This window comes from Jatropha curcas, chromosome 2 (genome assembly GCF_041381405.1).
Source record: "Jatropha curcas cultivar XTBG-Jc1 chromosome 2, XTBG_Jcur_1.0, whole genome shotgun sequence".
NCBI lineage: Eukaryota > Viridiplantae > Streptophyta > Magnoliopsida > Malpighiales > Euphorbiaceae > Jatropha > Jatropha curcas.
The window spans coordinates 210347-760186 of NC_143152.1; the positions used below are offsets into that span (position 1 = coordinate 210347).

Below are 549840 nucleotides of genomic sequence, written 5' to 3' on the forward strand. Positions count from 1 at the left end.
AACAAAATTTACAAATTATCTCCTTAAACAAAACAATCTAAAACGTCTTTCTCTTTCCATATCTCACCATTCTCCTTCTCTAATTTATATTATTAAAAATATTTAAATTAAATATATATAACAGGATTATTTTACTGAGAAAATTAAAATTGACCATTTTGCTTAATAAATTCATCTTTTATTTAAAAAAAAAAAAAATTATGATCAAATTCCTGTGCATTTAGAGCTACCACGTGTCCTTTAAAAAAAAAAAAAAAAAAAAAAAAAAACTACGACGTGTAACTCCCGCCTTTCACAAAAGAATAGCCAACGACCGAGAGAGGCAATGGCAGAAATGGCGGTTTCTCACTCTATTGCTTTCTCCCCGAAAATTTCTCAACTCAGCGTTATCACCAGTAATGCTTCGACACGTCTACTTCTCACTCCATCACCTAACCGAGTTAACCTCTTCTCCAAGCATCAAAGTCGAATTGTCTGCTCTGCAATCTCTGGATCTCCTGGTAAGTATTACAATTATACACTTAATGCCTAATTACTGAAGTTAATTATATATTTAAACGTTTTTCTGATTTGAGTAGGAACTAAATCTTCGGGTTTGGTGAACGACGCGTTTTTATTGGATACGGTGAAGGTGTTTGATTTGGATGGAAATGGAATTCCAATTTCCGATTTATGGAAAGATAGGAAAGCTGTTGTTGCATTTGCCCGTCATTTTGGGTATTAATAATTTATTATATTACTAAATCTATAATTAGTTACAGATTTCAAGAAAGTCTATCTTACCTTTTCTGTGGGCTTTCAGATGTGTTCTTTGTAGGAAACGTGCTGATTATCTTGCTGCCAAGAAGGTAATTGCATAATTATATCCTAGTACTGAAATTTTTATGTCGTTTATTACCTCCTGTTTGGGAGGTTAAAGGAGCAAATTTACTTAATTAGGGATGGTTGAGCTCCCATTCTTAACTATTTGCAGTTATTAAATGTATCTATGGCTGTTATATCATTGCTTTTGATATGTTAATAGGACATAATGGATGCATCTGGAGTGGCACTTGTTTTAATTGGACCAGGCAGCGTTGATCAGGTTGGAATACGTTGATAAGATAATATTGAGTAATGTTTATGCATAATTGTTTTAGCATCTGCAAGTATCTATAGATGATTGTGTGTTCATGCTTGTCTTCGATTTTTTTATGCATTTCCGATGCTATCTCTACAGTAAGAATGATGGACTTTAGTTGCAGTTAATTAAATGTTTTCCAACTTGAAAAAACAAATGGACATTGCTATAGAGTACTTAAGCGTGCACAGATGCACTTTAACTGCACTTTCTTAACGTTAAATTATGTATGTCATGCTTTCTTCCATATGAATGTGAAATTTGATGCATATTGTAAATTGGTTGGATATTTTCGATTACGATTATTAGTTACTTGATGCAGGCAAAAACATTCTCTGAGCAAACTAAATTCAAAGGAGGTATCTTTCTTATAGAAGTTGAATTGAGTAATTGCATTTTATTCTAGTTTACATTTATCACAAGTAGGTGCAATTCAAAATCTGGGTGAATTGCTGAAGGAATTCTTCCAGAGCAAATAATAGGGTTGCCTTTCTTCTTATTGCAATTTTATTGACAAAACATTGTTTTTTTTTCTCCCGTTTCAGAAGTGTATGCAGATCCTACCCACTCATCATACGAGGCACTAAAATTTGTTTCCGGGGTTTCAACCACATTTACTCCTAAAGTATGTAAGAAATATTACATTCAGTTATGTAGGGATTCCTTTTAGTCTTTTGGATGCTGGCGGCTTATAGATGAGATGCTAGCAAAATTTTATGCCTTCGAGTTTGTATACCATTCCGTTGTAAATAAATGATCTTATCAGTCAACTGTGTAACATGTAGGCTGGTCTCAAGATAATACAGTTGTACATGGAAGGTTATCGACAAGACTGGAAACTTTCATTTGAAAAGGATACTGTCTCCAGAGGTGGCTGGTAGGTGAACAGTGAATCATGTATTGCAGCAATCCTTATTGAGATTTAGAAGTAGTCAAATTAATTTTTTTTTTTTTTGGTTGTTTTGCTTTATTTACCTTGTACACTTGTCAGACCCAATTGAATCATTGTTATCATATTTGATATTTCATGGTATGGTCTAAATAACAGGTTTACAGTAATTTCTAGAAGTGGTAAAAGTTGTTTAATACATATGAATTGCATTGATTCACAGGCAGCAAGGTGGAATTATAGTTGCAGGTCCTGGCAAAACAAATATCTCATATATCCACAAGGTTAGTTCCTATCATTTGCTGTTTAATCCTCTCTCGTTCTGATTTAGTAAATTTGAGAGCAAGCATGTTGATCCATCAAAGCTCAAAGTCTCTTGATTCATGGACATATATAAAGGTAGGAAAGTGGACAGTTTGAAGTTGATGTGTAATAGTCACATTATCAGAATAACATAGAAAACATTCATTGGTGATGATTAACATTTGGAAAGGGTATAGGCAGTAGACTTGCATGTCAGAGATTTTTATATTTGGAATCCATAGTAATTTCCCTCACGGAACCTGAATTGAATTGCTTCTTTTAATTTCTTCAATAGGGTTAAAAATAGAGCAGATTTTTACACTTTTTTATGAACCGAATCGTTATTTCTAATTTGCATGTCAGTTGTTCTATTATAATTTGCACTCCTTATGAAGTGCCTTAAACTTCGCTGATTCATGGTTTGTTAGTATGGTTTCATTATAGTGTAAGTTTCTTTCATTTGTTCAGGATAAAGAAGCTGGAGATGATCCAGATATTGAAGAAATATTGAAAGCTTGTTGCTCATGAAGAAAATGCCATATTCTTTAGCTACAACGCTAGTGTCTCATTCAAAGGTCCCATTATACCTAGTTGCTTCATTGCTGGACAAGTTCAAAGATTGGAGCCTTCACTGCAAATGAACATGGTCCAAAACATTTCACTAATTGCAATCTGAGGTTTCTTTTTACCAATGTAAAATGTATTTTAGACCCAAAATTTCTACTGTATAGAAGAATACTTCAGGGTTTTGTGTATCATATAGCTTATAAACGAATGTGTTAAAGGTCAAGGTTATGTGTCTTGCATTATCCATAGCTTTGTAAATGTGTACGTTAAAGGTACTTCTTTTTGCTGGTATATCTGAAATATCTAAAATGACAATGTCAGAATTTGAAGGGAATTGGCATTCTCATTTTCTGAATGTATTATGCAAACGGTTCAGGAAATGTGTGAGATTCAGATTAGACAAGGATGACCCATCGGGCCTCGCGCAATGCAGTCCGAGTACAATACGTCGTCGTTTTAATTGATTGAAAACGGCTACTTCTTTCCATCACCAGACCTAACATGGACTGGAAAATGTTCAGTTTCCCGCCTCTCTACCTCTAAATCCCGCAAATGGCCGACACCACCAAAACCAAGAAACGCCGCCGCGCAGATCCGGAATCCTCCAACGGCCAACCGGAACTCCCTTTTAAAAACCGCCTAAAGCCAGACTCTGTAATCCTTGAATCTCTACAATCCCTCTTAGAGTCTACTGTCTCCGCCTCAACCTCGTCAAAGCCCTTGACCCTCGCCGACCTCTCCCTCTCGACCACCTGCCGCGAGGTCTCTGATTTACCTCTCTCCTCCGTCCAATCCGTCATCGAATCCTTAGTCCTTTCTCTCACCCACTCCATCCTCTCCGGCCAGGGCTTTTCCTTTAACGTCCCTTCACGCGCCGCCACTAATCAACTCTATGTCCCTGAGCTCGACCGCATCGTCTTAAAAGACAAAAATACCCTCCGCCCATTCGCTAACATCTCCTCTGTACGCAAATCCACTATCACAACCAAAATCCTGTCTCTAGTCCACCAACTCTGCCTTAAAAACATCCATGTCACAAAGCGAGACCTTTTCTACACCGATGTCAAGCTCTTTCAAGACCAGACCCAATCCGATTCCGTTTTAGACGACGTGTCGTGTATGCTTGGGTGTACTAGGTCATCTCTCAATGTAATTGCTGCAGAGAAAGGAGTGGTAGTCGGGAGATTGATTTTCAGTGATAATGGAGATATGATTGATTGTACCAAAATGGGAATGGGAGGGAAAGCAATTCCACCCAATATTGACAGAGTTGGGGATATGCAAAGTGATGCATTGTTTATACTTCTAGTTGAGAAGGATGCAGCTTATATTAGGCTAGCAGAAGATAGGTTTTATAATAGGTTTCCATGTATTATTGTCACAGCTAAAGGACAGCCTGATGTAGCAACAAGATTGTTCTTGAGGAAAATGAAAATGGAGCTGAAATTGCCTGTCTTGGCATTGGTGGATAGTGATCCTTATGGGTTGAAGATTTTGTCTGTGTATGGTTGTGGGTCAAAGAACATGTCATATGACAGCGCTAATTTGACTACTCCAGATATTAAATGGCTAGGAATTAGGCCTAGTGATCTTGACAAGTATAAGATACCGGATCAGTGTCGGTTGCCGATGACAGAGCAGGATATTAAGACTGGGAAGGATTTATTGGAGGAGGATTTTGTGAAGAAGAATCCGGGATGGGTTGAAGAGTTGAGTTTGATGGTGAAGACGAAGCAGAAGGCTGAGATTCAGGCTTTGAGCTCATTTGGGTTTCAGTATTTGTCTGAGGTTTATTTGCCATTGAAGCTGCAGCAGCAGGATTGGCTTTGATGGAATTGAAAGCTTTGAGCGAATGTTGAGTTTGAAATGGTTGCAGAATGTATTTCTTGTTTTCAAATGTTAGTTATCCTTAGATTTTCATGTACTCGTATGAATCATGATAATTGTAACAATGTTTAAGTTTCACTATAGAACATTCTCTTTGTAATGTCATTGGATTTAATTTGAAAGTACTCGGTGGTCAGTTTGTGAATCTCTACCTTTGACTTTTGAAAGTACCAACACATCCAATTCCTAAACATTTTACCATTATGGCAACTATGGTATATTGGAGGAAATGAACGGTTATACCTTATGGGAAGCAGAAATAATAATGATGATAGGGTGGAGGGAATGAAACATATCATAGATGGGAAATAGCTCTTTTATTACAATATATTCTGTAAGTTACATTTTATCTTGTATCATAGGCATAGCATTGTGGCCTGCTGCTTGAATGAATCACAGACTGGTAAAAAAAAAAGAGTACATGTACAAATAATATACAAATATTGCATTTGTACAGAAACAATAATCACCTTCTAATAGCACCTGCTCGTCTATGCAGCCAATCATGCAATGAATTCCTTGTGACCTTCAACCTCTGTACGGCTATAGGTCGCCGAGGGGAAGACACCATCTTCCTATCTCTTTCAAAACTTTTTAGCCATTTTGAATCTGAATCAAGAGGGTTTTCCAAATCCATCTCTAGGTTAACCATAAATCTAGGAACTGCAATCAGTACCTCAAGCCCTAATTCATTCTGCAGAAGTTCAAAGATTGCATCTTTCACCTCTGACTTCCCTGTGGCAGGAAGCATACTTACTTTATCGACTCCTAAGGTTATCCACATGTCATCTTTTACTGAATGTCCTGAGATCAGAAACAAGCGATGGCTCAACATGCTTGAAATTATAGGCAACTAACTTATCTCTATTCAAACAACTTGTGTACAACTCATGTTGTATTTTTCTGCAAAGTTTGAATGTGTATATGCATACATTGATCCATAAAGGACACTCATGATCAGTTCTTTCTTAGTATAAGATTGTTACCATACCTGAAGTGAAATTCTCTTTGATCATTCGGAGAACTGCAAGAACCACAATCCGAGCTTCAAGCTGTCAAGATGTGTTAAAGAGGTATTAGCAGTATAAAGTGAACTATGACCAGAACTAGCATATGAAGTCTTAAAGACCAATGATGATTAAGATCAGTGCTAGGATTCATTACCAAATAATCCGAAAAAAATATTCAGCATATCATTTACTGATTAAATTTACCTTTGTCAGGCCCTGCAGGTCAACTGATATGCTTTCAGCAGCATTGTTCTGCAAGTGTGCTGCAACTTTCTCAAGAAGAAGACTGTGGGGTCTCCCAAAGTTGGTTCTTTTGTGAGATTGAACCTGGTCCTGGGTCTGATCATTATCTCGTATTACTCCTTCACACCATTCCTCTATTAGTAGCTTAAGATAGTAATCGTTGGATCTGTACCTGCAATCCCAGTACAAAATTACAAGAAAAGTAAACCTAATTGATTTTATACCAAATTATCCACAATATACAGCCAGGAATGCTACTCTCACTGAATCCTTGTACATTTTAGAACAATACATGATGAATGTATACATACATAACTGGACACATAAGTTGCAAAAGTCTATTATTAAAGTTTGATAATCGTCATTATAGCTTGGTATAATTTTCAACACATGAATCTGTTAAAAACATGTTAAAGAGCTCCTTGTATGGTTTTCCAAAGCCCTTCCATCTAAGCCATAGATCAGCTCAACAAATGTCCACATAGTGAAGTATCATAATGCACAAATTTTTGCGTCAAATTAGCATGCAAGGACTAATTTCGATATTATTGTATTTAGAATACTTGCTTGACAAGACATGAGGATAAGTGTCAAAGATGACAAGTGCTTTCACAGCTTGCAACTCAGGATGCAGATTTCGGAACAGGCAAAATTTGTTGAAGGATTATGGCATCATTTTAATTATGTGTGTGCATGAGAGACAGACGGTGAGAGAACAACAGCATTTGTAAAAATGGGTTCATACTCGAAGTGGACATCTTTTGGAGATACAAATATGATTAAAAGCAAGGGCATTGAAGAATATTCATATAGTTAGGAATTATAACAATACCCTGCTCTCCTCATATCCTGATATATAGCCAAGCATTGTTGTACTTCCTTTAAGGAACCATATCTGGTTCGAGCTCTTAGCAATGTGTCGTATGTGACCTGAAAAAGGTTAAAAGGACATCAAAGACGTATTCAAGCCATAGGCAAGCTGTAGTGACTTAAAACATGAACAAGGCAGCATGAGAAATGAAATTCACATAATTTATTTCATGTTGCTGTAGAAATGGAAAGTATAATGATATCTGCTAGATTAAGAGATCTTTTATCTTCAGCCATCTTGATAACTAAGAAAAGAACTTGTTAAGCATTTCAATAGAAATCCTTTAATCAATTCATTAATTTTCCAACATCTTAAAGCAGCAAATTTATGTGAAGTAAAAACAGAGATTTTCTAAGCAGAAAAATCATCATAAGTCAGGAAATAAGCAAAGAAGCTCATAGAACTTACCAAATTTGGTTTTATTTGGTGTCTTTTCATTTCCGCAAATAATGAGTATGCCAGCTTCAAATCTTTACTTTCCACAGAAACCTATGAACCAAAAAATCATGATGAATCTCTTATAGGGAAAATCAAACTCAGCAAAAAGTGTAAATAAGTCTATGATCCAACGTATAAAGAAAGCTTCAAACCTTAATAGCTGTTGTATATGCAACGACATCAGGTTCTATTCCAGCCATGCGCATGTCCTTCAAAATCTGCACTGAGGAAAAAAATCCCATCAGAAAACATGTGTTCTTATGAAATTCCATCCACAGCAATATGGCTTAAAAATTATAAGAAAAAGAAAAGGATGTAACAACAGACAGGAAAAGAGAAGAATAGTTTGAGAAGAAAACTGGTAGTTGCATTCATAATGCAAATAAAGAAAGAAAAGAAACTTCAGTGAGCTTCAGCTGCAGTTTACATGATTCTAAAGAAAGGAAGCAAGTAGCTTAAATGAGAGGTCTTGTGAATATGTACAAGCATTATTCTTTAAGGCCCATAACTTTTAGTTACTTCCAAAAATAAAATTTTAAGCGCCAAGCCTTAATCAGTAACACAAGAGAAACTTATTGAACTGATGAGTGTTCGATAGGATACAATTAAAGGCACGCGTTACCACCTGATATGATGCTAGCTTATAGCAGCATATGATATCCATATTCCACAAATCAGTTACATCAAATAGAATTCAAATTTCTTAACTAGTGTGTCCTTGTGTTCATGTGTGTATGTGTTTTACTTTTCCTCTCGTTTCTGACAAGTGAGATATGATTATTGGATCTGGATCCTAATTCAACCAGCAGCAATGGTACCATAGATATTATACACAAGATACAGATAAAACTAGGCACAGCTAAAACAAAGATCAACTGTATTCACACCTGTATGGCACCCTCCACATTGCCTGAACTTCCACATATATCAATCAATATTGACCAGCTTATATGATTGGGAGAAAGGCCCATTCTCTTCATCTCATCCATCAAGGTCTTTGCACGGCGGTAATCACTGCCACATGCTTTCATTAATATATTATATGTTGTTGATGAGGGCGTGAAGGGAAGTTTCTTAATAAAGGTTAAATAATGTGAATTAGATGCTAGTTTTTGCACAGTAGTTATATTATCTTTGTCTGCATGCCCTGTATTTGTACTATTGCTAGTGCCATTTCGATCTCCAACGGTACTATCCTGGACTTCACTTCCTTTCCAGGTCTGGAAAAGCCGAAAAGCTCTATCATACTGGCAAGCCTCTACACAAGCATGTAAAAGGATGTTGCAACACTGTGAATTTGGTTCACAGCCAACTAAAAGCATCTCTTCAAATAATTTAATTGCCTGCTCTACAAGACCCACATTGGCACAGGCACTGATCAGTGATGACCATGTAAATGTATTAGGAGTAACATCGGATGATAGCATATCTTCTTTAATTTTTAATGCCATTTGCCATAATTTTGTGTCAGCAAAGATCTGAATCAACAAAGTTTGCAAAAGTCACTGACGAGCATAAAAATCACAACCAACTAAGAAGCACATAAGGATAATGAGATTATCTATGAAGAGATGTTGAGATTGCCAATCATATGCTGCAGAGAGATTTACCTTAATGATGGTGCAGTATGTGAAGACATCCAACTTCAAAAGTCCTGCTGATTCCAACTGCTTCACTTCTCGATAAATGTCTTGGGCCAAGTCCACTCTTCTGGAAAAAGAGCATGCCTTCAAAAGGATGTTGTAAGATGTCATATCTGCTGTTACGCCGAGATCCTGGATTTGTGGGATAAATAGGTCTATCATATTGTATGGATAATGTGAATGCATAAATATTCTACCTTTAAATTATGGCAAGGAAAAACGTAATATCAATTAATTTTTACACTGCACTAAAGAAAAATATATACATGTTTGCTTGATGTTTTTACAGTATTATTATGATATAAAACATGAAAAAAGAATTTTATAAAAAATTGAAGGATATCCTTTCCTTTCAGTATTTTGATTTTTTTTTAATGGAATTTTGATTATTTTTTATGTCTAAACAAATAAATAGTAAAGGAAAAGTCAAAAGCTCATGAAGATGATAAAGCAAATGCATAGAGAAACATATTTGTATATGGATACTCCACTACATAATAGAGCTAAACTTTAAAGGACATGAAAGGTGCATAAATTTGTGTTTTATGCGCATTTGCAGCAATGCATGTGTGGAAGGAGAGAAAGCGTAAGAGAGTTACTTGCATGCTCTTGTATACATGCCATGTGTAACCCAAATCACGGGCGTTCACATTCATGAGACTGTTGAAAACATAGATATTTGGGATGACCTTCTGCTTGCAAATGTCCTGGAGTAAAATTCAAGGTCAAAGAAAGTTCTCAGCAACTTTTTTAAGTGATATGACATTAAAGTTTGATTTGATAGGTAAAAGAAGTTTTAAAGTAAAATGATGACAAGATTTCTAGAGCAGAAATATGTAATTAAATAACTATAAAGTTAAATACTGAATCCAGTTCCCGTTATGTCCAAGATGATCAAAGGTCAAAGGCAATAAACCTACAGAAAAGGTCAGTATGCTTGCTGACCAATCTATTCTGACAGCCATAGCCAGATTTTGTAATAAATATAGGCAGAAGGAACATGCACTTCGCAAAGTTGGTTGTAGTCTTCTATAAAGTAGAGCATCCTTCATGAGCTCCTTACTTACGTTTTTTTTTTAATATATGGTGCATCCATTGAAGATGGTTAACACATTTAAACCAAATGAAGTGCAAGAAAGGTGAAGACAGTCAAGGAATCAAGGCAAGTACCTCATAAATATACCTGGATTTCATATAGTCGCCACAGAGACCACAAACATCAATTGTTGCACGACAAACATACATATTAGGAACACTTGAGTGCTCCTTAGATGCTTCGTATGCTGCCAAAGCAGAATCCAAGTCCCCTCTTTTCCCAAATTTATTTATGATGGTACAATATAATATACCTTCATGTGGAAAGAGACTTGCATACCTGCAATACAACAATAAGAAAAATATCAAATGTGACAATCAAACTTGAAATAACCAGTGAAAAATGTCTAAACAACCAACTCATTGAAAAAGAATGATAGTACCTCACTGCCATCTGTGGATTACGTTTATGAATACAGATTTTAATAACTTGAGATGGCTCCACTAGTTCTCTGATGCAGAATCCAAAGCCTGCAAAGGGAACATCCAATGCAAGAATCTCAATCATACAAGAACAACTGTGTACTGAATCTTCAAGCATGCAACATTCAATCAAAAATCTCTTACGATCACTTCCATATGCATACACAAAAATGGGTTATCATACAAATCGTACTAAACTCTTTGGGTCCCCTCTCGTTTAGGCAAGAAATAAACCTGCCCAAGAGGACATATTGAGCTCCCATTTGTTCTTACAATAACACTTAAAAAAAATATCTTGAAGAAGATTTCGGTAGCAGAAACTAGAAAGATAACTCTTTTACTACACATATCGTATACAATTTCTAGAGTATGAATAGTCCAATATGCTTATGTGAATTGCTTCAATAATAATTCAATTGGTTAGAGACTAAAAAAGCTCATCATTAACGAAAAAGTCTTACCAGCAAGAATCTCCATTAAACCAACGATTTCTTCCAGGTTACCACTATTCACAATCCGTACACACTCTGTTCTAAGCAATTCCATAGCCACCCCATCAAAAAGCTTCGACGGAGGAATTCCCGACTTCTCAACTCTCCTCAAAACCTCATCAACACTCTCTACATTTCCCTCTCCAAGATTCTTTGAAATTCCCTTGGCCAAAGAAACCACATTAAGTCCAGCAACAAACTGTGAAGCCTCAACACCTGAAGCAATAACGGACTCTGCAATTATAGAGAAGTCATGAAGGCGGCCATCCTCGGCAAGCTTAGAAGCTAGGTCGAGGTAGTAGTTGAGGAGAGACTTGTGGCGGGAGAGGTCCTCTCGAGCGCTGGAGAGAGGAGGAGAGCGGGAATGGACGGTAGATATTGATTTGGAAGGGGCAGGGAAAAGATTGTGAGGTGAGGATTTGGCTCTAGGTTTTGGAGAATGGTGGTGAGGAGTAGAAGAGGAAGATGGATTTGGAGGAGTAACAATGGAGGATGAGCTCAGAATGACAAGCTCTCTCATTCTTGATTTTTTCCAACCGTTATTGTTCTTTTTGGGGTGGGTTTAGGCAATGGGGTTTTATGCTATTTGGCAAAGTTTTTTGGATTGAATTTGAAAGGTTGGTATTTTTGGTCGAGGAAGCTCCCAAATTGAATGAAAACGACGGCGTTTGTTGGTGGGAAGGACTAGAGGTAGGCCTTAAAATTCGAAAAAGCCCAGCCCATAAATAGACAGGCCAGTCCAAACCCAATTAAATGCACCTTCTCGATCAAAAACCAAAAGTACAAAAGCCCCCTTGCATCACGGCCCCCGCCACCACTCCTCTCCTCACCGGACTTTGTAGAATAACGTCAAAATAAAAGCCCTAGCCACCATCTTATCCAGAAAGCAGGCGTTTAGCGGCGGGCGTCGGTCGTTCATTGGATGCAAATAAGAAATGCCTCCGAAGCAGCAGTCAAAAACCGATTTAGCGAAGAAGCAGAAGATCGTAGAAGATAAGACCTTCGGTCTCAAGAACAAAAACAAGAGCAAAAATGTCCAGAAATATGTACAGAATCTCAAGCAATCCGTACAGCCCAAACCTGACGCTTCAAAGGCCGCCGCTAAGGTCCGATTATATTTACTTTTTTCTTTTGTCCCTTATTAATTTGTTTTCTGTTATTTCTTTTTGTGCATCTAGCTAATCTATTGCATTGATCTCTAATTTGCTTCTACTTCCATTGAAAAGTTGGCAAAGCATCTTGCTTTACTTTTTTTTTTTTTTTTTTTTTTTTTTTTTTTTAAAGTTTATTTGTGCTGCTAAATTTGATTAAGAGAGTTATTGAATTATCAGAAAAAGAAAGAGGAAGATAAGGCCAAAGAAAAGGAGCTGAATGAATTGTTCAAGGTGGCTGTTAGTCAGCCAAAAGTTCCAATTGGTAATGTTCTCTCTCTAAACCCTAATAGAATATACTATGAATAGTTGTGAGCTTCTATTATATGCATAGTTTAGTTGAATGTAGCTTATGCTAATAATTGCACATGTAATCAGGCGTTGACCCCAAGTCTATACTATGTGAGTTCTTTAAAGTGGGACAATGTGCTAAAGGTTTCAAATGCAAGTTTTCACATGATTTGAATGTTCAGAGGAAGGGAGAAAAGATCGATATTTACAGCGATAAGCGTGACCAAGGTTATTGCATAACAAATTTAGTTTGTTTGATTGTTCTCCATTTGTTATTTATGAGGATTCATTTTTTGTGGTTGTTCATGTGTATTTGGTTTTGGTTTTTCCTAGAAGAAACAATGGAGGATTGGGATCAAGAGACCTTGGAAAAGGTTGTGGAGTCAAAGAAAACGGAGTATAATCAAAATAAACCTACTGACATCGTAAGTATTCTCCTTAAAAAAAGTAGAATTGTTGTGTGGAAAACTAAAGAACATGCCAGCTTTAGTTCCTCATTATTGACTTGCAATATTCAGACTACTTTCATGCTTCACGTTTATGTGTTGAATATGAATGTTGAACTCTTGCTTCTCTTTTTGCATCCTAATTGTATTATGTACAGAATATGATATCACAGTGAGATGGCATTGGTACTTTGCTGGATATGATCTCTTTGTTTTATGAACTTTACTAAACAGAACATGTTTGTTGATAGTCCCTTTTGGCAATAAAGAAATAGTGTATTTAATATTCTGATATAAATGCTTACTTAATTAACTTAAACAACATAATTGTTGCTGGGAGCCTGGCCAATTGAGGTTGGAAATTAGAGATAAATGGTAAATGTAAATTGGACTTGTGGACCTAGATTTGTATGAGCTTATTTAAAACTTGGAAAGACAATGTATGCTGGCATAATTTCAAGCCTATTAGCAACATCAAGATGCTACTGAGAGTTTGTTTCAATTCAGGAAGGGAAAGAAAACTCCGAAAATATTACAATGAAGAGGTGAATAAATTGGATAAATCACAATGAGTTTTAGAGAGGGAAAAGAGATTGTTTTTGAATTGTTTGCAATCTCTTGTACTGAAAAAGAAACAATTTCGAGGAAGGAAAGAGGGAGAGAGGAGTATGTATTAGAAGAGATGAGATTCTTTAGGTTTGGTGCTTTATTTGGCATACATGGGTTCATGACATAGTGACATTAGGCATATGCTTACACCCACAAGGAAATCCGATAAAGCAAACATTACAAAGATATCAGCTTAGCCTGAAGAGAAGCATCGTGTCTTTGATTTTAATTTAAACTTGTGGCCATAATTTGGGCTGATATTTGTCTTGTCTTGGTGAACCTTTAGTTCATAGTTTATTCATACAACTTATATCGTTTGGGAATATATATGCAGGTTTGCAAATACTTTCTAGAAGCTGTGGAGAAGAAACAATATGGCTGGTTTTGGGTCTGCCCAAATGGTGGCAAAGATTGTCATTACCGGCATGCTCTTCCTCCAGGATATGTACTAAAATCTCAGATGAAAGCTCTTTTAGATGAAGAGGCTGAAAAGATATCAATTGAGGAAGAGATTGAAAATCAGGTGATAACATATTTCCTTGAGCTATCAATGCCGTGATTTAAGAGCAGGAATGCAGGATTTTTTTTTTTTTTTTTTTTTTTTTTTTTTTTTGGCATAGTAGTTTATACATTGTTTTCTGTCATGGCCATTTCTTTCATCATCCAGTAATTTTTAATAAAATTATTATTCTTGGTTTTAGCGTGCCAAAGTAGCAACTACAACACCTATGACTCCGGAATTGTTCATGCAATGGAAGAAAAAGAAAACAGAAGAGAGAGATGCTAGTTTGGCTGCACAGAGGGCAGATAGGGCTAAGAACGATCGAATGAGGTACTTCTTCCTCCTGTCTTTGTTGTTTTACACACTTATATGGCGCACAAATGCTCTCTCTCTCTCTCTCCTGCACGCAACATAGTAGAATGGACACAGTAACAAAGAGGGAAGAGATGTGATTACATATGTCATAGTTCATTTCATTGGTTGCTAAATGTGTTGTACTCTTCATGTTATTCCAGTGGCCGTGAGCTATTTCTATCAGATGCTAGTGTGTTTGTGGATGATGCTGAGGCGTATGAGGAATATCAAAGAGAGGAACAATCTAATGTTCCTGAAGAGAAGGTAAATTATATCAAATGATTAAAATGACTTGTTGTGGATCTCATAATTGGCCCTATCTGAACTTAGATATAATTGTTTAGGTTCAGAGAACCCGTCCCAGCCCCCACCTTTCCAACACCCATGAAAGTGCTCGCTTGAGTTTGTTTGTGTTGGAGGGGGTGAGGAACAAGGCTTTCTCCTTGTTTATCATACAGCTCAAGTAACATGGCACTTTTGCTCTGTGCCAAATAATAATCATGTCATGACACATATGTATAGGCATAATGTCATTTTGTTTGCATTGCTGCTAATAGAATTCTATATGTTTGTGAAGCATTGATGTCTCCAATGTAATTGAAGTCCCATACTTGCTTTACTGTTTGTAATCTTTAAAACTGACATGGATGTTCCTGATGAGTTGACTGTAGAAAAATGAGATATCTCATCACTGTAGAGTAAACATTTCTGTTTTTGCTCCTTCTGTGCAGGGCAATGCTAATTCTTCTGCTGATGGACCAAGTACCTCTGCTAAATCTGTTGGCAACGTTGAAGATCCAGATGATGATGATGATGATGATGACGAACTGGATATGGACGAGTTGAATGAGCTGGAAGCAAGTTTAGCAAAAACATCAATCCAAATTCAAGAGCCTGGCAGTGTCAATTAGTTTCTTAATGCAGAGTCTGCTGTCTACATGCCTTTTAAAGTGTTGACTCCATGATCCTGCTGTGAAAGGATGGCCCTGGCCTGTGACAATCTCACAAGCTGTTGATTGTGTTTTTGCAAGATCTTTTCAGAAGTTACTGAGGCCTTCCTTATTTCAGCAACACATGTTTACATGATACCTTCTATTTATCCTATATATGGATTCTGAGTCTCATTCATATTTGTGCCGCTTGGCGTATGCAATTTGTGTCTAGTTTTGATGCTGGGTCTGTCCTGTCAATAATATTAGGAAGATCATAAATGATGTAGAAGGTTGATAAATTTCTGATCATTGGAATGCTTCAGAGATGTCTCTTGTTTGAGATTTTGTGATTTGGCAGAGAAATATGTTAGTGGAAATTAGTAACAATTGATGCTATCTTAGAATTACAGCCCTGTGGTTAATTAACAAGTGGGTTATTCTCAGTAGGGGGTGTAAACGAGCTGACTTGAGCTCAAATCTGCCGGGTTTGAAGCTTAGCACAATAGAAGTTAGCTTGGCTTTAAAAAAAAAAAAAGAGCATTTTAAAATTACTGGTAGTTGTTTTTCTCTGTGAACGATGGGTTTTTTCAAGTTGAATGTTTGCCATTATTTTGAGCTAATTTAGAATTTGGATATATTGTTCATCACTATGACAAATTACCATCATCAAAATCCACTCAAGCGACAAAAAGGAAATTTTTACTGTTGATGTTGCCGTTATGCAACCCATTTTTAAGCAATAATGATTGTATAAATCCAATTGTCGTTGTGACAATTTATATTTATGAAGCAACAGAAGACATGCAAATGTTCAAAGTCCCAACTTTCAATGAATATGGACCAATTTTTGAATCAAGAAACCAATGAGTGGCAATAATTTACCCTACACAGTACTATATATGGTCTGAACTCAACACGAAATTAACTGGATAGATTTTAATTTATGTGTTCATGTTATTATCATATACCTAGTCATAAATACATCCACCAATAAAATTCTAACTTGGAAAAGGGAACATTCAAAGTTTGAATTCCCTTTCCCATTTTTTGTAAAAAATGGAAAATTTTCAATATTTTACAAAATAAACTGTGAATGGAAGTAGCTATCCGATCAGCATGGTGGTCGGGGACATCTTTCAGTAGTAGGAAAGTAGGGGCACCACCACACCACAGCACTTCTTTCTGCAAATTCATCCTTAATTTCAAGAAAATGTATGCTTAATGATTATTCATAAAGCAAGTTACTTTATTGACAATGAATAGCAATTGCTTGTCCATTTAATAAATAATAGTACTTAGTGCTCACTAACAACACAAAAGCCAAGATTAGCAAAGGATTGATGTATGCAATAGGCTGTCTAATCTTGTGGTGACAATCTTTTTGCGTCAAAAGCTCCAACAAATAACTTTCTTTAACCCTCTGTTTTTTCCTTTAAGTGCAAAGGTTCATTTGATCTTGATTTCAAAAAGCAGATGTTTTATTTGTTCTTGTTCTTGTTCTTTGTAGGGTTAGTGTTTCCAATATTTGAAATTTATAACTGTGGCATGAAAAAGAAAACTGACTTCAGCTCTGGAGGCTGAACCATCCAAGAACTTGTCAATGGACAAAGCTTTGATCAGTTGGTGGAAGAAGATCGAAGAAGAAAGCTTACGAGCAACAAATACAAATACACAATCCGAGACCTTGACCCACACGTATATGGCTTGTATTGTTTAGAGGGAACAAAGCAAAGGTTTTCCTGCCCCACATGTTCCCTCTTTTAAAATATATTTCTACCACGACGAAATGTTAGATCATCTTTGGGCTATTCTGCGAAGTGAACCTCTAATACCATTTTTTATCATCTGTCTTTAATTTCCTTGACTGTTCCTTTTATGTTCTTCCTTGACCATTACAAGCTCGTGCATTTTACGTCGAGTAATTTTTAAGTATAATTCTCGATATAAAAAAGTTTAGAATTCGAATTTTGGTCGTTTTTCTTATTAAACTTTTATTAAATTAAAATTTTCAAATTTTCTTGGATTTCACATGAGTGGATAAAATACAAATTTTCCATGAAACTAGGAATCAAAGACAATTTTATGTGCTTCCTAAAATAGGAAACTAAAAAAAAAGAAAGACAAACAAAAAGTACAGTGCTTGAAGCCAATAACTTTTTGATTCAATTCAAAAACAGCAACAACATAAACACTAATGTAAGTAATTAGGTACTTTATTCAAAATCCACCAAGTACTGATACACAACAATATCAGGAAATCACAGCAAAAGCTGGAACCAGCAAAGTTGCGAAGAAATGTTAGAAAGATATACAGTAATAGGTTCAACAGAAACAGAATTCCCATTAGAACGATAGCCCGCACTTGGTAAGGCGTAATGGAATGTAATGTGATATTACAGCTTACCAAAATGTATTCTATTAGTATTATTATTTGTGCATGGAGGTGGAGCCATTTGGTTGCTGAGGTTGATCCTCCTTTATCTTCTTTTTATTAAGGGCTTTTCCTGCTTTGGCTACCATATTGGCTAACTTAGAGAATATCTTCACCTTGATTTGGCCTCTTTTTGGAGGAAGCATATGTATCTCTGTCTTCTTGTTTTCTGGGGATTCAGTGGCTTCATCAGTAATGGCCATGTCTAGCTATCTGCAATTGGAGAAGGAAAAGCAAGCAGCAAAAGGAAAATAAATAAAAGAAAGGAAGCAATTATTTAAGGAGAGGCAGAAAGGGCAGACAAACACACATACATATATATATGTGTTTGGTTCACATTTGAAGTGACATTCTTTGGCGATGATAAGAAAATTAATAACGGAAAAAGAAAATCAAGAAATAGAAAGTTGCAAGAATTATTATTTAATATTTTTCCATGCTCCTTTATGAAAGTTTCAATAAGACATTTTGTGAGGTGTGTACAGTCATGATCACAGTACATTAGGGGTCCACCGCACGCATGGCTAACAATAGTGTTTTGGAATACATTTTGGCTTAATTAACAAGAAATGAAATTTGGCTAATCTCTGAGATTAGCTGATGAAAGATTTCATAACCTATAAATAGCGACTCAAAATGATAATCCACATTTTAGTTTTAGCAGACGATTTCTATAAAAATAGGAGCTCGACCCATGAAAAAAGAATTCGTAAGAAGGGACTGTCACGATCTCTAAAACAAGATTAATCTCATATCCAATGAATACGGGAGTACTCATGGGAAAATCTGGAAAAAAAATGAAAGATACCAAATATCTCATAAATTAACATATTGAGATGATATGTTACCGACTGCTGACTTTGTAGGTTTTGAACGTTGATTATAATTCATCTTCCATTGCATTTTCACATTCATTCACACTCATGATTATGATTCTTAAAGGCTGCAGCCCATTTTTTTACTGAAACCAGCAAGTCTTGGAATCAAAATTCTGATACTAAATTAATTTTTGAAAATTAAAAACAAGTCAAGGTCTATGCCCCATATAACATATCAACATGACTGGCTTTCTTACCATGTCAAAGCTAAGGGCTCCAATTTCTCAGTTTATTGGTTATCGTAAAGTTTGTTGTCCCCTTGAAAATGACTCAGAGGAGTTTCTGTACAAAGAAGAGCAGACATGCCTAACAGGTGTCTTCCTGCACTGAGAGAAACACAAAATTGGGTATAGTCTAGGATTTTAAAGTTTCTTTGAGGAACATAATAATTCATTTTAAGAACAAGTCTTGTAAGTGGCATGGTGAAATTGTATTGCAAGTTGACTGCAGGTGAATGTTTTTCGAACTCTCACGCGTAGAAGAACATGACAATAAGGTGATTCTCATGCCAACAATCTGATTAACATGAGAAGACCAGCCAAATCTAGCTTCCATCGGTATCTGCATCTCAACTTCAGTGCTGACTGCTCATCGCTGCGGCTGCACGTTAAAAGAAGGTTCAGTAGTGGACATTTAAGAAATTTAAAAAATAAAAATAGTTCTTCCATGTAATATGCAAATTTGAGAAACTTTTTCATCTATTTTCCTTCCACGTGCCTCAGGCCAAGGCACATTAGTAGCAATCTTCAACATTTGATCCTTTCACAAGTTCAAAACTAGCTACAAGAAAAGACAACTGCAGAAGTCTTTCATTAGTACACTCCAAAGAAATTTCTCTTTTCAACATCAACTTCTCCAACCAGTCTAAAAGATCCAGAAAGATCCAAAATGTAATTTGTTGGCCGTTCATTATTTCGTTCTTTCCATTAATAATTGGAAATAGCATTCAGGTACATACGAAGGTTTTAAACCTTAATGAAGCACAAGAATATTAACAAAAAAAAAAAAAAAAAAATTACTCTTAGTAGCTGCATTAAGTTGCAGTTCTCTGCCCTACGCTCTCTTTCTTCATTACACTTTTACAGCAAAAAAAAATTGCTTTCTTGGAAAAAGTTAACAGAACTTGAGTTGAATCACTTGATCGGATAAAGAATAGTGTAGACCAAAAGAAATGTGACTATAACAATGGCCCCAAATAGAGTAAACCTCGGACTGGTCCACAACATGAGGTTCGACCTCTCCGTTCTCTTGATAGGATCAACCTCTTCAGACAGTGGGTAGTTCGAGCGTCTAGGATTCCAAGTCACATACTTGTTTGGAGAGAACTGAGAGAAAAAGGTTTTCTTCCCCTGCTTTCTGAATTTTGACCAGGCCTTATCCCAGTCTGTTGAAAATTTATCACCTGAGGCAAGTGCAACAAATAATATTGACGTAAATTACCTCTTTTGGAATCAATATAGGAAAGTTGTATTCACATTAGACGGAGAGCACTATACATATAAAAAGAATTGTCTTTTCATTCAACAGAAGATGTGGTAATTAGTAAATATGTCAAACTAATTGCAAACAATCTTTTGCAAGCTTCCTCAAAATGTCTACACAAGTCTGGCAAAGGAAAACAACAAAACCCAGAAGGTTGCAGTACGGACATTATAAAGCCTTGCTGAGAGAGGTTTGTGTATGTTCAAAGTTTCGAACACGGGGCTTAAGCATTCCTAAGGTGATTAACATTTGCCTCGAACGATGACAATAGCCATCAATGTCAATTATGTCATAGATATAAACAAATTAAAAGGAATACTCAGTGTTTTAGTTTCACATGTATCCTATTGATTATGGATTCTAACAAGGCCCAAGAGTCATTTCCAAAGAATTGAAATCCTGAAGGAATAACAGGTTCTTCTGTTGTTCAGATTGATACTAATCAAGATAGACATAAAGGTTCTCCTTTTAGAATGCTTGTTGATTTTACTTTCACGATGACTACCACAGCGAAAGAATGAAGAATAAGAAAGACAGCCCAAATAGGGAAACATTCAATACGAACTCGTTCAATCTAAAAGTTAAAACTTGTAATTGAGTTCCAAAATTGATTTCGTATACAGAAGCTATGTTTGGTTCCTCTAGAAATAAGAATGGGATGCAATTTCCTTGATTAGGATTACATTTCTTTTAAGTACGCAAATTAAATAATCAAATTCCTGATAACAAGACGAGAGTTCAGTTAGTTAAGAGCCTACCATTGTCGTCGTTTCGGTTGGGTTGTGAAGAGTTCCTCTGAGAGCAGAAAGCTGTAAGAGGAGATTTAAATTTTTGTACTTTTGCAGACAATAAGCTATAACAGAGACGACCTCGAATATCCATTTTCTTAGCATCCAAACAGAAATTCAAGACTAGGCTCACTGGTATTGGCATATCCCCATTACTAAGAGCCAATGGATGTTTGGCCCTCTCTTATCCGACTCCTCTCATATTCCACCATATATTCTGGGAGAATGACACGTGTCATATTTGTATCTTTCTGGGACCCCACCCGAAATCAAAGTGGTCCGTCCATTCACCGAATTGGGCTAAACTAAATTGGGCCTTGGATAGGATGTCTAGTAGGCCTACGTTGTTATTTGGTTTACCGCTATTTGGTAATATCGTTTCGTCTGTGTCCATGTCCATGTTTGATCATGGTCGGTCGGCAGGTAGCTTCGCCTAGCTCTCTCATCACAAGTGGAGATCATCCCACCACGTGTCTCGCGAACGTGGGTCCCTGCTTATTGTTTATTAGTGCGTATTTCACGATTCACCGCACGAGGCGGGAGATCAATTTTTGGCCGTTGGATGATTTGGTTGTTGAAACGGCAGGGATTAAATGCTGGCCACTAGTGTTTACGCGATTTTATTAGTGGACTAGAAAGAAAGACTGCAATGTAGCTTTCTGTAATCTGTGGTGGGTCCATTTGCCGATTTGTTGCTGTGGTTCCAAACCATCACTGATTCTCCGCGTCGCGGGCTAGCTAGTCCAGGTTACTATCGGAGGTGAAATAGCAGATAAGAAGGAATCATTTATTTATTCATTTAATGCTCCGTTGCTAAAACCAAACAAATTTATATACAAATAGATAAATTAAACTTTCAATATCAAAATCGAAGTTGAATTTACTGCGAACACCGAATCGATTCAGTTCAATATATTTTTTCAAATTTTAATAACTTTGGTTGTATTGAAATCTAACTGATTGCATTTGATGAAATAAAATTGAATTACCTTAAAACTTCAAATTAAATCGAAATAAATTGAAAATCGAAATTGTAGTCGACGAACCAACCGAATTCAACAATGTTAGTTTGATTCAAATTTAGTCACCTTGATTACCACCAAACAATCAATCTTCTAAACTCTAAGACTATCTAATTTGGCCAAAGATAATTTTTTTGTATAATTAATCCCAATTTTGCATTAAATGTTAAAAAATTAAAGGTTTAGCAAAAATAAAGTAAATAATATTTTTTAGCTAAAGGATTTATTAGTTAAAAATATTAAATATTCTCTAGATATTTTTTATAGATATTTTGTTTCATATTACATATTTCTTATGTGGTTTTATTTTAACAAACTCAATTAGTTTTTAATTAGAATTTAATTGTGAGTGCTGTTAAAATTGTTAAGATGTGAAACTCGTAGGTAAACCGGTAAAATATAAAATCCATAACTCGTGGAATGTATAAAATATCACATTTCATTATTTGATTGAAAAATAAAACACATTAATATAAATATTATTTTTGAAATAAAATTTTAGTATTTATATAAGACGATGAAATCTCACTCTCTGATTTAGAATTTCTATTTCAAAATGATAAAATTGAAATCATAATATTATAATTTATCATCAATTAAACAAATATATTTTAATAAATTAATGAAATATTTAAAATTTACCACTTAAATTTTATTAATCCAAATAAATTGTAAAGGTAAATAAAAATATACACTGTATAATTTGAAAAATTGATAGCGATGGGGGATGGTTATTTAATAATTCAATATATATAGTGTCTTTTCACACAAATGATTGGATCATTCGTCGAGTAAAAGAAGAGACCAAGGAGAATAAAATCGGCGTAGACGAGGAGATGGTAACATGAAGTGGACGATTAAATGAAAGGTCTGAGATCGCTCTTCAGTCTCCCCCACATCTGCCCAGCTCGCCAGGAAAAACTTGGCCATTTCTGTGTCGTTACGCTTGCTCAACCAAACTCGCAGCAAAAAACATCTCTCTCTCTCTCTCTCTCTCTCTCTTCCTCTTTCTTCACAGAATTCCCAATCTATGGTTTGTTTTTCAAATACTGTACCAAGGAAATGATCAACAGCAACGCAGCCTCCTCGCCTGCGAAGCCGCCTCCACCTCCGCCTACTCAACCGCCACAATCAATGGCCATTTCATCATCTACAGCTACCACATCATCAACCGCACCACCTACGGCTGATGGCTCAGGCAAGAAGGTGAGGAAGCCCTACACCATCACCAAGTCCCGCGAGAGCTGGACCGAAGAAGAGCACGATAAGTTCCTCGAAGCTCTTCAGCTGTAAGGCCCTCATTTTCTCTTTTCTATTCTTCTGTCTCTTTGTTTATATTGAATCAAGCACTAGCAAAATAATAATAATTATTATCATAGTTTAGAAGCATCGGCTACTTCGGCAATTCTATTCATTTGCATAATTGATCTTTATGTCCCGAGCTTTAAGCTATTTGCTGAGATATAGATTATAATTTTGAGTATTTGGGGGATTGTAATTCAATTGGAAAGTTCAATTGCAAACTTCGAGTATAGTATTGGACTGTTGTTTAATACTTTATAGGTGACAAATTATAGTACACTTGATAGGTCGTTCGAATTAGCTGAACCTTAATTTGACTTTAATTAGTAATTACTTTCAATTCCCTGGCAATTGTGTAGCTTTCATTTTTTTTGCATTGCGTTTCTTTCTTTTTTCTATTGGTTATAGGAGTTGCTTTGTGCAAATTGAATAAAATGAAGCATGTCATGCTTTTGTTAGTCTGTAGAACATTTATTCGATGGAATTGAGTCCTGAATTTAGTAGCACTTTGCCTTTTCATTTAGGTTTGATCGTGACTGGAAAAAGATAGAAGATTTTGTGGGTTCAAAGACAGTGATCCAGGTTTGAGTTTTGTTTCTCTTGTTTGCAGGTTATCTTTTGGGAGTTCATTTACTGATTATTTGCCTTTCTAGATTCGGAGTCATGCACAGAAATACTTTTTGAAGGTCCAAAAGAATGGGACAATTGCACATGTCCCTCCTCCCCGCCCCAAGCGCAAAGCAAGTCATCCTTATCCACAAAAGGCATCTAAAAATGGTTAGGCTTTCTCATTAATTGATGGTTCATTTGAATGTAGCTTCAGAGAATCACATGGTTGATAGGCTGACATGTTATGTCATATGTTGCAGTTTTAGTTCCACTCCCAGCATCCATGGCATACACTTCTTCAATAAATACACTTGCACCTGGATATCCTCCATGGGATGACACTTCCTTGCTAATAAATACTGCAACAAGCAAAATTATGCCATCACAAGACGAATTTACAAATCTTCAGGGGGCTGAAGGCATGTATATTGCTTTCTGTATTGTTTTCTCATTATTTTATTAGTAGACTGTCTTTTATAATGGGAACTTTCCAGCACTTCTTATGCCATTCAAAATTACTGATTCAGCTGATATTGGATCAAAGGGCGTAGCAAGTTTAAGTAACAATAACATTAGCAGCATGGGGAACCTACGTAGAAAACTGCCAAGTTCTGAGATACCAAAACAAGCGAAAAAGGCTCCTGTGCTTCATGGTAATATCCTAGACTAACATCATCTGTTCTCCACACAGAATGTAGAAAGAAAAAGGGCTTTTTCATTTCCATTGATGGTTTGCAGGTTTGCCAGATTTTGCTGAAGTATATAGCTTTATTGGGAGTGTCTTCGATCCAGACACAACTGATCATGTTCAAAAGCTCAAGGAAATGGATCCTATAAATTTTGAAACTGTAAGTTACATAGAACTCAATGAAGGTGGTTTAATTGCCCATATTTTTCCAATGATACTGCGCAAAGATAATTATTGGCATGCTCAGATAAAGAAAAAAAAAAAAAAAAGGAAAATGGTCAAATGGCCTGGTATGGTGGTGGAAAGTGACTAATTTGTAGATTAAGTCTGCAGATTTTTCCATACTTTTGTCCCACAATGATTAAAGATGCCTCATGCACCACCTGCACAAACTTGTTATAATTTGCACTAGGCACATGGAGTGATAGCATCTGTTTGAGAACTGATATAAGGAATTACATATCGCTGATGTCACCAATCTCTTGCATGCTCGAACTTAACTGAGAATCAAAATGAACACATGAGAGTAGCAATTATTTCATACACTATAACATGGTACCCTCTAATTTTCTATTTTATTTAGAACAAACTTTGGTAGGGAAAGAACCTTCCATTAGTGGTATAGTCTCTTTTGAAGTTTATTCTGACATGGAAGTATAATGATTTTCAAAAGCCTTGTAATTCTGATCAGAGTCTCAGATATGGTTGATGGTGTGAGTTTAATGAGATTCTTTGGTCGTGAATGTCAGCCTAGCTTGTCCATCTGTCATCATGGTTAATAAAGTATGGTATTTAATGCTTTGCATTAGATGATACCCTGATATTTTTTTCTCAGTCATGTACTATCCAGAATTGGAACTTTCTTGAGGTGTATCAATCAAAGTTTATGTTCTAATATTGTAGGCAGAGACTGTGTCCTAATTTGGCTAACCACTGTGAATTTGTTAATTTGTTTATATGATTCTCTTGTTTTTGATTCAAATTTATGTTTACTTAATGCCATTTGCTGACTTCCAGGTTTTGTTATTGATGAGGAACCTCACAGTTAATTTGTCTAGCCCTGATTTTGAGCCAATTGTAAGTGATAATGCTTTTCTTTCTCCTGCACGATTGTAGCTCTTAACCACAGAGAATTTTTTTATGTATAAGAACCAAGCGTAATTTGTGCGTGGGAAAAAAAGAATCAAGAAACTTTGTTGTTATATTCATCCATTTTGGCTCATTGAAAGGGCCTCACTTGTAATATATTTACAGCAATTGTATAAAGTGTGGGATTTTATATATAATCAATTCTATGCATTTTGGAAATAAGGGTTTAACGTAAGTGAATGTTTAAATAGCTTCTACGACAAATAAGAGTTCACTGCCTCATGAAGTGTAGTGAATGAAATGTTTGATTCTCGTTGCCCTTAAACAGTTTCTGTACATTTTAAGTGGGGTTCCATAGGTTTCTAAAAGTACAACAGTGTATAGAAGAAAAGTAAACAAACAAAAATGTCCAAGGTATATATTTTAACAAAGATTGTGACTATTTGCTCCAAGCCATGTATTCAAGTGCAAAGTAAGCAACTAGTTCTATCCTAGACAAATATGTAAAATATATAGCACGACATTGTGGGAAACTATCTGAATATAGTTTCAAATTTGCAAGAACACTGTTTGGTTTACAATGTGGAATTGAGCATGTGATTCCAAAACCAACAATAATCAGCATCTGTCTTCATTATCTTCTATTACATCTCAAGCACTTTGCTTTACCTGTTATTTTGATTAGAAAATGTCCCTTAATGATATCTTTGACATATTCTTTTTCTTTATGAATTCTCTTTGGTAAGTGATTGCTCTGTAACCTTGGCTAGTTGATCTCCTTGGTTAATTCAGAGAAAGGTCCTGTCATCATGTGACATTAATGTGCTGGGAGTTACTGCCAAGAACCAAACTAATGATATATCAACTTGAAGTTTTTGCTACTCACAGCTTGCTGACTGGTGAGTGTTTTATTATTCTTCTGGTTATTCTCCATTGCTGTACCTCTATATACCATTTTTCCTGACAACATTCATTCTTTGCAGTAGGGACCAGGTGATGTGTAGCCAGAATGTCTTGCTCCTTCACTGGAATTAGTAGTGCCTAGCTCGGAATATCAGTAGAGGCAAAGCACAGCAGCCGCAGCCAACAAATGGCTGTGAGTGGAAGAAAGTTATATAGTGAATTCTAATGTCTGCAACTGCACCGAACTTAATTTCCACTGATCTCTGTAGGAAGGGTCGTTCGTATTCTGTACATGATGGGTTCTTCAACCAAAAGTGTGTATATCTTGCGAGGTTTACTTGGTTGCTATTTAACCATTCATTAATATAGTGTCATATCCACGTGTAACTATGAGATTGAACACATTACAATAGGAAAGCCTTAGACATGTTGATGTAGGTAATCAAGTAGTTTTGTATACTGTTGTTTTTCCTTTCTTATTTGTTGTTTCTTCAGATGTATTATGTTTGTTAGAGAAAGCTAAATACATTCATTCCTACTGATATTTTGTCAAGATTGTTACTAACTATTTCTTTTATTGGTGAAATATACGATGATTGAAAATTTGAAATCTATAAAATTAGGTAGTTATATAAGTGAAACCACTAATAAGAATTTAGTGTCGTCACTAGCGATAATTGCAGTTGTAAATTTTGAGATGTATGCACGAGTGAGCTGCAAATCAGAGCCAATTAGCCTAATGCGTAGGAAAGAAAATGTTATTCTTTTTCATACATTTGTGTCATCTATAGACTAATTAACAACGATTCTCTCTCTATGAGCATCCATATTTTGCAAACCTTAATCTAAATAAGGATTTAACATAACTAATCACCTTAGAGGTATTAAGAAATTTAAAACCGTACCTGAAATTATGAAGGTTTGAGTTCAAATATTATTCATTTTTCCGGACATTGCCCGACAAAATGCTTTTCTTTTTAGGCTCCGCCCAAACACAACAAGTCCAGCCCATCCGTAAACTAAGCCCAAACTTTATGTCTTCTAACAGAAACTGCTTATACGCGTTACCAAACACTCAGAAACGCTTGAACCCTAAAATCCCACTATAAATACTCTCAAATGTTTATTTGCCTTTTCTCTAACCCAAAACCCTAGTTTTCTCACTTCCCTGCACGCACAGATCAAAGAGCACGATGGCCGCTGCAGCTGCCCGTCCTCTTGTCTCCGTACAATCCCTCCCTTCCTTAAATGATATGGCAACGGATTCCGCTTCCACCGTTCCCCTTCCCGATGTTATGAAGTCCTCAATTCGACCTGACATCGTTAACTTCGTCCACTCCAACATATCCAAGAACAGCCGCCAACCATATGCAGTGTCCAGACGCGCCGGACACCAAACCTCTGCCGAGTCCTGGGGTACTGGACGTGCTGTCTCCCGTATTCCCCGTGTTCCTGGTGGTGGTACTCACCGTGCGGGCCAGGGTGCTTTTGGAAACATGTGTCGTGGTGGACGCATGTTTGCACCTACTAAGATCTGGCGCCGCTGGCACCGTAAGATTAATGTGAATCAGAAGAGGTACGCGGTCGTTTCAGCTATTGCTGCTTCAGCTATCCCTGCTTTGGTTATGGCTCGTGGCCATAAGGTTGAATCGGTCCCGGAGATGCCACTTGTCATTTCTGATTCAGTGGAGAGCGTTGAGAAAACATCTGGCGCCATCAAGGTGCTTAAGGAGATTGGAGCTTTTCCTGACGCTGAAAAGGCTAAGGATAGTCATGCGATCCGGCCTGGTAAAGGTAAAATGAGGAACCGGCGGTACATTTCCCGCAAGGGTCCCCTGATTGTCTATGGGACCGAGGGAGCCAAGCTTGTCAAGGCTTTTAGGAACATTCCAGGAGTTGAGGTGGCGAATGTAGACCGCTTAAATCTGTTGAAGTTGGCACCTGGTGGCCATCTTGGGCGTTTTGTTATTTGGACCAAGTCTGCTTTCGAGAAGCTGGACTCGATCTATGGCTCTTTTGAGAAACCCTCAGATAAGAAGAAGGGTTATGTGCTCCCCAGATCTAAGATGGTTAATGCTGATCTGGCTAGAATCATCAACTCTGATGAGGTGCAGTCAACGGTGAAGCCTATCAAAGAAGGGGTTAAGAGAGCTCCTCTTAAGAAGAATCCCCTTAAGAACTTAAACTCAATGTTGAAGCTCAATCCGTATGCTAAGACAGCTAGGAGGATGTCCCTTTTGGCTGAGGCCCAACGCGTCAAGTCTAAGAAGGAGAAGCTGGAGAAGAAGAGGAAACCAGTCACCAAGGTATATCTATTCTCTTTCATTGTCTACATTTGTGTAATTAGTACTTTGCATATGTTATTACAATCTGTGATTTATTTTGAATGTTGGTATCCGATAGTTGTCCACATTTGTTGAATTTGCTGAGTAATTGTTTAAGTAAAGTTGTTTGTCAGATTTCTATATTGCATTTTGGTTCGATTATTACATAGTTGTATCTGCTAGACTTTGAATTTTGGTAATCTGGATGTGGGTAATCAAATTGTTTATTATAGTGTCAATGTGTTAGAAACTTAGAATCTATGAAAATATTTTAACATAGTCTTTTTAACTTATTAGGCTTATGTGCATACGAATGGCATTTGACTTATTTTTAAGTCTCATTAACATTGTTCCATCTGAGGTTTAGTGTAGTTTGTTTTATCCTAGTGTGTTGTTGAGTTGAATACGCTTTCTGTTTACCTGCTCCATTCAATGTTGCATCGGCCCTTTACAACTCTAAACATCATGCCATGATGCGATCTGATTGCACCTCTAGATATTTAATTGTCTTTTTTGCATCTCTAAATTTTATTTGCTTTATAGGTTTTATTTTTTCTGATCACATGATGGTGTAGTATGCTCTTATTATATTATGTATTGCTGCTTATTTCCTTAATTCTGGTTTATGTGAATTCCACTGCTTGCTAATTGACCTTGTGTTTCCCTTCTTCCTATGAACCTACCAGGAGGAGGCCGCTGCAATCAAGGCAGCAGGCAAGGCATGGTACCAGACCATGATTTCGGACAGTGACTACACTGAATTCGAGAACTTCTCCAAGTGGCTGAATGTTAGCCAGTAATTTATTTTTCTGCATTACAAGTCGAGGAACAGATTTTGTTTGTTATGATTTTCAATTTCTTTTGTTATGTTATGAATTTGGACATGGTTATGGATAGGTGGGAAGGAATGGAGGGGTATGATTGCATTTTCAACTTTCTGTTCTCCTTCCTGCCATCTTGTCTTGTTTGGTTAGGTAAAAGATTCACATTTGAGGTAAACACTGAGATTAAAAAATTTTCCCTCTTTACTTGGTTGTGATGGTATATTACTTTGTGCTTCGTAGTTAACAGTAGGCTATGAATTGCAAAAATGTCTTCAACCCTTCTATTTTAATACTTTGCATGTTATTTTGCATTTGCAACCTCAGTTCGTTAAAATTGACAGAAGCCTTTTTTAATATTCTGCTTTTATCGAATAAGCTTGTCTTGCTACATATAGTGATGTAATTTGAGTTTTTGATTTCAATTTTACTTAGACTGGTATTCCCCTACTTCTGAATCTCGACGGCTTTTATGCCCTAGCACATTCCTTGTCGAAATTAATTGTATTAATCCTGAATGCTGAAGTTTATTTTTGGCTGATAGAAGCTTCTGAGCTCTACGTCAAAGTTAAGGTCTATTTCACCTTCTTTGTGAGAAGCATGCTTAAGTTAAATGATCCTTTTTACTTGAAAAATGCTATAGATTTTGTTTAATATTGGTTTGTTTTTATTTCTGCTTATATTTCTATATCGTTTGTCATTGCGGTATATATATATATATATATATATATATATATATTGGCGTATGGGTGTTGTATGCTGCAGCTTTGTTTTACTGATAAAAAAAGGATTGGCTATTGGGTAATTAAATTTCACATCAAAGGGAAAATGTGTTCAGTCTGTACTCTTTCAGCAACCGATTTTGATTTGAATCACAATAGTTAATGGCAGAGGAAATATGTTTTTATTTGTTAATAATGTGATTAGCAGTGAAATATGAAATATCTAGCAGCTTATGGTATTTCTTGCTTCCTATAATTACACGCGGAGATGAGAGCTACGGCCAAATATTTACATTTTCTGTGGTTTCTCCTTTTTGTTGAATGTTTGCGTTTATGAATTTGGTTCCCATGCTCACTCATGCCTTGTAACGAAAATCTGAGGTCATATTTATTCGATGAATCACATGAATTCCGTTTTATGTAGTCTTTCTGTGTGGGCATTTTATCAGGGCTACGCCTTCTGGGCCCTGATTCGGAATTGGAGGTCATAACTTTTTAGCTTTTGGCCCATACAATTCTAGTGACCATTTTTCTACTATTCATTTCTGTACAGATGATGTCAGAAAATTATTCCAATTATCTCATTAAATTGTAGTTGATTTGTTATGTGGGAGCCTTTGACTGTCCTATTCCTACCTAATCAGCTTTCTTGAAACATCTTTAATAGAAATAAGTATACAGTGTTTGTATCCACTAAGCTAAAAACCAAATTTAGAAGAGAAGAAAAAGTTGTTTGGCGTGTAGACGATAACGTGTCCACTCCAACCATTAGCACATATATGTAGATATATATGTGAGCAAAATGGCAATAGAATACTCTCCTTTATCTTAATGAAAGTTTAACTATTTTCAGGTTCTCATCTTAGCCGATATTCTTCTTGTCTGTTACTGTTACTACAGTTAAGTACTTCCCTTTGTCATTATCAAATAACTATTTCAATCATTATATTAATTACATCGTAAATGTTTCTTTTGTTCGCGTTTGAGTTGTGAATAAGATTCATTTTAACAACGTTGATTTTAGATTTAGATTTTTTAAATTATTTTCTTAAAAAATTAAAAAAAAAAAGAGTAAATTAATTAATCAAAACAGTAAAAAAAAAAAAAAGCAAATTTGAAGAAGGGAATTGCTTAGTGCTATATTTGGATATATTCGATATAATTTATTAATATGAAAGTTGTTCCTTAAACTTTGCACTTTTTAGCTAAATTCTCTAACCAACCATATTCTATTCTATCACTATCAAATAATACCCACAAAAGTTTAGAAGAGGAGTCTCTTTTGGCTATGTCTATCACCTAATATCACTTCCCATTTCTCAATTAAAATATTAAAACTATCCCCACTATATAATTGCCATTTGCAAAGTCAATTTCAATAAAGCCAAGTGCTTAATGATTCTTCAAAATATCTTTTCTCCATTTCAACTATTTATTTATTTATTTATTTATTATTTATTATCATAAGAACAAATTAGCTACTACATCTATCAAAAAATTACTACAATTTAGAATTATCAAACATTAATTCTTTAATTTTAGTGATAAGGGTTCTATTATTTCACATATCATAACCTTTTCTTCCCATGAATTTCTTGATTTTGATAAGGGAAAAAAAAAAGTTTATATTATGATTGAATAATATCAAGAAAATAGTACCAAACTCCCTTTTTTAATTAATAATTATTCATTCAACCAATAATATTGCAATTCCTGATCCTGGTAAGTATGGAATGAAATTATCCATTCAATAATACATTAACACTTTCTCAACAACCCAACCTCCCTTCTTTTTTTTCCCTTAAAGTCATTAATTAAAGAGGATGGGATGGGAATGGAATTATCAATTTTTATAAAAAAAAAATATGAAATTAAATATTTATGGAATATATGTAAATTATTTAATTATTTAATAAGTATTTTCACCCATTTTTATTATCTAATACTTATTCGTAAAAGAAGATGAAAGCCAGGTAAAAAAAAATTTGTCCACGTGATGGATATGATAAGAAGCATTGTGGGAGAAAAGTTGAAACAAACGACAAGCAATGAAAGGTTTAATGAGATCGGGACCCATAATTTAGTGACAGTTGGCATCGTTTTGGGTTGTAGACGACGAGTACGGATATTGCCCCTAAGATTTCACACTTCACACCTTACAGTCCACATGGCCAATTGCAATGCACATTTACATATGATCATCACCATCCAAATTCACTTTTAACTCAATTCCTTAATTTTAAACGTAAAGGTTTCTTTTATTTTTTAATATATTAAATGATTCAATATCTTAAAGTTGGAATTTTGTTTTTGAAATTTTAATTTTTAATTAAAATATAATAATTAATAATTAATTTCAAAAATTTTGAGTTAATTTTCTTTATTTACTAAGAAATCAAATGGATTAAAATAATAAAATTAAAAAACTCGAGAACTCACTTGAGAGATTTATTCACGTTACATTCCATTGATAATAATATAAATTATTTTTATAAACAGAAATTATTGAGATTCGAGGCGCCCGTGCTCGAATTGCTCCATATATATATATATATATATATAATTAATTTTAAAAAATTTAAAATAATATTACTGTTTTGTCCTCTGTGAATATATGTTCACTAACACTCTCTTTCGAATGTCTCAATTTTTTTATTTTAAAATAATTATTCACCTTATTAATTTAGAATTTTATTAAATTAATGTTAGAGTCTTCAGAAAAAAAAAAAAAAATCAGAAATAGTAAGAAGAAGAAGGAGTGGGTATTTTTTATAATAATTTAAGATCCTATATTTGCCAAACAGCACAGCTACTTGCTCTTCTCATACGTCCCATCCACTCTTTTGTACTCTCTCTTTCTCTCTTTCTGCTCTTTCCTCCATAGCCATCTCGCCAAAGCTCTTAACCCTCTCCTTTCTTTCAAACAAGAAGTGGAAGAGCCGGCCGTCCTTCGTGTAGCCGGCGACAGACTATAAAAATCTTCTCTGCACCAGTACACTACAGAAGAAGCAGCTACATGCTCTTCTCTCTCTCTCTCTCGATCGCATCAACTCTGATTTTACAGCTATAGCCTACTAATACTTGCACCGCTTAGAACGCTGTCCAATTAGGCTTGGAAACTACGTAAATGTTGGATCTTAACCTTTCTGTGGTTTCTGCTAATTCCACCTCTGGTTCTTTGGAGATGGCGGGAGAGACCGGTGGGGCTACTAACAAAAAGAAAAACATTCTAGAAGTTTCCTCTAACCAAATGGAAAGTTCTGGTAGCTTCAATTCCTCTTCCATCGTCAATGCCGGAGACGAGGACTCCTGCTCTAATGGCGAACCTTGCGGCTACACTTTCAGCATCTTAACTAATGACCAGGCGAAAGTATTTGACGACGATGATGATGATTGCGCCCGTGGCCGGACTATACAGTTCTTTCCGGTGGACGGCCCGTCGTCGGATTCCATGAAGAGGCAGTGGTTGGATCTTGGGGGTAGGGATATGGTGGCGCAGGTGCAACAGAGGCCACCGGTCAAGAAGAGTAGGCGTGGGCCCAGGTCCAGAAGCTCACAGTATCGTGGAGTCACCTTTTACCGGAGAACTGGGAGATGGGAATCTCATATTTGGTAAGTTATTTATTTAGTAAATCTGAAATAGTTTCTTGTTAACTTGGGGCTTTGTTGCTTGTATTGTGTCATTTTGTATCGGCTTTGAAGTGAATGTATGGTCTGGGCTTTGTATGCAGGGATTGTGGGAAACAAGTCTATTTAGGTAAATTGATAAGACTCATTTTGAATCTTTTTGTTCTTTTTCCATTTTCAATTTTTGCCCAATATTTTGGAGTGAAGTTTTATTTTGCTTGTTAATTGGAACATTATGTTGTGAATGTGGTGTTTTAATTCTTGCAGGGGGATTTGACACCGCACATGCTGCTGCGAGGTAATTATGCTAATCAAATAAGCGACACTAAAATGTTGGTTATTATCTACAATAGTTAGGCAAACATGTTGTGGGCCTTATTGGTTTAACTTGACTGTTGATTTTCAGAGCATATGATCGAGCTGCAATTAAGTTCCGAGGGGTTGATGCTGATATCAATTTCAGTGTGAGCGACTATGAAGAGGACATTATGCAGGTGGGGATTGATGCATTTGTCACATAAAGGAATTTGATCAGTGTGTTTCAAAATATTATTATTATTATATATTTTTTTTTTTTTGTGCTTACTATTGATTGGTGTTTTGCAGATGAGCAATTTTACAAAAGAAGAATTTGTGCATATTCTGCGGCGCCAGAGCACCGGATTCTCCAGAGGTAGCTCGAAATATAGAGGAGTGACACTGCATAAGTGTGGACGATGGGAAGCTCGTATGGGCCAATTTCTGGGAAAGAAGTGAGAAACTGCATTCTCTGTTTCACATATATCTAGTTGATGTCTTTGTTACTGTTATTGTCACTGTTAATTTTGGTAAGAACTTGAAATGTGCAGGATTGAATTAAAACTATGGAAATATTAGTTCTTTTATGAGGCTGTATTGCTTGCTTGCTTGCAGGTACATTTATCTTGGGCTATTTGACAGTGAGATAGAAGCTGCAAGGTCTTAGTGTTCATAAACTAGTCTTTTGTTTTCTTTTAGAAACAATGTGTTAATTTGTGATGCGACAACTTATGTTTCAATTCCTTGAGATGTTGCTTTTTTTTTTGCTAACCAGGGCCTATGATAAGGCTGCCATCAAGTGTAACGGAAGGGAAGCAGTCACCAACTTTGAGCCAAGCACATATGAAGGCCAAATAATATCAGAGGCCAATAATGGAGGTACTAATTGTTGTTGAACATTGAGTTGAGCTTGACTTCACATAGGGAAATGCTTTATATAAGAATCTACTATGACACTGTCTTTTCTACAGATGGCAATCAAAATCTTGACCTAAACTTGGGAATTGCTCCCCCTGATATATCTGAGAGCCAAAAGATAAACAGAGAGATGGATACTTTTCATTTTCAGAGTAGCTGGGATGGCAGGTCTATTGACAGGGGACCATTGGTAATACTTGTATCATTTCTGATCTCATGGCTATGTGTTCGTGACTTTGTCTTCTCTGGAGAATTTCCTTCATAATCTCCATTGAAGAATTTGGTTGAGGTCTTGGATTAGCTTACTTTTACTCTTCTTTTACAGATTATAAACTCTGCTTCCGCAACATTCAAGGATGAACTGCCATATGACCCTCCAATGGCACCTGAGCCCCCTGCTTTATGGGGTGGCTTAGATACCAATTTCTTTCCCATCTGTAAGGTAATTTACTTTAATCTATTTTTCTCTTAGTAACATGTTTAGTTTGCTGGTTTGTCTTGGCAATACTAATTCTAAATAAATTTTAAAGGTTTTTGCACATGCACTTGAAGTGATTGTGGTATGATGCCCATCAGCTTGCACAATGAGCTTCTTGCTCACTTTTATTTGTATTTTCACCTCATAGGACCTGTTTTCACGGTACCCATGTTTGTAGCTTACTGTGAAATGCAAGTAAAAATTTGATGCATCGCTGTAACCACTGGAAGCTTTTATGATTCATCTAGTTGAAGCAGTAAAGACCCAGAAATAGCCATTCATTCACCCCTGTTAAATTTCATTACCTCTTGTGATCACAGGAAAGAGCAATAGATAAGAGGATGGAAGTAGATTCATTGCCAAATTGGACATGGCAAAGCCAAGGTCCATATGGTGGGGCAAATCCACTGCCTCTCTATTCTACTGCAGCATCATCAGGATTCTCACCTTCAACAATTACCGTACCTTCAGCAGCTTCCGGTCAATTTCACTTTCCAAATTCAGCAATTCTCCACCGCCATTTTTCTCCTTTCCGTCACCAACCCCAGCAACATCTTCCATTTCTGCTGTAGGTAACTAGTATACACAGTCTAACAATGGCCGGAGTCCAAAACCTTGTTTTCTGTATGGGAAGGAGGAGATGGATTGGCAAGCAAACAAAAGCCAGGAATGGTAATCATATTCATATGTTATTGCAGTTAAAAACAAGGATCATTAGATTCAGCTTTAATATTTCTTGTAAAGCTTTCATTAAAGTGGAGGGTTTGGCCTGGATGGTAAGAGGTAATCTTGAATATTTCTACCTAATCATCTGGAAACCTAGTTGTCGTTTAGCATTTATGCTTTTATTTGCATATATTAGAGATATCGCTAGACCAAGGCAGGTTGCTCATGTATCATCTCTGGTTTACTTGTAAGCTTCATCTTCAGAAGGAAAACTAAATCTCCAGAAAGAATGATCAAAATGAATATATTTGTTCAGGAATGATTGACAAATAGCTGTATTTTGATTCAAAAAATTAGTGAAATACACCTACTCTTGTATGATATTATTATTACTAGGAGGTCCAGCATTAAATAACAATGCCTGGAAGCTCCTAGTAAAATCTCAAATCCACCTCTTATCATTTTGGTCAGAAACATGATAAACTGAGCTCATTGAAAAGAGATTTGCAGTTGTAATTTCTCACATCACATTATATTAAATCAGGGCAGGAATGGATAGTTCGTAACGGAGCTAGAAGACTGAAATTGAAATAGTAGTTAGTGTAACTAAACAATGGTGCACTCAATCTACAAGCATCGACTCAAGTGGTGAGGTAATACTTAAGTTTACAAGGGGATTTTTGCAACGTAAGATATTCGATGCATAGAAAAAAAAAAAGAAATAATTATAGAAAAGATGAGCTGCAAATATTAAAACGAAAATATTCTCGTACTAAAAAAATATAAAGTTTCATATTAAAAAACATCAAAACGAGTAGTTATAAATTTCAAGACGAGAACAATTTCGTATAAAAAAGAAAGGATAACACCTATAGTTTCGTGTAAAAAAAAAAAGGATAACATCTCGTATCAAAAAATCTCAAAACGAGAATAGTTTCGTGCAAAAAGGATAAGGTCTCATACCAAAGACGTGGGATGATAATAATAATAATAATAATAATAATAAAAAGAAGGTAAGGTGCAAACTCAAAATCAGTTGATGGTGAATGACAAACAATTGAATTGTGTAGTCGTTGTTGTCCTAGAGTAACTTAATTGTAAACCACGTGTAAAAGAAAGGTCAGTTGGTCGATAGGGCCCTCTTCTTGAGCTTAGTTAGTAGTAAATTCCGCATTCCTCGGCTTTAAGACAGTACTACGAGACCCTTCAAAAAAGAGTGAGAGAAAGGTCTGATGTACTTTACATGTATTAATAGTACTAGTAGTAAACAAGGACTTCCATTAATGCTAGGCTTTTCATCGACCCCCATTTTTGTACTACTTGGGTCCTCTCCTTTTGTTTGTTGGGGTCTGTGTAAGGGAAGGGAAACCTTACCTTTCCTTTCCCTGTTGGTAAAATATTCATGGTAATAAATAAAGCTGAGCTCTGCCCATGCAATTCCAAGGTTTGCTATTTGTGGCCACATTTTATGGACTCAGCGTACAATAGCAAATAAAGGTGCAAAGATGCGTTTTTTACTTTGGGTTTTAAACTATCTTCTTATAATGGACCCATTTATTGCCCTTTTGAATCATCAGTGAAGTTGCTTCTTCATTTCGTCTGGTTTTTTTAAAGAGGAATCATTGCATTTTTAGGCCCTGAGTCCTGACCTGACCCCTCTCTCTCTCTCTCTCTCTCTCTCTCTTTTCTTAAAGAAAGAGACTATTGAAAGTCTGTTTCTTTGTTTGTTTGTTGCTATATTAATATAGAACACATAAAAGTGCTCATTAGTGATTACAACATTTTTAAAAGCCAAATATAGAGTAGTAGATCTATAACCTGGTACCTAAAACTAAAAGTCTACTAATCCAAAAAAATTGAAGTAATTCATATTTTTAAGCTCGTGGTTAGTACTAATTAAATACTCATTTTACGACATGTGCAGAGCAGCCAAACCATGGAACAATTCCTAGAATTGGGATTCTGAGGGCCAATTCCTTTGTTTTGTTTGCTGACTGCGTCCTAAACCATGGACATAGTTTTCTTTTCTATAGGTAATCAAATACTCATCAACCAAAAAGAGCTAAACAACCTATTTTTATTCTTGGTTAAATAGAAGTATTTCATTTACTTCCTCGTTCTAATCAAAGACAAGTTATGTGATAACCTTTCGTTTGAGGCTTTGAAGTTTTAACGAAAAAGAAAAGAGTAGCCTGAGCTGGTACACCTAGCCTTTGCTTTTCATCGTAGAACACATCATACATTCATTAATTCGTACTGGTCGCCTTTTATCGAGTGGTTTAAAGGGATATAGTCATTGATCAGATCGTCTCTTCAAATAGATGGGTCACTGTCTAATCGATCCTGCGTGCAGGACATTTATTACTGATTCACTGCAGAGAACTACACCTTTCTAAGACCAACAAGGTTTCTAGTTCAATTATTATTAACCTAGAAAGTAGAAAATCAAGAGATGACTTTCTAATGAGTTCTTACAAGCACATAGCATACTGTTTTTTCTGGTATACATGGTTGGATTAGGAATGACACTGCAAAATATTTATCTGCCATCCAATAATTATCTCTACTTGTTCCAAATCCAAACTACAATTCACCATGACTACTCATATTCCATCTTAACGACAATCAACATCATCTCACTCACAAAATAAAATTCATAATTCTATAAAAAAATTGTTTTTGTACTATACCTATATTCTAATTTGATTAATAATATTATTAAAATATTTATTTTTATATTCCCATTTCATGTGGAATGCATCATTATTGTCAAAGCTAGCATGCATTTTGCCAAATGGGAATTGAAGGTTAATGCTACTATCCACCCCGTTCATATAACACAGCTGTAAATGAATAAACAAAATTCCATTTTCTTTTTAATTCTGCAATGCCTTAAGAATGTATAGAGGGAAGGTTTGTATAACACACATAAAAAACAATTCTGACCTAATTTAAATTCAAATTGTTCTCAAGATAAATAAATAGACTACACATATTGAAGTATGAGAGAATTTCAAATCACACATCCACGTGAAAAGCAAATTTCCACAGTGACATCAACCATTTTAAGTGCATATACACTACATATAAATGATTTGTCTGTCATTCTTCGACTGACCGGGCTCAAAAAGAAAATCACTTACCAAGACTTATGCAGACAGCAAGAGCTTCCAATACAATAACTCAACCTACAAAAGAATTTGAGACCTAGCTCTACATGGTTAGGTATATATATATTTATGTTCTCCATTCAGTAGGGGCAGGTAAGAGAGAAGTCAATGCATCATTTGACAACGGCCAGATATCCACTGCAATTTCATGTTACCTGCAAAAACAATCCAATTATCAATAAAACTGTCTCAAGAAACTATATTTCAACAATGAAAAGAGCAATTATGTAACTGAAAACACAAGCATAAAATGAAGCAGATGTCTTCCGCAATTTAACCCTTCGTGGCGTGTAAAAAAAGACTTTCAGCTTGCATGGAATGAAAATGCAACGGCAACAAATCAATTTAATATGCACCTACCGCTGAAAGGGCGAGAGCAACAGCCAAGTCAATGCTATGACAGCCTCTACCACTCTAGGCAAATAGTCTTTGGACCATCCACCATCTCTGCAGGCATAATGACCTTCATTTATCACTCCCAAATCAGTATAGAACTTCCTGGACATTCAAGAGGCAAAGAACATAGTTTACCAGATGTTGGGCAGCGCACAAAAATCAAGATACCCGACCTCATTCTAAAGGGCCAACTTACACCCACCAAGTTGTCCAACCAATTTCATTGGCCTATTCGAGCATCAAGGAAGAATTCCTATTTCAACAGAAATTACAATGCAAATCCTCTGTTGTATAGATTGCTAGAACCAGACATTTGATATTTCAAATCCTCAGGGCTAGGAATTATTTTGTTAAATCCCAGCTTCCCATTCATGAGTAATTCTGACATACCAAGATTACTGACACTCTTGATTTCATCCCAGCTGCCCCAGCAGCCATGTGACATGTTCAAATTTCTGACTTGTTGAGTTGCCATTTGTGAGAATGGTGATGAATTGTTGGGTGGGGATTGTCCCAGAAGCATTGATGAAATACTGTAAGCATCATTTGGGGGAGAGAATCTATTTCTGAAGTGATCTGGGAACCTAGGGTTCTGCTTAACAGAAATTGATTGCTGCATCAGCATCTGAAGCTCTGTATCATGATTAAAGGGACTGATCCGCGGTGATAAAGCTGGCCTCATGTCAAAGCTTGGATTACTCAGCCTTGCTGCCAGAATCCCACTACCAACTTCCATTATTGCAGGATCAACGAATTCAACATCAATGGAGCTGCCAACATTCCTAGATGATGGTGCAGAGTTTTGTAGCAAATGGTTTGCTGCATAATAACAGAAATGTTATAAGTTTTCCAAGAAAAGAAAGTATATAAACCATAAAAGGCCCTAAATTACAAACCATCATAGTTCATTGCCCCATGAGTAGGAAACCCTGGCGGTACTGCTCTGCTTGGAAGTGAAAATCCTGGTGGTGAAATTGGAGCTTTAATAGCTGCCAAAAAAAAAAAAAAAAAAAAAAAAAAAGAAGAAGAATTTAGAACTAAGGAAATCAAAGTGGCAAAATAGATAATGTCTTTCCCTACACATGAAATCCTTTTCCTTCCCCCGCCCCCTCCTCTCTCTCTCTCCAACAAAAACTTGCTTAACAGACAGTAGCTATGACAATTCAGGCACTTCAATACTAGAAAACCACAAAATAGCGGTTCAAATTCAATGTACTGTACAGGTTTCACCACAGTGGCAAAACCACACTATGATCACTAAGAGAATGGGCACACAGAAGAAAACAAACTTTAAATTGATAGTAACTCACCAGAAAATTTAGAAGCTGAAAAAGGATGGCTGCTAATAAAACTATTGGATTCCACAGAACTGCCATTTGAAGAAATATCACGATAGCTGTCCATGTAAAGATCCTTGTTCTCGTTACAATAATGTGAAGCAGGAGATCTATTGATTGCATTTGCATGAGTATGCCCCAAATTAGATTCTTGGTTATAGAAATCATCCTGCCTGGCAAAAGAGAATCTTGACTGATTGCTATCTTGTACTTTTCTTAAACTTGGTACTTTTAGCGAACCATGTTGTCCATCAGTTTCACCTAGCAACCTAACTAAAGTCTGAGGTGATGTCAGTGTATCCTCCCACACATCCATATCCATAGATAGAATACTTGAGATAATGCTGCTTTCCCCAATATCCACAGCAAAATTACTATTAGCACTAGCTTTAGTAATATCGCATCCTTCCAAGTACTTCCCTAATCCCATCCTTGACAAGACGTTAGAATTGTTAGTAGTCACATCTGAGTTCAAGCAGCTATTAGGCTGGTTGTCAAAGAATCCATTAGATTGTACTGGTTTGTCGGGTCTCTGTGGAAAAGCAGAAGCATCACATTTCACTGGTACGGTGCTTGGATGTCCACCAACAGTACTTTGATTATTAATCTGGCCCCGTTTCCAGGAATGATAACCTGACTGTGTGAAATTCTGTTTTGAAGAAAGTTGACAAGACAAGGATGGCAGATTATGGTCGTCTCCAGAAGCTTTGAGCTGCAGATCATCAAAACCTAATAGATCCTCAACTATTGAGCTTTCCCTTAGTGCTTGCAATGCTGAAGACTCAATATGAGGGTTCACGTCCTGTTGTGAGCCTCCACTTATGGGCAGGTTATGATTAGACCTTAAACTTCCTGGAACTACAGGATCAGAGTTCTCATCCTTAAGACAGCTGGCAATGCTAACTGACGATAATGCAGAGCACAGTCCCTCGTTGTCTTCATCTGCAAGAAAATTTTCATTTTCATGAAGACCCGGACTGGATGGTTTGGCAAGTACTAAAGAGCTTGTGCCAGCAGGTGGTGTAGAAATATTGCTACATGTTACGAGAGGATCAACTTCACAACCTCCTTCAGGTATCATGGTACTTTCTATATCACTGGATCTTTTGGTGCTCACAACTTCAGAAATAAAAACTTGGGGACCACTTGAGGTTTCAGCCTTATGACTGAGAGTTCCAGCGGAAATGGACAAACATGTAGCTGGTGGTACACTAGAAGAGACACGCATGACCCTAAGACAAAGATAAAAAAACAGAAGTAAATATTTTAGGATAAAAATATCATATAAGAAGCAATTCCCATGCCACATAACAGCACATGTTATACCATGAAGCTGCCCCAGGAAATGTGTTTGATCTTTCAGCACCACCATCAGCACAAGATCCGCCATCGGAGTTTTCAACATTCTGCTGGAAAGGAATGGCAAGGTCTATCAAGTTGTGAGCAACAGCATAAAGCAACTCTCATTGACAGGGGGGGAAAAAAGAAAAACAAATGTACTCTTACAAATAAAGAACTTTTGGAATCAAGTTTGGTTGGTGATGATAAGTTTGTATCAGTATACTCGTCTACTGGAGGTGGTAAAACATTTCCTGAACGCCGATGCAAATTGTTTGTAGCACCAATAATTTGTTGAACTCTACTCCTTTAACACGATAATGAATCAATTCACATTAGATACTGCTATCAGTAAATGGCAAGCAAGTACTAATGCATCAGATAAAATCTTTTGACGTGACATAATAACTGAGATTAGGAAGCTAGAAAGTGGACCACAAAGGACCAAGAAAAAGAGGATCAAATAGAAAATTGCAGTCATAAAAAAATACAATAACCTGAAGCATAATAAAGAGTTAATCAACTAGCATAGCAGAAGGCAACAAATTTAATGCTATGCTCAAGATATATTCATGACATTGTCATTAACTTCATTTAAGGAATGACAAAGTGGTCTTTCTATGAGATGGGCGGGGGGAGGGAGGCAGTGGGAATGGGGGTTCTCTTAGCAAACATAATTGCACAAAATCAACCAGAAATGCAGGTTCTCTTATAACCAAAACATAATGCATCTCAGTACTAGAAAATCACATTATCTTATTAGTGCTTAAGCGAGAATGCAAACCGTTGAGTCTCATACCATTGTAGCCATATTGTTTTAACACAACCACACCCCCCACCAAAAAAAAAAAAAAAAAAAATTATTATAAGATTCTTATTTCTTAAAACAAAATGAAAATATACAATAAATTAATAAACAAGCAAGATTTATTTCAATAACAGAACAAAGTATCTCCCATTACCCAAAAACCAATTTACTTTGTTAGAGTCCACAGACATCCTTTGGGCAGTTTCATAGATGACCAACAATCTGAACATGAAAATAACACTAAATGGACATACCTTGTAAAAGCAGAAACTAAATCATCTTTCGTAAAACTATCTTCTTGAGCACCAAATTCATGCAAATATAAACAATCTGGAATGCTGCAAGGCTGGACCAAAACAGAACCAATCACAAAATATCTAGGAAGGCTAAGGGCTTGCAAATTTCTAAAGTCTGAACTAATCAAGGTTCTGTTTGTCTTTACTCTCACAAAAAAAAAAAAAAAAAAAAAAAAAAAAAAAAAAAGAAGGAAAGAAAAAGTTATGTTGGTTTTTTAGTGCTTGTATGAACAGAAACATCAATCAAAGGAATGATTTCCTGGCCAAAGGAAAAATTAAATAGTTTGCAAAGACAAAAAATGACTTCTTATTTTTAAACTAAATAGTTTGTTGTAATGACTTCCTATGTTTGTTTTATACAATGCTTGTGCAAAACATACCATGTTTTTGAGCCATGCATGGCAGTACTTAGTGGTTCCGAAACATGCCCTGCAAATAGAACTTGTTATAGATCATTTAACTATCCTAATATAACAAAAATGAAAAAAAGAATAATGAGCTTACCTTAAGATTCTACCTTCTAAGGCAAAACTGTGCACTGACTGAATACAACGAACAGCTTCCTCCTCTTTTGAATATGTTATATACCTAATCATTGAAAAAGAAAACCACTTCACATTACAGCAAACCCGGAGCAAGGCTCAGCCCACTTGGAGAGAGAATGACAGAGAGATGGGCAAGAGAAACTATTTGACAAACAAATGGCCAGGGCACTCACACACAACAACTGTTGTTTGAAGAATGTTGAATAATCCCATTAGCTGTTCTAGAAATAGACACCTTCAACACCTTTCCATATTGGCCAAAGTACTCTCTTCGCTGAAGAAGCTGCCAGCAGCAAAAAAAATAAAATTTCTGTTCAGATACTTGGAAATATATATTAAAAGATAAGCAAGTAAAAGATAGAACTGCGAGAAATTAAGTACCAAAGAAACTATAACAGCACAACCAAAGAACTACTCACAGCTTCATCAGCAAGATTTAGTGGTAACCCAATTATATAGACTAGATTCCTCTGAATAACTCTAACGTTACTGAGCTGCATCCTCCCTTCTGATGGTTTATTAGGCTTTGCCTTCTGTGATTTCAGCTTTCGCTCTGAATTTATTTCAGCCACCAGTCTGTGCAGTCAATGAAGTATATTATTATCAATCATAACCCTCAAACACTAATCAAAGAGAATTACACATAAAATGAAAAGGCTTGTAAAAATATTAACTTTTCACAATCTGCAGCCATCCCCACAATCCTTTCTTTGTCATAAGCTGTGCGGCATGCAGGACATCGCCCCTCAGTATTATCCTTTTCAGCCATTTCCATGATGTGATTCCAGCACCAAACACATATCTGTTAAAATATAGAAAAAGAAATAAGTACACAGGCAAGCAACACAATGAAGATACAAACTACAAGTAAATGAATGCACAGTGAAGACACTGAGGTTGCATAACGTCCAAAACTTCATGATCAAGTAAAAATTTTGAGCTCAAACCTCATAACCACATTTGCATGGCTTCAACTGTTGATCTGTCAAATCCATCTCCTCAGTGCACAATGGGCAAACTTTGTCTCCCTTGTCACTCATGGTTGCCTAAATATTCAGCAATATTAGACACATCACATACATGCTGATTAAATGCTCTTCATTTGAAAAAGAAAAAATCAGGTGTGAATTATAGTCTTGAGAAACACAAGCGAAACTAACATCATAATACTAGCAGGATGGTAAAAATTCTAATGCTTAAGAATTACACTTGAATTAAAACACAAAGGCTCTAATGAGACAAAACATGCTAAAGCCATCTTTCAACAGCTCTAAACAAGAACCAAAAGCTTATAGCAAATTGAATCTCACTGTCTTTAACTGGAATTTAGCAGATACGCCAAACAATCACCATATATTCCTGTTTCTGCAACCGTGAATATAGAGTAAAATGGAATACCACACATTTTACAGCACACCTCGACTCATTCTTAAGATAGAAAAATCCAATCAATTCTACACTCCTCCTCAGTTTAGACTAGCCAGGTAAAGCAAACAAGATAGTTCATAACACAGGAACCATAAATTATAAGCTCAACGTTCTTTCTTTTTCCTCCATTTTTTGTCAGGAACCAAAAACAGTTTCAAGTGATTCATACATTCAAATGAATCAACAAACAGCTGAAAAAAAAGTAAAAAAACTAAAATCCTTGATCCACTAGGTAGTTCTAGGTTGCACTAATATCCGTACAGAAAAAGGAATAAATAAACAAATAAATCTAAAATAATACAAAAGAAAAATAAAACAAATCTATATCTGAAACAGGAATCAGGATCCGAAAATCTGGAATCTGTATCTAAAAACAGCCTAGAAACGAGATGTGTGAAAATGAAATCGTTTTTTCAAGTTCACAGCTTACAGCAAGCGATTACTAAAAATAATAATAATAATTAAAAAAATTAACGATTTGTTTTTATTCTAAAATGGAAATAGCAGCTTAGGAGGAGGAGGGCGACGACGACGACGACTTACAGTAAGTAATGGAAAAGCAGAGGAATCTGAGAGCGCGAGATGAAGATAGAGAGATAGAGACGACCTTTGGAGAAATGCGAAAGCCACACAGTGGAGAGACAAAGTCTTTTTTATGATAGATGGATAAAGGGGTGGGGGTGGCCTTGTTGTTGTTGTTGGTGCTGTTGTTGGATGTTAACTGTTCTCTATTGCGCGTCTGCTCGCTGACCTGTCAGTAAAGTATTTACATATAGCCATTTGGGGCTTTTGATGGGCTTCAGAGTTGGCCCAGTGATCACTACTAGGCCTAGATCCAACAGTTCCAATAGTAGTTCTTTTTCCCTTCAATTTCGGGCTTTTGATGGGCTCCAGAGTTGGCCCAATTAAAGTTCTGGTGCCTTGCACATTTTCTTGACTGCATTATCAACAATTAACATTATCAAACTAAATCATGAAAGAGAAAAAAATTGTAGGACTCTCCAGAATTCTCTTCACTGAAAATAATCTTGCTTACAAAGACAGATTAGCAGGCCACATCACCATAATTCACTACCAAACTCTCATCATACGTGGCAGAATGCGATTGGATCACCTTCAAGTTTCCATTTGTGTTACGGCTCAAGGATGAACATAACCAGAACATAACGACCTATTGGAACACTCTGGAAATGGAATCCAATAACACAACGCCAACACTAGAAACTTCTCTTCTCTTATCTTGATTATGCATATAACTGCTGTGATTTCGCTCAGTTCTCAACGTAAGCAATAAAGCAGCAGAGCAAGTAGCTGGTGGTGACTGGTGATTGATCTATAATCCAAAGGAAACGATTTCATGATTCTCTTGTAATAATAATACGTTTGGTGGGTGATTTTCTTGAATTTTTCACTGCAGTTAGCAAAACATGGGGAAAATCTACCCAAAGGTGAGTGAGGAGTATCAGAAAGCAGTCGAGAAATGCAAGAGGAAGCTTAGAGGACTTATCGCTGAGAAGCATTGCGCTCCTATCGTCCTTCGCTTAGCGTAAGATCAGTTTCCATCTAAATAGATAAATTTTTAATGGGATATACTGTATAAAATATCTATTGCTTTGCATGCAGATGGCACGCTGCAGGTACTTTTGACGTGAATACAAGAACAGGAGGGCCTTTTGGGACGATCAGGCTTCAAGAGGAGCTAGCTCACGAGGCCAACAATGGTCTTGATATTGCTGTCAGGCTTCTACAGCCTATCAAAGACCAATTTCCTATCTTAACTTATGCTGACTTCTATCAGGTACTTATGTAGGTTTTAATTAAGTCGGCAACCCAAGAATATATACATATATTTATTTATTCTTGTTACTTAATTGAGAATAATGTGCGTGTAATCGTTACAGTTAGCAGGAGTTGTTGCTGTTGAAATTACAGGAGGGCCTGAGATTCCCTTCCATCCAGGAAGACCGGTTAGTGAAACTAAAAACATGCATTGATTAACTGCTTTTTGGAGAATTTGTGGCTTAAATTATTTTATGCATGTTAATTTATTTCAGGACAAGACTGATCCACCCCCAGAAGGTCGCTTACCTGATGCTGCTAAAGGTCAGCCTAAGAAGATTTAAATTTGAGACACTTTTGGGAGAGGATTTCAATATCACTGAATCAAATTGAGTCCATTCTTTCATTTTTGGTTAAATCTTGCTTTAGGTTCGGACCATTTGAGGGATGTTTTTGGTCGAATGGGTCTCAGTGACAAAGATATAGTTGCCTTGTCCGGTGGTCACACCCTGGTATTTATATATATATTGATTGATTGCTAAATGAGAACTAATTTTTGGCATAATATATTATCAGTGTTCTTGTTTGTACATTTATTTACAGGGTAGGTGCCACAAAGAGCGTTCTGGATATGAGGGACCGTGGACCTTAAACCCTCTCATTTTTGACAATTCCTATTTCAAGTAAGGTTAATGTATAAAGAGAATCGAGTTTTATTCATTTTTATGCTCTTATTAAACAAATCCATGAGCATCTCAAGATGGATTCTTGCTACATAGGGAACTCTTAAGTGGAGAAAAAGAAGGCCTTATTCAGTTGCCAACGGACAAGGCTCTTCTAGAGGATCCAGTCTTTCGTCCTTTAGTTGAAAAATATGCTTCAGTGAGTATATATAAATCTAACCATCTCTTGTATAGTTTAGCCACAGACATTTCCTGCAAATGCAACTTTTAAAACTTTATTTGCTGTTATTTTGCCTCAGGACGAGGATGCTTTCTTTGAAGATTATGCAGAAGCTCATTTGAAGCTGTCAGAACTAGGGTGAGCGATCGACAATAATTTAAGCTTCCGTTTAAATTTTCTTTATGGTAATATTTAGTATATATCTAACTTGTTCTATATTTATTTCAGCTTCTCTGATGCTGAGTAAAGGAATGGAGAGTGGGTGAAATTATTTATTTGAATTGCGTTATTTGGTTATTTTGTTGAACTGTATATATATATATATATATATATATATATATATATATATATATATATATATATATTTGGATGCATGACGAGAGAGTGAAAGGGCTATGTGCTAATGTCTTGCCTTGTACTCGGCAAATGTATGTGTATTTTATGTGAAATGGAAACAAAATTCATGCACATTCTCTTTTTGTGTATTGTAAATGACTGGAAAATGAAATTTGAAAATTATGTTGTATATATAATTGTGTGGGTTTGTTGTTTTAATTTGTTCATAATTTAAAAAAAAAAAAAAAAAAAAAAAAAAAAAAAAAAAAAGCAAAGAGAACTGTAATTGTTTCTTCTTTAAAAATGAAATTATAATGTCCGACTGATTATCTATCGATCTTTTTTTCTCAGCAATAAATAATTAAAATTTCATTTAATGTGATAGAATTTAGTTTAACGGTTATAAATAAACTGAAAATGAGGAATTCATTCAAGTTTAGGCTTTGGATTTGGTTAATCGATATGAGTTTGGACCACTGAGTTGAATCTATGACTATGGTGACTGTAAATTTGGTGTCATGTTTTGTTATTTACTGATGGTTTGATAGATTCTTCCAGTTTGTATTTTGTTTCCTTCAGCCTAGTAACGGTCCTACCTGTCTCACTGAAATTTCCAACTAATAAATCATGCCTCACCTTCCTCCATTTCAATAATTCATCTTACTTTTTTTTTTAAGATTAAGCTCCATTTATTTCCCAAAATACTTTACTTTTAAATTCAAAAATATTTTTTATGAAATTGTTTTCTAAATAATTTATATTCTTTGATTGCAATTATTAAAATTTGATAAAAAAAAATATTAAAAATACAAATGAAAAAATTATATCTACTTATTTAAAATTTTTCACCCTGTCCAAAAGAGGAAAGTGTATATGATTATATATAATTATTCATATATAATACAAAAGCAAACATATAATTATATATATATGAGTGGCAATTATCATCTACATTCTACCATACAAAAGCAAACTTCAATTATTGGTTTATTATTATTTTTTAATTTAGTAGCAACGTAGAGCCATAGTGCTTGTCAGATCTTCAAATACTTCAACACTAAGAAATGTTATGTACATAACATTAAGAAATCTACATTTATATTTATATATATATATATATATTTTTTATGATAATACCTATATATATGCAACGTTTGATTCCACTTTCAAAGTCCAAACGGAAAAGAAAAAGTGAAGGCCATTGGAAAAAAACAATAAGATGAGTTCTCTTTTTGGAAAGTTAGAACAAAGCTATCTTTGATAAAAGGTAGGCATTAAACAATCCTTATAAAGAAAGCTCACCTTGTTGAAAGTTCCATTAAAGTAACTCAAATCCTGTATTTCAATGGACTGGTTTTCCTTCCATGACACTCGGTCAATCACTCACGAAAGAGGAAAGACTCTTTCTTTCTGCCTAAACAACTCCTCCACCAAGTGTGTGTGTGTATATATTTTGCTTTGTTTTCTTTATTATTTTGTTTTTTTTTTTTCTTTTTTGATTGACAAAGTTTCATCCCTTTCATGCAATTTGATATTATAATTTTATTATATATAACTTTATTTCATCTAATTAAAATTAAATTAGAGTAGTAATAATTAAGCTTTTTAATTTGGGGTTATGAAATATCAGAAATGAGTTCAAAGTTAGTGGTCACAACACCCAAAAATACAGCCAAAAAGGTTGCTGCAGATAAGATGCTGAGCATAGTGAGGGAAGAAAGTGGAAAAAGAAGAGTTTGATCGTTGTAAAGTTTGTGGCTCACGTGATTGGGACGATGTGTGGTTTTGATAATGAAGTTTCCTCTGATGTCTATCCACCACTCTATTATGTGATTATTATGAGTTAATTTAAATTTAAATTTAGGATGTCTCCATGTGGTTCAATCTTACTCCACAATACAAACACTATCTCACACTTCTAAGTAACGATATAATTTATACAAGTAATTGCCAATTATTACGCCCTATAACCAAAAAAAAAACTTGAGCCAACTTGAATATGATACAATTTTCACTGCGATGGATTAACATATCTAAATTATTTATATTTATATTATATTGTGTCTCTTAATCTATAAAGGGAAACACTCCTAACACGGATTTTCTCTCTCCACATAAATTGATCATTCGATCTGTTATTTAAAAGACATGAATCCTTTCTATTTAAACTAATCTTGTTGGCTGCATAAGTTTATCTATCTCATTCCCACCCCTCCCTTTTCCTTGTAACTATGTGGAAAGAAAAAAACATATTGGTGTAAACGAATCGAGTGAGCTCGAATCTGCCAGGCTCGAAGCTCGGCTCAAAAATTAATGAGCCTGAATATTTTAGGTTTAAGCTCGGCTCGATGAAAGCTCGAGTTCGACTTGAGGATCAAGTTTAATTCGAAAATTTTTGAGTTCAGGCTTGATTCGAGACTCGAGTAAGTCTAAAATAAACATATTATATATATATATATATATATATATATATATATAAAAGTTTGATAAGGTTCAATAAACTTTCGAGCTAAACATCATTAGATTTGAACTTGGATTCGATTCAAGCTGAACTTTTTTAAATTTGTATATATAAAATAAATAAATATTATATGTATGTATATATAAATTTATACGGCTGAAACAATATAAACAACCCACTTTGAATCTCTTAACTAATAATAAATTTTTAGACTTTAGTTTATAGCGGGTCAAAAGAAAATCATGAATAGTATTAATGAGGAGCTTTTGTTTTATTGATTGATTAAGTAGAATCTACTAAGTTGACTTAACAAATTATAAACATCAGAACAAATGATGAAAGCAAAACAAGTTTAATTATCTAATATTACATTTACTTGTCTAATTAAGCAGTTTATTGTTGTAAACATGCATCTATATAAGATTTTTGTGCAATCTCTCACAATTTTATGTATAATATCTATTTACTGTATTCATTTTATTTTAAAATTAATTAAATCTTAATATATATTGAATGATCCTGTGTAAATTGTATTATAAAATTAGACATAATTAAATACGTAAAAAAAAAATATTTATAAAGAGAGTGTAAATACTCCTAAAATAATTAAAAAATTTATGTCTATATAATTTAAAATTTTGCTCGTACTGGATTCATTTTTCAATTAAATAAATTAAACAGCAATATTTATCACCTAGTAATAATTTGAATTAAAAATTACCTCTCACCCACAAAAGATTAAAGAAAAAAAAAAAAAGATGTAGTGTGAACTATAATTACTATAATGTGTAAACCTAGTTGCCATTTTCAATATCATCAACCACAAATAATAATTACAGGCATGAAAAGGATTATATAGTTATGTATGTGTACTTTAAGCTATTGATAGTTTGCTTCCCTTAGAACCATGTGAGCATTCACATTTGCCCCCTCTATTTATTTTTATTTTTTGATTGCTTGGATCATAATTATTCATGTAAAAAAGAATAATCAAATTCAACTTATCTTTTACATTTTCCCATTTTTATATTTTTTTGGTAAAATATATAAACAACTCTTCTATTTTTTGTAGCATTTTAATATTTACAAAAAATTTATTGTGCCATTAAAGTTTATAAATTTGGATAATATAGTAAATTTCCTAACACTGGTAACAATATTTTTTAGAGTTTTTTAATTTTTATATATGAAATATTGATTTCATGTGTAAATATTATATTTTACAAAACAAAATATTTTACATTTTTTAATTATCTAATAAATATTAAATTGATTTAATTTTACAAATTGAAGTATTTAATAGAATGATTTCATAAATTAAAGTACTTTAAATATAATTTTACAAATTAAAGCGTCAAATAAATAAATATAAAAATAAATTTATATATTTTTTGAAGTTTAGTCTTTGAAAAGAACATTAAGAAAAAATGAATTTATACTTACACTTTTTTAATTTAATAAAAAATTAAGAACCTAATTTTATATAATGCTAACTTCCTATTAAGTAATTGTTAAGAAAAAAAAATCTTATTACATAATTGGAGCACTTAATTGGCAGATTATTAGTTTAATGATACACTAAATAATTAAATTAATTAATTAAGAAAGGAATGAGATCATGTAAGTATGTATGTCGATTATTCTAAAAAAAAAAAAAAAAGGCATGTGTGTCCATGGATGTGATGTGACATGGTAAAGCAACAGCGGTGGGACCCAATACGAGTCCAAGCATCATCATTCATCAAAATGATGAGAGAATCTGGACCGTTCACTCGCTTGACCTGCAACGTATGATCGAATCGCATGTGTCCAGATTTTGCCAAAAGCTACTCCTTGGGTCCCACTTGTCCACCCAACCCAAAGGCAACCATCCTTCACTGCGCTGCATTTCTCTAAACTACACTGCTTCCATTGCCATTCCCAAAGAATCCAAACTCTCTCTCTCTCTCTCTCTCCAAATCACTGAATCAAAACAGAGTAACAAACACTACCATATCTTTCTCTTTGAAAGAGAGAGAAAAGAAAACAAAATAAAAAAGAAATCATCTCTCTTTTTGAAATTTTCTTTGCGGGTTTAGTTATACTCCTACTTAATATTGTACAGATATACTTTATCCCTTCTCTCCTCTTGTACTGTAACAGACAGTAGCTTTCTTTTTTCCTTTACCTTGTTTATTGACCGCCATTCTCATGTTCTCATTCATCTAATTAACTGTTTTCTCTCTTCACACTCCAGAAATGGAGAATGGGCTTCTACTTTTCCCTATTCTTCTTCTTCTTCTACAACAACTACTACTACTGCTATTATTACCTGATTCCTCCTCAGCTCAGATGTCGGGTAACTTCCTCCACATGCTTATGTTTCATATCTGTATATATCTTTGTTTGTATGTACGTATGTGATTGCCTACCACTCATTTTCTCTTACTTTCTTTCTATGGGTTAATGGTTATTATTCAAATTTCTCGCTTGTGTAGTGGGTGGGTTTCAAAGGTAGTGCCTTTTTTTAGTGTGTATTGTGTAACTCATTAAGGTTCAAGACATTTGGTGGATTTTTTTTATGCAACCCTGTTGGAATATAAAGCTTAAAAGATGAAAAAGATTTCATTTGCATTGTAGTGGTGCTGTGTTCTTGGTTGCCCCTATATTACTTAGATTTTATTTCTAATTTGTATTGCTATATCTGATTTGGGTTTTGATATTTGAGGATAGAGAATTTTCCTCGTCTTTCAGTGTGACGATATAACATGACAGTGTTTGCTGGTCAATTTTGTTTTTTTGTTGTTGACGAAGAATTGAAACATTAACATAATATATGAGAAACTACAGTTTATTAAATAAACTTCGAAATTTATGCGCTTTTGTTTTGATATAACTTCTATTTCAGGAATTAATTAAGAAAGAACTAATGTAGCCTTCTCAAAGTTGAAGGATTTAAATCCTCAATTTTCAATTTTTGCCTCTGGAGTGAAAATTCTCTCATTACCTGTGAAAGCAGATGCTATTTCATAGTTAAACGTTTTGCTAATATGCTGCTTAATTAATCATCCTTGTAATATAACTTAAATATGAAATTTAATAAGCCTAACATGACACCACCCACTTGTTGCATATGATGTTGAGTTCTTTGAACGTGAATGCATGTGGTGCTAACATAAAAATATTATAGGAATTAAAATAGTTACAGGAAAAATTTGAACTACAAATTTCACTGGATGACTAAAATATCTCATTTGGAAATCCAGCTTCTTACCAAAGTTTCCATGCGAGAATCTTAAATTAAGATTTGAATCCTGCCTCAATCTTATCAATGATGTGAACATGTATGAACATTTAAACAGGTTTTCTGAGTTTGAACTGCGGGGGCAAAGAAAATTTCACTGATGAACTTGGACTGGTGTGGACTTCTGATTATGATCTTATTTATGGAGAAACAGCAACCATATCAGTTTCAAATGAGACAAGGAAGCAATATATGACATTAAGACATTTCCCTGCAGATTCCAGGAAGTACTGTTACACTCTGAATGTCATTAGCAGGACAAGGTATCTTTTAAGAGCAACGTTTTTGTATGGTAATTTTGACAATAACAATGTCTATCCCAAATTTGATGTCTCTGTTGGGGCAACTCATTGGTCCACAATTGTAATTTCTGATGCTAATACAATAGAGTCTATAGAGCTGATATTTTTGGCTTCAAGTCCTACCATCAGTGTGTGCTTATCCAATGCTACAACTGGGCAGCCATTCATATCTACACTTGAGCTCCGACAATTCAATGGTTCAATTTATTATACAGCATATGAAGACAAGTTTTATCTCAGTGTCTCGGCAAGAATCAATTTTGGGGCAGTTAGTGAAGATCCAGTAAGGTATGCACAAAATATCTGGTCGAAAATTCAGTTTGGTTAAGCGTTCATTTTTCTGAACTCTTGTCAAATGATTGACCATCATTTAGAAGGAGATGGAAAAATTACTGGACAAATTTAGTTATTCAAAATGGTATGATACTGATATCCAGAAATATCCTGATCATTGTGAGAGAAAAGTTCAGCTAGGATATACGTGGTAGAGTTATACGAGTATTTTTGTGAACACAAAGCTTGTTATTCAGAGGAAAAGAAATGAAATTGTCTTCTGTTATTTCAGGTACCCTGACGATCCATTTGACAGAATATGGGAGTCTGATTCTGTGAAGAAAGCAAATTACCTTGTTGATGTTGCTGCTGGTACTGAGAAAGTTTCAACTGACATGCCAATAGATGTTAGTCACAATGAAAGGCCTCCTCAGAAAGTGATGCAGACTGCTGTAGTTGGCACGAATGGGTCATTAACCTATCGGTTGAACTTGGATGGTTTTCCTGGTTTTGGTTGGGCTGTTACGTACTTTGCAGAAATTGAGGATTTGAGCCCTGATGAATCCAGGAAATTCAGGCTAGTGCTACCCGGCCACCCTGATATGAGCAAACCTGTAGTTAATATCCAAGAAAATGCTCAAGGAAAATATCGTCTCTATCAACCAGGATATCCCAACATATCCCTTCCCTTTGTATTATCTTTCAGATTTGGAAAGACTTCCGATTCATCAGAGGGGCCACTTCTGAATGCTATGGAGATAAACAAGTATCTAGAGAAAAATGATGGTTCCCCAGATGGTAAGTAGAAATAATGTTCCTTGAGTAGAGATGTCATTTCAGTTGAACTCCGGTGTACAGTTTGGTCTTATGAACTGTGTTTTTATAAGGATTGCTACATTGTCATCTTGCCATTTTTCTTTTGCCTATGAGGCATATTATCATGCATATCATTCATCATATGAACTCATCAACTCTGATCATATCTGTTATTAATATGCTGTAGGAGAAGTGATTGCTAGTGTCATTTCGTCCTATACATCAGCAGATTGGGCGCAAGAAGGTGGTGACCCATGTCTACCGGTTCCATGGTCATGGTTGCAGTGTAACTCAGATGTCCAACCAAGGATAGTCAAAATGTAAAGATTCATCTCTTTTGGGATATTGTACACATCTCTGTATGCATTCCTAAATTAATACAAGCCATATCTGAGATGAATTATACTTTACACTTGATCAATAACTTTTGTTCTTTGGCAGCTTATTGTCTAGTAAGAATTTGACAGGGACTATTCCTTTGGACTTGCCAAAGTTGAAAGGATTAGTTGAAGTGTGAGTTCAAACTGCTTTCTTTGTTTCATTTTTTTTTTTTTTTTTTTTTTTTTTTTTTTTGTGCTTAATCTTGGATATGACTTAACATCAACTGCAATAATAGTTTAGTTTCATTATCGTCATTATCCTCTTCTTTTATTGATACAGATGGCTTGATGGGAATGCACTAACTGGTGGAATTCCAGATTTTACTGGATGCACCGACTTGGAGATTATGTAAATTGAGTTGACTTGTTCTCTTAATCTGGCATTTAATGTTGGTTTTTTCAAGAGATAAATCTAATAAAGATCCTTGGTTCTGTATAGCCATCTCGAGAACAATCAGTTGACGGGTGAGCTGCCTTCATCCTTATTGAACCTACCAAATTTAAGGGAACTGTAAGTTATCCAAACTTGGATTTCAGTTATTATTGGTGCTTGAGATCAATATTCTTGATTTTGACTGATGAAGAAATGATTCAAAGTGATTGTACATTCAACATCAGTGTTGATTAAATAATCTTTTTTTGTTTTATTCCTTGGTGCAACAGTAGAGTTATGGCCATGTGACCTAGAGGTCATGGGTTTGAGTCTTGGAAATAGCCTTTTGTGAAAATATAGGGTAAGGTTGTATAGAATAGACCCAAAGTGGTCCGACCCTTCCCTAGACCCGCGCACGGCAGGAGCTTCGTGCGCCAGGCTGCCCTTATCTTAAATTTTACTTATGGATGAATGTGTTACATGTTGCTTTTGATTGCAAGATTTTACTCCTGGTAATTATCTAAATTGTTCATATATGCTTGACACCTTGGACCATTGCAGGTATGTGCAAAATAATTTGCTGTCTGGAACAGTACCATCAGGTCTTCTCAATAAAAACATTGTTTTGAAGTGAGTATCATTTTTAACAAGTAGATATGAAATGCTTCACCTTGTTCAAAAATTTTACGGCAGCCATTAATGTGGTTACATATTTATAGCATGTATAATTGTATTTGGGAAAATGTTGTCTGCATATTCTCTATAAATTTTAGTAGAACTGGTGCATAGTATACTTTTATTCCCAGTTTAATCTAACATGCACCAGATATAGAACTTAATACATGCTTATCTTCATACCATCACTTTCAGTCACATAACTAGTGCACTGCACTTCCATGTGGTTCTGAATTGAAATGTTTACCTTAACTTGGTTAACTGCAGCTACTCTGGAAACCTTAATCTTCATGGAGGAGGCAGAAGAGGAAAGCACATTGGTATTATTATTGGTTCATCAGTTGGAGTTGCTGTTCTGCTGATAGCTACAGTAGTATCTTGCTTATTCATACAGAGAGGGAAGAAAAAACCTGATCAAGGTGTCTGTGTTTGATATTTTAAAATTGTATGTCTATATTCTGTGTGGCATCTTATTAGCAACTACATGCTTAATTTTTCTTAATCTGTTTTAGAACCACCTGTTCAAAGGCCACCTTCTAATGATACTCCAGCAGAAGGAGCTTATTGCTTTGCATTCTCTGATATTGAAGATGCTACAAAAAAATTTGAGAAGAAAATAGGCTCTGGAGGTTTTGGAGTTGTATACTATGGGAAAATGAAGGATGGAAAAGAAATTGCAGTCAAAGTTCTAACCAGTAACTCCTATCAGGGAAAACGAGAATTTTCAAATGAGGTAAGTTTCCAATATCCACAGCGTTGTACGTAATTCACTATTTTTTTTTTTTTTTTTTTTCTGTTGTCAATATGGGTACTCCAATCTCTGTTTTGACTCATTTATCTAGTTGTTGATGGTTTTATGTGGTTCTTGTTTTAGAATAAAATTAAAATTTTAATAGAAGGTCAGTGGTCCAAGTTTGTTACCACTGAATTGTGTTCGTTTCTATATTCAACATCTCTAGCCCGAACTTCAGTTACATACAAATCAGGTACTTAATTATACATAACAGGAGGGGGAATGTTCTCATTCTTAAAGCATTTACATGGCTAGTATCAGGTCTCATGGTTTTACATTATTTTGAAATTCCTTAACTTCATGGAATCTATAAGGAGAAATGTTCCTTGTTAACATATTGTTACTCTTTTCTCTTTTTTCCAAATTAAGGTTCCAACAGACTATTTTTATCGTAAGAGGTTCTCAAAGCAAATCTAATTACCTAGGGTGTTTTAGAGAAATCAGTAAATATACACTAGTAAACATAGAAATATGTAGAACTTGCAGGAGGGTTGATTCCTTGCTTTTTAAATTTTAATAAATCTGGACTTTACATTTGCAATTTGATAAAGGCAATTTGATGCTCCATGCACCATTCCTGTTTCTTGAAGCCACAGGAATAGAAAATGGACAGAGTCCTTTAAATGGTTGCCTTCGATTTGATGATAAAGTGTATAAGAGTTAAAGTTGATGGAATAGTGAGTTCTAATCCTGGAATTTATGCTCCCATGGTGAAAGAAATAGTCTTCTCCAATACTTTGTAGTACATCAGGTTGCATCTTGTTGCTCATTTTGTTTGGAACTAATTGGTCTATACTTTCATTTGGCATAGGTAACTCTTCTTTCAAGGATACATCATAGAAACCTGGTACAGTTTCTTGGATTTTGCCAAGAAGAAGGGAGATGTATGCTTGTTTATGAGTTCATGCACAATGGAACTCTCAAGGAACATCTTTATGGTAATTTCTGATGTTTATGAATTGAACTGATATTAATTTTGGTACTCACCAGCATGCAAACTTTGATAGGCCCATTAACACGTGGAAGAAATATTAATTGGATAAAGCGCCTTGAGATTGCTGAGGATGCTGCCAAAGGTTTATGAACTTTTTTTCTCCGTTTAATTATTGTATTATTGTCCTCTTTTATAAGGAATGTTATTGTTCTTTGCTAGTGTGAAGTATGTTTGTAGAATCGATGTTGAAGTGATCCTTGTGTTTTACTGTTTGCTTGCTTGTCTATTCAGGGATTGAATATCTTCATACTGGCTGTGTTCCTGCCATTATCCATAGAGATTTAAAGACCAGTAATATTCTTCTTGACAAACAAATGAGAGCAAAGGTTTCTGATTTTGGTCTGTCGAAACTTGCGGTAGATGGAGTTTCACATGTCTCAAGTATAGTGCGGGGCACCGTAGGTTATTTGGATCCTGAGTAAGTACTTTTTCTACTCTTTCTCCTCAAGTTAACCATCTTTGGTTCAGTTGATTGTTGTTACTGCTGATGTTATCAGATGAATTAGAAGCTTTAATTGCCTTTTATTTCAATTCAATGTACTGTTAAGCCTCTTGAATTGTGGTTATGACAGAGACAATCATGTGGGTAGATTTAAGTTTGAGACATGTCATAGGTGTCTAGAATTCTGCTTCTTGGTATTAGACATAGCCTTTTTTTTACTTTCACCCATTTTTCTTTATGTATCAGTTTGGTACTGGAATAGTGATGACAAGTTTTCTATCAAATTTAATTAATAAGTTTGCTTCTTATGGTGCACAGGTATTATATCTCTCAGCAGTTAACGGACAAGAGTGATGTTTATAGTTTTGGTGTCATCCTCCTTGAGCTCATGTCTGGTCAAGAAGCCATATCAAATGAAAGCTTTGGTGTCAATTGCCGTAATATAGTTCAATGGGTAAGTTTGTTAGAAATGCAAATGCAAGAACTTGAGATTATGAAGATTGAACTACTAATTACATTAGTAAAATGTCTGTTATGAAAAGTTAACTTTTGTAATTTATAAAAATTTGACAGGCAAAGTTACACATTGAGAGTGGTGATATCCAAGGAATTATTGATCCTTCGCTACGCGATGAGTATGATATACAATCAATGTGGAAGATAGCAGAGAAAGCTTTAATGTGCGTCCAGCCTCACGGTCACATGAGGCCATCAATTTCAGAAGTCCTTAAGGAGATTCAAGATGCTATTTTAATTGAAAAGGAATCTATGACAGTGAGAGAAGGTAACTCCGATGACTTGTCGAGGACTTCTGCCCATTCTTCACTGAACTTGGGTTCTTTGGAATTTGGTGGAACTGAGAATTACTTATCCCTTGATGACTCAGTGGCACAACCAACTGCTAGATAGTTCCTTATTCATGCACAGTAACTGGCGCCTGCGCAGGCACAGGCACATAATTCCACTTCTGTTAGTAAAAAGAAAAAGTTTTTGGTTCCTTCTTCTAGTCATATTCTTTGTTCTAGGATTGCAATGCTGGATTTCTTATGTGCAGAATGGAAAAATGAAGAGAATTTGTACATTTTTTGAGCTTGCAATCCTTTTTGAGTGCAAGTAAATTTCCAATACTGGTAAAAATGCTATCGTTTGAGGATGGTAAATGAATCCATTTTGGTTTATCAAACTCCCATAAAACGTTAGACAGAAAGTCTCAATTACAGAGTCAGGCTATTGAGACTGTTGGATTGTTGCAAACTTGGTCGAAGCAGGGAAAGACAGGATGGTATGGGTTGGTATTGGTAAGATTTATCACGTGCAAGATTTACAATTTATTGCCTTTTGGTACAGGGAATATGATCCAACCACAAGGAAAGAAATTACCATGCCTTTTTTTTATTATTTTATTATTTTTTTATCTTCAATTATTTATGTGATGTGATCTTGTTTTTGTTGGTTCCACTAAAAAAGATAAGCAATTGTGTGGCTTGATTTTGCATTGTTCAATGATAATTTATGTTTTTTTGTTTTTTACTGAAAAAGGAATTTCATTGAATTTAACAGAATTTTTTTTTTTTTTTTAAATGGATGTGTTGTTTAAATATTATTACAATTAAAACTCGAAGCATCCTGAACCAATGCTGGAGGAACCGCACTCCTCTCAGCTAGCAGATGGGCATATTGATTTGCTGATTTTTTTAGCAAAGGGTAAAGATGATGAACAAATCTCCTGAGTCGTTGATTTCTTAGCAAAGACTAAAGATGACGAATAAAATTCCATCATCGTAGTTTGAGAATCATAAACTAAAAGGCCAAAATTACCTAACGACAGAACTTTTCAGTGCATGGAGAACCACCAAACAGTCAGCTACAGAAAAAACTTTTAAATTTAGTTGGAAGGATTTTTCAGTAAGATAAAATAAATTTTAAAATTTTTTATACTGTTCGTTAACGTGTCGTTTGTCTTTGATTTGAGTTTTACTCATATTACGGAATACCAAATGAATGACTTTAAGGATATATATAAACAAATTATGAACCGCTAAACTTATATGACCTTGTTTTACCAAATTGCTACTTCGTGAACAAAATAGTAATTTTAATACAAAAAAAATTTGTTGCTTGTTTGAGCTATAAGGGCAAAACAGGCAAAACAATGTCTAATGGGCTTTCAGATTGGTCACGGCGATCGCAGCATCAACAATAATAATTAAAAAGGCCAGAATCAAAACCAACGGTGTTGATAGACCTTATTCTCTCATCTGAGTCGTCTCCTATCTCCTCTCTTCTCCAGCGTCCGATCCCTTCTCTTTCCTCATTCTCCCTCCCAATCCAATCCTCCTTATTCTCTCGCGCCTTTTTTACAAAATCCTCCTCTAAGGTAACTCACACTTTCCCTCTCACTTCACTCACTCAGTCTTTCTCTCTCCTTCTCTTCCCCCCTCTCTCTCTTCTCTCTCGCTCTCTTTCTCTTTGATTAACGATGGTTGTTGCTGATTGCCGTTTTTACCTAGGTTTTCAAGATGGCGACGGAGGCACCACCGGCAAGCCCTGGCGGTGGCAGCCATGAGAGCGGCGAACACAGCCCCCGCTCTAACTCTAATTTTCGTGAACAAGATAGGTACCTGCCCATCGCCAATATTAGCCGGATCATGAAGAAGGCTCTTCCTGCAAATGGTAAGATCGCTAAGGATGCTAAGGAAACTGTTCAGGAATGCGTCTCTGAGTTTATCAGTTTCATCACCAGCGAGTATGGTTTGTCTGATTACTAATTTTTTTATGAATTTCAGTTTTAGTGAAATTGGATTTTTCATTTTTTTTTGGGTTTTTGTGTTTGATTAATTTGTAGGGCGAGTGATAAGTGTCAGAGAGAGAAGAGGAAGACAATCAATGGTGATGATTTGCTATGGGCTATGGCGACGTTAGGTTTTGAGGATTATATCGATCCGCTTAAGATTTACTTGTCTCGATACAGAGAGGTCAACTTAAGCTTTCAATTTTGGTTGCAAGTCGTTTTCGTTTTTAGTTTATGATAACATGAAAATTTACTGCTGCAGAATAGTAAAATTTGAAATTCTGTTCACTATTTTGGCCTGTTTTATGTGAGCATGTAACTTGTAACACTAATTTGTCTTGTCTAATTCCATGATTTTTTTATTATTGTGAAAGATTTAAGTACTAAAGTTGTGTTTTGGTTTTGCCTTTATTGGGTTGAACGGATAATGCAGATGGAGGTATGTTGATATTTCTTTTACCCACTCATATATATTTTTGTTTTTCTTTTTAGTTGGTTTTTGTAAATTTTTGAAGATTGATGTCTGTAAATTTATGGTGCTCGACAGGGTGACAGCAAGGGATCGGCAAAGGGTGGGGAAACGTCTGTTAAGAAAGATGTTCAGCCTAGTCCAAATGTCCAGGTGAAATGAAGCTTTTATTTTATAGAGATTCCTCTCTTTTTGTCAATACATGCATGTTCTTGTTTCTGTAGAGTCAATTTTCTATGCAAGACATATCATCTTATTTGGGAACATTTGGCAAACGAAACCTGGCAGATTTCACATCAAGGTGCGTTCTCGCAAGGTGTCAATTATGCAAATTCTCAAGTAATCTCTCTCTCTCTCTCTCTCTTCTTCTGTGGTCATTCATGGTATGTTAACCGTACTGAAGTATGTCTGTTTATGTGAAGCTGTCGAAATTGAATTGGATTATTGAATTTATTTTGCAATGAATACTTGGAATTGCTACTAGCAATTGAGATTTACTCTCTCTCTCTTAACTTTATTATGAAAAGGATTTTGTTCTGTAACTATGGTATTAACTTTAAGAGGATGGTAGGCTTGTTTTCTCAACTTATTTTTCAGAAACTTAATGTTGTCTGACTAATGCTTGTTGATTTTTGTGATGTTTGTTTTCAGTACATCAATATGTAATGTGTGTTCACGTGCACTCATGTGGTTGATGGATTAGGGTGACCGTGAGAGGACATACACTACAGATACAGTGCATTTCTTGTGCAAGCATTGGGTCTTTTATGTGGCATTTCAGTGATAAAATTTATCATTGGGCAATCGTGCCATCATTTTTTTTTTCACTTCCACTAAACAATCAGTTAGTGATGTTATCATGAAGTCTGGTTAGCACCTTTATGTTTTTCACTGTTTTCTGTTTGCATTTTGCGCTGATAAAAAGTCACTATTGCCACCATACTGTCATCATCACTCGCTTCAAGGCTGCTGCTGCATCTGCCTCTGTTATTGTGATTTCTAATCATAATGAAACCCAGGCAATTCAGCAAGATATTGATCAAATTGTTTTTTCCTTTTTTCTTTTCTCTCTCTCTCTCTCTCTCTTTTTTTTTTTTTTTTGGGGGGGGGGGGGTGGTTGGGGTGGGTTGCTTGTCATGGTAGATATTCCTATTTCATTTTAAGCTGTTGAGCAATATGCTCTTTTATGTGAATTCCAGTAAACTGAAGGTTGAACATGATGTTGGGAGTTGGCTTGCATTGATGCATGTGTACTTATGTGGTGAGTAGTAACTACATGAGCAGTAAACACATTGTAGGAGCTTTTCCAATTGGTAATTTTGCTTGAAATTTTCATTGCAAATTAAAAATATATGCTATCACATAACCATTGAATGATAAATGTTGCTTCTCATATTGGGTAAACATAAGCCTATAGCTGCATAAGTAGGATCAATGGTTCCTGAAATAATGTTGTTTCCATAAAGTGGAGATCTATCAATAAGTTCACAAAGGCCATAAATATCTATAGAAGAAGAAGCAAAGGAAGCAGTGATAGATAATAATCTGTCACGCATACGAGTCAAACTTGAAACTAATTAAAGTGTGATGAGATATAACATTAAATGAGGATGCTTGAAGTTCTTGGCCTGCAAGTTTGCTGGTGTTCGTTGACAAATTGTGTAATTTTAGTTTCTTAGTAATGATACCATGTTGGCACTGCCTCACCTCTTTGCTTGTTTGTTACTTTCAATTTTTATCATTTCTCTGTTCTTTTGCATTGTGCTGTGATTGATTCTCCTTATGAATTTAAATAATGCTTTTGGATTTTCTGGCTCTAATATTGTATTTGGATTTTCTGGACTTCTGAAATTTTTTGCACTTACAGGTCCAGCATATGATGGTTCCTATGCATGACTCCAAGTAAACTTCTGCTTTCCTTAATGCAATGTCATCGTTTAGAGCCCTATTTAATATCTAGTTCCATGCTCACAACAAATACTGTACCAAAATATCAAATCCAATGTAAACACTAATGTTATGAATTGTTATGGTTCTCTTGTTGTATCTAGAGTTATTCTCTGTTAATGTTTGTATAATTAGGGTATTTTTTTCGCAGTTGAATGACCGGGAAATATTGTAAATCTTGTGAGGATGAGTATCCTATTATTTGTAGACTGGATATGTGTTTCTTTGTATTATGAATTGTTTAGATTACTTCTTATGCATTTGTTTCTGCACCATTATACCTCCCATTTGATTTGGATATTTGTCAAATGATGAGCAGACCAATGAATGTTTTATAGTTCATACTTCGCTACATGCCTATGTGGTCTCATTGATACATCAACACGTACCTACACATTTTATATTTTCTATAATTGCTATGCTGGGCGCTTGCAAGAGCCTAATCTTCCATGGACGTTATTTTCCCTTAGTTCATGCGAAGTATTTCCTTTTGAAGGTTTAATTTCATGATGACTTTTTGAGTCGTGGGTGCAACCTCATAATGCCTTTTTTTTTTTCCTGTCAACTATCATGTGCTTTTGCATATTTGGTTCTATTGTGTTAGTGGATTCACAGGAGATATGATCTCTCTTCCTTCTATTGTTGTGTATGTTTAAAATCAAGGGGCTCTGTTGTTGAATTTCTCAGGGTGGTGGAGAATCCATGCGGGCAAATAGAGCCTTGGAATTGGATCGAAAAGCAATGACATAAAGTAAGGAACCAAAGTTAATGGCTGCCGTGTAGTAAGTACCAATCCTGTTGTTTCCTTGTTCTCTACGTTGGACCAGACCAGAGAGGCGTACACTACTTTGTACTATGCCTGATCTTTTGGGTTTGAGTTCAACTTCAATAATAGTAGAACATTGCCCATGGAACCCTCTTTTTGCTTTTTTTCAATGTTCCAATTTTCTCTACGACTTCCTGCTTTTATTCACGGATTTGGGTTAGCTACCGATAATGGAGAACATGTTCCAATAAAAATATAAAACTTGATCTGACATCAAGCGTTGCTCATTGGTTATGAGATTTTACAAAACTTGATCCAAACACGACAAAGAATAAGGGTGAAAAAAGGAAGCTTTATCCTCCCCAATTTGGGATGTGAGGAAGGGAGATAAGATTTTAATTAATAAGTTTCGTCTGATTCTTTACTTTTTTTCATTAATTTACCTCGTCCCAAACATGAAGTTGGAATCCTTCTTACTCTTTTCCTTCCATTAGTTACCATTGTCTGGCCCCAATCACCCTGTTTACTATTTTAAAACTACCTCTGTTTTTTTTTTTTATATTGCAGCTTAAAAATTACATATATCGGCCTTTAAGATGGTGATTGCTCATCAAGACAGATGGACCAAATAAGTTCTTACAGATTGGCTGGAAACACTGCTTTTAAGAAACCCAATTCAAGAAGTTGAACTTTTTACAAGTCTTCTTGACGGTAGATAAAAAAAAAAAAAACAAAATTTAGGGAAAACGACACAACATCAGCCTCTGAATGATTATAAGTTTCTGCATTTAGAGTTGGTTGGGTATGATCACATTACAGCTCAAAACATAAGCATTTTCATTTGGTATAGTAAAATTTATGTTGTAACGAATACCAATTATTTGGACTTGAACCCAAATGTGAAGTGACTGATGACAGTGATTAGGTGAGGACCTAACCTAAAGAACATTAACTGTTAAAATTAGGAGTTTGTAGTAAAAATAACTGATAATAGAAAATAATAAAAAATGAAATTAACTGTTTAATTAATTGAATTCGGATAAAAAATAAATTATAATTATTTGAAAATTTTAATTATAAAGATAGAGTTTTAACTTGATAAAAAACGTAAAAAATTTAATTCTTGTAATTATATAAGATAATCGAAAAAGGACAGATGCCTTCAGCAATGAGCAATTCTCTTATAATTTGGACTTTGAAGCTTGCAAAATCATTAGGGATGGAAAAGTTGGATTTAAAAGAGCAAATGAGAGAAAAGAAACATCCCATGTAGTGTTGCACTCCCAAAAAATTTTAGTGAAGCTCAATTTTATATTTTATATTTAATATTTAATAAATTAAATTTAAAAATCAATAAATGTGGATGATTGATTTGGATTAGGAAAAACAAAACTTTACCCTGTAAGAGGGATGAAAGCCGGACGGATTTTCGTGGATATCCGACCCGTAAAACACTAAATTGTTTGGATAATCAAAATCATAGGATTTATATAATGTGGGTGATTGATGGTGGAATTAATGGGTAATGTATGGTAATTTCAGAGAAAGCTAGATTGGATGGTCCAAAAAATTTGATCAAAGTAATTTCAACCGTTGATACAAAGGAAAGTGTATTAACCTTCTAATAAACCAGTTTACACACGAGACTAATCTCCGAGCAGTAGAAGCTTAATATAATTACCATCTTCTATTTAAAATAGTCTTCCTGTGATACACATCTCAAAAACTCTGTTTTTATTTATTTTTTCTTTTATATATAAAAACTCACGCCCCTCCACCACTCTTTCCCTGTATCCATCATCACTTTCTGCGATAAGAAAAGAGCATCGGCCAAATTCTGGAGAAGAGACAATCCCTGAAATCAAATATAAAACCCTAAATTGTTTAGGTCGGAGGTCGATATACGACTATTTTTAGGTACTAACTTATATTCGTATAGTATAATAAAAAGTATTTTGATCTTTTAAACTAATCATAATCTATTGTATTTTGTTCCTTGAATTTCATCAACTGTTTCTCCAGTAAAGAGTTGGTTTTGTTATATTTTTTCATGTATATATGTGAGTAAAAGAGAGTTTTGTAGACAATAATTTTGCTGGGATGAATCTGTTAACTTTTTTTAGAGAAGCTTAAGCTTATCTATCTGTTCTCTCTCTCTCTTTTTTTTTCTTTTTTAAATTGTAGTTTCTTCATATTATATATATATATATATATATATTCTCCCACTTTTAGTTGGTTGACACCTCTTTGTGAGTATGGATGTGTATACTCGAGTAATTGATTTGTGGTGATTAGTGGATTCATCAACAATGGTAATGCTTATTCTAATAAAAGTTTTGAACTTAATGTGTTAAATTTTCATGGAAACCTTGTTTGGATAATTCCTTACTGGGGTTCTGGAGGGGGAGGGTGATGATGATGGTGATATGATCATTCTCATTGCTTGATTTGATCTGTGGGGAATGGTTCGTGTTTATAAACTTGTGAGAATGTGAATGACATATGTGTGTACTTTTTAGCTCTACTGTTGTTTGATGGAAAATTCCTGCTCTTGTAGGGTTATTGGTCTTTGATTTGATTATAATTTGATTATAATGGGAAATCGTGGGCAAAAGCGGGCAGAGATTATAGAAGAATTTCCAGCGGATAAGCGAGCTTGTAGTTCATTGGAATTTAGACCAAGTTCTTCTAACTCATCAATTCAAACTAATATAAATTCCATAAGTTCAACACCTGAAACCCGTGATGCTGGAACCCACGATGCAGATATGGATACTTCATCCTCTGGTTCAGCTTCAAGCCGGTCAGAGGAGGAAGATCATGAAAGGGATTCAGCTTATGGCTCATGTGATTCTGATGAAGCAATACCAGGACGTAGCAGTTTGCATAATTATCAGAGGCAGAGATCATTCGGTGATCATGGCAGATTGAGGAGTGCTTTATCCACTTTAAGTGAAGGCACTGAGTCTTCTGGGCTATTAGCTGCTCTTACAGAATTGTGCGAGGTGCTCTCATTTTGTACTGAGGATTCTCTTTCGAGCATGATGGCAGACTCTTTATCGCCTGTTCTTGTTCAGCATGCAAGGCATGAGAGCAACCCAGATATAATGTTGTTAGCTATAAGGGCTTTAACTTATCTGTGTGATGTGTTTCCCCGAGCATCTGCTTTTCTTGTTAGACATGATGCGGTTCCGGTTCTTTGTCAAAGACTAATGGCGATTGAGTACTTAGATGTAGCTGAACAGGTATGTTTTAATGCAATTAATTATGTTTATATGAAGTAGAATGTTACATATGACCTTTATTAATGATAAGTTTTTTGCTTTAATGCAGTGCTTGCAAGCATTGGAGAAAATATCTCGTGAACAACCACTTGCATGTCTGCAGGCTGGGGCAATAATGGCTGTTCTGAACTTTATTGACTTCTTCTCTACCAGTGTCCAAGTAAGTGATTTTGCAAATTTGTTGCTCACAGTTATTGGTTTTCTTCTTACCTTTATTTTCTAGCTTTGATTTTGTTTGTGATTTCCTTGCTGTTGGAGTCTTAAGTAACAAAGTTTGCGATTCTTTTTGTCTATGTTAGAGAGTTGCACTTTCAACTGTGGTCAATATATGTAAGAAACTACCAACAGAAAGCCCTTCTCCTTTTATGGAGGCTGTTCCAACATTATGCAATCTCCTACAGTATGAGGATCGACAGGCACGAATTTTCTGGGGTTTCTTCTATTTGGAATGATATTCAGAGATTAACCTTTTGTTTTTAATATTCCTGTGATCTTACAAATGTGTGTACTTTGTGTCCATTTTTCAGCTTGTTGAAAATGTAGTGATTTGCTTGATGAAAATAGCTGAGCGGGTTAGTCAGTCTTCTGAGATGCTGGATGATCTATGTAAGCATGGCCTAATCAATGAAGCTACTCATCTAATACATTTGAATAGCCGAACCACTCTATCTCAACCGATATATAATGTATGTCTGAATAGCTTTTCTGACATTAGGTTGTCCTGCATTTTTAGTGCTTTAGAGGATAATCTTCTTTTTACTATTTTGTTGGCAGGGTTTGATTGGGCTGCTGGTCAAACTTGCCTCTGGTTCAATGGTGGCTTTCAGGACACTTTATGAGCTTAATATAAGCAGCACCTTGAAGGACATGTTAGCTACTTATGATGCTTCACATGGGATGTCTTCTCTCTATGCAGTAGATGGGCAGAGCAACCAGGTTTAACTTGGATGATAATTTTTTTTTTTTAATTTTCCCCTCTATTGACAAGGATTTGAATAAATTACATTTACTATATTCTTTGAATTCCTATTTAATTATGGGAAACATGGAGCATAATAAAAGATTGAAGAATATCAACCATGACTCTGAAAATTGAACCTTTTAGGAGGAAAGGAGACATTTTTGCTGACTAGAAATTTTGGTGGGTATTACACTAAGTGGATGGTTTATAATGGTTACTTTTGAGGAAATTATTTATACTCGCATTGCAGTTTTCATACCTTTTTGCTGGAGTTTCTGATAGCATTTGAATTGAGAGACTATCTATTTATCTACTAATGCCTTCTTTCCGACTTCAAAGTTAATTGTAATAGCATTATTATTGCTACTTCATCGATTGCTTCTTCTTGGAACCAAATTTCAGTTTCTAAATGGAATATAAGTTTACGTATGGATTTGGTGTTATTAAAGTTGAAAGAACATTGGGACTTATTACCAAAAAATATTCCCTTAGGTACATGAAGTTCTAAAGTTGCTAAATGAGCTCCTCCCTTTGGTACCAAAGGATCACGATGTTCAACAAGAAGTGTCGGAAAAAGAATCATTTTTAGTTAATCATCCCGAACTTTTGCGTAAGTTTGGATCTGATATGCTACCCATGTTGATCCAGGTTGGTTATCTGATGCATAGTACTGCACTGGCTCTTTGAATTTCTTTACATTGCTTCGTGATTTTTTCTTTCTTTCCTTAAACAGGTCGTTAATTCTGGTGCAAATATTTATGTTTGCTTTGGGTGCCTATCTGTCATCAACAAATTGGTCTATTTCAGCAAATCTGACATCCTTGTTGAATTATTTAAGAATGCAAACATTCCAAGGTGAACTGGGCATTCTCATATTTAGTTATCATATATTGAAAGTCTTTCAGTCAAGGTAATAAAGTTCCTTACATGATGTGGCAGTTTTTTGGCTGGGGTTTTTACGCGGAAGGATCACCATGTGCTGATATTAGCCTTACAAATTGCTGAGATAATTTTGCAAAAACTTTCAGATATTTTCCTGAATGCATTCATTAAGGAAGGTGTCTTTTTTGCCATTGATGCCCTTATGATGCCAGAAAAATGTTCCCCTTCAATGTTTCCAGTGTTCAACAGCATTCAGCTTACATCTGACTTCAATCAAAAGTCTGTTTCAAAAGTTGTTCGAAGATGCTTATGTTATGCATTTGATACGGGCCAGTCTTCTGTAACCTCAGAGGCAGGAACATGCAAGCTTGTAAAGGATGGCGTTCAAAGTCTTGCAAAACATATAAAAACTACTTACTTTGCTCCAGAATTATGTGACTTTGAGAATGGGTTGACAGATATCCTTCAAAAGCTTAGAGCTCTTTCTGCATCATTGAGTGATCTGATGAATTTTCCCACAAGTGTGGATAGTTCCAGCCAAGATGAAGAGAAGTTTTATTGTTTATTGCGTCAAATTATGGATAAGCTTGATGGAAGAGAACCTGTTTCCACTTTTGAATTTATTGAGAGTGGAATTGTGAAGTCATTGGTAAAATACATATCCAATGGTCAGTATTTGAGTAAGGTGGAACTTCATGGTAAGTTTGACCATTATTATCTTGTAGAAAAAAGACTTAAGGTGTTTGCAAGGTTTTTTTCATCTTATTCAAGCCTTGTTGAAGGGTTACCCGTGTCCATTTTAATACGGAAATTGCAAAGTGCCTTAGCTTCTCTGGAGAATTTCCCTGTTATTTTGAGCCATTCATCCAAGCAAAGGAACTGGTTTGCCACCGTTCCTAATGGACGTTGCATATCTCACCCATGCCTGAGAGTTCGTTTTGTAAGGGGAGAGGGAGAGACATGTATTTCTGATTACTCTGATAATGTTTTCACTGTTGACCCTTTTTCTTCGTTGGATGCAATTGAAGGATTTTTGTTTCCTAGAGTTAGAATGGAAAGAACCAAACAAACAGAAACAACTACTTTATCTATGGATCCAATGGAAAGCATACATTTTCAGATTCCATCAAGTAACTCTTGTGAAGGTCAAAGCTCAGGTGCCACTGAGCCTGACAGCAATTCTACTGATTTGCATCAGATGCAGGTTATTATTTGTGGTGCCATGAATGAGAATCTTTTAGGCCACTTTTTATTAATCGTCCTTTATCTTTAACTATGTTTTCATTTATGTGGAGCTATGAGATCTTTAGTTAGTTATGTTAACTGATTTGCAGGAGGATGAGGCTCCACTGGAACAAGTGATAAATTTACAACCGCAAATTCCTGGTGATACTACGACTTCAGATGATGGTGACATTGTAAGAAGACTCTTCATTAATAACTATAATTCTGTTTCATCTCAAATTGCTCAACTAGGTCTTGTGGTCATATTTTATCTCCTCAACTTGTTCATTGTTTGCTTATTCATTATGGTAATGGCTGATTTCTTTATCAGCAAGAGAATATATAGTTGTTCCGTATGCTGCTATTGACTTTGGTAAATTACAGGCCAATCCTGACCAGGTGGGACAGTTTCCTTCTGTGGAAGACATCAATGGGAAAACTGGGAATCCTGCATCCTCTAGCAATGGAGATGCTTTGCCAAAACTGGCATTTTACCTAGAAGGGCAAGAATTGGACCGGAGTTTGACACTGTATCAAGCAATTCTCCAACAGAGAATTAAAGCTGACCTCGACATTAATACAGGTGCAAAGTTGTGGAGTCAAGTCTACACCCTGACTTATAGAATAGCTGCAGAAAGTAATGGTGATAGTCCTAAAAAATGTCATAGTTTGGCTCAAAATTCCTCTTTGGTGGATAAGATTGGGGCTCATATGCAATGCACTTCATTTTGCACCAGCATATTCAATTGTGAACTTGCTTCTGACTTGGATAAGTTGAGTCCTGCTTATGATGTATTATTTCTGCTTAAAAGTTTGGAAGGCTTGAACAGGTATACATTTCATCTGATGTCTTGTGAAAGAGTACATGCATTTGCTGAAGGGCTAATCAATGACTTAGATAGTTTAAAAGTGGTGGTTCATTCAGTCTCACAGAATGAATTTGTGAGCAGTAAGTTGACAGAAAAACTAGAGCAGCAGATGCGAGATTCTTTCGCTGTTTCTATTGGTGGTATGCCATTGTGGTGTAATCAACTTATGTCTTCATGCCCCTTCTTGTTTAGCTTCGAGGCAAGATGTAAATACTTCCGATTGTCAGCATTTGGATCTCAGCAAGTTCAGATGCAGACACCTTCTAATACCTCAGGAGTTTCTAGAGACAGGAGGTCAAATCTAGGTACTATGCACCGTAAAAAGTTTTTAGTTTTGCGTGACCGGATTCTAGAGTCTGCTGCGCAAATGATGGACCTTTATGCTCATGTTAAAGTGCCGATTGAAGTGGTATATAATGAAGAAGTTGGTAGCGGTCTTGGTCCAACATTGGAATTTTATACCTTGGTCAGTCATGAGTTTCAGAAGTATGGTCTTGGCATGTGGAGAGAAGATCATAGTTCACTTGCAGCCAGGAAAGGATTATCGATTGATGATTCTGAAATTCTAACATCTCCTTTTGGCCTTTTTCCCCGTCCATGGCCATCGACGCTGGATATCTCTGATGGCATACAATTTTCTGATGTTATTAAAAAGTTTGTCCTCTTGGGAGAAATTGTGGCAAAGGCTCTTCAAGATGGAAGGGTCTTGGATCTGCCATTCTCCAAAGCCTTCTATAAGCTTATTCTTCAGCAGGTCCTCTTCCATTTATGATCTAATTATTAATGATTTGTGTAGTTTTTCATTAACTATTGGTTCTTGATATCCCTGCTATTGATATGCATGTATATTTTACTTCTCTTTTGGAATAGGAACTGAATTTGTGCGACATTCAGTCATTTGATCCTGATCTGGGCAGGACATTGCTAGAGTTTGAAGCTCTTGTTGATAGGAAAAAGATTTTGGAATCAGTTTTAGGAGAAAATTTGTCTTCTACTTTTGATGCAAGCTTCCGAAGTACCAGAATTGAGGATCTCTATCTTGACTTCACTCTTCCTGGGTATCCCAATTACATTGTCCACCCGGATCATAAATTAGTAAGTCATCGCTGAATATCATCTAATTTAATTTGCATGAAATTACTAATTGATGGTATACAAACTTATAGCACCTTATGTATGCCTTCTACTTAGGTAAATATGGATAACTTGGAGGAGTATGTTTCTCTTGTTGTGGATGCTACTACACATGCTGGAATTTCTAGACAAGTTGAAGCTTTTAAGTCTGGATTTAATCAGGTGTGTTATGGAAGAGAGATGCTTTTTGTTTGAAATAAACAATTTTATATAAAAAACGAGGATCCCTGAACAGAATGGAGGCTATATGTTTATCCCTTCCCCTGACATGTATACTAAATGGATAACTTGATATAAGGAATGAAACAGTTTCATTAAGCTCGTCCTTTTATTTTATGGTGCGAGTTCGAAGGAACTTGGTTTCTTAAACTGTTGATTATTCCATTTCTTTATTTCTTTATTTTTATTTATTTTTTGGTTCCTTGTAGCAATCGGGTTTAATCATAATTTAACATATATTTTTTTCCCTCCCTCGTTTACATGATGTTTCTCTCAGAATGATTTATTCATTATCAGATTTTATATCCTTGGCTATTGTGATTATCTAATGTGTAACATCAATTCCAATTTCAGTGTTACTTGGTACTTAATTGATTCATTTGCCTATTTTACTTGACTTTTTTCAGGTTTTTCCAATTAAGTATCTTCAGATTTTTACTGAGGAGGAACTAGAGCGATTACTATGTGGAGAACGTGTTTTCTGGGCTGTATGTATAAAATTTGATTGATCATTTTGTGCTCCTGAATACTAATTTTTATTTACTGTTATTATTATTATTATTAAATTTTTGTTATGTTAAAGCAGTTCAATGAGCTTTTGGATCATATCAAGTTTGATCATGGATACACTGCTAGCAGTCCTCCTATTAATAATGTAGTCTCTCTCTCTCTCTATCTCTCTCTCTCTCTCTCCCTCCTACACACACACACACACAGATACACACACACACATGCACATGCACACACTCATCAGTTTTAGCTTTGACATTTGACTTCTTTGCTTGCTTCCAATTACAGTTACTGGAAATCATGCAAGAGTTCAATCAAGAACAACGGCGAGCATTTCTGCAGTTTGTAACTGGGGCACCTCGACTTCCTCCTGGAGGATTGGCATCCTTGAGTCCAAAATTGACAATTGTCCGGAAGGTCTGTGGCATTGATACATCTCTATCCTTCCCCCATCCTCCGTTCCTATGATGTTCATCCAAATAAACAGTTAAAGAAACTTCGTTATATTTCTTTTTGCAGCATTGTAGTAACTGTGCGGATGCAGACCTACCCAGTGTGATGACTTGTGCCAATTACCTGAAGTTGCCACCTTATTCTTCAAAAGTAAATTATTTTGCCCTATTAGATCCATTTGTACTCTTACTTTCTATCCCTATTGCTAAATTTATGCTTGTGACAATTTTAAATGATCATGTTATGTAGGACAAGATGAAAGAGAAGCTATTGTATGCCATAACAGAAGGACAAGGCTCATTCCACCTCTCGTAGCCTGGCTGATATATCGATTGTGAATTTGTAATTATTAGGATAGGTATTTTGTACAGGGAAAAGGTGGTGGTCCTGGTGGAATTTGGTGGGTGGGAAAAGGGAGCTGATTGTTGAGGAACAAGAGGAAGCTCCTCAACTTCACTGACTACACTTTTGTGGGGATAATGTGTACATACAAGTCCAGATACAGACAGCTATTTGATTTACAGGAGTTGGGAAGTTGTACAGCAAAAAAGAGGGGATTTCAATTGGATGGAATTGGCTTTCCTAACGTATATTGTACAAATCGGTGTACAGATACCGTTTAGCGTAGATTTAGTTCGTTGGTTCTTTTTTATCCAGTTGCAATTAAGGTAGTCTTGGTTAGTATTTAGTCTAACGAAGTGCTAATGTTGTTGGTTAGGTTCTTGTTAAGAACATGATGTTATTGCTTTTAGCTTTTCATTCTGTCTTCGCATATTTTCTTTTCATGTATATCTCTATATGCTCCCAACGAAGCCGGAGCTCTCATCTTGTAAACTTGATGTCAAGCAAGCAATTCTCTTCTGTTTCGTTTAAGAGGTCGAATGCAATTAAAAAAAAAAAAAAGAACTTGTTTAGTGTGATGGACGGGCTTGAAGCTTTTTAGCCAACGTTCATATATTCCAATTTGGGGGTAGAGATAAAATTTTTCCAATTATAGGGCATTTTTTCAAGTAGAAAACAGAACTTTGCAATTGCCATTATAAATAAACAAATGAGGCAAATGAATATATATATATATATATATATATATATATATATATATATATATATATATATATATATATATATCAAGTTCCACTTTTTCATATGTAAGGTGACAATGTGTTACTTAGACCTACTATTGGTTGTAACCTTCAAAGATTATCTTATAAGTACTTAGTCAAAGTAGTAAAGTATACGGTAATAGATATAATTATTGAAGGCAAGTAACTTCATTAGAACACATGTAAAATATATTTCTTCTTAAGAACATAATATATGTAAAAGAACTATTGGATGTCAATCAAAAATTAATTTTTAGTATTACTTGTAAGAAACTATTGGATGTCAATTAAATATTAATTGTTATATACAATTCTTATTATTTTTTAATTTTAATAGATAGTGAATTTCTAAACAAATAGAATAGAAGAAAGCATAAGTCTTGTAGAGACAAAGGAGAGGATAGCATATGCTCAACGTATTACTTCTCGCTTCCACCAAAAATCAAAAGACTATCTCTTGTTCCTTCCTTATCTTCTGTACTTTCTCTCTCTTCGCTATTCAAATAAAACTGAAGGTCCCTCCTTTTCCACCATTTCTTTTCTTTTCTTTGCCCAAAATCAAATGGACCACCACCATCTCCAACCATGAACCCACTATTACCCTCCTCCTGTTCTTCTTCGCCGCTTTCTAATCTATACCCATTACCCCATGCTTTCTCTTTCCACTGGCCTTCTATACCATCTTCCACCACCAGCACCACTGTCGCATCGAAACCCACACTCCACTTTTGCACGTATTCTGCTACTAACCAAGCAAATCCCACAACAACAGACCTTTCTTTAACTACTGCTAGTGATGACCAAAGACTATTATCTCTACTCCGTCAAAGAAAAACCGAAGAGGCATGGAGTCTTTATACCCAATTTTGTCATCTTCCAAATCCCACTTGTCTTAGCCGCTTAGTTTCTCAACTCTCTTACCAAAACAACTCTCTTAGTCTTAAGCGCGCCCAGTCCATTCTTACGCGCCTCCGCCATGAACGCCAACTCCACAGACTCGACGCTAATTCTCTTGGTCTACTCGCTGTCTCCGCGACAAAATCTGGTCAAATATTGTATGCCGTTTCTCTCATTAACTCAATGTTACGTTCCGGTTATCTTCCTCACGTGAAGGCTTGGTCTGCCGTTCTCAGTCGCCTTGCCTCCTCCCCGGACGATGGCCCCATACAAGCAATCAAACTCTTTAAATCAGTTACTCGCCGTGTACGGAGATTCTCCGACGTGACAATGGTTGCAGAGTCAAGACCAGATACTGCTGCTTTTAACAATGTGCTTAATGCTTGTGCTAATATAGGAGATAAAAACATGTTCTTACAATTGTTCGATGAAATGTCTGAGTTTGGAGCTGAGCCTGATATCATGACTTATAATATTATAATTAAGTTGTGTGCTAGATGTAATAGAAAAGACTTGCTTGTGTTTGTTTTGGAGAGGGCAATTGAAAATGGTGTATCTTTATGTATGACTACTTTGCATTCTCTTGTAGCTGCCTATGTTGGATTTAGCGATTTGGAAACTGCAGAGAAAATAGTTCAAGCAATGAGGGAAGAAAGGAGAGATCTTTGTAAGATTATGAGGGAAGCAAATATGGAGGATTTGATTGATGATGAGAGAGATTTAACTGAGAATGAAGAGTTGGGTCAAAGTGGGGAAGATATTGTGTTTGAGAAATTGCTTCCAAATTGGATTGAAGCTATTAATACTGAACCACCATTGTTGCCTAAAGCTTATGCTCCCGACTGTAGAATATACACAACTTTAATGAAGGGTTATATGAAGCAAGGTCGTGTAAGTGATACTATAAGAATGTTAGAGGCAATGAGACATCAGGATGATAATTCTAGTCATCCTGATCATGTAACCTATACAACGGTTGTTTCTACTCTTGTAAGGGCTGGTTCTATGGACCGTGCACGTCAAGTACTGGCAGAGATGACTAGAATTGGTGTGCCTGCGAATAGGATTACTTACAATATTCTGCTGAAGGGTCATTGCCAGCAATTGCAAATTGATAAGGCTAAGGAGTTGCTCAAGGAAATGACCGATGATGCGGAAATTCAACCTGATGTGGTTTCATATAATACTTTGATTGATGGATGTATACAAGTTGATGATAGTGCAGGAGCTCTTGCATTTTTTAATGAGATGCGAGCAAAAGGAATTGCTCCTACCAAGATCAGTTACACTACTTTGATGAAAGCTTTCGCCTTATCAGGTCAACCAAAGTTGGCTAACCAGGTCTTCGATGAGATGTTCAAAGACCCGCGTGTGAGAGTTGATTTGATCGCATGGAATATGCTAGTTGAAGGGTTTTGTAAACTGGGATCGATTGAGGAAGCCAAGAAAATAGTCGAGAGAATGAAGGAGAATGGTTTCTACCCCAATGTGGCTACTTATAGTAGTCTTGCAAATGGAATAGCATTGGCTAGAAAACCAGGGGAAGCACTTCTACTTTGGAAAGAAGTCAAGGAAAGGTGTATGGTGCAAAAGGATAGGGAGAAGTCTGATTCCAATTCGCCTTGTCCACCAACACTGAAACCTGATGAAGGCTTGCTAGATACTCTGGCTGATATTTGTGTTAGGGCTGCTTTCTTCCAAAAAGCACTAGAAATAGTGGCTTGCATGGAAGAAAATGGGATACCACCAAATAAAACCAAGTATAAAAAGATCTATGTGGAGATGCATTCAAGAATGTTTACTAGTAAACATGCTTCTCAGGCAAGGCGAGATAGGAGAAGAGAGAGAAAACGAGCAGCTGAGGCTTTCAAGTTTTGGTTGGGGTTGCCAAATTCTTATTATGGGAGTGAGTGGCGGCTTGGACCCACCGATGAAGGTGATTATGCTTGAGATTCACTGTCAACCACCAGGTACTTGGTTGTAAACTGTTAATAAAATTGGAATTTCACACAAAGGAAAATGGAGACCATCGATGAAGGTGATTATGCTTGAGGTTTAGGTTAATCTCCACGGTACTTGGTTGTACACTATGTTACTGAAAATGGAATTTCACACAAAGGAAAATGGAGACCTACCACTGGTGTTTATACTTGAGATTCTGGATAACTTCCATGTACTTGATTATAGACTACGTTTACTGAAATTGGAATTACACAAAGGTAAATGGAAAATAGTATTTACCGGATTGTATCTGTATATTATGAACCTTGAATTGTAGATTCAAAATTATCATTGTAAAATGTAAAAACAAATATATGTAAATCTGTTCAGGCAAAATGACTATTCAGAATTGATTCATGTTAAAAGTCAAGTTAATACAACCTTTTACACGTAGTGGCCTTGTTTTGTGGTTATACAGTCAGGATTCCCTGGGAATAGTTTGATGAGATATTTAAACACAACACAGAGGAAGTTTTACCAGTTTTTCAAAGAATTTCAACCCCTTGACCTTGAAGATTGACTCCGTGTATAAGACGATGTTAGCACCTGCAGTACAAAGTACAGTCATTAAACAGAAGTTGCTTGTAGTAAGTTACTGGAAATGAACATTAGCTAATTTAATTATATTACTCTTGATTGCTTGAGATAGAACAGCAAAAAAAAACAAGTTTTGTTTCTGATATAAACATTGCATTATCCGGTTATTGTCACGAGTATAGAAGCGTTTTTGGATGACCAAATACACACGATAGTACCTGAAATGTCTTTGGTCCCTTCTTAAGTAGATAACCGACACTGTTTAAGTTGTCAACAAATGTGTCGATATCTGGAACTCTTAAGCCAATCCTATCTGCCAAACTGTATATCTCCTGAAATACCAGCAAGAAAATAGATTAGAGGATGAGTTTATTTTGAGAGTGCACAGTTTTTATTGCTATATAGGGCAGAAAAAACAGTTCATACAGAAATTGAAAATGTGTCTTTCTGCTGCAACTCTGACTGCTTACTGAGGGCACTTAGAAACCGTTTAGCTTCTTTCTGTTGACTCATTCCACCACTCCGAGCAAAATCCACAACACCATGTTCATCTACATATTTATCATATAGGGATTCTTTCATTATTTCAACAACATCCTGCAAAGCAGATTCCAAAAATGAAAATTTGGTTGGAAAGATAATGAAATATAATGAGAAACTACTTGTTGTAAAGCGAATTGAAATATGGTTAGGTATCAAACTTAAGGCTCATTAAGTACGCACTGTTATCCCCGTCTTGAATTAAACTAAAAGCGCAGAGAAAGCCAGCTATCCATTGTTTATGACTAACTTTAACGTCATTTGATGTATATGTGTTGTCAGTGTTAGTACTTCTCACCCGCAACAGAGCGTTGACATAAGCTTCAGAATCCTTTAAGGGTTCATTGACATAGATTTCAGAACCATCTAACAGAAAAATATTTCATAAAAAACTGGAAAGATGAATGACCAAACAATAGATAAAGGACCAACAAAAGAATTTAGCATTAGCAAACAATATCATTACCATTGCATCTTGTGCTGTTATTTCTTCTCTCAATTCTAGCCGAGCCCGAGCCTCGGCAAGCCTCACTAGACTTTCCAGTTGCCTTGCTGTTATTGGTGTACCATCAGCTGAAGTATTATGGTCTCTAAGGCGTAAATAGAACTTCTGTAAGATTTCCGCTGCTGGTCTTGACATCCTGTATCAATGGAATAAATTATATACATGCAAAATAAATCAGCAGTACCAAATACGCGCAGTTGTAGTCTCAACATACAGATTGCATCAAATTCACAATGAAAAGATCCAACCAAAATTACCTAGGAAATACGTAAGTTCTTGCATAAGCAATATACTTCCGAAGAAGTGGACCAGGCAGAGGAGCAAAATCAGCATCCTTATTTGGTTCAAGTCTCAGCCTTGAAATTAAAGAACCACTTCTTACACTCATATCTATGCTCCCATTGTTCTGTGATGCTGCAATTTATCAAATAAGGACACATATCAAAGGAAATACCTCATGTAAAAGTACATTTCTCTATAAGCAGAACCACTAGCTTACTAAGCCCCCTTCCACAAAGGATAAAAAGAAAAGAAGAAGAAGAATAAGAATACCTATCCGTAGCTTTTTTGCTGCTGGTGCTTGTTCTCCATATCCAGCATGAAGCTGTGAGATGGACACATTAATTATTCATAACTTCATATCCTAAAACAAACACTAAATGAGAAAATCCAAAAACTTTCATGCTTGGTCCCGAAGAATTCATAATTTTAATAACTAACAAAATTCTCCAATTGCTGGACAAATAGTCTTCCTTAAATACCAATAATCTTCTATCTACTCCAGTCATTTAAAGTGTGATTGCAACGTGGATAAATACAAACAAGATATCCCATGTGACGCAAATAACTATTAATTTTCTATTACAATTACTTCAAACATAACTGGGGTTTTTCCTTTGAAATTTACTACTTTATATGTTTATGACACTCACACATGCAGGCACATAACACATACACAGAGACAAATGGTTGAACAAAAGCAGACCCATTCTCCACAATGTATAATGCTTCACGTCACTGGAATATTTTCATATAAATAATGTGCCAATATGAGATGCTGGACAAGGCAACTTACTGACATTATGTGGTCTGAGACTCGTTTGTCCAGTACTTCATCAGGATTATCGAGTAATATGAATACCAAATCAAATCGTGAGAGAAGAGCAGCACTCATTTTCAAGTTTTCATTCACTGTCTTTGCTCGACTGCAAGTTGGATACAAATATCAACAATACTAAACAAGATATACAATAAAAGTATATATGTATAATTGGAGGCATTACTTGAATCATTATTCAGTTACTGCAAAACTTGTTATGTGTATCAGAAAATGCCAATTCACTGCAGTACCATACTTTCAGTCTTTTCCCAGATCATGGAGATACTATTTTAAGTACAATTGTTGCCTTTGAATTGCATCCATTATTAGAAAGCTTGAAGATAAAAAAATAACCCATAGACCAAAAAAAAGAGAGAAAAAAAAGAGAGGAAGAAGAAGAAGAAATTACTTATAATGACCACCAGCAGGGTTTGCCGCTGCTAAAACAGAAGTTCGTGCTGATAAACTTGCTAGCATGCCAGCCTTTGCAACAGACACACATTGTTGTTCCATGGCTTCCAGAAGAGCCTGTAATAATCCCATTGTAAGTAAATATATTCTAGAGGTCAAGTGGACAAAACAAAGAACTAATCGATCAGCAGGTCAGGACAAACCTGATGTTCTGCAGACATTTTATCAAATTCGTCAATACAACACAATCCACTGTCTGCTAGCACCATTGCACCTATTGAGAGATGCAACCGTTAATTAAGACATCATTAGAAAATTTCATGCGACAAGGATAATATAGAAACTTTGGAACTGAAGATAGAACCCACTTGTCAAACATGCAGATACAAGGGGACAAACATTCATTTTGTTGCAATCTATTTTAAAGAAATACCTATCTCTGTTATTTTCCTAAAGTTTAATTGTTGCTTATTAAACTTAAAAGTCTATATGTGGCATGTCTGATCATATTGTGTAAGTCTTGAAAGCATAATTTGGAGTCAATTCTAAATTGAATAAGGGTCAAATAAAGTTAAGACTTGGACGCATCTTCCTTCCAAAAGTTCCCACTCTATTTCCTGATCAACAAGTCTCTTTTTTACGCAAGGGCATTTGAGAGTCAGCTCACTACATTCCTGAACTTTGGAACAAGTGAGTACTCAGCCTTTTGATCCTGTAACTTAAGGTTGAAACTTGGGATAGAGTTGTCAATTTTACATAGTCTTGCCCTGCTCTTTTAGAGGCTGTTCCCACAACTCATAAAGGAATAAACTGACCTTCCACAAATGCTTTCCTCTTACATCCTACATATTGTTTTGTAAAAAGATGATTTCCTAGCACATGGGCATTAGGTTTTGGGGATGCTATTTCCATGTATATAATCTCCAGCTCATAATGGAGCAACCTGGTTGCACCAAAGTTCATGTATGATACTTCTTATATATAGAACTATAGCCTATACAAGAACTAAAAGCAAAGGGCATATCTTGACATAGCAGCCAATAATTCTTAGTATCTACTTGAAGTGAGCGTAACAACACAAAACTTTCTATCAGTTTTGATCTTTGGTTTCTCTTCAGTGTGCCAGAGTCTAATCAGATGCTTCTGGTCAATCATGATAAGTAAAGCATTCACTTTTCAACACTATGGAACTTGTAAATAAACAGATCAATACATCATAACACAACTAGAAAAAAAAAAAAAAAAAAGAAAAAGAAAAGAAAAGAAAAGGCTAGTAAGAGGCAATCGGTTACCAGCCTCAAACGCATAGTCACTTGTCATGGAATCCTTCACCACTGCAACAGTGAGGCCAGCATTGGTTGTACCATTGCCACACACATAAATGCCACGTGGAGAAACAGCTGCTGCTGCTTGAAGTAATTGACTCTTGCCTAGTCCAGGATCACCTAGCAAAATAGGAAATAAATTTAGCAAGTTCATTTTCTTTTCACCCATCCTTAAAACAAGAAACTACTTTTGACTTCTAATAGATTAGATAATTTTGTTGAGAATAATATCCATTTTAATTATAATGTATCCTATGTTATTTCCATAATAAGGGCAGCCAGAAATTTAAGCATACCAACAATTATGACGTGGATATCTCCTCTAACTGGAACCTTATTCTGATCCATTGAATGCTTGCGTACACCTCCAAACAGTGCTAATGTTATTCCAGCTGTTAAAAGTCAGAAAAAATATACACAGCACTTCATTATTGAAGTTCAAATCATGAATCAATAATGCAGGACTTGAGAAAACTTGCTAGGTCCTTTTATTCAGATTACTCAGTAAACTGACTGACAATCAACCATTCTAGACAGGATTAAAGATGTGATTATCACATGATGAAGATAACTAGCATCAAAAAGGGAAAAAGTTGAATACCATGGTGTGAGGTAGAATGATATTTTATTAGTTAAATTCCAGGAAATGTTGATGTTGTTTGAAAAATTATTTTTTTCCAACTGAAAAAGTTACAAAGATAAGCAACATTTTGAATTCTTAATGCTTATCAGTTGGCAGACACTTGATACCTTTGACAAGTTCATGTCCATAGATTGAAGGACAGATAGATTGAATTATTTGACGGAAAATATCAGAACCATATTCTTCAGAAAACTTCACAATGAATTCCAAATCCCTTGGAGAAAATGAGAACAAATCAGACAGCTCTGTAGCTCTAGCATTAGACTTGGAATCTTGAAAATCAAAAGAAGTAGATTGTGACTTGGAATTTTTTATGGAAACTCCTTCCAGGTACAAATAGTAAAATCCTTGATTTTTGCCTTTCAATTTTCCTGTAAACATGGATTGCAGATAACATGTTAGGAAATAGTTGAGATCTGCAAACCATAATAATCTAATATGAAATAGTTATTAATCATAAACACATTATGTGCCAAAAAAAATTGAGCAAGTTAGCCATGAAATATCCCTGCTTCAATAATCTTGAATTGTAATCATGCAAAATCCAGTGTAGAAATATTTTCACCTGACCTCCTCCAATATCCACATAATTGTTTATTGTTCTTATAATTCCAGTGACAGTTACCACATCCCCAGGGATGCATGCATCAACAAGATCTTCAGTCAGTTCACATTCCACTGTCCGAGGAACTCGCCCTTCTTCATGATCTTCAGACCTTAGTAATTCCTGTATCCTGGATGAGTGACACAAATATTCAGAGGAATACATAAATCAGAAGAGAAATGCAAAGAGACAAACCCGTTATTTTCTGAAATTGAAGGGCTTGCCTTATTTTCTGAAAATCTACGGCTTGAGCAGAAGATCGAATGGGATGAAAAGTTCTACTTTTGCATCCGTTTAAGTTACAAATAGTTGGTGGTGAAAATTTTCCATCAGGAAATATGCGTGCGATGTTAGATTTACACTTTTCACAATCAAAACTCATTTGTACCACCAAAGGCCTAACTGTGCTAACTTTTACTACTGTCCCTCGCACAGACACAAGCTTATCTGCCATTTCACCAAATGATACATCGCATCATAGTGTTTCACCAGCACAAATAAACACCAACAAGGGGAAAAGAAAGAGAGAAAGAGAAAGAGAAACAAAACCGACCATAAAATTTCAATTGCAAGCCTAAAGTGAAAATTACCAATATATGCTGCTTTTAGGTTTTTCAGAGCAATCATTGATTCAGGGTAGTTGTGAAGACGGATGTTAATCTTCGCGCCAACCTGTAAAATATTCTCCTCGCATTTAGTTGAAAGCACCTGCTTCAAAGTTAGTTTGGATTTACTCAAACCACAGTAAAGTAAAGAACAAGCGAGAAAGTAACTTCAAAATTTCCTGCACCTTGTACCTTGTGAACTGCAGCGCCCAGGCAAGAGAGAGCTACTTTAGGCTTCTCTTCTAAAATCACATAAAATTCCTCAACATCACATATTTTTCGAAATTGTTCAAAGTCAATCGGCAAAAAGAAGGCGCCATTCTCTTCCTTCACCTGTTCATGTATTGAAATTTCAGTTTCTCAAATTCTTAACCAAAGCCAGTCGCTCAAAACTAGCCCAGGCAAATTCATCATTTCTCAAAGTAGAGAGAAAGAGAGAGACCTGAGAAGCGAGATCTTGTCCTAGAGATGTGGAGAAGAAGTGGATGAGATCAGATATCAGCATCAGCTTGTCCTCGTCAACGGAGAAATCATTCGTCGGAAAATAAACGGCCAGGATTTCCATACTGTTGCTTGCATCGGTCATCGGGCGGTGGTGCTTCTTCCGGCTGGTGCTTTCTCCTTTACTTCCATACATAGCGATCGATCAGATAGACTCTCTCTCGTTCCCTCGCTGCCACCAGGTTCTTGTTAAATTCCCCTCGTTTTGGCGGGAAAGACCTGACTTTTGTATGCTTCATCGTTTTATTGATGAAAAGGTCCACGACACGATATTTTAAAAGACGACTTCTCCATCTTTTAGAAAAACGACGATAGGTCCTCTCGAAAGCCGTCGTTTCTCAAGATTTTGTATGAGCAGTTCAACGATGCCGCTTCGTCCAGTAATGGCAGCAATTTTTAAAAAAGAGATTTACACGTGGAGTGCTGGTAAGGCATCAACATCACCAGAAGATAAAACGGGCATACTAACTATAAGCCGTCTGATCTTATCCACGTGTCGATGCAGATTTTCAACTTAGAAAACCATGTCCGGTACGAAAGCAACCCCATTCACCTGACTCTTCCCTCTCATATCTCCGCTCTCTCTCTCTCTCTTTCTCTCTCTCTGTCTCTCTCTAGAAATCTTCACAGAACTTTTCTTATCTGTTATTTGACAATCTCTGTATAGATAGTTGTCCCTCTCTTCACAGAGTTGCTTAAGGTACCCCTTTTGACCCTCTGTTCTATTCTCTCTTCATTTTTAAGTTGGGGGTTTTTCTATATTCTGCCAGAGATTTAATTATATACAGATAATTGTAGCTCGTTTTCCTATTTTTGGAGTGTGTCAATGTCTGCGAATCTAGACCGTATCGACCTTAATTCCGACGTCGTTTCAGTAGAACCAGAAAACGATGTTCATGGGTTTAATATCCCGGAACCAATGATTATGCCTGGGTTATCAAACGCTGAAACCCTAACAGACCCTAAGGGTCAGACCCTTGAACCTGTGATAGACCAAGTTAAGGACTTTGAAGGGGCTAAGTTAACTGTTAACGGGTTAGGCAATGGTGGTTTGGAGAGACAGAGTGAGTCTGTAGATAGAGAGATTAATATGGAAGCCAAAATTAAGTCTTTAGAAGAAGAGAGCAATACAGTTGTTGATGTCTCTTCTGGAGAAGTGGTTCAGTTTACTAAAACACAATTTGGTGAGTGTGATCAAGTTAAGGAGGAACTGAAGGAGGGGATTTGTTCTGGTTCAGATTTTGAGAACTCAATCAAAGTCCAAAAAGTAGATGATACGTGTGCTTTGCCTAGAACAGTTGATATGGAAGGGAAGGAAGTTAATGCTAATGACTCCTCGCCTGTTAAAGATGCTAGTCATGTTTCTGCGGAGGTAATTTCTGGTTGTATTGAGAATCAGGACATGGAAATTGATGATCAAGTCAATACTTCTAAAGGTGAAATGGTGGTCAGTAATCTTTCTGTTGCAGGGATTTGCGAGGGAAATGGTGGTAATAATAAGTCTAGCGCACTAAATCTTGTTGTGGATTTGAACTCGTATGTGAATGCTGATGGAAAGGAGTCAGGCAATGTGAATGCTAAAGTAAATACTTCAAAGCTGGAATTCAGTGCTTCTGATCTCGTATGGGGCAAAGTGAGAAGCCATCCTTGGTGGCCTGGGCAGATATTTGATCCTTCTTGTGCATCAGAGAAGGCAAAGAAGTATTTTAAAAGGGATAGCTATTTAATTGCTTATTTTGGGGATCAGACTTTTGCTTGGAATGAAGAATCAACGATAAAGCCTTTTCGATCCCATTTCTCACAAATGGAGAGACAGAACAATTCAGAGGAATTTCTTTATGCCATTGATTGTGCTTTGGATGAGGTTTCTAGGCGAGTAGAGTTTGGCTTGGCCTGTCCTTGCATACCCGAGTACAGTGAGATCAGTGCTCAAATAATTGTTAATGCTGGAATTGGAGAAGATTTTTGTAGTAGAGAAGGTGCGGATAATTTTTCAAGTGCAAATGCTTTTGAACCTGCAAACTTTCTTGATTATATTAAAGAGTTAGGCCAATCGCCATTTGATGCAGTAGACAGGCTGGAATTTGTAACGGCACAGGCTCAACTATTGGCATTCAGTCGTTGGAAGGGTTATTCTCAACTGCCTGAATTCCAAATTCTTGGCACCTTGATTTTGAGCAATGAGGACGGCAATGAATTGAATGCAAAGGCTCTTGCTGAAATTAAAGATGAAGAGCATGTCTCTTCTGTAGAGGTGAAGTCAAAAACTGAAGATGGAGAGCCAACTCCTAAGCGCAAGAACTTCTTTGGAGATAGTGTGTATCCGAGAAAGAAAGAGAAAAGTTTGGCTGAACTTTTTGCTGAGAGACGCTCATCTATTGCAAGTAGTAAAAGTGGAGTAGGGATCAAAGCTGCTTGCAAGTCAACTTCATCATCTTCCGATAAGAAACGGAAGGCTGTTGATTCCATTTCTGATAACCCTGCAGTGAAACGCAGCAAAAGTCTTTCATCATCAGGGGCTGAAAACAACTCTTCACAGCCAAAGAGAACTTATAGAGTTGGAGAGAGCATTCTTAGGGTTGCAAGCCAACTGAATGGACCAACACCAATGCGCAAACCTATTGATGGAGCTTCTCGAGAATGTTCAACTAAGGATACAACCAAAGAGAAGTCTCTCTCCAGCAAATCACAAGGTAAAAAATGGTTTGAAACAGAGGATTATTCATCTGACGTGATGATTTCACAGCTTTGCTTGGTTGCCAGAAATCCCATGAAAGAATGCAGCTTTTTGAGATCTGTAGTTGGTTTCTTTGTGGAATTTAGGAACTCAGTTCGCCTAGATCTTGCAAGATCACCACAGGACAAGCTGTCCTTCTTAGAGTGTATCTTTGGTGATAGTTTTGGGAAAGAATCGAGCAAATCAGGAGCGGAAGCATGCGAATCGGAGCATTCAAAAGACTCTTGTTCAACAGATATGATGATTCAAGGTCCCCCCCAAGAGCGGCCATCAGATAGTGCAACCCAAAAGATCATTCCCTCTGTTGAACGTGCTCAATCAAGTCCAAGTTTGGATTCTGAAAGGCAAGGCAATGGTGAAATTCTTGATATTGAAGCAACAGAGCCAGTGAGCGGCTTGAAGGCACATTGCAAAGATGATAACTGCCCAACAGCTTTGATTCTAAACTTTACGCACTCGGCTTCCATCCCTCCAGAATCAAACTTGAACAAGATATTCAGTCGATTTGGACGCGTGAAGGAATCGCAGACTGAAGTACTAAAGAAGAAGAACCGTGCAAAAGTGGTTTTCTACAGGCGTGATGATGCAGAAGCAGCATTCAGCAGTGCTGGTAAATACAGCATTTTCGGACCTTCACTTGTCAGTTACCGCCTCAAGTACATGCCTTCAACACCTGGTAAATCTTCTTGAAATATAACAAAGTACAGCAAGAAAGATGCAAATTCTGCAGAGGAAAAATACAATCTAAAGCATCAAACTGTAGTCAAGTGGCATATTCTGAAGTGGTGTGTCCATGGCACAAGCATGAAGTTAAAACTGTTGGTAGTTTCTTTTTGTTCTACAGATTTGGCTTATCCCTGGTGATCTTGAGTAGACTATAGGGGGTAGTCATAATAGAACACAGTTCAAAACAGGCAGCCTTGGGCAATGATGTAATTATTGTATCGAAACTATTTAGGAAATAGACTTTATTTGATAAGAGTGATCTTCCTTATTTTGCCAATGAGGCATTTTAATGTAGTTGAAGATTCAATTTTTAATTTTTTTGTTGTTGATATGTTCACCTACATGCTACAGGGTTAACGCTTGCATTGATGTTCTGGTTCATTGGTCCCTGCCAATGAACCTCTATCCATTATGAAGACATAAAAAAAAGAGGAAAGAAAAATCGAAAAAATGAGGATTGTTGCAGCCTAGAGAATTCATGAATTTCAAATCAATATGGTCTAATTTTTTAAATCATTTATAAATGAAATAAATTCTATATCAATTAAAATACTATATAAAAAATGTCATTTCAAAATCTCAATGGAAATGGTTACGAGATTAAGTTATTAATAGAGAGATTTTTTATGTTACATTTAGATATATGAGAGGATGTTATAGATTAATCGGTCTATATATTCAGATTTATATTTTTATAATTTATCCAATACAACTTTATACGCTAGAAAAATAAAATTATTTTATACACTAAAAACATAAAAATAGATTTCTTTCTATTTAGACTAATAAATACTATCTATTTTAATTCGCTAATTTCATTTAAGATGTAAAATAAGAATCCTTTGGAAAAATATTGACAAGAACTAAAAAAATTAATCATTTTGTATACATACTTTAGTCATATTAATTGTTTTTTTATTAATTTGTGAATTGAATTTAATATATTTTTATGTGCTGGAGAAATTGCTTGCGATTTATATTATTGCATCCCTAAAAATTTAAAGGAAAAGCGAAGTTTTAAATCAAGTATGTCATCATCCCATGATCTATTCAGCATCGCCATATCATCAACGGTCCAAATACGATACACACGCGAGGCGCTCGTACCTTTCCCCTTCTGTACCTAAAAAACAACAACTAAAAACAGGCGCTTTCTCTAAAATTCAAAACTCCGTCTCCCTCCTTTCCCCCCTCTCTTTTTCCCAATTCGCCACCGCAATCCAATTTCAATTCCACTCTCTTTCTTGTTTCTTTGATCGATCTTTACGATGAGCGAATCCGAAGCGAATTTTGGTTTTGAAGATAAAAGCCTAAGTCTCATTGATGTCAGCTTCGAGGACGATTGCCTCTACAATTCTCCTCCCCGGGATTATCGAACTCCTCATCTTTCAGGTCCTTCTTTCGCACATTACTTTTCGTTTCCCTTGATTTGGTACCTTAATGTGATCTGCATTAGGTTTCATTTCTGTAAATTTCGTTTGAAAGATGACTGATCTGGTTGATTCTATTACTTTGATTCTTCTTTAGTTAAAACATTAATTTGATCAATAATTGGAAGAAGTGAAAATAATTAGATGCAAAGTTGAGCTGAGAAAAAAACTCTGTAGATGTGACAAGATTTTATTGGTATCTGAAGGGAAATTAATAGCTTGACATAGCGTTACTTAGTAATAGATGTCAACTGGGGTATTTGAGGAATACTGTTGCTTTTATAATAATAAACAAGTTCTAGTAGATTCAAAATTTTAGTCTTCAAGAATTGAAATGTTGATGCATAGCGTTACAGTCTGAATTTCCCCATCAATTATATGACAAGTGTGATGAGAGTAGATTAACCATTAGGTCCTTTTGAGCAGTTCTCTCAAGGCACTTGTCATGTAACTTTTATAATGCAGTGATATGCTGCCATGCATCACATGTTGCAGCATAAGTGGTATAGGTCTTTAATTTGTAAAACTTCTAGTTTGATGTTGCTTTGCCTTGACATGGAAAATGGGATTTTAGGGTTCGCATGTATGATAGCTCAAATTTTCAGCTTTTATTTTCTGCTTTTTATTTCAATTTTGTTTGTTGCAATCAGAAAATTGTTGTTTTTGAATATTCTGGGATTATGCTATGTACAGATAAGCAGACAGAGAACAAAAATGTTCAGTTGCTGGATGTGCAAGACGGTGAAGAATCTCTTGAAGATGATAAACAAGTAATTCAACCGCTTGAATCAACAGAGCAAGAAAAGATGAGAAAAAATGAAAAGTACAACTTACGCAACAGTTTAGCCTGGGATAGTGCTTTCTTCACTAGTGCAGGTACTCTTCTTATTCATTTTATGCGCTGGTATTATATATCCTTCCTCAAATTTAATATGATCTTTTAGTTAGATATGCATCTTATGTGTAACCAGGTGTTTTGGAACCGGAGGAGATATCTAATATGATTGAAGGAACTGAGAAAGTAGGCAAAGTCCATGTATTACCTGGAATTGAAGAGGACGTGCGCAGATCTATTGATTCAATATCTACATTAGTGACTGATATTTCAACAATAGAAACACTTGAGGATGACTTGTTTGGAGACATAAGAGCTTCAATCCAGAAATCTAGTAAAGCAGCCAATGCAGCAATTTCACATTGTAAAGCTGGATCTAGAGTTAATGATGGCCAACTCATTAAATGTGAGTTATCCATTTACATATATATAGAAAACTAAGAAAATGACTTTTTCTAGATGGACTTGTTGGCACTTAGGACTTGCCTTCTTCCTACATGAGTGCTCCATAGCCATGAACCACAAACTCCAAGACTAAATCAACTTACTCTATTTAGCTATGCTATGGTAGCAATAGGATATCCTCGGAGAAAAACCTTTGATCATAGCATTTGCTTTGATCCAACCAGCTCCAGTAGAGGAAGCATTTCCAATGAATAAGAACTTGAATTGGAATTAGGTGGGGCTAATCAAAGGGGGCAAGTCCCTGAGGAAGGGTCTACATCCCCTGTTTACAAAACAAAGCATGTCTCTCTTCTGCAATTCAATCAAACTTTCTATATGTTTGTGAAGAAAGAAAAATAGGCACTTTTAAGGCCTGTGTGGAGTAGCTAGATGGGAGGTTATTTGTCCTGCACGGGTGGCTATATATATATATATTTCCAACTCTTTCTATCACCATTAGAATTGATAATTCCATCAAGAAGTTCTGTATTATTTTGTCAAAAAGGGCAACCAAGGGCAATCCTTTATTTCCCAAGTCATTACGACATGATAACCACCTTGATTTCCACGAGTGTCACCAGTATCAGCAGTTTCCCAACCCTGGTGGATTAGAATGCTGTTGAACTTAACAACTTGAATCTCTAGATGACTTATTTTTGTAAAAGGATAAACATGCATTTTCTAAATTATTTATTGTTCTTGGACTAGATGCAGCCTTTTTTCTCAATTAAATAAATAATTGTATAGGAAAAGTCAGAGCATTTTTTATCTGTTTAGTTACATTGGCTATATGGTGTTTGACTTCTATTCTCTATTGCTTGCATGTATGAATATGTTTGGATCTTTCAGATAGTCTAATTTTTGTACCTGTGCTCTGGAGATATTTTTAATTAAAAGATGACGTTAATGAGGCGCAACTCTATTTCATTTCGTTGTTTAACTTATAGAGTTTATTGGGACATTTTAACTGATATACCGTGCACATCCTTTTTGGTTTGATTACTTTCAAACTAACAGTGACTCTCCTTTCAGCTTCAGAGAGAGTGACAATTGTCACCCAAAATAAGGTGAGTTCAATGTTGTTAGTCATTAATTGTTATTATTTTTAATGGTACTTATTCTATTGCATTGGAACTTCAGTTAAAGACTAAAAAATCTCCCAAGAAGCCAAATGTTATCATTAAAGGATCAGGGAAAATGGCGAACCAGGTCTCTCCTAATCCACAAGCTCCAAAGGCATGTATTTACTTGATCCTATTGCTTGCATGTATCTACTTGATCCTTTTAAGAAATGTTTTATTGTTTTCGTATGAAAATAGTCAACACGTGTATTTTGCAGTAATTTAAAGTTTTAAACTGGACGTAGCTATTAGCTATTCAACAAGATGACTGGAAATAGTCAACATGTGTACTTAGCAGTAATTTAAAGATTTAAACTGGAAGTAGATATTAGCTATTCAACAAGGTGACTGGAATTGCCCATCTCGTTCTAAATTATCAGGATTAAATGTTACCAAGTCATGTTATTGTTTATTTTCTCTTGCAGATATTTAATTCTGTAAGCAAGGACAAATTAAGTGGTTAACAATGTCAAATGGAGTTGTTTTCAAAACATGGCTTGACTGGTTTGCTTTCCTGCAGTCTGGTTCTATAAATGGAGAATCAACTTCATCTCTCTGTAAGCCACCCAAGATAGCTGGCAGAGTCGGTCCCATCTTAACAACAGCAGGCAAACGAGCTTCCTTGGGTGCTAACCATGCCAAAATGGAAAAGGATAATGCAAAAAATTCAAATAGTCGTGCAGATAATCCAAAAAAATTGGCTGGTAATTTTATCACTTTATTCATATTTATTATTTCCATATACAGAAAACATGCTTGACTGCTATGTATTTAATAGTGGCAGGTAGGGGATCAAAACTTCCTACTATGGGTGGTTCAAGAAATGCGGTCCCCAATCCCAAACCACCTTTAAAGTCCTCCCTGCGATCTTCATTGGCATCTAAGAAAGAGCTAACAACTTCTTCCTCCGCTGATAGTTCAGGAAGCCTGTCATCTGACAGTAGCAGTAAACATTCCTTCAACACCGTAAAAAGAAAAATTGATCCAAAACCTGGTAATCATCTCTCCAATATTTCAACTATCAAAACCACATTGACAAATAAGAATCAGTCTATAAGTCGACATATCTCACCTTATATGAAGTCTGTGACCAAGCTCTCTTCTAGCATATCACCTTCTAGTTCTATCAGTGAATGGTCTTTGGAATCATTTTCACCAACTTCATCACTTAATAGAAGGTCTAATAGTTCAAGACCCAGCATTGACATTAGCTCTTGTGAAAATGCGTCTGATAATGGTGATTTTCCTCAAGTTTTGGACTCTCAAATCCATTCTAGTGACAAATGCTCAGTTAAACAAGGTACCCAGGTCACTAGATTGTCAAGTGAGCATGTAAAGAGAGTTCCAATAAGAAGTGGGGCACTTGCTGATTCAGAGTCTACCAAACCATCAGGGCTTCGGTTGCCATCACCAAAAATTGGCTTCTTTGATGGGGTCAGTTCCAATTTCCCATTTATGAAATATTCTACCCTAGTCGGGAAGTGGTTTTGCCAAAATAGTTTTCAAGGAAAAATATCTGAAATTGTCTTTTTGGAATGCTGCGCTCCTTATCCTAACAAGATGTTTTACTGAAATCTATTCAGGCAAAATGTCCTCCCTTGTTCATTATCACTTTCCTTTCCATCTTCTTTGGCAACTTATGACATTTACATTATTCAGGCTAGATCGGCAGTGCGCAGTCCCAGTGGCTTGGCTAGAAATGGGACAGCAAATGGTACCAGTGTGGCTTCAAATGAGGCAAAGCTCGGAAAGCTTCAACCTGCTAGAACTGTTGTGGCAGCTCGGGGCACCAAAACTGGTCTGCAACCTGCCCCAGGAAACAAAGGTAAACCTCCTTTTCCTCTTCAGGAGACCTCAAATGCTGCACCAAAAGTCTGTAGTGTTTCAAGAAATGGAAAATGCAGTCCTGGCATGCCTCCCAAACTTCAGAATAGAATGTCTCCTGGAAATGGTGGAAAAAGTAGCTTGAAGGCTGATAAAATTTCTCCAAAAGAATGTCATACATCAGTAAACAATCAACCTATCAATTATGGTGAAAGAAATGGCAGCCTAGATAAAGATAAAATGAGCCCACAGAATGAGAGTAATGGCAGCATAAAAGTTGCAGGACTTGGAGCTATACATGACTTGAGTTCTTTGTCTGGGGATGAAAACATAATCTTGCAAAAAGTGGCTGAAAATGCAATAGATGATCAAAAGAACAATTTGTATTCTCCTTTGGTTGCTAATGAAAAGGAACAAACTTATTTTGGAGATGCAGTCGGTGATATGGCCCTACAACTTGAAGCTGTGGATATTTATAAGGAGATCCAACAAAAACCTGTTCTTGATTATTCTTCTTTCAATCACGTCAATGAAAGCAGAGAAGTTGATACTAGTCCCCCGAGGGACTCTGCGAAGTTATTTAGGCCTGCTCCTGCTCTCAACCATACTGAAGGGGTAGCCTTGGAGATTGATGAAAGCTAAAGATGACTTGACAGTGTAGCAGCAAATTTGTTGAAGGTAAATAAGTTCTGCTTTCCTATGAGAATTTGCCTCGTCTCTGAATGCCATGCAGGTAGATTAGTCCTTGAAGCAACAATTGTTAAAGAGTAGAAATCATTTTATTGCAAGAACTAAGGAAAATGAATATTGCAACATAAGGAATCTGAGAGCTGAAAATTCCATTTTCTAGAGCTTGCTTTTGTATATTGTATTAGAACAACATGAAGGTCACCACATGTGATGAAGGAAGGAATGAGATTCAGTGGAGTTAATGTACATTGTCAGAATATTCCTTTTTATTTATTTGACGTGTTTTGAGTTTGTCAGACAATAGTAGTACCATAAAGACTTATTTTGTGTACAACTTCCGGCAATAGTTGAAATTTTATTTTTCACCGGTAATCATTTTCCCAGCAAATCTTGTATTATTTTCGTCATGTATCACCTCACTGAGCACCCGATTCGATACAACCAAAACCGGGAAAACTATATAAAAAAGACAGCTATTCTAATAGTATTTTCTATCACTGAACTATATAAAAAAGACAGCTATTCTAATAGTATTTTCTATCAGTTCAGTGAGGACAATTAATCGATGCATAGACAGGTTTTGTTTTTCCGGGTGAACGAACCAATGTTTTTTCGTCTCACAGAAACGAATTATTACCTGCGTGACTGCGTCGTCATGGACCAGAGCACATATAATAGACCTAACAAATATTATTTCTCATGTTTTTTCTTCCAAAAAATTGTGATCTTGATAAAATGATGGAGATTTCACTTTGATTTACCTGAGATTGACCGCTAGGCCAAATCTCATGTCACAAGATAATTATTTGTTAAAAGAGGCAATTAACTAGAACATGTAATCTTGAACAAAAATTGAAATCAGAGAGATTCAGTACAATAACTAGAAAGATAAAAATCGTTTTCAACAGATCCACTTAAAAACATAGAGAAACATTCCCAGTACCGCAAAAAGAACTAGCAATAAACTATAACAGTAGATAAACTCTCCATAGCAAACTTAAGATCTTGGTTTTTCCTTCTTCTCCTTGAAGAGTGCGAGAAGAGAGACACCAGAGACCTTCACAACCTTAAACCTAACTCCAGGAATATCTCCGACTGCATGACCCTTTCGTCCAAATCCAGCAATCAAAACCTCATCCTTTGAACACAAATAACACAATGTTAGATACACGTTGGAAAAAAATAAAGGAAAGCCACATTTAACACAATGGATACTCACATTCTCCTCAATATAGTTTAAGCAACCATCGTTTGGTACAAAAGCAGCAATCTTCTTTCCATTTTTAATCAGTTGAACTCTAGCACATTTTCTGATAGCAGAGTTAGGCTGCTTGGCCTCAATACCGCTGCAATTAGACAGCCATTGCACAATTTAGAATATAATGTTCTGTACAAGGAAGACCAAACCAAAACATAAACAAGCAGAACAAATAATGAAGTCTTACATCTTCTCAAGAACAATGCCTTTGGCATGGGAAGAGCCAGCAAATGGCTTCTTCCATTCATTACCAAGATGGGATTTCTTGTATGCCTTGTCAGCCCACCTTTGCCTTCTTCTGTGGGACTTCAGTTTGCGGGCAGCTCCCATACCACGTGTCTTCCTGAAACAGGTAAGATGAAGGTTTAGAGAAGCAAATACCATTTAGTATACGCATCTTCACTCTAAATCACTAAAATATCAGTCATAGAAAAGAGGTAAAACTTTTGAAATCAGCAATTCAAAAAACCAATAGCATAATTAAACAGAAACTTGTCACAATTGGCTTCCCGAGGACCATTTAACTATACATCAATCATGAGGAACCCAGTGCTCTCCAGTACAAAATATTACTTCCCTTCCATAAAGGGTCAAACTTGCAAGTCATTCAAACCTCCAATCCAACAAAAGGTTTAAAACTGTTATCAAAAACATACACACAACCCAGTCCAACAGCTAACATTTCTATTCACCTTCCTATGCAACTAAAACATAACTATTAGATATAGTAGGCATTAGGGACAATTTGCAATATCGATTTCAAAATGGACTAAATTCTGAAATCAGCATATAGAAATCTAATTAACCTAATAACTCAGCAACATATCAGTTCGGCCAACTAAAAAAACAAACTGAACTAATTTGAACAGCATAAAGAAAAACACACTTCTTTTTTGAAGTAAACAGGAAAACCACAAGACACCATGAACATAAAGCTTGAAGATTTTTCACATCTTAAGCTTTCTAAAGAACAAAAAGCCAGGATCTATAACTAAACCAACAGAGAGAATCGAAGAGATTAATCATACCCCATGGTTGCAGAGACGAGTTTCTTCGACGGCGACGAGGGTTTCTTGAGCTTCGAAGGTGAAGATTATAAGAGGCAACCGCCACTGAGTAAAACCCTAACCCTATGATGCATCTGGATGCTCCAAATATATAGAGAGATTAAGTGGAGTTGGTCCTTCCAAACATTTGGGCTTATTGTTGGATTTTCGTTGGGCCTGGTTGTCGTCCAGATTTATATCAAGTAACTTTTACTAGGCCCAATTATAGATAGGTCCTTTAAATTATTATTATTATTATTATTATTATGATTTTTTTTTCCTCGAAAATTAGCCTTCTACTGACCAAAAGATATCATCCAACGAAGCATAACATGAGGAGGGAAAGAACTTCATCCTGAATGTAAAGTATAAGATTAGAAATTACTGTAACTAAGCTCCGAATCAGATTATACGGTCCCTGATAATAAGATTCAAAAGCTGATATTTTACAATAAAAAAATTAAAATTAGACATTAAAGATATCAAATTATATGAAGCATTTTTAAACTTTTGATATTTTTACAATTTTTAAACTTTTTTTTAGTCAAATTTCACCTTGAAAATACCAAATTTCTTCTCCTCTTAAAATGTAATGAAGACATAGCCACTTCTTTTTTGTGTTTACTCTTTTTTGTACTTGAAAGTGAATCTGTTATGTAATCAAATAAGTTTAACATGTTCATGCTTGAGGGATCCATTTGTAGTTATTCTGTTTTCTTTTCCTCAATTCTCTTATCTCAAGTGGCTCATTAGAATCATTCACATTATGAATTTTGGCATACTTAGGGGTAATATTAAAAATATTATGAATTTTGAAGCTCATTTTCACATGTTCTGTCGTCCTTAAAGTTAACACTAATGCATTTTATTCTTACAAAAACTACTAATTGATGTTTAGTTATTTTTATGTTACAAATTGAAGTTTACTTACGAACCAGCAAATACTTAGTGCTGCGTACCCATGATGGGTGCCTGAAATTTGATGGACAGAGGACTTCAACTTTATACCATTCGCCTCCCACAGACATGGGAACTAATCTGGCTCCCTATCTTGTCTATTTTTATTTTCGGTACAATTTATCTTGTTTAAGACAACCATATAACCACTTATTCATCAAACACAAACGAAAAAGTGGGGCCTTTATTCAGGGCAATGTGATTTGGTTTAACACCAATAACCAGGTTCACCACAAAGTACACAGTATGCCCCCATTGCAGGGAAGCTTAGAATCTTGGGGATTTTGTCACTATTAGCAAACCAGTAGTATTAGCAAGCTAAGAACAAAGCAAAGAGGAGGAATCAATTTTGTTCACATACATGATACAAAAATTAATTATCAAAGTAAATTTATAAAGTGGTTAAAGCATCGTATCTTGGATCATAATACAATAAAACTGTTTCTTCCATCTCTATATCTCACCTGTTCCAAATTAATACATAATCCTCCCAGTCTCTTGATAGCAAAAAGATCTTCATACAGCAGACAACATGTCAAGGACAGGTGAAACAAAATGGATATTCAAAAGATCATCAGCTTCCACATACCTATACAATAGTCACTGAAAGATCCTACTCTTGAAAGATAAATTTATCCAATATATTTAAACTTAGCTGACACCAAACACCATAACCTGCCAGGAACAAGCAAGAATATTAAAGAATTAAAATTATAATACAATATAGAGAAGAACAGGATAGCAATTGGAAATTGAATGCAACCTGTCAGATACTTCTCTACTTCTGGCCCTTCTTCCACAAGACTCCAATTTTCTTCAACATGTTCCCATTTTTCTTCTTTGGTGAGTCATCATCCAATTCTTCTGAGTAAGGTGAACCCATAGCGCCTGCAATGGTATTGTAGTTGTTGTCAAGTGAACCTGCTCTTTCTACAATTTTCCCATTGTTCCCTGCTGAAAGCATAGCTGCAGCTGCCTCAGCTGCCTTCCTCCATTGGTCCGACTGCACCTTTAATTTCCTTAACTCGGTTTCCATTTCTGCGTTTGCTGCCTGAGCTGCATCGAGCTGCTCAGCTACTCGTGCTGCTCTTCTGCTACTTTTATCCGCTTCTTCAGTTAGATGACTGAGTTTCATTAAAGCCTCTTGCTCTGCAGCCTTTGCTGTTTCTGCCAAGGCAACAGCTTCATCATTGACTTTACTCCTCTCCAATGCACCCTTCTCGATTTCCATCTTGAGCATTTCATTTTGCCCAATGACACTTTTCAATTGAATCTCCTTATCGGAGAAGCTTGCCTTCAACTCTGCCAAATCATGCTCTAACTTCTTCATTTCCATTTCCAGTTCAGATTCTCTTTCGCTCGGTTGATTTTTCTCAACCTTCAAATTCAGCCCTCCATTCTCCTCTGAAATCTTCTGCAATTCAGTTTCCTTATCCATCAATCTAACCCTTAATTCTTCAATGTTACTATTGGCTTTCTTTAATGCAGCTTCCAATTCAGCCTCTTTTTTCCCTGATTCTAATTTAGCTTGTTCAACTTGTTCATAAGCACTCCTAATTTGCAACGTGCTCTGAATATATTCTTCCTGGTATCTCGTCTCAGATGCCTCAAGTGCAGATCTTAATTGACCCACTTCAAATTTCAATGAGTTCAACTCTGCCTTGAGCTGGTTTCTTTCCTCGTTTTCTCCACTTTCACTAGCAGATTCCACATTCCCAGTAGGACTACCTGATTTTTGTTTACCACTATTGGCTACATCGGCCTGCAGTTCGCTGACAAGTTCCTCCAATGACTTCACTTGAGCTCTTGACTGCTCAAGATCCAAGGATAAAGAATTGTAGGCATCCATGGCTTTGATGCCATCTGCCCGCAGCATTTCTGTAGTTGCATTTGCAGTTTCCAATTGTTTCTGAGTTTTACTAACTAGTTCTAAGGCTTCAGCTTCTGATTCTCTGCAATCAGTAAGTTCATTTTTCAGTTTTTCGACAAGGCAGAGTGTTTCAGTGAGTTCCATTCTCAAACTCTGCAACTCAGCATGAGCCGACTCAGCATGCTTTGTTTTTGCAGCTTCAGATTCCACTGCCATGTCCAGCTGACCTTTGAGCTTTTGGATTTCATTCATGGCAGAAGCCAATGCTGCAGAATCAATGGAATGCTGCTTCTGGACAGCTTCAAGTTCAGATTCCCAAGCTTTATCTCGATCATGGGAGATTTTCCGAAGTTCTTGCACCCGAGAATCCTCAGAAGCAGAAAGTTCCATCAGTTGCTGTTGGGATTCCTCAAGCTTTGCTGACATAGCTACAAATTGCTTCTTGGTATCTTCAGCTTCCTGTTGTGCCCTCCTCTTCCATGACTCAGATGTGTTCAGTTGATCCTTTGCCTTCTTCAGATCCTCCTGGAGTTGAGCAAGCTGTGCCTCTAATTCAGGTATTCTGCTTGGGCGTTTCTTCTAGAACTCACAAGACAAAGGGGGATGAAAACTGAGTGAACAAACAACTAAGGCAATAACAATACCTTGTAACTAGTATATTAAGACCAAAAAATTAAAATAGGAAGTAATATGGCCAAAACAACCTGAATGGTGAAGACATATCATTTGTCATAGTAACATGTGATAAGAATCATCTAGTCTATGAGATTGTCACTATATCAAATGCTTCCCAAGGCAACTTCTTTAAATAGGAGCTATTTCTTTCACAAGTAATCAGTAAGTACCTCAGTTGCTGGACTTCGTGGTGATCTGCGTTCAATGACTTTTGGACTTTTGTCTTTTGGAGTCTTACTTGCAGGATTTGGAGATGGGACAGAATCAGAATCTGATCCCGGTATCTTGAGTTGGCGTGCAGTACGTGGTGTTGCAGCAGATTTTCTTTGTGGCACTTCTGAGGAGCCAGTCCTACTCTCAAAGTCAGTGGAATCACAATCAGAATCACTACAAATGCATTATATATTACTATTTCCTCTTTTGCAAAATAATGCTAAAGAACCAATCCAAGCATATACAGAGTGCTAAGTTGAAAAAATGTTGATTTCAGACAATTTTTTCCAAAAACAATAGTATAGTACCATATTTAAGCTTTGTTAGGTGATACAGTTTCAACACCTGCTACCTCTTGGATAGATTAAACAACCTTAAATTCAACTTTCACCCACCACACGGATAATGATGCATTACCAGCTTTGAAATATAAGTGATGCATACTCCAAAGAAAACTTTCTTTTTCTCTTTTCATTAACTTTCCAGATACTGGCCAATATATTCATATTTATTGCTGCACAGGTTAAGTTGTTGAGAAAAGATAGAAACAAAACAAGGTTCTGGGGGGAATCCAAATATCCATAGTGGTTGAGGCGGATATATCAACTGATGCATTGGACGCATAAAATTCTCATTTAAAATTCACATATTAGCATCCACACCGAACATGAGATGCAATCCGGATGAGTTATTTTAAACATTAAGCAATACCTCAAGTAGAACTTCATGAATGTTGTAGATATATAACCTTACAAGTGTCTTGCATAAGTATATTAAACCGTCAACTAGACTCCATCAATTACAAGTTACATTAATAATAATATTCCATTTCGAGGCCGTGCTTAACTTGATCCATTCCTTCTAGAAACTAGTTTTTCCATCTAGTCCTATTGATCAAAATGAATTTTGTGATTCCCTTTGCCTACCAAAAAGGCATTGACCATTTATACATACATTGCAGAAGGCATGTGAATTTAAAAATGGAAAGGAATGAGCAAAATTTACCGGAACATATTATTTGTATACCAACGGAACAGTGCCCAGATGGGTTAGAAACTCAGTGATCAACCATTAAATGGAGAATGTGATACTGAGCTAATATCCAATTCAGCTAACAGTGTAAGAGTAATGATTCCAATAAAAAAATATTAAATGGCTGTGGAAATGCTTTAGAGGATGACAATCTCACCTTGCTTTGGGAGTCTGCATTATCTCTTTCTTCTTGAGTAGAAGGAGTAAAAAGGCAAATTACAAGGCTTCTTCTTGAAACTCACACCTGACCCACACCACCTGCAATAGTTCAGAGAATTCTTTGGGTGAGAAGAAAATTCAAAGAGAGTATATTATATACATATGTAAAAGAAAAAAATGCATAGTTAAAAAAGGACAGCCACCTCTAACAGGTTCGCACAGACCCTAACAAACTAGGAAACAAACAAACAAACAATACATTCCCTTCAAAGAAACTCCTCAGAAACTACCCCCACTACTACCAACCAGAACACAAGACCAAAAATGAAAAATGAAAAAATGAATTGCAATCAAAAGATTTAATTAAACATTTAGCATAACCCATCTCAATAATTTGCCTTTTCTCCTTTCTTTTCACTCCAGTACTTGTGCCTAGTAGACAATGGACCAGCTAAAAGATAAATGGCAATAATAACACAAAACAATGTGTTCTTAATTTATAAAAAGTTTGTGGGTTTCTGTCTCTTTCTATATTTCCTGCCTTCCCACCCAACAGCCCATTTTGCAACTTGCAAATTAAAATCGCTAAATATTTCATAACACCAAAAAAAAAAAAAAAGAGAGGAAATTATATGTATTAAAAAAAACTGAGACTTTCCAATATAGGAAAAGAAAAAGATTCATTAACAGAATTTGTTCTTAAGATTTGAATCTTAATGAAACTAGGAGGTCCAAGGAAAATTTGAAAAATGAAAAAGGCTTTCCTAAAGTGCATAGCACCATTTTCATGGCTTGTATAATACCTTCAGAAACTTAAAAGCTGTAAACAAATAGATTTAACAATTCAAAAGTCCTCCTTGAAGATGTTAATACCAATTTAAAGGGGGGGAAAAACAACTTTGACTAAGCAAAAAAGCACGCGATGAAGTAATGTAGGCAACAAAATATGGATAATAAATTAATAAGAAATAAAAAACAAAACCCAACTAACACATGAAGCATTCTAGACTTCTGACACCGCATGAAAGTCTTCTGTGTGCTAAACACTTAGATCTGCAACACTAATCTAAAAGAAGCCAGGTAAGCCATTTTCATGGCTTGCACTAATCTGTAACACTGATCTAAAACAAAAGACACAAAAGAAATAAGCTACAAACAGGTAGAGTGAACACAGAGATCCAAGTTAAGCAACTAATAGGTTTTCGAAAGTGCTTTTTCAATTGTAAATCCGAATGTTGAGGTGAGTAACCAAAAAAAAAAAAAAAAAGATCAAAGTTTTGGTCTGCTTGGCAGAAATTATCAGAACCAAAAAACCATCCATGTTCAAGCTCTGCATAATAACTAAGACTCCACATTTCATATACAAGCACAAACTTTACCAAGGAAAAGACATTTCTTTGTAAAAAGAAGTCAAAAGAGGCATAAATACTGGCAAACAGTCACTAAAACAAAGCAGCTCTTTTGAAAACCATGAAATTATCTCAAATTTTCTGTCAAACCTCCAACATTATACAGAAACTTCAAGAACAATGAATAAGGAAACACCTCAGAGGAAACAAGTGAAAAAATCCGGTACTAAACAACGACTAGTAACAAATAACATCCGAGTTTCTTACCTGAGGATGTCTCTTCCTAGAAAAGGCTTAAGCTTTGACTAGGCTGGTACTGGTATTTAGTTATTTTATCTGAAAATTTTGAAAGAGAAGATTTTCAAAGCCCTAGAAAACCCTAGTTTAGCTAAAGCCAAACAGGGTCTTATGGCTGCATATGTAGAGGGAGGTTGCTTTCTTCAGATACTACTGAGCTCACTTCCCAAGTCTCCCTTCCCTCTTAGTTTGTCTCTGTTACTTGTCAGTGGGGGAAAAAAAATTAGAGAAAACAAAAGTCACTGATAATATAAGCAGAGATACTATTGGGCCACCACCTTACTGTATATATCCATTTTTAATTTCAACTTTCAAGATGAAATCCACTGTGTTTGCAATTTGCATACTCATTTCTCGATATGTTTATAACAAAATGTAAACTAAAAAACTCCAAAATGACAACAATAATAATTTGAAATTTCAAGTAGTACAAGAAGCTGCTAAGAAACAAAATTTTGATAAGTTATAAACTTTTAGAATTCTTCTATCTCCATTGCTTTTGCTAATTGACCAAGAAATGACAAAAACAATTCTTCCAAAGGGGTTGGATTAGACTGTTTCAAAAGAGAAGCTACCATGTAAAATGGAATCCTTGTTGTCAAAGCCAAAAATGACTAGAACCATTAATTTTGTCCTTTAATAATCTCTTTAAAGTTAAAAATATTAATCCATAATAGTGGATTCCACCACATGCTTAACTTCACAGTTTGGTTTCTTTCTTGTTTCTTTCACTCATTTTCAGTGCAATACTGATCAATAAATTGCATTTTGGTGATACCTCTGTTAAAAGACTTTTTACTTAGCTTAATTTAAGTTGCAAAATTAATTATGGTGATTAGCGAACTCGATTTTATAAAAGTAAAAATATAAAATCCGACTTCGAGAAGCACATGTTGTTAGGAATGTAAAAAATCTTTATATGTTCGGAGGAGATTAAACTTCTTGATTATACAAATAATTAAATATATATAAATCTCCCTGAAGAAAGCTAATTCAAAGTGCCTCAAAATTTCACTGAAATTTTTATTTACTTCTCTCTTTTGTTTAATTAGTCTAAGATTTGAAAGTTTGGACATACACTCTTGATGAACACCCACCATTTGGTATGTATGTATGCATGTAACCGGACATGAATGTTAAAGGTGGGTCATTTTACTTCCTGTATATGGCATCAGGAGATCAATATCATAATTACTGATATTTACTTGAGCCCTTTTTGTTCTTGCTGGTGTAAGCCAAATTACTTTAGTGGACCGTCCAAAACCAGGGCAATGCATGCGTTTGTGTATATATATATATATATATATATATATATATCAGAATTAGTTACGACTTGACAGCAACATAACAAACCCACCACAACAAAAATGTTACTTGTCACATGACACTTAGGCCACATGTTTCCCACATATGATAATTGTTTACTTGAGATTTTAAATGCACATTTGATTGCTTTAAAGCACTCAAACTGAATAAATGACAATTAAAAAAAAAATCTTTTGGGGGCCCAATAATTGAAAGACTTAACATGGGTGGATCACAATCATAATACCTTTTAGCCCACCCCTTCTTTCTGAATATTAATCCAAGACTCTCTGTGTATATATATTTATATATATATAAATTAAAGACATAAGATATATTACACACATACATATATGTTCAAAGTGTTTGCTTTGTTTAGAGTGAAAGCAACATATAATGACATAGTGGGTTTGTGATGTTTGATAATTAGTCTTGAACAACAATCAACCAACAAAAGCAATGTGACAACTCAATTTTTATGGTGGGACATACTTACTCTTTTTTAAGAAAATTTAATGTGGGAAAAACATAATATGGCTAATTAACATTTTTTGACTAAGTATCTGCTGGACTTCCTTCTATGTATAGCAACTACCTTTTGTTTTTATTAAAACACTAAAAGAGATAAAACAGTAAAAATGACATTTTTGTCTTTTTTGTTGCTAATAGCTATTGCATTAAATTTGTTTTATATGTGAGTTTTAACCTCAAATTCTTTTTTTTTCCTATTAATCTAAAACACTAATGCTACACATTTGCCATAAATATGATTTGAATTGATCTTGAATCACATTTAAACGTTTTTTCTTCAATTTTCAATTTTCAAAAATTTGGTTGACTGAATTAAATTTTAGGCAAATTTTTAGGGTAGAAGAAGCAAAAGAAGAAAATTTCTAAGGTGTTATATTAAGTGTATTAGAAAGGAAACTGCCCTTCCAAAAAGAAACAATGATTGAAAAATGCCTAATGGTGGCTATACTAGCAGTTTTACTGTGCCACCCAAGCTCAACTATCAAGTGCTTCAGACCCAAGTTAAGCACTACCTCCATAGAAAGAGCTTCCCCTACTCGCGCAGGGAAACTGCCTTTGAAGTCAAAAAGGAAAAATCACCATGCCAATCCCTCTTTGTGAAGGGAGAGATTATTTGTTCTTCGAGGTAAATGGGATTTTCTTGCTCCTGCAATAAATAATGGGATTATTTGTATTTCATGCCAATCAATCTCTGTATTTTACTGAAAGTCTTCAAGACCCATTGTTAGTGGAAGCTTTGGCTCTTCGAACTTGTTCTTTTTTGGATTAAAGATAAATTTTTATCCCCTGTTTGCATCTATACCGACTCTCAGAATATTGTTTTTCTTTACAATCTAATTCTATTGATATATCGGAATTCGGTTCTGTTATTAAAGATGGTAAGATTTTATTAATGTAGTCATTATATGTAGGGGCTCATTCACTTGCTCGAGCTTTCTACAGTGCACTTGCTTGAGCTTTCTATAACTATGCTCGTTCCAAATCTTTAATTATTTCCAGCGAAGCTAAAGTATGAACTTCAAAGGATAATCCAAAGATACAAATAAACAATTATCTGTTGCTCCCCAGTGTCAACTAATTTCAAGAGCTCTTCAACATTTCCCTAGTTTTTCAGTACCATAACCCATAACTGCCCTGTCATGCCATAAGAAAATGCAACAAAACCATAATTTGGACCCTCTGATGTGATGACAAGAGCTTGGCAGGATCACTCCCCGCCATTAAAATTGGTAAGGTCCCTTGAGAGATTGTCCTCTGACCAATTGATTCAAAAATATGGATTACCACTCCAGTGTGTAATGAAATCATTAAAGCAGTGACATGCGGCCAGAATAGAACCTATATCTACCAGTCAACCTTAAAATAATCCTACCAAAGTGAGATATATTGTTACTTGTTATAAAGCAATAACAGAAGTTACGATTTCACATTTACTTGAATGGTAGAAAAAAAAAAAAATCACAGATTCACCATGATCAAATTTTACACTCAGTCTATAGCTAACCTTACAGATATAATTTACCTAAGATTTTCTCAACCTGGAAATAATACACTAAATACACATTGACAGTTCACCAGTCTTATAATGTTCAACCATATGTACAATTCTGTAAGTTTGCCAGGAAGAAATAAGCAAGGGGAATAAATTTTTCCAGTACAAAGTAATTATATAGCAGCATTTAATTCAGGAAAACATGAAACACATTTAAAGGACCGTTAAAAACAGATGTTGAAGTTCTACAATCTTCAACAAAAGCAACTCGTTTTCCATAAGAATGAAATCCATAATAAGGTGAGAAATTTCGTTATGTGTGGGATTTGAAATGGTTCATTCTATTCCTTCAGTCAAAGACAGATCGCAAGGCATGCTTTGCTTCCTTTATGCACAATCTGGTGAGTTCCACCCGCTTTCTCTATAAACCATGCTATAGACCATTAGTTTCTGCTCATCAATTTGAGTAGGGTTGGGCCACTTGCTGCAAGACTGATGCAATACAAGAAACATTGTTACAGGGTGTCTATGATTTCTTGCCAAGGAAGAGGTGACACTATGAGAAGTTAAGAAAAGGCAAAACTTTCGAATAATACAATATAAGAAAACAAATGGAAGTTCATTTGTTTACTAGAACAATATATATACTTATTAGCATGTAAAAATAATATAGATGTAAGCAGTTCACACTTTTAACAAAAATTTATCCTTGATTCTGTATGCCTACTGATATAACTTTTGTTCAACAATCTAGTTTATGATAAAATGCAATTAATATTATCTTTGCTGACCATGAAAAGAATTCCCGAGGAAGATGGAATATGATTATCACAAACCCAGATTTCTCGAAGTCAGTTTGTCCCCTTGCAATGTGATCTTCCAGCAATCAACTTGGAATATAAAAATGGAATACTTTTTGGGCACAACTGCAAATCACCCAAAAAAGGGTAAGCTTTACACTCATGTATTGACTATGAGAGATTGTATCCACTCTTTCAGACAATTTTTAAATTTCTTACCTCAGGAAAAAACTCAGCTAGGACTGAAACAGCAGTTTTTAAATTTGCACCATAGTATAATCAAATGTCATTGAAATTAGAAAGAAGCAAAATAGATTACCCCGAAACTTATCATCTTGTGTTATTATCCCAAATGTTTCTGCTGTTTCCCGAATCATTATACCACTAACTCCAGTGAAAGACACTATCTTACAGTCAGCAACTGCAGAAAATAGACAGAGAGGTTAAAGCAGCTTATCAAGCATATGAATAACATAGAATTCGAACAAGAACCAGTACAAAAACGAGGGGCATGGGGGTTAAATTTCATTTGGCCATTAGATTACATTAACACTCTAGTGCTGATTAGTGCAGAGGTTCATTTACAACTGCATTATTCTAGATGGTTCAAATCCATTGCCTACAAAACATAACAATAAATCATCTATACACACTCCATCATGAGAAAAATCCAATTGAATATAAGCTGGAGCTGAATATTCTGGTTGTCCCTAATAAACTCCATGACTCACTAGAGCATCCACCAAAAGAAACTTATAGGGTACACATCCAAACCATCAATGGAAATTTGTCAACTACAACTGTGGTTTCCCGCTACTGAAGCTTTCTTCAGCAACATAAATTTGAATAGTTCTCTCATTATTTCTCAATTAAGGATATAGTAAAACTTAGTTGAACTTACAAGTGACTGAGCAAGGTTTTATTGATACACTAGCCATTAAGATTTGCAGCCCTAGAGTTGGTTCAAAAATTAAAACAGGCTAACATAATTAGGCACAAGAATGCACAACAAGCAGCAAACCTTTAAAGTTTCAGTGGATATATTTCATCTAAAGTAATGCCATGGAAAGGAGTCCAACCTAGAATAATAGCACCATGCAGATCTGCACTCAGAAGACATTGAGCCAACTGATTTCTCCTGCAAGATTGAATCTAAGTATGGTACAACATCCACAGACCAAACTACGTGCAAGGAATTGTACAAAAGCAACACGAACAAAGTTAAGTAGTATGAATATCTCACCCATTATTTTTGAGAAGCTGTGTCATGTAGCCTTTCCACATCTCATGCATTGGCTTAAAAACATCAAACCTGCAATGCAAACTCAAACAACTAATGTTCAGGATGTAGTATTGTAAGCGAATAAAAAAGAATTCGACTTAAGTTATTTTATGACAATTGTCTCTTTCATTTTTTGACTGATGAGGATATCCACTACTACTATATTATTGTCCTCCACCAGACCTACAGAAACATCTAAATATACTTAAACTGCAAATTAAATTTTCAGAATAAGTAGTAACAAACTCACTTTTGAAGATCTTGGGGCAAATAAAATGATCCACACTTCTTATGTTGCTTCATAGACATGTGTTTTTTAGAGCGCTTTGAGTGGGTTCTCAAAGCCCTAATATGAGAATTGGTAGGCTTGCCACGCCCTTGTACATAATTATCAAGAAGGATCCAGTTATCGATTTTCTTACTTCTGGATCCTTGCAGATATTTTTGAGCAGAGTCACCATGTTGCAGTAGTTCATGTAAAATCATGTCCACCATGCTTCCTCTTTTACTTTGAAACTGCAAAATAACGGCAAATGAGAAACTTAAATAAACAAATCAATAGAAGCAGTTTTAAGGATCTAAGTTCAGATAGCGAAAGAGTACCTTGACATTTGTTGTAAGAAGGTTCTCGTGTACAGGATAGGACAGCTGTGAATATGCCGGACCATCTTCCTCCATATCTATACACAATGATAAACAGTAATTATCAGCCTAAACCAATAAGGGCAAAAAAATCATACGCACCTACAAAATTGAGTGCAATTTTATTTTTTCTCCCAGGCCAAATTAGAAATGCAAAAAGAGACAATTGGGATAATAGTCATCGGAAATAAGAGTATTTGGATTTAACATCATTTGGTTTTGTAAGGTTTTACACTTGGAATACAAATTCAAATGCAGACCTATCCAAATGGATACACAAAGAACTCAAATTAACATGACAAAAGGACTTATAAATACAACAATCAAATTATAAAATACAATTAGCCATTTAAAAGAAGAACCTTTTTTGGCTGAGCTATTCAATAACGGAGTGATTGGAGCAGGAGCTGGTGTTAGAGAAGCAACAGAAGAAGAGCTAGTGATGTTGTTGTTTTCTTTACTAGCTTCATCATTGGGTCTCTGTTTCTGGCTTTTCTTTTGCTGCTGAAGCAGCTCAGCTTTGGCTACAGCAAACCTTCTCTCTAATGCATCCAAAGTGCGTTTTCTTTGATCCTCAGCAACTGTTTTCGTATTCATTGCAGCTAAGTTCGTTCAGCTTTTGACTCTATTCATGGCGAAAACCAAACTTAATAAGAAATTAGGCAACTACCAATTACAATCTCGAATCGTAGATTACATACGCAAAACAAGAATTTGAGGTAAAAAGAAAAAAAAAAGGGTTAGACATGTAGCTAAAACAAATGACAATATACGGTTAAATTTTAGAACTTTCCCACTGAATAAACAAATTTTTTTGTTTTCGGTTCGCACAAGTTATCTACATTTGATAACCAAACAAAAAATTTCAATGCTAAGTTTAGATTATCAAACTTTCCCTTCACATGATAAAAGAATGATCAAATATACATATTTTCAAGGCAATAGTACCAAGCACCAAACACCAACAAACTAAAACGGAACTCTGCTAAAAATAATTAAAATTAAATTGCCTGAGACAATCCTGCGCGACGGTAAAAACAAGAGAACGAAAGTGAATGCCGACCGGAAAGTGAAGGTGATGGAGTGGCGCAAACTTCAAAGGCAGCGGCGGCGTGAAGGCCGAGCTGCTCGACGCTATGAGTAATTTTTGTGGAGCAGCAGCAAAATAAGAACTGGTGTGGCGGTGATCACCGGCGGTGTTCGAAGACTAACTAAAAACTAAAACACTGCGTTTTCAGCATAGGTAAAACTCACAATTTTTGGGAATTCAGTTTTTTTCGCAAGAAAACCGAAAATCCGTATTTTAATCGAATCAAACCGAATTATCTGTAAAGTAACCGAACCGAATACTCAACAGAAACTTTTGGGCAAACGACCTGAAAACTACTAAAAATGAAAATATTTAAGTGTCCCACTCATACCTTATCATGAAATTTCAGCCCTCAGATAAGAATAAAGCATCACTGACTAACAACAAACGGACAAGATCCAAGGAAGGCATACTCTCCTGTTTGATTTCATGAAAGCTCGTTAAAAAAAAAAAAAAAAAAGAAAAGGTTGGAAAGAACATTCCTCGTGCACATGCATCCACCGCACATTTCTCATTGACACGTCAGTTCCATACGCAACAACCGGTAATAACAGGTTCCAACCGCCAGACACGCCACCGGTCTAACCGGTAAAACCACCGTAAAGACTACGGCGTCGGCGTAGTAGGAAAAAGTTGACTTATGTGGACAAATCCTCACCATCTGTCCATCAAAATGGTGTCGCTCTCCAAAACCAGCAAAAATGGTTGAAGAGTTGAGAGCAAGAGAGTGAAGGATTAGTTAAGGAGTCAATATCATGGAAAAAGTTAGAAAAAAAAAAAGTAGAGGTGTTTGGATAGATCAAATTATCGTCAGAGCCAACAGTTTCTGTGTAATCTGATAGTAACAGCAAAGACTGGTGCTTTTGGCTTTTATGCCTTTTTTTTAAGAAGATTTTGATTCGTTTTTAACAATGGTCGGTTAGGGTTTTCCTTTTTGGATTAAATAATGCAGACTTGAAAATCACGCTTCTAAAGTTTCAGTTTCAGTATATATATGTGTGTGTAGCTTTTTCGAGTTGCTAAGTGGAGTGGCTGTTGGTTTTAGCGAGAATGGCGGAGATGAAAGGAGGTAACACGTGGACGGAGGAGCTGGCTAGTTTGGTGGAGGATACCGGTATAAGGTATGCTGCTGCTGCCGCTGAACCAATCGGGATTTCGGCGCCTGCATTTAGGAAATCGGGATTCGTTGGTGAATATGGCGCCGGAGACGAAGAAGTGAAAACGGAGAGTTTGAAGGAGCAAGTGACGGGGTTTTTGAAATCATGGGGAGAGATGCTCTTGGATTTAGGGAGAGGTTGTAAGGATATTGCGCAACAGACTTTGGTTACTGAGGATTCATTTATAGTGCAAAAGGTTGGGAAGCCAATGGCTAAGGTGTCGGACCGATTCAAGTTCTTGAACGAGTTCTTGCCTGAGGATCGTGACCCTGCCCATGCTTGGCCTGTGGTTTTCTTCGTTACTATTCTCGCGCTTACTGGTATATATTATAAATTACACTTGCCATTAAGAAAGTATCTAAATTTATCATTTTTTTGGTAAAAAGTATCTGACTTTATTATCATATAAGCTATTTAATTAGTTTCATATTTTGCAAGGAATGCTGCTAAATTTGATCTATGTGTATGCATAGGAATTAGAAGAATTTTAGCTTTTTTATTATTACTATCGTAATACAAATCTGCTAGGAAGGTGATTGGCTTAGATCCTTTAATTGGAGTTATCAATTTTTACGTCTGTTGTCTGTGCTGCAAAAAAAAGCTTAAGGTAGTGATGCTGCATATAAATCCCAGCAACTTCAGTTATCCCTGCATTTAAATGCCTTTCCCCCCCTTCAATTTACATTTCCATCTTTTATATTTTAAGATTTCACGCAAACTTAAAAAATATAGATATAACTCTATCATTGGATTTGCTGTCTCTCTCGTTGGCCTTAATATATATACACACACTAGAAAGGTATTTCAAATTACTGTTCTAAATTGAAATGGAGACTTGTAAATTGCTTCTGCTGTTTACCTTTGTGATGTGATCCATTATGCATGCACCCAAAATAAAAAAAAAAAAGAGATATGATTAATTATGTATTTTATTGATGTTAAACAATATGCAGTACTGAGTGTGAATACTACACATGATAGCTCGCTCCCACCAGTAAAGAGAGTGCGCATACATCCTCCTAGTGCTAATTGTATACTGCTTCCAGATGGTAGACACATAGCTTATCATGAAAATGGTGTCCCTGCCAACAGAGCAAGATTTTCTATCATTGCTCCACATTCTTTTTTTTCTTCTCGACTAGCAGGTATAAAGCAATTACTAGTCTTTTTTTCTCCAAAGAACTAGATTTCGTGGGACTTAACTGGACAAAAGTTCGTTTGATAGCAATTTTCTAAATAAAATTTCATATCAAGGTATACCTGGAGTTAAAACATCACTACTTGAAGAATTTGGTGTTCGCTTGATCACATATGACCTTCCTGGTTTTGGGGAGAGTGACCCTCATCCCACCAGAAATCTTAACTCATCAGCACTGGACATGCTGTACCTAGCAAATGCTGTTGGTGTTAATGACAAGTTTTGGGTGCTGGGTTACTCGAGTGGAAGCATGCATGCTTGGGCTGCTCTCAGATATATCCCTGAAAGAATTGCTGGTACAACAAGGTTTTTTTTTGTTTTATCAATTTGATAATTTTTTATTTTCATAGGTAAATTAGTTGGCATGTTCAGGCTTATGGGCGCCATTTTACAATTTATATGTTTATGGGTTTTTTTTGTAATTTAAAGATAATACATAAATGAGAATATTGTCCATCATCTGTGTTTTTTCCTGTTTAGTTAATAAGATGAATACAGCAGCTTAATAATGTAATATGACCTATTGTGATTGTCTTAATGAAATTGCAGGTGCTGCCATGATTTCCCCCATGATTAATCCCTACGAGGCAAGTATGACAAAGGAAGAAATGAGAAGAACATGGGAACATTGGTCAACAAAAAGGAAATTAATGTACTTCTTAGCTCGGAAATTTCCGAAATTTCTATCTTCCTTTTATCGCAGAAGCTTCCTATCTGGTTTTCATGGTCGAATTGATAATTGGATGTCTCAGTCGGTTGGAAGGAAGGTTGGCCTTTTGTCATCTTGGGTTACTTCTTTAAGGATTAATAGCCTGTCCAAACTTTTCCATTTGCATCTCCAATTGAGAGCCTTTTGCTTTTATTTGAAGATTGATTTCTAATGAGATTATAACTATCTTCCATAAAAACTGATCTTTTTTATTGGCAAAATGCATTGCAATTGGTTTGTTGCTACATACTCAAAAAAACTACTCAGTACAAGTTATGGATTATTTCAAAGATTACCTGTTCCCTAGATGGGCTGCCTTTCTTAACTACTGATTATGCAGTGTTGACTTAATATGGTAATTTGTAAACTAAAAGATTGATTCTCATTCAGGATGAAATTCTGATTGAGGAGCCAACATTTGAAGAATTTTGGCATAGGGATGTGGAGGAGGCAATCCGCCAAGGGATTACAAAACCATTCATTGAGGAAGCTGTACTACAGGTGTCAAACTGGGGTTTCAGCTTGACGGATCTTAATGTGCAGCGAAAGTGTCAGAAGAAAGGCATTCTTCTTTGGATCAGGTCAATATACAGTCAGGCAGAATGTGAATTGGCTGGATTTCTTGGTCCACTGCATATATGGCAGGTTTGCATGCAATGTCCTTGATAATTATCGGTTTGTTGGTCTGTGTTATAGTTTGTTGCAGCATAGCATTGTGATAGGTTGGTATAATTTATTTGGATTGTGAATGACTGTTAGAATCTAACGTCATAAGAACATCAAGTTTTCATTTCATTTTGACAAATTTGTGACCACTGCATATGCTCTCTGCCTTGTGGATGTGTGCTAGTTGAAACTATCATATCAAAACATTAAGTGTTCAAAATTTGTTTGCTGAAAATATCTAGGATTTGGAGCTTGGACAATCACTTTGAATGAATTCATTTAAATGCAATCCATCTTGGAGAGTTGTTTGCAGTAATGAATTAGTTTGAGTTCACCCTTTATCTGTCTCCTCCCTCTTTTTTCTTATCCTTCCTTAAGAAAGCCAGTGTCAAATGTGATCTAAAACCAAAATCTTCTGATTTTGCACCGTCTATTCTGTACTCATGATTCATGGCAAAGCAGCTTAGATATGCTCTTGAATTAGTGAATTTGTAATCCTTATAATATGTAAAAATTAGAATTTTCTGTTATTCAATTAATTAATAGGTAAGCCACAACTTTGCCCTTCTTTAATATTTATCATCATTGATGCTGAACAGGGGATGGACGACAAAGTAGCTCCACCGTCAATGACTAACTACATAAGCCGGGTTCTACATGGCGCTATCCTGCATAAGCTTCCAAATGAAGGCCACTTTTCCTTTTTCTATTTCTGTGATGTATGCCATAGGCAGATATTCTCTACTCTTTTTGGAGAGGCTCAAGGTCCTCTTGACATGGTGGAAAGTAATGAAACTTCATCTGAAGAAGAGATCGAAGAGGTATTATCCTCCCAGATTTCGCTACAGGATGATCTGTGATTATAGACATACCCCTCCCTTTTTTTTGGGCTGTTTTCTGATGTAAATATCACAACTACGGGTTGCTCCTAAGCTTAGTGGAGCAGCAGATGAGACTCTTGAGGCATTATTTTGTTTCCATACTTTTGGAGATGAGCACTTTTTAAGGAGAGCAGTTAAAAGCAGAAAGGCAGCAAATCTCAATGAAGGTTTTCCATTTACTTATAGAGGTGGATTTTCATTACTGTTTTTTATGATGCATCTATAGTATTAACCCTTTACCTATGTAGGACCCAGTCTATATTCTTTCAAGACGGTGCCATCTGATTCTTATTTCTATGAAATTTTCACCTTATTTGAGAATCAACTGAACTCTGCCTTTATGAGAAATGTCCTTTTGATGGATTGCACTAATCTGTATATGCCCTTTGGTTTATCTGCGACTAATTAGTTTACATTTTGATGTTCTGAAATCCTGATCAGAAGATGTAATAATAAACTTGTTTGAGCAATGCATTTGGACATAGATTCCTTGTGGAAGAGAGAATCTATTATTTTCTAAATGGGATTTGGTCAAATACAGCATGCCATGTGAATGACAATCTTATGTTCTTAAAAGTCTGGGTCAATAATCTCTAGAAGGGGGAAATAATCAGTGAGAATCAACGACCTGAAATGCATTGATGTAAAGAAGAAAGCATATGAAAAAGTTAAATAACAAAAAAAAGTGACCTGGTTGTGTAATTCGAGCAAATTAAGGTAAATTTTTCTATTGATTTAGATGGTGTATGATACAAGTGAAACACTGGATCAGTTGCTAAATTAAAATCGAAAAAACCTTTAGAAATTGTGTTATTACGGTATACATCTGGCAATTTAATCAGTTATGAATATTCTCTATATGAGGTCCAAAATAGAAATTTATTACACAAAGACCCTCAAATTTTTAATCACTGCAATTTCAAGAATATGATGTGTTGCCTTCGAATCCTCCAGAACTATTGCAGACTGATCTACGGAGATGCAATAAATCAGTGGCATCAAAACGCAGATCCACCACCCTTTTCTCTTCGAAGCAAAAGATCTTTTGCCTCGTTTATTTTAGAAGCAAGGTAATGACTACCACCTGCATCTGGATGGTTTGCAACCATCATTCTCCGATGTGCTTCTTTAACCATATCCACTGGAGTACTTTCTCTATAGGAGGGGAAAATAATCAGCGAGAATCAACCAAAACAGATACAAAACTGTAAAGAAGAAGAATGCATGTAGATAATTTCAATCACACATGCAAAAGGAGACTTGGCGTTGTAACTCGAACAAAAGAAAGCAGGCACATCCATAAATATATCTAAAGCAGAGTAAGCACTCCTCCATTATGGATAAAGGTCAAGAAGGTGGTCGAGATAAGAGTCATTTGAACTCAAGTCTCTGACACAGCCACCATCTTGGGCAGCTAATCTAGGAGGCAAAGTAACTGATATCTAGGAATATGAATGAAATGGACCCTGTTTCTCCAGCCTCAAAAGCAAAGATGTGTCGCTGATTGCAAGGGGTAAAGCAAATAAGCAACAACATCTCCCTTTAAGAGAATGCAGATATTGTATCAATGTATTTCACAAGCTTCTGACAGCTCTTCTTTTGATTTAGATGGTGAATGGTATAAATGAAACACTGGAGCTACTAATTATAAAATGAACAAGCCTCTAGAAATGGAGGGAAGAACAGCACGGAAATTCTAGACTTCCATAAACAGCTGCCGACCAGAATTAGTTTAATTAGTTATGAATGTTTTCTGTAATCTGTTAGCATGTGAGCTCAAGTTATAAGTACTAGTAGAGTCAATGTAAAAAGACGGCTGAACAATAAGATTCTCATTCTCTCTTCCTCTTATTGTTCCTTTATGTGCAGCTCTACAGCTAAATACTAGTAAGTCATAAAAAGACTAGACAACACCTACTGCACAACATTTTCTGGAAGAAAACAGCTGTAGCAGTGATACATGTCCCTAAGTTAGGAGCTTTGCAGATAACTAACTAAACAAACATGAAGTAACTCATTATCATTTAGCTAATTAATTAATCTAATCTCAATAAGATTCAAGCTTGGTGAGCTACTTTGAGAGAAGTCGCTGCTTAAAGAATTAAAAAAAGGAACCAAGGGTGCTACTCAATCTCTCCGTTCTATGTATTGCTATTGATAGATACGAAGCTGCCACAGTAGTCAGTTGTTGGCTAGTTATAACTATCCTTTTTGTCAAAAGCTCATTTTTGATAGTTCAATTTCATGTAGTGTGATATGCAGTAAAGTATGCTAATTAGATAAGTGCTCCACCTCACTGGAGACCTTTATTTATGTTGATGTAATCAATTTCCATAACTCAAGATTTAGGCATCATCGTTTTAAAATACCTCTCAACATATTGATGAACCATCCAAATGCAAATTGTCATTACTTGCACATCTCAAAGAATATTAGATACCGATGCTACCAATATCAAGAATGCCTTTCACAACATAAGATGTAAACAGTACCTGATTCCAAGTATTAGAGCTGCTTCCCTCTTTGTCATGACAGAATAAAAACCACCATCATAAAATCTGCGTAACTTAGCAGTTGGTGGTCTTGCCTTGAACGCCTGCCAAGCCTGGATGCTGTATCTGCCGCCATAAGCAGCAGCAGCTACTGCAACGCCTGCTATGAACGCTGACACCTGATTACCATTTCGTTTAAACTCATTGATAAGATATCGATAACATAACAAAAGCATCATGCACAGAAAAACACACGGTAAAACCTTCATCATTCAAGTTACAACAAAATCTCCATTCCAAGTAATCAAGTTCGTTTATGGGCCAGTTCTTTATATCTTCACCATACAGCAATAAGATTCTTCTTTCTAAAGATGTAAGAAATCCAAATGGGTTATTATAGTTATACAAACAGCAGGTATTTCAAGTATTCAAGATTGTCAGTACATTGCACAAACGAAGAAGCATGGGAGTTTCAGTTAATTAGGCTAATATTACCTGAAATCAATTCATAGAAATAAAAAGTAGATCAGTCGGAAAACCCAAGCAGTATATTGCACTCATAACTTCACTAGACAGCTAAAACAGCTCAAACGATCATTCATGGCAACGCCTTTGAAAAACCATCACTGTTTATGTGTCAACATTCCATACTCCAAATGGAAACAAATGTTCATCACACTTAAAATCAAATCGTTCAAGAAAGCAACTTGGAGTTTCGAAGCTTGTAATCTTTTAAAATTAGCGATTATTCTCAATTCTTTATATGATTGATTCCTTAGCAACCAAGCTCTGGCGTTTTATCTAAAACAAATAAAATGAGCCAAAACCCTAACCTTAAAACTAAGGCATAATGGAGAGAAAAAAAAATTGGGGGGGAAAACAATAATCTTTCCCTAAGAATCAATCGCGGTTCTCCTAAATTGCGATGAACGAAGAAAACTGGGCAACAAGCAAAACATAACCATGTACAAAAATCTAGCAACTTACCATAACTGCAACTGTAATTTCCAGAAGCTTGAAGAAGAAAAATGAAGACTCGCGGGCTATGAAGGTTTTTGTTTTGTTTGGTATGTTCATATATATAAAAGACAATAGCAGTCGCCGCCTTATTGCCGCCACTGTCAAGAAAAGAATAAAAACAAATGAGTGTTCACTGAATTTAGACGCCTGGTCGTTTGTTTACGACCAACAAAATAACGCTACCCTCGTTTTTGGAACCCAAGACAAATCCTTGAAAATTAACGTAAGAATCAATTTTCTGCTCAGTTAATATAGAAATACATGTCATTCTTCTTTTGCTCAAACTGGGGACATGCGATTCACTGTTAAACTGAAGTTTTTTTCTGTTTGATTACTCAGAATATGCGAGAAAATATAAAAAGCAAAACTTTCGCACTTTGCATTGTTGTAAACTGAAAATTTCTGTTAAGTTATCAATATGCCTTCTTCCTGTTTTTGCATACAAGGCAACATCATAACCATCAAAATCTTCATGTCTGTCCACTTAAACATCCAAGCTAAGCCGGATAAAGAAAAAATAAATATTCCTTACAAAAACTCATAAGATTGTCTAACCAGTTACTACAAAATCAAGTAAATAAAGTTGCATGGAATTATTATTAGTGCTTCAACGTGCTGTCTTGCAGCATATTAATCCTGCATCAACTCCTTGTCTCTTGCAGTATGGCCTAGCTGCCCTTTGTTTAATGAAGCAAGGTAGTAACTACTGCTTTTACTTCGATGGTTTGGAGACATTATCATTTTCAGGCCTTGATTCATTACTGTCAGCAGCTCCAACAAACCCCAATGTATCATGCCACTTAAAACTTCGCCAAGAAATCGCTGCTTTACTTTTCATTCTATTTGTCCAGATACTGCTACGCTTGTTCCACTTTTGGACCTCGCCAAGAGAAAATGTGCTTTTTCCTCCTCCTTTCTCCCTCGATTGTGGAGCAAAAAAGGTTGGCTTTGCCCCAGCCACTGCTATTCTTGGACAATTAAGAGAACCGCTAAGAGAGAATGATGTGGTCGCTCTCTTGGGCTTTGGAGTCGAAAAAGCAGATAAGAAGACATCCCTTGCACAAGTATTTTTGCTTTCTGCATTTTCACTAGTAGATAGACTCTTCAACCCAGAAGGGATTGCAGTTTGAAGGCCAACCACTGCATGAGCTGCATTCTGTCCAGGAGAGTAGACAACCTTTCTCTGATCTACTTGCAGAGATAGGGTAGAGAGTGGAAACAGGCCACACATGTTGGTTGTGCTGGGTTCGAGAATCTTCTTTGGAGGGGCAAACTGTTCTACTGGTTTGGATTTCTTCATATGCAGGTCTCTACCCTCCCATCGTACTAGCGCAATCCGCGAGGAACGATTAGGGTCGTACTCTATCCTTTCTATAACACCCATAGCTACTGTGCTTCGCTTTAGATCAATCCTTCGATGCAACCGCTTTGCTCCACCTCCTCGGTGAAAAATTGTAATACGACCTGCGGAATTCCTACTGGCAGTCTTTCCTACACTTGAGGTCAACTGTCTAGGGGCTCCCTTTACTTCCTTAATTATTGAAGGACTTTCTCTGTACACATAGTAACAATAAAAATAATGAAAACAAATAAAGCATCAAGGACGATATTTACAATTGCAGAATTTGGGTTTGCATGTATGTTAAGGCAGGAGAAAAAAATACATCTGAATAACTACTTATGTTAGTATTACAGGATCATCTATGGTCATGAAACACAAGTCTGAGCATGGTCAAGCAAAGATTCATATGCCCTAATGTCGCAGCTCGAGGCTAACTAAAACAACCCCATTAAAGCTGCAAGTTCCAATACCTTTTTATAATTTCTGAGAGATAGAATTGTTGGGATTTTGACTTTTGAGCCCCTAAAGTATAATTATCACTACCAAGGCATTCACTTTATTCTCACTGTACACAACAACATAAATTTTACAGATCAGAATCTATTTTACCAGTGCTCAAATACAAATTAATAATATTCTTATGACAGGCACACTACTAAAAAGAATGCATCAAAGATCAGCACCCCTTATCCATGATATTAATTGAACAACATAACTCATGACAACAGAATTTAATAGCACCTGATGCCATGAGCTGCTTCCTTCCCAGCCGTTGCTGATCTTGCCTTGAATGCCTGCCAAGCCTGGGCACCATATTTGCCCACTTGAGAGGCAGCAACCTCTGCATTCCCTACCCTCAAAGATGCAGCCTGATGCAAATTCAATTAAATTACTTTATATATATGTTTCTCCATCGAAAGCTTAATTAAGCTCGTATCGCAAAATCTAAAATTCTTAACAAAATTCTAATAGAACACAAACACACAAGGACATGACAATCCAAAAAAAAAAAATCATTTCAAACTACTGCACACCATCAAGATCCAAAAGAGCTAACAAAACACATCCATTCAATCAAATCAATCTCATAATACAGAAATTCTCCAATAACAGAACAAAACTTATATAAGTACCAAAACATATAGGAAAACCGCGTGGGATCTCCGGAAGAAACTGATTAAGATTTGAGAAGGTAAGAGCAAAGAGTCTACTTCTGGTTTTTACGTCTACTTCGGGTTTTTAACTAATTGAGAGCCCAAACGAAATCAGCAACTCAATTAACAGGAAAGGCTACCTTCATAAGGGAAGGCAAAGATTTTGCAAAACTTGATAAAGCAACAATGGAAGAATCAATAAAAATGGGAATTTGTAAAACCCTGAATTACTCCCTCAGCTAAAGGAACAAAATTTAATAAAAATCAGTACTTTCACCGAAAGAATCAATAGAGAGCAAATAACTCACCATTCCTGCGAAAGTCTGAGAGCTGTAAGTAAAACCAGCAGCCAATAGTCTCTCTCTCTTCTAAATATGTCACTAAAATAATCAATTGGTAGCTTAGATTTGTAGTTTCAGTTTCTACAAGATCGATTTACAAGAGAGGAAAAAGAGAAAACTGGGGGGTTTGGATTTGTATTTTGAGTTTCTCGCAGTAGGGTTTTTGAGAGTTATCAATATTTTTACTATGTCGTTCAATATTTAGCTATGTCGTTTAATAATTTGCTATGTCGTTAAATATTTTACTATCTACATATTTGGAAGGACGGGTATGTTGGCGAATCTATATACATCATTTACATTTGCAATGGTGATTTTTTTATTCTTTTAACCATATCATTGCTAAGATATTTACTGAGTTTTGGTTTAATTTTCATATTTTGAAAAAGTGGTAATTTTTTCTTCAATTTCATACACTTAAAAATATTTTATAAAAATATAATCTAAGTCCTTTGGTTTAAATTAATTAAAAATTGTAAAAAAATACTTAATAATTAAACTTGATTTAAAAGGAAAAAGAAAAACAAAGCATTGTTCTACATTTAATGGCTCATGAACTAGTTTATCATTTACATTTTCATTTGCAATCTATCACTTAAAATCTATTAAAAATCATAATAAAAAAATTTTCCTAATACTGAGAGATGCAATCCGAACTTGAATGTATTATCAAGTATGCCTCGATATCTATAAGGAATAACATCAAAAGGCCTCAAGAACTAGGAATAATGGCGAGTCAAATTCAAGAAATCAAGAAAATGAATGAAAAAGGAAATGATAACAAGATACTCAAAGTCAATTTGGAGATTATTTTTGTCATGATACAGATATCAGTATCCCAAGCAATGAATAAAGAGTAGATTTATAAACAAATAGATAAGAACAAATAAAATACCCAGGAAAGGACTAACCCAAGATTGCTAATTTCACCCCAAAACAACGCTTGCTCACCAATGAATAAATACTTTGAACAACAAGAGAGGATTCAGAAATAGAGTTCCTCTTATTTTGCTCTCGTGTTTGTGTTCTCTAAAGAATTATAATCGCTGCATGCTCATTCCTCCACAATTTGAAGCATTTAGCCCTGTCCATTAGCCACACCATTTTCTACATTTAAGTTGCTTTGCACCTTTCGCGGACCTGGCTGCTGCCTTGGCCTGGCTGGTGAAGGTGGGTAAGAAAGCCGTTTTCTTGCAGGCCCTGGTGTTCCTTTTTCCTTCTCTGGTGTCCCATTTTTCTCGGTCCCCAATGGACTTTGCAATCTGGACTTTGCTCTTGCAGACTCAGTAGGTACCATGTAGCTTGGAAGTGCTGAAGAGCTACCAAGGCTCTCATCATCCCTCACAGATGATCCTGCAATGCTATGCCTTCTATATCGATCTGACTGCATACTGACCATGCTTCTAGAGTCATCATCTAGACCTCCAATGCTGCTTCTTGGACTTGCTGACTTCAATTTTCTAGCAACAGTAGAAGAAACTGGCTTCGAAGGAGTAGAGGGAGACTGTTGGTTCATGGTTTGCCTTGTCTTCTCACTTTCTATTGGTGATAGTTTGTCAGAATTGAGCTGGTACCGAGCATAAGACTTGCTGATTTCTCCTCCAACTATGCTGCGGCCTGCACTCTTTACAGATGAGTGGTCGTTATTGATTTCTTTATCCGTTGTACTCCGGCTATCCCATGGATGGGCTGCCATCCATCGCTCCAACCAGCTCCAGCCCCAGGAAGGATTGCCTGAGCTCATAAATATAGGATTTGCATGACTTGAAGAGTTCTTCCAAGTTTGCTGTTAAGGGGTTCCAAGCGAGTTAGGCTCCAAAATCAGAACACAGTATAAATACTCGTATTGCCATCAGGCAGGTTAAAATAACTGAGGAAATTGATTACCTGATGGGTGAATGAATAAGCCATTGCTCTTTCCCTTCTCATAGCTGCCTCGTACTTGTTTAGCAGGTTAGCTTGAATCTGTTCCTTTGACTGTAGGCTGTCATCCCATTCCTCTCCCATCTATTATGACAATCATTTAGTTATGTTAGTGAAGGGACAATGCGTAAAAATTAAAACCGCTTGTTATTCCCAGAAGAAATGACATGCAGGCATCCTAAATAATGTTCATCTAAATTAAACATATCATATAAGAAATGACATGCAGGCCTCATAACCTTTTTATGTACAGAATACAGTTCAGCAAACTAATTTGGATAAATCATACAACCGAAAAAGGTCATTTGAGTAGGGAACTTCAAAAACAAAAACAAGACATACCCGCAACTTCTCAAGCTCTTGTGCATGTTTCTGTAGGAGTTGCCTCTGGAGGGCCTGGTTCTCTTCTGATATTCTGAGCCTTCTTGAGTGAATTTGAGACTGTACCCTGGCTAGAGTCTGCATGCACTGCAGGGTATGTGCGGCTTGTCGTTTTACAGTAGGCCCTTCTATCAGTGATCTGAGCCTCACCAGCCCTCTTAAAGCCCGCAATGCCCTTCTTGCCTAAAAAAGAAATCAGAAATGCAAGATTTAACTTCATCAGTCCACTCTGCAAAATAATATGATGATAGAAATTTGATCTCGCTCTCTTCATTCAACCCTCCTTTCCCCCCATCAGTTTTCTTCCTTCCCCAAAAAGAAGGCAAACAATAACAAATTGTTCTAAAATAACAATAAGGCCTAAATTACCAGAAAACAAGTAAATGGTCAAGTCAGAAAAATCATTATCTTATCCTTCTACTAACTTTAGCATAAACAATATTTCCCTGGGAGTCAAGATACAATTATTTTGCACAAGAAAAATCAAAATAAACATCTTCAAAATACATATCTATTTCTCTATCTGTTCATCTTTTCTTTTCATTTTTTTTCGCCTATTTACATATGCAGCACCAGAACTACATCAGCTCATATTAGGTCTCCTATGCAAGGGAACAAGCAAGTCATAACTTATGATACCATCAAACAATAAAGGCTATACAAAAATTCAATCTGCATGACGAGTAACTCAAATATTTTGTCAGAATTTCAACCCATAAGGAAAGATACAACACTGACGACTTATAACTACAATAGTAACACTAAAGCTTTTGTTATGGTTTCCTTTGGAGATAATAAACGATTCTATTTTTCACCAGTAAAAAGAATAGCTTCAACCTTAAAAGTAAATATGGTATAGTTCAGGATAGATCTTGTGTGGAGAGAATAGAAGTATCTATGAATACATCAACTTGAGAACTGCTATGGCATCCGCATGGGATAGAGACATGTACTCAACCACACAACAATCAATAATAATTAGATACTAATTATGGCACATACCATGTAGCCTCGGAATGCTGTTTGAATCTTGATTGCAGCTACTTCTTCCCTTGATTTTCCAGCAAACTTATTAACCTTGACAAGTCGAACAACCTCCGCAGTGGTCTCGACAGGAGGAGGAGCAGGTTCAGCAGCAGCAGCAGCAACTGGAACAGAATAGGCATGCTTGTTCGGTTCACTTGTTGCTTCAATTGTTTTTATCTCTTCTGGATGAGGAGGAGGAGGAGGAGAAGGAGGAGCAGGCACGGGAGGAGGAGAAAGTGTTCTGACATTTTCTACAGAGGTGGAATCAGAATCCGGTTGATGTTGCTTGCCAAACCATTTCTTCTTTGATTTATTTGATTTCTAAAACACAGTATTATAAGTATAAACTGAAAAATCAAATACAACATCCTAAAAGTTCCATACAAGTGAAAACTAAGAATTATGTACCTGATCTTTCTTCTCCTTTGACTCAGGGCTGAGAGCTTTCCTTACACTAGAAAACCATTTTCCTTTCCTACCCATCTTATCATTCCCTGCTCAATCTTTTTCAAGAAATAAACCGAAATGTTTAAACTTGGAATTTCAATTACACTTCACAGATCACATTACTTCACGAAAAAACAATAAGATTAACTCATTATTTATAACAAATTGGTAGGCAGATAGAGGAAATGCAGCACTAGATACACAACTATATGGACAACACTAAATTTCCTGGAAATCTAGGAAATCCAAAGTGAGGGAGATAACAAGATAAGCACAAAAAGACCTAAAGAAAAGAAAAGAAAAGGAACATAATTTAAGAATTGTGGTTGAGAAAATTTAAAAAAAAAAAAAAATCAAATGGTTGACTTAGTTAAGTTCATATTATCCCAACTTTTGGCCAGTCAGCCTAGAACAGTATGCAAGTGATTTTTCCAGATTGGAAACTGTTGAGTGATTAAATTTTCTCACATTTTCTCAGCCAGCAAACAAAGAATTCCCACAAAAAAAAAAAAGGCCACCGACAAACAGCTAATTCCAAGCAATGCTGTATTTAGCAAGAACCATAATTTGAACAAAACAATTAATGCAAAAAGGAAAGGGAAATACAGAATTAAATTACACAAAACAAGTTAAAGAAAAAGCTAATCTCATAATTGAGGGTCCAAAAACTAGAAGAAAATAAAAAGAAAAAGAAAAAGAAAGTACTAACCAGATCTCTCAGACAGACAAGTCTCTATCTATCTATCTTTTCTTTATCTTCTTCTTCAAATAAACCAAAAGATCACAAAAGAAGAAACAGGAGAATGGTTTTGCAGTAGAGAGATAGTATTACAGATCTTTCTTTAGTTAACAAAGAACAAGAAGATTTCAATGATAAGAGAATATGAAGAAAACCCAGCTGGTTTAGCTAAGCATGACCCCACTCTCTCTCTCTCTTCTTGAATCTGAGAATATGGGTCCCACTCTATTAATGTAAATCACCCCATTCTTTCGGTGTAGCCGTGTAGGGATCTTATGCGGTCACTTTCCAGTTTTTGAGCCAATACAAGACGCTGTCAAACTGTACAAGTTACAGTTCAACTGTTTCTTCTTTTTTTAACTGAAACAGTTGAAATCCAATGTCAACAAAAAACAAGATATCAAAATAACAAAACCCTTCGATAAAATTTAGGATAATAACAATATAACTCTACCTCTTATTACAATCTTGCGTAAGCATATACATGTTTTTCCTCTATTTTCTTTTTTCAATTATAATAAATGCAAAATATATTTTCTTTATATATATATATATATATATATATATATTTCGAGAGGCAAAGGAGGAGCAACTCAAGGAGTAAGGCATGCATGAATTTAGTAGACCATTTCCACAAAATTATAGAATTGGATTCATAAAGAGACAATCACGATCCTTATAACATTTTACTGAAAATAATAATGAGAAACGTAAATAATGGTATAAAAATCAACAAAAATAGCCTTCAACTTTGAAATTACAAGAACATATAAACATCATCAGTATAAAATATTAGTTTATATTTTATTTTTGTTAAAGAATATATTAGATTAACAAAATTTGGATTTTTATATGTTGTTGAGGCCCACTGACTCGTAAGAAGAGAAAAGAGAGCTTAAGCTACAAGATTACTCTATTATTATCTAAAATTCATTGTCTCGATTACTCCGGATTCGCGTTCAAACTCGAAACTTTTAGTTAAAGGATAAGGAATCTCTGTTATCTCATCTCACCCTTCGAAATTAAACCACATGGTAATTGACCTAACATAATCCAATTCCAGGGCTAGCTTAAAATATTTATCTCTCTCTTTTCTTGGTTTTGGTTATTTGCTTGTAGTTTTAGCTAATATGATTATTAGTGAGGTAATGGATTGGGGTAGGGGGGAAACTAATATATTTTAAAACCAAATTGCAAGGTATAATCAAGTTTTAATGAGTGGCCTTCATGTCCCAAATTCAACAACTCATCCCATTATTAGAGTAGGTTTGGGAAGCTTATTAGCCAGCATTTCATGTCCTGTAATTGAAAATTATTTGGCTTAAGTAGGGCCAGTGTTGTTAACCAACCCAACTGCATGTCACCTTCTTAGTATCTACTCTTTCAATATAGCAATTTAATTAATGGTTTGTATGGATAGAATATGAAATTCATAAACATCTATTATTAATAAAAAAAATAAGAAATATAATTGAATTAAAGTATTAAAAATACATTGTATGTTCAGACGAATTTTATCCGGGAATAACGAAACTGAGGTGAATTATGGAGTTACACAGTGACGCTGATTTCCGATTAATTAAAATTGATTGGAAAAAGAAAAGGAAATGTAAGTTTTGTGGGTACCTTTAGCCTTTCTTGAAATTGTGATGTAACAAAACAAAATTTTGAGGTAATGATTTCAGCTAATTAGTTAGCATATCCAAATTGGAAAAGTTTGATGGCTCAATAATAATTGAAGTTCACGACTTGTATTAAATAATTAGTTATTATCAAGTAAATATTTATGTTCTCATTCAATTTTTAATTGAATTTCTTTTTTGAGTAAAGATGCACCATCCCATCAAAATCAAATTCCCATTAAAGTAACATTGGATACATTCATCATCATAATCCATGTTTCATTTAACTACAATTTATAGTCAAATCCTATTAATTATTTAGCCGTGAAATATATAAATTTACTTATTTTTTATTTATAAAAAATTTTATGACACTTCAAATTTTATTAATCATTAAAAATAATGTACTCTTAATAAGGTGTAATTCATTTTCTTTTTTCCTAGGTTTCACTCGTTTCGGTTCGGGAATGGAAGAATCTCTTCCTAACGAACCTTCGCTCCTTTCTCTTGTGCTTGTGCGAGTTACTAAAGAAGGAAGTTACTGAGCCGTGAGGCTTTCCCATGCGATGTTTTCTATTTACATTTTGCCCTTTGAACGATCAGAATAAGGTAAAGCTTGAACATAAGTTTTGTACTCTATTAATTTTTCAGTCCCTCTAGTCGGGTGAGAGTCGGCCGGTCTTTCGACCATGCCTCTTTTTTCGAGACTGAACGTCAATGGAATTCTCGGCCATTCTCGGGTTAATCATTAAAAATAATGTACTCTTAATAATGCATATAATTATCAATCATGCCCTAATGTTCATGCAACATTATGGTATGTGTTATATAAATAAATGAGAGAAAGAGAAAGCACTAGATAATTTATCCTCGTCATAAGGAATGAGGGGTCTCGAGTTCTAGTCTTCTCTACCATAAAAGTTTTCACCAATTTAATTAGTCGAAAATTATTATCTCTTGTTGTATAACATATCATATTATTTCAGCTCGTTGAGTCTCCTAACGAATAAAAAATATAATTTATCCTCAAATTTAGCATTAATGGGTTATTATTGGGCCTTGATGATTGTTCGAATATGAATTAAGGTACGATTGGGTCCAACTACTGGCCATTTGGGCCGATGGGCAAACATAAACATCTAACATCTTTTTCCGCCTTCTCAATCGGTCTCGCTTTCGTTCCACGACATCATTTTCCAACAAGTATAATCCAACGACAAATGTTCTAATACAACTCCTCCAACGACATTGGGAGGAGATACTATTCTTCAAAACACACGTCGTTTCTTACACCATTCCAACTTCTTTTCTTCTCTGTTTTATTCTGTTTCAAATTAGTTTTTGTTTGGTTATAAACAGTGAGCGACCATGTAAAATTCAATACATTTGCTATTAATCTCATACTATAAAAAAATGAAAAAAAAAAAAAAAAAGAGCTCAATGAGGGGTAAAAATGGTGCTAATATATAGTATAAGGATCAATTTTGAAATCTCTCTTGACCAAAATTTCCTTTCTCATCTTCTTGAAGTAGGTTGAATTTGATTGGGAAAATTAAGCTGCCAAAGCATGACTTTAGAGCAGTCCTCTGGTGGGATTCCCTTTAGCTTGGCCTCATCTTCAAGAGCAACTTGTTTGACAAATTTGATTGAATTCTATCAAGCAAATAAATAAATAAATAATTATTAAATAGATGAAATGTGATTTTCATTGCCCTCATTTGGTAAAAAGAATTACTATAAGAACATAATCTCTACAAGAATTTAATGTTAATTAAATTATTCTCTCTGTCTCATATCCTGGTTGACTTGGACATGGATTAAGAAAATTTAGTTAATATAGTTAAATTATTATTTTTGCTTTATTTTTCCTAATATACCCATATGTTAGTATCCATAAAAATTAAATTATTCTTGAAATGATTTGATTAATTAGAGTTTCATTGGAAGATTAAAGTTTGATAGGAGTATGCTAATTTTGTTTATATCAAGATTTAATTAATGCCAAAATAGTAATTTGACTATTATATTTATTGACAAAGAAACATATTAAATAAGGGTAAAATAATAAACTTTAAATCTTCTTCATTTAAAACAAAAAACACGACAACAATTTAGGACGGATGAAAAATAGAAGTATGACAAAAATTATATGGCTAAGGAAATAATTTGGTTTGCTATTAATTAAAGAAAACATGATTATAAGATTTTAATATGGTTTGGGAGTTGGCCAAACCTCTATATAACCAAAATGATATGATTTAATTTTGAAGCATATATATATATATATTTCATCTACCGGTTGGTAATAATTGGACCCATATGATTAGGACTTAGTATATAATTAATTAGTATTAACAAATGTGGAGTAAGATTCTCTCTTTCTTTCACAATAGAAGTAAAGGAGGAAAGCAAAGTTTTTTGCATGGATGCATCATTACAAGGTGGACAAAAATCTTAAACTTTGAGAAATTTAATGTTAATAATCAAAAGAAGCAACATGAAGAGGATTTCTTTTGTACTTAGAAACAATCAAAATCATCATTATTTCATTTCTTAAGAAATTTATTTTCTTATTTTGGTGCATTATTTTTATTATTATTTTACTCTAACATCTAATTCACATGTTGATATTTTTTATCCAATTAAAAATATATTACACGACCACAAAATTAGACTATAAGACATTGATATGGACATGATTTTGCTCGATACCAAAATTTAGTGTTTCAAGATTTTGAATTTAAGATGCTATATCTATTGATAGGAAAAAGAAATTTTGACTCCCAAATCAGTTACTCTGACTCTAAGGGTACGCGGAATTAATTGAGTTTACCGTGAACCGTACACAGATTTGGATACTCGTGAAAGTATCAAAAAGGAGTTTTGAATTTAATTTGTTAAATAAATATTGAAATACCTGTGAAGAATGTGGAATTGAAGAAGGGCGACCCCATCTTTCAGGATCCCAAAGAATAGAACTATTGAAAGCAAAACTTGAAATATGAATTGGAGGTCTTTCTTCTGTTTCATTGTTCATTTTCTTTAGATGCCATCCAAGAACTACTGAGGAATCGCAGACAGGTCCTTCTATTATCACCTTATTCTTGTTTGCTGACAGTAACGCCATTGGCCATGTCCCAAACACCCTACCAAAACCAGGGACAAAACAAAAATCTTGTAAACCCAACAAAACTCCGACAACGTTTTAATATGTTTCAAGAATATCATAAAACCTAACTTGATTACCCAATAAAGAAATAGTCAAAATCAAATGAATCATCGTCTGGGTTGTTTTTCCCTGACCAATCCTATATTGTTTTGGTGTAAAATGCAACTTAAAAAACTTAGAAACTTGTATTTGGTACACCAAAGGAATCTCATTCTCTAGCTGCCACCGAAATTTCTTCAAGAAAAACCTAAACTTTGATAATTCCATTCCACCTTCCAGCCTAGAAAATGAACTTCCTATTTGCCTTTCCCTGCCTAAGTTTTTACCCATTTTTTTCACTTCATTTTACCATAGCAGTTAAAAGATAATAATTCGGAAAAATTTTGCATCAACAAGCTTAACTAGTGAAAAGAAAAATGCATAATGATCAGAGATAAAGAGAAGTTTTTTACATACTCAATTTCTCTAAGCTCATGAAAGAAGGCAAGATCGTAGACATTGGAAAGGCCAGCAAAATGAACAATCCCACCAAGCCTGTGATGTTCAATATGCCTAAGAGCAACATTTCTTTGATGATCTGATTCTGCTTCTGCATCTGTAAAGTTCTCTTTTGACACCAAATGCCTATACATAATACCTGTTTTTCTAAGTATTTCTGATACTTTGTCCGACTCAGTTTGCCCTTCCACAACAATCCATAACAATGGCGGCGAAACCAACCTTATAGTATTTGCTAATCTCCTTAAGAACACTTCTTGATACCGATCTTTACTAATCAATGGCGTAACAATAATTATTAATCTTCTTGGAATTGACATTGTTTCTTTTTCCTGTTCATGTTCTTGATCTTGTGTTTCCAAAAACTTTGCACGTTCTGCAGATTCTTTAGACCTCGCCCGAGTTGCCACTGGAGTTTCAGCAACCAAACTCCGGTTTAACTTCTCAGCTCCAGCAGGCTGTGGAGTCACTGCTAAATGAAACGCTTCGACAGGTTGAGGAGAAAAATGAGATTTGTTTGATGAAATAATTTGACTTGAAAATACTGAAGATTTACCAGTAGGAGCAAAGCCTGAAAAGAAACCCATAACAAAACACAAAGCAAAATGAACAACAGCTTTTTTCCATAACTGAACCTTCTTTTTTGATCTATCTAAAGAACCCATTTGAACAAAATCTCTATTCTAACTGAGTTTTGATGAAAAAGAAGCTCCTAGAGAGAACTCAGAAAATGCAAGACTATATGATATATGTATATATATAATATATAAGGAGGTATTTTTATTTATTTTATTTTTTCAAATGATGGGTTCTAGCAAACTCAAAAACTAAATTATTTTGATTTGAAGTTTTTTCCATAGTAGAAATTTTATTGCTTGATTTGGTCGTCTCTTTAAGTGAAAGGAACATTGAAGTATACCTATATACAAGAGTGCACCAAACAGTTGTTGGGGATGGAACCCATCAACTAAACTTATACTTTATTATGTAATATTAATGAAATAATCTACTGAAAAAATATATAAAATGTCAAAAACATTTCATTTTACCCATTATTTACTAATGATTTCTTTTAATAATAAACTTATTTATGCTTTGTAATTAATATATTTATCTTTAATATCATGTTAAGAGCTCAGCCTATTGGCATAATTAAAAAATTTAGGATTTTTGAACAGACAATTTCTCATGCCTTGATATACCATATCAAGAATTCTCAAGTTCAAAGAATTGCTAAGCGATGGAGAGTAATTAAGTTAAAGAAATAGGTTTTGTCCCACACTCCCACTAATTACTGATTAGAGAAAGGGGAATTGGAAAATCTATGCTTCCTTTAAGAGAAATATGTGATTAGTACCAAAGAGGAATTGGTATGTAAGGGGAAATTTGGTTTATCAAAGCTCTAACTGACATTAAAGCACCAAATTGCCATGCCAAAAAAAGCAATGGGATTTGACAAATAAATACCCACTAGAAGCAAAAGATATTTTCTATCAGAATGAGAACCCTCCTCACCACCTCGAAGAAAAAATTTTCTTTTGCAGAATTTAGCATTAGAAATATTTATAACACGACAGATAAAACATGCATAAGGACAAGAAAACCAGAACCAGCAATTGAGAGTAAAAGAAGAGAGCACTTACTAGTTAAAACCATCTTTGTGAAGATACATCGGTTTCAGTTTACGTTTTATGGTTATTTGTTCTTAGTTTGAGAGTGAAATATCTCAAAAAAAATTCAAATTTTGAGAGTGAATTATATTTTTATAGGAAGAAAAAACGGAGAACTTTCATCTGTCCGCTTCTGTTCCTGTGGTGAAGAAGAAGACTGGTAAATGGTCTCGTAAGATGGGTTAATGACCGGGTAAAACAGGCTCAGGCCCATTTCTCCACACTTGCCTGTAATTTTGAACTTAGTTGATCATTTCGGCCCTTTTTCCTTACGTTTTACGGAACAACTTCAGGCTAGGTTGAGGAAGGCCGTAGAAGTATAGAACACTTTTAAGGCTCATACAATTAACAGAAAGAGACAGAGACGTCAGACGATTAACCAGTCCCTGAATTTTCTGGTTTTCAGGAAACACCAGCATATAGATAATATAGATTACTTTTCCAAACAAACAGAAACGAACATAAAAAACAAAAACTAAATAGAATGCTAAAATAAAATTAGAGGAAAATAGAAAGATAAATTGCAAAAGTTTGTGGCTTTAAAATCCCAAAAACACAATTTAACAATTCAGAACACGACGCAGAAGACAATAACTTGAGAACTTTTAAGTTACAAAACTGCCAGATAACTGAAACTGAAACCAAAAACAACAGCAAGACATAACTTAAAACAAAACATAACTAAACTAACTGTAACTTCAATCACCCAATGCTTTACTTTTTCTTTGCTGCGGATTTGGTGACCTTTGCACCAGATGGATCCTTCTTCTCAACACTCTTGATGACACCAACAGCAACAGTCTGGCGCATGTCCCTCACAGCAAAACGACCCAGAGGAGGGTACTCAGAAAAGGTCTCCACAACCATGGGCTTGGTGGGAATCATCTTAACAAATCCAGCATCACCATTCTTCAAGAATTTTGGCTCCTTCTCAAGCTCTTTACCAGATCGCCTATCAATCTTGGTTAGGATCTCAGCAAACTTAACAGCAATGTGGGAGGTGTGGCAGTCAAGGACTGGAGCATATCCATTTCCAATCTGACCAGGGTGGTTCATGATGATGACCTGAGAGGTGAAGTTGGCAGCTTCCTTCGCAGGATCATCCTTGGAGTTAGAGGCAACAAAACCACGTTTCAAATCCTTGACAGCAACATTCTTCACATTGAAGCCAACATTGTCACCTGGAAGGGCCTCCTGGAGAGCTTCGTGGTGCATCTCAACAGACTTAACTTCAGTGGTCAGTCCAGATGGTCCGAAGGTGACAACCATACCAGGTTTTAAGACACCAGTCTCAACACGACCGACAGGGACAGTTCCGATACCACCAATCTTGTAGACATCCTGAAGTGGGAGACGAAGAGGCTTGTCTGTTGGCCTCTTTGGCTCATTGATCAAGTCGAGGGCCTCAAGGAGGGTAGGGCCCTTGTACCAATCGAGGTTGGTTGACCTCTCAATCATGTTATCACCCTCAAAACCAGAGATTGGCACAAATGGGATCTTGTCAGGGTTGTAACCCACCTTCTTCAAGTAGGAAGAAACTTCCTTCACAATTTCATCGTATCTAGCCTTAGAGTACTTGGGGGTTGTGGCATCCATCTATCACATAAATCAGGAATTGAAGTTACAACACACAAAATTACAAGACAACTGCTACAAGGAAACAACATTATAAGGACCAAAGAGGCTCACCTTGTTGCAGCAACAGATCATCTGCTTCACACCAAGAGTGAAAGCAAGCAGAGCATGCTCACGGGTCTGACCATCCTTGGAAATACCAGCTTCAAAACCACCAGTGGTAGAGTCAATAATGAGCACAGCACAGTCAGCCTGTGAGGTACCAGTGATCATGTTCTTGATAAAGTCCCGATGTCCAGGAGCATCAATGACAGTGCAGTAATATTTAGTGGTCTCAAACTTCCAAAGAGCAATATCAATGGTGATACCACGCTCACGTTCAGCCTTAAGCTTGTCCAAGACCCAAGCATACTTGAAGGACCTTTTGTTCATTTCAGCAGCTTCCTTCTCAAATCTCTCAATCACACGCTTGTCAATACCTCCAAGCTTGTAGATTAAATGACCAGTGGTTGTTGACTTGCCAGAGTCGACATGGCCAATGACCACGATGTTAATGTGAACCTTCTCCTTACCCATGATAAAAGTTGGGAGAGAAGCTGAAATGAAAAAAATCCAAGATGTCAGGCAAAATCATCTAACACAACATAATTTCACCAGAACAAAAAAACCCAATAATCACATAATGATACTGCCTTCTAGGTTAAGCATTTATCCTGAATAATGACACACATTTGAACATTTTAATCTAATCCTCAGCCATTAAAAGGCCAAAATAAGCTAAAAATAAACTGAGAAAATATTTAGTAACAAAACCCTAAACTAGCTTTTGATATAAAAATCAAGTAACGCAGGCGTGGCTGCTGGGATTCGAGCCCAGGTCTCCACATAACATTGTGGAATTTACCATTAAAGTACAGCCACCAAAAAATTAGTCTTTGAACCTGGAATAGAAACCCATTCCCATCAAAACAAACAGCGACCTAAATCAAGTATTTAAACCGGTTTGCTTTGGTCTAATCTCCAGCTAAAGATGTCAAATCAAAACTCAATATCAAAACCACCCTAAGCTAAAGCAGTAATCAAAGTTATCTTATAGATAAAGAGATCCGCTCGAAAAAACAAACCACATAAACGAACACGGTACAAAAAGCATTATTTAAACAAATTAAACAGATCAAATAACATATTAAGAAACCCCTAAAGATTACGAACTCTAAGAATAAATCAGATCGATCACAAGCTTTTCATAATCAATAACATAGGAGAAAACCAAATCTAATCTAATCTATCAAACACATAAACAAATATATGTGTAACACATAAAGGAGGAGAAAAAGAGATCGAACCTTAAAAATAACCAGAGAAAACGACTCTTAGAGGAGGAGATTCGCTAGCCGAAGAAGTGCTCTCTCGCAGAAATAGAGAGATCGTAGAAAGCAAGGGAAAGATGACCAGCGGGGCTGCTTGCTCTGGTTTAAGTATTATCGTAACATCGCTAAAGCCTTTGGCCTAAGTAGGGTTTCTCTTTCATCCGTTGGATTATTTTATCAACGGCCAGTATTAATCGCTCATCTAAGCCGTCGATATTCTGATATTTTTATCTCGCGTGCCATATTTTGCCACGTCGGATTTGCATCGTGAAAGTACCACATTGTTCTTAGGAATCCGGTCTAAGTAAATTTTTCCGTTGTCGTTAATATTATTCAGACACTGGATTAGTGGATTTGCCAGGGGCAAGCAGATGGTTCGATTAATTTAAATCAAACCGAATCAATTCAATTTTATAATTAATTCAGTTTTTCCACAATTCAATTCAGTTTTATTTAAAAATTTATAGAATAATTTGTGTTATTGTAGTTCAATTTTATTTTGATAATAAAAATTAAAGTAACCTAATAAATCTAAACTATATATACTTTTACATTTAATTTTTAATATATACAAGTATTTTTAGAAATTTAATTCTATTTTAATTTTCTTTTAAAAAAAGATTTTTCATAAAATTTTAAATCGAACCGATCAAATATTAAATTCTGAAATTGCCACTCAACTGTTTGCTCAAATCCAAAAATAATGACACCATAGTGACAACACATTTTAAATTGAGAAATTATTTCACGTGATAAAATTTTCTCAACGTATTGTCAATTTGGTAAGAATGATTTGGCTACAAATCATCTTTTGAATAATTTCCCTTAATCATTAATTGATGCTATTATTTTTCATATAAATTCGATCACAAATACAATTAATAAATTTTAACTCAAACCAATAACGAAAATTATGAAATCATCACATCAAATTATAAATAAAACAATTAAATTTAATTATAAAAATAATTAGAGTCGACTATATGAATATTTTATTTTTATTATCTGCTTTGTTAAATAAATAAAATATGTATCGTCCTGAACGTGATTTTCACTTCGTACTCGTTGACATTTTAAGCTAAATTTTCACTAAACATCAACAACACTCAACTCCTTTTTATCTGCATTAGCCTGCTTGATGGTAACCATCCATGTTCTGAACTTCAAATTTCATGAAGGAAAAATTTGTTAAAATTGCATTTTAAGAACAGTTCAGACAGTAATGCCTGTGCAAACATGTTACATAGTACAAACTATTACATTTTGCCTCTTCAGAGTTCAGACCAACCCATCTTAGATTGAGATCTAGGTCATGGGTTATCTCTGGTTCAAATTTTACATTCCGATTTGCGAATAAGATTACATCAAGAATTCTATTTGTCAAGCCCATAGTCCAAACCATTCGCCATATTTCTCAGGTCTTCATTCTCATGAAACTGAAATCTTTCCATGGCTTCTATGCCAATATCCTCTCGTTCAACAAGCTTTGGGCCCTCTCCATTTGGCATCCCCCTCAAAACCTGCAACAACCATAAATTGATAATCAGCATGACTCTTATTTGCAGTAATAGAAAGACAAATGAACAAATAAATAACTGCCTGACTCAACAAAAAATTTTAAACTCTCATAATGTAAGTTACCGGGAATAAGCAATTGCTAGATGTTTGATGTTGCTAATCTTTGTATAAGCAGTTGGAGAACATCATTTTTCACCAGCATGCTATTAGCAACATTTGAGAGGGCTGAAAGATTCACCACTACGCATGCTACTTCAGTTGCCAACTCCCCATCCCTGAATTCCATAAGCATGTTTAACTATACTTTGAACTTGAGAGCAAAAAAGAAAAATGGTGCGACATTATTTTTCAACTAACAAAAACTGAGAAACCAAGTAGGATATCATGAACTACATAAAAGGACCAAAGTGGAGCCAACCAAATATCTAGAGAGACTACTTCCACGCGACTTATGCTTACCATATGCTTGATACCGATCTTTATTACTCAATGGCGTAACAATAATTATTAATCTTCTTGGAACCAACATTGTTTCTTTTTCCTATTTATGTTCTTGATCTTGTGTTTCCAAAAACTTTGCACGTTCTGCAGATTCTTTAGACGTCGCTGGAGTTGCCATTGGAGTTTCAGCTTCTAATTAAACTCTGGTTTACATTCTCAGCTCCAGCAGGCTGTGAAGTCACTGCTAAATTCGACAGGTTGAGGAGAAAAATGAGATTTGTTTGATGAAATAATTTGACTTGAGAATACTGAAGATTTACCAGTAGGAGCAAAGCCTGAAAAGAAACCCATAACAAAACACAAAGCAAAATGAACAACAGCTTTTTTCCATAACTGAACTTCTTTTTTGATCTTTCTAAAGAACCCATTTCGACAAAATCTTGAATCTGAGGTTTGATGAAAAAGAAGCTCTCAGAGAGAACTCAGAAAATGCAATACCATATGGTATATGTATATATATAACAGTAGAAGTTTTTTCCATAGTAGAAGTTTTATTGCTTGATTTGGTCGTATCTTTAAGTGAAAGGAAGTATAATTAAATACAAGAGTGCACCAAATACTTGTTGGGGATGGAACCCATCAACTAAACATATGTATTGATTATCATTATATACTTTATGTAACATTACTGAAATAATCTCCTCACCACCTTTGTGAAGATTTTTTTTTCTTTTTCCAGAGTTTAACATTCGAAATACTAACAGCGACAGATAGAACATGCACGAGGACATACAAACCTGAACCAGCAATTGAGAGTCTAAGAAAATATAACTTACTAGTTAAAACCATCTTTGTGAAGATACAGTGGTTTCACTTCCGTTATATTATTATTTGTTCTTAGTCTGGGAATGAAATATTCCAAAAAAATTCAATTTTTGAGAGTGAAATATATTTTTACGAGGAAACTTTAATCCGTCGGCTTCAGTTACTGTGGTGAAGAAAGACTGGTAATTTGTCTCATCTGGCGATCCATTAACTACAGATATGATAATTACCTGTTAGATATGAATTAACTAACAAACAGAGACTAACATGAAGACAAAAAACTACAGAATGCTAAATAAAAATGAGATGGATATAGTAACATAAATAGCAAAAGTTTGTGGCTCCAAAATCCGCAAAACACAATACAACAATTCAGAACGACACAAAAGACAGTAACTTGAGAACTTAGGTCACAAAACTGCCAGATAACTGGAACTGAAACCAAAAACAACAGGAAGACATTACTTAAAACAAAACATAACTAAACTAATAACTGTAACATCATTCACCCAATGCTTTACTTTTTCTTTGCTGCGGATTTGGTGACCTTAGCACCACTTGGGTCCTTCTTCTCAACACTCTTGATGACACCAACAGCAACTGTCTGGCGCATGTCCCTCACAGCAAAACGACCCAGGGGAGGGTACTCAGAAAAGGTCTCCACAACCATGGGCTTGGTGGGAATCATCTTCACAAATCCAGCATCACCATTCTTCAAGAATTTTGGCTCCTTCTCAAGCTCTTTACCAGATCGCCTATCAATCTTGGTTAGGATCTCAGCAAACTTAACAGCAATGTGGGAGGTGTGGCAGTCAAGGACTGGAGCGTATCCGTTTCCAATTTGACCAGGGTGGTTCATGATGATGACCTGAGAGGTGAAGTTGGCAGCTTCCTTCGCAGGATCATCCTTGGAGTTAGAGGCAACAAAACCACGTTTCAAATCCTTGACAGCAACATTCTTCACATTGAAGCCAACATTGTCACCTGGAAGGGCCTCCTGGAGAGCTTCGTGGTGCATCTCAACAGACTTAACTTCAGTGGTCAGTCCAGATGGTCCGAAGGTGACAACCATACCAGGTTTTAAGACACCAGTCTCAACACGACCGACAGGTACAGTTCCGATACCACCAATCTTGTAGACATCCTGAAGTGGGAGACGGAGTGGCTTGTCTGTTGGCCTCTTTGGCTCATTGATCAAGTCAAGGGCCTCAAGGAGGGTAGGGCCCTTGTACCAATCGAGGTTGGTTGATCTCTCAATCATGTTATCACCCTCAAAACCAGAGATGGGCACAAATGGGATCTTGTCAGGGTTATAACCCACCTTCTTCAAGTAGGAAGAAACTTCCTTCACAATTTCATCGTATCTAGCCTTAGAGTACTTGGGGGTTGTGGCATCCATCTATCACATAAATCAAGAATTGAAGTTAACACACATAAAATTACAACACAACTGCTACAAGGAAACAACATTGCAAGGACCAAAGAGGCTCACCTTGTTGCAGCAACAGATCATCTGCTTCACACCAAGAGTGAAAGCAAGCAGAGCATGTTCACGGGTCTGACCATCCTTGGAAATACCAGCTTCGAAACCACCAGTGGTAGAGTCAATAATCAGCACAGCACAGTCAGCCTGTGAGGTACCAGTGATCATGTTCTTGATAAAGTCCCGATGTCCAGGTGCATCAATGACAGTGCAGTAATATTTAGTTGTCTCAAACTTCCAAAGAGCAATATCAATGGTGATACCACGCTCACGTTCAGCCTTAAGCTTGTCCAAGACCCAAGCATACTTGAATGACCTTTTGTTCATTTCAGCAGCTTCCTTCTCAAATCTCTCAATCACACGCTTGTCAATACCTCCAAGCTTGTAGATTAAATGACCAGTGGTTGTTGACTTGCCAGAGTCGACATGGCCAATGACCACAATATTAATGTGAACCTTCTCCTTACCCATGATAAAATTTGGGAGAGAAGCTGAAAATGATAGATCGAAGACGTTAGGTAAAACCACAGATAACGATACTGCCTTCTGGATTAAGCATTTATCATGAAAAACATTTGAACAAGATAATCTAATCCTCAGCCATTAGAAAGTCACAATGAGCTAAAAATAAACAGACTTAGAAAATATTAAAGTAACAAAACCCTGAACTAGCTTTTGACATAAAAATTAAGTAAACCAGGCGTGGCTGCTGGGATTCGAGCCCAGGTCTCCACATAACAGTGTGGATTTTACCACTAAAGTACAGCCACCAAAAAAATTAGTCTTTGAACCTGAATTAAGCACCCATCATTACCATCAAAACAAAACCATCATTAAAATAAAAACAAACAGCGATTTAAATCAAATATTTAAACCGGTTTGCTTTGGCCTTACCTCCAGCTAACGATGTCAAATCAAAACTCAATAGCATAAGATCCCCAAGCTAAAGCATTAATCAAATTTATCTCATAGAAAAAGAGATCGGCTCGGAAAAACATACCACATAAAGGAACACGGTACAAAAAGCATTATTTGAACAAAACAAACAGATCCAATAACATATTAAGAAACCCATAAAGGTTAGGAACTCTAAGAATAAATCAGATCAATCACAAGCTTTTCATAGTCAATAAAATCGAAGAAAAACTGAACCAAATCGGATATAATCTATCCAACACATAAACATATATATAAACATGCATGTATAACACATAAAGGAAGAGAGGAAGAGACGAACCTTAAAAATTAATAACAGAGAAAACGACTCTTCGAGGAGGAAACTCGCGAGCAGAAGAAGTGCTCTCCCGTAGATATGGAGAGAGCGTAGAAAGCAACCGAAAGAGTAAGAGTGAGGCTGCTAGCTCTGGTTTAAGTATTATCGTAACATCGCTAAAGCCTTTGGCCTAAGTAGGGTTTCTCTGTCATCCGTTGGATTATTTTATCAACGGCTAGTATTAATCGCTCTTGTAAGCCGTTGAAATTTTGTTATATTTATCTATGCGTGCCATATTATGCCACGTCCGATTTGCATTGTGAAAAATTACCGCATGTTCTTAATATTATTCGGGCACAGTGGACTTGCCTGGGAAAGCACATGGTTCAATTTATCTAAATCAAACCGAATCAATTTAATTTTATACTAATCCAATAATTCGATTTGGTTTTATTTTAAAATTTGTAGAATTTTTGTTATTGTAGTTCAATTTTATTCTGATAATAAAAATAAAGTAACTGAATAAAAATAAATTATATTTATACATCTAATTTTATTATATATTAATATTTTTAGAAATATAATTCAATTTAAATTTTTTTTTTACAAAATGATTTTTTAAAAATTTTGAATTGAACCGATCAAATGCAAAATTCTAAAATTGCCCCTAAACTTTATCAATTCTCTCCATACTACAAATCCAAATAATGACACCACAGTGACAACATATTGATAATAGAAAAATTATTCAAAAATCAAAATTTTATTTCAAGTTCTCTCTTTCTCTCTTTTCTCTCTAGTTTTCTGACCCTAATTTTAATTTGGATAAACAGCAGTAGGGCAAATGCAAAATTCTAAAATTGCCCCTAAACTTTATAAATTCTCTCCATACTACAAATCCAAATAATGACACCACAGTGACAACATATTGATAATAGAAAAATTATTCAAAAATCAAAATTTTATTTGAAGTTCTCTCTTTCTCTCTTTTCTCTCTAATTTTTTTACCCCAATTTTAATTTGGATAAACAGCAGGAGGGCAAATGCAAAATTCTAAAATTGCCCCTAAACTTTATAAATTCTCTCCATACTACAAATCCAAATAATGACACCATAGTGACAACATATTGATAATAGAAAATTTATTCAAAAATCAAAATTTTATTTCAAGTCCTCTCTTTTTATTTTTTCTCTCTAGTTTTCTGACCTTAGTTTTAATTTGGATAAACAGCAGTAGGCCTTACCCCATACTTTCTACTATCTCTTTCGCTTCTGTCACGACCCGTTTCCGTGGGCCGGACCGGCACTAGGGCCCAGGTAAGCTTAAGGCCCCCGAGGCCCGTAGTAAGCCTAAATTATTCAATCTGTCTCAATTTCATCAAAACAGTAAGCCTCTATACAAACATATGGCCCAATCTCGATTAACACATAATATATAACCTGGGGCCTATTCACAATAAATTATAATCACATTATGGGCTTACTGGTTCACCTGCGGCTAGTTGCATAATATATAATTTATAGTGTAATGCTAACAATAGATCCAATATTCATACACAACCCTATAACTGCGGAGTCCAAGAATAATCTGATAACAGAATAATTTATACATCCAAAATTAAATAACAGGAATATAAAGTTTACATTTATAACTCTGCGGAGAAGATTGCAGAGCTCCAGTCGAATCAGCTGCTTCCTAGTACCTGGGAGGTTTGTTGGGGGGGGTGAGTTTTGCAACTCAGCGAATAATAATAAATAATACACACCACATACAGTCAAGCAAAATGCACCATAGTTTACTGAATGAACACACAACAGTCAATCAGATGACATTACATCAGCACCCACAAACAATATCACCTTCAAATAATCACATCACGTGGAAATTAGTCAGTGGAGTCACCGAACCCCCGATGAGCCGTCCTCCCACATGGCTCATCCTCTCACATGTGCACCAGGGAGCCGATCCCCCATACTGGCCGACCGGTCTAATCCTCACTTGACCAGCCCTCTCATTGTTTTTTTTTTTTCATTCTCTCTTTTCTTTTCCATACCAACAGGAGGCAACCCGGTCGTCTCCATCAAATCTAGATCATCAGGCGCTCACAACAGGAGGCCACCCTGCGGGCTGCGATCAAATCTAGATTATCCGGTGCGCCCAATAAAGAAGCCAACCTGTGGTTAACAGTAACGGTAACGGTGGGTGCACACGGGGGCGCCGATCTCCCATTTACCCGGCTAACAGAAACAGAATCAGGATCCATATAACAGAAACAGTCTCACAAACCCATGGTGACCCACTTCATCCCAATTCCACACAAACAAATCACAGTATAGTCACAGCACAAATAATCAAACATTTCATTCATCATAATACACCAATTTCATCCAAAATGCACAATTATATATAAGTATAATTATAGTGATCGTAACATAATATATATATGATAAAATACTTATAATATATTGTAATATGTAAATAAAAATATAATGTTTATAAATAAATGATATGCAAATGCAGTGTTGATATGCATTATTTATTATTACTCACAGTGATGGAGAGCGAAATTCTAGCTTCGATGTTGTCCTGGAGGAGCACTAGATGGACCCGGGCGATCTAAGAAAAAGAAGGACACAGCAGAAAATAATTCTATCAGACAAAATATTTCTTTACCACTCTAAAATTTTTATTTTATATTCTAACTCTTCTACGTAATTTAATCTCGAGATTTAATTTATTTTCTATAATAAATTTATTTTTCTACCGAACACTATTTTCTTTATTTTCTTTTGACTTCTATTTTATTTCCTACCGAAATTTATTTTATTTATTTTTTTTTTTTATACCGAATTTATTTTATTTTTCTACCGAAATTTCGGCAGCATCTCCCCTAAAAATTGGACTATCTACCTGTTAAAATATCAACAATTTCACAAATATTCAATCCATACGGCCCATCCGTCGGGCAATTAATCAAACAACAGTTTCCCATCCTCCTTAATCTCAACATCACCACACAATCCAATTTATACATTACAATAACATTATATCTAAGCTACCTTAATTAAATCAACAATAAAATTATAAAGCTATTAACTACTCACATTTACCAAATTGAATTAACTACAAATAATAAGATTAATTTCATTATCTAACATTTCTAACATTAACTTAGCTAGATTAATTAATTACAAATAATAAAATTAATTTCATTATCTAATATTAATATCTAATACTAATTTAATTAACTAATATTTCATTATCTAAATAACATTAACATTAACACAATTAATGTTAATTAATTAACTACTAATAACATTAACTAAATAACATTAACTAAATTAACGTTAATTAATTAATTATTGCTAGATCGAAAATTCTTACGCGTGTCGGGTTAAAAAGCAGTAACTGCCGGTGGTCGAACTCGACTGGCAGTGGCGGAGAGAGGTGGAGACGACCGATCGGCGTGCTGGAAAGACGGCAGAGCTGCTGTGACGCCGGCGGAGGCCCGATCTGTAGTGGCAGCGACGGCTTGACAAGGCTGTGCTGCTGCTGTAGGCGCGACAGAGGAACAACAACGCGATCTGGCCGAGGAGACGAGGAGCTGCTGCGTTGCCGAGCTGCAGTAGGGGCGGTGGCCGAGTGGCAGTGGCGCGCGGCTCTGCTGCGTTGCCTCTGTCTCGCCAAGAACGCAGGCACAAGGAAAGAAAAAGAAAGAAAAAGGAAGAAAGGAAAGAAGAAGAAGGAGAAGAAGAAGAAGAAGGAGAAGAAAAAGAAGAAGAAGAGGGAGGAGTGGCGGTGGCGCTGTGGTGACAGTGGCGATGGAGTGGAGGTGCGCTGGTGAGGGGGAGTGAGTTTAGCGTTGGAGATAAAAGAAAAAGAGAATTTTCTAGATGGTTTGGGTCGAACCGGTTCGATTCGGTTCAATTCGGCCCAAATCATCGATTTTTAACTGGTTTTCAAATTTTTCAATCGGTTTTTGGTTCGGTTTCTCATAGTAGTTGCACTAAAATATTAATATTAATTTCCAGGCTGTCGGTTCATTAAATTTAATTGGAAAAATTTTGAAAATAAAAATTCGGGTTATTTCAGTCTCCCCCCCTTTTCAAAATTCGTCCTCGAATTTTGAAAATAACAAGAAACTAGGATGCAACAATTGTTTACGACAATGGTGGCTGTACTTCTCACATAATGCTGTTGAGCAGATAGAAGATGAATCAAGAAGATGAGATAAATATTTTTAAGTTCGTTAGTCAGACCAGTAGAATTAATTTTTATTAAATTATGAAGACAAACCAATGAGAAGAAAATTCAATTTATAGGGAGGGTAGGATGATTATGAGATGAATCTAGCCCCAAAGTTACCTACCTTATTACCATAGTTAATTTAAACTTGAGTTGTACTATATCTATAAGTCGTCAAGTCAAGTCAAATATTCATTACCTAAAGTACAGATTCGACACTAGTATTCACCTTTACACGTAAGAATTTTAATCACTTATAACATCTGCTTAAGTAAGGGTTATTAATCTCATTAGCTCTAAATCATGTGTCCTTACATTGATGTATCGTCATTTATTCTCTCACTAGCTATCATAGGCAAAGATCATCGCTCCATAAGAAACTCATACACAAACCAAGTATTTAACCTTACTTATATAAGAATCCGCATATTCAATCAAATTTACTACTATCTCAATTTGGACTCCTTATTTTAAAATTCAAAACCTACATGCTGACTCATCCATTTTCCATCAACTCCAATTCCATATATTTGCCCTCATAATCATTGACGTTGTTCATAATTAAGTAAGATGATTGCTGCCAATTCAAGAAAGTTTTCGATTCTTATCAAATTCTGCTATTAAGTACTATTTGATCATTTCCAATTAAAGAGAACAAATTCTTGCCACTACTACAAGCTTATTTCAAACAAAATCATGACATTTCTCTAGCTAAGTAAGAGATCAAGAATGTTAAACCCATAATTCAACTCCTGATTAGACTATGTCCTTTGTCTTATGTTTATTCTTAATCTCATGAATGCCTATGAATATTCAGATAATAATATCATTGAGTTATTCCTTTTCTCCAAGTCTATCATCTCCAAGATTTGTACAATTTATACCTTATACGATCTAAGAATATCCTCAACCTTAATTATGTTCTCTCTACATTCTTTACCCTAAACAAGGTTAACAACTTATTGAATCCTTCAACATCAGAGTTACAATGTACCAGTTCTCGAATGGACCTAACTATTTAAATCTTCCCTTAAACAATAAGATAAGTCGCAAACTGCCATTTATAACACAATTCTATTCATTCAATCATAATTTCTCTCAATTGCTAAGGAATTCGGAATAACTTTACATTGACTCCACATTATGCATTAATAATTTTCGCTCTAAACGGTACCTCAATCGAACCATGAGCAATTTAAATTGATTAATGATCTAATCGACATCCATGAGTTGGCATTCCAATATAATTAAAATATAATCTTAAACCATCCCGTAATCACATCCAACAGTTCTATAGTTTATCTTTTCAGTCTTCAAATACTAGCATGTATTCTCCTCACCAAAGTTGTTAAAACTATCTCAAGTTCACTTGTTTATTCTTGCACAAATTTTCAATATCCAAAATAAATAGTAAATTAAAACCCAGCTAGCTTACTAATAAATGAAAATACTCTAATTACCTTTACGTTCTACTAAGGACATAAATATAATTTTCCTTCTTTATGCAATAAAACAAGTAACTTGCAAAAGTTGCACTAATTAATAGAATTTCCTTATTTTAATTGCTTTACGTCAAGAGATTAAATTTATTCACATTCGTTGTCATCTCAAGCTAAGCCCCCATGATCTTTTATCAACTCTTATTCCCAATCATTACTATTTCCCAACTAGATGCTATCAAATTACATAAGTCAAAATTTTCTTATCTCTCTCTCCAGTAGAAAGTCTATCTTTCTGAATATAAGTACTAAGTTCTTTCATCATCGGGATTACAATCCTTAAATCATTATCTATTTGTATACCACCAGACATTCAATAACTTCCTACCTTTGATCTCTTTTTAGAATATGAATTTACTATATATGAACCACAAAGTTCTCAAAACTCACCTTGCAAGGACCCGATTAACTCAACTCATAAGGTTGGTTTATAACATTATCAATTATTTATTTAATATTCTATTAGAATTATCACCGATAGTGATGACTATTTTAAACCTAAAAGCCATTTCCCTACCTTCAATAGTATACATGTTCCATCTTTCTACTTTTAATAATATTTCACTTCTTTTTGTCTAACTACCTATTCTTAATTACTTATTCTAAAGCATCTTTTGAACTTTCACAACTCTTCTTTTTTTTTTTTTTTTTTTTAGATCTTAATTTAATTACATCATAAAATTACTATTCATGATCATTTAATTTCTTAACATTCACATTCTCTCTATACTCCAAGAGATAACAAGAAACTGTTTAATTATACAAACATTATTCTCCTCTGTTCTTTATATTCAAATTATATTCAAGCTATAATTTTCCTAATATAATTATCATCGAATATAATAGCATTTCAATCCCAAAACCACTAATTTCCTTTGCTATCTTTTACTTTTATTTTATTATACTTGGTCCATAAGCTTAGTCTGGCTTATTAAACATTCTACATGTACTAAGATCTTAATTATATCACGCATGGATCCATAACTCTTTCATGACTGTAAACCACAATTTTTCTACACTCATGAAATCCCAAAATATAGAGGTCTTTATCTTAAATCCGCTGATGTATCATTATTTTTATTTTCATCGAATCTTGTTACCCATAATCCCTAATTTATTAAACCTCTAATTACTGACTATCCTCATTTAACTCACATTAATTCATACTCTTCACGTTTCTACAATTGATTCTTTTCTTAATATCCATACAATAACAGGACTAGATCCATCCTTACTTATCTAATTTACTAGTATTGTATCAATTAAATAATTGGACAATTATCTCTCCATGTCCGATGTCATTCACCAATACTCTTAATCATCATAGCCCAATATTTACATAACGTAAGTACCTTAATTCCCTTATGGAGTCCTCAGATCATAGAATCTCCCATTAAACAAAATCATTGATTGTAATTCACATACCATCGAGTGTGCAACAATTATTTTAAATATCAAAAGCTAAATACCATTAGATTTAATTCTTACTTGTACCATATTAAACCATAAGATGCCACAATCCACACAATATCCATTACTAAATGCATACAGAGTAGAGTAATTTGTCTCTTACTACGGATCACAATTTACGTTTCTTATAACCACAATAATTTATATGATTCCCTATATTCATACACTTGAAAAGGAATAGTTGATGAATGCTACAATACACTTTACTCCACCAAGCAGTAATTACTTCTCATAATTAAAAATCACTTGGTATAATAATTCCACCAATATTATTCTTTATGAAAAATACTCATCTCCAATTATTATAGCAAATCACACCAAATCCTTCAATATTTAAATCTTATAAAAAATCAGTTATGTACTTATACTAATTAATGTAATTATTCCATCCAGAAAATATTTACCCCAATAACTATAATAAATTCCACCAACCAACATCATGTAAATGTCACCAAATACATATATTAATTCAAGGCACCAATTAAATATATTCTAATGTCCTCAAATCCGAATCGTTTAGTTCTCTTATTAAATAAAACTAGCAACTAATTCTCAATTCTGCAGGCACACATATACACGCACTCATGCATCTTTTTTTTTTTTTTTTATATGTATTCTACATTCAACACATATTAAATAAAATAGTACACTTACAGTATTTGACTTCAATTTATTATTCATATGCAACTTATCTTCTTACATACTTAAATTATATATGACTATTATTTATTCCATAGAAGGATTTTTGTTTAAATTGTCTCCTAGCATCATTAACTAAATCACATCTCTAACGAACAAGGATGCAAATTTTAATCATTAAACAACTTGACTTTAGTCTGGTTGCGAACAACGCTGAAGGGAAAAGCAAGGAGGACAATGTCAAGACATGACAGGAATTACTCCGCAGTTACATCTAAACTTATAAACTTATGCTCTGATACCACCTTTGTCACGACCCGTTTCCGTGGGCCGGACCGGCACTAGGGCCCAGGTAAGCTTAAGGCCCCCGAGGCCCGTAGTAAGCCTAAATTATTCAATCTGTCTCAATTTCATCAAAACAGTAAGCCTCTATACAAACATATGGCCCAATCTCGATTAACACATAATATATAACCTGGGGCCTATTCACAATAAATTATAATCACATTATGGGCTTACTGGTTCACCTGCGGCTAGTTGCATAATATATAATTTATAGTGTAATGCTAACAATAGATCCAATATTCATACACAACCCTATAACTGCGGAGTCCAAGAATAATCTGATAACAGAATAATTTATACATCCAAAATTAAATAACAGGAATATAAAGTTTACATTTATAACTCTGCGGAGAAGATTGCAGAGCTCCAGTCGAATCAGCTGCTTCCTAGTACCTGGGAGGTTTGTTGGGGGGGTGAGTTTTGCAACTCAGCGAATAATAATAAATAATACACACCACATACAGTCAAGCAAAATGCACCCTAGTTTACTGAATGAACACACAACAGTCAATCAGATGACATTACATCAGCACCCACAAACAATATCACCTTCAAATAATCACATCACGTGGAAATTAGTCAGTGGAGTCACCGAACCCCCGATGAGCCGTCCTCCCACATGGCTCATCCTCTCACATGTGCACCAGGGAGCCGATCCCCCATACTGGCCGACCGGTCTAATCCTCACTTGACCAGCCCTCTCATTGTTTTTTTTTTTTTCATTCTCTCTTTTCTTTTCCATACCAACAGGAGGCAACCCGGTCGTCTCCATCAAATCTAGATCATCAGGCGCTCACAACAGGAGGCCACCCTGCGGGCTGCGATCAAATCTAGATTATCCGGTGCGCCCAATAAAGAAGCCAACCTGTGGTTAACAGTAACGGTAACGGTGGGTGCACACGGGGGCGCCGATCTCCCATTTACCCGGCTAACAGAAACAGAATCAGGATCCATATAACAGAAACAGTCTCACAAACCCATGGTGACCCACTTCATCCCAATTCCACACAAACAAATCACAGTATAGTCACAGCACAAATAATCAAACATTTCATTCATCATAATACACCAATTTCATCCAAAATGCACAATTATATATAAGTATAATTATAGTGATCGTAACATAATATATATATGATAAAATACTTATAATATATTGTAATATGTAAATAAAAATATAATGTTTATAAATAAATGATATGCAAATGCAGTGTTGATATGCATTATTTATTATTACTCACAGTGATGGAGAGCGAAATTCTAGCTTCGATGTTGTCCTGGAGGAGCACTAGATGGACCCGGGCGATCTAAGAAAAAGAAGGACACAGCAGAAAATAATTCTATCAGACAAAATATTTCTTTACCACTCTAAAATTTTTATTTTATATTCTAACTCTTCTACGTAATTTAATCTCGAGATTTAATTTATTTTCTATAATAAATTTATTTTTCTACCGAACACTATTTTCTTTATTTTCTTTTGACTTCTATTTTATTTCCTACCGAAATTTATTTTATTTATTTTTTTTTTTTATACCGAATTTATTTTATTTTTCTACCGAAATTTCGGCAGCATCTCCCCTAAAAATTGGACTATCTACCTGTTAAAATATCAACAATTTCACAAATATTCAATCCATACGGCCCATCCGTCGGGCAATTAATCAAACAACAGTTTCCCATCCTCCTTAATCTCAACATCACCACACAATCCAATTTATACATTACAATAACATTATATCTAAGCTACCTTAATTAAATCAACAATAAAATTATAAAGCTATTAACTACTCACATTTACCAAATTGAATTAACTACAAATAATAAGATTAATTTCATTATCTAACATTTCTAACATTAACTTAGCTAGATTAATTAATTACAAATAATAAAATTAATTTCATTATCTAATATTAATATCTAATACTAATTTAATTAACTAATATTTCATTATCTAAATAACATTAACATTAACACAATTAATGTTAATTAATTAACTACTAATAACATTAACTAAATAACATTAACTAAATTAACGTTAATTAATTAATTATTGCTAGATCGAAAATTCTTACGCGTGTCGGGTTAAAAAGCAGTAACTGCCGGTGGTCGAACTCGACTGGCAGTGGCGGAGAGAGGTGGAGACGACCGATCGGCGTGCTGGAAAGACGGCAGAGCTGCTGTGACGCCGGCGGAGGCCCGATCTGTAGTGGCAGCGACGGCTTGATAAGGCTGTGCTGCTGCTGTAGGCGCGACAGAGGAACAGCAACGCGATCTGGCCGAGGAGACGAGGAGCTGCTGCGTTGCCGAGCTGCAGTAGGGGCGGTGGCCGAGTGGCAGTGGCGCGCGGCTCTGCTGCGTTGCCTCTGTCTCGCCAAGAACGCAGGCACAAGGAAAGAAAAAGAAAGAAAAAGGAAGAAAGGAAAGAAGAAGAAGGAGAAGAAGAAGAAGAAGGAGAAGAAAAAGAAGAAGAAGAGGGAGGAGTGGCGGTGGCGCTGTGGTGACAGTGGCGATGGAGTGGAGGTGCGCTGGTGAGGGGGAGTGAGTTTAGCGTTGGAGATAAAAGAAAAAGAGAATTTTCTAGATGGTTTGGGTCGAACCGGTTCGATTCGGTTCGATTCGGCCCAAATCATCGATTTTTAACTGGTTTTCAAATTTTTCAATCGGTTTTTGGTTCGGTTTCTCATAGTAGTTGCACTAAAATATTAATATTAATTTTCAGGCTGTCGGTTCATTAAATTTAATTGGAAAAATTTTGAAAATAAAAATTCGGGTTATTTCAGCTTCGCTTTAATAAAATCATGTGTCTTTTCTATTTTGTTATTGTTAGTTGTCTACATATTTTGTATTTTTTTTTTTTTATTACTTCCTTGTTCCCTTATAAATTCTAAAGCATTTAAAATTCATCGTTCGAAGGGAAGTAGAATATTCAAGAATTTCATATTTCATTTAAGCTGTAATCGTGAGAATTGAATAAATTGTGATAATTAAATAAAAAATTCATAAATTCTAAAAAAAAAAAGGAAAATCAGAATGAATCGATGGAAGCTACTTGAAAGGAGTTGCCTACTCTAGAAGCCTCAAACTCTTATTATACGTCAATCAACTTCTTACTTTTCTTATGAGGTTAAGTACTCTGTATCTTCTTGCGAGCGTTTTTTATTAAATAAAATTATAATATTTGATTTTATTTGTTTCAAAATTTAGTTCTTGATTTACAAGTGTGAATCTTCAATCGATGGAGTTTAATAATGCGGCATATTTTTCCATTGATGTTATTAATGCATCGTGTCTCATTTGTATTCATCATATGTTACAAATTATTGGAAAAGCAATGTAGTTAGATCCACAAGAATTATTATTTTGACATCCAAATCAATTAACGAACTTATTAATGCTATAAAAATTTATATCTTTTGTCAAGATTAACTCAGAGCGGAAATATCTAATATTATATTTTTCCAATTTTAGTTTCATTACTCTAATGATATGAATTCATTTGTTTCATTAAAAGATCGACAAACTCTATTAGCTACTAATAATAAAGTTTTATATTTCGTTTATATGCTTATCTATAATTCTTGATATTACTATTAATAAATTATATTTTAAAAAAACAAAAAGCTATTTAGTGAAAGAGAAATGTTTGATTGCTACATACTTCATGAATTGATTATATTATTTTTCATATAAATTCGAGCATAAATACAATTAATAAATTTCAATTCGGGTTAATTATGAATATTATGGAATCTTCCCATCAAACTATAAACATAATAACAATTAAATTTTAGCTATAAACTAGTTATAGTTAATTTACAATTCTTTATTTTCAATATATGCTCTAATACATAAATAAATCAATAAATATTTGTGTTCCCACAAAACCTTCAACAAGCATAAATTGATAATGGAGTTAGTATAATGCATGTAATTATTAATTCTGCCCTAACATTCATACAATATTATGGCATACGTTACATAAATAAAAAATAAATGAGACAGAAGGTGAGAGCCAATTAGATATAATTTAATTAATTTTTTTATCAATGCAAAAACAGAGAGACCGCGAGTTCAAGTTCGAAATATCTAATTGTGTATTTGGTAGGGCTACCTAAACGTGTAGTCGTATTATTCTTGTCTATTAAACCTTTAATGAATAGAAAAATAATAATTTCCCCTCAAATTTAACACTAACTGATTATCATTGGGCCCTAGATAAGTGTTGGAATACGAATTAGGGTACGACTTGATCCAATTACTGGCCATTTGGGCCGATGGGCAAAAATAAACATCTAAAATCCTTTTTCGCCTCTTCAGTAGGTCAACAATTTCCAACAAGCTGACCAACAACAAATGGGAGAAAACACATGTCGTTTCTTATACTTATCCTAACAAACAAAGACGAACGTCAAGGACAAAATCACTATTAGAATGCGAAATAAAAATGAGATAAATATAGTAATATATATTGCAAAAGTTTATGGCGCTAATGACCCAAAACCACCATATAACAATCAGAAACATAATAACTTTTAAGAACTTTAAGTTACAAAACTGCCAGATAACTGAAACAGAAACCAAAAACAACAGCAAGACACAGGTTAAAATCAAAATATAACTAAACTAATAACTGTAACTTCTTCATTCACCCGATGCTTTACTTTTTCTTTGCTGCGGATTTGGTGACCTTAGCACCACTTGGGTCCTTCTTCTCAACACTCTTGATGACACCAACAGCAACTGTCTGGCGCATGTCCCTCACAGCAAAACGACCCAGAGGAGGGTACTCAGAAAAGGTCTCCACAACCATGGGCTTGGTGGGAATCATCTTAACAAATCCAGCATCACCATTCTTCAAGAATTTTGGCTCCTTCTCAAGCTCTTTACCAGATCGCCTATCAATCTTGGTTAGGATCTCAGCAAACTTAACAGCAATGTGGGAGGTGTGGCAGTCAAGGACTGGAGCATATCCATTTCCAATCTGACCAGGGTGGTTCATGATGATGACCTGAGAGGTGAAGTTGGCAGCTTCCTTCGCAGGATCATCCTTGGAGTTAGAGGCAACAAAACCACGTTTCAAATCCTTGACAGCAACATTCTTCACATTGAAGCCAACATTGTCACCTGGAAGGGCCTCCTGGAGAGCTTCATGGTGCATCTCAACAGACTTAACTTCAGTGGTCAGTCCAGATGGTCCAAAGGTGACAACCATACCAGGTTTTAAGACACCAGTCTCAACACGACCGACAGGGACAGTTCCAATACCACCAATCTTGTAGACATCCTGAAGTGGGAGACGGAGTGGCTTGTCTGTTGGCCTCTTTGGCTCATTGATCAAGTCGAGGGCCTCAAGGAGGGTAGGGCCCTTGTACCAATCGAGGTTGGTTGATCTCTCAATCATGTTATCACCCTCAAAACCAGAGATGGGCACAAATGGGATCTTGTCAGGGTTGTAACCCACCTTCTTCAAGTAGGAAGAAACTTCCTTCACAATTTCATCGTATCTAGCCTTAGAGTACTTGGGGGTGGTGGCATCCATCTACCACATAAATCAAGAATTAAAGTTACAACACAAAAAATTACAACACAACTGCTACAAGGAAACAACATTATAAGGACCAAAGAGGCTCACCTTGTTGCAGCAACAGATCATCTGCTTCACACCAAGAGTGAAAGCAAGCAGAGCATGTTCACGGGTCTGACCATCCTTGGAAATACCAGCTTCAAAACCACCAGTGGTAGAGTCAATAATCAGCACAGCACAGTCAGCCTGTGAGGTACCAGTGATCATGTTCTTGATGAAGTCGCGATGTCCAGGAGCATCAATGACAGTGCAGTAATATTTAGTGGTCTCAAACTTCCAAAGAGCAATATCAATGGTGATACCACGCTCACGTTCAGCCTTAAGCTTGTCCAAGACCCAAGCATACTTGAATGACCTTTTGTTCATTTCAGCAGCTTCCTTCTCAAATCTCTCAATCACACGCTTGTCAATACCTCCAAGCTTGTAGATTAAATGACCGGTGGTTGTTGACTTGCCAGAGTCGACATGGCCAATGACCACAATGTTAATGTGAACCTTCTCCTTACCCATGATAAAATTTGGAAGAGAAGCTAAAAATGATAAATCGAAGATGTTAGGTAAAATCATCTAACAGAAAACAATTTCCCCAGAACAAGAAGCAACCCAATAATCATACATAACGGTACTGCATTCGGGGTTAAGCATTTATCCTCAATAATGAAAAACATTTGAACATGATAATCTAATCCTCAGCAATTAAAAAGTCAAAATAAGATAAAAAAATAAAGAAACTGAGTTAATATTAAAGTAACAAAGCCCAGAACTAGCTTTTGACATAAAAAGCAAGTAAAGAAGGCAAGGCTGCTGGGATTCGAGCCCAGGTTTCCACATAACAGTGTGGAATTTACCATTAAAGTACAGCCACCAAAAAATTAGTCTTTGAACCTGGAATTAGGCACCCATTACCATAAAAACAAACAGCGATATATATCAAATATTTTAAACGGTTTGCTTTGGCCTAATCTCCAGCTAACGATTTCAAATCAAAACTCAATAGCATAAGATCCCCAAGCTCGAGCATTAATCAAATTTATCTTATAGAAAAAGATATCGGCTCGAAAAAACAAACCACATAAAGGAACACGGTTCAAAAAGCATTATTTGATCCAAACAAACAGATCCAATAACATATTAAGAAACCCATAAAGATTATGAACAATAACAATAGATCAGATCGATTACAAGCTTTTCATAGTCAATAACATCGAGGAAAAACTGAACCACATCGGATCTAATCTATCAAACAGATAAACTTATATATAAACATGTATGTATAACACGTAAAGGAAGATAGGAAGAGACGAACCTTAAAAATAATAACAGAGAAAACGACTATTAGAGGAGGAGACTCGCCAGCAGAAGAAGTGCTCTCCCGCAGAAATTGAGAGAGCGTAGATAGCAAGCGAAAGAGGAAGAGTGAGGCTGCTTGCCCTGGTTTAAGTACTATCGTAACATCGCTAAAGCCTTTGGCCTAAGTAGGGTTTCTCTTTCATCCGTTGGATTATTTATCAACGGCTAGTATTTATTGGTTCATCTAAGCCGTTGAAATTTTGATATTTTTATCTTCGCGTGCCTTATTATGCCACGTCGGATTTGCATTGTGGAATTACCACATGTTCTTAAATATTATCCAGGCACAGTGGACTTGCCTAGGGTAAGCACATGGCTGGATGGATTAATCTAAATCAAACCGAATCAATTTAATTTTATAATTAATTCAGTTTTTCCAATAAATGGATTAGGTTTTATTGTAAAATTTGTAGAATTTTGTTATTGTAGTTCAATTTTATTTTGATAATAAAATTAAAACAACAAAATAAAAAAAAAATTATATTTACGCATCTAATTTTTGTATATAAAAATCTTTTTGGAAATATAATTCGATTTTTCTTTTACAAAATGATTTTTAAAAAATTTTGAATCGAACCGATCAAATGCTAAATCCTAAAATTGCCCCTAAACTATCTAATCTCTCCGTGCTACAGAATCCAAATAATAACACAGTAATAATAGAGAAATTATTCAATGGAAGAGATATTTTCGCTTGCTACATATTTCATGAATTTATGATATTATTTTTCATATAAATTATAAATATAACAACAATTAAATTTTGATCTAAATTAGTTAGAATTGACTTATCAATCCTTTATTTTCCAATATGCTCTGATAGATAAATAAATATTTGTATCATCTTGAACGTGATTCTCACTTCATACTCATTGACATTTTAAGCTAAATTGAAAAAATTTGATGACTATAATAATTGAAGACGACGAATTATATAAAATAATTGGTTATATTAAAATTATCAAATATTTATATTCTCATTCAATTTTTAATTTGAATTTCTTTTTGAGTAAGGATACATTGATCATCATAATTAATATTTCATTTAACTAAAATTTATAATCCTATTAATTATTTAGTGCAAAATTTATAAATTCACTTATATTTATTTACCAAAAAACTTTATACACTTCAAACTTTTATGACTCATGAAAAATCTATATCTCCAAAACTATAAATTTTGTAAAAGGATATCAAATTACATATCATCGTTATTTTAATCTATTGAGCCTTTTAATGAATAAAAAATATAATTTCTCCATAAATTTAGCATTAATGAGTTATTATTGGGACCTTGATGAGCGTTGGAATATGAATTAGGGTGCTACTGGATCGAATTACTGGACATTTGGGCCTAGGGGCAAACATAAACATCTAAAATTCTTTTCCCCCTCTTCAATCGGTCATCATTTCCCAACTAGTAGCCCAACGACAAATGAGAGAAAACACATGTCGTTTCTTATACTTTTCCAAAGAACCAGAGACGAACATGAAGGACCAATAACTATTAGAAAGCTAAATAAAAATGGAATGAAGATAGTATGATAAATTGAAGTTTGTGGCTCTAAAATCCAAAAACAACATATAACAATCAGAAGAGGATGCAAAAGACAATAACTTAAGAACCTAAGTCACAAAACTGCCAGATAACTGAAACTGAAACCAAAAACAACAGCAAGACATAACTTAAAACAAAACATAACTAAACTAACTGTAACTTCATTCACCCAATGCTTTACTTTTTCTTTGCTGCGGATTTGGTGACCTTTGCACCAGATGGATCCTTCTTCTCAACACTCTTGATGACACCAACAGCAACTGTCTGGCGCATGTCCCTCACAGCAAAACGACCCAGAGGAGGGTACTCAGAAAAGGTCTCCACAACCATGGGCTTGGTGGGAATCATCTTCACAAATCCAGCATCACCATTCTTCAAGAATTTTGGCTCCTTCTCCAGCTCTTTACCAGATCGCCTATCAATCTTGGTTAGGATCTCAGCAAACTTAACAGCAATGTGGGAGGTGTGGCAGTCAAGGACAGGAGCATATCCGTTTCCAATTTGACCAGGGTGGTTCATGATGATGACCTGAGAGGTGAAGTTGGCAGCTTCCTTCGCAGGATCATCCTTGGAGTTAGAGGCAACAAAACCACGTTTCAAATCCTTGACAGCAACATTCTTCACATTGAAGCCAACATTGTCACCTGGAAGGGCCTCCTGGAGAGCTTCGTGGTGCATCTCAACAGACTTAACTTCAGTGGTCAGTCCAGATGGTCCGAAGGTGACAACCATACCAGGTTTTAAGACACCAGTCTCAACACGACCGACAGGGACAGTTCCGATACCACCAATCTTGTAGACATCCTGAAGTGGGAGACGGAGTGGCTTGTCTGTTGGCCTCTTTGGCTCATTGATCAAGTCGAGGGCCTCAAGGAGGGTAGGGCCCTTGTACCAATCGAGGTTTGTTGACCTCTCAATCATGTTATCACCCTCAAAACCAGAGATTGGCACAAATGGGATCTTGTCAGGGTTGTAACCCACCTTCTTCAAGTAGGAAGAAACTTCCTTCACAATTTCATCGTATCTAGCCTTAGAGTACTTGGGGGTTGTGGCATCCATCTATCACATAAATCAAGAATTGAAGTTAACACACAAAAAATTACAACACAACTGCTACAAGGAAACAACATTATAAGGACCAAAAAGGCTCACCTTGTTGCAGCAACAGATCATCTGCTTCACACCAAGAGTGAAAGCAAGCAGAGCATGCTCACGGGTCTGACCATCCTTGGAAATACCAGCTTCGAAACCACCAGTGGTAGAGTCAATAATGAGCACAGCACAGTCAGCCTGTGAGGTACCAGTGATCATGTTCTTGATAAAGTCGCGATGTCCAGGAGCATCAATGACAGTGCAGTAATATTTAGTGGTCTCAAACTTCCAAAGAGCAATATCAATGGTGATACCACGCTCACGTTCAGCCTTAAGCTTGTCCAAGACCCAAGCATACTTGAATGACCTTTTGTTCATTTCAGCAGCTTCTTTCTCAAATCTCTCAATCACACGCTTGTCAATACCTCCAAGCTTGTAGATTAAATGACCCGTTGTTGTTGACTTGCCAGAGTCGACATGGCCAATGACCACAATGTTAATGTGAACCTTCTCCTTACCCATGATAAAATTTGGGAGAGAAGCTGAAATGATAAATCGAAGATGTTAGGTAAAATCATCTAACACAACATAATTTCACCAGAACAAAAGACAACCCAATAACCACACGTAATGATACGGCCTTTTGGTTAAGTATTTATTCTCAATAATGAAACACATTTGAACGTGATAATCTAATCCTCAGCCATTAAAAGTCAAAATAAGCTAAAAATAAACAGACCGAGAAAATATTGAGTAACAAAACTCAGGACTAGCTTTTGACAAAATATTCAAGTAAAGCAGGCGTGGCTGCTGGGATTCGAGCCCAGGTCTCCACATAACAGTGTGGAATTTACCATTAAAGTACAGCCACCAAAAAATTAGTCTTTGAACCTGGAATTAGGCACCCATTACCATCAAAACAAACAGCGATATAAATCAAATATTTAAACCGGTTTGCTTTGGCCTAATCTCTAGCGACAGATGGTGAATCAAAAACTCAATAGCATAACACCCCTAAGCTAAAGCAGTAATCTAATTTATCATATAGAAAAAGAGATCGGCTCGAAAAAACAAACCACATAAACGAACACGGTCCAAAAAGCATTATTTAGACAAAACAACCAGATCCAATAACATATTAAGAAACCCACAGAGATTATAAACTCTTAAGAATAAATCAGATCTATCACAAGCTTTTCATAGTCAATAACATCGGAGAAAAACTGAACCAAATTGGATCTAATCTATCGAACACATAAACAAATATATACACACATGTATGTATGACACATAACGGAAGAGCAGAAGAGATCGAACCTTAAAAATAATAACAGAGAAAACGACTCTTAGAGGAGGAGAATTGCTAGCAGAAGAAGTGCTCTGTCGCAGAAAAAGGGAGAGTGTAGAAAGCAAGCGAAAGAGGAAGAGCGAGGCTGCTTGCTCTGGTTTAAGTATTGTCTTAACATCGCTAAAGCCTTTGGCCTAAGTAGGGTTTCTCTTTCATCCGTTGGATTACTTTATCAACGGCTAGTATTAATCGCTCATCTAAGCCGTTGAACTTCTGATATTTTTATCTTGCGTCTCATATTATGCCACGTTATATTTGCAATGTGAAATTACGACATTGTTCTTAATATTATTGAGGCATAGTGGATTTTTCCGGATGAACATGGGTTTTCGCACCTCAATACGACATAATCTAATAGTAAGTGTATTAAGAATCAACGATAGACACAGATTCAAACCTCCCGTCATAATTCAATTTTATTTTGATAATAAAATTTAAAATAATTGAATAAAGCTACATTATATATATTTATACATTTAATTTTAGTATATATATATTCTTTTTTTTTTAAATTTAACTCGATTTAATTTTTTTTAAATGATTTTTAAAAAAATTTAAGTCGAACCTATCAAATTGCCCCTGAACTATTTTATTCTCTGCATGCTACAATATCAAAATAATGATATAGTGACAACACATTAATAATAGAGAAATTAAAATTATTCAATGAGAAAAATTTTGCCTACTACATATTTCTCAACGTCTAATCCGTTTGGTAAGAATGATTTGGCAACAAATCATCTTAATAAGTTGGCACATTAGATTCCTTCAATAATTTCCGTTAATTATGAATTAATGATATCTTTTTTTTGCTATAAATTCGAGCATAAATACAATTAATAAATTTAAACTCAAACTAATAATGAAAATTATGAAATCATTGCATCAAATTATAAATAAAACAACCAAACTTTAATTATAAACTAATTAGAGTCAACTCTATAAATCCTTGATATTTAATATATGCTCTGATAAATAAATAAATATTTGCGCTGTCCTGAAAGTGCTTTCCACTTCATACTCATTGACATTTTAAGCTAAATTTCCACTAAATGTCAACAATTTGACATTTTAAGCTATTTCATGAAGGAAAAAATTGACAAAACCTGCATTTAAGAAAAAATTCAGACAGTAATGCCTGTGCAAACATGTTACATGGTACAAACTATTACATTTTGCCTCTTCAGACTTCAGACCAACCCATCTTTGATTGAGATCTAGTTCATGGGTTATCTCTGGATTCATATTTTACATTGTGATTTGCGAATAAGATTACATCAAGAATTCTATTCCTCAAGAGTCAAGCCCATAGTCCTCGCCGAAGTATCTATCGACTAAACCATTCGCCATATTTCTCAGGTCTTCGTTCTCATGAAACTGAAATCTTTCCATGGCTTCTATGCCATCCTCTCGTTCAACAAGCTTCGGGCCCTCTCCATTTGGCATCCCCCTCAAAACCTGCAACAAGCATAAATTGATAATCAGCAGGACTCTTACTTGTTCAGAAATCAGATTCTCAGCAACTGAATTTTATCTGCTCATCATTAAACAATTCTTTAAACCAAATTGAATTTGGTTCATACATTTTGTAATCATTCATCATTAAATTAATTTGCTGTGTCTAGACAATGTATCCGATATATAAAAGGACCTTCAACCATTAACAAACTTTTTAAACAAATAATCCATCAAAATCAGATCAGACACTTCCCAGAAACAGCAATTGGAAATCTCTCACTTTAAGCTAACCTTGTTTTAACTATTCTGAATAGCTCAGAAACTGTTTTATGGCTCCATATTCAACAATTTCTTAGCATAGTTTTAGTCTTAAGAAATTAATCGCATCTTTGAAACTAAAACCAAATTTTCTCGTGAGATTTTATAATAAACAGGTTCAAAATATTTTTCACAATTGAATGAACTTTCTAGTCATCTAACAAAAGGGGTAACTCCATGCTACGTGTTAGTACATCAAAAGTTAAATTTATATCATAAGGAAATTCTCTAATATGTGATAATGGCAACAGGTCAACAAATTAAAGGAAACAATGAAGGAAACCATCCAACAAGAAAGTAAAAATGCAGATACCTTTTTTCATACATGTCACATATAAATTAGTAAATACATCAGTTACTTACCAGCTCCATAAATTGAAGACCTAGTCTTGCAGCCTCTGTATCAACCGATCTAACAAAGTCAATAAAACCAGGAAGACATCCCCTGCCAACAAGAGAAACTAAGTGCTCCAAGATCAGGCCTGGTTTTCCATTGCCTTCTGTTGGTGCAACACAGAGATTACCCAAAACATAAGCTACTTCCTTTCTTATATCAAATGGAGCAGTTGAAAGAAGGCGCAATAGTAATGGCACAGCCTCACTAGAATAGATCAACCGCTTGTGCTCAACTGAACCAGCAGCTATGTTAGACAACACCCATGCAGCTTCCTACATCATTGATAAAGCTCCTACTAGTAAATAAGATCAATAGAGGTTAATTTAAAAGTGCAGGATATTACCAACTCACCTTTTTCAAGACTCGGTGCTCACTCTTCAAACATTTCACTAGGACCTCAATAGTATTATCTGAAAGTTTCATAGAAGTCAAATATTATAAACGGAATATGTAATTTAAGTGTTAGAGTCTCTAATGTTAAGCAAGTAGTTTGCTAACCGGTGATTTCACGTCCAGGAAGAAGAACAGCAGAAATTGTGTGTGAATCACCTGCTATAAGATTACCTAAACTTCGTAGCACCTGGAAAGGAGATACTTGGTAAGTGGTCCAAATATTGGGAGTCATAACTCAATAGAGATCCCAAAGACATCTGATTGCATTAGCCACTTAAGCATTGTACGGCCTACAGCCTAGAGGTACCATAATAAGAAACTCATAATCATTCCATTATTTGATTTTAAAGAGTGAGGAACTAATCATTTGTTGACAATTCAAAATGGAGACACCAATGTCTTTTAACTATAAATTTGGTCAAATTCTACATAATGAAAGATGTTCTCAGAAATCATATAGTTGGATATGCTCAAGCTTTAAAGAGCATGCTTTCATTACGAACCTCCACTGAGGAAAAAAAAAAAAGAGGAAAATTATACAGTCACAGAAAAGCATTGAAGCTGTGGAACTCATAAGATAAGATTTTTAAGAGCAGACAAACCAGCACAAACTTGAGAATTAGAACCACATCAACAAATTATTTATCATTATGCTTTCCATGCAAAACTAGATTCAAAATCAACATATGAAGATTTTGGACACATATTGACTGCACTGAACAACACGCAGAATGAAATGGACCTCCTTAACTTTGTAGGAATAGAAAGAAAAATAAAGAAATAAATAACTGCATGACTCAACAAAAGCTTTTAAACACTCATAATGTAAGTTACCGGAATAAGCAATTGCAAGCTGTTCGATGTCGCTAATCTTTGTATAAGTAGTTGGAGAACATCATTTTTCACCAGCAGACTAGTAGCAACATTTGAAAGGGCTGAGAGATACACCACCACCCATGCTACTTCAGTTGCCAACTCCTCATCCCTGAATTCCATATGCATGTTCAACTATAATTTGAACTTAAGAACAAGGAAAAATGGTGCAACATTATTTTTCAACTAACAGAAACTGAGAAAAAGTAATTATCCCTCCCACACAAGTTACACTATAATAGTTCCACCTAAAGGATGAAGTACCTAAGCAACCAATTCTCCAGGGATTCTTCCCATCTAATCTCTAATTATAACCAGCAGCGCCTTGAAATGGATGTTATTACTGACCAACATAACCGAAACTGAATTGCATTAATAACATAACCAACAACCTGAAAGCATTCCATAATATAGTCTAAAAGCTAAACCAGGGGATAATAAACATATTCCAACTGTTAAGTAACTTCAATTAATCAAAGTTTTTAACAGAACTGTGATTTACAGCTAAATTTGAAATGGAAATTTGAGGAGAGATAGAAACTAAACAAAATCTCCACGAAGGTAGCCTAAAATAGTTAAGAAACCATCTGAACCAATAGGCCCAAGAAGAGCTAGCGCATATACGCAATACACTTTTTTGTGCAATGAGAAACAAGATGAAGGCCATAGAAAATGAAGTTAGAAAAAGCCTAGTCAATGAATGATGCCTTGCACTCTAGAAACCAAGTCGGATATCATGAACTACAGAAAAGGAACAATGTGGAGCCAACCAAATATCTAGAGAGACTACTTCACGCATGCTTACCATATTCTAATGGCCAATGAAACTCCCCTCAAAAGTATGTCTTTTAAGTTATGAAAAAATCTTACTTTAAATGACTCGAGGTTTTAGGGGACAGGTTTAGTCAAACTGGCAAGCCAACTCAGCCTCCACAACACTTACAATGGAGAGGAAAAACAGATAATTTGGAGAAGTCAAAGATTCTATTGGAATTATTCTCTGATGATTAGAGATACAATTACTACGGATTTGTAAGATTTCACTTACGCTTTTCTTAAGTGCCGAAAGATCGCATCCAATACTCCATCAACTCTAATGAGTTCTGTTGCAGCTTCAGGATCTGGTCCCTACATTCAAGCACACTGAGGTTATGTTGTAAATGGAATTTGGGAAGAACACCCGGGCAAACAGATGTGCATATCAATACATTCATGATTAAAGGACTGAAAATACAAAACATACATACTAAGAAACAGATATAACATCTAGTATATCATAATAGGGTTTTCAGAAAGCATTCACAAGGAGATTCTCAGGCATCAGCTGCATCACATATCCAGTGTGAGTGGCATCCTCACAAACTGTTTCAGAAATTTGTTTCAAAAATATAACCCATCTAAGGAGGTTACTGGAGGACATGGATTGAGGACGTTTCTCCTAAATTGCTGGCTAATCAGATAGCTCCCCAAGGGTTTGAAGCTCCCTTAAGGAACACATATTCTACTTCTAAAGATAGAAACTTGTATCAGACTATAAACATGGAAATAGAAATATAACTAAACCTAGTTTGGACAAAACTCAGCAAGGAAAAAGCTATCCAGAAGCCGCATAGATTTTGTAAGCTCCTGTTGGCTCCAAGTCATCAATATCTTGAGAAAATTAAATGGCAAGCATGATGTAGCATATTGAGCTTTCACATGCTTGGTAGACTACATGCAGGCCAAAAGTCATCAATACACATATACACATGCATGCACAAACTGTTCATTAGGAAAAGATTTAAAACCTTGATTAGGTTTGATAATGCCCAAGCAGCTGTCCTGATGGTTGAACCCTTGTTTGGCAGCATCATTCTGGCAAGAGGTGGTAAGGCTCCTTGGGATAGCAAAACATTTCTCAAATCTTCTCCTTCACCAGCAACATTTCCCAGTGCCCATGCGCACTGCTCAGCAACAGGCAAGGAACTCTTTTCTGGAGAGGAATCCAATTATAGAAGCAATAAACAAAGTAGCATAATAATTTAATAATCGTTGCATCAAAAATACAAGGAACAAAATATTAAACATAAAATGTGTTGCCAATAATTAAAGAAAGTTAGAAAACACCATGTTCATGAATCACAGAAGTTGAAAAAAACAATCTATACACTCTATTTCACTGTCAAAATTAGAGTGGGAATTATGGTAAAAATTAATCTTATGTTGCTTTCGAGTACAGACACATACCATTGCAAACAATATTCCTATGATAGAAGTATTGAGAAGAGAAGGAAAAACAAAAAGTAGAAGAAGATGAAGCTTCAGTTTCTTGATGCTAAAAGGAATGCATTAGCAATCACCAACCTCCAAGATGTGCAATAAGCAATGGTAATGCTGGCAGTAACGCTTTTGTTTCTTCTGGTTTTCCTGCTGCAATGTTTGTAAGGCACCATGCTGCCTCAAGCAACTGCAATTTAAGAGACATTAAAAGATAAGGTTTCTTATTCTCATTGCTTATTTTAACCAGCTACAGAATGATTTTGCCCACAGACCTTGAAAGGTCAGTATTTTATATTGGTGACACATGCATGAAGCACCATTTCAGCATAGGTTGGAAACAGAAAAGAAAGCTAACAGATGATCAGAACCTAAAGACAGGAGAGATCATGGATGCATATCCCTACCTACCAACTAAGCAAAAGTTACTACATTTCTTTCAAAAATACGTCTGAGAAAATATCTATATACAAATGAGAATAATTCATGAATTCACTGAATGACAAAATAAAACAGACAAATTACTCTGACCTGTTCATCAGGAGAGCCGAATGAAAGGCACTGCACAAGTAGCGGGATTGCTCCGGCTTTAAGTGCAGCTTCGATAGGGGGGAACTCAGATCTTGATAGCAATCGCCTTAGTTCACGAAGAGCTCCAACTTTTTTTTGTATTGCACCTTTTCCCCTAATGATTCAAGATAAAAAATAGTACAAGCAAACTTCAAATTAAACAATAAGTAAGAATCCCCATAAAAGCACCAAAAATCAACCAAGTTTGATGAAACATAATCAGTTACACAACAAGATGACAAAACTAGAATAATCTAACTATCTAAGAACATCAATAACTCGATATCATGCAGTAGTATCGTAATAAATACAAGGTAAAGAAAAAAAGATCCTAATACCATATTAATATCCAAGAAATCCTGTTCAATTTGAGTCCTCCTAACATTTTCCAGATCCTTAACATTGAATCCTTCAAACTTTTTTCTTGGGCGTCCCAACTAATATAACTTTTCTCCTACATTATGTTTCTCATAGTTCAATGAGACAGTTTTAGCATTCAATTCTGCATCAACCACTTTCCATAACATATTATTTACTGTTTCTGATGCTAATTCTTTTTATCACTAAAGAAAACATTGTAATACCATGAGGTGCAACCCAAGATAGAAAGTTGTTTATGAGAGGAGAAATAAACAAAATCTACCACAGCAAAAACTTCGCCAAAAGTCTACCAAACATTTTACCAGAAAAAGAATCATAGTCCAAATACCTATGGGAATAGATAGAGGTTCTTCCTCTTAACAAAGAAAATGCTTGTATCTTTTTCCCTTCAAACGAACCAACAAATAGCAAGACATATCAACTAAGGATATTTTTCAAAATACACACACACACACACACACAAGACTCAAACCTCCTCAAACCATGATTTTTCCTCAACCGAACCAGCTATTCAACAAAATACCAAAACTAAATACGCCATTCTCAAACCACTAAGCAAAAGCATATCGTTTACTATTTCTACATCAAATTCAGAAAGTTCTAGGAAATGGCACACTCAGTTACGCAAAAGCTAATGTTTCATCCATTGCGTGTGTAATAATGTCTAAATGACATACTGAAAAGCAATAGCAGATTTCAACTCGTCCACCGCTGTAGTAGTTTGAGCCTCCAGAATCGATTGCTCCTCATCAATAATCATGTCACTGTCAGGTGGAGTATCAATATCACCACTAGTTCCCACTCTGCAAAGGCGCTTTGCCCGCACCAACGATTCTCTCCTTTCCTTCCCCACAGCCACTGCATTCTGTCGCCTCTTTTGCGCCGCAACATTCCCAACTAGCAAACACAACGAGCATTGCATTTCACATAATAAGAAGCTAGCTATATGCAACAAACTCATACTCAAAACCAATAAAAAATTAGACACTAATCGTTTCATTTTCGGGAAAGTATGAAAGAAACTAATTCAAATTTATAGCGGCTAATAACTCAAATAGAAAACCTAAACAAGAAAAAGATGATGAAGAAGCAGCAAACCTGAAGATTTGATAGGGTCTCTTCTATGAGATGCTAACCCATCTTCCGCCATCAGTTTTGAAATTATTTATTGTCCAAGCAGAAAGTGTTAGTATCGCAGTGAGGTTTTGAATGTGAAGAAATGGGAGCAGGAAAACCCCAACACAAGAACAATTTTCTGTAAATCACGCGCCCAAATGCAAAATTTCGCCGCTTACAATCGATTGCTACTTTGACGCTTTTAAATTACGTAAATGACCCCCTGGCCTCAGTTGCATCTTTGCTTCGTTCTCCGTTAAAATAATTATTACTTGTAATTTTTTTTCCAAATTAATAATTTTATAGGATGTTTCTATTATAAAAAATTATTTAGTGAAAATAATAAATTGATACTTGAATTATAACGAAATTAATATATGACAACTCCTATTTTTAAAAGCTGACTAAGAAATCTTAATTATTTTGTTATTAAAAATAAAACAAGTTTAATAGCAGGTTAAATTTTATTTTTGAAAATTCATATATATTTGACTAGCTAATTTTAGTCATTAATTACAAAAATAATCTTTTTTTTATTTAATAGTAGTAGTATTAAATCTCTTGCTATTGCTTTTTGTTTCTAAAAAAAATTGCTATTAAAATTATTTTTTTAATTATATGAATTAAACTAGATTTTTGTTGCATTATGCCTTGCGTGTCGTCTCGACCACACGTGATTAATTCGCTCTCACTTTGCTTGAAAAACTCTCCACATGTCCTCTATTTTCTGGATCCTGTTTCCTTCGCCTCGTTGTTCTCCTTCCATTGTAACTTCCTTCGTCAACCGTTTCTCGAGAAACAAACACGAAACAGAAAATCTCAAACACCAAATCTCACTCACAGATCTATTATCGCACGCGAACTTGTCACCATGAGCCATCACCCGCCATTGAAGGCAGTGACGCTCACTCACGTCCGGTACCGAAAGGGCGATCAATTAGGCCATTTCCTGGCCTGGGTCTCTCTAGTTCCAGTCTTTATAAGCCTAGGTGGATTCGTCTGCCATTTCATTTTCCGTCGAGAGCTTCAGGGCATGTTCTTCGCTTTGGGCCTCCTCATTGCTCAATTCATTAGTGAACTAATCAAGAAATCGGTCCAACAAGCTCGTCCAGAAACCTGTATACTTCTCGAAATGTGCGATTCGCACGGCTGGCCTTCTAGCCATTCTCAATACATGTTCTTTTTCGCTACTTACTTTACTCTTTTAACTTTTAAAGGAATTGGATTGACGGAAGTTAAGCATAAATGGGCGAGATGCTTCTTACCATGGGCATTGGCGGTTTCGACTATGCATTCTAGAGTGTATTTGGGTTATCATACGGTGGCTCAGGTGTTTGCTGGAGCTACTTTAGGAATTTTTCTTGGAGCTGTGTGGTTTTGGCTAGTGAATTACAAGATCTTTTATTATTTTCCATTAATTGAGGAAAGCAAGTTCGGGAGGATGTTTTATGTGAAAGATACTTCGCATATAAAGAATGTGTTGGAGTTTGAGTATGAGAATGCTAGAAGAGCTAGGAAGGAGCACAAGGCCAATTGAATCATTGATCAACGATCATTGGTTTTCTTGGTACGTCAGGAATTTTATATTTATTTACATTTTCTTTCTTATGTTTCATTGCATTGAACTCTTGCTTGCTTAGTATATTGTAGTAAAGCTGACTTGTTATCATGATTGTTAGTTAAACTGATTATTTGATCAAAGAAATAGCCTTTTTAATTTTATGTTTCCTCATATTATGCAATATAAGTTTTAGATTAATCTTTTGCTACTCAATTTAGTAAGGTTGTGTTAAATCATGTGAAATATGCCTACAGTATTTCTATGCCAAGATTCAAAAATTTTTTTTTCTTGTATAAGTTAGATTGTCTCTTGTCTCCAATTTATTCCAATTAACCAAGGGGAAAAAATTACTCTAAGCTAGATAAAGATATTACATAAGGGGATATATGACTTTGGCATTGGGGCAGTAGGCTCAGTTAATCAGTATGTTTGTGTATAATATACATTCTTAGAAGGTATATTTTACCTATTTCAGCTGTCATCTAGTTTATAATAATAAGTTTTTGAAGCTAAGCTAATTTTAAAGGTCAATGTAACTTTCACACCCTAATGCCATTAGTAATGCAAGTTCCAAACAGAGATAATATGAGTAATGTGTGTTTTTTTTTATCACAATGAAGAACAGAGTAATGAATGCATAAATAGCAGGAACTTCACATGTAAAAACCTGACAAAGACCTTTGCTTAAAGCACAATGCAAGATACGTTTAAGTTTCCCAGCACAAGTTTTGGAATTTGGATCAAATCAAGTCATGTTCTTTTGCTAATCACATGAAAGCTGTTCTGAATTGAACTTGTTAGGACATTGTGGTCAAGTGATGAAAATGCCATATTGTTAAATGTCAACTATATGTAGGTTTCATTTTTAACTTGTATTGTACATATTCTTTCTCCAAACTGATGCTTCGGATGATGGGCTCAATTGAGCCATAAATTTATCTCATCCTGGAAATCTATCCACTAGTTTCTCTTTAATTCTACTGCAGAAGCCATGGATTTCTTGTTGAATAGTTTGCATTGCAGGATCACTCTTGGGTTCCGCCTGGTGAGCCGTAATGGAATGTAATGCAATGTAAATGCATTTGTAGAAATGCATTACATTCTATTATAACTCTCCAAACAGAGCCTTGGAGAAGTTTTAATTTTATTACCTAAGCCACACAAAACTCATTCTCCTCATTACGGAAGCCGTGGAGTTCTCCCTGGGATATGCATAAGCGTGACTAGAGTGTTTTGTATAAATTCACTATAACAAATTTGTACTTCTAACTTCATACAATATATTGTCATAATACTGATGTTTAGATTCTTAATGTCCAATAAATTGGAGTGCACTAATAGATATCTGGCTTTTGCAAGTAGTACCTATTATCCTGTGAATTATGTTATAGTCACCCTTTTATTGACTGTTTAAACCATTGAATTAAGTCCCTGGAAGAGTTATTGTGATGCCAATCGACAAAATGTGGACATGCTTCTTGCATCTATAATTATTCCGTATCAGTCTTGGAGAAAGAATGCTCTTGAATTGAATTTGAGGAGAAGTTGATGTATATAGAATGGTCCTCTTGTACCATTTAGAACAGAATCTACTTATGCTCCAGAATAATAAAGATTCAAATTGCAAACCTCCTTTATTAGAATTGAGGTTTGCTTGAGTCGAACTGAGTGGAGAACTGTTTTGATAAAATTGTCAAAATTTAATTTTTTAATTCTGATATTGAACAAATTCTTTTGGCAATCTCTGTGCTCTTATCATACAAAAATGCTTTCTTGCTCCATTTTGCAGGTTGATATCTCCAGGATTGCATTTTAGGATTCTGATTACATCCAATTTGCTTGTGGGGATGACATGATTGAGCAAGTAAGAGTCTTGTTTGTATCACTTCATTGGGAAAACCATATGGGATGCTAGCTGGAGGAAAGAGTATTAAGTTTTAGATTCTTTTGCATTTGTAATAAAGATCTGATTGTCTTATTTATAGGATCTCCACAGTCACAAAAAACAAAAAAGAAGAATTGGACAAATAAAATTTAGTAACTTAGATATTGTCTGGTATTTGTAATTTTCTTTTTCGTTTTCACTTTTTAATTACAATTGATGATACTTTACAAATACTTTTAAGGTTTGATCTTGTAATATTGTTATATTGACATTGCTTCTTATTAATTATTTAATTTTAAAATTTTTATTAAATATGGAAAGTGAATTTTATGGTTATTTAAACCATATGTAGACTATTTTAATTAATCATTCAATTTTAAATGATTAGTTAAATATGGAAATATAATTTTATTCAAATTTAAATAATCAAATATAAAAAGTCAGTTTTGACTAATTATTTAATTTTGGTTTTTTAATTAAATATGAAAAGTCAATTTGGATCAACTACACAAAATAAAAAGTGGAAAGAGAATTTTGATTAATCATTCAATTTTTAATTTTTAATCAAATATGAAAAATAATTTCGATTATATATATATATATATATATATAGAAAGTGAACCAGAATTGACGAGGCTTGCCTTAGGAAGTGCGTCTTCAAATCTCACATTCGATAAGTACAAAAGTCATAAAGTGAATTTATAAAACTAAGAGATTAATTTAAAACTAAGATAATAATTAAAATATAACAAAGAACGCAGTAACAAAAATAAAGAATATCTATATCTTTAAGATTTATGATATAATAACTTACTAAAATAAAAAGATTGGTTAATATATTTCATGAACAAGGAAGCTTTTGATTTAGTAATTCTTGTAGTTTTTTTTTTTTTTAAGGTTGTATTTATATTATATTTCGATCATATAGACTTTATACAAGTAATTACTATAGTAGTATAGTTTTTTTTCAAATTAATGTTGTCATTAAATCATTTTATTTATAATTATTTCAAAATAACAAAAAATTATTAAATAGTTTTATAAAAAATTTAACTAATATTTTCTTTATATTACACATTGTAAGAATAATTTTATATTGTAATATGACATTTAAAATTAAGTTGCAGTATTAATAATTATTATCAGACAGAAATGGAATTGCTTAGCTGCTGGATTGACCAAAATTTACTTGATTTCCAAATTGGAAAATTAAAAACATGGAAACAAGCGGGAACTAAGTGAGACTCTGAGTTGTAACCAAACCAAGACAAAGATCTCTCCGCCGCCTGATTCACCCCTCCGCCTCTTCTCTTTCCCGTTACTCTTCCCTTCACTTCACTCTCCTTCTCTCTCTCTTTTCAATGTCTGCCAAACACAACCACTGACCATCTCTCTCTCATCTTCAAAAAATGTGGCAAGCTCTATTAGCCGGAGCAGTAGCAGGATCTAGTCTTCTCGTAGCCAAACACTTGCTCGGCCATGAACGTCCTAAAGAGAAAGACCAGAATACTCCTCAAGCTTCGATTGGCTCTGCATTTGGCTCTCCTGTGTTTCCAGATGAAGTTAATGAGTCCGGATATGGAAGTAATTTGGACCGGTTATCACCACAAGAGATATTTAGGTTTTCGAGTTCTGGTTCTTCGTCGAGTAAAAAGAAAATTAGGATTTTGAGGAAGAAAACGGCGATCAAGGGCCGTCGATTGAAATTTGGGGCTCAAAGTGACAAGTCTGACAAGCGATCTGGCGGTTCTGAGGGAATTGCAAGGCGAGTTGCAGTTTGTTTAAAGAAGAGGAAGACTGTCAGAAGTTTGCCTGCTAACCGTGGATCCTTTTCTTCTAAAGGTTTTCATTTCTTTTCTTTTTTTAATTCTTTGTTGTTCGGTTGTTGAGATACCGTGGGGGAAAGTTCTTTTTAAAATTTTTTTATTTCTTTTATTTTGTTTAAGTTACTGCTCTTGATTGATCGAGGCACAAAGATACTTAATTTGATGGAATTGTTATAATGGTATTTTGAATGATTGCTTCTGATAGAGTTAGGAAATTTCAGAAATTAAAACAATTCAAGGATGCTATCATTTAAATAGGAATCAGATCAAACATGTAACCAATCCCAAAGATTACTCTGAAAAACAAACAAGAACAGAACGAGCAACTATAACTCAAGAACTAAATAAAAAAACAGCTAGCAGGACCGCTGTCAGATCGATTACTTCTGCAAAATATCTTATCACACAAGAGTAAGGGTGGGATCAAGTTTGCAAGGAGCTACATTTGTATTATTGCCAAATCGGTTTTTAAACACAGAGCGATAGAGAAATTTCTGACTTCTAAGAGTAGAAAAGTTGATGAAGAATGCTGTTTATTAAAGAGCAATGGGACTGTATTTGGGCTTGATTGTCTCATTAAGACATTTATGAAAGAAGATAATATTCCAAGGTGTTTGTTTTAAGAATATAATTTTCTTAACTGTGTCGAGATTTTATAAATTTAACACAAAAATGGAAGTCATTTGATTTTAAAGCATCTCGAAGATTCATTTTTCTTGTGAACCTTATATGACTAATCAGCATTGATTCATCTGTTGATGCAAAAGGTCACTTGGTTTCTTGGAGTCCTTGAGGAAGTAGTTATTGTGTTCAAGTTTGTTCTTTGATATGTTTGATTTATCTATTAAGCTGAAATTAATATCTTATAATCTGCAGATAGCTCTTTGTTTGGCTGGGGACTTGGAATTGGAATCATGTGCATGATGTCAGCTGGGAAAACAGAGATCAGTAAACTAAGCAGTACAGTGTATGAGACTTCAAAAGTTGTCCAGGAACTAAGAGTTGAGCTCTACAAAAGAAAATCATCCCAAAGTGCTGCGAGCTCAAAAGGTTTAAGAAGTAAGAATAATCAGCTAGTGTTTTATGGATCAGGCACAGATACGAGTCCAAAAGATATCAAGTTGTCTGGGATTCCATTGATTGATGATGTTGAATGCCCGAGTAGTGTTCTTACAGAGGAGCCAGAGCCACAGCTGCTGGAAATGGATCAACTGGAAGCAGAACTTGTGTCTGAATTGCAAAAACTTCCATGGTCCAACACTGAAGGTTCTGGACATGAAGGAGCAGTGCCAAACGTGGGCAAGGTGAGACTTATCATGTATATCTGAGTTCTTTCTATAGAGCTACCTGCCACTAAAAGGTCTTCCCTTCCTGCTAGTGCATTTCTTCGCACCTATCACTCAGATTTGTGGTTGAATAATACTCCCGTTTATAGAAATTTTTATTCATCCGAGACAGAAGATTTGTTTCTACTATACTGCAGTTGTATACATTTCGCCTCGACATTTAGAGGCCATCAAAGGATCATAATAATCGTTCTTATTTCATGGAAATCAAAATATTTATTTGATGCTGGTTATCTGTGAGTCGTTGCAGATAAAAAATGCATCTTATTAATTGATTGTGCTTCCAATAGTACTTGCTAAGTTTCACAATTCCGGTCATGGAAATTTTTGCATTCATGACGAGCCTCTATTGTTGGAACCTGTGAGCGTTTTAGTAGGTGATTAACATCCAATTTAACATTCTTCTGCATTAAATTTGTTTATTTTATTATGTTGTTTTCTAAATCACTCTCAACATACTTGGAGAAGTTATTAACTTCCTTTGGTTCAAAATTTATTAATATACATCTGTATCCTGGACTAGTTCGTATTCATGAATAGCAGTTTGCAACAATAGGTGGTATGCAGTCTTCAAACCTGATTCATGTGGTAGGAACTGCATCATCAGTCTATGATTGGGCTATGAAGGATGGATTATCCCCTGATTTTGACCAGAAATTTTTTTGCAGGATGAGGTTTTGTCCGATGGGTTTCATGAGCTGGAGGGACAGAACAACATTTCTTACCAATGCAATGGAGTCTTGCCTTCTGAATTGCATCAGAAATTGAGTCATTTGCTCATTGAACAACAGGAAAACCAAATAGAGGAACTGGAAACTGAATTACATTCAGCTCAATCCAAGTTATATGAGAAGGAAGCGGAACTCCGAGCATTGAAGGACTGCGTAAGACGCCTAACTGAGATCTCTCTATCAACTGTATCAGGCAAGTTTTCTGCCTCCATAATTAAATTCTGTATAATTTTTTTTTAAAGAAAGTAACAACTCAACCATTGGGGTTTGCTTTAGCTGGTACTGATATTATTATCATACCATGTGCAAGCAATTAGCCTTCTTATACAAAATGCCACTCTCTAAACCTAAGCATTGATTCTCAGATGATGAAGCTGACGTACGAGTGGAGAAACAATGTAATACAAGTGAATGGGATAAAAATTCCAGTATGGGGTCAGATTCAGAGTCGAGGAAATCCGTGGTGGGGATGAAAAGACCTATTAACTCTGCATAATATGGTTATTTACCCGCTTTAATTTGTTATAACATTTAATGTGTAGGTATTAAGGTAGCATCTGATTCTATGACTAGATAGGTAAATTTAATAAGCAGTCATAGGATTCCATCAGATTTTAGAGTAGTGCCAATAGGTACTAGGTGGGGCACGCTAATCAACAATTATGTTAGCCCTTCTGTTCTATGCATCAACTTCACTTCCTGTATTAGTATTCTAACAATTTTGGATTTCTCTGAAGTTGTATCATCATGTTTATATTTATATTTTTTTTTCTTTTTATTATATGACAGTATTTAATATATATATGCCTATTGTCTAGGGCTGAGCTCTCTTTACTAAGAGATTGACTTACAACCTATCCTGCATCCTTGTAGTTCTAGGTCAAGCACTTATTGAGTGCCAGAAAAGAAGCCTGAAACAATAGTTGACTTATTTGTTATCTTTTTGAGAGTTTTTATTTATTACTAATTAGGTCACCTTCACATTGAAGAATTACTAGATTATACATAATGTTCCTTGTCTTTATGTGAAGGCAAGATGGGTAATTTAGGGGGATTTCATAGTGCGGTGGTGGTTGCTTCCGCAGAGACATAATGTGTATGGCTGGTGGAACCATGGTGGGGTGTGGTGATCTTATGAAGATGGAGATATGAGATGACCCCATTATATGTGTTTCTTTCTTGCACATTTCTTACTTGTGAACTTCCATTTTATGAATTATGAAGAGGGTACTACAAATCTCAAAATAATATTAATTTTACATACTTAAATAGAATAGAGTGTGGAAATACTTAATGTAAAAATTTTAAAAACAAATTATGATTGATAAAATGATTATATATCTGACTCTAACTAATTTAGGATTAGTCTGTTGCAACTCACGATGCATTATATTTATATTTCATTACCAAATCCTCAATTGAACTAAATCTTGATGGGAATATATAAATGAATGCAGGTGGAGATTTTTACAGCAGCATACAGCAGACTAATAAATTGGTAAAGAACAAGACGAAAAAAAAAGAAGATCATCATCATTATAGTTAGATTCGACATTAATTACAACCTAAGCAACCAAACTGGTTTGGAGGCTATGAAATGCTATCACATCATATCATTTGGCAAGCGATAATGAAGCAATCGTTTCTGGTACTTAATACCCCCTCTGCCTGTACTTGCATATATACTAAAAAAAAGTTTAATTTATAATTTTGCTTCAATTTTTCTTAATATATTCTTATATTAATTTTCATAAACATTAAATGATTCATATTAAATTATTCTTGAAATTAATTAAAAATTTGATTAAATGCAATTTTATTGGAAAATTAAAGATCGTTAAAATAGTAAATTTTAAATATTATTCTAATAATTTGAAACTGAGCAGTTATTTTGAGAACATACTATTTTCTTGATGGTGGGATAATCTGAATCAAGGTTCCCTATATGGTAAGATCGTTAATTTCGTTTTGGTTGCCATTTCGGTATATATATATATATATATATATATAACTTGGTTATTTAGTTTGGTTCCTAAGACAATGGTATAAGCAACTAACTATTGCTAACAGAACATTTTTCTTCATAAACTATTTGTGAAGTCTTATGCCTAAGCAAAGCTCTGGTTGAAAAGGTAGGATCAATCAATATAAATTTCTGTTGAATAATAATAATAGATCAATAAAGTTGTTTGTTGATTAGTGATTAATCACCATTTAATCATGAAGACTTGGGTGCACAATCTTCCTTCTCTCTCTCTCTCCGTCAGTTGCATGTATATATATTTCTTCTACCACCAAACTTTTTTAACCCTTAGATGCACCTGATTTTTTCAATATACCAATACTATACTGTATTCTTACATATGTATTAGAAATATTATTTATACGTATTTTAAATAATATATTAGAAATTTAATGATCAAAATTAATCAATATAAATAGTGAAATAGTGAAAGATAGGATCCAAGAGGACCCCTGTTCCAAAGATCAAATATAAAATAAAATTGTTACAATAAAAGAAAACACCAAAGAGTTGGTTGATTTAAACTTTGCATTTTATAATTAATATAATATTTAAAATTATATTTTTTTTATGGAAGAGATTCAACCTTTTAATATTAAAAAAAAATTTCAAAAAATAGAATAAAAAAATTATCTATTAATGATTAAATAATGACTAACCTTCAAGGAAGGGAAGGCCAGGCCAAATACAACCCAACAAAACCTAGAAATATAAAAATCTTATAGTCAGATTCACCCATCCGTGCAGATATAAATTAAACTTTAATAATAATAATAATAATAACAATGAAATAAAATTCAAGAAAAATAAAATAAATAAAACCAGAAGACCAACTGGGTAAGTGTGAGCACCACATCCTCTCTTCTCTTCCTTTTCACAGTTTCAAGAAAATCTTCCAATCTCCCTTCTGTCTCTCTCTCCCTCTCTCTTTATCACAATAAGTAAGAGAGCAGCTAAACTAGACACAACAAGTTTCAACATGAAGCTACCTACAAAATCCATATCTAGTCCGGGTCGGGCTGAGAAGTACCCGCCGCCATTGATGAGATTTTTGAGAAGCAATGTTGCTAGCAGAAGCAGAGGCAGGTCACGTTCAAGCCCTATGTTCGTTAGAAAGAAGAACGCCGCTATGGAAACTCAAGAACCCTCTTCTCCAAAAGTCACTTGCATGGGCCAAGTTCGAGACAAGCGTTCAAAGAAAGCAAAGACGACTCGACCCGCTGAAACCAAAAGCCGCTGTAAATGGATCCGCAACCTCCTTTCTTGTCAAAACTTGAGTGGAAAGCTCAAGCCCAAGTGTTGTAAACCTTCTTGGCGCAAATGGGTTATTTTCTTTCATTTGGGTTCTAAGAGGAAAACTAAATTTAAAGAGAATTTATCAGAGGTTGAACCGAATTTTAGTAAGAGAAGTGAACATTTGGTGCAAGAAGAAGAAGAAGATGAAGATAATAGAGAAACTAAGGTTTATGTTTCTACGGCTACTTCACCACCAAAGAATGCTCTGTTATTGACTAGAAGCAGATCTGCGCCGTATAGATCTTCTTCTTTAGCTAGTATATTTTGGGGGTCATCCTTTGAAAGTGAAGAAACAGAGCAAAAACAGAGCACAGAGCAAGAAAATACAGAAGATGACAGTCCAATATCGAAAAGAGAGTCTGTGTGTAAAGAATCCGATCAAGAATCGAGATTGGATCCAGAAATTCAGGAAAAGATTAAACTTTTCAAAGAATTTGAAGGTCCAGTTACTTCAATTAGAGAAAGAATAATGAACTTTGCAAAAATTGAAGAATTAAAAACAGAGAAAAGTGTCACTGAACGTCCTCTGATACTTACAAGGTGTAAATCAGAACCAGCAAGAACAGCAGAGAAAGTTGATCCAGAGCTGAGTTTCTGGAAGAAGAGAAGGTTGGGTTACACATGACTAAATAATTAATTACACATTTCTTTTTTTCTTTTTTGTTTATTTTCAATTTCTTTTACTTGAAACTCGAAAATATAATTACTATTCTTACTTTTAAATCTTTGTTATTTTATAATCTGGAGCTCTATGAGAGAATCTCTATGGCTCTCTCTAGCAACATTATAAAGAAAAAAAATGAATTGGCAGTGCAGAGAAAGATGAAAGTCATGAAGCAATGAAATTTATTCTTTCTTTGTTTGTTAATCTTAATATCAAATACTCTGTATTTATGTTTTTATTTTTTGGCAATTTCACGGAACTGTTGGTATTGTTTGTTACGCTTTTTTTCTTTCTTTATTATGGGCAGCATAAGGTCATGTTGGCTTTCATTAGTCTAATCACCTTTGGATGCTCTGACTAGCTTTTTTTCTTTAATTTTTTCATAGTAAGGTGAGTGAGATGACCCACTTCATTGATATTTTTCACTTTCATTTTGCATTTTTCATATATAATATATTTAATAATATAGTTGTATGCCTCGTTATTATCCTTATTTTTTGAGTTTTAAAGAATGGAAATGAAAACCTGTCATATTGGAGCAATAGAGATCTGTTAGTTATTATAATATGCAGAAAAGTCCGTCAAAAGGCTCCATAATTATGTTTTTATTATCTGATGGCTGCATATGCATACAGGGTCAGAAGGACCACTTTCTTTCACTTTCTCACAGGATAAGAAACCAGGGGCCGAAATTTTCTTTTAAACCAAACAGGTTGATCCAGTGTTACTTAGAAGGACTTGGGTCAAGATGGAAATTTCTTTTCCTTTTTTTTTATTAAAATAGACAAAAGAGATGAAGAAGCTGAGAAAGGGTTGGCCTCTCATGTTGTATAGCTTAGATTAAATGTTTACCAGTAGAAATAAAAGCAAAATCCAGTTTGGAAATTGGACATAAAACTATCATGCAGACAAAAAATCACAATGTCTAAGAAAGTTGCAATTCTGGCCCTTCTTTTAGTCTACAAGTCTTTTTCAATTGTTGGATTAATGAAATATTTAAAGGAAACATAGGTTTTTAGGGTTGGAGCCCTAATCTTATAATCTCTATACTGGGTTATTAAGCCTCTAACATTGTTGAATTGTCCTTGCCTCTCCGTTTGCTTTTGAGCATAATCGTCTTCTTTTCGAAGGTTTTGGCACGCGATTGAGCAAATAATTAATTCTTTTAAATTTCTAAATTATCAAATTGCCTTTTTATCTCAAAACCAAAAGTGACATACTAAGATAGTTATTATATCTAATATAAATAAGAATAAAAAATGAAAAAAAAATCATTTATTATTTATTAAAAAAATACTCAAAACGTTTTATTTTTTAAAAAATAATCACTTTAAAATAATTTATATTTTAGACCGGAAGAAGTATTTGGTACTATTATTGCTAACAGTAGTTTCATATATATTTTTATATATAGAAAGATGATGGGTTTGAAATTGGAAAATCTTTTTCTTGTTACTTTCTCCCCTTTTTGCTATTTATACCCAAACAAAATTACATTTCTATAACCCTTTTCTCAAAACATCCATGGATTTGCTGATTTTTCTTGCATTTAGTTCAAAGAAATTATTCTATGGCTTGGATTGGACCCATGGCTTTTAGGTCACAATGGCACAACCTTTTAAATTTTAACCTTGAAAGTGATAGTACAAGCAATGTGAAATGCCTATATAAAGACAAATACAGGGTTGAAAAGTTCTGAATAAGGCTTTTGGTGCATCAAATTAAAATATTATTAGGCTCTAAAAGCATGAAAGTAACAGAGTTCAGAGTCTTTTGTTCATAGAAAAGCAGCTCTTTTCTTGTCTGGGCTACTACTTAAGTCCAATGTCATCACACTTCAACATTCAACTCAGTGGGCCTATAAGTAAATCTTTCTTGATTTTTTTTTTTTTTTTTTTGAAAATTTTTTCAACACGGGCAATAAGAAATTTAAATAATTCAGCATATTTTTTTTATTATTTAGAGAGAAAAATCGAATCTAAATTTATTGTAAAATCATATATATATATATATGTACAGTTACACTAAACTATTATATTATTTTATATTGATTTATCATTGAAAAAATTACTTTTATTAGTAAATAAAATCATCTATAAATATTTTATTTTTCATATATGCTTGAATACAAGAAAGTTTTAGCCCTTTGTTTCGTAATGATGAGCCACGTTCATATATATATATATATCTATATATATCCGTATTATTAAAATGAGATAAAGTCAAAATATTTCAAAAGAATAGGACTTTTGTCACAAAGTGAATTGGATTATTGCATACAAATGTGACACGTAGTAAAATCGATGTGACTTTGACCTAAAATAATTTTGACACGGAAGTGTCTAAGTAGGTTTTATTGGAAGGTGATCATATATTTTCTTATTATTTCTTAATAATTAATTATTGAATTACCCTATAAATAAAAAGATAATTACAAATCCATTATTCTTTCATAAAAACCACATCTATTAGCAATTTATACGCATTATTTCTACATATTGTCATAAAACCAAGAATTAAAATGATTTAAGACATTTTTGTATCATATTACCTAGTATCAAATCTTGATTACGGATAATTGTATGTACCACGTAACGATATCAAAATATAATTTTTGCCAATTATTTAATTATAAGGGAATAGTTGTTGACGTTGGACCCAACTTGAAGGACACCACGTGGGCATGCAATCCCACAAAGGACCATTCAAAGACCACCATAACTTAATTTGGGTACCCAACCAACCACTTATGTTTTCTTTTATTACCATATGCCATTATTCTACACACAACATATTTTCTATCATAACTTTATTAAGAAGAACTAGTTAATAAGTTTCGGTTAAGTCTTTGGTTTTGTTAGAAATGTTAAAAAAAAAAAAGTCATATATTTAAATAATTTTTAAATTAAATCTATTCGACAAAATTAACTGTTTTAATTAGTAATGTGTAGTTATTAGTTATTTGAATAACATTTTATAAAACGGTAAAAGCTAAATATTGTATGAATTAACTTTTTTTTAAAACGTTATCTTTATTTTTAAAAGCTAATTCAAACTTTATGTTACCAAACGCTATGAAAAATAATATTTAGCTTTTTGAACAGCCAAAACTGTAACAACTGTTTAAAAAGCTTTTACCAAACATAATCAGAGTGCAATTAATTAATAATAATGGTAATAAAAAGACAATCTTTAATTGTATTGCCAAGCATCTAGGTTACTCAAACATGGAGGAAAAGAGGAGGGTGGGTGGACTTAAGATTAGGGTAGGCTTATGCTAAAATATCACTTGACAAGAATTCTATTTTTCTTTTTCTATTTAAATTAGATCAATTAATTATGCATATAGAGGGGATTTGTTGCTGATTATGATGAGATGACAATTGAGTTAAGCACATAGGTTTAGTGGAAACCACTTAATTATAACTTTAATTTTGACTGATTAATTGATGATTAGCCACACAAAAAATGATTAGAGACTAACCACACTATTTTTGCATTTGGCCTCTTTATCTTTGTAAACATTTGCTCTAAAGATACCTATATCTATCAAATTATTAATTACCATAGAATTATTATAGGCCCACTAATAATAATTCTAGATTATAATAGATGATGCCCATCTCCAACTATTTACTTACTTGATGGAAGGAAACTTCAGACTTGGGTTCTATGAGTTTTAGCAATTTCACAATTGGGAAACAAAAAGAAAGAAACAGAAAAAGAAAAAGAAAGAGTAGGTGTGAGTAATGTGAAGTCCAGCGGATGCAGCTAAATGAGATATGTCCCTCAACAAGACATTACATGCAATAATATCCACACATGACTTTGTCGTCTAGACCCTCCCATTCCCATAAACAAAAAATAAAAATGGATTTTAATGCCTACATACTCACGTGTAGGAATGTAAATGAGCCGAACCGGTTTGAGAAATGTTCAAAAAAATTTAGCTCGAATCTAGTTCGAGCTTGAGCTTAAGTTTAATGATGTTCAGCTTAAAAGCTCGTCGAACCTTATCGAGCTTTTATATATACTATAATGTTTACTTTAAACTCATTTAAGTATTAAGCCTTGAGCTAGAGCTGGAGCTTAAAATTTTTTGAGTTAAACTCGAGCTTCAAATTAAACTCGAATCGGGCTAAATTCTTGAGCTCGGCTCGGCTCATATAAACTCCTACACATGCAGATGGATATTATATCAAGTTATGAAATAACAACTTTTCATTACAGAACAGAATCATAATAAGCTAAAGTGGAATTGGGTAGATGGTGTGGTTAGAGTACATAAATGTTGCAAACCAACACATCCACATCTTTACCTTGCAACTAATTGCTGTGCTGATCGTGACAATTTCATTACTTTTCCATTTGCTAAAAGCTGAAAGAAAATGCCTTACTTCACCTTCCTTCTTCTTTTCCTGATTATCTCCTTTCTTTAATTATCTATCTATCTTCTCCTTCTTCTTCTTCTTCTTTATATATCTATGCATAAATGACCTAATAGCTAGCTAGCTAGCTTGTGGGTTTTATATATTCCATGGAGTTCAAGTATAGCATCACCTCCTTCTTTCTCTTATTTCTCCTGCTTGCCCTACCTTACATTTCAAGAGGTTTATATATATGTTTTTTCTTTTCTTTCTAATTTGTTAAGCTCCATTTGGAATTCTAACCTGTTCTTGAAATGCCGACATGTTTTTATTATGCTTGATTTTGTTAATTATGATTATAAATATCAGAATGCAAGATTAATTATCTATTTGTATTTTTCAGGTGCAGGAAGAATGAGACTTGCAGATTCAGAAATTTATGAAATAGATTATAGAGGACCAGAGACTCACTCATCGGTTATGCCTCCTCCTGGTCGTTCTCATGGCTGGCCTTTCATCAATGGAGCTAAATCATCATCATCATCATCAAGAGGTGGAGAAGGCAATGGAGATAATGTAAGACTTTTATATTATTATATATGAATTTATTCATATAATTTCTCCTTTGATGTGATTGATTATTCCTTTTGTGTTTTTTTGCAGGATAAGAAAATCCATGGATGAATCAAATTCTGGGAAGGGATTGGAATCAAGCATTAGTTTTGTCACAATTGATTAAGTTAATTCATATATATGAAGATTGGGAAATCAATAGGGTTTGTAATCTATTTGTAAATTGATTTGTATTTGTATTTGTATTTGTAGTTTGCTTCTGTAATTGTAAACATAATACCCATATGGTTTGTGAATATTCATATTTATTTTATAGATTTCTTTTATGATTTACTTAATTAGTAAAGAGAAAAATAAAATAAGAAAAAGAGCACATTGTATCTACATGTGGTACATGTTCTTCAAAGAAAATTATTTTTCATTTCTCTTCCTCCAAATATGAAGGAAGACATCAAGTTATGAAGACAACTTTCATATATTAAATTCCAATTAATCTAGGATCAAGGCTTTATTGTTATTGTCTCTCTATGCTTATTTGATTAACCTTATCTATTTATCTAATTTTAATATTATTTTTTTAATTATTTAATCTCGAATTAAATTTGAAAACTCATAATTTCTAAAATTCTTCTGTAGAAACTACGCAATATATTAATGGATTTCTTTTCGTTCATTAATCTTGATTTCAGTGCCATTAAACTGAAACTGATAAGTAAAAAAAAAATTGTAGCTATCCCAAAATAAAAATATTCCACGTGATCAACCGTTTATGGGCTGGGTTTGAAAGTGGACTGGGCTCAAACTGGGCTCTTCTTTAAAAATAAGGCTTGATGTCGAGAATTGGACAAGCTTCACGTGAATGAGTTTTGATTGCTGAAGCTTACGGATCTCGACTATAAACCAAATTAACGAGAATAAAATTTTTTATATAAACGGAAGTATTATATATTAGAAAAATAAAAAAAAAAAGCAACACCGTTCTAAAAGATTATGATGCTGATAAAAATTTGAAAATAGTGATTGATCATTCTAGAAAAAAAAAAAAATTAATGATTGATAATTTAATATTTCAATTTTCTTTTTATAGATTGCACGTAATATTAACAAACAAATAGTAGTGCTTAGCACACCCGATCTTTCCCTAAGCACCGTAGCTAAAGAATGTACGGTGTACACTACACGCGGTGTATTTGTACCTGAATGACAATTCATTGACTCTTGACCTCTTCTATTTTCTATATTTTATTTTTCATTTAAATTTCATAGTAGATCCCATTTTCCTCCATTTTCGTTCTCTCCCATCTCCGAGTTTTTGATTATTCGATTTCTCTCTTTCTCTCGGGAGGAAAGAATGGCTAACGACAATAACGCCAACCTCAACAACACCAGCGATCGCGAGGAATCGAGTCCCCTGTTGAACAAGAGCCACCAAGAAAATGACAAGAAACCGACTAAACTTACCGACACCAAAGTTGCTGCATCACCGGCAGAGAAATCCGCCGCGCCGGAATTGGGTCAGCCTGAATATGGATGGACCGCTAATGGGTTACCTTTGGGTCACGGTAGCGTTGTAGGTGAGCCCATGGGTCGGGCTCAGTGGGATTCAAGCCTCTTCGCTTGTCTTGGTCGCAACGATGAGTTCTGTAGCAGCGATCTCGAAGTCTGTAAGTCTTTAATTTGTTTAATTTGGGTTTAGCTTTGACATGGTGAATTTGTTGTTATTGTATGATTGCCCAAGAATAATTTTTGCTGGATAGTTTTTTACTCTATATTTATTAAATGCATTTACAAGATTGAGTTAATTGACTGATTAAATTATTGGAAAGCAATGAATTTCTTGTAATTGGAACAGGGTTTTTGGATTTTATATTGTGATGTTATTTATGGAAAGGCAAGAGAATGATAATAGGAATTATGTCATTCGATAATGTCCGTAAAAGTCGAGAATTATATAATTCTGGCATATTTTATTAACTATAGGAAATCAGTGGATGATTATTTAATATTCTAGATTGCCTTATTATCCACATTTCTTAGGAGGAGAGATTCACATTAATCATTGTTCAACAATCGAGATCATATTTGATGGATAAGAGACCATTATGTAGTTTTGAAAACTGAATTCCAATTAAGCATCATACTCGTCCTTTGCCTTGTGATTGCAAATGAATGATTTGATGGTATGTTCGTGCTAGATGTGATTGTTAGAGAACAAGTTACTTGATGAGCTTATTGAAGGAAGAGAAGTCATAGGTAGACATGTTCGGTAGATCTCCAGATCGTTTTTATAATTGATTCGTAGCTACTGGATACAGCTTATCACTTGTGGGGCCATGATTTTGACGTCTTCTCATTATATTCACCCTTTGCCATGAATTTGCAATGACCTAATTTGATGGTGTTTATGGGATGGAAATCAATGTCAGAGCACTAGTTGCATGATGGGCCTATTGAAGGAGGATTGGGAGTTAAATGTATTGGTTAGCCTTAACATTCATCCTTCTAGGTCATCTCATTGTGTTTGTAATTGGTTTGTTTCAATAATTACTGCTTAGGTTTGTAGGCAAAATTCTCAATTATGTTCATATTCATTGATGTCTATTGTGCTAGGTCTTCTTGGAAGTGTTGCCCCTTGTGTGCTGTATGGAAGCAATGCAGAGAGACTTGGATCTAGTCCCGGAACCTTCGCCAATCACTGCTTGCCCTACACTGGTCTATACTTGATTGGTAATTCATTCTTTGGTTGGAACTGCCTTGCACCATGGTTCTCATATCCTAGCCGTATGGCTATTCGTCGGAGGTTTAACCTGGAGGCAAGTTATTTAACAATTTTGCTCCATCTTTCTCTAATCCTTAGTTGTTTGTTTGTAACATGTAGTTCTTCTTTGCATATTCATTTTTGATGCATTAGTTCTGTGATTCTGGTTCATTCGTAGTTTGTATATATATATATATATATATATATATATACTTCTAACAGTATCTTATTGTATTTGATAGTTCTTTTTAGTAACTTTGGAGAGCTGGGCCAGAAAATTTGTGATCTAACCCTATGAATCACTATTACTCTTTTGATTCTATTCCTTGGTGTGTTGTGAGTTTGCAGGTTCCTTATAATCCTTGATCATTCTATTGTTCTTTTATCATTTGGTTATTGTTTTCTGTGAAGTTAGCATGCTTTATCTTTAACCTGATTAGTGGAGTCCTTGTTCAGTTACTTTTATACATAGGTGGCCATGGCATCCAGAACCGGGACTTTTTTAAGGGGGATGGGGGCTTGGGGGTGGTAGTTTCAGTTATAAATATATCATCAGTTTTACCCATTTACAGTTTGAAGGAAAGTAGGATTCAAGAGAGCCCTTTGAGCATTGATTTACATGGGTTTTGATGTGAAACAGGGAAGCTGTGAGGCACTTAATAGGTCATGCAGTTGCTGCGGAAGCTGTGTGGAAGATGAGCTACAACGCGAGCATTGCGAGTCAGCTTGTGATTTTGCAACCCATGTGTTCTGCCACCCATGTGCACTTTGCCAGGAAGGCCGTGAGATCCGCCGCAGGGTGCCTCATCCTGGGTTCAATGCTCAACCGGTCTTGGTTATGATGCCCCCTGGGGAGCAGGGCATGGCCCGTGAGGCCTGAAGGCAGTCTACATTGCCATGAAATGACTTATATTTCCTGTTTATATACATATAAATATCTGTTGAAGTTGTTTCTATTACATAAATTGCAGCTGAAGAACCTATTTCTTGGTTTTGCCAACACAATGACGATGAATATGTAGCAGACATTGTGTTCTCTTTTTTTTTTACAATATATATGTTGTCTTGGTTTGATTTTGATGTATTTTATTTATTTATTCGTGGAAATGAATCATTCCTTTTTTAACCCCAAAGGTGATGAGCTGTTGTGAGTGACGTGTGCAAAAAAAGCCTGTCTAGAAATGTTGAATAGCAAATACATTGTATTAGAATGTCTTCACATTTCTATCACCGGCCACCATTAAACTAGAACTAGAGAAAGATTGATTGCCAACTTATAGCCTCACTAGGCTTGCTGCCTCCAGCATTTCTATTACCATTTAATAGGGTATTACAAACAAGAAAGTCATAATTGCATTTGAAGAAAAACAATAGCAAGCCAGCCATGCATACGCCACGATAGCAGCAATTCTGCTTTGGTGAGACCTAGAATAAGCAATGGCCAATAGCCATGTACTATCTATCTGTCACTTGCGGGATTCTGTACTGATAAATGATTATTATGTCCGAAAAGATTGCAATAAGAGTAATGCAACGCCAAGGAGAAATTGCTCAGAACAATCTACGTTTTTAAAGATAAACATTCCACCCAAATAATAGGACTGACCGAGTTAAAATTTCTAAAAAGTAGGAAAATCTAAAAAAGAAAATAAAAAAAAAACTCTCTTGACACGAAAGACAAGGAAAATTTCGAACACGAGTTCAACACTGTAATTGAATAGGAAACCGACCCCCAAATTTACTCTCCTGGTGCAGAGACGCCTTGCTTCAATCTTTCCCTCTTCATCTTCTTCTTAGAGATTGGCTTCTTCTTTTTGGGAGGTAGGGTCTTCTGTGCATACACATAGAGAACATAATTTCCAATGAGGAATGCTAGAACTAGCCCCCCAACAACCAGCAACACGATCAGTCCAGGATTGAATCCTTTAGCCTCAACATCATTGACCACATTCCCCTGTCGATAGTGAAAATTAAATTATATTACATGACACAACAAAAACAATAAATCAAGAAATACAACATTCCATACACCATTCAGTTAGAGGGATCAACTCATACATCAAAATTGCTTTTGTTTCCAAGGAGTGAACTCTTTTATTTGAATGGCTGACACTGCTGCTTTCTCTAGTAATTTGTATTTTTGAAAGATCTTTTCAATGCAATTCAGATTAATGTTAATTCTATTGAAAAATATAAAGAAATCTTACATAGTGAAGACCAGAAATTGATGGGAAGTTGACGCCTTTCAACATATTGGTAATACTTTTCTTCTAGGATCTTTTTCTTCATACAACAAGAATCCCTAATAACCTTTTCCATGTTTACATATGATATATTCTCAATATGCATGGCAGTTCCATTGCTCCCTATATCAAGAACATCTCGAGTATTTCTTTAAAATAAAGCATAATGGTGTGTCTTGTAAAAAATATGTACAAAAACTTTGCAGGTATTCAGAATTCCAGACTGAAAAAAATCAACAGCACATCCTATTAACAATTAGAAGTTAACTGCCAATCAAATAAACAGATTGTAGCATCAAAAATGGACCAAAATACCTGTTATTACATGTATTGAGAGGGTAAAAATTGTTGTAAATAAATGTTGGGCAAGCTAAGACAAAATAAAGAGTGCAAAAATAATGTCTTTTCCCTATTTGTCAAAATGAACACGCAAGGAATGCGGTAAAACCCAATCATGAATAATCATGATTATTCAAACCATCAAACCATTTGGACATAATTGGTGATATTTTGTTGATATTTTGTTGCCAATCAAGCCTAAAACCCATTCAAACCATCTCATCTGTTGTATTCAAACAAAATATCACCACTCTAAAAAAATAACCTTTACTTCATGACACGATTGGCAACAAAAAAATCAACAATTATGTCCAAACTGATGTGTGAGATAAATAGTATAAATTCACATGAATAAGCAGAGCTAAATCAGCAAAATTTAGCGAAACTTTCTACTTTAGAAGTTCTATATCTTTCGATCTGACGAATTTGATTTATGATAAAATATAACTCTCACATCGAATGTTAATCTTCCTGGTACTTTTCCGTAGCCAATAACAAACAAGGACCGAGCAAATATAAAAGAACAAAGATAAAAGAGAAAATCCCCAATATGTCAACATTACTCAAAAAATACTAAAAAAATTGTCAAATTTTCATAATCAGAAAACATAGATCGCATTAAGAATCAATCGGTAGAGAAAATGAAAGCGAGATCTTCAGAACTAAAATCCACTTCTATGATCTATAAATGCAGATCTCATACGTAGCTAATTCAATTCGATAGAGAAATTATAAAAATCAGTGAAGTGTACCATGCGCTGCTGGAACGACGGTGGAGAGTGATCAGCGAACTCGAAATCGTCGTCCATGGATTCCGGCGATCAGCTACGGCGACAGGATCTCGCTGTGTAAAATTGTACAAGAGAAGATTCTAGAGACAGCGATAAATGAGAGACAGATCCAAATTCTAACGCCTACAATGTGCTAAAACTGGGATATTGTAGCGGGTTGCAAGGACATTTTATTTTGGCCCTTCATCTTCTATATATTTATTTGTTTTCCCCGATTTATATTCCTTTTAATTCAATCAAGTACCATTCTAAGCCCAATACAGCCCATGGGTAATGATTTTGTAAGACAAAAAGGCTCAACTCAAATCATTCAAATGGACCTTTATTTCTGGCCCATGAAAAAACTTAGTGGGCTTTAAAGGTCTAAAACTAAGATGTGGGACTAGGAGGAGGCAAAATGGGCTGGACTCCACAAGATAATTTCTTGATATGTAGTTAAGACAGTTTCTGCAATAATAATTTTATATGAAAAAAAAAAATAATTTGATAAGTATTTAATTGATTTAATTTTATAAATTAAAATATTTAATGAGTGTAATTTTATAAATTTATGTGTTTAATTAATTAAACAAAAATTTATGTATGGAGCCCGATGTAATATTATTGGATAATATCATTTCACATCAATCAACGAGGATAATGTCATATATCCATACATAGCATCATTAAAATGATGGAAATTGTCGGACCCACATTAAAAAAACAGATAATACAAATTAGAAAAGGGTTATTGTTGGGCTTTTGATTGTCATTATCTAATAGTTATTGAAGGTGCTCAATCCATTCTACAAATAGAGATTTCTTCATATTTGTTGGAGATTGTCATTATCTTTGGGTTTTTGTTTTTTATTATCAGCAAATAAATTAGCATTTTATTAATAAATTAGTATTATCTTAATCCATGCTTCGGAATTTAAAAATAATATTTTATTTTTAATTTATTTCAATAATATTTTTTTTGAGAAGGGGGTTTCAATAATATTTAGTGTTATTTGTATTGTAATTTTAATACGTAGTCGCAATAATTTTTGAATTATTATTATTATTATTTATTTATTTATTATTTATTTTTAGTGGTGGATCATCAAGGGAAGGCCTTGATATCTATATATGCTAATATATATTATGTTGGTTCCTTATAATTAAAGAAAAATAGTTGATATTAATATCAGAAACTATCGATGTGGTGAAACCTAGACAAACGTATGGATGCTTGACAGAGAATGAATTCATCTAATTGAGTTGTTTGAAAGAATCTATTCAAAATATTTATTTATGTGTCTATAAAAATCACTCATGTCATCTTTCGATTTGAAATTATTCTAATATCTTATACATAGATAATTATATTTTTAAATTATTCTTTATTGTTCTAATGAATAAAAAAATTTTAAAACAAGGGTTTCAAACATGTATATATGGTATGATAGTTTCCTTTGTTGTTAAAATAAATAAATAAATAAATAAAATTTCAATTTTTTTTTAACATTTCATGGTATACGTTAATTGGATTTAATGAAATTTATTTTTTCATTTATATATATGTTTCGTTTATACGAGATGTTGTAACTTGTAATTTTCTAAGCAGACAAGATTCTCATTTAAACATGATTACGAATCTTAACATGGTCGGTAACAAGCACAGTTTACACAAACTTTTTTTTTTTTTTTTTAATCTTTCTAAATCTAAATGACAAAATTTGAGAATTAATTAATTCTCTTAATTCTTAAATTAATTAATTTCTTAAATTAATTCTTAAATTTGAGAATTAATTAATTCTCCCCGCCCTTTTCTAATTTTATTAGATTTTTCATATTTTCTGCTGTTTTTCTGGATTTAGATGCATAGAGACAAAAAAACCAGTCTTTGAAATCTGAAAGGAATATATATATATATATATAGCAATTATTAATATTTAATAGCTATAGTAAAATATTTATTATCTCCATTGATGTTATTTCTGACATGGTGCGTTGGACGTGGACCATATTTGTATATAAATAACATGGAGATTATATTTTTTTTGCCGACTTCTTTCTTCAACTGAAAATCAACATCTTCCTTATAGGAAAAGACCCAAAATGATACTGTATACAACAACAGACCATGCACATGGATATGTTCAATGATCCCATTTTAGATTGGTTTATTCATAATTATTTTATTCAAGGAATATTTATTAAACGTTTAGCTTTGGAGTTTGGACAATTAGATATCCTAATACTTATTTTACGAGACTAATCTCATTTCTAAGTTTATAGAGATCGCCTTGAGAAAGATTTATCTACGTTTGGTGCATGTAATCATATCCTGAAAAAAAAAAATTTTTTTTCGTATTCATAAATCAGACTAATTTTCGCTCGACTTTAGAGATAAAAGGACCGGATCAAACTCATGATTTAACTATGGACATCAACCCTGCAAGTGTTCATTTTTACCGAGTTACCTGTTTGGGTCGTATATTTTACAGCCTGAACTACTATATTCAGGTACTTCTTACTACGTCCGTTAGCTACATGGGAAAGGAATCTCTTTCATTTCCTATTAGCCGTTAGAGATGTGTCAACAATTGCAGGCAGAGGGCCATACAAGTAAATAATTGGCAGCCAATTATACTCTACAATGCGAATTTAATAGTAATATAAAATAATAGAATCCAATTTAATTTATTATAATTCTCTATATTAATTTAATTTAATTATTATATTCTAAAAAAAGATTTTGGGATGATTGGGTGCAAGAAATTATAATATTTTCCAAGTTGCTTTAGGCTTTTGTCATACAAAAGGCCATAAAGATTATTGAATTGCTATTTATAAATACATTGTGATTGTAACTTTAAACCCTTTACTAGGCAAAGGATTGATACCTTATGGTACCCTGCAAGAAAGAATACTCTTTTACATGAGCAAAAGATAAAATTTTTCTCCTTGGAAAAGCTAAAATTTTCTCCTTTGGAAAAGCTAAATTTTTCTCCTTTGGAAAAGCCAACTTCAAAAACTTAATAAAGTCTCATAAAAGGCCAATTCTTATTAGAAATGGATTAGGTTGATTCCTTCTAATCTGATCATAAATATCCCTACCATATTCTTCTTTTGTACCCTTTTCCATTTGTCTTTAACACAGTAGAATAATTAGTCTCTAAAAGCCATAATCTCATGTGCATAACCTCATAAATTTGCTAAAAGATAGTACCTTTTTTCATAAAAAAAAGGAGGAGAGAACTCTTAAATGCCAATAATGAATTTAAAAAAATGAGCTGCTTAACTATACTTTACCAAGCCTCTACTCAAACTCAATGTGTGCTTTTCACCAAGGGCTTGCTGGGTGTGAAAGCAACCACCCACCATTCAGAAAAAGAAAACCATCTAAAATGAAAGCAAGAAAATGACTCCCATCCAATTTCCTTGTCCCACCCCAACTTCCAATCTCCACTAATTGTATTGAAAAACACTATACATGCACAAATCTAGCACAAAAAAATTCTCACTAAGACCCTTTTAGATTATATTAATGAATAATGTTATTTTTCTGTCATAAATACAAAAACAATATATATATTTATATATAAAGATAATTATGAGTCAACAAACAAATGGGTTGTGGAACCTCATCTCAGCCATCCATTTTTTGATCAAACAATTTCATCACCAATGAAGTCATTTTCTGATGAAGAAGTTGAGATAGTGATCATCCCATTAAAATCTGACACACTATCTTGCAAACTCAAAAGAAGATGAGAAGTGCTAAAACTCATAGTTGGTTTTGCTCTTGGAACAATAGGAACCTCAGCTTCACCAACTAGCATTTGGACCACATTTCTCATTGTAGGTCTAGCCAATGGGTCAGGATGAGAACAAGCTAACCCAACCAACAAAATCCTTCTCATCTCATTCTCATCAAACTCACCTTCAAGTCTTGAATCAGCAGCCATTAACAATCTTCCTTCTCTATGTAAACTCCAAACCCATTCTACTAAATTGCTATTAACCCCAACTTTACTAGCCCCGCTTGTTTCTTTCTCAATTGGTCTTCTCCCACTAGCCACTTCAAGAACCACAGCTCCATAACTAAAAACATCAGTTTTTTCGGAGGCTCTTCCTGTTAATAAATATTCAGGAGCTAAATATCCCATTGTACCAGCAGCTACTGTTGCATCAGGTGATTTATCATGTTCAACTTGTCTAGCCAACCCAAAATCTCCTAATCTTGCATTAAACCCTTCATCTAACATAATATTACTTGTCTTTATATCTCTATGAATAACCTGGTTTTCGCATTCTTGATGCAAGTAAGCTAAAGCAGAAGCAACACCAAGCAAAATTTTTCGCCTGTAAGGCCATGGCAAAGGCGTTCTTGCTTCAAACAATGCTTTATCAAGACTTCCATTAGGCATTAAATCATAAACCAATAAAATTTCACCTTTCTCATGACACCAACCTTGAAGCCGGACCAAATTTCGATGCCTAAGAGTGCCAATTATTGATAATTCAGATAAAAACTCATCCTTTCCTTGACTACTATGACTACATCTCTTTACTGCAACAATGTCACCATTTTCTGGTAATATACCTTTATACACAGTCCCAAATGCACCATGGCCTATAATTCTATTAGCATTGAAGCATCTAGTAGCTGTTCTAAGCTCTTTGTAGCTAAATTCTTTTGGCATTTTGATAACCTCTGATGCAAAAGACTCTGTTTTTTTGACATGTTTGTACTTTTTAGAGAATACCCAGATAAGAACACCAGCAAAAATGGCTAAAAATGCACTAGCAGTAACTACCCCTGCAACAGCCCCTGGACCTCGCTTACAGAGCTGGTCATGACAAGAAGAAGACTTACTGTTCTTTTCTTGACTAGTTATTGAATCAGAACCAGTAGGAGCCAATGTCGGTGGCGGTGACTTAACAGAGTTAGCCGTTGGGTTCATCAAACTAGTCGTTGGTGGCGGCGGATAAGAAGAAGACCCAGTTGAGTCAAATAAAGAACTAAAGCTCCACCATTCAATGCTATGAGTTTCTGTGCTTCCTTGAGTCGACCCGGAAAACCCAACATACATAAAATCACTAACGTACTGATCTAGATCAAGAATTAAAGATAGAATTGGCTCTTTGGGTTTAAGATTCGAGTATGAAACGAAGACGTTTAGGCCGTGATTTGACCCGTTGTAATCGATCCAAGCATTAACGAGATCGCCGCTTTTAAGATCGATATTTATAGCTCCCAAATCGCCAACCTGCGTAGAAACCATGCTATTTAGATCCAAACCCACATGATTTCCATTAATGTCTTTGTACTCAACGTCCATAAGAGTATCAAACTCGACCGCCACGAAACCCGACCCGGACCCATCAGCGTTGAGTAGCCCCAGACACCCTCCGGCAGCACCAATAGTCTCCGAGTCCGGCGAGATGACAAATGCAAGCCCGCCGCCAATCGACGATGGGTTTAAATTGTTGACAGAAAAGGAGAAAAAAGTGGCGAAACTCGTAATAGAGTGAGACGCCGGTTGCCGGAATCTAATTGGCTTAGAATAAAGCACTTTGCCGGCGCCGGAGATAGGGACAGCGACGTCACGAGTGAGGCGGACACTTCCATTGTTTAAATGGGCGTCGCCGAGAAGCTTTAGGCTGCTTAGAGTTAAAGTACCAAAGTCGAATTCAGTTGTTGCAGAGGTTATAACAAAGAAACAGAGTAATAACAAAGCAAAAGATATAATGCTTGAAATTCTGTAAAAGATAGACAACATTATTGGCTTGGATAGCTAGCGAATGGCCATTAAAGAATTTTTATTATGTCGTTTACTGAAAGAATAATAGAGATGAAGAGGAGATGGAGAGTTCACGGTTTGTGAGAGATGGAGAAGAGAAGGGGAAGGATTTGTATTCTTTGGCTTATAAACAGAAAGAACCAAAGGGAAGAAACGTACTTCCATGCTATACAGAGCAGGGAATCCGAAGAAGAGTGAAGTAGACAGGTGGATGAAGGGCGTGACACGTGGCCATTCTAACGGTTATTTCTTCTGGGTAGAAAAAAGAACGTTTTTCTTTTTTCTTTTTTTTCCTCCTTTTGTCCTATCTTCTTCTTTCTTTCTTCAATCTGCTTACATTTTTCTAACTCGCCGCAACAAGCGATTGTACGACACCCCCCTGATTACTATGATGCCGTTTTGAACTTTTATAAATACAATGGAAGTTTAATATTTAAAATTAGGAAATAAAAATAATATAATTACTACATTTAAAGTTAATCTGGATATATGTCAACATATAAAACTTGGATAATCTCTTACACAGAGCCTTTTATCCATTTTACTAACAATGTTTTTGAATAAATTTACTTAAATCGCTATGCTTACCGTGCAAATCTATAATATATTTATTTTTATAAATTTATACTCACTGTTATTAATCAAATTCAATACGAGTTTAAATAACTATCATTAATCAAATTCAGCATGAATTTAAATAATAAGAAAGAATTTTTAAAACGAATTTAAAACATGTTCGATTCTTAATCTCATTAATCAGATTGAAATATAAATAATACATTTTAAAAGATACGGTACTATCCCGCTTCTATATTACTGATGCTTTGGCAGTTCATGACCGGTTATATTACATTTAGGAATTTCAAATGTGAAAAAAAGAAGTTGAAGGCTCAAGATAATTACACTGATGCTTTGCATTTTGCCATTGATTAGCTAGACCGGCCAACCGAGAGGACAAGTTAAAAAGCACAACAAAAGGGATGAAAAAGAAAACTCTAGCTGCCCTATAGGGATTGAACTATTTATATTCAACTATGTTTGTCGTATTAGTCAGGATTGAACTACACATTGAGCATTACAATCAAAAACTTATGTATGCATAAAAAAATGAAGTGTCAAATTATGAAAACATTATCTTTAGTGATGTAGTGATGTTTGTCCAATTGCATCTAATTAATTAAACTTTACAACCCCCTCTAAACATCAATTAATGTTACTTACAAGTATAGTCTTAATCATAACCTAATCCCTCTTTTTCTCTTTTTTTTTTTATTACTAATTTCTAATTATTCTTTTCGAAATGTACTGATCTAATTAATTTAAATTTGGACCGGATAAGTTTATAAAGAGAGAAACATATTCTGTCCCTAGTGTTTAAAAAGATTTCATATATAAGAAATTTGAGACTTATAGTTAAGGAAAAATAGTTGTCGTTAATCCAGCCAAAATATAATTTGGGTATAATGAGGAGGTGAAATTAAAATAAATTTTTAATTTTTTTTATCGAAAGATAAGACCCTTTGGATCCAACGTACATCCAACCTTAGAGAATGAATTTCTAACATCCCATTTCAATCCCGGAGAGTATAACCTAATCTATTATAATAATCAAGAGGAATCTTCATTCACCAAAATGTTAGATTTAATTAGATGCCTAAGATATGTGCTTCAGAATATTTAATATATGGTCATAAGAAAAGCCAAGAGGAAATAATACTTTTAATTAACCAAACTATGGGCAAAGACCCAATACCCTACTTTACCCACAAACCACCCTACCTATTATTCACAGGAGAGTGTTCACACTTGCTTCAATAGAGAGTGACCATTTTCTTCTACCTTTTCATTAACAATTCAGAAATTGAAGATAAGGAAGGAGTTAAACTTGTCTACTTTAGTTAGAAATTAATAAGGTTGGTTGCATGTGATTTTTTCTCAAAAGTCAAAGCAAATACGTAGATGTATGTACAAGGTTGAGCCAATTTGGTTACAATCCACTATCATTGATCAACCATCTCAAAAATAATCGAAGAAATACATTAACTATATGAAATTTATATCAACAATAACAATTTATTCAATTATCGAGTTCAGTTCTTAATAAAATGGCCCGAGTCTAATGCTCAGACATGAACATTTATAGCATATTCAGTTGTTAGTGAAATGGATTAAGTCTAATATCCAGATATGAACATCTGTAGCATACAATACACCCTTCACTCCCAAACATCATCATCTAAAGCATGTTAATGTTAATAAATAAACCGAATCTAACTTATTTTTCAAAAGCTAATTCAAGGAGATGAGGAATATCCGATCTAGTCTGTATCGGAGTCTAATTCTACCAAAGATGGCAAAGGAAATTGCATACCACAATTACTATTAGCAAGTGGAGGTCAGTGCCTAGCCCACGCACAGGATCACAGAATTTTTGGCTGTGGGTACGAGAGATTTCCAACTAATGAGTTTGATTTTTTGTGTATGATTGCTTCGTAGACTAAAACCTTCTCTTTCTCTTCTTCCACTGATTAGTATAAAAGAAAATGCATGTGGTGGGTCAGAGCTTCACATTAGAGCCCACCGTTAGGTATGGACATGCATGAAACAGTCAATCATTTATATTTGTTATGTAAGACTCATGCTTTGATAAGAGAAGGGCAGATAAGAAAAGTAACTATGTTTGCCTTTGAGTGCATATTAATGTAGGTGACAAGTGTCTCTTTTAAGCAAGAATTATTTATTTGCATTCATTTTTAACATTTTAGATTTAGCTGGACGATCCAAGTGCACTATGGAGGAACTACCAGTTTAACAAGAGTGAGCAAAAGCTCAGTTTGATTGAAATCGAACAGAACTAAAGAGGGAAAAAAAAAATCATACAAAACCATATCAGTTTGATTCAATTTATCATATCAGTTCAATTTTAAGTCTAATCGATATTTTTTTTATTAAACCGCGCCCAAAATAATAGAAATTTCATCTAAACCATTTAAACTGATAACCGAACTTCTTTGTGAGCAATCTAATTACACTAAACTAAATATGGTTTTGAATTGGTTTGACCGGTGATTTTGCACACTCTTAAAAAGAAGGATAAAACCCAAAATCTTTTGATTATGAGGGCCTTAAACTTGTCGTTACAGAAACTTTTATTTATAAGATCAGGATTTGAAACTTTTATTTATAAGATTAGGATTTGAAATATTAGGGGTCTCTTTTATTCACCAAAATAGTGAAAACTCGTGGTTGATAGATCTCGAATTTGAGACTTTTCACCCTTCACATAAGTGAGAAGATCAATCAGACTACACATGATTTACATTGATATATGGTTTATTTGCCTGAAAGCAACGAAATCCTGTTTTATTTACTTTTAATAAAAAAAAGAAAAAAATTTTGTAGGTGAGAATTCCATTATTACTTGCATTGAAAGTTCACGACAAGCACAACAGTGGCAGGTCGATAATTAATACTCTTCCCATATTGATTCCATTACTGGCCTTTGCTTAAGGAGATCAACCAATTCTGTATTTGTATATGGTAAACAATACCCTTTTAATGTTTTTTTATACAAATTAAGGGCATGATTGCGTAAATTCTCAATATTGCAATATCATTGTGGTTGCTTCCACACTTTGCTATAAGTGTTCCACTTAGTGATAAAATGACAAAAGTTAGAGTTCCAAGTCCCAACAACCCTACTCTCGATTCCTAAATTCCATTTTTAATATTATTAATTTTGCTAAAAAGTCAATTAAATCATTGATTTTATTCACCAATTTGAAATAATGGTTAATGACTATTTATTATAATGTAAGAGCTACTAGTTTTATACTTCTGGATAAACCTCGATCAAATTTAGGCAAGTCTAATTTATAAAAACAGCAAGATAGTAATCTAATTATTGATTTCTTATATAAAGCAATGCAAAGCAAATGGAATTTGAATTCTTGTACTCTTCCAACAAAAGGTGTTTCAGCCCATGGAAGACGGCAAAGGCTGACCGAAACAATATGGTTTGTGAAACTATGTACGAAAATAATGTAGATTGGAGGAGAGAGAGTAGAGTTCGAGTGTTTTAGAGAGGTAGAAGAGAAGAAAGATATGTGAAACGGTGCATTTTAGTTAATTTACTCCCTCGTATTTATTATTTTTGTTATGTAATTTTCACCAAATTGAATTTAGGGTGCAATTTTAACACAAATTTAAACTGCAGTGTCTGAGAAAATCAAATTCATTTTGGGTATAATGTTATAAGTCGTAAAGTTGAAAGTTTATTGGGTATAACACCGCATTATTAATCTAAGTACATTACTTTTCTAGCATTTGCTAGTTGCTGTTCACATAGCGACAGTCCTTTCTAATCTCTCCTTCATCACCTGTAATCGGATTATTCTCCGATAACAAGAGCACAGCTCTAGCAAATTGATCATGGAAGTAACCGTTATCGGCAGCCATTCGTTCGACAAACGGAGATGTAATCGGATCGGAAGCTAATTGTTGATCTACTGAAAGTAATCCCTTGTGGTTCAATATATTCTTGTAATAAAAATTGTCAAGAATCATTGGTGTCTCCCTATCATTTCTTGCATATAGAACTGCCTTTGGGTCTGGGTCTGGAGTTGGGCATCGGCCTTTTAGGTATTCAGCATATTCAGGATCCAGAGTTGGATCAACGGTGGGATAGAGTCTTTGTACTAAATTCATACAATGAACTCTACCCACTGAGTGACCTCCTGCATGAATGTAGACAAATATTCGATCATCAATTGTTTTATAAAATTTTTAGGGTTAATTTTTATTTTTCTTGTCATTTTTTTTTTTTTTTGGGGAGAATTGGAGGTATTACTAGGTGATAAATTCTCGGTTTCTAATCGAGAACCGAACTAAATCAATTCAATTCAGTGGATTCGAATAATTGTTTTTGAAATTCGATTACCGATTGGTTTGAGTATATAAAATCATTTGGTTTTTGATTTTTGGTTTTTGGTTCGATTACCATATACACTAATCAAATTTATTTTAAGCTCAAAATAGTTAACTTGGTGTGAAATAACCAAATTCAAATTGAATCAAATCGATTTAAACGGTTTTAATTGGTTATTATATCATTTGATTTCGGATTTGGAGACCATAAAAATATATTCAAATAAATCGAAACCGAGCTAACTTAGTTTAGTTAATTGAATGCTCACCTTAGTGTTATCTCCTTCAACTTAGAGAGAGTAAAGATTTTTATCCCTCAGTTAATGCATTTTCAGAGGTTGAACTTTTGTTCTCGCTCTTATGCGGATTGGTATGCTTGTGTTTTTATAAAATTGGATATAATGTAATAGATTTATATACCTAAAAGAGCAACTGTTCCTTCAACATCAACGCCCACAGATTGAAAGCGAGAAAGAACCAGTGAGATGCTATCGTTGTGATTAGGGATGAAGTCTTCGATAACTGCTGCGTAACTTTCTTTGCTGTCTCTCCTTCCTGTTTTCATTTCAATTCTTGGTCCTCCCAACTGTTAACATACCAAAACACACACAATTAGATTAAATTAGGCCAAACTTATCTATTTTTTCTTAAGATTACCGAACTTTCAGTTAAAAATTGCTTTTCTGGTTAATTTTACTCTCACATAAGGTTTTAAACTTGAGCAGAATTACCATGACAATGCCATCTCTTGCAGAAAGAGCAACAACATCAGCACAAGAGACAGTGGAAGGGCATTCAGCTTCAAGGGCAGCTTTGATTGTGTTTACATACTTAAAATTTCTCATTCCAAAGCTTCTTGATGATGCTTTCTCCGATTCAATTCCGTTCACCGTCTCCAACAATAGCGAACCATCACATGACTACAATATATTATTAACAAGGTAATTATATATGGTGTAGTTGATGAAAGGTAATTAAACCAAAATTAGTACTATAATTAGTAAAAGATTACAGTACCTTAACAATGCAATCATGGAAGAGATTCCTAAGCCAGGAAACAGCAGTATTTCCATGCTCATTGTAGAGGTTGATGACTTGCTCTTTGATGATCTCTTCTGCTCTTGGACAAGTATTTGCATAGTAACCTAATTGGAGCTCGCTTTTACCTTAATTAACAACAATCAAGAACTAATTAATTAACATAATCAAGAAGAAAAAGAAGAGGAGGATATATGATTCTTTCATTGTAAATATATACACACTCGGTAAATGTACTTATTCAATATAATGATAACGATGCCAGAAACTACATTTAAAATATAATTTTACATGAAAAACGTTTCCGAAACGTGGAAACGCCCCATGACTATGAGTTTTCATGCATCATACCAGAATGAATCTGCAAGAGCAACGGTAATAACAGAAAAATGAAGCTAATTGAACTGGTGTTGATAGCCATTTTTTGTTTCGTGGCTTATATGTGTATTAAGTGATTGGAGTAAAGGATTTGGCATTTCTTATATAGTGTGCGAGAGAGGAATTTTGAAGCCCTTTCCTTAGGCCTTAGCCTCCACCACTACGCCACTTTCTTTGACCTTTCGGCTATTTTCCCCTCACGCTTGAGATTCCACTATTGCTCCTCAATTTTTTAGACATCAATTTGAATTTTTTTTTTTCTGTAAGAGAACAATTATATTCAAATATAATAATCCAATAATTAATATGTGTTTCATAATATATAATATCATAAATCTAATTTTTAATGAGAAAATTAATGAAAGACATGTAATTAGCATTAGATAAAACTTTAAGCAATCAAATTAAAAAAAAATAAAAAAATCTGTATTTGAATATATATATATATATATATATAATCGGATAAGCATTGAATTTTCATTTTCTTTTTTTTTTTTTTTTTGAAGGATTGAATTTTAGTACTTACTTTAATAGGGAAAGATATTGTGTATCACATAAATTATTTATGAGAGGACAACAATATAGCTTTCATTTGATTTGACTTTCTTGGCAATCTTTAATGTTGTATGTATTACAAGTTAATACACTCAAATAATTTTTGATTTTTAAATAAATAATTATATGAGGCAAATAATTATAGATCAAATCCATGATTTATTATACTATATTTACCTTAAATTGCTCCATAACAATCCATGATGAATCTATTATTTAAGCTCCTTTGAAAATTTTGCACACAACATGGCTGTTTAATCATTAATCAATCGAAGTTTTAATAATTTAGTATTGATAAGGAAGCGAGAGATACTATCATATATGTTAATTCACGAAACAAATTGACCCGATCCATTTCAGTTCGTTTTTATCAACATGCTCAAGAGAAGTTTGATTGGTAAGATTGCTTGGTTAGAACTAAAGTTATCGTTTGCCTTAGTTTTGTTATACAGGGATTGATCTGTTATGCTTAAAATAAACCGATAAGATAAAATTTGATCAAAGTTGCCTAAAAGTCGATTGGTTCAGTTAGAATTGATTCCGTTTAATTTTCATCTTGAATTCAGTTCTATTTTACTCTTGAGAAGTTTGATTTTGTATTTTTCTATTCTAATTCGATTCAGTTTAAAACAAACTGATCGTTCGCTCACTCAGCTATTGAATACTTCTTTTGTCCCGAAATATTTGTGTATATTTCCATTAATTTTGGTTGCTTATAGGCTCCAAATTGAAGGGAATGAAAAGTTTGGGATAAAACATTAAAATGAAATGACGTTAGATTGTTAAAGGAAATGGTAACCTCTAAATGTGGAGTTCCATGTCAAATGCCATCTCTTAACTTAATGATCAAATGTAGGCAGTGGGAATTAACTGTTGCCATGTAGAAGCAGAAAGGACCGTTAGTGCGACATAGAAATTAGTGTGAAGTGACAAACTCAATAATATATTACTTGTGGTCGGAAGGAATCTTTTTTTTTTTTTTTTTTTTTAGTTAATCTTGTTTTAGGTGGTGGCGGCGTGGCGCAATATATATTATATGATGACTTTTTCTATTTTTTAGATTTTTTGAAATTATTTTTTAAATATTTCTCATAATATTCAGTTTGATTGATGAAAAATGATAAATTAACCCATTCTTAATCTTTAAAACATTGATTAAACATATTGAAATTTAATATTCTGAAATTGTTTTTAGAGTGTTTCTTAGTCGGATTAAGTAAAAAAATAAAATAAAATCAATCTTATTTGACAATAGAATATATATATATATATATATATATATATATATATATATATATATATATATATATATATATTAAGTAGCTAATTCAATTTTTTCAATTGTGGACAAGTTTTTTCATCATGCATAAACAATATTTGAATATTGTTTTTTTTTTTTTTTTTGGATTTGTATTTGTTTTTTTTTTTTTGTTTTTTTCCAGTTCTCATATGTGAAGAATCCCTATCCAAATTTCAGACTCCATAGTCCATAGTAGATAAAGGCAGGCCGGGCCAATTGTATTTCTAGATGAGCCCATCAGGGTCTATTCTTACAGGATATACCGAAGCAAAACCAAATGAATAGGCCCATTTACAGTATTGTTTTAACCATGTAATGAACGGTAACTCTTTCAATTATGACGGCGACTCCATCATACCATGGGTAAAACATGGGTTTGTTATGATTTGTAAAGAAATTAAGGAAAGAAAATAAAATAAAAGCGCACGTGTTTCTTTTTCTTTTTGTTTAGAAAAAAGGAGATAAAATAGAAAGTGACTTGTGTGGCTCAAAAAAATGTAAACTGAGAAAGGAAATGAAGACAAAAAAAAAAAAAAAAAAAAAAAAAACGTAATCTATTTGTAATCATGTATTATAATCAAATAATATAAATTAATGTTATTGTTTTTTTTAAGATAACAATTCAAAATTTAGAATTACAGACACAAAATTCTTCAGCTAAGACAGAGATAAAAATTTCTTATTTGGAGAGATCCAATGATTAACGGTCCAGACAAATGGAATAACATCACTAATAGCCTTTAACTATATACATATATTCAAAAAATGGGACAAGTAATGTGCAGTTAACTATCACGTAGCTGCCTGCCTAAGTTTTTTAAATGTCTAATATTGAATAATAATATACATACGAGGTAAGTGACAACGTACGACAAAAGAAAAATGAATGCCTATAATACTATATATATAATTGTGGATAAATTTAATTAATTAACCTAATCAATAAGATCATCACATCATTCTTGAAGGGTACGAGCCGACTAACTTGATTGACTTTCAATTTGACGTGCATGTGGATAGAATGATAAGAATTTTTTTTTTATAATTAGAGGTATAGAGAGATTAATCCGTTTCGAGCTGAAACGCTTTTTCTAAAATATTGATTCAACAATTTGATTTTGCGATCATTAGGGTGGAATCTAGTGCGTATTTTAACTACTGAATCAAACTATTTTAAAAGCTTAACGAGTCTCTTAAAACACTCGGAAAAATGCATTACCTTTTAACCTTCTTATATATTAGTCGAGCTAGTGCATTTCAACTATTAGACGCGTTATAAATTAATCTATAATGGGGACAAATTACCAAAGGCATGGAAAGGAGGAGGAGGGGTCTCTTTGGCTGATGTTAAAAGCTATTTTCTCATTATTCTTTCTCAACCTCATAATGCATATTTGTATGGTAGGACCTTTTCTTTTCCATTTCCTTTCCTCCCAACTTATGGTTCTCTCTTTTTCTTGCAGTATATCTCTTTGTCTCTCTATCCTTTGAAGCAACCATACTACAGAATTTGTTTTCATTTTCCATGAAATCACAACAAAAATTACGATCCAAGAATAATATATTGAACTTAACTTAATATATACATATTATGTCTTCAATTTCATTTATCACATTTAATTCATAGTTAATACATATTCACAAACAAACAAAATTACATTTGCACAGCTTCTCAATTTAGCAGTATATACGTTTCATAAATATTATTACAAGCTCTTTTTTTTCAGTTTCTTTAGTTTTTACCGTCACAGCTGTCGGTGGAATAATAGATTCTTGATCAAGGTTGTGTTGTACTGTTGTTGATGTCTTTTTTATCAGCCATTAATGTTTAGCTCCTAAAAAACGTAAGTGATATTCCCTCTCAAGATTCTTGTTGAATAACAGAAGCAACCGTTCTTGCCCAAAACTTGAGGTGTTTTTTCATATCAGCAGCTGCATATACTCTTGGCAACCTTAAATTTAACAAAGGTGAATCTGGTCTTTTTATTATCCATGCCTCTGATAAATATGGTCTCATTATCTCTTTCTCTTCTTCCTTCTCATCTCTAACTTCATCTTCTTCTTCATTGTTGATGATTTTGGTGTTGTAGTTTTTATCATTTTGGCATAATCCAAGTCTTAGTAAGCCAGGAACAACAGTTATCATTCTTGCACTTACGTTTTCTTTCTTGAATATGAACCCAAGATCCAAAAACCCTTTCACTTCTTCCATTTCTAGCTCTCCTAAGCTTCTGCAACTCATGGATTTTTTCAGTTTACTAAATGAAATTGAATTTCTTATACTTTTGGGTTGTCGATTCTTGTTCGATGGCGAAAAAGATTGCGAACAAGCTCTATTTGTGGAAAGATTCGATCTTGTTTGCCTTTCTTTTTCATAAACAACCTTATCTTCTTCTTTTTCTTCTTTATCACCCAAGTAGTTATCCTTTTTCAACTAAAAAGAAAACCATTACATAAAACAAGCATGAAAGCTTATGTTAGCTAAGTACAAGTACATACTCGTTCTGACAAAAAACCGATATTGGATTCTCATTCTATTGCTTAACAAGAAACAACACAAAAACGTACTCAAATGATAAATCAACGAGCTTAATCTCAATAGAACTGAAGTTGTCTTCAGAATTGAAAAGGAAAAAGAAAAAGAAAAAGAAAAAGAAAAGCTTGTCAAATTAATTAATTATTACCTCTAGAGTTATTGGAGGTGATGGTATGGAGATTTCTTCTTGTGTTGAAGTGCCTAAAGAGAAGCTTGACGGTATTGGTAACTCTACAAGCGAACCTGTAAGAAGTGGGATTTGTTGTTTGAGGGTTTTAGGGACTGTAGAGGACTCAGAATACAAAATGATTTGGTGAAACCAGAGACGGTCCATAAGTCCAAACAGACACAGTGAATAATGATCCGCCATTGGAGAGCAAAAGAAAGAGAGAGAGAGAGAGAGAGGAGCTTTCAATAGAGGAAGAAAATCTAAAGTAGCTAGTGAGAATATGAATCAAAGTGTCTGAGTTGTGATGGGTAGTGAAAGAAGAAAGAATATAAATCAAGGTGACATTAAAGGAATATGAAAAGAAGATTAGTGGTGGAACCCTAATGGACAATTCAGAAATGTGGTCATAAGACATGGATTCTCCTCACTCCACATAATTTATTATTCACTACTTTTAATGACTATATTGTCCTTGCTCAAATGGAGGTTATATCCAATCATGTGGTGCCAAGAATGTGGGACCCTTTGACAAGAATTACTCAATACAACACATTACATGTGATAGATGAACAGTATATATAAATAAACATAATGTAAGGAAAAGTGGAGTGTATGTGACTTATGCTGTCCTCCTGTTTGTTTCTTGTTCTTTGCTTTTTGGCCTTTTACAGTTAAAAAAAAGCAAACGTTATACTTGGTCAAGAATAGTCAACTGCCACCGAAGTAAAATTTTAATAGAAGAAAGAAAGATTTGGAGGCTTTAGAGGTCAGAAATGGTCATGACATCTCCTAGAGGTAAGCATTTAGGTAAAGTTATCAGAAAAGAGATAAAACCAAAATTTTTTTCAAAAGCAAGATATGATGTGGCTTATAATAGACAAAATTGAAATGGAAAGCATTCATATGCTCTCTATGTATATCCATATATACTCGTTAGATTTAACAATAAGATAACAACACACCGTTCAAGTGTATCGCAAACTCAAATGCATTCTACAATAATAGCAACATTTATATATCAGTCCACAATTCAGAAATAGAGTATAATTCAGAAGAATAAGAACAAATTTGGGGCTTGCAAACCAATGAAGCTTGTCATTTGGTTGAGCAAGAGGGGTTCCTATGATCACATTGTTTTGATCTTTGGCAATTTGGAGAGCCATTCTTTCAACAATCCCTTCAAGTTTGGTTCCCAAAACCAACACCACCTATACATCAAACATTGCTTAGGAAATTAAACTAAAATCCTGACCGAATAAACTTGTCAAGACCGGGTCTATGGCTCCATCTATTGACTAAATCCTGATATTATAAATAAAGTTGTTCTGGAGATTTGAGAAGCATTACAGTAACTTGATATTCAATAGTTTGAGTTTCTTTCTCCCAAGCTTTATGATTTAAGAAGAAAGCATAAAATTAGAGGAATAAGTATATTAATTTTATCGAAGTCAACTTATTTGATAATTAGAGGAAGGAAGATTTTTTTCAGTAGTTTGATTATTACAGCTCCTTAAGAAGGAAAATGGTGGCAAATAGCCTGTGTAACATCTGTTATACCATTCTATGGCAATAGCATGGCCCTTCTTCATCTACTACAAAACTACAGGTCGTGTGGCTCTGTAGTGTTCAAACTTGGCCAAGAAGTTTCAGTCTCTTTGATAATGCAGGTTGGCAGATGCTTAGGGACAGCTCTAAAGGTCAAAACCATAGTACTTTGTTCTGCAAAATCAATTATTTTGATGTAGTTAATCGTTTTAGTAGCTAATTAGTTTGTCATAAGACGTTCGGTTGTTAACTGTTTTAAGGTTTTAGGGTTTGTCGTGACATTTAAAAACTAATTCAAACACTATATTACCAAACTAACTTTTTACAAAAAACTATCATAACCTCTAAAAACTAGTTTAAACACTATTACCAAACAGCCGGTCAAAACGCTAAAAACTACTTAAAAAATTATTGTCGAATAGCTGTTGTTAAACGCCTTAGTAGCTTTTAGTCGTTTTGAGTAGCTAGTTATTTGAGTAGTTTTTCATAAAATACTAAAAAGCTAAACATTACGATGCTACCTTAACTTCTAGAAACTAGTTCAAACGCTATATTACTGTCGAACACTAAAAAATAATGGGTCAAAACTCTAAAAGCTAGTTTAAACACTATTACCAAACAGCCGGTCAAAACGCTAAAAACTACTTAAAAAATTATTGTCGAATAGCTGTTGTTGTTAAACGCCTTAGTAGCTTTTAGTCGTTTTGAGTAGCTAGTTATTTGAGTAGTTTTTCATAAAATACTAAAAAGCTAAACATTACGATGCTACCTTAACTTCTAGAAACTAGTTCAAACGCTATATTACTGTCGAACACTAAAAAATAATGGGTCAAAACTCTAAAAGCTACATAAAAAATTATTACCGAATACAGATATAATCTAGAAGTAGAGAATTAGCCTTTCAATCGCTTAAAAAAGCAGAAAAATTAATGAAAAACCATTGAAAAGGCAATGAAGGCTCCACAAATTTCAGATGGAAGCCTGCAATAAATTGATTTATATCGACTAGAATTCATTTACATATTCCCTACACAAATCAGTTCATCTGTTTTCTTCTTTCAGCGGGCACTATATACAACTACGATAAATAGTTTTCTCAAAAAAATTAAAAATAAAAAATAAATGATGGACAAGGTAATTAACTTAATCCTTCATGTTATCAGTCACAACAGAAGCTTTGCAAATTGGACACAAGTTCTTCATCGATAGCCATTTCTTGATGCAGCTCACATGGTAATCATGGCCGCAAATTTTCAGTGACCCAACATCATCCATGGTTTTGTACTCTTCCTGGCAATTATAACACAGAAATTAAAATTAGAAAACAAAAAGCTCCATTAACACCAGCCGAGAATCACGGGACTCGAAGTGCAACAAATAGAATTGACAATCTAACACACTACTAGTCAACAAGTAATTCTTGCTTAGATCGGGTTCATGGTGGACCACTATCCCATCAATGAGTCCCATCTCATCTGAGAGTGGTCCATCATAGTCCTGGGATAGGCAAGAAATATACTAGTCAATTCCTAGCAACACCTCCAACCATATAGATACCAAATATGGTACTCACCAGGCAAATTACACAATTTCCTTCATCCTGGCTTTGGCCTGAAGAACAATATACTGTTTGTGTTAAACACTTCGTAACCAGATCTTCAGACAAACCGGTGCTGACACTGCCTATCCTTTCACCTAGTGCAAGTAGTTCCTGCTTAGGCCAACCAAATTAGTAACTGTTTTAGGATCCAAAATGAACAGGAAGAAAGTCATAGCAGGGACAACGACAATAGTAATTACCTCATAGCTCATGTTATCTATGTCTAGCCTCATCTCTCGATGTTGATCCAATATGTTTCTGGACCCATAAAAGGCTGAGCGGTCCACAACCATGAAACCCTGCAGAACAGTAGCAAAATTGAAAGTTGATTATTTAAAAGCAACGAGTGAACAAATGTTGTGACGATGGACAAAAATGCTTTAAAGATGTAGGTGATCCAGCACACAAGATAATTATATGCAAGAATCAGCATCTCAGCAATCTGGCAAGTTATTATGCAAGAAATTACACTCGTATAAAAAAGGAAACATAGTGGCAGAAATTTTTCTTAATGTATACAAGAAGAAAATCCTTTTGAAAGTTATACCTCAGATGAGAATCGATCATGAAGACCTGGTTCATTGGACACTGATCGGTGTCTCTCATAAGAAATCCTTGATCTCCCATTCCTATCACCATTCCTCCAAGCTAAAGAGGATAATAGCCTTGATTGTCTGGAGGAGAAGTTTTCAGCAACCAATGGCATGCCATCATCTGAAGGTGCAACATGCCCCAACCGCATGCTGCTTGAGGAAGCCCTAAAAGTTGGGCTAGGCCTTTGAGAATAGCTACTGCGAATGCCTCTTGTAGAATGTGCCGTCGGAGTATGGAAACTGTGAGCAACAACAGGATTTCTACTGGAAACGAAATCATGGTGATATGCCCTAACATCTACAGAAGCATTAGGTATGCTGCTTCCAACAAGGAAATGGTTTGTCTCTTGACCATATCCACTAGAGTCTGCAACATGAAGTCAAAAATCCCTTAGAATAAGTAACAGGTAATGAAGTTTTCCATGAAATTTATCAGTCACCAACCTGAGACTAGCATCCTTCCAGCAGCAGGAGACCTAGCATGGCTCCAGTCATGTGTCAAAGTACTAGAGTTTTGACCTGGAAAATCCACCGAGCTAGAATGGTCAAAGGGGTGGTTTGCAGGATAGGAACCATGGGAAGAATTGCTTGATAAATGAGTCCTAGCCAAGTTAGATTCCTGATCAACAGCAGGCCTGCTTCTCACGTTCCTAATAGAACCCTCGGGCCTAATTGAGAGAGTGCCTCGATGGCCAGGGGTCATACTAATGCATTCCCAAGCCATATATTGCGGATCTAAATTTGGTTTCTCCTGGCGCAACTCAGAAGATAGAGCAGGTTCAGAAGAGCTTCCAGCACCATAATATCTGCTTGTACTGCCTCCTTCACTAGCAGAAGGGACTCCAGGGCTTTTTCGCTTATGGGGCCCTCTACCATTGCCCATTGTAAGATCAACAAGGCCACCCTCAATGCCATGAAAAGCTTGTCTGTCATAATTGGATGAAGATGCATGATGTGCATGATTTTCTGGGACTATGCAAAAGGTTCCAGCTGTTGAGGAATGCAGAAAAGGATCATGTGACGGGCCTGAAGCATCTGGTTGATAATGTGATACTTCAGTGCTGTGACCAGAAGAAATATAAGCATTTGACATTGGTGTTGGGTTCCATTGAGAAGCAAAAGGCACTCCATCAACAGACATGCTTTCTGCTGGATAAAAGAAAGAACCATTCTCTGCAGGACCAGTCCTGGCTGCAACACAAATCAATGAAAACTGAAGTTAGACTTAGGTGGCTCACTCTCATGGAAGGTATATGTATCTGACTACATTCCTGTTATTCAATATGTTACTCTATAATACAAATGTGTGGAAGAATAAATATTGAAGTAGCAATACCTAAATTTGCATAAGGTTGCTCTACATGCATGTGATTCCAATTCTGATCCTGTTCACTCTCAAACATTTGAGATGTGCTAAATAAATGTCTATGCCCCATAATGATATCACTTCAAAGCAAATTATGTCCTGCAGTCAAATCAAGGAGAAATCTACAATCTGCAGCAAGGAAAACCATGTCAATAATCAGAAATGATGGAATAGTTACTCTAGATATACAGAGAATGGAACAGCCTATTGACACAGAGCAACAACTCCATATTATGTTTCAACAAATTTAAACAAAATCACCATTGTATGGGAATATATTCAGATTTACGTCTAATTTATTCCTGATGAAAGGTTAAAACTCAAAAGATTTCCTATCAGTTTCACGCACTAGATGGTATACATGTTTAAGAGGAAGTAAAATAATCAAAGTGCAGATTATATAAATAATTCAGCAACTGCTTACCACTCACCATTGTTATTTGAATTAGGAAGTAAATCAAATTTTAAGCCTTCCATTTTAGGAGATCAAGACATGAACATGCTAATGGAAATAGGCCCTCATTCTCACAAATCAAACAAGGTACACCATCGGAAACAGCATGATTAGTAATGCCTGTGTAAGATGAAGTGGATATTGATAAAGGTAGTCACTCAAACTGAAAATAAGTGACTATGAGTGGATAGAGATCTGTATGGACAGAATGACAAGTTAGAATATAGATAGTTTTGACCCAATCAACTACAAGCACTCACTGAACCCAAAATGGAGTAGAGAGGAAATTCATAAGAAACAACCAAGAAAAAGATTTGTCTCATGGGAAACAACACTCATAACCTTCCCATAGATGATAACCGTGAGAGATGCACTACAAAACAAAGGGAATCCAATGTTGGTGAAAGCAGCAATAGATGAACAATAAAAGGAAAAAAAAAAAAATCTCAACAGTGGAAGTATATTATGGTACCTACTGCTCACAGCAACTGGCTTATCATAGCACTAACAATGGAAGGCATAATCTCACCAAATCACTCTACTGCTGCAGGTGCTAGTACACAGGAAGTCTCTCCTAAAAGCCAAATGTGAGATTTAAATCTTGAGAAATTACTACAACATCATTACTAAACTATTACCAATCTCCTTCCTAATCATCAAGTTTTGAGTTAACAAAATAATGATTGCTCAGATGACAAAACAGAAGGAGCAAAAATAAATTAACTAGAAAACGTCTTGCAAAATGTAAAGAAATGAAGAGAAAAGTTATAGAGAAAATACCCTGTAAGCACGATACAGTTAATAGCAGTCAAGCAAAGGGAAGAAGATCCCAGTTTCAATATTATGGATCAATTCAAGAAGCTGAGATATTATTATCAAACTGTATTTGCAAGAGAACTGTTGTGTGTTTTTGGTAGACTTCCAGAACCCTAAGGCTTCGACCTCTTCAGGATACCAGGAATCAGACTTCTGAAATTCAATGGCAGCAGTTTCCAAACACATTTGAGCACACAATCATGACACTGACACCCCATGTAAGGTGGTAGTCTCAAAGACATCTTAGTTAAACACTGGCACCCCGTGTATGGCGCTATTCCTATAGACATCTTAGTCATGGACATGAGACATATGAGGTAAACCAGAAACATGCCATATTCATGGCCAATTTCAAGGTATAGCATGAATTTTGAGATACGCAGACAAGTCCAAAGAAAATGGGTAAAAATGCACTGGAAAAAAAAAAGAAGCAAAAATGAAAATGTAGAATGAGAAGATAGGAGTTAGGTGTCCTATGTACTTTTTCACAAATAATAGGAGAAAGGAAATCCTAAAAATTTTCAATAATCCTAAAAATTTTCAATAAAGAAATAATTAGCATGCACATTATGACTCGAAAGGGCATGAACAGGTGGGGGTGGGAAGGGAGAAGACAGAAATAGAGAATCCTAATTTATTCATTATTTGACAGGGAGAAAAAAAAAATCTTTCATTTACCATGGTGAACAGTTTTACCTTCAACCTCTGAACTAACACCTAGGGATCTGTTTTACGTTAATCCCCTTCTTGGAGCATTGGTATTGATGATCAACCATCCTTAAGGTTTTAACTTCAAATCCACATTTTCAGAAATCTCAAAGCTAAATATGAATTTTGAAATCCCAGATTTTTTAGGCATTTTCTGCATGCCGATTCTGATCCCGGATTCAGGTCATGACATGAATATTTAATGCCCAATCTCAACCAAAAGATTTTAGATTTTAGTTTGTTGTAATCGCCTGTACAACTTCTCATCTTTTTTAAGTAAAAATGCACCATAGAAGCTGAGAGGAAAATAAAATGTCTACTCCAAATAGCAGAATAATTAGTCAATAACTGTAGCTCCTTGAGCCCATGTCAAGTCATCAATAATATTGTACTAGTTATCCACTAGTGTGTGTGTGTAAGCCTTACTATTACTTAATTAATTAATGGCAAAGCAATTATATATATATATATATATATATAGAGAGAGAGAGAGAGAGAGAGAATCAGCAACAATTGGCCCATGCACTAAAACAGAAGCATCATAATGTCATTTGTTTAAAAGCAAGTAAATGAAGATTAGTGCTAGAAGAAGAAAAAAACAAGCAGATGTGTGTTAGCTGGATATCATTTTTATGAAGTTTCAAAAATATCACCTTTAGAATTTTCAAAAATATTTTCTTAAGCATCACTCATTTTGTTATCAAATATCAAAAGGTTTACATTAGAAAAGAAGAATTTAAAACCCAATATAATAAAACCAAACTTGATCATATAAATAAGATGTCAGAGTGAGGAAGAATGATGGAAACAGCACCAAGAAGAGGAAATAAGTAGGATAGTTGAGTTCTTTTTGATATACTGTATGCCCACAATAAATCCTTTTCATTCCTATGTGTGTGTGTGTGTGTGTGTGTGTGTGTATATATATATATATATATATATATATATTGCTTGAAGTTGCTTGACGACCAGGAGAATTGCAAACTTACACAGCAATGTGAAATAATCCCCTAGTGCTAAAAATAATTCTCTCTGGAAACTAATACAAGATGTTTCTCATCTGCCAAAATCTCGAAATATACATATTAAAGCTTTTATGATACATAAAGATCATATATGTAGCCTAGATGATCATATAGGAAGAAGATAGAAGCTTCATACATATGTTCATAAAATATTACTGCAGAGAAAGTCAAACGGAAGATGTAGTAGAATGCAATAGGACACTCTCACAGAGCCAGGTCGGATAATTGATCATTCATATAAAGCAGCAAAACACCTTTTCAGCAGCAGAATTAAAATTAATAAGAATCAAATCTCCAGCAAAGAAAATCCAACACCCTTCGTCTAGGCAGGTGAAATTTATGAGCATCAGACTTTGATTATAAGCATGAGATGTTACATTCATATTTCCCTTCCATGCCGATGACCCATGTAAACCTGAAGAGATCAAGCCTTGACCATCATATAAATAAAATAAGCATTTCAATGCTTACTTATTTACTATTTCTCTCCTAGTAAGATTACAGCCACCTAATAATCCTCAAAGAGCGTGTAAACCGCGATCTATAAGTAGGTGACTAACATCCTTGCTGCACTCGTACCAATCCCAAAAAAATGCCAACATCCATCACCAAATATACGAAGTCTATACAGTATATATTGCACACCATATTAATTCTGCCATCTCAAAAAGACTAGAACATCACATAGTATAATAATCCAAAACCCAAGTAGCAGATTACCCAGCTGACATCCACCCAGCACATATAAATTATTGAATCCAGTCAAGAATTACTACTGCATAACTTTCACACCACAACAAACACAAAGCCAGTGGCAAGGGGCTATCAAAAAGTTTGCCTACCACTAACAAAACTTTTGAAACCCAACTTCCATCCCACAGAAGTACTGACCAAAAGAATCACATTGCTGGATTATGCTTAACCCCTTCACATAAAAGCCAGGTCCTAAACTTCCTGTAACACGCTGAACAAACACTTTGCATCAACTAGAAAACAAATAAGTCTATCAAGATGCTTAGCTATGCTTTAACAAATTTTTTCATTTCAATACAGTAAAGCCTCCATCCGTGGATCAGATGACATACCCATGGCAAAACTGATTTCCAAGCTAACATGTCTAAATAATTCTTGAAAGTGGAATTAGAGTCTTTAATACCATATAGTTTGCCCTCCCAAAATGAGGAACCTTATATCACTGATTGTGCTATCCTATCCTGAAGAGAACACAGGATTTAAATTCAAATATCTCCTTCCACTGCCCAATCAAAAGTGCCTGCAACACCATTTGCAATTCAGAATATATGAAAAAAAAGGCTAACACTAAGTTACCATGATCTTCAGCATCCTATATCTGAAGTTAAGGGTGGGAAACAAATTATATATCATAGACGATATCCAAAGTAGGAACTAAAACCAGCATTCGCCAATAAATAAAATAAAAAATAATATCTTGGCAGGACATGTTCAGGACTGGAGGATGAATAAATTATGCAAAAAAATATAATCTTGTCATTGCCGATACTGACACACTTGGCCAATCGATAAAAAAGCTACAAGAAAGCTTGTCTGCATTTTAGTTGATAGACAATGGGACTCTGACAAAGAGATAGAATGCATGCATCATCAAAACTTCTCACCTGTAACCATGGACATTGATAGTAATTCATCCTTCAGTCAAGTGAACAAGAGTAAACACCATCGTAATATTAAACCTGCATACAAAAAACAATCTAAATTCTAAACCTAGTTGATGCTACGGAAATCTAGATTAAAACTAGGGTTTAAGTTAACTACCAGAGGCCCCCATTCAAAGAACTACCATCTGAAGTACAAGAAACTAAAGTAAATATTTTTAATCACACTATTTTCTTGTTATGCAAAATCAAATTCTCAAAAAGGATAGATCAGATTTCTTTTTTCACTTCCACAAATTTGGTTAGCTTAATTCTTTGAAGACAAAGACAAACAGTTGATGTTAAAAAATGGAAAAGAAGCATGGAAATGGATGACTTCTGCTGAAACATAATTGAATCAACAAAAATTATGTTCAGCAACTCAATAAGATAAGCTTTGATTTGAAGAGTTTTGTAAAAGAGAAGAGCGACCAAGGGCTTTAGAATGACGTGACACGATACTTAGGGAAGTAGCATTAGTATTACACAATAGGATACCAATTTCTTATACAATTATAAATTAGGTTCAACAATTCTCTTCCCAAAGAGTCAAATAAAATTGTACTCTAGTCTAGATTTAACGGGTAAGAGTCAAACGCATATACACAAGCATAACACAAAGCAACAACAGTTTTTGACACAAACAGCAGCAGCACGCCTGATAATGAGCTGAATTGAAGTCGTACATCTACAAAGCATAACCCAGTAAATAGAAGTTCAAGTGATCTATTGCTGCAACATTATCCAGACCAGATTTGATACAAGCATGGAGGAATGACACGTGTACAATTCAACCTAACAAATAGACCTCTTTATGGATCGATCGCTTCAACAGTCATAATCACAGCAATCATTTATACGAACCTGAACTCAACAACTAATACAAAATAAAGAACTGTAAAACCAACGATTCAATGATCAAACGACAATTGATGAACAAGAACAATATAATAACAAAAAAAAAAAAAAAACAGTAATAAAAAGCCATGAGAAAGCAATAATCAAGCGATCAAAAGCAAAAGGAAAAAGCTGATCAACTAACGGAAGATGATCAGGGCTGAGATTATCAAAATTCAATAAATATACATGATCATCAAACCAATAAACAAATTAATACCAATAAGTCTTACAAGTGCCATAAAATCATTACTCCGATATGATCAACCGGAAAAAGTACCTTAAAGCTCGTGGCGGAAAAAGGAAGAGCCGTGTAGAGAATGAGGCTTGGAGAGAGAGGAAAAAAGTTAAGGAGAGGTTCGTTCTCCGAAGGAACCAAGAAATAAAGCGGTTGGGTGAGTGCGTTTGGCCTTTGTTGAAGAAATAAGAGGAGGAGAAATTGGCTGGTATGCCCACCGTTACCGGCTACCAGTGCAAACTGTATTAACCATTTTATTAATCTTTTGTTTGCTTTATTTTATAAAAATAAATTTTTTATCTTGGTCTGAAAAATGGCTGAATGCATATATATTTACTTACAACTTTGCAACTTTAATTTTACGTCAACTTTAATTTTACTGAAGATCTATTGTACACTTGAATTTATAAATTTTAATAATATTACACTCTTTTCGACACTAATATTAATAATTTTTAGGAGTTTTGGCTTTTATCTGTAAAATATCGACTTGAGATATAGTTAACATGAATTTTGAAATAATATTTTCATAAATTATAAATTTTTAATAAGTGCTTAATTGAAAAAATTTTGCAATGTAAAGTGTTAAATACAATAATTTTGAAAATTAAAGTGTTTAATAGATGCAGTGTTATAAGTTGAAGTGTTTGATGGCTTAAAATAAAAGTTGAAGGTGTCGCAAGGTTAAGATAAGAAAGTTCATGGGTGAATTTATATATTCTACCTTTAAAAAATACTTCTTTAATTTTAACATATGGTCCGCTCATATATCAAATTAATAGTTAGTAATCATTTAAAATATCACTATTTTTATTTTTTTTATATTTCTCTAATTCTTTCTTATATATATATATATATATATATATATATATATATATATATATATATATATATATATTGGGAAAGGTATTCGAACATGGACTATTGTCAGATTGTAATGCACTTACCACTAGACAAACTATGCCTTGACCGCTATATTTCTTTAATTCTAATGAAAAGAGATCGCAAGAATAAATAAATGATCCCTTATTTGTTTCCTTCTGATTTTTATTAAAATATTTAAAAATAGATAATACAGTTTGAAAATATATACTAAAAATTTAAAATTTTTTAAATTCCTAAATTTTTAATCATATAATAATTTAAACAATCAATCAAAATTTAAGGCTTTTGCCATTGTTAATTACTTAAAAAATAAAATGAGAAAATTTTAAATTTAAATAAGTATTGGGATAAATGGTTCGACAAACGTCTCTTTAATATTTTCTTCAACGAGGTTGAGTATTTAATACTTATGAATGAAGCAAATACTCATTAGAAATGGCTTACCTCTTAGTAGGCCGACCGAGTGTAAACACGGTCAATCCTAATCCAATGAATTGGGATACCATTTTTTTTTTATCCTATCCTATAATGCACATAAACAATTTAAATGGAAAAAAGAAGAGGGTGGGAGCCCCATTAATGATAATGAATTTATCTATTTTTGAGGTATTTATTAGAAGTACAAATGGATGGTTCGGTTCGAATTGAATTATAAAAACAAATTAGCTCTTGTTGAAGTCGAACTGCACCGAAACTTGAAAAATGGATCGAATCAATTGGTTCAATTTCACTTTTAAAATAATTATTTTGTAATAACCAATTCAAAGATTGAAAACCGAAAACCGAATAACTGAAAATAATTTATTTCCATCTTTTTAAAGTATGCTCACCCATATGGAATAACTTTATTAGTACTAAAAAAATTTAACAAAATACTATCATGTCTTAGTAAACTTTAATACCAAAATTACCACTTTTTAAAACAATAGAAAAATTCATAGTAAAGGTTATTCTTTTAATTAACTCATAATTGTGACATGACATTAGAAAAAAAAAAAAAAAGATACGAGGGTGTTATAGTAAATTTAAAAGAGCGCATGAAAAATTAGATGCCAGCATAAACTCAGGAATGATAGTCATGGGTGAGGAGAGGACCGCAGAGTGTTGTGCTGAGTACAATAAAAATAACAAATTTGGAAGAGGTTCATGTTTCTTGCCAAGTTGCCAACCACAAGCAATTTATATTATTTTCTACTAATATACAAGAGTGGTACTAGTAGCCAAGGCTATACTGACACGTGTACTTTTTATGTTATTATTTTGTAAATTGTAATGCAATTTTACTAGTATAAAAATATAATATTTGTCTTCTTTTGGTGTTTTTGATGATTAATTAAGGTTGCAAGGAGTTAATCAGTTTGGCACGTCTTGCTTTTCTTTTTATGATCGATTAAGGTTATGAAAAATTTTATCATATTTTGAGTTAAAGGCAATTAAAAATTATAAAGTTTATCTTTTAGCGCATCGACTCGATGCAAATATGATTTAATTTTAATTCAGTAAATTAAAAATATTTATAGTTAATATAAAAAAAATTACGTGAATTTTTTTTAGAGTGAATTACACCAGCAATATCACGAAGTAACCATTAATTAAAATCAGAAGGAGGAACTTTCAAAAGTAAAAAATATTCATGGTGAGGCAATCTGCTATCAATAAGTAAAGATAGATCAATTTTGACTTCCACAAAGTAAAAATTATAGTTAAATGATTAAACTATAGCTTCTAATTTTTTTTTTCCTAATTTAAGAAAATGGAATGTCATATTTTAATTAATTATTCATTTTAAAATTTGATTAATAGTAATATTAATGTATTTTGTTAACAAAGATGCACGTTAAATGCGAGTAGAATAAGAAACTAAAAAAAGATTACCTTCCTCCAAAATAAAAAGACAATTATAAATTGGAAAAATAAATATATTTTCTATGAAAGAGAAAGAATATATTGTTTTAAATAAGATCTTTCTTATTAGTTTACGGAAGAAATTAGAAAATCTATATACATCAAAATCACCCATACGTCAATTTATCAATTTATATAAATAAAAATTGTATGGATCGAAAATAGAATAAAGTGTCGATGTTAAAGGTCAATTTAATTCCCTTTTTTTTATAATCAATCATACACCACTTTAATTTTTTTCTTTTTAACCACCAAATACATAAATAAATCTCTCGTGCAATTCCAAATCCCTATTTAAAGAGAAAATGCAATTAAGAGAGCAAGAAAACATGAGCTCTAGTTCTCAACTATCATCCTCAACTACCTCACGAAACAAAGGAACTTCTTAGCTATATTATCAATTGGGGGGAGTTTGCTATTATAAATGTAGTATAAAGACCCCGCATTGGGGGTGTCTTGAAGTGATAAGAACATGGGTATAAGATTCTACTTTTGCATATTCACGAAGGTAAAATCGATTTGTGACTTTGTTTTGAACTGAATTGGAATTGAAAACCTCCATATATATTTTGTTTTAACATGTTGTGTTGGAGTGCTTAAATCGATTCCTGTATCTGACCTCCTGAGAAGGGAGAAGCTCTTTCATGCGCGCTAACCTTATAAAATTATAAACAATTTGACATTTTTAGGCAAATTTATGTTCTGTTTGTTTTCATAAAATAACTTGCAAGAAAATAATTTGTTGAAAAATATTTTCTAAATGACTTATTTTCTATTGTTTGGTTGTAATATTAAAAGTTAGTTAAAAATATTAAAATCTTTATCTCATAAGAGCATAAAAATATTAATATAATAGAAATTTTATAATTTAAAAAATTTTATTGTTAAAAATGAGAATAATGCAAAAAAAAAAAAATGTAAATTATGAAAGTCACCAATAGTCGGTGTTAAATAGTAACTGGTGGTAATGACTACAATAATTAATAAATTAAAAAAATATGAATTTATAAGGTTTATCAATGTTTGAAAAATATTTTATTCTCTAGAAAATTGAAAGTTATTGTGCTTAAAAAATAACTTAATTTTCCTTTGACCAGGAAAATATTTTCCGTTGACTTATTTTTCTGGACTCTCCAAACAAAGGAAAATTATGGAAAATATTTTCCTGCAAGTTATTTTACGGGAACAAATAGAGCCATGTAGAGCAAATTGGCGACAAAATTGAAATATGGGCAAATTATATAAATGAGCCAAATTCAGGGGACAATGAGTTATTTTCCTTATTTTGTTCAAAATATAAATGGTTTTAAATATTTTAATGAGTAATAAATGATGTTTTTCAATATTACTCTTATTTATATTAAATACCATAACTATTTTCTCAAGCTATTATTGTTTTGAGATAAATGATAATTTGTTCAAATTATTATTAATTTTCTTATAATACAGGAGAATTAATTATTTCATTAATCTCAGTACAAAAATTTTAAACGATTTATATTCTGAGACATAAAGGGTACGTGGCGATCAAAACTAAATTCATCAAATTAAACGAAATAACTTATTAAGCATATAAATTAAAATAATTAGCCAAGTTTTAAATAAAAAATATTATAGACTACACGATTATAACCTTTTAATACTTCCCATAATTGTTATATAATTTCAATTAATTAGTTAGTAAAATAACCCTTTACTTTTTAACAGCCAAATTCAATTTTGCTAGCAAGTAAAATTAGAAAAAAAAAAAAAAAAAAAACGATTATTAAGATAAAGTTGACCACCAAAAATCTAGCAAAAAAAAAAAAAAAAAAAAAAAAAAAAAACAGCAGACGGATTGATCGTACAGGCTGGTAGTTCGTCTTTCCTCTTTAGTCTTTAGATAGTTTTTCAAAAACCGCACCGAACAAAGAAATTGGAGTCCAATTTTTCTCTTTATCTCTGCAATTTCCTTCTCAGTTGCTATTGTACAGTTTCTACGATTCGAATCTTTGAGGAGTCTGCAACATGAGTGTCATCGACATTTTAACCAGAGTAGACGCGATCTGCCAAAAGTACGACAAATACGACGTTGAAAAGCAGAAGGATCTCAATGTCGCCGGCGACGATGCCTTCGCTCGCCTCTACGCTTCTGTTGAATCTGATATCGAAACCGCTCTTCAGGTCACTTCGATCTCGCTTTCTCTGCTTTTATTGATTTCTTACCTCTTTATTGAAATCTGGCTAAATTGAGTAATTTTGGTTCGAAATCAGTGAGCTCTACACTTAGCTTAACTCGAAATTGAAACGAGAATTAGCTCTTAAGGATTGATTTTCCCCTTAATTCTAGTGATTTAGTTAGCTATTCGATATGCAGAAAGCGGAGCTTGCTTCGAAAGAGAAAAGTAAGGCATCTGCAGTTGCTTTGAATGCGGAGATTCGAAGAACAAAGGCAAGATTGTTAGAGGAGGTTCCTAAGTTGCAGAGATTGGCTATAAAGAAGGTCAGTATCCTTTCTCTTTTGATGATTTGTGGATTTAATTACTTGTGCTGGTGGATATATGAGAATGACAATGAATAATTTTAAATTTTTTTATGACACAGTTTCTGTTGGATTGATGAATTTTGCATCCTTTGATCCATATATGAATCAGAATAAATCATAGTACATTTGCAATGTTTGTCCTTAACTCTCCATTTATGATTTAATATTTCCTTTTAACTTAATGTTTGATGAATGTTTTGGGCTTTTAATACTATAAAGGAAATGGAATTATGTCAGTTGTCGTTTTGTATCTGTGACGAATTTTACTTTTTTATTTTGTTTTATAGAATTTGACTACTTTGGTCCATGAGTGATGCAAGGCATATAATCTCTTGACAGGTTAAAGGGCTATCGACTGAAGAACTTACTGCCCGAAATGATTTGGTCCTTGCTTTACCTGATAGGATTCAAGCTATACCTGATGGGACTGCAGCTCCTCCCAAACAATCTGGAGGTTGGGGGGCTTCTTCAGTTACCCGTACTGAAATCAAATTTGATTCAGGTGATTTGCACACTGTATTGAAATAAATTGTCTCACTATGTGGGAAGTGGACAACAATTCTGAACGATATTTAGCTGTTTCATGAATTGCTGTTCTTACTTGCTCCTTCTTAATCTATGAAAAATGACTGCCTTTCTTCTATAGTTTTAGGGGGTGATAAATGATATTCTGTAATTTATAATCATCTTTTACTTGCATGTCTCTTTTTTTCCACAGATGGTCACTATGAAAGTGAATACTTTCAAGAAACTGAAACATCAAGTCAATTCAGGCAGGAATATGAAATGCGTAGAATCAAGCAGGCAAGTAACATGGAGAGTTGGAAGTTTTTACAGGCCTTCCTCTTCTGCACTAGAGGGAGAATTGCTTGCCCATTGTTGTCTGAGATGTAGCTATGGTACTATGTTCTTTTAATCACCTATTTTGACATTCCCACAGGATCAAGGTTTGGATATGATTTCAGAAGGTTTGGATACTCTGAAGAATATGGCTCATGATATGAATGAGGTACTCTATTTTTCATAAAATATTTTGTCTGTTGAGCTCTTTTCTTTTTGGTGTTCATGCTTGCATGTGGTCGTGATTGTCATGTGTGATGCATTTGATAATTTATTTGGCTTGTTATTATTTTCTCATTTGCATTACTTAATTTTTTTCTGTTTGTTGTATTATGTGTGATTGCAGGAGTTGGATAGACAAGTTCCTTTGATGGATGAAATCGACACAAAGGTGAGAAGCACTGCCATACCCTTGAAAAGTTCAATGTTGCACTGTTAGAATTTTCAGTTCATTTAAACTGTATTCTATATGCACTCTTGCAGGTGGACAAGGCAACATCTGACCTTAAGAATACTAATGTTAGACTTAAACACACTGTTAACCAGGTGATTGAGCAGCAACTTTGTGAAGCTTATTTTTTCACTCATTTCAGCTGGATCTAACACATATTTTTTATGTATTTCAGTTGAGATCTAGCAGAAATTTCTGCATTGATATTATTCTGTTGTGCATAATTCTGGGAATTGCTGCCTATCTATACAAGTAAGTTTCAATTAGTTCATGAGTAGCCAATACATATCTCATCATTATTCATACGCATAACAAGTGTTCTAGTTTCTAGTTACGTTTGGGCATACTTACTTTTTCTAGAATCTAGATCTCACCATGATTGTCAAGTTAAAAGAAATGGGTTTGCTAAAACTTTATGTATCAAAGCTAGGACGAGTCAAACTTAGAGTAGCATTGTGCTGTCAGATTTCGCAAACAATTTCAGGAGCTAACTCGATTATCTAGTATTTATTTATCTTGTGGACAAGGCTAACAATGGAGTTTTCTTGTTTAAATTTTTATTTTTGTACGTAGGACTGTCTTATAAGACAAGATGATCTAGTATCTTGCTATTTATAATTTTTAAAAGTGTTGTTGTATGTCCTTGCTTATGCAAAAATTGGTAGAAGTGTTACCAAATAATAGAAAGGTTGGAACTTCTTTTTGGGCTCTGAATGTTGCACTCAGACTCGGTTTATTAATTTTATAATCAAGAAGGGGTTCAATCTAATGAGAGAACTTTAAACTCTTTAATTGTGTAAGTATGGAGGAACCCTTAATGAGAAACCTAAGAAGGAAATATGGCTTCATGGAGAGAGAGAGAGAGAGAGAGAGAGAGAGAGAGAGAGAGAAGTATATTTACATCTCAATGCTGCCTTGTTTGCCTTTTGATGATGGATCGATCAAATTACTATTGGTTAATGTTTGTTTGGTTTCCCAATATGAATTTGTTTGAGGTGAAGCATTTTTTATTTGCAGTGTGCTGAAGAAGTGATGAGTCATAATCGATGTGCTACTGAACCTAATTTCTTGGTCCTATGGTGTTGGCTTTTTGTGGCTTGATAATGTATGTGGAGAGACTTGTGTTCCTTGTATTTTACCTTTGATTTTTCTCATGCTTGGAAATTTTGTATTTGTCCTTCATGTAAAGATTTAAGGAATCAGCTATATATTGTTTTAATCGTCTCAAACCATCATGTAATTTTATAATTTTTTTTATTCCTTGTTTGGTCCCTATGAAGTACTTCTAAGTCCGGTATGTATGTGCTCAACCTATTTCAATTGAATCGGAAATAGAAGTATATTCTCGAAGAACAAAAGGAAATAAAAGTAAAAAAATTGCCATAAAAATTGAAAACCAAAGACAGGAAACCAAAACAAATCGTACAAGTTAAGCTTTGGAACAAAATGGTTGGAAACAAAGGTCTGACTCCGATGATCAAGTTTTCTTTATAAAATATACATATTATACAAATACAGTAAATGACGAAAAGGAACATCATATCTATGTTTTGGTAGGAAAATATGTATATATTATATATACGGGTGCATTAGCTAATAATTAATCGACATATGATCATATATACACAGCTACCCCCAGCTTTGTTGATAGATTCACTTCCTTTTTAAGGCCAAGTGATCAAGCTCTTTAGTCTTGACATTGCATATGAGAATTCCATGGATCACAATTGAAATTGCTAACGTTTGACTGGTTGTTTATCAATCCATAAAAGTTCATATCAGTTCCATTTTTACTAACAGTTGTAGCAAAATTTTCTTGCTGATCAGTATCTACATCGTAAGAAGTAACCTCGAAATGATCAGTGTCAATAGTATCAGGGTAATAATCACTACTCTGTAAGCAGATGCTTGATGCTTTTTCAATGCAAGAAAGATTCTGCGAGGCAAAAATGTAAGGTAACATCGGACAATCGCTGTATAGATAGTTTTTGATTGTCTCAATTTTGGTTTCATTCACCTCTGGCAAGTACCCTTCAGGATTATTTCGATCTTCCCAGGTGCTTCTTGGAAGACTGCTTTTTTGTCTAACTCGACAAAGCACCCAATCATCTAGCTGCAACAAAAGGAAAAGGTTTTAACAGCCAGAAATTCGTTTATTTGTGTTAGTTTTTCTTTGATTATTTCGGTTCGAATTTATAATCTCACAGTTACAAACAGAAATGGTCACTTACCCTCATGGAACCTTTTCTTTTAGGATTATACGCCACTGTTGTCTGAAGCAATCTATATTCATGCATAATCCAATCTGTCTTAATTCCTTTCGGAGGACGACCTTTGTAGAAGACAAGAGCCTTCTTGACACCAATACTTAGAGTCCCACGTGATGTAAGAATTGGTTTATCAGTCCCAGTTGCCTTCCAATAACCAGAAGCAGCTGCCCTATTGGGTCTTGCTCCATTAGGGTACTTTCTATCTCTTGGTGTAAAGAAATACCATTCATCATCTCCAAACAAAGCTTTCTCTATTTCAAAACCGAGAAAGAATTAAAAATCTGTTAGTAAATAGATATAGAAACGACAGAAGAATGAAAAATGTGCAGTACATAGAATACAGACTCGGTAAGTCCCATGGGTTATACTTGTAGAGATCTAATTCAGCAATAATAGTAGCAGGAAGGGTTCTTGAAGCAACTTTGTTCTTCAGGTAGTGAACTATAAGCTCTTCATCTGATGGATGGAACCTAAATCCAGGAGGAAGGTGAATATCTAACGTGGGTTTTGTCTCCATGGAAAAAGAAAAATTAAAGAAAGCTGTGTTCTTTAATGGAGGATGAGTATAGGGATAATTTAAGTTTATTTTAGTACGTTCATCAAAGCTACTATTTATAGGTGTACCCTTTCTTCCCCCCCTCCCCCTTAACACTCTGTTTGGATGGGTTGAGAGAAAGGTAATTAATGGAAGGGTAAGGAGGGGGAAGGGTGGGGAGAGCTATAATAAAATAATATTGATGTTTGAAAAGGGGTGAATTAGTGGAAAGCTAAAGAGAGATAATGCATATTTTTTGTGTTTGGAAAGATGGGAAAAGAGGGCTAAATAATTAAAAGTAGTATAAAAATACTTAGTTACCTCTCCCTCTCCTTGCTTACACTCTAAATTGGGTGTAGCAAAATTTGATATTTAAGAGGTAAAGGAGGGTAAAATTTACCTTTATTTATATACCGTCGTCCTTCCTTAACTCACCTCTTTTCAAACAAGAATAAATATCTTAGTACCTCCCATTTCCCGTTATGTACCCCTCCTCCACCTCTAACCAAACAGAGAGTAAAGAGTGGGGGCGGGTGGTGGGGGTGCCGGGGCATTAGCTAGGAATTCAGATGGAATTCCAATAGCAGGATAATAGATAAGGGAAATTATAGTCATAGTGTAGGTTCAAAGAAAGAAGATAGACTAGAAAGCAACACATTTGTCTCATATTTCATAACCTAGTAATTGTTCGTTCTATAACTACCGGTATCCAAAACTCCACTAGGCTCTTACTGGATTTGGTTCGAGTATTGTAGGAGCGACTCTCTCAATTTGCAATTTCCATACTGAAAACTCGAAGCTGAGATCTTTGGTTAAAGAAGGAATCTCAACCAACATTAGTATATTTCATAACATACTATTAGATAATGCATTCTTCATTTAATTTTCGTCATTAGAAAATATTTTTGGCACAATTTATACCAAATCCAATATGAGTGAAAAGACTATAATGTCCTTAAAAATGTGACAATGTGTACAAATTGTGCCAGATACAATATCTGCTATTTAGCAAAGTTCTTTTTTTCATTAACATTATAAAAAATTTGAGACGAAAACCTCTTCAAATAAGGTATGTGAAGATTCATATTGGAAGTGGATTGATCCTATTTATTTGAATGATAGGAGCAGCCAATTAAATCCATTAATATATATATATATATATATGCCCTACATTGTCAAGTTCCAAAATACAAACACTCAATTTAAGTTTGATACTAATAAGAGAGTAGTCCAAAGTAGTTGTCAATTTTAAGAATTTCTGATTTTTATAGGTGATATCAAAATCCATGAAGGGACAACATAAAAATTCTGGTGGGGCAATTGATTTTTGCATTTAATCAAATTATTTAGCACCACTTACTTGTCCTTCATCTTTGTCTTCTACTTTCTCTATGAATATGCCACAAGATACAAATATATATATATATATATATATATTCCACAACACATCTTTAGTATAAACATTACATTAAAAATGCTTTTATTACATTCTATTATTACTCATCAAAACATTTCATTATGAAAATTTTCCTTTTCATTTTATAGTCTCTCTATAATATTCATACATTCCCTTCCTCATTTTCACTTCCTAAGGTAATTTTGTAAATTTGAACATGCATACTATGCTATAATTCATGGACCCAAAATGTAAGAATTAAAGATATCCAATCATATTGTTTATTAAACACTAGAGGTTAACTCAGCTCAGAGCCAAGAGATATACAAAACATATTTTTGTCATAAGCATTATATTGAATATTTCATTGATATGTAATTAAAGTGTTATTTTCTTTTTTTCTTTTAATTTTTTAAAAATCAAGTGGTGTAATTACTATTTAGATCGTAAAGCATAAAAGTTTTTACCTCTCTGAAAAAATGAACTATTTAGAAATTGAATTTAAATTATCATTCTTACGATGATTGAAACTATTTACCATCTCAATCAATAAGTTATCATGTAGTTCAAATATTCAATTTAAATTTAATAACCTTTTGAATCTCGAGAGCTTAAATTACTTTCTTCATTACGGTAACGAATTGTACGATTTTTTTAATTGAATTATTTGTTCGATAACAGATTTAATATTACAATAATTTTTCATATCCAACTCAGATATAGGTACCATATGTAATTCTGAAAAAAAAAAAATCATATTCAAAAAATAAAAAACATGTTACAAAGGAAGACAAATCATAAATACCTAAGTTTGAACTATACCAATATTGCATATATTACTATTAGTATGAAGTTAAAAGCATACACATATAATTTGTCATTGGATGAAGACAAAACATCCTAATAGATGAGTATTGTTCATAACGAAGTTTCTGTTACTTCGTGGATATCATAGGACCTCGAATCCTAGGAAAGTTATTTTATTTTATTTATTTATTTATTTTTAACCCATCTTTGATTATAAAATAAATTTAAATTAAGTTACATACCTATTGTCATACCCGTTATTAAGGTGGTATTATCAATTTATTAACGGTTACTTTATATTTTGAACTTTTAATTTTAAAGCTAAAATTAAGTTGAAAATACCATTTATTTTCATTGATTTAACTACTTTCGGTTAATTAAATATTTGTTTTGTATCATAATTTGTGTCCTCGTTTGATTTGCACATAAAATTAAGAAAATTTGATTAACATAATTAAACTATAATTTTTGTTTCAACTTTTTCTAATATACCTTTATGTTAATATTCACAAAAAATAACTAACCTATATTAAATTATTATTAAAATTAATCAAAAATTTGATTAAATAGAATTTCGTTGCAAGATTAAAAGTTGGTACGTTAATTTTGTTTACATTAAAATTTAGTTAATGATAATATAGTAGTTTGATTATTATATTTGTTGAAAAAGAAACATATTAAATAAGATAAAATAATAAATTTTATATATTATTTACTTTTAATAGGAGAAAATTACGGGATTGAGAGAATAATTACTAATAAATGAATTTTGAATATGTAAAATAAGTATGAGCATCTTGGGCCTTGTAGGAACATTTTTGGGTCATGAAAACCATAAACATGCTTGTGGCCCACACATTTGGGCCCTCGTCAGTAAAATATAATATAATAAAATAAAGTGATCAACGCTTGGAAAGAAAAGTCCGTACCGTTTACGAGATTTGTACTTTGCCGACGGGAAACGTACAATTAATTTCAGTAGGAAAATTCCTTAATTTGTCTTATTATTATATAATTTATATATGCAAATTAAACTACACCATTCATTACATAATTCCCATATGAATTCAAAGCATCCCAACGATTAAACTGCACCGACAGCTCCAACCCAAGTTGTTTGAATTTAGTGATCAAAGTCAGAAGGTTCTATCCGTGAAAAAATACTCATAAAAAAAAATAATTTAACCGTGCTTTATTTCTATATATATTATTGCGTCTCAATGTATTTCGGAGAGAATCGGCTAATTTTAAATTCGAGTGAACGTTTCACTTCTAATTACAAATCATCCATTGATTGAATTTTAAAATGAAACTAGTCTCGTGTCTTTGAGAATATTTGTAGTAATAAAAAAGAAAAATTTTCCTTATAAAATGAGGATATATTGGTATTAAACATAAAAAAAGACATGATAACCTTAAATTGTCATCAACAAAATATTGTATGTTTTTTTTTTTTTCCTCCACATTTTATGTTATTAGACAGGCCATGTGGGGTTACTACCCAAGGAACGAAGGAAGAGATTTGTCTTACATGGGCAAATGTGTAATTAGCGGTGCAGTTTTGCAAGATAATTTATACTTAATTATATATTAAACCATGGATAATATCAATGGCAAATGATGTTTTTTGGTCACTGTTAAACGGTGTTGTGTTGAATAAATATTGCTATAAAAAACGTTGTTTAAGTGTTTATTTCCTCAAATAAGTATATACCTTATTGAGCTCAAGTTCCCAAATATTTGTTCACGGCTCACAAGAAAAATGCCCATTACAAGAATTTTATTGTTACTCTCGCCCATAAGGGTTTTCACTTTCACTGCACCTCAGATTATCTCTTACTTGAAGATGGTAAGCAATTTCAACAAGGTGAGTATATAAATTCGATTGTCAGGATGTAAATTTTACATGAAAGATTAAAATTATTTACGTTATACTGTCCGAGCGATGTAACTTTAAAGTATAATATACGTAGTCCAAGAATGATTTGACATCTAAATTTCATTGAGTAAAAGTGGGTAGAACCCATAATTCAAGAATTCTCTCTCTTTCTTCTCCATATATTTTTACCAAAACAGAAAGACCAAGAAGAAGACAAGCAACAGGAGAATAAAGAAAGCGTAATGGGCATTCTCTACGTGCAATGCGGGTCGAGAGATGAAGATGTGTCGTTTCTGGTCGGACGCATAATATATAGATATATAGATATCATTTCATTCTCTTCCTCTCCTGGGAATTAGGGTTTTTATTTTATTTTATTTTATTTTATTTTATTTACTTATATATATATATCCAATTAACACATGGTGTTCTGTGACTACGTTTATGTGCATGTGTGCAACATATATTTTTTAGAGAGAGCTTTGGATTCTAAAATGGGGAATGTGAAAGCATCAATTCTTTGGAAAGAAACTCCGTATGGAAGGAGCCAAAGATGTATAATTAAATATGTAATTATGAATTAATATTCTCATTTAATTAATTAATTAATTAATTAATAATAATCATATTGTTAAACTGTCAATAGATTATTAATGAATGATAAAAACATTGAGTCTGCTCAAAGTCAGCTTGGATTAAGACATCAGAAAACGTGTGGGGATCACATATCATATGGCCCTCTTCATTAATTAATTAATTAATTGTAGCTCCAATAATTAGAGATTGCATTTATTTTCTTTTTGACATATTGCAAATTTTCAAAAATCAAATTGGACTATTGGAATTTAAATTTCTAACTTTATGTACTATATATGAATATCAAAATTATTGATTAAATTTTATCACTTTCAATTTTGCTCCAAATGTCTTTTCCAAGTCATCTCTAATTTTCTCTATTATATACTGAGCTATTATATAGACGTGTTTTCGTGTTCAAGTCCCGATGATAGTCAAAGAAAAAGCTCTTTGAAAATCACGATTCTAAATATAAAAATCTAATTTTATAGGTAAAAGTTCGGCCAGAAAGACAGTACATTACCGCTGTTAAATTGTTAGTTCAATAAGTTAAAAATATTTTTTTTGATAAATTATTATTAGTGGCTAAAAAAAAAAAATTATAATTATGCATAATTAAGAACAACCAATTAGTGTAGTTATCCTTTCACCTAAGAAATTTTCTTGCCAGACAACTAAGAAATGTGACTTTTCACCCTTTGGTGTACTTTAACCTTTTCTCCAATGCAATTATCACGAGATAAAAATTACTTTTAAAATATATATATATATATATATATATATATATATGGATCCAATCAGGTGTTGATCTGATTGGTCTTCTCATTTATGTGAGAAGTGAAAAGTTTTGAGTTTGTATCCTCTCGACCACAAGTGTTTTTACCAATTTAGTGAGGTCAAACCTGTTGTGTGGATAACCTGCAGTATTATTTTGGTCTATCGGGTCTCCCAATGATTAAAAAAATGAATATTTTTTTTCATTTTCAGACATTTTTAATATTGGATGTATTTGAGTTAAAGCAAAAGGTAATATTAGCACATGTAGATAAGAAGAGTTAAAATAAGATCCACTGGCAAGATCCTGAACTAAATATAAAACTGAAACTTTAACTTCTCTTAGAAAACTGAGAATCACATGATGATAATAGGATAGCAGCATCTAGATAATATTTTATTTATATAATAGGTTTTTTAAATGCATTTAATTAAAATTAACTATTCATAACTCTTTTAAATTTATAATCTCAATTAGATATAACGGAATATATTTCAAACTACGCATAATTCAGAGCTTTTCGGGCGAAATTTAAATATATATATATATATATATATATATTTATTTATGTGTGTGTTTATCAAAAAATAAATTATTTTGAATTTTTATGAAATGTATATTGTTGAAAGAGGATAATGCAAGTTGGTGGTAAAGACAACAATGGTGTGATGGCTTTTTCAATGTTATGGACATATAATACTACTATTCAAATTCAAATATATGACCAAACAAAATACAATTGATGTAATGTGGCATTATGTGTTTGGTACCTTTTGTGTTTCATTTATTAGACATAACTTTAAATGAATTATTACAAATTAAGACATATCATAATTATTTTCTAAAGATTTTAATATTTCAAATTGAATTATATATTTTTTTCATGAATGGAAATATTGGTTGCTTTCATTTAAAAAAATATCTTTATATATCTATAAACTGTTGGTTAGAGTGATAAAGCGAATTTAATTTTAATAAAGGCGACAGCATAAATTTCAATCTCCGAATTTTGTTAGGGATGTAAAAAAACTTTTACCCGACCATGGAATTAAACCTCCCAATTACTATATAAAAAAAAAAAAAAATTGTTCATGTAAATCAGAAGTGACACGTAAGCACTTAAGCTTTTTGGGATGAATCATAATAGCGGAAGAACCATCAGAATCACAGTCCAAGAAGATTGGGTCCCACATCTACAGTCAACGAGACAGTGTATCACGGACCGTCCTATCTATAAAGTTTCTCGGGAATCCAAAACTTTCCCTCTACATTTTCTCTCTCAGGCAAACACAAAAAACACGCACTACGCTGCAGGTCTCTCTCTGTGACTGTCTGTGACTTTAGCCAGCAGCAGTAGTTGTATGCTAAATTGGGGTCTAACTTTTAATTATGATATAATCATTCAATTCCTGGTCATTGCTATAAAGCCAAATAACTTTTCTCAATCTTTCTTCCTTTTCTTTTTCGATTCAAAACTCTCATTATTTAATTGCTTCAATTAATTAAGTAAAACAATCCCATCAACATGCACATGCAATTACCCTTATATTATTATTTCAATTACATAATTGCCATTCAAATCGAACGCATAATATCACGCCGCGGCGAAAGTCACTTAACTAATTAAATATATAAATATATTTATAAAGTTAATGCTCGATATATGAAAAAACACTTGTAGAGAGAAAAATAATTACAAACCTCGAAATAATATCAATTTCATATCTATATGTAGTAATATTTGTGAAAAAATCTAAAAAAAATTAATTTTATTGCCATATTCTTTTACTCAAAACTCCATGAGAGTTCAAGTTTATAACATTATTAGTTAATAATGATTTGATTTAAAATAATATTAATCTATGGTCTCCCATCCCATTTTTTAATATTATTCTCAACTGTTGAGCTGAAGCTAACTTATTGATTATACGCATATACACACGTATATTATATATAGTAATTCTTTACTTATTGTACTAATATAATTGGAGTTTGAGCTCAAAAAAGCCTACAAAAGACACACACTAACCTACTACTACTACACACATTCTAGTTTACAAAACAGGAGCTTACCACAGTCTCTCACACGCCCATTTCTAAATTCGTGTGTGTAGAGAAGCTGGCTGGCCCATTCAAATCTATGGCTGACGAGTAAGATATAAAAAAAAAAGAGGGTGACTGAGTGAGACCAAGATAATGAGAGAGAGAGAGAGAGAGAGGGGTTAAGGTAAGAGAATAAGAAGAGATATTCTTTTTAGCCATCATAGTTTTTGGTGTTTTCTTTTGAAATCAAACAAAGGCAAAACCAGATCTCTGTAAGAAGAGTCCGAAGTTAGTTTTGGACTATATTAAATTTAGTGGGTGAGTGTGTGGTTATTAGATTCAAAACTCGACTTGGGTATCTTCTTGTTTTTTGGCAGAATTAGAGAAAGAAAGTGAGAGAAAGAAAGAAAATTAGTAGCTATATATTTTGAATACACCAAAGTTTTTTAGCTGTTTGTGTTTGGAGAAACTCTTGTTTTTTTGTTTGTACAGTTCTATCTGTTTTTGCAAGCTTTCTTAGTTTGGTGTATGTGACAAAAGTTTCACTTAAAGTTAAACTTCAATTTAGATATACAAATGATGTCTGGTGAAGCTTTCTCAATTCCCAGTTCTTTACCGGGGTTTGCTCTTCAAGAACAGAATGCAAACCCTAACCCTAAACCTAATCCTAATCCAGCTGCCAAGAAGAAGAGAAATTTGCCTGGAACACCAGGTAACTAACTATCACTGTGCTTATTTATTCTCTGCTTTCACTTCTTGAATGTTTCTTTTTTTTACTTTTGTTAATTAGACTCTGACTAGGATTTGAATTTAGTTTCTTTAATGATGTATATACGTCTTAAACAGATCCAGATGCTGAGGTTATTGCTTTATCTCCGAAGACTCTTATGGCTACAAACCGATTCGTATGCGAAATATGCAATAAAGGTTTCCAAAGAGATCAAAACTTGCAGCTCCATCGAAGAGGTCATAATCTTCCATGGAAGTTAAGGCAACGAACGAACAAAGAAGTCAAAAAGAAAGTTTATATATGCCCGGAAAAGACCTGCGTTCACCATGATCCGTCAAGAGCTCTCGGTGATCTCACCGGAATAAAAAAGCATTTCAGCAGAAAACATGGAGAAAAGAAATGGAAGTGTGAGAAATGCTCAAAGAAATATGCAGTTCAATCTGACTGGAAAGCTCACTCCAAGACTTGTGGGACTAGAGAATATAAATGCGATTGTGGAACTTTATTTTCCAGGTATGTGTATAAGTACACTACTTTTTTTAACTTCTCTTCTTGTTTTTCATAATTAATGTTTCTTCCATTTTGCATTCTTTGAAGAAATAAATGCTCTTATAATGATTTTACATTCAAATTTAATGCTTCCCTTCATTAATGAGTACTGGGTATATATATATATATATATATATATAACAATAACTGCTCTTATATTCATATGGATAGATCAAAACACTGAATTGGGGTTTTTGTAATATATTCAAAACAGGAAAGATAGCTTCATTACGCATAGAGCCTTTTGTGATGCATTAGCTGAAGAAAGTTCAAGAATCAATTCAACTATACCGACAAATCTAAATTTCAGGAATGATACAGTAGCAGTGAATTTGCCTCCTGGAGTAGTTCCAGGCTCCGGAGTTGAAGATATTGCAGACATTAATGTTTCTCAATTCAGTTCTGCGGGTTTTAGAGCAGATTTTAATGGGTATCAAAATCCTGGCTTATCTTTGTGGCTAAATCAAGCAAATTCTCAGATGAATCCTGCTAATACTCTCTATCCATCTTCGAGTTCAACTGGGTTGCCCATTTATGGTTCATCATCAAGCAATACCAGTTTTGGTAATTTAAGCCTATCAGGATTGGCTCATGGATTAAAAGAAGAAGAAGGTGACAATAAAGGGACTAATTTGGTGGATTCTTCATTGCCTTCTCTGTATTCTGATAACAATAGCAATCAAAATAAGCAATCAAAGTCAACTGGACCAATGTCTGCTACTGCTCTTCTCCAAAAAGCAGCACAAATGGGTTCTACAAGATCAAATAATCAATCTTTTTTCGCAAGTAATAACCATTATGGAATAATGAGCTCATCTTCTTCTTCAAATGCGACGAACATCAACTCTCTTAGTCAAGTTTTCCAAAATGTTAGCAATAAGCAACCTGGAGAGTTTAATTTAACTGCAACACCAGGCAGTGTAGCTATGCGAGATTCAATAATGGCTTCATCAACTAGTCTCGATCAAGTTTTGATTATGCAATCCAGTGGAAAACATAATGACCCAGTTCAGTTAAAGCTACAACAAGGTAATTCAAGTTCTATAGAGAATGATTTAACAAGAGATTTTCTTGGAATGAGTGGTGGTCAATCTGGTCGTCCATTTTTGCCTCAAGATTTAGCTAAATTTGCTTCAATAAGCTCCGCCATGGGTCTAAGCCAATTCACTAGCAATCCATGAACGTGTAAATTGTTAGAATATATATATATATATATATATATATATATATATATATCGTGAAACTAAAATCCGAGTTCCGAACTGAGTTAAATGACTCGGTGGTGGAATGGGCAGAGAGCTACAATATTAGAAAGAGAAGAGAAGCATGTGAAATGTGAATGGTATAGGGTGGCTCAGTGGATGTATGAAGTGACCAAACAGTGAGGCGACTCCAAGTCTTGTATGTTCTTGTTGTTTTTATCCTTTTTTCTTTTTATCTTCTTGTTTTATTTCATGTCTTTTATTAACTCTCTTATAGATCTCATATAAATTTTATTTCTTGAATTTTCTTTTTTCTTTACCTCTGCCCTTTTTGGTTTCTTGAAATATTGAAGGGCACAGAAAACTACAAGCAAACCATTGACTGGCCGTTAAAGACTTAATACAAGTACAAGGAACATGGCTTTCTCGTCAAAGATGGTGGGTTCTTTGAAGAAAAATGTTTTAATTAAGTCCTGTAGAGTCTTCTTTACTACTAAAATAATCTCAAGAATTGAGCAAGTTGCTTAATTTAACTTACCAACTTTATAAATATGTTTAATGTGTTAATCAAGTTGTTATAGAGATTAAGCTTTACACGTCTCTTTTTAGCCTAGATGGATCATCAACAAGTACCTTGGTGTCTTATTAACTAGGTAGAATCTAGGTGCTCCATAGACCCTTTAATTTCTAGGGTTTCATTATATATATTAGGCCTAGGAGGAAGCTTGGGAGGAAATTTAGGACAATTTGTCAAAATGCAATTCCATGGTATTTTCTTCATTTTCCCTAATAGATGTCCAATTAATTCTTAATTTTGCTAGCAACTATGTGTCATTTTTTGTGAATGTAAGAAATTCCAACCTTAAAACTATTTTAAATAACAGCTTTCATCATTTATACTAGTTTTTAGAGTTTGAGAGAGTAGATCACGAAACTTTACTCCCTTAACGTTTGATGAAGTAGATCATGAAACCTTACTCCTCCTAACGTTTGGTGAAATTCTATTTAATCAGCTGATACCTGCTTAGACGGTTAATAGTTAATAAAACAAATAAACCATGTTAAAATTGCCAATATTAAGAGAGAATAGTGTGAAGAAAAATATTAAAACTTAAAAAAAATTACAAATTTGAGATTATAAATTTAAAATTAATTCAAGGATTAATTAGAGTCCAACATAAAGAAAAAAAGATAAAAGTTTTTTACCTACCATTTATCTTCAAATCAAAAATGGAAAATTAGGTAAGTTGAGAAACTTTTGCTGAAGAGTTAAGTAAGCTACTCCATAAGCATGAGATGAAAGTAGCTATTACTAGTAAATTTCTTTTACAGGGCGTTTTGTCCTTCCCTTCACCAAAAGTGAAATTAAAGCAATCACATTTGGATTCATCCATCTTCAAATTCAATGATTGGGATAATTTTCAAATCATTCAATTAAGAAAATAATGAAATTAACACTATATTTATAAAATCATCAAATTTTCAGTACTTTTTCTTGGCAAGAACCTGCATCTAAGTCTAATCAGTCAGAAAAAGAAAACTGCATTTCTTGTACCCAAAAGCTTCCTGTCATATTTCCAGGGCAAGAAAAGAAACAGTAACACAGATAAAAAAGAAATTTTCAATTTATATTTTTTCTTTTTCTTTTTCCCCTCCAATTAAAGAAACATTGGAACTATTACAGAATGTTTGCCGTTCCAATGCAGATCAGTGGAAAGGGGAGAGTGCAATAAGACATTTCCTTTACACTATGTTTGGATTGGTGGAAAATGGAAGAGGAAAGAAAATTGAAAAGGAAAATAGAAAAAAAAAACCAAAATTTTTTTCCTTCACTTGTTTGGAAATGGACAAATATATTTATGCTCTTCTCTATCTTTTTTTTCCTTCCTTAATATGTCAAGTTTCATGCAAAGAAAAACCTAGAAAGAAGAAAGATTTTATCTAGGTCTGGATTTTTTTTTTATACTATATTATTATTCTTATTATATATTAAGTGGTGCCCTTATTTTAGAGTTTGCCCTAGCAATCTAGGGCAGTGTTAACCCTAACAAACCGTTTGCCGGTCACCTCTATACTAAAGTTTTGACTTTTTGATGCCTTTTTATCTTGAGATTTGTAGGGTCTTACTTTTGAGAGATTGGGAAAGAACAGAACAGAACCAATGGTTGTCTCGTGAAGAATCAAAGCCTTTTAGAGATTTATATTTATATATATATAATAATTTTTTTATGGTTAATTCAAGGATTAAATAGTTAAATTAGGAATTTCAACTTTAATTTGTAATGAGTAGTAACTTTTTATTGGTACTTGTTGACGACTAGCTTTTGGAGACGTGGGTCGATCCTTGGAGTTTGAAACGTTTCGATTCAGTAGCATTTCTCACTTGTTAAGTTGTTATGCAGACAGCAGAAGCAGGTTTTGATTATCAAACTATTAATTTGCTGTGCATAGGACATTGCTAGCTAGCATTTTTATTTTTTATTTTTTTTTTATTTTAAATAACTTACTATAGAGTCTTGTTTACTTGCCAGATAATTTTTTTTTATGCAAATTTCATTAAATCAAAGAAAAATAATTTAATAAACAAAGAGGGATATTATTCCAAATTTGGAAATTACACGTCGTTTTGCATTTCCATTGAAGGGAACCGAACGACATACGCGCGGCTCCTAAGCGCTCAGCTGGGTAAACTCAATGTGAGCTTTGGGCCCTGTTTGTGGACTTTTTAACAAAAGAAATCATGTGGATTTTCCATACAACTAGATCTGGGCTTTTTTTTCTTTTAGGTTGCTTTGGATGTGATTGGGCCGTTCATTTTGGGCTTTCCATAGTTTTATTACATTTGGAGCTCTAAAAAGAGAATTTCCACGTGGTAAAGCATCAATGGACGAAGACCTTGGAGGGAGATCTGACTAGGCTAACGCCAATAATTCTACGTGTAAAACAATGATTGGTAGAAGCTACGTGTATCTACACAGCGAATTCTTGTACTCTCTCTTCCTCGGTGCTTAATTAAGAAAAGAAGCTCCTCTTCAATATCGTTCTTGAGTTCCTCAAACTCGCTCTGTACCCTTCAAATTGGATTCAAATTCCAAATCCAGACTCAAAACGCAAACGCATTTGTACATTTATGCATGAGATTCTTTCTCTGAAACAACGTCGTTTCAATATATTCACCTAGAGAGATAAGAAAGTAGCGATAATGGATATTGGGAAGTTGTGGTGGCCGGTGGATGGGGTGGCATGGAAAGGGTTGGCTTATACAGTATTTATACTTCATTTTGTATTTGTCTGTCAGCTTTTACTTCTCCAACCTCTCGTTTCTGCTTATGGTATGTTTTTTTCCTTACAATTTGATCAAATTTAGAAAATTTTACTTTCAATTCATTAGGGATTTTAATTGAATCACCTGATTTTTACCATTATAAGCATTAGCCAATCAATAATAATAATTTTATTTATTTATTTATTTTAGATGGTAAAGCTGGGAATGTCGCGGAGTTGCTTGAAAAAGTAGAGAGAAGCGTAAAGGTGAAGCGTTATAGTGAGGCTATAGATGATCTTAATGCTGCAATTGAGGCAGATCCAACGCTGTCAGAAGCTTATTTTCGTAAAGCTTCCATTCTTCGTCAGCTATGCAGGTTAGTCGGGAATTTTGCCTACTCCTAACTTTTTAAAAGATTGAAGCTTTTTTTATATTTCAAAATATATAAAGCTTTAATCTTTTTATGTTTATAATCATATTTTTTCGTGTTTAGGCTCTTAAGGAACATGTTTTGTTAAAATAGTTGCGCCCATGAATGTATATTAGTGATTTTTTATAATTATATTAGAAAAATAAATAAAAAGGAGACAATTGTTATTGGGTTTGCTTTTGAAGATGCTAAATTGGCTGCATTTCTCAATTTTGGCTCTAAGTCAGTGTTAATACAATTAGTATCAGCTTTATTGAATTTATAAAGTCTTTGAGAATTAAATTAATCTCTATCTATTGTTTGGAAAAGTTATGATTTTACCTTTTCTCTAGTGTAGATATGAAGAGTCCGAAAAAAGCTATAAGAAAGTTTTGGAGCTAAAACCAAGGCATTCGACTGCAGATAAAGAGCTTTCTCAATTGCATCAAGCTCAAAGTGCTCTGGATACAGCTTTTACTCTCTTTGATTCTGGTGATTATAAAAAATCTCTGGAGTTTGTGGATAAAGTTGTACTTGTTTTCTCTCCAGCATGCTCAAAGGTAAAATCTTTGGAATATACTGATAAACAACTGAATACTCAAGAGATTGTACTTGATGATTTTGTAATTTCGTGTTCACTAATTTTCTCGTATGAAATGAAATATGGTGCTTTGCGTTTTCCCTGGGAGCTATTTTTGCTATTCAAGCAGTGCAATAACTCAGCGAGAATTGTTTCTTGCAGGCCAAACTCCTAAAAGTTAGATTGCTGTTAGCACTTAGGGACTATTCTGCTGCCATCTCTGAAACCGGGTTTATTCTTAAGGAAGATGAAAATAATCTAGAGGCACTACTGCTCCGTGGTCGTGCCTACTACTACTTAGCTGATCATGATGTTGCTTCGAAGTGAGTAAAAAAATTTTATTCAAAGGTTTAAATTTCCTTGACTCTTTCTGGAATTGTAATTTTAAGAATGTGGCTCTTTCCAGACATTATCAAAAAGGCCTTCGTCTTGATCCAGAACACAGCGAGTTGAAAAAAGCATATTTTGGATTGAAAAATTTACTCAAGAAGACTAAAAGTGTAGGTCCACTAAACTTCTATTGTTTCTTCCCCTCCTAAAACCCCACTGAAACATAAATGCAAATATATTGTGAGTTTGTGACCTGTAGTATTAGTAGTAGTAGTAGTAGTAGTTGAACATACTATTTCTTACAGGCAGAAGATAATGCAAATAAGGGAAAGCTGCGTGTTGCAGTGGAGGACTATAAAGCTGCTCTTGCTTTGGACCCTAATCATCTTGCATATAATGTAAACCTTCATCTAGGCTTGTGTAAGGTGTTGGTCAAGCTTGGCAGGGGCAAAGATGCTTTGAATAGTTGCACTGAAGCACTTAACATAGATGGGGAGCTTCTTGAAGCTTTAGTTCAGGTTTGCTAGTTTCCCAAACAAATCCACTGGAACTGTTCTGCAACTTGCTGGACATTTTTTATCTATGTTTTATTTGCAGAGGGGTGAAGCTAGACTATTAATCGAGGACTGGGAAGGAGCTGTCCAGGATCTAAGATCAGCAGCTGAGAAATCACCGCAGGTTAGTCTTAACATTGATTATTCTTTTTCAACTTTACCCTTATTTTGGTATCTCCACTAAATAACCATTCATCAATTAGAGAATTGATAAAAGAGTAATTTAGTCAATTGCAACTCCCTCCACCCCTGGCCACGAATTGAGGCTGTTTTAATGATTTTCTTAATCATTGTGCAATTTGAAATTGTGACACTTCAAATGGAATGGAGGGAGTACATTTTTAGTCATCTTTAAATAAACATATGTTGTAATGGCAGTTAAAGCGTTATATGGTGTGTTCATTATTTTTCTTATCATTTTATGATGTACTAAATAGGTAAAAAGGGCCTTCCAAGTGCATAAAGCCCCCCATATTTCAATAGTTGGAAAGAAAAAAAATGTCTTAATAGCTGCAACATCAAGTCCATCAAGTGCCCTTGCAAAATTAATTTATTCTATGTTGTGTATAACCTGAGAGTAGCTTATGAATTTCAGCCCGTTTTGGATTGTTTTGTTAGCAAAATATAGCTAGATAATAGCATATTATCAGAACTTTTAAGCTGAAATTCAAGAAAAATTTTCTGAAGCCCAATCAGAGATCAAAATAAGCCTATATTACTGACAAATTATTCAACATTCAGTAGGTGATGTGATTACTTGATTCATTCTGGGAGCTCATATAACCTCTCTTTTATTCACTTGTTGAATGCCTGCTACTGCTAGTACCAGAATCAATAAAGTGTTATTAACAGAAACTAAGTTGTAATATGCTTCAATCATTGGGTTTTGCTCTTATAGTATAGCCTTTGTTTTTAGGCCTTCTCTTCACTCACTGTCTTTTATCCACTTGTATAGGCTTCCCTCTTAGTATTGTTCATGGATCAATTGTCTCTATGCTTATAGATAGTTGATCAAACAAAATTACAATCACTTTTTGTTTAATCATAGCTAAATTCTGCTGGGGCAAATTGTGTTAATTTTACAATTGATTAGAAAAATGAAAGAAAATTGTATCAATAGTATTTCAATCATTGTCTATTCAAAGGTAATTTTGGTTTTTTAACTGAAACCATATTTTGTGAATATTTTTAGGATATGAATATAAGGGAGGCATTGGCGCGAGCAGAGAAAGCTTTGAAGATGAGCAAACGACAAGACTGGTACAAGATTTTGGGACTATCAAAGAGTGCCTCTGCAGCTGAAATCAAGCGTGCCTATAAGAAACTTGCTTTGCAATGGCACCCTGATAAGAATGTGGATAACAGAGAAGAAGCAGAGGCCAAGTTCCGAGATATTGCTGCTGCATATGAGGTATGGTTTTATAATTGTTCTTTTTTTTTTTTTTTTTAAGTTTTATTTAAGCGAGGCATGCTTTAGGCGAGTAAATAAACGAAATTTTATTTTGCTAATGGTGCAAAGTTTTATTATTTGATAAAATTCAACTTAGTGCATGTTTTCCCATGTCTGACACTTGTATTGTCTGTGAAAGGTTCTTGGAGATGATGAAAAACGAGCCAGATATGATAGAGGAGAAGACTTAGAAGAAATGGGAATGGGTGGTGGCGGTGGTGGTTTCAACCCTTTTGGTGGTGGGGGGCAACAGTTCACTTTTCATTTTGATGGAGGATTTCCAGGAGGTTTTGGTGGATTTGATGGAGGCTTTCCTGGCGGTGGCGGTGGTGGATTTCAATTCCATTTTTGATATCATCGAAACATGGGGTTATTTTATTATGACACTATTCTAACACAACTTTGACTAACACTAGTGGGTATCTCAGGCATCACAAGACGTTATAGGTGATTAATATATCCGTTGACAAAGTTTTGCTCCCAGAATATTCAAAATTCTGGAATTTGTATTTGATTGATCAAGTTAATTGATGAGCTGATTCATTGATATGTTGCAATTTTTGCCACCTTATCAAGCTAGCCGATTCTCGACTCTCCGGCAGCTCATGATACATATGAGATATGCATTTCTGTGTGTGTTTCTGCAACATGAAACGATGGCAATTTTTTATGAGATTGTTTGTATATATAATTAACAGTGCTTTTTCAAGGCCAGTCACTAAAGGTCGCTTATTACTTAACCTTTTCAACACTTATCTAACGGTAACCAAATTAAGAAAGGAACAAAATTTTGGCTCTGGAGTTTGAAAGAACGGACAAAGTTTATCAGTTAGGGATTCCAAATTTAGTTCTCATTTTGTTTTTCCTGTATGTTCAAATTTGAATACTTTAGCCAATGCTTCAGGAGAATCATCTACCCTCTTAGTATTAATGAATCAAATGTAAAGAATTTTTATTTGATTTTTTAAGGTACATAAAGGATTGGTAAACCCAAGAAAAGAAAGAAACTACACAATGTATCTACAGGGCAGATCGACCCAATAAAAATCACCAACAAGTACAATCACAAAATCGAGCGCAAGAGAAAGGAAAGTCTCAAGCAATCATGGTACATTTTATATAAAAAGAGAGGGAAAGAAAGACTACTTAGATTCAACTCATAGCTTCAAAGAAATTGCTGCAATAAATGCAATACCAAATGGCACCATTGTTTTTGCTGCAGCTGATGAATCTGCAGGACTATCATCAGAAGTTTTTCCTGCTGCAGGACTTTTTACCGGAGTATCCTCATCCGGCTTAGAAGGCGCAGGTGCAGGAGCCGCAGGTGCACCAAAAAGGTCTAACGGAAGAAGAACTTGATCTACCTGATAAACAGCTAACGAGCCATCGGTATATATAGTGTTGGCCACAGTTGCAGTATCAACACCTGTAGTTACATTCACTTGGTTTCCTGATGTTGTTACATTTAATGGGAACTCGCCATTTGCGCTATTCCCAGCCTGTGTACGCAAGGGATTGCTAACAGTTTGGAATTGTGACATTGCAATAAAACTAGGTAGAATGTGAAATTGCACTAACTGGACCTTTCCTTGATCGGTGAGAGAGTTTAATGTGCCTGGTTTAAGATTAGCGAAGGCATTATCAGGTGGTGCAAACACCGTCAGGCCTTGGTTTGAATTGTTGAGTTGTGTGTTTATTTGGTCAGCTTCTTGGGTGCTTTTCATTAGCTTAATAAAGGTTGTAAACTGACCAGCTTTTTCGAGGATCGCTGTTATGTTCGTCGGGCCTGATGGGGCTGGTGATGGGTTTTGAGCATAAGAAGCTGAGGAATAGAGAATGAAAATCAAGAAAAGAAAGATTGTGGAGAAAAGTTGCTTTCTCATTCTTGCAAGAACTGAATGTGGTCTAAACTACTGTTTTGTTTGCTAAAAAGTGATGGAGAAGAGAGTGAGGTGTGTGAGAGAGAGGGAAGGGGAAAGGGAATATATTGAGGAGAAGGAGAGATGAGTAGTGGCTGTTATAGTTAGGTAAAAGGATCCAAATTTAAGGTGACTCGAGAACCTCTATTCAATTCTTTATTGTTACGGTAGGGAAAGAGTGAGATATTGCTTTGCAAGGCAGGAAATGGACATGGTATATTGTGATTTGTAGAATAAGTGGGTAGGGGTGAGCATCGGTTTAACTGAACTCAATCGAACTGAATTTGGTTCAATCGGTATAATTGAATAGATTTCATGGCGACCACAATTGTATTGAAGACTATAAAAATCAATTCAATTAGTTAGGCAAGTGACCGAACCAAAAACTAAAAACCATTCAGTTGTTATTATTTGAACCGATTGGTAACCGATCTCTAAAAAATCTGACCGAAATGAGTCGGTTCGGTTATTCAGTCCGGGCCGAATACTGCTTACCTCTATAAGTGGGGAACCACTGTGCCAATGCAAAATGATGAAACATATATGTTGTTGCTTGTAGCCAGGGACAACTTTTTAAGAGGCTTTGGATTCAAGTTTTCAATAGTCAATGCAAGCATTAGCCAAGGTTGTTAGTGATTATGACAACAATGTCTGGGTAGTTCTCACAATTCATAAAGTTTCTATGTAAAGGTGGATTTAGAATTAAAGTTGTGTGAATTACCTATAAAACCCTTGTATTTTTTTTTTTTTAAAGTTACAAACTTTATATATTAAACCTCTCCCAACCTATGTTATACATTGTAACATTGTATTTACAAGCTTTATACTTGCCCAACCTCACATTGCAGTAGCATGACTCAAGAAAACTGAGTCTAGACAAGGGGGTTTATTCCTAAGCTTGACCTAACCAATCCCATCTTCTAAGTAGGTAGAGCTTGAAAACTATAATTACACAAGGCCAGATCCAACATGACTCATTTGATTGGTAAAAGATTAACATAAAAGCATATCAAGAATTATTAGATAGATTGAAATAGTATTCACTGAAAAAACAAAACTAAAGTTATGTGCCATAAAATTGAAAACCCATGTATTTTTAAACTAATTTGCACCAAATCATCTAGTCTAGCGGCAAGAGATGATGCGCTAGGATTTTGGGTCCAAAAAAAAAAAAAAAAAAACACAAAAATCATCATTGATCAACAACTTTTGCTTCACTAGTAACCAATCCAATTCAATTTATAGACATGATTACAAGCTAATACTAATGCCAACCGACAAACGTATGATGATTCAATATTAGTTCATCCCAATACAATCCAAATAGAATGTAGGCCTAGTACCAATCCATTCAAGAACATCTCTCATGCAACAAATGTAGGTCCTAAGCTCTTATACCATATAATGTGAACCTAATTTGCAATCACATCATTATTAATCACCAACTTTTGCTTCTCTAACCAATCCAATTCAATTCCTATGGCTATAAGAGTAAATGCATTGGCTTGGCTAGATAACCATTATTATAGTGATGATGGCAAAAGGTAATACTAATTTCATGTTTCCTTGTCATTTTTTTTATTTGTTAGAAGGTTCAATACGTCGAAATAATTCAATGAGCTACATAATATGATAGCTTTTCGCTTGACTTATTAAATTAGTAAAAACTCTTGTGATCGAAAAGTCTCAAATTACTCTTGATACTAGTGAGAAGACTAACTAAACCACACTGAGATTTACTTTTTTTTTTTTTTTTTTTTGGCTGTTTATGAAATAATGATGTTGACAAAGATGCAAAACACTTTTAACTATGATTTGGGCCTAAATACAAGATGGATCAACCCATTTGTGAAAACAAATTGCACTCTAAACAAGTTCAATAGGACATTACCAACCTTCCTTAGACACAATCCCACCTTCCATGACCCCAACTCAATTTCTTATTTTTGGGTTTTGACAAAAGACCAACTTTAGCTCATAAGCCTATAATATTTGTTAATTTCATTCTTCAACAAAGCACAATAGACACAAGGTCCTGGGCTTATATTGCCCATTGGACAAACAAAGAATATCCTATAATTACCATGTGTATATACTCTCTCTCTTCTTTTCACAAATCAAGATTTGGTTAAGATAATCTTCTTTTAAATCCAAAGTGTAAAACTAAAACAAAAACAAAAACAGAAAACAAAAACCTTTTTTTTTAATTGAAAAGAGTTGATTGAATCTTAACAAGGAGAAGATAGTGGAGCCCATTATCATCTCCTTAACTTACTTTCTCACAGGTCAGCAGCACATAAAAATACTCCATCATCTAACACCGTCCATTTCATTGACTTTTACTACTCCAAAGTCAAATATAAAGCACATCAAGAAATAAACAGAAACCATAATGTTCTCGTAAGCCGCAAATCAGAGGATCTAAACCCTGTTTTGATCTCCATTGAAGACCCAGAAAGAGCACAAAGCACAGCAAAAGCAGAGGAAAAACGCACTTTTTTTTCTCTTCTAAATAATCCGACCGCCAGAAATAGAAAATAAATAAACCGAAGTGACTGAAAATAAAAATACCAAACCCTAGTGTCATGATCAGATGCTTTCAGGTCTATAGTAATAGCCGGCACCATGATCAATACGACCAACGGTATGATTTCGACGTCATCTGCATCGGGAAACGCGCAGTCACCGGGTTTAAAGACCTATTTCAAAACTCCGGAGGGGCGTTATAAGCTTCACTACGAGAAGACACACCCTTCCGGTCCGCTTCATTATGCCCATGGCAAAACCGTTACTCAGGTACTTCATTTTCATATTTTTATCGATGCCCATTTTGTCAATTCAAATTTTTTTTAGCTTTTTTTTGGGTTAATTTTGCATTTTGCTGGGTTTTTGTTAGTACCCATTTGTTAAAGTTGTTTATTTTTGTTATAACTTGTGGTTTTAATTTCTGTATTTTTATTGTGCTATACATTTATGAGTGTCAGTTTTTGGATAGGATTTGTTTAAAGGAAGTAAAACTGGTTTACCATTTTTAATTAATTAATGCCTAGGGTTTTTGTTAATACTTTTTTTTTTCAGTTCAATTTTGGCTGGAGTTTGCATAGTATTATCTTCATCTTTTTTTTTTTTTTTTTTTTTTTTTTGGGGGGGGGGGGGGGCAATAGTTCTCATTTTCTAGAATTAATATATGCTTGCTTATATGCTCAATTTGTTTTTCTGGGGTTTCTCTCAATTCCCATCTGCAAAAGTAGCCCTTTGACCCATTTAATTTGACATCAGTTTAATGCAAATATATCGTTTAATTTGATTATTAGGTAACTCTAGCTAATCTCAAGGATAAGCCAGCTCCGTCAACTCCAACAGCCCCATCTTCAAGCTTCAGTGCTAGTAGTGGAGTACGATCAGCTGCAGCCCGGTTGTTGGGGGCTGGCAATGGAAGCCGTGCGCTTAGTTTTGTTGGAGGGAATGGTGGGAGTAAAAGTGTTAGTGGCAGTAGTAGAATTGGATCATTGGGTGCTTCAAGTTCAAGTAATTCCATAATCAATCCAAATTTTGATGGAAAAGGGACTTACTTGGTCTTCAATGTGGGGGATGCAATTTTTATAAGTGATTTAAACTCTCAAGATAAGGTAATTTGGTATGTTATGATTTCCACGTCAGTGGATGGTGAAAGTTTTGGTTTTTCTTATTAAGAGGTTTCTTGTTTATTGTAGGATCCAATAAAGTCTATACATTTTAGTAATTCAAACCCAGTGTGTCATGCCTTTGATCAAGATGCTAAAGATGGACATGATTTGCTCATTGGGTTGAATTCTGGTGATGGTAACATCTTTGACTCAAAACTGAATTTCATTTTTTTTTTTTTTTTTTTGTCGCAGAAGTTTAAATATTGAGATTTGTTGGTTATATATGATACTATTGTAGTCTACTCGGTGTCACTGAGACAGCAATTACAGGATGTTGGAAAGAAGCTGGTTGGGGCCCAACATTATAACAAAGATGGTTCTGTTAATAACAGGCAAGAGCTTACCTCCCTGCCCTCATTTTTTCGCTCTATTCTCTTCTCTGCTATGCTTTATTGGTTCTTGCTGCTATATCTGAGATTTCCTTACTGAGTAGTAATATAGTCATTGGCTATCACTTGTATGTGCACCTTCAGTGAGCTGCCAAAGTAGTTTTGTCATGATTATTGTAGCACAAGAAGTTGCCAAGAGATGCGGAATTCTTGATAATATCAGATGTCTGAAATATAAAGAACAGTGTTGTATCCCTCTTAAAAAATTAGCTATTACAGTTTTTACGTTGCAAGACTGTGAAAAGTTGAAGTTAGTTTGCACAAAATTGTAATTGCACTGTAACTGTAATGTCCTATGGCTATGATTTGATAGAGTTTATCTTGATATGCCATATTTGCTTTTTTGAATCGAAATATCTTATGGCATTTAAGAAGCTTTCCTTTTGATTTCTCCATAAATATGAGTCTAATAAGAGTTATAGATTTGAGATATTAACTAAGGGAATATTTAAAATGGGGTCCTAAAAATATGGAACAAGGAAGTAGTTGCCATAGAAGAATATGATTATAAAAAAATATATAGATAGATAAATATGCAAGGAAAACTTTGTTCTTTTCACTGAAAGGAATTCAAAGTATCCATTTCAGTCTAGTCGGATCATTTAATTAACAATGTTTTTTAGTTCTCTCCTCTTGTAGGAGTGAGTTGTAAATATCTGAAAACTATGAAAGATATCAGTGGAGAACTATGGCACTTTTTTTAGATGTGAGTATAAAATGGAGATGAATGTGGAAAATTCTAGTGTCACATGAGTGTTGTGTTTATATGCATTTTTCCTAATTATGTGCATGGCCTTCTTTTCTAGTTTCCATCCACATACAGTAGTTTTGCCCTAGGCCTTCAAAATATTGAACTCCCAGTGCATGTGATGTACAAATCTTTCCCGATATTGTAGAAATTTATTGGGCTAAAGGTATATAATGGATACTTTGGAATTTACTTCTTCTCTCTCTGTCTGTGTTCATGTGTCTGAGTGTGGAAGTGTCCCTGGTAGGAGGATGACGAAAGAGTAACAAAAAGAGAAAGAGATGAAAAAGAAAAGAGACTGGTTTATCATAATAGGACACTAATCAAGCATTTTTTTTTATTATTATTAATTTAAAACTTTGAACCCTCTGTGAGAACACTTGGCCAGTATAAGAATAACTTCTGAAAGTCAAATTGATTAACACCCATTGTTTTCAACAGCCGCTGTACAAGTATTGCGTGGGTGCCTGGAGGTGATGGTGCTTTTGTTGTTGCTCATGCTGATGGGAATTTGTATGTGTACGAGAAGGCAAGCTCAATAGTAAAAGAAATTGTTTTTAAACCTTCCTTAACCATCAAATTTAAAGTACCTGTATCAACTGTTCCGGTTATTTACTTAAATTTCATTTTCTAGAGTAAGGATGGTGCAGGTGAGTCATCATTCCCTGTTATCAAAGATTTAACTCAATTTTCTGTTGCACATGCGCGTTATAGCAAGGTAAAGCCCTTGATGTCTAGTGTTTGTTTTATGACTCTGTATGTCATTCGATATTAGTCTTTTTTTTGTGTCTGAATCTTGTGCATGTTTAGTTGCTGATAGTAGGTTGTAGATATGAGATTTATACTGTCTCCTTTTTGTATGCTACTCCCTTTGTCTACAAATATCTGTCATTTTATATTCTTTTGTCCTCAAATATCTGTCATTTCGAGAATATGAGTAATTAATGAATTTTTTCCATTTTTTCCCTTACATTAAACTTAATAATTGTTTCTGCAATTATCTAAGATCATCTTTAATCAAATTAATGATGTGAGATAAAGAGAAATTTAGTCAAATTAATAAACATTGTGTTATAATTTAGGAAATTAATTGTTTCCTTAATTACCGTGTAAAAATCTTAAACAACGTGGATGGACGAAGTATAAGGTATGCATGCATGGATATCTGATTTTCTGCAATGGGTAATCAGAGTACTAGATATTAACTTTATACTTATTTGTGGTTTGTACTGAACATTAGAGTAGCTTGTGCACTTGTATTTATTAGTCTCCTGCTTTGAATTCCCCCTACCATTTTCTGACATCTACAAAGTATATGCAGAGTAACCCTGTTGCCAGATGGCATATTTGCCAAGGATCAATTAATAGCGTTGCTTTCTCTTCAGATGGGGCCTACTTAGCAACTGTTGGAAGAGATGGTATAACATAAGTCTTGCTTTGTTTCTATTGAGCATTCTGCATCATTTTTTTTCCCTCGTTTGTTTTAGTAACCTAATTGAGCATCTGTTTTCTGAATACAGGTTATTTACGAGTTTTTGATTATACTAAAGAACAACTTGTTTGTGGCGGGAAAAGCTATTATGGTGCTCTTCTATGTTGTGCATGGAGGTAACTGGCTTTTACTGATGTTCAAGCTGCAACTCGTTGCACTTTGTTTGGCATTTTTATATGATTGACAAAGTGTTGCTTATCAGCATGGATGGAAAATACATTTTGACTGGAGGTGAAGATGATTTAGTTCAAGTTTGGAGTATGGAAGATCGAAAGGTAGTGGCATGGGGTGAGGGGCACAACTCATGGGTAAGTTTGTCATTGCATGATGTTTTTATTTGGTAATTGCGCAAAATTAGGACCATCTTATCCAGTCCTTGATGATGCTGGCAGGTTAGTGGAGTAGCCTTTGATTCATATTGGTCATCACCAAATTCAGATGGTACAGGGGAGACTATAATGTATCGTTTTGGATCTGTGGGTCAGGTATTTATAAGCATTTGATCTAACAAGTAAATGTTCATGGAGATTCTTCCTCAAGTTGTTGCATATTAACTTCAAATTCAATTTTCCTAAAATCTGGGTGCTTACAAGGCACTTATATGTGATACCTGCACATTGTCACTTTGGTGGTAAAAGTGCCATAGATAGTTGATTATTAAGATGACAAGCATAGATTGTGAGGATTGGTTAGTTACTTCTTGATAATTGATGTTAAAGCAAAGATTGATGAAAAAAAGAAAATGTTAGATTGGACTAGTAATCACAGGAAGCTACTTCTTGATGATTAATGTTAAAGCAGAGATTAACAATGTGCTAGAATGTAATAATGCTGTTCAATAGATGATCAATTCGTTTGTGTAGAATGTGAGTGCATGCTTTAAACCACTACTTGATTAGGTTGAAAAATTATTATATCATATTTTTTTCACTTGACCTGAATGCTCTGTGCTGTTTTCCAAAGCAGAAATGCATCAGTGTCAAATTAGCCTAGCTCATAGTAGGTGAAAAGATTGATTTAGAGCAGGATGAGTAGCGATGAAATTTTATGTAATATCTTTAAGCAAGAGTATGCTTAACCCAAAAGGAGAAATGGAAGGGTTTAGATTATTGGATGTACTAAATTGAATCTCTCCTTTATATTATTCTTTGAACACTTGGAAAGAGGCTAGGATAATTTGGGCATAGAGAGAAGAACAATGCCTGAGGTGCTTAGGTTGTAAGAGTGGTTTGAGTTGAACCTCGGGGCTTTAAGAACCAATATGATAACTTGTGATCTCTCTATGATCTTGTGTTATATTCTTTTGCTAGGTCTTCCCCAGCTACTGACGCTTCATATTTGCGGCATGCTTTTTGCTCCCCATTATTTATCTTATTGCAAATTGCCTGTCTCTCAACAGGACACACAATTGCTTCTGTGGGACTTAGAAATGGATGAGATTGTTGTGCCATTACGCCGATGCCCTCCTGGTGGATCTCCTACTTTCAGTACAGGAAGTCAATCATCACATTGGGACAGTATTGTCCCGATTGGTTCTCTGCAACCTGCTCCAAGCATGCGAGATGTACCAAAACTGTCCCCACTAGTTGCACATCGTGTCCACACGGAACCACTCTCTGGCTTGATTTTTACTCAGGAATCTGTTCTTACTGTTTGTCGAGAGGGCCACATAAAAGTCTGGATGAGACCTGGTGCTGCAGAGAGCCAGTCAGGCAACTCTGAAACCGTCTTAAGTAGCAGTTTCAAGGACAAGCCATTGTTATCAAGTAAGGTTGGGAATTCAAGTTATAAACAATGACCAAACTTCCATGAAATCTGAGGCAAAGCCAATCTCTTATTTTTGTGGATTTGTATTTCTATTTGCTAGTGTGGCCGTTCTGTTTCAGCCTGTTGGTATTCTCACAATTGGCACTGGGGGAAAGTAATTTGATTTCAGTGAGATAAATCAATTGGTTTCAATTGTATATTTAGGGATATAAAGTGCTATTGATGGCATTACAAGAGCTGTGGAGGGAGGGTACCTCCATTGTAAGTACAAAACGGCTGTTTCTAGGATAAATTTCTATATAGATTTAAAAAGTTACTGACAGGAATAATTGGAAGTTGTTCCTTTGAGATTTCTGTTTCTTTTATAGGTGAATGTTCATTTAATTCTCTTAGTGATGTTACTAATGTAATGCACCTCTTAGTTATCCTGGTGAAACACTAACAGTAGCAGCTTCATGTAATGACTATAGAACACTTATTTGCCTATTGGCCCTTTTATTTGTAATTTTCTTTATAAATTGAGACCTGTGGCTTGTCCTGTGCATAGATACTGTAGCAGGTGCTAGTGACTAATAAGAGCCATACAATGACTGTTTTAATATGGTGAGGACTACTTGCTCCAATAGCCTTTCATAGTGCTTGTGAAAGCAAATGCCTTGATTGTTACTTTTTTTTTTTTTTTTTCTCTCTCGCTCTCCTTTTATCGTCATTTGGGTGATATATGCGTCCTCTTTTTTTTTACCCCTCTTTCCTCTCCTAATAGACCCACAAAAAGAGGAAGGAAAACAAAAGCATGATCCACTCTGTATTGAGTGGATTGTTGCAATGACTCAAATACATAGTTTAGTGGGTTTTATCTGTCCGGGGCATTATGATTTACACTACGCAATTTGCTGTGGCAACTTCTAGTCAAACACATAATGCGTCTCTGACTGGAAGATGATTGTCACAAGGACCCTCTTTTATTTGTTTGTATTCTCAAAGTTACAAAAGTTTTCACCAATTTAGTGAGTAAAGTGACATTTTTCTACACTTACATTAGGTTATGAGGTTTGTCCTTATGTGAATTTTGCAAAGAAATAGAAATTGTTTAGAAATTCAAAATTAAGAAATTCTTAGAAAATCGTATTTTTTTTCTATTTTTATAATTTTTTAAACGATATTTGGATAACTATATTGTGTAATTTTTTTAAGAGTTATATTCAGTTAACCATTGATATTTTCAATGCCTTCGGTTTCACATTTAGGACAATTACAGTTCATGTTTTCGGCACCATGTTTCATGAAGAAAAAAAAAAAAAGAGTATATTATACACCCAAAAGCTTCCAACTATGCATAGTAAAAGGGGGAAAAAACACACAGGAATACAGCTTTTTCTTGTGTTATATATAATATATATATGTATGTACCCTAAACAGCACAACCCATAATGTTTATGCCAATGGATATGGCAGCAAAACAACATAATTTAAACCAAATTATATACCATGTGTAGTTTCTGAACCTCCTACTTCAAATTGTATGCGGTCAGGATTTGTCACTGTCTGATTAGCAGCTGCAGGTAGTTGATCTGGCCGTGTTGCACTCTGTGATCCAAGGTGTTCATTTTGTCGATCAAGCCATCTTCGCCTCAATCTGAAAATCTCACCTAGAACAGTGCTTCCAGACATTGTAACTCCAAACCCAGTGAATGTGGCGAGGAGAACTGACAAAACAGCCTGCATATGCATCTGAAGATGATGCAGCAGAAACATATGAAACTATTAATGTAAATACTAAGTCTTCACTAAATAGTTTTTCATGCAATAATTCAGAAGACAAAAACTGATTGTTGTTTAACAGATTTTTGACCAATGTGTTCAGGAAAACTAATCCCTAGTAAAGTTATCTTATTGTGAAGAAGAACAAACAAGTTTTAAACAATTAGTTTAAACAGAAAATCACTTACTAATGAGTAGTAAAGATGAGCAGATAGGACAACCAATCCAAATTGAACAGTTGCGTAAACCCAGACATACCTTCTCCTTACTGAGCACAAAATGCAACGGAAGAAACAGAGACACAAATTAGATGACCAAACTCACTAAAACAGAATATTTGGCCAGACACATGCAAAACCAGGCCTACCCATTGTTGTCGATGTCATGGATGCAAGCAGTCCCATTATACAGGAAAATGGGAGAGAAATGGCAATTGCACCAGACTTAAGTTTTGCCACCTGTCCAACAGAAAAGTTAGCAACAGTGATATGCATGAAGAACAGGATTTACAATTTACTTTACTTACCAGAAGCTGCTCCAGAAAACAAAAGTAAGCAAGCATGCTGACAATGACAAGAATGGGAACATCCTGCCAAACCCTGAAAAAAAGTTTATGTTATGATAAACCACCTAACTTACTAGGTGAATTTACAGAATTCAAACTCATAGAAGCCAGGTTATTGCCTTGATTAAACCGTGCATTAGACTAAACTATATTCCTAAGTGCCTCACACAATTCAGAACATATACCATTATATTAATGTTTCAATTAAATCATGAAATATATATACATGCTTATTCCAAGGCACTATAGACTCTCAAAGAATATATTGGCCCGAACTCCATTTTTTGTAACCATTAGACTTAGACCTTTCAGTCAGCTGGTGTTTGGATCTTACTCCATAAATATCATGAATAGAAGTTTTCAATCCTGAAACTTACGAACTACAGTATGTTATATGTAAGTTCAATTCTTTACAGTGAATGTTGTGTATCATGTTTTGGAAGAACGCCCTTGGAAGGAAATGGAAAAAAGACAGGTATCAAGTAACAATTGCATCGCAGAAGAATAATAGCTTTTCTTGCCTGTATTGAGCAATTTCAGCTGACCGAGCTCTACCTCCTCGAAAATTTTGAACTCTTAAAAGAGTAACTGGTAGGTTCTTGACCTCTTGCTTGCATACATCACATGTTTTGTTACCTTTTATGCTAAACCATTTTACCGCACATTCTTGGTGGGCTAGTGCAAGTTCACCTTTGCAGCTGCATGCCATCTTGAGGGTCTCAGCGCCTTCCCCCAGTTCAATCAAGCAGATTCTGCAAACTGCTTCTTCTTCTGGAATATTTTCACCGCTATCATTGTTTTCATCTGTACCACAAGGCTAAGATAAGGCAAAGGTTGGTCATCACAAGTTACTTGAGAATAGTAAGAATTGCAGGTGACAGCTCAAAATGCAGGCAATTAGTAATATCCAATCATTAATCATTATTCCCAATTGACGTACAGAGTAAATAGTTAGCAGAAAGCTAAACTAGTTCCAAAAATTAAAAATTTCCTTCCATGATGCTCAAACTATTCTTATTACTTCCAAGAGAAAATCACATCCAGCTACAAGATCTCATATATTACTGTACTATTATTAGTTTGAATTTTGAACTGACATGACTGAGATCAAAGCTTTAGATGATATAAACCAATTCCAAATTATGATGATTCTAATAAGATGTCTTAATAGTACTCATAGAGGCATCTTAATACTCACCGAAGAAGTTTTCTTTGGTTACCCAACACAAGAAGCTATGGATCTCAAGAAAATCAAATTTAGCCACTCCCACCAACTCCTGATCCCTACTGCCTTTACTTTCTAAGGATGTGGAGGGAGCAGTACGAATGGGAAATTTGAGACAAGTGTGGTTATAAATTTACCATTATTACCCCTGGGGGATGCCATTGGTGTTGACGTGACCACCTCAACTGCTCGTGGAGTAGTTGGAATCACACGAAATATGCCACCTGAAGAATCCCACTGCCTTATACTTCCCACTTTGTTAAGCACAGGGACAGATTGTGAACGGTGAATGGGTTTTTGGGCATCTGCTTTCTGTGAACCGAATTGAAAAATGTATATTAATTGAAAAGATGTACATAAATGCAATTTACATATACATAGACAAACAAATAAGTAAAAGCAAACGACTGGCAAGGAAAATTATGTATATTATTTAAAGTGTGATCAGAAACTGATGCATCACTAGCTCAGATGCAGAAACACAAGAAAATAATGAAAGATTAAGAAGTTGCATTGGATAGGAAAAATGCTTTACAAAGTGGAGAACCACTGGCAATGCCATAAGTAAATGCATATGCAAATATATGTTTACATCAGTTTGATTTATGATGAAACATAATTGACTAGGGAAACTAGGCTTCCAGGCTTTAGCTCTCTGACAATAAAGGTGTGTTGTGGGATGCATAACATGCTATAAGGAGCCAAGTCAAACTGGCTACCGGGACAATTTCATGAGAAACTACGCTGGTCACATTGTCATACCCATTTTCTGAGGTTGTTGAAAAGCAGCAGAGAGTTATTATGTTAAGACACACAAGAAGTCATGGAATGACTCAATGACTGATTCATAGCCATCCCTGCAGGGATTTGATAAATTCAAAGGGACTAAAGCATGCAACTTCCAGGTAGTTCTGGAACATAATTGAAGTTAGAGAGTGGGAATTTCCAAAATGTGACAGGAATTATTAACAAGTATTGATTAATCAGTGAAAGAATAAGGGTCTTCATCAGAAAGAGAATGTAATTATCACAAATAATCCAAATAGATTATGACAGGCATACAGTAATTAAGTTATAAAAACAATATTTTCATTGCATTGATGCTCGCATTGCATCAGTAGACTGCTTAAACAGCCAATACTTTTCTTCATTCTTAAACACGCCATGATGTTCAAAGCTCAATAAGAGTTAATACTCACAGAATAAGTTGATGGATTGATAGCATATCCTCCATGTGTAGACTCTGGATTGGAGTGAGCAACAGGGGTAACTGGTAAGGATGAGGTCCTCTTTGTCCTAGGTGTAAAAAGCTTTGTGAGAGAGACTGTCCTAGAAAGGAAAGGCTTCTTCTCTGTTGCCACAAATGAACCTCCTAGTGCTAATATAGCAGCCTTTTCAATATCCAAAGTGGTATTCCGATATTTGAAACTTAACTTTGGAAGGAGACTTCTTATGGTTGATTTAGTTTTCGATGTAGGAGGATCTAAGGGATCATTCGTTTTTAGAAAGCTGGGGCTAGGAATGGGAGAAAAATTTACCCTTCTGGGGGTAGGACTTGGTGCTGCAGGCATTTGAACTGGCACAAATTCTTCTCGTGCATCCTCCAAAGTTCTTGTTGGTATCTCTAAGACAAAGTCTTGTTGCCTCTGCTGTTGACTCTCCGTGTTTTCCTCAATTATTTCCGTTGAATCTCCGATCTAGGAAGGAAGAACAAGTACAAAATAAAATAAAGCAAATATCACTTAGTATATATTATGGTTCTGCAACAAAGCAATTGGCTGCCAACCACGGACACAGCAAGATTACATAGGAAAGACAATGCCAAACATGTTAAGCAACAAAGCACAAAGACAACATAATAAAAGAATAACATAATATGACATGTTTAGGCAATCAAAGTAATTCTGTTAAAACCAACCATTATAATTGGATAAAGGCTAGAGGAAATGATAATGAAAAATGATTAGTTGACTTTTGCTAATGATTAGGGCTCCAAAGGCTGAAGGTATCCGCAAATGGAAAGTATGTTAAGAACAAAGTGAAAATTTTAACAAGGATTTCCACCAGGACTACAGTAGAATCACATTATGACAAGATTAAATCAAGAATTTGACTTCTAAGTTCGCCAAGTTATTGTTTAGGCAAAGAACATGGACTAATTCTCTGAAACATTCCTTCTGACAACCAAACATGTTTTAGACATTGCGACAAGCAGAGAATTTTGGAAAACCCACGAACAGACACAAGGGCTGGGAAATTCACAGTTTCTAAAAATAGTCAAAGAGAATAGATAACGATGGATTCCAGCTGATATACAGCTAAAAAGTGAATATAAAAGGCTAAAAAATTTCGAGAAAACAATAAAAGCAGAGAAAGAAGCAAAAGGAAAGAAAAGAAGAAACAAGAAAGCAATACTTTTTTAATAGGAGGATCAACTGCGTTACTGCTGCTGGAAGCTGCTTCCTTGGACTCATCAGTCATGGCTTTTTTCTCATTTTCCATGTCTTCACATATGAATTGTTGAAAAGACCCAGAATTTGGAAAGGTCAAGAACTGCTGCCAATGCACTCTGAAATTTAATGGGAACTCAAATTCTTTAAGGCTGCGCTCTTTGTGTGCGTAAGCAGAAAGAAAGAAAAAGCCAAGGACAGGGAGGGAAAGTTGGCAAATTGGCTTTGTAGTTGAGGGGTCAAGGGCTGGAGAAAGTGGCATATTAGTAAGTAAAACTTGGAATAACCCCATTTTCTTTAATAAATAAAAGGAAAAAAATAAATTAATCCTTAAATTATATGGTCATATTAATATATAAAACCTTTTATTTTTTAAAAAACAAACTAAAATATTTTTAAATTATTATTTTATTAACATATTTCGTCTTTCCATATAAAGTATCCGTACCACAGTGTTAACTTAAATTATAATTTAGGAACCTTATAATTAATGTTTGGTCTAATTTATGAACCAATTTCTCATATCATAAAACATAGTTAATTGATAAAATCCAAAATATTCTTGTAATCCATCTTTAATTTTAATTCCTTTTTCTTCCATCTTGTAAAAGAAATTATCTTATTATATCATTTTTTTAAATAATATTTGTTATTTATATAAATTATTTAATGATATGAATTACGAAAAAAACTAATTAAGCACTAACTAGTATAATAGGTCTTTTAGAAAATAGCAATTAATCTAAATAAGCACATGATTTTCTCTATTTAATTGATCACATGTATAACAATTTATCTATATTAAGGATTCTACCTAATTAAATTTTGAGAATCTATCGATATAATTATATAATTTTTAAAATATAAATATTTATTCGGTAACATATCAAAATATGAAAGTAATGACGTGGTATTTTATTATAATTAATTATGTTCCAGAAAACTTATAATGATTATCAATAAAGACATAGTTGTTGAATATTTAATTATGAACAAAAAAGTCTAATTCTTATCATTACAACATCCAAATAATTGTTTAATGCTTGCTCCATTCTTATCCTCATGATTATATATTTTACAAAAATGTGAAATATTAACTAAAAAAAAAAGTTTATCCTTGGGTTTAGTGTTGTGTTTTTCTATAATTTTCATTTATGTCCCTTTCGTTGTCCATGTAAAAATATTTATTTATTCCGCAGCCAAATTAGCTTATAAGATACCATAATTAGCCAAAATTGATTTGATTCTGTTGGATTGATTTGGTTCAATTTATAATTTTAAATAATTTGATATTTTGACAATGTAAAGTTTTTAATATTTAAAATTTTATTTTAAAGAAATCATCATACAATTAATTATATATATATATATATATATATACACACACAGAAATGGAAAACACTTTATATAATATTTTAATTAATGTTTTCATAAAAAAAGGAAGTTGCTCCTATATAAACTCAAAAAAAATATATTCAATTTGTGTATAACAAATATAAATATATGGTTGGAATATAAGCTACGTTGTTTAATAATTGATGTGATGTGCTAAATGAGATGTCATTTTCAATAAAATTACAAAATGGGAGTTGAGTTAAGAAAAACAAAAATGCCTTTTTTTTTATGTTATTGTATATATATTAATAGGATATCATTACAAATTAGCATGTGACAATATTTAAAAAAAAAAAAAAAAAAACTACTAAATGTGTTAATTATGGTTCCCGTCAGCTCGAGCCACCAGTCATATATTGATGTGCCGATTTAAGACACCATATAGTAAGGGTGGCCACGGTTTTGGAACCGGCGGTTCCGGTTCCAAAAAAACTGGAACCGGAACCGAACCGAAAAGTTCTGGTTCCGGTTCTGGTTTGGAACTAAACGGTTCTGGTTCCAGTTTCGGTTCCGATACGGTGACCAAACCGACGGTTCCGATCGGTTTTCCGGCGAATCGTATGATTTTAAATTTCAAATGAAATGAGAACCGGTTTAAAAAAAAAAATACTTGAGCATAAAAAATTAAAAAATACACCTAAAAAATAAAAAAAATACTTCAATTAAATTTATTTTTTTAAAGACTTGAACATAAAAAAAATACTTTTGAAACTAGTCGTTATGTAGCCGTTTATGACTGTTGGGAGGGGTAATTAAGAAATTTCACAACAAAATTAAAAAAAAAATTGATCTGACAGTTTATAACGGCTAGAACCACCGGTTCGAACTGGTTCGAACCACCGATTCTAACCGGATGGGAACCAGCGGTTCCAATCCGGTTCCGGCTGGTTTTCTGGAACCGTCGGTTTTGGTTCCAGAAATCTAGAACCAGAACCGAATCGAAAATTTTCGATTTCGGTTTCGGTTCAATCCGATTCTAATTTTCACCGGCTTCAATTATGGTTCAGGACCAGTTCGAACCGACGGTTCCGGTTACGGAAACCCGTAATATGGCCATCTCTACAAAATAGAATGTATCAATTCATAGCACTAGTAAAAGAGTCTGGGCCCTTCGTATAGGATTATGACGTTACAGTACTCAGCCCATGACATCGTGCGACAATTTTGTAACATATATATCTACCTTTTTTATGTGAAAGAAACATATGCAATGGAACCATTGAGGTTGCGTGGGCAGGTTGGTGGGTTCGTGGGGGTCATATCATGTGAACCACATTGAATGGACTAGGTTATTAACATTATTTTTTATAAAAAAAATATTCATTTGTTTAAAATAATAAAATTTTAAACATAATATCCAAAATAGAAACGTTTACAAAAAGAATTATTGAAAAATATAGGAAAATGAAAGTACAAATGGCTATTTATCATTGTCAAATAGGCTTTGAAGCAATTGCCTAAGAACGCCCTAAAGTCAAGGCCCAAATAACTTTTCCTGGCCTTGTCGACTTATCATAAGACAAAAGGCCCAAAGATGAAAAATCATCATTCAAAAGAAAAGGCCTAAAGTATAAAAAAACCTGGAGAGTAAGGCCCAAATATAGAATACCGGCTATAGATTGGACCCACACGTGTCATTTCTGAAAGAAAACCGCGGTTTTTCTTTGGTGGTTTTCACATTAAATATCTCAACGGTGTTTGCGGCCCGATTAGCTAATAATTAGAAAAAGCGGGCCCATTCCCACGCGCTTGTGTCAGACTCAGATAATAATGTATCTCTCTTGTCCTTTTTCTCTTATAAAAATGACAATAGAATCATGTTTTTATTTTAAAAATTAATATTAAATAGAAAATTTAAAATATTTTTACAAAAAAATTATTGCATTGTAAAAGGAGCAACCCATAAAATATATTTTTTTCTTAAAATATACTTACAGTAAAATATTAAATAAAATCAAATTTATTCTCAAAATTAAAAAAAATTTACGTGTTGAGATATTGTTTTATATGAAAAAGGGAAGGAATCTGTCCCATCTTTTCTTTTTTAGAAGGTTCTTTTTCCAACCAGCTCGAGTCGAGTCGAGTTGGTTGATTAATTAAAATTAATACATTGCATTATTGTGTTTGTCTTCAATCAATCAATCATATTTATAAAACCTTTTCCTGACTTTTAACGGCTAATTTAAGCGGTGAGCAATATTTTATCCGGACTGAATAATTAAATCGATTTTTCCAATTGAATTTAATTAGATTTTTAAGAGATCAATTACAATTTAATTTAAACTCGAACAATTAGATGATTTTTTATTTCAATTTTGTCTTGAGAAGCATTAGCTGAATTAAATTTTTAACACTGAAAATAGATTATTTAATTTGAAATTATCGAATTAAATTCAAATCAATTTTTATAGTATTTGATTCGATTTCAACCATAAAATTTATTGGGTCAGATTAAACAGAACCAATTCTATTTGATTCAAACGGATACTCACTCTTTGAATCGGAGTGATGAAATGTGTGAACACTTTTTTTTTATTTTTTATGTTAGATGATGAACCATGTGTATGTCCCACTTAATCAATTTTCTCTTTTTGGAAGAAGCTTCCTAATCCTGCCACGTAAGTGAATCATGACTCACGGCACGTCCCGACTGTACTATCAGTCTATCACTAACACTGCCTAGATCTACTATTGCATCTTCTTATATAAATCCCCCTCCATAGCTTCTCTTCACTCAAGCTCGCATTTCAGTCATCTTTCTTTATCGTTTTTGTAAATTTTAAGTGTTTTTGTTCTCTGTTTCTTCGTTCTTTGTTATCATATTTGTTGCAGAGTAAAAAAAGTTGAGAGCTTGAGAGGAGAAAATTAGACAATGTAAATATAGTATATAATGTAGAGATCTGGAAAGGATCCATGGTGCGGTTCGATAAAGCAAAGATGGAACAGACCTGGTTTGAGCCACATCCAAGAAGAGTTCATAGGGGAGTTTGGTTAAGGGTTCAAAAATCAATGGGTGTCCTCGTGGGTGGGAATCACACTTCCTCCAGGTTTTGCACTCGCTAGTTTTCCATTTCTTTTCCGTTTGGCTTTAATCTCTCAATTTCAGAACACACTCTTGTTTTTTTCGATAATTTATTCGAAACCCACTGCTTGAAATCCTCTGATTTGATCAAATCGTTGATATTTGTTGCCAATTTCAATCTCATGGATTTAAAGGCCTTTAGAACTCAGATCCTTGGTAGATCTATAGCCAGGCGTTTGCTCCTGCGTGCATTTATGCTTGCCGTGGTTCTTTCTGTTATTCCTTTTGTCCAAATCCTTTCAGGGAATGATCCAGTATTCCTCGATTCAGTGAACTTCAATGAATGTGATGCTCCGTTTATGATTACGGGGACAAATTTGTTTAGGAATCGGTTTCTGAAACCCATTTGGAACTCATTTGAGTGCAAGGAAGATATGAATTTGACAACTAATGTTGTTAGAGAGATAATGGGTAAGCAATTGTTGGATTATAGTGCAAATGCTCTCTGTGTTGGCGATGGATCGGCTTCTGCCGTGTACGCTTTGCGAGAGTTAGGATTTGACAATGCTTGTGGTGCTCACAGGAGCCCCTTTTTCTCACTTAAGCACAGAAAGTTTGTTTATGAGCTTCAATATGCAGACAATTCCTTTGATTTTGTATTCTCTAGGGACTTAGATGAGGTTTCTGTCCCTGCTGTTCTTGTGCTCGAGATTGAGCGTGTTTTGAAGCCCGGTGGAATTGGGGCTATGCTTGTGGGTGTTACTGGCTTGAACCCAAATGGTTTGATTAGATCAGCCACGCCCGTTTCATCATTATTGAAATCCTCCAATGTTGTTCATGTTGGTTATGTTCAAGAGTATACATTGGTTGTTTTCAAGAAAATAATTGATAAAGTTGGTTACTTTGAGCAATTTCGCCTGCCAGCTGATTGTCAATCTGTTTCCAACAACAAACCTTTAATGAAATTTCTGGAGCCTCTTCTGGAAAAGAAAGAGATAGGATTTGAGAAAAAGATGGCTTATTTGCCCAATTTCATTGATGTGCCTTCGAAGAAGAAGTTAGTGTATGTTGAAATTGGTGCAGCAAATCGACTGAACCCCAATGTCGCTAATTGGTTCATACCATCTTATCCAGTGGAGCACAAGGATTTGAATATTTATTTTGTCGATCATAACACTTCAGTCCTGCTTTCTTGTGTTAAAAAGCCTGGCGTTACCTTCATTTACTATCCAGGCCTCTCTGCAGAGAAGGTTACTGCTTCGATTTCGGATGTTGAAGATCTAGACCCATCAGTGGAAGATGAGGGGTTCGATTTCCTTGCTTGGTTCAGAGAAACAGTGGAGCATGCAGACTTTGTGGTTTTGAAAATGAAGGCAGGGGAGGCAGAACTGAAATTCCTCACTGACTTGTATGAAAGTGGAGTTGCATGCTTTGTGGACGAGCTATTCCTGAGCTGTGGAGACCATGTAGATGAAAACGGTGGAGTAAAGAAAGAATGCATGGATCTTTTAAAGAGCCTTAGAAGCAGTGGCATGTATGTTCACCAATGGTGGGAGGATTAATCGAGTTGTTTCTTGTTTGTTTGAACTAAGTTTGTGCTTTTTTGAGTAGTTGTTTGTGTTCCTGTCGTTAAAGTTCCTCAAGTAACTCATATAGAGTACAATGAGGGACGTCCAAGGTTGCTTTATGGTTGGCACCTGGTCAGTTTATCTAAATAACAACCATACTGTCTTGAAGTTTCTGTTATTGAATAAACTTGTTGTTTGCTTAATATGTTAATTGCTCTTACGATCTTTGAAATGTTTTCTTTCAATGTTTTTGAGGCTCAGGGCCACTTTGTCGGCAGGAAATATAGGAATACTAAATGCGATTTGATGAAATGCCTACTATTAGATGAAATTCAGTGAATGTGAATGTGAGCACTTGAATCTCAATTATAGTGCTTAATTATTAATTTCATTTCATCATGTGAACTTCACATGTTCTAGTGGCTTGTTTGTGGGTCCAATATTGTTAATTTTCCTATGTTTAATTTTATCTATTGAGCATACCATTTATTTGTATGACAATGAAATCTTATATTGGATGTATTAGATTTTACACATGTTAGCAATATAAATTATGATTTGAATAGATATAGGCAATCAGATATGATCTGATTAGTTGAGTGAAAGATTTCGAATTCAAATATTATTAATCACAATAGTTTCACCAATTTAGTGAGCCAAGAAAAAGTTTATCTTCTATTGTAATCTCATTAATCACAATAGTTTCACCTATTTAGTGAGCTAAGAGCCAAGGAAAAGGTTATCTTCTACATAGCCCGTAATATTATCGGTCTATTGATCTTCCAATGATTTTATAGAAAGAAACATTATATTGTATAGTTGCTGTTTTACCGTTTCCTTTCCACATAAAAATGGCTTTTCTACTTAGAAGAGTCTGCTATTAATTAATGCATTGATGTGAGCTTCATTACACTTCCATTGCGTTACAGGTCACCTTGTTTCTTGTTGGTTCCAACCAATCTTATGCTATTCTTAATAGAATTATTATTTTCATTAAAAAATTATGCCACTGGTATCTCATTGGTCAAAGTGGTCAACAGACAACCTCTAGTTCCTTGAGAAGAAGAGGTCTTGGTTCCTCTCAACCAATTTATGAATTTGAATTTTAAGTAATATAGATATATAATGGAAATTACAAAATGGTATATTGATATTCAAAAGTCCCTCTCGTGAATTTTAGAATCCTTTCTCTGCAAATAAATATTGATATTCAAAGCAAGCAAGCATATTATATCTCAGATTAACGAAGATTCATAGCAACTGTAATTAAGCACCCAGACGGGCAAGCTGAAGGCATTGGCTCAAATATTTTTGGCACAATGACCAGCATTTATCTTTGCCATACAGCGGAGTGATTACAGTTTCTTGTTTGATTATTAGAAAACAGAAAATTAGAAGAAAGGAAGAAATTGCAACCCCAAAAAGAAAAAATTAAGATGAAAAAAAAAAAAAAAACAAAAAAACTACTATACAGCAAAGCAGGAGCAATTTCTCTGCTCATTCATCAGTCCCATTGTTGACCTTTATCTCTAAAAGTCTCTCTACTGGTTGTCTGCAAATTGGGCACCGATTTGTTTGGTACCTCAAAACCTTTGCACATCCGCTGCACATACACTGCACCAGAGAAGAAAAACCAGTCAAACATGTTTGTCACCGACAAGATGAAGGATGGCTTTCTAAACATGCCAGTTAGATACGATAGCCAGCTAGCCAAAACAAGATATCAAATAAAATTCAGGCAAGGTTTCTGCAACCCCTCGCATCAAATTCATGCCCATGCAAAGTGGCGAATAAGGAACCTCGTGTCAACCCGTCACCGAGAATGGCCTATGTTCCAAGAACCAATGCTACCAATGCAGTGAATTCTCAATGGTTAATAGACAGAAGTATTACAAAAACTATCACTTGAAATGCTTCCATATCTTATTCAAGAGCAGGATCATGACCGCTGCAATTTCTTGTTAAAGGAAATAATTTACAGTAGTTGTCATATCATATAATGGTATGAATTACCAAAATGATAGGGAATGCTTTGGTTCAAGATGCAAAAAAATACACTAGAAATTAGCCCTCTTATATTGGAAAACAGTTCCTTAATATGACATTACTTCAGGTAAAAAACACAGCATAATATCTTTCCTCATCTATTGACTCGACTAGAGAGATGAAATAAGTTTACATACCATGTGGCGGCATGGAAGAACAGTGGTATCCCGTGGTTCGGACAGGCAGATGACACATTCCTTTCCAGGGTCATTTGCATCAACTTCTCCCTCAACAGAATTACCAATCCCATATATCTCCTGCAACTCATATCTCATCTCATTCACCCACAAGATCTGCTTTGATACCCTCAGCTGGTACTCACCTTTCTCCTTCTCAAATACCGCTCGAGTTATTTGAGAATTTGTTGTTGCAGACTGTTGGTTTCCTTCTGGTCCATTTTGTTCAGCAGGAGAAGCCTCTGCTTTCACTGCCAGAGGAAATACATCCATCTCGCACTCTTCCAATAATTCTTTCTCCTCAAACATTGTGAAATCAATTCCAGTTCCACAAGGCTGTCTAAACTTCTGGCCTAGACCTTCTTGGAAATTTACAGTCACTACTGGAAGAAGGTTTTCCTTCATTGGAGTTAGCACACAATTCTCACCTTCTTTTGCAAAGAAAATAACAGTGATGCTGTTTGAAGAAGAATAAATGGAAACTTAATTAGAAATACCATCAAATAAAAAAAAATGAAAAGATAGACAAAAGAGAAACAACAAAGAATACCAAGTTCTAAGAACCTAAAATATAAGAAGCAACTTCTATAAGAAATGTCTTCTCTAAGAATCTAAGATTATCAACAATTTGGCAAAAGTAGTACCAAAGGTTATATCATATACATGAAAAATTGCCACACTAGATAAGGAAGCATGGAGCTTTATACACCACTATAAAGCTTACTGTAAAAATATCTACAACAATATCCATTGCAAAAAACTAAAAGCCAGCCTCATTAACTTATTATTTATGTTTCTGCACAAAACTCTCTAAAATTCCATATGCACATAAATTGACACCAAAATAATTATTCTACTTAAGGCTTCTAATCCACTTATTTCTCCAAGCTATCAAAATCGGAGATGCAACAGAGATTGAACAGAAAATCCTCCTTTTTTATTGCATTTAATATAACTTAGCTAATACTAATTCCAGGCTTAAATATAGATCCCTTCCTGAATAACTTCAATAATTGAACATTTATGAAAAGTATTCACTTCAATCAAAACTACCATCTTCTAAGTTTATAATGAAGGATACCTTTCAAATATAGGGTAACTACGCTACTATCACATAGAAGCAAAGAATCAATAATAGAAGCTTCATTTGATTAATTTGAGCAACCTCTAATGGAAAATAAGGCAATCAAAGTACTCATTCGAAGTATATCAGTCAGCTTTTCAAAGTTAAAATATTCATAACAGAACAAGGAATTCCTTCCAACATGGCTGCAAATATAATATGACAAACACGAATTGACAACTTCTTTTCTTAAGAAAAAAACAAATACATATCTATCAGTTTAAATTGGAATAGAAAGAAAACAATTGACAATAAAAGGCTTAGCCTTTACCTTCCAGCAACAGTAGCATCAAACGTGAAGGCAACAAGAAACTTTCCTGGATTTTCCTCATCGGGCTCAAGCCTCAAACTTTCCTTCTTCAAATTAACATCATTTCTTATTGTAACTGCCTTCTGGTGCTCCACATAAGGCGCAGGAGGTGCCACCATGGGTCCACACGGATATCTGCCGCCAACCCAGAGGGCAGGGTCGACACGATGGTGGTGATCATAAGGAGCTGGCAACGGTACAGGCATGGCCCCCGGCGGCGGATGATAGTATCCAGGATACTGGTAATATGGTGGCGGGTTCGGATTCGGGTATTGCGAAGGGTAAGGAGTGGCGGCAGCAAATACATAACGGTTGGCTGTAATTTCCGGCTGTGGTGCAGCTGGTGGAGGAGGAGGTGGATGGCTCCGCCGGTTCCCATGCCTCCGGCGCCCATGGCCACCGCTGCTACCGATATTACCCATAAGTGGCTTAAAATTCGGTTAAAAAAAGATAGAACAGAAATGAAAAGTCCAGTTTTGTCGAATTGTAACCAGCAAAGTGGATCCGGAGGTAGAATAATGGTAATAGAAGAGAGAAAACGAAGGGAAAGGATTCCTCGCCGGAAGAGAAAGAAAAGAAAGATAAGGGAATGGAGGAATATGGAGATGGGTGGGTGGTGGGTGACTGGTATAATGGGATTGCGTAAACCTCAACCCAATACACCCATTCATCATGAAACAAGGATATTATGCTATTTGCAAAAGTTGGCTGCTTTCCTTTTTCCTTTTTATTTTTTTTTTTAATAATTACCAATTTGTTTTTATGTACAATATAAATTATATAAAAACTTTTTAAAGAAAATTCAGAATTTTTATTTATCATAAAATTACAAAAGACAAAAGGAAAATATTCTAAAAAAAAGAGAGAAAAGGAAAATAAACCGTAACTTTCTATTTCGAGCTCAAATAGAATCTCATATATATATAATTAATTGAAGTTAATAAAAATGAAATAAACATAATTTGCTCTGAAAAGGACGGGAATGGCTAGTAGTAATTAAAGAAGGAGGGAATTTTTAAAAATGATATTGGAAAGGTTGAAGTGACAGCCACCAAGACAAGACCATCAGGTTCCATTACTGTTGTCCACTGAAGGTGCTCACAAAAGAGCTTCTCCATTAAAAATTACTGCCTATTGGCATTTCAGGCATTTAGGTCAGTTCTACTCCTAGATTTGTTCTAAAACAATATCATATTTCTAAAATTCTCAAATTTTAAATTTGACTGAACCCGTCGGGTGGGTTTGATTGTCTTGTCCACATTTTCATTGCTCCTATATTTCTCATAGTATATAATGCGGCCCAAGTCCAAACAATGGGCCATCTATTTTGTTAACTCAATGTTTTGATATATTAGCCCACTTTCACAAGATTGGATTGCACTTAAAATTGTGCTGTACAAAAAGAATTATTAAACCACCTACGGGTTGTGGCTCAGTTGGTAATACAGACTGGACATATAGAAAGAGCTCTTAAATTTTATCCTCACTAGACACACTTGCAAGGAGGGGCGAAAATGCCTTAACTGTGATTAAATTTCGAGCTAGATTTAATCGGTACTTAATAATGGGGTTCGAATTCTTTCTGGTGGTTTGTGATCTATACGTTTGATAATTTACTCTTAACGATTATCTTTATGGCTCCTTAAATTTTAAGGATTGATCATTAAATCCATGTAAAGTTATTTCATTTTGGCGAATAATATAGTTATTTTTCTAGCATAGAATTTAAAGATTTTCGACCCGTTCAACAAATACTTTTCAGAGATTGCCACTTTTACGATGATTAAAATCACTTATTACTTTAATCATAACTTTATTGTTCGAGAGATATAGTTATTACTACAATGTGAAAAAGTAGGATTATATAATTAAGTCGATGCAAAAGTTAGGATATTGTAAGAAAAAATAGCCAAAGTTCTAATTCGAATTTATAAATCAATTTTATTAGAATAAGATTTACAGCAATTGATATAAATCATGTTCAATTCTATACAAATTAATATAAACATGAGTATATACATAGAAACATATAAAGAAAAGTGAAAGAAATGCTCCACGTACAATACTAATGACCTCTTCAACTGTTGAACATTTTACGTAAAACGAGTTAAGGATACGTGGTCTTGGTTGTTGATTGACCCTTTGAATGTTCAAGTAACTTCTTCTTCTTCTTCCTCTTAATCTTAATCAATTTATGGTAGAAACCCAGAAACTCATCGATTCAAAATAGCAGACTCAGAGTTGACATATCGAAGAACATGACTCTTGAATATGAACATGGAAATTTTTGTTCAATTGGATGTTTTAGATTATCAAAAAAATATTGGATAATTTTACTTGTAGCCCCTCAATTGACTCTAACATACAAAAAAAAAAAAAAACCTGAATTTCAGTTTATTATCTAATAATAAAATGATTCCCACTAATTTTTTCCAGCTAAGTCTCACCGGGAAATTGATATGAATGGTTCTTTTTTTTATAATGTCAACCACCACAATCTCTGTTTGGATTAATCTACAAATTTGATTAATGGAAAATAAAATACAGATAAAAATAAAAATACAATGAAGTAATGTCATTATTAACAAAATTTGACAATATAGTGCTAATTGAGTTGAACGTCAACACCATGCGAAATCATGATGAAAAATAATATATTGTTTACTCAATTATTTAGCTAGGAAATTTATTTATTTATTTAGATTATTTAGTGTTGATATTTTCAATATCCATTTTCAGACGTCAGAAAATAAAAAAATAATATGTTGGCAAGCTGACCATGTTCCAAAATTATTTATATGTATATAAAGGCAAGTTGTGGAAAATCTTTCAGTACGAACGAGAAATGAATTTTTAAGTACTCCAAAGCCTTAAATTGAACAAGTCCAAGCCCAGAAAGCACTGTCATACCGTGTTTCTATGTTCTTCTTCCTTTGCTCTTCGATCTAATGTCCATCTAAAAAAAATTTCATTATCACTCATTATATATATGCTTCTTGATTAGGACCCATTTCAGAAAATATCTTAAAGATTTAGTTTTGGATATCTATAAACATGAAGTTCCCTTGTCGTGGCTTAAGTTGTTTCTCTTCCTCTAATTCAAAACCCAGCATTGATATTAACAGACCAGGTAAATAACGTTCGTAACTTGTCACATATATGGTGTCCTTAGGCTTTTCTTTTCCTACCATATATAGTTTATTTTGATTTCTATATTAATATGTTGTTCTTGATCAGCTCTCTTGTTGAATTCTTTCTATAACTCAAGAAATTAAACCAGGTGAACAGATCCCAGAAAACCTGCAAATATTTTCTTTTCAGCAATTGGATATAGCCACTCATGGCTTCTCGTCCTCTAACAAGATTGGAGAAGGTGCCTTTGGCTCCGTTTACAAGGTAATTTCAAATCATAGCCTTCCACATCAAGTTTGTATTGACCTTTGGTAGGGTCTTTTAGTTAAATGTCTGCTTGTCGCTGAAGAATATTAGTGTTAAAGAAATTAGAATGCTCGAAGCAATAATGCACGATTAGTAAATCTGAGTCATCATTTATTCTCATAGAAATGCTAATGCCAGATTCTGGTTTTCACTTTTTGACTGTGAAGGGCCGGCTAGGGGATGGTTCTTTTGTAGCTGTTAAGGTTCTTTCTGTAGAACCAGAATCTATGCGTGGAGAGAGAGAATTCATATCAGAATTAGCTGCTCTATCTAATATCAAACATGAAAATCTTGTTAATCTCCAAGGATGTTGTGTTGATGGAGCCAAAAGATATTTGGTCTATGATTATATGGAAAAGAACAGCCTAGCACAGACCTTACTAGGTAACAATATATTCTTGATTAAGTTCTTCTATAATGAGAATTCAATAAGAATAGGCAAGATTTAGCAATTTATATAATTTGTAATTTGTGTTTGATTGATAGGCAACGAGGCAAGCAGGATGAAATTTAGCTGGGAAGCAAGGAGAGATATTTCTTTAGGAGTTGCACATGGGCTTGCATATCTTCATGAGAAGGCTAAACCACAAATTGTGCATAGAGATATCAAAGCAAGCAATATACTTCTTGACCACAATTTCATGCCCAAAGTGGCTGACTTTGGTCTTTCCAGATTACTTAGAGAAAAGGTTTCTCATGTCAGTACTCGCGTTGCAGGCACATTGTAAGTATGTTCATCAAGAATTTGTTTGGCATTGAGGTTGAAATCATTTTCTCCATAAATTTTACTTTCTATTAGGGAAAAAAAAAATCAATACACTACTTTTCTCTGTAGTAGCTCAAACAACAATGCCAGACAGATTGTAATTCTGGTTTCTTTATTTATGAAAAATGCAATGGCTAATGGGTTTTCTTGGAATCTCTGAAATGCAAAAGAGGATATCTTGCTCCAGAATATGCCATTACCGGACATTTGACAAGAAAATCAGATGTTTACAGTTTTGGAGTACTGCTATTCGAAATCATCAGTGGGCGGCCGGCAGTGGATTTTGATTCGGAACTTGGTGAACATTTCATAGTTCAAAAGGTAGCAATGTTAATAACATACTGAACTTTCATGTACAAATGAAGTATTTATTTTTTTATGTGTTAATTTTGCAGGCTTGGCAAGCTTACAAGGAAAACAAACTTGTACAAGTAGTAGACACTACACTTAATATGAACTTTCCTGAAGAGGAAGCTTTCCTGTTCTTGATAGTCGGCCTACTTTGCGTGCAAGAAAATGCCAAGCTCCGGCCACAAATTTCAACTGCTGTTAAAATGCTGAATAATGAAATTGACATCAGAGATGTTGAAATTTCTCAACCTGGAATTGTTTCAAATTTGATGGACATCAGATTGAGTGAGAAAAGCAGTTCTTCAGATAGGGGCACAGCCAGTTCACATAGTACTTCATATTTTTAATTGATTGTAGAGATGACTTGAATATTTACTGTAATTGTTTCTATGTTCATTAATTAGAGGGCAATAAAGAATATACAGAGGAAGCTTTCTTTAACAATATTTCCTTTTTCTTTGCAGAAACTATTTAGCTAATTAGAATAACTTTTTCTTCACTGTATGCCTTTTTTTTTTTTACCTTGCAGAAACTTCCTTGTCCAAGCCTAAAAGAAAATTTCCCTGTAAAACACAAACAGAAGAAAGAAAAAGCACAAGGAAGTTTCACAGAAGGATAATGTCAATAATGGTAATGGTCAAGAAAGAAAAAAAAAAAAAGATGAAACCCATCCTTTGGGTGTTCTCCCTTACCGATTCAGTCAAACCGATATTAGATCTTCACACGGACAACAATATGCACATTTAGCACATTGTTACTTAAAATAATTGCATAAAGTGGAAAAAGAAGAAGAAAAGAAATGTTTGAAGGCCAGCCTGGTAGCAGAAAACAAGTGGCTGCTAAAGATTAGTCAAATTAAGCAAGTTGAATTTAAATATATGGGCTTGACTCATTTTCCAGTATTCCTGTACAGCTTCTGTGGAAAAGATAAATAAATGGACGATTATATAATCTTTCCATGACTAAATGGCGTGTAGCATGCATGGCTCCTCGCACGCCATCCCCGGAGACCACCAAGCTTGATGAGCTCTGCAGATGGCATACAGGGAGCCAGGCACGAAGCAAGTTACATATGTTTAGAGTGGAAAGCAAATGAAAGAAGCAAACAAAAACAGAAGCTATAGCGTATATAATAATAGCAGTAATAATAATATATAGCATTGGAAGTTCGAACAAGGATAGATAGTGATGTTGCTGGCCACTATGTGGTCACAATTTGGCAGTACAAAGAAGCCTTGAAAATGCCTGTAAATTTGGAAACACCAAAACTCAAGTTGCAAAATTAAGGACAATCCATGAGGGAAGGTAAATGTAGGAGATATAACACATACACACACATATAAAGTATATATAGGACCCTACTTGCTAAAATCAGTTTTTAGCTTCCAAGTGAATATTTTTTTTTGCACCAAAGCTAATAGCTTTTGAGTTGGCAATTTGGCACATAGCAAAAACAGCTAAAAAGGAATCATGTCCTACCTGAAAGTTTATTTTTTTCCTTGTCTGTAAACTTCGTGAAGGTGTATGTGACCTTAAAAACAGTAATAAAGAAGCCTTTATTGGGGGAGATACAGATTATAGAGAGACATACACGAGGTTAGCAATACTTTTGAGCCCTACCCATATGGTATTTTGAGGTCTTCTTTTCCTCTTTTCAGGTTCATAAAGCAAAGTCTTTTTTCCTCTCCTGAAACTGCTTTGTCTTCAAGTGTTTGGATGAATTTGGATTCTCGTCTTCTCCATATCCTTTGCACCTTCATTTTCTTGAGTTTACACTTCTACTACGTCATGTGGACCAGCCCCAACAAGGAATTTTGTTTTCACCAACTCCAAGATTATTATCATACAGTCTTTTGACCTAATTAACTATTTCATTGCCTACGACTTGACATTTTAAATCTTACATGAAATGTTGAAAGCTACCCACCGGAAATTTTACCTTCAAGTTTCAAACTTTAGAATTCTAATTACTAATTCATTAAGAGAATTACCATTAATTACTAACAACTAATCACAATTTGTAAAGACATTTTGCTCAACAAGGCAATACTCTGCCATTAGAGTGCATAGGAGAAAAAGAAGGGGGTGGGGTTATAGACTATAGAGAGAAAAGTATGGCAGTACTAATGGGACGGAATATCTGACAAGAGCAGAATGGTTCTTCAATAATTCTGTGTCAAGTTGAGAAGGAAAAAAAAAAAAAAAAAAGGAAAGCTGACAGGTCTCCATTCCTCATTTTTCAGAAAATGCTAAACAACAAGACTCAAAACGTGTCTGTAATGTGAAACTGTGAAGATAGAAACAGATTTATTGCTTAGAATTGAAAGAAGCCATATAGACAACCACAAGTGGTTTAAGATTCTGGGTTAGCTCAGTGCAGTACAAAATTGGAGGTAACTTTTTTCTTTTCTTTGAGAAGCTGAACTCTGATCAGAAGAGTTGGCATCACATGTGTGTTTGAACTCTGCTCTCCTTATATGCTCATTTGACTTATAAAACTCTTTCTTTTGTCCATAATAATATTAACAGTAATGGTTCCTTTACTTTTCCATTTTATAATTTGGAACTCAACATATCAGCATAATCTGCAAAAAGAAAATAAGTTTCATTAACCCAAAGAGAAAACAAGCTTCTGTTAAAAAAAAAAGATTGTAATTTGATGGGTCAGTCTTCAAAGAGAACTGAAGTACACAAAAGAAAGTTTTCAGACCCAGCACAACTAGTTCAGCTCTAATATAACCAAACAGAGAATGTGGTTAAAAGATCTTTAAAATGAAACGTATCACCTGTGGTTTTTCAAATTCATCATAAATGGATATATATATTAGCAATCAACATGTCTTGGCCATACTTTATATTCATGGCTGTGTACATTAAGGGAAAAAGAGTAAGAACGTCACCTATAGACCCCTGCACAAGTCATCCAATGTCTCACCCAATGCCATTAAAGGAAGAGGCCAAAACTCAATTTCAGTGATTCCCATTTGTTCCACTTCTTGCCAGACTAAAACCAAAAAGAAACATTATTTTATATTGTTTTGCCAAACAAGATCAGTTTTTTAAATATCGTCAAATTAGAACATGTATGAACCTGTAAAAAAGTAAAAAAGATAAAGAAAAGAAAGAAAAGAAATACGTTTTCTGAAAGATCTTGAGATATTAGTATTAGGACCCACAGGCATTAGCTCATAAGCTAATTAACTTCATTGCCGCTGAATAAGGTATTCCTCTCAACAATTGAACTACAATTGAAATGCAAATGAAAATACGAGTGAAAACAATATGAACTAATATGAATCTCATTTGGAGCTGCAAGGAATCTGTAATTCAGCATCTGCAAAGTACACTACTCTGTCTACTCAACACAAATAGTACCATACTTGTCTATGTCGAATGATACTGCCTAGTAAGAGTCCTGAAAGTAGTGTAATAATGCCTTTACATATGCATATATGGTAGCTTTGCACGTTAGAGCATCTTCTGGTTGGAAAACAGACTGCAGAACAGTTTTGACATACATTTTGTTCAGTAATCACATAAAAGAGAAAAAAAATAAGAAGATATTTTGCTAGACAACCCCATTGATTCGTCTATTGCAGATAGTGCTTTTCCAAGAAAACAAGGTGGGGAAGTTTATTCTATTAACTTTAATGAAAAATAACAAATATAGAATGGCAGAAAATTTGAGTTTTCTTCATGTTTCTTGATCTTAAAAGATACAATCACAAAATTCAAAGAAAGTTTTTCCTTTTCTTTTTCTTGGGTTGTTGGGTTGGTGGGGTAGGTTGGTTTGAAGCAACATCATGTACAAAAAGCTTAAAACAAATGTAAAGTTGCAAAATAGTATGCTCACTTAAGGTGCTTTTACGTGTACCTCCTCTAGCATTTTGACTTGACTTAATGCCTGAGGTTACAAGATCAATCCATCCTTCACAATTTGCTCCAACCAATTTGCCAAATCTGACATAGTAGGACGATCACTGGGATTTTCCCTGACAGCCAATTTTGCAATATCAGCAAGTTTTAGTAAGGGCTCAAAATTCCTTGGAAGAGCCACATATCGGTCGATTATGGCAGCTGCCTTCCCCTGTTTAATTAACGGTACTGCCCAATCAACTATACTTGGAGGTGTACAATCTCTATCATATGTTTTTCTTCCACTAAGAATCTCAAGAAGTACAATCCCAAAATTATAAACATCTGTTTTCATGTCTCCACCAAGATCCTTCTCATTTGCAGTGAGAAGCCCAAAATCTGCAATTCTTGCTCCCCATTCAGAATCCAAAAGAATGTTTGAAGTCTTGACATTTCGGTGAATTATTGGAGGCTCAGCTTCCTTGTGAAGGTACTCGAGCCCTTTTGCAGCCTGCATTGAAATCTTCAACCTAAGGCCCCAGTTCAGAGGAGAAAGGCCACTGTGGAGGTGGTCATGAAGTGTTCCATGAGGCATATACTCGTAAACAAGCAGCCTCTCTCCCATCTCTGAGCAGTAGCCCAACAAGTTCACAATATTAGAATGCCTAATGTTGCATAAAACTTCCAATTCCATTTCAAAATCCCTACTGTTAGTGTGGATTATTGTAGCAGCATTAGCCCTCTTGACCGCCACTTGCCTTCCATCAGCCAGGACAGCTTTATAAACAAAGCCATAGCTTCCTCTGCCAAGCTCATTGAACTCTTTGAATCCATTGGTTGCATCTTTTAGCTCTGAGAGTCGAAACACTTGGGCCATACCAGGACAAGAAGCCATGGACGGAAGCTGGCATGAATCAGAAGCATTGTCAATTTCCAACTCAGGTTTTCCTATGCAAGATTTAAACTGTTTCTTTGATCCTTCTTCTTTTTGGGTGACAATCAAGCGTGGAAGAACACAGCAACTGAGTAATATCAAGAAGAAACCCAATGCAGAAGATCCAATTATGATTACTAATCTACGCCAATGGTGCCATTGTTTCGGTGCAGATGATTTCATCCCACAAACATCCCAACAAGAACTGTTCTGACAAAGAGAGCAATCTGTGCATACTCGATCAGCATTCCCACTACATGGACTAGACAGGAAAAATCCTTCAGAACAATTTGATCCACATGGGGAACAAATCTGCAAATCCTTCCTAACACATAAGCTTGTCAAATCAGGTTCATTTAGAATGCTCGCATTGAAAACAAACTCTCCTTCACTACAAGAGCCAGGACCACATAGTCCTGGACTACACAATTCCAATGGAGGATTAAACTCCAGAGGTGAAGTCCCATTGGCAAACCAACAATCAATAACTAAATCATTTTCCCTAATTCCACATGTAGTAAAATCAGTAGAAGCAATTGCTGTAAACCCAGAACCACCTTTTGGAACAGATGATAAATTAAAGCTCCCCCAACACTCAACAGCATGATTATCTTGCCTGATTCCACAAAAATGATTAGCACCAGCAGTTAAAGAGACAAACTGGGTCCCAAACGGAGGACTTGAAAGCGAATCATTACTATTGCCCCAGCATTTGACCTCATTAGACTCTTCCAAAATCCCACATAGAGAACCCCTACCTGAAGCTAAAACTCTATAATTCTCTGATAATCTTGAAATGCCTAAATTTGACGAGTTCGGTCCCCAACAAACAACTCCTCCTTCTCTAACCCTACCACAACTGTACCCTTCACCAGATACAACTTTATTAAAAACAAGATTCCCAATAGACTGATCATAAAATTTTCTGCTTTGCGTAGAAGTTAAACTATTATTAGCACCCATCACAATATCCCAACAATCTATAGTACCTGCATCATGATCAGAATAGTAAGATCCTCTAATAGCACATACATGATTCTTCCCTGCAGCAATATTCGAATAAGCAGTTGTTCTATAAATCGAAGGAACAAGATCCAGACCAGAGTAAATTGAACTCCAACAGAATGGCTGTGAACTGTTAGCTAAAATGCCGCAAAGAAATCCTTCGCCGCCAGATAGAGCCGCCATAGACGGAATGCTATTAAAGTAGGCAGGGGAAGATGAAGACGGAGATGATGATGATGGTAAAGTAGTGTTCTTTGTCCAACAAATAACGTCCTGCTTACCGCTGGCGTCAATGGCGCAGAAGAAACCGTTATCCCCAAATGCTGCAGAAATGGGGCCCATGGATCCAAACCCAGATGCGCAAATGAAGGAAAGAAGAAGAAGAAGAAGAGAAGAGAGAGTGAAGAAAGGTTGCATGGCTTAAGCGGGTTGGGGGTTTGGACCTGGGGATGTCATGGACTGGAGTAGTTTGGCACCGGTGTTGGTGCTATTGCTAGAGCTAGAGTTAGAGCTGCGATTATGATGAATTGATGATGATGTAGGTGACGAAGCAAGAACGTGGGTGTCGCCATTTTTACAGTTTGTAGTTTCTGGACCGTTAGAACTTGAAAAATGTACTACGGAGAATTTTACCGCGAAATATAATATACAAATCCAAACCTGAAACAATCTCTAAGTTTAGGTTGGATAAAGATATATTTTTTCCATTTTTTTCAGAACATTTTCTACATTCTCATAAAAATTTTTATTTATACTTTAATTATAATAATTTAATCTTAATAATAAACAAAATTGAGAAGGAACTCTCTCGCTTAATAATAAAAATTTAACTTTTTAGTAGCACTTAATTAATAAAAATACAATAAAAAGCTTCAAAATTTATAATAATTACCATTATTTTGTGATGTATTTCTTTTTTTTATTTTTATAAAGAAAAGGTTTTCTTTAATAGTTGAATCAGCTATTCATTTTTTCTCCTAGTCAAGTTCTAATTATATAAATTTTCCCCTAATTTCCGGGTAATAATTCAATGTCAGAAAGTGAAGACGCAAGTAAAATGTCCTAGAAATTCTGAACCGCCCGATCTCATCACGTGATTGCTTGGTCAGCTGTCTGGACAATTGGTCAACAACACTTGGCATTTCTTAATCCTGTACATGCACCTCTCTATTGTGTCCTAGTCAGAAAGTGTCAACGCCAAAAAATTGCCAAATATTCATATCTCATCGGTAGATTTATACAATCTAATGGGACCCTTTCCAAATCTTTACATCTTATTGCAATTTTTTTTTTTTTTTTTTGTTAACTGTAAAAAAATTTTAAACTGAATTTATTTTTTATTATTAAATTAATTTTATAAAATAAAATTCACTTCATAAACACTTGCTAAAATAAAATTAATTTATTACTATTGTTAAATATAAAGATTTTAATAATAATGGGCAAGAACTAGGACCAACTTGGGCAAACTGTTTTTGCATGTGGCTTGTCGATGTACTTTGGAAATGTTCGATGGTCGCTATCTAACCTATCTTCAAATTTTGTTTGCTAGCTAGATGTACATATAATTGTAACTTTTGCTTTTTTTTTTTTTTTTATTGCTAAAATGATAATTAATTAAGTTATCACCGTTACTAATCTTTTGTATTATTAAAATACAATAACATCGAAATAACACTATGAACTACACAATAGAGAATAGTCTTTCTCTTGAATCAAATTAATGAAATTTTTATGGTCGACTGGATTTAAACTCAAGACTTTTCACATCTTATATAAGTAAAAAGACCGATCAAACCACACGCACTTGACAAAAAACAAAAGACAATCAAATCATGAATTGAAGAGGACCTTATAAAAAACATGGAACAAGTCTGTCTACAAACTGCCAAGATAAGAAAAGGTAAATAGATTTCTTCAATCATTTTACTGTTTAGGAATATTTTTCACAGTTTTAACTTGGCTCAAGAGCATCTTGACAACATCATGAGATATTCTTGTTGTCTCTGACTTCTTTAATTGCTTCATCTTTGTCTCTGTCCCTTGTTCAACCCACTTCACATTACAATTTGAATCTCCATTACTCTTCAAGGGCCATTGTAAAATAAAATAAAATCACATAATTTTTTTTTTATTATGTTTGATGAGCCGAAATGAAATGTAATGTAATTAGATGCATTTTTTTGTATAAGTATTATGAGTACGTTAATGTAAAATATAAATCTATGTTACCGCTTTCACTTCCCTTTGAAACTCGTTCTCCATGTGAGTTCGATATTCATCAATCTCGTTATCAGCTTCAGCTTTGATTTGTTTGAGCTCGGCCAGTTTTGCTAAATGCAGAAATAAGAGAAATGAGTTGAGTATCATTCAAATCAATTAATATTTATTTCATCAGAATTCAATTGATTTATCCTTGAAATTTATTCGATTAAATTCGATAAATTTTCTGGTCCAGGAATAATTAATTTCATAAAATTAAAAATGTTGAATTATAAATAAATTTTAATTTTATACCAAAGTTGAGTTCATATGAGTTTACCATTTCTGGCATCATTGACAATCTGGTGAGTTTCTTGCTCAGCAACCAGCAATGCTCAATTCCACCTTGGTTGCTATGGGCCTCCATGATTTCCTGCATACGACACACTAATTTTTCAACCAAAAAAAAAAAATTCTAAATTGATTAAGCATATTGAGAAACACTGATCATAGATTCAGTATTTCTTTATTTTACCTTTGCTCGAAACCCAAGAGTCTGATAATCAAATTTAAACCGGTAGTAAGTTACCTTTCGAAGGAAATTTCTGGGAAGGCAAAAATAGGGAGATGTCGTTTTTTCAATTGTCTTTTGCGAATAGTAGCATTGCATTTAAGCTACTAGAGAGTGGGCTTTTGGGCTCTAACGAGCTGAATTGACAAATCCAAATCCTCTTGCTAAAGGACACTGCTCTTCCTCTCTTTATACTGGAGTCTGACTCATCAAAGATCTAACACTTATCCATCAGTTTCTCTAGAAAAGGAAAGAAAATTTCTCTCCATGCATCTACTTAGGGAAGGACTGTAAATGAGCCGACGTGCTCGTGGACTACCCGAGGCTCAGAATCGAAAAAAGCTTATTTAAAACTTATTCAATTAAGCTTAAAGGGCTGAACTTGAACTTGTTTATCAAACTTGTTTATTAAACAAGTCGATTTCGCCTGTAAAGGATATATTTTTTTTAACTTAAACCGTGGACAAACCGAGTTCAAACTATATCTTTGTTGAGCTCAACTCGGCTGGCTGATTTATGACCCTGCATTAATGGTGTTGGGAAGCTAATCGTTTATGAATTTAATAGTGTAATTAGTTTTATTATTATCAAGTCTTTTTCTAAGTGATAGTGCAATTAGTTTGTTTCAACTATCAGAGAACAAATCCTCGGGGATTATGAAATCATTTTAATATTGAGATAAGATGGGATGGAATGGGATGAAAAGACACAAAGTAATTGCTCATAATTTATCAACATCATTATGAGTACAAACCCACAAAGTGAAAATTAAAAAAGAAAAAGAAAAAGAAGCAACGTCTGAGCACAAAAATAAAACAAGTGCCCAATTAAAGCATAAGCACACAAATTGAGACATCATTTACATATTCAAAGATTGCAGATAGAGGATTTCTCTTTTTCCTCCACTTGAATTATACGTTGGATGTGCTCCTGAAAGACCCAAGAGCTTTAACAGCACCAGCTCTCAAGATGTATTGGTGGTAAATTGCAGCAATTGCAGCTCCAATGAACGGTCCAACCCAGAATATCCACTGAAAATTTAACAATAAACATAAGTTCATTTGGTTTAGTAATAAATAACTTGATTTAGATACAAAAAAAGGAAGAAAACTACATACTTGGTCATCCCATGCCTTGTCCTTATTGTAAATCACAGCAGCTCCAAAACTCCTTGCTGGGTTAATCCCAGTTCCTGTTATTGGAATTGTGGCCAAGTGAACCATGAACACAGCAAATCCAATTGGAAGTGGAGCCAAAACCTTCAAATCCCAAAAAAGAAGAACACAAAGTTAGTTTGGAATTCTAATTTTGTTCAATTCAATTTAAATCTAGCTTCAAGACAGAGCACATACAGGAACATGAGAGTCTCTGGCATTTCTCTTAGGATCAGTAGCAGAGAAGACAGTGTAGACAAGAACAAAGGTGCCAATAATTTCAGCTCCCAATCCAGTGCCTTTGCTGTACCCATCAGCAAGCTCATTGGCTCCACCGCCATATCTAGTATAATAAGCCTTTTGGAATGCCTTTACGAGCCCACATCCACATATGGCTCCTAAGCATTGAGCTGCCATGTACAGTATGGCTCGCACTAGAGACACCTTCCTTGCTAAAAATAACCCAAATGTCACAGCTGGGTTTATGTGTCCACCTGCACAATTTTCACCATTTAAGTTATACCCAAGGTGATCAAAGAAACAGAAATTGAAACTATCTATTTCAAGAATTGAATCATTTAATACTAACCTGAGATACCGGCAGTGCAGTAAACAAGAATGAAGATCATCCCACCAAAAGCCCAAGCAATACCAAGAATGCCAACACCACCACAAGCATCACTATTCTTGGAAGGATCAGTCTGGCTCTTGTAACCAATCACAGTCAACACAGTAATATACAAGAACAGGAGCGTGGCTATAAACTCAGCAATAATAGCTCTATAAAATGACCACTGAGTAAACTCCTCAGCGTCGATCAAGGGTGCCGGTGGCGGGTCATGGTAGTCCTTGGCTTGGAAGTCGCCGCCTTCAACATCCTTGCCCATTTTGATCAAGAAATGGAAATGTTAGAGGAGGGTAGAGAGCTCTGGAAGCTAAAGAAATGGTTTTGCTATGGTGGATATGGAAGTGGAGTGGAAGGGTATTTATTAGAGATGTGAATATTGACTCTTGGGAGTTTGAGAAAGGATTGTGTTAAATTAAGCTAGCTTTGCCGCCCCATCTAACGTAACAATTGGTTTCTTGTATTTTCTTTGACCCCACCTTACATTTCTCTAGTTCCTTCTTTGGATTTCTTTTTCTTTTTCTTTTTCTTTTTTAATTCTTAATAAGATTTAATGAAAATTACATAATGAGAGGATCACTCTATTTTATATAATTTGATTTCAATTAATAAACTTCCAATAAATTGAAATACACAATATAGATTTGAGGTTGAGTTGAATTCTTTTAAATCTCTAATTTAGTTCAAGAAAAGGATTTTTGAGTTTAAAATATAAAACTCAAGTTCGATTTGTTTAATAAATGTATTTATAAATAAGTTTGAGTTCAACTCGTTAACATTGAATGAATATTTTTCGTATCAATTTAAATCAGTTATACGAGCGATTTGATTTCTTTAGAGCTCTACATAAATTACCAATTATAAAACAAAAAAGAAATTAAAAATTTATAAAAATTGATCGTATACGACATAATTGCATTTTTTAAAATTGCTCTCTTTGCTTTAAATTATAATTGTTCAAGAGTTTATATAAAATTAAAAGAGTAATTAATCTTTTAAATTACAATAAAATCATGGACAATTCAAAATCAATATCTAAAAATGATTTATATTTAAAAAAAAAAACGGATGTGATAACACGTGTCAGACATCGGATGTGAAAAGTCCCACCACTGTACAGTAGACCATAACTACACATGATTATAGTGAGGTAGTGACGTGGTGGGTAATGGGGCGACTGAACCGACCAAAAAACAAAATATAAAAATGATCAATCATAATAAGCCATTTTTTTCCACCAGCAACCGTCCATACAACTCAGTCCAACTATACACCCGCCGTTCATTCTTCCAACCACTCCCATAATGCCACGTCTATCTGTCCCCACAGAAGCCACCAATCATTGCTAAGATCCAAAATGCCAATTCTTTATGATTATAATCAGGCGATCCCTAATCACTCAATAATCACTACCCAATAAATAAATTAAATATTAATTACAAAAATTGCCATATACAGCCAAAGGAAGAGGAATTACATGGTAAAAAAATAATTCCTGGATAGAAAACAGCCACGTGTCAGAAAATTGTTGATCTTTTAGGAAAATGTGTTTGTTTTGTGTTTTTAAGGCTTGATAATTGAAGTTGGTCGGTTTTGTCCTCTTTTTATTAATTTTATCACGTGAAAATGAATGGCTTCATCTAGGGTAGAGAGTAGAGAGCAAAAACTGTAAAATAATATTTTCACCGTGGTTGAAACGAGTGGTTAAATATTTTTTTTCTAATAAATAAAATTGAGAATTAAATCTTTATAAATGGAGAAATCTGTATTAAAAAAGCTTTATTGTGTATTTTATCTTGTCTAGCCATTTGCAATATTAAATTTATTTGCTTTATCTCGTGTTTAAAATAATTTTTGTTTTGAATTTTAATGTTGTAATCAATTAATACTTCCACTAAAAAAAAGCGCCGAATTGCGATCAATTTTTGCTACCGACTTAAATCGGTTGCAATTTGCGACCTATGGACAAAATTTTGCAACCGGAGAAAAAATCGGTCGCCAAATTTTGGCGACCAGCATTTTTGAACATCGGTTGCTTGTGACCAAAATGACGTTTTTTTTTGTAGTATTCTAATTTTAATAATATCTTAAATATTTTTCAGCAAGCATCCTATATCCTTTTTGAGTGTACAGAGTTAGTTTCATTTTGATATTCACGATTGTTTTTTCTTTATAAATATTTTTTCACAGATCAAATTATCGAAGCTCAGGATTCATTTCTGATTTTGATAATTGATACATTGATTTTGAAATTAGTCTTATTTCTAATATAATATTACTTCAGTTGGGGTGCTTCCAAGAAGCTTTAATTTCTTTGCTTGCAACAAAAGGATGCAGTGAACTAAATCAAATTTGCAATAATAACTAGTTTGAAATTTGAATGGAAGAAGAATCATCTCTCTATCTGCTATTTTGACTTTTGGTCAAAACTCCTATCAAGTGCAGCTCAGTGCACCTCTACCCCAGGTTGTTCTAAAAAGTTATCATTTTTATCTAATTGGCCACCGTTATAATTACACCTAAAGCAGTTAATAAAGACAAGAAAAAATATCAATTAATCATAAGATTTAATATTGTTGCACGTTTCCATCGATCGAACTTATATTCTCATTTTTATAAGAGTTGAATTCACATATTTAAAACGTATTCATAAATCTCATAATTTCATAACTTTCATTCAATCAGCACTAAACATAGGAGAACTTACTACAGTGGATTCACAAAATCGATGGTCGATGACATGACAAAATGCACAATACATGGAACCATACATTTATAGGTTTAAACCAGAAGAATTCACAGCTATTAAAAATGAAATTAAATCCAAGAAATATGAACTAGGATTTTGAATCATCTTTTCTATCTTCTGTCTCCTCTGTAATAGTCTCCAAACTTGGAGAATTTGAAATCTTGTGCAAAGAAATGAAAAGGGCTGGAGCTACTTCAATCCAAGAACTCAAATCTTTAATCTGTTTTGCCATTTCAACAAACTTGAGTCCTTCTCTTGTTAGAACTTCAACAGAGAGAGCTAATTTAGGACTTATGGGTATGGTGGTTTCTGCTGATGAGTATGGTTGGGTTTGGAAGTACATCTACCCTTTTATAAAGCGTAGTTAGTACAGCATTGAACAACTAAAAAGTTTGGTCACCATTGGAAAAGCCAAAATACATGTGGGAAATATGTGGACAATGAGGAAATCATGTGGCAATTGTCTATCTATTAGACGTGGAAGAGAACTCACCACACACTTTCCTTAGCTGATTGGAATTCTAGAAACCTAAAAAGGATTTTTCATATAGTGGCCACAGTGTGTTTGATTTGGTTTGAAGGATTTAGATTTTAGACAAATCAAATCAATAATGATGGTTTAAGGGTAATTTAAAAATTATTCATTATTATAAAAGGAAAGTAAAAAATAAATAAAATATTTATCGACTTATTAATACGTGTTTAGGTTTTCATGAAATTTTTTATTGTAAGAAATTATGTTAATATTTATTAAAAAGTTAATTGGACTAATTTAAATGTGGATGTTGTTGATTTGATTAATTTAGAGAGTTTTTAATTTCAAAACTATAAATCTGACTAAAATTCCTAATTTTATTATATATTTTTCAAATCAAACTAAAATTACTAACATTTCAAAATCATGATTTTGGACAATTGAACGATGTCTTGAGGTTGATGAACATTTTCAAGATTTAAGATTTGAAGTGGTGTAAGACTTCATATGTTCACAGAAGACAGAAGTTTTAAATCCATTTTTAGATTCAACTATCATTAAAGAAAGAAAACTCAAAAACAGAAACACACTATTACATGTTCTTGTCCAACACTAGATGAACATAAAAACACACAAACTAATCTACGAAATTTATACTATTACATGCAAGAATTGATACACCTGTCATCTAAATTTGCAAGCAATCCCAAGTAGAGATTTGAATTCATGACAAGATTATAAATCTTCCTCAACTTCCTCAATTCCCACCTCTTCCAAGATAGTCTCTAAACTAGGAGAATTTGAGGGCTTCTGAGGGTAAATAATAAGAGCTGGAGCTACTTCAATCCAAGAATACAAGCTTGCAAGTTGCTTTGCCATTGCAGAGTAAAACTTACTTTACTATGTTTCTTGAAAATCAAGTGTAGAAACCTAGTGGGAATGGATGAGAATTGCCAGGGTTTTATAAGGGAAGAGGCATACCAAAAATATCAGGAACTGAAAACTGATGGTGAGGTGTTAGTCCAGGTGGCAAATGCTGAAGAGAATGGTAATAATCGAACATTGGAAAACTTCCAGCATTTATGGAACACCAGACACGTGCCCTAACAAAAGGCAAAACGTGTAAGAAGACTCATTAAAGCCTCCCCAGAAACTGACAGTAGTTTCCTGCTTCTATGATTACAAAATAAAAGGACACCTTCAATAATTAACGCTTCTTATTGATTGTACCTAAACCTATGCATGATTTTTTCAAAGGAAATATCTTTCCTTTTCTTCTCAGCATCAAAAAAAATTAGAAAACAGAATATCATTACATTTTCCTAATAAAACAAGCATTAAAACAAAATGCACCTCCAGAACAAAGTAAAAAATTGACAAGCAGACCAATATGCACCAAGTTAAACTACAAGTGGGGTAAAAGCATTCTGTGATATCCATCCAAATTACTAAGTTTATTCTAAGGCTAGGTATGCTTCTTCGTCATTATAGAAGAAGCTGATAAGAATTCATGCCGAAGAAGAAAACCTTATCCTACCAACTTGTCTAAAAATTCTTACCAAACTTTTGACTCAAAACATAAACTTCTAATTCAACACCACAATCAGGACTCAGATGCATACCCAAACATTACTAGGAGCTACGAGTTGTAAATGGTAAAGGGTAATATATAAAAATCAACATCAATCGGGTCTTTGTTCAAAGGATTCAAGCAATCATACCACAGTAATGTTTCGAATTACACCAAACAGGCACAGTAACTAATATCAGAAAATATAACCTCAATGCTACAACTGATTTTGTTAGAAGACTTTTCCTTCCTCAGAGTGAAAAGTCCGTGACTTTCAATAAAATAAAGGGTCAATTACAAGTCAAGTTCCTATTTTTCAGAAATCAATCAAAACAAACTAAAAAGATCCTACTAATATTTTCGTTAAATTATAATGAAAATATCAACTTTGCCCTTACTAAACTTCGAATTCTCATTTGCATATCGCATAAAATAAAATCTTGTGTTTTTCCTTTTGTCCTAAATATCACCAATCCTAATTCGAATAATTACCAGAAATAACAAGCCATTTATATGCTTAGAGATTAAATTATTAGCTAAAAAATCAGTTTCTTTCTTTTAAGGACAAAATTGAAATAAAAGGCACTTTATGACTTCTTTAATTGACTAACCAAACATTAGGGCTATTTCATTAATTTCTAACAAATAGATATCTTCACCTGTAAATTTCACCAAACTATAGGAACAAAATAGTAATTCACTCTAAAATGAACAAAAAATATTATAATGTCATGTAAATCTCTCCAGTCTCAATAATACAACTAAACATGAAAAGAAAAAATGTAGCAAAATAAAAATTGAACAAGCAAAACAAAATGAACTAAATTAAATCAATTGGTTTTGCAATTCAAACGAAGTTCACAATTGGGATAGAAAATGCATAATTACCAGCAATCAAAATAAGTAATGTCTACCATATGGCACTCACCTCAGATATGTTCGACATTATATCAATCTAAGTTGCAAGTAATGCAAAGGTAAGCAATTGATAGTACTTCAAATCTAATGCAATGTAATACTTTCTAATGCACTGTGCAAGGAAATGATAAAACTAAAAATTCACACCCAAAAGGAAAAAAGTTAACCTAAAAGAAGATCTTCAAGCTTTCACTAGGATTTAATACTCAAACCAAATGTTGAAGTATTCACAAAATGTGCATTAAAATTGCATATATTGAACAACTAAAAACACAACTCTTATGCAAAAAGTTATGATTGAACAGGAAAATGCATCAAAAAACAACTAAGGTTAATTCATGTTGAAACTCTCTAACTCTAGAAATGATAGGGAATACATCAAACAAGAAAAATTAATCAAGGTCATTCATTCTACTGTTGCATAAGAAATGCATTCTTCATTCTACTGTAGAATAAGAAGCATTCATCGAAAGCATTATCCAAAATGCTAATAGTAATAAACCTTACATCTCATTCATAATAATTCATGGTAGTACTTGATAGGGCATTGAACAAAAAAAAACCAGGATTTGGAGATTAAACTAAATACCGTTTAACAACCCAAAACTGAGAATAATAAACATTAAAAAGAAGCACAAATATCCTTTTTTTTTTTCTTCCTTCTATTTTAATCAAGAGGAACCTCTACCTCACCATCAGTAATCTCCTGTTGAAGATCCTTCGGGTCCTTTCCGTCAACCGTACAACCAACAGATACGCAAGTTCCCAGAATCTCCTTAACAGTCCCGCTCAAGTCCTTAGCCATCGATCTTGGCCTCATAACCCTAGCAATTTCGATCACATCATCAAGAGAAATGTTTCCAGAATGCTTGATGTTCTTTGTCTTCTTTCTATCACGCTCAGGCTCTTTCAATGCCTTGATTACAAGAGCGGCGGCGGAAGGAACCACAGTGACCTTAGCCTGACGGTTCTGAACAGTAAGCTTAACAGTGACACGTAAACCCTTCCAGTCTTTAGCTGTTTCCTTGGCGATATCTTCACCAATCTTTTTGGGAGATAGACCGAGAGGACCGATTTTAGGAGCGAGAGAAGATGCTGCTCCGACCTCACCTCCGGTGACCCTGACGAACACGTCCACCACCTGACTTGGGTCGAACTTTGGCGGCATGGTTGTTGCTTTTGAGACTGAGTGTTTAGGGTTTCAAAGAGAGGTACAAAAATTGAAGGTGGGTTATGGAGGCGCAGCGAAATTGAAGAGTAAGAGTTTGTTAAGATATAAAGCGAGAGAGAGGGAGAGCGCGTTAGGGTTTTGCAGATGTGTGAGAAAATGACAATTCTATCCTGGGGTTTTTGGATGGTTCCTTACTCCCTTCTTCAGGCATCAGGAGGTTTGGGCCTATTGGGCCAAACAAACTCGGCCTTTTTCTCCTTTTGGGTATTGGCACGTTTTGATTTGATATTGGGTTTATCTTCTTAATTAATATTAATTAAAATCCAAATTAATTTTTTTTTATAACAAATTAGAAATGATTTAAATACTTGGCGTATCATTTTTTTTTTCACAAACTAAATGATAATTTCTTTTTATTATTGTTATTATTATTATCATTATTATTATTATTATTATATACTTAAAATATAAATTAATATCGAGTAATAATCCCTTAAAAAGGTGTGAAAAGAGAAACATTAAAGTATCTCCGATGCTAACGCATATTACTTATTTAATTGCCACATCAAAAAATAGATAGATTTTTTAAAAAATTTGCTCAAGCGATGCATTTAAATTTTTTATTTTTTTAATTTCTAAAAACAAAATTTTGAATTTCTAATAAATTTCATAAAATATTGTGAAATTTATCCATCGGAGTCTTATTTTCAACCTCTACGTACAAGTCAATAATGGAAGCAACATACCTAACAAGGTTAGAAAAACTAGGTTATTTTGTCACCTAAAGCAAAAAATAAAAATAAATAAATAAATGATTTTGTCTTCTAATCAAGGAAGTATATGTATTGAGGATTGCTTTTAATTACTAATTAAGCACAAAGAAGGTAGAGTAATTAAAATATGCTTAACAAGAACATCATAATTAGGCTAAGTATTAATTTAAGCATTGTTATCTAAACCGGCTTAAAGGCTAATTAAGCTTTTTGCATGAACCAATTATAAAGTGAAAACACATTAAAAATTTAAAAATAAAAAATAAAAAGTAATTAAAATATGCTTAACAACGAAACATATGTTCCTCATGGTGTATTTATATATATTGTTTGACGACTTCGATGTTGTAATTGTCTTAATCCCTTAATTTTCTTTTTTTAAATGAAATTAAAAAGCAAGTTGCATAGTTAGGTAAGTTTTATAATTAATAAGATTATAATCAGAAAATCTCACATGCATGTTTGATTAACTTGCATGATTAGAGACACACACGTAATTATTTTCCATATCAACTTTAACATCTTATATATATATATATATATATATATATATATATATATATATATATAATAATATTTTTAAATTTATTTTCTACAAAATTAATTAGAATTTATTTTATTATATTGAATTTAACTATCAAAATGAGTGAATAAAAAATGGCTATAATTTTATAATTTTAATTAATGGCTTTAAATTTTCTTTTCCCTTCAATAATAGAGTTCGTTGGACTTGTCGCTTTCTCATAATGCCATGCGTCCCACAAATAACAATAAAAAAAAAATACCAAAATAAATTTTTTTTGTATATTATTCACTCCATACTATGAATTAAATTATAGACTAGACAATAATTATGTATTACATTGATTAATAAATTATTTTGTAAGATTCTATATGTTCAATTTTAAATTATTTAATGTATCTTATGCAATATGATTTTTTTTTTTAAAACTTCGTACCAAATTCAACGAACTGGAATAATGTTACAGATTAAATAATTTTAATAATATTTATTAAATTAATAATAATTTTTATAATAGAGATTTGAATTCGAAATTTTTATTCTTTATATTTTTTTATAAGACCTAAGAAAATCAAAGGTTGTGATAATTATTTTATGCTATTATAGTCATTTCTTTAAGATAATTAATTTATTATTAATTAGTTCATGTGTGATGTGAAAAATTAGATTGAGAATATTTTTAAAAATTACAAAGAGGGGAAAAGTGCCGTAGATGACGTGTCAGGATATGGACAATCGTATCTTTTAATTGGGTATGGAGCCCACAACTCTAGACTTAAGATTAGGTAGAGAATAGAGCTTCGCCCATAAATATCAAAGAGTCTTTAATAAACTCTGATTGGTCCACGTTTCAATCTGAACTACCTGATTGGATAATTCCTTTCTATCTAAGCCAGTATACATAAGATTAAGATAAATAGTAGTCCTACGTGTCACTTCTTCTCCATTCTTTAATTATACTACGTGTCATTCAGACGCGATTCAGGTAATTTAGTAAATTTCGACTCCTATGCATTTAATAGTTGGTTGGATTTGAAAATTTTGAAGATAGATAATAATTTATAAACAAATAATTATTTAATAATATTATTTAATTTTAAATTTGAAATCTTCCGCTCCTTGCATTTTCATCTATATATTATTCCAATAAAAAAATGTACTATTAATATTAATATTAGTATATTAACCCAGTTTTTGTAAACATAATTTAATTATTATTGATGCAATAAAAGAACTTTAAGAAGATCAAGGGAACTGAAAGTGACAGTACATGCTAAAACCATCAGGTTGCTTGCATTTTATAATTGCTTACCAGGGATATTATAATATTTTTATCAAAACTTGTTATCTTGTACTAAGACAGAGCTTATCCATTACACTACTATAAAAATGCAAATGCAATAGGCAGTATTGACAAATAGCTATTACTTATCTACTTTTCTCTCTCTCTCTCTCTCTCTCTCTCTCTCTCTCTCTCCATTTTTCTTCTAATACAACTTCAAAAAAACCCCATTTCAAAACCAGTTTCCAAACCTTTTCTTCCTTCTTTCTTTCCCTTCTCATCAATGGCATCAAAGAAAATTTTCCAAGCAAAAAGAACTGTCAATAACTACATTTTTGTAAACCCAGAGACTGATATTAATCAAGTGATAAGTTCTGATCACAATCTTTTTGAATTTGATGAGTCTGATATTTGGAGTAATAATTCAAGTTCAGTTTCTCAGTTTGAATCCAAGAAAATACTGCCCACTTCACGTCAATCCAAGAAAGGTGGCGGCAGAAATAGTTTGGGCCGGCTTCCGGTGTCTTGCTCCTCCTCAGTGCCTGTGAACATACCAGATTGGTCCAAGATTTATAAGGAAGATCAATACACAAGGCATAATAAAGATCAAGATGATCTAGATCAAGAAAGTGATCATTATGGTGATGATCGTGATGACGATGATCGCGATGGAAGAGTTCCTCCTCATGAATATTTAGCAAGAAAAAGAGGAGCTTCATTTTCTGTTCATGAAGGTATAGGGAGGACATTGAAAGGAAGAGACTTAAGGCAGGTGAGAAATGCAATTTGGAAGAAAGTTGGTTTTGAAGATTAATAATTAATTGAGAATAGAAATATTTTATAGAGAGAAGGATAGTTATAATTATGTTCTGCATAGAATTGAGGAGGAAGAGGAGAATGATGATGATGATTATGCATTAATTTTCTCCATTAGGGTAATATTGTTTAATGGTTTTTGTATTTAATTGTATCTGTCTTGTTTAAATTAGGGTTACTTAATTAATTAATCCTCTCTGGTTATTGGTATTTTGAAGAATGTATAATCAGAGGATGATCAAAGATGATGACTTTTGTGTTGTAATTTTTAGATATATTCAGATAATTTTATTGTAGTTGTTCCTAATTTTTATTTTTAATTTTCATTTTATTATGATAATTAACAATTTAAAGGTGGGATGGAAAAAACTGCAGAAGAAGTGAATAAGACTTGTTGGTGGGTGTGTGGTTGGCAAGAAAGCTACAGAGTAGCTAGCTAGAACAATCCTTCAAGTAAAAAATTCAATTCACTGTTGATCTTGAATTGGAATAATCTATCATCATCTCTTTTTTCTTATCTGAATTTCTTTATTCTAATATATTTTTGTTTTTTATCCTTTGAAATTATGGACAAGTAACAATTAATAGTTATATATATACATTAATTAGAATTAATTATATTTAAGATGGTGATATATCCTAGAAGATGGTGACATTAAAATTTAAAATCATTAAAGAATTAATATAATTTTGTTTTTTTATCCCGAAAAATTGATGTTAATGTTTGGTTGATTGATTTCATGTGGGCTCATGCATGTGTGAGTGATGGATATGATAGTGTTTGATGATTGCTAAACAAATTGTAAGTCAATGCACATACCACTGCAGTAAGAATTTATATTTATACGTATGGATTCAATTAAAGCAACACTTTTCGAAAAAATTAACTGATTTAATAGCGTTTAGTTGTTATTGAACATCAGAGAGTATCGGTTAACTTTTTATAAAATACTATCTTAATCTCTAACATTAGTTCAAATGCTATTACTGAACACTATAAAATAATATACATAGTTATGAATCTAAAACTTAAATTTGATTAACAAACACAGAACAATTTTTTTTTTCTTAATTCACCATAAATCTTTTAATAGTAAATTTACATTTGAATTTAAGATAAAATGATACATATTTTTAATATATTTATAAATTTTATTAGTGGAAAATCTTTAATGGATGCATAAAATTGGCAAAACAAAGAAGAGTATGAAAAAAACAATTTTAAAAGAAAATATGAGAAGAAATTTAGGTTATTTTACTGAACTTGATTAATGTTATTATTATTATTATTATTATTAAATGTAAGAGACATATGTAGAGTTTGTTTGGTAAAATTAACTGTTTTAATAGTTGTTAGCTGTTTGATTGATTTTTCATAGAACGTTAAAAATTAAACGTTATATGGATTAACTTTTTATAAAATGTTATTTTAACCTCCACAAATTAATTTAAAGTTATGTTAATGAACATTATGAAAAATAATTTTTAGCGTTTTTGCTACTTAAACAGTTGTTGCCGAACACGGTCATAGTAGGTGACCTCTACTGTGGTCGTGTTCGGCAATAGTTTTTTCAGGAGTTTTTAGCATTTAAAACACTAAACGCTAGTTTTCATAATGTTCAGTAACATAGTGTTTAAATCAGCTTCTAGAGATTAAGGTAGCGTTTTATAAAAAAATTAACTCATGTAACGTTTAGCTTTTAGCATTTTATAAAAAACTATTCAAACAACTATCAACAAAACACTACTAAAACAACTAATAGCTACCAAAATAGTTAATTTTGCCGAATAAACCGAATGTAATATCTCAGAGTCATATCCAAAATTATAAAAATTATGAGTTAAAATTTTTAGTTGGAAACTTAATTAATTAAAAGAAGAAAACAAATAAGCTATTAATTTCATGTACTTAAAAAACCAATTAGCTATAAAAAAATTACATAAACAAAAGATAATTGTATTAGGGAATTAGATAGTAAAGATATTAAATTGAAGTGGTCATAATTAATAAAATATGAAGAAACAAGGAGCGGTAGCTGCTTGATTTCTGTATTGGTTCCCGCACGTAGTTGTCAAAATAATGTTTTTTTTTTTTTTTTTTTGACATTTGTCAAAATAATGTAATTAGGTTGCGTAAAGAACATAATACAATTCACCTGTTTTGGACCACTACATAATAAATACATATGTACATACATTTTCTCACGTTATTTTACATTGTTTCATGCTAAAATTCAAAGATGTGAAATGGGTTTCTGCCTAAAGAAGAAAAAGATAAAAAAGAGTAAATGGAATTTGGCTGTGTGTCTTTTAGTTTTTGGTCACCATTTAAATGTGACTTTTTATAATTAATGGTCACATTTTGCTGTAAGTACTTTAATTATTTTGTTGTTTGTTTTTTACTTTCGTTGTTATCCGTTGAGGCTTTGGAATTATAAATGTAAAGAATTTGAATTACATGGTTTAATTAAGGTAAATGTTAATACTATACTATGTTTGAAACTCATAATATGATAATGTATGTATTAATATTAGATTATGTTCGGTGAGTCGTAACGGAATGTAATGTAATATTACAATTATTTTTCTCATTGCATAAATCTTTCATCTCTTACCTAATAGAATGAAGACGTGGGCTTACATCTGGATGGTATGGATTGATTTGAAGTCCAATCAGGGTGGTCCACAAGATTGTACCTCTATCACACTATTAAGCCCATTGTTAATAATTTAAGCATGTTTTTTTTTTTTTTCAAAGGTTAATTTTATGCATGTTAAAAATATTTAAATCACAAACTTGATTGTTTTTTTCACGTGAAACTTGATTTTTTTTTTTTTTTTTTGTTTTTACATAAGAAGTTTATAAGTTTAAGATATTATGTATTTAATTTTATCTCAAATGTTTATTAATTTGTATGTTTTGTAATTGCACAATATTGATTTTTTATAAATATATGTATATATTCAATATGTTTTAATTAAAAAGGGAAATAAAATTAAGAAAAAAAGATCACTACACTCCATTGTTAATTTGTAATGCATCTTTTTTTCCTAATAATGTCTCTATAGAAACAATTATTTTTTTGAGTGGTGGCGGTAAGGATCAAGTGTTATGCAATGCAAATGCAATCGTTGTACATTAGCTCGTGACCACATATCTGGTCGACAATCAACAAATTAGTCGCCAATTGGATTGCACTGCAACTTAACGGAAGAGCAGCCAATCATCCTCACTGATATCTTTGTTCGCACCCTGCAAGCAAAGAACAAGAAACATCACTAAAATCGAAAGAGAAGCTAAACCCAGAAAGGAAAAACCAATCTTTAGTAAATTTAAGATGAGAATGGGAGGTGGAGAGAGGAAGAAGATATTGGTGGGGCTAGTGGTTGCAATGTTTCTTGGAATTGCAGTTTACTTAAGGCTCTGGTCCATTGATTATGCTATTTCCTCTGATGACACTGAATTATTAAGGTTTTCTCTTTATGCTTTCACTTTCTTATTGTTAAATCTTTTTAGTTTGTATTACATTGCTTAAAGAGCTTATCTTATCAATTCATGCCATTGATCACCAGAAAGTTTTTATTTTATGTAATTGCGTGATGGGTTTTTTCCCTTTTTGCTAAATGTGAAATTCACCTTATAAAAAGGTCATAATTTTATCAAGGTTCATGTGAATTTTCTCCATGTATGCCTTTTCTTATAGTATTGTTGGTTAATATTATGATTGGGAGTGGGATAGTTGCTACCCTTAAGAATGGTACTTTGCAAGCTGAAAGGATTTTTTTAATTCCGTTCTTTTTAATCAGAGTTCAGTGAAATACTATTATGCAGAGGAGGTTGATTATTAATCTATGTCACTTTTAGTGTAACTGTAAATTGTATTACAATAGTCTTTATAACAAATGGGAGGTTCCTTGCGTTAAATTGACTTAAGGATATCTTGATCAGTTGAATGGAGAAGCATCTAAGACTAGATCTAAATTGTGGATCTATTATCAGATTATTTGCAATATTGGTTAAGTTTATTTATTCCTTTTCTTTGATTAATCTTTAGTGAGAGTCCGATTTCTTCCAATTTGATCTATGTTCCTAAAATTCAGAGTTCTTGACGGGAGCAGCTAAAATTCTAATCCTTTCTCCATAAGGGATCAAAGGCTTTTGGTTTCTATGTTTGTGTGCTACGTTAGATTTGTTTTACGACATTAATTGCTCTGATATTTACACTTCGTGTCATTCACGTTAATGAATAAGATGCTATTTTTTCTATCGTTTCTTTTTCTCACCTTTTAACCAAATGATGTTTTTTCATAATGAAATTTTGTAGAAGACAATTCGATCTTGCCAACAGGGAAGCAATGGATGAATCTGCTGAGTGGAGAATGAAATATGATGAGGAAGCAGAGAGGGGTGCTAAGTGTGATAAGGAACTGATAGAGGTGTTCATGCTGTCAACCAGCCTTTTTTTCTATTTTTCTTTTTTTTAATCTGAATGACTTGGCTATTGAATAATTGGGAATTTATTTTGTTCAGCTGTTGCTTCACCTAATCTTTTTCACTATTTATATGGCAAGTTCACTTTCAGCATTGCTTGTGTCCAATTGTTATGCTTGTTTGATGCCTATGACAGATCTGTGCTGTCATATATGTATGGTCTTGCTCGACTACAGAAGTCAATGGATCAAAGTTGCATATAGACTGTTCCTCCCATGAAATAAAACTAAAATACTACTTTCTCAACTGGCCCTACAAATCTCTTTCTTGCTCATTTCTTGTTTATATGCATTTCTAGAAAGAAATTGATACTTTATATAGTCTTTAGATTATCTAGAATTTGCTTCTTATTTTTGTGGTTTGAGACATCTACCCCATGAGGTTAAGTAATCTCAAAGGAGATAGTGCTTTATGAGGGTGAGCTGGGTGCAACTGTATGATTACTTCTCAGTAATTGGAAGTTCACAGTTTCAATTTGTGGAAAAAATGTCTCTGAAAAACAGCTGGTGGAAGGATCTGTAGATAGGTGACTCTCCCAATATCCTCAGAAAACATCAAGTCTTGTGCATTGAGAATGCTTTGATCCAGTTATTTTATGCTTTCTGGGTTACCATGTCTGATTCAAGGTTGATGAGGTTGTACAAAGAGGCTTAGACCAGTGCCCATTCAAATGAAAGTTTGCATAATAACTTCTGTGGAGGGTTACCCAAGAACTTTAAAATTTTATATGCATAATAGCTCCCATGAGATCATATTTTGATTAGATACTTTAGTAACATTGCTTCCATGTAATCTATTGTATAAGATTTGTTCATGCACATTGCTTTAACCTCTCTTGGAGGATCTTCTGTGTAAGAGCTGTTCATGCAGGTTTAAATGGACGTTCTTTCAGGAACTATCCTAGCATTTAGCTAGATTAATTTCTGTGCAAAATTTCTCTGGTAGCTCTCAGGAATATAAACTAAATAGTCGTGGGGAAAAGTTCCTATCCCCGAGTAATTTTTCCTGAAAATTTGAGCACCTTAGAATATAGCCAAAACGTTTGCTTGCAAACAGGTGGTTGCATTGCCTTGTTCAGTGTAATGTGCCGTTTTAACTATTGTGTGGATGATGACTACGAGATTCTATAAGCTAGTCTTTATTCGAGTAGTTATAAACTATATAGCTTGTTTTATTATGTAGAGCATTGATTTTTCTTTTTCTTTTTCTTTTTTTTTTTTTTTTTTAATTTGCTCTCTTTGTTGAAATATGGGCCTGTATTTGAAAACTGAATGTACATTTATCTTGTGTCTTATGACAGATTAAGCAGAAGGTGGAGGATGCTGCTAGTACTAACCAACAACTAGTAATGCTGCAAAAGGTGAATCTTCAGCTTCGAACTCCTTGATGCTAAATTCCCATGTGGTTTTTTGTTTTCTTCCATTGGATATATGTTTCTTTCTTTGAAGTCTCATCAATTTGTTCTCTGGATTTATCCTTGTGCAATAAACTCCAAATTAAATGGCTTATGAAATCTAATGAACATGCAATACTGAGATGCTACTAATTAGGATCTCATAAAATCCGTTTCTTTTTTTTTTGTGACTTTTAATGATTGAGGAAGACCGAAGAAATCTGTACTTGTCGAAATAGTGTAGACGGCATCTTCAGTGTTTTTTTTTTAACTTACAAATTCTACCTTTAACAGGAAAATATGGACTTGGTTGAACGGATGGAGAGATTAAAAAAGGAGTTAGCAGCTGCAAAGTTAAAGTGTCACTCATGAGTCATGATAGATACGTGGGCTTAACAGGACGCTACCCTAATGTAATTCTGTGTTGGGATAGCTTGTTTCTCGAGTAAAACACATCCTGAGAAAATTTTCATGAAAGAAATTGCAGTTTGTCTGAGTTAAACTACTCCACCAAGCGAAAGGCGTTCTTGAACGAGATGACTTGTTTTTCCCTCCTCACATTTTATGTACATTGTACGTAACAATCTTTGAGCCACAAGGTTTTGAGAGAGTGGTACTGCTGTAATGTTGGCAACGATGCATTAATTTTTCTTGCCTGTTCCCCCTTTAGGCATTTATACTAGGGAGAGGAAGGATTTGTTAGATTTTGCTGCTTCTATGCTCAATAATGTACATTTTCGAAAATTTTGGTAAAAATTCACTTTTATACATTTCTGGAATCAGAAAAGTTCTGCATGGTTGTTCATTTGCAACATCTTATTATTAAACATGTAAACAGGCTCATTTGATAATCTGGCGAACCAGTTGAAAACAATTAGAAGGTGGAATCAAATAGAAAGGGAGCTATTATGTTTCCCTGGTGACTGAGAAATCAGAATCTGTTTTGGCTTCCATTTCCAAGTCATGGAGAAATTGTTTCATTGTCTGCACAATTACTTTATTGTTGTCTGGTTGACTTGAGGATGCTGACAAACAGACAGTAGCATTGCTGCTTCCTCTGCAACTCTGACAACATAACAAGAAACCAGCTAAGATATAGCCATGAAAATTTAACTTTAACCAAGCATCTAGTTATATTTGGTGAGCTGTAATGAAATGAAATAATGTAACCAAAATCATTTTCTGGAATAAAAACTTATTATGAGGAATAGAAAAAGGGAATGCTGAGATAAATATGTAAAACATAGAGAAGTGAATACAAAATTCATCAACTTACAGAAGACAGTTTTCTTCGTTTTGGCAGTCGGGGTTTGTTGTTCATCATCTCAATCAACTCGTCAAACTGAAAAAAAAAGTTAGAAAACCCACAAACCAAACTATGATTTCCTTTTTCAGCAATGCAAAAGATAATTAATTTGATCTTCCAAAGAATGAAAATCACAGTGCGTTGAACCCTAAATTTCTCTGTAAGCTGCAGTATAAAAGCTTATCCTCTCTCATTAAGAAATTACTGAATTTGGGATTTTAGCAAATCCTCAGTAAATATAGAATTTAGATAAAATGTTTAGTTGCTGTATAGCAAATAAAGTAGCTATCAAGTACAATGAAACAAGATCAATAGCATTCTCTTTCCTACTCTAATCGACGCAGGTATCATACGATGGATATTGAAATATATAGTCATACTTTGTAAATATCGAAGTACCTGTTTTATAATCTTTTCATACTTCCTCGCGCATTGATACAATCTCCTTTCATCTTCTTGTTTTTCTTCTTCTTCTTCTTCTCTTCTTGACATAATTAAATCCTCTCTTGTCCGTCACTCTCAAAAAGCTCAACAGGTCAAGCTTAATATATAGTAATAACACAGGAGGAGATGACTTGGCATTAAGAAATCTCAAATTGGCCGTTACCATTTGCCTTCTTAACAAACAATAAAAAGAGGATAAAGACTTTTATCTTGCATATCCGTCTCTTCTCTATTACGCATACGAAACACAATCCTTGTGATCAGAAACTATGATAAATATTCCTAAAAATAGTCAAGAGGATAAAACTATTGCCAAATTAGTTGAGTGTTATATTTATGGTACATAAATAAGAAACACTGGTATCACATTATATCTGCAACCCCTATGCATGTAACACATGTTGCTTCTTGGCCCTTGACCGACTCCGAAAAGATTATAAAACATAAAGATACACATTTCAAGTGTCAATTATAATCAAACTGTAACTGAAAATAAAATTTATCACATTCTTATAATAGGAGTCTGAAATCAAGCACCTCTAGCACTAGAGTTCTTGGCTTCCATTTGCATGTAAACTCTGCTTAGATTTCATCAGCTTCTCAAAGCCATTGTAAGGAGGAGGAGGAGAGAGAGAAAGGAGGGTGGGTGTTGGCGATAGACACAATAGTTATGCTACTTTGCAAGTAATCCAGTTTTATATATTACTAGCAATAAAAAGTACTATATTGCAATTGATGATTTCAAAATTGAACTAAGCAGACCAAACTGTATCTGTCCATCTACAAAACTATTTGCAATTGGAAATCTCTCCACTGAAAATCATCAAGAAAAGGACCGCAAAAAAACACAGCGTATGTAAAGATTCCGCATATCCAGTTCTTACTGGGAAGCCAAAGACCAAAAATTCATTAGAAAAGATGGTGTCATGGCAAACCAACTGATAAATGCCATGGCTGTAGCAGTTTCAAACCTACTGCAGTGATTTATAGAACACTTGTTAAGATCATTGCCAATAAGAACTGTGATGCCAGCAGATGCACTAGCAGCTGCAAATGTGAGGGTGGATGTAATCTGCAAAAGAGCAACACTTGTTCAGTATAAGTTGGGGATGAACATAAACCCAATTTCATGCAGTGCTTATGTAATAACTGCAACTAAAACCAGAGCAAAGATTATACTAGCATATGACACAAATCCACTTTAAGAGTCAAAATCAAGCTTGCTCTTCATATTTAGAAAATGATATCAGATGATAAAAGTTGAGTGCGGAAAATTCTAGTCATTCTATACTCCAACAGAAAATTTAGAATGAGACTAAAAGATTAAAAAAGTAAATAAATAATTCTTGAAAAGCCATACTAGATAAACAATAATATAATAGACACTTTTCAAGATAATTAAACAAACTTTCGAATTAGATAAAAGAATTTGTCAATGATCATTTATGCAAAAACCTATAAGAATTTGTTCTCGAAGTAAAGTTTAACTTTGAGTCTTCTTCTGTTAAATTAAAAAAGTTAGACACCACTTCTAAACAGATCATGTCCAATCAAAAGACATGGAAAATCAGCTACGAACCGCCGGTAATGAATACAGTACTTCTGTATAGAAACCAGCAACTTCTGTCCAATTATGAGTAAGCATCAATTTTGTTGAATTGGTATTTTATTGCAAAACATTATCTATTATAAAATTAAGCAAATGACTAGGTTCAATCATCTGATGATCGACTCTATGTACAAACTCATTAGGTTCACAACAAATTGTCTCCTACATCTCTATTGCCCTAACCATATAAGAAACCAAATAGTAAAGTGATTTAACCATGAATTGGAATTAAATGAATATTAAACTTCATGGATACAAACAAAGCAAGAATAGCAAATACAGAGAAATCCCACCGTATTATCCTCATCCACCAGCAGACAAACATGAGCTGAAATTCACAAGATTCAAGCAAGATATAATAAACTTATACATAAGAAGAAGAAAACTTTACCCCATCCCCGATTGCAAAAAGACGAACAATTATGCGTTTTCTGAGACTTCTTTTCACCAAAAGGGCATAAACATCAACAATAGCCACCGAGAAGCTCCACAATATTTGCAAGCTGACAGCAATCACTAGGTAACTGATACAGTACCATAAAAAAAAAAAATACAATCTTTACACTTTTCGGAAAAACAAAAAAGCACCAAACTTTAATCTAAAATTTTAATTTCTGTTCCAAACATACCAAAACGCCGTCACAGACCGGAAATCGCTGGTGGTGGCCATGACACAAAGAGAGATGAGACCAAATACAAACTGAGTAACACGAAGAGCGAGACCGCCAGGGGTCCCAGGCATGCCTTGAACATCCTTCATCCTCATCCTCGGTCCGTTCTGATTCCCATTGGTCAATGGTGGCGCCTCCACTGGATGCACCGTTGGCCGGCTCCCGTTCATTGCTTATGACCTCGAATGCTTTATTGTCCGGTCATAGGATCGATGATCAATAATGGGTTTTCTTGAAATTGATGATTCAATTCAATCGTGATTTGCCTTTTCTCTTTTGCTTTTGAGTGAGTGTTTAGAGGCACTGAATTTGTCTCCTTCACTCTCCTCCAATACCTTTGCCGCGTCACTTGTTACCCGCTCTAAAGTCAATTTTCTCACACGGTCCCACTTCCATCCCCACCGTTCATTTTCATTTTCAATTCTCTATATCTAATGGTTTCCTCTTAAATGCGTGCCACGTATATAAAGTAGACAACTTTTCGGTCTGTACGGCACGGCGGCTCCTTTTATAATTTCTCTCTGGTGAATTTGAGGTGAGAAATTAGGGTTTTTACTAATCGGAAGATGTTGGAGGTGGTGTTGAACGATCGGTTGGGGAAGAAGGTGAGAGTGAAGTGTAATGATGACGACACCATTGGCGATCTGAAAAAACTGGTGGCGGCGCAGACCGGTACCAGAGCTGAGAAGATAAGGATACAGAAGTGGTACACCATTTACAAGGACCATATAACTCTGAGGGACTATGAGATCCATGATGGCATGGGTCTTGAGCTCTATTACAGCTAAAAGGTTAGGTTTTTGCTCCAATAGTCCTTTTTTTTCTCTAATAAATTGCGAATTGTTCTCTTAATTATTTTTGATTGCTTGATTTCTTTGCATTCAATAGGGTTGGATATTGATAGAATTGATTGAGCAGCTGAATAATGATGCCATAATTTTACTTCCAATTGAAATTCAAAAAGGAATTTAGGACAAATTGGTGGATTGGATTTATGGGTAGCAATAGAAAATGGGAGGGTGACAATTCAGTTATGTTGGATGAAAATTATATCTGAATTTGCTATTTAGAACTGAATTTTTTGTTATAGCCATTAGATAGTGATTAAGTGAAGAATGAATTTATTAAAATTCGAATTTAGGAGAAGGAAGAGAAGCAGAGTTGGTGTTGGAACAACAGGATATTTAATTCTGTTATAGGCAGTCAAGTGAGGCTATGTTTTGTGAACCATAATGGAGTGTAATGTAATATAAACTTGGGTTTAAAAACTTTTCTTTGATTCAGTATCAGTTCTAATGAATTTTCATTATGATATCCCTATGTCTTATCAATACTCATTTCCATGGATCTCGGGACAGCAAAAGTAACGTCGAGAATGCACGATGGCTGAATGGCTATTGAATATTGGACTTTAGATGAGTCATTACATGTTATCAATTCTATGGCAAATAAAATTATCTTGCAATGTAAGTTTTTTTCCCAAATAATCAAAGGAAGTTTCTTATTTACTTTTTTCCGAAATACACAGAATACTAGCTACTATGATTGGTTAAGAGCATTTAACATGTTGCTTTCTCAAACACAGACGAGTTTGAGAGATTATGCTGTCTGCATGTGGAAGTTCATCAACAATCAACATAATTTAGTAAAAAATGTTTCTCATTTCTTCACTGATTAATTGGATATGGGGCAATGGAATGGAAACATAGGATGTATTGGTCATAATTGCTTTGGTGGGAAACGAATTTGCAACTTCATATACATATATTCTTTCCATTGGGTGTAAGAGTGATAGCTTCTGGTGAATAGATCTATAATCAAACTATTTCTCTCTCTTGCTTAACTACTCATTAAGGTGCATATTCTTATAAACAGAGCGACAGCATATGTTCTCAGTATTGTATTTCAAATTGGCATTCGGATGGTATTTCTCAGAACTGTAAATGACTAAAATGGAGGAATTATATATACAGAAAACAAAAACCTGGCAAGTTTATTTAGTTTAAATATGCTGCCAGTTGACCGTGTTTTCCGTTAGTCCGCAAAATTCCATATGGTATATAACTCTTCAGCACTTGGGTGCCAGGCTTCGTAGGCATAGCATGCATATGTATTTACAGTTTGTCTTAGCTTTTGATATATTGATGCTAGAAATTTGAATAAACTTTGTGGCTGCAATTGTTTTCAGATCGTGTGAGTTCAATTATGCTTTGATTGCAGGTTTTTTACTCTTGTAAATGCATTGGGAATTCTGGAGCATACCAGAAGATGCCTGCTGTTATATTTTACTTTCCACCGGGCAATAGATGCCAATTCAGTATGAAAGGATTTTATTTATGTACGTGTGAAGACTGTTATGTTTGGTAATTACCTAATTTGCCAATTACACTCCTTCAGTATATGTAATTGCTTGATAAAGTCTGTAATTGAAATGTTGGCATTTGTGTAATGAAATTAAAATTATCCCACTAAATATGCTCAATCAGAATGGTTGCTTGAAAGAAATCATTTTATGTTTTAGGTGATTAATATGTGTGCATATAATTGGGCCTTAAAAAAGGGGCTCGGGGTTGCCTGGCCCATAAAGCCCAGCCGACAGTAATAAATTCATAACAATGGTGGAAGAAAGATAATATTACCCAAAGGGTGGACGAAAGCGGAGGTGGAGGCAGAGACACGTCGCAATCAAAGGTGGGGAAGGTGCGGGTGTGAATGGATGGATGTCGGTCGCTAGATTTGGAAAGGGATTCATATGAATTTCAGTTGGGGGTGTTGTGGGGTCCACCGCACGGGGCGTGGCAGGTTGCCAGAATCTCTGTCGTTTTTGTAGGAAGAGACTTTTGAGGTAAAACTAACTAAACACGGACTTTGATAGAGACTCCGTGTGGGACCCATTTCCTTTTACTTTTTTTCCTTATATTTTACTTAACTCTTCTCCTCCACGTAAGCCCTGACCGGACTTTTGACTTAAATCGCATTTTTGTAATTTATTTCTATAAAATTTTATTCATTTAAACAATAACTCACTAATTATATTATTTAATTTGATTTTTGAAAGATAATTGTTAATAACAATTGCCGTGTTATTAAGGAGTGGAGAAATCAAAACGTAGAGTGTTAATAACAATATAAATAAATAAAATAAAAAGACAAATAAAGCAGATTCATTCAATGTTGATGACGTAATTGTCCCATATAGCGTGCCCTGTTTGCCGTGACTTGGATCTTTCAAAACCAACTCTTTTTTATTATTATTATTATTTTTTTTTTTGAGAGATAAAAATACCTTTTTGTGCATCTCTGAACTGACACTTCCTTGACGTAATTTTAAAGCCAAAGTAAAACCCCTTACCCTAGGGGAGGCACCCCCTGCCCTTCTATAAGACACCAATAATGCCCTTATTTTTTATTTATTATATATATTTTTTTATATTGGTACTGAAAATTAAGTTAGTTAATAAATATTTAAAAAATTAAAACAATTGCTTTGGGAAAGGCATTTGTTTTTTGTCCCCTTTCTCTTCATTCGTGCTTTTGACCATTTGTTTTTTCTTTCTCTTAATTCGTTTGTCTACTTGGAAAATTACAATTTGCTTATATGAGAAGAAAGAATTTTGCAACAGTGATGTAATATAACTCTAAATATGTTCATATTTTTAAATTTAAAATATGCAAATTGATTAATTAAATATATAAAATTATATTATAATAGATAAACACAACAAGGCAAATGGAATTGAATGAAATATTATTTTATAGTTGCATTAAAAAGACAGAAAGAGAGACAAAAAGGAAACGTTGATGAAACGGTTTCAGCAAATTCACAAGATCCAATGAAGAGGTCTACTCACCAAGGAGGAGCTTGTGTTTATGTGTCGGTCATGACTTCTAAATTACTAATTAAAGGATTAATTAAGATATTAATTAATTAAATTACCTCTTAACCCACATCACCCATGCTATTTAGTATCTACATAATCAATAAATTAAAATTAAACCCTTTGGTTTAGGTAATTGAATGTATAAAAAAATTTATATTTCAACATAACATGATATGGTTTCAATTCCCACCGAAATACTTTTGACGTAAGCATATCCTCCCTCAATATATGGGAGACTAAACCCTCATTTAATTTAGAACGTGCTGAGCAGCAGCTTTTGAAATAGTTTTTATTATTTGAATCAGTCAAAATGCTAAAACAACTATTTTGTATAGTGTTTGATAACATAGTTTTGAACTAGCTTTTAGAGGTTAAGTTAGAGTTTTATAAAAAGTTAATTTAGAACGCGCTGAGCAGCAGCTTTTTAAATAGTTTTTATTATTTGAATCAGTCAAAACGCTAAAACAACTATTTTGTATAGTTCTTGATAACATAGTTTTGAACTAGCTTTTAGAGGTTAAGTTAAAGTTTTATAAAAAGTTAACTCATGTAACGTATAACGTTTATCGTTTTATGAAAAACTACTTAAACAACTATTAGTTAAACGCTATTAAAATAACTAATAGAACCTTAAAATGGTCTATTTTCGCGCAAAGTGTAGTTTTTTGAAAGTACTCTTATAAAAAAAAATTATATCTCAGAAAATATAATTTGAATGTATTTGGCATGCAAATCTACTCCATAGAAAATAAATTGCTCTCAAACTATAAATTATAACAATATTCATAACATAAAATTGAGCATATTTAGATAATAGAATAAATTAATAAATTCGATACATTTAACTAGGAAAATGCAACTTCCAGAGCTATCTACAAAAAACTTTCCTCGTATGAAGGAAGTTAGATGATATAATTTCGCGAAGTGGAATTGATAATACAAATTAAACACAGTTACTTTATTCACTTTCTAAAAAGTTATACAACCCTAACTAGTCTATTTACACCAACCAAACATCACCTATAAGAATTGAAAAAAAATACTTGTGTGCAAAAGAAGAGTGCCATATATATATATATATATATATATATATATATATATATAAAGATTATGCTTAATTGCTTATTAGAATTCAATTATTGAGATTAATGTGTATACTAATTATATTTATGGAAAACCCACCTAATAACAAAATTATCCAATACAATAATCCACAACAAATTAGCATCATGTAATTAAATTGTATTAGTATTTAGTTTCTCTTTACCCATTATTATTTTTTTCCTTTCCTTCACAAAATAATGGAAAATTTCCTTTGCATATGCCTTTTATTATTTTCCTAGTTTTGGGTATGACTTAATTCCATTAATTCATAGGCCCATCTATAAATAGATAAGCATCATTTAAAAAAAAATTGATAATTTATTTTTTTTTTCCCTTTTCTTTTAAGTGAAAGATTCGAATCTCCCAATTTTGGATGCCTACGTCTAGCTGTATTAGTGGATCCATACATTGAGCAAGGGTTATGAAAAAAAATTCTTCGATTTTATGTTTTTTTCATTTGGCTTGATTTGATATATTATATATAAATAAGTATTTTTTGTATATAAATATGCATGTCTATTTTTTCCTACTTTACAAAAATATTTATTTTGTTTCAAAATATGTGTTATTTTTCCAGCTCGGCATATAAATTAAAGAATGCAGTTAATAATCTAAATTTTATAAAATGTTTAACTTTTTTCAATTAAATCAAGGGAATAACTGGAGGATAATTATATTATAGAATACTGAATAAATAACGGTAGATTATCAATAAATATTGATAGATTATGGAAAAATAGTCTTTGAAATTATAAAAAATATAAAAAAGACGATTTTAAAAAAAAAAAAAAAAAAACAAAGCTTATTTTGTAACTCGAATTACAGTAATTTAGAGGAAAAAAGGCGGGAAAAGCGGGGAGGCAGGGAAATATGGTTATAACGGTAAAACGAATGGTCAAAAAGCAAAGTTTGGCCGTGAAACACAACAGCCCGCTCAACGAAACGCCGCAACACATGCGACGCTCTTTGTTTTGCTTACGTTAGCCACACGTGAATCTATTATTATTATTACCTCCTCTCTTTTTCATTTTCTTTTTCTATTCTGAAAAACAATAGAGTTTAGTTAAATGTTTTTGTATTACTACCAAATTGACCATCCCATGTGGGTCCCCTATCCTACCCTGAATTACACCTTCTCACGTGCGGCGGATTAGGTTTGGTTTTGTTTTTGCATGTAGCTAAGCTAGTAGGGAATGTGTTTTCTGATTGCTTGCTCTTGCTTTCCAGCTATGGTTTCTGATTTTAAAAAACAAAAAATTACACAAAACTCTTGACTTTGTCTTTGACAATTATTTTTACAAATCCCAATGCTTCTTCTGTATTTTTTAAACAAAAAATGAAATTTTTGACCCCAATCGTGCGGCATCAGGATGGGACATTTATTTTCTTTCATTTTTATATCACAAATTCCACTCGCCTAATAAAAAAAAATTACAGAGAGTGACTCAAATAGTAAAATATATTAAATTTTAAATAATTTCTGTAAAATTATGGGTTAAATTCGTATTGGAGATGAAATAGCTCTGAATTTCATATATATTTTTCTTTTATCAGCAATCAAATCAGTTTTATTAGCTATTAATAATAATAAAAAGAAAAAACTTATCAAAATTTAGCGAAATTAAACCCAAGAACAAGTTTTTTGAGCAGAGAACGAGGTTAACTTCATTCTCAAAACCCATATTGAGGAAAAAAAAAAAAAAAAGCTTGAGCATAGAAAATGAGTGTAAATCATAGATTTATAGTTTGTGTGAATTGAATTTTAATTAAATTTAATTAATTATATATAAATATAACTTATAATCTCACAAAATTATCATCAATGATGGTGGAACCATTGACATATGATGATCATATCACTATCATGTGCACATGTGTGTGACTTGTGCCTCTACAACACTTAAAAAGTCTTTTTGTTCGTTTTAATGAATATATGTATTTTGGAAATAATAACAAGTGTCAACAATCTATTAGCTAAGAATCACTATTTGATAATCTATTGTCGTGTGAAACATCAAATGTAGTTTCTTTCTAATAATCTCATGTTTGTCAACTCAACCCTTTGTTTGTTTTAATCTGTGACTAGACTTTTAACCACCCATTTTATTAAGTCATGCACGAAACAACCCTATTTTTCTTTAAATCAATTCGTTCCTATCATTTTCAATGGCTTCTCTTTTTATTTTTCTTTTACTTGCTAATTGACGTTTTATGGAATGATTCCAAATTTCCCTACCAAAATCTGCTTCCTAGTCATGGAGAACAACCAATCTCAATTTGATTTTATGTTTTTTCTTTGCTAATTGACGTTTTATGATTCTTTTAACAATAAATTAATCGGGTTTCAGCATATGATGGGCATTTTCAGAAAAAATTAGTTTTATTTTGGTAACTGTTAGTCGTTGTAGTATCATTTTACCTATTTGTTTAGAACTTTTATAAAACGTTTTATAAAACATTACAGTGATGCTATTGTTACAAAATGCTGTAAAAAATAGTGTTTGATCCGATTGAATTAATCATAGTTGCAAAACAGAAAATTTAGTCCATCATATGACATTTTCTGTGGTTGAGTTTCATTTTTCTTCCCTTTAAATATTTTCCATAAACAGCAAGAAGAGGAAGAAGAAAAGGAAAAATATCAACCTCAGTCTGAAAGTTGAAATATTTATTTTTGCATTTGCATTTATGTCTGAGGGAACTTCTATTACCAAAAAGGCTTCAATGCATTCCAAAAAAGAAAACATTTGTTACAAATGCTGTCCTGCAAAAGACTTGTATTTGCAAGACAAAGAAACCTAAAGAAACAATACCAACAAAATGCTGATTAATGAACTGTGATACTAAAAACAAAGTCTTGAAATCAAAATATTCCTTCTTCCAAAAATGGAGTGAAACAAACTTTAGCTTAGAATTCCAAAAATTGGATCAGAGTAGCTCCTCCCACAAGTCGAAGAAGGATAAAATGTCAGCTCAAGAACATGAAGGGTTCGATCAGCCAGCTGTACAATTCGAAACCACTTTTTATTTCTCTCTACAATCCTACATTATCACTGCTTGAATCCATTAGAATTGTCAATCTTCTTGCTGTTTTCATGAAGTCACTGCAAGAAATGAATCAAAAAACACATCACTCGAAAAGAAATTTGCATACTTTATAGTAACCATAGCAAGCTTTAAAAATGACACCAGACTCACACCTGAATGGTTCATCCCCAATGTGCTTGACAGAGCCAGTAATGTCACGGTAAAGCACATTGTTCAATGTCTCAGAATTTTCAATACCAAACATATCTGCAAGTTTTCGGTACAGTTCCTCATAAGACCTTAGCAACGAAAGGTCAAGCGTGCGACCGACATCCTCTGATTCCATGAAGACTTTGCAGATACCAGTCTCCAAAGACATCTCATTTTCTTGGCGATTGTCCTTATACCATTGGAAACCTTCGCATGATGAGCGCTCTAATAGGCCTTGTTGATGAAAAGCAGACCCAGAGCCATCCGAAAAATTTGTCGTCTTATTTAAATTCCCTTCAGATGAACTATTTCCTGTAAGGACTGGGGACACAGCATCACCAGAGCAGCTAAGAGAGATTTGCTGCTCGGTAAGTATCGGTTGACCAAAAAGTACAAGGTGGGGTGTTTTTGCATCATTCCGTTTCTTCGAAGGCTGGGTAGAAGCATGTGACATTGTTAGGACACAAGATACACTTTCACTCATGCTAGGCTTTTGAATTATAGGACCATTTGAGGTTCTAGTGTGTGTAGCAGTATGATCAAGTAGTGGGGGGAAACCAGCTGGAATTAGACCTGTATGCAGTTTATTAAGGTGGAGATCTGATAAAGATAGACCATAATGAGCATGCCTGGCTCCCTGCATGCCAGCAGGAGTAGTGTTGTCTGGTAGACAACCAAAGGGGCTGCTGGGCCCAAGGAGATTGCCGGAAAACGTTGGAATTGGAAATTGTCCATCGAGGGGGAAATCAGGGTGTTGTGGCAGTCTCAACTTCTTCCTTGGCGGTGAGAAGGGAGATAGATGAATGGTGGGCATGTTCGATACCAATTCCACTAGCCACGGGCTTACACGTTTCACATTTTGAAGCAAATCAGGCTCGTCCCATGTTACCTGCAACAAATGACTATGGAAAATAAGAAAAAGAACAATTACAGCAGAAAATCAAATTGGGTTCTATGCTGTTTCAAAATCATGTTTATACAAACACATCATGAAATTAAACAGAACCGAATTGTTAAGCCAATTTATCAGACAATAAATTTGTATAATTTGTAAAAATTCAAGGCAACAGATCATATACACTAAATTTTTTTTACATAAGCCACTAAAGCATATACCACCAATAGTTGAAACCAGCAATTCACAAAAATTACTCGCCAATGAACAGAACAGAAATGAGAAAACAATAGGACATTGCTTCTAAAATGGTCAAAAAGCAACTTTGAAAGTAAACTTATTTATAAAACTTATACAATCATACAAATAAGCAACAGCTTTATCATAAATATCATACTGAGTGTAAAATTCAGATCAAGATCGATATCAACATTACCTGGAGAAGCCTCCATGGTGAATCGGGCCAACGAATAGGATCAGCAACTTGAACAGAAGAAATAGTACCCATAAACCAACTAATTCTAGAAGAATCTTCAGTTTCAAAAGCCATTTTAAACCTCATCCCTGAACACCACCGGATCTGCAATGCTGCTTTAACTAAAGAAGCTTTTACACAAAACTCAGGAGTGCTAGCCCTCGGATAATAAACAACCTCAAACGGTTTTCCATTAGCAGCAAGACTAGCAGCTTCAATTACTGCTTCACTTTTAACTTTCCCTCTCGAAATAGAACTCCCATTTGCACTCGAACCATTACCATTACCGGAAGTTCCATTTCTCATTATCTTATTATCCTCTTCTCTAAGAAAACCAGTAAACCCTCCATAAGGCATAACACAATTCCCACCTGCTGGATTCCAAGAAGACTCAGGACTACCTCCAATTCCTCTTTTCGCTCTTCGAATTCCTACGCAAAGATCACCATTATCTGCTCTCAAAAACACTATTGAATCTCCTGCTACTAATTTCTTATGATTGACAAAAGTACTCCACCCAGTTGTTAAAAGATGTCTTCTTGGTGTTCCTCTATAAATATGCCTAAATTTCCATGTTTCTCCATGAACATCTTTAGCAAGAATTGTTTGAACAGGTGGATCAGCTGAATAATCTAATCTTGGAAAAATAGTCTCTGCACAATACCTTGGAACGGAAAAACCGCCACCATTGTTAGCATCAGATTGTGTTAAAGTCTTTGCAAATGAAGCTGGTTTATTACTTTCTTGCCCTTCTCCTCCTCCATTAATTACACCTTCTTGTTCATCCTCCATTGCTTCATTACCACTAACGGGAACCAACTTAATTTTAGCATATACCTCATCAGTTTCAGGATCAGCCATGAATTTAATGGCTAAGATTTTGCAGAGTATATAAGGAGGGACACGTGGCAAGGTCCTGAAATCTATTGAACCAGAGGCGTGTTCTGCATGGCCTTGAGGAAAGTAGAAGACTTTTGAGTTCATCGCCGGCATTTGAACCATCCCGCCGGCGCAGGCATGCCATAACTGTGAATCCAAGCATTTATCTACCTCCTTAACTCTATCTTTTGCTTCCATAAATGTAATCATTTCACTAAAATAAGAAAATGATTAACTTTTTTTCCCTCTTTTTATTAATGTCTTTGGCGATTTGTCCTGTAAAACCCAGATAGATCAAAACAATTAAGAACTGTTTATTGAAAATTATGTAATTCAGTTAATGGAAGTAGAATTTGATTGAATTGTTACCTGATAAAGAAGCATATATGAATGATCAACGAAAAAAACTGAAATTGAGGAATCTCTGTTTGCCACGTAGTGAGAAATTGTATCTTTTCACGTAGATACAAACAAATTAGAATTCAAGACCAGAAAATTAGAATCTTTTTAACACTTATAACCTCATGTTTTTCTTAATCCCCAACTTTCCAGCATTTTCTCTGCAAACAAACAGAATCCTTCTCAATTCATTGACTTTGAAGCAGACATATACCTCTTTTGAACTCAAAATCTAGATGGGTTTTCTTTTTCTACACCAGAAATCGCCAAAATTGAAGACTAAAACAAGGATTTCCACAGTAGTACTGTTCAATCCACTAGAAGACTAAAAGCACCAATATTTATGTTTTCCTTTTCTTGATCTCTGTTTGTCTTTGCACTTTATCCAGCCCAAAAATATCAGTAACTAATGCCAAGCTGCTCCAAATTCTGCGCTAAATTTAGCAGAAAAAGAGCTTTATGCAATCACATAACCTCCAAGAAAAAAATCCCATAAAATAAACATAAACAAATAATAAAAATAATAAGAAAAAGGAGAAGAAGCTCCTAATGAATCTTCATATAGTTAAAAGATTCAATCAAGAAATCGATGGCCGACAGAGAAGCAGATAAAAAACCCATCAGCAAAGATAGAGAGAGAGAGAGAGAGAGAGAGAGAAAGAAAAAGAGAGCAACTTTTTGGATCATGCAAGAGTCCAAAAAGCACATACACTGAAACAACAGGAAAAGGCTTTAACGCACCTAAGAAGAAAAAAAAAAAAAAAAACCCCTCAATTCTCCTAAAATTAAAGAAAAATAAAAAATAAAAATATCAAGTGGGTGGGGTTGTCGTGGCAGTAGTAATTATAGTGGCAATAGTACTCTTTTCATGTGTCTGTTCTTTATTATTACTATTTTTGCTTAAGTTAATATTTAATTCCTATAATTTTATAAAATTTATAAGTTCTAAAAAATTAATAAAATAATTTGAATAAACAATTATAGTAGTGTAAAATGTCTCTTTTAACCTTAATATAGTATCTGGTCTGAGGTCTGAGCTAAAATCATCCACTCATTCTGTTTTCTTCCTCTTCTCCCTCCTCTTCACCCTCTCGTTCCTTTCTTCTCTGCTCTCTCTATGGAAATTTTGCAAACTTGGGTTAGCTTTGCTTGTATAAATACAAGCTCTTTGAAGCATAAAAATGGTTTGTTTATAGCCATCATCTTCAAGAACAAAACGTTCATCGTTTCCAGGTGATAGAGTGGAGTTGATTTGGGTTCTTCATCCATTGCTGTGGATGAACTATAATGAGAAAGAAGGATTAAGAAACTGAGAGAGAAGAGAGGATTAATGTTTTACTGAGTAGCTATAAGAGTAATTTTCTACTGAAAATTTTGATTTTTTCATTTTTTTTAATGTTAAATTTGTACTGACTAACCATAATAGTTGAAGAATATCGTATTTGGACTTCAATGAAACAATTTGAAAAATAAAGGGACCATTTAATTAATTGTTAAAAAAATAAGTGTTGAATTGTAATTTAGTCAAATTATATGTACTAAATAATAATTCACCCTTATTCTTTTTATCCTGATTCTTTTCTGATATCTTACCATTTTCTTCGGATCTAAAGTATACTTGTATCTTGGAAAGCCAGCATAACAACAGGGATCTTTAAGAAGGCTGTCTATTTTATTTTTTCATTAATATCAAACACGGGTCGCATGTACACGGTTTAAGAATATGACACACTCTTTTATAAAATTACCACAATTTTATAAAAATATCTAATTTTTTTCTTTAAAGAAACTGTAATTTTTCTAAGTGCCGAGTAATTCGTGGAATTTTCTAAAAAGCTTAACCCAAGAAGCTAATTGTAGTTAATGAAATCCAAAGTGTATGTATATCTTGTTACACTCTCTTGCTTAATGCCCTATGCTAACTACGTTGTGGTTTAATGAAATTTCCATGTTTTACACACGTGTTTCTATATTCAAACTAGGATAATATTTGTATAAAATCCTCCCAACTGCAGCAGTTCGAGATAACAGTAGTATAATTTAAATAAAGATGATATAGAAAATAATAAAATCTAAAAATATGGATTTTGAATTGGGAAATAAACTTTTTAATAGATTTCATTTAAACATTATTAATAAATAACAATAACCGTAGCCAGTTAGCTCTTTTCATTTGTTGTTAAATCATATAATTTATAATTCAAAATAGTAAATTCTAGTGGCTGAAACATGCTAAATTCTACTCTAGCGATTGCTGGATCAAGTCGGAGAGTAAGCATCTTAGAGAGAATTTTTAACATAATTGCTTTTCAATCCAAAAAGAATTATTCTTTCAACTAACAGTTAAATGAAACAACACGTAATAAATTGATAAATCAACTTGTGTATATGTATATATAGTTTTCCTTTTGGTTATGGTGGGTCACTAACATTATAGAGAGTGAGGCCAAAATATTATGGACATTGTTTGGAAGGACATAGAAAAAGACCCATGAACAAGAACATTGGCCAATACAAGGACCTATAATTATCCAAAGAATGAAAATTCAATCTAATCCATAACTTTTAAGGAATACTCAATTTGATCCAAAATGAACATTCAAAAAATCAATTTTTAATGAAGTTGATTATTTAATACAAGTTTAAAGGATCAAAATTAGCATTTATCTTTGTCCAAAAGATAAGATGAGAAAGGAAACTACAAAACCAAAGGTAATATAGAGCCCACCAATTCTCTTTAGAAACATCATTAAAATTGAAAACCCAAACATGATGAAATTAAATCAAATATGGCCCACTTTTAAAATGTAGATGGTGGCCTTTGTCTCTCTATTGCTTGAGATGGAGACCACATGCATGGTACTAAAACCAGCTAACCCACCAACATTGTGGGTCACAAATAACAACCAAACACATCTTAATCTTAATTTATTGTTTCCTTCAAAATGGAGGCAATTTTATTGCATGTCTTCCAAAATTTTGTCTTGTGACATATAGTTAGGGTTGTAAAATCATCCTTGTTATTCCAAGAACTTCTTTTTGGGTTTAATAGTTTATGATCCAAAGTAAAAAAAAAGTAACTATGAGGCAAGGATTATCAAATATTATCATGGAGCGATCGTTGGATGCATTTCTATCAATAAAGGAACTCATCGTGGTAACTTTTTCTACTGACAATAATTTCAAATTTCAAATTCATTTTTGCTGATTCCAATCATTCGTTAGAAAATTAACAATTTTTTGAATATCATAAAGTTTATCTGATTTTTCTTGTCACAGTCGTATCATATCCTATGTTAAAAATAAAAATATCTTAGAGTTATATATATATATATATATATACACTTTATGTTTGGATTTAAACTTAATAAATATAAAAAACTACAAATTTCACTAAAATATTAACATGGTGAAGGAGATGGTGGAACTGAATTTTCATGATCTTAAATCCATCATTGTATAACCATAAAGTGAAATATGTTTTTTCTTTTTAATTATTAGTAAAATGGGTGCCAACTAATTTGGCTTGTCATTATTTCCAATAAGGCAACAAAGTGAATAATAAAAATTCAAATTGCATCATTTTCCATAAAAAATGTAAAGTTTGTAAAAATGTCCTCAATCTTGACAAAGTGGGTGCCAGCCAATTGGGTTCACCTAAAAATGGAATGACCATATATATAATATATAACACTCTTTCTCTCTTATTCTACATAAGATCATAATAATAATGATAACACTCTATAAATTAAACTAGAAATATATGTTTCCTCAAAATTATTATATATCTATATAAAGAATCTCTTTAGCATAATCCTCAATTTTCTCAAAACCGACAAAAAAAAAATGTAATACCATAATCATATTATCAATTGATGATTGATAGATAAAAGACGAGAAGTGATTTGTAAAATTCAATTATCATCTAATTTTTATATTATATTTTCATGTTTGGTAAAATATTAATTCAATTTTAACAATGAGTTCACGTGCAATTAACATGTGATTGCACAATTCTTGTAGAAATTGATTTTTTTTTTTTAGAAATTGCTTATTTTTTAAACTTAATTATTGAATTTATGGAAAAATTATAAGATGAAGATGGAGTTAATATAATTATTCATAAAATTTATGGGATAAAGTTTGACTAGGTAAAAATGAAAAGGATGGATTGGTAAAATTTGTGAGTGTCACACGCTAAATAAATTAAGTTGACAACTACAAGACAACAAGAATATGATGTGAGCATGAGAAGGAAGAAGGATGTTGACACTTTTCTATGTAACCAATTATTATTCTCCTATGTATATATTTCAAACCCTTTCTCCCTCATTTTCTTTGTCTCATTTCATGGGTTTTAATTATTTTATTTTTATTATATTATATGGACAACCAATCGCAATTCACAACCCCATCATCTATTATGACACACTCAAAATCTTTGTCTTGATCCATTTTTTTTTAATTTCTTTTTTTTTTTTTTATAAACAATGGTAGTATATGAAAAACCAATGTTTGACGAGCTTCAAATCCAGGAATCCTAACGAGTCGTGATTATTAAAAGAATTTTATTTGAATATCAATATAAATTAATTTTACTCGCATAAATTGATAGAGTTTTATTTAATTATCGATGTAGATTAATATCACTTGTACAAACAGATAGGAATATTACTCAATGCAAATAAGAAAAAATTGTTTTAAAAGACTAAAATTAGTTTTTCTTTTGATTAACTGTTCATAATTTTGTGATTAAGTATAAAATTTATTGATAAATATGATAATTTATAACTTAAAATGTAATATGCATGCATGACTACATTGAAATAAAATACTTCAATCTTGAAATATTATCTATAAACCAAAAAAAAAAAAGTAATAATTAATTAAAGAGAATGAAAATTATGATGAGAAAAACGACTGAATCCGAATAGAGAGAAAAGGAAGGAGATATGGTCTAAAGATGTACAAATAGCCACTAGACGTGCTTCTTTCTCTCCTTTCACTTGTTGCTTTAGACTCGCTATCCCTCTCTCTCTTACAATGCGAGGAGAATGCTTTTCTATTTGGACAATTTTTTCTTTTCTTTCTCTTTTGTTTGTTTAACTTCATATTCTTGCTGCTTTCTTCATACGTCCTTTTCCTTCATGGTTTTAATTTTATCCATTTGACTATTCTGCTAATTACATGGCTCTTATGAGGTTGGGCTCTAAATCTGAAGCCTTTCATCGGGAAGGCCAAACCTGGTATTCAATTATTTCAACTGCTTTGATGGGTTTTCTTCCTTATTAGTTTAATTTCATGGTGATGTATTGCTTGCATGCATAATGCAGTTTAATCTTTTCAAGAATTACAATCACTCTATTTATTCTGTTTCATCATTTTTTTTTGGTGTTAATCTTTTTTTTTTTTTTTTTTTTTTTTGGGTTTTCCAGAATTATATATATATATATATATTAACCCTAGAATACTAGCCATTTTTATATTCTTGCTTGGCTTGTGTAATCTTGTTTAGGGTAAATAATGTTGTTATTATGATTAGTTAGTCCAATAATACCTTAAAAGCTCTGTGCTTTATTGCCTTCTGCTGCTAACATAATTGAAGAAAAAATTGCGAATTGAAGAAAGTTTTTAAGAAAGTTGAAAAAATATGTAGAAGGAATTTTGTTTATAGAGAGAATTGCATTATATATCTTGTTCACTTAATGTAACAGATCCTTTCAATGGAGACCACTTGTGAATTATCTTGTTCAATCGAAGCATAAATTAATTTTTATTTAGTTTATGGCTTATCAAATGAAGCCTGAGCGTCTAACAATGAGGTTTAAATATGGTTGCTGAACATTTGTGAATGAACTTATAGAATTCCGAGTAGTGTCCTTACAACACTTCTGTCTTAATTCCTTGACTTGGGCATATTTTGAAGGTACTGTTTCATGGACTTTAATCATTATTTTTCTGCAGGTTTTGCACAACTGGGCTTCAAAGTGATATTAACATTGAGATTGGAGAAATGTCCTTCAATCTCCACAAGGTGCATTTATTTGTCTGTTGAAATGTGAGGTTTTCTGTTGAATTTTTCTTTTCTCTCCCTAATAACACCAGTTTACCCAAATAATTGAAAATGAAATCCTCTAACCTTGATGGATGCAGTTCCCATTGCTTTCGAGAAGTGGGTTATTGGCCAAGCTTATTGAAGAAAATTCCGGAGAGAATGGTTCAACTTGTGTCTTGAAACTGGATGACATACCAGGTGGTGCTAAAGCATTTGAGCTCATTAGTAAATTCTGCTATGGTGTGAAATTAGAGCTTACTGCTCTAAATGTCGTTTACCTTAGATGTGCAGCAGAGTACCTTGAAATGACTGAAGATTATGGAGAAGGAAATCTCATACCGCAAACGGAGGCTTTTCTTAATGAAGTATTTGGCAGTTGGAAAGACTCTTTAAAAGCTCTTGAAACTTGTGAAGAAGTTGTACCTTATGCAGAAGAAATTCACATCGTCTCAAGGTGCATCGATTCTTTGGCAATGAAGGCTTGTGCGGACCCCAAACTACTTAATGCGACTTTGTTAGGACAGAATGAGACGAATGGAGTAATGGTATGGAATGGAATATCTGTTGCAACTAAGCCAGAAACTTTATGCAATGATTGGTGGTTTGAAGATATCTCATTGCTTAATTTACCTTTATTTAAACGATTGATTTTAGCTATTGAATCGAAGGGAATGAAGCCTGAAATTATTGCTGCATCTCTTATACATTATGCTAACAAGTATCTCCCTTTGATGAATAATAAGCAATCAAGCATCAATGACATGAATCGAGTTTCCTTCCCTTCTGAGGCTGACCAAAAGGCTCTTCTTGAGGAAATTGTAACTTTACTCCCTGATAAGAAAGGAGCCACTTCCCCTAAGGTTTTGCTCAGGCTACTTGGCAATGCTGTGGTCTTACATGCTAGTACATCATGCAGGGAAAATTTGGAGAAAAGGATAGGAGCTCAGTTGGATGAAGCTGTACTTGTTGATCTTCTTATACCAAATGTGGGTTACTCGGTAGAGACCCTTTATGATATTGATTGTGTTCAAAGGATTCTTGATCATTTCATGTCATTGCATCAAGAAACAACTTTATCAAATTCCCCTTGCATAGTTGAAGAGGGCCAGTTTCTAGTCGGGACTGACACGATAACTCCAGTAACTATGGTGGCAAGTCTAGTAGATGGATTTCTTGCTGAGGTAGCACCGGATGTTAATTTGAAGCTTTCGAAGTTTCAACTGCTTGCTGCTACTATCCCTGATTATGCCAGGCCACTTGATGATGGCCTTTATCGTGCTATTGATGTATATCTAAAGGTATTTTCTTCTTGGATACTTGTCTATTAATTATATCTAAAGGGCCAGTTTATTGTTGCTCAGGCTACTAATGTTAGGTGGTGGCAAAAATTATTTTATATCAGCAATTTTGCTTTTTACAACTCCAGGCACATCCTTGGCTTACAGATTTAGAAAGGGAGCAACTTTGTAGACTAATGAACTGCCAAAAGCTCTCACTAGAAGCTAGCACTCATGCTGCACAGAATGAGAGGCTACCTCTTAGAGTAATTGTCCAAGTTCTTTTCTTTGAACAACTTCGCCTTCGTACATCAATTTCTGCTTGGTTCTTTGTGTCAGAGAATCTAACAAATTCACAAAATCACAATGGAAACCTTGCATCTCCTAGAAAGGATGTTTCTTGTCCAGAGGACTGTCCACAAGATCATACTATGAGTGTTGATATGAAGGAGCAGATTTCTGACTCTGAGCTTGAAAAAGAATGTTCAAACATGAATCAAGAATTTCAGAAGCTTGAGAAAACTAAAAGAAAATGGAAAATATTTTCCAAGAAATTCAGTTTTAGACAGCCCTGCAATTCCAAAAAATCATGTGATTTGAAGGAACCAGAATCATCTACCAATGGCCAACAGAATCATGAAGATGGTGATATGCCTCAATAGAATTTTCAAATCCAAACTAACTGGAAAATTATAACTGTTTATATTTGAATACCACATATATAGACTTGAATGATCATATTCTTGTATTGTTTAGGAGTTTGGTTTGGTAGTTCAACTCTTTTAATGTTAGTTCATTAACTAGCCGAGCATATAGTTTCAAGATTTAATTTGATTCTTTTGTACTTGGTACTTATCAGAGAAATTAATAAAACAGACTAATTTTTTTATAGCAACTTAGTAAATGAGAATTGGATGCGCTTTGGGATTTTCTCTTTTTGTTTTGTTTGCCTTATTTCTGCCTATATGTTTGAATATCAAAGATGTGTCGTCGAAGAAAAAGAAATAGAGGGAAATTATAGGTTTCTTCATTGAACTTTTATTACATATATAATAAGAGGTCTCCCGTAGTCCCCAAAACAATCTCAGTTACTTAAAATTGAGGAAGAATTGCTTTCTCAAAGAATGAGCTGGTTGTGAAGAAATATATTCCATGACAAAAATAAAAATTAGATGCATAAAAACAATGAAGCCTTGTCAAGAAAATAAATTGCTGTTTAGCAACATCTAGCACGGTGGGAGGTCTTTTGGTGGTGGCAGAATAGACTGATCCGGCAACTTTCCATTCTCAACAACAAAAGCCATCTTCAATCCCCACATTGTATGGAGTTCCAAGTGACAGTGCATGAACCAAACACCTATATGCAGAACCATGATTACTATGAGAAAGAATTTTTCTTTTTAATCTTCAAATATTAAAACAATGACATCTAAAATATACCTGGGTTATCGGCTCTGAACCTTATAGCAGTCCACCCACCAGTTGGAACACCAACTGTGTTTCTTTCAGGAGGATCAACAAGATTGAACTTAGCAGGGTCTTTTGCAGGATCAAAGTTACCAATCCCATTTCCAACAACAAAGAAATTGAAGCCATGCAAATGAAATGGATGCGACTCAACTGAAAGTAGATTGGTATCCTGCAATACTAGTTCAATGGTGGAATTGAAAGCTAACTTACTAAGTCTTGTTCCTGAAGAAGTGGCAAGATTAGCTGTCAGAGGTGCACCAGTATAGTTGAATGGAGTAGGAGGGCGGTCAGGAAAGTTAGTCTTGAAAACTCCTGATGAGATATTGAAGTAATGAGCCTGTAACAATCCAATCTTTGGCATTACGAAGGTAATATTGTTCAAAGAAGCTGTTAGTTGTGTTCCATTTTGGCAAGTTGGGCATGGATTTTGCCCTAAACCAATTGTATAAAAGAGATGGCGATCAACTGTAAGAGGGACCAATGCAGGAAACTGGGGAGTGTTCAAACTTCTAAGTTTGCTGTTATAATCTAAAGCAAATTTTGTATTATTGGAGACAGGCAATGATGCAGGGAAAATTGGAAGAACTGTATTTGGTATGCCTTTGTATTGCAGGATGGCTGTGACAGTTTTGTTGTCAACTGGAATTGGTGCATCCATAAAAGGCCTAGCTGCCATGAAATAGCGGTTTAGTGCTTGGTCTGCTTTAACTAGAACATTTGTGGTTTGCCCTGGTGCTATTAGGATAGCTTGAGTTGTGAATGGCTTGGTGTAGACTGCATCAATTTCGACCACAGTCATGTTATGACCAGCAATGGATAAGAAGAGCTCGTCATTAAGTGCAGCATTCACAATCCTTAGAAGGTATGTTTTTCCTGACTCAACCTCCATAGCAAAAGTATCTAGAATAGGAAAAAGAAAATATTTTCACCAATCAATATATATATATATGTATCTAAAGCACTTTTCTTTGAAGAAGAAAATAAGATAGGGTTTTACGTTTGTCAGAACAAGGGAAAAGCGGGCCAGGTTTCCCATTGATAGTATGAGCATCTGAGGTTGGTGGTGGCAAGCCCAGTTTATTAGCTTGGTTAACAATGGTTTCAACATCTGAGTTCCACCATTCTCCTGCATGCATGAAATTCTCAAATTATAATCTCTATATAAAAAAGAAAAAGTTTCCAACTTTCTATACAAACCTAAAATGATGTTAGTTTCTTGATGGGGCTGAGAAAATGGAAAAGGAGTTCCTTGTTTAGGCATAATAACAATGGCACCATAGACTGTAGCTCTTAGCCACAAAATATGTGCATGCCACCACAAAGTTCCTCTTTGGCCTGTAACATTAAACTCATAAGTGTAACTTTGTCCAGTTTTGATTGGACATTGAGTTATATATGCCGGTCCATCTGCCCAACCATTGCGATATTGTTTCAATCCATGCCTGCACATGCAAGAATCATCATTAAACATTAATTTGCTCCAATCCATTTTATTTTAATGTGCATTTATGTATGTTTTACCAGTGAATGGACATGTTGTATTGTGCATAATTGGTAACATTAACAAGAACTCTATCTCCTTCTCTAGCATAAATGGTAGGTCCTGGGTACATTCCATTAACTGTTACAATAGGTTTTGCATTGCACAACCTGCTCACATTCTTCACTTGAATCTGCACCCAAAGCAAGAATACTCACTATTATTACTTTCATTTGAAAACAGAAAAAGAAAAAGAAAAAATGAACCATCATCAATTAACGACAAAAATACCCACATCAAACTGATACTTCTTCACTGCAGCTTCAGCTGGAAAAGAAACAAATCCAAGAAAGCAAAGGAAGAGCAAAAGTGAACCAAAACCATAATGCTTTGCCATTTTTTTTCCAGTAAAAAACTATTTAGGCTTGAGCTGTGTGGATTCTTGGATGCCATGGATGAGAAACAAATTGGTACTTATACTGGTAAAATAAAATGGAGTCAAAGGTAGGTTGATGATGAGTTGTTATTGCAGGGTGGCAGTAAACGCTTCCATTAGGTGAAGCAAATGCAAGACTTGTACAAAGCTTTAAAGCAACTGTTACAAGAAGTTGAGATATCTATTTAATGTCTGTTAAAACTATATAAATAGTCTACAACAACTGAGTTAATATTATAATAAAATAAAGTACCTTGAAAGGTGATATTAATTTGGAATCTATATATAATAAATTAACCAACTTTAATGAATATTGAAATCACAAAGAATTTGCTTTGCAGTGACATCTTGCTTCTTTGCTAGTTTTCCCATCTGGTGTTCAAATTTTAGTTACAAGAAAGAGACAATTTTTAAAGTTTTGGAAATGTCTTTGTGGGAATTGTGGAACAAATAGAAATTAGTCCAAAGGGTTGGGCATTTGGGTGGCTCATTTTATCTCAAACACTCTTTTACATTTAAAGGCCAGTCTATGAGTCTTGGGCCTGCCTGACCCATACCAGCCCAAAAAAAATACCCGACCCACAAATGAACGGGCGGGTTGGATCACTGATCAGATTACTTACTAAAAAAATAAAGACGATTTATGTAATGTTTAGATAAAAATACAACAAGCTGAAAACACAGTATGTTTGGTATTGAAGATGACATAATAGATAAGAGGATGAGCTTTTCTATTAATAAAGAAAGCAAGTTATTGGTGGATCACATATTTTTTTTCATTATTATTGATATATATGGACCAACCCTAAATTTGTTTAGGGCACTATCAATTATCACTATGAGGCAAAGAGCTATTCTTGTCTCTTGTGGGGCCTTAAATTGGAGCCTTGGCCTTTTATTATGTCCTATGTAGGAGCCTTTGTCATTTGTGCCCTAGTTGAAGAGTGGAAGACAACATATATAAGCACCAAAAAGGAATGGGCTCACACAGCATACCCAAGCCAGTCTGGCTCCTGGCCCATTAACTTAAGCTTATTCCCCTAATTCAGAATTTTGTTAATACTAGATTAAATTTGTTAGTGTAAATGTTTTCTATTTCATTTGTCAAAGTTCATAATAATAAAGGCCTTCAACAATTTCATTTCTTCTTCTTCTTCTTTTACGATCCTTGTTTATTATGATTATTGCTTTCAACCTTAGGATTTAGATTTTCCAGTATTCGGTTTTATAGTTATTCGATTGTAGTAAATTTCAGTAATAAGTTCGATATTAAAATTAAGTCGGTTCAGAAACAAGTAAATATGAATACTCATTTTCTTGCAAAAGCATCCATTTGTTACACTCGCCTCCGTAATTAGGATATTATTCGTGATTGTATTATTGAGTTTTACCATAGGTTTAATGAAGTTGGTTTTCCCTTTAAAAAAAAAAAAAAATATTCTTTTAGTTTTATTCACCATTTGCAATTTACTCAAGATTGAGTTCTTGAATCAATTTAACAATAAAAAAAAAAAAAAAAAACCGATTTGACCTATTTTTTAGCCTGTCAAAGCATTTATTTCAATAAAGTTGAAAGTGTGGTTAAACTTAATTCCAAAGTTCAATTTTGGGTAAATTGCGCGTGACTATACAACAACTGACCTTTTTTTTTTTTTTTTGCCCTTTTTGTCACTCGAGGGAAAGACATATAGCATATATTTCGGTGAGGAGGAGCACATGCATGGATGTCCTGTGGCTCACATCATACATAGGCTTTGAAAGAGATAAAGTCTAATTGAAGACTTGAAAACCTTACGTATAAATGGGGTTGGCTTGTGTGTTTTTATTTGTTTGTGACATTTTCACATGCTATTGCTATGCTATAGATCTCTCTCTTTTATAGGCATCAATATCATATATCATCCTCGATTTTTGCTATCACATATCTTCTCTTCAAACTTTTTCTTACAATCTTTTCATGCTGTCTTATTACAATTTTCATTTCATATTTATAGAAAACATATTGACTTCTTTATACCCAATAACCTTAAGTTGACCAACTTTGCACAACAAAATTAATATTTCCTGGCTTAACAAAATAGATTGTTTTGTAAAGTTTTTCAATTTGTAAATGTCTATGCTATATTTTTACCTGAAAAGCTATTGCGATGAAAGGGCAATCAGGTGTTGATTGATTTTCTCATTTATGTGAGAGTGAAAAATCTTTAGTAGTGTAAATTTGATTTGCATTATACAATGGTTTGGTTCCTAAATTTCCTCCGTTGGCTTTGGTTATGGTATCTTTAAAGCAACAATTAATGCTTTTGACAGATCAAAAGAAGATATTGAAAGGCTTTGATAAGATTATTAATTTCCAATGTCATTTCAAGAAGAATTACGCATTCCTTTTATTGTTATATGTTTCAATCCAAACCCTAAAACAGGACTCTCTCCGACCATTCCAAACTCAACTAATTGCAGCTCCCTCTGTTTTTTGTTGGGCTGTCGACACGTCTCATTTTCTCATTGGATGGACGGCAGTGGGTCCCATGATTCCTCCTCTTCTACCAATTGCAATGCAAGAGCCTTGAGGTTGAGGCCCCTCTTCCACCGTCCCTCACCTGGGCCCGCCACCTTCCGTTATTTGTCGTTGGTTGAGTTAGGGCTGTCTATTGTTTTTGGTCCACAAAACCTTAACAGCAAGCAATATTGGTCCCCCTTCTCTCTTCTCTTAACATTAAATAATGACAGTTATGTCCTTCTTATTGGATTCTCGATGGGGTTTTGCTGAATTATTAATTTGTGCTGTTTTTAGGTATTTCATTGATTTAAAAGAAGGATAAGAAAGTAAATTAACCCACTAATTAATTACTTATATCAAAGATTGGGTGAATTGCATTCCTCCACTGCATTCAATTATGAAAATTCTTATGTGCACTCTTATTTAATGCTTCTAGTACTTTTGTTCAAAACTAGAGATTGTCATGTCTTGTCTGCTTACAACAGATACAAGAAAAGAAAAATAAGCATTAAGGAAATGGGAAGGGAAGTGAAAGATGGTTAACATATAAATTAGTCAACATGTAAAATGGGAATGTTCATAAGCCTCTAGTACTTACAAGTTAACAGAAAATCCAGATATTTTTACTGAAATGAGAATGTTGAGAACCTTAACATATCGAGGTTAATTGCAATAATTTACAGAAAAGAAAAAAAAAAATGGAAAGTTCAAGATTGATCATCCAAAATTAGCTCCTTCCACTTCCAAATTCCGTCTAATACTTTAATGCAGTCATCTCCATTGTCACCTTGAGATATCATAATTCTGAGAGTAGTCAAGTTGATCAATTTCCCAGCTCAATTTTGAAGCTACCCTCTCATGACAGGGGACGTATTCCTATGATAAACAAAATAAATCTTCAGACAATTGGATGTAAAAAGGGATACATCTTCTTAATGAACTGAAATTTCACTTTGGTCTTTTGTTTGCAATCAAATCATTTCTGTTCTCTTTTGAATCTTGGTTAATTCTTTTCAAAATTTTATCATAAGCAACTTAGATGAGTGGACAGTCTTATATTTAGATGAGGCTGCAGTTTATTACCTCCAATTTCTTCACCAACTCCTTAGCTGTTGGAGCAGATGCAAAGATGTTGCGAGCACTGGGGCTTATAAATCCCTCTTCCACAGCTTTGTCAATAAAAGAGAGCAAAGAATTGTAGTATCCATCAACATTCAACAATCCCACCTTCAAAAAGTGGAAATACAAATACAGCATTAGCTCTTTAAAAAAAAAAAAAAAAAAGTCAGTTAACATGCTTCCTGCAGACGCTAAACAAGCATCGAACAAGAAGGTATTAGAAATCAAAACATGAGAATTACCGGTTTGTCATGAATACCAAGTTGGGCCCAGGTTATCACTTCAAGTAACTCTTCAAGAGTCCCATAACCACCTATATTATCCACATAGAAGTTTTTCACATTAAAGTAATCCAAACTTAATGATGTAAAAAAACATAGAATGATATCCATCACTAAGCCTTCTAATGGAAACAGGTTTTGTAGCAGAAAATGTACTACCAGCAGTACTCAGGGCATATAAGATTGGTAAATCGCTTAATTAGGACCAAAAATCAGCAAGCAATTTAGGTATAATAAGTGTTACTTTTTTCCCTTGTAATGAACAAGTTTAAGGATCATCTCAGACCAGTTCCACATATTCTTGTTTGATGGCAATGGTTTTATTACAGCTTTGCACCCTCAGTTCTTTACTTTTAAGTTCACTTTAACTTTTTCCAATATTTATATCATTATTTTATAGAGAAAAAGAAGGGGGTTGGATATGGTTGGTCAAACATCAATTCCCTTTGACCTAAAAATGGTCTTCATGGCAACCATTGTGAAAATAGAGGCATAATCTTCTGCCAACCAGTTCAGGTCATAATAGCCCTCATCTTATCATGTAGCAGAAAGGATGTCTTTTTTTTTTTTTTTTTTTTTTTTTTTTGTTAAACTGTGGTTTTTGGGATTCCATGACAAGATTAAGAGTGAATTGACTTTTTGCCCATGTATGTCCTCTGGTTCCCCAAGATTTTAAACTCCATGATGATTAGTGGTTTGTGAAAGGGGTGGGCATCATTACCTGTTAGGTGCAGGTACTAGTTGGCAAAAAACTATTTTGCTTAAAGTGTGTCTTTGTGTCTCTTGCCCTTAATATGCAAGAGAGATAAATAACTTCAATAACATTAAAAGAAAAGAACTACATATAGAAGAAAAAGAGCACATATTAACCACAGAACCACAGTCTTTTAGCAGCTGTAATTTTCAGTGTAAGATGTTGATGGGTCAAGAACTAGGGTCTGAACTGTTCCACAGTAACTTGTTCGGCTAAAAAGTTTGTCTTAATTTGGACTTCACAGGTTCCTTTCACACATTATCAGATACCATGTGTCCTCAAAAGACAAAAGCTATATTAGCTAAATATGGCCATAATACTGTGAAAATCTCATCTTATATCACAGCTTCTTGCTAAGCTTGACCTGAAGTCAACTAGCTTCTTACCAGTTAATACTTCTGTTTTCCCTTTTATTATGTGTATGATGCATTTGTTAGCAGCTTAAGAAATAACTGAACAAAGAAATTAGAGGAATATTTAGATTAATTACAAAAGCACACAAATTGAAAAGTAGAAACAGACAGTCAAAATCTTCTCTTCATATCATTACTTTCATTTAATGGGTATTTTATGGTGGATTAGTTTCTTGAACAGTGATCAGTAAGTGATAGATATAAACCAAAGAAAAGTAATCAACAATCTACAGAAAAATCAAAAAATGAGATATGGCCAATCTTGTATGCTGAACTTGGAAAGATAAAAGCATCTGATGATCTATATGATTCCTTTATTTGCATTAGAATTTTGGTGTAAGTGAGAATTTTTTGCAGGGGTTATACTAACCTGGTAAAGCAATAAAAGCATCTGAATGCTTAGCCATCTCTGCCTTTCGTTGATGCATGTCTGCTACTGCCTTCACTTCCCCCACTGTTTCACCAGTTAACTGCAAAAGAGGGTACCACAGGCACAGAAAATTAAAAATTGAAGGATTGAATAGAGAGAAAAATTTGGAGGGTTGTGCAGTGAAGTAATGATGAGTGTTGCAGGAATAGTGGTGGACTTAATCCAAAGATTTGAACTCCACAACATCCTATCCAGTAATTTATTTTATCTCTTAACAGAAAAATAAAGAAAAAGGAAAAAACAAAAGAAATTCGAAATCTGAAAGAAGCCAATAAAGAAAAACACAAGAACAAAATACTGCCATAGAACTAAACAGAGAAGACAGCAGAATGTGGAAGCCAAAATATGTATAGAAAAGGTGTAGTGCCAAGTGCCAACTACTCAACTAGTGCTATGGATAAGCCTATCAAGTATTTGTCACAGGTGTAGAAATCTTGAGAAACACTCTTCTTTTTTTATTTTGAATTATATTTATCCTAAAAACAAATGGAAATCTTAAGAAAAAAACAGAAGATGACAGAACAAAAGAAAGAGAGAAAAGGGGGGAAAAACAAAAGAAAAATGACAATTGAAAATAATTAAAGAACAGGAGGAAAAAACAGTAGCCAAAAGCAAAGAATTAATCAAAATATTTGAAAGAAATAAAAGGAAGAAAGTAAGGTAGAAAATTGACAGCCAAAAATCTATATCCAATCCACTGTTACAAAAGAATAATAGAAGATGTAGCCTTTTTATTCAAAAAAGAAAAGGAAAAAAAGAACTAATATATATAAAAAGATAGAAGCCTTTTTCTGGTTCTTGCAGACATACCTCTCGAGGCATGAGCGTCTTGGGAATAACTCTGCAAGGAGACAATAACATGACAAAAAAATAAGTTGTAATGAAGAAGAAAAGCAATACTATTGAACATAAATAAACACAACTTACTAATTTTATTTCTTTAATTCATTTGGATGATTCTTAATTCAATAAAAAAATGATAATGGAGAATCGAAAACTTGGTCACAAAGGCGGCTTACCCAATAACATGGCGACCACCATCATGAACAGCTTGAGAAACCAAACCCATCAAACCTATGCTACCCCCTCCATAGACCAGATCAATGTTCCTTGACACCTGCAACACACCCCAGTCATGCTTGTCAGTAGAAATTCAAAAATGAGGCTTTTTATCAGCAAAAAAATGGAAATTTCTGATATGGGTATTTCAAATTATGTATAAAAATGTGTTCTTTATAGTACATTCCAGCATTTTTGAAATTGCCCATTTGGCAAAACTAAGTAAAACCTGTCAATTCACAAAAAGGTCTCAACTTTTCACATTAACAAATATAAATATAAAGAACTGCAGAAATTGCACAAAAAGAAAAAGAAACCAAGAAAGAAGAACAATATGAAGAATCCATTCAAGATTATGGCTAAAAAAAAGTATTGAACTTGAAGCAAGCTGCATACAGATTTGTAGCAAATTAATCCCATCTCATACTTGCACTAGAAATAACATGTTTTACAAATGAGCCAAAACCCATGGTGGAAAATTAAAAATGGGCAGAGACCAAGAGAAACAGAGAAAGAAAAAGATAATAGTGAACAAAATAGAGAACAATTAAAATAGTAATAATACCAATTCTTTGCCAAGTTCAATAGCAGCATCTTGATAGCTACTCTTCTTCCCTTGACTACTTCCACAAAACACACAAATCCTCTTGAACTTTGATGTTGGTCTCATTTCAGTGCCCTCAATAACCTCCATTTCACTAAATTTTCTTCTGTGTATAACTATTTTCACCAAAAGTATTTACTTGCCTGCCAATATTGCTAAAAGGGCAACAAAAAATCAAAATACAAGAATAATATCAATCTCTCTTCACTTGTGCTCTGTCTCTACTCGAGCTAGTGACCTATATTACTTGTGTCCAAGAAACACACAGGTATCAACTTGACACTCCCTTTCTTTTCTTGCTTGACCACTACTCAATTTTAATTAGTGTGTTTCCTTCCATGCGTATATATAAACCTCAACGCACGTGAGTACCCTCCATAGCACGCTTGCTCCACACATACAGCTAATATTGGCACGCGTGGACCACTAATCTTATGGGTTTTATTAAATCAAATATAGAATACTATAGTTTATAGATGAAGTAAATTGCTTATTTGTCTTATATTATGGTTATTTAACAAAAAAAAAAAAAAAACAAGTATTTTTCTTTTAATTTAATTATTAATTTCCAATTGCACCATTAACTAGAATAGGAACTTAATGGGTTGATCGCGAATTAATTTTATTATTGATTCATTAAACCCTGTAAACATTAATTGAAACATATAAATTAGGAGTTTTTACGAATAAAATTATTTTCTTTTATAGTACGTATTAAAATATTTCATATTGGTTGAAAGTTAAAAATATAAAATACATACAATGATGAGAATAAAATAACAAATGGAAAATTGTAGTTATTTTGATAATGATTGAATCTTGTAGTAAACTCAAGAGTACGATTCTACCATTTTAACCTATTTATTTTTTATGCTACCTTAGCTCGATTTTTAGTTTGGATGTCCAATTTCAATTTATTACACTCTAACTAGTTGATGCCAAAGTCCATTTAATTATTTGTTGTGTCATTTCCTTCCTTTTAACTCAAGTTAATTAAAATTTTAACTAATGATATTATCTATTATCAGGAACCGGTTAATCTGATTTAGGGCTTATTTATAGTTAAAGCTCTTTGCCCCTTCTTATAGGTAGCTTTAGTGAAAATTATCAACTGAGTTACAACCTGGAGGTAACTATTCCTTTTTCTTTTGTGTTTCATAGTTGAATATTTGAAAAAGATAATGCGTAACTAAATGAAAATTATATGATAAATTGGTATTCTATTCCTTAATTAATTAATTAAGATTAAAACATACGATGAGAATTAGATCATTGTCTCTAGCAAGGCCAAAACAAAGCAATTAGTTATTTTGTTGACTCGTAAATAAGGTCAAATCTCTATTAATATTGAATTTTTAATTAATTAAATTTTTGACTTACAATCATGTAAAAACAATTATTTTCTAAGAAAATATAGAAGCTTTATTAAGAAATAGAATCGGTTACAAGAATAAAATAGCTTCTCTAGTCAAAATATCAACAAACACATCATTCACGAGTATTTGAGATATCTGCTTACATCGGATTGGTTTACTAAGAGATAAAGTGCTCAAATTACTCGTTCTAACACTCGTTGGTATTAATAACTTGCTCTTTCATGATATTTGCAGAGTTACCCATCCTAAATTGTTTTTGTCTAATCTTTTGTGTTTTTTTTTTCTCTTGTACTCAAAAAAAAAAAAAAAAAAAAAAAAGAAAAAAGAAAAAAACACACAGACACACAGACACACATCCTTTTTTCTAAGCTAGAAATAATGTTGTCTATGGACAGTATGATATGGGTACATTTTTTTAAGGCATAAATAAATAAATATATATATATAAATTACACACAATAAAAGATGAAGAAAAGAAAACACATATACCTATCTGAAAGGAAGTATGGGTAAAATTCAGAAGTATCAGAAAATGGTATATAGAGCATTGTGCATTGATGATTGAAATAAGAACACAAGTGGGATAATGGCATTGGCATTTCACCTTGTAACCTCATCCACCCAACCCTACTTCACACTCTTGTTCTATTCTTAGGAAACATTTCTTTTTTATTTCTCTCCCCATTCCCATAAACCCACCCTTCCTTTTATATATTTCATTTGCCTCTTCCCTACCTATCACATCTCACTCTCCAAAAAAAAAAAAAAAAAAAAACCAAATTAAAGTTTTAATTTTTAATTAATTTTCTCATTAACCCACTTTCTGATTTCTAATTCTTTTTTTAGGGTAATTGCCAGGATTACAGGAACTGAACCCATGCTATTAATTTAATGGGTACTATATCCCACTTTAGGGTTCCCTAATCCCCAAAATTGGCCTTTATGGCTACTCTTGCTTGCCCTATATTTTTATATTAATGGGTCCATCTATATCCTACCCACTCCCTATATAAGTATATATATAGAGATTACAAACTCATAATTACTATTCTTAATAGGGTTTTGAGCATTTTACTTACATTTATCTAATTCTATACCTTCTGCATGCTTGCATGCGCATTTGACTCGTGTTTTTGTGTGTTTGCTTGCTATTGTCGCTTCTCTCTCTCTCTGTATATATATATATATATATATATATATATATATATATATATATATATATATATATATGCACGTACGTATGATTTCTTTTTTTTATTCTTTTTTTTTCTTATTAATAAATGTGTGCCTATATCACACTCAGCTTGTTATGTATAGCATTACAGCTATGGAGACGAAATTAAAAAAAAGATTTTTTTTTTGAAATTATGACGAAATTAAAAAAGTTTTGGAGTATTTGAATCTATTTGTATAATCAATTGAATTGATTTGTGTGAGGTGTATGATTTATCGGTATATTTTTATTAATATAATAAATTTAATTGACTTATAATAAGTTGATCACTTATTCAAAATAACCTCAAAAAGACCGATTCCAATTGCTTTCATAAGTGCTTTTGAGGATATTAACAGTATTTTTATTTATTATTGTAATTAAAATTAAACCTTTTTATAATATTTTATTAGATATTAACCCCAGAAAATTATTTTTCTAAATGTCGCACTTTCACATATTATATACACCACAAAGGGAATTATCGTAAAACAATTTTATTAAATTTATTTTTCTTCTATTGATTCCAAAAAGTACAAAAATTAACAATTCATAGCTTTGCTTTTATCACTTATAACCAAACATATTAGTTGGAATCTTTAACTGTATTAGAAACAATTTCTATAATGTAGAATCAGAATTGATCGTATATATTAGAATTGGTTCTAAACAAGCACTGAGAACCACAACTTCATATCCTTACAACTTTTTTTAAAGTATTCAGTGGACCAAATTCATGCGTATACAAACTATTCAGTAGCAGGTAAAAATTTAATAAAAATTAAGTTTTTTATGAGTGTTTCAAAAAAAAAATATTAATAATTATAATAAATTTATTTATGGAATATGCTTAAAAATTGAAACATGCAATTATTTATGTTTCCTCTACGTCGATTTTTGAAGTGGCCTCTTCGTAACAATAACAATAGTAATACCAACTTCCAACCCCAATGCAAGATTATTATCTTCTTTGCATGTAAGGGAAACTTTTCTGCTCCTGTATTAATCTCGGATATTCCTAGCCATTGATTTAGGATTAAATCTTGTTCGTATCGAGTCAGCCCATTAAGAGTTGAAGTGCTTCCAGTAATATTAAATTCATCCATGAGAATTGAATTCTCGATATCAATTAAGAGAGAAATATATTGAATAACTCATCAATTCAGTTAAGAGAGAAAGTTCCGAATAACTCATCGAGTGTTGGTTCAATTTTTTGTCTTTTAATAACATCCAAATTCTTGTAGTATATGAAATAGGAAGGTGGAATGTTATTAAATTCATAATTTTAGAAATAAAATTCTTGCAGTATATGAATTTTATTAAATTCATAATTCATATGAAGGTGGAATCTTTTTGTTCGAAATGATATTTATATGTGAATCAATGTATAAAATTCAATGAATGTGAACAATGAAAGTTGAAAAGTGTAGAAAGTACACTAAAATGATTCAAACAGAGAGAGAGAGAGAGAGAGAGAGAGAGAGAGAGAGAGAGAGAGAGAGAGAGAGAGAGAGAGAGAGATTGCAAAAAATGAAAAAGTCCTAAGTGACAAGTGACAAGTAGCTAGCATCTCTCTCTTTCTCGTTCTTTTTCTCTCAATGCATTGCATGATCAAAGGCACTTGCTTCTGAAACAAAGCCTGCAAGTTTCATTCAATTTTGTTTTCCAGTGATATGCATAATTTGCTCCACATCCCTCTATTGACACGTAGCCAGCCACCATATTGACAGTGGACATTGCAGTACCGTTCTGTTCTGAAATTTATTATTGGTGTTCTTTTCTTTGGCGTTCTCATCCCAACAAGATAAGACATATCTCAACTTACACACTATTTTTTGGGTATCGTATTACTTTCTTCCAAATTTCAATATCCTTTCCATTTTTGTTACATGTTCTTGGAAAGTTCATTGATAAGTAATTATTTTCTTTCTTTCTCCACAAAAATTATTATAAATAAACCCTTCAAACACTTGTCAATGGTACTAGATTTAGATGTAAAGCATTTAGTTGGTATCTATCTATTTATAATTGAAGTTTTTGACAACCAGCCATGGTGAATGAAGTGCATGGATTTTTTTTTATACGACAGCTTTTCTCGAACTATTGAGAAAGTTTAATCATGCTCAGGTGAGATTTAATGAATCTTAATAACATTATCGGTTATAGAACATTGACAACTCTCTTTTTAAAATAATATTTATCAAATTTGTATTAACTTTTTGCAGAGGAGTGTACTCCAACCATGATTTCTAAATGTACAATTTTTATAAAAAAGATTTTGAAAAGCAACTCCAAATAAAATATCAAATGGGGTCTTTTTTTTTTTTTTTTTTTTTTTTTTTTTTTTTTTTTTTTATTCAGCCTTACTTTTTCACACTATTTGTTTTTATGGCTTTCTAGAGAGGGGCATGTTTTGTCCCCTTGAGCTATATCCCTAGGGTTCCAACTAGCATTTGTCTTTTCTTTTCCTTGTGATTTCTTTTTCAATTTCATTTTTGTATGTTTCACAAATTGCTTGTCCTCTTCCCTCTTGTTTATCAAATTCATGCAATAGATTAAGTTACTGAATGGCGAAAAATAATTAAAAACCAAAAATTTTAGGCTTAATTGAAATAATCGAATGGAACTTCCCAAGTTGCAAAATGACATTGAACTCAAACCACAAAAACAATAAGAACAACAAAAAAGATTCAGTGGATCGTCAGAATTATTTGACAAAAAGTCTTTTGAATATAGTCCAAAAGAAAATGGATACTACGATTTTGCAGTGAAAAAAAGATAAAGTAGTACTTTTCAATATTTATTTTGAGGTTGAATTTTAGGAGCTAGCTAGCATATAATTATTCACCAACAATGAGCAATCCTTCAATAGATTGATTACAGAAGGAGACAGATTCATATTTGGCAGAGGCTATGGTGATTTTTTTAACTCCCTAGGCATATATGTTCATCCTTTTCCTTGTTATTGCATTATGATTTTCATGTGCTTTTCATGGCTGTTTTCTCGTTTTAGATTTTCTTTTTTTCTTTTTGTTTAAATCACTGCTTGTTGCCATATGCGGTTATTTTCTAGTTTAGTGAGCGGGAGATACCTGTGGTTAAAAAAAAAAAAGTGATTATCGGCAATTCTTTATTTTAAAAAATGATATGTAGGACGTTTTGTGGTTGCGATTTCATATTTACTAATTTTGATCTAGCTAACCATTGTAATTCACTAAATATGTTTCTTTGATTGCTTAGGTCAAAATTAGTCTTAATTCAATCCAAAAGAAAGTATAAGATTATAAAAATAAATAAAAATTCAGAACAAATTAAGACTAACAAATTCAAGTTCAAACAAATTTTTTTCTTGTCTTATTTATAAAGTCGACCACATATATATCAAGCTCGAACACTACAAAAAAATGTCGGTTTTGCGACCGACACAAATCGGTGGCAAAATTGCAATCGATTTGCGACCAATTGCGATGATTGTGATCGTGAATATATTGCGACCAAGTTGCGACCAAACAGCGACAGAATTTGCGACCGATACTAAAGCAGTCGCTAATTGTAGCGCTAATAATTCCCGCGAGTTTGTTTTCCATTTTGCGATTAGTTTAAGACGGATTTGCGACCGATTTGCGACTATGTATCATTCCGTCGCAAAATTGTGTGCTTCAAATTCAGCGCCAAATTTCTGTGAGGGATTTGCAACCGATTTGCTACTGATGCGTTGTGACCGACTTCTTTAGTCGCAAATCGGTCGCAATTTTTGTGAAAAGTAAAACGACGTCACAGAGGTAAAAATTGCGATCGATTTTAATAAAATTTGCGACCGATATGTCGGTCGCAAATTTTAGGGCTTTAAACCCAGCGAGCGCCCTCCTTCTTCTTTCTTCTTCTTCTTTCTTCTCCTCTTCTCTTCTCCTCCTCCGTTCGCAGCGTCGTCCTAGCCTCTTGCCGTGTCGCTCCCAGCCGCTTGACGCCTCCTTCTCCGCTCCATTGCAACGCCAGTTGCCGGAGGATCCCTTCTCCTCGTCGTTTTCGTTTTTTTTTTTTTTGGGAACTTCTATTTATTTTGTTGTTGTTGTAGTTGCATGACAAAAAATAAGTTGTTATTTAGTTGTTTTAGTTGTGATTTAGTTGGTATTGTGCATTGTGTGTGTTATTGAAAAGAATGATAAAATTGGAAAAAACAAAATTTGATATTGTAATGATAATTTGGAATTTTTTATAATTTAGACAAAATTATATATGTAATTTAATCAATGTAATTTTATGTAATGCAATTTTAAAATTTTAGTTGGTGTTGAATTGATTGAAAAATAAAAAATTACATGTTATTAATTAATGTTAAAAAAAGAACTAAATCAATTAATATATGTGCAAGTAAATAAATATAATTGTATAACTAAAATAAATGACAAATAAACATAATTGTGTAACTAAAATAAATGAGAAATAAACATAATTGTGAAACTAAAATAAATGACAAATAAACTTATTCGTTTTTTTGTAATTATGAAATAATGCATTTTTATTTTATTTGTTATTATTGTTGTTATTATTCATATATATATATATATTTTTTTGGTTATGAAATGAATGATGCGTTTGCGTTGGAGGTCTAGTAGTGGCCATTTTGCCTTTGGAGAATATTGGTATGATATAGAGGTGTTTATTGAAGTGTGTTTTGATTTGAGATTTGATTGTGTTGTGTCAAAGTGTTGCCAAATTTTTTTTTAAAAAATTGAAATATATGTAAATAATAAAAGAAACATAATAAAAAATTCTCATGTTATTTGCTACTTATTTCTAAACACTTTCTAAATTCTTAGTAAAATTAAAGTTGAAGAACATCCTTTTGTATCGTTAGTGAAAGTAAAGGGAAAAATAAAAAATTACATCTTATTCATTAATGTTCGAAAAAGAAATAAATCTATTAATATATGTGTATGTAAATAAATATAATTGTGTAACTAAAATAAATGACAAATAAACATAATTGTGTAACTAAAATAAATGACAAATAAACATTATTGAAGAAACTAAAATGAATGACAAATAAACATAATTCTGTAATTAAAATAAATGACAAATAAACATTATTGAAGAAACTAAAATAAATGACAAATAAACATATTCGTTTTTTTGTAATTATGAAATAATGCATTTTATTTGTTATTATTATTGTTATTATTCTTAATTTTTTTTGTTTTTTTTGTTATGAAATGAATGATGCGTGAGATGTTGGAGGCTGATGCGTGAGATGTTGGAGGCCTAGTAGTGGCCATTTTGCCTTTAGAGAATGTTGGTATAATATAGAAGTGTTTATTGAAGTGTGTTCTTATTTGAGATTTGATTGTGTTGTGCCGAAGTGCTGCCGAATTTTTTTTTAAAAATGGAATATGTGGAATCGTACACTTACTGATACTATAGTAAGTTTATATATATATATAGAAATATATATAACCTTAGTATTGAAGAATTTCAATGTTATTCACTTTCTTTATACATATTTACCACATGTTCTACAATTCATATAATTGTATACATACATATCTAGGTTCTGATATCTGCAGTACAGATGGCTAAAGTCAGGGCTTTTGATTCAGACGCGTCCGACAGTGGTTCGCGTGGAGGTCGTGGCCTAGGACGCATTACCCGTGGACGAGGAGGGACTATCCCTCCTTCTTCTTCAAGTACGTCTGGGGCTTCATCCTCTGCTCAGCAGCCAGTACTGCTGCCATCACTTTCTTCTGTTCCTTCCTCTTCTATCCCACTTTCTGGACCAGTAGAGTCTTCACCAGCTGCACAGTTACTTACTGTACAAGGTAATCATTACTGTCATTTCAATTATATATTAATTATTTATCTGCATTTATAGCATTTGTCACTTCTTTTGCAGCTTCATCAGATTCATGTATCAACCTCAGTTTGGTAGCGGGACAGTAAGTAGTTATTCACTTTTTTTGCTAAAAGTGGCCTGGGAGCAGTTATGTGCTGACCGATATGCTGACTTCACCTATAGGATGCGAAAAAGCGGTAAGAAGCAGCAATGAGTGTCTCAAGAGATATGGGAGAGCTGGCAAACCCCAGACGTACTTGAAGAAGAAGGAGGGATAGTCCCTCCTCGTCCACGGGTAATGCGTCCTAGGCCACGACCTCCACGCGAACCACTGTCGGACGCGTCTGAATCAAAAGCCCTGACTTTAGCCATCTGTACTGCAAATATCAGAACCTAGATATGTATGTATACAATTATATGAATTGTAGAACATGTGGTAAATATGTATAAAGAAAGTGAATAACATTGAAATTCTTCAATACTATTGTTCATATTTTGATGCTTTCGTCTAATTATATTTCAATTGTGTTTTTTTCTCAGCATATATCCATCCTCTCGAGCATCGAAGCAAATTATGAGGATAATCAAGCTACTGCTCCATAAAGAATGATACACATGGGATGCCATACCAGAAGATGCGAGAGACTTTTATTGGGAAGAGTTTCAGGTACGCTTTGGTTTCAGGTGTGCTTTGATTTAAGTTATATCATCATTCAATGTTTACAATTAATCAAGATACCTCTTTTTATTGAAATTTTATTTTTCATTTTTGCAGAAGCATTTTGTATGGGACGAGGCAATTACGACTATGCTAAAAGTGGCCTGGGAGCAGTTATGTGCTGACCGATATGCTGACTTCACCTATAGGATGCGAAAAAGCGGTAAGAAGCAACAATGAGTGTCTCAAGAGATATGGGAGAGCTGGCAAAAGGCTTGGGAGGATCTTGCATTCAAGAGAAAGTGAGAGATATTTGCACAAAACAGGCGCAATGAGACTGGCGGTGATGGAGCAAGACCTTCTCAACACACAGGCGTATCAATATCTGCTATGGAGACAGCTCGATTATTAGTGAGTTAACTAGTTACAGTATATGAAACTGATGTTTAATGAAAGGACACTATATTAATATATCATGCATAAAAATTCATTACAGGCTGAAAAATTTGGTCGTGAGCCCACACCAATTGAGGTGTTTACATACACTCACACGAAGGACCACGATCTTAATACGTTTGTCGACAGACGTGCGGTGAGCGTTAATGTAAGTAACAATGAAGAATATTTACATTTACCATCTAGTCGTTGCGAAAATGTACAAAGTTCAATATAATAAAGCTTGCAACTGCATTGATTAATTAATTTTTTGTTTTCAGAAGAACTATACTGTAGCTCGGGAGCATCTTGTTTCTTCTCAGGCTGAATCTGAAGCTGAGTCAAGAATTGATGAGGTAGCACTTTATCTCGAGGCTGTAGGGGGTGAGAAGAAGAGGAAGGTATATGGCATCGGGTCTCAGGCATCACAGTTTTACTGCGGCTCAGCATCTCACGCTTCTGCAGCCAGCGCAGAACCACAACCCGAGCACAGTACCGAGGAGTTTACTGCATTACGGGCTCGTGTTGATGAGCAAGAGAGACAGATTGCAGAACTTAGAGTGCATGTCATGTGGCTGTTCCGTTAGCCCTGTGCTGGTACTTCTTCCTCTGATCCTGCGCCTGCTACAGATCGAAATGTTTCGACATCTCAGCAGCAGCCACGATCGTCTCCTGATCTCGATGCTGCAGACGATACCTTGGTCACCCCTGCAGACACTGTAGATGACCAACCGCGTAGATTTGATTTTGGACCTTTTTAGATTTCCAGTGGTCTTTTGAAATTTTGTTCAGTACATTAACTACATTAAATTTTGTTTTTGAATTGCGTTTGTGATATATATATACCAATTTTGACAAGTGCAAAAAAATTATGGTTTTATAATAATATTTATTTTTTTTTTATATTTTACGACGGATTTGCGACCGAACTATAACAAAAAAATATAAACTTTAAATTTAAAATTTGCAACCAATTTGCGACCACATTTCATAATTTGCGACAGACTGTTTCTGCGACCAATTTGCGACAGCGTTTCAAAAAAAAAACACAACCAAATTTTGTGACCGATTTTTTTAATTTTGCGACCGATTAGTTCATTAGTCGCAAAATATTTTGCGATGAGCACTTTTGCGACAGATGGTTATCGGTCGCTAAGTTTGATTAGCGACTGATTTCTTGCCTTTGGCGTTTTTTTTGTAGTGGAAGTGATTAAACTAAAAGTTAAAAATGCCATAAAATTTTGTATAAAAATTACAAAAGTTAAATTATGTATTGAGCCTAAATTTTAAAAGTTGAGGATCCCGTAAAAGTTTTTTGTATCTCCCTTTCTTTCTCTTTTTAACGAAATAAGGAGTAAAATTTCAAAAGAAAATAATTAATAATACACCTAATAACTAATATCATAATCAATTCAAATAGAGAAATCTTGAGAAGGCAAGTTTGGCGGATAACTATCCACCATAAGATTACGTACTTGCCTCCCATTTTATTAAAACTATTACCTAGTTTTTTTATTACAGAAATTCATCATCATTTGTCATTCAGCAGCAGACAGAGAAAAGCCTAATTTTATGGGTGTTTGACCCTTTGGGCAATGCCTAAAGCGATCAACAGTCTCTAAGACTGTACTCAATTTCTCTTCTATGCTTTTAAAGCTCCATTTAAATTTCAATCCCGAGTATAAAGAAAGAAAAAGTGATCAAATGATATGTATATATCTTCCATGCAAAACATTACTTAAAACTGGAAAAAAAGCCCTCATCTCCTCTCTAAACTAAACTCAGAAAGCTAAAAAGGACATGCACCACCCCACCACTTCCAGTCAACACTCTCTAAAACGTAACCCTAAAGTTAAAAGTTTAAACTTCTTAATCATTCTTTTACTTACCATTCTAAATTCTTGATGCTAAAGTTTTTCATTCTCAAGTTCCAAAACCATATTTTAAAACTATTTTAATCGATTATTAAGCAGTATTTATGTTTCTTTTGACTATTTATCCATGCATGTACCTTTCTGTTTTCCATGAACGTGATAAAAAGAGTTGTGTGCATTTCTTTCTTTTCTGTCTTTATGACTAATAATTACACCGACAAATAGTAAAGATTAGGGTTCTAGAGAACAAAAGCAATGGTGGTGGACACAGTTGTGAACACTAATATCGGTGGGGCATTTTCAATTAATTAGGGTAATCGTATGATCGTTTTCATATATAGTAGTTTTTTTTCCCCGACAAGTTGTATGTGCATGCACCAAATTTGTATAGCTTAATTTAATTTATTTTTGTTTTTGCTGTCTAAAAGCGTAATTAAAGTGCATGTATAAAAGAAAATATATTAGATTAAGACAAATATAGAGAACTGCATTTCCATGCATGCATTTAGTCATGAAATATATATATATATATATATATATATATATATATATATATATATATATATATTTATGAATTATTAGAAAATTAATAGATAATTACGTTCTTTTTGTTTGCAAAGTCATAATTAACATGCAAAATCAACTATGTAGACAAAGATTCGACACCTGAAAATTTCCAAAGCAGATGTGGACCTCCCTTTGCTGGTTCTTGGGTAGAAAATGAATTATTAAATGTATTGCACATTCATGGGACCAATTTACCTGTTACTTTTTTAAAAAAAATTATATACATATTGAATATTGTAAATTAATAAAAAAATATATAATATTATATCAAATATATTAAAGAATTCATATAAATAATACATATTTTACGACAAGGTTAAGGATATGCTCTGCGGAAAAAAAACAGTACTTATAGAAAGGAATAGCTATACATTTCGGGATGAAATTAATCTCATGGTTGTATGAAATAATTAGATGAACTTTTTTTCCATTTATTGGGAGGTTAAACATCTCGGGGTATCATTGTAAACTATATAATAAAAAATTATCGTAATTTATATGCATAAAATTGATGAAAATTATTGTTTAATCGAGAGGACTTGAATTTAAGACTTCTCATAAAACATTCTTATGAATTAGATTAAATGTTTAATGAAAGAATTAACTCTATTTTTAATAAAATATTCTCTCCATCTCGAAATATAAGTCATTTTATAGTGATTGTTTTATCTCAAAATATAATTTAGTTGCTTTACGTATTTTAAGGAGAAATATGCTTTTTTTTAATTTTATCTTTCTTTATATTATATTAGATACAGTAATTATTTTCGCAAATTACCTTAATTTTAAAATAAATAATAATTTAATTTTTATAAAATTTAAGTGAATTAATTATTTTTTAATTTCTGTGTAAAAAATCCCGAACAATTGACATTTTAGAATAGAAACATAAAATATTGAGCAACAAAAATATGGAAATAGTATTATTGGTTTGAAGAAAGAAACATAAAAAGCTGAACTGAAGAGATTCCACGAGACCCCACCTTGTCCTTGTCCACATGATAGTATCTGACCGTTAATATCGTTAATTTGAGTCAAACTTGATGCCCTCCCTTCAATTAACTTGAGAAATTATTGGATAGAATGATCTAATTAATGGATCATGTAAAAAGATATAAATGATCTTTAACCATAGAGATATGATAATCACAACCATCCATCACCATGACTTTACTGTTGTTTGTTTAACTAACCATTAGATTAACAGCTTAATTAAGTGTACATGATTGGGTTAAGCTTGTTATTTCTATATTAATTTAGTTAGGCCGTTGGTTATAATATGAAGAAAATATTAACTCAATTCAAATATTGTTGCATAGATAAATTAAACTATTAACAAATAATCATGTAATAGCCTAAGATACCTATAAGAAATGTCTCCAATGATAAGGTACATTTGAATTTAACAGACGATCTCTGTCTCTATAAGATAAATGATTTAATCCACAGAAAAATACTTATCAAAAGGAGGAGCCAGAGTCTAAAATAAGATCATTTTGATATCTAAAAAAAAATATGAAAATATTCTTGAAGAAATGGGGAAGAGAACATGTAGTAGACAAATAAATTATATGGTTAGTAAAATAATTAACTCAAAATAGAACACAACTCTTTTAAAACTACCAATTAAAATTTTGAATTATTTATAGTTGATCAATTATTTAATTTCACCTAAATTAAATATTTTCTTAACTAGTATCTCTAGAACACTCTTTCAAGAAAAAGAAAACCAAATTTTTAAAATTGCAAATTAAACCATTCCTCAATAATTGAATAATGCCAAATAAATATTTAGGGAGAGGAGGGACATGTACCTATTATTTCGTGGGGGAAAGCAGAAAGATAGTGGAGAAATAGAGACATGAAGGGCAGACGATGTGGTTTCCTTAACTCCCAATGTCTCCTTCTCTTGGGACACATTTATCACTTAAGGGACTACTCCCCATAATCACTTGTTGCTTCCTATTACCTATTCACTAACCTACTATCTCTTCCCATCATCACACCCTCAATTTAGTTACCAATGCCACCGGTTCGGTTCGAATTGAAATCGAACTCTGCTATAAACTAAAACTAAACTTAAAAACTATCGATTTAAAATTTTGAATTAGAACCGGCGAAATATGGATTGGTTCAAATTCAACAGGTTAAAAATTTTAAACCACCGATTCTATGAAACGAAACTGACCGTCCAATAAACCGACCATGCTTAATGAAAGATACTTATGCATTATATGATTCAAACAACTTTGTTCACTTTCAATAATTTTTACTTTAATCTTTAAATTAGCTTGTAAGACTTCTCCTATGCTTTATTCTTATCATGCAATATATATTAAACTTTTTTTTAATCAAAAGATTTGTTTTTTTCAATAAAAATTAATTTCTATTTGCAAGAAAGTTGTATGCAATTAATTTATATATAGCACATAATTATCATGCATTTTCTTAATTAATTAGAACTTTTATACCATCATTCTTAACATGGTGGAATGGATTTTTCATTGGATTAAGCATAATAAACAAAGATAGCTTGTGATGGGTTCTGAATTGAATCTTTTTTGCTTTACAAAAAAGCAATAAAAAAAATGATGAATTTAGATTAAAAAAAAAGAAAAAAAAAAAGGGATAACTTCTCTCAGTAGATGCAGAGTCTAATCATCAGCACCATCTCATTTTCCCAAACTACGGCTATGGCTGTGGTCCCTGCCCATTACCATGTTGTGTACTATTGGCTAGCTAGTGTTTGTTTTTTTCTTACCCTCTTATTTATTTATTTATTATTCAAATTAATTCAAGATTCTCACAAAATAATAAAAAGATTAGAAAAGAGTTTTCTTTTTTTTTTTTAATAAAAAAAAGAACTAATTCAGTTTATAATTAGTGAACCTAATTATTAAAGATTTCTTTGTGCATGTTTTTATTTATGTAATAATAATAAAGAGAAGTTATTTGATTAATAATATTAATCAAAAACTTTTAACTTTGGTTGGTGAAGAACACCATTTTAATGATGTTGGAATTCCACCCAAGAATGCTTTTAACAAAATTGAATTAACTAGCTTATCCAATTAATGGTAATGGCTTCCCACTTCTTCTCCTCCAAACATCCCAACAAAGAGTAGAGTTAGAGTTATGTATGCTCCCCTTTTGGGGACCTTTTTGCTTGCTTGGATAATATTCACTCCTTCCCAAAAATATAAATTATTTTAAAGTTTTTATATGAAAATTAAGAAAATAATTAATTCTCCTAAATTATATTATCTCTCAAAATATAAGTCATTTAAGGTTTTCGTATTCAAATTTAGCCAAAAAAATTCTAATGAATCTAGATAGATAAGATCATAAAGATATATCCATGAATGTTGATATAGGTTGACACGTTAAGATTAAAGAAGTAATTAAATTTTTCTAACAAAATTAAGAATAATTTTGACTAAATTACTTTCATTTCAAAACTAAGAATAATTCTTGAATTATTGTATCTAATATAAATAAGGGTAATATTGAAAAAACATAACTTATTACTCTTTAAAATACTCAAAATGATTACTTAAAAATGGATTATATTTTAGGACGAATGGAGTAATAAAATCAAAATTAATTTAATCAAATTATCTTTTATCTCAAAATCAAGTGTAATTTATGAAGATAATTATTGTATCTAATATAAATAAAAGTGAAATAAAAAAAAAAGATAATTTGTTATTTCTTAAAATACTCAAAATAACTTATATTTTGAAAAAAAATAACTGTTCTCGACTTATATTTTGAGACCGAAAGAGTAATATAAGTTGTTCCTATGCATTAATGAGTTTTGGATTTTTGTTTGGGTTGCATTTTTTTTGACAAATGATGTTGAATGACATAAATTGTCAGTGGGTTAATTGGTTTCTTTTTGGGATAACTTCCATTCTTTCAAAGCTTCAACCGCTATTGGCCTTAACTTCATAATTCAAATTTTCCATTCGTTATATCATCACTATTTTGACTTCTTGTTAGTCCATAATAACATTGGAATCTTCTCCTTTAGGTTTTCTTTTTTTTTTTTTTTTTTCCTTTACTTATTACTATTAGAGAGTGAATCTATGTGTATGGAAATCAAAATTTATTCAATTTATTCAAAAAATGCATTCATCTATTCTAGCATTCATAAATATTTATTCTTGAGTCCAATAATCAAGTTTTTGCTCTCTATTTTTATATATAAAAAAAAAAGAATCCTCACATTTTTGGTTTAAAGATATCCAAAATTAGTGTTTGTTCGCAGGAGTGTTTAATGTAGTGTTTAGTATTTTGATTGGATTAAAATATTATCTTAATTAATTATGGGGTTCGATAATACAAGATCTATCTTAGCATTTAAAATTTGAGTCAGTATTTCATGAAACGTTATTTTTATTAATGTTTAATGTTTTATAAATTTTGTATAATTCTTATATTCATTATTTATTTTTACCTTGTTCTCCACTTTTATATTTTTTTTGTCTTTTTATATTAAACAGAACTGCTCTATAAACAACTAATTACTACCAACTAATATCTAATAGCTAATTGTTAGTAAAACAACTGACAGCTATTAAAACAGCTAATAATTACTAGAATAGATAAAATTGCTGAACATGACCTTAATTGTTTTGGTAGCTGTTAGCTGTTTTAGTAGTATTTAACAGTTAACTATTTGAATAATTTCTTACAAAACGTTAAAGCTAAATATTATATGAATTAAATTTTTACAAAACGCTATTTTAATCTCTAAAAATTTATTAAAACAATAAAAACTAACTAAAATGTCGTTACGAAACAAAGCTTTGATAAGAAACAAACTGAGTTGGGTCCATTAGTCAAAGTGGGACCAAAATTTGCTGACTAATTGAAAAGGTCCATCAACAGGCATGGTTGAAGTGAGTGGGACCATACCTAGGCAACCGTAATAACTAATTATGAAGTTATAAAATCAAAGAAAAAGAAAAATAATAAATAAAAAAAAAGCTTGAAAATGCAGAGAAATATGGAGGTCCCTGACTAGGTTTCTGGGGTTGATAATACTTTTGTCCTTTCATTGATCTTGTCCCACTTTTTGATGCTATTTTATGTTACATCCTCATCAATTTGTCTACAATCTCCCTCTTCTTCTCAAACATAAATTCTCATTAAATAATCTCTTTTGCCCAAAACCCAAAAAAATCAAAATTATATGAAATTGCATAGAAAGAACCACACCAAAAGTTTTTTTTTTTTTAAAAAAAATCCATCTCTCCTCTCTGAGTTTGTAATTTTTCCCTCTCATCTCTTGCAAAAATTTCCTCACTTTTGAGAGACCAGTAGATGATAACCCATGTGTATAACTTGAAAGCATGCACAAAAGAGAAAACAATAGTAATCATGAATTATAAAGCATGCAAATTGAGCAATTAGTTTTTAATTGTTAGTTTGTATAATATGTAAATTAAAAAAAAAATATTTATGAAACTAAAAAAATTCACCTTATTTTCTTTTTCAAAAATATTATGATACATACAGTTACAAGGTTGTATATATAAAATTTGTTGTTTAAATTTTCTTTTATTTTCATTTAAGGAAAGACTTACCTACACTCAGTGTATGGACTCACTTATATATCAAATCAATTACAAATAGTGTTTTTATTCAATTATGATATTTTTAATCATACAATAAGAAAAATGACTAAAAGTAAAATCAATTTAAAAGATCTTTTTTAATTGGTTTTGATCTACAAAATCACTCGATACATCGGGTGTAGGCAAAAAATTTCATTTTAGTTTAAAAGTATCCTATTTTGGCAATTGCTAGTGTTTGGAGCAATTCCATACTTAGAAATAGAGATATAGTGTTGTACCCTTTCAAATTTGCCAAGAAATGGGGAAAAAGAAACCATGCAAAAAATCAAAATTCATGTGTAGATAATGATTAAGAAAGAAATGCAAGAAAACCAATTCAATCTTCTGAATGGTAATGAGTGCCCAAAGTCTCCCCAAAAAAAAAAAAAAAAAAAAGAAAAGAAAAAAGAAAGATAAACCCCAGTCAGTAAAGACAAAGTAAGTATTATCCAATTCATAATTTGTCATCCAACTCATAAATACTTAACTATAATATAACAACTTAATGAAGAAAACCTTAACTTTATAAAAAGCTAAATAAAATATTACTTCTCTTTAGCTTTAAGTCAAAGGTTATGAACTTCAAATAGAATCATTGAGTCAACATTTTAATAAGAAGAAAAAGAAAACTTTGGTTTCATGCAGCCACTTCCAAAAGCCTGAAACTCCATTGACAAATTAATCAGTTATAAACTGCTTTACAAAGAGTATAACAAATTAACAAACTAATAGTAAAGGGGACTTTTTTAATGCCTATATTAGTCTTTTGCAGACTTTTTCTATTTATTATTATAAATATTCTTCAATATGGTCTAAAAGAGAATATTGCAGGCTGCACACCTTGGATTCCCTCCTCTCCCCAAATGCTAAAATATATATATATATATTGCAGGCTATCTTGGACTATACTTCATTTGCTCTTGAGTTGGACTTGGACCTAAGTTAATAAACTCAAATCAAAGATTGCCTAGCTAAAAATTTTTAAGTGTTGGAACAATTTTAGACAAATCCTAAAGAAAGTCCAATATGGATTACCCTTTTGGTTGTAAGTAAAAAACCTGGCTAAGTTGAAAGCAAACCAGGTTAAAATTGGCAATTCATTTTATGGGTTTTAGTTTTTCCTAGGTTCGAACATTTAATTTTTACTTTAAGTAGATAACGTTCACTTGGAAATGTAGTTCGTTCCTCTTGTCCAACCGTTTGTTGATTGCAATTTTACAGTTTTACTGATGAATTTAGAGCATCGAAATAAAATTCATTAGTAGTTCCATTTTAATTTTCTGATAAGACTGACAAAAACAGCAAAATTTGCCCTTACTTTATGCCGTCTATAGTATTACAATAATCACGTTGGCTTTGTGCAGCAACAGCTTTTGAGATAACCTTTAGTGTTTTGACTGGATTAAAATAGCTACTGCAGCAGCTAACAATTAACATATCAGCTAAGGTTGCGGAGCTGGGGGTTATGTTACATGTGCTAATCACTGATAGAATCTAAAGATCAAGGCTATAGAGCAGGTAAAATTTTGTAGCCTGTACCTTGCACTGCAAAGAAGCTCATTTTTCAGCTGCAAAATCAGGTTCTTCTGGTTTTGGTCCACCTCTCTTAGTACTCGCAGCAAGTTTTGATGCATAAATAGTAAAATTAGTAGCCACTTTAAGCAACGATGGAGTCATCGATTGCTCCATTTCCACCCCATTCATTCTCCTAATCCTAATTCTATCCAACTCTGCTTCTTCTTTCCTTCTTCTATATCGAAACCAAGCTGCTTGTATAAAACAAGCAGCCCATGTCCTCCATTGCGGAGAATGAAACCTGAAAACATGTCTTAGTTGTTTACTATTTAGCCTACGAAACTGAAATGCTACAAATTTCAAGTCCTCTGCAATCAAGGCAAAAGCTTCAACATCAGTAATGGCGATAACTGTGCGCGTTGAATAAGGAAGAGTAATATTTGAACTTGAACGAGGATCCAATGCCCAAGTTAACAATTCCTCGCCACAGAAATCACCAGGGGCGATGAGGCATGAATTGAAGAAATCTGCACGGCCACCATTAGTGGTATAAGAATCCAGGCGACCTCTAATAATGAAAATCATCTCATTAACTGGATCTCCTTCACGAACAAGGCAAGTCCCTTGATCATATAAACATGGTTTCAATCTTTCACATATTGCATCTAGCATTTGCTCATCCATCATATTAAACAATTGTACCTGATGTCATAGTACAAAAGTTCTAAAAATTTTAACAAGCTTTTAACTGGAAAATTGTAATACTTAATGAACTTATGGACTCACTTTTCGAACAAGATCAAGGCAAAGATGGCGTTTGATGATGCGCCGAAGATCCATGGGTAGGGTTTTAAGAATAGCTTCCTCATCGACTCCTCGAGTTGCACACCATCTATGTTGATTATATCTTCGAACACTCTCCCTCATTTCATGAGGTAGCTGTCTATGACGCATCCATCGTTCTGTATCAGTCTTGAAAACCCTCCATTCTTCCAATCTTGCACTACTTGACTGGAGATATCTCTGTCAACATAAGCAAAAATTAGAAAGATAAAAAATTATTCAAATTTAAGACAATAAACTAATACAAGTAAAGGAAATAATACAAGAACTAATGAGTTTTTGTTAATGGCTAGACTTACTTGCATATTTCCAATAAGCAAACCAAAAAGGATCAACGAAACAATTCCAACAATGATGGCATAATTTATTTCTCCAAGATGAGTGCTTGTGGAAAGATCCTGACCTAAAGAACTACAAAATTGAGAGAAACAACTTAAAGAACTAAAACGAAAAGAATTGAAGCCAGAAACTGAACATGTTAGAGAGATTGTATGTACTTACTTCAAATTCCTCAGTGCCCACCAAAGACAGTAAAAGAATTTCTTGAGAAAGCTTGCAGAAGTAACTTGAAAAGTCAATGCATCACTAAAAATGCCAAACTTAAAGAATCCGTTGCTCGGATTGCAGAGAGTTGAAACATTGCTGGATTTTAACCAAGATACTCTACTAGGATTATCCACAAGACTACAGTCCATAAACGAATAATAGCATTCTGATTGTTCGAGATGACAAACTTTTCTCCAACATTCCTCCTGTCGTTCAATAGCTAAGAGATACCACAGGCATCCCAAAACCTTTCAAAGGATTGTAAATTAAGTATCACAAGTTAAAATATATTCAGCATTTCAAAAGAAAGAAACGAAACACAAGTTAATACATTTACTTACATGGCTTGTCAACATATAGAGCACCAGATTATAAGCTGCTCCCGCCCATGCTGTTTCCAAGACAACACCAGTAGCTTTGTTGATTTGAGATGAAAGGGGAAATATAAGATATAGTCTTAGAAGGTATTGAATTATGATACTGATGCGGATAACCATTCTTGTATGTGCCATTGACGAACCATTTAAACTTGGGATCACAACCCAAATCAGAACCTGGACAAAAAATGTCCAAATGAGTTGGAGATGAAATATTAAGCCATTTTGTGATGAAATGAAGTGTCAGTACCTGGGGAATGGGTTGGGCAGCTAAAACATCAAGCCAAAAATCATTGTGAAGGTACCTTGAAGCAATCTTTGCAGGATTTAACACTAGCTCTCCTCTTCCAAACACTCGAGAAGAAGGAGCAACATAAGCCATGCGAAACCGAACAAAAATGTGGAAAATGTAAGCTAAATCAGCTAAAGATCTAATGACACTGCAGGCAACCTCAAGAGAGGTAGATACATGAATGCAAACTATATCGTTTTTAGCTTCAGGCAACAAAAAGAAAAGTGGGTCTATAAATAATGAAGTTAAACAAGCTGCAAAGAAAATTTTGTTCCATGTGTGTATAACTGGTCCTCGAGGATCTAATATCGTCTTCTCCACTGCATCATATTCATAATCTTCTGAAAAGACTCTGGAAAATACTTTTCGAGGCAAATTCTTGCGAACTACAACCTCTTCATCAGCTTTCTTGGTGGCATGATTTATATTTATCTTTCTTGGTGGAGTGCAGTTTCCCTCTTCAACGTCTTCTTCAAAGCTGAAGTATATGAGAGTTTTAAAAATGAATATGGTACAGAAGATGAGTCAATATAGATACTGAAGTAGATTTGCAGACCTTATAGAGCTTGATATACTAGAAGCCATATATAGTGCTCGGCGATATGAATGGTATCAATATTGATCTGCCATTAAAAAAAAAGCATAAATAATAAAGATTTATAGTAATTGATCACTATAAAACAATGCATTTTCAGAATTTTTAACAATGACATTCAAATTAAGTGAAAATAGGATAATACCATTCAAATGCTATCTTCTGATGAAGAGAAGAAGAAGAAATATTGATAGAACTATTTGAGTTATTCAATTTGAAGAAGAAATGGCAGAAATTATAAAAGCTTTAGGCAATCAAATAGCGTTGAAGTTCAACACAAAACGACATATAAGGGTATTTGCTATTAATAATCTTGATAAAACTAGCTCTTGTACTTAGTGACTTAGTGCAGTTTGACCTTGTCTTGTCGTCTTAGAAAATTTCCAATTTTACAGAATAATAATTAGATAATGACACAAAAGTTTAGTAATTAAGGATAATAGTAATAATAATTAATTAAGTAGTTGAAAAGATGCAAGTAATTATGTGTTAGTAAATAGGTTCTTCTTCTTGGCCGCAAAGGAGCTTATTGGCAAGCAACCCAAATTTGCTATATATAGAACTAAGAATAGGATGTAATTCTTGAAATAAATTCATTTTCTTCCAATTGATTCCCAAGATATTTGAAAAGGACTTACATTTTTACATTTAAAAGTGAAATTGATATTATATCTATTTTCAAATATAATTTTTAATTAATTAAAATACTACACTTGGTAATTGCGGTCACACGATAAAATTGAAGTTAATATAAAATTCACAAGTCAATTGAATCGTTTTAAAATACACGGACAAATTGAAAACAAGTTAGGGTTCATAATTTTTGAGTTACTAAGCCTTTTATATATTTTGTGCAATTGGACTGAGCCTAACTAATGTGGGCAAAGCTTATCCTAGACAAGGGGTAAGGCTTCATGCCAATTGAGTCCAATCCAAAAGCTCTCTGAAATGTCGTGCCTGAATTGATCCCATTCACGAGTTGTTCAATTTTAGCTCAGAAAAAGTTCAGCTTTAAGTCGAGTTCAAGCTCGAGCAAGACTCATTTAGTAAACAAGCTAAGTCAGAACCTGATAATGTTCAACTCAAAATTACAGATATCACTATCTATAGACTCGCTCACGGACCAAATCAATAGAGTCGAGTTTAGGCGAGTATCTCATCCCGAACTATTAATTCAAGGCTTGAATCTAAGTGGAAGTTATATTTTCCCTGCAATTCATTTAACAATCAAAAAGGGTTCTTCTAGCAAAACAAATATGCAGAAGCCAAACCAAATAACTAATACAATAACTCTATATAAAAATAGCCTACATACGAGTTTTTCATCAAGATCATGCTATCCAAATCATACATGGAGAAATTTCAACAAGTGCTCTTGTTCGTTTAGATGTATATATCAAAGAGGCAGATGACTGTCATTCTTAGCAGCATCCAAGGAACAAGGATAACATCTTGCATATGATTGAAGAACAGCAATAGATTGCAGGCTTTTCTCGAAAGTCCCTGTCACAGAAATTAGATAATTTAAGGATTCAGTCCATTCAAATAACAAATATTTTCTGATGGAGGTCATTTTTTCTCATCAGATTCATCCAATTAAGATAACTAGAAGAGAAATCTAAGACAGATTAGATGTTTAGTTATGCTTCATCTAACAATTTTGTTCACGTGTTTACCTAGCAAAAGAAAAAAGAGGTGCAAATGGATAAGAGAGTGGCACCTGAAACATTTGTTCAGAGGAAACCACAGGAAATGTCTAGAACTCAAAATTGACGCCTTGGTGGCCTAGCTTCTGCAACGGAGACTCGAATTGGTCTACCATCTAATTCCTGCTCCAAACAAACGAATAGCTATTTAGACCAGAAGCACATTGGCAAAATGACATAACCAGACATCACATTTGTCACTCATAATAGTTTAATCACATAGCAAAGATATGGAAGATTAACTTACAAATAGATTAAACAAAATTCAAATATTTTTGAGTGAGCTATCATTATGACATTTACATGATCTCTAAAAGATCAAACAAATATTCAGATTGGTCCTGAATCGAAACAAATGCAAATGAATCATGTGCCAAAGATTGTCTAAACTCACAATCCACACAAAAACAAAACAATAATACAAGATAGACAACCTAAATTTAGTTAATAATACATGTCATCAAGAGAAAAATATACTTACAGCGCCATTCAAGAACTCAATGGCATTTTCAACTTCTTCAGCAGAACTATAAGTAACAAAACCAAAACCCCTTGATCTACCACTCTCCCTGTCATAAACCACCCTTGCCTCCATTACCTTCCCATGCCCACTGAACAAATTCTCGAGTGCCATGTTGTCAACACCCCAAGAAAGGTTGCCGATATGAAGCCGGTTAGCAGAATCATAACTTCCACCAGATCTTGGGCTTTGGCTTCTAGAAAAGGAAGATTCCTTTTGTGGAGGAGGTCCGGCATTCACCCTCAATGCCCTCCCCTCGAGTTCCTGCAGTCATAGGAAAATTATTCTTAGAAGCATTCAACTAAATCATAGAATATAACCTTATCAGAAAGACACAGGAGGAAAATGGCCGCATTTAATTAGCTAAAACCAATTGTTGGACCATTAAGTAAATTCTAAATCTCAAATCTCAATCAAAAGGAAGTAGTTTTAAAAATTAAAACCTTCCAACATCCAAATCAGATATAAAACAGAGATGCATAACACATTACAAGGTGACCTCCTCAAAAAATATGGATAACAATATAGTTTGACTTACATAGCCATTGAACTGCTGAGCAGCTGCTTCAACTTCCTGTGCAGTTGACATGGTCACAAAACCGAATCCTCTGCTTCTTCCAGTTACTTTGTCATATATTACCTTTCAAAAATAAAAATAAAGACTTCAGCACATAAAATCCAGCGGTTAACAAGGTCTTAAGGCATTCTCAAGTGTTTTATGTGACTATATCTCAAACCAATTATCTTTAAATTAACAACAGTTTCCACTGACGATTAAACTAAGTAAAACTTTTACACAATTATCTTCAAAACAAACACGCTCATGAGTCATAACCAAGGACATATTGAGAGAAAATTATAGTTAAAAAAAAGTCACAAAATTTGAGTCAAATAATGGGGAAAAAAATACCTCAACCATCTCAACATTTCCAGCGCTTTCAAACAAGCCGGCGAGCTGAGCACTGTCAACGCTAAAAGGAAGATTACCCACAAACAACTTAAGGTCAGGAGAGAAACTGGGCTCTTCAGAAGAGAAACCGGACTCATCTCCATCGCTAGATACCTCCTCTTCTTGTCCAAACTCAGAAGAAATAGCAACGTTAGCAACAAAGCGAGAAGAGAAGGGTTGTTGTTGTCCTAAGGAGTGGGAAAGAGAAACGGGCTTCGCATGGAAGGTTAGGGAAGAAGAATTGGGAGAAACAAAAAAAAGTGAAGTGGGTTTATTTGGGTTGCAGAGAAAAAGGGTTTTAGGATTGAGAGAAGGAAGAACAAGAGAAGAGGCAGAAGCAGTAGACATGGCTAAAGGTTTAAGCTTTCTCAATTTTGAACTCGACGATAGAAAGCAAAGAGCGGAAGGATAAGATTTCTATCCCTGCAGCTAAGATTTTATAGAGGGTTTGCGAAAGCCTAGATATTTATGGTCCAATTTGGGCAAGGGTTTGTAACCCAAAATCCGACCCAAGTATTGAACCCGTTAACCCTGTTTACAAATGCCCATACCATACAAAATGTATTAAAAAAATTGTGGATTTGATTTGGAAAATATTTATAAATTTCCTTTTGTATGAATAAAGTTTAATTCGATTCATTAAACATTAAAAATTTTAATAAAGTATTTTATGTCATTTATTTGGAGAGAAATTGCAAATAATTGGTATAATGCTTTTATGTTATGATAATATTATTGAATTCAATTTTTTAATTTCATTTATTTTTCTGGGAGGCATTAACCGTTTCTTTCCTTTAAAAAATTTTCAATTATTAGGATTAGATTAAAAATTGGTATAAAAATTCTATTTGATAGTATTACTTACTCTCTCCATTTCAAAATTATAATATAGGTTTTCTTTTTGGATGTTTCAATAATAATTTGTGTTTAATCAATATTAGTTTTATTTATTAAACAATAGCAAATGTCTTAATAATTAATTTTAAAATTTTTAAGATAGTAACTTTTCATAAATTGCGAAAAAAAACATTTAAAACTATAATTTTAGGAAGAATGAGTACTTTAACAGCTTTGCTAAACATTAAAGATGATAATAATATTTTAGAAGTTGTCACTAAATGAGGCCAAAATAGAGAAATAGCTATTAGACGATGGACGCAAGTTGTGTCACTTGTTTTGCCAATTGTCGTTTTTGGACGGACAGAGGGTTAGAAAGATAAGATATTTACATGGGAAAATCCCAAGCAGCTAGATATTTACTGCCCAATTAACTTCCCTAAAAAAATCCATATTTTTTCTTTTATTATATATTTTCGGGAAATAATAAATAAAGGAAATTCACTTTTTTTAATATAAAGCTGAAATTTATTATTCTTCTGCCAAAAAATGATTATATTATGAAATTCACTTTTATCATGAACAAAGAAAATCAATATTTACACTTCCAGTCCCGGAGGCATATGCAACGTTTCATGCAAGCGGGAATATAAAGATCCTATCAATAAGACAATGAAGATGCCCAAAAATGATGTATCTATCCAGAGAAGAGAGAACAATCCCTAGAGGACTTCTCACAAGCACAGCCAAACCAAGCGACCAACTTTCTGTTTTGGGTTTCATGATAAGGAAATTTCTTTCACAGATGAAGGCATTGGCAAACAAGGCAGCATCAAATGGAATGGGAAATGTATAGACCAGCATGTTTGCACCTATTTCACAGAAAAGAAAATGTAGAAATGCTTCTTTTGTGAAATTAATAAGCTGGAGTAACAAACAAACTATATAAGAGTATTTGTTTCAGAACGTGCTAACTGTTCTACTCTTCAACAATATTTCAAATAGAAACAGGATTAGTGTTTGAAGGGATACCACTGTATCCTCAAAATGATTGAGAACAAAACATGCTGCATTCCTTCCCTCAGAATTTATTCTGCTTCAAAAGAAACTAGTTATCATTTCAAAAAAGTAAGCACTTATAGTTTTCTATAGAAGATCAACCAATTTTGGTCCTCTAAACCAAATCAAAATCATTTAAATTAGACAGCAAAAGAAGATTGCTTCTTTCCTTTCTTGTTGTCACGAGACTTCTCTCCTCCCTTGATCATTCTTGAAAGGATATCTGCTTGCTTGGTATTACCCTCCTGATTAAGGCTCTTTATCAAGTTGTCACTGCTACTCCAATCTGTGGCCCCTCCTTTCTCCAGGATTTTACACAGTATTGAATATGCATTGAGGGTCTTACCTGCAGCTAAGAGAGAATCCAAGACTTTATCATAGCTCTTAAAATCTACATTAAAGTCCCTCTCCAATGCAAAATCCAACAACTTAACTGCAGCAATGGTCTTGCTTTTCTCACTAAGAACAGACAGAAGAGCATCAAAATTGACAGAACATCCACTGTGCATTAGCAGCTCAATTCTTCCAAGGGCTTCCTCAACATGGCCTCTCATGAGTAGAGCTTCCAATATCTTGGCCGTCAAATCAATATTCTCCTTCACCCCCTTCTCAATCATACTCTTCATAACCCGGCTAGCAGTTTGAACCCTCCCATCATCAAACAAACTCTGCATCACTGACCTGAAAACAGACGAATCTGGAACATGTCCATCTTCAATCATACCATCCAAAGCTGTTTTGGCATCAGCAGGCTCACCTTTCCTCAAGTAGCTTTCAATGAGTAACCTGTAAGCATCTGCATCTCTAGGGACCCCTCTTCTACCCATTATCTTTAAAATTTCAAAAGCAGAATCAGGAGATCCTTCTTTTGCATGCCCACGGATCAAATTATTAAAGGCATCTGGATCTTGAACACCCTTTTTCATCAGCTGCCTGAAAAAGATTTCTGCTTTTCCTGTTTGCCCATGACTGCACAGATACTGAATCATTGGATTATAAGCATTGGACTCAATTTCCAAAGTGCTCTGTGGCCTCAATATAATTTCCTTCTCGATAAGCTTATCCAAAAACTTCACCGCCAGATCATACTCCTCAGCCTTACAAAAGTTCTCTATCAAGACACCATAATGACCAGCTTCTGTTGGTATGCTCAATCGGATCATTGCCTTAAGTACATCCTCAGCAGCTCTCAGATCTCCAGCCTTGCACTGGCTAGATAACAACTTCATAAATATGGCATTATCCTTTGGAGCAAGATGCCTCCCAACCATCTCCTTCAAAATATCTTTAGCCTCAGTCATTTTCCCAGCATCGCAAAGCGCAGGCAACAAAGTCGAATAAGTATAAGCATTAGGCTGAATACCAAATTCCTTCATCTCCTCAAGCAACCGCAACCCATCATCGACTCTATCAACAGCAAAATACCCTTTAATCATAGTAGTATAACTTATAACTGTAGGAGCTATATTGCTACCCTTCATCTCCACAAACAACTTCTCTGCATCGTCCATCTTTTTAAACCTATAATATCCATTAATCATTGTATTATAAGTAACCACATCAGGAGATATCCCTCTACTCTTCATATCCTCATAAAACCTCATTGCAGTTTCAAGCCTCAATGACAAGAAGAATCCCCAAAGCATGATATTATAAGTATGCCTAGTTGGTTCAATCCCTTCACTCAACATCTTATTAAAAAATCTTTTAGCCATCATATACCTCCCTCTCCTCAAAATCACCTTAAACACCGCATCATAACTCTTAATAGACCTCCCAACACCTAATTCATTCATTTTCTGAAATATCTTAACAGCTTCTTGAACTATCCCAGCTTTGCCATAACTTTCAATTAAAACTACAAACATATCCTCATCCCACTCAACACCCTTTTTTGGCATATCCAAAAGAATGCATCTTGCATGGTTGAGCTTCGAAGCTCGACCCAGAATCTCAATAATCTTCATATGGGTTTCACGGTCATGTCGAAATAATCCAGCCCGCTCAACCCACCTGAAGAACTGAAGCGCGTGCTCATAGTTACGAGCCCCATGTAGAACATTATAAACTAATGAATGATCAAATTCAGGAACCAAATCCCGAATTGAGTTTTGCAACCGAGTCGTCCATGGCCGACTCGCCATCATTTTACAAATTATATCCTCTAATTTTTCTGGTTCTGGACGCTTACCTCGTGGAATTCGCGGTATTCGCTGCTGACTTTGATTCTCTTGAACAGCATTTGGGGTCTCGACTTGTGATTCTTGTTGTGGATTGGCTGGCGGGATTTCTGCGGCGGAGGAGATTTGATCTTGCGTTGAAGTGCAGAAGTGTACAGGAGTAAGGAAATCGGGAAGTGAGAGTCTAGGTATAATGGGAAAAACCCGAGCTTTAAAGGGTTTAGAAAGGGAGAGATAAGCCATTTGAGAGGAAATTAACAAGCTTAGATTAATGGGTATTTTTATTCTTGTTTAAAGTTGTGATTTACATTACTATACATGCAGTGGAAGGGAAAGGGAAAGAGAGACAGCAGAAACATGCTACAGAGATACAGAGCTAGGGTTTAATACACCGCTTTTGGGTTTTTGAACTTTAAGGCTTCTGTCAGTTGTACACTGGAGTACAACACCCGAAGAGCTATGAGATAAGATGGGCAGGGTTCTGTACTACTATTGATCCCTCGGCCCAATTTTCCTAACCCTCATGCAATAAAATATTAATGGGAAAAAAGAAAACTAATATTTTTTATATATTTTTTTAATCCCATATTTTTGTTTTGTTTTTTAATTTTTTTTGTTTAATGTATTATTAAGATTTATACTTTTATAGAAAAAGAAGTTAACAAGGTTACATTACGTTAATCCTTTATTATTAGGCTAGAATAGTCTAAAATAGTTAATTAAAGTGTTTGAATTTGAAAAAAAAAAAAAAAAAAGTTCCTCAAAGTGTTTTCTTAATTATTCAATTACAAAAGTTGGTAGAATTCATATGATTATGAGAAATAATCTAAAATAGTTCTCTATATTATATAATTTTAATTTATATTATATTTTGAATTCATTAACATCATAAAAATAATACTAATAAAAATATATTTTTTTTTGCAAATTACTATTTTTTATCATTTTATATATAATTATTTGAACGTATTAAATTTCTATTTAAATATTATTTTAAAAAAATTAATTTTTTTACTTTTAGAATAAATTAAAATAAAAAATAATATACTCACTTTAAAAGTTTTTAAAAAATATATAGATTATACATCATAATATATAAAACCAATTATAACTTTAATCATCATTTCACATTTTAATAGCACCAAAAATTTTATCTAACACCAGCATTCATCAGTTTACTGCTTCGACTCTCAATCTCAGCTACTAGCAACCAACAGTTTTGAACGTTCACCTAAATCCTAGAAAACAATCCAAATGTTAATCAAGAACTAGGTCAGAATGAACTAAATAAAATGCATGAACAGCTTGAAATTCTCCTTCCTGGCAGCACTGGCACCAGGTCCACGACTTGTCGTTGAACCAATATCTCCCGCAAGTTTAGCATAGTGTACGGGAGGCACTGCAAAATCACAAGACACGTAAATCAAAAATCTGAACACGATCAAACAAAAGAACAAGATAGATGGATATAGAGCTATACTAACCAATGGAAACAGAACATGTGGATCTCGAATGCCTGAAAAATTGCCAATTTTAATTGAGGAAAAAAAAAAGAAAGTTAAAACTCGAATTGAAGGATCCAAGAAAGTACACAACCCATCACCAATATCAGTAGTATTTCCCAGTTCCTACATTGGAAGTGAAGGTACCAAAAACTTACGAGCAGGAAAGTTTGTGACACTTCTGAACCACAGCTAACGGCACAGCAGGCCTATAACTTGGATTTGGAAAAGCACCTGCCTGAAATTAACATAGAATAGGTGATAATTTGGTTGCAGTAAACACATTTCTGACACGATATGTATAGAAAGCAGAACAAAATAATAATGAGGATCCAAATCTAATAGTTAAATGGGTTCATCAAATTCAACAGAATAATATTTTAAAACATGATTCTGTTACCTTCCAGATGGCTCGGAGTTGATACTCCAAAACTTTAGAGAATCTTCCATCACTGACACCATCCCTGGAACAACTGAAAAAATCGTCAGGCTTTGAAACAAATAAATAATAACAGATGTAACAAGAAAGTAGACAACAGAACCATGCCTGTAAAAGTATAATACTCTCAGGCTGCTTGGTTGCTCTGAAGAAAGATGAAAGGAGTTTCCTGTAATGTGGACAGACAGAATTAAGACACTCTTTCAAGCAGCAGGTTCAGTTTAAGTTTTTTGTATCAGTGTGGTTGTGAAAATAAATGAATGAGTTGTTTGTGAGTGGTGTGAGTGTTTGAGTGACTATAAGAATTAAAAAAAGAGAGAGCAGAGAATAAAGGTCTGCAACTTTGTTTTATGAATTGTAAAAGTTTACATACTTTGTAATCTCTGGCCAACCTTGAGATGCCACAACCTGCATTGACTCTTCTGTTAACAAAACCAGGAAATTGGCAAAGCCTAATGAACACAAGAGTAATTGAATTTGGAAGAAGGGAGAAAATTAGATAGCATACAGCTGCAATAGATAGGGTCGAGTCAACTCGACCGGTGACATCAGCTCCAAAAATAATGATAGGCTGGTCAGTGACCAAAAGAATAATCTTTTCTACTGCATCAGTTTCTAATACATGCTTTGTTAAAGAGCACTGAGAAACAAGTCCATGATCTGTCTCACAAATACGCTTCAAATCACCTGCGTACGTAGTAATCACACAAACGAATTGTAATGAATGGCAAAATGGTGAGTGCTTACAAGAGATCAGATGAATAAAATTAAAAAAAACAACACCACAGTAGAGACTTTATACCATAAAGAGGACCTTTGTTGTCAGGCAGAATAGCAACAAGCAGGTCAAGCTCCGCGTGCTTGAGTGCTTGCACGGCACAGCCATAACAAGCATTCAGGGCCTCTTCTGCCTGCTCAGGTCTTCCACTTAACAGAAGAAGTACGGTTTGCAAGTTTACAGCATTCTGGGTTGCAAGTTTACAAAAAATGGATAAAGCAACCCAATAAAAGAATATGACCAACAATGTGAGAAAAGAACCACAAAAAGGAAGCATAATTAGATAGATGCCACACAATCTTGCCAAAAAAATTGTTTAATTCTGTAATTAGAATATGTGATATGAAATATATATAATTTTACAGAAGGAAATACCTTCTTCTTCATGTTCCATTTTCCAAATTTAGGCAGGCAGAATATCTATCCCCCTGTCTCGTGATATTTAAGCTGCACAAATAGTAAGCAAAGCCAATACACTCAATAAATTACAGGAACAGACAACAGGTCATAAATATTAAGAGGGAAAGTAAGTAAATTTACCAAAGGAGCTGGCGAAATGCGAGCTACTACAGAAGCAAGCTACTCACTGGTTTTAATTCCAAGCTTCTTAGAAAATGGATCACTGTGGTAAGCATTAGAAGGAACGGTCTATACAAGCAACACGGCCATGTTAGAACTTCAGTAGTAACCAATTTATTGTAGGTGAGCACCATTTAATATCATAATTAAATTTACATTAATCATAACATGAAATAATCAGCTGAATAAGCTGACAAATTTAAGATGGAGTTGAATCAATTCCAACCTATGAAGTTGAAATAATCAGCTGGTTCAGTCTCTTTAACCTCTGACCAGGAACAATCTTGCAACACTGTTTGGAAATTGTAAGTTGAAATCCTACATATCCAAACAAAGTGAAAATTGTTGAGAACTTACCTCCATTGAAAAGTAAGTTGGTTTCTTGGGATCACCAACTTGTAGACACGGCAATTTAGTTTGTCGAATTTCACAATTATATACTTCCCTGAAGAAAGCTACGATAGACTTCATGGTTCTCTTTCCACTAACATTAAGCCTGATACACAAGTATTAAATAATGGAAACAAAATGCATAGAATTGAACAGTAAGACAAATGGAAAAACAAAATAAAAATAAACATAGGACATAATCTGATACTCACTCCAAGTCCTCCCTAGTCTGAGAGGTTAAACTAAAAATTTCGTAATTTTTTCGCCACTTCTTAAATGTCAGTTCGACCTTGATTCATTCAAGAGCTCTTTTTATCTATTGAGACACATTGATGCAACAAAACATGAAAAAAAATACATAGTTCAAGCCATAGCTGAAAACTGAAACCAAGATCAGAGAAAATGACTGACAATTTCTTACCTTCTCACAGTCAGCATCAGACAATGGCCCTGCAGGGTAATCATCAAGATTCAATAATTGGGTCACAAATTCAATGACCGGCAGTGGCTCAATGGAAGCAGTGGCTGACGGTCCCATACTGCGCAACTCTGCAAATCTTGGCCAAGAAGAGTCTTCATTACTCATCTTCTTTTTTAGTAAAGGAATTATAATAGGGAGGTTTGGAGGCGTATATAGAGGTTGATGTCTGAATGATGTTTTAAATTTTTCGACCAGTGTATAAATGAGTCTAACATGCATGTTACTTGTTCTAGAGTTAAAATTACTTAATTACCCCTCATTGTAATTTTTTTCTGCATATTTAATTTCATTTATTTTTATTTTGACGTTTAGCTTAGTCGATTAAATTCTACCGATTCATACAATAAATAAATAAATTACAAGCTGGAGAATTATTATAAAAAAATTATTATTTTTTACGTGGCTTTTTATTATTTTTTTAAAATTTTTCATTATTTTTTATTTGATTATCTAATTTGAAAAAACTAAATTATAAAACATTTCTTTTTTCCATAATTAATACTCTATAACAACTGATTACTAAGTATATTGTATTAATAAAAAATTTTTTGATTTCTTTTCAATAATTAATAAACCAAACAATAGGTTTGTTTTATTAATGATAAACCCATTGCATTAATTAAGTGTAGTCAAATGTGAGACAATAATATTGAATTACAAAAATACCCTACTGGCTACAAACTCTCACAACTACTTTCTCTTCCAAATCCTTCATCTTTTCCCATCTCCTTTCTCACGAATCCTCTCCATTTCCTCAACTTAAGGAGAATCTTTCAAGTTGAAAGAATTTGTCAAAATGTAAAAACCAAGTAGTTAATTAGGTTTACTATAAAAAGTAAATATTCTTTGGATGAGCATAGAATCCGGAGTGAATTTGTTCCCAGTATGCTTAACAAATTATATATAATAGAGGCAGCAAATTATAATTTTCAAATCATCTCTCTTGTCCAAATCCATCTCTTTACATTTACATATTCATGGCTTTGCAAAATAATGCAGCACTTCTAATCTTTATTGCAATCACCTTCTGTGCAGTCTCCGTCTCCGCCAAAGAGTTCGTGGTCGGTGACGCTAAGGGCTGGGCTGTTGGTCCTTGCTACAAAACATGGGCTAAAGATAAGGCATTCTCCATCGGAGACGTTCTAGGTGAGAATTTTTTTTCTTGGTGGGATTTAAATTTTTTTTCTTTTATATATAATCAAGAAGTGTAATCCACCTTCGGATCATATCTAATTTAAATATTTAATGTGTAAATGAAGTATTTAACTACAAGAAAGGTGAACACGACGTATTAAGAGTGAACAAAGAATCTTTCGAATCCTGCGATGCATCGTCTCCTCTTTCAACTAATGACTCTGGAGAAGACATCGTCAACCTGATGGAACCAGGCGAATATTACTTCATATGCGGGAAACCTGGGCATTGCCAAGATGGTCAGAAGCTTAGTATCCAGGTTGCATGAAACTGTTCATCCAAAAGAGTAGACTCGATCAACTTCTCAGCTTCTCTTGTCGATGAAGATGCATGGGAAATAAATTAATAAAACCTATAATAAAGATTGTTAGTAGAAAAAGATTTAAGTTTCAATATGTAGACTTTGTTTCCTCCCTGGAAACACATTTCTTTAGTTTAGTAAATTAAAGAATAAAGTTTTTTTGGTTAAATATATATATCATTAGTCAACAGGCATGATATAATGTAAAGAAATTTATCATAAACAAAATTCAATTTGACAGTAATTGCAAAGGTTATTTATAAATTTTGATCTTGAAAACAAGATTTGATATTAATCAACATGAACTTGCCGCTCCTTTCGTATTTTCACCTTGAAAATAATTGCAGCAGAAGCAGTAATGGTAGAAGCCATCATTTTGAATTCTTCTAATCTCTGATTTGTATGCAAAAGAAAGCAAGAATTTTTTAAGATTCTGTTGAGAATCTGAGCCTGGGAGCAAATTAATCAAATCAAATTCAATTATGTATTTTATATTGAACTTATAATAAGTTAGATTTACCTTTAACACAAAAAGGTCTTAGCAATTTTAGTTTGTTCAAACTTCACATTATATGCCATTTTTAGTTAGTTGTGTTTATCTAGTGTGAGATTACCCACATACTCCAACACTCCCCCTCAAGTGGGACTACCCACTTGACAAGCATATAATGGCCCAGCACTGGTCCATGAGCGTACAAACCCCCCAACATAGGAACTTCCATCATGCAAGTTCGGGTCCTAAGCTCTTGTACTATGTTGAAAATCTGGGCTATAGGAACAAATTGATCAAATCAAATTCAATTACGTATTTAATATTTGACTTATAATAAGTTAAGCTCAGCTTTAATACAAAATGTCCTAAGACATTTTGATTAGTTCACCCTTCACATTATATGTCTTTTTAATTAGTTTTATTTATCCGAGGTGACATTTCCCACGTGCCCCAACAGATTTTACACTTTCCAATTGCACCAAATAACGCAGAGAAATGTAATTAGAGAAATTTCCACTCCATAAGAAATTTTTAAGCTTTGGAGCAGAAATCTCCAGTGATTCAGAAAGATAAACATAAAAAAAGGGAATCAAACTTATTTATTTAACGGTTGCTAAGGTTATCGTCTACCTTAAACCCTAAAATCAAACGTCCCAATTCCTTTTCGCAATATTTATTTGTTACTTTTTTGCTTCTTACTACAAATAATCCTGTCAGGAAATAATTATTTGATTTACACAATGACAGACAGAATAAGTTTCCTTCCTCATCAAAATGTTCATCGAATTCTTTCTTTCCTTTCTTTCAAAGACCTTATTCAAATTTCTGTTCTTTCCAAAAAATTTAGGCATTTTTTCTTTTCCAATCCATACGTAACTATTGATTCACAGATTGTTGATTATCACAACTATGATTATTATCATTCAGTGGCGGATTCTATTGAAAGCTATTTTGGTTCAACGGAAGTTCAATAAAATTCGATATTGTTGTATCCGATGGCGATTTTATTATGACCAGCCATCCTTATATCGTGTTTTTACATGGTTAGGTCATGTCCTCTCTTCTGGTGTTGAAGAGCTTAATCTTGATTTTTTTTACAATAATGCAAAAATGAAACCATGTTATTTGCCATTGATCTTGATTGTTCTTAATCGCTATTGTTGTGCGGTGCCCACTCAAGTGGGACCCACAATAAATTTGAAAGGAAAATAAAGGAAGTCAAAAATGGAAGGCAACGGAGTTGTACACGGCATCCCTACGTGTAGTCAAAAATGGAAGGCAATGGAGTTGTACACGGCAGGAGTTGTACATGGCATTTCTACGCGTTAACCTGCCTATAAATAAAGGCAGAGGCAGAACACACAATATACACACAGAACGAAGAGAGAAAATGTAGCGAGTTAGTTATCTCGTTTTAGGAAGGGTTTCCTAAAACTAAAGGAGAGAAAATTGTGAGAAAATTATTATGAGGTGTTTTTGGGAAACACTTTGTGTGTCACTATTTTTATATTACTCTCTTTGTGTACCCACTATTTTTGTATTACTCTCTTTGTGTACCTACTATTTTTAATAGTGGAAGAATGATTCGGAGTTTGTCCCGTGGACGTAGCCCTAAACAGTTGAGGGTGAACCACGTAAATTTATGTGTCACATTTCTATTTTTCCGCTGCGTTAATTTTCTCTTAATTGGTTAAAAGGGCCCAATAACTGGTATCAGAGCCTGATTCTCAACAGCTATTGTCTCTAAGTTTGAATAACGATCATGCGGTTTGCCGTTTTAATGCCTCATTTCCTTTCACTAATCTTGAGTCCTTGAAGCTTGCAGATGGATTTGGGGAATGGACTTCATCTAGTAGAAGCATCAAGAAATTAGGGCTTGAACAGATAGATGGAATAGAGAATATCAAAATCGAAAGTTGTTCTCTTGAGATTTTAATTGATGAACTTTGCTTTAGATTTTTCAATCTTAGCATATCAGGCAAGAGAGTTAAATCCGTAAGGGTGAGATTGGAATTTGAATATTCAAAGCAAATGGAAAAACATTCACTGGAGATTTCTGCCACAACATGTCATTTGTTGATCAATTGGAGAGGGTAGAGCTTGAGATATTTAATGGAGGAAATGAATTGGAGATACCCAAATATTTGTTGAAGAATGCTAAATGTTTAAAAGAGATTGTTATCTTTCATTAATCTTCTTTCCCATTTTATATAAATGAGAGATTAGACGAATTCAAAATGATGGCTTCTACTATTGCTGCTGCTACTGCCATTGTTTTCAAGACCAAAATACAGCAGGAGTAACAATTTCATGTTGGCTAGTATCACAGAAAATTTATAAATAACCTCTCTGCAATTAATTTACCATGCCTAGTGATTAATTTATCATATATTTATCCAAAAAGATTTTAGAGATTCACATCTATTCGTTTCATCTATAGGTTTTGATATATATATTTTTTTGAAAGGATATAAAGATTTTCTTTTATCAGCAAAATTAAATATATTATTAAGAAAAGATAAAATTGCTAGTAGGATGAAAGGATATAAAGATTGCTAGCAACGATTATTCTTTTATGTGAATGAGGATAGAAGAAAATTGGAGAATCTCAACATACATAGAAAAGTGATGGTAATTTCTATAGTTACAAGTTATTCTCATCAAAACATAATTTGATCCTCAATATACAAATTACATTCGAAGTGTTATTGTTGGCATTTAGCTGAAAATTGCCAATGTCTTCCAGGGAGGAAGCAAAGTCTACATATTGAAACTTAAATCTTTTCTACTAACAATCTTTATTATAGGTTTTATTAATTTATTTCTCATACATATTCATCGACAGGAGAAGCTCAGAAGTTGATCGAGTCTACTCAGTTTCATGCAACCTGGACACTAAGCTTCTGACCATCTTGGCAATGCCCAGGTTTCCCGCAGATGAAGTAATATTCGCCTGGTTCCATCAGATTGACGATGTCTTCTCCAGAGTCATTAGTTGAAAGAGGAGAAGATGCATCGCAGGATTCGAAAGATTCTTTGTTCACTCTTAGTACGTCGTGTTCACCTTTCTTGTAGTTAAATACTTCATTTACACATTAAATATTTAAATTAGATATGATCCGAAGGTGGATTACACTTCTTGATTATACAAAAAAAATTAAATCCCACCAAGAAAAAAAATTCTCACCTAGAACGTCTCCGATGGAGAATGCCTTATCTTTAGCCCATGTTTTGTAGCAAGGACCAACAGCCCAGCCCTTAGCGTCACCGACCACGAACTCTTTGGCGGAGACGGAGACTGCACAGAAGGTGATTGCAATAAAGATTAGGAGTGCTGCATTATTTTGCAAAGCCATGGATATGTAAATGTAAAGAGATGGATTTGGATAAGAGGGTTGATTGTGTGGGTTATTGGTACTTAGAAGCTTATTTGCTGCCTCTATTTATACATAATTGATCAAGTATACAGGAAGAAATTCGGGCCGGATTCTATGCTCATCCAAAAAATATATACTTTTTATAGTTTTTGACTAATAAGCATATATCGTAAAGGATGCGGTTTTAGATTCCAAATGTTTTCGTGTTTTAAAGTCTCTTTCTTTAAGGTTGATATTGTTGGATTATTTGGTCTCATAAAGATTGAGTCTTGTGTACGAGCTTAATTCCCTCTTTTGAATTCAATACCTATGGTAGAAGAGAAAGCCATTTTAACATGAAGGGTGGTACAATATTTAAAAGACTTAGTTGTTCTATTTTTTCTTTTTTAATGAAATAGAATCCATTTCACTCATGTAACATATTGAAGACTTGGTTGTTTATATAGCATTTTGTTATTTTATTTAATTCTCATTCTGAAATAATAAAAATCCTCATTTTTTTTTTCCTTTTCTAACAATTAATAATTTCATAATAAGCTTATTGCATTAATTATAAAATTCTTTAGTTTTATTTTTCAATAATTAATAACCCACAATAAATTTATTTCATTCAACTCAGTTATGTATGTACGTACTCTTCATCTCTTTTACTGTTCAACAGGATTAATCTAATCATGATTTTCTTATTTTCTTTTTTAATTATGACCATTTTCTTATTGATTTTAATTCTTTTTGTTTTAAAGTTTTTACTCCCATTGGACATGCCATGGTCGGCCGGTCCACAAGACTAGTAACCAAGCATGACCGACCCATTAGTGGTGACGTGTCCCGTATAACAATTGAATCATGCTTGCCCTAGGTGTGGGGCGGGAGCAAACTAATGAAAATAAAAAAAAAAAAATTAAATTTTATTTTTATTGGTTTGACATGTTCGTGGCGCTATATAATCGGTACATATAGGTAAATCTCATCTTATTTCAAAAAAATTATAGTATAGTCTCTGTGGTTCGCGAAATACAACTAATTCGTCTCTGCATTTTTTTTATAATATATATATATATATATTGCTTCCATTATATTACTAAGTCTTTCTATCCAATTTTTATATATTTCCGTTAAGTCAATAAAAAAATATAGAGATCAAATGAGATATACTAAAAAATTATACTAGAAAAATTATTACACAGTCTCTATAATTTGAAAAATACAATTAATTCATCTCTATGTTTTTTAAAATAGATAGGATATTTTCATTATTTCATAAAACACTTAATAGAAAAAATGTAAATATTGGATGGAAGAACCTTATAGTATGACGGAAGTAAATTATAAAAAAATTTTAATGTATTTCCTAAAAGACAAGCACGGAAGTAAATTATAATTAACAAATCACGTGGATCCTATTATAATTTTTCCTCTTATTTATTCAACAGTTGCTAAGGTTATCGTCTACTTTTAAACCCTAAAATCAAACATCTACTTACATGGTAGTAATAGCAAATAGCAATTCCGTTCGCAAGATTTATTTGTTGCTTTTTCTGCTTCATACGACAAACAAGCCTGACAGGAAATAATAATTTGATTTACATAATGACAGACATAATTAGTTTGCTTCCAGATGAAATTGTTCATCGAATTCTTTCTTTCCTATCTTTCGAAGACCTTGTTCGAATTTCCACCATTCCGAAAACATATAGGGTTCTTTATTTTTCCAACCCATTCTTAAGAATGCACAAATTCATCCTGCAAAATAGCCCTTTTGGCTATATATAAAACTTCAAATATTTCTAATTAATTCCTGCAAAAATCTCATTTCTGAAACGAGCACACACCATAAGAATGCTGCAATCAAGATGCAGGTCTTTGGTGCTTCTTAGATCGTTTAGAAAATTGGAAGAAAATCGACCACTGTCTATTTTGGCCGATCCAAGGAACAATTTTACACTTTCCAATTGCACCGAATTATGCAGACAAATGTAATTAGGAAAATTTCCACTCCATAAGAAGTTTTTAAGATTTGGAGCAGAAATCTCCACTGATTTATGTATTGAGGATTCAAATGTCCACCTTATGGTTATTGATTTAACTCTCATTCCTGATATGCTAAGATTGCAAAGTCTAATGAAAGATTTATAACTCAATATGTCAACAGTCTGAAGATAACAACTTTCAATTTTGAGATTCTCTATCCCATCAATCTGTTCAAGGCATAATTTCTTGATGTTTCAACTAGATGAAATCCATTCCCCAAATCCATCTTCAACTTCAACTGAATTTAGCTTAAGGACTGAAGATTAGTAAAAGGAACTGAGTCGTTAAAACTGTAAACCGCTTTACCCATATTCATACTCAGAGACAATAGTGATTCAGAACGATAAAGATCAATTGGCAAAGAAAAAGAATCAAACTTGTCAAGGTAGGGAAATTCAAGCTGAAGCTCTTCAACGCCAGAAGAGAGCAAGTGAGATAACCATATAAAAACACAACCATAATGATAATAATGTCGAAAATTCCATCGGATACTACAATATCGAATTTGCCTGAGATTCCGTTGAAACAAGTATCTTCCAATAGAATCCATCATTGGAGAAGGATCATCAGTAATCTGTGAATCGCAACTTAAGGATGGGTTGGAAAAATTAAGAACCCTAAATGTTTTGGAAAGGGTGAAAATTCGAACAAGGTCTTCGAAAGATAGGAAAGAAAGAATTCGATGAACAATTTCATCTGGAAGCAAACTAAATCATTATGTTATAAATCAAATAAGTATTTCCTGGTTCTCTTTGATTCCAAAGTTACGAATAAGTAGAAAAAGTGGTAAAGTACTGATTTTCGGGTTTGAACATATTGGCCGATTGGATTAGAGGTGTTTAGCTTATGGAAATTTATTTTCTACGTCCGGTGTATGGGTGGTCCCGTACACCAAGACAACAAGCCAGTTTTTTTTAACCAAAACACTATTTTTTTTTTTTCAGCAGAATGTATTTTATTATTGTTAGGAAATTGCAGGAAAACCTTCAAAAATTGCAGGGAACTAATCCCAGAACCGACAGGTTCTACCCCATAGTCCCAACCTAAATTCCTGCATTTGTTAAAGAAAAACCTTCAGAACTTAGATACATTACTGGAAAAGGATTAAAACTTCCATCAAAACCATCTGAGGAAGCACTAGAAGATCTAACAAAAGAAGTGCTCAGAAAAAAAAAAAAAAAAAAAAAAAAAAAAAAAAAAAAGAGAGAACTGCACAAGCTGATTAACGACGACTGGAGATCACAGGCTCTGCTGACATTCACGAAACAAGGCTAAATGCTGGGAAGGCATCCTACAGGATAGCTTCCAAATCTGATGATCAGTGAACTCCTTGTTTTGCGAGGGAGTTCGCGAAAATATTCTATGATCTGGCAATTTTTCTAAAAGTAACTTGCTGCAATTTTTGAATGAAACCTTTGATTTCATATAAGTCATCCCAAAGAAACCACGGGGGAAGAATTTTCCGATAACCAAGCTAAGGCGTTTGATGAATCTGATTCTACAATCAGGTTGCTTTTGATCTGGAAGTGTAAGAGCTTAGGGCCAAAGCTTTATGTATTGCTAGGACTTCTGCTACGTATGAATCTTTTATGCCAACGGGACAAGAGAATAAGCAGAGGACATTACCAGAGTGGTCACTTAGCACTCCCCCCTATTAAAGCTTTACCCGCTTTGCCAAGAGATGACCCATCAACATTCCATTTTAGGGAGTTTTAGTTTGGCGGTTTCCAAAGTGAGACTGGTCTGAGTTTGGTAGAATTACTCCAATGAATCACGTAACGGTGTGACGCGGAACCCAATGAAAATAAATTTCATGAACTCAATGACAAGTTTTGGAAGAGATCAAAGATCTAGAATAAACTCCCCTCTATGGCACCCAAAGCTTAAAGAAGCAAGAACACTAATAATAGAGTAAAAGAATAAGATAAACGCCACAAAGAATTGATAAGTTTACCTTGATTCTTGATGCAATTAGAAGAATGCAATCTCACACTCTCTAAAAACATGAACACGCCTAAGCATGAAGAAGTAGTCTTTAATTCATTGAATAATTGTTGAATAATTACAAAATAACAAGCTATTTATACTAATCTAAGAGGTCCAGATCCTTAAAGGATTTAGAGTTAGCTAAGGAGTAGGATTTAGCAAATCTAAACCAACTAAGGATAAGACTAATAAAATCATAACAACTTAAGGATTTGGAGATCTAATCCAAATCCACTAAAGATTGACTAAATCTAATCAAAATAAGGCTAATTATTCAAGGGTGGACGAAATATTGGAGGCCCAACCCATTAGCATTGCAAAAACACAAAATAAGCTAACTAACTAATGAGAGGCAGACAGTTGCACGGTCCAGGGCGTGCCAAGGCGCACGGGCGTGCGCGCATGTATGAGTGTTCCTCGCGAGAGGCAGAGAAGTGCACGGCCTGGGGCGTGCTGATTGGCACGGGCGTGCGCGCATGTATGTGTGTCCCTCGCGAGAGGCAGAGAGGTGCACGGCCTGGGGCGTGTCAAGGTGCACGGGCGTGTGCGCATGTATGTGTTCCTTCGGGAGAGGCAGTAAGGTGCACGGCCTGGGGCGTGCTAGTTGGCACGGGCGTGCTTCTTCAAGCCTTCAAGTCAAAGTTACTGTAGCAACTTCAACATGTGCTTCTATTAATGTGAGAAACTTAGGTGCTCCTCCAAGTTCTTCATAGCACTTGTTGAAAGCAAGGTCATGGAGCTCTTGTGTGATTTGTTCTTGAATGTATAAGGACATGGTTGCTCCATACTTCTTTGCACGGCTCCTTGTAATTGGTCCACTAGGAAGTGCTAATGGATTGTCATTGTTGTGGTCCTTGTTCCCTTGAACCCCATAGGTGGTTGGTGGTAGTGGATCCGTATCACGGTGGAAGATAGAACATGTTCTAAAGTGAAAGGGAAGTCGTGCGAAGTCATGCTTGATAACTTCAATCGAGGTGAAAGCTAAACACTATTTATAATTAGTTTTTTTTTATACTTACACCCGTGTTCATAAACGAAAAAAACAGAGGGAAATGGACTGAAGAGACTTTCTCTTGATTTGACTCTTGATTTGATTAATTTGATTACAAAACGCAGGCTTTCTCTTCTACTATAAGTATAAGGTACTGAATTCAAAGGAGGGAATAAAACTAGTATACAAGACTCAATCCTTATGAGACCAAATAACCCAATAATATCAACCCTACAAAACTAAAACATGAAAACCTCCGGACCTGAGACCGCATCCTTCACAGTAGATGCTTATTAGTCAAAAACTATAAAAAGTAAATATTCTTTGGATGAGCATAGGATCCGGGCGTGAATTTCTTCCTGTATGCTTAACCAATTATGTATAAATAGAGGCAACAAATAAGCTTCCAAGTGCCAATAATCTACACAATCAAACCTCCTATCCAAATCCATCTCTTTAGATTTACATATCCATGGCTTTGCAAAATAATGCAGCACTTTTAATCTTTATTGCAATCACCTTCTGTGCAGTCTCCGTTTCCGCCAAAGAGTTCGTGGTCGGTGACGCTAAGGGCTGGACTATTGGTCCTTGCTACAAAACATGGGCTAAAGATAAGGAATTCTCCATCGGAGACGTTCTAAGTGAGAATTTTTTTTGTTGGTGTGATTTAAATATTTTTTTTATATATATCAATAAGTGTAATCCGCCTTTGAATCATATTTAATTTAAATATTTAATGTGGAAATGCAGCATTTAACTACAAGAAAGAGTTTCACGACGTGCTAAGAGTGAACAAAGAAAGTTTCGATTCCTGCAATCCAACGTCTCCTATTTCAACTAATAACTCTGGAGAAGACCTCATCAATCTGATGGAACCAGGCGAATATTATTTCATATGCGGGAAACCTAACCATTGCCAAGATGGTATGAAGCTTAGTATTCATGTTGCATGAAACTGTTCTTCCAAAAGAGTAGACTCGATCCGATTCTCAGCTTCTCCGGTTGATGAATATGCATCAGAAATAAATTAATTAATCCTAAAATTAAGAGTGATTGTTGAAAAAGATTTAAGTTTCAATATGTACATTTGGTTTCGTCCCTAGAAACACATTTCTTTAATTTAGTAAATAAATGAATATAGTTTTTTTGGTTATATATATATCATTAATTACCAGACATGATATAATGTAATTACATTATATTATCATAAACAAAACTCAATTTAACAGTAATTGCAAAGGTTATTTGTAAATTTTTTATCTTGAAAACAAGATGTGATATTAATCAACATGAACTTGTTGCTTCTTTCGTATTTTCACCTTGAAAATAATTGCAGCAGAAGCAGTAACAGTATAAGCCATCATTTTGAATTCTTCTAATCTCTGATTTGTGTGCAATGGCAAACGAGAGTACTGAAAGATGACCATCTCTTTTAAAGATCTAGCATGCTTCAACAAATATTTAGCCATCTCCAATTCATTTCGTCCGTTAAATATCTCAAGCTTTGCTTTCTTCAGTTGATCAACAAATGTCAAGTTGTGGCATTCCCAATACCTTAAATCATATCCATATCCTTCAAAGGGTAGTGAATACTTTTTCAATTGAAAGAGCAACCCATTAATTAAAATGTAAATAATAATAATAATAGTTAAAACTAGAAAAGTTCAAAAAAAAGAAAAGTTCAGGTACTGACTTTTGGTTTGATGCTTAGAAATTTCAGATTATGCATCCCTGTAAGAAAAGAAACAATTGCTGGAAAGAAAAAACTGTCGTTTAAGTTTCTTTTAACATAAATAAACAATTTTTTTGTTTCATATATTGCACTTGCCAAGCAACTGCCATGCACAAACTCATCCTGCAAAATAGGAATGCACATTATATATATAAATATATATATATATATATGACCTTTTTGCTATATATAAAACTTCAAATATTTCTAATTAATTCCTGCAAAAATCTCATTTCTGAAACGAGCACACACCATAAGAATGCTGCCATCAAGATGCAGGTCTTTGGTGCTTCTTAGATCGTTTAGAAAAGTGGAAGGAAATCGACCACTGTCTATTTTGGCCGATTCAAGGAACAATTTTACACTTTCCAATTGCTCCGAATTATGTAGACAAATGTAATTAGGAAATTTTCCACTCCATAAGAAGTTTTTAAGATTTGGAGCAGAAATCTCCAGTGATTTATATTGGTTATGTGGCAAAAATCCCACATCGGGAAACTAGGATTAGAATAGGGAGCCTTTTGGCTATAAAAGGAGCCTAGCTCCTTAAGTTTAAAATCATTCCAAAACTTGTCTTCCAATTCTTAAGTGGGTTAGACAAGTTTCTCTCCTCTCTCAATTTGTATATTTCTTTAGTGAAATATAAATTTAGTAGTGTCCGAGGACGTAGGCAAAATTGGCCGAACCTCGTTAAATTTTTGGTATTCTCTTTTATTTATTGCTTTTGTCTTTATTTATTTAATAGTTATTGTTGGGCAAAAATATTTTTGGTGGTTATTGTCTAATTAATTACTTCTAGGTAAATTCTGTCTAGGCAAGTGGGTTTTAAGTGAGACCATTTGTGACTCCTCCACTTACCTGGGAATTTACTTAGTGTAGTTAGTAAGTACAGTAATTCACAAATTGCTTTTGGTGGAAAAAGCCCAATTTCCACAACAATTGGTATCAGAGCCAAGGTTACTAAGTATTCACTGTGGTTGCAGCATAGTCTGATCTGCCACATAAAAAAGGTTTCCTTGGTTGTGTTCCGCATTTTGAAAATTGTTTTTTATAGCTATTAAATATTTAAAGCAGAAATGACAGACGGAAAGAAAAATACCACACCTGCTACAGCATCAACCTTCGTAAGAAATGCTGTATCAAATGCAAGATTTTCAGTGGAGATTTTCGATGGCACCGGTCATTTCGGCATGTGGCAAAGTGAAGTTCTAGACGCTCTCTTTCAGCAAGGTCTAGATGTTGCTATTGAAGTAGAGAAACCAAACGAGATGGAGGAGAGTGAATGGAAGACCATCAATCGTCTGGCATGTGGTACAATTCGGTCGTGTCTTTCTAGAGAGCAAAAATATGCTTTCTCGAAAGAAACTTCTGCAAACAAATTGTGGAAGGCATTGGAGGAGAAATTTTTGAAGAAAAACAATCAGAATAAACTCTTCATGAAGAAGAAATTGTATCGCTTCGATTATGTTCCTGGTACCACTATGAATGAACACATCACAAAATTTAATCAGTTGGTGGGTGATTTGTTCAATTTGGATGTGATATTTGGAGACGAAGATTTGGCAGTGTTGTTGCTAGCATCTCTTCCTGATGAATTCGAGTATCTTACAACGACTCTAATTTATGGGAGTAAAGATGTGACTTTCAGTGAAGTTTGTGCTGATCTTTACAGCCATGAACTGAGAAAGATAGAAAAGAAGGAAAAGGCAACTGAAGTAGAAGCTCTGGTAGTTGGAGGCCGTTCACGAAGCCAAAAGAAAGGGGGAAAGAAAAGTAGATCCCGTTCAAAAACCAGAGTTGAAAAAGATGAGTGTGCCTTTTGCCGTGAGAAAGGTCATTGGAAGAAAGATTGTCCAAAGCTAAAAGCCAAAGGCAAAGCTGTTATTAATTCAAACATAGCTGAGTGTGATGATGAAGACTCAGACTTCTCATTAGTTATCATGACATCTATAGACAATTCATCAGCAAATTTGTCAAGTTCTAGTGAGGTATGGCTGCTAGACTCTGCATGCAGTCATCATATGAGTCCCCACCGGGACTGGTTTTTTGACTTTAAAGAACTTGAAAATGAAGTTGTCTATACTGCAAATAATGTTCCTTGCTTCACAGAAGGGATTGGTTCAGTCCGTTTGAAGAATCATGATGGGTCAATCAGGATCCTGACTGATGTTCGATATGTACCGAGTTTGACAAAGAATCTCATTTCAGTGGGAGTCTTAGAATCAAAAGGACTCACTGTAATTGCAAAAGATGGAGTGATGAAAGTCATCTCAGGTGCACTTGTGGTGATGAAAGGAGTTCGGAGAAGGAATAATTTGTATTACTATCAGGGTAATATAATTATTGGATCGACAGCAACAGTTGTTTCTAGTGATGACAAAGAGTTGGAAACAACTAGATTGTGGCATAGGCGTTTGGGACATGCAGGTGAAAAATCCTTGAAAAGATTGTCAGATCAGGGATTATTGAAAAATGTCAAAACCTGCAAGTTGGACTTCTGTGAGCATTGCACCAAAGGAAGCAGACAAGAGTGAAATTTGGCACCGGAATCCATAATACCAAGGGTATTTTGGACTATGTTCACTCTGATGTATGGGGACCCTCTACAACAGCTTCTTTGAGTGGTAAACACTATTATGTGACCTTTGTTGATGATTTCTCTCGAAGGGTTTGGGTGTATACTTTGAAATCAAAAGATGAAGTGCTAGGAGTTTTCCTTAAGTGGAAAAAATTGGTAGAAACTCAGACTGGCAGACGCATCAAATGTCTCCGAACAGACAATGGAGGAGAATACAAAAATGATGCTTTTGATAAAATCTGTGCAGATGAAGGCATTGTTAGACACTTCACAGTTAGAAATACACCGCAGCAAAATGGGGTGGCAGAACGTATGAACCGAACGTTGCTGAAGAAAGTTCGGTGTATGTTGTCTAATGCTGGGTTAGACAAGAAATTTTGGGCTGAGGCTATATCATATGCATGTCATCTCATTAATCGATTACCATCAACTGCTATTGGTGGCAAAACACCTATAGAGGTGTGGTGTGGAGAACCTGCTAATGATTATGATTCCTTACGTGTATTTGGTTCCACTGCATACTATCATGTTAAGGAATCGAAGCTGGATCCAAGAGCAAAGAAAGCCATTTTCATGGGGATAAGTACCGGTGTTAAAGGCTATCGACTATGGTGTACAGAATCAAAGAAAATAATCTTTAGCAGAGATGTCACTTTTGATGAATCTACCATGTTAAAAAAGGTGACAGTAGAACAATCAGATGGTACTCCACAACAGGTGGAGGATACTCCCAAACAGGTGGAGTTTGATAGAAAAATCCCAGTGGCAAGTACCGAACCTGCAGAAACTCCTGAGGTAGAAGGAGATTCAGATGAAGACGAGGTTCAACTCCAAGAACCTCCACAGCAACTTGAGTCAATTGCACTTGATAGGCCAAGGAGAGTTATAAGAAAGCCTACTCGTTTTGATGATATGGTGGCCTATGCATCTCCAATTGCAGATGATAGCCTTCCATCCACTTTCAATGAAGCTGTCAAAAGTTCAGAAGAAGTAAAGTGGAGAAAAGCTATGGAAGATGAAATGAAGTCCCTTTATAAGAATCAGACGTGGAACTTAGTTGATCCACCAAAGGGAAAGAAGGCAATAGGATGCAAATGGGTATATGCAAAGAAAGATGGATTTCCTGACAGAGACAGTGTTCACTATAAGGCAAGGTTGGTAGCTAAAGGCTATGCTCAGACGGAGGGAATTGATTATAATGAAGTATTTTCTCCAGTTGTAAAACATTCCTCCATTCGGATTTTGTTAGCCTTGGTAGCACAGTTTGATTTGGAACTAGTTCAATTGGATGTAAAAACTGCATTTTTACATGGAGATCTGGAAGAGGAAATCTATATGACTCAGCCAGAAGGATTCAAGGTTGTTGGAAAGGAAAATATGGTATGCAAACTTGAAAAATCGCTTTATGGATTGAAGCAATCTCCGAGGCAGTGGTACAAGCGATTTGATAAGTTTATGCAAAGGCAGAAGTACACAAGAAGCAAATACGATCATTGTGTGTATTTGCGCAAGCTACAAGATGGCTCTTTCATTTATCTACTTTTGTATGTTGATGATATGCTAATAGCTTCAAAGAATAAACAAGAAATTGAGAATTTGAAGAATCAGTTGAATCAAGAATTTGAAATGAAAGATCTGGGCGAAGCAAAAAGGATTCTCGGCATGGAGATAACTAGAGATAGGAAATTGGGGAGACTTTGTCTGAATCAGAAGCAATATCTGAGAAAAATACTAAAGCGTTTTGGTATGGATGACAAAACCAAACCTGTTAGTACACCTCTTGCTCCTCATTTCAAACTCAGTGCAGCTCAGTCGCCAAAAAATGATGCAGAACGGGAATACATGTCAAGAGTTCCCTATGCAAATGCTGTAGGTAGCTTGATGTATGCTATGGTGTGTACAAGACCTGACATTTCACAGGCAGTTGGAGTTGTGAGCAGATACATGCATGATCCTGGCAAGGAGCATTGGCAAGCTGTGAAATGGATTCTGCGGTACCTTCAGAACACCGTGGATGTTGGATTGATTTTTGAGCAGGATAAGAATAGTGGTCAACGCATAGTCGGATACTGTGATTCTGATTATGCCGGTGATTTGGATAAACGTCGATCAACTACTGGTTATGTGTTTACTCTTGCAAAAGCACCAGTTAGTTGGAAGTCTACTTTACAGTCAACAGTGGCTTTGTCTACAACAGAGGCAGAGTACATGGCAGTTACAGAGGCTGTTAAGGAGGCAATTTGGCTTCAAGGATTGCTTGATGAATTGGGAATTAGGCAAAACAACATTGTTGTACATTGCGATAGTCAAAGTGCTATTCACTTGGCAAAGAACCAAGTTTATCATGCAAGGACGAAGCATATCGATGTTCGATTTCATTTTGTCAGAGAAATTCTGGAGGAAAGACAGGTTCAACTCCAGAAGATTCAGACTGCTGAAAATCCTGCTGATATGTTGACAAAAGTGGTGACAGCTGTCAAGTTCAAACATTGTTTGGACTTGATCAATATTGTTAAAAATTGAAGCTTGGCATTGCCAAGCACATTTGAAGACATTACAACTTTGTGAGAGAAAGAGCAGAAGCTTGCATTGGTGGGATTTTCGCCAAGGTGGAGATTATTGGTTATGTGGCAAAAATCCCACATCGGGAAACTAGGATTAGAATAGGGAGCCTTTTGGCTATAAAAGGAGCCTAGCTCCTTAAGTTTAAAATCATTCCAAAACTTGTCTTCCAATTCTTAAGTGGGTTAGACAAGTTTCTCTCCTCTCTCAATTTGTATATTTCTTTAGTGAAATATAAATTTAGTAGTGTCCGAGGACGTAGGCAAAATTGGCCGAACCTCGTTAAATTTTTGGTATTCTCTTTTATTTATTGCTTTTGTCTTTATTTATTTAATAGTTATTGTTGGGCAAAAATATTTTTGGTGGTTATTGTCTAATTAATTACTTCTAGGTAAATTCTGTCTAGGCAAGTGGGTTTTAAGTGAGACCATTTGTGACTCCTCCACTTACCTGGGAATTTACTTAGTGTAGTTAGTAAGTACAGTAATTCACAAATTGCTTTTAGTAAGTACAGTAATTCACAAGATGCAGGTCTTTGGTGCTTCTTAGATCGTTTAGAAAAGTGGAAGGAAATCGACCACTGTCTATTTTGGCCGATTCAAGGAACAATTTTACACTTTCCAATTGCTCCGAATTATGTAGACAAATGTAATTAGGAAATTTTCCACTCCATAAGAAGTTTTTAAGATTTGGAGCAGAAATCTCCAGTGATTTATGTATTGAGGATTCAAATGTCCACCTTATAGTTATAGATTTAACTCTCATTCCTGATATGCTAAGATTGCAAAGTCTAAGGAAAGATTTATAACTCAATATGTCAACAGTCTGAAGATAACAACTTTCAATTTTGAGATTCTCTATCCCATCAATCTGTTCAAGGCATAATTTCTTGATGTTTCGACTAGATGAAATCCATTCCCCAAATCCATCTTCAACTTCAACTGAATTTAGCCTAAGGACTGAAGATTAGTGAAAGGAACTGAGTCGTTAAAACTGTAAACCGCTTTATCCATATTCATACTCAGAGACAATGGTGATTCAGAACGATAAAGATCAATTGGCAAAGAAAAAAAATTGTCAAGGTAGGGAAATTCAAGATGAAGCTCTTCAACGCCAGAAGAGAGCAAGTGAGATAACCATATAAAAACACAACCATAGTGATAGTAATGTCGAAAATTCCGTCGGATACTACAATATCGAATTTTCTTGAGATTCCGTTGAAACAAGTATCTTCCAATAGAATCCATCACTGAAGAAGGATCATCAGTAATCTGTGAATCGCAACTTAAGAATGGGTTGGAAAAATAAAGAACCCTAGATGTTTTTGAAAGGGTGGAAATTCGAACAAGGTCTTCGAAAGATAGGAAAGAAAGAATTCGATGAATAATTTCATCTGGAAGCAAACTAATTATGTGAATCAAATAATTATTGACTGACAGGCTTGTCTGTCCTAAGAAGCAGAAAAAGTAACAAATAAATCTTGCGAAAGGAATTGCTATTTGCTATTACTGCAATGTAAGTAGACGTTTGATTTTAGGGTTTAAAAGTAGGCGATAACCTTAGCAACCGTTGAATAAATAAGACGAAAAATTACAGTAGATCCACGCGGTTTGTTAATTATAGTTTAATACTGTTCCTGTCTTTTAGGAAAAACACTAAAATTTCTTTATAATTTCCTTCGTCATTAATGCAAGGTTCTTCCGTCCAATATTTATATTTTTTCTAGTAAATATCTTATGAAATAAAGAAAATATTCCTCTTATTTTAAAAAATACAGAGATGAATTAGTTATGGTTTTTTTCAAACTATAGAGATTGTACAATAATTTTTCTTGTATAATATTTTAGTATATCTTTTTTTACCTCTATATTTTCTTATTGACTTAACGGAAAAGATATAAAAATTAAATAAAAAGATCTAGTAGTAAGGAAGCAAAATATAGGAAAAAATTAATATATTATAAAAAAAATGTAGAGACAAACTAAATATATTTTGCGAACCACGGGATTTTATTGTAATTTTTCTAAATAAGATGAGATTTACTTATGAATTTTTTTTTTTTTTTATTTTATTAGTTTGCTTCTGCGGCGCACGTAGGGCAAGCATGATTCAATTGTTATATGGGACGCGTCGCCACTAATGGGTGGGTCATGCTTGGTTACTAATCTTGTGGACCGGCCGACCATGGCATGTACAATGGGAGTAAAACTTTAAAACAAAAAAGAATTAAAATCAATAGGAAAATGGTCATAATTAAAAAAGAAAATAAGAAAATCATGATTGGATTAATCCTGTTGAACAGTAAAAGAGATGAAGAGTACGTACATACATAACTGAGTTGAATGAAATAAATTTATTGTGGGTTATTAATTATTGAAAAATAAAACTAAGGAATTTTATAATTAATGCAATAAGCTTATTATGAAATTATTAATTGTTAGAAAAGGAAAAAAATGAGGATTTTTATTATTTCAGAATGACAATTAGATAAAATAACAAAATGCTATGTAAACAACCAAGTCTTCAATATGCTATATCAAAAGGGGTTTATTCTTATGCTAGTCTTCAATATGTTACATGAATGAAATGGATTCTATTTCGTTAAAAAAAAAAAAAAGGACAACTAAGTCTTTTAAATATTGTACCACGACTTCATATTAAAATGGCTTTCTCTTCTACTGTAGGTATTGAATTCAAAGGAGGGAATTGAACTCTACACATGACTCACTCTCTATAAGATCAAATAATCCAATAATATCAATCCTAAAAAATTAAAAACTCATTAGTTTATAAAGAAAGAGACTTTAAAACACAAAAACCTCTGAAATCTAAGACCGCATCCTTCACAATATATGCTTATTAGTCAAAAACTATAAAAAGCACATATTTTTTGGATGAGCATAGAATCCGGCCCGAATTTCTTCCTGTATACTTGACCAATTATGTATAAATAGAGGTAGCAAATACTTCTAAGTACCAATAACCCACACAATCAACCCTCTTATCCAAATCCATCTCTTTACATTTACATATCCATGGCTTTGCAAAATAATGCAGCACTCCTAATCTTTATTGCAATCACCTTCTGTGCAGTCTCCGTCTCCGCCAAAGAGTTCGTGGTCGGTGACGCTAAGGGCTGGGCTGTTGGTCCTTGCTACAAAACATGGGCTAAAGATAAGGCATTCTCCATCGGAGACGTTCTAGGTGAGAATTTTTTTTCTTGGTGGGATTTAATTTTTTTTGTATAATCAAGAAGTGTAATCCACCTTCGGATCATATCTAATTTAAATATTTAATGTGTAAATGAAGTATTTAACTACAAGAAAGGTGAACACGACGTACTAAGAGTGAACAAAGAATCTTTCGAATCCTGCGATGCATCTTCTCCTCTTTCAACTAATGACTCTGGAGAAGACATCGTCAATCTGATGGAACCAGGCGAATATTACTTCATATGCGGGAAACCTGGGCATTGCCAAGATGGTCAGAAGCTTAGTGTCCAAGTTGCATGAAACTGAGTGGACTCGATCAACTTCTGAGCTTCTCCTGTCGATGAATATGCATGGGAAATAAATTAATAAAACCTATAATAAAGATTGTTAGTAGAAAAGATTTAAGTTTCAATATGTAGACATTGTTTGCTCCCTGGAAGACATTGGCAATTTTCAGCTAAATGCCAACAATAACACTTCGAATGTAATTTGTATATTGAGGATCAAATTATGTTTTGATGAGAATAACTTGTAACTATAGAAATTACCATCACTTTTCTATGTATGTTGAGAGTCTCCAATTTTCTTCTATCCTCATACACAGAAAAGAATAATCGTTGCTAGCAATCTTTATATCCTTTCATCCTACTAGCAATTTTATCTTTTCTTAATAATATATTTAATTTTGCTGATAAAAGAAAATCTTTATATCATTTCAAAAAAAAAAACATATATATATATATATATATATATATATCAAAACCTATAGATGAAACGAATAGATGTGAATCTCTAAAATCTTTTTGATTACATTTATGATAAATTAATCACTAGGCAAGGTATGCAGAGAGGTTATTTATAAATTCTCTGTGATACTAGCCAACATGAAATTGTTCCTCCTGCTGTATTTTGGTCTTGAAAACTATGGCAGTAGCAACAGAAATAGTAGAAGCCATCATTTTGAATTCTTCTAATCTCTCATTTATATAAAATGGGAAAGAAGAGTAATGAAAGATAACAATCTCTTTTAAACATTTAGCATTCTTCAACAAATATTTGGGCATCTCCAATTCATTTCCTCCATTAAATATCTCAAGCTCTACCCTCTCCAGTTGATCAACAAATGACAAGTTGTGGCAGAGATTTCCAGTGAATGTTTTTCCATTTGCTTTGAATATTCAAATTCCAATCTCACCCTTATGGATTTAACTCTCTTGCCTGATATGCTAAGATTGAAAAATCTAAAGCAATGTTCATCAATTACAATCTCAAGAGAACAACTTTCGATTTTGATATTCTCTATTCCATCTATCTGTTCAAGCCATAATTTCTTGATGCTTCGACTAGATGAAATCCATTCCCCAAATCCATCTGCAAGCTTCAAGGACTCAAGATTAGTGAAAGGAAATGAGGCATTAAAACGGCAAACCCCATGATCGTTATTCAAACTTAGAGACAATAGCGATTCAGAACAATGGCAAATAACATGGTTTGATTTTTGCATTATTGTAAAAAAAATCAAGATTAAGCTCTTCAACACCAGAAGAGAGTACGTGACCTAACCATGTAAAAACACGATATAAGGATGGCTGGTCATAATAAAATCGCCATCGGATACAACAATATCGAATTCTATTGAACATCCGTTGAACCAAAATAGCTTTCAATACAATCCGCCACTGAATGATAACAATCATAGTTGTGATAATCAACAATCTGTGAATAAATAGTTATGTATGGATTGGAAAAGAAAGCATCCCTAAATTTTTTGGGATGAACGCGAATTCGAATAAGGTCTTTGAAAGAAAGGAAAGAAAGAATTTGATGAGTAATTTGATGAGGAAGCAAACTAATTCTGTCTGTCATTATGTAAATGAAATAATTATTTCCTGACAAGTTTGTTTGTCGTAAGAAGCAGAAAAAGTAACTGTTGAACTCATTTTATGAGTTTTTAAATTTGGTTTTATATTTTGGGTTTGGGCTTGAATTTTATTGAGACTCAATTAACACTTTTTTTTGGAACCCAATTAATATTGTTTTGGGTTATTAATTGATTAATTAATTTCTATTAATTAATTAATTAATTAAAAAGAAATAGATAAAGAAGACGTGACTCAAGCACTCCTCAAGTGGCAGTTCACGTGCAGGAAGGTGAGACGCTAATAGAACTAATGTAAACGTGTATCAGTGGATCCTTTTAGTAATCCCTTGTGAAGTTTATAAAAAGAGCAAGGGAACCCTAACAATGGCCCAGCCAATCAAATTCTCCGATGAATTCAACAAATCAAATCAAACTCTCCAACAAGTCAAGCAATTTAATTTTCAAAGCATTGTCTTTATTTTTCCTAACCTCAATTTATTTACATTTCATGTAATTACAAGCTTTCATTTCAATGCAATTTATCAAAATTTACTTTTCAAGCAATAAAACTCTATTTACAATTTTCTTTGCTTAAATTTATTTTAAACTATACAACCGGTGAAGCGTTTACCTTGGATCCAAACCTACAGCCTAGAAGTCAGATCAAGCGCGATATTAATTCTTCAATTGGTATACTTCACACGCTTAGCACGCCCACAATTCTCCAACTCAACCTATCAACCAGCAAATACGTTTGCTCTTTTCTCAAAAAAGAACCAACAGTAACAAATAAATCTTGCAAAAGGAATAGTATTTGCTATTACTACTATGTAAGTAGATGTTTGATTTTAGGTTTTAAAGGTAGAGGATAACCTTAGCAATTGACAAATAAATAAAAAGAAAAATTACAGTATGATTCATGTGGTTTGTTAATTACAACTAATCTTTCCATGTTCTTTAGAAAAATGTTAAAATTTCCTTATAGTCTACTTCTGTCAGATTACAAAATCTTTCTTTCCAATTTTTACATATTTTCCGTTAAGTATCTTATCTTATGAAATGAAAAAAATATATATCCCTTTTATTTTAAAAAACACAGAGATGAACTATTTATGTTTTTCAAACTATAGAAACTGTACAGTAATTTTTCTAGTATAATATTTTAGTAACTCTCCTGTGACATATATATTTTCTTATTGATTTCACGGAAAAAATGTAAAAAAATTGAATAAAATAACCTAGTAATATAAATGGAAGCAAAATATAGGAAAAAATTGATATATTTTAAAGCATGTTGAGACGAACTAATTAGATTTCGCAAATCATATATACTGTATCGTAATTTTTTCAAAATAAGATGAGATTTACCTACTATATTAGTTATATGGCGCCGCCTATGGCCAAATCAATAAAACTAAAATTTATATTTTTTTTAATTTCATTAGTTTGCTCCGTTGCTATGGTTTTATGGACATGCTCTAGTGAAGTATTTTCTTAAATAAGAGTTTGTGGTTGGTTAGGAGTATTGGCGGCAATTGGAACCGGCCACACGTAGGGCAAGCATAATTCAATTGTTATGCGGGCCGTGTCACCACTAATAGGTCGCTCGCTTGGTTGCTAGTCCTATGGACCGGCCCGACATGACATGTCCAATGGGAATAAAAACTTTAAAACAAAAAGAATTAGAATCAATAGAAAAAAATGGTTATAGTTTTCAGAAAAAAAAAAAAGAAAATAAGAAAATCATGATTAGATTAATCATGTTTTGTACAGCAAAAGAGACGAAGAGTACGTACATAATAAGACTCAACCTCTATGAGACCAAATAACCCAACAATATCAACAAACTTTAAAACACGAAAACCACTTGGACCCGAAACCGCATCCTTCACAATGGATGCTTATTAGACAAAATTTATAAAAAGTAAATATCCTTTGGATGAGCATAGACTCCGAGCGTAAATTTCTTCCTGTATGCTTAACCAATTATTTATAAATAGAGGCAGCAAATAAGCTTTCAAGTACCAATAACCCACACACAATCGATCCTCTTATCGAAATCCATCTCTTTACATTTACATATCCATGGCTTTGCAAAATAATGCAGCACTTCTAATCTTCATTGCAATCACCTTCTGTGTAGTCTCCGTCTCCGCCTTCGCCAAAGTGTTCGTGGTCGGTGAGGCTGACGGCTGGACTGTTGGTCCTGACTACAAAAAATGGGCTGAAGATAAGGAATTCTCCATTGGAGATATTCTAAGTAAGAATTTTTTTTTTTTTTTTTTTTTTTGAGTGATTTAAATTTTTTTTATATAATCAAGAAATATAATCCACCTTCTGATCATATTTAATTTAAATATTTAATGTGGATATGCAGCATTTAACTACGAGAAAGGTCAACAAGACGTATTAAGAGTGAACAAAGAAAATTTCGATTCCTGCGATACATCATCTCGTATTTCAAGTTATGCCTCTGGACAAGACCTCGTCACTCTGATGGAACCAGGCGAATATTACTTCATATGCGGGAAACCTGGGCATTGCCAAGGTGGTCAGAAGTTTAGTATCCATGTTGCATGAAACTGTTCTTCCTAAAGAGTAGCCTCAATCAACTTCTCAGCTTCTCCTGTCAATGAATATGCGTGGGAAATCTTATAATAAAGATTGTTAGTAGAAAAAAATTTAACTTCGTTTCCTTCCTAGAAACACATTTCTTTAATTTAGTAAATAAATAAAAATTTTTATTGGTTTTTTTTTTTTTTTTGGAATTATGGTTTAAATGTTAATCGGACTTGACTTGTTAAATGGTAAAAATAAGTTTATGATATTAAGCAAATTAAAAGTAATTAACCCTTTTAATTTCACGGCAACGAGGAAAATAATGACAATCAAAGGATATTAACCAAACAAACTTCAGGAAGTTTCATGATTAATTTGTTGATGAAGAATTGTGTATATAATTAATTCCTGTGGTCAAGCAAAATATGATTTAGCCAAATAAACCTCAATCAATAGTATCTAATAAGCAAATCTTCTTTCTTTATGGTGTTTATGTAAATTTTACAAAAGAAAACTTGTAAAATATATATGGGCAATATTGATTAAAGGTCATCTATGATGTACGAAACTCCTAGTCATGAGCGTTTCTGCATTTCAGAAATATTTTTCCTATCCGTTTCCCTTATAAAGTATCGTTTTTTAATATAAATTATATTTTCAATATCATTTTCCCATATCGTTTTTGCATTTCCACGTTTCTTCATTTCTATTTTCATAAAATATAAAAGTTATTAATATATATAAGATTAATTGTACGTATCATAATCATAAAAGCTAAAAAACAATAAACAAATATTTCAATTTTTTTTGTTACCAATAATGTCAAAATAATACTTTCTTTTTTTTCAACAAACAATCTTTTAATAAAAAGTTAAAATGGAACTAATAGACATAAATCTCTAAAATCTTTTTGGTTGCACTTACTGAATTAAAAATGTTATTGATTCATTTTCTTTTTTTTTTTTATCAGCAATATATATTTATTTTATTAATTTATATCCAGAAAAAACTTAGCATTTTTAAGGTTTTAAACCTAAAAGATCAGGTTCCTCCAAATACACTTAACCTAACTCTAAAATGCTAAGTAAAAAAAATCTGGAACACCTCAACTTATATAAGGTTCATATCTTTTTGAGATAAGAAGATAGAAAAAAAAATTCCGAATCACAATATTAAAACAATCTAACAAATCAAAACCAAGCTAAAAAATCATTAGATGCTTCAACACTATTCTTCGCCAAATAATCTGCAAAGCAATTTTATTTTCTAAAAATAAGCTGAAATTCAATATGCAACAGGTTTTGACAAAGCGCATCAAATCTATTAAAAATATATCACCATTTCCAAGGCTTGTTTCCTTACATCAAATCTATGGATTTATTTTCTAAATGGAATAACTTCATAAATTTACAAGATGAGAACCTGAACAGGGATATAATTTCATAAATTTAATGGCAAGATGAGAACTTGAACTTGAGTATTTAATTTTCATTCTTTGAACATGTCTGCAACTACATATACATATTCTGTTTCAACACATTTCTTTTTGTACGTTAAAATTCCTAAGACAAACACTTGGCCACAATGATATAAAAGAATGATTTTACAAATTGCTTCTTAATTAGAGACCTTTCCATCTAATATAAAACGGTTATAACTCCATTTTTGGAATTGATAAGATGATAATTGTCTTTGATGCGACCATTATAAACCACATGCATTAGATTAATATCCACATATCCTAGTGTTTCCTGCAAGAAACCAAAGAAGCAATTATTACATTATTAATTAGTTCATTGTAAGAAAATGGCTTTCTCTTCTACTATAGTTACTGAATTCAAAGGAGAGAACTAAACTCGTACACAAGACTTAGCCTCTATGAAACCAAATAATCCAACAATATCAATCCTAAAAAAACTAAAAACTCATTAGTCTTTGAAGAAATAAACTTTAAAATACGAAAATATCTGGGACATAAGACCGCTTCTTTCAATCAATTTATTTGTTCTAAATTGTTGATGGTTTATCCGTATGAATAGGATTTTTTGAGGAACATATGAAGAGAGGATTGAATTTGGTTAAAATGGATGCTTATTAGTCAAAAACAATAAAAAGTAAATATTCTTTGGATGAGCATAGGATCCGGTCCAAATTTCTTCCTGTGTACCTAACCAATTATATATAAATAGAGGCGGCAAATAAGCTTCTAAGTACCAATCACCCACACAATCAATCCTCTTATTCAAATCCATCTCTTCACATTTACATATCCATGGCTTTGCAAAATAATGCAGCACTTCTAATCTTTGTTGCAATCACCTTCTGTGCAGTCTCCGTCTCCGCCAAAGAGTTCGTGGTCGGTGATGCTAAGGGCTGGGCTGTTGGTCCTTGCTACAAAACATGGGCTAAAGATAAGGAATTCTCCATCGGAGACGTTCTAGGTGAGAATTTTTTTTCTTGGAGGGATTTAAATTTTTTTTATATATAATCAAGAAGTGTAATCCACCTTCGGATCATATCTAATTTAAATATTTAATGTGTAAATGAAGTATTTAATTACAAGAAAGGTGAACACGACGTACTAAGAGTGAATAAAGAATCTTTCGAATCCTGCAATGCATTGTCTCCTCTTTCAACTAATGAGTCTGGAGAAGACATAGTCAATCTGATGGAACCAGGCGAATATTACTTCATATGCGGAAAACCCGGGCATTGCCAAGATGGTCAGAAGCTTAGTATCCGGGTTGCATGAAACTGTTCTTCCAAAAGAGTAGACTCGATCAACTTCTCAACTTCTCCTGTCGATGAATATACAGGGGAAATTAATAAATCCTATAATAAAGATTTTTAGTAGAAAAAGATTTAAGTTTCATAGAAACTTTGTTTCCTCCTTGGAAACACATTTCTTTAATTTAATAAATACAAAATAGATTCATAGAATATATTTTTTTTGTATGGAATTTGTAAACATGTACTTTTTTTTTTAAAGTTATGGTTGAATGTTGATTGGACCCGAGTTATCAGATGCTGAAATAAGTTTGTGATATTAAACAAAGATTATAAATCAATATAAAACTACAATTTTCGTCTATCCCCCATTCGTAGCATATGGGAAAGAATAATGGCTATTAACAATCTTTCAATAAAAGAAAGTCTTTTTGGTTGCATGTATCATTGATCACCAGGCATGATATAACTTATATTGATTTATAATCTGGTTTGTTGAAGCAAAGACATTTTGGTTTATGACTTGATCAGCTTTTGAAAAGAAAGAAAGAACTCAAATTAAGATTGAAAAGTTCAAAAACTGCTCTATCTTCTGTTGTTTCTAAGGCCAACGAGATAAAAAATGTTCATTGTTTTGAAGTTCATTCCTTAAAAAATATTGATTGTTTTAAAGTTCAGACAAGATATGCTAAGACTTCGAAGTTTAGAATAAGCCTGTGCTTTGATCTCAACATACTCTAAACGCAAACTTGAACTTGAGTGTTTCATAAATTTACAAGATCATGGGTCTTTTTGGTAAAATTAGATGTTTTGGTAGTGGTTAGCTAGTTTAGTAGAGTGTCTAGATATTCGTTATTTTAGTATTTTATCATGAAATATCAAAAGTTAAACGTACATGAGTTAACTTTTCACAAAATGATGTGTTAACTTTTAAAAACTAGTTCAAAGACTATATCACCGAACACTGTAAAAAGTAACGTCTAGCGTTTTGACTACTTAAAAAACTGTTGCCGAACACAACCGAGAACCTGAGTAGGGATATAATTTCATAAGTTTAATGGCAAGATGTGAACTTGAACTTGGGTATTTCATTTTCATTCTTTGAACATGTCTGCAACTACGCATACATATTCTGTTTCAACACATTTCTTTTTATACATTAAAATTCCCAAGACAAACACTTGGCCACAATGATATAAAAGAATGATTTTACAAGTTGCTCCTTAACTAGAGACCTTTCCACCTAATATCAACAGTTATAACTCCATTTTTGGAATTGATAAGATGATATTCGTCTTTGATGCGACCATTATAAACCACATCCATAAGATTAATATCCACATATCCTAGTGTTTCCTGCAAGAAACCAAAGAAGAAATTATTACATTATTAATTAGTTCATTGTAAGAAAAAATATTGATTAGGAAATGAATAGAAGAAAATGAATAAAAGTACTACCTTGGCTCGAAAGCTGAATCCTGTTCTTTTGCTCATGACTTCAATATGGATCTTTTCCTTTAGAGGTGCCTCTTCCAGCACAAACTGGAATTCTTCATTCCAATTTGGATTTCTTGTTTTCCTAATAAACTAGAGAAAGTGATTTGAATGATTAACACAAACATTAGTATAAAAGAAATAAAAAGCTAACTAAGATACATAAATCTTGCTGATTTCTTGGATATCTTTCTTGCAAAGCTAGATATTAGTTAGGGTCTAAAGCCATTGAGAAAATGAAAGAAATGTACACTCGTGTGGATTGCGAATACCCAAGTTCACAACAAGTAGGGGTGTAAATGAGTCGAGCCGAGCTGAGCTTAAACCCGTCAGCCTCCAAGCTCGGTTCGAAACTCGACCAGCTCGAAACTTAACCAGCCTGAAAATTTTAGGAGCTTTAGCTCGGTTTGAAACTCGAGTTCAACTCGAAAAGCTTTAAGTTTAAGACTCGATGTTCGAATAAATTTAAAATAAATATTATATATATGTATATATAAAAACTCGATAGCTCGTTGAGACTCGAAGAATTTGTAAATTGAATATCTTTAGATTCAAGCTATGCTCATTTGCTAACAAGCTGAATTTGAGCTCGATTTAAGCCGAGCTCGAACAACTTGCAGGCCGGCTCTGCTTATTTACACCCCTAATCACATTGTTCTAATGAGAATATGTTGAGGAAGATTATTTACCTTTGTTTGCTTCTGCTCTCCCCTGAATATAACCAATGCATAAGGATTGTTATGATAATTTCCCTCGACATCTTCGGCTCGTTCGACCATAACTAGAAGCAAACCACCTCTATGTACAAAAATGTCCTCTTTTATACTTCTATCTTCACTTCTCTTCCTTACATAATTCTCTAAATGTTCACTAGATCTTCCGCTATCTTCCTTAAAAGGACTAAATGTCATCTCCACAACAAGTTTCCCTCTGTAATTTCCATTCTGGGGATCGTCAGAATTTATATCCTTAACCAAATCAAGCGTAAAGTTTTTAGTTTCATATGGAGTAAGCAATCTAAGTGGAACTTGTTGCATTCCCAACCTATCATGATTGCCAACCTGCAAATAACACTGTCAATAACTATACAGAAATCTTCACAGATAGGAAAATCTTTTCTTGTTCTCTATAAGGATAATTTCCTGATGAAGTATGAGTTTCCAAGGAAGTGCTTATTCATTACCTGTTCCCAATCATAAACGTGTAATTGAAGGACTTGAGACTCAGGATCTTTGACAGCAAATTTGAAATGCTCATTCCACTCAGGATTAAGGTTTTTGGTCTTAACACAAGTTTTCTTTGCTGAAAGCCTCTCTCCTGACAACCTGAGCTCCACATAAGGATCAGAAGCTCCCAACAAGTCCATCTTCAAAAGTTCAAGTGCCTGTATGATCTTCACATGCAGAATCCCTATAGGTTTCTTCGTGGCTCCTCTGGTGTTAAAAATTGAAACCAAAAAGAAGATTTGTCATTACTAATCTCTCCTAAAGATCTTTTAAAGCTTTATTTAGGCGAGTTTAAGAAATGCAACAAAGCTGAAAACTTACATCGAATCATCAAGAACCTGTATATCAAGGATTTTTGGCCAGAGATAGAGACTAGCAATTTGTTTTCCTATCAATTCCTGTTGGCAATTTTCAGGAAAAAAAAAAAGTCTCAAGCCATATTCACAAGGAAAATTACTATCTAAAAAGGACTCAAAGCTGCAAAAATTTAAAATTCTATATTAAGTATATCTGTGGAAGAACCTGAATAAATTGATACAAGCCAGGGATTGCCATAACATCAAGTCCAAGTATCTTCAACCCGAAATCTACACGCGGCTGTAATTCAATAGCTATTTTCTTCAACAAAAATCAAAAGAAAATCCAAAAAGTATCAAAAATTTGGTAATCCATTGTTACCTTTTCCAACAAAGAAACAAATATGCTCCCGAAACAAGGGAAAGCAGGCACTAGAGGCTTCAAGGTTATTCGCGGTGCTGCAAGTACTTGAACATCCAACAACTGTGTACAAGAATATAAATTACTTAACTAAAAACAAACTCAAGCAATTACAGATGTTGAACAGATACAGGTTTTTTGACTATGGCTTAAAAAAAATCCATTTTAAAAAGAATAATATAGTTCCCAATATTATCTAACCTGTACTGTGATTGGTAAAGATGAAAGTTTCAACTCAAGGGTTATGTCAGGATTCCCTGCCCATCGAACTGCAGGCTCAATTACTAATTCTTTCTCATTTGTTTCCTGCACTTTGATACCTATTTGTTAAATCAAGAAACAAAGAATTAAATTCCCAACTAGGGGCTTAATAAATTAATTTAGCATGCAGAAATTCCATCAGGAACCTAAAAACTGTATAATTAAGTCCCATTAATGTTACAATTAAGTTATACTTACCATGAACTGTAGGAGGAAGATTTCCAAGATTCAAGCACTTAAAACCTATAGACTTTATATAGAATTTGCCAACGTACTCTTCGAACATAGGATTCGCCATGCTTCTTATTAAGTTAGATACTGCCTATAGCATGAATAAATTCAGAAAATGTCAATTTGATTGAAATATAATTCTATTCTTTTTTTTCAGCAAAATGAAAATAAGTATATGTTTGTGAAATTTCTTATCACCTTGTCAAGGTAAGGCCAAATATCTAATACAAACATGTTCAACCAGTCAATCTGCAAAAAAAATACTAAAGAAATAATTAAACAAGAAATATTTACCCTATTTTAAGTGAAAAAAAGAGAGAGAAATTAGGGTTTTTACTCGATCATAATCGGGATGCTTCATCCACATAGGAACCTCTAGCAAAAGGTCGAGTAAAGAATCAGTATCCAACTCATGGAGTGGTCTGATTATAGGATCCTGCAAATGTAGTTCATAAGCATAAGAGTTTATTAACATTAAGACATTATTAATTTTCTAATGATTGAAAAAATTGAACAACTTCGATTCAATGGTATTGGATAAGGTTACGAGTTTAAATTCTCGGTTAAAATAAATTGAATAATTACTTAAAAGACTTATTAGTTTAACAATTATAATCGGCTAGCAGCAATTACTATCGAGCCAACAATTTTTAATAATGAGCTAAAAGCTAAATTTTGAAATAATATTTCGAATATTTATGAAATGTATGGCAATGAAAATGAAGTAACATGTATGGAAATTAAACAAAATTAATTTAATTAATAATTCATTAATAAAAATAATTAAAAATGAAGAAAATAATGGGTTTATACCTTTACTTGTTCAGGTTTCCGGTAAATGAATATGAAGAAACCCAGTAAAATGCCAATTGGGATTCCAATTCCAAATCCAATGATTCCCAATAAATAACTCAAAATTCCCATTTTCCTCGCAGTAATCCAAAAATGCTAAACAAAAATTATGAAATATGATTTTAAAGTGAACTTTGAGATTTTAATGGTAATAAAATCAAATTAATAATTACTATTTATCGTGACGAGAAAAGAAAAATTAAGGAAAAGGAAACTGGAAACGCGACAGAAGGAGCGCGAAACGACAAACAGAGTACACGTGTTCAAAGTAGAACGCGGTTTCACAAGTTTACGGTTTAACAGCTCTTCCAAAAGTTGTTTCTGGTTATTCAGTTATGGGTTATTGATCTTGATGATCCACGGGCCGCAGCCCATTATTTTCACGCGGATTTTATAAATTTAATTTTTTGGTTATTTGTTGGAAAATATAATTTCAAATTTCAATGGTGAGATTTGAAATTAAAATTAAAATATTGAAAATAAAGAAAATTAAATTCAGCTATATACATAAGGATCAAAAAATCTATATATAAAATCGAAATAATTGATAAATTCCATCTCAATAGCATTGGTGTTATTTTCAAAAACCATGTAAATGCGCATTTAAACTATAATTAAAGTTAAATTATTTTAAAAATTACATTAATATTTTTTTAAAAAAATATAATTCGTTAATAATAAAATCAAGTATTACAATTACTACGTGTATAAAAAAAAAAAAAAAAAACACTAATGCAACTACTTAACCAAACATAGGTAATACCAAACTTACCTTTTCCCATAATAATAATAATAATAATATTAAAACTAAATAAACCTAACTTTTACTAATTTAAATAACCATAATAGGTAAATTTCAATTTTGGTTGCAAAAAAATAAAAATGGTCACATGGGTACAAAAAATGTTGTCTAGTGTAGCAGAGATGAAATGTACCCAAAAAAGGTGACCATGTACATGTACGTGCCTATAATGTGTTCAATGTTTTTGAACATGATTTAGGAAAAAGAAAAGGCATTCAAATGTTAATTAAAGATTTTGATAATCCAATAATTAGCTACCAAAGTCCTACAGAATTGACTACACATCATAATTAAGAAATGAAAATAGTTTCCATCGCTACATACCAAAAATCCAACGTGTCAAAATGTATTTATTTCATAATTAATTAATCATGTTACCTCCGATCGGATATTATTTGATTGACCTTCCTATTTCTCATAGAAGATGCAGAGAACAAGAGATTTCGATTACGATTTCGAATTCTCTCAACTACAAAAGCGAAAGTCATATGTAGCATACAATGTTAATAATAAAAGTGAATTATATAAATGGGAAAAACTATTAATTTAAAAATATTTATTCAATGAAAAGAAAGGGGACAAAAAAATGTCAATCTAGAATTTGGAATCAATCAAATTTCAAAAGCTATGAATGGGATATTATTGGAGGCTGTGTGGAATCCAAGTTATTAGAAAATTTTCATATACAAAAATGGAAAAACAGCCTAAATTTTCCTGTTTTTGTTTGTGCCACAAGAAAAGAAAAAATAAAAAGGGTATGTCTGGTCATTGTATGAATTAATTACTCAATTAGAAGACTAATTAACCAAATTCATTATTTTCGAATTTAATGTGTCTATGATACAATGAATAAATTATTGAGTTCCGTTTTTTTATTAAACGAGCTTAATAAACAAACTTGAAGTTAATTCATTAAATGAATTTTTTTAAATCGACTCTCAAATAATTCAGAATAAATCGTAACTCTATGACTAAACTGTTAATTAAATATTGATTGTCTATGCATTATAATCAATTTATATACCAACCCTATTATATATAGGTATGTCTGTTCTGTTTATAGGTGAATTAGAAATTACAAAACCTACTAATTATTAGAAAGAAAAAGCAATTCTTTCTATATAAAAAAAAATTAACATATAGACAAGATGCAATGAATGTACATGTACCAATTTACCCTTATTAAACAATCTAAAACTAAAAACTAATAAACAAAATTAGAAAAACTAGCTTCATGGCAGCTTAGAAGTCACTGGACCATGTTGGCTATATTAGGAATTCAGTTCCTGTATGTGTCATTTAATTATCAACTGCCAAACAGTGGTTAAGTGACGGTTGATGAATAATTTAATTTCACTAGCAATTATTAGTATATAATTATTTGATTTTAGGGGTTGCAATTGCATGATTGAAGTTCAATGTATATGTTAATTAAATATTATTCTGCTATTACTAATAATGATTAATTAATATAATTAAGAAGAATATAGGAAAATATATGTATAGACACACATGGAGAGAAAATAAATTGTCGTTTGATGCATTGAATTGGCAACGAGTGGATGAAGCATGTGGAGAGAAGAAAGGAGGAGGGTGATGACGTGTACACATGTTATTCTTTCTAATATTATTTTATTTCAATATTTGCTGTTATGTTTGTTAATTTGATTCTCATGTTGAGTACTCTCTCAAATTCTGTGAAATTAATCTAATTAATAAAAATTCTTTTCTTTTTTTTGTTATTAATTAGGATGTAATAAATTATTAATTTTCTTGGAATCATTCTAAAATTAATATTACAAATTTATTATTTTACATTTTAATTATTAAAATTAGAAATAACTATTCTCATGAAATGATTATTATATTTCTTTCCCTTTTAATATTATGTTGCAAACCAAATGAAGGTTGTGGATAAATTCAATTCATTTATGAATTAAAGTTCAAAACATGTTAGGATAATTAAAAATAATTGTATTTTCAAGCGAACTTTATATATATATATTGTTAGGAATTTAAAATTTAAAATTAAATAATATTTTTAGTATGGATGAACGTTGTGATATATGTTTTAACCGATTAAAAATATGAAATTTTAGAAGTATTTTACAAATTTTTGAGGGAAGAAAATTAATAATCATATATTATGATTATAATGTTTCAAACTTCATAAAATCATATATTAGTAAGTCATATAAGTCACGTAGTTGGGAGCCATAAACATGATTAAATTAAATTAAACACAATTTAATAATGCACTTGATAAGAGCATTTGGGTATTTCAAGGCGGCAGCATTCTCAAGCACCAATTACGTATAGCAACAGCAATTGTATTATCATTTATCAATTCCGATCATGTATGTCGATAAAAGAAAAGTACTTCCGGTTCGGATTTTTTTTATTCACAATGATCGAATAATCGATTTCTTATTTAAGAGATCGTTTATCAATTTCTATCATGTTATGTTGATAAAAGAAAAGTGCTTTCGGTTCGGATTTTTTTTTTATTCATAATGATCGAATACTCGATTTCTTATTTAAGAGATCTGAGTCATTTCTATTCAGATCAATACGTTAATATAAAATTACAATCATTGAATAGATTAAAGTCAATAGATAAGTAGACAAATGGAATTGAATCTACCTCGTAGACCCCTTGACTTGGAGAAATCTTGAACTCATTTTCAATAAGCAATCTCAATTTAAGAATAAGATTACCTTTTTTATTATATATACAATTTAATTTCTTTTTCCTTCTAGTAGTTAGTTTTTATATCTCAGATGAAACGTATACATTTTAGCTTTATTTTTTTCCCTCTTGTTTCTTTTTCTTTTTTTTTTTTTTTTGACTTTCATCTAAATTATTAATTTTTTTTCAAATATAACTTTTTTTTTTTTAATGAAACTGCCGTTTAAATAATAATGAAATCAAAGAATAAAATATCCTAAATCAAAATTGGATAGACATGACTCCAATCCAGAGAACCAAATAAAAAGCTAGCTGTCTGAGCAAGTGAATTTAGAACTGATTTGCTGATTTCTTAGCCAAAAAAAAACATGTATTAAACAAAATTTATACTAAAAATACATTTTTATTCCCTTCTATCTACTCTCTTCCATTTCCAACTTTCCTTAGCTTTCCATCATTCCATTTTCTTTTCTCCCAAACACACACACACACACACATATAAATACATATGATACTTGTATAGCCACGTGACATATGCATTGAACATGGAAAACCTTGTTCTTATCTGCTGGCTGGCGTATTTTGGCCATGATGACCTCAGAATGGCAGTGAATTGTTTGTCCTTTTTATGTATTTTTTTTTCTCCCTTTTCCTATTGTCACTTGTGTGCATTTGAAAGAAGATTCCAACTTCATTACTAATGTAATATCATAAATTTTTCCCAGTAAATAGAAAAAGTAGAGTTAAATTTTAAAATTTTGAAAAGATAAATGTGTGTATTTAAAAACAAAATAATAAAGATTTAGGAAAAAAAAAAAAGTAGAATTTTAATAAATTTAGGGGTAGTGACCTCCAATCGTAGGATTAAATCCGTCCCTAATTGGCCATTTTTAGAAAACAAATTCAAGAAGAATTGTAAGATAGAGTATACTCACCGTGAGACCAATTCTTATGTACAAAAATATTAATTCAATTGAAAGTGAATAAAAGTATCACGCCTGATTCCAACCACTAGAAGAATTATCTGCTTTGAATCAAACTAATTTTATCGTATACTGAATTGACAAGATCCGCATAGTTTTTATCCTGCAAGTGAAATAAGAGGTCACGCATCTTATGTTTCGTTAAGTGAGCACGCTTAAATTTGAAGTTCTTCCAACTCTCCATGTTATTTTATTTAAATGTGTTTTTGATGATTAGTTTTTTCATTTTCGATATATGATTCAATTTATTATTTTGTTCCCCATTCACTACTTATAGCTAGTCTGCCATCCTAGAAGCTAGTCAGAAACTTTGCTCTACCCGAACTCTTAAAATCCCTTTGCCGGGTCAGGATGTCACAAAAAATGTTAGTTTCCCCCATATTTTTCTCACTATTTTGGAAAGAAAAATTTGAGAAGTGCAAGGAGAAAAATTTTTCTACTTGAAATTTATTCTCTTCCTTTTGTACAAAACCCATAAAAGTTAAAAACATCAATTTTGATTTTCCTAATTTCCTTTTTCTCCCCTTATTCTCTTTTAAAAAAAAAAAAATACTAATACTACATGTTTTTCTTATTGGATAATATTTTGAAAAAAAAAAAAAAAAAATGAAGTTGGAGATTAGGACTGAGACAAGAAGCCCATCCCCACAAGTACTAAAATTAGAAAGGGATTTCTTCTAAAAAAAAAAAAAATATTGAGATTATTGATGGGACCAATTTTCATTAACTGCTTGTGATCCAGAATCCTGAAATGCAGACGTGTGATGTTTTGATTCGGTCAAACAATTGAAATAAACTAATTTATTTCTCTTATGCCTACACCAAGCTATCTATTTAAGAGAACAATCCATGTCCATCCTGCTATTATTATAAATTTCTCCATCTAGCCAATCAGATTTGATCCAATTAGATTTGAGTATAGCCCGTAATATTTTTTCGGTCCATTTGATTTTTCGATGAAAAAAAATAGAGTTTACAGTCACAAAATAATTACTTTTATTTTCTAACTTAATAAAAATTTTGAATTATAATCCTCCTCAATATAAAATGGCAAATTTTATAAAATTTACATAATTTATGTTTAATAAATTATGCAAATACGAAGAAATTGCTTTACATAATGAATTTCATGTGCATTAATACACAAATTTTGAATTATAGTTTTTCTTTTATCAATTTTAATATAATGCATGAAATTAATTTATTCATTTTATTATGAAATAAAAAAAATTAATAATAATAACAATTATCAATAGAAAATCTGAATGCTAAATCATGAGTCTAATTCATAAATTTTGACAAGAGAAAAGATATTGAAAGAATGAGAATATGACAAAACTAACATCATATCAAAGATTGGACAATGAGACAAAACGAACGTGGGTTAATCACTTTTGAAATACAAAGTGATTATGACATACATTACATAGCATAAAAGCCTCAAGTACCATTCTATTCAAACATCCTGCATTAAAATATTTATTTATTTTTTAAGATAATGCTAACAATATTATGAATTTTTAAAAGAGAGTTTTTCAATTAAAAGAATTTTACATTCAACAATTCCAATTAATTAATTAATTTTATTAGAATTATAATATTTAGAAAACATTTAAATTATTTAAGCACTATCTCGAGCTAATAGCTGCCCATATATTCATAAAGAGTTACTTAATATCAAAAGATGTAAGATGTTCCTCGTAAATGGTAACTTAAGCGGTGAAACACGTGCTCTGCAGATCAAGAATTCAATCTATAGGGGCAATCACAAACTCTCAAAACATCGTGGCCCTGTCAATTTTAGGTAAAAATTATCTATTAAATAATGCAACTTTTAATCCCCAAATAACAAGTGTTCTTGCCCCTTACGAGTTGATTTGCTGGTGATGAGCTTTAGTATGCTCTTAATGAGCTTTGATAATGATGTAACGGCAACCGACAGTGTTAAGTGTAATATTCTTGTACATATCTTCTGATGGAAAAAAAAAAAAACACAAGTATTTAATAAATACAAGTTCATAAGTTGTAATTGCTATTGAATAGACAAGAATAGTCTCATTTCCATATACGCGCCCTATAATTTTAGGTAATATGTTCAACAATTCAATTTATAATATTGTAATAACAAGTGACTAAATATCAATTTGTAACTTTAGATATTGCAATTTTATAATTTTAAATATTCGGTAAGTGTAATTTTAAGTTGAAAGTAAAAATCGAGGGAAATTTCTATTAATCTTTTATCGTAATGTTTAGGTATAAATTTATACATTTAGTATAAATAAGAAGTCCATGAATTGATTAAAATGATGTAAAATCCCAAGTTTCTTCAAGAGAAAGAAGGCAACAAGCCAAAAAAAAACCTAATGATCTGGCTTCCCAAAACAGGCAAAATCTACACATGAAAGCAAAACTTTAGTGCAAAAGGAAAATTAGAAAGACAACACTCATATATATAAGAAAAAGAGAACATGAGGGAGAAAGTGACCCTTTTTGCCCATAAATGAGAAAGATAAGAGAAATAATATTTATTTATTTATTGTTTTTAGTTTTTTTTTTCAAGAAATATTAAATTAAATAAATATAAAATAAGGGGAGCCAACCTAAACAAACACCATTTATATAATTTATCTTCACTTTCGCTCTCCATTTCTCTCTCTACATCTTTCCCTGGAAACTGAACTTCTTTTCTCTGGAAAATAAAAAGAAAAAAAAAAAAAAAGAAGAGAGAGAATAAAGCTTTGTTATTATTAACTGCCTGGCCTGTCTTAAAGGTCTCTTTGAGATCTACTTGTTTGCTGCTAGATAGAGATTGCATAGAGAAGGACAAGAAGAGATAGATAGATAGATATAGAGAGAGCAGGTAAAACTGATCTGTTGTTCAAACCCTAATACGAAAAGCCCTAAACCTGACTACGAAGACTTTCTTTTTTTAGCTTTTGAGTTTTTTAAATTAACCTTGAAATTTGAAGAAATGGTTCAGATCTGTCATGGTGGGTTACTAATTTTCTAGAGTTTGCGGGTCATTTTTGTATTTGAAGCTAGGTCTTTCTATTTTGTTTTCAATTATGTTCCTTGAGTTGGGAATTTGGGGTTTTTGTTTCTCCTTATCGTTTTATGCTGATAAAGATTAGGGGTTATATTTAATTTGAATCCTTTTGTTTTGTTGGGTAAGATCTGACATGAGTTTTAAGTTGGGTTTTTGCATTTAACGAATTTTGAGATTTGGATTTTGAGGTTGTTATTAGACGATAGCTTTGGTTGTTTTACGAATAGTTTGAATTTGTTTGAGATTAATCTTGATGTTAGTTTGGAGTAAGCGAAGTCAAGATGTGATGTGCCTTTCTAGATTTTGTGTTTTATGTAATTAATCTTGTTGGGACACTATAATTCGTGATACTAGTTGGTTATCTTTGTCGTTCTCCAACTGTTATTTGATCCTCTGTTCGACTTTTATCTTGTTTTTGACCTCAGATTGATTGATGCTCAAATACTTTTTACTTTATTTGATTTTTTGATTACTCTTAAATCCCAATTGCATATTTTCACATTTCTGTTAGCTCGAGAAGTGATGGTTTGGCTTAGTATTCTCCTTTTAGATGCTGATCTAGTAACTTCAGTCACTTCATCTTGATTTTGTGTGCGGAAGTGCAACTCTAATATGTACTTTCATTTTGGTTGTTAGTATTGAACTTTTTTTTTTTTTGGTTTCTTAATCAGGATTGGTCATCAAAGAAGATTAGAATTTGAATAATTTGCGGAAGTTTCACATGAATTGGACTAAACAGGTACGCATGATCAGGAGATGACTAGTGCTGCTAGTAGCAGGGCATTGCAATCACTTTATGATGGCATGCAGCTTAATTTAAATGCAAGAGTTCGATTGGTATCTGATGATCACAGCTGATTTTGGAGTTTACTGGTAGCAAGACCGTTTTAATAATTTTTCTATGGGGAGATTTCATTGGTTTGATTTTTACAAGTGCATTTTCTAGGGCTGCAAGTCCAAGCAATTTATGCTGTTGTTTTACATACGTGTACTGCTCTGTGAAGTGCTTCAAAGAGAATGGGTTTGACTCTGGCTTTAACCATTTTATACCCATTCAACTGAGTGTTCATTGAATGCTTACTGAAAGGCGGATACGCTCTCAGATATGCTGATTTAAGCAACTAATAGCAATGTAATTGATTTAGCTTTACATTCATTGGGGGATTGTGTTGCTTGGAGGTGCTATTTAAGTAGTGTATTGCTCTGGTACTTGCGTTTTGCTTGTATTACCAATTGATAACATGGAAACTGAGTTTGTCAATACTAACCATCCACCAAGTATTCTTCATCGTCTGCTTCCGGCTGTTGGACCTGGACTGTTGATTGCAATTGGATATGTTGACCCTGGGAAGTGGGCAGCAACCATTGAAGGAGGTGCACGTTTTGGGTATGATCTGGTAGTGCCTATGCTTATTTTCAATTTTGCTGCTGTTTTATGTCAATATCTCTCAGCTCGAATTGGCGTGGTCACTGGAAGAGATCTTGCCCAGGTATTTGCCTATTTATTTGAGGATATCATACTAGGTTTATAGGCCATAATTGCCTTACTCCGGTCATAGCCTTCTGAATTTTCATTTTGTTTTGTTTACTTTTTGTTCTTGATTAGTCTGTCTTTAGCAATTTCTTCCACTGGCATACAATATATTTATAAAAATTTGGAAATGAAAAATAGATTGGTGTATTTGGTTGCACGGTTATTTCTAGGTTTATTATTGACTGCTCTCTGACTATCTCTGTCACATATTTTGTACGAAGTTTAATCAACCGTATTCTTTCTTCTTTTCCTTGGCATAGATTTGCAGTGATGAGTATGACAAGTTCACATGCATGTTTCTTGGAGTCCAAGCAGCAGTTTCTATTATTGCATTGGACCTGACCACGGTAGTTTTTCTCATTCTTGTTTAATATATACGACCAATTGCATTTTCCAAAGATATCTACGTTATTAACCCAAGACAATGAAAATTTGATTATAATACTTTTAATCTTGTGTTTAGTCCCTAATGTATGGGTATTGATTTCACTAGATCCTTGGCATTGCACATGGTCTTAATCTTCTCTTCGGGGTGGACTTGTCCACTGGTGTTTTTTTAACTGCCATTGATGCTGTTTTATTTCCACTTTTCGCCACCTTCCTGGTAAGGTTAATTGCTCAATCATTTCTGTTATCTTATATTAGATACTTAACATTCTAATTAGTTTTCTATATTCTAGGAGCGATTCAAGGCAACCGTTGCATGCACATTCATTGCAGGCTTTGTAGTGCTTTTCTATTTTCTTGGAGTGCTGACCAGTCAAACAGAAATCTCACTTTCCAGGAATGGGATGCTGACAAATCTGAGTCAGGAAAGTGCATTTGCCCTGATGAGCCTTCTTGGAGCGAATATCATGCCTCATAATTTTTATCTCCATTCCTCTTTTGTAATGGTACTTCTCTTCTCCTTTTACCTTCTCTTAGTGACACCTTTTTGTGCCTTTTGCTTTTGTATGATTAATCAATATCATTGTGCTAGATTGTTGAATGGTCTATGTTGACTTATCTAGTATTCCTTATTTACAGAAGAACTGTACGCCTATTTGAACTCTCCTACTTTTTTCCTGTCTGACATAGCCAGAATGCTTAACAGGCTTATTATTCTCATAGGATTTGGTGAAATGAAAATTTACCATATAAGTTTAGTTCTGGTCACGAATCAGCACCTTGTTGCTATAGATCTTGTGTGTAGTAATTGTCCTTTAGATTTTCTAGGAATCTGGTGTGAGTGCAATGGGCATACATGTTTTGATTCTAGGATAGGTCTGTGTTTACTTTTAATGAAGGCTCTAAATGTATGGGTGAAAGAGGACCCAAAGTTAAGAGTTGATTTTTAGATCATGTAATATTGTGTACTGTCTAACGTGACATAACTATCAATTGTTTTTGTTGGGTGCTATTCTTATATCATTATCATTGTCATCACAATTCAAAAACAATCATATTTCCTCTGAGACAATTGCGTAGAACATTTGTTAACGCGTAGCCTTTTCACGAGGTGGGGTTGGTACTTATTGAGGAAAGTTACCATAGAACCTGTTTTGGAAACTTTGTAACCTTGAATTGGCTTGAAAGTATTCTGGCAGCTAATTTAGGAATAACTAAAGTAAACAGGCTTCTAGAGATGTGTTATGGTAATATCCCCAGCAGTAGTCCTGATCTCCTGGCTTTGATGGCAAGCAACCCTGGAGTATGATTTATGGATTGCTTGGTCATTGCTACTTACTGTTTTCCAACTTCTTGGCTACTTGATGTTAGTCTATATGCTCTCTTTTCATGCTCACACACTCTTGCGTGAGTTTGATATGATTTTTTTTTCTTTGCTCACTTTTTTCAGCTTTCTAAAATTTGGGTGTGCTTAATGTTCTTGCAGCAGTATCAGGGTCGACAAAATATTTCCAAGGATGCCTTGTGTTATAACCATTTTTTTGCCATTGTATGCATATTCAGTGGCATTTATCTGGTGAATTATGTGCTTATGAACTCATCTGCAAGTGTGTTCAACAGTACTGGCCTTGTGTTGCTTACTTTTGCCGATGCAATGTCACTGATGGAACAGGTACTATTCCTTTATCATAGCAATTTGTCCTGATTACTTTTCTCTTTTAAAAAATTTGTTTGGCATGCAACATTTGGTTCCATTTAGAGTATGTACTTTTCCATTTAGAGTATGTACTTATCAGGTCTGATTTTCCCAAATGATTAATTCAGGTGTTCAGGAATCCAGTGGCACCCTTTGCCTTTTTAATCATTTTATATCTTACAAATCAAGTCACATCATTAGCCTGGAACCTTGGTGGGCAAGTAGTCTTACATGATTTCCTCAGACTAGATTTACCTAATTGGCTTCAGCATGCTACAATCAGAATTATGGCCATTGTTCCAGCTCTTTATTGTGTATGGACTTCAGGAGTTGAAGGAATATATCAGTTGCTTATTTTTACACAAGTTGTGATAGCTCTACTGCTTCCGTCTTCAATGATTCCGCTTTTCCGAGTTGCGTCATCAAGGCTAGTAATGGGTGTCTACAAAATTTCTCAGCTTTTGGAGTTCATAGTGCTGATTATTTTCATGGGATTGTTAGGCTTAAAGATTATATTTGTGGTAGAAATGATTTTTGGGGACAGTGATTGGGTTGGTAACTTGAGGTGGAACACGGGCACTAGTGCATCTGTCCCATACGTTGCACTTCTCATCACTGCTTGTTCATCATTTTGTTTGATGCTTTGGTTAGCAGCTACACCGTTGAGATCTGCAACTCGCTTGGATGCTCAGTTATGGAATTGCGAAGTAACAAATGCACCTGAACTATCTCCTCAGGCAGAAGAAATTTTTTTGACTGAATCGGTACATGATGGTGAGGAATCCATTCCAAATCAGGAACCATTACCAGCACCATATAATTCCACTGAGAGTTATTCTGGTGTAACTGGTCCAAATGCTGGACTGGATTTGCCTGAGACAATTATGGAATCTGATCGTGAACTTCATCTGACAACTATTGAGGAAAAACATTCTGATGTTAATTTTCATAGCCCTCCACCAGTATCTTATCAAGAGGAGCCGACCTCTATAATAGACACATCAGTATCAAATGCTGTTAATGAGGTTATTGATGCAGATCCACCAGATACAGCTAAGTTTAAGACGGAGTCAACGGAACCAATTGAAAAGACTGTGGAAATAGAGGGAGATTTGCAGATTGAAAAGGATGATGATGAGGGAGATAATTGGGAATCTGAAGAATCATCCAAAATGGTTCCAGGAAGCATCTCGTCTGTGACATATGATGGTCCGCCATCATTTAGGAGTCTAAGTGGAAAAAGTGATGAAGGTGGAAATGGTGCTGGAAGTCTCTCAAGATTAGCAGGGTTGGGGCGTGCTGCGAGGCGTCAATTGGCTGCAGTTCTTGATGAATTTTGGGGGCAATTGTATGATTTTCATGGGCAAGCAACTCAAGAAGCAAAGAACAAGAAACTGGATGTGTTATTGGCTGATTCAAAACTTGCACATTCCTTACTGAAAGTGGATGCTACTGGAAAGGAATTTAGTGGATATTTCCCTCCTGTAACTGGTAGAGGATCTGATCCTTTGATCAGTACAAGTTTATGCGATTCCCCCAAGCAGCTGAGGGTGCAAAGCAGTATTGACTCATCATATGGAGTTCAAAGGGGGTCATCCTCTTTGTGGTCCAGCCATATGCAATTGCTGGATGCATATGTGCAAGGTTCCGGCCGCAATGTTGTTGACGCTACAGAGAGGCGGTGTTCTAGTGTACGCACTCTACCATCTTCTGATGGCTGGGATAATCAGCCAGCTACCGTCCATGGTTACCAGATTGCATCTATTGTCAATAGAATTGCTAAGGATAGAAGTTCCAATTGCATGAATGGTCAGATGGAGTCCCCAGCGCCAATATCTCCATCCTTGGGCCCTAGAAACTATAGGGATCCACTTGCAGTTGCTTGGGGGCAAAAGTTGCAAAATGGATTAGGCACTCCTCAAACATCAAGGTATCAGAATTTTGCTGCATCTGGAAACAGCCAACTACAATCTGAAAGATCATACTATGATGTTTCTTCTGGTTCTGTTGACAACACAGGAATGTCAGCCAATACAAAGAAGTACCACAGTTTGCCTGACATTTCAGGAATTTCTGGTCCTTATAGGGATCTCTATATGTCTGAAAAGAGTACTCAATGGGACAATACTGTTGGATTTGGAGCATCTGTTGGCAGAACAAGTTACGAGCCTTCTTTCTATTCAAATACTGGATCAGGAATGGGAAGTCAGTTGGGTTTTGACGGTGTATCAAAAGTTTATGGGGGTGCTTTCTCCTTTCCAATAAGTTCGGACCATGGATCCATCTGGTCCAAACAGCCATATGAGCAGTTTGGCGTTGCTGATAAAAGTCGTGCTGTTGGTAGTGGAGTAAATAGGTCAAATTCAATCACTCGAGAAACTGTCTCTCTTGTGGATTTGGAGGCCCATCTTCTTCAGTCATTCAGAAGTTGTATTGTTAAGCTTTTGAAATTGGAAGGGTCTGATTGGCTGTTCGGGCAAAATGATGGAGCTGATGAAGATCTAATTGATCGTGTAGCTGCAAGGGAGATGTGTTTGTATGAAGTTGAAACAAGAGAGATAAACCGTGTGGCTCACATGAGTGAGCCTCAGTATTCATTTTCTGATAGGAAGTCTGGTTCTGCATTGAAGAATGATGAGGCAGGCATAACCAACACTCTGGTTTCCTCAGTTCCTCATTGTGGGGAGGGCTGCGTTTGGAAAGCAGATTTGATTATAAGCTTTGGGGTCTGGTGCGTTCACCGGATTCTTGATTTGTCACTCATGGAAAGCCGGCCAGAGTTGTGGGGCAAATACACTTACGTGCTAAATCGTCTTCAGGTCAATATCCTGAAACCTTTGTTGTGTGATTGAATTGTGTGAAATGATGTTTGGTCTTATTTCCTGCTTGTTACATACAAGAAAGAACGGATGTGTTTCTGTTTTTGCTTTTTTTTCTGCCTTCTTTACATTTATGTTTTCATGTCAAGCCAAATCATTCCTTGCTAGTGCGGATGTTGGCCTTTATTATTACGATGAAATCATCTCATCATGTTTGAACTCTATTTAGGCTTTCCGCCATCATTTCAAATTGATTGGCATCTTCAATTAGCAAGACATCTTTTTTCTACATAGGTTTTGGCTGTTGAACTGCACTCTTGTATTATGTATATTGGCCTCGCCATTTCTTCTTGTACTTGTATAGTAACAACATTATGTTCTGATTAGCAGGGGATCGTGGAGTTGGCATTTTCAAAACCCCGCAGTCCAATGCACCCATGCTTCTGCCTTCAACTCTCTGCAGCATACCAGCGCAAGGCAAGATCACCTGTTACAAATGGAATGTTGCCCCCTGCTGTGAAATCAGGAGCAGGAAGTGGGAAATGCACAACTGGAGCGATGGTTCTTGACTTGATAAAGGATGTAGAGATTGCCATATCTTGTCGGAAGGGTCGATCAGGCACTGCTGCTGGAGATGTAGCTTTTCCAAAGGGAAAAGAAAATTTGGCTTCTGTGCTTAAACGTTACAAGCGCAGATTATCCAACAAACCAATTGGAACTAAATGAGCAGTCTAGATCAAGCAAGGCTGTGATGTCAACTCCTCACAGCTCATGGCGTGGGTCGTCATTCTGCCTCAACTGGGTAAATATTTGGCTTTTTAATTTTGAAAAGCAGCTTAAATACTCTATAAGATCAGGAGTGTTCAGTTGTGGGGCTCTTTTTCTTCAACTCTCCCCTTCTCCGATCTCTTGTGTATTAAAGTTATGTGCTGCAAATTTTACTTGGTTGTATGTTATGTATACATAGGATAAAGATTACGGGAATATGTAATTGCAGCAGAATTAAAGAAAATGGGTAGGAAGGTGGAAAGTTGATAAAATGCATTTCTGATTTCAGAAAAATTGTCAATGTTAAGGGAAATGTAGGTTGCATTGGGAAACTAGTTGAGCTTGTTAAATGGTATATATTAGTTTCACAACATTGACAGAACTGATTATGTTTTTAGTGTTCTTAATTCTAGAAAAGCACAAATAAAACAGGGTACTAGTTGGATTTTATTCAGCTAAAATCTGCTGTTGAAACTGAAACTAAAAGCTGAAGCTGCTGCCAAATGTAGATGGGATTCAGTCACTTGTATATGGTTTGTAACTTTTGCAACAGTTATTTAATTTGGTTTTGACTTTTTTTTTGTTGCTTATTGAAGTTGCTAATAGAATTCTGTTTTATTGAATTCCTGAATGATCCAACAGCTCAGAACTAATTGATGTGAAAGTTTTAAATGTAATATTTCTGATCTATGATGGACAACCTGCTCCTCTGTATTTTGAGTTTTTTTTTTTTTTTTTTTTTTTTTTTTGTATTAAATGTTGATATTCAAAAGCTCCAAATAAAATTTCAAAAAGTTACTAGAGTTCTTTAATGAATTCTTTTTCTATTTGGTGAAATTGGTTTTCAAATATTGTAAAAAGCATTGTGTTCTCCTATCTTGAGTATTCAAATTTTAGTACAAAAAAAGAATAATGATAATCAAAATCCTGTCAATCGTAAAGATAATTTTTCTTAACTTAAATCTACTATATTTTTTTAACCTATTGAATAGGATTGGGATCAGACAATTTATATTATGTCAAATTAAAATTGAAACCAATAAGGTAATAGTTGGATCGCAAACAATTTTAAATTTTATTAAAACAACAATACAAATATAATTTCGAAAACATTTGTTTTTTAATCGAAAACATTTTCAATTTTTGTTCGATCCGAAATAATTACACTTCCTGATTATTAAAAAGACAAAAAAAAAAAAAAAATGATATTAATAACTGGAGTAGCAAGTGATCGATACAGCTTAAGCTATCTCCTTCACGTCACCATTTGACACCATAGTGATACGTGAGATGCCACGTCGAATGCCTTTTCTCCCAAAATAAGCCAGCCAGCCACTTCCTCAATATTTTAGTTTTCTTCCCATTTCGCAATATTTTTCCTTGACAGTTGAAATAAACCCACTCTCTCTCACCGTACCCAACAAAATCTGCTTCATCTGAATCACGAGGAGGTAAGCTTTTTCTTCTGATTGAAATTAATTTTTTAGATTGATTTTTGCTTTCTGTATGTCAACAGACATCAATATATAGCTATTCATCACCATAATTCTTGGAAGAAATTCAGTTATATTTGCCTTTTACAGTCGAGATTTGATGAATTTAGGAATATGGGTTTTTCAATACTGTAATCAAAATAGTGGTTAAGAGTGCAAATAAGTTAACTTGAGGTATTCTTGGCTTTGGCTTAATATAATTACCCAAAACAATTCTCTTCAAAAAAAAAAAAATTACCCAAAACAATTTATATTTTGTTTTTAAAAGAAAAGTTTAAGGATGTGTTTCATCTTGTCATCATCATTAGTATCAATTATTGAGAAGGCTTAAGCTTTCTTATTTGTTACCATTATCATTATTATTCATTCATTTTGGTCCCTATTTGCAATCAGTAATTAGAAACTCATGTAGTACATTATTCATAGCCTAATTGGTTCACCATGGATTCAACGAGGTTAAAAAAAGAAAAACAAGAAAAAACATTGTCTTAAATTCTTATCTACTTGTAATCAATTTTATGTACTTTAAGGTTTATCAAATTAATTGGGCACTTATATTCTTAGGAACCCAATTGGGTTTACTCCCTCTGTCTCAAGATATAAGTCCCAAAATATAAGTTATTTTGAGCATTTTAAGTAATAGCAAGTGATATTTTTTTCAATTTTATTCTTATTGATTCTAGATACAATATAATGATGTGAGATAAAAGGTAGTTTGATTAATTTACTCTTAGTTTTGATATACTTTAGGAGAATTAATTGCTTTCATTGCTTATCGTGTAAAACCTTAAACGATTTATATTTTGGGACGAAGAGAGTATCTTCTTGGTTGTTGCATGATGTTAGTGAAATTTCGTACTCTGGATTCTGCTTGTCGTGTTTTGAGCTTTGCTCCCTTATTGTACAAAAAAGAAATGAGCCTGATAGTCTAAGATAAATCTAACATTATTGAGCCCAGGGGCGGCTAAATTCTGTTTTTAGAACTGGAACGGGTCAGAACCAAAACCGTACCGGAAGGTTATAGTTCAGTTCCAATTCTAAGTTTTTTAAAATCATGAACCGGTGTTTCTGAGAATCAGCTGGTTTCAATTCGAAACCGGAACCATTAGTTTCCGTTTGGTTTCCGTTTGGTTCTGGAACCGTTGCCACCCTAACTGAACCAAACTTATTAGTTCATAAAATTCTCTTTTTTTGGCTGCAGGGAAGGAGGAGTGAAAGCCAAAAATGGGTTATGTAATTGTGGTTTCATTGCCATTGATATTATTCATCTTAATAGTGGCACTTGCTTGTTACCTTGTGGGTCGAAATTTAGGCAGAAGAGAAGCAGCTCGATTGCCTCAGTATTATGGCCCCCCTGCACCTCCTCTTCAACCTCAATCTTCACCGGGGAACAAACCATCTCAATCTAATTAGTATTGTATTTCTATAAACATGTTCCTTTTTCCTTTTTAGTATTTCTTTCTGTTTCCAAATGATTATGTTTTGCATTTGCTTCCACTGTAAAATGTGTTTCTTTCTGTAACTTCAATGATAGATTGTTGTGCAAAGACTGTGCAACTATGCAGTGTGCTTCATTTTTGTGGTGTAGAAAATTAATGGAGGATTTAATAAAATTAACTCAATTTGGCTTACTGTTAATTTCCAACTGGATTATTTTATTACTTAATCTATTTGATCTCTTACGTTTGGCTCAATTTTACGTAGTCCTTAACAAAAAATTATTTAAATAAAAAGGCACATGAAAGTTACATTAAGCATTGTTTGAGGTTTATTTTCTTTTAGTATAATCAAAAGGTTTAATGGCTGTCGAGGCCTCGCTTACCGCTCCATTCATTATATATATATATATATAAACAGTGCAAAAAGAAAAAAAGATTACACCTTTGGGAGCCAATATAACGCAAGTGGTAGGAAGAAGTCACATGAACCACGTTTCCTCCAAACCTACCATCCCATTTATATTTTTAGCTGTCCATGTCAACATCTCATTTTTGCTCCAACTACCTCCTTAACAAATTTTGCCTACCATAATTGTTTTTAACAGAAAAGAATTACAATAATTGGATCCTAAATTAATTAATCTTTGCATATAATAATGCAAATCCTATAAATTGAATAATAATAATGATAATTAACACATTAAGAGTGTCTTTAGAATGACGTTAGATTGAGATGGCAAGTAACTTCAATCCAGAAAAAACATAAATTCGATTCTCAAGAAACGTTTTTTATTAGAAAAGTCGGAAATCACACGTCTTGGTTATTAAAAAAAACAAAAAAAAAGGTAATAATGATAATTTTTCTAAATGGTAATTGATAGATGTAAAGCCAATATTAGATTATTACTCAGAATATATATTGCTTGATTGATTAAAGTGACATCAACCCTTTTTCCAAAGACGGAGAAAGGTTTATATAAGGTAAATACAACGGTTGGAAGAGATAGGTGAGCGGGATCTCCTAATACCTCAGCATATCTTATCGAAATACAACATAAGTCCCTGAAATATTACAATCAGGTCCCTAATCAGAAATAAACTATTAATCAGAGTGTATGATAAGTGAAGTGGAATCGTGGAGCAACCTTATCCTCTTTAATGGTAGCTTCTTCATGGCCCATCCGCACCTTGAAATGTTTATTTATTGCATTGTTGAGCGTCATTGATGCACAGAAAGAAGTGTCATGAATGCTGTACTGATGCAGGATAGTATTGTTTACTCGTATGGGTTAGTTAGATTTTATAGTTTCTGTTTCTTTCTTTATTGTCAATTATTATTTAGTTATATTTATTTGTAATTATTGAAATAATAAATTTTCGTATAACAAAATTTATATTTTTTCTATTAAATACAAAGCTACTCTTATTATTAAATCAGTTTTTCTTATAGATTGTATTAAATTATGATTCAATTTTTTGTATGGTCTGTGAGTTTTGAGATTAGACAGTCAATTTTATTAAATTATAAGGACTGTATTGTAATTTTGAATTTGATCTTATGCACTGATTTGCATGTGAAAGCGGGACCTTTAGAGTTACAATATGAAGTACGTGGGAGTTTGGCTTTCGACTCAGTGAGTCAGTGTGGTAGGTGAGAAGTATGGCGCAGGATCAAAACTCTGGTCTGTATGGACCCACAAGTGACACCTGGAATTGCAATGTTGACATATGTATGACATAAAGGCATTTATTGGTATTGTATATTTTTATTTTCATTTTTCAAAATATTAATAACATTAATTATTGAAAAGTTTTTTTTTTTTGAAAAAAAGCTGAAAATATTATTAATCTATTTGTTAGAATCTGCTTTCACTTGTACCTCTGATTCAAGATTTTACAGTGGATAAATAAGTAATTGAATTATCTAAATTATAATAAAATATTCTTAAATTAAGTAATTGAATTATCGAAAAAATATTTAGGAGGCATAATATTTATATAGAATATTTCGCATTATAAACTTTTGTTTAAATAATATTAATGTTAAATATATTGCCTTGGCCAAAAAAACAAGAGTTTGATTGCTCAAAGATTCAGAGAATAATTCCAAATTCTGATTCAATGGATGTTGACCATTGGCTTTGAATGATTGAGATCCAGGATCTATAACTTGAAAAAATACCCAACTTTTCTGTACTTGTTTTAAAAATTTTTATGACACTTTAATAATAGTATTTCACAAATTTAAATAAATTTAAGTCTCATTTCCTAATATAAAAAAAATTAAAAATTTTTTTAATTCACTAGAGACTAAACTATGATCTAGAGGAAAGTAAAAATAATTATAATCGAGAGAAAATAAAAATAACAACCGAAAATAAATGTGATTAAGAGAAAACGAATAAGGGGCGGTAACCTTTCTTACCTACCTTGGGAAAAAAGAAAATTGGTCAGAGGTTGTTGGCGAATAAGATTAGTCCATGCTCACCAAACAACACTATCAACTAGTTAGGATTAAGAAACTCTTCTCTCACTATTTTTCTCTGTGTCAAATTTTCTATTTTTAACATGAATTTTACTCGAAATATTTAAAATTTTAAGAAATAATATTTTTAAACACATTAAGTTAATTCGAAAAATATTCTTTTAAAAATAATTTAGAATTGAAATTTAAGGAAATAAGTTGATTTTAAATATCTTGTTAAAAAAAAAAAAATTAAATGTTGCACCAAGGCCAAGCATTTATAGAGAAAAGGTCAAAAAGTAATTTTAAAATGATAATTGGATATAGGATTAGTGGTTTGGTGTAGAGGTAGAAAATAAGCTACATTCATGCACATAATTGCTAAATTGCACGTTTATATTGTCCAGTCAAAAGAAGCCAATTTTTTTTTTAATTAAGTTGATTAATATTTAATTAACCATTATTGGACTATGGAGTCAACATAATAAGCTCAAACAATTTTTTTATTAGATATAATTCAGATCTATGGATATATGCCAACTACAACCTCACCATAAAATATTTACCACCGTCATATTGCATCATCAATTATTAGAATATTACTTTCAATTAATTTTAATTTATGCATAATAATTATGTCTTGAAGTTTTAATTTTTGAAATCCAAATTGCTTATCAAACTAATAGGTAATTTAATTCAAATTACAATAAAAACGATTCAGCCTTAATTGTAAATCAGTTGGAATCAACTTTATTCAAGACGTTGAATAAATACCAAAGTCAGATAACACGCCCTTTTATGAATTCTAAATATAAAAACTCTGAAAAAATAAACCGAACTTAACTCACTCATTAAAACTAATTCCAGAAAAATAGGAATATGATTATCCGAGTTTTATATGTACGTCGGCTAAACACCGTGTCTCAAACTAAGTTTTGTTATGTATGCATTACTCAATTATGTATTATTTATATTTTTTTTTTCACATTATTTCATTATATACGTTATGACTGAAAACCTTAATTAGTTGTAACCAACAAATTAGAACACAGGAATCTACAATGTGTCTGAAGTCTGAGTTGTTCGAGATTTTATAGTATATTTTAGCCCTTTAAATTAAAAATAATTAATTAAGAATATGGCTTATGAATATTAATTGCTGCCCAATTAAAAATTGTTCAAATTACTAGAAGACAAACAGCCAATGCATACCAACCCAACCCACATGAGCATATCATCTCTTATGTGTTTTGCTTGAAAAATGGAATCTTTCTCGGTTTATAATGTCTCATTATCAAGTTCAATTGCCTACAATTTTAATTCATGTATATGCCGCAAAATTAACTATTTTAGTATGCGTTTAGCTAGTAACTGTTTTAATAGATTTTCATAAAACGTTAAATATTACAAAAGTTAATCTCTTATAAAACATTATTTTAACTTTCAAAAATTAATTCATATTTATATTATGTTACTGAACACGGTAAAAAAAAGAACGTAGTAACTATTGCCTCAATTTATAAAGGCGGCTAATCAGCTTCCACCGTGGGCAGATCATCTACCACTTCCCAGACAAGGTTTATTAAATAAATAAAAAAAGTGCACATTAGGTCTTAAATCTTACCAATTGTTACTCCCTATACTTAGTACAAAGCCAGATATTAATAGTGGTATTAGTTGATTAATATTCTTATATAAATCAAATAAAAAAAATAAAATTATAATGGTGACTAAGTGTCACGCATGCATTGTATTTGTAGTCATCAACTATCACATATTCCCATTATTATATATACCTTAAGCTTATCATTACTTTTTCCTTTTGTTTTCCTAAATGTAGTCAATTTATAAATTTATAAACTAAGCTCCAACAACCATTTTACCACCCGAGCCGTTCGCCTGGTGGCAAAAGCATTGCCAGCTTGATTCAAATTTGATGTTTCGCGACAGCATTCTGTTATGTATAATGTCTAAATATTAATTCTACTGTTTAGGAACCACGACTCATTTTATAGGCTATCTTATGCTGAGCTTTATTGTCGTAGATTAAGGACTGCAAAGCTACAATCCTGTAGCCATCAATACTTTATGATTCGATGCGTCTTATGGAGTTGTCTTAAATCGGGACGTCAACACTTAACTAACGGCCCGAGCCAACGGGATAATGACTAACACACTTAGTAATCCTTTTTTTTTTTTGTTAAAAAAAAAAAAAAACCATTTTCTCGTAAAAGAAACATTTATTTACTCGTTTGTATTTTTTTACACACGCATTTTTATATTCGATATATAAATACTTTTGATTCATGGAAAAGTCTGCTTGAAATGCAGTTTATTTCTACTTATCAAAATATATGCGGCTCAATATAGATAATATTGATTACTAATGTGATAACTTTTACTACATAACAACGAGGAATGGACATCTTACTGTTTATGTATTGACCATCAATTTAACTTCTTATTAATTACTATATTTATGAGGAGTTCTTTATCCTTTTATATCAGTTTACTAACAATATTTTTATTGAAAAATGAATAATAATAATAATAATAATAATAATTAAACACTTACAATTAAATTAGTATTAAACTTAGCACACATTAATTTATTTTGCATGAAATCAATTCAATACTTGTTCATTTATAAGTCCATATATCTAATTTGTAGAACTTATTTGAGTTTAAAATAAGTTTATTTTGAATAATATTGTAATTAAAGCTTCTCTAAAAAAAACTATTCTTTCTCAATTTCCATGAATTTAATATATATTTATGCACATATAATTAAGTACTTCAATCAACAAGATTATAATTTTCTAATAGTAATTGTGTTTATAATTAGTAAAGATAAGAGTAAAATTAGAAAAATTAATTAATATTCCTTAATTTTCTAAACGAAAACGGATAATTTTAGATAACAAGATTTCAAAATAATGACTGATAAAATTAAACAAAGCCACTAGTTGAATTGATGTGATATTAAAGTTCAAGGCATATATATGTTTTAATTCTCAAATATCAATATTAACATATTAAAATTATTTTTCTAATATCTGTTTTTAATACATTAATTAATCAAGATTTGAAAATTATATTTTTCTTAATTTCATTTCCTAAAAAATTATTCTGAAATGATAATTATGAGTCTGTGCATTGCACAGCAAACTGAATAATATGTCAGCTTTTGTTTTCAATCATTTTTGAAAAAGGTGAAGAATGATAGGATTCGAAGTCCTCTGCGATTTGGCCTTTTGAGAAGGAAAAAAAAAACTTAAAAAACAATTTTTTTTTTTTTTTATCCAATTGCAACTATTTGTCTGATTTTTAAAACCATTAACTAAGTTTCCTATTGGATCTGTTTGATATAAAATGACAAACAATCATACTTTTTTTTATTATTTTTTTTCAAAGGAAAAAAAATAACTTTAGTAATAATAATTTTAATCATACTTTTTATTATTATTTATTTTTATTCTTCACCCACTGCCGATGATAATTATAAATTACATTAAATAATTGAACTAAATTATAATGTGATATCGACTATTAATTGTCTAATGTATTCAAATACCTCGAACTTTGTAAATTTTTATAATTTCATTCTATTTTGACTTTTTTATCAATTTTAACTTAATTTCGATCTTTTGTAATGATATCACCCTCAATTGCAATTAAGTATATAATTGCAAATAGAAAATTACTTCCATTGTTTTGTAAGTATAGTATCTTATTTTGAATAAATAAAAATATTAATTAATTAGGAATTAAATTAAGATGTGTAACTATTTGCTCCTTAATTCTTGCCAATTTATGCTATCTTGATCGAGTTGAAGCATCTCACAAATCTTGAATGATTAAAGAAAATTTTTCTATGTTTGGAATGCTCTAGATAATTTACATTTAATCAGATATTTAATTATAGTTTGATTAATTTTCAGGACAATTTAATATGAATAATTTATTTTAATGGAATATAACACAAGAGTATATTAGGAAAAAATAAAGTAAAAATTATAATTTAAATATATTAATTAAACTCTTTTAAACAAAAATTATAGGACAGAGAAAGTAATAATAATTTATTCATTATGTACCATATATATGTCTAGTTTGATTTATACATAGATTAAGAAAAACTTGTTAATATAGTGAAATTATATTTTTACTAAGTTTTTTTTGTTAAAATATCCTCAATTAATGATTGTAATATATATAATTGGAAATATAGATGTATATTAAATATAGGTATATTAAATAGTTAAACAATAAATTATCTTTATTTTGAGATAAATATAAAAGAAAAATGAACTTATACACGAGGATAGAGTGCATAGTAATTATCTTCTATATGGAAAAAAAAAAAAAAACTTTGTTATAGTATCTTACGTTGTAAGACAGATACTCAAGAAATTGAAATTATACAAAATAAGCTATTTTTGTAAATGGATTAACTAATAAATCAGCTGCAGATATTGTTTCCATATAAGAGTTCTTATAACAGCAGAGAGCTAATAAATATGTCTGGCAATTACAAATTTAATTGAAAAAATTAGACCTAATCCATTGGATGTATATATATAATATATATATAGATATATATATATTTTCTGAGTTGCCACCAACCACGACCCTCACCATGCATCCCCCCTACCACGAGTCAAATTTACCCTTCTCCTCTAATCATCACTATTTACGAATTATAACCGTTGGATTACCATAAATCAATGGTCACAATTAATTTTCAACCAACCCACCCTTTCTCCCTCTGCCTTCCTTATGCTTACCTACCCCATACACAAAACGAAACCTTCAAGTCTTTTCTCCTTCTACTTCTATTTAAACCTCAGTATCTCCTTCCCTTTCTCTCAGGAAATCCATAATCTAACTCAAGATTTCCTGTTTACACCTGTCTTCCACTGCCCTTCTCTCAGTTAAGCTTTTTATTAGTTTTAGCCATCTGGGTGTTCCTAAAAAATGGCAACAATTATCGGAAATGGTCACCAGAATGGTTCTTTAGAGGGTCTGTGTATAACTCGTGATCCACTGAGTTGGGGAGTGGCTGCTGAGTCAATGAAAGGTAGCCATTTAGATGAAGTGAAGAAGATGGTGAGTGAATATAGGAAACCTTTGGTCAAGTTAGGTGGCGAGACCTTGACTGTAGCTCAGGTGGCTGCTATCGCCAGTCATGATGCCGGTGTTAAGGTGGAGCTTGCTGAGTCAGCCCGAGCTGGGGTTAAAGCTAGCAGTGACTGGGTTATGGATAGTATGAATAAAGGAACTGATAGTTATGGTGTTACTACTGGTTTTGGAGCTACTTCCCATAGAAGAACCAAACAAGGTGCTGCTCTGCAAAGGGAGCTTATTAGGTAAGCAATAACGATATTTGTCTTATTAAAGTTCTTTTCTTTTTTGGTTATTTCATGGTGGGTGAGTGTGACTCGGATCATTGGACCCAGTGAGTAGATGGATGAATTGTGAGGTTGTCATATATTTCGGTTTTTCATTAGAATGGTGAAAAAATTCAGCAGTATAATTATACATGTTGCAGTTGAGTCCGAGTTGACTCGTTCAACTTAAATGTTTCTTGCCTGCCGGCCTTGTTTTCTTGTAAAGAATTGGACTTGGACGAGATTCCTTGAAGCATTGCTGTTTGTTAAATCTTGATCACCCAATTTGTTTTTTCTCATTAGTTAAATAAAAAAAAAAAACTATTGGGATGGGTGGATATGCTTGTTTCTTGGACTTCTATTGGTAGACTAGTCAAACTTGTACTCATCTTAAATAATTTTTTAACTCATATTCTATACTTAATTGGTCAATTGTCAATTGGTTGGCGGTCTAATTTAATTACCATTTTCACTTTTAACAATAAGAGAAAATAAAATTAGTTAAATGATAACGAAAAATTTTGTTCCTGCAGATTCTTGAATGCTGGGATTTTTGGCAATGGAACAGAAACATGTCACACATTACCTCACTCTGCAACAAGAGCAGCAATGCTAGTGAGAATCAATACTCTTCTTCAAGGTTACTCAGGCATTAGATTTGAAATCTTGGAAGCCATTACTAAACTCCTCAACCACAATATCACTCCATGCTTGCCTCTCCGTGGCACAATCACTGCTTCAGGAGATTTAGTTCCATTATCTTATATTGCTGGATTATTAACCGGCCGGCCTAATTCCAAAGCCATTGGCCCTTCCGGAGAATCTTTAGATGCTGTTGAAGCTTTTCGCCTTGCTGATATTGATTCTGGATTCTTTGAGTTACAGCCTAAAGAAGGTCTTGCTCTTGTTAATGGCACAGCAGTTGGTTCTGGGTTGGCTTCTATGGTTCTATTTGAAGCAAATGTTCTTGCTGTCTTGTCAGAAATATTATCAGCAATTTTCGCCGAAGTTATGAATGGAAAACCTGAATTTACTGATCATTTGACACATAAATTGAAGCATCATCCTGGTCAAATTGAAGCTGCAGCTATAATGGAGCATATTTTAGATGGTAGCTCCTACATTAAAGCTGCTAAACAATTACATGAAATTGATCCATTGCAGAAACCAAAACAAGATCGTTATGCTTTAAGAACTTCTCCTCAATGGTTAGGCCCTCAAATCGAAGTTATTCGATTTTCTACTAAATCAATTGAAAGAGAGATTAACTCTGTCAATGATAATCCTTTGATTGATGTTTCAAGAAACAAGGCTTTACATGGTGGAAACTTTCAAGGCACACCAATTGGTGTTTCAATGGATAATGCACGTTTGGCTATTGCTTCAATTGGGAAGTTAATGTTTGCTCAATTTAGTGAGCTCGTAAATGATTTTTACAATAATGGGTTGCCTTCAAATCTTTCTGGAGGAAGAAATCCGAGTTTGGATTATGGATTCAAAGGAGCTGAAATTGCAATGGCTTCATACTGTTCTGAGCTTCAATTTCTTGCTAATCCAGTTACTAGCCATGTGCAAAGTGCAGAGCAGCATAATCAAGATGTGAACTCATTAGGGTTAATTTCTTCAAGAAAGACTCAAGAAGCGATTGATATTTTGAAGCTTATGTCTTCAACTTTCTTAGTAGCACTATGTCAAGCTATTGACTTGAGGCATTTGGAAGAGAATTTGAAGCATGCAGTTAAAAATACCGTAACTCAAGTAGCTAAAAGAGTTTTAACTACTGGTGCCAATGGAGAACTTCATCCTTCAAGATTTTGTGGGAAAGATTTGCTAAAAGTTGTCGATCGCGAACAAGTGTTTGCGTATATTGATGATCCCTGTAGTGCGACATATCCTTTGATGCAAAAACTAAGGCAAGTTCTTGTCGAACATGCCTTGGCGAATGGCGAAAATGAAAAAAATGCTAGCACTTCCGTTTTCCAAAAGATTGGTGCTTTTGAAGAAGAATTGAAAACCCTTTTGCCTAAAGAAGTTGAAAGTGCAAGAGAAGCATATGAGAGTGGAAGTGCAGCAATTGGCAATAAGATTAAGGAATGCAGGTCATATCCTTTGTATAAGTTTGTGAGGGAGGAGTTAGGTAGTGGATTGCTCACCGGAGAGAAAGTCCGGTCACCTGGAGAGGAGTTTGACAAGGTTTTCACTGCTATGTGTGAAGGAAAGATTATTGATCCAATGATGGAATGTCTCAAGGAATGGAATGGTGCTCCTCTTCCAATTTGTTAAGTGTATTTTTCTTAAATTTTTGGGTTTTTTAGTTTTCTTTTGCAGTTCAAAATTTCTTTTCCCAGTCCCTTCTATGTACTTAAAAGTTTGATGATGGGATGTACTAAAGTTTGTGATATAACAATCAATAATTAATGCATTTCTTTCTTCAATCTTTAATATCTTGCATGTAAATTAGTACTGTTGAATTTTTTTCAGAAGGGGATATCAAACAATTTGAAGCAAATCAAATTGAAAGTTCAATGCAAGAGACAAGAATTAACAAAATTTCAAACCAATCTGAAAGGGTAGTTCTTGTTTTCCCTTTTCCAAGTTTAGGAGAAGGATCTTGGATTTACAGTAATAATAGTTGAGTTAATTAATCTAATTCAAGCATTTTTTTAATGAATTTGGAAGATGACAAGAAATATTGAATTCGAATCAAGAGATAAAATGAAAAAGAGAAAATCATAGAATCTTGAGGTCAAGAATAACCCTCCATGATCTTCAATAACTATATACGAGCATTAGGCATCGCCATTGAAGACTCCCTTCACGACGTACTACTGCACTTACTTTTCTTGTCTAAGTGCTTCGGGTTGATATGTGGACCATTTTAGCCAGCTGCTAACATCAAAATTGGAAAGCTCGCTTCTGGTTATTCAAAAGATTTCTTTGTTGTCCACAGTCTTACCATGCTCTGTGTTTGTATTTTAGTCACCAACTCATAAAACTATGAAGCCGACAAAAACTCCATCGTTCATTACCTGGTTTAAATTTTAATGCTCGGCTAAGCCCAGCCCGTTACCAGTCTAAGTACAGAACCTTCATTCTCAGCCAAGTCCCAGCGGGTTTGAAGTTTAAACCACCATTATTTAATGCACGAATACCAATCCTAGTCACGAGGTTTTGCCCACATACACCAACAACCACCTCAGTTTTTAAAATTTCATTATTTTGTCCATGCATTATATTTATGCTACACTATAATGTCTCACCATCAGTTTTTTCATTAAGTGATTGAAATATTAAAAGTACCCCTACAGATAATTATTATATAGTCCCTATGGTTTGGTGAAATATACTAATAAGGACCTCCATTTTTATAATTTTACATTATTTAGTCTCTATATAGTAATTATTCTTAAGGGTTTTTTTGATAATTCACAATCACTTAATGGAAAAACTAACTATTTGACCTTATAATATAATAGAATTATAATGCATGGATTAAATATTGTAATTTTGAAAACCGATGTCCTTGCTAGTGTGTTAAACAAAAACCTAGGAACTATATAGTAATTACCCCTATACTTCCCTATACAATTACCAATTATACAACCTAATATACCGATAACATTGATTTCAATTTGTCTATAAATTGTTGATTTCAACTTGACTGTATATTATTGACTTCAACTTCTGGTAAATTTTCAACATAAAAAGCCTCTTTTCACCATTTACCTGAAATCCAAAGGTATGCTGAAATTATTTTTCCAACTTCAATACCATTGAGTTGCCAGGGAATAAAAATTTTAAAATTACCATGGACTTTGAAGTAAGGTTAACAAGCTTCAAGAGCAGTTGAACAATATTCATAGCAGGGATTACCTCGAATGAGCGACTCCTCAAACTATAACAGAAACGGAAATGAGAAGATCTAAAATGCTTTTTCCAAATTTATATACCTTGTCTTGTATCTGGTGGCACAGCTCCCTTATAATCCTGATGCTTCAGCATCAATGTCTCAGCCAGTAGCTTACTTAGATAGACATATTGCAAATTTGTTCTATGATCCTCCATCTTCTGATGTACCGCTCTCTCAGCATCTTGAAGTAACACTTCATACTTCTTGAATATCTCTCGCATTTCCTTCTCTCGCTCAGATATGATATGCAGTACCTAGTGAATATTTCAAATAACAAGAAGTTAGAAAACATATCCATTGAAAGAACAAGCATGGTACAAATTTCTCAAGGTATCTTGAACAAACCATATCTTCGTGCATCCTGAGCTCGTGCCTCTCATCCCGTAGTATTCTTTCTATTTCAATTGGAAGTGGGTCAGAACCAGCAAGCTTAGGAATATCAGGTATCACATAGTTAGTGTGAAAAGAAGGATCATTCATACTTGTTCTTGTTCTAGGCCCATGAACACGAGTTTCATTTCCAATTCTTTGCGTACTTCTTGGTCGTGGCAGTGGCAAACCTTGGACACAAGCATTAGCAAATTCTATCGGGCCCTTGGACAATGATTGTCTTGAGACTTGAACTTCTTGAGTTGAGGCATGACTTGCATTACTTTGGTGATTTTGAATTCCTATGAACGTTGATGTATCAGGTGAACTATGTGCCAAGGAAGATGAAGCTGTAGGTATTGGTATCTGCAAGGAGACATCATCCTCAAAACTCAATTTTAAATGTTACGAAAACAAGATGTTCAAGCTTCCATCAATTTGATTACTGGAACCTCAAAACTGAAGGGGGAAAATTGAATTTTAGACAGTTGTGTTGGTTTAGAAGAGCAGAAAATTAAGGAAGAGAAGGAAATTCTGCAGAAAAAGAAAAAGCTGCAGATTTTGTGAGTGTGAAGAAACAATTAATTTCTTATTAATTCCATTACAGCATAATGTAAACATTTATAGTAGAGCTAGTCTAAAGTTTGTTCACCAACCTTCCATAAGTCAAGGAAGGTTGTTCACCAAACCTACCTAAAAGCAAGGTAGTTCACCTACCTCTTGATTTCAACAAAATACAACAAAATCTAAATGACTTTAACAAAATACCTCCAAAAATTGTCAACAACACTTGCATCAATAGCTGTAGCTGTAACTTTAACACTCCTCCTTGATGCAAGAGTTGAGACAAACACCAAGTCTATTCCTAAGAAATTCAAATCTTGGTTTTTGCAATGCCTTGGTGAAAATATCTGCTATTTGGTCTTCAGAATTGCAATGAATAATCTGAATTTCATTTTCCTTTTCAGCTTCACGAATTGCATGATACTTGATTTTGATATGCTTGGTTTTTCCATGGAAGATTGGATTTTTAACCATAGCAACAGCTGATTTGTTGTCACAAAGTATTTTAGTTGGATTTTCTTGCTGAAAATTCAGATCAACTAATACCTTTCTCAACCATATAGCTTGGTTTACAGCAGCAGATGCTGCAACATACTCTGCTTCTGCAGTTGATTGAGCAACTGAAGCTTGCTTTCTCGTTCCCCAGCAAATGACAGCAGAACCAAGTGAAAAACAAAAACCAGTAGTGCTCTTCATATCGTCCAATGAACCAGCCCAATCACTGTCTGAGAACCCCAACAACTTCACACCATTTAATCTTCTATAAAACAAACCAAATTCAGCAGTTCCTCGCACATATCTCAGAACTCGTTTGGCTGCTGTAAGATGGTTTTCAGTTGGAGAATTCATGAATCTCGACAGTAAATTTGTTGCAAACATGATATCAGGTCTTGTTACAGATAAATACAGCAAAGAACCAACCATGCTCCTATAAGTTGAAGCATCTATAGAGTAAGAACCATCATCCTTTTGCAATTTTATTCCATGGGCTGTAGGTGTACTCACTGGTTTGCATTTGCTAAGTTCAAACCTTTTAAGCAGCTCCCAAGCAAATTTCTTTTGTGAAATAAAAATCCCTTGCTCATCTTGAGCAATTTCAATCCCAAGGAAATAGCACATTAAGCCAAGATCATTCATCTCAAAAACCTGCTGCATCTTCAATCTGAATTCTTGAATTAATTGTAAATTGTTACCTGTGACAAGTAGATCGTCAACATACACAGAAACGATAAGCACATCACTTCCTTGTTGAGTTACGTAAAGTGTTGCCTCATTCAAGCTTCGTTTAAAACCCAAATTCAGCAAGTAATGATCAATCTTGGCATACCAGGCCCTTGGGGCCTGTTTTAAACCATAGAGTGCTTTCTTCAACAAACACACTCTATTGCTTCCATCATTAAAACCTTCAGGCTGCTCAATATACACTTCTTCCTTCAAAGAACCATTTAAGAAAGCTGATTTCACATCCAATTGAAAGACTTGCCAACCTTCACTTGCTACTAGTGCCAAAATCAATTTGATAGTGTCAAATCTTGCAACTGGTGCAAAGGTTTCAGTAAAATCAACCCCTTGCTGTTGAGCGTAGCCTTTAACAACATATCTTGCTTTGTGCTTATTGATGGAGCCATCAGAATTTAATTTCAATTTGAATACCCATTTAGTTCCAATTACATGCTTATTCAATGGTCTAGGAACTAAAATCCATGTTTCGTTCTTCATAATCATCTTCAACTCCTCCTCCATGGCAGCTCTCCACTCAGGCAATTTTAAGGCTTCATCCACCTGAGTTGGTTCAAGTGAGACAACATTACATCTGCTGTAAATTTCCTCTAGGGATCTAGTTCCTCTAATTGCATAATCATCTTCATTTGATTCTTCTTCATTGTCAACTGGAAGTTCTTGCTCTTGCTGAAAATCAAGAATTGATTTAGAATTTTCTGGTTCCATTTTACTCCAATCCCATTCACCTTTCTCATCGAATTTGACACTCCTGCTGACATACACCTGTTTAGTAACAGGATTCAAAATTCTGTAGGCTTTGGATTCACTGCTGTAGCCTACTAAAATTCCTTTTTCAGCTCGTTGATCCAATTTCCCTCTTTTTGCATTTGGAATAAATGAATAACATATGCTTCCAAAGATTTTGAGATGACCAACCGATGGTGTAACTCCAAACCAGCTTTCGAAAGGAGTTTTTCCATCAATAGCTTTGGTTGGAAGCCGATTTTGAAGATATACAGCAGTGTTTACAGCTTCAGCCCAAAGAACTTTGGGTAGATTTTTCTCAAACAAGAGACATCTCGCCATATTCATCACAGATCGATTCTTTCTTTCACTTACACCATTTTGTTGAGGTGTGTAAGCTACTGTTAATTGATGGTGAATGCCAGCTTCTTGCAAATATTGCTTGAATTGATTGGATGTAAATTCAGCCCCATTATCAGATCTTAAAATCTTGATTGGGGAGCCAGCTTGATTCTCTACCATTGATTTAAACTTCAAGAACATTTTGAAAACTTCAGATTTGAATTGGAGGAAATATACCCAGCAGAATCTGGTGTAGTCATCAATAAACAATAGAAAATACTTGCTGCCATTGTAAGATGAGACACTAATAGGGCCACACACATCAGTGTGTATTAATTCAAGTTTCATAGAAGCTCTCCATGCTTGATAAGATGGAAATGGTGTTTGGCTGAGTTTGCCTAACTGACATATTTCACATATACTGCTGTCTTCTTCAACTATAGATGGCAAATCAACAACTAACTTCTTGGATTGTAGCAATTTTAATGAATTGAGATTGGTGTGACCAAGTCTCTTATGCCACAAATCAGATTCTTCTTTATGACTCAAGCAAGATTCTTCTTTGAAGTCTCTTAAACTTAGAGGAAAGCTTCTCCGTTTCATTTTGACAGCAAATAACTTTGAGCCAGAAGGATCACTTATTTCACAAGTTTTATCTTTAAATAGCAAACTGTAATTCTTATCCAGCAATTGACCAACCGAAAACAAGCTTTGATTTAGTTCCGGTACGTAAAGAACATCGGAAACAAGCTTTGTACCTGAAGGAGTTTGTACAATCACATCTCCTTTGCCTTTGACATCAACAAGCCTACCATCTCTAAGTCTGACTTTTGAAGAATAGGTTGTATCCAAGCTATCGAAATTCACCAAGTTTGGTGTCAAGTGGTTAGTGCAGCCACTATCAACAAGCCATGCTTCTTTAGCTTCAATTGAGACACCACATTTTTCAATTTCATTTACTGCAAATAGTTGTTCTTCATACTTTTCAGAATTTTCGGTGACTTGTGCATGATGATGGGCTTGTGTTTGCTGATTCTGGTTTGTAGAACAAACTTTCTCGGTGTGACCAAATTGCTTACACACCTTACATTGAGCTCCAGGTCTGAACCAGCAGTAGTTCTCAGTGTGGTTTGTTTTTTTGCAATGTGGACAAGGTGGAAATCTGTCCTTCCTCCAATTTTTTCTGAAATTCTTCTTCATTTTTGGTTTTCTGTCAGTTTGCTGGCCTCTTGAACCTCCTTCTTGCATTTTTGTTTTATGAGTCACAACAAGAGCCTTCTCTCCAATGGTTTCTTCTTCCCTATAGGCTTTTCTTTGTTCTACAGCTTGTAGAGCATTTGAAAGCACATTCAAGGATATTTGTGACATGTCCCAAGTTTCTTCAAGAGAAGAAATCTTGGCTTCAAATTTTTCAGGGAGAGTCACCATAACTTTCTCCACAATTCTCTTCTCTTCTAACTCTTCTCCCAACAATCGAATTTGGTTTACAATTTTCATAACTCTATCAACATAATCTTTCACCTTTTCATTTTCCTTCATTTTCAACATTTCAAATTCTTTTCTTAAATTGAATATCTGCATCTGTCTAGTTTTTTCAGATCCATGATACTCAATTTTTAACTTCTCCCAAGCTTCATGTGCTGTCTCACATGTCATAATCTTGGTGAAGATAGGATCTGCAACAGCTGCATGGATATAGGACAGAGCTTTTGGAGCCTTAGCAACCTCTTCTTCATGTTGTCTAATCTGCTGAAGGGTTGGATTTTGATTAAGAGGTGGAGGTACTCTGTTTTCCTCCACATACTGCCATAATGCAAGCCCCTTGAAATAAGCTCTCATCTTCACAGCCCAAACATGATAGTTTTCCCCATTAAAATGAGGTGGTGAAAGAGACATGCTGCTGGAAGCCATTTGAGGAAAAGCAAATAAACAGAAAAACTTCACAAATTCTGGTTTATTTGGTGGCTTTCTCTATGACTTTCACTCAAACACACACAGCCCTTTGAGATCAAGGTTGCTCTGATACCACTTGTTGGTTTAGAAGAGCAGAAAATTAAGGAAGAGAAGGAAATTCTGCAGAAAAAGAAAAAGCTGCAGATTTTGTGAGTGTGAAGAAACAATTAATTTCTTATTAATTCCATTACAGCATAATGTAAACATTTATAGTAGAGCTAGTCTAAAGTTTGTTCACCAACCTTCCATAAGTCAAGGAAGGTTGTTCACCAAACCTACCTAAAAGCAAGGTAGTTCACCTACCTCTTGATTTCAACAAAATACAACAAAATCTAAATGACTTTAACAAAATACCTCCAAAAATTGTCAACAACACTTGCATCAATAGCTGTAGCTGTAACTTTAACAAGTTGAAACACCTCAGGTCATGCATGCAGTTAAAAAATGGTCAAAAGGAAGTAACTGATCACGTACAGATGCATATACATTAGCAACTTACCCTCAACCAGTATGGCAAACAATTTAATTAATGTGCAATTTAATAAAACTGATACCAATTCTCATTATAGCATATCAGAATTTTACAGTTAAGACTTAAAGCTTATTGGGCTGCAAACAGAATGTAGCAGCTCCTCTACACATATCTCTGGTAACCACACATGCAACATTATCTAAATGGCAACTGAACTGATAACCTTCCAGATAGTCTTCAAGGTGTAGTAATACTGTTTACTGGATTTTTCAAGAGGAAACTGCAAAATGAGGAAGCTTGGAATGTCATGTCGCGACCTGGTTCCCTAACTGAACAATAATTCCTCAGTACTCCATAAGGTTAAGAGATTTTTCCACTGGGCTAGGTTTTGTTTTTATTTTCATGTCAAGAAAACTTTGTCAAATTGAATATTTCCTGGAACATGGGTACAGTTCATACATTTAGCATGTTTATGTTTATTTATCGTAACTTACAACTTTATATTTTTACTATCAAGGATTCATTAAAGCATCAAAACACATCCAGAAACTGATGGAATGAGCAAGTAAAATGGAACTAATCCAGAAAATTTGCAAACCTGGTTCAGTGGGATTGCATTTCTTTGTACAGCACTAGTATCTGGATGCACCATAGGTGAGCTGGTCCCAATAAACTCCAACGAAGGGTTCTCTGTACAAACAGGAGTAACGGCTCTACTGTCCTGCCCAACCTCAGACATATTTGCTCTTCCCATAGCCAGAGACTGATTTTATTTAGGAAAAGCATGACTAGAATGGTCCATCAGCTCATCAACTATGACCACTTCACAGAATGTACTTTGACGATCATCAGAAGGTCTTACAGCAGAGTCTATTATATGTACATCTTTATCAGGGCTCTGCTTTTCTACTGAAGTTAACACAGGCGCATCATCCTTGAGACCACGGGTGGAACATTGACTTCATTGTTCTGAATTCTACAAGTAGATGCCAAACTTTTTGAAACAACTACTTCCACCTCGTCACTCTCTTCATTAGACTCTACTGCAGTTACTACTCTACTGTCCTCCCTCACCTCAGGCACATTCGGTCTTTTCATAACAAGAGACCGTTTTCGGACAGGAAAAGTGTGACTATCAGATCCATAGGCTCATTACCCATGATTGCTTCAGGGATTGTACTTTGAGGATCATCATCAGGTCTTGCAACAGAGTCAATTATCTGGACATTTCTACCAGGTCTCTGCTTTTCTGTAGAAATTAAAACGAGAGAACAATTGTTGAGACAGAGGGTAGAACTGTTAACTTCATTGTTCTGTACACTACAAGTAGATGCCATATTTTTTGAGACAGTGGCTTCCACTTCATCATCCTCTTCAGTAGACTCTATGGCACCAGTTACTGTTACCACAGGTGAACCACATAATTTCTTTTCATTTGGAGGAAAATCAGAACGTTGTGATGGCATTGTTACAGGTTTGCAGTGGTTTGGTGATGATGGCATATTATCACAAATGCCCTCTTGGGAACCAACATGCCTGGTGGCCATATGAGTAGGCTGCATATTGTCTACCTTGAACTCAGAGTCTGATGGACAGAGACTGCCGAATGATGTAACTGGTTTCTCAGTTGCTATCTCTAATTGGACGATCTCTTCAGCATTGACAATCCTTGCGGTGGTTTTACAGGATTCATTTTCATTAGAAGAAAAATCAGAAAGTTGCAATGACACCATTCTTATATTTTTACAGTGGACAGGTGAAGATGGCGTAGCCTCAGAAATGCAATTTCCAGAAACACCAATCATGGCTATATCAGTAGGCTGCATATTATCTATCTTGGACTTGGAGCCTGACGAACAGAGACTACCCACTAGAGCAACTGGTTTCTCAGTTGCTTTCTTTACATGGACAATCTCATCAGCTTTTAGTTGTTCCTCCGTAATCCTTCCACTAGTTTCAAAGATTTTATTCTGAATAGAAGAAAAATCAGAAGCTTCTGATGGCACCATCAGTAAGGTTTCACAGTGGTCTGCTGAATATGGCACAGTCCTAGGAACGCCGTTTTGGGAATCAACATGCACGGTAGCCACACCAGTAGGTTGCCATTATCTATCTCAACTCAGACTCTGGAAACCATGGCGTAACTGGTTTCTCGGTTGCTTTCTCTGCTTGAACCATCTCATCAGCTATGAGTTGTTCCTCCGCAATCCTTGAGGTCAACTGTGAAGTTTCAACATTATACTGTGGTATTTCCATTTTACAATTAGAATCATCGTCTTTTTCCTTAAGTTTACCATCTAACATTTCAGAGGCAGATCTCTGTTTCACAGTAGCATGTACCCCCATTTTATCAAAGAGATTCCGACTCTGAGGGCTCGCTGGTACCTCTCCCTCTTCCAAATCCATCAATTCATCTGAAAAACCATTAATCTGAGGGCATGTTGGTATTTCTCCCTCTTCGAAATCTTGCTTGTAAAATTTGGTTGATATAGTATCATTTGAATGGTTCAAACATACTGGTATCTCCCCTTCTTCCAGATGAAGCAATTTATCTAAACCACTCAGTCTCTTGGACTCCCCATGTGTATCTCTCCTTCTTCCAAATCATGCGGCTTAAATTCAGTAGATTTAGAATCGGTCATAGGATTTGAACTCATTGGTATCTCTCTATCCTCCAAATCTATTAGTTCATAGGAAAGATTCTGGCTCCAGAAGCTTATTGTTAACTTGCCTTCTTCCAGACCTTGCTGATTACAAGCCGATCATTTAAAGTTCTTTGAATTAATTGATTCCTTCACCATCTTTATATTTTCTACAGGGAACCCAAACTTTTTCTTAATACTCTTCAATATGGAATAAATATAATTTGCTTCAACTTCCTCGCACCCAAACTTCAAGTGCAGTTTTGCAAGGGAGAGTGATTCCTTGTGATCAATCTTGTATTTCAACAAAATTTATATTTTTTCCATTAAATACAAAGCTATTCTTATTATTAACCAGTTTTTCTTATAGAATGTATTAAATTATGATTCAATTTTTTGTATGGTCTGTAAGTTTTGAGATTAGAGAGTCAATTTTATTAAATTGTAAGGACTATATTGTAATTTTGAATTTGATCTTATCCACTGATTTGCATGTGAAAGTGGGACCTTTAGAGTTACTGGGAGTGTGGCTTTGGACTCAGTGAGTCAGTGTGGCAGGTGAGAAGTATGGCGCAGAATCAAAACTCTGGTCTCTGTGGACCCACAAGTGACACTTGGAATTGCAATGTTGACATATGTATGACATAAAGGCATTTATGGGTATTGTATATTTTTATTTTCATTTTTTAAAATATTAGTAACATTAATTATTGAAAGTTTTTTTTTTTTTAAAAGCTGAAAATATTATTAATCTATTTGTTAGAATCTGCTTTCACTTGTACCTCTGATTCAAGATTTTACAGTGGATAAATAAAATATTCTTAAATTAAGTAATTGAATTATCGAAAAAATATTTAGGAGGCATCATATTTATATAGAATATTTCGCATTATAAAATTTTGTTTAAATAATATTAATGTTAAATATATTGACTTGGCCAAAAAAACAAGAGTTTGATTGCTCAAAGATTCAGAGAATAATTCCAAATTCTGATTCAATGGATGTTAACCACATTGGCTTTGAATGATTGAGATCCAGGATTTATAACTTGAAAAAATACCCAACTTTTCTGTACTTATTTTAAAAATTTTTATGACACTTTAATAATAGTATTTCACAAATTTATATAAATTTAAGTCTCATTTCCTAATGTAAAAAAAATTAAAAATTTTTTTAATTCACTAGAGACTAAACTATGATCTAGAAGATATTGAGAACAACTGTAGTTGAGAGAGTACGAAATAGACACGGTAGTCTTTCTTACCTACCTGGTAGTCTTTCTTACCTACCTTGAGAAACAAGAAAATTGATCAGAGGTTGTTGGTGAATAAAATTAGTCTATGCTCACCAAACAACACTGCCAACTAGTTAGGATTAAGAAACTCTTCTCTCACTATTTTTCTCTAATTTTTGTGTCAAATTTTCTATTTTTAACATGAATTTTACTAGAAATAAATATGTCTGGCATTTACAAATATAATTTTAAAAATTAGACCTAATCAATTGGATGTATATATATATATATATATATATATATATATATATATATATTCTTGAGTTGCCACCAACCACGACCCTACCACGAGTCAAATTTACCCTTCTCTATGAATTTTCAACCAACCCACTCTTTCTCCCTCTGCCTTCCTTATGCTTACGTACCCCATGCACAAAACGAAACGTTAAGCCTTTTCTCCTTCTACTTCTATTTAAACCTCAGTATCTCCTCCCCTTTCTCTCAGGAAATCCATAATCTAACTCAGGATTTCCTGTTTACAACTGTCTTCCATTGCCCTTCTCTCAGTTAAGCTTTTTATTAGTTTTAGCCATCTGGGTGTTCCTTAAAAATGGCAACAATTATCGGAAATGATCACCAGAATGGTTCTTTAGAGGGTCTGTGTATAACTCGTGATCCACTGAGTTGGGGAGTGGCTGCTGAGTCAATGAAAGGTAGCCATTTAGATGAAGTGAAGAAGATGGTGAGTGAATATAGGAAACCTTTGGTCAAGTTAGGTGGCGAGACCTTGACTGTAGCTCAGGTGGCTGCTATTGCCAGTCATGATGCCGATGTTAAGGTGGAGCTTGCTGAGTCAGCCCGAGCCGGTGTTAAAGCTAGCAGTGACTGGGTTATGGATAGTATGAATAAAGGAACTGATAGTTATGGTGTTACTACTGGTTTTGGAGCTACTTCCCATAGAAGAACCAAACAAGGTGCTGCTCTGCAAAGGGAGCTTATTAGGTAAGCAACAACGATATTTGTCTTAGTGAAGTTCTTTTCTTTTTTGGTGATTTTCATGGTGGGTGAGGGTGACTCGGACCAGTGGACCCAGTGAGTAGATGGATGAATTGTGAGGTTGTCATATATTTTGGCTTTTCATTAGAATGGTCAAAATTCAGCAGTACAATTATACATGTTGCAGTTGAGTCCGAGTTGACTCGTTCAAGTTAAATGTTTCTTGCCTGCAGGCCTTGTTTTCTTGTCAAGAATTGGACTTGGACGAGATTTCTTGAAGCATTGCTATTTGTTAAATCTTGATCACCCAATTTGTTTTTTCTCATTAGTTAAATCCAAAAACACTATTGGGATGGGTGGATATGCTTGTTTCTTGGACTTCTATTGGTAGACTAGTCAAATTTGTACTCATCTTAAGTAATTTTTTAACTCATATTCTATACTTAATTGGTCAATTGTCAATTGGTTGGTGGTCTAATTTAATTACCATTTTCACTTTTATCAATAAGAGAAAATAAAATTAGTTAAATGATAATGAAAAATTTTGTTCCTGCAGATTCTTGAATGCTGGGATTTTTGGCAATGGAACAGAAACATGTCACACATTACCTCACTCTGCAACAAGAGCAGCAATGCTAGTGAGAATAAATACTCTTCTTCAAGGTTACTCAGGCATTAGATTTGAAATCTTGGAAGCCATTACTAAACTCCTTAACCACAATATCACTCCATGCTTGCCTCTCCGTGGCACAATCACTGCTTCAGGAGATTTAGTTCCATTATCTTATATTGCTGGATTATTAACCGGCCGGCCTAATTCCAAAGCCATTGGCCCTACCGGAGAATCTTTAGATGCTGTTGAAGCTTTTTGCCTTGCTGGTATTGATTCTGGATTCTTTGAGTTACAGCCTAAAGAAGGTCTTGCTCTTGTTAATGGCACAGCAGTTGGTTCTGGGTTGGCGTCTATGGTTCTATTTGAAGCAAATGTTCTTGCTGTCTTGTCAGAAATATTATCAGCAATTTTCGCCGAAGTTATGAATGGAAAACCTGAATTTACTGATCATTTGACACATAAATTGAAGCACCATCCTGGTCAAATTGAAGCTGCAGCTATAATGGAGCATATTTTAGATGGTAGCTCCTACATTAAAGCTGCTAAACAATCACATGAAATTGATCCATTGCAGAAACCAAAAAAAGATCTTTATGCTTTAAGAACTTCTCCTCAATGGTTAGGCCCTCAAATCGAAGTTATTCGATTTTCTACTAAATCAATTGAAAGAGAGATTAACTCTGTCAATGATAATCCTTTGATTGATGTTTCAAGAAACAAGGCTTTACATGGTGGAAACTTTCAAGGCACACCAATTGGCGTTTCAATGGATAATGCACGTTTGGCTATTGCTTCAATTGGGAAGTTAATGTTTGCTCAATTTAGTGAGCTCGTAAATGATTTTTACAATAATGGGTTGCCTTCAAATCTTTCTGGAGGAAGAAATCCGAGTTTGGATTATGGATTCAAAGGAGCTGAAATTGCAATGGCTTCATACTGTTCTGAGCTTCAATTTCTTGCTAATCCAGTTACTAGCCATGTGCAAAGTGCAGAGCAGCATAATCAAGATGTGAACTCATTAGGGTTAATTTCTTCAAGAAAGACTCAAGAAGCCATTGATATTTTGAAGCTTATGTCTTCAACTTTCTTAGTAGCACTATGTCAAGCTATTGACTTGAGGCATTTGGAAGAGAATTTGAAGCATGCAGTTAAAAATACCGTAACTCAAGTAGCTAAAAGAGTTTTAACTACTGGTGGTAATGGAGAACTTCATCCTTCAAGATTTTGTGGGAAAGATTTGCTTAAAGCTGTCGATCGCGAACAAGTGTTTGCCTATATTGATGATCCCTGTAGTGCTACATATCCTTTGATGCAAAAACTAAGGCAAGTTCTTGTCGAACATGCCTTGGCGAATGGCGAAAATGAAAAGAATGCTAGCACTTCAGTTTTCGAAAAGATTGGTGCTTTTGAAGAAGAATTGAAAACCCTTTTGCCTAAAGAAGTTGAAAGTGCAAGAGAAGCATATGAGAGTGGAAGTGCAGCAATTGGCAATAAGATTAAGGAATGCAGGTCTTATCCTTTGTATAAGTTTGTGAGGGAGGAGTTAGGTAGTGGATTGCTCACCGGAGAGAAAGTCCGGTCACCTGGAGAGGAGTTTGACAAGGTTTTCACTGCTATGTGTGAAGGAAAGATTATTGATCCAATGATGGAATGTCTCAAGGAATGGAATGGTGCTCCTCTTCCAATTTGTTAAGTGTATTTTTCTTAAATTTTTGTGTTTTTAAAGTTTTCTTTTGCAGTTCAAAATTTCTTTTCCCAGTCCCTTCTATGTACTTAAAAGTTTGATGATGGGATGTACTAAAGTTTGTGATATAACAATCAATAATTAATGCATTTCTATCTTCAATCTTTAATATCTTGCATGTAAATTAGTACTGTTGAATTGTTTTTCAGAAGGGGATATCAAACAATTTGAAGCAAATCAAATTGAAAGTTCAATGCAAGAGACAATCTGAAAGTGTTTTAACATGTAGTTCTTGTTTTCCCTTTTCCAAGTTTAGGAGAAGGATCTTGGATTTACAGTTATAATAGTTGAGTTAATTAATCTAATTCAAGCATTTTTTTTAATGAATTTGGAAGATGACAAGAAATATTGAATTTGAATCAAGAGATAAAATGAAAAAGAGAAAATCATAGAATCTTGAGGTCAAGAATCACCCTCCATAATCTTCAATAACTATATACGAGCATTAGGCATCGCCATTGAAGACTCCCTTCACGACGTACTAATGCACTTACTTTTCTTGTCTAAGTGCTGGGGGTTGATATGTGGACCATTTTAGCCAGCTGCTAACATCAAAATTGGAAACCTCGCTTCTGGTTATTCAAAGGATTTCTTTGGTGTCCACAGTCTTACCATGCTCTGTGTTTGGTTTTTAGTCACCAACTCATAAAACTATAAGCCGACAAAAACTCCATCGTTCATAGCTGCGATAGGAGCCAACCAATCTCTGTTAACGAATTGCTTTTGAAAGCTTGCAACATTTTAGTAGGAATTGGAATTTATAACTTCGTTCAAATTTCTGAGATTGCTTAAAAACTTATTCTCCTTGCCTGTTTGGGGTTGGAGTAAGGGGTCAGGGGCAGGAGTCTTTTATATTTCTGATGGCAATATTTGGTAAATTTATGATTAGCTAAATATTTAGGCAACCAAATTATGAAAAGTAACCGTAACACTAGGTTGATTCTAACCAGAGATATCTGAAACGCCTCCAATGTATCACCAGTCTCCCAACTGACATTGTAATTACTCATTATGTAGTCAAAGAATGTCAAACAGGTAGCCTTGACATTCTCCTGCAGGAAAAGTCAAAGTATCAGGTTTTTTAGCTATTCTATTGTGCCAGGCAAATCAATCATCATATAAATCATATTAGAATATACAAATAGTATCCTTCTCAAAATTTGTCATATCTAGCAATGAAGTTGCAGCATATTTATTCTTCATAAAAGTCTACTCTATTGGTATGTATCCATCAGAATAAATTGTCATTTATCAATATCGATTTCTTGAAATTGCATTGGGAGACCTTGTATGCACACACACATATCTACATGCTCAACTTGTAATTAGGATTATGGATGGTAGAAACAGTTCCTGCATCCCTTTTTACATTTACCAAAAATTAATTGTGCATTTTTCCTTTTAAGTAAATAGAATACTACAAAAAACAACAATCAATCTGAACGCAAATTCTATTTGCTGCATGCCCCCAGTGTGGGCACGCATATGATTGCACATTCCTGTGTGAGTACACAAGCATGCATGCATGTGCATCCAGCTCAACTACAGCGAAAGGTAGTAATCTTCATACAGTCTTGTTGCCTAATCGATATATGCTTTGCCAAAATAAATCAAGCAGCAAAAGTATATCTATCAACAAAAGAAAGAGAGAATAATCTCATTATAAAAGTAATGGTAAAAAAACTGTCATCAGAGCACATGAATAAGTAGGGCCCCTGGAGAGCACGCCAATAAGTGCAGAAGGGCATACTGGAAGTTTTAGAACATCACAAAGCTCCGTTATCTCTAATTTTACGGAGGGTTGACTGCTCTTCAATAGAGCAGGCTGCACATTTTCTTTCTCAAATTCAACCACATTGACTTCTGGCGCTCCTTTAATATCATCAGCCACAGGATGCATAGTTGAAGAGTCAGCTACCAGAAATGACTTGTACCTTTTACCTGCTGAACAATATAAAAAAGTGGACATTGCCATTTGGATTTCCCAGTCCCATTCGGGGCAGGAAGGTGCCTATAAAAGAGCACAATACATAAAACAAGAAAACCAACCGTGGCAGTCAATGGATTATTACCAGTAATTTCGTGTTCCTTGCCTGCAACAACTAGACTTCTTTTACGCTTTAACCTTGACTTTTGATAGATGGGATCCCCTTGATTGTTGGGCACATTTCGGCGCTTCTTTGCAACAACATGATTTTCAAGTTCAGATTCGCTTGACAAGTTATCAACATAATTAACTTTTCTTCTGATTCTTGTAGATGACTGGCAAAGAAAACACCAACAAGGATGCCTCCCACCAAGAAGATTTATCCAGAAAAGAGCTGGTGGTCCAGTGTCCTGAACTTCCTTTTCATCGATAACTGAAATTTCTCTCGTATATGCTCCTGCGTCCTGTTGTGCCTTTGAAATGAAAGAATAGATGCTAGGTTCATCTTCTCTGTTGCAAAGCAATTGATCCAACAACTCCTGGAGCACATTATCCAAAAATGGCCATTCAGAATATATTTTTGAACCAGAGGCCAATGTTTTGCATTGATGAAAATCATCAAGCTTATTGAAGAGACGCGCCAGACCCCAGCCAAGCAGTGAATAACAAGAATCCCGGTTCATATAATCTACATTGATTTCGTTACTTCCACTTTTCTTTGCATGAATCAAAGCTCTTTCTTCAACGGTGTAACGTGAGTATAGACGGAATACTTTTAACTTGGTTTTCTTCAATAAGCTCTTTCTTTGAACGACGATATACTCCACTGTTACCGTCAATCCGCACCCAACAATCCTTACCAAATCTTTGACAAACAAATTCTTCCAAAATGTCTCCAACAGAATCCCGTCCAGAGCAACCTATTGACTATGAAATCAAAAAATTTAAAAAGGACAACATAAAAAACATAAACTCTAAATTAAAATTCGCTGTAAAAAAACCCACTGATTGATTGCCATATCATTTGTCAATAACCTAATGCTTCATATAGCTCAGACAGTTGATATATATCAAAGACGAATGTAGATTCCAATAAATCCAAACGAAGTCAAGAACAAGGAAACATAGGAAGTACTGAGGCCCAATTCCAAAGAAAGTATAAAAAGGAAAAAAAAAAAAAAAGATTAATGTAATGCAACTATCTACCTGAAAAATGATTAAAACTCTTAGAACCGGCTTTTCATCTCGAGTAGTATTTTTTCAAGTAGTAGTAATTTTCCACTCACTTGTATTTCAGCATCCAAATACTCTTCAGCGGGAAGTCCTTCTCTGATTACACTTTGCTAAGACTTATCCAAAAGATAAGGGTGGTCACAGCACTGCAAAGAAGAAAACCAATGCAGTAATATATCTCATTGCTGATATGGTTTCCATAGTGCTAGAATGAATACCAATTAAATGTGTAATAACACTAAATTGCAGCTAAATCCTTGTTTAATTATACGGTAAGGTCTGACCTTCCTAATTGAAATAATAATTTCACGAAGGGCATCCACAGTGTCATTCTTGAAAAGTAGCACTGGATTTGAAAGCAGCACAGCACAATACTGCTCAAGCTGCACATTGGAAAGCTGGACAGGTACCCAATATTCTTCATAACAAAACGAGTCTGACTTGCACTCATATGCTGTGTAAGGTGCCAATATTTCCTTCAATTTAGCAACATCAGCAGAATCATGAATCTTCATATTACCATTATTCAGTTCATCTTCTCTAGAATTTATAAGGGAAAGCATACTGATGTAATGAGCAGAATTATCCTGCAACACAAGCAGTAAATGAGTTACTTGAGACAAAGAAGCATAAAGTTGTGCATTTAGAAATAAGCACACCTTGACTTGACTGCTGATGAGCAGCCTCATATCAGCCGCTATCATTTTGAATTGTTTAAAATCTCTTGAGATACTGGATCGTTGGCACTCATCAATTATAATTGTTCTCCATGCTATGGATTTTAACAATTCCAGATCCTGCATTAAAGAGGGAATGAATCTAGAGTTCTTAGTATTGTACCAATCATATAATCTTTCAATGGCAGAAAATTATGTCCAGTGCAACTTATAAATTCTCCACTTGTTAGACAATTATTAATGCAATTTGTAAACTATATATTGTTACAAAAAGGAAGAATCAAATAAGAAAAATATTTCAAGTCCATGATATCATGGAGAACGTGAAATGTTACAAAGAATATAAAAAAGAAAAAGAGGTACATCAACAACAATTCTGGAAGAGGTTAACAGTGCTTGGAACATTATTTTACCACCTTCATTGTAGAATTCCAGTGATCTGATGCTATTCCGAACATCTTTGTTCCCCTCGTAAACGATGAAGTTGACTGACGATGCCACACGTAAAAATTCAGCCTCCCACACAGAGAGCGCATTAGCACTGGAGATTATAAGAAGAGGCCTCCGCACAATATGTTGCAAATATAGAATAAATAAGATCACCTTTAAAATCCTCTCCTGCAAATTGTAACGAAGGAGTTTATTTTTAATACAATGCAAGTCTATCACATAGATGTAATAAAATACAAATGTAAACTTTTTTTTTTTCATGCTGACATAGTCACTATCCTGTGGGTAGCCTGGAAATGATAGGGTAAACACTAACTGAGAAGAGGAAAAACACTAAGACATCCTTGCATCTTCTAAATCTATGACTAGCAATCATAATATCTACTAAGAAAAGTTGTCGATTTCTTGGTGAAGATTCATAAAAGTGGCTGATCAGTTTGCTTCAGGCCAATGAATCTTATGGTTGAATGCATTTAGTCATGCTCCCACAAACACACGTCGAGACATTGCATGTGTCTTTATCGTATGTTTTAGCAACATCAACCAGTTACAGATGAGTAGAAATTAAATCCCCGAACCAAAATTTCATTGTTCACAAGTTCAAGAATATCCTCAGGTAGTTCCAGTTTAGATATCATTGCTAACAAAAGCACAACTACACCTTAACAAATATGATTCAAGTTAGCATAGAAGAAATGCCCCTTCGTCACACACAAAAAACTAAGCCTAAGATGTATAACATTTATTATGTGAGTAACTCCATTGGAGTGTATGCTTTCTCATTTGTCTAATAACACGAACTCTTGATGCTTGCAGATCTACAGCTGTCCATTAAATAGCTCAAGGAGCACCTACCTGATCTGCTTGATCATAAAAAACAATGGCATTATGACCCTTATACCAATGTTCACGAAGTTTGTTCACATACTTCAGATAATGATTATATGCTCCAGGTGAATCTCCAGAAGACAACTGCGACAATCTAGAAAAGTTGGCCTTTCTAGATTGATAAGCATATAATGTGGAAATATTAAGTTCTCCTTCCTGTCATAAGAGCGGATTACTTGGTGTTATAATTATTGAAATTATTAAATACATACAAATTGCAAATGGTGGCATTTGCTAGACAAAGAATTATGATTGATGCTAACAGGTCACAAAACATCACCTCAGGCACTGGATTCTTGCAAAAAATAGATGATAAAATTTCACAGCAATAAGATGTAAAATTTCCATAATAACTAACAAGGTAACTAACACAGACATCATTGGCCTAAGAGTTGGTATTTCTTAGAAAAGCACCTCATTGGCTTGAGAAAGACTTTGCATTTTGTCTGCCTTGTCATGGCAATTTTCATAATCTTTTCTTTCTGCCTTGGCATGGCCATCTTCATAATCTTGTATAAGCTTCCTAGCCTCAGGTGATGTCAAAAATGAAGCATTCTCCAACTCCCATGTTGCATGGTCATAACTAAGACCAGTCCATTTCACAAGCCACCCATTAGTACGATGCTTTGAAAATGACAGCTGTCGTTTCTGCAGCAAACGCTGTGGGATAGACCATTCTGTTTTCCAACTTGTGGCCTGTAATTTAAATATAATGATGTCAAAAAGGGAAAGCACAAGTCAGTTTTTCCAGAAAATCATGAGCATTTACTAAACCTGGCTCCTCCTATTAAATTTTGCAACCCTTGTTGGAGCTTCAAGAAGAAGCTCTTTCTCTGGAATCCAAAGATTGTGAACATGAGCAAGACCTTGGTGCTTGACCAGATATTCCTTGTGTTTCTGTTTTCCTATGAACATCAAATGGAGTTGTCATTACAATTTATGAGAGACTACATATTTGATCATCAAGTAATTATGACAATAAGAGAAGAAAGAAGAGAAGAAAGAAGATAAGAAAGCAGTTCAAACATATACCAAAAACATTTCACATGGTACCTTCATTATCTGAAGCAACCTCTCTAACAGCCCATACTGACTCCACTCCTTTAGAGACAGAATGGACGCCCATATTCATCTTTTTCTCAACGCAAAACGTGCAGTGCCAAACTCCAGGAGGGGCAGTCACCAAAGGAGGGTTAAGGCAAGATAAATGATAGCTCCTTTGGCATCCTTTTCCAACACAACATCTGAAATTGAATAGAAAAAATGGAAAGATAATGGATTTTTCATGTTATTTAAATTATGTATTAAGTTTTAGAGCACAGGGACAATAGAGACGTGGATGAGAAAAAATAGGAAAGATTTCCATTGGTGCAAAAAATTTCAAAAACCTGGTACCAGATATTTTTGGCAGATTACGAGTAAATGTACCATATAACAATTGTCATGGAAAATATTTCTTTCTACAGAAGAAAGAGAGGAAGTGAGATGCCAGAACAGAGAAACTGCAGGCTGTAAGAATAACATGTGCAAATTAACACCACCATTCACACGCCCAACATGTCAATTATAACTTCCAGTTTTTGTCATACATATTTGGAAAGAAATCAATTAAAATCAGGTAACTAACAGGAGTTCTCCACCAAGCATGCAGATGGCACATCCATTATTTTCAACACCATTTTTAGGCCGTGGATAGGATTCCTCTCCCCATGCAACATCACTGTCTTCTTCAGTGAGTTCCCTGCTGAGCCCTGATATAGATTCTGTTCTACCCTGAAGAAAAATATCAGGAAAAATAGACAAAAACAAATACCTCTAAAATAAGTATACAAGATGAGTGTTAATTGGGCCATAACTAATAGTTGCATTTTTTGGATGAACTGTGACGTCATACATTGTGTATCAATTGGCCAATGTACAACATATGAGAAAATAAGATAACCAACTGAAAGAAGTGCACAGGACTTAGGCACAATATATAATAGTTTAAACATCAAACAAGTCATAGTGTTTGCTCTAAACACTTAATACTAAAAAATAAAGTACCATCAGAATAAACAGAAGCATGAAAACAAGGATTATTGTCTTCAATTTTCAAGGAAAGACAAATAAAAAAACTCACCGCATCTTTACTGACTGAAATGCCATTCGTTATCTCACTAACTGCAGTCTTGGCTCTAGGAGGACTTCTTGCTATACATTCTTGTGCTTGAACAACCTCCACATAGCTTCCCAAGTTAGGTATAGAACTAAAAATACCCAAAAAAATTTAGTAAAAGAAAAATCAATGTGCATTAGAGAATTATACAAAAAGCTCAGCATTACCACACCTGTAATCAGTAGAAATTTCAAGAGCAAAAACTTACAATCATGTTTCCAATTTCCATAGCTATAATTCAACAAGATCATCAATTAGTGATTCTCTATCCTTCATCTTCTTGATTCAAGAAAGAAACCAACTGGACATAATTTATCCAACCATACAATTTCATTTGTATAAAAAAAATTGCAAAATTAGATCCTAATGGCCCCATCGAGCTTTTTTTTTTCCTCTAACAATCCATTTGTAATAATCATAGGCAAAGGTTTAGGCATAACAAGCATCATAATGTATGTACAAAAAGTTACAAAGAAAAAGAGCACCTAAACGGTGCAGTAAATTAATACCTTGCGAACTGAGATGTCAGTCAACTTGTCACAGAGTTTTGCAATACAAGAGTGAGACTGGGATTTCAAATCAAAATCCATACTGCAAAGTAAACGAAGTCCCAGTTATCACCAGCATACAACATTAAACCTAAATATATCATATTATTATCAAAACTCAATTCTACCCTTTTCGTCCAAAATAATTCTGTGTACTTTCTAGACGCCGCATGCCGCCTAAACATTTGCTCTAAACTGACAAAGGAGGGGAATCATCCAATTACGGTTCCAATTTTCATCAAAGTAGAATCTTAGGAAGGAAATATTGGCTAAACTCTATGGTATAGCACTTTTGGATGCAGTGATCACTCTCAAAATCATACTTGCAATAGTTGCAGATCGAACTTGTACTTGCACCATGCAACGGCCCCTCAATGATTTCGTAGAAGATGAAGGTGTTAGATGACAAAAAAAGGCACCAAGGACATCAATCAAAGTTGCATGGGAAAATTCTCAGATCTATGGACACACAACATGATGATCCTCAGTGAAGAATACAAATCAAGTGGAAAAACCCAAATGGTTGTGATGGAGGTTCTTTATGTTAATAGGAAATTAACTAGCATTGGATGCTTAATTACAAAAAAGAAATGACAGTATGCAAGATATCCTACTATTTTAGAATTGCATTCAATTCCTACATTCAGAAAGAACCACACTTCTCCTAAAAGAATAAGCAGATTTTTCCCAATGAAAATTTGATCCAAGGAACAAATCATCAAAAAACGGAGGCAAATCCAAAATTTCAAACAGTGCCAATTAAGTATCTTTGTCTCTTTTTAGAAGAGGATAAGCAATACTTTTCATCAACTAGCACGGTGGTTAGAATAATTAATCAAATCAAATTCAATTATAAAATTACCTTTAACACAAAATAACACAAAATGGCTTAAACTATTTTGGTTGGTTTACGCTTCACATCATATGCCCTTTTAGTTAGTTGTATTTATCCGATGTGGGATTATCCACATATTCCAACACTCCCCCTCAAGTGGGACTACCCACTTGACAAGCATACGATGGCCCAACACATGAGTCCATCAGGGTACGACCCAACACAGGAACTTCCGTCTTGCAGGTTCGGGTCCCAGGCTCTGATACCATGTTGAGAATCTGAGCCCTAGGAGCAATTAATCAAATCAAATTCAATTATATATTTAATATTGAGCTTATAATGAGTTGGGCTTACCTTTAACACAAAATAGCCTAAGCCATTTTGGTTGGTTCACCCTTCACATTATATGTCCTTTTAGTTAGTTGTTTTCTCTCTCCAAGACTTCAAGTATTCAAGATTTGTGTCAAGATTTAAAGAAGCCGCTCAAGCCAATCATTAACTAGTTTTTATTTCTATACTATTTTCTTGTTTTATTTTCAATATTCATGTTGATTATGAGAATATTTACAAGTTTAATTGAGTTTTATTTAATTACTATGTTGAATTAAAACTCTCATACTAGAGATTTGATGTAGCTTAATTTTGATTCCAATTTATAATATTATATTTGCTTTTCCTTGTTCGTGATCTAATTTATTATTGAACTTAATGCTTCCAGGCAGAGTTTTTCCTCTGAATTGATTTATTTCATTAATCACTATCGGAAAAAGGGTTTTTGATATGAATAGGGTAATAAATTACATGAGAATAATAACTTGATGCGGAAGCTATATGATTTGACCCACGGGGGTTTTCATAAGTTAATGACCTTATGTTATGAATTCATAAACAAACCATAAAACTTAATGATTTAATTCATGTTTGATTGCGCTATTGGAAAATAGGTAATTAGACCGGGTTAAAATAGCTAACAATATATCGGGAGAGCTTGTTAGTGATTTTAGGGTTATTTTCCCATTAAAATTGATTATCAAACTAATAAAATAAATTGGATAGAATTAAGTGAAGTCAAACTCCTTAGTAGATTTAAATCCTTAATTTCTTTTCATCAAATATTGATGCTTGATTTCTTTTTTTTTATTATTATTTGTTTAATTTAATTTCTTAAAATAATTTTCCAAAATAATTTCCCTTATTGCCGTTTAAATAATAATAAGTTAACATAATTTTGATACTTGGTATATAATCTCTGCGGAAACGATACTCTACTCATTTTATATTACTTGTTGCGATTTTCTTACACTTGCAAAAATCACTGTCACTTGTATTCTTGATAAATTTAAATGCGCTAATTCAAGTAAGCTCGTGATGATCCAATTATCTTGGTTACTTACTGGGAAGGTTAAAACTCAATCTTCGCAATTCCTTTTTTGGTTTCTGATTTGCAGGCTTTTAGTGCAATATTCATTATTTTTTGTTCTCACTGAAATATTTAAAGTGGAGCAAAGATTAGGTGCTCTAAAGCCCCTTATAGACCTTTTAGAAAATTATCCATCAATCATGAAGGATGCTGCATTCGTTGTATTCAGCCTATGTGTTGTACTTGATAATAAAAAGAGTGCAGTTCATGAAGGGACAGTTTAGGTTGTGTTGAAGAAGATTTTGATTGTACACTGTTGATGAGTTGTTGGCTTTATTTGCGAGGTTTGCTACTGTTCAGGAAAGGAATGTACTCGATGTTATTTACATATAACATGTTTTTAAATGTATAATTAAAAAAAATTGTAAAACCATCTTCTCCGACCCAAATTTATGTATCAGTCAATTTTAGAATTGGACTAGATTTCAAAATGTATCAGTTTCAAAATTTTACCTTTTCAAAAATTTTGAATTGGATCATCAATGTAATTAATATTTTTTTATTATTAATATTCTGATTTAGGAGTGTGTCTTCTTTATTGAATTATATTATTTTTTTAACCTTAGTTATTTGATCATTTAAATGAAATTTAAAATTTTTTTTATTAACTTCATTTACCTCATGTAAAGATTTTTTAATCAACACTGATAGAGAATATTTAGAACATTTCCCTAATTTACTTGCGTAATGATTTCTTAATCAACATTAATAGAAAACAATTAGAATATTTTTTCTAATTTACTTAAGGTGATGGATCCTATTTTAATTATGCAAGTAACTCTCCATATTGAAGTTTCATGTAGATCAATTCAGTGAACTTGTTACATATTAATTCTATATATCATATATATCTCGACTTATGAGAATAACTATTTCCTTTCACAAAGGAAAAAACATAATATGTATCAGTTTCAACATCTTTAATTATTGTCCAATAATGAGAAAAACATTGATCAAAATATTTAAATTAATTGCTTTAATGCAAAATAAAACTCATAATCATAACTACATTATAATTTACCTAAAAAAATAATATTATCTCATAAATTTTATCTTTTCTTGATATTCGAATATAAAAGATAAATAAATATTTTTTTATTAATAATGAAATATTACTCCAAAATATAACTAATCAATTGAATATATACATATAATTAACAAAAAAAAAAAAAAAGGATAGAGTACCCTTTATCATTTTGCTCTGTAGTATCAAGGAAAATATTCCGTATCGCATTCATCATTTTGCTCTGTTCTACGCGGACTTGAATCTTCCGTGTTTATTGTATCGCACCATTGCTCGTTAAACGCGTGTTGAACACTGCCTCAACCATCGCGTGAAGCTATCAGACGTTCCTCTCCTCAACCATTTCTCACAACACAACAAAAACAAATTTAAAAAAAGGAAAAAAAAAAAAAAAAACCACTTCCAGATCGCAAGCAAGAATCGGCGCTCTCTCCGACAAACAAGAAAAGAAAATCAAGAAAGCAAACCGATTTCGCGATGACCGATCACCCCCGCCTGAGCATCAACAATCTACGAACGACGTCGCATCTGCTCAAACAAGCCGCAGCTTCCTTCTCCGCAAATCTCTTCACATTTCTCCTCCTATCTCTGCTTCTTTTCTCTTTCCGTTCCCTCGTCGAGAATGGGACCTACGTTCTCACCTCCTTCATCGACCGTGACCCTTCTCTTAAATCCCTCCTCTCACGCCTTGACCTCGCCGGCCACCATGTCCATCCCTATCCTCACCCTCACCACCGCCTACCTCCTCGTCGCCACCGCCGCCCATTTCTCCACCTCACCCGTGTCGGAACCCTGGACGATGACTTCTTCTCTGGCGATGATGACACCGATCGCTCTCTCTTTGGGCCCAACAGTAAGCTTCCTCCTAATGGTAGCTCTGTAATTCTTTACGATTTCCATCCAAGTTTGGGTTTTTCCGACTTTCTAATTGATAACGGGATCAAGATTCCTGAAACCGTGCGCTCTGGGATTCAATTCAAGGTGGAAAGTGTACTCATTGACAGTAACGATAAGGATAGGGGGAGTTTAGATTATAATGACGTTGAAAAAGAAGAAGAAGACGAAAATGGATCGGTAGGTTTAGAAAAGGAAGGAGATTTGGAACGGATAGTGGATTTGCAGTTCTTTATTAAGGGATTGGAACTGGGCAGGCGTGATGCAGCTGCCTTGTTTTTCCTAGTAAGTTTCTTATCTGCTGCTTATGGGTGGGTGATTCTTGGTTTTACTGCTATATATTCATGGATATTGGGAATTGCTTTTGTGGCTGTTGTTAATGATCTATTGTCAAGGTTTACTTCATTTGTTGCTGTTGTTTGGGATGGGTCCAGATTGGGGCTAAAAAGACTTACCGGGTTTATTCTAATGAGATGGGCAGTTAGGGATGCTTTAACGCAGCTCATAGGGTTGTGGTATTTTGGTGAAATTGAGGATCAATACTCTTTCTTTAAGCTATTTGTGAGATTAAAGTTGATGCCTTTTTCAATTATGTCCCCTTGGATTCGAGGGTTTGAGAAGGAAATTTCAGGGTTTTTGTTCACTTGGTTTTTGTTGGATGCGTTTGTGGCATTTATTTTTGCTGTGGATGCATGGGTTACCATTGTGGATTCAAGGAGGACTGGGAGAGAGATTGTAAAGGAAGGTTGCTATTTGATATCAACAATGTTTAACCAGGCTATCCAAATAAAATCTATGGAAACTATACTCTGTGGTTCAGCAGCAAGATGGGTCTTAACTCGGATATTTGGGAAGTTTTTGGCCTCATTTTTCCAGTCAGCTATGGAAGTTTACTTTATGGTAGCTTGGTTGATATTTTACTTCGCTGCAAGGTCTAAAGAAGCTCATTCAGAAGGGAGGAGGTTTGGGAGGACAGAATTAGAGGGACTGATTGATGGCCTTAGATGATAAGTGAATGATGATGAGAGATGATAGTTTCACTAGCAGGTGATGCCAGCTGTAATGCTAAAATAGCGAGAGCCATAAGTGCAGTGATCTTTCAGTGCTTTGTGTGTTCCTGTTTTTTGCAGCTCCAGTCAGTCAACACTGCCATTGGTAGGTGTAGAGTCATCAACAATATGTTGTATGTACTGTATCACGAGGCAATATACTACTTGTGTATATTTTCCAGGAGAATGCTTCATGTGTATAGTTTGTTCGAATCATTGTTCTAAATCTCTTGCAATACCTACTCTGTTATTGATCACAATATAGATTGAGAAAGGTATTGGTTTACGTCCATTTGAGCTTTATGCTATATCATTTCTGAATTTGGGATTTTATTGTGTTTACTTTAACTTTTATCTTGTTTGCTTTTATGCATATTTTTTCTTATTTTGAACTCGTGTTTTCTTGCAGTGAATTAAATGACTAAATCAGAAACAAATGGTGATAAATTTAACGAGTTATAGCAAATTGTGATTTTATGGTTGAGTGAATTTGATGAATCTGGGAAATAGGAAGTTTTAAGGAAAGTTAAAACGTCTTGTTATTGATATGCTAGAATAGCGAGACATTGGAAGTGAACTTGCAAAATTACTTGTTTCTCTTCTTCCCAGTGTTACCTTTGTTCCCTTTTGATAAATATTTTTCCTCCCTTCTATAATGTTTAGGATACATTTGAGACGTCTAGCATATAGCTACTGTTAGTAGACATGTTATTGGGAGAGGAATTAGTGTGTATCCCTTTTAATTCAAACTATTTGAAATGAGACTTTCTTTGTACAAGACTTATGTGAGCATGCAGGGGACAATGAAAGATCTGGGGTACCTTTTAGTTTCTATGATTCTTTGTGACTTCCAAAAATCTGTCTGGATAGTGTGAAAAAGTATATATTGTTTCCCTCAGGTGAAAAATATGACAATAATAACTGGTGCTTTGTTTAAAATTATATCCAAGAAAGGCTAGTGCAGTGGGTATAAAGGATTTCCGAAATTCATTATCTGGCAACAACTCAGTATGAGATATAATTGCCCATATTCTGTCATTTGGATTGAGAGATATGCTGCAGGATATGATCTTGCTTGCACTGGGTGTTTGTTTAGCCTTAGGTCATGCCTTTTTTTTTTTTTTTTGATGGGGTCTATGTAAAGTTCAGTCATGAGGGTTTGCAGCACGTGATTTGAACGTCTTCGAGTCAGGTTAATCTAATGTTATGGGATCCTGCTAAATGGGAAAAGCACTGGAATTCTGGAAGACATTTTGGTGTTTACACTTTCCAGCCGTTGTCACAGTGGAAAATTGGGAGGTTCGGGAACTGCTTATCCTGATGTCTTGTGCACTCTAATCCCTCTGTTTGTGGGGTTAAAGCACTGGGTGGTGGGTTGGTTCCAGGATATGGACTAAAACACAACAAATCTAGGGACTCTTATTCCAATTTTGTTAGAAATGTAATTGGTCTAGGTGAACTTTGAGTGCCCTTAAAAATTTGGAACAGATTGAAGTACAGGGGCAAAAATGCATTAGATACACGCACAGGTGGAAAGCTATAATCGTTCCACTTGAATGCTAGTGCTAGTGCAATGATATGGATCACTGACCAACATCTGGTAATACAGCATGACTGTTGAAGTCTGAAGTCCTAAGTATCGTAACAGTCTGAGAATCTGTTTCTTTCTATGTTGCAGGTGCTAGTATAATGCACAATTTTACTGAACTTGACGAAAGACCGATTTTATTGCCAGATGAAGTCTTGCTGACCCACAATGGGGCTATCCGGGTTGAAGCTTGATGTTTTTCTTCTTGAAAGAAGTTAGAAAAGACTGTGATTTATTTCCAAATAGTGATGCTTAACCTTCCTGACTAATGTAATTGTCCAGGATGGGCTCATAGTTTGATCACCATGACTATATTTTGTTATTCTGTCATAGTTTGATCACCATGACTATATTTGTTATTCTGAGCTTGTTGCATAGATTAGTTGTCTGAGTTATTTATGATCAGGGTTTTTGTTTGTGTATCCAGTGTTGATGTTCTTTCTTGGCTTATTAGAGGGGGGTTGAGGGAAGTTCTTGCAACACCTACCCTCGAAATGCCCATCTCCAAGTTCACAGGACCTAAGGTTCTTCAATTTGACTGTCAGTAATCGTATTTGCCTCAATTAGACGTTGAAGCTTTGAAGTGATAAGGTCACATTTGTAGTTGATCTTTCAGTACAATGAATAGAGAAGATTTGTGGGTAATTTGGAGGAGAAATTTATAGCTTGAGGATTTTCTTTTGTTGGTTGTATGAGGTCACCAAACAGTACTGCAGCTGTCCGTCAATGCATAAACTTTCAGTCTATTTTTTGTATGTTGCCTTTCAATAGTCGTAGATCTGATAGCTTTTAAGTGGCTTCTATCTTCCTGTTGAATCTGGGTGTCATGTTTGAGATGAGGAATGAATATGGGTAGCCCTCTTTTCGGAGCAAGCATTTTAGAACATTCTACACATCATTTTTTTTTACTCAGGTTTGGGATCTCAATGTACAGCAAATCTGGCTGAAGGCTGCTGGATGAATCAGCTGCCAAAGGGGGGCTTCATGCCTATGGATAAAGTAACCTCTGTACCCTGGCAGCTCACAGATATCTCTATTTATTCGCTCCCATTTTCTTTTCTGTTTTAGAAACCAAATACCAAGTGTCATCTTGGATTTAGAGAAGCTAGAAGCACATTGGTTCTTTTGGTTACTTCTAGTCTATGATAACATGTTTTTGGCTTTGGAAAGATGGTTGATTCAATCTTTGGTTGTATGTCAGTTCTGCTCTTGCTTTAATCGCGCATTCTAGCGGGAAATATATATGCATTTTCACTTCTTCACTTGTTATTTCAACTTGGATAACAAGTATATCTTGGTGTATATGCGAAGTCAATGTTTGGATATGCCTTTTTAGTTAGGCAATTACTAAAACAAAAACAGGGTTATGTAAAGATTTTACAATATTGACATCTGCAATTGCTTTGTGATATATGATAAATCGCTTGTATTATCTGTTTGGATGCCTAAATACTTCAGCTAGTATGAGGAAAATTGTATTAATGGTTCTTTGAAGGAGGATTTTTTTTTTTTTTTTTTTGTTATGTTATTTGTTATCCTCTGTTAGGTTGCAGAACTTCAGAAGAAATTCCTCCGGAGTCACCACTAATCAATGGTTTTTTATCTTGCAATGTGAAATTTTGTTTGAGCCACCTAAATTGCTACATATTCATTTTGGTGGCAATATTCAAATATAATAATTCATTTCCTTGGAAATCATGGGTGAATAAATAATTTGCTTCTCTGGTAATATAAGAACTTGCAATTGGAATATTTACAATGGGCTTGTCTAATATTTGTCGATTGGTGAGCTTGCTTTAACTTTATTATGGCCTCTAACTGGGGTTTGAAGCTGAGTTGCTTTGTGAATATTGCATTATGACGTTTAGGTTAAATAAAAGAGAGTAAATAAGGGTCATTGGCCTAGTAGGCAGGGGAGGGTAGACTACTGGACTGTCCTATTGTCACTGCTATTTTTTATCTATTTCTATCAAGTCATTGATTTCTTATCCTATTTTTATCTTCTTTTTTAATGTTCTTGGTAGGTCTTATTATGTTTCCTTTCTTTTTCTTTTTTCAATTATTGCTTTGGCTGGTCAGCTTCTTCCATCTTTGCTGGAAGGACTGCAATTATATGAATCCATGGAACTGGAAGATGTCTAGTGAATGCCCTAATCTTTTCCAATCTTGAAGATTCATTTCACTTATATGGACTGCAAATTCTGCACTCCTGACCCATATTACATCACTTACAATCATATGATGGACTTGACCGCCTCTTTTTTATTTTTAAAAAATGAGAGCCCTGCTGGATTCTGTCCTTTGCAACTGCAGTTTCTGCCATAAACTTAACTAATATGTCTGTTCCTTGGTGGCAAACCCTTGAACGTCTCAGTGATGCCTCTTGTTGCCCTTGTTTTCTGAAAAAAAAAGGGCTCAAAAGACATTAATAGGAAAATGCAATTTATACGAGTTTCATCTAAGTAGGTCTCATTACCTATGCTTGTATTTTTTTTCCTCTCTGTTTATGGTTCAAGCTAATAACTTTACAGTTATGGAGATAACTCTAGTACCATTGAATGCCTTTAGTTGTAGGCATATGCAGTTTTAAGTGTAAAAACTGGATTTCACAGAGCAGAACAAAATAACCATTATCTAATGAAATTACAATCTTTATGTTACAGTTACTACATAGAATCATATAATAATGGGTTATGTTTTGTTTTAGCATTATCTTACGTTTCAAGAAACAAGAATCAATCGGAGTTGTCTATTGGATGAATCTTAAAGACACAGACAGGTTGTTGGACCCTGTGGAGAGCTAGCACATCGAACAATATCAAGAAAAATACTCTCATCACAAGGAATGCAGAGTTTGTTATCAGCAGTGAAGTCATATTCATCTTGAGCTTGATCTAGCAATGCCTTGAAGAGAGGATTCTCAAGTAAGCTAATCTTGATCACAAATCTCTTGTAGTTTTCTCCTACATACACCACTAAATGACCCTTTGGAACATCTTTAGGTATTGAAGACTTCCCTTCATGCAAAGAACCCCACAGTCCCCATTGGCTACAGCAGTGCTCACATCCTCCACAAGGTATAACTCTACTCCCCATCTTACTCCACTTGTTAAAGCAAGCCCTCAAAAACATCCTCTTCATATTCTTCTTTTTTATATATAGTTTCGCCAAGCGAAAAGGGAAAAGGAGAGTGTTGTGGGATGAGAGAGAGAGAGAGGATTAGGAGGAGGAGATGGTGGTGGAGAAAATGAAACAAGTGTTTATATAGTGTAGAGAAATGAGAAGAGCCGTTCTTTTGGAGCTTAATATATTAAATGGTTGACAAGACAGGGTAGCTGAGAGGAGAGGTGAGGCGAGTCGAGTCGAGTCGAGCTGAGTATTAGTAATAATACTACTTCGATATATATAATATATATTAGATATACAGTGCATATAAATATGAAAAATTGAAAAATACTTTAAAGATGAAGGTTTGACGTGCTGTACTTTCCTTTCATTTAAAAAGCATAGAATTGAATCTTGATACGAAAATGTACGAACATGGATGATTGTATGATAATTATAAAATGATATAATAAGGATCATTACTTGCTGATAAAAAGGAAAAAGAAAGGGCACACAGGGAGCCAAAGTGTTTCCTCTTTGTGGGGTTTAGTGTGGCGAGGGAGTGAGGATGGTTCTTGATTAGTGATCTTTCGAAGTTCTCGAAGTTAAGACCCCACAACTTGAGAGACCGGAGAAGATAAGATATGAAGTAGAGATGGGATAAGTTTCTTGGGCAAAGTGCGATGCCACTACGTGTGTGTATATATATTTCTCATATCTATCAATGGATATATATATATATATATATATATATATATATATATATATATATATATATATATATATATATATATATATATATATTTATTCAGACCAGTAACTATACAGATACAGTTACTCGTTCTGCGATCGTTAAATTTTAATGCAAATTACATATTTGTTTCCACATAATTTTGTTAAAGATGCTATCTCTTGTGTTAGACGGTAAAAAAAGTAATAACACCAAATGCAACATGTTAGATTTGAATGCAAAAGGTTTGGTTTTCGTTAGATTTGACAAAGTTTAAACTGTTAAACGATCGTTAAGAACTCGAGCTCATTTAGCATTAATCTTTGTTAAAATTACAGCTACAGCTATTGATGCAAGTGTTGTTGACAATTTTTGGAGGTATTTTGTTAAAGTCATTTAGATTTTGTTGTATTTTGTTGAAATCAAGAGGTAGGTGAACTACCTTGCTTTTAGGTAGGTTTGGTGAACAACCTTCCTTGACTTATGGAAGGTTGGTGAACAAACTTTAGACTAGCTCTACTATAAATGTTTACATTATGCTGTAATGGAATTAATAAGAAATTAATTGTTTCTTCACACTCACAAAATCTGCAGCTTTTTCTTTTTCTGCAGAATTTCCTTCTCTTCCTTAATTTTCTGCTCTTCTAAACCAAAAAGTGGTATCAGAGCAACCTTGATCTCAAAGGGCTGTGTGTGTGTTTGAGTGAAAGTCATAGAGAAAGCCACCAAATAAACCAGAATTTGTGAAGTTTTTCTGTTTATTTGCTTTTCCTCAAATGGCTTCCAGCAGCATGTCTCTTTCACCACCTCATTTTAATGGGGAAAACTATCATGCTTGGGCTGTGAAGATGAGAGCTTATTTCAAGGGGCTTGCATTATGGCAGTATGTGGAGGAAAACAGAGTACCTCCACCTCTTAATCAAAATCCAACCCTTCAGCAGATTAGACAACATGAAGAAGAGGTTGCTAAGGCTCCAAAAGCTCTGTCCTATATCCATGCAGCTGTTGCAGATCCTATCTTCACCAAGATTATGACATGTGAGACAACACATGAAGCTTGGGAGAAGTTAAAAATTGAGTATCATGGATCTGAAAAAACTAGACAGATGCAGATATTCAATTTAAGAAAAGAATTTGAAATGTTGAAAATGAAGGAAAATGAAAAGGTGAAAGATTATGTTGATAAAGTTATGAAAATTGTAAACCAAATTCGATTGTTGGGAGAAGAATTAGAAGAGAAGAGAATTGTGGAGAAAGTTATGGTGACTCTCCCTGAAAAATTTGAAGCCAAGATTTCTTCTCTTGAAGAAACTTGGGACATGTCACAAATATCTTTGAATGTGCTTTCAAATGCTCTACAAGCTGTAGAACAAAGAAAAGCCTATAGGGAAGAAGAAACCATTGGAGAGAAGGCTCTTGTTGTGACTCATAAAATAAAAATGCAAGAAGGAGGTTCAAGAGGCCAGCAAACTGACAGAAAACCAAAAATGAAGAAGAATTTCAGAAAAAATTGGAGGAAGGACAGATTTCCACCTTGTCCACATTGCAAAAAAACAAACCACACTGAGAACTACTGCTGGTTCAGACCTGGAGCTCAATGTAAGGTGTGTAAGCAATTTGGTCACACCGAGAAAGTTTGTTCTACAAACCAGAATCAGCAAACACAAGCCTATCATCATGCACAAGTCACCGAAAATTCTGAAAAGTATGAAGAACAACTATTTGCAGTAAATGAAATTGAAAAATGTGGTGTCTCAATTGAAGCTAAAGAAGCATGGCTTGTTGATAGTGGCTGCACTAACCACATGACACCAAACTTGGTGAATTTCGATAGCTTGGATACAACCTATTCTTCAAAAGTCAGACTTGGAGATGGTAGGCTTGTTGATGTCAAAGGCAAAGGAGATGTGATTGTACAAACTCCTTCAGGTACAAAGCTTGTTTCCGATGTTCTTTACGTACCGGAACTAAATCAAAGCTTGTTTTCGGTTGGTCAATTGCTGGATAAGAATTACAGTTTGCTATTTAAAGATAAAACTTGTGAAATAAGTGATCCTTCTGGCTCAAAGTTATTTGCTGTCAAAATGAAACGGAGAAGCTTTCCTCTAAATTTAAGAGACTTCAAAGAAGAATCTTGCTTGAGTCATAAAGAAGAATCTGATTTGTGGCATAAGAGACTTGGTCACACCAATCTCAATTCATTAAAATTGCTACAATCCAAGAAGTTAGTTGCTGATTTGCCATCTATAGTTGAAGAAGACAGCAGTATATGTGAAATATGTCAGTTAGGCAAACTCAGCCAAACACCATTTCCATCTGATCAAGCATGGAGAGCTTCTATGAAACTTGAATTAATACACACTGATGTGTGTGGCCCTATGAGTGTCTCATCTTACAATGGCAGCAAGTATTTTCTATTGTTTATTGATGACTACACCAGATTCTGCTGGGTATATTTCCTCCAATTCAAATCTGAAGTTTTCAAAATGTTCTTGAAGTTTAAATCAATGGTAGAGAATCAAACTGGCTCCCCAATCAAGATTTTAAGATCTGATAATGGGGCTGAATTTACATCCAATCAATTCAAGCAATATTTGCAAGAAGCTGGCATTCACCATCAATTAACAGTAGCTTACACACCTCAACAAAATGGTGTAAGTGAAAGAAAGAATCGATCTGTGATGAATATGGCGAGATGTCTCTTGTTTGAGAAAAATCTACCCAAAGTTCTTTGGGCTGAAGCTGTAAACACTGCTGTATATCTTCAAAATCGGCTTCCAACCAAAGCTATTGATGGAAAAACTCCTTTCGAAAGCTGGTTTGGAGTTACACCATCGGTTGGTCATCTCAAAATCTTTGGAAGCATATGTTATTCATTTATTCCAAATGCAAAAAGAGGGAAATTGGATCAACGAGCTGAAAAAGGAATTTTAGTAGGCTACAGCAGTGAATCCAAAGCCTACAGAATTTTGAATCCTGTTACTAAACAGGTGTATGTCAGCAGGAGTGTCAAATTCGATGAGAAAGGTGAATGGGATTGGAGTAAAATGGAACCAGAAAATTCTAAATCAATTCTTGATTTTCAGCAAGAGCAAGAACTTCCAGTTGACAATGAAGAAGAATCAAATGAAGATGATTATGCAATTAGAGGAACTAGATCCCTAGAGGAAATTTACAGCAGATGTAATGTTGTCTCACTTGAACCAACTCAGGTGGATGAAGCCCTAAAATTGCCTGAGTGGAGAGCTGCCATGGAGGAGGAGTTGAAGATGATTATGAAGAACGAAACATGGATTTTAGTTCCTAGACCATTGAATAAGCATGTAATTGGAACTAAATGGGTATTCAAATTGAAATTAAATTCTGATGGCTCCATCAATAAGCACAAAGCAAGATATGTTGTTAAAGGCTACGCTCAACAGCAAGGGGTTGATTTTACAGAAACCTTTGCACCAGTTGCAAGATTTGACACTATCAGATTGATTTTGGCACTAGCAGCAAGTGAAGGTTGGCAAGTCTTTCAATTGGATGTGAAATCAGCTTTCTTAAATGGTTCTTTGAAGGAAGAAGTGTATATTGAGCAGCCTGAAGGTTTTAATGATGGAAGCAATAGAGTGTGTTTGTTGAAGAAAGCACTCTATGGTTTAAAACAGGCCCCAAGGGCCTGGTATGCCAAGATTGATCATTACTTGCTGAATTTGGGTTTTAAACGAAGCTTGAATGAGGCAACACTTTACGTAACTCAACAAGGAAGTGATGTGCTTATCGTTTCTGTGTATGTTGACGATCTACTTGTCACAGGTAACAATTTACAATTAATTCAAGAATTCAGATTGAAGATGCAGCAGGTTTTTGAGATGAATGATCTTGGCTTAATGTGCTATTTCCTTGGGATTGAAATTGCTCAAGATGAGCAAGGGATTTTTATTTCACAAAAGAAATTTGCTTGGGAGCTGCTTAAAAGGTTTGAACTTAGCAAATGCAAACCAGTGAGTACACCTACAGCCCATGGAATAAAATTGCAAAAGGATGATGGTTCTCACTCTATAGATGCTTCAACTTATAGGAGCATGGTTAGTTCTTTGCTGTATTTATCTGTAACAAGACCAGATATCATGTTTGCAACAAATTTACTGTCGAGATTCATGAATTCTCCAACTGAAAACCATCTTAATGCAGCAGGTTTTTGAGATGAATGATCTTGGCTTAATGTGCTATTTCCTTGGGATTGAAATTGCTCAAGATGAGCAAGGGATTTTTATTTCACAAAAGAAATTTGCTTGGGAGCTGCTTAAAAGGTTTGAACTTAGCAAATGCAAACCAGTGAGTACACCTACAGCCCATGGAATAAAATTGCAAAAGGATGATGGTTCTCACTCTATAGATGCTTCAACTTATAGGAGCATGGTTAGTTCTTTGCTGTATTTATCTGTAACAAGACCAGATATCATGTTTGCAACAAATTTACTGTCGAGATTCATGAATTCTCCAACTGAAAACCATCTTACAGCAGCCAAACGAGTTCTGAGATATGTGCGAGGAACTGCTGAATTTGGTTTGTTTTATAAAAGATTAAATGGTGTGAAGTTGTTGGGGTTCTCAGACAGTGATTGGGCTGGTTCATTGGACGATATGAAGAGCACTACTGGTTTTTGTTTTTCACTTGGTTCTGCTGTCATTTGCTGGGGAACAAGAAAGCAAGCTTCAGTTGCTCAATCAACTGCAAAAGCAGAGTATGTTGCAGCATCTGCTGCTGTAAACCAAGCTATATGGTTGAGAAAGGTATTAGTTGATCTGAATTTTCAGCAAGAAAATCCAACTAAAATACTTTGTGACAACAAATCAGCTGTTGCTATGGTTAAAAATCCAATCTTCCATGGAAAAACCAAGCATATCAAAATCAAGTATCATGCAATTCGTGAAGCTGAAAAGGAAAATGAAATTCAGATTATTCATTGCAATTCTGAAGACCAAACAGCAGATATTTTCACCAAGGCATTGCAAAAACCAAGATTTGAATTTCTTAGGAATAGACTTGGTGTTTGTCTCAACTCTTGCATCAAGGAGGAGTGTTAAAGTTACAGCTACAGCTATTGATGCAAGTGTTGTTGACAATTTTTGGAGGTATTTTGTTAAAGTCATTTAGATTTTGTTGTATTTTGTTGAAATCAAGAGGTAGGTGAACTACCTTGCTTTTAGGTAGGTTTGGTGAACAACCTTCCTTGACTTATGGAAGGTTGGTGAACAAACTTTAGACTAGCTCTACTATAAATGTTTACATTATGCTGTAATGGAATTAATAAGAAATTAATTGTTTCTTCACAGTCACAAAATCTGCAGCTTTTTCTTTTTCTGCAGAATTTCCTTCTCTTCCTTAATTTTCTGCTCTTCTAAACCAACAATCTTCAAGTGATAATCTTAATTAAGTGATGCAAAATGGGTTTTAATTTCCATTATTTAATTTGAGTTTCATTGACATCTAAATCAGCCACCACTAGCAGACACATTTTCTTCCACTAAATTGGACAATTAACCTAAATTAATAATTTTTACAATAACAATAATTAATATTATCCTCATTAATCTTCATTTTTCTTGATTTCAGCAGCTTTTGTACTTTCCGTACAACAGTACAGTTTAGAGAGTGTAATATTTGGTCTATGTATACGGATATGGGATGTGTTTTTGGTATCTCTGCAATCTGACCCTGCATGCAGGAAATGGGGCTAAGGCTTTGCCTTATAATGGGAAAAGAAAGAAAAGAAAGAAAGAAACCAAAGAAATGGCTTTGGTTGAAGAGCCAGGGACTAAGAAAAGTATGGAAATCCACATTCTGAATCTTATAAAAGAATCATTCCAAAAAACACCATTATAGTCTCAACATTCAATGTTTATATTCTGACTCCATCTCCTCACCAACCGAATCTTTAAGTCTAAGCTCTTTTATAGTTATGGCAGGTTCAAGTTCAACTGTATTTCCTGCTAATAATTTTCAAGAACCTTGTTAATATTTACCTATACACAAGTATTTGAAAGCATTAACTTCAAAAATTTTCAAAAAAAGAAGTGGAATGTCATTTTCACAACCCACTTTCTACTAACAATGAACTCTCACCTGTTCTTTCTGTCCTTTAGTGTGGAAAAGAAAGTGAAAAACATGTAATACCCAAGAAAAAGGGCATACACATTTCCAATTTTTCTTGACTGTGTTTTTTCTGCAATTGAAGTTATTTACAGATGATGAAGAAGAGCCAGCTGCCAAATTGGTTCATCCCCTTAAGACAATGTATTTGTTGTACACTACTTAGGGAGAAAAGGACTCTCAGTTGTACACATCATATCAATATAACTGCCTACAGTTTCCCAGACAATATAGATAAAATAGAACTTAATTTGTGTCCTGACTAGTCCTTTTTCTCATTTGGTTTCAAAAAAATAAAGATAGGTCTTTCTTCCATACCTTGTAAAAAGAAAAATAATAAGAAAAAAAAAAAAAAAAAACATTCCTAGGTTGCAATCAGTGGGTTACAGAAAGTTATAATTATTAAATTAGGTCTTTAAAGTACTAATACTCTAAATTGTCTTACATTGGAAATAGTCATTGAAAAAGAAAGAAAAAGCATTTTAGAGAACAAATGATTGTTCAGCAACAAGTTAGAGAGAGAGAGAGAGAGAGAGAGAGAGAGAAGTTATACTCAATTTCACTGTGATAAAATGTTTATGGCATGTAAAATTATTGATAGAGAAAAAGAAAAGTAAAACCCTTTTCAAAGAGGATTTACTACAAGGACAACAAGAACCATGTAAAATTTCAAATATATAGATGTTTTACTAGAAAAGAAGGAAGAGATTGTAGGGTAAGGTTAGGTAAGGTAAGGGTGGTGGGGATATGAATTAGCAATTACCAAGTAGCAAGAAAAGCAAAGGGATGTAGAGCACATGAAGCTGGGCCAGTGTCCAGTGAGTGAGTTGGTGGTGGTGCAACCGTAGCTAAGCTCACAAAGCCACCGTGCGCTGCTCACTTGTATTTAGTAAGTACAAGCCTCGAACGTGGCATTCTCAGTTGTCATTAGCTGGCAACTCTGCAAAAATTTTAATATTATTGACTTACAAACCAAACCAATCCACGCACATATGGCCATATCCTCTTGTAACTCCTCCCCCATGCTTCCTCTTAGGAAGCAATGCCTCTGATTTTTCTTTTTCCTTTTTAATTTTAATTGTCAATTCATGCTTTGAATTTTTTTTTTTTTTTGGTTTTTTTTTATGTTTTTTTTTTCCGTAACATGTCTGAAAATAATATTCAGATGAAATCTTTCCAATAATTATTGATTTCAAATCGAAATTCATTTTTTTTTAATTACCAAATCCAAATTGAAATTGAGTTTCCAATCTTTATTATTTTTTTTTTTTTTTGATTATAGTAAAATCAATCTAATCTTGATGTAAATAGAGAAATTAATTAACTTTTAATTAATTATTTTTTAAATATATTAATTTTGATGGATCTTGATGTGGACCAACTATCCTTTTGTTTTTTACTAGATAGAAACAAGTATGTGGGCACATAAGACTTAATTCAATGCAAGAAACAAACAAACAAATAAAATAATAATAAGACAAGAAAAGCTAGTTACACATAGTTGAAGTTGGCCTCAAGTAATAAATAATGTACCTTTGAAAATTTAACACGTGGTTGATAATTTTAGTTATTTAAATATAATTTGAAAATGGACACCATCTCAATAATCTCACATTCAACATAGAAACAATATTAAAAATCAAGGATTCAAAATATATGTATTTTAATAATAAGATTTATTAATTTTATAGGTTGTCGTTTATTTTTTAACATCCAAATAAAGAAATCGATAAAATATTTAAACTCTATAACTCAAATTCCATCGATTCAGACAATCTTGAAGTTATAAATTTAAGTTTAATAAATTACCATGTGATTAATTGTTTTTTAAAAAAAATGTTTTTTCCCCTTACATTATTGAGGTATTGGCTATGTGAATTGAACTAGAAAATACAAATGTCCAAGTATTGAATTGGAAATCTAAAAGGGCCTTGAGCAGATTTCATTTGCACAATTTTCATTGCATAATCCTTTAATTGGTGTAGCAACAATAGAAGCATGAGATGAGAGTAATGGACCCCTAGCCCAAAAAGACACAATTACTCATACGATGTGACCATACTGGACTACCTATAGAGTGGGCCAGGCCTACCTATCAACTCATCCTAGTTACCTTAAAGCAAGGTAATTGAATTTACAATATTTGATTAAAATCAAATACATCAATTATCAATATTTTTTACTTACTAGTTACTGAGGAGTAATCACTAATCAGGTGTGTGGTTTGGTTGGTCTTTCACTGAGAAGTGAGAGTTCTCGAATTCGAATTTTTTTTATTGTAAAAATTTTTACCAATTTGGTGAATTAAAAGGAATGCTATATTTATTATGTAGTCCGCAGTGTGAACCCTATATAATTTAGAATAAAACATTAATCGTAATTTAAAAAGTACACCGGTTGAATCAGTGAAAATCTTAATTTATTGAAAGCAATCAAAATAATCTATTTATTTACGAATAAGATTAATAAATCTCATTAATAGTCAATTATAGGGTTATCAAAAAATCAAACTTGGTCCATTAATCATAGTCAAAGAAATCAAGAGGGATAGGTTATATTCGGTAACAACTTTTTGAATAGCTTTTAATGTTTTAATAAGTTAAAATACTAAATATGTATTCAGTAATATATTTGAGCTAAATTTTAAAGGTTAAGATACGGTTTTTTAAAAACTTAATCCTTCTAATGTTTAACTTTTAATATTTTATGAAAAATTATAAAAATAGCTACCGACGATATGCGACTCAGACAACTAAAAGCTATTAATTTTCTCAAACAAACCCAATTGGATTTGTGGCAGGAATCTAATGTTGAGAGGTGTAAAGTGGAGCCAAGTAGTCTTACACTGTTCTTGGAAATGGTGGGCATTGTATTTTAGAGTTGAAAATGAGTGGAGAGGAGTGGTGTTAGGTTATGATATTTAAATAAAGAGACACATGGCAGGAAAGGAATTCACTAGCTCCCAAAAAAGTTTACATTTTTCAACTTCTCATTAATTACATGTCACCATTCACATTGGATGAAACTACTAAACAAAAATGCGTTATCTCACATAGTTTTTTTAAATATTCTTTTTATTATAAGTCTTATTGATTACCATAAATTTTTTTTTTGATGAAATCATGTTAGGAATATTTTGGTGATAAGATTTTAATGTGGGTAGTAAATTGAGAAAGAAATTCAAACAGGAAATCCATTATGCTTTAGACTATGCAAAGATTTTTTGTTCCACTTGAACTATAGGACCTTTCCTATTAAGGCTGCTAATTGCTATTATATGGACAAAAAATCAATATCAACCATCAATTTCTATTTTTGAATGTATCTCAACCATCATTAGACTTCCTATTTGTCATAAACAATATGTATCAAAGCATAAAAACCCCACTAAATCTTGTCCAATTTTGGTGGGGGCCTTCTTTTATGCTTCCATTGATACACCTCAATGAAGCAATTAACTTGTTCTCCATATAAATTGTTAACCTTGCTATCTTTCCTCCATGTTAACCCTAATCTTGTTAAAAAATTATGCAATTTGTATATGTTAATTGGTTATAATTTAGAGGGTTTGATCCATTTAAGGGCACAAAAGGGTAGGAAGTGAAGTGCCTAAATGAAGCTTATAGCTTTGTTTTTTATTATGGTGGTGATGGTGAGTTCTTGCTTGGCGATACATGGGCAAGGGGAGAGAAATCAAAACCAAGCTGAAGGCAAAAAGAGCAGAGTTGATTGCAAAGAAAGAAGCGTTGACAATCACCATAGCATACCAAGGGAATACTATAACGGCTGGGGTAGCAGCTCTCAAGGGGATAAAAATGGCGGCGACAATGGTGGTGATGAAGGTGGGCAACCGTAATTAATAGCTCCATATTATCCTTGATACGTATATTATGTGATATCTTATAAATTTTAACTTTATATATTAGATTTATATTGATCTATGAGGTCTTTGATTATCTTTCATTTAGGATTTGCATGCCATGTTCCTAAGTCGAGGGATTTCTTGTTTTATAGAGTTTTGCCAGAGAGTCTTAAGGTAATTGTAGAGATTGCTTGTTGAAGGTCTGCCTTGTCAGTTTAAAAAAAAAAAGAAAAAAAAGGCTTTTTATGGTAAATTCATTGCTGTAGAAGAAACAGAGCTATTTTAAGGTTGTTCAACAAACTTGAAATTCGGGATTGAGTTGTTCTCTTTTCATGATGTATAGATATTATAACATTTTTCATCCTACAGAAAGAAATAAAGAATCATATTGGACAGCTCTTTATATGTTTTGAGACATAATTACCATATAATGTTAAATTATAAGCTATTCTTGAATAATAACTCCTAAGAGAGGATTAACACGGTCATTTTTTATGTAACAGTTTCAATTTTTCATTATAGTTACAAGAAAATCGTAATTGAGCTATCAAAATTATAGAAATGATTGTGATGTTGGCAGGAAGAAAAAGATGAAGTGCATACGAGTGTGAAGAAAATTGGGCACAAACTTCAGAAGATGGATTCCAGATGCAACCTAAAATTGTTTAGAACACACTGAATCAAATTTCCAAAGAGAAATATCATCTTCATGTCGTCTGAATCTTCATTACGACTCAATTGAACAAAAGCTAAAACGCAATTGCTTTTGTTGGTAATTGAATTAGTCGATAGCATTTATCAGCAACTTATCAATTTCAGTAAACATCTAGAGCTTCCAGTTACAGATCACCAATAACACATCCCATATTATAACGAGAAAGAGCCTAACTGATATCTCTTAATCTAGAAGGGCAAATTACAATGAGTTTGTAAGAGAAAGCTTCAGTTGCCAGAACACCAGTTAGCCGCAACCCCAGATACTAAAATTGAGAATTTGGGGGCCAGTCTCTGCAACATTCACCACATTCTATAACAGAGTATCTTTGAAGATTTGAGAACATGATGTGTATGAGCATAAACAAAAGGACAAATGAAAATATAGCTTTCTTTTTTTTTTTTTTTTTTTTTTTACAACTAAATTTGCTATACTCTGATTTAATGCTGATTGACAATTGTGTTTTCAAGTCAATTCTTCTTCCTACGTATATATCTTCCACCAGGAGTAAACCTAGGGTATGGATGAAGAGAGGCTAGTTCACGAATTCTGCGTATCACTGGCTTTGGCAAGGGGCGGATGGCATGATTCAGCTTTTGTTCAACCTGCATTTATCACATTAAGCTTGTCTCTTTATTATTATTACTACTACTTTTCTACATATGCATTAACCATACAATATATTTAGTATTCTTTCCAATGTGTGTCTATGTGTGTATATATATTATAATTATTGTTATAACTCATCGGCAGATTTTAAATAAATGAAAAGTGAATCACTATTTAGTTAAGCAGTGAACCTAGTATACACCAGTAGTAAAATTGAATACATAAACTAAAAAGATATGGTCATGCCAAGAGGAGAATAGAAAGAAAGCTCAAAACACATTTTCTCATTTGTTAATATGTCCAACTAAAACATAGAATAGATCCACACCAGTATAGCCATGTGTGGTTTTTCAAAGCCAGCTGGCGACTGGATTTTATACACGGGTCGGTACAGCTGCACATAATAAAAGAGAGAAGGACTTGAAGATACCCAAAAAACTTAACTAAGGACAGTTTGTTTGGAGACAACATCATAACACCCAAGCAAATGCGTGCGGGGCACAGTGCACAGGACATACATTTATCTTTTAGTCCTATATTGAATCCATATAAAGGCCCTCGGATAGTTTTGATTTAGCAAGACGTCAGTCAGTTTGACCTCAGTGTTCAATCAAATTAATTTAGAATGGACACTGCACCCATCAGTAGTAAAGTTCACAGTAAGAAGGGAATCAGAATGCTAACCTCTTTCTTGTTCTGTTTCAGTTTCTGTTTCTGCGCAGAGCTAGCTCTTAGAAGATTCCGCCATTTATCCTGCAGAATTCATCATTTAAACACAGATTTCAATAAGACAAATTAGTGAAACTCTTTAATGGAGAGCAAAGGGATGTTACCCTCAGATCTATAGGTGTGCGGTATGCTGATGACGAAAACAAAAGCTTTTTTATATCTGTCCATCTTCCAGTTCCATACTGCGCAATACCATCAATCAACTTTGTCACCTCAGAAAGAGTCCACATTCTTTGATGCTTCCTTCGATCATTACTCTTCTTGGATCTTCTTCTCTTTGTGCAGTCATCTTCAGACTCAGATGCAGTACATTCCTCATCAGATTCAAGAACCTACGCGGGAAAAGGGGAAAGATAACTTGAAAATTGATTGGTGTATTTAAAAAATGATCACAGGGCTTAAAGTACAAAGCTACTTTATACTAACAAGGAAAGAGCAAAATGCACCTTTCAAACTCAATTCATGATTCTTTCTTCCAGTCTAGCCTTAATGCGAACTGATATATAATTCCATGAGAAATAGACAGAATTTAAATTATGTATTTCAGCGTAGGCAGGGAAATGAAAAGGAAATTCCATAGAGGGAATGACCCCAAGAAATGAAAACATAAGCATGCATCAGCATAAGAGCTACTGTATCCTATACAAATGCAGCAATACAAAAACTGCCATTATGCAAGATAGAGGAAAGAACAACAAAATCCACCAATGAAAACATGAGTACACATGCATTTATAACCATGCAAGATGCAAGATAGTTTCAATCTTCATTTTCAAAGTAACAATAGACAGAACTAAAGTGGACAAGAACAGTTTCCTTACAGAAGCAGATGGAAGCTTCTTCGGACGTCCCCTCCGTGGCCGAGATTCAAACAATGTTCGAGTTCCAGTTCCAGGGAAAGACTCCTCTCCAGGAGCAGATTTCAACCCTCTTACATGATGTAGTTCATTTCGAGATCCAAACTTCAAGCGTGTATCCTTGGAAGCATGAGAAGAAACCTTTCGTCTTCCAGTTACACACTTTGACTTCAGATCAGAAAGTTTTTCGTCATCGTCAAGTGTTTCTTGGGTAATTGTCTCACTTAAAGTCTCCTCCTTGGGTACATATGTTGCACCCTGAAGTTCGTTATGGGACATGATAGTCAGGTGTTCACCCTTTGAAGCAGTAGCCAAAATATTTTGTCCTTCCACTGCATGTTTTGACTTCGGAACTGAAAATTCTTCAATATACCTCTTGGTAGGCTTTCGCGTTCTCTTCTGTCTGAGAAGAGTGCCCGTTTTGCTTGCTTGGACAACTTTCTTTTCATTCTCATCCGATGATAGACCACTTTCTAAAGGCTTTGCGTAGTCCACCTCATCAAGCTCTTCTAAATCATGTGAAGTGGTAAACACATCAACCCCAGCCTGATAGTCCCATTTGTTCCCAGATGAGTCATTTAACTCACATTTGACTGTTCTCTTCTTAAGTGAGCCACTCTTGCATTCAGCCTCTGGAACAGTTGCTGTTGATGATTCTGATAAACCATTAGCAACATTGCTACTTCCACTAAATCCTGGAGATTGACTTTCTGAACTTGAGTTTCCCAACTGCAGTCTTCCAAATGGAGCACAATCCAGAAAAGAAACCTTCTCAGCCAATTCAATGTCTGCACTCAAAATATATACAAGGAAAAAGCATAAGATCATTGAATTTAATGTAACTGAAATTGTAACAAATAATACAAATATACAACCACACAGTTACCCAAAAGAAAATCTTCACATGCCCCAGAGATGTCATTTGCTGCATGAATATCATCCACTTCATCAACTTCATCTAGCAGTCCATCCAGAACCTATTAAAGCAACATTTCATCAGATGACAACAATGGCTATGATGCAAATAAAGTTAACCAAGAAGTGAAGCAACATAAAACCAAGTGGGATGAACAAACAAGTTGACACAGGTAATTAAGCAGAGACATTGGCTGTTAATGCTTATTTCAAGAAATATACTCATTTTTTTCCTCAAGGGAAAAGATCAAAATAAGAACTTTGATATAACAGATTGACAAGAAGAGATACATACTCCGAGTTCTAAATCATCATGCCCTTGGGTATTATTACAATCCAGCCCACCTTACCATCAGCAAAAAAAAAAAGGTTAACAAAATAACTAATAAAAATAATAATTGAATGAAAAATATATAAAGATCTAAAAGAATTTCTTGCTCCCAACATGTGCCACATTTCTTGTTCAACCCTGTTTCAAAGAATCCATTTAGTCCAGAAATTAATTCTTTAAATGCTGGAACATCCTTGACTGAAGCCTGAAGCTTCATGATAAAATGCGTTTTCCAAACTTAAGTGGATTGTTCAGAGGAAAAAGGGAAGCTTGTCCACAAGCACAATATATGTTTATTTTTAATCATGTGCACGTCACATAATTATTTTAGGGTTGAATAACTGCTGAGTGTTATGTTATTCTTACGCTACACAAGACAATCTGAAAATACATACTTAGAAAACAATAAAGCACCAGTAAAAAGAAGAGAAGCAAGCTATTAGAAAATTTAAATTACCTTTTAGGCCATACTCAAATCCATAGTTAAAATCATCAATCTCCAAGTGTTTCCAGGAATTCTCTTTACCAAAACACAGTACACCATCTACTGAAGCATGATCAGGCTTTGGCTCTGCAAGCAAATGCTGAACTTCTATAGTTTCATCTTCTACTGCAGGAACAGAAGTTTCATCTACTTTTACCTACAAAAACAGAAAAAATCAAGAATACCAGTTATATAAGAATGTTGTCCAAAGGAAGAAAAATTCCAAATCAGCAGTTATTATCCAAGAATATTTCCATTTTCAAAGCAACATTAGCATAATAATGAATTCAGCCGCGTAAGTCACATAGCAAGAGGCCAAGATGGGAACATGTAACGCGTGTTATTTCACAGACAGAATGGAACTCTCAAATAAAAGCTTAGGCAACATGCCTGGACCCATTGAATAGACATGCGCAAGTGTCATCATAAACCTATAGGAAAATGCATATAGAATATTGCCTATGCCACTTTAAACAAATTATCTACAATATAGCTTACAATAAATGTTTGGATACCTAAAGCATCAAAATGAATTAAAGGCCACTCAACAACAGTTGGAACCAAAAAGCATTGCAATAGATATTTCTCAAACAGTAGATCACTTTAAACTAGAAAGTTAACCACCATCCGCACACCAGACCAAAACACATACACGTACAAAAAGATCCTCTGTTTTGCTACCAATTAAAGCTCATGTCCATGCTCATCTGTTGACACATATTTGTCAGTAAAACTTATAAAGCCAATGGTGAAGCATTGGTAACAGGCTTTATAAAGAGGTCTTAGAGACACCACCCTAATATGGCTCTTTTACTCAGGTAAGCATCATCAAACACAATCTAGCTAGGCCTTATCCCCAACCATTGTATTCTCTCTTTTCCCAAATCAATGAGTTTTTCTCATACGTAAAACAATGTACCACATAGTCGCCCTTGGTATTGCAAAAAGAAAATGAGAAAATGTTACATACATGATATAATTCTAAGAATTTTACAGATTGGTAATATTATGCTAGAATCCTCAATGAACAATAAATTTTCTAACCCTTTGACATTTCATACTGGCAAACTTCTTATTCACATGTGCTTTTCGATCCATTTCATTTACTTCTGTTAAGCTTGAACTTGCATCTGCAGACATATGCCACTGCTTGCATCCTTGCCTACTACAAGAAACAAATAAAATAAAATAAAAAAACAGCGACCAATTTCTTTTGGTTAACCAGCCAAATTTCCTGAAGTAAATGGCCATTTAGACAATCAGCATGCAAAGTGTATTTTGATAGCCTAATGAAAGCACCAAACCATTATTACAAAGCTGTTGAAACATCTTCAATATACCTTCCTCACAATACCAATGAAAAATGTCTTAAATTTAGGAAAATTTAATATCTTCTAAATAAGGTTCTTTCAACTGCATAGAGCTAACAATTCAATTGAGAATTTGTAATAGCATAGAGTAGTCCTAACCAGCACCTCTGGGGTCACAGTCATATACACGTCTCTACTTCCAACCAGGAATTGTTTTCTGCATCATGGTTTTTCCAAACTTTTATTTAGTTCTCGAGTTTCTTCACACACTTGCATTTCTTATGGTTTTGAGGCCCTTTTAAGAATCAAAGCCCTGGACATAATTCCCCCTGAATGCCAAACGCAAACTGTCAAACGTACTATTTCTTTTGATTGTATTATCCAATTCATCCGAAATATAAAACTTTTAGCGCATCAAGCAGGATACTGCCCACTTACTTTACCAAGGAAATGACTAATGGTCATATGCACAGTGATAAAGGACATAGTACTATATACTATTTCAATCACTTAATCATCTTCCCAATATCTTATTAACCTGTGTTAATTCATTAATATTTTCCTAACACATCAAATCACTCGCACCCTGACACTGCAAGCGGAAGCAAACTCAGAATTCTACATGAGTGCGAGACTGTTACAGTCAACTAACTGGAACAATATCAAGCACGCAAAAACCAAAAATATAACGCAAGAAGAGAAATAAGAAAAGCAAAAATGTAAAATGACGTAAATACAGTAAAAAACACAATTTATCCAAAATCCTAAACTTAGATATAAAGAAAAAAATCGAAGCTCTGTTTGGATATTAAAAATGCAGGTCCACTAATAATTACTAACTAATTTTATTCTTTAAAAAAATTAATTTAGTATTTTTCGGTTTCTCAGGGGCATAATTCCTTTTTTTTATTAAAAAAAATAGAACACTCTTGATAGTGAGCTTATGCACTTAGAAAGTGGTAGAAAAAAAAACAAAATCAATTTTCTGAACCTTTCTTTCGTTTTCTCGGGAACCAAACAGGGTAGATAAGGAAAGCAACTTGAAAAAATAAAAGCGAAAAGGATAAAAAAAGTTAACGAAGAAAAAAACCTCAATCATCGGCGGCAAGACCCACCTACAAGCTCAAACAAGCCGATCTATGCTATCGCCAGCTCAAGAAATCGACAGATTTAAACTACAAATAAAAATCCACAAAAAAAATAAAATCAAAATCGAGTAAAATATATAGACAGAAGGTGAGTCAGAGACACAGTGAATATTATAACAAAAAAAGGAAAAGGAGAAGAAGATCTGACCTCAGAGAGTGAGAAAGAAAGAGTGAGAGAGAAAGAGTGAGCGAGAGAGAAATTCGAGCGAATGTTCGAAAATGAAAAGATCAAAACCGCCAAAAAGCGACAGAAAATGGTGGAAAATGAATAGAAGGACAAGGAAAGAGAAGGAAAAAGAAAAGAAAGTTATGCTTGTGTAGTGTGTAGTGTTTTATTCGACGGAATCCAAATGAGTTTTCTATAATGTTTTTTTTTTTTGACGTATAATTTTGTTTTCACATCCGCAAGGACGGGACAGGTGGACGACAATAAAATAATTTAACGCCAGTTTTATGTTTTGGTGGTGGTCCACGTCAGATTAGGCGACTTCACGGCGTCAACAAGGACGAACGGCTCTTATAGTAATTTTTTTAATAAGTGACGACAAAAATAGAAAAGAAAAGGTGTCACATCGCTGGCTTCAATTGGATTATATGTTTGTTACTGGTAAAAGGGCCCAAGAGGTGCCCACAGATTAGCCTGCCATTGCTCGCATTTCATTTCATATCACGTTGAGAAACTCCTGGTTACTATAACCGAGGCTTGGCTAAGTGTACGATCGCCAACCAAATAGCCAATCAGCTAATGACCAATTTGGCATAGCAAAGACACGTTAAATTTACCACATCTTGATCGGAAGTTTATGGCTACAAAGAAGCTTCAGGGTTATGTGAAATCTTATAAGCAATTAGGTTATTTTATTTACCTATAAATTAGAGATTGAAAATCTAAAATCACCCTAAGAAAAGCCTTACTTAAATACCATTTTCCGCGTACGGAAAAAAAATATTTTCAATCAAATAATTCAAGTGTTTTGGTTAATAAGATGAAAAGTTATCATGACTTAGAAAATCAAAGTGAATTATTTATCAATTTTTTCGACTTGTTGAGCTTCGCTAAATGTTACAAATTGGTCAGCTTTGCTAAATTGCACAGGCTGTGACGTTACAAATTGGTCAAGCTTTGCTAAATGGCACAGATTGTGCCAAACACAACCTGAGTACATTTACCATATACATTTACAATTACATGGCTATCCTAACATCATCAACACCAAAACTGCTAAAAAGATTTTCAACGGCATTAAAGTCTTTTCGCCTCATTTGCCACGGCTGTGCCTACCACAAATTGTGCAAAAAAATATTTTCTGTTGCTTAAAATAGAAAATAGAGAATTAATTTCAGAAAATACACTTATTATAGGGCAGATAGAGTTTTATTTATTTATTTATTTTCACTTAAATTGCTAATTTTTTCTGTGAAAATGGCTTCCGACAAAGAAATGGTATGGCACAGGATATCACAGCTCTGCTTACTAGTCGACTCTGTAAAGATAAGACATGATGTGATTACCAGTGAAATAAGGATAAGAAAATAAAAATCTGCTACTAGTGGTATCACATGCTTGATAAAAACAAGAACAGAACTAATAGAGGCATAAAAATAAAATCATTATACTATCTCACAGCAAAACCAAAAAGGATGGCAGTGAAGCTCGCTCCAGTATGATCTACCATGTTACAATCACAAAGAGGTAATGGTATTGGTGACAAAAACACCCATCAGTGATGATGACGATAGCGTTTGCTTACTAAGAACAGAACTTGGACATTGTCATTTATTGACTTCGCCTTCACAAATGATCCTAAACTTCATGTTGTCCAGGGGAGCGATTGATACAGAGTCAAAAACACCCTTAAGTTCAGTTAAGGAAAACTAAAAGCATCAGTTGTTCAACTCCGGACGTAATGCCAGTGACAGAGAATTAAAATCCCATAACTTGAGTAAGGACAAAGGGGGAAGGGAGAAATAGCAGAGCATCTTTTCCCAGGACTATGAAAATCTGGATTATCATTTGGTTAATGGTTGATAAAACCAATCCTTCATATCATTTAAAAGAGTGAATATACAGAAGTAATTGAGATAACCAGAGTCGACAGGTAGAATGTCTCTTTATAGCCTATGACTGACCTTCAACTCCTTGGTCTGCAGTTGAATTGCCATTAGCTGCCAGACCGCGAATCTTAACATCATAATGCACTTCCTCGACTCTTCTTAAGTCATATTTCATACCTGTGAAAAGTAAGCGAGGAATTCAAACCAATTCATACCAGATATGATGTAACATTGTTTAAGGACAAACCCGTGAATATGGAAAGAAGAAGAAAAAGAAAATGAATAGCTACCGTCAAACTTCTTGCGCAGAAAATCATTCCGGAAATTAAGCATGCGGAAGGCTTCATGAAGATCTGTTAAGAACTTCAGCACCTTTCTTGGGCAATCATAGTCTCCAGCAGTTACTCGGTTCACCACATATCTAGGCTGCAAATACAATATATTACCATAATGAGCTCTTTGTTTGAAAAAAATCATATAATTTTCTCCTACTTCTCCCTGTCTTCTCTCTTTGATAGCTAGGACTAAAAGTTTCAGTTACACCAATACAACTACCACAAAACAAATCCTCCAAAATTATCTAAACCAAAGTCTAGTCTACTCCACACAAAATAAGCACAATACTTGTATCATGCATAATTTCTTACCATTTCATTTGACATGAAGCAAACACCTGCACGATAGAAACTTTTCATCATTAATATTTCAAGTAAGAGAACATCATGTTATACTTGTTCATGTTATAGCCAAGAATAATACAACTCATCGATTTCAAGAAGAATAATGACCATCCAGAAACAAACAAAGCAAGACATTGATTCATACGAGCATGAATCATCCACCCAGAGAGTAAAGACGACACCTATGCAGCTCAACACCAAATCTTTTCAAATTACTCATTACAAGCATGAAAAATCAACCCAACAAGCTAAGAATAACAGTTGCATTTATACAAATACATATCTAAAAAGATTGTTTAGAGGTGAATACCAGTTATCTTGAATGGAGAAATATTGATGTTTGGTTCATGAGTATAACCAAAACATCGTTTAAAATGCAGAGGACTTGCATTTTTTCAAGCAATGTACGACTTAAGCCAAATTACAGTATCTAAATAAATGGCTAATCCCCAGAAACAAAACACAATATAACAAAATACAAAAAACATGAAAATAATCCGGACAACAAAATTCATAAGACTACCAAGTACTCACCAATAAGATAGTCCTCAATGTCCAAACCAAACTCTGAACTATTCACTGCATCAAGCAAAAAGAGAAAAAAAAAAAAAAAAGATTCAACTACACAAAAATCATAATCTCAATCCAGTTAAGCTACTGAATAAAAAACATACACCCAAGTTTTTCCTCAGCTTCAGAATGCAACAGCAAATTCCCAGTCTCTAACCAGTGCAGAAAAGCAAGCATAGAAACTACGGTCTGTGTTTCGGTTCTCCAATCTCCATGATACCTTAATAAACCACAATAAATAAATAAATAAATAAATCATCAACCAAATATACTTTCCTACTGAATTCAAAATTGTAATATCAATCTTACCTATAGTATTGATCGGAACAACCATGAATAATTTCTGCAAGCTGATTATACAGTCCTTTTAGAACTCCAATTTGAGCTTTGGCCTCCTCTAAAACCTCTAAAGACGCAAATTAGGGAGCAAAATTAGAACTCAATAACACGAAAGACAAACTAATGTGATTAATATGAATACCTGAAACGGGGCGGGACTGGTGGACGAGAAGGAGACTGGCGTGCATTAGTCTGGTGGCGGACTCGATCTCTACTACCACTGCTCGAATCTTCTCACGTAAGTTTCCGGATTCTTCTAGTTGCGTACGGAACTCCTTGAACTGGTTCTCGAGAGATGGAGGAGAAGAGTTAGTGCCCGCCATGGAAGGGGAGGAACAGAAAGAGCGAAATGATTCGTTTTGGGGATACGAAACAAAGAGACGAAGGGATAGAGAGGTCGATACGAAAGGAAGAGAGTGAGAAATGGGATAGAGATTGGGAGTAGGGTTTAAGTAGCGAGAGAGGGAGCAGTAGACGTTTCGAAACGATGATTTCATTTCGCTTTTGTTTTTCTATTTCAGCGGTTTATTTCGGGGCTTTGAATGGACCGCCGTAGCCTGTGGCGAATAGCTGAGCTAACAAGCTTCCAAATGCAATTTTTTTTTTAAAAAAAATTACCCTGGGCTTGGCCTATCTTTTCTTTTTTAAAATATCCAAATCTAATTATTACATTTACGGCTACACACGAGTTAAGTCACTTGTAAGCTGCTCAAAGCTTGATTAGGTAAAAGTTTACTGAGTTATTTGAAGAAACTTATCAAGTCCAATTACTGAACTCATTTAATAAACGAGCCAAGCTAGTGCTTGAGTCATTAGCTCGTAAGTTAGTTTTATCGAGTTGAGCTAATTTTATCGAGCTGAGTCAAACTCACGAAGTAAATCAATAAGCTAAAATCAATTAAAATCTATTTTAAAATGATGTTGTTTTAATTTAATAGATTTTGAGCATAAGCTCAGCTCGTTTATGGTTATTATGCTGAACTTGAGCTTAGTTATCTTTAAACGAATTGAGCTCGAGCTCACCAAAGCCCAATTCAGCTCGTTTACAACCATAATTCCATTGAATCTAAAATATAGATTTTTAAATGGTTAAAATTCCATCATTAATAAAAAAAAATGAAATTAAGAAAATTCCACCAATGATCTAAGATTTTTCTCTTTTCCACCTTTCTAAAATAATAAAATTGAGAAATCTGATAAATCCATGAAAGGTTTAAATTTTACAACTCGAGCAAACTCCAATTAATTCAAATCAATGAAAATCACATTATTTGCCAAAATTTATAACCCTCATTGAAAATAGCCAAGTATCATCCATACTGATTAGAGTTTAATGATACTCTTGGATGCAATGAAGCCCAGAGTGAAATCAATGAAAATAGACAGGACAATACAACAATGAAATATAACAACAAGTCTATTTCGTTTGCATCCTCATAAGAGATGAAATGTGTCAGCTTCCTAGTCTCCAAAACAATAGTCACATAACAAGTTTAAAAAGAAAATGATCATAAAACCTAACTTGGGTAATTACACCCTACTCTAAACTGACTAATGTAATTTGTTTGCCATCTGTATTATGTTTCTGTCATTTTGAGGAATTTGCTTTGTATGGATTCATACCATGCTGGGTTTTTATAATACAAGGGTATGAAAACTGGATTTGAATGATCTTCTGTACAGTAAAATACATCAACAAGAAGGGTAACTTCCCAACTCATCTCTTTTGGAAGGTTATCAGCATAAAGTAAGCTGTAAAACGGCTGAGTATGCCAGTAAGAATCAGAAGCTCTAAACAAAGATTCCGGTGACCAAGATCATAGCCGTTTTGCATTAATGAATGGCAGCGAGTTATCAGCCAGACGCCAGAGTATCTATATATAGACAACCAAAAAACTAAATCAGCTTATGGGTTATTCATTTGGTTCTTGCATACACATCATGTACAGGTTTTGCTGGTGGTTGAAAACTGCTATAAAGATATGCATTTCATTGCTGTTAAATTTTCTATTTTTCATTTAAAGTTTCTGCTTTGTAATCTTGACATGTTTCTGTTAAGAATCAGGCACCAAAGATAACTATACAGTCACGATGAGAATTTTGTATTTTGACTAGTTGAACTTGCATGCAAATATTAAAGGAAAGAAATCTGGCAAGAGAGATGCATCTTGAAAACGGAGTTTTCTTTCTGCCATCAAGCTTTTTATGCCTCAAAGCAGACAGCAAAGAATTTTCAATTGCAGGAAATTTCTCAGAAATGAAATAGTCTTCAATTGATTTGTGAAACAACCTGATTTCCATAATAATTTTTTTGAGCTAAAATTTCATAAAACAATATTTAACTTTGCATGGGAATAGTGATAACTTTTCACCTAAGCATGCTTATATGTCTTTTACGTACATTGTGCATATCCAAGCAAGTAACCGTGTCCATAAATGATCCTGATAGGCAAAAAAGAAGGAAAAGGAGGAAAAGACAACAACTGACCTTTCAGCATTTGCAATGATAAAAGCTTCCATGGCCCACTTCGGGTAGCACAAAGTTCCCAAATGCTTCACCAGTCCAGTTTGTTCCTGAGTTGCAATAAGTGTCAGGACAACAGGAATAAGCACTGACCACTGCATGTGTAGTAGAAAACAGGGAAGATGCATATTAGCTAGAAAACTCAAAAACCCTGTATCAATGAATCATGAAGGATCAGTAAAAATCTTCAAAGGATGTACCAGTTGAGCAGTGCTAGGTGGAAGGTAGATGGCAAAGATATAAGCTATGCCAGTCACACAGTACACAAGGCAAACCAAAACAATGTAATTGTCTGTAAAGGTTGATCTAGGGTTGTTGAAGAAATAGAACATAGATAAATAAACCATAGGTTTGACAATTGTATTGAAATGGTCAAGTGTATCTTTCGATAAAAAATAAGCTAGACTGCTGATTCCTCCTGCCCTCTCTCTCCAGTAGTGTAATTTGTCCTGGGAAAAAGATCTTAATGCTGCAATCTTGCATAGCAATGCTGCAAGTCAGAAAAGAAGATTGTACATGAGAGACAACATGACACAAAATAGACTAAATAAAAAATGAATTGCATTTAATAGCTTGTGCTGCTGCTTTATTAGCAGCTTATAAATTATGCTTGGTAAGAGAAAAAATTATTTTTATAAATGATTGAGATGCAAATGAAATTAAAAGTGGTTTGAAGGACAAGTTCTAATGGCAAAGAGCAAGTCAAGTTTAATAACATCATGATTGTTCATTTTCATAACTTACAAACAGCAATGACAGTAAAAGTGTAGCCACTGGACCCAAATGTTTCATCATCTACTTTAGTAAGAGTTCCTAAGCAGGCTCCAGCTAGTAATAGAATCAGGTAATCAACAGCTTGTAGTCTAGCTTCTCGTAGCCGTTGCTTGCAAACCCTGAAAAGAATAGTCATATAATAAAATGGTCATATTACAAACATGAAATGAGAGGCCATGGAATTACCAATTTTACTAACAGATTTCTAGTATTCAAGTAATTTCATATCCTGGTGCTTGATTTTCTAGAAATATTAGCCGAGCCAGATATTCTTGTTCAGATTCTTCTGAAAAATCTAGGAGATGCAGATTGATCATAACTTAGAAATACACTTTTTTTTTTTTTTTAACGTTTCTGTTTGTAAGAAAAATAATAAAAATGGCTGCAGTACCTCCCAAGGAAATATCTAAACTGGCGGCCTACACTAGGAGTTCTTCGGTAAGATAAATCCTTAGATCTCAAAAAGTTGTATTGTATACGATCTTTCTGTAGCTCAACATTATACTTTACATCCTCCCACAAATCTCCAGCAAAAGAATGTTCAGTGTCTTCAGCATTAGGATCTGTTGTATTACTTGTATTTGAATGTGTTGATGTTGTGTCAAGTGAATCAGCATATTTCAGCATATCTGGAGGAATTGCATACCCATTATGTAGCATCCATCTGATAGGAAGTTGTTCATGAGTTACATTTGAGTTTGGTTTTACTATGCCCTCCAGAATGTCAATGAAATGGTCTGGAGGCGTAACACGATCTGGTACAGTGATCCCAAGGCCAGAAAAGTATTCTTCAACTTTCTTCGTCGGTCCATGATACACGGTAAGACCACCTTTTGCCAGAAGTATGAAATCATCAAACATCTTGAACAATGAATAGCTGGATCAGAAGAAATTAAACATTAAATTCTGCCAATTTTATGTATTTTTGTAATGATTTCATTGAAAAGTATTGAATATTTGTAATAAAATTTATTAAGTGGACCTATTCATGCTACGCTGATCACCACACCAATTACATTTCTCAATGATTTAACATTTCACTGAAAGAGCATATTCATTACAGCATTTTGGATCAAGGTTAACCAGAGAGAAGATACCTAGGTTGATGAACTACCATGCTGATGTTTACCCCTTCAAGAGCTTCACGTCTTAGTGCTCTTAGAAGTAACATTGAAGATGCACTGTCCAAACCTGATGTGGGCTCATCCAAAATCAATAATGAAGGTTCCATGACCATTTCAAGCCCAACATTCACACGTTTCCTCTGGCCTCCAGAAATTCCTCTTTTTTCCACTGTCCCAACCAAAGAATCTCTAATTGCCTGTAATCCCAAGGACTCGATAACTCTTTCAATGACCAGAACCTTGTCAGCCTTTGGCATATCAGCAGATAATCTCCAATATGAAGAAACCCAACAAGAGAAAGAGAGACCAATCAGAATAAAATAGATAGAAACTGACATCTCAATCACAAATTGGAAGTTAACATTTCAAGTGGCACAATGTATGAGGAAGATTTTAAGCAATTATGAAGATTGAAGAGAACTTTCCATCTAAAAGACAAAAATATGGGTGATGAAATCATGAAATAATATTTACTAATATGCAAAAGAAATCATGAAGTTTGATTATTTCTAACGGAATGAAATGAGAACCATGAATAAAATGAATATGGGAACTGCCATGAAACAAGTTAAAGTGGCTTACCTGCATCTTGCACTGAATCGTAGATTCTCTTCCACGGTTAAGTTGCCATGCACAATATCATCTTGTGGAACAAATCCAATAATTTTTTTATACGAATGAATAGACTCATTTTTCCCATTTATAAGAATTAAACCTGTCACAGTGCATCCAGTTACTTTTCCTGCCAAAGCAGAAAGAAAAGTTGTCTTGCCAGCTCCAGATGGACCCATGACAGCAGAAACTCGGCCTGGCATGATTTTCCCAGTGACACACCTAAGAAGATGTTTCTTTTTTCCTTTCAAAGTGAGTGTTAAATCTTTAAAAGCAACCTCTATCACTGGTCTAGTCTTGATATCAACCTCAGTAGCCATTGAGATCACCCCTGAGAAGGTCAGGTTCTTTTGTTGCTCCTGCATGGCTCTTTCCTTCTCAAGCTGACCATACGCATACTTAAAAATTTGGCTGTGACTATGCAATTTTTTACCCTTTGGCATATTCTTTTTTACGTTTTTATCTCCAGTCTCCAAATTAAAGCCTTCTTGGCTATTTGGATCATCCTCAATAGCACGCATCATTTTTGTGAGGTTGCTTGGTTCTTTTGCTGAAGGTGATTGTTCAGATGGACTTGAAGTGCTAGTTGAAACATCCTCTGACCTGTGTTTAACTTGAACTGTCAGTTGCTCTGGCTGCGTTCTAGATCTTTGGCGAGAGAAAGTACGAGAAAGCTGTGCTTGCAATCCAAGTGCACGTTGCTTGGCAACATCTTTTGCAGCTTTCCACCTCTCACGTGCTTGTGCAGTTTCTTTTGCTTGCCTTAATGCAAGTTCTCTGTGTTTGGCTGCTTTTCTTTCTCGTACAGATAGAGCTTGATCAGACCAGTTAACGATAATGAGAAGCAGAGTAGTTAACGCAACCTACACAAGCAAATATTTTGAAGAATGTTTAATGCCACTGCTTCCAACTAGCAAAGGGAATAGCCCATGATACTCCCCTTCAATAGTGTGATTGTGTGGGGCTTGCCTAGTTCTCTTATGTGGTCTTATTGGATTTGTCCTACTCTGAGGTCAAACTGAGCTATCTAAGCAATTGTGCAGAGCCCCAAATGTGACTTTGACTAGTTATAATGGCATTAAGTGCATGTTTTCTTGGTGTATTCCCTGCAACCCCATGTATTCTCACGTGAACAATCCGAGTCACTCAGTAAGAACATAGTTGGGAAGTTTTTGGATATTATAGAAAATTTTTGAAAAGAAATGCTAAGTTGATGTCTAGAGGATTTTCTTTGCTTTTTTTCAGAAAATTTTAAGTTGCCAAAGAATTCTTCAAGCCAAGAAATCTCAAAAAAAAAATGATCATAGATTGTTGGAAAAGCATATACAAGTTGAATGCTGCAACTGAGAAAATTTTGATTTTGCAAGCCATTTTTCATTCCAGCATCAAGCAATGACTTACAATAAGGATGACCCCATAAGCATGAAGATTCTGATTTGCAGTATTTGGTTTACAGGTGGTCAACTTGAAGCATGCTGCAAAGAAATTGATAAAAATTTCATAAACTTCCTTTTCCATGGAAAACAAAAGCAATAAGCACTAGAGAATGATCTAAGGCAACATTATACAGTTTACGGATAAAGAATGTTGTACCCATTTAGTTGCAATACATCTCCTCCATCATTCTAATGTTTATTGTCTTCTTGTCAAGATAAAAAGAAGAAAGTTTTGGTAACAACAAAATGGCAACTTCATTTTTTTTATTTTTTTAGAGATAAATTTCAAATGGTACATCAATATAAGTTCTACTTTTATCCCTACACTTAATGCAATTTTATTCTCTCGAAAAATTATGGCTTATCAGACAAATCTCAGAGCTGGTAGATATTCAAAATGGAACATATGTCGGAGAAAGACAGATATGTAGACACTAATCAAATGAATTGATTCGACACTTGTTTGAATTACTTCACTCAAGATTGTTTTATTTTTGACATTCTAAGTTATTCCTTCCTAAAAGCTTTGACAGCTAATTACTATTAGCTTGTATATACAATAGAACAGTGCCAGGTATTTTTTTTTATTTTTTTCCTTTTCCTTTCCTGTAAAGATTAGGAATTCCAAATTAATTAACTAAGAGAGATTCTGAATCTTTAACTGGTATGGAGGAATGAGATTCAATGAAACAACTTAAAACTTACATTTTTGAGAAGTGGAACCCCTCATGCAATAATGCCTGTTTGCATTGAAAAAACAAAGTTAGTAAATAAGTTGCTAAGCACCAATTAATGCACTATCAAATTGTGCATAAAGACAGATTAAACAAATTGCTGATACTAATTCAAATTTTTTTTGACAATAATAGCAAGAGTACATGCTTCAAGCAATTAAAAGAAGGGTTTTGGGATAAAAAGCAATACCCAGTACTGCAAGAAACTTTAAGTGTGGTAGTCGGGCAGTACGACCCTGGTGGGCAGAATATATCACTGTTACCGATATGAGACCAAATATCCGCACTACCACAGGTATGATTTGGCTGTCCAGGGGGTATTTGGTAACTATATCTGCAATTTTTTTCTACTAATGAATATTAATTTATAATACAAAGCATAAATTATTAGGGACTTCGAATACTAGTAAAATTTCAAAAACAAGTATATGAACTTACGGCTCACAAACTCCAGTAGCTTTATTGAGTTTTGCAACTGGACAATACGAACCTAAAGGGCAAGCTTCATTTACAAGAACATAAAAGAAAAATAATAAATGTATTAGATGTTCTATCACTTTCATCAATTTGTTGAATTGTATCAACTTTCAAGCAATAAACATTTCTGATATCACTAGTCCGTATAAAACTTTTCATTTCTTTTATGAATTACCACAAGGTCAATGTGAAGTTATAAAATGATATTTAATCATGTTTTGTGACAAAATTCTAATGAGTGAAGAAACCTTATGCGGAAAATGAAGCAGGATCTCATATAATGTTCACTTCCTATCAAATAATGGTGTTAGCGTGTCAATCCATCATCATCACAAACGAGTGGAAATATATAATCAAAGACTATGAAAAAAGAAAGCATTAACCGTGTAAAAATGTTATGGTAAAAAAAAAAAAAAAAAGGAGGAAAGCATAATCAGATCTGAAATATTCGGAGGCAATATGATAATATGCACTTACGAATCATGCAAGTGAGACCCTGAGGGCAGAAGAACCCCTCACAACAAGGTTGACAGTCATTAGTCCTAGTAGGAATGTCCTTTAAATCTTCAAGATCAACTTTCTGATTTTGGCTAGTAGTACAACTCCATCCTGGTTCACATCCAGAAGGCCAAGAGCTCAAATTGCAGTTCTTATTAGGTTCCAAGAAATTGGCACTTGTTGCTCCCTCTATAAAGTGACTACTGAAATAGAAATTAATTTCTGCTGCATTACAAAGTCGGTGTGTGACATCTCCTGTTTATTGAATCACAACTATAATGAGTAATTAGGCAAATTTACAAGCATACAAAAATTTTCGGAATAGCAAAGTAAGTTATAATAAATCAGCATGAAATGTATGTATTACATATTCTACAGCTGTTGGTTTATCTACATCATGAAGTGGTAATTGCCGTCTTTTAAGCTGAAGGAAGTTGGCATGAAAAAAAAAAGATCCAAAAATCTTTTCACCATCATTTGTAGTTGGTAATTGGTGAACCATAACAAAAAGTTGACTCATAACAAAGAAAGTAGCTATTATGGCATGCAAGCATATATCAGTCCATGGTCTTCTTGTTAACTTGTGCCTCTGATTTTTTTTTTCCACTTCAAATAAAAGGCGTCATGAATCATGAATCCCTTGAGCATGTCAGAAGTATAGAAAACATTGTTGATAATGTGTTTCAAATGGAAACATTGCAATTTTAAATTTTCTAAAGCTCATACCTTTAGTCTTCTTTATACAATTAGTTAGGAAATCCAACTGTCCTTTAAAATTGAATGCCCCATCCCAATCCTTTTTCCTGAAACACATGAAGATTAACCCTTCAAAAAATAGATTAAAAGATGAAGAAGAATTGGAGTTCGTAAAGAAATTTGGAAAAAAAAAACTACTCACACATTCTTTATGCAAAAGTTAGATGTCTCTAATATAGCATCACTAAATACTGTGCTCAGATTCGAAAGTCGGTTATAAAGCATCTCTGTGAGAACAGGAACCAAGGCTGGGTTACCTGTCTCTCTATATTCATCCTCTTCGACACAACGAACACACGAAACTAAATTTAAAACAATAAAAAGAAGCAAAAGTACCCAGAAAATATTGATCTTCACTCTGCTCATTTCCAAAAGTAGAACCTCTCAAACAACTAACTATGAATAACAAGCATAACAAATTCCCTGAATGACAATGTGAGCCCGAATATGCAAAAAAACATTGGGGCTCAACCATGGCATCCTCAACAAAGAAAAGCTTCAATCTTTCAAGAAATATAACAACAACAACAACAAATTCCCAGCTTTGAAGCAAATTATGAATCTAACAGACAAAAACTGAGTAATGGGTCCTTGAACATGTCAAAAGAAAGTGGAAAAGCTGATGGTGGGTGAGTCATGAAAGGATTGGAAAGAAGAAAAACAGAAGAACTTGGGTCAAAGTAGTGGAGTCAATTACTTGGGTATTGAAAGGAAGTCCTTCATTTTAGGGAGAAGAGATGGCGGGGAGAAACAAGTCCCTACGTTGAAGGGGAAATGTGTGCGGGTGTGCGTGTGTGCATAGCACGTGAGATAACTGCATGAGCTCACCTGATGTGTAGCATACCAAATTACGTTCAAAAATTATCGTCTTTTCCATTCAAGCAATATATCAAACGGCTGGCGTACTTCAAGGAAAATCACTGAGTAGAAAAAACGTTTATGATGGGCTTTTGAATGTCAATCGCAAAAGTGTAAAGTGACAAACTTTGACCCTCCATTTATTTGGTTGAATTATCATAGTTGTTTTATGAAGTTAATCAAATTTTTTATTTCAGTATTTATGTATTTCTTTTTATCTGTTTGTTAATTAAGTGTATGAAAAAATAATTTTTTATCTATTTTTGTTTTTAATTTGTTGGAGATTTTTTTTATAGCCCATATGACACTGCGAGTTATATAATAGGGGGAAGTCCCCTCCTTAATTCACCAAACTGATGAAAATATCTGTAATCGAAAAAATTCAAATTCGAAGCCTCTAACTTTCCACGTAAGTAAAAATATTAACCAAACTACCACTTCATTGACAATTGTTTTATCTGTTTCATATTCAACCTTCAACTCTTTATATATAGAAAAAGAATAGCTAGCTCATAGCTAAATAATATTATCGTTATTAGATATGTAAGGTGTAGTTAATTTTTTTTTTAATATAACAAAAATGATTAATATATTTTCTTATTTTTCAAAATGCCAATATATAACTCAACCGTTCAAGTAGATATTATTTCTTATCATGTTTTTTCCTCGTTTTTGTTTTTTCTTTTTCTTATTTTTGTTTTCATGCCATGGTTCAACGACCGGTCATTTGACAGCTGCACATTTTGTCTCATTTGAGTTACCGTAGTGTATTTTTTGTTACACCTGCCGTTTCACCCTCCTTTTGCGGTGTTTTGTCCCTGTTTAGCGGAAACTTGGTCTCGTCGTTTACTGGAGATACAACATTCTTTAAATTAATGGTGTGTCGTTTATCAATTCACATGCTCTTGCTCTCTGTTTTAGCTGATCCTGTTTTACCAAATAAATTATTAATTATTAATGTAATAAAGGTAAATAACTATTTAGTCCCTCAAATAAAATTTAATCATAATTACAATTTCACTCTTTTTATTTAGTAGATACACTAATCAGTCTATGAGATTATTCAGTATTTTTGTTCAACAAACTAACTTTCTAGATTCAATAACATAAAACATTTGACTATTTAGGCCAATATATAGTTTATAATTACAACCAAACCTGATGAATTAAATAGCTATTTACCCAATTAAGAAATTAAAAAAATTCAATTTTTAAATCATTATCTATAATTAGTTTTTTTTAATTCAAATAATATTATATGAATTTATTATTAAGTATTTGAATATTACTAATAAACAATATAGAGTTGATATGAGTAAATATTTGGATATATTAACCTCAAAATGAATAATTTCAAAAAAAAAAATCTCAGGGTGAATAGAAGTATAAAAAAAGACACTAAAATCTAAAATTTATGAGCTGAGATTGTAATTATTTTGAAATGATATTATAATATTATTAATTTTATTAATTATTAAAAAAATTAAATGTTTTATTATTTGAAAGGAGTTAATGCTTAATTATTTACTAAAAATAATATTAATTTAAATTATATTAATAGTTAAATTAAAATAATAAAATTAGAAAACAATTAAAATATATATATATATATCATGATATCATGAGGGTATTTAATATTTAACTTTTATACAAATAGAGTACAAATTATAATTAATCTTTAGCTTTTAATTAATTGCTATAGTTAGGTTCAAATTCTAAAGAAGAAAACATGATGTGATTAATTATTGTAAGGAATCCCAGAATTCCATCCAAGACCATATTGACTCGGGTGACTCATTTATCCACCCCAACAAAGACATAAAGACTTGGACTTTTCTTCTCTTTCTGCTGGTTTTGCCTCATTTTCAAAGGCCCTATTTCAAATTTTGATGGCTGAATTTGGTTCTTAAAATGTTGTCTTATTTTGATATGAAATTATTATTTTATTTTATGGGTCTCATTTATTTTGGTTGGTAAGCTTTTTCCAGGTCTAGCTGCCGTGTAAGGACTTCCTGTAAATCATATACTGTTGTTTCTTTAGCCTTTTTGAAGTCTCTCTGGGGCTTGTGGACCAACAATTGAGTCTCATTTAGAAATTCCTCTGAGTTGTTCATTTTTGGTATTTTTGGGAAAAGCTGCTGCAAATCTAAAAGCTGCAAAATCTGACTGGGAGAGATTTAAGGTAATTTTTCCAATATTGAATACAAGTTTTACTTTATTTTGTTTGTTGTTTAATTGGTTTGCTTATATTGTTATTCTTATAATTTCTTTTTGGTATTGATTAGCATAGTTATTTTGATTATGGTGATTTGTGGCTGAGCATGAGAACTAAGAACGAAAGCATAAAGTTTGTTTCTTGGTTTCATTTTATATGAATCTGGATTCAGAAAGAGGCTTTCTGGATATTGAGTTATCTAGTAAGATAAATATTTTGAGAGAAATGATTAAAGAGAGCAGAGAACCATTGATGCCTTTTCTTTTTCCTCTGGGTTATTTTTGCTATTTTGGTTCAGTTGCATAAAATTGGGAAACTTGGAGCATACAAATTAGCTTGCTGAATCTGGTTAAGGGTAGAAAAATAACTTTCGTAAAGGATTGAAGCTCTATTTAGAACCCATTTTTCAATTTTTATTTTTTTGTTTATGTCTTTCCTGCATATATCATTGATAGATTTTTAGTTTTTGAACAATTCAACGAACATTTAGAAAGAGCAAGTTTTGAGTTCCTAATATTTCAAACAACAGATCTGTACTATTGGTTTCTTAGACTCAAATCATCATTTGACGTCTAGTATGAAGTTTTGCTCTAACCTCATATTCTCTTCTCAGAGACATATCACTAATTCATACTCTTTGATTTTCTCAACTCGTAGACTGCATTTTATTGAGATTCTCTTCGTCTCCGGATCTAAAAGTGAGGAAATTTGTGAATGTGAGTTGTCGGGGCACTATGAAGTGTTTCCCATTCTACATTGCAGACAAGAAGGATGAATCAAGGACTGTAAAGACAACCTCAGTTCAATCCACTAATTCGACATTTACTGATCATGAAGTTGGGAGATCTGGGTCTGAATTGAATTCTCAAAATGTCTCAGGCACCAGTACAGAATCCATTGTGAGACCCTTATTTCCTAGCGTGTCACAAAGACCCAGCAATCTTAGAGTGTTCACAGTTGCTGAGCTTAAGTCAGCTACCAGGAACTTCAGCCGTTCTGTCATGCTTGGAGAGGGTGGATTTGGTTGTGTCTATAGAGGGTCTATCAGAAGTGCAGATGATCCAACTAGAAGGCTTGAAGTTGCAGTGAAACAGCTTGGTAAAAGAGGGATGCAGGTATGTCTTCTTCATCATGTTTCAAGAGTTCTTGAACTATGACATTTAGGAAAATAACTTTACTTGTCATTATTTTTAGAGGTATATCTATTGTGAGCATCAATCCAAGTTATGAGTTTGTCTTGGTGATAAACATTGTTATTGTTGAGAACATGAAGAATTTTCTTTTTTTTTTTTTTTTTTTTTTTTTTTTTTTTTTTTTTTTTTTTTTTTCAATTTAAAGTATTCATAGCATGAATAGATTGCCTACTTTAACATTATCGATGCAGGGCAATTCACCATAAGTAGCTTTTATATAAATGTCAATTTAAGCTGGAGCTGTCGCAGTTACTCATTAAATTTTATGGAATAATTTGGCAAAATATTTAATGTCTCACTAAGATGATTGCAAGTTAACTTCATAGTAGGCCAGTACACTTTGCTTTACCATGTACCTAGATTTACTGCAACAGCTTTATCTCTCTTCTTTGTTGAGTTCAAAAGAAAAGGGGAAAAGAAAAAAAAAAATTATCTGGCCAATTTGTTCTTGCTCCACGGTTGTTCTTCCTGCCTAAAATGTTAATGAGCCTTACCTCATGCATGCTGCAGATATAACTCTGCATGTTAGTGTCAGATAATTTAAGTGCTTTTTTTATGGCGATGGGAATCTTCCATCCTTATTTTATTCCACTAAAGTCTTAGATCCATCCTCGTGCATGGTAGGGGCATAAAGAATGGGTCACAGAAGTGAACGTTCTTGGAGTAGTAGAGCACCCAAACCTTGTCAAATTAATTGGCTACTGTGCTGATGATGATGAAAGAGGAATCCAACGCCTTCTGATATATGAATTTATGCCAAATGGAAGCGTCGAGGATCATTTATCCGCTCGATCAGAGATGGTTCTTTCATGGGCCATGAGATTGAGAATAGCCCAAGATGCTGCTCGCGGCTTAACATACCTGCATGAAGAAATGGGTTTTCAGGTATTTTATTTTCATGTTTTCTCTTGGGCTCCTTACCTCTCTTTCTTTTTCCAACCTAAAAGATGACTGAGGGGGAAAGTAAAGTGACGGAAAGCACTAGTTTCGGAGTTGAGGAATTAGCAGGAGGTGTTGCTATGTGGTCTTTCTTTAAAACTGCTCCTTACAGTTTGTAATGTATTGGTGCTGTGTGTGAGGAGCCTATTGTACATTATACTAACTTTCTTCCTTTCTACTTTACTTTTCTTTGTTTGATCAATTCCACAGATCATCTTCAGGGACTTCAAGTCTTCAAATATCCTTCTGGACGAGCAATGGAATGCTAAGTTATCAGATTTTGGATTGGCCAGGCTTGGACCTGCTGAAGGATCGACTCATGTCTCTACAGCAGTATGTTTTTACAATCCGATCTTGATGGAATGTGTATTTGAGTGACCCAATTTGCTTATGCATTGTATACATATATATATATATATATATATATTGTGACGTGGAACTTGTTAAATAGAGAACAGAGTGGAAATGTTAAAAAATGAACGAACTTCCCTCTAGGTATATGTCTAGAAAACAGGTTCGTTTAAAAGAAATTGAGGAACATAACTTCCTTTTATTTACCTCTCCCTCTTTTTTTTTTTTCCTCCATTTTTACCCTTAGTGCAGCTTACATCACTGTCATGTGCATTACTATCAAATATTAACATATTATATCTTCCATATTTATTTTTAAAATATTTATATTCATGCAATTGGTAATTTCCATCAGGTTGTGGGAACCATGGGATATGCAGCTCCTGAATACGTTCAAACTGGGCGTCTCACGTTCAAAAGTGATGTATGGAGCTACGGGGTCTTCCTTTATGAACTCATCACAGGTCGACGCCCTCTGGACAGGAACAAACCCAGAAATGAGCAAAAACTCTTGGAATGGGTAAGGCCATACCTATCAGATGGAAAAAAGTTCTCACAAATATTGGACCCAAGACTCCAGGGAAAATACCCCATCAAGTCAGCTCAAAAGCTTGCAACTATTGCCAACCGATGCTTAGTAAGAAACCCCAAGTCACGCCCAAAGATGAGTGAGGTGTTGGAAATGGTGAATCGACTTGCGGATGCATCATCAGAAACGGGAAGTCCTCAGGTACTATCATTCAGGAGCACAATGTCTACAGAAAATTCACAGGTCAATAAAACAAAAAATAAAAGAAGAAGCATAGATTTGAGAGGCGGAGAAAGTGGCTGGTTTACTCGGATGTGGACTCCAAAGCTCATTAGAACATGTTGAATAATTGCAGTAAAACTTCAAATGAGCTGAGAGGTAGGTCTTTTGGTCTATGATTAATACTCTAGATGACTATATATTTGAGACTTGTAGTTTATTTATGTATTGACTGAATAACAATGTTGCTGCTACAACTTCCATTTTAGTGTAAATTAACCAATGGCTGTTTAGTGCTTCATAGTGCAGAAGGTTAAAGGTTCAAACTTGACTGCCCTATCCCCTCTCTTATTTTGTGCTGCAATTGGTTTATTTCGCTTATGCTGTAATTCTTGTCCTGTTGTAAAATTTTTGCCTATTTTTGCAGCATCAAGAAAGAACTTGTAAAGGAAAATAAAAAAAAGAAGAGTTTCCAATCTCCTTTATTTCTATCTACTTATTGATTGCAAAATCAAATTTTAGGGGTGAGCACAAAATGGTTCTAACTGAAAAACCAAATCGAATCAATCTAATTTGGTTGATTTGGTTTTTCAGATTAATCGGAATTGGTTATTAAATTTAAGATTTTCAGTTCAATATAGTTTTTAGTCAAAATTATTATATTTTAATTGCTTATATTTAGATACCTTTCAGTCCTTGCATTTATTGAGTTATAATTAATCTCGTAATTTTGTTTTGTACCTAATTAATCTTTCAAAACTAAATAAATGTAGAAATATATACATAAACACACACACACACACATATATTCTCTCAGAATAAAATAGTGACATGGATAATATTAAACAACAAATAATTAGACATGGATAATACATTAACAAATAATTCAGTCAGTAAAGAAATCATCTTTTTTGTACATCAAAATTACAAAGCACCCAAAATGGTTTGCCCAATCTTTACATCTTGAAAACCAAGTCCCACTTCAAAGTCTCCATTACTGCTAATTTCGCCTTCAAAAGCCACCACCAGTAACTTGTGCTTGAAAAGATCGTAGGCCTTTTAAGTCATGATTTTGAATGGCATATCCTTTCCTTCTTCACATTTAGACAAGTAAATCTGCATAGGCCTCAAGTCCATGGTTGCCATGGCATTGCTTTAGTTTATGCAATGCTCGGCTTTCTAATTGCCGAACTCTTTCCTTAGACAAACCAAAGACATTACCAATTTCAGATAAGGACATTTGTTTACCATCCTCGAAGCCAAATCTTAGCTTGATTATTTGCCTCTCTCTTTGGTTAAGAACGTTTAGGAGCCCGTGCACATGTTGTCTCATCAACTGCTTTGCTACACTCACATCCGGAATCTCAATTTCAGTGTCTGCAGTTATCTCCTGCAAATGCAAAGAAGACAAAGCAAGGTCTACAGAAGTTGCTAAATAATTGTTAAATTTCAATTCCTATAAACCGGAAAAAGCAGGATTGGGTTCTTGCTTAGTGAAAAGTTTACAAGGCTACTGCATCAATTTGGGGATCCAAGATGATTGATCTTCCTATTATCATTCTTCCACAAATTAATAATTAAAAGACTGTTTTATAACAAAAAATCCATCACATAGCACTATCATATTCCAAAGACAAGAATACCTCACAGCAACCAAAACAGATTTCAAAATTACAATAAAGCTGGTTAAAAATATTCAACGTTCATGCACCTGTAAAATGTTCTTTGGTTTTTCCTTTTATTAGTCAAGGGATAGGATAACAGATTAAAACAACAACAAAGCATTTACCTGAAGAATAGTATCTTGATCTGCCCATACAGGTTGTTGCATTGAAAGTGGCCTTCTTGCCATGAAAATTAATGTTTCCAACCTCTCAACTGTAATTCCAGTACGGTTTGCTAATTCTTCTTTGGTTGGGTTAAGATTTCCTTCCTGAATATATAACCTCTTTGACTCCATCACTTTGCCCAAGATAACATACACATTCTCCTGCAATTTGTAAACTTACATGATAAACTAATTAAACTGGCAGAAAAAGAGATAAAGACAACGAATGAAAAGTAATTCTTTGAATTAGTAATTAAGAGATAAGATTGCTATACCGGTAAACGAATTGTCCTAGAATGCTGAAATATAGCCTTCCTAATAGTCTGCCTTATCCACCAATACGCATAAGTTGCAAACCTACAACCTACTTGTGGTTTGAATTTCTCAACGCTCTTCATAAGACCCATGCTTCCCTCCTGGAACAATATCAAACAACAAAAAGAAAAAGATTATCACAATTCACTCTCTCTAACCATATTTCTTCAACTAGACACTCCAGCCTTTTCTTCTATTTTTTTTTATTTCTAGATTGCAGTTGATTGAAAAGAAAACTTCAGATCATAAAATAGCTACTTCAATAGCAATCTAACATGAGTCAAAGTTATCCTTGCTTTACTTATACTACATATTTAAACAATGATATAAAAAATTGATAATATGTTCACTTTGTTTAAGTGAATAAGGAATAAAACAGTATCCACCTAGATGAACAAAAGATATGAAAAAAGCCCTGTTGCATTTAATATAAATCCAAGAAATGTGTGCTACATGAGTTTCAGAAAACCTGCATCAAGTCCTGAAGGCTAAGACCACGATGCTGGTATTGCTTAGCAATATGAACTACCATCCGCAAATTTGCAGTAATCAGCTTTTTGCGACTGATAGTACCAGATTGAAGTTGTGACTGCAAGACTGGATAACTAAGACCAATAGCATCAGCCCATTCAACGAAGGTTGGTTCACGGCCAAATTGAAACTGAAGCCTCTTTTTAACCTCCTCTAACCTCATTAAATCCTGTTCAATATTCCATGTCCAGCAAAAGAAAAAGGAGTTCCAAAATCAAATGCCAATATTTTCTAACAAAAGCTAAGAGCAGTCACAAAACAAACATTCAACTAAGTATTGAGTTAGATGTCTTTCAGAGACACACCTGCACTTGAGCAATCAATTCAGACTCCTCTGAAGCAGTCAAAAGTTGTTTTGTTTCAGGACCCCACAAAAATAATCGAAGGGGATCGTTCAGATCAAAACCTTCATTTAACTTTTTTTGTAAATCTTGCTTTCTAGAATTATGATGAAACAACACTTTTGCTTTAGGCATCCTCCGGTTTTTAGATTGTCTCTCTAAACGCCGTGTTGACCTAACAGTTTTCACCTCCTCAAATGAAAAATTAAATGGACTTGTGGACTCCACGCTGCAAAAGTATTAGATTTCAGTTTCAAAAACAGAAACACAAGATAATAGGATATGTTAGCAGATGAGAGCTCACAAGAACAAACCTAGTAGAAGTTTTACCATCATGATTAGTGAGCTTTTCAGCTAGTTCTGCTGCTTGTTTTGAGGCTGACAAAGCTTTCTTAGCAAGGTCAACCACATTAGTTGGTTGAACAACCATAAGCTTGTCAGTCTCTTTTGCCAAAGACTGCATGGTCACCGACAAGGATGGACTTTCCGCAGTTTGTAAAGCAGACACTCTTCAATAGCAAACAGAAGATCATTTAAGAATGTCATTTACGACCAAAATCTGAATTAGAGGAAACTGATGAGAGCAGCAAAAAAAAAAAATTCATCTTACAAATTCGAAAAATTGGGCCACCGAATCGAATGACACTCAGAGTCCAGCACCAATTGATTCAAATCATCAGAGCCATCTCCTTCAAGGACTGAACTCCCAATTTCCATCTGTCTCCTATCCAATGTTGCCTATAATGAAGCAGATACAATTAAATTTTTTACCATACATATTTTCAATTCCATTCAATGTCCACAACAAAAATCTAACCTGAGAAATTCTATCCTCCTTGAATATGGCCGGGAGAGGCTTAAACTCGTCGCGTTGTTCTTGCAAAATAATTGACGTAGGAAAATTTCGAGCTCTAGCAGTGGTTGGAGCAGAAATAACCATAGGGGCTGCTTGTTCATGAAGCATCAAAACTGCAAAATTATGAGCAGAAAAAAGAAGCATCCATCAATATTAGGCTATAGTCTAATAAAAGCTATGAGCAGAGAAAACAAGTATACATCAATATTTCGATATAGTCTAGTCTCCACCCTCCAATTCCTCCATTTACAGTACAGTTATGAGTATTTATAGTTAACAGAGAACACAATCCACTATCGACCAGCTGACATTTATATGAGTATTAGTTTGTCCTAGAAAAGCTTCCCCAGCTGACATTTCATCATTAAATGAAGAAACTATCGACCTCTTTTGTCCAAGAATAATTAAAATAAAAATTAACAGATGATAGAAGAAAAAAGAAAAATTAAAACTTTAAATGCACTGGTGCTCAAATGACTCCCTGCCATGAAAATTCAAAAGCGTTCTTCTTTCAAGAAAACAACAATGGGTAAATGAAACTATTTGTTATTGCAGCAATTATGTATTATACCCGAAGGAGAAAGAGAATTCTTAAGGTGGGTTCTTGGAGTAAACGATGGAGGAGAAGAAAGCAAATTCCTTCCTGCCTCCATTTGATGAAACCCTTGATAATAAATAAATTATGAATGCCGTTTATAACCTCACTATACTATCTCCAGCTGGGTTTCATAGTATTGTGTTCTTCTTTCCACCATAGGAAGAACGGAAGAAGTAGAACCAGAAGGCAAAACACAGAGGATCAGGCTTATCTCTTTTCACCTTAAATCTACTATAATATCTCTTTCGCTACTTCAACCGCTATTAGTTGGTAGTGCTTCGGCCCCAAACCCATCAGTTTGGGTCCACTGCTATTTGACCCAGCAGCAAATATCTTTATTCATAATAGCGTTATTAAACCCGGCCCAAATTTTGACCGGACCGAAAACCTGGATGGATGATTCGCTGGTCTTACTCGTGCGAGTCATAAAAACATTAATGATGTATATATTTTTTTTTTTTGAAAGAAAATGTTGGATTTTATTAGTCATCCGAACAAATTAACCAAGAAAGAAAAGACGGGAAATCACAAAACCAATCTTCCACATTCGACAAGGAACGAGATGCTTGAACTAGTCGGTGAGCAAACTCGTTTGACGAACGATAAACATGCTTAAACTTAAAAACACAACCAGATTATGATGATAACTATAGAATAGAAACGATAATATCACCCAAAATTGAGCCATACACAAGCCCACTTCCCTGTAGAGCATTAATTATTGATAAGTTGTCAGATTCCACAACAATTTGATGTCATCCTCTCCCCTCTAACCAGCTTAACGCTTCTTTGATGGCCATTGCTTCTGCTTCAATTGGCCTTAAACTGGCCTCAAATTTGCCAACCTTAACACCCAGCAAAACTGCATCACTATCCCGTAAAACTGCCCCATAACCAGCACCAGTACTAGTACCACCTGTATAAACAACTGCATCCACGTTTAATTTGACCCAATTAACTTCCGGTTTTTGCCATTTACACACAGCAGATGGTGTTCTACCTGACCCAGCAGTGGCCTTCAACCAATCAGACAGAAAAGTCGAGGCTCTATGCCAAATCGCCATCGGTGAGGAGTGCTTCTGAGACCATATAATGTCATTAATTAAAAATAATTATTATATTGGATCTATGCAAATCGATCATTTGAATCATGGGTCAATAATTTAATTTGATTCGCTTACTTGAATGGTTCAAAATAAAATTGACCCTCTTTTGAGACCAAATATCTAGGTTAACCTATTGGATCATGATGGGTTTAATAACCATGATTTATACCACTAAATATGAACTTCAATTTTCAACTCTTATGCAGAAATAAATCTCTATCATTCAAGAAAATTAATTTTCGTGAATTAAATAAATTTATCATTTTTATTACAAGAAAAATTAATTACCAATTTTAAGAGGATATCCTATAAGAAATAGCATGGGTCGATTATTCAAGGCCCAGCAGAAACCCAAACTCCATAATGGACACATAGCCTAATAGATTTGTACAGAAATGGGCTTTAAGCTTTGGTTTGGTATATCAAAAATAAAATTATAAAAAAGGCTTCCTCAGTCCTTACTCCTTGGACGAAGGCAGGCAGGAAGCAGGCACCGCTTTATAGGTGGATAAAGGGTAAATCAGTAAATCAGGCAAATGAGGCTCACAGATACCAAGAGCGGTCAAATTGGTCAGCTTGTCAGATTTGAGAGAGAAGCATTTGTCTCATTTGCACTGCATAAATCTGAAGGCAGACAGATATGTGAAAGTGATCTCCAAGATGAGGCAGATGGGATTATTTATAGTTTTATTGTAGGACGGTTAAACAATTTCATCTCTCTTAATTTAGAAATAATTTTATTATCTTATGTAGATTAAATTTAGAAATAATTGTATTTAGAATACCGACGATTTAACATAAAAAATAATTTTATTATCTTTATGTAGATTAAATTCATAATTCCAATAGTCATAAAATTATAAATTAATTTATTTTTTCTATAATATGAAGTATAATGATATTAATGTATGATGAGGTAAAATCGAATATCAAAAAGATACTTTACATCAAGATTTAAAATATCTAAATTTAATGATACGGTTTAATTTTGCTGGCATGTTAATAAGCGATAAAATGTGACAATTTATAATATAATTTTACGTAAAACAAAGAAAAAATTATAATTAAAACCCAGATTCTTATATGCAGTAGGTTCTGTATTTGGTTCATACATTGCCAATTCAGCTCATATAACGCATAGAGTAATTACTAATTAAGCACAAGCTAATTAGTTAATGCTTAATACTAAATAGGGTAACTAATTCAATTCCACCAACTCAGCTTGACCTTTGTGGCCCTTTACAAGAAAATTGGTGGGGCCCACGCACAACTCAGACACCAACAAATAGGAAGGGGCCCATCCAACCCAGGTGTGAACAAGTATGGGACCCACTAAGATAGTGTATAGGTTGACACGTAAAATGAACCCTAACCCCACTCTGGAGGATCAACGGTCCAAAAAAGATCTTTCTCTTTGTGGGGTCAATAGAATCCGTCTAAAGCCCCACTTCCGTTCCTTTTTATCCAACCTCCTCCGCCATTTCTCCTCAACAAGCAACTATATAGTAATGTATGAAATGAAACCCTAAATCCTCTCCTCAAAACTCTCCTGCAAGATCAAAGTTTTCTTCTTGCATCATCATGGGTTCGGAAATTGTCCTTCATAACTTACCCACATCGAATAACCTTCAAGAAACCCCAAACCTGAACTCAGTGCTACCAACCACCACCGCCACCTCCACAACCGCTGAGTCACGGGCCAAACTCGGCCATCCTAGAAAATCGACAACCTCACTTTCCAAAGACCGCCATACCAAAGTCAACGGCCGAGGCAGGCGAGTCCGGATGCCCGCTCTTTGTGCTGCTCGGATCTTCCAGCTGACCCGAGAACTTGGCCACCGTTCTGACGGTGAAACCATAGAGTGGCTTCTTCGACAAGCTGAGCCTTCCATTATTGCTGCTACAGGCACAGGGACTGTCCCTGCGGAACCTATCTCCACCACCGCTAGTCATACTCCCGTTTCTGTTTCTCCGCCTTCTATTCCTTGTAAGGTCCACCCGGTTGGAGGTGGTCCCGCGCAGGGGATGTTTACGTTGGCTGCAGCTCCAAGTTGTAGACTTGATTTGGAGTACAGGCACATGCCGTTTACGGCTTTGTTGTTGCAGCCGACGGCGGTTGTGGCAGCTGCTGCCGCCGTTGAGGCTGGTGAAAGGAGGCGGCACCAGCAGGAACATGAAGAGGTACTTGGAGATGATGATAATAATAATAGTAGTCCTGATCAGCAGAAGACAGGAAAATAAAAGTAGATGGATAAATGTTTTTTATTTTTTTTATTTTTGCATATCATAAAAAAAATTATACTATTTAATATTGAAATATAAAAATGTCAAAAGTGCTCCATGGGGGTTTAAGAATGAGGATTTTAGGTGGTGGGGCCTAGTGTTTTTCTTCAGGTTGGAAGGGGGGAAGAAGTAGAAGGTGCAAATAATGGAGGTGAAATGCTATTTTTGGTAATGGAATTTGTGGTTCTGGGTCATTGGATTTCCTATTGGTGGACAATAGTATTGTAATTGTAAAATTGTAATTGGACTCGCCATTTTTTATTACCCCATCCTAAACGTGTCTGAATTTTTTCTCCTCATGGTTTTCTTTCTTTTGACAGAAAATTTGCAAGGAAATCCATGTTTGGAGTTATGAACATAAGATTACCAAAAATTTATATCTCTCTCAATACAGCACAAAAACAAATTATCTACGAACTTGTCTACCAAAGAGATGGGAATTGATCACATCCAAATTCTTTATGCTTTTCTATAGCTCAATCACTTAATAATGAAAGTCAGAACTCAACCCAAAGCTTGGGAGATCTGCATGCTATTCTTAATGCATGCCTGCAAGAATGGGACACTAAAGCTTATCAAGAGACTACAACTTATCCATGTAAAAATTACAGATTAAATTACAGGTTAAAAATACAAGAAAGGCTTGCACAATGAGACTGCGCAGGAGCCTAATATCGGCAATGCCAGCAAAGAACATAATCTGGGAAGTTCAGCACGAGAGGGCTAGCCATATCTAATGCCTATTCCCAAAATTCCACCACTTCTTCTTCTTTCGGGACTCATTAGAAGTCGTATCTGAATCAGAACAATTAAAAAAAAAAAAAAAAGAGAGAGAGAGAGAGAGAGAGAGATGCATTAATGTTCTGGGACGAGAATTAAAGTTAATTTGAACAAGTTCCCTAATTATTCACCTAAAACAAAAAGTAGTATTGTATCAGATGAAGGAAAACTTGTTATCAAGTCAAAGCAATTTGCAAAGAGCAATGGAATTAGGTTAACAATTTGTGATCTATACAATAAAAACATAGTTCTGTTTGTTACTAAGTTTGACCATGCATTCCCCTGCTCATGTACGCCTTTCTTTCCCATAAAACAGATGTCAAGTAAAGGAAACAAAATATTACCTCCATCGTAGTAGATTGAATTGTAGTGTACCTCCGCCCAAAAACTCAGGAAAATGACTGCACATAAGATGCAAATTCCTAATTAAAATACAAACTTTACAATTTCATGAGGACATTCTTACGTCCAACCCAAGAAAAAAAGATACCATCAATACTAGGTTAACATATTCTTAAAACGAAGGAAAAAATGGAACGAAATTGCAGACCAGCTAATAGCGTATATATATAGTTCCAAAATCATTTCAATACACCTCTGTGAAGTATAACACAAAATAATTAGTTGAAGTGAAAGAATTTCTACTTCAATGAATCACTGCTTCTACACAGCAGAGCTAAGAAAATATGACAGCTTTCAAGTAATTACCAACTAAAGAAGGTTCTGCTAATCAGGCGTTAAGAAAATATGGCAGGTTTCAAATAATTACCAACTAAAGAAGGTTCTGCTAATCAGGCATGAAATAAAAATTAACAAAATGATTATCTTGTAAACGGCACCCCATTCGAGTCTTTGACCATGTGTTAATAAAATTAAGGCTCAACTGACAGTTATTGCCATTACCACCACCGGCATCACATGGTAGACACTTGGAATTATATCAGAAAGGTAATGCATGGAAGGGAAGGAAAAAGGAGCAGTTTGGTCTGTCTTCTACTCAGAATAAGAACAAAACTAAAACAATTACCTCCTTTTGACTTCTGGTTGATAGGAAGAATCTCTATGTAGCAGGTGTCCTTAAAAGAGGTCATAACAAGTATCTTCACACCATACTGCAATAGATACTTTGATTCGTTAGCATTGGACGCAAAAATATCATTGATACCATTCTACCCAAATACCATAATTGCGTACCGAATTTTGGTTTTCAAACTAAAAAAAGCATATACAAAACACACCTGTGCGCACAGATTTAACCAAAACTTAAGACAATTAAACAAGGGAACAACATAATACAAAACCTCAAGCTTCAAGCAGTATTTAGAGATAAAAGGAAACAAAATAAATGTCATTTATATAAAAACATAAGTCATTATATTAACCAACCAAACATCTTAATCTAGTTTAGAGAGAGAGAGAGAGAGAGAGAGAGAGAGAGAGAGTTGTCTATACCGAATCTGCTGCAGCCTGCAATGTGACATGATCTCCCCACTCGCCACTCCTTGCATAACCCAAATTGAAGACTATAAGAATCAACGTACTTAACTCAGAAACCTGTATAATTAACAAGGAAAAGGGAGTTGTTTTAATACCTGGACATATGCTTCAAATAGTCACCATACTCCATAGGGACATACCCTTTATATATCTCTGGATGCGATCTCAACTGGTGATTATAAATGCAATTAAAACTACATCAGGACCCATAGGTTATCCATCATAATCAACTCAACATAATTATGTTTAATTATTAATAACAGTTTCAGAATAAAACAAACCTGGTTAACAACCTGCCGCCTCACAACTTTGTGACGATCAGGAGTGCTGTATAATTGATCTGACAAAGCACGAAACTGAAACATGATAAAGTAAGACCAATCAATATTAAGCATTTACCTTTATCAGTATTTTGATGACAAATTAGCTTACCTAGCGGTAAAAACATATGTTTGACCAAACCACAAAGAAAAAGAAAAAGGAAAAGGAAACAAAAAAATAACCTGACAGTTGCCATCCCCTTGAACCTTGACCTCAACAAAGCCAAATAACTGCAACCTGGATTAGAAATAACAAAGCGCAACATGTCATGGTGAAGAAAGATTAAAAAAGAAAAAAGAGTTTCTGGCTGATGCAATTGATGGCTGCATTCAAGCAATAATAGATTGACAAGAACATCAATAAAACTCAGATAAACCATAATCTAAATTATGGTGCACGATATATTAATTCTTTCACATCATCCTGATTTATCAAGAGACACAACCTCTGTTTCAGGCAATGCACACAGAAACATTGCTTGATTTAATATACATATATGATAGCAACATCTTCTCAAGGATCTTTGTTTATAATGTTCACTAAACCCGAAAAAACTTAAATGATTACCTATTGAGAAGTCTTTCATGATCTGAGGTTGCTTCATCAATTGAAGGTATTTCTCCATTAATTCTAGGAACATGCTGCATAGAATTGATTGCAAATTTAGCATGATAAGAAAAGGTTCTAGATGCTATAGTCAGTAGACTTTATATGCTAAAGGACATTCATTCATGCCCGTGCACGTGCTGCGAACCATCAAGAATGGTACGTAAATCATTATATTTAGAATTATTTGACTTGATAAGAGTTTGAAATACGTGCTTAGACATAAATGTGAACTTATGTGCACCAATGTGATTGCTTAAGCATGCATAGACAGCAATCTTGTGAGAGTAATATCATAATCACCCATTAACCAAGATTTTCCAATGCAGATCAGTCTATTAGATTTGAACAATTCAGTCCCGGAATGCACATGAACATGCTTAATTATAAATATGTCAATTGAATGTGTTATTGAACAAATGTAAGTGTCCACCCAATATAAAGGGTTGTAATTCAAACTAATGATCATCAGCTGTACACGATGGATCATAATATGGCCAACAGCCAGGAGATCATTCATTAAGTTGGTTTATTTAAGTAGTGCAGAATTTCAATTACTAAATACACTGAACTTGAAAGTGCAAGTTCCAAGATCCCAATAAAAGCAAATCATTAATACCAGAAAATTGCCCCCCATAAACCACATATGCACCATTAATGGACAATAATTGATAACAATAACAGATCTCTGCAATTTATTGAACATTATTAGCTGCACCAAGAGGAAATAACAAGCCATCAAAATTATTTAAAACCTCTAGACTTACAGGGATAGGAATCATTTGATTCAGCCTCTTGCCTACTTCCTCATCCATTACATATTCATCTGTAAGCTCTGGAGAATAGGAATACTCTTCCTCATTACCAGGGCTAGAACATGAACTAGAAGGGACCATATCATCAGAATCTTCACGGCTACACTCTTTATCTATAAATATAAGCATCATATCAGAAAAATCAGGGAACTTGCCACCCTTTAAATGAATATGCAACCAGCAGTTCTCCAAATACCTGAACTATAGTTCCTAGTCGATGTACCATGCCAATCTTGCCCATTACAGAATGCTTGCAAATGCTCTTCTCGTGCAGGTGAGTATCCAGAGGCTTCAGCAACAGCCAGCTGCGAAAATTCTTCGTGCAGCGTGCGGGCAATCATCTCATCACTGTCCACGTTGGTACAATCTGATATGTCATAATGGTCACAAATATATTGTCCATGATAACCATCCTCAGGTTGTACTACACTATAATATCCAGAATAAAAAGGCAGTTCCCCATCAAGAAGACGAAGGCCCCATCGGATTACATCTGAATCTTGCTCATAAATAGCCATATCTTTTTTAACATCCCACTCAATCAAAACCTGAACAATTCTGTTAGCTTCTCCAATTAGTCAAATATTAATATAAAGTTGCCATAAAATCAAGAAAATAATAATCATATGAGCATCAACAATCAACCATTGGATTAGGTAAAGGAAAAGGGGAAAAGAAAAAAAAACTTTAAGGCAAACATCTGAAGGTGGATCCCACTAACAGTTCAAAAAATAAGATCATATGATTTTAAGGTTTTTAGACCAAAAAGTTACAATTTTGAAAAAAAGGGTCTAAATTAACAGATACTCCAATCATTTTTCTTCTATTATAAGATATTAACATGCATAGCCAGTAATATATAATCAATTAATAAGATTCAAATGTAAATCAAACGTACAAAGAATTATAAACTTCCCTAGAGTTTTCAAATAACTAATCAACCATTGAAACAAACAAATAGAAAGAAAATAATTGAATAAAAAGATAGAAACTTTACCCGATTACCTTCGATGCAGACCTTTGAAACTAAGAAGAAAAGAAATAGAAAGGCTAGAAAGAGATATTGACTGTCTAGTCAATTTATAAATGGAGAGAGAAATACGCATTTCGCTTCTTTATATATATCATTTTGCCGCGGCGTTAAACGTCGAACATGTTTCGAATCAGCTAGAAAGAAGGGAGGTAGGGAGGAGAACTATCAGCCATTGATTACTGGGGCAGATCTTATGGTGGAGGTTGAATTGATTGGTACAAATTTTGGACGGTTCAGATTGGTTAAAATTGTTGGCCTTTTAACTACGGCTCTGATTGAGACATTTCGTTGTACTAATCGTCTGCTAGAAATTTTTAATTTTTAATTGTTAATTAATGGCTTAATAGTTAATTAAGGACCAAAGATCTAAGTTCAACTTCTAGCATAAGCTATAGTCCTATAATTTGACTTTATTATAATTTATAGCACGTGTACTGCACCAATTTCTGCCCTTAGGTTTGATCTTTGAAGGTTCTATGCATTGTATGCCCACCAAATTTGATTTTTTTAGAGTTGGAAAAAATAAAATAATATTTGCATATAATCATTGCTATGTATATCGAAGAATTTATCAATATTAATTTTTTTTTAACCATAAATCAGGCCATTCCATCAATTTATACTGTACAAGTAGTGCTAAAACTAATTATCGCTTAATTTATGGATACATAGAAAAAAGAAAAAAAATAACTAAAATTAGTTGTTTTGGTAAATGTTAATTTATTGGTTAGTTTTTTATGAAAAGCTAAAAATTAAACGTTTCATGAGATTTTTTTTTTTCTCTAAAACGCTGCCTTAATCTCTAAAAAAACATCTAAAAACTGTTCATACAGTGATAATGAAAATCTTGTTGAAATAGTAATCAGGAGAAGAAGATGATAGTATTTAATTACCATTACTATCCTTTCAGCAGTCAAACTAAGCATTATGAAGGCTGGCCACAAGAGAAGTATATACTTTGTGGTCAGGTTTAAGCCCTGATTCAATCATCTCATCGTACAATCTAAAAGCTTCTTCTGATTTTCCTTTCTTAGACAAGCCAGAAATCATTGCTGTGTAGGTAACCACGTTGATAGCTAAACCCTTTCGACGTACCTCACTAAACAAATTCTGGGCATCTTCTATCTTCCCAAAAATGCATTCCCCATGAACAAGTGATGTATATGTATATATGTCTGCAACTATTCCCCTAGTTTCCATTTCATCTCTTAGCCTATAAGCTTCCTTCAGCTTCCCTTTCTTGCTGTACCCATCAATTAAAGCATTGTATGTAACAATAGTAGGCTTCTCTCCCTTCTTCTTCATCTCCTGAATTAACCTTTCTGCTTCCACAAAATTTGCTTCCTTGCAGTATATGTCGATCAAAGTAGTAAAACTCACTGCATTAAACTCCACACCTTTCTCTACCATTGTAAAGAGCCATCTTTTTGCTTCCTCGTGCCTATTCAATTTACACAATCCGCTGGCAATGGTGTTATAAGTGAATATATCATTTCCAAATCCTTTCTTCTCCATTAAATCCTGCATCTTTAGAGCCTCGTCAATCATTCTTCTTCTGCAATACCCATTTATAAGTGTATTAAATATCACCTGATTCACATCGAGACCTCGGCTTTGCATTTCATTCACCAACATCTCAGCTGCATCCATTTGCCCCGTTTTGCATACACCGTCAATTAAAGCCCCATAGGTGTGAGCATTTGCAATAAGGCCTCTGTCAGTCAACTCATCAAACAACATAAACGCCCTTTTCATATTTCCTACTTTACATTGCCAGCTAATAAGTGAAGTATAAACACGAATATCTGCTTCTACACCTCTCTCACGCATTTCATCGAACACGCTCTCTGCTTCATCAATCTTCCCTAAACTAGCGTACCATTCGATCAGAAGTGTATATGTAGCAACATTATACACAATTTTGTCACCCTCCATTAACCTTAACGTCTCATTCACACCTTCAAAATCTTGTCTTTTAATATAAGCATTGATAAGGGTATTGTAAGTAATAACATTTGATTTTATGCCTTTATCAGCAGTCTCTATCATCAAATCCCTAGCTCTTTTAACCCTTCCTGTCTTACACAATCCATCAATCACAATTGTTAAAGAGTAAGTAGTAACTTCCAGTTTAAACTCAACCATTTTCTTAAAGAAACCCAAACACATAACCATTTTGTCACTTCTCTTCAATGCAAGCAGATAAACTATACAAGACCTATAATCAATCTTTAACCCATTATTCACCATGAAATCAAAAACCCCTAAACTCTCCTCAAACAATTTACCGTCTGCATAAACTCTAAACAACATATCACAAAATGTTTCAAGAAAATTTGGTTCTTCAAATCCATTAACCAAAGAAACCAAGTGTGAAACAGAGCATCGAAGATTACTATCCAAAGCAATACAAGTCAAAACATTTTTCATCTCTGCAAATTTTCTAGCTTTAAATAATCTAGAAATTAGGATTATATGGGCTTCAAGATTGGGTTTTTGAGAAATAAAAGATGGGTTTGTTCGAAGGAAGTTAAAGAAATTCAAGAAAGAGTGAGGTGGGAGTTTTGGGTTTGACAGAACAAGGTTTGTTACTTGAGGATTGAGATTTGAAAGCAAAAGTGGTGTTTTTTCAAGGGGTTTCAGGCCTGATTTAACAAGGGTTTTAGCGATCTTTTCTGCTATTTCTGGGCTTGAAAGCGAGGTGGGGATTGTGGCATTGGATATCTTGAAAGCATGCAAAAGTTTTTGATTTGCCATTTGAGGTAAGTAGGAGTTTTGTTTTGTGTTGTCAGGTTTGAGAAAAGAGAAGTAGGCAGTTCAAATGGCTTTTAAACGTCATTAAAAAAGAAAAAATTGAAAAATTTTTAAACATTGTAAATATAATTAATGAAAAAAATAAAAAAAATATTATAATTCATTTCTCAAAAAATGGGAATTTGACTAGGTAAAATTTACAAATTAAACAGTAATTTATCTTTGCAGCAGAAAAACATTAAACAAATTTAAAAATTCTTTTGTTCTACCAATATCGAGAAAACATTTCCCTTAGGCCCACTCATGAATTTGTCAGAATCAGATTCTCACAAGTAATCTAATCCAATTCAATTCAACAACATCAGATGGCATCAGCAATGCCACCAACCGTTAGGCCACTGTTACTCACTCGTTCTGGAACCACAACCAAATTCCTAATATCTCGCGCGAACCTTCAAGGGAAATGGATGAACAATAATGCTAGTGTTGGTGCTAGATTCACCTTTCTCACTAGTAATCGCTATTATTCTCTTTATTCTTTTCTTCAGATTTGGTCTAACTCTCTTATATCTTATCCTTCTCTTTGCTCTGTGTTCCAATCTCGTTCACCTCATCTCCGATCTCCTCTTTCCTCAATGACTACTCCTCAATCCAATTCTGACCCACCTCAGTCTTCCAATTCTGACCCACCTCAGTCTTCCTCCAAAAAGACGGTACGTATTGATCGCGTCGAGTTTGATGTCTGAATAATGAGTGTTGATGTTTTCTTGTTTTTATATGAGTGGGTAATGGGTCCTTTTCTTTAATTAATCGAATATGAAAGAAGGGATTTTTTTTTTTTAAGTTTTGGGTAATGGATCTTTTGCAGTTAGTTAATTGCCTTTGAATAATGTGTTTTGGTTATTAATTTGATTTGAATATGGGGTTGTGCTGATTTTCTTATATTTTTTTGAGTAATGGGTAACTTGGCATAAATTAATTGCACTATGCAGGTCAGGGTTGTGATTAAAGGAAGAGTGCAAGGAGTGTTCTATAGGAACTGGACAATTGAGAATGCATCGCAATTGGGATTGAAGGGTTGGGTGAGGAACAGAAGAGATGGAACAGTGGAAGCACTCTTTTCTGGGGATTGTGATAAGGTGCAAAAGATGGAGGAGAGGTGCCGCCGTGGCCCACCGGATGCTATGGTTACCGGACTTCAGGTTTTCCCTTGTGATGAGGACCCTGGAACTGGGTTCCATCGCAAACCAACTGTCTGATCTTAGTATTTACTTACATCTTGCTCTACCCGAATGGCAGTCTTAAACCTTTCTCAAGAAGAAGTATATAAATGTATGTTTTGCTGTAGTTCTGAATGTTGATCATTTAATCTTATAATAAAGTTTGAATGTTGATGAAATATGCTGATATTGGAAATCAAATGCCTGCTAGTGGATACTTGTTTGGAAGAATTTAACTTGGCAATGAAGATTGTTAGATATACCATATGGAATTTGAAATCAAATGCCAGCTACTGGATACTTGTTTCGGAGAATTTTACTTGGCAATGAAGATTGTTAGAGATATCATATTCATATTTTCCAGACATCATATTGAACTATGATTTGTGTTTGAAAATTGTATAACTTGCGCATCAGGTATGCTAGCCATGATTAAACTTTAGTTTCCTAAAGATCTTCCCGGCATGTGTTTGTTCATGGAAAGAAACAGAAGGAAGTACAGAATATATGGAGGATCTGGGGTGAAGAGAGTTCAAACGACCTACAGAATGTAGAAATTTGTTATTAGTAATATATGATTGCTGGACATGTTTTAAAGCAGGGATTGTAGCTTGCTTTTAATGCTTAACTGTACTTGGGGTAGGTGGGAATTGCTCCTATCCTAGCTCTTGTTTTTGCTAAGTTGTATTGATCTTTTTTGTGTGGACTTGGCTATGAACAAGACAGGAATGGAAACAAAGGATTCACATAGCTGACTCAACTAGTTTGGGATAAGGCTTAGTTGTTATTGCTTTTGTTTTGGCCTTTTCAGGTGTAATTGTAATCACTACTCATGATTGACCCTATTGTTGAATTTTTTGCATCTTTTAAAGTGCTTGCTACCTTGCAGATGAAGTATTCAATTGATATCTGGAATTTAATATATTCAAGAATTAAGAGCAACATGGAATGTTTCTTAACCATCCTGGAACCAAACCATTTCATTTTGTTGGTGTTTGACTGATTTCCTATACGGTTCAACTTGATAGGGCAAGCCAAGCATACATGGTAGGACCTTCAACTTGTAGTTCTCCTGTAAGGAATGATCCCGTTAAACTTTAGATTCTGATCAGGTATACATGAGTTTGGGTCCCAATTTTTAAAATATACAATCTAATACAAAACTGCAGCTCCTGAACAAATAAGTTTACATGGTGAATTCTATCAGGATCATGGGATAGCTTTTGTGTGTGATTGAACAGCGCAATGACGATTCAGGATTTCTTTTGCATATTGATAATTTGGAAGAACTTGTTTCTTAATCCTATGGTCGCTTTACCCATGAAATAGTGGTCACTTCCTTGCCCCATTTCTTTTGATATGATTGTATTTTCTTGTAGAGGTAGGTTGGGAGGCTAGAGCAAGGTTTAGGTAATTGCCGATGCCTAACATAATGGCAAATCAGTCTAGGTACTTGACTTTTGCCTATGTTACTAGGAATCTTGAATCTTCTTGAAACAGGACCGACAACACCTGTAACTGACGTTACTCGTATTGTCCCAGGGTTGTAACTTCCGTAATGGCTGGTCAGAGGAGGGAAAGAAGAGAAAGTAAGAAGGGAAGGGGATCTTTGTGGGGGTGTTGATTGGGAGTGTACTTGGACAGCCAGGACAGGGGAGTTGCTGCTAGCTATTTAATGAGCTGTATTTTAGATTATCACTTTGAGCCCTATATTTTAAGATAATAATTTTTAACACAAAAACTATTTGGGTTTAATTTTTTTTTGTGAGCCATCCAACCAAGTAAAAACATTGAGAGTGATGCCTAAGAGTATTATTAATTGCAATATTTCTCATTCATATGAACTTGTCCACTTCTAACAATAACTTGGTTGTGCTGCCTTCTCGAGGATCCCTACCCACACATGTGCAGATTCCCCTTTGGGTGAATCCATGCAGGCAAAACTTTTAAAATAAACACAGAGACCTATCATGGTTGGGGGATGCTAATGATATGATGCATGCCTAAGTACCTAACCAAGATCGTATTATGATGCTGCTACCTCTTCTGGTGGTGTTGATGATTATGATGATTTAGGTTTATCATCTGAGAAGCTGTCTGTTATTGGATTGGATTAATTAGCTTACCTAGGGTTTGTAAGCTGTTAGAGATGGGGAGGAATTGGGTTTCCTGTTGACTTACTGGTATATTAAGCTCCACAGGATCTTTTGAAACTGGAAATACCGATGGATACTCCATGAAATTCCAGTGCACAACATTACCAGAGCTTAAACTTTTGTACTTGCTAGAATCTTTGTTTTAAAAAGTTTTCTCCTGGTTTTTTGCATTTATTTCTTAATCTATAATGAAATTTAGTTACCATGTGATTTGTTGGGGGTGCGTTGGCATTTCCTTGGCACTAATGGTTGTTATCGTTGCTAATGTTGTTCTTTCCTTCCCTCCCCAGATGGTTATCAAAAGCGTATTCTTAATGATTATCCAGAAATTTCAGCTATATAAATGCTTGCAGACAATTTCATCATGTGCTTATATCAGAGACATGCTAAATGATAGGTTGATGCATCCACATGCATGACTTGACCACAGGATATCTGCCCTGGAGTTCCCACGTGCAATTGCCGTTACTTAACCTGTTTTTATCCTCACACTCTTCCTGGGCCATATGGTGCCCATTCTTACTGTTCCTGCTAAGTGGAATGAAGGCGAGAGGACAAAAGTTGAGGTAATTAGTAAGTGATGCAAGTAACGTCATTTTACAGTTGGGCATATCTAACTTCAAGACCTTGAATGTTGTCTGACCTTGATGAACTTGCTTTGATAAATTTGTGCTGCAAGTTCTGATTTCCTAACTTGTTTTCGATGTACAATCATTCTTGTGTTAGCTGCTCATGTGTGTATATATGGAATTGATTCTTCTCTAGCATATCATTAATCCAAATATAGGCTGGTGTATTTCATGAATATTTCTTTGTTCTTTGACAATTGAAGTGAATAGGATGATATGCCAGTTAGAGAAATACAAACTTCTTTATTGTGGTTATCTACCTCTCTGTCTCTGTAATTATTATTTGAGTTTCACCGCTTAACATTATTTTGTTTGCTAAACCAGCAGTTAGTAAAAAGATGTCACCGTGAAAGCTAGATTTGAATGAGACAAGATATGAAATGGGTGGAAGAAGAGCAGTTTACCTTTTATCATATGATATATTTTGCATTTTGTATTAAGTGTGACATAGACCCCATTAGTGTAGTCATAGAAAAATAGGACATCATAGAACAGTAAAAGTGGATGCAACTTTATGGATATTCATGAAGCTTCACGTGTGAGGGGTCCCAGAAATTTTGATCCCATCTTCCCTTGACACTAAGCTTGCTCTACGTATATCTGCCATCTCCTCCATTGCTTGTAAAACAATTTCAGAACATTCTCTGAAATGGGTTAAGTTAAAAACTTTGAGGGCGTGAGGAAAGGCAGCATTAGAATGGTGAGGTTCCTTATAAGGAAGGTGTCAAAGGGCATAAAGGAAGGTCACTTTGTGGTGGTTGCAACACAAGGTTGGGAAGCAAAAAGGTTTATTGTTGGATTGGGTTTTCTTCATAATCCTGAATTCTTGAAGTTGTTAAAGGAATCTGAGGAGGAATTTGGATTCTTCCCTGAAGGAGTTCTTGAAATTCCTTGTCGACCGGACGAGTTACGAAGTATCCTTGGATGAAAAAGCTATGATAGTTACTACTTGCTAGATTTGTTTTATATTCTTCTCCTGTTCTTCTTCTTCTTCTTCTTCTTCTTCTTCTTCTTCTTCTTCTTCTAATATTTGGTTAATGAAACTCTTATTTACTTTATTCTTTTTGATAGTTTTTGTTCTCTGAGTTCAGATTTTATTAGTCCGTAGACCTTTTTCAATGAATCCTTATCAATAATATATGTTGATAATGAGATTTAGCAGTGTTAGTATGATCTTATGTAATAATTAGCCTATGATTATCATATATTATCCTTACATTGTATTAGCTTCATCAAGCAATTTTTCTGAGCTTCTGTACATTTTTCAAGAAAATGCTTTAATGTTAAGTCCTCTTTTTATTGCTGAATCAATAGGCTGATGCTTGGCAGCAGCTTTTTATATAGTACGGTAGCGTAGCATTTGTACTGGTGTTTAAAGTTTGAGACAATAGATTATGAAAAGATACATATTTTAACGTTTACGAAAAATTAGTTAAACAACTGTATGACAATTAATAGCCGACAGATATTAAAACAACTAACAGCTAATTTACCGAAAGCATGCATTTTTCTTGCATATGCCATGCCTCATGCCCAATTCTTCATCTGCTACCAATTGCACATACAATCCTAATCATATAAGATTTGTTTCTTCAAAATCATGAAATGGGATGGAAAGGTGTTTTTGTCCCAAGTTACTGTCACTTGATGTGCTTAAATGCCTCAAATCATCACAGGCCCTGTGGATTGATTTGCTAATAGTTCTGGGCTCTATCTTATCTTCAGAGGCCCAATCCATACTCACAACAAGTCTGTCTACATTATGAACCTCATATCTGGTGAAAGAGACTATCTAATTGGCTTTGTGATTTGGTTTTTAAATTTAACATAGAAGAAAAATAAATGACAATTAAAAACAAAATAAAGAATCGCATAAGTAAATATTAAAATTAAAAAACAGTAAACATAAGCACAAAAAAAAAGAAATTTCACAATTGATTTACGAATTAAATGTTTCTAATTTTTTTTTTTAAAAGAAAAGATGCTTCTATTTTTTTAAAAAAAATAGCACCAAATTTTATACAACATGAAGTAATTATTTTTAAAAATTAAATATTGAAATATAATATATCATTGAAAACAAAAAGGATGTAAAAAATATTTAATAATATATTAGATTTTCATTGGAAAGCTACAAAAGGTTTTCTAACTATGCTTCACTATTCAAAAAGATACAAAATGGTATGTACCAGTTGTAAAGATCAGATACATATGTTTGAAATTGATTGCCATTTCTTTATCAGACAACGTACTAATTCACTTTGTCTTCTTTCACAATCATTACTTCCAAATCTTCTATTATTCGCTCATCACATGCATGTTGTTTCTCGAGGGCCGGAGTTAGGATAATTATTTTAGGAAGCTCAATCTTCTTATGGCTCGGGCCCCTTCAACCCTCAAGGAGCTCTGCCCATGTGTTTCCTTATTCCATCTTTAGGTATAATTTGTAAGTTTTGGCATCAAGTTCCCTATTTGATATTTTCTTCAATTACATCATGCAATACTCTAACATTAATGCTTACTATCTTTTTGCGAGACAAGGCTACTCAAGTAGGGTTACAGCTTTCACAAATTCTGTGTAGAAAATGTTGACATATCAACAGAAAAGGTGCATTCATTTTAAATCAATTTAGAATTTCATACATGGATTTATAATATTGAGATTTGAGAGAACGAATGTTTTCTTGTAAAGATTTATTAATTTGAATTAGCTAAATTATAAAAGTTTTTCATATACAAAGTCTTGACAAAAACGGAAATTCAAAGATACAGAAAGAGACAAGAACAGCAAGCCTATCAACAAAGATCCAATGGTGATGCTTAATTAGGTTTTTCATTATGCACAAAGATACAAAATGGTACATACAAAATGCTCTTTGCACTAACTAGAAAATATGCATTTATAATATTAAAAGAAAGAATGTTTGATAAAAAAGATTTTTTTTTTTTAAGGGAAAATGTTCTTTGCACATAAGAAAAATTGATCCTGAATCTTGCTATTCGATCTCCTGCAACCTAGATGGCATAGTGATTGCCAGTAAAAATCTACTTAAATTCAATTCAGTTTGAAGGTCTAACATACCCATAAAAGTTTTTCACGTAAAAATATTAATTATTTCCTATTTTAATTAAAAAGTGTTGCCAAAATAGAAAATTTAAACTTTAGCATATATATGTAGAAGTAGAACTAAGCTGTTAGACAGAGACATGCATGAAAGAGAGAGAAAGAGACAAGAACAGCAAGCCTGTCAAGACGAGTAACCTTATCCTTTTGTACGTAGAAGGACATGTTTGAGTGGCGAAAAAAATATCATGCAACCAACTTGCAACTTGCAACTAATCATTCATGGGATGAGATTAGAACCCATGTCTTATTTTCTTTTTTTTTTTTTTTTCCTTTTTTATTTGGAAAATACGAAAATGAAAAGACATTAATCTATGAATTCAGACACGAAATGACATATTTCTATGATATAATCCACATTCTATCTTACGTTGCAATAATCAAAATACTATAATGTTCTGAAACAAAAGAAACGACAGAGGAAAAACCTTAATTGTTCTCCTCAAGTGGTGTAGTAATGTCTACCCGCAGGAAGAGCATGGCAATGTTTAGAGTTTCGCTGGAAAATTATTCCTTCCTCCACTTTCATTTCTTTTTAAGAAAATTAAAAAAATTAATTAATTATTTCAGGATCGGCTACCCTTATATCTATTAAAAACAATCCCTATTCACCTGCGGGTTATGACTCAATTGGCAAGCAGATTAGACGCGTGAGAAGAATTTTCGGATTCAATCCCTACTAAACCCATGTTTAACAAGACTATCTACTAATCTTATGCTTTTGTACAAATTTAAGTAGGACACACATGTTCACATTCATACAAGCTGATTGTTCAAATGTCATCTTCATTATTTTATAGCTATACATTGCTCTTTATATCAATTCTGATTGGCCCTAAACTTGGTTAGAAGAGCATCTGAAATTAGAGGATTTTGAGACACCTTTCGTCCCTTAATTATCATTCTCAAGTATATACATTGTTGAAAAAACGTAATTATGTCTTTTTCTGATTAATTGATTTTCATTAGGGTTTGAACTCTAAATTTATCGTATTAAAATTCATTGAACAAAGAATCACATTACACTAGGATTATACCTTGTGGTTATTAGAAAAAAAAAAAAAAACTTATTTTATAAGATTAAATATTTAATCATGAATCATGTATTCTTTTTAGGGATATACACAAACAATTTCAAAATCTGGAAAAGGTGAACCTTAGTTGTGTAAACTAGCAATCAAGGTTTGATTGCCTTAAATCAAGCCAAAACGTACCATGCTAGATCATTCCTACACAAAAACCAGAGGCAATCTTGTATCATACAATATAGTGATACGTGAGAACACGCGTAATCTTGTATCACTTTTAATTTTTAATTCGCGGAAAATTCGTAAAAAAAAAAAAATTTATTCCCTTTCAATTCATAGAGTAAAAGTTTTTAGACTTTATAGCAAGTACGCTTTCTGACAGTAGAATTTATATTTTTATTTTTACGAGATTTAAAACCGTTTATAGATATAAATTTATTTTAATATAAATAAAGATTTAATATTGTGATTAGAATAAGTATATGATCCTTAAATTAGATAAATAGTAAAAAATTTTCATGTAAGAATAAATTATTGCTCAATTAAAAAAGTGTGTACGAAACATTAAAATGTGTGAATGATAGAAATTTTAAATTTGTACATATGTGTATATACATAGCAATAACATATTAGACAGAGACATAAAAAGGAAAAAGGGAGCAAGGAGACAAAAGAAAGACAGCAAGTCTGTCAAGACGAGTAACCTTATCTTTTTTGTACGGAAACAGAGCGGTACGTACAAGGATATTTTGATTGTGAAAATTCAAGGAAGCAAGTAACTCAAACGTGGACACCAATATAATCACTAAGCCACGATCTCACATGCAGGGCTCTAAATTAGCTTAGCCGGCTCGTGAACTATTTGAGTTCGAGTTAAAAAAAAGTTTGATTCTAATCGAGTCTAAGTCAAAAACCAATAATATTTAACTGATAAATTTATTAAGATTTTATATATAATATGAATAATATTTATTTTAGATTTAATTTGCGTCTCGAATTTCGAACCGAGTTCAAGTTTAAAACTCTTTGAGTTAAACTTGAATCTCAAATCGAGCTCGAATTTAAAATTTTCAAATCGAGCTAAATCTTATCAAGTCAAGCTTTGAGCCTCGCAGATTCGAGTTCAGCTCGGCTCGTTTACACGTTACTCATATATAAATCCATACTTCAATATCTATATTATTTTAATATGTTGGATTAAATGTAATTTTGTGCTTTCATAGATGATTTTCTCAATTTATAAAAATCGAACGCTTTGCCTCTTGTTTAAAGGACTTGAATCTTTTATATTCTGATCAACTTCCATTAGTAATACTTATATATTCTTTATTCATTTATGGGATTCAAAACCTATATATTTTTTTCTCTTTTTTAATGAAAAAAAAAGAATATTAAGCCACAGTCCATCTTATGTTGCAATAATTCCTCAACTTAATATTCATGTGTTTTTATTTTTATTTTGTGAATTAATTAAATAGAGAATCTGATAAATGATACATCTTTGCTCCTAATTCATTCATAGAAGGAAATGTGTCAAAATTGTCACTGAAGATACTGTAAGAAATGGCAAGTCAAACATAAAGACGAGTGAGTAGTAAATAATAGAATGGGTCTGAGTTATATTAAATGCTAAGCCGACACCATAGAAATCTTCTCTGGTCAGCATAAAAGGGTTTCGTCGGTCGTTATCTCAACCACAGCCATTAATAAAATGAAAGCTAAATAAATTACAATGAATGGCATTGTAATTAACCCCTTATATCAACTCCATAACCAGAAATGATAACAAAATAGAAAAGGGTGCATTTCAATAGCCGCTCTTGAACTATTTGAAGCTCAGCTTATAAAAATTCGTTCAATTAAGTTTAAAAACTTGAATTGCTTATTGAATTTATTTGATAAACTAGTCAAGTTCGGAGTTTAAAATTAGATTCACAATCCTTCTTCCTTCCTATCAAGCTAAAGAACTAAAAAACTTACAAACAAGCTCGAGCTCGAATCCAGACATGTAAGCTTACTGTAATATTCTTAAAGAACCAAAGACTGTAAAACAAGCTATGCTCGCGCTAGTTTAAAACCCAAAATGAGCTGAGTTTCAAGGAAAATATTTATCTATGCTCAGTGTATGGATGGTTCTATACGCCGGATGTAAGTAAGTCTTTCCCGAATTTCGGTTGCAGTTAAATTTGCTACATCCATTTGTCATTCATACTTATATATCCATTAGTAATTGTAATTAGAATTTTATGATTTTGATAAATATTGAAGGGAGTGATGCTCCTTAAAATGGTAAAATGAGCAGGGTAACGCGTGTTTTAAAGACCCCACCATTCTGCAGAAGAAGCATGGAAGATGAACAATCAAATACTGCATTAAATGATATATGGTTGCGTCCATATGAAAGGTCCCACTCTGTCTTTCAGAAGTTTCAGCTTCTGTTTCCAAATTTCTTGACCTCTCTCTGTGTGTGTATATATATATATATATTCCTCCAACGCTGAGCCTAAAATAAAAAGAAAGAAAAGAAAGAAGTTTTGACCATATTTTACGATACTCAATCAGCTATCATGGCCATGAAAACCAAGAAAGAAAGCGTTAAAGGCTTAATGATGCTTAAGCTTTTCATCAGAAAGCTACAACAAGCTCTCTTGCTTTCATCTTCTAAAGAATCAAGTTTCAGTATCATTAATGAAGAGATAAAGAATGCAAAAGAGGTTCCAGGAGATGTCAAGCAAGGACAGTTTGCAGTACTTGCAGTTAAAGGTGAAGAACCAAAGAGATTCGTTGTGGAGTTAGATCACCTAACTAATCCAGAATTCATGAAGTTATTGGAGCAAGCTCAAGAAGAATTTGGATTCCAACAGAAAGGAGTTCTTGCAGTTCCTTGTCAACCAGAAGAATTACAGACGATTCTAAGCAATAGGAAAAACAGAAGAATCAGCACTGAATGGTAAAAAATAGTATACTGATGAATATTTGTTTATCTTAGTGCTCGATCAGTTTCAGGTTTCTTGCTTTCCTGGAGCAGAAACATGACTCTAACCATTATATTCTTTTGTTATTTGAGTATTTTTTTTTTAGTGATAAATGTGAGAATAAATAAAAATTTGTTTGACAAGGAAAATGATTCTCCAACATATTTTAGTTCAATTGTGGCACAGAGGTATTCTAGATCTTGATCGCATGCAAATTATCACAGTTTCAATCGTGAAAAGTACATTTCAGCTTTCGGACTAGCAGTACTAACATCAAGCATGTAATGTCATTTCTATCTTTTCACATTAATTTAAAATCAATATAGTGTGTACGTGTAAACAGACGAAGTCAGAAATAAAAGATAGATTGAGCGGAAAAAAAATTTCAAAATTTATGAGAGGCAACATTTGAAAAATTCACTATTTTATAGGTAAAACAAAAAATTTTTAATATTTTAAGAGAATTTTTTTTTTTTTTGTTAAAATTGAATTAGGGAGGATGGGGGCTACTCTTGACATCCCTCCCTCCATCATTGCGTGTATGAGCATCTGCCTCAGGCATAGTTCTTTGTTATCAGAAAATAAAATTTCAGTTAAGGAATTAAGTTGCTAGAAAAAAAAAAAAAAAAAAAAACAAATTCACTGCAAACTAACAAACTAAAGAGGCAAATTCTAAATTATTCATAGAGTTTGAAAAATAGTATATAGAATTTTATGGGTGATTTTAGAACATTCAAATGCTTTAGTGGCCATAGCACCTCAAAACTCTTCCTAGCTCTATGTGCTTGCTCCAGTAATACAGAGAAAATTTCCCCATCTCCTTCCCTGCAAGGATATCTTTTCTGATTTTAATTTTTCTCATTGTAATATATGTTACCCACGTTGATTTGGGATAAAATATTTATTTAAAATATAAGATTTTCGAAAATCGTCCTTCCGTTGAGCTAGGCGGCTAGCTTTTGGGAGTTAGACCCGATCTATTTTATTAATATAACATTTTTAAAAAATTAATTGTATACAAACTAAAATAAAATATTAATGTTTTACTCATTAACATATAAACATAAATTAGAGTCACAATTCTTATTTACACTGAGATAAAAACATGAGATACATCTAAATTTAAGGAAGATACATATATAGAGAGCCCTTATCTTCTACTTCTCATTTGGCAGAATTAATAAGCTGTAATTATGAACTGTATTAACTTTTATTACTTCTGCAAATAGTCCACAATTATTCACTACTTTGTACTCAATTTGTACATAAAAATGCTATCTCAGATGTAACTGTTGGGAGAATTATACAGTACAAACAAATTATTACAGAGTATGAATCAAAAGAATCTTGAATGTTAGACCCAGAATTATTTTACCTCAGAACAATTGTTTGGTCCCACAGGTTCTCTCAAGCAAGAGGATATTGCCATAACAGCAGCTTCAATAGATGCATCTTCCCCCTGGTTTTGCAGTGAAAATTAATATAAAATGATTTGAACAACTTAGACAACTTCAAAACTTTCCAGCAACATTGTAACCTCACCTTCTCTTTCCAATAAAACATGTTCCCATATTTCCCTGCCAAACGACTCCAGAAACTTCTTGGAATATCTATATCAACAGAAGCCCCAACATTGAAATTTAATATATTGCCTGGTCAAAAACATGAATAGTCAATATCATCAAGGGCTCAGGTAGTCAAGATTCAAGAGAATGTGATGTGTTTGAAGCTTTGAATCATTATACCAAAAGTGGGGTCTGCAACAAAGACAATGGTCCTATCATCCACTTGCCAGAAATCTCTAATTGCCAAACCTGGAAAAGAAAAAAAATTGACTTATCACCTACTATAATAACTTCAAAATATATGGACATGTACAGTTGAACTGGAACCACACAGTGTCTGAATATAAAAAATAAAGTACCTGGTGTATCAGGATAGTTTTGAGCTAAAACTCTTAATTTGAATCCAGTATCCTTCTCAATGTCTGCAATCTCTTCTACAATTCTTTTCTCCTGCAAATTGACCATAGAACATTTGGCAACTTTGAATGTTTCCTTTGCTTATCTACGGCTCAAAATTGGACTCTTTACTATTAAATTCATTAGACAGATTAAAAGTTGTTGCTTGCATGTAACACAGTGCATAAAAAAATTTAATTGGCGGGACAGTTAGTTTCAACAGCTTGTAAAAGTCCCAGAATTTTTTTTTTTTTGAGCATTGGGAGAGGGGGGATTTGAATCTAGATCTATTACCGGTCGTATATGCACTTACCACTAGGCTATGTCTTGGTGTGCAAAAGTCCCAGAATTAGTTAGCTGATATTTACAGCTTATTCTTATTTTAACAGTAGTATATAAGCTGAGGAACTGCGGGATGTAATTAGTTATTAAATAATAAGATCGGCTGCTTCTCTCTTCTCAATATTCGTTTCTTATCTTGGTTCTTTCATTTTCTCATACATCCTGAGTTACTAAACACAGTTACTGCAACAATCCGGTGATTGGCTAATTCTTGACTATTCGGTGGTGCCTAGGATTTATAAGATATATGCCCAGACACATAACTAAAACGGATTCAATTCTATTATAAGGCTTTCTTTTTTTCTAACAAACTAAAGAAACATAAGCAAAATCATAATTAAGGATCCAACTCACTATGAGAAAGGTAGAGAACAGAAATTCAAATGTTCAATATCTTTGCCACCCTTCTTTTGGAACTAGAAAAAAAAAAAGGGAATTCATTTGTTCAAAATCAGCAAGAGTATTTTAAGAAAACCTCTTTGATGCCTATGCAGTTAAAAAGTTCAAAATCACAAGAAATGGAATATCTACTTACAGAATCTAAACTACTTTGATATCTTATTATTTGATAATATAGATATTCAATCTAAGGAGGAGACATTCCATAACATTAATTCCTCAGTACAAATAAACCACATACAAGTAACCCATTTCTTTGTACATATATAATAAAAATACCAATAATTAAAATTTGTAAACATTGTACCTGGCCATCAGAGAGAAACCCAGCCACATCTATTATACTAGTAAACTCCTTAGGGAGCAATTCCGGCTTGTTAACCCCAACTTTTGCCTCAGCAAATCCAACTCCTATAAAAAAAAATTAGGCATTTGTTTAGGTCTCTTGGTTTAACCAAATGTGGGATAAGAAGAACATTAGTTCTTTAACAAAGCTCATGATTCAAAAGACGGAAGCATCATCATCAAGGACAACAACAACAATAATGACCATATCAAATATAACAGCCACTGTAATTTTCTTTTCCCATTTACTGTAAATGGCCATCATTTACAGAAAAAAAAAATATTAATGAAGTAATTAAAATCTAAACCAATAACAAAAGTTAGTATTGATCAAAATAATTTCAATTGAAAATCCAATCCACAACAATGAAAAATAAATGTCAATAATAGGTTAGAAGTGGAACCCATGTTTACAAGATATAGAAATTTCAAGCAGATTCAAGCATTTGTGGATAGGAATCAGCCACAAAGCTAAAATGGCAACATTTTAAGGATAACCATACAATTGAAAAACTGCGAAGGCATTAATCAAAAGCCAAAACCATACTTGCCTGAAAGAGAGAGGCCGAGTGTGAGAGCTCCGGAGAGTATTAAATTCAAAGATTTGGATTGAAAACCGACGACCCAGTTGTTAATTCTCGTTGAATTTCGGGTTAAATTGGTTGGCCGGAACTGAGAAGACGAGGTCGTGATGGGTGCAGTTAATACAAGACGCGAGTTCGCTTTAACTTTAAGAGACGACGGGAGACTGAGAAATGTCATGCTTTCCTTTTACGGACCGTGTATATTGCGACTGAATCCTTTCTCACTGTATATAGCGATTGGATAACGGACATATTGTATTATATACAAAGTTCCAACCTTATTTAGCAGCGCATGGGCACACTTACATTTACGGTGATAACGGTAGAAATTAGAAAATGATGAATTCACAAGAAGCTATCGAAGAAGATATGTATAAAATTTTGAAGTTATGTTGTATAATATTTGTTTCAATGGCAACTAAAGTTCCGTTGTAGAAATATAGAAAGAACAGAGTGCCCAGTAACATAGCTCTGAAATAGGAGACTGGCGATTATCTGTTTTTTGATACAAAAAGTGATTAACAATGGCAGACCAGGATCTGAGAAGGTGATTGCCGGTGTTGTATTGTTCATCTTCGCATTCAAAATCTGCGTAGCAGACTACTCTGTTCCATAAGAAGACTGTATTCCGATATGCAAATAAGAAACGTCGAACAGACTGGTTTTGTTCATATGGCATTATGAAAGAAAAGCTCAAATCAATCTCGCCCACCATTAAAAACTGTTCCATTTCATGTTTCAATAAAACAAAAAGAAACATAAAAACCATTCACTAGTCATTCCCAGGGCTTTTATCATTATGCATTGACATGTTTACTTAAAAGATCCAAATGGTATCATAACCAAGTTTAACAAGAAAACATTCCATCTACCAATTAAAGGTTCTTAAACCACCGGTACAAGCAGAATAAATGGCGGTGTGGCATAAAACTTGTATTTTCCACTGGTCCATCTGATCAGAAAATTCATCAGCATGCCTTCTGAAACAGAAAGCTAGGGGAAGTAGACAGGCCAGTTGAAATAGTAGGAGTCTCGGACCTCTTTGTCCATCTCGTTCCACTGCAACAAATTAAGAATTCACATGATCATTACTGACAATCTTGTTCTTAGTTATAAACAACATATAAACAAAAAAATACTACCAGCACTAGTGAATTTGACAAAATTTAGCCTTAGATTAGTGAAATAAACCACCTTAAATTTATATGGTTGGTTCTTCTTCATTGCTTTCTTCCAGTGGTACTGCTCAAATAGAAATGCCTTGTCATGCCAACTGCACAGGTATTGAAGGACAATCAAACAAGATTGAATTGAAATGGAATAAGCGAGCAGGTCAAAAAAATTGTACTGACAATTGTAATACCATAAATTTAATAAATTTAAGTACTCATCATGATCCTAGTTGTGACAGTAAACTTATTATGGCTTTGGCAGTGCAAAAGGAATTATTCAGTTCTTTTACTATAAGAAAGGAACAACAACTTCCCCTTCATCATAGAAAGGAAATAATATTATGATAGCAAGGAAGTAAGGTAGATGAATCGACTAATAAAACACAATGCAATAGTTATAATATTACAAAAGGCGAATAGCTAATGATCGACTTCTTTTCGAAATTCTTTGAAGATCAATTTCAAGCAACATAAAAGGCACTAATTGAACTTCCTACACTAACAAGTGTATAGTAGACGCCATGCTGAGGCAGGAACTTAGACCCATCAAAGAAAAGTCAGTTAAATTTTCCCTGTTCTAATTCCAATCAAGCAACCGAAGTGAAAGTAAATAGGCTTAAGACCTTTCGACTAAAGCAACCAAACAAACCCTATGTCATGTTCCAAAGAAATTCCATTCCTATATAGAATTTGATGAAATTCATTCATTTAGTAGCTTTCTTGAAATGCAATTACAAAAACCAAAATCAAAATAGACCCAACTCAAAGACCACATACAGCAACCCTAAGACGTCACCAGTTGAATTGTAAAGGAAAATTACACCTAGTAAAGAGAGAAAGTGTATGTTAAGAGTCAAAATTAAGAATTCCACGATTGAAAAATGAAAATCCTCCAGAAATAACAATTCAAATCCTATAATATATACCAAGAAACCATGTAAAAATATTTCTTACATAAAGAAACCCAAGAATTAGAAATTCGAAGAGCGTACTTGAACTGATTAGAAAGCTGCCAAATGTAGGGATTGAAAAAGGTAAAAGTAGAGAAAGCGGCCGACCCGATCCAAATGTTCACGAAGCGGTCTGGGTCCGCGTGAGGCACTCCCGGGTCTCCTCTGTATGCATTTCCAAAGTACTTCTCCATTATCGCCCCCCTCCTCTCTCTAGTTACTTCAAGTTCTTATCCGGCTGTTTCTCTGTTTCCGTTTGTTGTTGTTATATGTTATGCTGGAAAGGGATTAGTATTGTAATTGGACGGGCTAATATCCTAGTCCGGTCCAAGCTTGACCCATTTAGAAGCCTATTTCGTACAAAAGCCCATTGGACTTTTTAAAAAGAGCACACGGTAATATTTGCCATATATCCCTTTATATTAGTTTCTTTTTTTTTTTTTTTTGATAAATCCTTAATATTTTTTTTTTTTTTTGTTTTCACGCAATCAAATTAGTAAATTTTGATTGATATAAGTAAACTACTTTTGATTTATTTTTTCTAGTATACCTTATCTTATTATTCCATTAAAAATTAAATAATACATATAAAATTATTATTTATATTAATTAAATTATAAATATTTCTCTAAGATCAAGGTAACTGATTAATATACTTGATGATTAAATATCAATATTTTAATTTTTTTTATATCAAGATTTAATTAATGGTAATATATTAGTTTGACTAATATATTTATTAAGGAAGAATCATATTAAAATATAAAATAAAATAGTAAATTTTAAATATTATTTACTTTTAAAAAAGGAAATAATATAACAATTTAGAACACATGGAAGAGGAAAGTACAACAAGCATTATCAAAACAAAAATGAGTGACTTTTTTTCTTTTTTAAGTTTAAAAATTATATCTTATGAAAGTGAAATATAATTTTGGCTAACAACATATAGTTCGTTTAAATGTTTATTTTATTTAAATAAAATAAATAAATAAAAGTATTGATTGCATGAATCTTCTTTAATGGGCCCAGAGTCCATCATTAGCCCACTTCGGTAAAAAATAAAACGAGGCCCTCTAAATTGAAACAAGAACCAAGCGAGTAGGTATTTTTTATACTCGAGCAGTTGAGCATATAGTTTTTCTCCCGTTAGTTTTTACAAAAAAAGAAAAAGTTTCTTCCGTTATTGGTTAAACCAAAAAAAAAACCAAATTACTGGATTCTATGAATAAACCCCACCGTACTTGATCGATTCACTTCTATCTCTCTCTCTCTCTCGATCTTTCACCCATTCCCAACCCAAAGGGTTTTTTTGTTTTTTTTTTTCAATTCTTCAATTTTCCCTCCAAATTTAATCTTAAATTCACTCTATGCATACTTCGAAACCCTAAGTTTCCTTCATTATTCAAGGGTTTACACCAAATTTCTCTGCAATTGTTATTGTAATCTCCGATTCTTGTTTTTTAAGGATCCAACTGATCTTGGATTCTTGAATTGCGCTTTAGCTTTCCGAAGTATTTTTTTTTGTCTAGATTGCTGTTTCAAAGATTTGGTTTTTGCATATTCTAATCTAGGGTTTGCTAGAACTAGCATGTTCATTTCCAGAAAACAATAAAATCTTGTTATTGGATGGTTTCTTTGGCTTCTTGTATTCCAATTAGTTGGTGGTTAATGTACCATTTTTGACATGAGGGTTCAAATATGAGCAATGGAGGTGCACAAAGTATACCGGGAAGACCTAAAGCTGACGAATTTGGTCGTGCGGTGTCGAAAATGGCAGTGGCGCAAATATGCGAGAGCGTGGGTTTTCATGGGTTCAAGGAGTCGGCTTTGGATGCTCTCACCGATGTAGCTATGCGGTACCTTCTTGACCTTGGGAAGACTACAAGCTCTTACGCTAATTTGTCAGGTAGAACTCAATGTAATTTCTTTGACATAGTTCGTGGTTTTGAAGATATGGGAGCACCGCTAGGGTTTTCGGGTGCTTCAGATTCTGATAACTGTGTTATTAATTCGGGCGCTATTAAGGAAATAATTGAATTTGTGAGTTCTACTGAGGAAATCTCATTTGCTCAACCAGTGCCACCTTTTCCTGTTCTTAGAGAGAAGAGACTAATTCCTAGTTTTCTGAATATGAGTGAAAAGCCACCTGGTAAGCATATTCCAGCTTGGTTGCCTGCTTTGCCTGATCCTCATACATATGTCCACACTCCTATGTGGAATGAGAGGATTGTTGATCCTCGAGCCGAAAAGATTGAGCAGGCAAGGCAGAGGAGAAAGGCAGAGAGGGCTTTGTTGAGTTTGCAGCAGAGGCTACTCAGCAATGGCTCAGCAGGAGCTTCTTCATCAGGGAACGGTAATGGAAATGTCAAGGAACTAGGAGTAGTTGAGTCTAACCCATTTCTTTCCACGCCTTTGAAACCTGGGGAGAAGGATGTTTCTGCTGTTGTGTTGCCAGAGAAGCTAAAAGAGAATACCTCTTTGCTTGAGGCATTTGCACCTGCTATTGAAGCCGCAAAGGAAGGTGAGCTTGGTGATGGTGGAGATAGTGAGAGGAAGTTGCTTCCTGAGAAGAGGCCTTCTGTGAACTTCAAATTTAAAACTGGGAAGAAATTATTAGGTAAGCCTTTGGATTTGAGTCTTTCGAGAAAAGGTGAAGGGAGATTAGGGCACTGGTTAGGGCAGGATGAGGAGAGGGACGATAAAAAAAGGAGAGCCGAGTATATACTCAGGCAGTCTATGGAAAACCCACAGGAGCTCACCCAGTTGTAAAGTAATTCATTAACTGATCAGCTTATTCAGGAATTGGCTGTAGCAGTGGGCTAAGAGGGGATATTGCACGGATATAATATCATTCTGTTGCAAGCCTCTCCTAGTTCTACTCTAACAATTTTTGGAGGTATGTGAGTACGTGTTTTTATGTTTCTTTGGATCTAGTCTCAACTGATTCTTTGACAGTTAAGTTTTAGCCTCTTTGTTCTATAATTTGATGTTACACTCATGTGCCAACTTTTAATTTGGGATGAATGCAATGTGCTTTCTAATTCTGATAATTGGTGCCAGTGTTCTGTTTTTGACATGAATGTAGAATATGGTGCAGTTTTGCTTGAGCAACTCACTAGCATTACAAGTTTTCACACAGTTAACCAGTTTACTCATAAGTTTACTGTAGGGGAAAAGCAATTTATGAGTATGTCTTCATGACTCCATCCCTCCATTATAAGAAAAAAAAAAAAAGAAAAGGTAACTTAAAAAAGAATTTTGTACTGTGTGTTTTAAGTGATCCATATTTTTTTATGTGATGCCTATTATATAACTGTCAACATTCTAATTTATGGTAAACATGGTACGACCTGGTAGAAAAGCAAGAAGGTAAAGATAGTAGCATGGAGTTTCCCCCCTACATAAATGTGGGTTTTGCCTTCTCTTTTTTGTTTTTGCTGTTGAAAAGAGAAAATTGTTGTTCACATGGCACTTGCATATTTTATACCTTAATCATAGTATGGAGTGACTAGAATTTTGGTAAGAGCATAAAATGTAACGACTCATCATACCACCCTCTTGGAAATGATATTCAAAATCACCTCCCACATATGCTCTTTAATCCCTATGTTGACTTTCTCTATTATTTTCGGTTTAATTTTCTGATGGGATTCTACTGAGCTTTTAAAGTGGATGTATAGGATGTTCATTTCATTTAGTAAATTAGTACGAAGTATTCTTTTCTGGCATTCGGGTAAGACAAGTGGAGGAAATGAAGAAATAGGATAAAGCATTTGATTGAGAACTTAAGCTTGCCAGTATTGACTGGGAGAACTAAAGTATACCATTGTGTTACTTTCATCCTCAATATTAACTCTGAGACTGTCAAAGCCTAAGGTTCATGACATGCGATGGCTGGGGAATGCCTTACATAATTATGTTAGCCATATTTAATTGCACTTTATCCATGTTGTTTTGAGCCTTTTACATGCATTCTTACACAAAATTGTGTTCTTCTCTGGTTCTTTCTTATTTTTTATGAAAACTTTATTTGGAGCTAAATGGAAAAAAGTAAGGAAGATTCAGCCACTTGTCATCGAATGTGATGCTCATGGGAAGGGGAATCCATGGTATTTGCTATCCCTGAAGTCCTTTTTAGAATCACCTGCTTGGCCTCCAGTGGCTGTGTGTGGTAGAGACACATTTGCAAAAATGCATTTTGGTGAGGATTTAAATACCGCCATGCTAGTCCTTTTATGATAAGCATTGATTTATATCCTTTTGCCTATATTTTCAAATAATGATAAGCATTGATTTCTGTCAGTTAGATGGCCAAATTTCAATTATTTGAGTAGTCTAGGCTGCTTTTTATGTGGATAATTTCTTTTATTGTTCTGTGTTCACAGTTCAACCAAAAACCAAAGATTTAGTACTGAAGAGTGAAAAAACAAGAAAAGTGCCTGTGTTTCCCCTCTCACTTGCATTGGTAGACTTCACAGGTGAATACCACATTGTGGGAGGGGAAAATGCACTCTGATGAGTGCTGTTAGCCATCTTGCTATTTTACCAAGTACATGCCAATTTTGGTACACAGTTATGATTTTTCTGGACTTTATACTGGTAGGGATCCCAGAAAAAAAAAACTATTGATTGAGGATATAAAATTTTGGATTATGGAGGTTTTCTTTTCTTTCGAAAATTTTGGGGTTCAGTGATGTGGAGATGTGGATGTTTCGCCAGAAAAAGTGCACTCCTGGGAGACCTATACGCACTGATCACGCACCTGGGAGATGGTACTTTGCTGGCTGGATGCCTTTCAAATTGGGGACATAGTCATCGTCCTTGCTTAACTGGGATGTTTTTTATTTGGCCCTTAAATTTGTTTCAGCTTGCAAATTTTTCTGACTGGTAAGTTGTCAATGCCACACCTGGATGAAAGGTTATGTAAAGTGCTTATGAGCTTTTACCATAAGATTTGAGCATCTAAGGGAGCTCCACCACAGCCTCGTAACCGTCAATTACTAGGAACTGAACCCTGTTAGTTGGTTGAGGGTTAGGAACTGAACTCTGTTAGTTGGTTGCAAGCTGATCTGTTTGTGTTTGATTTTACAGCTCCTTTACCAGCCTCCTATTTCTATTACTTGAAGCTAGCCAGTCGTAAGCTTCTCAATTGGTTTTATTTGATTTTAGTGGTTACGCATGGCTAATAACGAGGCTACCTTTGTAGGCGATCAAAATACAACCATGCCTCAGAAGTACAAGGGCATCTGAGTTCATGTTGAATATAACCCCTCCCAGGCAGAGCAGATACCAGGATTTTCCATGGGCAAAAGGCATAAAACCAGGACCAGCTTATCTTTTGTCAAGTGTCACCATACAGATTCAGATCCATAGATGGAAAATAAAAAACTTAAATCCCAACGTGATTTTGCAGAACACAAGCAACATCAGTAAAAGTACATATTACAAAACTTAAGGACAATTAAGTTTTATCCTAAGAAACTAGGCATTAGCATCACTGAGTTTCCAGATCTGCCACTTTCTGCTCTTTCCGAGTATTTAACAGAGAATGAATGTTTTTCTCAAATTGGCCCTCCTTCAATCCGATTGAAAATACTTCAATGCTTCAACTTCATGTCCATTTCCGAAGGAAATACTTTGCCACGATGGTTAAAGACCATGAAGTCCATATTAGCGGGTAAAGAAACTATCCTGGATTCAATAATAGGCAAAATTTGGAGTCAATAAGCCATCATTACTGTAAAAATAGCAGTATCAGCCATCATTTTTCGATAACTCTGCAACTGGCAATTCACATACAAATAATGCATATGCAGCATCATTTAAAAATGGTAATAACTTCACACACAAAAGGATCTCCATTGGTAGAATTTATAAAATTTACGAGCTTCCTTTCAGATGCAACACGATTTAGTAGCTGTGTACATTTGACTTTCTAAATAAGAAAACGGGTACACAACAGACTAAATTTAACAGGTGATACAGGAAATGGGGTAATATGAAGTTCAAATTTCCTATGTTTCTTGACTCACTGAGGCATTCGTCCAGTTGAACAATTAAAGTCTTCCTTAGGTTTGCAAATGAACAGTCTCTTTCAGTTTACTAGTTGATGACAAATTCTTCACGGTTTTTTTGCAAGATATGTTTACCATTGGAAACATCTCATGATTAAAAACTTGGGTCACTTCCCTTCTATTGACTAGGTCCCTTGTAAGCTTTTCGATGATAACATGAATAAGCAGTTACATTCAGTATAATTTTAATATAAGTTTGCATTTACATCAAAGAAACAAAATGAGAACATCATGCCAAAGAATTAGAACTGCTAGCTGCACATGGGTATCAGGAAACCCGCAGGGTACCTGACCCATTACCATCACTAAGCACAACCCCAATCTAATACATCCACGACTTACTCATTTAAAGTTTCACAATATATCATGTCAAAGAAACAACCCTAATGACTATTCTGGGGAGATTTTCTGATGTGTCCAAACAAAAATTACTATAGTTGACATTTAAAACAGAGGTACAAGGCTAAACAAATGAATAAAGTCATGCAGCATCAACACTTCATAACATGCATATCTTGGCAAGCGACTTAAATAAGACCACAATAAGCAAGTAATTCGGTATGATTCATCATGCTTATGTCCAGCCACTAAAGCATTGTGGCTCATTCTCATTTCTCCTCCTTCTCGGAGTTCAGGTTATCCAATATTCAATTTACAGCTCAGAAGTTAGCAACCAGCAGTTGCATTGACCAAAGTCTCATGTGTTTCACTATCATATCAATTCTACAAGGAACATTCAATCACAGTTCTGAAAATAGCAACTTTAGTAGTTGTTACTCGAGCCTTTTATAGGGAGAAAACCTAACCCAAGTCAGTTTGATCAAAGTTTTCATTTAACCTTTCCAAAGTGCATAGTTCATGATTGAAGAGAATGAAGAATATTGTATGCTGCCCTAAATCTCAAATTCAAGAATTTATTTGATGTGTTAAAACCATTTTCTATAAAAAAGCGTCTCAATTGAATGGCACAAAATACCCCTTGGTCCAAAATTTATTGAAGTGAAATTACAATTAGCAAAGTATAATCCACAGAGGTAAGTAAGAATACCTATTTTCATCAGAATAAGGGTGTATGGATCGGAACTTTCCCGGTACAGTTAAGGCTGCCCAAAAACAGAACACTAACCCTAGAAGCAACTCTACCACGACCTGCAATTCAATTAAAAAAGGGGAAATTTTGCATAAACCCAAACACCCATCAACACAAAAATATATACGAACAGTCAAACACAAACAAGGAAAGCAAATAAATAAATAAAAGAAGAATAAAACTCACATTCATTGGAGGTCCTGAAAATTCCTCCTCCATAATCTTCAGGAGACCTCTATCTGCATCCACGCCAAAAGCAGACGTTTTAACATAAAAAAAAAAACCGAAAAAACATATAATAGATTGAAATTCTAGACATCTAGGATCTTAGATATTTACATTGAATGGTTGAATAAGTAGCATGACCCAGAATCAGAACTCCAAAAGTGCCAATCGCAAAGCCAAAGCCCATTTTATTTTGAATCTCCGATCACCGGGGGAACCTGAGTTCCGGGATCGGATTATATTCACGGCGGCGCTGGCTGAAGTCTCAAAGAGCAAAGAGTTTCAGATTTACGCGTCTAATGGAAGCTGACCCAGGCGAGTCTACCGATTCCTTTGTTTTAAATAGCTGTAGTAGTGGTAGTAAAGAAGTCTCAAACAAAGCATGTCAGTTTGTTAAAAACAGTCCCTGAAATATTTGCCTTTACGGTGATAAGCCTCTAATATATAATTGATTGCATTTATACCCTTAAATCTTTAAATTTGTTTTATTAATATTTTTAATTTTGAAATTAGATATTCTATTGAGTATTTAAATGACAAAATTATTAAAGTCTAAGAAAAAGAAAAACGACATGGTTTGTGTCTGTCGTCTATATTTTAAAAGTTTACTGCGTTTGTTTGCTCTGTAAAAGCTTATCGGCCATGGTTAGCTAGCCTAGAGCAGAGGCAGAGTGTGTGTTCGGCGCATCCCTTGAGCTCGCTCTGTAAGTATGGCTCTTTCATTTGCTTCAACTGCTAGATTATAGTTTGTTTCTCTTTAATCTTATTAATATACTGTAATTGTTAGGAAATATTTATTTTTTTCCAAAGGTGCTTGTGTTAGCTACTTGGCTTGGAGACCCAAAAGGGGATACCTGGAGATGAGTCAACTTCTAAACCCACATGAAGGAACGCTGTTATTAAAAAAACTAAAATTGTATGGTTCTCCTAGCATTAAACTCAAGTTCTGTTCATATATCGGGTATATTGTTAAATTGAAGAAGTACCCTGCACTTCAGTCATCATCACAAGGTTATTCCTTACTAATCGTTTTGAAATTCCGTATAAAAGTCGTACATTTTCATTTCTTCTGACGGGTATTTAATTTTTGACGTTCTTGCCAGGTGGTTTGCAGGTGATACATGACAGCGAAGGGTCTCCTGTACATAAGGTACTGAGAATTTCTGCTTCTTTCCAATTTTCTAGTGTTGTAATTAACAGGAGACTGGTTTTTGATATTTGTTTTGTTTCCACCCTTTTGGCCTGCATTTGCCTACGTTTTTTCTTGTTCTGGTTATTGAATCTAACAGTTCTCTAAACATAAACTTTTCTACAATGATGATTTAGGATTATGGTCAATCAAACTTCAAATTGTTAACTGTTAATAGGATGAAGATAGCAAAAAGAAGCTTGTTTTTCTTTTTAATTTCCTTTTGGGTCATTAAATAGATGTTTATGGCTAATAGGCCATTTTTCTGCTGTCCTGTCTTGAGTAGTAAGATATTGAAGTCCTGTTAACCTATCGGAAATGAAGTGCCTTTGCACTAGACATCATGTATACTCTCTAGTGCAAATAGAATACTTGAGGATTATAAAAGTTTCTGAGTTTACATGAAACTACTTTTATTTGATGCCCTTGATGGCATAAAACTTAGGCATCTTGGACACTTGGTAGTATACTGTATGAGCTTGTACTTATGATTCTTTATGTCAATTTACTTGACTGGAGAAATTATTTTGTACAAAATTTTTGTTTGAAGATTAGCTGTGGTATTATTGTAATTGTTGCTTTCAACTGGGTTCTGCCTTTAGTGTAGCTGTTATAATGAGGGAGAATCGGACGTCCTCCCATACATACAAACTCTTAGAGAATTTCCTAAGGAGCAGCTTGCAGCAAAAGTTGTCATGGTCAGATTTGATAGTACAATTTTGTTAAAGGAAGAGCTGGACCAGAACTCGCGATTAGTTTCCAATGGAATTTCCACCATTAAGTATGTGCATCAAAGTGGAGCCAAAATAATACTTGTAAGCAACTGGAGGAAGAAAACTAATTCAAAACTTCTTGATGCAGAATCAGCTGCAGGTATCATGACTAAAGCAATTTATTTCTTCTGATTTATTGCTTCTATAGTTGGTTGAAATAACAATTTCTGTGGATATTCTATGAATCTATATGAAACAATAGAAACATCAAGTTTAATATAAAAAAGAGAAAGAAAGATTACTTTGCGTTTCAAAGAATTACTTCATAATTAATTCCTGAGAGCCTCCTTTTTCAGATATCTTATCGTCAGTTCTCCAACATAAAGTTGTTGCCTTACAATGTATTTCCAGTGATGTGCCACTGAAGATGGAAATTCTCAAGAAAGCAGATATATTCCTTCTCGAGAATCTTTTTGAGTTCAAAGAGGAAGTTGCCAACTGTTCAAAATTTGCTGAATTATTATCATCAGGAGTTGACATTTTTGTTAATGACTCCTTTTCTTTGTCACACAAAATCCTTGCATCGACAGTTGCCATTACTCGTTTTTGCTCTGCTTGTGTGGCTGGTTTTCACTTTGAGGAGAGCCTGTATCAAATGAAGAATGCTGTAAAAATGAATAAAAGACCTTATATTGCAATTGTATGACTCTCCCACTACTTACATAGTTTCTTTTCTTTTATATTCTACAGTTTCTGCTCCTTTTTTTAACAAAAAATATTATTTTTCTATATTACGTTCTGTGCCTCATTTATTACCTGAATTTTCTAATCTGATTTAGATTGGAGGGGGCAATCTATATGACAAAGCAGCTTCCTTGCATTTGTTAGCTTCTAAATGTGATGGATTGGTCTTTGTTGGAATTATGTCTTTTCAAATAATGCATGCCTTAGGATATTCTGTTCCATCAAGTCTGATAGAGCCTCAAGCACATAAAGCAGCTCTGGATATAATTCACTTTGCACAGGACAGAAACATTCCAATTTTGTGTCCTAAAGACTTTTGGTGTGTGCAAGGTTTTGCCCCAAAACAAATGGAAGTATTTCCTGCTCATGATATTTTGAAAGGTGAGGTCTGGCCCTGGAATATGACATGTAATATAATTGCTGCTACGCTTTCTCTTTTTTTACTATTGCATTTTGATGGAATAGGTTACGGGTATCAACTACTTATCTGAGATGCCGATCATTATGATAACATTTGAATTTCATGTAGCTCGTGTATGCATCAGAAAAACACCTCCTGAAAGTTATCTGGCCTGCATATATATTCAGGTCAAAGTTTTTTGTCATGCCACATTAACAGTCCACAAGCCTTTCAAACTTTTACCATGATCCTTGCAACATCCAAATTGCTGTTGTACATCAAAGCTTTCCTGTTACCATTTTCTTCAAATTACCAATTCACAGTTGGTAAAAGAGGGTCTTCCTGAAGGGTCACATTTTCATATATTATAAACTATTACCATTAGCCACACTATTTTTATAATAAATTCTATTTCAGAACGTTTAAACTAAGTTCCTTTTATTTTAGGTTGGTCACCTGTTGATCTTGGGCCCAAATCACTGGATGAAATATATTCTTTACTTTTGAAATGCAAGGTAAAAAAGCAATGAAATCTTGTTAAGTATCTTAAGGCATAACCATTACTTTCAGCCGATACCAATCTGTCTGCTGTTTCTTGATTGTTAACCGACACTATTAATGGAAATAGGTATATTGTTGGGTCATATAAGTGATACTTCACTAGCAAATTTTAGTTTTTATAAAAATATAGCGGGCTGAACCTCTATTTGGAGATGGAATACATAAATTGCATTCCTTTTTATGTGGCTACATGCAATTTTCTTTGTTTTATATGCATCTTATTTATGTGTATCATAAAACAAGCTATAGCAAGTTTTCTTTTTCTGTTATAGTTATTGATTGAAAGCTAGAAGTAATATAAATTTTTCTGTACAACATTTATTTTGAAGTAAATTAATGATAATGGATAGATTATAGCCAATGCAGCTCCACGTGTAAGCGAGGTGCCCCACCTAACTGCTATAACCCTTGTGTTTGTGATACATATTTTATCATGTCATAATTTCTTTTCAAGATGAAGTTATATGATCGAACATCCTGTTTGTTGATCTCTTTGGTTTGTATTGCTTATAAATAATATTCCATTTATAATCCATCAATGTGATCTTGTAGAAAATTATATGGATCGGCCCACTGAAATTCAAATTCCCAAGTCCATGTACAAATGGAGCATCCAAATTGGCTCAAATGCTTGATGAACTAAGTCAACAAAATTGTGATGTAATTGCTGTGGGGAATATGGCATGCAAAACAATAATGATGGAATCAAGTTCTGACTTGGTTTGCAATACAATTGAGAATGCTTCAGTTGTATGGGAGTTTTTGAAAGGACGGAAGCTTCCTGGAATCATGGCCCTAGATAGAGTATGTTTTGTGAACTTCATCTCTATTCAGTTTTTTTACTCCTGCAATCAGAAAAAGAAAATGGGTGTTTTTTAAATGAGACTGTGGATAGGAATAAATATGATGATTTTTATTGCCATTTCCAAGTAGGTTTGCTTTTCAATAGATTTTGCCATCCAGATCTCTGATCATTTAATTCAATAGTTGTCTCCTCATTTATGATTAGAACAAGACTATGGGTGTAAAAGCTTTTATTTGAAGTAAATCATCCTCATGTGAATAGTCCAACAGTATTAAAAATTTCTGTCATTCTTGGACATTGTTGCTTGTGCAGGCATATCCATTCAAGATTAATTGGAGTGAAGCCTACCATGATCCGACTCAACAACTGGTAGTTGATATTGGAAGCGGTATTTGTTTCATTCCCCTCCCTATCTATTTCCTTGAATTTGTTGTTCCATGTTTATTTGAGGTTGATTATTGGCGGTTAAAGTTGGCAGTATGGATTTGTTCTGTTCTTTCTTTCATGGTTTGATTGCCTTGTATCTATTGTCCAAATTTGTATGAAAATTTAGATGAAAATGACAGCAACATGATACTTTTTTTCCTGGGTAGGTAGAAGCTTGGCAGAAAAGCAAATGTCTAATACTAATTATTTGAACTTACATGACCATCCATTTTTATCTTTGCAGACTGCACATATGATTTTTCAAGACTTTCCTCTTTGTCAACTGACTTTCTGACTAACTCCATTCTTTTATCTCAAATAACATGAGAAAATGAGAGAAAAGGGGTGTCTGTAAGTATGGTTTGTCCTGACATTTGATTAAAAATGGCAGGTAATGGGCTGTTTCTTCTTGGAATGGCTAGAAGAAGAAAGGATTTAAATTTTCTTGGATTGGAGATTAATAAAAAGGTCCTTCACTTTCATTTCAGATTCTCTTTTTGTTTCCATCCTCTTTAAATAGGTTTTGACTGTTTTTACTTATGATTCTTTTAGCTTGTAAAACGTTGTCAGGCTTCTGTTCGTCAGTTCGGTATTTGGAATGGGTAGGGTTCTTGCCTTTCATTCGCACAAAATTATGTTTTTATGAGAAAAATCAAATTGTCACAACCAATATACTTTCACATTGTATTTTGGTTTATAATCTCATGTCTGTTTCTTTTGTTTTATGTCATAGATACTTCATTGCAACAAATGCAACAACAACATTTCGTTCCATAGTTTCTAGCTACCCTGGAGAGTTGGCCCTTGTTTCAATACAGGTAGAGGACACAATGTTCGGTTTATTATTAATATTCCATTTGTCGTGGGTTTGTGGTTCTTGTAACCAAGATGGCATGTCTATGAGGAATAAAGAGAACCTCTGAACTATCTATGTTGACATTCTTATACAACATCTTCTCTACATTGCCATGATCGCCACCGTGACTGTTATTCCGTGATGGCCATTAGTGCCACTAACCATTGTAATGATTGTGATTCTTTACCACAGCAGCCAACCCTTGGTGATAGGTGCTGGTTGGTACCTCTGTTTCCAACTAAATGCCTTTTTTCAAGAAAGAGTAATTGTGGTTTGTTAATGGGTTCTCTTGGCTTCTGACTAAAATATTGCCTTCCCTCTATGAAATCTCATATCATGATATGCTATGTGCTTAGAGAATAAACATTTGATCAATCTGCTTTACACTATCTGTGTAATCTATCTGAAGTTAGCAGTAAACCATTATCTTCAATTGGGGAAATAACAACTACAGGAACCATACTACCATAGAAAGCAAAGCATTCTTTCTTTCCTTTCATAGGGCACCTGAAATTATGTTTTACGGCTTTGGCAAAAAGATTGTAAGGGTAAGTTAGTTTTGAAATTAAATTTTGACTTTGATTTCCCGCAATATTTGATAGAAATCCAGACTATATTTGGCTTCAGTCCTGGTCTTTCTCAATCCTTTCCATTTTAAGTGTTGAAACATGACGGAAAATGACAAACTTATTTGCACTATAATTTGAAGAATCAAATTGGATGACCTGGCTTGCAGTTTAGTTCTTCATTCGACCAGTTTTTCATGCATTTATAATATAACTCTGTCCCCGTTACCTGTTCAGTGTCCAAATCCTGATTTCATGAACCCAGACAATAGATGGAGAATGCTGCAACAGTCATTGGTTGAAGCAGTGATAGAGCTGCTTGCACACAATGGGAAGGTAACACAAACTTTTCACAGCTTTGCTTCTGTGCAGTCAACTCTTCATTATTTATGCAGTCAGATAATTATATATGTTAAACTGCTAGTTCAAGTTGTTTACTGATCGTCCTTTTCTTTCTCTAGGTTTTCCTGCAGTCTGATGTAGAAGCTGTTGCAGTGAGAATGAAAGAATTATTTCTAAAATATGGCAGGGGTAGACTCACTCTTGCGAATGACCAGTACAATGAAAAAATTGACCAAAGAGCATGGCTTGAGGAGAACCCTTTTGGGGTCAGGTCAGACTGGGAGCAACATGTTTTAGATCGTGGGGCCCCAATGTACCGATTAATGCTTTCCAAATCAACTAATGTCGAGTGATGCTAAGAATGGCTGGTGTCAAAACCTGCAGTATCACATGCGAATTGCTGTTAGAACATTAACATTCTTTTAGATCATTCCACTGTGATGGTAACCATAACATTCCCTTTCTTGGCGGGCAAGCATTTCTTCTAAGCATTATGATATACTGGTTACCGGCCTGAAAGTGCAGGATTACTTGTAATATCAATTCTTTTGGGAAGTTTAATTGTTTTAGTACCTCCAACTATTAGACTTACAGCCTTGCCAATACTAGGTTGATTGGAATCATTGTGCGATAGGAAGCAGGCTTGCATTTCCAGAAAATTTTCTACCCCATTCTTCAGAAAGAATTTGAGAAATGGGATGTAAAAACTAGTTTGATATTTTAGATAATTACTTGTATGAAATTGCAATTATGGTGTTATTGATAACCTGTATGTGTAGCTATTTGGAGAAGACAAGCGCAAGAAAAGAAAGGCTTAAGTTCTTTATTGTATCTAGATTGTTATTTTCCTTTGTTTTCTCTCTTCTTTTTTTCTTGTTTTTCCTGGAAAGTTGGGTAGGGAAGGGAAAATTAAATTCTTTTTCAGTTGATGTTTACTTTGAGACCTGTAACTCTGTGAAGCCAATTTATATGTATTAGTCCTTTTCATGTCATAATCTAATCCATTGTAATTTCCCCACCATTTTCTGTGGCTATTCTTGTCTTTGTAAGGTAACAACAATGTCATTTCTCAATCCTTTTAAGGTAGCTATTGAAACATAATCTGAATTTCATAACTCGTCCAAACTAGATTATTTTTAAAGACAGAAGTCTTTTTATTTAACATTCAATATTTTTTTTGTCCAATACAACATTAAGTCATCAAATTGGCATGTATAGAAAAAAAAAAAAGATTTTTTTCTAATTAGCTGTTATAGAATGTAATATAATGATCCTTTCTTAAATATAAGATTAATCTTATTTTTGAGTTCGGTTGTTGAGATTATATTAGAAAATCAAAGAGTGATTAATGAATTTTGAATTTTCTTATTAATGAATAATATGAAATATGAAGTAATAATAAATTTTAACACTTTAATTTATGCTTACAGATAAAATTACACTCACATGCCACGTATTCAATTATTTTTAAAAAATTTGCCACGTTCCAAAAAATGAGAGAGATAGAACATAATTATTAAATAAACTTCTGTGTAATAACTTTACTTTTATTTTTATTATTTTCTTTTCTCCAAAGTAAAAATAAGAAAAGGGAAAAACAGAAAAAAAGAAAAAAAGGAAAATTCCTTCATTCTCTTCCCTTTCTGGCCAACTGCAGACTGTAGATTGTTTCCGGTTTCAATTGCTTCGTCGTCAAAGTTCTCCCCGCTTGTACGTCCGGTTCTGGATTTTGCTAGATTCTTCCAATTTTATCAGCTCTCAATTTGTCAGGTACAATTAAACTTTGATTGAACATCTTCATTTTGTTGATCGTGTTTTTTTAAGTCAAAATTGATCAATACCAGTCGAAACCCTAGTTTTCTTTGGCTACTGGGAAATTAGGGGAAAAGTGAATAAAGGAAAATTTATCGATTTTTATCAGCTGTGTTGTGTCGGATTTTAGTAATTGAATGATTTAACTTTGTTAATTAGTTGGATTTAATGCATCTGGCTTAGGGTTTGAAATTGGGATCTTTTACTATTCGAATAACCAATGTTCGAATTTCCAATGTGTTATATTTTCGTGCATTTCCAATATGGATCGATTAATTAAGTTTTTAATGTTTGGGTACTTGCTTTAGATTGGTAAATTTCATAGTTCTTTAGTATTGAATAGCAAATATTTGCTCTCAGCTTTTAGGGGCTAGGGTTTGTATCCATTAGGTTTCTTAGAAAAATATGAAGTTGGGAATTGTGATTATACCATTTTCTACAAAATTACAGCTTTATGTAAAGTAAAGATCGATTATTTAGTGAAATACAATTTTTTCTATAATGAGTTCTTTGTCTGAAAGGTGCATTGATTACTATGTATTAAACAGAAATTAGTGATGCTCTTAGACTGCTTATTTTTTAGCAATCGGAGCTTATTTATTCCTTTATGACCACTTTATAATGTATCTTGGTACTAATACTTATTTAGCTCTTTCTTACTCATTAGGATTGTTGACATTAACTTTCCACCAAGTTGGAGGTCTGAGGGAATATTGCCTTGAAACTTTTTGACGCTGCTGTGCATGAGCATACTGTGATGCCTTAGCATGGAGATGGAGTCACAGGTCTCCTTGGACTCTAAGGTACAGTTTCATGCTGAGAATACTTCAATTCAACATGGGAACCCTGGTATAGTATCATCAATACCTGACCACGTTGAACCACAACAGCCAGGTACATTATCTTTTTTTTTTTTCTCCTCTTTCATTTGTTGTATTCAATATCGTTATTTTGGTGAATACTTTGTTCAATGGGGTAATCGTCACTAGAACTTTTGTGACAATGGCCAATGCAGCAAAAAAGCCAACGCGACAGTGGGCTGCTTGGACACGTGAAGAGGAGGAAAGTTTCTTCACTGCATTACGACAAGTTGGCAAGGTATTTTATAACTAGCATATGCACTTACTTTCAAGTTTTTCAATCTATTATTATTACATGCATCAACTTTTTTGTGCTCCAAATTGCAGAACTTTGAGAAGATAACTCGTCGTGTCCAAAGCAAAAACAAGGATCAGGTAGTTTGCTATGCGATTTAGCTCCAATTGTTTTTTATTTTAAATTTATTTTGTCTTTCCCTGTCAACATTTCTATTCCTTTTTATATTTTCAGGTCAGGCATTATTACTATCGCCTTGTAAGGCGTATGAACAAGTTGTTGGGTCCAGGATTATGTCTTGATGCCAAAAACTCTAAAGATACTAATGCTGCAATGCTTCGATGGTAATATTGACTTTAGACTACCTGATTGCATTGTTCAGATACATTGATTTGCATTGTTCGGACCATGCATTACAAATTCAGGATATTCAGCAAAGAATAAATGGGGAATGGAAGATTTTGAAAATATTAAGAACTACATGTTATATTCTAATTGGCCATTCTTTATTTAGGCCAATCTAGAAGCGTTAGAACTTTGTATATAAAAGAAGGTTTCTCTGCTCATTGAAGGCCTCCATAAATCAATGGATTGAGCTTTCCTTGCTGTGACCTAATTCCTAAAGCCATTGCTATTTCTTAATGTCTCTGGTTCAAAAGGATTGGGATCTGTCATTATATATAGGTCATAATGGAATAAAAGTACAGAATTTTTTATTCTCTCATGCCACTTTGTTGATGGCGAAAAGCATTTATGAATTGTCAAAATTGATTATTTTCTTATGGATTACTTCATCTAGTATGTTCTCCTTGTTCTTGTCTGGATTTGTTTTCATTTCTCAAAATTTAACTATCTGCAGGTGGTCTTTATTGGAAAAGTACAGCTGCAAAGCCTCAAAGCTTCACTTGAAGCCACGAAGGTTTAAAATATTTATAGAAGCACTGGTTAGTGCTCACTGCCTATATTTCCTAAAAGTGAATGCTTTTCTGGTCATTAAATTTGTTTAGTTTCTGGATATGCACAACTGATCAATTTATCTTCAACCTGAAGGAGAATCAACTCTTAAAAGACCGAAAGAAAAACATAAGGAAACGGCCTTCGCCAGTAGAAAATGTTTCTCCTATAGTTCCAAGCGTGATCACAAATCAGAATAGAGCATCAGCACATGAAACAAGAACTGTTAAACTGGTCCTTGTAGACAGTCAAAACTTGCAAAGGTTAGGATCTGGAAAGGGGTCATTAAAGCGCAATGTTAATATAGGTGTTATCCGCAACAACAGAGGAGATTCAAATGCAATGAAACCTGCAAGGCAAAGACGAAAACAAGGTTATTATCTGTTTCTACTCTTCTGTAATTCCTGCGGTGCTGATTACTCTCCTAATAGAGACATTAGGAAACATTGTTTCAGTTTTGGTGTCAATGTCGGTGCTAGCTATGGTTGATTACTCAGATCTTGAGATACAAATGGCAGATGCTCAAAAGTATCTGCACCAAAATATAGAACGCCTATTAAATGGGTTGCGCATTCAGGTTCTAGTTAGGAGAATCTACGTAAACCCTTTTTTTGGGCTCATTTTGTTCATTATTCTATCTACAAAACTAGTGTTTCTCTAATTTCTTGATATATTATCAGTGCCTGATTTCAGAGATGATAAAATGTGAATTCTGTTTATTTCCTCCATTTTGAAATCTTTAATTGTTTGTATCTAACATTTTGTTCTTATTTTAGGTGTCGTCTCGACAGCTGCATATAAAAAATGGGAAAAGGCTGCAATTGCTGGGGTTTCCTTGGTTGCTGATGCTGCTGAGCATCTGGAGCGGACAGCTATCAATAAAGAGGTTGAACATGAACAGGGTATGTCCAGTGAGATTGATCTTTAATTTCTGTTTCTCAATGGATTTGAAATGAATACTATTTGAAGTTCCATGACTAATAATTCTTTATATTTTAATTTCCAGCACAAAAGAGTCCTGACCAGATTGAAAACATTCTGCCCTCTGTGCCCGTCTTTTCGCAAAATCATTATGTTGAGAGCAATGCTCACACTAACATGAAACTTAAGCTCCAGTTGTTCCCAATCGATGATGGCACTCGAAGAGCCTTAGAAATGGTGAGCACAAAATGTCGATAACTCCAATATGGAGGAAGTTTCAGCTGAGAAGTGTGTAGAAACCTTTAAGGAAATGTTTGCATTGTATCTTTTCACAGGATAAACATAATCCACATCTGGAGCTCACTCTCAGTACTCGGAAAAAGATATCATCAATATTGGATCACCTAAATCGGAAATGGGGAAACTCAAGTATAGCATCTGGAGACTTGATGCTTTTCCCTTACAGTGCCCATAGAGAAAAACTTGTTGGTTATCAGAGATGGACACAAGACTCTGTTGTTAGTGCAGCAGATGTATACACTTCAATTGGAAGCCCTCCAGTGTTCCGCTTGAGGTTTATTCTAATATCCTTTCAAACTCAAATGAATGCCATAATTTACATCCAAATACATTATAACTGACATATAGATCCTCAATGAAGGTACGGTTGGTTTTCCAATGTTGAATTTGCATCTGTGGCATTGCAAGCACCTTCAGCATCCAGCTCCATTCCTGGTGGGAATGCTGCAGACTTGCAAAATGAAAAGAGGAATCTGGATTCCATACCCAAATCCAGACTGTTGACCAACAATCAAACTGAGGAACATATGGATCTTTATGAGAATCAGCTATCCGCAGTAAACAAAAGTCATGCTTCTGCACCCTTTTCCGTAGATGTGCCTAATGAGACAAGTGGCTGCAATGACTCAGGACCCAGAAATAACTTTGTTATGTCCTCTGATCCTGCAGCAAGGGCATCATGGCATGAAAAGGGGACTGGCGATGGGGAAAATATGAAACAAAAGGATGATGCAGTAAGTGTGCTTTGCCTATCTCATAATTCTAAATCCATTAGGTAAGATCAGGCCACAGGTGAGAGAGATTCTCAATGCTGAGGATCTTGAAACAATGTCATTTATGCTTCTCATTTTCACTAATGTCACTTCATATGAGACCCTTAACCTTTTTGTGTCTGCCCCATACATTAGTGCAGTGTTCTTTGTCTCGCTAATGGATTAGTGGTTGGCAGAATTCAGAATAATGTCATTTGTTGCTCACTCAGGATTCTCTTCTTAGATATCTTTTTTTTATTTATTATTAAGGGTAGTAACTTCTTCCTACCAATTCCAGGTTGGCTGGAAATTGTAGCATATGAAACTGCAGAAGCATATTGATGATAGATGTGTCCCCTTTTATGGTTGGGATTAAA

The 549840-nt window shown here is 34.1% G+C and overlaps 89 protein-coding genes, 5 long non-coding RNA genes and 5 pseudogenes across 168 annotated transcripts in view; 47 read left to right on the forward strand and 52 right to left on the reverse strand.

Annotated features, from left to right (window-relative positions):
* Positions 1-292: 292 nt before the first annotated feature.
* On the forward strand, positions 293-3123 carry LOC105642154 (thioredoxin-like protein AAED1, chloroplastic). The gene is made up of 9 exons (XM_012226867.4): positions 293-500; positions 579-717; positions 803-848; positions 1025-1084; positions 1443-1479; positions 1666-1745; positions 1906-1997; positions 2233-2293; positions 2781-3123. The coding sequence occupies exons 1-9, from the start codon at positions 326-328 to the stop codon at positions 2838-2840; spliced, it is 750 nt and encodes a 249-aa protein (XP_012082257.1). The 5' UTR covers positions 293-325; the 3' UTR covers positions 2841-3123.
* Positions 3124-3269: 146 nt separating this feature from the next.
* RHL2 (Spo11/DNA topoisomerase VI, subunit A protein) lies at positions 3270-4911 on the forward strand. The gene has a single exon (XM_012226868.4). It carries the CDS (start codon positions 3432-3434, stop codon positions 4707-4709), a length of 1278 nt encoding a protein of 425 aa, XP_012082258.1. The 5' UTR covers positions 3270-3431; the 3' UTR covers positions 4710-4911.
* A 155-nt stretch (positions 4912-5066) lies between these two features.
* On the reverse strand, positions 5067-11556 carry LOC105642156 (Tetratricopeptide repeat (TPR)-like superfamily protein). The gene is made up of 12 exons (XM_012226869.4): positions 10951-11556; positions 10450-10537; positions 10142-10346; positions 9571-9678; positions 8939-9103; positions 8216-8806; positions 7481-7546; positions 7299-7379; positions 6852-6949; positions 5981-6191; positions 5758-5818; positions 5067-5570 (listed from the first exon to the last, which is right to left on the reverse strand). Exons 1-12 carry the CDS (start codon positions 11498-11500, stop codon positions 5233-5235), a joined length of 2562 nt encoding a protein of 853 aa, XP_012082259.1. The 5' UTR covers positions 11501-11556; the 3' UTR covers positions 5067-5232.
* Positions 11557-11768: 212 nt separating this feature from the next.
* Positions 11769-15605, forward strand: LOC105642157 (Zinc finger C-x8-C-x5-C-x3-H type family protein). 2 transcript variants are annotated; one of them, XM_020682507.2, is made up of 8 exons: positions 11769-12086; positions 12312-12396; positions 12510-12650; positions 12759-12847; positions 13812-14000; positions 14179-14309; positions 14495-14597; positions 15065-15605. In XM_020682507.2, the coding sequence occupies exons 1-8, from the start codon at positions 11916-11918 to the stop codon at positions 15242-15244; spliced, it is 1089 nt and encodes a 362-aa protein (XP_020538166.1). In that variant the 5' UTR covers positions 11769-11915; the 3' UTR covers positions 15245-15605. The 2 variants fall into 2 exon arrangements, with proteins under 2 accessions (XP_020538166.1, XP_012082260.1); XM_012226870.3 differs by having other exon boundaries at positions 11770-12086; positions 12756-12847.
* Positions 15606-19454: 3849 nt separating this feature from the next.
* LOC105642159 (2,3-bisphosphoglycerate-independent phosphoglycerate mutase) lies at positions 19455-21029 on the reverse strand. The gene is made up of 2 exons (XM_012226871.4): positions 20815-21029; positions 19455-19976 (listed from the first exon to the last, which is right to left on the reverse strand). Exons 1-2 carry the CDS (start codon positions 20987-20989, stop codon positions 19708-19710), a joined length of 444 nt encoding a protein of 147 aa, XP_012082261.1. The 5' UTR covers positions 20990-21029; the 3' UTR covers positions 19455-19707.
* A 1629-nt stretch (positions 21030-22658) lies between these two features.
* Positions 22659-27010, forward strand: LOC105642160 (protein REVEILLE 8). 5 transcript variants are annotated; one of them, XR_001047280.4, is made up of 9 exons: positions 22659-23155; positions 23693-23750; positions 23822-23945; positions 24038-24196; positions 24305-24430; positions 24516-24625; positions 25483-25542; positions 26325-26453; positions 26538-27010. XR_001047280.4 is itself a non-coding variant. In XM_020682556.3 (9 exons), the coding sequence occupies exons 1-8, from the start codon at positions 22728-22730 to the stop codon at positions 26422-26424; spliced, it is 1143 nt and encodes a 380-aa protein (XP_020538215.3). In that variant the 5' UTR covers positions 22659-22727; the 3' UTR covers positions 26425-26453; positions 26541-27010. The 5 variants fall into 5 exon arrangements, 3 of the variants coding, with proteins under 3 accessions (XP_020538215.3, XP_012082262.3, XP_089574403.1); XR_001047281.4 differs by having other exon boundaries at positions 26541-27010; XM_020682556.3 differs by having other exon boundaries at positions 26347-26453; positions 26541-27010.
* A 573-nt stretch (positions 27011-27583) lies between these two features.
* On the forward strand, positions 27584-29809 carry LOC105642161 (large ribosomal subunit protein uL4). Its single transcript, XM_012226875.4, has 2 exons — positions 27584-28763; positions 29468-29809. The coding sequence occupies exons 1-2, from the start codon at positions 27651-27653 to the stop codon at positions 29579-29581; spliced, it is 1227 nt and encodes a 408-aa protein (XP_012082265.1). The 5' UTR covers positions 27584-27650; the 3' UTR covers positions 29582-29809.
* A 3314-nt stretch (positions 29810-33123) lies between these two features.
* On the forward strand, positions 33124-36640 carry LOC105642162 (APETALA2-like protein 3). Its single transcript, XM_020682572.3, has 10 exons — positions 33124-33936; positions 34056-34081; positions 34219-34249; positions 34358-34445; positions 34558-34703; positions 34864-34908; positions 35024-35127; positions 35220-35356; positions 35492-35608; positions 35965-36640. The coding sequence occupies exons 1-10, from the start codon at positions 33452-33454 to the stop codon at positions 36214-36216; spliced, it is 1431 nt and encodes a 476-aa protein (XP_020538231.3). The 5' UTR covers positions 33124-33451; the 3' UTR covers positions 36217-36640.
* Positions 36641-39239: 2599 nt separating this feature from the next.
* On the reverse strand, positions 39240-46351 carry LOC105642163 (uncharacterized). Of its 4 annotated transcripts, XM_020682492.3 has the most exons (15): positions 46172-46351; positions 45148-45246; positions 44875-45002; positions 44620-44776; positions 44374-44483; positions 44160-44243; positions 44036-44084; positions 43614-43705; positions 42720-42858; positions 42540-42622; positions 41187-42445; positions 40773-40865; positions 40012-40695; positions 39841-39927; positions 39240-39635 (listed from the first exon to the last, which is right to left on the reverse strand). In XM_020682492.3, the coding sequence occupies exons 2-13, from the start codon at positions 45238-45240 to the stop codon at positions 40145-40147; spliced, it is 2838 nt and encodes a 945-aa protein (XP_020538151.1). In that variant the 5' UTR covers positions 45241-45246; positions 46172-46351; the 3' UTR covers positions 39240-39635; positions 39841-39927; positions 40012-40144. The 4 variants fall into 4 exon arrangements, with proteins under 4 accessions (XP_020538151.1, XP_020538150.1, XP_012082267.1 ...); XM_020682491.3 differs by having other exon boundaries at positions 39841-40695; XM_012226877.4 differs by having other exon boundaries at positions 39841-40695; positions 42540-42619; positions 46172-46350.
* A 301-nt stretch (positions 46352-46652) lies between these two features.
* Positions 46653-48843, forward strand: APX2 (ascorbate peroxidase 2). Its single transcript, XM_012226880.4, has 10 exons — positions 46653-46952; positions 47046-47174; positions 47252-47426; positions 47530-47595; positions 47683-47731; positions 47837-47919; positions 48011-48090; positions 48187-48289; positions 48390-48448; positions 48539-48843. Exons 2-10 carry the CDS (start codon positions 47056-47058, stop codon positions 48555-48557), a joined length of 753 nt encoding a protein of 250 aa, XP_012082270.1. The 5' UTR covers positions 46653-46952; positions 47046-47055; the 3' UTR covers positions 48558-48843.
* A 4153-nt stretch (positions 48844-52996) lies between these two features.
* LOC105642166 (Leucine-rich repeat protein kinase family protein) lies at positions 52997-60621 on the forward strand. Its single transcript, XM_012226881.4, has 15 exons — positions 52997-53445; positions 54449-54980; positions 55258-55763; positions 55969-56101; positions 56223-56294; positions 56442-56510; positions 56601-56672; positions 57096-57164; positions 57477-57628; positions 57722-57942; positions 58814-58940; positions 59010-59078; positions 59228-59414; positions 59757-59892; positions 60012-60621. The coding sequence occupies exons 1-15, from the start codon at positions 53346-53348 to the stop codon at positions 60345-60347; spliced, it is 2781 nt and encodes a 926-aa protein (XP_012082271.1). The 5' UTR covers positions 52997-53345; the 3' UTR covers positions 60348-60621.
* An 883-nt stretch (positions 60622-61504) lies between these two features.
* On the forward strand, positions 61505-64901 carry LOC105642167 (nuclear transcription factor Y subunit B-1). Its single transcript, XM_089717768.1, has 7 exons — positions 61505-61815; positions 61949-62184; positions 62284-62413; positions 62663-62668; positions 62777-62851; positions 62987-63037; positions 64566-64901. Exons 2-7 carry the CDS (start codon positions 61958-61960, stop codon positions 64602-64604), a joined length of 528 nt encoding a protein of 175 aa, XP_089573894.1. The 5' UTR covers positions 61505-61815; positions 61949-61957; the 3' UTR covers positions 64605-64901.
* A 2228-nt stretch (positions 64902-67129) lies between these two features.
* UPL4 (ubiquitin-protein ligase 4) lies at positions 67130-75820 on the forward strand. The gene is made up of 18 exons (XM_012226889.3): positions 67130-67328; positions 67969-68656; positions 68745-68855; positions 68995-69111; positions 69223-69381; positions 69470-69631; positions 70149-70304; positions 70390-70511; positions 70596-71742; positions 71873-71956; positions 72147-73385; positions 73502-73726; positions 73823-73927; positions 74392-74472; positions 74571-74639; positions 74783-74911; positions 75014-75097; positions 75197-75820. Exons 2-18 carry the CDS (start codon positions 68006-68008, stop codon positions 75260-75262), a joined length of 4707 nt encoding a protein of 1568 aa, XP_012082279.1. The 5' UTR covers positions 67130-67328; positions 67969-68005; the 3' UTR covers positions 75263-75820.
* Positions 75821-76439: 619 nt separating this feature from the next.
* HCF152 (Tetratricopeptide repeat (TPR)-like superfamily protein) lies at positions 76440-79313 on the forward strand. Its single transcript, XM_012226893.4, has one exon. It carries the CDS (start codon positions 76636-76638, stop codon positions 78895-78897), a length of 2262 nt encoding a protein of 753 aa, XP_012082283.1. The 5' UTR covers positions 76440-76635; the 3' UTR covers positions 78898-79313.
* On the reverse strand, positions 79272-86152 carry MCM8 (minichromosome maintenance 8). 10 transcript variants are annotated; one of them, XR_005177930.2, is made up of 18 exons: positions 85660-86152; positions 85410-85550; positions 85203-85320; positions 84837-85059; positions 84579-84742; positions 84116-84379; positions 83662-83757; positions 83333-83485; positions 82244-82314; positions 82039-82157; positions 81606-81735; positions 81083-81134; positions 80788-80944; positions 80492-80666; positions 80324-80356; positions 79956-80082; positions 79704-79817; positions 79272-79494 (listed from the first exon to the last, which is right to left on the reverse strand). XR_005177930.2 is itself a non-coding variant. In XM_037638427.2 (18 exons), exons 1-18 carry the CDS (start codon positions 85852-85854, stop codon positions 79444-79446), a joined length of 2391 nt encoding a protein of 796 aa, XP_037494355.1. In that variant the 5' UTR covers positions 85855-86152; the 3' UTR covers positions 79272-79443. The 10 variants fall into 10 exon arrangements, 7 of the variants coding, with proteins under 7 accessions (XP_037494355.1, XP_037494354.1, XP_012082281.1 ...); XM_037638427.2 differs by having other exon boundaries at positions 79912-80082; positions 85203-85284; XM_037638426.2 differs by having other exon boundaries at positions 79912-80082.
* Positions 86153-86267: 115 nt separating this feature from the next.
* Positions 86268-89495, forward strand: LOC105642172 (PWWP domain-containing protein 5). Its single transcript, XM_012226894.3, has one exon. It carries the CDS (start codon positions 86545-86547, stop codon positions 89143-89145), a length of 2601 nt encoding a protein of 866 aa, XP_012082284.1. The 5' UTR covers positions 86268-86544; the 3' UTR covers positions 89146-89495.
* A 789-nt stretch (positions 89496-90284) lies between these two features.
* Positions 90285-95897, forward strand: LOC105642173 (uncharacterized). 3 transcript variants are annotated; one of them, XM_037638430.1, is made up of 8 exons: positions 90285-90573; positions 91305-91487; positions 91583-91852; positions 92923-92957; positions 93031-93126; positions 93532-93715; positions 93796-94445; positions 94671-95897. In XM_037638430.1, exons 1-8 carry the CDS (start codon positions 90450-90452, stop codon positions 95475-95477), a joined length of 2349 nt encoding a protein of 782 aa, XP_037494358.1. In that variant the 5' UTR covers positions 90285-90449; the 3' UTR covers positions 95478-95897. The 3 variants fall into 3 exon arrangements, with proteins under 3 accessions (XP_037494358.1, XP_012082285.1, XP_089573895.1); XM_012226895.4 differs by having other exon boundaries at positions 90286-90573; positions 93790-94445; XM_089717769.1 differs by lacking the exon at positions 90285-90573 and having other exon boundaries at positions 91354-91487; positions 91560-91852; positions 93790-94445.
* A 450-nt stretch (positions 95898-96347) lies between these two features.
* On the reverse strand, positions 96348-97969 carry LOC105642174 (40S ribosomal protein S23). Of its 2 annotated transcripts, NM_001308789.1 has the most exon segments (7): positions 96460-96494; positions 96496-96517; positions 96520-96530; positions 96532-96663; positions 96745-96871; positions 96971-97126; positions 97812-97903. In NM_001308789.1, coding segments are annotated over 7 exon segments (468 nt in total). In that variant the 5' UTR covers positions 97817-97903; the 3' UTR covers positions 96460-96479.
* Positions 97970-99151: 1182 nt separating this feature from the next.
* On the reverse strand, positions 99152-104604 carry RIP2 (ROP interactive partner 3). The gene is made up of 5 exons (XM_089717770.1): positions 104352-104604; positions 102734-102834; positions 101502-101682; positions 99550-101235; positions 99152-99461 (listed from the first exon to the last, which is right to left on the reverse strand). The coding sequence occupies exons 2-4, from the start codon at positions 102751-102753 to the stop codon at positions 99565-99567; spliced, it is 1872 nt and encodes a 623-aa protein (XP_089573896.1). The 5' UTR covers positions 102754-102834; positions 104352-104604; the 3' UTR covers positions 99152-99461; positions 99550-99564.
* Positions 104605-107659: 3055 nt separating this feature from the next.
* POP4 (ribonuclease P family protein) lies at positions 107660-111992 on the reverse strand. 4 transcript variants are annotated; one of them, XM_012226903.4, is made up of 9 exons: positions 111855-111992; positions 110796-111058; positions 110395-110471; positions 110042-110307; positions 109753-109821; positions 109589-109647; positions 108829-108930; positions 108546-108635; positions 107660-108201 (listed from the first exon to the last, which is right to left on the reverse strand). In XM_012226903.4, exons 2-9 carry the CDS (start codon positions 111028-111030, stop codon positions 108167-108169), a joined length of 933 nt encoding a protein of 310 aa, XP_012082293.1. In that variant the 5' UTR covers positions 111031-111058; positions 111855-111992; the 3' UTR covers positions 107660-108166. The 4 variants fall into 4 exon arrangements, with proteins under 4 accessions (XP_012082293.1, XP_012082292.1, XP_012082291.1 ...); XM_012226902.4 differs by lacking the exon at positions 111855-111992 and adding an exon at positions 111497-111797; XM_012226901.3 differs by lacking the exon at positions 111855-111992 and adding an exon at positions 111444-111796.
* Positions 111993-112211: 219 nt separating this feature from the next.
* LOC105642177 (alpha/beta-Hydrolases superfamily protein) lies at positions 112212-116506 on the forward strand. Its single transcript, XM_012226905.4, has 6 exons — positions 112212-113000; positions 113634-113825; positions 113935-114174; positions 114428-114645; positions 114978-115232; positions 115853-116506. The coding sequence occupies exons 1-6, from the start codon at positions 112574-112576 to the stop codon at positions 116111-116113; spliced, it is 1593 nt and encodes a 530-aa protein (XP_012082295.1). The 5' UTR covers positions 112212-112573; the 3' UTR covers positions 116114-116506.
* Positions 116507-116906: 400 nt separating this feature from the next.
* Positions 116907-119929, reverse strand: LOC105642178 (mitochondrial import inner membrane translocase subunit TIM14-1). The gene is made up of 4 exons (XM_020682526.3): positions 119908-119929; positions 119614-119744; positions 118627-118805; positions 116907-117289 (listed from the first exon to the last, which is right to left on the reverse strand). Exons 1-4 carry the CDS (start codon positions 119912-119914, stop codon positions 117133-117135), a joined length of 474 nt encoding a protein of 157 aa, XP_020538185.1. The 5' UTR covers positions 119915-119929; the 3' UTR covers positions 116907-117132.
* Positions 119930-120028: 99 nt separating this feature from the next.
* Positions 120029-122638, reverse strand: LOC105642180 (Nucleic acid-binding, OB-fold-like protein). The gene is made up of 3 exons (XM_012226907.4): positions 122451-122638; positions 121730-121857; positions 120029-121199 (listed from the first exon to the last, which is right to left on the reverse strand). The coding sequence occupies exons 1-3, from the start codon at positions 122451-122453 to the stop codon at positions 120359-120361; spliced, it is 972 nt and encodes a 323-aa protein (XP_012082297.1). The 5' UTR covers positions 122454-122638; the 3' UTR covers positions 120029-120358.
* Positions 122639-123258: 620 nt separating this feature from the next.
* LOC105642181 (protein IQ-DOMAIN 2) lies at positions 123259-127154 on the reverse strand. Its single transcript, XM_012226908.4, has 6 exons — positions 126970-127154; positions 126222-126316; positions 125790-126134; positions 124749-124970; positions 124371-124490; positions 123259-124269 (listed from the first exon to the last, which is right to left on the reverse strand). The coding sequence occupies exons 2-6, from the start codon at positions 126294-126296 to the stop codon at positions 123562-123564; spliced, it is 1470 nt and encodes a 489-aa protein (XP_012082298.1). The 5' UTR covers positions 126297-126316; positions 126970-127154; the 3' UTR covers positions 123259-123561.
* A 2750-nt stretch (positions 127155-129904) lies between these two features.
* IRX9 (Nucleotide-diphospho-sugar transferases superfamily protein) lies at positions 129905-133030 on the reverse strand. The gene is made up of 3 exons (XM_089717926.1): positions 132247-133030; positions 131539-131767; positions 129905-130274 (listed from the first exon to the last, which is right to left on the reverse strand). The coding sequence occupies exons 1-3, from the start codon at positions 132951-132953 to the stop codon at positions 130137-130139; spliced, it is 1074 nt and encodes a 357-aa protein (XP_089574052.1). The 5' UTR covers positions 132954-133030; the 3' UTR covers positions 129905-130136.
* Positions 133031-134456: 1426 nt separating this feature from the next.
* On the reverse strand, positions 134457-137020 carry LOC105642186 (elongation factor 1-alpha). The gene is made up of 3 exons (XM_089717857.1): positions 136880-137020; positions 135648-136129; positions 134457-135554 (listed from the first exon to the last, which is right to left on the reverse strand). Exons 2-3 carry the CDS (start codon positions 136107-136109, stop codon positions 134673-134675), a joined length of 1344 nt encoding a protein of 447 aa, XP_089573983.1. The 5' UTR covers positions 136110-136129; positions 136880-137020; the 3' UTR covers positions 134457-134672.
* Positions 137021-138077: 1057 nt separating this feature from the next.
* Positions 138078-139375, reverse strand: LOC149497971 (uncharacterized). Its single transcript, XR_016319737.1, has 3 exons — positions 138881-139375; positions 138545-138696; positions 138078-138423 (listed from the first exon to the last, which is right to left on the reverse strand). It is a non-coding gene; the product is annotated as an uncharacterized LOC149497971 (long non-coding RNA).
* A 604-nt stretch (positions 139376-139979) lies between these two features.
* LOC149497972 (elongation factor 1-alpha) lies at positions 139980-142548 on the reverse strand. The gene is made up of 3 exons (XM_089717860.1): positions 142408-142548; positions 141180-141661; positions 139980-141086 (listed from the first exon to the last, which is right to left on the reverse strand). The coding sequence occupies exons 2-3, from the start codon at positions 141639-141641 to the stop codon at positions 140205-140207; spliced, it is 1344 nt and encodes a 447-aa protein (XP_089573986.1). The 5' UTR covers positions 141642-141661; positions 142408-142548; the 3' UTR covers positions 139980-140204.
* Positions 142549-143863: 1315 nt separating this feature from the next.
* On the reverse strand, positions 143864-153291 carry LOC149497973 (uncharacterized). The gene is made up of 5 exons (XR_016319591.1): positions 152658-153291; positions 151824-151889; positions 150917-150975; positions 144935-145000; positions 143864-144086 (listed from the first exon to the last, which is right to left on the reverse strand). It is a non-coding gene; the product is annotated as an uncharacterized LOC149497973 (long non-coding RNA).
* Positions 153292-155030: 1739 nt separating this feature from the next.
* Positions 155031-157615, reverse strand: LOC149497974 (elongation factor 1-alpha). Its single transcript, XM_089717625.1, has 3 exons — positions 157476-157615; positions 156218-156699; positions 155031-156124 (listed from the first exon to the last, which is right to left on the reverse strand). The coding sequence occupies exons 2-3, from the start codon at positions 156677-156679 to the stop codon at positions 155243-155245; spliced, it is 1344 nt and encodes a 447-aa protein (XP_089573751.1). The 5' UTR covers positions 156680-156699; positions 157476-157615; the 3' UTR covers positions 155031-155242.
* A 1424-nt stretch (positions 157616-159039) lies between these two features.
* On the reverse strand, positions 159040-161645 carry LOC149497975 (elongation factor 1-alpha). Its single transcript, XM_089717640.1, has 3 exons — positions 161487-161645; positions 160230-160711; positions 159040-160136 (listed from the first exon to the last, which is right to left on the reverse strand). Exons 2-3 carry the CDS (start codon positions 160689-160691, stop codon positions 159255-159257), a joined length of 1344 nt encoding a protein of 447 aa, XP_089573766.1. The 5' UTR covers positions 160692-160711; positions 161487-161645; the 3' UTR covers positions 159040-159254.
* Positions 161646-162596: 951 nt separating this feature from the next.
* Positions 162597-169489, reverse strand: LOC105642189 (importin subunit alpha-9). The gene is made up of 11 exons (XM_012226919.4): positions 169262-169489; positions 168841-169060; positions 167744-167897; positions 167300-167402; positions 166744-166928; positions 166005-166084; positions 164918-165068; positions 164189-164270; positions 164042-164100; positions 163657-163962; positions 162597-162975 (listed from the first exon to the last, which is right to left on the reverse strand). The coding sequence occupies exons 1-11, from the start codon at positions 169311-169313 to the stop codon at positions 162811-162813; spliced, it is 1557 nt and encodes a 518-aa protein (XP_012082309.1). The 5' UTR covers positions 169314-169489; the 3' UTR covers positions 162597-162810.
* A 466-nt stretch (positions 169490-169955) lies between these two features.
* On the forward strand, positions 169956-173037 carry LPPGAMMA (Phosphatidic acid phosphatase (PAP2) family protein). Its single transcript, XM_012226917.4, has 2 exons — positions 169956-170846; positions 172630-173037. The coding sequence occupies exon 1, from the start codon at positions 170151-170153 to the stop codon at positions 170814-170816; it is 666 nt and encodes a 221-aa protein (XP_012082307.1). The 5' UTR covers positions 169956-170150; the 3' UTR covers positions 170817-170846; positions 172630-173037.
* An 873-nt stretch (positions 173038-173910) lies between these two features.
* LOC105642190 (POLAR LOCALIZATION DURING ASYMMETRIC DIVISION AND protein) lies at positions 173911-178357 on the forward strand. Of its 2 annotated transcripts, XM_012226921.4 has the most exons (5): positions 173911-174567; positions 175428-175855; positions 176566-176821; positions 176994-177091; positions 178086-178357. In XM_012226921.4, the coding sequence occupies exons 1-5, from the start codon at positions 174135-174137 to the stop codon at positions 178128-178130; spliced, it is 1260 nt and encodes a 419-aa protein (XP_012082311.1). In that variant the 5' UTR covers positions 173911-174134; the 3' UTR covers positions 178131-178357. The 2 variants fall into 2 exon arrangements, with proteins under 2 accessions (XP_012082311.1, XP_089573767.1); XM_089717641.1 differs by lacking the exon at positions 178086-178357 and having other exon boundaries at positions 173912-174567; positions 176994-177409.
* A 992-nt stretch (positions 178358-179349) lies between these two features.
* On the forward strand, positions 179350-180889 carry LOC105642192 (uncharacterized). Its single transcript, XM_012226924.4, has one exon. It carries the CDS (start codon positions 179631-179633, stop codon positions 180570-180572), a length of 942 nt encoding a protein of 313 aa, XP_012082314.1. The 5' UTR covers positions 179350-179630; the 3' UTR covers positions 180573-180889.
* A 3963-nt stretch (positions 180890-184852) lies between these two features.
* LOC105642193 (uncharacterized) lies at positions 184853-185866 on the forward strand. The gene is made up of 3 exons (XM_012226925.4): positions 184853-185221; positions 185382-185554; positions 185642-185866. The coding sequence occupies exons 1-3, from the start codon at positions 185149-185151 to the stop codon at positions 185660-185662; spliced, it is 267 nt and encodes an 88-aa protein (XP_012082315.1). The 5' UTR covers positions 184853-185148; the 3' UTR covers positions 185663-185866.
* A 929-nt stretch (positions 185867-186795) lies between these two features.
* LOC105642194 (PLAC8 family protein) lies at positions 186796-189383 on the forward strand. Its single transcript, XM_012226926.3, has 3 exons — positions 186796-187215; positions 188162-188364; positions 188950-189383. Exons 1-3 carry the CDS (start codon positions 186903-186905, stop codon positions 189187-189189), a joined length of 756 nt encoding a protein of 251 aa, XP_012082316.1. The 5' UTR covers positions 186796-186902; the 3' UTR covers positions 189190-189383.
* Positions 189384-189856: 473 nt separating this feature from the next.
* Positions 189857-191812, reverse strand: LOC105642195 (DNA-binding protein S1FA). Its single transcript, XM_012226927.4, has 2 exons — positions 191644-191812; positions 189857-190263 (listed from the first exon to the last, which is right to left on the reverse strand). Exons 1-2 carry the CDS (start codon positions 191698-191700, stop codon positions 190048-190050), a joined length of 273 nt encoding a protein of 90 aa, XP_012082317.1. The 5' UTR covers positions 191701-191812; the 3' UTR covers positions 189857-190047.
* A 3354-nt stretch (positions 191813-195166) lies between these two features.
* On the reverse strand, positions 195167-197640 carry LOC105642196 (Concanavalin A-like lectin protein kinase family protein). Its single transcript, XM_012226928.4, has one exon. The coding sequence runs from the start codon at positions 197433-197435 to the stop codon at positions 195318-195320; it is 2118 nt and encodes a 705-aa protein (XP_012082318.1). The 5' UTR covers positions 197436-197640; the 3' UTR covers positions 195167-195317.
* Positions 197641-201707: 4067 nt separating this feature from the next.
* LOC105642197 (Peroxidase superfamily protein) lies at positions 201708-203920 on the reverse strand. The gene is made up of 5 exons (XM_012226929.4): positions 203772-203920; positions 203400-203548; positions 203114-203302; positions 202803-202968; positions 201708-202192 (listed from the first exon to the last, which is right to left on the reverse strand). The coding sequence occupies exons 1-5, from the start codon at positions 203839-203841 to the stop codon at positions 201786-201788; spliced, it is 981 nt and encodes a 326-aa protein (XP_012082319.1). The 5' UTR covers positions 203842-203920; the 3' UTR covers positions 201708-201785.
* A 3276-nt stretch (positions 203921-207196) lies between these two features.
* On the reverse strand, positions 207197-208774 carry LOC149497976 (uncharacterized). Its single transcript, XM_089717432.1, has 2 exons — positions 208338-208774; positions 207197-208087 (listed from the first exon to the last, which is right to left on the reverse strand). Exons 1-2 carry the CDS (start codon positions 208557-208559, stop codon positions 207515-207517), a joined length of 795 nt encoding a protein of 264 aa, XP_089573558.1. The 5' UTR covers positions 208560-208774; the 3' UTR covers positions 207197-207514.
* Positions 208775-210843: 2069 nt separating this feature from the next.
* LOC149497977 (RING/U-box superfamily protein) lies at positions 210844-219473 on the reverse strand. Of its 14 annotated transcripts, XM_089717629.1 has the most exons (12): positions 219316-219462; positions 218103-218177; positions 214697-217738; positions 214389-214490; positions 214177-214289; positions 213894-214036; positions 213433-213591; positions 212541-213287; positions 212051-212463; positions 211704-211802; positions 211477-211614; positions 210844-211193 (listed from the first exon to the last, which is right to left on the reverse strand). In XM_089717629.1, the coding sequence occupies exons 7-12, from the start codon at positions 213530-213532 to the stop codon at positions 211047-211049; spliced, it is 1644 nt and encodes a 547-aa protein (XP_089573755.1). In that variant the 5' UTR covers positions 213533-213591; positions 213894-214036; positions 214177-214289; positions 214389-214490; positions 214697-217738; positions 218103-218177; positions 219316-219462; the 3' UTR covers positions 210844-211046. The 14 variants fall into 14 exon arrangements, with proteins under 14 accessions (XP_089573755.1, XP_089573752.1, XP_089573753.1 ...); XM_089717626.1 differs by having other exon boundaries at positions 213894-214289; XM_089717627.1 differs by having other exon boundaries at positions 213887-214289.
* A 4412-nt stretch (positions 219474-223885) lies between these two features.
* On the forward strand, positions 223886-227107 carry SYP71 (syntaxin of plants 71). Of its 2 annotated transcripts, XM_012226945.4 has the most exons (9): positions 223888-224226; positions 224420-224545; positions 224927-225089; positions 225306-225391; positions 225528-225596; positions 225774-225818; positions 225911-225973; positions 226054-226130; positions 226896-227107. In XM_012226945.4, the coding sequence occupies exons 1-9, from the start codon at positions 224071-224073 to the stop codon at positions 226909-226911; spliced, it is 801 nt and encodes a 266-aa protein (XP_012082335.1). In that variant the 5' UTR covers positions 223888-224070; the 3' UTR covers positions 226912-227107. The 2 variants fall into 2 exon arrangements, with proteins under 2 accessions (XP_089573769.1, XP_012082335.1); XM_089717643.1 differs by lacking the exon at positions 226896-227107 and having other exon boundaries at positions 223886-224226; positions 226054-226134.
* Positions 227108-227347: 240 nt separating this feature from the next.
* LOC105642379 (NAC transcription factor 29) lies at positions 227348-228919 on the reverse strand. Its single transcript, XM_012227198.4, has 3 exons — positions 228494-228919; positions 228110-228399; positions 227348-227991 (listed from the first exon to the last, which is right to left on the reverse strand). The coding sequence occupies exons 1-3, from the start codon at positions 228663-228665 to the stop codon at positions 227566-227568; spliced, it is 888 nt and encodes a 295-aa protein (XP_012082588.1). The 5' UTR covers positions 228666-228919; the 3' UTR covers positions 227348-227565.
* A 7323-nt stretch (positions 228920-236242) lies between these two features.
* JKD (C2H2-like zinc finger protein) lies at positions 236243-239240 on the forward strand. 2 transcript variants are annotated; one of them, XR_016319498.1, is made up of 4 exons: positions 236243-236871; positions 237006-237402; positions 237653-238839; positions 238994-239240. XR_016319498.1 is itself a non-coding variant. In XM_012226946.4 (3 exons), exons 1-3 carry the CDS (start codon positions 236736-236738, stop codon positions 238617-238619), a joined length of 1500 nt encoding a protein of 499 aa, XP_012082336.1. In that variant the 5' UTR covers positions 236243-236735; the 3' UTR covers positions 238620-238943. The 2 variants fall into 2 exon arrangements, 1 of the variants encoding a protein (XP_012082336.1); XM_012226946.4 differs by lacking the exon at positions 238994-239240 and having other exon boundaries at positions 237653-238943.
* A 2401-nt stretch (positions 239241-241641) lies between these two features.
* On the forward strand, positions 241642-245777 carry P58IPK (DnaJ P58IPK-like protein). Its single transcript, XM_012226948.4, has 9 exons — positions 241642-241972; positions 242116-242281; positions 242673-242874; positions 243057-243217; positions 243301-243394; positions 243530-243742; positions 243822-243902; positions 244971-245189; positions 245368-245777. The coding sequence occupies exons 1-9, from the start codon at positions 241843-241845 to the stop codon at positions 245578-245580; spliced, it is 1479 nt and encodes a 492-aa protein (XP_012082338.1). The 5' UTR covers positions 241642-241842; the 3' UTR covers positions 245581-245777.
* A 378-nt stretch (positions 245778-246155) lies between these two features.
* FLA11 (FASCICLIN-like arabinogalactan-protein 11) lies at positions 246156-247208 on the reverse strand. Its single transcript, XM_012226949.4, has one exon. The coding sequence runs from the start codon at positions 247109-247111 to the stop codon at positions 246386-246388; it is 726 nt and encodes a 241-aa protein (XP_012082339.1). The 5' UTR covers positions 247112-247208; the 3' UTR covers positions 246156-246385.
* A 2334-nt stretch (positions 247209-249542) lies between these two features.
* Positions 249543-255747, forward strand: LOC105642205 (Transducin/WD40 repeat-like superfamily protein). 2 transcript variants are annotated; one of them, XM_089717623.1, is made up of 11 exons: positions 249543-249943; positions 250462-250776; positions 250861-250969; positions 251072-251165; positions 252412-252511; positions 252605-252688; positions 253292-253388; positions 253491-253578; positions 253665-253770; positions 253855-253947; positions 254862-255747. In XM_089717623.1, the coding sequence occupies exons 1-11, from the start codon at positions 249773-249775 to the stop codon at positions 255258-255260; spliced, it is 1656 nt and encodes a 551-aa protein (XP_089573749.1). In that variant the 5' UTR covers positions 249543-249772; the 3' UTR covers positions 255261-255747. The 2 variants fall into 2 exon arrangements, with proteins under 2 accessions (XP_089573749.1, XP_089573750.1); XM_089717624.1 differs by having other exon boundaries at positions 249544-249943; positions 252412-252499.
* A 790-nt stretch (positions 255748-256537) lies between these two features.
* Positions 256538-261461, reverse strand: LOC105642206 (uncharacterized). Of its 3 annotated transcripts, none has more exons than XM_020682549.2 (8): positions 261196-261461; positions 259980-260477; positions 258927-259092; positions 258077-258359; positions 257517-257589; positions 257358-257448; positions 257179-257258; positions 256538-256960 (listed from the first exon to the last, which is right to left on the reverse strand). In XM_020682549.2, the coding sequence occupies exons 1-8, from the start codon at positions 261280-261282 to the stop codon at positions 256709-256711; spliced, it is 1530 nt and encodes a 509-aa protein (XP_020538208.1). In that variant the 5' UTR covers positions 261283-261461; the 3' UTR covers positions 256538-256708. The 3 variants fall into 3 exon arrangements, with proteins under 3 accessions (XP_020538208.1, XP_012082342.1, XP_012082343.1); XM_012226952.3 differs by having other exon boundaries at positions 258918-259092; positions 261196-261459; XM_012226953.4 differs by lacking the exon at positions 261196-261461 and adding an exon at positions 260699-261100 and having other exon boundaries at positions 258918-259092.
* Positions 261462-265338: 3877 nt separating this feature from the next.
* LOC105642208 (uncharacterized) lies at positions 265339-267418 on the forward strand. Its single transcript, XM_012226955.3, has one exon. It carries the CDS (start codon positions 265830-265832, stop codon positions 267207-267209), a length of 1380 nt encoding a protein of 459 aa, XP_012082345.1. The 5' UTR covers positions 265339-265829; the 3' UTR covers positions 267210-267418.
* A 1000-nt stretch (positions 267419-268418) lies between these two features.
* On the reverse strand, positions 268419-271557 carry LOC105642209 (putative E3 ubiquitin-protein ligase LOG2). The gene is made up of 3 exons (XM_012226958.4): positions 270832-271557; positions 269399-269894; positions 268419-268829 (listed from the first exon to the last, which is right to left on the reverse strand). Exons 1-3 carry the CDS (start codon positions 271290-271292, stop codon positions 268713-268715), a joined length of 1074 nt encoding a protein of 357 aa, XP_012082348.1. The 5' UTR covers positions 271293-271557; the 3' UTR covers positions 268419-268712.
* A 2159-nt stretch (positions 271558-273716) lies between these two features.
* Positions 273717-276091, forward strand: LOC105642210 (putative serine/threonine-protein kinase). Of its 2 annotated transcripts, none has more exons than XM_012226959.4 (6): positions 273717-274000; positions 274139-274266; positions 274476-274692; positions 274795-275032; positions 275245-275395; positions 275470-276091. In XM_012226959.4, the coding sequence occupies exons 1-6, from the start codon at positions 273925-273927 to the stop codon at positions 275770-275772; spliced, it is 1113 nt and encodes a 370-aa protein (XP_012082349.1). In that variant the 5' UTR covers positions 273717-273924; the 3' UTR covers positions 275773-276091. The 2 variants fall into 2 exon arrangements, with proteins under 2 accessions (XP_012082349.1, XP_020538125.1); XM_020682466.3 differs by having other exon boundaries at positions 274151-274266.
* A 1611-nt stretch (positions 276092-277702) lies between these two features.
* CCR1 (CRINKLY4 related 1) lies at positions 277703-281879 on the reverse strand. 8 transcript variants are annotated; one of them, XR_016319537.1, is made up of 5 exons: positions 281315-281879; positions 279279-281203; positions 278562-278921; positions 278326-278429; positions 277703-278010 (listed from the first exon to the last, which is right to left on the reverse strand). XR_016319537.1 is itself a non-coding variant. In XM_037640428.2 (2 exons), the coding sequence occupies exon 1, from the start codon at positions 281634-281636 to the stop codon at positions 279336-279338; it is 2301 nt and encodes a 766-aa protein (XP_037496356.1). In that variant the 5' UTR covers positions 281637-281879; the 3' UTR covers positions 277703-278010; positions 279300-279335. The 8 variants fall into 8 exon arrangements, 1 of the variants encoding a protein (XP_037496356.1); XR_016319534.1 differs by having other exon boundaries at positions 278562-278667; positions 278806-278921; positions 279279-281879; XR_016319533.1 differs by having other exon boundaries at positions 279300-281879.
* Positions 281880-283113: 1234 nt separating this feature from the next.
* LOC119371041 (V-type proton ATPase subunit G1-like) lies at positions 283114-283924 on the reverse strand (annotated as a pseudogene). The gene is made up of 3 exons (XR_016319494.1): positions 283762-283924; positions 283452-283552; positions 283114-283304 (listed from the first exon to the last, which is right to left on the reverse strand). The product of XR_016319494.1 is annotated as a V-type proton ATPase subunit G1-like (transcript).
* Positions 283925-284686: 762 nt separating this feature from the next.
* Positions 284687-286183, reverse strand: LOC105642213 (aquaporin PIP2-4). The gene is made up of 4 exons (XM_012226962.3): positions 285736-286183; positions 285345-285640; positions 285111-285251; positions 284687-285023 (listed from the first exon to the last, which is right to left on the reverse strand). The coding sequence occupies exons 1-4, from the start codon at positions 286031-286033 to the stop codon at positions 284904-284906; spliced, it is 855 nt and encodes a 284-aa protein (XP_012082352.1). The 5' UTR covers positions 286034-286183; the 3' UTR covers positions 284687-284903.
* Positions 286184-291971: 5788 nt separating this feature from the next.
* On the reverse strand, positions 291972-292821 carry LOC105642214 (Ribosomal protein L11 family protein). The gene has a single exon (XM_012226963.4). The coding sequence runs from the start codon at positions 292649-292651 to the stop codon at positions 292151-292153; it is 501 nt and encodes a 166-aa protein (XP_012082353.1). The 5' UTR covers positions 292652-292821; the 3' UTR covers positions 291972-292150.
* A 2539-nt stretch (positions 292822-295360) lies between these two features.
* Positions 295361-296355, forward strand: LOC105642215 (protein S40-4). Its single transcript, XM_012226966.4, has one exon. It carries the CDS (start codon positions 295516-295518, stop codon positions 296044-296046), a length of 531 nt encoding a protein of 176 aa, XP_012082356.1. The 5' UTR covers positions 295361-295515; the 3' UTR covers positions 296047-296355.
* Positions 296356-299131: 2776 nt separating this feature from the next.
* LOC105642218 (acyl-CoA-binding domain protein) lies at positions 299132-302703 on the forward strand. The gene is made up of 4 exons (XM_012226970.4): positions 299132-299520; positions 300374-300485; positions 301841-301900; positions 302228-302703. Exons 1-4 carry the CDS (start codon positions 299387-299389, stop codon positions 302303-302305), a joined length of 384 nt encoding a protein of 127 aa, XP_012082360.1. The 5' UTR covers positions 299132-299386; the 3' UTR covers positions 302306-302703.
* LOC105642217 (CASP-like protein 5A1) lies at positions 302678-306297 on the reverse strand. 2 transcript variants are annotated; one of them, XM_089717746.1, is made up of 5 exons: positions 305922-306297; positions 305684-305795; positions 303639-304755; positions 303210-303275; positions 302678-302998 (listed from the first exon to the last, which is right to left on the reverse strand). In XM_089717746.1, the coding sequence occupies exons 1-3, from the start codon at positions 306131-306133 to the stop codon at positions 304564-304566; spliced, it is 516 nt and encodes a 171-aa protein (XP_089573872.1). In that variant the 5' UTR covers positions 306134-306297; the 3' UTR covers positions 302678-302998; positions 303210-303275; positions 303639-304563. The 2 variants fall into 2 exon arrangements, with proteins under 2 accessions (XP_089573872.1, XP_020538149.1); XM_020682490.3 differs by having other exon boundaries at positions 305684-305816; positions 305922-306290.
* Positions 306298-306426: 129 nt separating this feature from the next.
* Positions 306427-308436, forward strand: LOC105642216 (ubiquitin-like protein 5). The gene is made up of 2 exons (XM_012226967.4): positions 306427-306754; positions 308184-308436. Exon 1 carries the CDS (start codon positions 306530-306532, stop codon positions 306749-306751), a length of 222 nt encoding a protein of 73 aa, XP_012082357.1. The 5' UTR covers positions 306427-306529; the 3' UTR covers positions 306752-306754; positions 308184-308436.
* Positions 308437-313601: 5165 nt separating this feature from the next.
* On the reverse strand, positions 313602-317544 carry LOC105642219 (auxin response factor 18). Its single transcript, XM_012226971.4, has 4 exons — positions 316804-317544; positions 315517-316710; positions 314149-315074; positions 313602-314052 (listed from the first exon to the last, which is right to left on the reverse strand). Exons 2-4 carry the CDS (start codon positions 316642-316644, stop codon positions 313983-313985), a joined length of 2124 nt encoding a protein of 707 aa, XP_012082361.1. The 5' UTR covers positions 316645-316710; positions 316804-317544; the 3' UTR covers positions 313602-313982.
* Positions 317545-321750: 4206 nt separating this feature from the next.
* Positions 321751-325056, forward strand: LOC105642220 (Phototropic-responsive NPH3 family protein). Of its 3 annotated transcripts, XM_020682479.3 has the most exons (5): positions 321751-322079; positions 322798-322891; positions 322987-323086; positions 323172-324186; positions 324315-325056. In XM_020682479.3, the coding sequence occupies exons 4-5, from the start codon at positions 323194-323196 to the stop codon at positions 324825-324827; spliced, it is 1506 nt and encodes a 501-aa protein (XP_020538138.1). In that variant the 5' UTR covers positions 321751-322079; positions 322798-322891; positions 322987-323086; positions 323172-323193; the 3' UTR covers positions 324828-325056. The 3 variants fall into 3 exon arrangements, with proteins under 3 accessions (XP_020538138.1, XP_012082362.1, XP_012082363.1); XM_012226972.4 differs by having other exon boundaries at positions 322798-322867; positions 322987-324186; XM_012226973.4 differs by having other exon boundaries at positions 321752-322079; positions 322987-324186.
* A 114-nt stretch (positions 325057-325170) lies between these two features.
* Positions 325171-327575, reverse strand: LOC105642222 (laccase-11). The gene is made up of 6 exons (XM_012226975.4): positions 327411-327575; positions 327157-327308; positions 326833-327077; positions 326633-326761; positions 325606-326535; positions 325171-325522 (listed from the first exon to the last, which is right to left on the reverse strand). Exons 1-6 carry the CDS (start codon positions 327510-327512, stop codon positions 325392-325394), a joined length of 1689 nt encoding a protein of 562 aa, XP_012082365.1. The 5' UTR covers positions 327513-327575; the 3' UTR covers positions 325171-325391.
* Positions 327576-330580: 3005 nt separating this feature from the next.
* LOC105642223 (cytokinin riboside 5'-monophosphate phosphoribohydrolase LOG3) lies at positions 330581-335027 on the reverse strand. The gene is made up of 7 exons (XM_012226976.4): positions 334673-335027; positions 334068-334165; positions 333859-333889; positions 332989-333088; positions 331413-331483; positions 331135-331278; positions 330581-330927 (listed from the first exon to the last, which is right to left on the reverse strand). The coding sequence occupies exons 1-7, from the start codon at positions 334799-334801 to the stop codon at positions 330835-330837; spliced, it is 666 nt and encodes a 221-aa protein (XP_012082366.1). The 5' UTR covers positions 334802-335027; the 3' UTR covers positions 330581-330834.
* An 18548-nt stretch (positions 335028-353575) lies between these two features.
* Positions 353576-357502, reverse strand: LOC105642224 (protein CNGC15b). Its single transcript, XM_012226978.4, has 7 exons — positions 356415-357502; positions 355817-356336; positions 355531-355743; positions 355145-355437; positions 354943-355054; positions 354587-354823; positions 353576-354502 (listed from the first exon to the last, which is right to left on the reverse strand). Exons 1-7 carry the CDS (start codon positions 356441-356443, stop codon positions 353843-353845), a joined length of 2064 nt encoding a protein of 687 aa, XP_012082368.1. The 5' UTR covers positions 356444-357502; the 3' UTR covers positions 353576-353842.
* Positions 357503-357641: 139 nt separating this feature from the next.
* On the reverse strand, positions 357642-360059 carry LOC105642225 (RNA-binding (RRM/RBD/RNP motifs) family protein). The gene is made up of 5 exons (XM_012226979.3): positions 359590-360059; positions 359218-359319; positions 358641-358943; positions 358174-358282; positions 357642-357956 (listed from the first exon to the last, which is right to left on the reverse strand). The coding sequence occupies exons 1-4, from the start codon at positions 359974-359976 to the stop codon at positions 358217-358219; spliced, it is 858 nt and encodes a 285-aa protein (XP_012082369.1). The 5' UTR covers positions 359977-360059; the 3' UTR covers positions 357642-357956; positions 358174-358216.
* A 1298-nt stretch (positions 360060-361357) lies between these two features.
* On the reverse strand, positions 361358-364092 carry LOC105642226 (Tetratricopeptide repeat (TPR)-like superfamily protein). Its single transcript, XM_012226980.4, has one exon. It carries the CDS (start codon positions 363945-363947, stop codon positions 361665-361667), a length of 2283 nt encoding a protein of 760 aa, XP_012082370.1. The 5' UTR covers positions 363948-364092; the 3' UTR covers positions 361358-361664.
* Positions 364093-364987: 895 nt separating this feature from the next.
* LOC149497978 (protein argonaute 1B-like) lies at positions 364988-367978 on the reverse strand. Its single transcript, XM_089718003.1, has 8 exons — positions 367814-367978; positions 367605-367681; positions 367360-367498; positions 366448-366610; positions 366038-366332; positions 365607-365679; positions 365365-365444; positions 364988-365135 (listed from the first exon to the last, which is right to left on the reverse strand). Exons 1-8 carry the CDS (start codon positions 367976-367978, stop codon positions 364988-364990), a joined length of 1140 nt encoding a protein of 379 aa, XP_089574129.1.
* Positions 367979-368850: 872 nt separating this feature from the next.
* LOC119371043 (mavicyanin pseudogene) lies at positions 368851-369335 on the forward strand (annotated as a pseudogene).
* Positions 369336-372740: 3405 nt separating this feature from the next.
* LOC149497979 (mavicyanin pseudogene) lies at positions 372741-373217 on the reverse strand (annotated as a pseudogene).
* A 5442-nt stretch (positions 373218-378659) lies between these two features.
* On the forward strand, positions 378660-379399 carry LOC110010390 (uncharacterized). Its single transcript, XR_016319370.1, has 2 exons — positions 378660-378887; positions 378997-379399. It is a non-coding gene; the product is annotated as an uncharacterized LOC110010390 (long non-coding RNA).
* Positions 379400-388153: 8754 nt separating this feature from the next.
* Positions 388154-388630, forward strand: LOC105642382 (mavicyanin). The gene is made up of 2 exons (XM_089718019.1): positions 388154-388322; positions 388428-388630. The coding sequence occupies exons 1-2, from the start codon at positions 388154-388156 to the stop codon at positions 388628-388630; spliced, it is 372 nt and encodes a 123-aa protein (XP_089574145.1).
* A 3646-nt stretch (positions 388631-392276) lies between these two features.
* LOC119371042 (mavicyanin pseudogene) lies at positions 392277-392771 on the forward strand (annotated as a pseudogene).
* Positions 392772-395022: 2251 nt separating this feature from the next.
* Positions 395023-395502, forward strand: LOC119371044 (mavicyanin pseudogene; annotated as a pseudogene).
* Positions 395503-396545: 1043 nt separating this feature from the next.
* Positions 396546-400385, reverse strand: LOC105642385 (synaptotagmin-3). The gene is made up of 12 exons (XM_012227203.3): positions 400220-400385; positions 399744-399842; positions 399605-399655; positions 399374-399497; positions 399116-399234; positions 398876-398977; positions 398720-398794; positions 398519-398595; positions 398155-398404; positions 397661-398032; positions 396936-397064; positions 396546-396833 (listed from the first exon to the last, which is right to left on the reverse strand). The coding sequence occupies exons 1-12, from the start codon at positions 400328-400330 to the stop codon at positions 396705-396707; spliced, it is 1638 nt and encodes a 545-aa protein (XP_012082593.1). The 5' UTR covers positions 400331-400385; the 3' UTR covers positions 396546-396704.
* A 6971-nt stretch (positions 400386-407356) lies between these two features.
* EIN2 (NRAMP metal ion transporter family protein) lies at positions 407357-415608 on the forward strand. 2 transcript variants are annotated; one of them, XM_089717697.1, is made up of 8 exons: positions 407357-407595; positions 408453-409271; positions 409576-409662; positions 409809-409919; positions 409996-410208; positions 411192-411374; positions 411527-414217; positions 414608-415608. In XM_089717697.1, the coding sequence occupies exons 2-8, from the start codon at positions 409023-409025 to the stop codon at positions 414941-414943; spliced, it is 3870 nt and encodes a 1289-aa protein (XP_089573823.1). In that variant the 5' UTR covers positions 407357-407595; positions 408453-409022; the 3' UTR covers positions 414944-415608. The 2 variants fall into 2 exon arrangements, with proteins under 2 accessions (XP_089573823.1, XP_012082372.1); XM_012226982.3 differs by having other exon boundaries at positions 407358-407595; positions 411189-411374.
* Positions 415609-415961: 353 nt separating this feature from the next.
* On the forward strand, positions 415962-418109 carry LOC105642229 (uncharacterized). The gene is made up of 2 exons (XR_001047287.3): positions 415962-416436; positions 417680-418109. It is a non-coding gene; the product is annotated as an uncharacterized LOC105642229 (long non-coding RNA).
* Positions 418110-425240: 7131 nt separating this feature from the next.
* LOC105642230 (phenylalanine ammonia-lyase) lies at positions 425241-428206 on the forward strand. Its single transcript, XM_012226984.4, has 2 exons — positions 425241-425750; positions 426305-428206. Exons 1-2 carry the CDS (start codon positions 425359-425361, stop codon positions 428052-428054), a joined length of 2142 nt encoding a protein of 713 aa, XP_012082374.3. The 5' UTR covers positions 425241-425358; the 3' UTR covers positions 428055-428206.
* Positions 428032-451221, reverse strand: LOC105642387 (uncharacterized). Its single transcript, XM_089718023.1, is given in 24 exon segments — positions 428032-429497; positions 429722-429935; positions 430027-430416; positions 435945-436305; positions 436442-437454; positions 437456-437929; positions 437932-438297; positions 443523-443627; positions 444239-444568; positions 444571-445285; positions 445287-445429; positions 445709-445734; positions 445737-445881; positions 446020-446322; positions 446395-446532; positions 446776-447195; positions 447414-447523; positions 447714-447906; positions 448165-448655; positions 448804-448994; positions 449378-449523; positions 449873-449968; positions 450418-450499; positions 450585-451221. Coding segments are annotated over 24 exon segments (6507 nt in total). The 5' UTR covers positions 450629-451221; the 3' UTR covers positions 428032-429486.
* On the forward strand, positions 439709-442664 carry LOC105642233 (phenylalanine ammonia-lyase). Its single transcript, XM_089717655.1, has 2 exons — positions 439709-440224; positions 440775-442664. Exons 1-2 carry the CDS (start codon positions 439833-439835, stop codon positions 442522-442524), a joined length of 2142 nt encoding a protein of 713 aa, XP_089573781.1. The 5' UTR covers positions 439709-439832; the 3' UTR covers positions 442525-442664.
* A 2864-nt stretch (positions 451222-454085) lies between the features above and the next one.
* On the forward strand, positions 454086-456011 carry LOC105642234 (uncharacterized). Its single transcript, XM_012226987.4, has one exon. It carries the CDS (start codon positions 454213-454215, stop codon positions 455635-455637), a length of 1425 nt encoding a protein of 474 aa, XP_012082377.1. The 5' UTR covers positions 454086-454212; the 3' UTR covers positions 455638-456011.
* Positions 456012-459422: 3411 nt separating this feature from the next.
* Positions 459423-460550, reverse strand: LOC105642235 (SAUR-like auxin-responsive protein family). The gene is made up of 2 exons (XM_012226989.4): positions 459985-460550; positions 459423-459665 (listed from the first exon to the last, which is right to left on the reverse strand). Exon 1 carries the CDS (start codon positions 460405-460407, stop codon positions 460030-460032), a length of 378 nt encoding a protein of 125 aa, XP_012082379.1. The 5' UTR covers positions 460408-460550; the 3' UTR covers positions 459423-459665; positions 459985-460029.
* Positions 460551-470352: 9802 nt separating this feature from the next.
* LOC110010393 (uncharacterized) lies at positions 470353-472233 on the forward strand. The gene is made up of 2 exons (XR_002285369.3): positions 470353-471085; positions 471686-472233. It is a non-coding gene; the product is annotated as an uncharacterized LOC110010393 (long non-coding RNA).
* TRFL8 (TRF-like 8) lies at positions 471870-478524 on the reverse strand. 9 transcript variants are annotated; one of them, XM_089717597.1, is made up of 11 exons: positions 478352-478521; positions 478171-478230; positions 477221-477384; positions 476790-476907; positions 475719-475902; positions 475226-475275; positions 474902-474992; positions 473980-474803; positions 473263-473490; positions 473114-473182; positions 471870-472425 (listed from the first exon to the last, which is right to left on the reverse strand). In XM_089717597.1, exons 4-11 carry the CDS (start codon positions 476883-476885, stop codon positions 472291-472293), a joined length of 1677 nt encoding a protein of 558 aa, XP_089573723.1. In that variant the 5' UTR covers positions 476886-476907; positions 477221-477384; positions 478171-478230; positions 478352-478521; the 3' UTR covers positions 471870-472290. The 9 variants fall into 9 exon arrangements, with proteins under 9 accessions (XP_089573723.1, XP_012082384.1, XP_089573722.1 ...); XM_012226994.4 differs by having other exon boundaries at positions 476790-476910; XM_089717596.1 differs by having other exon boundaries at positions 476790-476910; positions 477215-477384.
* Positions 478525-479771: 1247 nt separating this feature from the next.
* Positions 479772-482377, reverse strand: LOC105642238 (Translin family protein). The gene is made up of 7 exons (XM_012226999.4): positions 481990-482377; positions 481818-481914; positions 481613-481728; positions 481473-481517; positions 480906-480931; positions 480549-480684; positions 479772-480435 (listed from the first exon to the last, which is right to left on the reverse strand). The coding sequence occupies exons 1-7, from the start codon at positions 482342-482344 to the stop codon at positions 480323-480325; spliced, it is 888 nt and encodes a 295-aa protein (XP_012082389.1). The 5' UTR covers positions 482345-482377; the 3' UTR covers positions 479772-480322.
* Positions 482378-483226: 849 nt separating this feature from the next.
* NAP12 (non-intrinsic ABC protein 12) lies at positions 483227-491762 on the reverse strand. 3 transcript variants are annotated; one of them, XM_020682564.3, is made up of 14 exons: positions 491611-491762; positions 490753-490829; positions 490006-490281; positions 489490-489553; positions 489242-489385; positions 489023-489057; positions 488283-488356; positions 486852-487744; positions 486243-486539; positions 485537-486022; positions 485116-485264; positions 484572-484861; positions 484336-484466; positions 483227-483721 (listed from the first exon to the last, which is right to left on the reverse strand). In XM_020682564.3, exons 1-14 carry the CDS (start codon positions 491622-491624, stop codon positions 483565-483567), a joined length of 3087 nt encoding a protein of 1028 aa, XP_020538223.1. In that variant the 5' UTR covers positions 491625-491762; the 3' UTR covers positions 483227-483564. The 3 variants fall into 3 exon arrangements, with proteins under 3 accessions (XP_020538223.1, XP_020538221.1, XP_012082390.1); XM_020682562.3 differs by lacking the exon at positions 491611-491762 and adding an exon at positions 490925-491600 and having other exon boundaries at positions 484336-484421; XM_012227000.4 differs by lacking the exon at positions 491611-491762 and adding an exon at positions 490925-491599.
* Positions 491763-493398: 1636 nt separating this feature from the next.
* Positions 493399-497412, forward strand: LOC105642240 (Protein kinase superfamily protein). The gene is made up of 5 exons (XM_089718249.1): positions 493399-493822; positions 494513-494970; positions 495673-495933; positions 496198-496320; positions 496694-497412. Exons 2-5 carry the CDS (start codon positions 494590-494592, stop codon positions 497210-497212), a joined length of 1284 nt encoding a protein of 427 aa, XP_089574375.1. The 5' UTR covers positions 493399-493822; positions 494513-494589; the 3' UTR covers positions 497213-497412.
* A 515-nt stretch (positions 497413-497927) lies between these two features.
* Positions 497928-501796, reverse strand: SIGF (RNApolymerase sigma-subunit F). Of its 2 annotated transcripts, none has more exons than XM_089718573.1 (9): positions 501529-501796; positions 500919-501070; positions 500712-500839; positions 500416-500610; positions 500066-500330; positions 499699-499929; positions 499190-499330; positions 498876-499076; positions 497928-498476 (listed from the first exon to the last, which is right to left on the reverse strand). In XM_089718573.1, the coding sequence occupies exons 1-9, from the start codon at positions 501608-501610 to the stop codon at positions 498189-498191; spliced, it is 1683 nt and encodes a 560-aa protein (XP_089574699.1). In that variant the 5' UTR covers positions 501611-501796; the 3' UTR covers positions 497928-498188. The 2 variants fall into 2 exon arrangements, with proteins under 2 accessions (XP_089574699.1, XP_089574700.1); XM_089718574.1 differs by having other exon boundaries at positions 501658-501794.
* Positions 501797-503803: 2007 nt separating this feature from the next.
* Positions 503804-505213, forward strand: LOC149497981 (TCP family transcription factor). The gene has a single exon (XM_089718082.1). It carries the CDS (start codon positions 504243-504245, stop codon positions 504900-504902), a length of 660 nt encoding a protein of 219 aa, XP_089574208.1. The 5' UTR covers positions 503804-504242; the 3' UTR covers positions 504903-505213.
* Positions 505214-505384: 171 nt separating this feature from the next.
* Positions 505385-510114, reverse strand: LOC149497982 (Cysteine proteinases superfamily protein). 5 transcript variants are annotated; one of them, XR_016319637.1, is made up of 11 exons: positions 509969-510114; positions 509160-509521; positions 508916-509076; positions 508110-508183; positions 507725-507779; positions 507503-507577; positions 507317-507390; positions 507177-507247; positions 506752-506836; positions 506069-506125; positions 505385-505739 (listed from the first exon to the last, which is right to left on the reverse strand). XR_016319637.1 is itself a non-coding variant. In XM_089718079.1 (11 exons), the coding sequence occupies exons 2-11, from the start codon at positions 509479-509481 to the stop codon at positions 505678-505680; spliced, it is 1014 nt and encodes a 337-aa protein (XP_089574205.1). In that variant the 5' UTR covers positions 509482-509521; positions 509961-510114; the 3' UTR covers positions 505385-505677. The 5 variants fall into 5 exon arrangements, 4 of the variants coding, with proteins under 4 accessions (XP_089574205.1, XP_089574206.1, XP_089574204.1 ...); XM_089718079.1 differs by having other exon boundaries at positions 507177-507225; positions 509961-510114; XM_089718080.1 differs by having other exon boundaries at positions 507177-507225; positions 509160-509511; positions 509961-510113.
* A 729-nt stretch (positions 510115-510843) lies between these two features.
* On the reverse strand, positions 510844-512800 carry LOC149497983 (Pentatricopeptide repeat (PPR-like) superfamily protein). The gene has a single exon (XM_089717936.1). It carries the CDS (start codon positions 512751-512753, stop codon positions 510915-510917), a length of 1839 nt encoding a protein of 612 aa, XP_089574062.1. The 5' UTR covers positions 512754-512800; the 3' UTR covers positions 510844-510914.
* A 206-nt stretch (positions 512801-513006) lies between these two features.
* On the forward strand, positions 513007-514149 carry LOC149497984 (acylphosphatase family). Its single transcript, XM_089717937.1, has 2 exons — positions 513007-513463; positions 513743-514149. Exons 1-2 carry the CDS (start codon positions 513116-513118, stop codon positions 514007-514009), a joined length of 615 nt encoding a protein of 204 aa, XP_089574063.1. The 5' UTR covers positions 513007-513115; the 3' UTR covers positions 514010-514149.
* A 9242-nt stretch (positions 514150-523391) lies between these two features.
* Positions 523392-524031, forward strand: LOC149497985 (SAUR-like auxin-responsive protein family). The gene has a single exon (XM_089717562.1). It carries the CDS (start codon positions 523475-523477, stop codon positions 523859-523861), a length of 387 nt encoding a protein of 128 aa, XP_089573688.1. The 5' UTR covers positions 523392-523474; the 3' UTR covers positions 523862-524031.
* A 1042-nt stretch (positions 524032-525073) lies between these two features.
* LOC149497986 (thylakoid lumen 15.0 kDa protein) lies at positions 525074-528072 on the reverse strand. Its single transcript, XM_089718458.1, has 6 exons — positions 527481-528072; positions 526892-526995; positions 525807-525897; positions 525628-525696; positions 525425-525534; positions 525074-525341 (listed from the first exon to the last, which is right to left on the reverse strand). Exons 1-6 carry the CDS (start codon positions 527689-527691, stop codon positions 525249-525251), a joined length of 678 nt encoding a protein of 225 aa, XP_089574584.1. The 5' UTR covers positions 527692-528072; the 3' UTR covers positions 525074-525248.
* Positions 528073-528227: 155 nt separating this feature from the next.
* On the reverse strand, positions 528228-529891 carry LOC149497987 (actin T1-like protein). The gene is made up of 3 exons (XM_089718459.1): positions 529678-529891; positions 528708-528786; positions 528228-528572 (listed from the first exon to the last, which is right to left on the reverse strand). The coding sequence occupies exons 1-3, from the start codon at positions 529827-529829 to the stop codon at positions 528507-528509; spliced, it is 297 nt and encodes a 98-aa protein (XP_089574585.1). The 5' UTR covers positions 529830-529891; the 3' UTR covers positions 528228-528506.
* Positions 529892-530808: 917 nt separating this feature from the next.
* LOC149497988 (transcription initiation factor TFIID subunit 8-like) lies at positions 530809-532688 on the forward strand. Its single transcript, XM_089717960.1, is given in 2 exon segments — positions 530809-531371; positions 531374-532688. Coding segments are annotated over 2 exon segments (1062 nt in total). The 5' UTR covers positions 530809-531343; the 3' UTR covers positions 532408-532688.
* A 2245-nt stretch (positions 532689-534933) lies between these two features.
* Positions 534934-537365, reverse strand: LOC149497989 (membrane magnesium transporter-like protein). The gene is made up of 4 exons (XM_089717961.1): positions 537142-537365; positions 536989-537041; positions 536761-536861; positions 534934-535329 (listed from the first exon to the last, which is right to left on the reverse strand). The coding sequence occupies exons 1-4, from the start codon at positions 537212-537214 to the stop codon at positions 535236-535238; spliced, it is 321 nt and encodes a 106-aa protein (XP_089574087.1). The 5' UTR covers positions 537215-537365; the 3' UTR covers positions 534934-535235.
* A 216-nt stretch (positions 537366-537581) lies between these two features.
* On the forward strand, positions 537582-544624 carry LOC149497990 (uncharacterized). 5 transcript variants are annotated; one of them, XM_089717954.1, is made up of 14 exons: positions 537582-537735; positions 537815-538038; positions 538131-538177; positions 538819-539089; positions 539286-539629; positions 539769-540054; positions 540521-540588; positions 541187-541438; positions 541752-541827; positions 542257-542333; positions 542418-542467; positions 542599-542683; positions 543525-543623; positions 543749-544624. In XM_089717954.1, exons 2-14 carry the CDS (start codon positions 537888-537890, stop codon positions 543980-543982), a joined length of 2040 nt encoding a protein of 679 aa, XP_089574080.1. In that variant the 5' UTR covers positions 537582-537735; positions 537815-537887; the 3' UTR covers positions 543983-544624. The 5 variants fall into 5 exon arrangements, with proteins under 5 accessions (XP_089574080.1, XP_089574079.1, XP_089574081.1 ...); XM_089717953.1 differs by having other exon boundaries at positions 537583-537731; XM_089717955.1 differs by having other exon boundaries at positions 537583-537731; positions 537838-538038.
* A 555-nt stretch (positions 544625-545179) lies between these two features.
* The window catches only part of TKI1 (TSL-kinase interacting protein 1), a 6504-nt gene continuing 1843 nt past the window's right edge, over positions 545180-549840 (forward strand). Inside the window, exons 1-11 of the mRNA XM_089717952.1 lie at positions 545180-545399; positions 546109-546335; positions 546457-546539; positions 546629-546676; positions 546771-546880; positions 547396-547480; positions 547587-547863; positions 548267-548392; positions 548497-548648; positions 548747-548985; positions 549073-549445. Coding sequence (XP_089574078.1) covers positions 546209-546335; positions 546457-546539; positions 546629-546676; positions 546771-546880; positions 547396-547480; positions 547587-547863; positions 548267-548392; positions 548497-548648; positions 548747-548985; positions 549073-549445 — 1620 coding nt within the window. The 5' untranslated portion in view covers positions 545180-545399; positions 546109-546208. The remainder of the gene's footprint in view (positions 545400-546108; positions 546336-546456; positions 546540-546628; positions 546677-546770; positions 546881-547395; positions 547481-547586; positions 547864-548266; positions 548393-548496; positions 548649-548746; positions 548986-549072; positions 549446-549840) is intronic.

Excerpts from the sequence above, each read along its gene's own strand:
- LOC105642154 (XM_012226867.4), top strand. The coding sequence starts at position 326 with ATGGCAGAAATGGCGGTTTCTCACTCTATTGCTTTCTCCCCGAAAATT. Across the intron at positions 501-578 it reads TGCAATCTCTGGATCTCCTG|GAACTAAATCTTCGGGTTTG; the intron begins GTAAGTATTACA and ends TGATTTGAGTAG. Across the intron at positions 2,294-2,780 it reads ATATCTCATATATCCACAAG|GATAAAGAAGCTGGAGATGA; the intron begins GTTAGTTCCTAT and ends TCATTTGTTCAG.
- RHL2 (XM_012226868.4), top strand. The coding sequence starts at position 3,432 with ATGGCCGACACCACCAAAACCAAGAAACGCCGCCGCGCAGATCCGGAA.
- LOC105642156 (XM_012226869.4), bottom strand. The coding sequence starts at position 11,500 with ATGAGAGAGCTTGTCATTCTGAGCTCATCCTCCATTGTTACTCCTCCA. Across the intron at positions 9,679-10,141 it reads AATCCAGGTATATTTATGAG|GACATTTGCAAGCAGAAGGT; the intron begins GTACTTGCCTTG and ends ATTTTACTCCAG. Across the intron at positions 6,192-6,851 it reads CAGGATATGAGGAGAGCAGG|GTACAGATCCAACGATTACT; the intron begins GTATTGTTATAA and ends CTGGGATTGCAG.
- LOC105642157 (XM_012226870.3), top strand. The coding sequence starts at position 11,916 with ATGCCTCCGAAGCAGCAGTCAAAAACCGATTTAGCGAAGAAGCAGAAG. Across the intron at positions 12,651-12,755 it reads CAGCGATAAGCGTGACCAAG|AAGAAACAATGGAGGATTGG; the intron begins GTTATTGCATAA and ends GGTTTTTCCTAG. Across the intron at positions 14,310-14,494 it reads GCTAAGAACGATCGAATGAG|TGGCCGTGAGCTATTTCTAT; the intron begins GTACTTCTTCCT and ends ATGTTATTCCAG.
- LOC105642159 (XM_012226871.4), bottom strand. The coding sequence starts at position 20,989 with ATGCCAATACCAGTGAGCCTAGTCTTGAATTTCTGTTTGGATGCTAAG. Across the intron at positions 19,977-20,814 it reads CAACCGAAACGACGACAATG|GTGATAAATTTTCAACAGAC; the intron begins GTAGGCTCTTAA and ends CACTTGCCTCAG.
- LOC105642160 (XM_020682556.3), top strand. The coding sequence starts at position 22,728 with ATGAAAGGTCTGAGATCGCTCTTCAGTCTCCCCCACATCTGCCCAGCT. Across the intron at positions 23,156-23,692 it reads TTCCTCGAAGCTCTTCAGCT|GTTTGATCGTGACTGGAAAA; the intron begins GTAAGGCCCTCA and ends CTTTTCATTTAG. Across the intron at positions 24,626-25,482 it reads ATCCTATAAATTTTGAAACT|GTTTTGTTATTGATGAGGAA; the intron begins GTAAGTTACATA and ends GCTGACTTCCAG.
- LOC105642161 (XM_012226875.4), top strand. The coding sequence starts at position 27,651 with ATGGCCGCTGCAGCTGCCCGTCCTCTTGTCTCCGTACAATCCCTCCCT. Across the intron at positions 28,764-29,467 it reads AGAGGAAACCAGTCACCAAG|GAGGAGGCCGCTGCAATCAA; the intron begins GTATATCTATTC and ends TGAACCTACCAG.
- LOC105642162 (XM_020682572.3), top strand. The coding sequence starts at position 33,452 with ATGTTGGATCTTAACCTTTCTGTGGTTTCTGCTAATTCCACCTCTGGT. Across the intron at positions 34,704-34,863 it reads GGCCAATTTCTGGGAAAGAA|GTACATTTATCTTGGGCTAT; the intron begins GTGAGAAACTGC and ends GCTTGCTTGCAG. Across the intron at positions 34,909-35,023 it reads AGTGAGATAGAAGCTGCAAG|GGCCTATGATAAGGCTGCCA; the intron begins GTCTTAGTGTTC and ends TTTGCTAACCAG.
- LOC105642163 (XM_020682492.3), bottom strand. The coding sequence starts at position 45,240 with ATGAGTGACAAGGGAGACAAAGTTTGCCCATTGTGCACTGAGGAGATG. Across the intron at positions 44,484-44,619 it reads TAAATCTTGCTGATGAAGCT|CTTCTTCAGCGAAGAGAGTA; the intron begins GTGAGTAGTTCT and ends TGCTGCTGGCAG. Across the intron at positions 44,085-44,159 it reads TTAGAAGGTAGAATCTTAAG|GGCATGTTTCGGAACCACTA; the intron begins GTAAGCTCATTA and ends TTCTATTTGCAG.
- APX2 (XM_012226880.4), top strand. The coding sequence starts at position 47,056 with ATGGGGAAAATCTACCCAAAGGTGAGTGAGGAGTATCAGAAAGCAGTC. Across the intron at positions 47,920-48,010 it reads TGTCCGGTGGTCACACCCTG|GGTAGGTGCCACAAAGAGCG; the intron begins GTATTTATATAT and ends ATTTATTTACAG. Across the intron at positions 48,091-48,186 it reads TTTGACAATTCCTATTTCAA|GGAACTCTTAAGTGGAGAAA; the intron begins GTAAGGTTAATG and ends CTTGCTACATAG.
- LOC105642166 (XM_012226881.4), top strand. The coding sequence starts at position 53,346 with ATGGAGAATGGGCTTCTACTTTTCCCTATTCTTCTTCTTCTTCTACAA. Across the intron at positions 59,415-59,756 it reads GTAGGTTATTTGGATCCTGA|GTATTATATCTCTCAGCAGT; the intron begins GTAAGTACTTTT and ends TATGGTGCACAG. Across the intron at positions 59,893-60,011 it reads GCCGTAATATAGTTCAATGG|GCAAAGTTACACATTGAGAG; the intron begins GTAAGTTTGTTA and ends AAAATTTGACAG.
- LOC105642167 (XM_089717768.1), top strand. The coding sequence starts at position 61,958 with ATGGCGACGGAGGCACCACCGGCAAGCCCTGGCGGTGGCAGCCATGAG. Across the intron at positions 62,185-62,283 it reads ATCAGTTTCATCACCAGCGA|GGCGAGTGATAAGTGTCAGA; the intron begins GTATGGTTTGTC and ends ATTAATTTGTAG. Across the intron at positions 63,038-64,565 it reads TCAATTATGCAAATTCTCAA|GTCCAGCATATGATGGTTCC; the intron begins GTAATCTCTCTC and ends TTGCACTTACAG.
- UPL4 (XM_012226889.3), top strand. The coding sequence starts at position 68,006 with ATGGGAAATCGTGGGCAAAAGCGGGCAGAGATTATAGAAGAATTTCCA. Across the intron at positions 69,382-69,469 it reads TATCTCAACCGATATATAAT|GGTTTGATTGGGCTGCTGGT; the intron begins GTATGTCTGAAT and ends TTTTGTTGGCAG. Across the intron at positions 71,743-71,872 it reads CTGATTTGCATCAGATGCAG|GAGGATGAGGCTCCACTGGA; the intron begins GTTATTATTTGT and ends ACTGATTTGCAG.
- HCF152 (XM_012226893.4), top strand. The coding sequence starts at position 76,636 with ATGAACCCACTATTACCCTCCTCCTGTTCTTCTTCGCCGCTTTCTAAT.
- MCM8 (XM_037638426.2), bottom strand. The coding sequence starts at position 85,854 with ATGTATGGAAGTAAAGGAGAAAGCACCAGCCGGAAGAAGCACCACCGC. Across the intron at positions 84,743-84,836 it reads GTAGATTTTCAGAAAATAAG|GATACAGGAATTACTAAGGT; the intron begins GCAAGCCCTTCA and ends TCACTCATCCAG. Across the intron at positions 80,357-80,491 it reads TAACAGCACAAGATGCAATG|GATTCTGAAGCTTATGTCAA; the intron begins GTAATGATATTG and ends GAACCCTTAAAG.
- LOC105642172 (XM_012226894.3), top strand. The coding sequence starts at position 86,545 with ATGTCTGCGAATCTAGACCGTATCGACCTTAATTCCGACGTCGTTTCA.
- LOC105642173 (XM_012226895.4), top strand. The coding sequence starts at position 90,450 with ATGAGCGAATCCGAAGCGAATTTTGGTTTTGAAGATAAAAGCCTAAGT. Across the intron at positions 91,488-91,582 it reads TGCTTTCTTCACTAGTGCAG|GTGTTTTGGAACCGGAGGAG; the intron begins GTACTCTTCTTA and ends ATGTGTAACCAG. Across the intron at positions 92,958-93,030 it reads CAATTGTCACCCAAAATAAG|TTAAAGACTAAAAAATCTCC; the intron begins GTGAGTTCAATG and ends TTGGAACTTCAG.
- LOC105642174 (XM_012226897.4), bottom strand. Across the intron at positions 96,872-96,970 it reads GGCATTGTTCTTGAGAAGAT|CGGTATTGAGGCCAAGCAGC; the intron begins GTAAGACTTCAT and ends GTCTAATTGCAG. Across the intron at positions 96,664-96,744 it reads TAAACTATATTGAGGAGAAT|GATGAGGTTTTGATTGCTGG; the intron begins GTGAGTATCCAT and ends TTGTGTTCAAAG.
- RIP2 (XM_089717770.1), bottom strand. The coding sequence starts at position 102,753 with ATGCAGACTCCCAAAGCAAG. Across the intron at positions 101,683-102,733 it reads ATGCAGACTCCCAAAGCAAG|GACTGGCTCCTCAGAAGTGC; the intron begins GTGAGATTGTCA and ends CTTTGAGAGTAG. Across the intron at positions 101,236-101,501 it reads CACGAAGTCCAGCAACTGAG|AAGAAACGCCCAAGCAGAAT; the intron begins GTACTTACTGAT and ends TGTGAGTTCTAG.
- POP4 (XM_012226903.4), bottom strand. The coding sequence starts at position 111,030 with ATGAATACGAAAACAGTTGCTGAGGATCAAAGAAAACGCACTTTGGAT. Across the intron at positions 109,822-110,041 it reads TTGCCCCAAGATCTTCAAAA|GTTTGATGTTTTTAAGCCAA; the intron begins GTGAGTTTGTTA and ends TTTGCATTGCAG. Across the intron at positions 108,202-108,545 it reads ACTGACTTCGAGAAATCTGG|TCTTGCAGCAAGTGGCCCAA; the intron begins GTTTGTGATAAT and ends GTATTGCATCAG.
- LOC105642177 (XM_012226905.4), top strand. The coding sequence starts at position 112,574 with ATGGCGGAGATGAAAGGAGGTAACACGTGGACGGAGGAGCTGGCTAGT. Across the intron at positions 113,826-113,934 it reads TTTTTCTTCTCGACTAGCAG|GTATACCTGGAGTTAAAACA; the intron begins GTATAAAGCAAT and ends TTTCATATCAAG. Across the intron at positions 114,175-114,427 it reads TATCCCTGAAAGAATTGCTG|GTGCTGCCATGATTTCCCCC; the intron begins GTACAACAAGGT and ends ATGAAATTGCAG.
- LOC105642178 (XM_020682526.3), bottom strand. Across the intron at positions 118,806-119,613 it reads AAATTACAGTTGCAGTTATG|GTGTCAGCGTTCATAGCAGG; the intron begins GTAAGTTGCTAG and ends AATGGTAATCAG. Across the intron at positions 117,290-118,626 it reads GCTCTAATACTTGGAATCAG|AGAAAGTACTCCAGTGGATA; the intron begins GTACTGTTTACA and ends CCCCTCCTATAG.
- LOC105642180 (XM_012226907.4), bottom strand. Across the intron at positions 121,200-121,729 it reads GAAGCAGCTCATGGCATCAG|AGAAAGTCCTTCAATAATTA; the intron begins GTGCTATTAAAT and ends CTATGTGTACAG.
- LOC105642181 (XM_012226908.4), bottom strand. The coding sequence starts at position 126,296 with ATGGGTAGGAAAGGAAAATGGTTTTCTAGTGTAAGGAAAGCTCTCAGC. Across the intron at positions 124,491-124,748 it reads AAGAGCTTGAGAAGTTGCGG|ATGGGAGAGGAATGGGATGA; the intron begins GTATGTCTTGTT and ends TTGTCATAATAG. Across the intron at positions 124,270-124,370 it reads CTTATTCATTCACCCATCAG|CAAACTTGGAAGAACTCTTC; the intron begins GTAATCAATTTC and ends ACCCCTTAACAG.
- IRX9 (XM_089717926.1), bottom strand. The coding sequence starts at position 132,953 with ATGGGTTCTTTAGATAGATCAAAAAAGAAGGTTCAGTTATGGAAAAAA. Across the intron at positions 131,768-132,246 it reads CATGAGCTTAGAGAAATTGA|GGTGTTTGGGACATGGCCAA; the intron begins GTATGTAAAAAA and ends TGGTTTTGGTAG. Across the intron at positions 130,275-131,538 it reads CAATTCCACATTCTTCACAG|AATTCAATCAAATTTGTCAA; the intron begins GTATTTCAATAT and ends TTTGCTTGATAG.
- LOC105642186 (XM_089717857.1), bottom strand. The coding sequence starts at position 136,109 with ATGGGTAAGGAGAAGGTTCACATTAACATCGTGGTCATTGGCCATGTC. Across the intron at positions 135,555-135,647 it reads TGATCTGTTGCTGCAACAAG|ATGGATGCCACAACCCCCAA; the intron begins GTGAGCCTCTTT and ends TTTATGTGATAG.
- LOC149497972 (XM_089717860.1), bottom strand. The coding sequence starts at position 141,641 with ATGGGTAAGGAGAAGGTTCACATTAATATTGTGGTCATTGGCCATGTC. Across the intron at positions 141,087-141,179 it reads TGATCTGTTGCTGCAACAAG|ATGGATGCCACAACCCCCAA; the intron begins GTGAGCCTCTTT and ends TTTATGTGATAG.
- LOC149497974 (XM_089717625.1), bottom strand. The coding sequence starts at position 156,679 with ATGGGTAAGGAGAAGGTTCACATTAACATTGTGGTCATTGGCCATGTC. Across the intron at positions 156,125-156,217 it reads TGATCTGTTGCTGCAACAAG|ATGGATGCCACCACCCCCAA; the intron begins GTGAGCCTCTTT and ends TTTATGTGGTAG.
- LOC149497975 (XM_089717640.1), bottom strand. The coding sequence starts at position 160,691 with ATGGGTAAGGAGAAGGTTCACATTAACATTGTGGTCATTGGCCATGTC. Across the intron at positions 160,137-160,229 it reads TGATCTGTTGCTGCAACAAG|ATGGATGCCACAACCCCCAA; the intron begins GTGAGCCTTTTT and ends TTTATGTGATAG.
- LOC105642189 (XM_012226919.4), bottom strand. The coding sequence starts at position 169,313 with ATGGCGGAAGATGGGTTAGCATCTCATAGAAGAGACCCTATCAAATCT. Across the intron at positions 166,085-166,743 it reads CATTATCAAACCTAATCAAG|GGACCAGATCCTGAAGCTGC; the intron begins GTTTTAAATCTT and ends GCTTGAATGTAG. Across the intron at positions 164,271-164,917 it reads GCTTGCAATTGCTTATTCCG|GTGCTACGAAGTTTAGGTAA; the intron begins GTAACTTACATT and ends TCTCCTTTCCAG.
- LPPGAMMA (XM_012226917.4), top strand. The coding sequence starts at position 170,151 with ATGAGCCATCACCCGCCATTGAAGGCAGTGACGCTCACTCACGTCCGG.
- LOC105642190 (XM_012226921.4), top strand. The coding sequence starts at position 174,135 with ATGTGGCAAGCTCTATTAGCCGGAGCAGTAGCAGGATCTAGTCTTCTC. Across the intron at positions 175,856-176,565 it reads CAGTGCCAAACGTGGGCAAG|GATGAGGTTTTGTCCGATGG; the intron begins GTGAGACTTATC and ends ATTTTTTTGCAG. Across the intron at positions 177,092-178,085 it reads CAGAGTCGAGGAAATCCGTG|GTGGAGATTTTTACAGCAGC; the intron begins GTGGGGATGAAA and ends AAATGAATGCAG.
- LOC105642192 (XM_012226924.4), top strand. The coding sequence starts at position 179,631 with ATGAAGCTACCTACAAAATCCATATCTAGTCCGGGTCGGGCTGAGAAG.
- LOC105642193 (XM_012226925.4), top strand. The coding sequence starts at position 185,149 with ATGGAGTTCAAGTATAGCATCACCTCCTTCTTTCTCTTATTTCTCCTG. Across the intron at positions 185,222-185,381 it reads CCTACCTTACATTTCAAGAG|GTGCAGGAAGAATGAGACTT; the intron begins GTTTATATATAT and ends TGTATTTTTCAG. Across the intron at positions 185,555-185,641 it reads GAGAAGGCAATGGAGATAAT|GATAAGAAAATCCATGGATG; the intron begins GTAAGACTTTTA and ends GTTTTTTTGCAG.
- LOC105642194 (XM_012226926.3), top strand. The coding sequence starts at position 186,903 with ATGGCTAACGACAATAACGCCAACCTCAACAACACCAGCGATCGCGAG. Across the intron at positions 187,216-188,161 it reads TAGCAGCGATCTCGAAGTCT|GTCTTCTTGGAAGTGTTGCC; the intron begins GTAAGTCTTTAA and ends CTATTGTGCTAG. Across the intron at positions 188,365-188,949 it reads GTCGGAGGTTTAACCTGGAG|GGAAGCTGTGAGGCACTTAA; the intron begins GCAAGTTATTTA and ends GATGTGAAACAG.
- LOC105642195 (XM_012226927.4), bottom strand. The coding sequence starts at position 191,700 with ATGGACGACGATTTCGAGTTCGCTGATCACTCTCCACCGTCGTTCCAG. Across the intron at positions 190,264-191,643 it reads CGTCGTTCCAGCAGCGCATG|GGGAATGTGGTCAATGATGT; the intron begins GTACACTTCACT and ends CACTATCGACAG.
- LOC105642196 (XM_012226928.4), bottom strand. The coding sequence starts at position 197,435 with ATGTTGTCTATCTTTTACAGAATTTCAAGCATTATATCTTTTGCTTTG.
- LOC105642197 (XM_012226929.4), bottom strand. The coding sequence starts at position 203,841 with ATGGCTATCAACACCAGTTCAATTAGCTTCATTTTTCTGTTATTACCG. Across the intron at positions 203,549-203,771 it reads GCTCTTGCAGATTCATTCTG|GTAAAAGCGAGCTCCAATTA; the intron begins GTATGATGCATG and ends TTGTTAATTAAG. Across the intron at positions 203,303-203,399 it reads TCCATGATTGCATTGTTAAG|TCATGTGATGGTTCGCTATT; the intron begins GTACTGTAATCT and ends AATATATTGTAG.
- LOC149497976 (XM_089717432.1), bottom strand. The coding sequence starts at position 208,559 with ATGGCGGATCATTATTCACTGTGTCTGTTTGGACTTATGGACCGTCTC. Across the intron at positions 208,088-208,337 it reads CACCTCCAATAACTCTAGAG|TTGAAAAAGGATAACTACTT; the intron begins GTAATAATTAAT and ends TTTTCTTTTTAG.
- LOC149497977 (XM_089717638.1), bottom strand. The coding sequence starts at position 213,532 with ATGGGGCATAGACATTTATTTAGCACATCTCAAATGTTTGAGAGTGAA. Across the intron at positions 212,464-212,540 it reads TGGAAGGATGCTAGTCTCAG|ACTCTAGTGGATATGGTCAA; the intron begins GTTGGTGACTGA and ends TTCATGTTGCAG. Across the intron at positions 211,615-211,703 it reads TAGATAACATGAGCTATGAG|GAACTACTTGCACTAGGTGA; the intron begins GTAATTACTATT and ends TGGCCTAAGCAG.
- SYP71 (XM_012226945.4), top strand. The coding sequence starts at position 224,071 with ATGAGTGTCATCGACATTTTAACCAGAGTAGACGCGATCTGCCAAAAG. Across the intron at positions 224,546-224,926 it reads AGAGATTGGCTATAAAGAAG|GTTAAAGGGCTATCGACTGA; the intron begins GTCAGTATCCTT and ends ATCTCTTGACAG. Across the intron at positions 225,597-225,773 it reads TGGCTCATGATATGAATGAG|GAGTTGGATAGACAAGTTCC; the intron begins GTACTCTATTTT and ends GTGTGATTGCAG.
- LOC105642379 (XM_012227198.4), bottom strand. The coding sequence starts at position 228,665 with ATGGAGACAAAACCCACGTTAGATATTCACCTTCCTCCTGGATTTAGG. Across the intron at positions 228,400-228,493 it reads TAACCCATGGGACTTACCGA|AGAAAGCTTTGTTTGGAGAT; the intron begins GTCTGTATTCTA and ends GTTTTGAAATAG. Across the intron at positions 227,992-228,109 it reads AAAGAAAAGGTTCCATGAGG|CTAGATGATTGGGTGCTTTG; the intron begins GTAAGTGACCAT and ends CTTTTGTTGCAG.
- JKD (XM_012226946.4), top strand. The coding sequence starts at position 236,736 with ATGATGTCTGGTGAAGCTTTCTCAATTCCCAGTTCTTTACCGGGGTTT. Across the intron at positions 236,872-237,005 it reads AAATTTGCCTGGAACACCAG|ATCCAGATGCTGAGGTTATT; the intron begins GTAACTAACTAT and ends CGTCTTAAACAG. Across the intron at positions 237,403-237,652 it reads TGTGGAACTTTATTTTCCAG|GAAAGATAGCTTCATTACGC; the intron begins GTATGTGTATAA and ends TATTCAAAACAG.
- P58IPK (XM_012226948.4), top strand. The coding sequence starts at position 241,843 with ATGGATATTGGGAAGTTGTGGTGGCCGGTGGATGGGGTGGCATGGAAA. Across the intron at positions 242,282-242,672 it reads ATTCTTCGTCAGCTATGCAG|ATATGAAGAGTCCGAAAAAA; the intron begins GTTAGTCGGGAA and ends TCTCTAGTGTAG. Across the intron at positions 242,875-243,056 it reads TCTCTCCAGCATGCTCAAAG|GCCAAACTCCTAAAAGTTAG; the intron begins GTAAAATCTTTG and ends TGTTTCTTGCAG.
- FLA11 (XM_012226949.4), bottom strand. The coding sequence starts at position 247,111 with ATGAGAAAGCAACTTTTCTCCACAATCTTTCTTTTCTTGATTTTCATT.
- LOC105642205 (XM_089717623.1), top strand. The coding sequence starts at position 249,773 with ATGATCAATACGACCAACGGTATGATTTCGACGTCATCTGCATCGGGA. Across the intron at positions 251,166-252,411 it reads GATGGTTCTGTTAATAACAG|CCGCTGTACAAGTATTGCGT; the intron begins GCAAGAGCTTAC and ends TGTTTTCAACAG. Across the intron at positions 253,948-254,861 it reads GTTTTGGATCTGTGGGTCAG|GACACACAATTGCTTCTGTG; the intron begins GTATTTATAAGC and ends GTCTCTCAACAG.
- LOC105642206 (XM_012226952.3), bottom strand. The coding sequence starts at position 261,282 with ATGGAAAATGAGAAAAAAGCCATGACTGATGAGTCCAAGGAAGCAGCT. Across the intron at positions 257,449-257,516 it reads GTTTTCTGGAGCAGCTTCTG|GTGGCAAAACTTAAGTCTGG; the intron begins GTAAGTAAAGTA and ends TCTGTTGGACAG. Across the intron at positions 257,259-257,357 it reads CATGACATCGACAACAATGG|TAAGGAGAAGGTATGTCTGG; the intron begins GTAGGCCTGGTT and ends TTTTGTGCTCAG.
- LOC105642208 (XM_012226955.3), top strand. The coding sequence starts at position 265,830 with ATGGATTTAAAGGCCTTTAGAACTCAGATCCTTGGTAGATCTATAGCC.
- LOC105642209 (XM_012226958.4), bottom strand. The coding sequence starts at position 271,292 with ATGGGTAATATCGGTAGCAGCGGTGGCCATGGGCGCCGGAGGCATGGG. Across the intron at positions 269,895-270,831 it reads GATGCTACTGTTGCTGGAAG|CATCACTGTTATTTTCTTTG; the intron begins GTAAAGGCTAAG and ends TTCTTCAAACAG. Across the intron at positions 268,830-269,398 it reads TTCTTCCATGCCGCCACATG|TGTATGTGCAGCGGATGTGC; the intron begins GTATGTAAACTT and ends TCTCTGGTGCAG.
- LOC105642210 (XM_012226959.4), top strand. The coding sequence starts at position 273,925 with ATGAAGTTCCCTTGTCGTGGCTTAAGTTGTTTCTCTTCCTCTAATTCA. Across the intron at positions 274,267-274,475 it reads CCTTTGGCTCCGTTTACAAG|GGCCGGCTAGGGGATGGTTC; the intron begins GTAATTTCAAAT and ends TTGACTGTGAAG. Across the intron at positions 275,033-275,244 it reads ACTCGCGTTGCAGGCACATT|AGGATATCTTGCTCCAGAAT; the intron begins GTAAGTATGTTC and ends GAAATGCAAAAG.
- CCR1 (XM_037640428.2), bottom strand. The coding sequence starts at position 281,636 with ATGCAACCTTTCTTCACTCTCTCTTCTCTTCTTCTTCTTCTTCTTTCC.
- LOC105642213 (XM_012226962.3), bottom strand. The coding sequence starts at position 286,033 with ATGGGCAAGGATGTTGAAGGCGGCGACTTCCAAGCCAAGGACTACCAT. Across the intron at positions 285,252-285,344 it reads CCAGAGACTCTCATGTTCCT|GTTTTGGCTCCACTTCCAAT; the intron begins GTATGTGCTCTG and ends TGGGATTTGAAG. Across the intron at positions 285,024-285,110 it reads ACAAGGCATGGGATGACCAA|TGGATATTCTGGGTTGGACC; the intron begins GTATGTAGTTTT and ends TTAAATTTTCAG.
- LOC105642214 (XM_012226963.4), bottom strand. The coding sequence starts at position 292,651 with ATGCCGCCAAAGTTCGACCCAAGTCAGGTGGTGGACGTGTTCGTCAGG.
- LOC105642215 (XM_012226966.4), top strand. The coding sequence starts at position 295,516 with ATGGCATCAAAGAAAATTTTCCAAGCAAAAAGAACTGTCAATAACTAC.
- LOC105642218 (XM_012226970.4), top strand. The coding sequence starts at position 299,387 with ATGAGAATGGGAGGTGGAGAGAGGAAGAAGATATTGGTGGGGCTAGTG. Across the intron at positions 299,521-300,373 it reads GATGACACTGAATTATTAAG|AAGACAATTCGATCTTGCCA; the intron begins GTTTTCTCTTTA and ends GAAATTTTGTAG. Across the intron at positions 301,901-302,227 it reads AACTAGTAATGCTGCAAAAG|GAAAATATGGACTTGGTTGA; the intron begins GTGAATCTTCAG and ends TACCTTTAACAG.
- LOC105642217 (XM_020682490.3), bottom strand. The coding sequence starts at position 306,133 with ATGAACGGGAGCCGGCCAACGGTGCATCCAGTGGAGGCGCCACCATTG. Across the intron at positions 305,817-305,921 it reads CGGTCTGTGACGGCGTTTTG|TTACCTAGTGATTGCTGTCA; the intron begins GTATGTTTGGAA and ends GTACTGTATCAG. Across the intron at positions 304,756-305,683 it reads TTTTTGCAATCGGGGATGGG|ATTACATCCACCCTCACATT; the intron begins GTAAAGTTTTCT and ends GCTCTTTTGCAG.
- LOC105642216 (XM_012226967.4), top strand. The coding sequence starts at position 306,530 with ATGTTGGAGGTGGTGTTGAACGATCGGTTGGGGAAGAAGGTGAGAGTG.
- LOC105642219 (XM_012226971.4), bottom strand. The coding sequence starts at position 316,644 with ATGATTACATTTATGGAAGCAAAAGATAGAGTTAAGGAGGTAGATAAA. Across the intron at positions 315,075-315,516 it reads CACCATGGAGGCTTCTCCAG|GTAACATGGGACGAGCCTGA; the intron begins GTAATGTTGATA and ends CATTTGTTGCAG. Across the intron at positions 314,053-314,148 it reads ATTGGGGATGAACCATTCAG|TGACTTCATGAAAACAGCAA; the intron begins GTGTGAGTCTGG and ends CATTTCTTGCAG.
- LOC105642220 (XM_012226972.4), top strand. The coding sequence starts at position 322,021 with ATGGCTCTTATGAGGTTGGGCTCTAAATCTGAAGCCTTTCATCGGGAA. Across the intron at positions 322,080-322,797 it reads CATCGGGAAGGCCAAACCTG|GTTTTGCACAACTGGGCTTC; the intron begins GTATTCAATTAT and ends ATTTTTCTGCAG. Across the intron at positions 322,868-322,986 it reads TGTCCTTCAATCTCCACAAG|TTCCCATTGCTTTCGAGAAG; the intron begins GTGCATTTATTT and ends TGATGGATGCAG.
- LOC105642222 (XM_012226975.4), bottom strand. The coding sequence starts at position 327,512 with ATGGCAAAGCATTATGGTTTTGGTTCACTTTTGCTCTTCCTTTGCTTT. Across the intron at positions 326,762-326,832 it reads AGAAACTAACATCATTTTAG|GAGAATGGTGGAACTCAGAT; the intron begins GTTTGTATAGAA and ends TCATGCATGCAG. Across the intron at positions 325,523-325,605 it reads GTTCAGAGCCGATAACCCAG|GTGTTTGGTTCATGCACTGT; the intron begins GTATATTTTAGA and ends TTCTGCATATAG.
- LOC105642223 (XM_012226976.4), bottom strand. The coding sequence starts at position 334,801 with ATGGAGGTTATTGAGGGCACTGAAATGAGACCAACATCAAAGTTCAAG. Across the intron at positions 333,089-333,858 it reads AGACGCTCATGCCTCGAGAG|TTAACTGGTGAAACAGTGGG; the intron begins GTATGTCTGCAA and ends CCTCTTTTGCAG. Across the intron at positions 331,484-332,988 it reads TGCTTTTATTGCTTTACCAG|GTGGTTATGGGACTCTTGAA; the intron begins GTTAGTATAACC and ends TGGATAATATAG.
- LOC105642224 (XM_012226978.4), bottom strand. The coding sequence starts at position 356,443 with ATGGCTTCTAGTATATCAAGCTCTATAAG. Across the intron at positions 355,744-355,816 it reads CTGCCCAACCCATTCCCCAG|GTTCTGATTTGGGTTGTGAT; the intron begins GTACTGACACTT and ends TTTTTTGTCCAG. Across the intron at positions 355,438-355,530 it reads TCTATATGTTGACAAGCCAT|GTTTTGGGATGCCTGTGGTA; the intron begins GTAAGTAAATGT and ends ATCCTTTGAAAG.
- LOC105642225 (XM_012226979.3), bottom strand. The coding sequence starts at position 359,976 with ATGTCTACTGCTTCTGCCTCTTCTCTTGTTCTTCCTTCTCTCAATCCT. Across the intron at positions 358,944-359,217 it reads CTCAGCAGTTCAATGGCTAT|GAACTCGAGGGGAGGGCATT; the intron begins GTAAGTCAAACT and ends CTATGACTGCAG. Across the intron at positions 358,283-358,640 it reads TTGAGTTCTTGAATGGCGCT|GAATTAGATGGTAGACCAAT; the intron begins GTAAGTATATTT and ends TGTTTGGAGCAG.
- LOC105642226 (XM_012226980.4), bottom strand. The coding sequence starts at position 363,947 with ATGGCTTATCTCTCCCTTTCTAAACCCTTTAAAGCTCGGGTTTTTCCC.
- LOC149497978 (XM_089718003.1), bottom strand. The coding sequence starts at position 367,978 with ATGAGTAATGAAGACTCTTCTTGGCCAAGATTTGCAGAGTTGCGCAGT. Across the intron at positions 367,499-367,604 it reads CAGACTAGGGAGGACTTGGA|GCTTAATGTTAGTGGAAAGA; the intron begins GTGAGTATCAGA and ends CTTGTGTATCAG. Across the intron at positions 366,333-366,447 it reads CAACAAAGGTCCTCTTTATG|GTGATTTGAAGCGTATTTGT; the intron begins GTATAAAGTCTC and ends CTACGTACGCAG.
- LOC105642382 (XM_089718019.1), top strand. The coding sequence starts at position 388,154 with ATGGCTTTGCAAAATAATGCAGCACTCCTAATCTTTATTGCAATCACC. Across the intron at positions 388,323-388,427 it reads CTCCATCGGAGACGTTCTAG|TATTTAACTACAAGAAAGGT; the intron begins GTGAGAATTTTT and ends GTGTAAATGAAG.
- LOC105642385 (XM_012227203.3), bottom strand. The coding sequence starts at position 400,330 with ATGGGAATTTTGAGTTATTTATTGGGAATCATTGGATTTGGAATTGGA. Across the intron at positions 399,235-399,373 it reads TCTTCCTCCTACAGTTCATG|GTATCAAAGTGCAGGAAACA; the intron begins GTAAGTATAACT and ends TTTAACAAATAG. Across the intron at positions 398,978-399,115 it reads CTTTACCAATCACAGTACAG|TTGTTGGATGTTCAAGTACT; the intron begins GTTAGATAATAT and ends TCTTGTACACAG.
- EIN2 (XM_012226982.3), top strand. The coding sequence starts at position 409,023 with ATGGAAACTGAGTTTGTCAATACTAACCATCCACCAAGTATTCTTCAT. Across the intron at positions 410,209-411,188 it reads TCCATTCCTCTTTTGTAATG|CAGTATCAGGGTCGACAAAA; the intron begins GTACTTCTCTTC and ends ATGTTCTTGCAG. Across the intron at positions 414,218-414,607 it reads ACGTGCTAAATCGTCTTCAG|GGGATCGTGGAGTTGGCATT; the intron begins GTCAATATCCTG and ends TCTGATTAGCAG.
- LOC105642230 (XM_012226984.4), top strand. The coding sequence starts at position 425,359 with ATGGCAACAATTATCGGAAATGGTCACCAGAATGGTTCTTTAGAGGGT. Across the intron at positions 425,751-426,304 it reads CTGCAAAGGGAGCTTATTAG|ATTCTTGAATGCTGGGATTT; the intron begins GTAAGCAATAAC and ends TTGTTCCTGCAG.
- LOC105642233 (XM_089717655.1), top strand. The coding sequence starts at position 439,833 with ATGGCAACAATTATCGGAAATGATCACCAGAATGGTTCTTTAGAGGGT. Across the intron at positions 440,225-440,774 it reads CTGCAAAGGGAGCTTATTAG|ATTCTTGAATGCTGGGATTT; the intron begins GTAAGCAACAAC and ends TTGTTCCTGCAG.
- LOC105642234 (XM_012226987.4), top strand. The coding sequence starts at position 454,213 with ATGACCGATCACCCCCGCCTGAGCATCAACAATCTACGAACGACGTCG.
- LOC105642235 (XM_012226989.4), bottom strand. The coding sequence starts at position 460,407 with ATGAAGAGGATGTTTTTGAGGGCTTGCTTTAACAAGTGGAGTAAGATG.
- TRFL8 (XM_020682498.3), bottom strand. The coding sequence starts at position 476,885 with ATGTCTGCAGATGCAAGTTCAAGCTTAACAGAAGTAAATGAAATGGAT. Across the intron at positions 475,903-476,789 it reads CCAGTATGAAATGTCAAAGG|GTAAAAGTAGATGAAACTTC; the intron begins GTTAGAAAATTT and ends CTGTTTTTGTAG. Across the intron at positions 472,426-473,113 it reads TGAAACAGAACAAGAAAGAG|GTTGAACAAAAGCTGAATCA; the intron begins GTTAGCATTCTG and ends TGATAAATGCAG.
- LOC105642238 (XM_012226999.4), bottom strand. The coding sequence starts at position 482,344 with ATGAAATCATCGTTTCGAAACGTCTACTGCTCCCTCTCTCGCTACTTA. Across the intron at positions 480,932-481,472 it reads CATTGAGGACTATCTTATTG|GTGTTTGCTTCATGTCAAAT; the intron begins GTGAGTACTTGG and ends TCTATCGTGCAG. Across the intron at positions 480,685-480,905 it reads GCTTCATGTCAAATGAAATG|CCTAGATATGTGGTGAACCG; the intron begins GTAAGAAATTAT and ends TTGTATTTGCAG.
- NAP12 (XM_012227000.4), bottom strand. The coding sequence starts at position 491,148 with ATGAGCAGAGTGAAGATCAATATTTTCTGGGTACTTTTGCTTCTTTTT. Across the intron at positions 489,058-489,241 it reads AAAGTTTCTTGCAGTACTGG|GCATTATTGCATGAGGGGTT; the intron begins GTATTGCTTTTT and ends CAATGCAAACAG. Across the intron at positions 486,023-486,242 it reads ATGGTAGTTCATCAACCTAG|CTATTCATTGTTCAAGATGT; the intron begins GTATCTTCTCTC and ends CTTCTGATCCAG.
- LOC105642240 (XM_089718249.1), top strand. The coding sequence starts at position 494,590 with ATGAAGTGTTTCCCATTCTACATTGCAGACAAGAAGGATGAATCAAGG. Across the intron at positions 494,971-495,672 it reads TTGGTAAAAGAGGGATGCAG|GGGCATAAAGAATGGGTCAC; the intron begins GTATGTCTTCTT and ends CGTGCATGGTAG. Across the intron at positions 495,934-496,197 it reads ATGAAGAAATGGGTTTTCAG|ATCATCTTCAGGGACTTCAA; the intron begins GTATTTTATTTT and ends TCAATTCCACAG.
- SIGF (XM_089718573.1), bottom strand. The coding sequence starts at position 501,610 with ATGGAGGCAGGAAGGAATTTGCTTTCTTCTCCTCCATCGTTTACTCCA. Across the intron at positions 500,840-500,918 it reads AGGAGGATAGAATTTCTCAG|GCAACATTGGATAGGAGACA; the intron begins GTTAGATTTTTG and ends GCTTCATTATAG. Across the intron at positions 499,331-499,698 it reads GCCTTCAGGACTTGATGCAG|GAGGGAAGCATGGGTCTTAT; the intron begins GTTTTCTGAAAC and ends ATATTGTTCCAG.
- LOC149497981 (XM_089718082.1), top strand. The coding sequence starts at position 504,243 with ATGGGTTCGGAAATTGTCCTTCATAACTTACCCACATCGAATAACCTT.
- LOC149497982 (XM_089718078.1), bottom strand. The coding sequence starts at position 510,069 with ATGCGTATTTCTCTCTCCATTTATAAATTGACTAGACAGTCAATATCT. Across the intron at positions 507,780-508,109 it reads CATGAAAGACTTCTCAATAG|GTTGCAGTTATTTGGCTTTG; the intron begins GTAATCATTTAA and ends TTTCTAATCCAG. Across the intron at positions 505,740-506,068 it reads TTCAATCTACTACGATGGAG|ATACGACTTCTAATGAGTCC; the intron begins GTAATATTTTGT and ends GTTCTGATTCAG.
- LOC149497983 (XM_089717936.1), bottom strand. The coding sequence starts at position 512,753 with ATGGCAAATCAAAAACTTTTGCATGCTTTCAAGATATCCAATGCCACA.
- LOC149497984 (XM_089717937.1), top strand. The coding sequence starts at position 513,116 with ATGGCATCAGCAATGCCACCAACCGTTAGGCCACTGTTACTCACTCGT. Across the intron at positions 513,464-513,742 it reads AGTCTTCCTCCAAAAAGACG|GTCAGGGTTGTGATTAAAGG; the intron begins GTACGTATTGAT and ends TGCACTATGCAG.
- LOC149497985 (XM_089717562.1), top strand. The coding sequence starts at position 523,475 with ATGGCCATGAAAACCAAGAAAGAAAGCGTTAAAGGCTTAATGATGCTT.
- LOC149497986 (XM_089718458.1), bottom strand. The coding sequence starts at position 527,691 with ATGACATTTCTCAGTCTCCCGTCGTCTCTTAAAGTTAAAGCGAACTCG. Across the intron at positions 525,697-525,806 it reads AAACTATCCTGATACACCAG|GTTTGGCAATTAGAGATTTC; the intron begins GTACTTTATTTT and ends TTTCTTTTCCAG. Across the intron at positions 525,535-525,627 it reads TGTTGCAGACCCCACTTTTG|GCAATATATTAAATTTCAAT; the intron begins GTATAATGATTC and ends GTTTTTGACCAG.
- LOC149497987 (XM_089718459.1), bottom strand. The coding sequence starts at position 529,829 with ATGGAGAAGTACTTTGGAAATGCATACAGAGGAGACCCGGGAGTGCCT. Across the intron at positions 528,787-529,677 it reads CAGCTTTCTAATCAGTTCAA|TTGGCATGACAAGGCATTTC; the intron begins GTACGCTCTTCG and ends ATACCTGTGCAG. Across the intron at positions 528,573-528,707 it reads ACCAACCATATAAATTTAAG|TGGAACGAGATGGACAAAGA; the intron begins GTGGTTTATTTC and ends AATTTGTTGCAG.
- LOC149497989 (XM_089717961.1), bottom strand. The coding sequence starts at position 537,214 with ATGGGCTTTGGCTTTGCGATTGGCACTTTTGGAGTTCTGATTCTGGGT. Across the intron at positions 536,862-536,988 it reads TTTCAGGACCTCCAATGAAT|GTCGTGGTAGAGTTGCTTCT; the intron begins GTGAGTTTTATT and ends ATTGAATTGCAG. Across the intron at positions 535,330-536,760 it reads CCTTATTCTGATGAAAATAG|GATAGTTTCTTTACCCGCTA; the intron begins GTATTCTTACTT and ends TATTGAATCCAG.
- LOC149497990 (XM_089717954.1), top strand. The coding sequence starts at position 537,888 with ATGAGTCAACTTCTAAACCCACATGAAGGAACGCTGTTATTAAAAAAA. Across the intron at positions 541,828-542,256 it reads GGTAGTTGATATTGGAAGCG|GTAATGGGCTGTTTCTTCTT; the intron begins GTATTTGTTTCA and ends TAAAAATGGCAG. Across the intron at positions 542,334-542,417 it reads GATTGGAGATTAATAAAAAG|CTTGTAAAACGTTGTCAGGC; the intron begins GTCCTTCACTTT and ends TGATTCTTTTAG.